This window comes from Macaca fascicularis, chromosome 7, assembly GCF_037993035.2.
Source record: "Macaca fascicularis isolate 582-1 chromosome 7, T2T-MFA8v1.1".
Taxonomy (NCBI): Eukaryota; Metazoa; Chordata; class Mammalia; order Primates; family Cercopithecidae; genus Macaca; species Macaca fascicularis.
In genome coordinates, this window is record NC_088381.1 from 69,270,861 (window position 1) to 69,745,593 (window position 474,733).

The 474,733-nt window shown below is 44.6% G+C and overlaps 10 protein-coding genes, 5 long non-coding RNA genes and 6 pseudogenes across 59 annotated transcripts; 10 read left to right on the forward strand and 11 right to left on the reverse strand.

Annotated features, from left to right (window-relative positions):
• Positions 1-16,459: 16,459 nt before the first annotated feature.
• On the reverse strand, positions 16,460-18,257 carry LOC135971884 (uncharacterized). The gene is made up of 2 exons (XR_010588243.2): positions 17,975-18,257; positions 16,460-17,412 (listed from the first exon to the last, which is right to left on the reverse strand). It is a non-coding gene; the product is annotated as an uncharacterized lncRNA (long non-coding RNA).
• Positions 18,258-18,358: 101 nt separating this feature from the next.
• Positions 18,359-63,260, forward strand: SEC11A (SEC11 homolog A, signal peptidase complex subunit). 5 transcript variants are annotated; one of them, XM_005560388.4, is made up of 7 exons: positions 18,359-18,476; positions 42,316-42,425; positions 46,378-46,527; positions 53,149-53,268; positions 54,028-54,065; positions 62,018-62,075; positions 62,736-63,260. In XM_005560388.4, exons 1-6 carry the CDS (start codon positions 18,426-18,428, stop codon positions 62,041-62,043), a joined length of 495 nt encoding a protein of 164 aa, XP_005560445.1. In that variant the 5' UTR covers positions 18,359-18,425; the 3' UTR covers positions 62,044-62,075; positions 62,736-63,260. The 5 variants fall into 5 exon arrangements, with proteins under 5 accessions (XP_005560445.1, XP_005560444.1, XP_005560443.1 ...); XM_005560387.4 differs by lacking the exon at positions 54,028-54,065; XM_065548362.2 differs by lacking the exons at positions 18,359-18,476; positions 54,028-54,065 and adding an exon at positions 19,643-19,778.
• An 8,767-nt stretch (positions 63,261-72,027) lies between these two features.
• LOC141407228 (uncharacterized) lies at positions 72,028-72,933 on the forward strand. Its single transcript, XR_012415319.1, has 2 exons — positions 72,028-72,155; positions 72,755-72,933. It is a non-coding gene; the product is annotated as an uncharacterized lncRNA (long non-coding RNA).
• A 3,799-nt stretch (positions 72,934-76,732) lies between these two features.
• On the forward strand, positions 76,733-79,804 carry NMB (neuromedin B). 3 transcript variants are annotated; one of them, XR_012415318.1, is made up of 4 exons: positions 76,733-76,937; positions 77,393-77,474; positions 77,586-77,758; positions 79,525-79,804. XR_012415318.1 is itself a non-coding variant. In XM_005560395.4 (3 exons), exons 1-2 carry the CDS (start codon positions 76,781-76,783, stop codon positions 77,756-77,758), a joined length of 330 nt encoding a protein of 109 aa, XP_005560452.4. In that variant the 5' UTR covers positions 76,733-76,780; the 3' UTR covers positions 79,525-79,804. The 3 variants fall into 3 exon arrangements, 2 of the variants coding, with proteins under 2 accessions (XP_005560452.4, XP_015308808.3); XM_005560395.4 differs by lacking the exon at positions 77,393-77,474; XM_015453322.3 differs by lacking the exon at positions 77,393-77,474 and having other exon boundaries at positions 79,530-79,804.
• An 843-nt stretch (positions 79,805-80,647) lies between these two features.
• On the forward strand, positions 80,648-92,466 carry WDR73 (WD repeat domain 73). Its single transcript, XM_005560396.4, has 8 exons — positions 80,648-80,698; positions 81,233-81,300; positions 82,169-82,257; positions 86,976-87,064; positions 87,636-87,700; positions 89,233-89,397; positions 89,745-90,110; positions 91,848-92,466. Exons 1-8 carry the CDS (start codon positions 80,658-80,660, stop codon positions 92,081-92,083), a joined length of 1,119 nt encoding a protein of 372 aa, XP_005560453.3. The 5' UTR covers positions 80,648-80,657; the 3' UTR covers positions 92,084-92,466.
• ZSCAN2 (zinc finger and SCAN domain containing 2) lies at positions 81,908-143,098 on the reverse strand. Of its 20 annotated transcripts, XR_012415317.1 has the most exons (8): positions 106,682-107,258; positions 105,506-106,067; positions 103,671-103,956; positions 100,781-100,869; positions 99,719-99,799; positions 96,715-96,822; positions 88,877-88,933; positions 81,908-82,008 (listed from the first exon to the last, which is right to left on the reverse strand). XR_012415317.1 is itself a non-coding variant. In XM_065548360.2 (4 exons), the coding sequence occupies exons 2-3, from the start codon at positions 139,942-139,944 to the stop codon at positions 126,769-126,771; spliced, it is 555 nt and encodes a 184-aa protein (XP_065404432.1). In that variant the 5' UTR covers positions 139,945-140,052; positions 142,968-143,098; the 3' UTR covers positions 125,101-125,234; positions 126,745-126,768. The 20 variants fall into 20 exon arrangements, 9 of the variants coding, with proteins under 9 accessions (XP_073852698.1, XP_005560454.3, XP_065404431.1 ...); XR_012415313.1 differs by lacking the exons at positions 81,908-82,008; positions 105,506-106,067; positions 106,682-107,258 and adding exons at positions 139,539-140,052; positions 142,968-143,098 and having other exon boundaries at positions 103,671-103,996; XR_012415312.1 differs by lacking the exons at positions 81,908-82,008; positions 88,877-88,933; positions 105,506-106,067; positions 106,682-107,258 and adding exons at positions 93,720-96,073; positions 139,539-140,052; positions 142,968-143,098 and having other exon boundaries at positions 103,671-103,996.
• Positions 143,099-153,423: 10,325 nt separating this feature from the next.
• On the reverse strand, positions 153,424-155,607 carry LOC141407231 (uncharacterized). The gene is made up of 2 exons (XR_012415328.1): positions 155,418-155,607; positions 153,424-153,865 (listed from the first exon to the last, which is right to left on the reverse strand). It is a non-coding gene; the product is annotated as an uncharacterized lncRNA (long non-coding RNA).
• Positions 155,608-166,044: 10,437 nt separating this feature from the next.
• Positions 166,045-187,387, reverse strand: LOC141406940 (uncharacterized). 2 transcript variants are annotated; one of them, XR_012415326.1, is made up of 3 exons: positions 187,161-187,387; positions 185,763-185,892; positions 166,045-166,490 (listed from the first exon to the last, which is right to left on the reverse strand). It is a non-coding gene; the product is annotated as an uncharacterized lncRNA (long non-coding RNA). The 2 variants fall into 2 exon arrangements; XR_012415327.1 differs by having other exon boundaries at positions 166,051-166,490; positions 185,768-185,892.
• On the reverse strand, positions 169,395-170,343 carry LOC102118246 (MKI67 FHA domain-interacting nucleolar phosphoprotein pseudogene; annotated as a pseudogene).
• On the forward strand, positions 187,089-342,524 carry LOC102117892 (ubiquitin-conjugating enzyme E2 Q2-like). Of its 7 annotated transcripts, none has more exons than XR_012415320.1 (5): positions 187,089-187,309; positions 202,566-202,665; positions 202,816-202,868; positions 211,344-211,435; positions 215,300-215,386. XR_012415320.1 is itself a non-coding variant. In XM_065548372.2 (5 exons), exons 1-5 carry the CDS (start codon positions 187,304-187,306, stop codon positions 215,314-215,316), a joined length of 276 nt encoding a protein of 91 aa, XP_065404444.1. In that variant the 5' UTR covers positions 187,089-187,303; the 3' UTR covers positions 215,317-215,386. The 7 variants fall into 7 exon arrangements, 1 of the variants encoding a protein (XP_065404444.1); XM_065548372.2 differs by lacking the exon at positions 202,816-202,868 and adding an exon at positions 214,589-214,644 and having other exon boundaries at positions 202,566-202,670; XR_012415322.1 differs by lacking the exons at positions 211,344-211,435; positions 215,300-215,386 and adding an exon at positions 342,461-342,524 and having other exon boundaries at positions 202,566-202,670.
• Positions 248,608-290,015, reverse strand: LOC135964430 (chondroitin sulfate proteoglycan 4-like; annotated as a pseudogene).
• LOC135971886 (uncharacterized) lies at positions 250,879-252,364 on the forward strand. The gene is made up of 2 exons (XM_065548366.2): positions 250,879-251,905; positions 252,173-252,364. Exons 1-2 carry the CDS (start codon positions 251,123-251,125, stop codon positions 252,347-252,349), a joined length of 960 nt encoding a protein of 319 aa, XP_065404438.1. The 5' UTR covers positions 250,879-251,122; the 3' UTR covers positions 252,350-252,364.
• LOC141407229 (uncharacterized) lies at positions 263,555-264,310 on the forward strand (annotated as a pseudogene).
• LOC141406910 (protein DEK pseudogene) lies at positions 314,189-321,113 on the reverse strand (annotated as a pseudogene).
• LOC135971885 (uncharacterized) lies at positions 327,445-338,102 on the reverse strand. 4 transcript variants are annotated; one of them, XM_073996599.1, is made up of 10 exons: positions 337,957-338,102; positions 336,167-336,286; positions 335,486-335,545; positions 334,471-334,558; positions 333,146-334,086; positions 332,801-332,878; positions 331,082-331,156; positions 330,558-330,650; positions 330,196-330,304; positions 329,996-330,086 (listed from the first exon to the last, which is right to left on the reverse strand). In XM_073996599.1, exons 1-5 carry the CDS (start codon positions 338,005-338,007, stop codon positions 333,218-333,220), a joined length of 1,188 nt encoding a protein of 395 aa, XP_073852700.1. In that variant the 5' UTR covers positions 338,008-338,102; the 3' UTR covers positions 329,996-330,086; positions 330,196-330,304; positions 330,558-330,650; positions 331,082-331,156; positions 332,801-332,878; positions 333,146-333,217. The 4 variants fall into 4 exon arrangements, with proteins under 4 accessions (XP_073852702.1, XP_073852701.1, XP_073852700.1 ...); XM_073996601.1 differs by lacking the exons at positions 329,996-330,086; positions 334,471-334,558; positions 335,486-335,545; positions 336,167-336,286; positions 337,957-338,102 and adding exons at positions 327,445-329,489; positions 329,828-329,914 and having other exon boundaries at positions 333,146-334,198; XM_073996600.1 differs by lacking the exons at positions 334,471-334,558; positions 335,486-335,545; positions 336,167-336,286; positions 337,957-338,102 and adding an exon at positions 327,445-329,489 and having other exon boundaries at positions 329,828-330,084; positions 333,146-334,198.
• A 4-nt stretch (positions 342,525-342,528) lies between the features above and the next one.
• LOC141407230 (ubiquitin-conjugating enzyme E2 Q2-like) lies at positions 342,529-378,009 on the forward strand. Its single transcript, XM_073996612.1, has 5 exons — positions 342,529-342,565; positions 351,332-351,412; positions 355,318-355,439; positions 360,228-360,323; positions 377,925-378,009. Exons 1-4 carry the CDS (start codon positions 342,536-342,538, stop codon positions 360,250-360,252), a joined length of 258 nt encoding a protein of 85 aa, XP_073852713.1. The 5' UTR covers positions 342,529-342,535; the 3' UTR covers positions 360,253-360,323; positions 377,925-378,009.
• LOC107126506 (dynamin-1-like) lies at positions 375,809-398,925 on the reverse strand. 10 transcript variants are annotated; one of them, XM_073996607.1, is made up of 9 exons: positions 398,623-398,925; positions 396,295-396,462; positions 393,867-394,082; positions 393,310-393,507; positions 391,659-391,709; positions 390,520-390,643; positions 390,159-390,248; positions 389,280-389,316; positions 384,349-384,593 (listed from the first exon to the last, which is right to left on the reverse strand). In XM_073996607.1, the coding sequence occupies exons 1-6, from the start codon at positions 398,731-398,733 to the stop codon at positions 390,626-390,628; spliced, it is 762 nt and encodes a 253-aa protein (XP_073852708.1). In that variant the 5' UTR covers positions 398,734-398,925; the 3' UTR covers positions 384,349-384,593; positions 389,280-389,316; positions 390,159-390,248; positions 390,520-390,625. The 10 variants fall into 10 exon arrangements, with proteins under 10 accessions (XP_073852710.1, XP_073852709.1, XP_073852712.1 ...); XM_073996609.1 differs by lacking the exons at positions 390,159-390,248; positions 390,520-390,643; positions 391,659-391,709 and adding exons at positions 375,809-378,082; positions 385,066-385,123 and having other exon boundaries at positions 393,948-394,082; XM_073996608.1 differs by lacking the exons at positions 390,159-390,248; positions 390,520-390,643; positions 391,659-391,709 and adding an exon at positions 375,809-378,082 and having other exon boundaries at positions 393,948-394,082.
• Positions 377,188-384,993, forward strand: LOC135971707 (uncharacterized). Its single transcript, XM_065547597.2, is given in 10 exon segments — positions 377,188-377,214; positions 377,925-378,044; positions 378,665-378,724; positions 379,605-379,740; positions 380,130-381,088; positions 381,356-381,433; positions 383,063-383,137; positions 383,561-383,653; positions 383,907-384,015; positions 384,378-384,993. Coding segments are annotated over 7 exon segments (1,431 nt in total). The 3' UTR covers positions 383,114-383,137; positions 383,561-383,653; positions 383,907-384,015; positions 384,378-384,993.
• Positions 398,926-399,401: 476 nt separating the features above from the next.
• LOC102125420 (chondroitin sulfate proteoglycan 4-like) lies at positions 399,402-437,596 on the reverse strand (annotated as a pseudogene).
• Positions 437,597-444,849: 7,253 nt separating this feature from the next.
• LOC102116548 (golgin subfamily A member 2-like) lies at positions 444,850-447,161 on the forward strand (annotated as a pseudogene).
• Positions 447,162-470,201: 23,040 nt separating this feature from the next.
• LOC135971889 (uncharacterized) lies at positions 470,202-471,576 on the reverse strand. The gene is made up of 2 exons (XR_010588247.2): positions 471,439-471,576; positions 470,202-471,308 (listed from the first exon to the last, which is right to left on the reverse strand). It is a non-coding gene; the product is annotated as an uncharacterized lncRNA (long non-coding RNA).
• Positions 471,577-474,733: the final 3,157 nt, after the last annotated feature.

Genomic DNA, 474,733 nt, shown 5'->3' on the forward strand with positions numbered 1-474,733 from the left:
ATATGACTCCAAAACACCAAAGCTTGCCTGCCTAATACCAGAGACAAGCAGAAAAGTTAGCCCTGTGAGGAAGGGATACTTCTGTCAGCACCGAGAACGGAAGAAAGGATTGGAAGAGACATGTATACTAATGATTTACGTTTATTTATTATTTAGAATTATTCTCCTTCTCACATGAGTATGTAAGCATGTAGATTTTTAAAAATTTCTTTTGATTTATTTGTTTTTTGTTTTGTTTTGTTTTGTTTTTGAGATGGAGTCTCACTCTGTTGCCCAGGCTGGAGTGTAATGGCGTGATCTCAGCTCACCGCAAACTCTGCCTCCCAGATTCAAGCGATTCTTGTGCCTCAGCCTCTTGAGAAGCTGGGAGTACAGACACCTGCCACCATGACCAGCTAATTTTTTTTGCATTTTTAATAGAGATGGGGTTTTACCATGTTGGCTAGGCTGGTCATGAACTCCTGACCTCAAGTGATCCACCCACCTTGGCCTCCTAAAGTGCTGAGATGACATGGGTGAGCCACCACGCCCAGCCAATTTTTAAAATTTCTTTTGAGACAGGGTCTCCCTCTCTGTCACCCAGGCTGGAGTACAGTGGTGCAAACACAACTCACTGCAGCCTCACACTACTGGACTCAAGTGATCCTCCTCCCTCAGCCTTCCAAGTAGCTGAGACTACCAGTGTGCACCACCACACCAAGCCAATTTTTGACATTTTTTGTAGAGATGGGGTCTCGCTATGTTGCTCAGGAGAGTCTTGAACTCCTGAGCTCAAAAGATCTTCCCACCTCAGTCTCCCAAAGTGCTGGGATTGCAGGCGTGAGCCACCATGCTTGGCTGAAAGCATATAGATTGTTTTAAGTTGGCATGATCTGTTTATATGACGAAGCACCTTAAAAAAAAATGGCAGCTGGGGGCGATGGCTCATGCCTGTAATCCCAGCATTTTTGGGGGCTGAGGTGTGTGGATCACTTCGAGGTCAGGAGTTCAAGACTAGCCTGGTCAACATAGTGAAACCCCTGTCACTACCAAAAAAAAAAAAAATTAGCCGGATATGGTGACAGGTGCCTGTAATCGCAGCTACTTGGGAGGCTGAGGCAGAAGAATCACTTGAACCCGGGAGACAGAGGTTGCACTGAGCTGAGACCATGAGGATTGCACTCCAGCCTGAGCAACAAGAGTGAAATTCCATTTCAAAAAATATATGTATACATATACAAAAAAAATAGCCAGGCGTGGTGGCAGATGCCTGTAATCTCAGCTACCCGGGAGGCTGAGGCAGAAGAATTGCTTGAGCCCTGGAGGCAAAGGTTGCAGTGAGCTGAGATTGCACCACTGCACTCCAGCCTGGGCAGTAAAGCCAGACTCTGTCTCAAAAAAAAAAAAAAAAAAAAAAAAGAAAGAAAACCCAATGCAAAAAATAGGCATGATATAGAAAGTCTGACTTTACATAGAAGAAAATTCAGGCAAGGAACCAAGCTGAACTTTTGTGGTCAGAGAATGAACTGGACATGGCCAAGAATGTTAAAGCTGAGTATTTAGAACAATGGTGTGGCTAATTGATTCACCCAGCCCTCTACCCAAATGGTTGCTTCATAGGAGAATCAATCCTCCGTTAAATAGTCCCTTAATTCAAGAGAATGGAGGGGAAAATAGTTCGCATATATTGACAAGTTGTTTATTGCAACTACAAGGATTTTGTGATGTATGTCCCATCTATCACTATTTTCTGATGAGTGATTTCAAAATATCTGTCTAAAGAACAACACTAGGCTGGGCGCGGTGGCTCACGCCTGTAATCCCAGCACTTTGGGAGGCCCACGCGGGCAGATCACGAGGTCAGGAAATCGAGACCATCCTGGCTAACACAGTGAAACCCCGTCTCTACTAAAAATACCAAAAATTAGCCGGGCGTGATGGTGGGTGCCTGTAGTCCCTGACAGCCGTGGTGAGCAAACTGGACAAACAGGACCCAAGGACTAGGACATGGTGAGGGATCACTCCTGCTGCTACACCAATGCTCTAACCCCAGCGGTTACACCAAAAGGTATTGAAAAAATGCCAAAGTTCAAGGACATCTAGTAGACTAGAAAAGGACTGGAAAAGCAGATCTGAGCAAAAAGGAGGTAGCCATCTGACTCAGCTTGCAAATCAACCTCTACATGCCTAGCCCACCTTTTTCTCAGGAAAATCCTGTTTATCACAACATAGTTGGTATAAAAATATCATGAAAGTGAGGCCGGACACCGTGGCTTACACCTGTAATCCCAGCATTTTGGGAGACCAAGATGGGCAGATCACCTGAGGGGAGGAGTTCCAGACCAGCCTGGCGAAGACGGCGAAACTCCATCTCTAGCAAAAGTACACAAAGCCAGATGTGGTGGGGCATGCCTGTAGTCCCCAGCTACTCAAGAGGCTGAGGCAGGAGAGTCGCCTGAACCCGGGAGGCAGAGGTTGTAGTGAGCCGAGATCATGTTACTGCTCTCCAGCCTAGGCAACAGAATGAGACTCCATCTCAAAAAAAAAAAAAAAAAAAAAAAAAAAAAAAAAATTGGCCGGGCATGGCTCATGGCTGTAATCCCAGCACTTTGGCAGGCCAAGGCGGGTGCATCACCTGAGGTCAGGAGTTCTAGAACAGCCTGACCAACATGGTGAAACCTTGTCTCTATTAAAAATACAAAAATTAGCCTGTGTGGTGGCACATGTCTGTAATCCCAGCTACTCAAGAGGCTGAGGCAGAAGAATCACTTGAACCTAGGAGGCAGAGGCTGCAGTGAGCTGAGACTGCACCATTGCACTCTAGCCTGGGCAACAAGATTAAAACTCTGTCTCAAAAAAAAAAAATTAAAATTAAAATTAAAAATTAGGTCAAGTGTGGTGGTTCACACCTGTAATTCCATCACTTTTTGAGGCCAAGGCAGGTGGATTAACTGAGCTCAGGAGTTCAAAAGCAGCCTGGGCAACATGGGGAAAACCCATCTCTACAAAAAATTCAAAAAATTACCTAGGTGTGGTGGTGCACACCTGTAGTCCCAGGTACTTGGGATTTCTTGAGCCCGGGAGATAGACTGCAGTGAACTGTGATTGCACCACTGCACTCCAGCCTGTTCAATAGAGCAAGTCCCTGTCTAAAAAAAACAACTTTTTTTTAACTCATTGGACCTGGTGGCATGTGCCTGTAGGCCCAGCTATTTGGGAGGCTGGGCCTGAGGCTGCAATGACCTTTAATCACATCACTGTGCTTCAGCCTGGGCAACAGAGTGAGATTCTGTCTCTAAAAAATAAATATGTAATATAAAAAAGTTAATGTTAATAATATACTTTTGCTCAATATATCAAAAGTATTACCTGCACAGCAAAAGAAATAATCAACAGAGTAAACAACCTACAGAATGGGAGAAAATATTTGCAAATTATTCATCTGACAAAGGACTTATATCCACAAACTACAAAGAACTCAAACAACTCAATAATAAAAACAAATAACCTCCTTAAAAAGTAGGCAAAGAACACAAACAAACATTTCTCAAAAGAAGACACACAAGCAACGAACAACATATGAAAAAATACTCTACATCACCAATCAACAGACAAATGCTAATTAAAACCACAATGAGATACCATCTTACACCAGTCAGAATGGATATTATTAAGCCAGGCATGGTGGCTTATGCCCGCAATCCCAGCACTGTGGGAGGCTGAGGTGAAAGGATTGCTTAAGTCCAGGAGTTTGAGGTCATCCTGGGCAACACAGGGAGACCCCATCTCAACAAAAAATAAAATTAATCGGCTGGGTGCAGTGGCTCACACCAGTAATCCCAGCACTTTGGGAGGCCTAGGCGGGTGGATTACTTGAGGTCAGAAGTTTGAGACCAGCCTGGCCAACATGGTGAAACCATGTCTCTACTAAAAATACAAAAATTAGCCGGGCATAGTTGCACATACCTGTAATCCCATCTACACGGGAGGCTGAGGCAGAAGAATTGTTTGCACCTGGAGGCAGAGGTTGCAGTGAGCCAAGATTGTGCTACTGCACTCCAGCCTAGGCGACGGAGCGAGACTCGGTCTCAAAAAAAAAAAAAATTTAATAAATTAGTCAGGCATGGTGGCTGGCACCTGTAGTCCCAGTTACTCTGGAGGCTGAGGCAGGAGAATCGCGTGGATCTGGGAGATCAAGGCAGCCATGATGCCACCACTACACTCCAGTTTGTGCAACAGAGTGAGATCCTATCTCAAAAAAATAATAATAATAATAATAATAATAATAATGGGTATTATTAAAATGTTTAAAAAAACAGATGTTGGCAAGGACGTAGAGAAAAGAGAATGCTTATATACTGTTGATAAGAATGTAAATTAGTACAAATTCTATGGAAAACAGCATGGAGAGTTCTCAAAGAACTAAAGACAAAACTGCCGTTCTACCCAGCAATCCCGCTACTGAGTATATAACCCCCCAAAAGAAATCATTATATAAAAAAAGACACCTGGCCGGGTGAGGTGGCTCACGCCTGTAATCCTAGCACTTCGGGAGGCTGAGGCAGGCATATTGCCTGAGCTCAGGAGTTTGAGACCAGCCTGGGCAACACGGTGAAACCCCATCTCTACTAAAATTCAAAAAATAAGCTGGGCATGGCAGCATGTGCCTGTAATTCCAGGTACTCGGGAGGATGAGGCAGGAGAATTGCTTGAACCCGGGAGGTGGAGGTTGAAGTGAGCTAAGATTGCGCCACTGCACCCCAGCCTGGGCGACAGAGATTGCGCCACTGCACCCCAGCCTGGGCGACAGAGCGAGACTCCATCTCCAAAATAAACAAACAAACAAACAAACAAACAAACTTGTATGTTTATTGGCGCATTATTCACCATAGAAAAGACATGAAATCAACCTAAGTGTCCATCAGTGAATGATTGAATAAAGAAAATATAGTATATATACACCATGGAGTACTATGTAGCTATTAAAAAAGAATAAAATCATGTCTTTTACAGCAGCATGAATAGAGCTGGAGGCCATTATACTAAGTGAAATAACTCAGAAACAGAAAATCAAATAGTAAATGTTCTCATTTACAAGTGGGAACAATGGGCGTACATGGATAGAAAGATGGAAATAATAGACAATGGAGCCTCCAAAAGCGGGGAGAGATGAGAAAAATGAGGAAGGGAGATGAGAGTTGAAAAACTACCTACTGGGACAATGTTTACTATTTGGGCGATGGGTATACTAGCATCCTAAACCTCACCATTATGCAGTATATCCATGTAACAAACCCATACATGTATTCTTTGAATCTATAATAAAAGAAGAGGATGGAGGTATACTTGAGAATAGCAGTTAATGAGCGTTGTTTTTCTAAATTGATAATTTTAGAGCAGTCCACTAGCATGAGCCGATGTCACGTGAACAATGCCATGTGTTCTTTTTGTTTTGTATTTAAAAAACAAAAAAATGTACTGCTGGGCACAGTGGCTCGTGCCTATAATCCTTGCACTTTAGGAGGCCAGGGCGGGAGGATTGCTTGAGGCCATGAGTTCAAGACCTGCCTGGCAACATACCAAGACCCTGTCTATAAATTAGCCAGGTGTGATGGTTAATATTGAGTGTCAACTTGATTGGATTAGAGGATGCAAAGTATCATTCCTTGGTGTTTCTGTGAGGGCATTGCCAAAGAAGGTTAACACTTGAGTCAGTGGACTGGGAGAGGAAGACCCACCCTTAATCTGAGTGGGCACCATCACCTTGGCTGCCAGTGAGGCTAGAAAAAGCAGAAGAGGGCCGGGCGCAGTGGCTCACACCTGTAATCCTAGCACTTTGGGAGGCCAAGGCGGGCGGATTACAAGGTCAGGAGTTTGAGACCGGTTTGGCCAATATGGTGAAACCCCCGTGTCTACCAAAAATACAAAAATTAGCCAGGTGTGGTGGTAGGCATCTGCAGTCCCAGCTACTCCAGAGGTTGAGGCAGGAGAATCGCTTGAACCCGGGAGGCGGAGGTTGCAGTGAGCTGAGGTCGTGCCACTGCACTCCAGCCTGAGTGGCAGAGCAAGACTCTGTCTCAAAAGAAAAAAAAAAAGAAAGAAAAAAGAAAGAAAGGAAGGAAGAAAGGGAGGGAGGGAGAAAGGGAGGGAGAGAGGGAGGGAGGGAGGAAAGAAGGAAAGAAAGGAAGGAAGGAAGGAAGGAAGGAAGGAAGGAAGGAAGGAAGGAAGGAAGGAAGGAAGGAAGGAAAAGAAAGAGCAGAAGAAAGTGGAATGAACAGATTTGCTAAGTCTCCTGATCTTCATCTTTCTCCGGTGCTGAATGCTTTCTGCCCTTGGACACCTTCAGCTTTTGGACTCCTGGACTTACACCAGTGGTTTGCCAGGGCTCTTGTGCCTTCTGCCACAGACTGAAGCTGCAGCTTTTCTACTTTTGAGGTTTTGGGACTCAGGCTGGTTTTCTTGCTCCTCAGCTTGCAGACGGCCTACTATGGGACTTCAGCTTGTGACTGTGTGAGCCAATACTCCTTTATTTATTTTATTTTATTTTTTGAGATACAGTTTTGCTCTTGTCACCTATGCTGGAGTGCAATGGCACAATCTCGGCTCACTGCAATCTCCGCCTCCCGGGTTCAGGCAAATCTGCCTCAGCTTCCCAAGTAGCTGGGACTGCAGGCATGCACCACCATGTCTCGCTCATTTTGTATTTTTAGTAGAGACGAGTTTTCACCATGTTGGCCAGACTGGTCTCGATTCCCTGACCTCAGGTGATCAGCCCACCTCAGTCTCCCAGATTGCTGGGATTTCAGGCTTGAGCCACCGCGCCTAGCCCAATACTCCTTAATAAACTCCCTTTCATGTATACATCTATCCTATTAGTCCTGTCCCTCTAGAGAACCCTGACTAATACACCAGGCATGATGGCATGCGCCTGTAGTCCTGGCTACTCTGCAGGCTGAGGTGGGAGGATCGCTAGAGCCCAAGAGTTGGAGTTTGAGGCTGCAGTGAGCCATGATCCAGCCACTGCACTCCAGCCTAGTCAAGAGAGACCTCGCCTCCAAAAAAAAAAAAAGTATAATCATCCCTTCTTGAAATCAACGTAATTGATAGTTTATATTCTAGGATGTATTTATCAATTGCAGTACATCTCAATTTGTACTAAGCCTCGTTTCAAGCACTCACAAGCCCCATGTGGCAAGTGGCTATTGTATTGGACAGTTCAGACGTAGAAACCACTCTCAGCATTTCAGCATTAGAGTATTTTCTTTATACTTTTTTCTCTTTTCTTCCTTCCTTCTTTTTTTCTTTGAAAACATATTTAATTGGGTAAGCTGGATTTTGAAGGAAGTGGGGAAAATTCATATTCTGAGAGTCTCTAGTTTTAAATTTTAAGTGTTTCCAGTACAGCTCTCCTTTGTTTATTTGTTTTTAAGTTTTGTTTTTGTTTTTGTTTTGTTTTTTTTTTTTGAGACGGAGTCCTGCTCTGTCACCCAGACTGGAGTGCAGTGGCACAATCTCAGCTCACTGCAACCTCTGCCTCCCAGGTTTAAGCAATTCTCCTGCCTCCACCTCCTGAGTAGCTGGGATTACAGGCGCATACCACCATGCCGGGCTAATTTTTGTATTTTTAGTAGAGACGGGGTTTCACCAGGTTGGCCAGGTTGGTCTTGAACTCCTGACCTCAGGTGATCTGCCTGCCTCAGCCTCCCAAAGTGCTGGGATTACAGGCATGAGCCACCATGCCCGGCTGTATTTTTACTTTTTTTAAGATGGGGTCTGGCTCTGTTACCCAGGCCAGAGTGCAGTGGTACAATCTTGACTCACTGCAGCCTCGACCTCCTGGTTCAAATGATCCTCCCGCCTCAGCCCCCCAAATATCTGGGACTAGAGATGTGTGCCACCACACCTGGCTCATTTTTGTATTTTTTGTAGATATGGGGTTTCACTATGTTGCCCAGGCTGGTTTCAAACTCTTGAGCTCAAGCTATCTGCCCATGTTGGCCTACCAAAGTGCTGGGATTACAGGCATGAGCCACCGTGTCCCGCTGTTTGTTTGTTTTTAAAAACCCAGATGTAGCCAGGCACTGGTGGCTCATGACTGGAATCCCAGCACTTTGCAAGGCCGAGGCGGGTGGATCACGAGGTCAAGAGATCGAAACCATCCTGGCCAACACTGTGAAACCCTGTTTCTACTAAAAATACAAAAATTAGCTGGCTGTGGTGGCGTGTACCTGTACTCCCAGCTACTCGGAAGGCTGAGGCAGGAGAATTGCTTGTGCCCGGGAGGTGGAGGTTGCAGTGAGCAGAGATTGCGCCACTGCACTCCAGCCTGGGCGACAGAGTGAGACTCCATCTCAAAAAAAAAAAAAAAAAAAAACAGCGCACAGATTCTTTTGGGAAGATAAAAATGCAGGAGAAGCCAGATGCGGTGGCTCATGCCTGTAATCCCAGCACTTTGGGATCACAAGTTCAAGACAGCGAGACCACCCTGGCCAACGTGGTAGAACCACGCCTCTACTAAAAATACAAAACTTAGCCTGGCATGGTGGCGCACACCTGTAGTCCCAGCTACTCGAGAGGCCGAGGCAGGAGAATTGCTTGAACTTGGGAGACGGAGGTTGCAGTGAGCCAAGATCACGCCACAGTACTCCAGCCTGGGTGGGTGACAGAGCGAGACTCCATCTCTTAAAAAAAAAAAAAAAAAAAAAAAACAAGGCAGGAGAATGTGATGCAGGTGCTGCTGCTGAACACTTATTTCCTTTTATTCATGTGTTCATTTCTTTTCTCTCTCTTTTTATTTTTTGAGACAGGGTCTCACTCTGTTGCCCAGGCTTTAGCACACCTAGCTATTTTTTTCTTATTTTTTTGTAGAGATGGGCCTCCCTATGTTGTCCAGGCTGGTCTTGAACTCCTGGGCTCCAGCAATCCTCCTGCCTCAGCCTCCCAAAGTGCTGGGAGTGCAGGCATGAGCCATTACATCTGACGCATTTTTTTCTCCTAATAGCAGTTACTGAACATCAACTATGGGCCCGGGACTGTACCTCGGGGTAGCTTTACAGACATATTGCCTGGCTTGTGAAGCCTACAATCTACCAGTGGAGCCAGACAAGTAATAACAATAAAATGTGATAAGTGCTGTGATAGGGGAAGTATGAAGGGCTCAGTGGCTGCCTGGGAGAATACTTTAAGCCATTTTGGGAAATAAGAGAAGGTATTGGGGGTTGGGGGTGGAGGGAATGATGTCTAAGATGAAACCTAAAGATTAAGTAAAGAATGGCTAAGCAAAGGGGAGAAGGAAGGGCTAGAGAATGCCAGAAAGAGCGGGTTTAAGGAATGCCCAGAGCCTTTTGGGGAACTGAAAGAAGTTATGTGTGGTTGGGGCCTCCAGGGTGAGGGGTGAGGCTGGTATTGTGCATTCTTCTCTGGGCAGCCTAGTTAACAGTAGGAGTTGGGAGGCAGGATGTTGACAAATCTGGACTAGCCAGGCCCAACACAGGAAGTACTCCACCCCAAAAATATTCCTTCACCAGTTCAGTTCGAGTTCACCAGTTACAGACCCAAATGTGTTAATGAGTTAATGAGTTAATGTGTTTAGGACAGCAAGAATCTTTGGTCAGGCACTGACACCTTATTTTAGATTTAGAAAATTGAATATGATAGAAGTTCCATGTAATAAGGGATATATAAAAATACATATAGGCCGGGCGTGGTGGCTCACGCCTGTAATCCCAGCACTTTGGGAGGCCGAGGCAGGTGGATCAGCCGAGGTCAGGAGTTTGAGACCAGCCTGGCCAACATGGGGAAACCCCGTTCCTACTAAAAATACAAAAATTAGCCAGGCATGGTGGCAGGTGCCTGTAATCCCCAGTACTTGGGAGGCTAAGGCAGGAGAATTGCTTAGAACCCAGGGGGAGGAGGTTGCAGTGAGCCAGGATTGAGCCACTACACTCCAGCTGTCTCAAACAAACAAACAAACAAACAAACAAAAAGTACATATAAAATATAGGTATGGGGGCCAGGCGCCGTGCCTCACGCCTGTAATCCCAGCACCTTGGATGGTCGAAGCGGGTGGATCACCTGAGGTCAGGAGTTTGAGACCAGCCTGGCCAACATGATGAAACCCCGTCTCTACTAAAAATACAAAAAATTAGCTGGATGTGGTGGCTGGCCCCTGTAATTCCAGCTCAGGAAGCTGAGGCAGGAAAATTGATTGAACCTGAGAGGCAGAGGTTGCAACAAGCCAAGATCGAGTCACTGCACTTCAGCCTGGGCAACAAGAGTGAAAACTCCATCTCAAAAAAAAAAAAAAAAAAGAGGAGAAAAAAAAATAGATAGATATATAAAAAGATATGGCCAGGCACAATGGCTCACACCTGTAATCCCAACACTTTGGGATGCTGAGGTGGGAGGACTGTTTGAACCCAGGAGTTCAAGACTAGTCTGGGCAACTCATCTCTACAAAAAATAAAAATATTAACCAGGTGTGGTGGCACCTGCCTGTAGTCTCAGCTATTCAGGAGGCTGAGGTGAGAGGATTGCTTGAACCCGGGACGTAGAGGCTGCAGTGAGCTGTGATCACACCACTGCACTCTAGCATGGGTGACAGAGGCAGACCCTATCTCAAAAAAAAAGAAAAAAGAAAAAAAAAAAAGAAACAGGTGTGGAACTAATGAAAAGGCAATTCACTCTGACTTGGGGAGGTCTGGACAGGCTTCACATAGGATATGACACCTAGACAGGGTCTGGAAGAGTAAGCAGGAGTTTGTCAGGCCTCTAAGTGGGAGGACATTCTGATGATAATAACCATGATTTACTGATTTACTAAGTGTCAGGCACTATTCTGGTGGTATTTTGTATTGTTTTGTTTTGTTTCTTTTGAGACGGAGTCTCGCTCTGTCGCCCAGGCTGGAGTGCAGTGGCACAATCTCGGCTCACTGCAACCTCTGCCTCCTGAGTTCAAATGATTCTCCTGCCTCAGCCTTCTGAGTAGCTGGGATTTACAGGTGCACACCACCATGCCCGACTATTTTTTTTTTTTTTTTTTTTTTTTGTATTTTTAGTAGAGATGAGGTTTCACCATATTGGCCAGGCTGGTCTTGAACTCCTGACCTGTGATCCGCCCGCCTCGGCCTCCCAAAGTGCCGGGATTACAGGTGTGAGCTACCATGCCTGGCTGTCTGGTTTGTTTTTAGAGAGACAGGGGTCTTGCTCTGTCACCCAGGCTGGAAGGCAGTGGCTGGATCATAACTCACTGTGGCTTTGCGCTCCTGGGCTTAATTGATCCTCCTGCCAGGGCCTCTCAAAGTGCTGGGATTACAGGTGTAAGACACTGCACCTTGCCTCTCGAGTGGGTTTCATTCATTAGCTCACTTAATTCTCTTTTTTTTTTTTTTTTTGAGACAGGGTCTTACTCTGTCTCCCAGGTTGGAGTGCAGTAGTGCCACCATGGCTCACTGTAGCCTCAACCTCCCAGGCTCAATGGATCTTCCCACCTCAGCTTCCTGAGTAGTTGGGACTACAGGCATGTGCCAACACACCTAACTAATTTCTGTATTTTTTGTAGAGACAGGTTTTCACCATGTTGCCCAGTCTGGTCTCAAACTCCTGGCCTCAGCAATCCACCCACCTTGACCTCCCAAAGTGCTAGGATTATAGGCATCAGCCACTGCATCCAGACTAGCTCACTTAATTCTAATAATAATAATAATAAATCCTGGGTGCTAAAATATCTGTTTACAGGTGAAGAAACTGAGGCATATAGAGGTAAAGTAACTCAGCTAGAGTCACACAGTAAGGGTTAGAGTAGTTTGGCTCCAGAGATTACTTCTTTAATCCCTATGCCATGTGCTGGAGTATAGGTGGTTGAGTATGTCTGGACTGTAGGGTAAGGAGTTGAGGAAGGAACATCAGACATCAAGTTGATGAAAGAGGCAGTAGCCTGCCAGGTGCAGTGACTCATGCCTGTAATCCCAGCATTTTGAGAGGCCAAGGCGGGTGGATCACCTGAGATCAGGGGTTTGAGACCAGCCTTACCACCATGCTGAAACCCCATCTCTACTAAAAATACAAAAATTAGCTAGGTATGGTGGTGCACATCTGTAATCCCAGCCACTAGGGAGACTGAGGCACAAGAATGGCTTGAACCCGGGAGGTGGAGGTTGCAGTGAGCTGAGATCATGCCACTGCCCTCCAGCCTGGGCGACTCAAAACAAAGAAAAGAACAGAAAGAAAAGAGAAGAGAAAAGAAAAGAGGCAGTAGCCAAATCACAAAGATTCAGCATGAGTACCTTGAAGACAGGCTCTTAGGAGCCTTTAGGTAAATATTTTTAAGTACCTGAATGTGTATATAAATGATTGCTAATGAATGTGATTATATTCTGGATATCCATATCCAGATTTACACAAACCACATTTCCAGTGGTGATTCACTGCCCCAACAGATTCCTATAGGATCCCTTAACCTATCAAGAGGGATATAAGAGCCAGTTCCCTGTCATTAACTGTGAGATCCAAGAGCTCAAAAGGTAACTCCTCCAAGAGGGAGGAGGTACAGACCCAGTTACAGGGGAGAGGCTAAGGGTGTCCCCACTCTTGATCCTCTACCCACACGACAACCACATTCACAACAGGGATCTCTCCTCTCTAAGGACTCACAAAACAAACATCAAGGCCCCTTTCTTCTTTTAGCTGAAGCAGTATAGCCAAGCAGGAAATTGGTGTGTTCTCCCCAACCCCCATCACATATACACACATACCAACCCAGAAGGCTGGTGCTTCCCTCTTACAGCTGTCCCTGCAGCTGTCTGGGACTTTTTAAAGAGAGCTTTCCAAAAATCTTCCAGGGAGACTTGGGTGACTCTAGTAATCTCTCTGCACAGAGGGTGCCTTTGATTTTTGAGAATGACATTTCTTTCTGTTATCCCATGCTATGCAGAGCTGCTACATCTTTTAAAACCTTGGTCTCTGATGTCCATAGCCACTGGGTTGGTAGGCAGAAAGTTCCATCTCTGCATCCCCCTGACCTGACCTCAGGCAACCCCCAGCAAACTGAGATAGATCCTCGTGGGAGATGGCACCAGGGAAGAGCCACATCTCCAGTGTGGCCTATGCACCAGCTTGCTGTGATATGCCTGGGCCACTTCCTTTTCTGGCAGGGTCATAGAGGACCTTCTGCTTCTACCCATCACTTCCTACATTGAGAAGCTGAAGGAGAAACTGGTAAGATTATAATTATTTTAAATAGGGTTTTAAAAACATGAACTCAGGCCGAGCGCGGTGGCTCATGCTTGTAATTCCAGCATTTTGGGAGGCCGAAGGGGGCAGATCACCTGATGTTGGGAGTTTGAGACCAGCCTGACCAACATGGGGAAACCCTGTCTCTACTAAAAATACAAAAATTAAAAAAAAAATAAATAAAAAAATAACCGAGCATGGTTGTGCATGCCTGTAATCCCAGCTACTTGGCAGGCTGAGTGAGGCAGGAGAATCACTTGAACCTGGGAGGTAGACGTTGTGGTGAGCCGAGATTACACCATTGCACTCCACTCCAACCTGGGCAACAACAACAACAACAAAAAACCCACATGAAGTCTACTTTGCTTCTGCTGGCAGAGATCCTTTTGTACAGAAGTGGTTAACCGGGGCTCAACCATAACGACAGACCTTCCTAGCCTAGAATTTGGGTATCAGTTTGAACCCGCTTCTTGTTTTTAATAATTATTAAATGCTTTGTCTACTTACCATTTGTCATCCATTGTGACAACAGCTTTATGTATGTATGTATGTATGTATTTATTTATTTATTTTATTTAGTTTTTGAGATAAGAGTCTCTCTCTGTCGCTGAGGCTGGAGTGCAGAAGCACAGTTATGGCTCACTGTGGGATCAACCTTCAGGACTCAATTGATCCTCCTGACTCAGCCTCCTGAGTAGCTGAAACTACAGGCATGTGTCCCCACATCTGGCTAATTTTTTAAATTTTCTGTAGAGATGAGGCTTCCACTATGTTGCCCAGGTTGGTCTCGAACTCCTGGGCTTGAGTGATCTGCCCACCTCTCAAAGTATTGGGATTACAGGCCTAAGCCACCATGCCCAGCCCTCAACAGCTTTATTTACATGTACTATTTTGTTAAATCCTCAAATGACATAAATTCTGTTATATTCCTACTTTACACACCAGAGAACTAGGGATTAAAAAATTGCTAACTGAGTTGGACATGGTGGCATGTGCCTGCAGTCCCAGCTACTTGGGAGGCTGAGTGGGAGGATTGCTTGAGCCTGGGGGGTCTAGGCTGCAGTGAAGTATGTTCATATCACTGCATTCCAGCCTGGGTGACAGAGTGAGACTCTGTCTCTAGAAACATTAAATTAAATAATTTTTTTTGGAAAAAGAGTTAACTAATTGGTCCAAGATCAAACAGCTAGCAATTGATCTGTGATTCAAAGCCAAGTGGGTCTAACTCAACTTCTATACTAAGATACTTTCTTCAGGGGGGCCAGCAGGCTTTCTATAAAGGAAAATGCCACACATAACACTGTGATTGATAAGGCCAAAAGACTTATGTGTCAGAAAGATTGGCATCCCAGTCGGCAAAGAAAATAGCATGTCAGAGTCCCACGTTTGGAAAATTGAATTCCTTAGGCTTTACATCTGTATCAAGTCTGGGATCACCTGTCCTAAATTTCTGAATTATTTTCATAAGAGACGCTGAGCAGTGCAGGAAACCTCATTAAGCCTTTGCAGATCCTCCTAGTTTATATCACTCTCCCCTGGTCTTGTTCCTTTCTCGTGCATTCTGTGTTTTTTTTTTTTTTTTTCAGATGGAGTCTCACTCTGTTGCCTAGGCTGGAGTTCAATGGTGTGATCTTGGCTCACTGCAACCTCTGCCCCCGGGGTTCAAGCGATTTTCCTGCCTCAGCCTCCAAGTAGCTGGGACTACAGGCACATGCTTCCATGCCTGGCTAATTTTTGTATTTTTAGTAGAGACAGGGTTTCAACCATGTTGGCCAGGCTGGTCTTGAACTTGACCTCAGGTGATCCATCTGCCTCAGCCTCCCAAAGTGCTGGGATTACAGACATGAGCCACTGTTCCAGGCCTAATTTTTATTTTTAGTAGAGAGGAGGTCTTGCCCAGGCCCAAGGGATCGTTCCCCCTTGGCCTCTCAAAGTGCTGGGATTAGGCGTGAGCCACTGTGCCTGGCCTGACACCCTTTTTAAGCTCCCCACAAGCCTCCCCAACTGAATTGACTTTTGCCACATTTGAAACTCCACAGGACTTTACGCCTCTCTTAGGGCTCTTTTCTACACATTACAAGATTGATACTCATTTAAATAGTGCTGGCACTCACTTTTAGATTTGAATTCAACGTTAATAGGAATAGGCCAAGGGTTCTACTAGCCAGAATTTAGACTAGAACCCATATTTAACATTATTAACAAATACTTATTGAGTGTCTGCTACATGTCTGGTACTCTCATGGGAGCTGGAGATAACGGGGTGGACAAGACAATGTCCCTGTCCTCACGGAGTTCACATGTATTTTATTCCACAAGTCTTCCTAAATTGGATAAATTAGGAATTTTTTTTCAACTCAGTAAGTGTGGGGTACCTAGAGGCAGCAGTTGTTGGAAATAACAAAAATACACACACACACACACAATTTTAAATTCAACAAGTATTTATTGGGTATAACATGTGCTAGGCTATGTGTTCACCACTAGGAATTTAACAGTGAGCCAGACACCAGTGGTTTCTTTTTCTTTCTCGCAATAGCTTTATTGCGATATAATACACATACCATACGATTCACCAATGTAAAGTATGCAATTTAATGGTTTTGAGTATATTTACATAGCTGCACAACTAGCATACCCTAAAATAAACTCCATACCCATTAGCAGCCACTCCCCATTTTCTCCAACTCTCCCAGCCCTAGGCAACCACTGATTTCCATCTCTGTGGATTTGTCTATTCTAGATATTTTACCTAAATGGAATCATGCAATACTTTGTCTTTTGTGACTGGATCCTTTCACTAAAACTGTTTGAAGGGTCATTCATGTTGTAGTATTTCCTTTTGTTGCCAAATAATATTCCATTGTAACAGCGGAATTATTAGTACATTATTCCAATATACCACATTTATTTATCCCTTCATTAGTTGATAAGCATTTCAGTTATGTCCACTTTTTAGCTGTTATGAATAATGGTGTGAACATTCATGTGCAAATTTTTGTGTGGACAAATGTTTTCTCTTTTTTTGGGTATATACCTAGCAGTGGAATTGCTGGTTAATATGATGATTCCAACTTTAACCTTTTTTGTTTGTTTGTTTTGAAATGGAGTCTTGCTCTGTCGCCCAAGGTGGAGTGCAGCGGCACAATCTCGGCTCACCGCAACCTCCGCTTCCTGGGTTCAAGCAATTCTCCTGACTCAGCCTCCCCAGGAGCTGAGATTACAGGCGCCCACCACCACGCCCGGCTAATTTTCGTATTTTTAGTAGAGCTGGGTTTTCACCATGTTCGCCAGGCTAGTCTGGAACTCCTGACCTCAGGTGATCCACCTGCCTCAGCCTCCTAAAGTGCTGGGATTACAGGTATGAGCCACTGTGCAGGGCCCATCTTTAACCTTTTGAGGAACTGCAGCGATTTCCCAAAGCGGCTGTACCATTTTACATTCCCACCAGCAGTGGGAATGTAAAAAGTTGCAATTTTTTCACATGTAAAGAAAAAAGTTCCAATTTCTTCACATCTTCCCCTAAACTTAGTATTATTTGTCTTTTTTATTATAGCCACCCTCCAATAAATTCAAGTTTTTATTTTGCAATGACTTTCCATTTAAAGAATTTCGAGGATACTAGAAAGAGTTCCAGTATATCCTTCATTCATCTTTCCCTAACGAGAGAGAATGATTATTTTGGGGCGGGGGTGGGGAAAGAGAGAGAGAGAGAAATGATACCAAGTAATCCAGCTTTAATCTTTGTTGACTGAAGTGAGTATTAGGAGCTTTGGCCAGTCAAAGCAAAAGGTAGCGAAAAGATAGTCACATCAAGGTGCCCGAGTTAAGAACATCAGGAGGTAGAATTCAAGGAGACCATGTCAAATCCTGTCAGCAAAGTCAAGGTCGGAAAGGAAGCCACTTCCTAACGACCCACACCACTGGTGGTCTCATCACGTTGTTGCACCATTTGGATGTTTTCTAATTTTCCCGGGCAGTTTTCTCTCCAATTGGACTGTAAACTCCTGGCAGGCTCAGGCAGTGCTTTGAAGGTCTCTCACATGGTCCAACCTTACGCGAAAAGCACTTACTGAAAGCAGCTGGACGGCCCGGCGAGGTGGCTCACGATTGTAATGCCAGCACTTTGGGACGCCAAGGCGGGCGGATCACCTGAGCTCAGGAGTTCGAGACCAGCCTGGCCAACACAGTGAAACCCCGTCTCTATTAAAAATAGAAAAATTAGCCAGGAGTTTGAGACCAGTCTTGCCAACATAGTGAAACTCTGTCTCCACTAAAAATACAAAAATAAGCCAGGCGTGGTGGCGCGCGCGTAGTCCCAGCTACTTGGAAGCCCGAGGCAGGAGAATCTCCAGTGAGGCGGAGTTTGCAGTGAGCTGAGATTGCGCCACTGCACTCCAGCCTGGGCGACAGTGAGAAAGAAAGGAGAGAGAGAAAGAAAGAGACAGAGAGACAGAGAGAGAGAGAGAGAGAGAGAAAGCAAGTAAGCAAGCACCTCGACAGAGACAGAGGGAGGGAGGGAAGAGGAAGGAAGGGAGGGAGGGAAGGGAGGAAGGGAGGAAGGGAGGGAGGGAAGGGAGGGAGGGGGGAGGGGGGAAGGGAGGGAGGGGGGAGGGGGGAAGGGAGGGAAGGAGGGAGGGAGGGAGGGAAGGAGGGAGGGAGGGAGGGAGGAAGGAAGGAAGGAAGGACTTGCTCCGTAACCCGGGGAGACTTGCTCGACCTGAGAACCCACTATCACACCACACATCCACTGCCACACCCATACCTACGCCGGGACGCGGAACCGCTTCTACCCGCCCACACCGGAGAGGTTGCTTGCGATTGGCCGGGAGGGCACACGGGCCCGCCTTGCGAAGGTGGCTGGGCAGCCTCCCCATCTAAGCCAGGGTCGCCGCCTCCGTGAGGGGCCGCGGAGCCGAGCACGGGAAGTGGAGTCCAGTCGGTTCTTGGCAGGCGAGAGCCAGTGCGGGAGAACCCTCCCACGGCGAGGCCGAGCCCTGAGACTGGACTAGCACGGTTGTGAGTCTCTCAGGTCTCCGCAGCGAAGTGGCGCGGGGGGCTGGGACAGTGCCCGACCGTGCCAGCTCCCGCCCCGGAAGCGGAAGTGCAAGCACTGCGGGGTCCTGTCCAGTGTGAGCCCGACCCGAGCGCCAGTCGTTCCGCCCGCTGGTCATCGCGCCATCTGCCCTGCCGGTGTCCTGCTCGCCGTCCCCGCCATGCTGTCTTTAGACTTTCTGGACGATGTGCGGCGGATGAACAAGCGGCAGGTGAGCTTGGCCGTCCTCTTTTTCTCCTGGCTCTTCTTGTCTCTTCCAGGCTGCTGCTGCGGGGCCTGGCGGACCCGAGGGTCCTGGTGTGAGGGTCTGAGCTGGTCTGTTGCCCGGGTCATTCCCTTGCTTTGGAGTCTGTGGCCAGAGGCCGCCTTGTCCGCCTCATTATTTTTAACCCCGAACTGATTCAGGGCCTACCTGGGGCGGGGCGGGAAACGGTGTCTTCATGTTCCATTCCTCCTACTGAGGCAGGGGAGCAAATGGAAACCGTACGTGCTTTGAAAGTGGGAGTTGGGGTTGCTTATTGTTTTAGTCATTTTAAGGCGGCCGACTCTTGATTTCTCCAGTCGGAGCGACTCCAGGTGGATTTGGGAGAGACAAGGTTTAGCCGGTTTCTGGAGCGCTCAGCAAGGCGATTGTAGGCCCCAAGAAGCCGTTTTGCTGCTTTCAGCTCCTTGCAACCCTTTAGTAGAGCTGAGCCGTAGCGGGCTGCACCGACTTTGACTTGGACCGCTGTGAGCTCCGAGTTGGAACAGTTACACCACTTTCCCTTGCGTCCGCTTAGCACTAAGGTGGCAGCCCTCAGAATCTATGGTTTTACAGTCCGATATCAGTGCCACGGGGGTCTGGAAATGTGGGTCTCCTGATTTTGTCCTTACACTTTGCTCTGCCTTGATCTTCTAGATCGTATGCCAAATAGTACTGAGAATACTGTTGTAATTATTTAGTCCTTAGAAAAGTTTGCTCTGTTTTGTCTTTGGCACTAAGTGTGTCTGTAGAGCCTCGTTTTGCTGCATCGGACTTGTTTGTTTGTTTTAAACAGTATTTTACTGTTATGATTATCCTGATGTCACCATTAAGGATTTTTTTTTCCTTGGACTTGCATTTTTTTTTGTACTTATAGCTGCCACTTAGGGAAGTAGGTACACAATCTTTCCTTACTCCCCTTCAGGCCTTAGCTAGCTCAGTGTCAATTCTGTCAGAATTGAGCATTCTATTAAAATTGCACAAATGTTACTTTATGGTTTTATGACAACACTTCAAATTTTTACTCGTATAGTGTTGTCTTTTTTTAATCCATATTTGGATTTTCTAGATGCCACAGACATTCCTCTGAAGACAGTATTTATTTTGAGTCTGATATTTATTGTACTCTATGCCAGGTGCAATGAGAGAAATGCAAAGATAGTTAAGAAAGACTCGGCCTTCAAGGAGCCTAAATGTGTAGAAAAGAACTAAGGCAAAACAATAACTTTTTTGAGCTCTTACCATGCGTGAAGCACTTTATACACATGTAAGGTAGGTAATGTTGTTCATATTAAACATATGAAGAAAATGAGACTTTATGAGAAGCAATACAGTATAGAAGTTAAAAGTATGGACTCTAAAGCTAGATTTCTGAGGTTTGAAGTAGCTCTGCTGTTTACTGGCTGTGTGACTTTGAGCAGATTACTTAACCTCTCTGTGCCTGTGTTTACGTTTATTATTGTAAAAAGATACGCAACATAAAATATTCCATTTTAATCATTTTTAAGTGTATACATCACTGACATTAGTTGCATTCACTATGTTGTGCAACCGTAGGGTTGCTATGAAGATTAAATGAGTTAATATAACGTCCTCAGAAGAACGTCTGGCACATGGTGAGTATTGGCTGTGCTGTGGTTGATGTCCTTGTTATAGAGCTTTAGTGATTTGCTTACGATAGAAGGTAGGCTGGGTGTGGTGGCTCATGCCTGGAATCCCAGCATTTTGGGAGGCTGAGGCGGGCGGATCACAAGGTCAAGAGATCAAGACCATCCTGGCCAACGTGTTGAAACCCCCTCTCTACTAAAAATATAGAAATTAGCTGGGCCTGGTGGCGCACGCCTGTAGTCCCAGCTACTCGGGAGGTTGAGACAGGAGAATCGCCCGGGCAGTGGAGATTGCAGTGAGTTGAGATCGTGCCACTGCACTCCAGCCTGGCAACAGAGCGAGACTCTGTCTCAAAAAACAAAAAAAGAAGGTAAATGGCAGGATGTGGATTTGATCTCAGTTCTTTAAAGCCTGAACACTTGGATAAAGAAGGATATGACGCATTCTAGCAGTGGTAGGAAAATTGTGAGAGATTGTGAGAAAATTGTGAGAGTCAGGGCATTACGAACAGCTTCAAGGAGATACTAGCATTTAAGTTGGATCTTGAAAGACCTTCTTAATAGCTTAACCTTTTTTTTTTTTTTTTGAGATGGAAGTCTCGCTCTTTCGCCCAAGTGGGACTGCAGTGGTGCTATCTCGGCTCACTGCAAGCTCCGCCTCCTGGGTTCATGTCTTTCCCCTGACTCAGTCTCCCGAGTAGCTGGGACTACAGGTGCCCGCCACCACGCCCAGCTAATTTTTTATATTTTTAGTAGAGACAGGGTTTCACTGTGTTAGCCAGGATGGTGTTGATCTCCTGACCTCGTGATCCGCCTGCCTCGGCCTCGCAAAGTACTGGGATTACAGGCGTGAGCCACTGTGCCTGACCAATAGCTTCATCTTTAACCTGGGTTGGTTAGCATTCCAATAATCAAAAGGGAAGGAATTCACTCAGCACTTGCAAACCTGCTAGATAGGCTCTAAAGCATAGAGATATATAAGGCACTCCTCCTGCTCTAACAAAATGGACAGGAAGAGAGACCAGATACATGAAGATAAAATGAGTGGGCTATTCTGCCCTGTGTTTCTCTAATATGGAGTGATTGTGGTTCAGAATTCATTGCATCTATGACATTCAGGGTTAGTGGAAGTTTAAATGGTGAAATTATCCACCCTGGCCCCCCAGAGGTTGTCAGGAATGGATAGGAGAGATTGAATACGATGGGGTGAGGGAGAGTTATGAAATGAGCTCTTTATCTGTACGTAATATCTGGGAAAAAGAATTGACAATACATGTAGGTACATGTAGATACTGAGAATTAATCAAATGAAAGAGGGAAATTAGAATTTTGTTTTATTCCTCTAAAAGTTGCTATTGTTTGCATAACTTCTCTGCTTATACCTAATTACATATGACATCTATTTTAAGTGTCTGATTACTTTGTTTGAGTTTTTTTTTTTTTTCTTATCAGATCCACAGAGGAATACTTTAGTAAATGAACTCCATCCATTTACAGTGTACTGTTTGATAAGTTTTTATACTTATGTATACCGATCACAATCAAGATACAGAACATATATATCACCTACAAGACCCCTTCTGTCCCACCTCTAATGTGCTTTTTGTCAGTATAGAGGGGTTTGCATTTTATATAAATGGAATCATAGAATATGTATTGTTTGGAGTTTTAATCAATTTTTAGGCCGGACGCAGTGGCTCATGCCTGTAATCCCAGCACTTTGTGAGGCCGAGGTGGGAGGATCACTAGAGGCCAAGAGTTCAGCACCAGCCTGGCCAAAATGGTGAAACCCTGTCTCTACTAAAAATATAAAAATTAGCGGAGCGTGGTGGTGCGCACCTGTAATCCCAGCTACTCAGGAGGCTGAGGCAGGAGAATGGCTTGAACCTGGGAGGCAGAGGTTGCAGTAAGCCCAGATCGCACCACCGCACTCCAGCCTGGGCGACAGAGCAAGGCTCCGTCTCAAAACAAAACAAAACAAACAGGGTATGTTTTAGTTTTATAAAAAACTGTGAAACACTTTCAGAATGGCTGTACTGTTTTGCCTTCCACCCGCAATGAATGAGAGTTCCTTTTGCTCCACATCCTCCCCAGTATTTCATGTTGTCTGTGTTCTGGATTCTGGGCTTTATAATAGAGGTAGAGGTATGTTGGGTTTCTTCCTTTTTTTTTTTTTTTTTTTTTTTTTTTTTAAAGACAAGGTCTGTATCTGTTGCCCAGGCTGGAGTGCAGTAGCATAGTCACATCTTACTGCAGCCTTGAACTCCTCGGCTCAGGCAATCCTCCCACCTTAGGCTTCTGAGTAGTTGGGACTATGGATATATGCCACCATGCCTGGCTAATTTTTGTATTTTTTATAGAGATGGAGTCTTGCTATTCTGCCCAAGCTGGTCTCAAATTCCTGGGCTCGAGTGATCCTCCCACCTCGGACCCTCAAACTGCTGGGATTGCAGATGTGAGCCACCACACCCAGCCAAGTTGTTTAAATTAATTTATTTTTAACAGTACTGCTTGTATTCTTTCTTAGTCTCTGGGTACCACCCTAGAATATTAGGTGATCTTTAAGGTCCTTTTAGCTAATAGTTATATACTATTTTATTTGTATACTTACCTTTGTTTCGTGTATGACTTCTTTTTTTTTTTTTTTTTGAGATAGAGTCTCGCTGTGTTCTGTCACCCAGGCTGGAGTGCAGTGATGTGATCTCGGCTCACTGCAACCAAGTATCTGGGATTACAGGTGCGTGCCACCATGTCTGGCTAATTTTTGTATTTTTAGTAGAGATGGGGGTTTCACTATGTTGACCAGGCTGGTCTTGAACTCCGGACCTCAAGTGATCTGACCACTTTGGCCTCCTAAAGTGCTGGGGTTACAGGCATGAGCCACCGTGCCTGGCCTTTAATATAATTTATTATTCTAGTTTTTTAACAGCACTGTGTTTAACAACCAGCTTGCAGAATTGCTGAAAATTTAGGAAGCTGGTTCCAGCACGCCACTGATTAGTATGAGAGGTTTTTTTTTTTTTTTAGATTTTTGTTTGTTTGTTTTGAGACAGGGTCTCACTCTGTTGACTTGGCTGGAGTACAGTGGCAGGATCTTGGCTCCCTGCAACCTCCTCCTTCCGGGATCAAGTGATTCTCCCACCTCAGCCTCTGGAGTAGCTGGGACTACTGGCTAGCGACACCCTACCTGGCTAATTTTTGTATTTTTTGTAGAGTCTGGATTTCACCAGGTTGCCCAGGCTAGTCGTGAACTCTTGAGCTCAGCCATCCGCCCACCTCAGCCTCCCAAAGAGCTGGAATTGATTATAAGTGTGAGTCACTGTGCCCAACCTTAATGTAAGCAATTTTTTTGTTTGTTTTGTTTTGAGATGGAGTCTCGCTCTGTTGCCCAGGCTGGAGTGCAATGGCTCAATCTTGGCTCACTGGAAGCTACCCACTCCCAGGTTCAAGCGATTCTCCTGCCTCAGCTTCCCAAGTAACTGGGACTACAGATGCATGTGATCACACACTAATTTTTTGTATTTTTAGGGGTTTCACCGTGTTAGCCAGGATGGTCTTGATTTCCTGACCTCGTGGTCCGCCCACCTCAGCCTCCCAAAGATACGAGCATTTTTAAATGCACATTGAGGTGGTTTTTGTGTGCAGAAAAGCCTATTTAGAGTTATCTTTAGTTCTAATAATAATTTGTAAAACCTAAAATTTTAAAACTAAATTCTTTCTTAAATTTTTGGAATTTGTTTACAAATCTTATCCTATTTAAAGTGTAGCAAATTTTAACAATCACTTTTTTATTTTTGAGACAATCTCACTCTGTTGCCCAGGCTGAAGTGTGGTGGCACCATCTCAGCTCACTGCAACCTCTGCCTCCTGGGTTCACACAATTCTCCTGCCACAGCCTCCAGAGTAACTGGGATTGTAGGCGTGCACTACCATTCCCGGCTAATTTTTGTATTTTTTTTAGTAGAGACGAGGTTTCACCATGTTGGCCAGGCTGGTCTCGAACTCCTGACCTCAAGTGATCTGCCTGCCTCGGCCTACCAAAGTGTTGGGATTTCAGGTGTGAGCTACTGCACTCGGCCAACAATCACTTTTAAGAGCCTATGTTTGGTTTAATTTACAAAGTTAAACATCTTAAAATGATTAAACTTTATAAATTAAAAAGTTATTTTAAAGAACTTCAATTATTCAACAAACATGGACTACTTATATCATTTTTATAGATCTGAGACTTCTTAAGTTCTCTTAAAATGTTTCAGCACTGTATAAATAATAAACTTTCTGATTCAAATAATAAATCTAAAACAACTGATTACACATTTTAAACGAATTTTTAAGGCTAACTGATTACTTCACTAGGTCAAATTCTCTTAAATTTTACAGAAGTTAAAATACCAAATATGGCTGGGTGCAGTGGCTCACGCCTGTAATGGTGGAGGCCAAGGTGGATGAATCGTTTGAGCCCAGGAGTTTGAGATCAGCCTGGGCAACATAGTGAAACCCCATTTCCACTAAAAATACAAAAATTAGCCAGGTGTGGTGGCACACGCCTGTAATCCCAGCTACACAGGTGGCCGAGGCACAAGAATCACTTGAACCCGGAAGGCAGAGGTTGCAGTGAGCCAAGATTGTGCCACTGCACTCCAGCCTGGGTAACAGTGTGAGACCCTGTCTCAAAAAAAAGAACAGTAAAGGCCAGACGCAGTGGCTCACACTTGTAATCCCAGCACTTTCAGAGGCTGAGGCAAGCAGATCACTTGAGGTCAGGAGTTCGAGATCAGCCTGGTCAACGTAGTGAAACCCCGTCTCTACTAAAAATACAAAAATTAGTGGGGCGTGATGGTGTGCACCTGTAATCCCAGCTTCTCGGGAGGCTGAGGCAGAAGAATTGCTTGAACCCTGGAGATGGTGGTTGCAGTGAGCCAAGATCACACCACTGCACTGCAGTCTGGGTGACAGAGCGAGACTCCATCTCAAAAAACAAAACAATACAAAAAACAAAAACAAATATGAACAGAGTTCTTAACATAAGAATATTAACACTATGCACGCTTTCCCTTAAACATTCTATTTTTAATTATAAATCATTCTGGGGTTAAAAATGATAGCTAGGTGTGGTACTGACCTGTAGTACCAGCTGCTCAGGGAGGCTGAGGCAGGATGATTGCTTGAGCCCAAGGAGTTCAAGTCTAGCCTGGGCAACACAGTGAGACCCCATCTCTTAAAAAATATATATATATTTACTCACTAATGAAATAGGTATGTTATGCCAAATTATTTTTATGTTACATGTAGGTCACATGTAATATTTAGAATTGACTTCTCTGCTTGCTGAGATTTTTTTATTGGCCAGGATGTGACTAGATGCCTGTCTGAGCCCTGAAGGGACTAAGCAGACTCCCATAAATGTGTACTTAACTCCCCGCAGGCCACTTACATTGCTTGATTGAATTTGCATTTCTCTGGGTTTTAATTATCTGTATGCCTTCCTGCCTAAATGTAAAGTCCTTGAGACTTAATAGGATCCTTCATTCTTTTTATATCTTCCTATCTCTTAGTATGACCCAACTCTTAACTGTTATTGCAGTGATATTTTAATGATTTCTAGATAACTTTTTTTTTCTTTCTTTTTTTTTTTTCCTGAGATAAGGTCTCGCTCTGTCACCTAGGCTGGAGTCCAGTGACGCGATTACAGCTCACTGCAGCCTCAACCTCCTGGGTCCAAGCCATCCTCCCACCTCAGCCTACCAAGTAGTTGGGACTACAGGTGTACTGGGTACCATAGTGAGACTCCAACTCATGCCTGGTTAATTTTTGTATTTTTTGTAGAGATGAGATTTTGCCCTGTTGCCTAGGTATCTTTGATACTTTTTTTTTTTAATGAGTTGTCCCTGAAACATACAGAAACCTAAGACATTTTTCTTAGACATAGACCTAATATGGATAAATGTGAAGTAAATAGGAGGTGTATCCAACACAGAGGATACTTTTTTTTTTTATGGGAAAGTGATCTGGTCTTATTTAGGATCAGGAAAATCTTTATTACCGGCAGAGTGTCAAGATTTATTAATGAATTGCCAAGTTTCAATGTAGAAATATTGGTATCAGTCTCCATTACATACACAAGAAAATCACAAGTAAAATTTTATTGTAAACTGCAATTAACATCAACAGGTATATTCTTTTTTTTTTGAGACAGAGTCTCACTCTGTCACCCAGGCTGGAGTACAGTGGTGCCATCTCACTGCAACCTCTGCCTCCTGGGTTCAAGCACTTATCTTGCCTCAGTCTCCTGAGTAACTGGGATTACAGGCGTGTGCCACCACGCCTGGCTAACTTTTTGTATTTTTTAGTAAAGATGGGGTTTCACCATGTTGGCCAGGCTGGTCTTGAACTCCTGACCTCAAGTGATTCACCAGCCTTGGCCTCCCAAAGTGCTGGGATTACAGGTGTGAGCCACTATACCCGACTAATATATTCTTTTGAACAGCCAGAAATTATTCTTTATTCCGTGTAACTGAGCAAAATCCAGAATACAGTACCATAGTAACAAAGATATTTTCTTGCTACCATTCCTTGATATTTTACATCTGTTATTTTTTTCATAACGTTCTCTCCACAAATGACATAAAGGCAAGGATGATTATTCTTTTCCACAGCCAGATGGCACAAACCTATAACAGTAAAGATGAGCTCCCCTTAGGAGAAACTAGGGTTTTAACTCTTCTTCAAAAGGGTTATCTTTTCTGCTCAAGGAAGAAAGTGAGATATAGAATCTAGACACTTAAGGTGTTTACCCCTTAACTGGAAAATTTTGTCCAAAAAACATGGTTTATCAGTCAGGGTTTAGTCTGGAAGAATAACTACCATGAGTATTATTGAATAATGGATTTATTATAGTAATAAAACCTCGGCAGGGCGCGGTGATTCATGCCTGTAATCCCAGCACTTTGGGAGGCCAAGGCAGGTGGATCACGAGGCCAAGAGATCGAGACCATCCTGGCCAACATGGTGAAACCCTTTCTCTACTAAAAATACAAAAATTAGCTGGGCCTGGTGGCGTGCGCCTGTAGTCCCAGCTACCCAGGAGGCTGAGGCAGGAGAATTGCTTGAACCTGGGAGGCGGAGGTCGCAGTAGGCCAAGATTGCTCCACTGCACTCCAGTCTGGCGACAGAGTGAGACTCCATCTCAAAAAAAAAAAAGTCTCACACAATTGTAGGAGAAACTGGATAAGAGTCTAAAAGTGGATTCGAGACCCAGAGGAATGTCACTAAGCAGCTCTTCTGAAGCACTGGTTTGGGTGGACAGATCTAAGCTTGCCATGGAGTCTGGGACAGGATTCCACGTCCAGCTGCTGGAGTGAGACTGCAAAGGAGAGCAGATGGAGAGATCCATGGGAGGCCGTTGCCTGTCTGTCTAGTCTCTGAGTCAGCCAGAAGAGCTGAATTCTGCTAGCCCCTCAGTGTCTGTCTTACCATCTCTAACTACAGTGACCTTCTGCGTAATTACAGCTTCTACTGCACTTTCACCTTCCAAATCTTGGGCAGATTTCTTTTTGGCCAACTCTAACCCAGAACCATACAGGGAAGGGGATTTGGGGAAACCTAGTTCTAGCTTAACCAAGTTGACCAAGTACAAAACTGTTAGATTCTACCCTTTGTCAACTTGGCATCTATACACACCTGTTTTAATCATACCAGCTTTTGAATAAAGATAAAACAAAAGTTACGTTTCTGATATAACCTTTGTTTCTGTAATTGGTCACATGATCATAGCTGTTTTCTTTCTCTGCTCTCAGCAATAACCTAAATTGGTCATAATTTCTTGCCTTGGGGTGACCTACCCTTCTTTACTGAGGTTGTCATAAGAAGTCCTACCTGAATTGCGTTGTTGGAGTTTTCACTGACTTTTAGATGGGAGTACTGAGGGGCCCCAGAGATCCTCTATATTCCAGTTCCATTTGCTTCCCTCGTGGCATAGTAGCAACCCTGTTTCTCTCTGATGATCAGGATCAATCACCCTAGCCAATTATAACCCTGCTGCATTTTGGTTCTCTGGAATGAGAAGCCCAAAGTGACCAAGTAGCAGTCTTAACATTCAGTTTAATGGAACCATTATGTCCCCTGATGGATGGATTAAAACCTTTGTGAATTAAAACCTTTAAATCAGTCCAGGTGCGGTGGCTCACATCTGTAATCCCAGCGCTTTGGGAGGCTGAGGCGGGTGGATCACCTGAGGTCAGGAATTCGAGACCAGCCTAGCCAATAAGGTGAAACCCCGTCTCCATGAAAAATAAAAAAATTCTGGACATTGTGGCGGGCACCTGTATTCGCAGCTACTCAGTAGAGGCAGGAGAATCGCTTGAACCCGGGAAGCAGAGGTTGCAGTGAGCTGAGATTGTGCCACTCTACTCCAGCCTGGGTGAAAATAAATAAATAAACAAATAAATAAAACCTTTAAATCAGCAGATTTAAAAGTTGTGAAGATGGGGAGCTTTTTTTTTTTTTTTTTTGATGGAATCTGGCGCTCTTGCCCAGGCTAGAGTGCAGTGGTGCGATCTCAGCTCACTACAACCTCTGCCTCCTGGGTGCAAGCAATTCTCCTGCCTCAGTCTCCTGAGTAGTTGGGACTACAGGTGCACACCACCACACCTGGCTAATTTTTGTATTTTTAGTAGAGATGGGGTTTCACCATGTTGACCAGGTTAGTCTCGAACCATGACCTAAGGTAATCCACCCGCCTCGGCCTCCCAAAGTGCTGGGATTACAGGTGTGAGCCACTGCCCCTGGTCTGGAAGCAGAAATTTCACTACCAGATCATTAGGGGTAATAATGAGAGGAGTCACACCCATTCCTATCCTTTAATTCCTGGACTAGTGAATCCTAGCTATAGAAAAAACAGCACCATATGTTGGTTGTCAATTCAGATCATATACAACATACTGGAGGACATTAGACATTACCCCAAACCCACAAAGTGTTGCCACCTAGCTGATGCCATAACTGTATTCTGAAAAGGCCATTTCTGTCACGCAGAAGAGAGTAACCGTAGCAGTAATTGAACAGGGAAAATCTAATATAAATAACTGTTAATTACTAGAAGATGCTAAACTACTGAAAGAGGTAAAAGAGGACTCTTGGCCGGGCTCAGTGGCTCGTGCCTATAATCCCAGCACTTTAGGAAGCCCGGACAGGAGGATCACTTGAGGCCAGGAGTTCAAGACCAACCTGGGCAATATAGTGAGACCCAGTCTCTATAAGAAGTTAAAATATTAGCCAGGCATGGTAGTGCTCACCTGTAGTCCTAGCTACTCGGGAGGCTGAGGTGGGAGAATCACTTGAGCCCAGAAGTTTAAGCCTGCAGTGAGCTATGATCATGCTACTATACTCCAGCCTGGGCAACAGAATGAGACCCTTTCTCTTTAAAAAGAAAAAAAAAAAAAGATTCCAGAAGTAGCATATGCAGAAAATAGCTACTATCCTCCAGGATGAGGAAGAGTGAACAAAGAAAGAACTAAGAAAGCACCTTACCCCAAACCCCTCCCAAGCCTGAGATTCAGACCTTTTGGTGAGGGTTTGGCTGCCACAGCAACATGCAACCTATCATGGCAATACCATTTGCCAGAGTACTGACCTGGAGCTGGTTTATAGTCGTGAATTACTGGAAGGTTGAGAAATTTGGCAGAGAGTGTGTGTGGGCTCGAGTCAACCTTGGTGGTCACTGAAGTGTGCACTACCAGGCTTCCAGCACACTGACCCACTGGGTACTAGGTGGACTAAAATCATGTTGAAACCAGGAGGGGAAGCCCTCTGTTTTGCAGTGGCCTTTCAATACCCTTTATTAATTACACCTAACATTAAGCCAGCTGGCAGAGGATTTGTGTTTATAGGATTCAGCTTGAGTAACACAAGGAAGGAGGGTGGATTTGGAGTTGAGAGACAATAAATCGAAAATGGTCTACTATTCTGTTATTTCAGGCTGGCTACTTCAAGGTGATGAGGAACATAATAAGACTAGTGAATTCCATGACTGCTTGCCCACTGCTGTGCTTTAGTTGCTATAAAATAAGTCCCCCGGTCAGAAGCAGTGTTGTATGGAATACCACAATGAAGAATAAGGCATTCTGTAAGATTGTGGATGGTACTTTTTGACGGAAATACTAAGGACAAGGAAGACCAATCTATATCGAGAGGCTAGTCTAGCAAGAAGAAATTGCTGTTCCTTTCATGATTGAAATGATGAAGTATGATCAGCCTGCCATCAGGATTGGCGGCAGTATTGTTTTTTTGCGGTTGGCAGGCTAGTCACTCAGTGTTGGCTAGAACCTAATAGGTCTTGGTGAGTGGAAGTCCATGTTGCTAACCTTTATCTTGACTGCTGCAGCCACTTTAGTCATGAGTCTGCTGGGTAACACAGGTGGCTGGGGAAATAGGCTGACTGATATCCACAGAAGAAGTCATTTTTGTTCACCTGATTATTAAGATCTTCTGCTGAGGTAATTCTTTGATGAGCATTTATATGGTACACAATTATCTTCATATTCTATATACATATTTGGAGTGCTCCATCCACATATCTCTTCCTTAAACTTCTTGTCTCAACTTTCCAGTGATGTCCCTTCCAAGTCACTGTCCATCCAGCCAAACTGCTAGTCATTTTTGAATCAATGTAAATCTACATCTGTAGTCATCTCTCCATCCAGGCAAAATGAACAACTGCAGTATCGCTTGAAGCTGCCCATTGGGAGGATTTCTCTTCTTCACAAACCTTCATGATCAACCCTGCATGACATTGTAATGCTACAGCTGTCTGCTTTCAGTTAGTGCTAGATGGTTTATGTTGAACCATCACAAATCAGGCCTAAAGTCTTCCTTAGTCAGCTGTCATGGGGAGCTCCTCATGAGGCAGTAAATACAATATGAGGGAGGAAGCAGGGTAGCATTATTAGGAGCCATGGGTATCTGAGTCACTTGCTCATATTTACTTGTGTCTTCAGGACATGCTTGAGCCCAGTCTTCTCTATACCACTTACACTTAATGATGGAGTACTTACTGCTATGCATGTCCTACTTTATGGCTTGGTGAATCTGACAGCGTCCAGGCATCCAGTGCATGTCACGGAGTTCAGGTCACATGTTAACTTGGCCCATGGTCAAGTTTTTAGTCTCTACAAGAACTCAGTAGCAAACTAAAAGCTGTTACTCAAAAGGAGAACGATTCTCCAAAGGACAGTATAGCTTTGTCCCTATCCGAAAGGTCTTGGCTGTCATTTACTTGTAAAGGACTGCCGAAGGCTCCATATAGCATCCCTATCCATTACAGACATACCAGTCACCATGAAATCTTCTGAGTCACATGGGTACTACTGTAATCCCAGCTACTAGTAGAGCTTTCAAAGCTGGACCTGTTGCAGAACCTTACTTAAAACTGGCTTAAAATTGGCTTACTGGATTAATAGAGTAAGTTGGGGAGTATTTTCTGCAATTTTCTGGAAGAGTTAGTGTCTAGAATTGTTAGAATTTTTTTCCTTAAATGTCTGGTAGAATTTGCCAGTGAATGCCATCTGAGCCTGGAGTTTTCTTTGTGGGAAGATTTTAAATTCATAAATTCAAATTATTTAATAATACGGATTATTTAAATCCATAAATTCAAATTAATTATATTCAAATAGAATATAGGTCTATTCAGGTTGTCTATTTCTTCTTAAGTGAATTTTGGTGGTTGGTATCAAGGAATTGATTTACTTCATCAAAGTTGTCTAATATGTAAAGTTGTATAATATATTTGTATAAATATATTTGTAAACTGGGCACTGTTGCTTGTGTCTATAATCTCAGCTGCTCAGGAGGCTGAGGCAGGAGGATTGTTGAGCCCAGGAGTTTGAGACCAGCCTGGGCAACGTAGCAAGACCTCATCTCTAAAATTTTTTCTTTTTTTTTTTTTTTTTGAGACGGAGTTTCGCTCTTGTTGCCCAGGCTGGAGTGCAATGGTGCATGCGATCTCAGCTCACTGCAATCTCCGCCTCCCGGGTTCAAGCGATTCTCCTGCCTCAGCCTCCCAGGTAGCTGGGATTACAGGTGCCCGCCACCACGCCCAGCTAATTTTTGTATTTTTAGTAGAGATGAGGTTTCACCATGTTGGCTAGGCTGGTCTCAAACTCCTGACCTCAGGCGATCCGCCTACCTTGGCTTCCCAAAGTGCTGGGATTATAGGTGTGAGCCACCGCCCATGGCCAAAAATTTTTGAAAAAATTAGCCGGGTTATTAGTTGCATAAATATTTAGAATTTTTACATCCTCATGATGAACTTACCTCCCTATTATTATTATTATTGAGACAGAGTCTCACTGTGTCTCCAGGCTGGAGTGCAGTGGTGTGATCTCTGCTCACTGCAACCTCCACCTCCCGGGTTCAAGCGATTCTCCTGCCTCAGCTTCCCAAGTAGCTGGGCCTACAGCTGCACGCCACCACACCCAGCTAATTTTTGTATTTTTAGTAAAGATGGGGTTTCACCATGTTGGCCAGGATGGTCTCCATCTCTTGACCTCATGATCCACCCACCTTGACCTCCCAATGTGCTGGGATTACAGGCGTGATCCACTGTGCCCAGCCAAAATCTACTTTGTATGATATTAATGCAACCACTCTAGCTTGCTTTTTTTTCCTTCAATTTTCTTTTGATTAATGTAAGCATGATATGTGTTTTTCTCTTTTTTCTTTTTCTTTCACAATATTTGTGTCTTTAAAGTGCATTTTTGTAGGCAGCATATAATTGAACATTGTTTTATTTATCCAAGTGAACAATATTTAACTTCTAAGTAAAGTATTTGATCATTTACATTTTTTTTTTCTTGAAACGGAGTCTAGCTTTGTTGCCCAGGCTGGACTGCGTGCAATGGCGTGATCTTGGCTCGCTGCAACCTCTGCCTTCCAGGTTCAAGTGACTCTCCTGCCTCAGTCTCCCGAGTAGCTGGGATTACAGGCATGCGCCACAACGGCCGGCTAATTTTGTATTTTTAGTAGAGACAGGGTTTCTCCGTGTTGGTCAGGCTGGTCTCAAATTTCCGACCTCAGGTGATCTGCCTGCCTCGGCTTCCCAAAGTGCTGGGATTACAGGTGTGAGCCACTGCGCCCGGCCTCTGGATATTTTTCTGTCATCCGCATCTCTACTTAATGTGTTAAGTTTTCCTCTACCTTTTTTTGTTTTTGGTTTTGGTTTTCGTTTTTTATTTTTTGAGATGGAGTCTTGCTCTGTCACCCAGGCTTGAATGGAGTGGCGTGATCTCAGCTCACTGCAACCTCCACCTCCTGGATTCAAGCAATTCTCCTGCCTCAGCCTCCTGATTAGCTAGGATTACAGGCATGCGCCACCACACCAGGCTAATTTTTGTGTTTTTAGTAGAGATGGGGTTTTACCATGTCTCTTCAAGACATGGCCAGGCCAGTCTTGAACTCCTGACCTTGTGATCCACCCGCCTTCGCCTCCTAAAGTGCTGGGATTACAGGCATAAGCCACCTCGCCCAGCAGATATCCCTTTCTACTAATCCTATAATTTCTGCCATTTTGGGGTCTGTTTCTATTTATTGATTTTTCTCATTATAGGTCATATTTTCTTGCCTCTTTGCATATCTGGTAGTTTTTTATTGGTTGCCAGACTTTGTGAATTTTACCTTTTTGGGTGCTGGATATTTTTGTATTTGCATAAATATTCTTGAGCTTTATTCTGGGATACAGGCAAGTTAGTTGGAAACAGTTTGGTCTTCTCAAGCTCTTATGAAGCTTTGTTAGATGGATCCAGAGCAGCTGTTAGTCTATGGCTAATTTTGCACTACAAGTGAATAATACCTTTCTGAGTACTCTAATCCAAAGCCCCATGAAGATTTCTACTCTGGTGGGAACAAACTATTCTTCCTCCGTAAGAGCTGTGGGAATTGTTCTATCCGCTCCTTTTAAATGGTTCTTTTTCCATCCTCAGTAGTCCCCTCACATGCATGCACTGATCTTTGCTTTTGTCTCCCTGAACTCCCAGTTCTTCCTTTTTGTGTGTGTGTGTCTTTGTTTTTTTCTTTTTTTGTGGAGAATGGGGATCTTGCTACATTGCCCAGGCAGGTCTTGAACTCTTGGGCCCAAGCTATCCTCCTGCCTCTGCCTCCCTAAGATCTGGGATTACAGCTTGAGCCACCGTGCCTGGCTGAACTCCCCAGTTCTTTATCCTCAAGTCAGGGAGACTGCTAGGCTCTGTCTGCATTTCTCCTTTGCCCTGTGGCCTGGAAATTCTCCGATCTATAAGTTGAGGCAGTTGTCGGTCTCACCTTCTTTGTTTCCCCTTTCTAAGTAATCATAGTCCTTACTACCTGAACACAGTCACATGTCCAATGTCTGAAAACCCTTGTTCCATATATTTTGTCCAGTGTTTCAGTTATTTCAGGCAGGAAGGTAAATTTGGTCTCTTTAGCTCATTTTGTTTTTTTGTTTTCTGTTGTTTGTTTTTTTTTGTTTGTTTGTTTTTTTAAGACAGAGTCTTGCTCTGTCGCCCAGGCTGGAGTGGAATGGTGTGATCTCAACTCACTGCAACCTCTGCCTCCCAGGTTCAAGCCATCCTCCCACCTCAACCTCCCGAGCAGCTGGGACCACAGGCACGTGCCACCATGCCCGGATAAATTTTGTATTTTTGGTAGAGACGGGGTTTTGCTGTGTTGTCCAGGCTGGTCTCAAACTCCTGGCCTCAAGTGATCTGCCCTCCCTGGCCTTGCAAAGTGCTGGGAGTATAGGCATGAGCCACCACTCCTGGCCAGGACAGCATATTTTGGAAATTCACCTATGTTGCATGTGTCAGTAGTTAATTCCTTTGTATTCCTGAGTAGTATTCCATTTTATAGAAATACTACAATTTATGTACAGGTTGAGTATCCCTTATCTGAAATGCTTGGGGCCAGAAGTATTTTGGATTTTTTTTTTTAATACTTCTATTTGCATTTTACCGATTGAACATCCCAAATCTGAAATATCCAAAATCTAAAATGCTCCAGTGAGCCTGAATTCATCTGTTGATAGGCATTTGAGTTATTTCCAGTTTGAGGCTATTATGAGGGAAGCTGCTATACATGTGTTTGTATATGTTAAATATGTTTTCACTTGTCAGAAGATTTAACAGATTTCTAAAGTGAAACTTGTTTTAACGGTGGTATGCTTGTTTAGACTATTAGGGATTTAAAAAATTATCATTTAAGATTTATTCCAGGACTTGCGTTGACTTTATTGGATCACAATAATAGTGTCCATTTGAAGATATTTCAATTTTTTCAGCACCATCAATTTCACTTCTAGCTGCTATCAGTATACTCTCTGTAATACTTAGCTTCTAATTTCTCCTTTCGTGAGTTAGAAAGCAGGAGAATTGTGATTATGGATTAATGAGTCCCTTAATTTGAGGTCTTAAGATAAATGGAATTTAAGACTTAGGCCAACTGCTATTTTGTAGCTCTAAGACACATTTTTGCTTCTGATTTCTACAAACATATCCTATATGTTGATCTTCAAATATCTCTTACAAGAATAGGAAGCACAATGGTGTATTTGATCATTGTGATCCGTAAATACACAGGATACAGCTTCTAGATTGTAGCCCATTAAATTGTAGTATTTAAAATTATTATCAACTTTTATCTTGCTGAATTTTCTGTGTTAGGGTTTTCTTAATTTCTTATTATATATTACTTAGAGTGGATTATAAATTGTCTTGTGGCTTATTCTAGTCACAGGACTTTCGGGGAGGGTTCTACACAACACTTCCCAAAAAGAAAAAAAAAGAATAGTAAACACAAATCCCCATATCACAGCTGCTGAGAGATATTATATAGAACTTTGATTGGTTTTGATATCATTCTTTTCTAGTTTCACCTTGAGCATTGAAGAAATATTGTTCTGGTCATTTCTTAGAAAAAAATAATAAGGCTATTCAATTCTGTGGTTATTATTCTACATATGTTGCAATGTCTTTATTAATAGTTAGCTTGATGTGGTTAGATGATATGAGGTTAGGTAGCTGCCACCTTATTTCTACCAGTACAGAAAGAGACAACACTTGTTTTCTGATTATACACATTCCTAAGCATTCAGACATAGTGATAAAGAAAGTAGGGGCTAGGGAGGCAATATGTTTGACTTTTGAGTAAAGACTGTTGGCAAGAAAAGAGGGATAAAAAGAAAGGGAGAAGAGTATGACACTTTTCAAGCTTTTGCTCAGATAGAATGTTTGTTTTAGCAAATAGTGTGCTTCTGTGTAGGTTTTGGCTTGCAGATTGACTTAGCAGTATACAAATAGGTACGTTTTAAGGAACATACCAGTTATACATAATCAGAAACTTTTAACCTTTTTCTCTAATAATAATGAGAAAGACGATCTTGATGATTAGATACATTTCACAATAATGATTCCATAATAAATGCATTGTATGTCTGAGGAAAAGAAAAAGGGTAATTATGGATGGGATCGTGACCTCCTTGCAAGGACATAAGAAATCATATATTTTAACTTGTTCATTTTTATTTTATTATTATTTTTTGAGACAAGGTCTCGCACTGTTGCCCAGGCTAGAATGCAGTGGTGCGGTCACAGCTCACTACAGCCTCGACCTCCTGGGCTCAAGCAATCCTCCCACCTCAGCTTCTTAAGTAGTTGAGACTATAGGTGCATGCCACCACACTCAGCTAATTAATTGAATTTTTTTTTTTCTTTTTTTCTTTTTTAGAGACAGGGTCTTGCTATGTTGCCTTGACTGGCACTTTTCTTTTTTCTTAATTTTTAAAATTTATTATTTTTTGTTTAGAGATAGGGGTCTCACTATGTTGCCCAGGCTAGACTCGAACTCCTGGGCTCAAGCAGTCCTCCACCTTGACCTCCCAAGTGCTGGGATTATAGCCATAAGCCACTGCACCTGGTGGGCATTTTTCTTTTAAATAGCAGTTATCTTATTAAATATCTTATTAGGTAACGTCTGACAACTCTATAACTGAGCCCTTTTGAAAATGGAAATTTTTTTCCTCAACGAAATAGATGTGAACTGATTGACATGCAGGTTTTTTTGTTTTTTTGTTTTTTTAGTTTTTATTTACTTCCGTGTGAATTTTTGTTTTGCTGCCAAAATCTTAATGTGTTTGATAATGGGATATTGCCATAAACCCTGCTAAGAGTATGTATGTAACATTGGGTACATGCAAGTATTACCTTTTCAAAATCACACCCATTCTGAATCCTGAAACACATCTGACCCCCAAGGGTTTTGAGCAAGGGATTGTGGAGCTATATACATTGTAGAATCATACAACCCCTTCCTCAGAGGTTCTGAATTAGGGCCCAGAATCTATTGTCCTAACCAGTACTGTAGGTGGTATTTTTAGTGCAGAAAGTTGGAAAATTGGGTCTTAATTCCTCACTATCTTCTGGTTGACATAATTGCATCTTAGAAGCTAGTTTTCCTACTTCTATCATCTCCCACTCCACTTCTTCAATTCAGCCTTCAGAATAAAAAGACCCATTTTGTCTTTTAAAAAGCCACCATCTTGAAAACGTAGAATTTAGGAGGCCAGAGTTCTAATAGTGCTACTCTGCCAGCCAGTAGATATGCAACCATGAGCATATCGCTTAGCTTCTCTGTGCCTCAGTTTCCTTACCTGTAAATGTGAGTGTCAAAGTAGGTTTCAGATTACCCACGTGCTCACATCACTCCATTACTCAAAAGAATAGCAAATATCTAAGTGTCTCTGAGAAAATGTTCAGATTTCCTTTTGTGGAAATTGATTAATCACATTGATTGAGTACACCATGCTTCATTGGAATGCTTGAAATACAGTGTTCTGGCCATTAGCATGGACTTAAAAAAATAAACCTAAACAGTTTAGTTTTGAACAGGTGATACTTGCATATACTAAAAACGGTAAAAACGTGAAGTATGTGTATCAGAACATCTTTTCCTTCCACCTTGACTCCTGGTTCCTCTTCCCCAGTTTCTTGTCTGTCTGTTCAGAGATTAACTTTGCATTTATAAGAGTATGAAACTTGAAACGTTTTTATAAAGTATGCAGGAAAAACAGGTCAATAATTGTAGGGAGAAAATAGAAAATGGTACAAGAGAGCTGGATTCCTCATCACAATTGTGTTTATTTTTTGAGACACAGTCTTGCTCTGGCACCTGGGCCAGAATGCAGTGGGACAATCATAGCTCACTGCAGCCTCTACCTCCTGGGTTCAAGTGATTCTCCTGCCTCAGCCTCCAAGGAGCTGGGACTACAGGCACGCGCCACCACACCCAGCTAATTTTTCTTTCTTTCTTTTTTTTTTTTTTTTTTTTTTTGAGATGGAGTTTCACCCTTGTTGCCCAGGCTGGAGTGCAATGGTGGGATCTCGGCCCACTGCAACCTCCTTCTCCCAGGTTCAAGTGATTCTCCTGCCTCGGCCTCCCAAGTATCTGGGATTACAGGCATGTGCCACCAAGCCCAGCTAATTTGGTATTTTTAGTAGAGATGGGGGGTTTTTCCATGTTGGTCAGGCTAGTCTTGAACTCCTAACCTCAGGAGTTCAAGGAGATCTGCTCGCCTTGGCCTCCCAAAGTGCTGGGATTACATGCATAAGCCACCGAGCCCAGCCTCTGAATTTTTTTTTTTTTAATTATCCACATCTCTGTTTAATGTTCTAAGTTTTCCTGTACCTTCTTCTTCTTTTTTTTTTTTAATGCGGAGTCTTGCTCTGTCGCCCAGGCTGGAATGCAATGGTGTAGTCTTGGCTCACTGCAACCTCCACTTCCCGGTTCAAGCAATTCTCCTGCCTCAGCCTCCCAAGTAACTGGGATTACAGGCATGTGCCATCGCGCCTGGCTAATTTTTGTATTTTTAGTAGAGATGGGGTTTCACCATGTTGACCAGGCTGGTCTTGAACTCCTGATCTCGTGATCTCTAAAAGTGACCTCGGCCTCTAAAAGTGCTGGGATTACAGGCGTGAGCCACTGCGCCCGGCCTTTTTTGTACTTTTTTGTAGAGATTAAGGTCTTGCTTTCTGGTCTGGAACTCCTAGGCTCAAGTGATCCTCCCACCTCGGCTTCCCAAAGTGTGGGGATTACAGGCATGAGTCTCTGTGCCTAGTCCCTCGTTGTACATTTTGAACGTCATGCATTAACACCCTAGTATGAAAGTAAACAAACAATTAGTTTTTAGAATGGTTGGGGTAAATATCAGAATAAATAGCTAGAAGAGATGAAAATGGTGACCTGCCATGGCTAGGATATTGCTTTTCTTTTACATATTCTTGTATGTATGTGTGTATAGTGTTTTGATAAAAATTACAATTGGTTTAAAAAGGGAAGAAGTAGAAAATGTAGATGATCAAAATGAAATAAATAAGAATTGCCTAGTATTACACCCCCAAATATAACAACTAACATTTATTTTATTTTCTTCCTTTTTATTATTATTTTTTTTTTGAGACAGAGTCTTGCTCAGTTGCCCAGGCTGGAGTGCAATGGTGCGATCTCAGCTTACTGCAACCCCCGCCTTCTGGGTTCAAGCAATTCTTGTGCCTCAGCCTCTTAAATAGCTGGGATTACAGGCATGTCCCACCACACCCAGCTAATTTTTGTGTTTTTAGTAGAGATGGGTTTCGCCATGTTAGCCAGGCTGGTCTCCTACTTCTGGCCTCAAGTGATCTGCCCACCTCAGCCTCCCAAATTGCTGGGATTACAGACGTGAGCCACTGCACCTGGCTTCTTCCATTTTTTTCTACACATTTTTTGGAATTTTTCAGAAAAATTGAAAGAAAGTACAGGGAACACCTGTAATCTGTCACACAGATCCAACAATTATTAGCATTTTTGCCATATGTGTTCTATGTATACTTATGTGTGTGTGCACATATAGAATTTTTTTTTGCTGAATCAGTTGAAAATGAGTTGCAGATAATGACAATTCACCCCTAACTACAACTACTAGCCAACTACTACTAATATGCATCTCTTATGATAAGGACAGTGTTCTATATAACCACAACACCATTATCACATAATTTATCACATAATTTAAGAAAATTAGAGGCTGGGTGCAGTGGCTCACATCTGTAGTCCCAGCACTTTGGGAGGTCAAGGTGGGTGGATTGCTTGAAGACAGGAGTTTGAGACCAGTCTGGCCAGCATGGTAAAACCCCGTCTCTACTAGAAATACAAAAATTAGCCAGGTGTGATGATGCATGCCCATTGTAATCCCAGCTACTTGGGAGACTGTGGCATGAGAATCACTTGAACTTGGGAGCAGAGGTTACAGTGAGCTGAGATCATGTCACTGCACTGCAGCCTGTGTGATAGAGCAAGACCCTGTCTCAAAAAAAAAAAAGAAAAGAGAAAAAAGAAAATTAACATGAATTTCCTAGTGTCATTTAATATTCAAATCATATTTTGAGTTTCGCCAATTCACCCCAAAATGTCTTTTATAGTTCAGATTTTTTCTTACGCTTTTTTTTTTTTTTTGAACCAAGATCCAGCCAAAGTTTGTGTATTATTAGAACTGAATGAGAAGGAAGAAAAAAACAACAAAGAAACCAAAGTTTGTGCATTATATTTGGTTGTTATATCTCTTTAGTCCTTTTTAATCTAGAACAGTCTTCCACCTTTTTTTCCATGACATTGAATGACATTGGATTTTTGAAGAGACTAGGACAGTTGTGTAGAATGTCCACAAGCAAATCTTATCAAAAGTGACCAGGCATGGTGACTCACACCTGTAACCCTAGCCCTTTGGGAGGCTGAGGTAGGCAGATTGCTTGAGCCCAGGAGTTCAAGAGCAGCCTGGGCAATATGGCGAAACCTCTTCCCTACAAAACATACAAAAATTACCACATCTGGCTACTCAGGAGGCTGAGGTAGGAGGGTTGCTTGAGCCCAGGAGTTGGAGGCTGCAGTGAGCTGTGATTGTGCCACTATACTCCAGCCTGGGCGACAGAGTAAGACCTTTTGAAACTTTTGTTTTTTCACTTTATATTACTAATGTTTTGTTAGATCCACAGGTTCAGTCCTGTGTTTAAGTTTCTTCATAGTTGGACCTTAATATGCTTTTTCAGATCTCTCCCAGTACTTTCCAGTACCAGCTTTTTCCTTTTAAACTATTTGCCTTGGTGTCTGGTCATCCTGTCTATGCTTTTTCCAGCCTTGGCCCAAAACAGTTAGCTCACATTATTTCTCTTATCTGATTTGGTAATATTTTTTGCCTTTTTCCATACGTTCTGAATTTTCTTTATTTGAAATTGAAATGCCTTCTGGTGTTTTATCCGATTATTAAAGTCACAGAATTTTAGAATTTGTGGAGTACTAGAGATTTAGTAAGAAAGCTGACCTTCAAGTCTTGACTATGTGACTGATAAGCTATAGGACTTGGTGAAGTCTCCTCTTTATGAAACAGTTTCCTTAACTGTAAAATGAGAAGGTAGAGTTAAATGTCATTGACTATTCCCATGATTATCAAGGGATAAATATGGTAGAAAAGTAATAGAGGGCCGGGCGTGGTGACTCATGCCTGTAATCCCAGCACTTTAGGAGGCGGAGGTGGGCAGATCATTTGAGGTTAAGAGTTCGAGATCAACCTGACCAACATGGTGAAACCCCGTTTCTACTGAAAATACAAAAAAATTAGCTGGGCGTGATGGTGCATGCATGTAGTCCCAGCCACTCGGGAGGATGAGGCAGGAGAATTTCCTGAACCCAGGAGACGGAGGTTGCAGTAAGCTGAGATGGCACCACTGCACTCCAGCCTGGGTGACAGAGCGAGAGCGAGGCTCCAAAAAAAAAAAGAAAAGTAAAGTAATAGAGGAGTTCAGCAGCAGAGACAGATTACTGTTGGCTGGTAAGTAGCATGGGTATGATTGAATTTAAGCTGAATGATTATGGAGCCCAAATGAAATAACTTTTGTGAAAGGTTCTTAAAATAATATGGTTATATAAATGTAACTGATGTTTTACCAAACAAAATGGAGCAGGGTGCTTTGGCGAAAGAAGGGGTGCCTGTTTTGATATGCTGATGGCATAATTATTATAGTATGTTAAAGAATGTCTCAGAACTGTAGTTGTCCTAATAGTACTGCTTGAAACTTTCAAATTGTTACCGCTCTCAATTGCTTTCCAAAGTGGGTATAATGGTGGATCTGATCTCTTCTCTTTTGTTCTTGCAGCTCTATTATCAAGTCCTAAATTTCGGAATGATTGTCTCATCAGCACTAATGATCTGGAAGGGGTTAATGGTAATAACTGGAAGTGAAAGTCCAATTGTAGTGGTGCTCAGGTAACAGTTTTTCCTTTCAAGGCATGGAATTGCATGGCATTACTTGGGAGAAAAATTGAGATATGAAATAACTGGTATATCATTCCCTTAGAAACTACTGTTTTCCAGAAAAGGGCCTGGAAGAAAATTAGTCACTACTTCTCAATTGTAAGAAATTCTCAGGCTGGGCGCGGTGGCTTATGCCTGTAATCCCAGCAATTTGGGAGGCTCAGGCAGGCGGATTGCTTGAGCTCAGGAATTTGAGACTAGCTTGGGCAATGTGGTGAAACCCTGTCTCCACAAACAATACAAAAATTAGCGGGTGTGGTGGCATGCACCTGTAGTCTCAGCTACTCGGGAGGCTGAAGTGGGAGGATTGCCTAAGCCCTGGAGCTTGAGGCCTGCAATGAGTTGTGATTGCACCACTGCACTCCAGCCTGGGCGACAGAGCGAGACCCTGTCTCCAAAAAAAAAAAAAAAAAAAGAGAGATAGAAAAGAAATTCTCACTTTGTTAGGCATTTCCATTCAGAACCCCAAAGGGCTCATGACCGTTCTACAAAAAGGTTACCATGTGAGGTTTCTTTTTGTCACATCCCTTAAGAAAGTGTCTCATTGTACTTTATTTTCCTGAAATTGTTCTGTCTTTTTATATTCCTCACTTTGATACACCAGGCCTGATATTTAGTTGTTACTTCATTAGATGTTATAGTACTTCCACAAATTAAAGAGTTTTTCTGTAGCATGTTCTCAGTGTCAGTATAGAAGAATCACTAATTATTTCCAAGTTTCCTGCTGACCTTTAAATATCACTTCTAAACTAGACTCCAGGAATTTTGAAGGCATTAATACCATCTCTTATGGTGACAAATAGTACTGAATTTTTTTTCTCCACTCTGCTTCCTTCCCTATCTTTGCACTCATACTCTTAGTGAATTTTTTTTTTAAAGATGGGGTCTCGCTCTGTTTACCCAGGATAGAGTGCAGTGGCGCCATCATAACTCATAGCAGACTCCACCTACCGGTCTCAAAGGATCCTTCCATTTTAGCCTCCTGAGCAGCTGGGACTGCAGGCCTGCTCCACCACACCTGGTTAATTTTTTAATTTTTTTGTAGAAACAGTGTATTAGTCCATTTTCATGCTGCTGATAAAGACATACCCAAGACTGGGCAATTTACAAAAGAAAGGTTTAATGGACTTACAGTTCCACGTGACTGGGGACATGGCAGAAGGTGAAAGGCACGTCTCATATGGCAGCAGACAAGAGAAGAGAGCTTTTGCAGTGGAACTCCCCTTTTTAAAACCATCAGATCTCATGAGACTTATTCACTATCACCAGAACAGCACATGAAAAACCCGCCCCATGATTCAATTACCTCCTACCAGGTCCCTCCCACAACACATGGGAATTCAAGATGAGATTTGGGTGGGGACACAGCCAAACTATATCAAATAGGATCTCACTGTGTTGCCCAATCTGGTCTTGATCTCCTCGGTTCAAGCAATCCTCCCACCTTGGCCTCCCAACATGCTGGGATTATAAGCATGAGTCACCATGGCCAGCCACTCTTAGTGATTTTAAAACCCAATTTAGTAACTCGTTTTTAGAGAATTACCACTTGGTTGTTTAATTGAAACATTACAGGCTGGGTGTGGTGGCCCATGCCTGTAATCCCAGCACTTTGGGAGGCTGAGGCAGACAGATCACTTGAGGCCAGGAGTTCAAGACCAGGAGTTCGAGGCCAGCATGTTGAAACCCCGTCTCTACAAAAAATACAAAAATTAGCCGGGTGTGGTGGCAGGCGCCTGTAGTCCCAGCTACTCAGGAGGCTGAGGCAGGAGAATCGCTTGAACCTAGGAGGCGGAGGTTGCAGTGAGCAGAGATCGCTCCATTGCACTCCAGCCTGGGCGACGAGCGAAACTCCGTCTCAAAAAAAAAAGAAAAGAAAAGAAACATTATAGTTTTGTCAGATTTTGGGCTTAATTTTGTAAGCCCAAATCCTTTCTGGAGATAATGGGCAGATTTAAAATAAATTGAATTATTAATATTATCTAGAATTGAAGTAATAGTACATTAACATTATCTAGACTCTAAGTAATAGTACTTAGATTACTCTTTTTTAACCAAATTATTGAGAGATGATTGACATACAAAAAGCTGTACATATTTAATGTATACACCTTGATTAATTTGCAGGTAAGTATATTCCTGTGAAACCATTACCACAATCATGGAAGTGAATATATTCATCACTTTCAAAAGTTTCCCCCCTTTCTATTTTTTTGTGATAAGAACATTTAACACAGGGCCTCCCTCCATCGCCCAGACTGGAGTGTGCCATCAAACCTGGCTAATTTTTATTTTTTATAGAGACCGAGTCTTGAACTCCTGATCTCAAGTGATCCTCCCACCTCAACCTCCCAAGTGCTGGGATGATAGGCTTGAACCATGGTGCCTGGCCCCCAGTTTCTCCTTCTCCTTCTTCTCCTCCTTCTTCTCCTCCTTCTCCTCCTTCTTCTCCTCCTTCTTCTCCTCCTTCTCCTTCTCCTTCTTCTTCTTCTTTTCCTTCTCCTTCTCCTTCTTCTTCTTCTTCTCCTTCTCCTTCTTCTTCTTCTCCTCCTCCTCCTTCTCTCTTCTCCTTCTCCCTTCTCCTCCCTTCTTTCTTCTTCTTCTTCCTCCTCCTCCTTCTCCTTCTTTCTTTTTTCTTTTTTTTTTTTATTTTGAAAAAGAGTCTCACTCTATTGCTTAGGCTGTAGTACAATGGCACAATCTCAGCCCACTGCAACCTCCGCCTCCTGGGTTTAAGTGATTCTCCTGCGTCAGCCTCCTGAGTAGCTGGGATTACAGGTGTGCGCCACCATACTCAGCTAATTTTTGTATTTTTAGTTGAGACTGGGTTTCACTGTGTTGGCCAGGCTGGTCTCGAACTCCTGACCTCAGGTGACCTGCCCACCTCGACCTCCCGAAGTGCTGAAATTACAGGTGTGAGCCCCTGCACCTGGCCGAGATTTTTTAAAAGTTCCTCAGGTCATTCCAATGTGCAGCAAAGTTTGAGACCCATTGCTATATCCCTTTACATAGAGGGATGAGAGTCTTTAAACAAAAGTGTTTGGAGTTTGTACTTATTCCCGCATTGAACTTTATTTCTTGTCTTTCTATTGTTACTTAAGCTGTTGTTATAGAAAACCGGAGCTTGAGTTTCTGAAAAATACTGATGGGCTACTTCTTGTTAGATAAAAAGGAGTTCATAAATTAGTGCAAATATCTTAGGACCTTTTTAGGACTTGGTGTAGGATGGAAGAGGTAAGAGGTAAGAAGATACTCTGTAGAAGTTAGTCTTACTTATTACCATAGAATTGAATCTTTTCTTGGCTTCTGAAATTCTTAGGCAAAAATCTCTGCTTATTCCTTGTTTTTTTTTTTTCTCTTTTTAAAATAAGTAAATTGATAACACAAGCATTATCTCTGTGGCTGACAGTTCTTTGACTTGATGAGCCATTTTTCCTTCTAAATGAGTTGAACCTGTAAGGTCATCTTGGCTGTTATCTTTATAAATGGCAGAGGAAGATGATCCAGTTCTAATTTGCATATTTGAATATGTTTAGTGTTTTCAGATGAAGTGAGAATAAGGGCATTGTTTTAAAGTTCATTCTTTTATATTCTGTTTGTCATTTGAAATTTTAAAAGGTTAAGGAATTAGTAACACTGACCTTTTCAAGATTTAAGCTTCTTTGAATAGTAATACTTGAAATGGAACTAGTCAGTGAAGGTTAATAACTAAAAATCCTTTGTCGTAACTTATTAGTCTGAGGAAACCATATTTTGAGAACAATACACATTTCTGTTGATATAGTTGTTAAAGTATTGAGTATACTCCAGAAGTGATATTTTTTATTTTGTTGAATATCTAATTTGGAAAGTACGTTTAATCTCATACTTTCTTTTTGCTATTATATTCTTCTTTCCCTCCTAGTGGCAGCATGGAACCTGCATTTCATAGAGGAGATCTTCTATTTCTAACAAATCGAGTTGAAGATCCCATACGAGTGGGAGAAATTGTTGTTTTTAGGATAGAAGGAAGAGAGATTCCTATAGTTCACCGAGTCTTGAAGATTCATGAAAAGTATGTGCAAAGTATATCATCTTTGTTTCTAACTGCTTTTGTTTAAGTGTTTGTGGTATTTAGTTTTGATAGCCTAAAGACTATGAAAGAGTGAGGAACCTCTAGGCCCTCTTCCAGTCCATTTGAAAGTTTAGTGAACATTTTGAAAGCTGTAAATAATTATTTATTGGTTCATATTTTTCCCTGAAGGTTTTTCCTGGTTCCCTTTTACTTCCCAACCTGTCAGTGACTCTGTATATAATTCCAAAAAACTATGACATAAAGATAGATCCTAAATATAATCTTCTGGTTGGGCACAGTGACTCATGCCTACAATCCCAGTACTTTGGGAGGCCAAGGTGAGAGAATGGCTTGAGCCCAGGAGTTTGAGATCAGCCTGGGCAACATGGTAAGATTCCTTCTCTGATAAAACAAAACAAAACGAAAAAGGCCAGGCACGGTAGCTCACGCCTGTAATCCCCGCACTTTGGGAGGCCGAGGTGGGTGGATCACCTGAGGTGAGGAGTTTGAAACCAGCCTGGCTAACATGGTGAAACCCTGTCTCTACTAAAATATAAAAATTAGCCAGAGTCTGTCTCAATAAATAAATAAATAAATAAATAAATAAATAAATAGCTGGGCGTAGTGGCATGTGCCTGTAGTCCCAGTTAATTGGAGGACTGAGGTGGGAGAATTGTGTGAGTCCAGGAGTTTGAGGCTGCAGTAAGTCGTGTTTGTGCCACTGCACTCCACCCTGTCTCATAAAAGAAAACAAAGAAATGAAAGAAAAGGGAGGCATTCTGGATGACACACAGACGAGAAGTGAAAGAGTAGGCATGATTTAGGTTCTTTTTTTTTTTTTTTTTTTTTTTTTTTTTTTTTGAGACAGTTTCCCTCTGTTACCCAGGCTGGAATGCAATGGTGCTATCTCGGCTCACTGCAACCTCCGCCTCCTGGGCTCAAGCGATTCTCGTGCCTCAGCCTCCTGAGTAGCTGGGATTACAGGCATGTGCCACCATGCCCAGCTCATTTTTGTATTTTTAGTAGAGACAGGGTTTCACCATGTTGGCCAGGCTGGTCTCGAACCCCTGGCCTCAAGTGATCCACCTGCCTTGGCCTCCCAAAGTGCTGGGATTACAGGCATGAGCCACTGCACCTGGTGGATTTTAGTTCTTGAATATGCAAAAGCTCTCTGTAAAAACTATCTTATTTTTACCACCCTATAAAATTGGTTTTTTTCCTCTGCTTAAAGAAGAAGGAACTGTCAACCATTGGTTTTTGAAATTCCTGTAAACATTCTAGTTTAGAAGAGTTCTTTCTTCATTGGTGAAATAAAGATGTGACAGCTTTTTTTTTTTTAATAAAATCCGATGTCAGTATGTATGTGAAAATACTATAATTTAAAGTGACATTATATTATTGACTGAGAAGGAATAACTTAAATTTTTAGACATTTTTTTGGGGCCAGGAGCGGTGGCTTGTGCCTGTAATCCCAGCACTTTGGGAGGCTGAGGCGGGCAGATCACCTGAGGTCAGGAGTTCAAGACCTGCCTGGCCAAAATGGTGAAACCCATCTCTACTAAAAGTACAAAAATTAGCCAGGTGTGGTGGTGGGTACCTGTAATCCCAGCTACTCAGGAGGCTGAGGCGGGAGAATCACTTGAACCTGGAAGGCTAAGGTTGCAGTGAGTTGAGATCACGCCACTGCATTCTAACCTGAGTGACAGAGTGAGACTCCATCTCAAAAAAAAAAAAAAAAGAAATTTATTTTGGAATTATAGAGGCTTATTCAGTGCAGATAGTGTTTTCCAGATTCTCAAAGTGGATTTGTGTTGTTCATTCTCAGCAATGCCTGTTATGAACAAAGCTGAACCAACTTTCCACTAAATATATCAGAGAGAATCAAACTGAGCTCAGGCCTTATTTAAGCTGGAGGAAAATTTCTCCATTTTTATTTATGATTATTTGAAATTGAGTGAGTTTGCCTGGGCGTGGTGACTCATGCCTGTAATCCCAGCCCTTTGGGAGGCTGAGGCGGGTGGAGTGCTTGAGCACAGGAGCACTAGACCAGCCTGGGCATCTAGACCAGATGGTGAAACCCTGTTTCTATAAATACAAAAAAAAAAAATTAGTCAGGCACGGTGGTGTGCACTTGTAGTCCCAGCTGCTCAGGAGGCTGAGGTAGGAGGATCACTTGAGCCCAGGAGGTTGAGGCTGCAGTGAGCTGAGATCATGCCACTTTATTCTATCCTGGGCAACAGAGTGAGACTCTATCTCAAAAAAAGAAAAAAGAAAAAGAAATTGAATGAGTCATAGACTTCAGTTTAAAACTGTTTCTGGGCAGATTCATAGACAGATAATTTTTAATTGGAAAATCCTTAAATTTTTAAAATAATTGTGTAAGAATTCTGATGATTTTAAATATGGTACTTATAATCTGGGGTTTTTGGTGATTTATTTCAGACTCTTGAGATACCTTCAACTTGCAGGCCTGTGTAGATATTAATATTCAGAAAATTTCAATTTTCTTTTTTCTTTTGGGGAGACTGAAATATCTGGTCAGAGTTACCATTTGTGTTTTTTTTTTTTTTTTTGAGACAGAGTCTCGCTCTTTCACCCAGGCTGGAGCACATGGTGCGATTTTGGTTCACTGCAACATCTGCCTCCTGGGTTCAAGCAATTCTCCTGCCTCAGCCTCCTGAGTAGCTGGGACTACAGGCGCCTGCCACCATGCCCAGCTAATTTTTGTATTTTTAGTTGAGGCAGGGTTTCACCATGCTGGCCAGACTGGTCTTGAACTCCTGACCTCAAATGATTCACCCACCTATGCCTCCCAAAGTGCTGGGATTATAGGCGTGAGCCACCACACCCAGCCCCATTTGGTTTAATAGTATTAATGTTGCTCTTAAATATGGGGACAAATAATATTCAAAATGTATGTAGTTAGTAAGTTCATCCTATAGGAGGTGTATTAGTCTGTTCTCATGCTGCTAATAAAGACATACCTGACACTGGGTAATTTATAAAGGAAAGAGGTTTAATGGACTCACAGTTCCACATGGCTGGGGAGGCCTCACAATCAGAAGGCAAAGAAGAAGCAAAGGCATGTCTACGTGTCGGCAGGCAAGATAGCATGTGCAGGGGAACTCCCATTTATAAAACCACCAGATCTCATGAAACTTATTCACTATCACGAGAACAGCTTGGGAAAGACCTGCCCCCATGACTCAATTACCTCCCACTGGGTCCCTCCCATGACACATGGTAATTATGGGAACTCCAGTTCAAGATGAGATTTGGGTAGGGACACAGCCAAACCATATCAGGAAATATTATAATTGGATGATATTGAACACTGGCATGTGATTACGTATTTGGAAAGAGAAATTTTACCATTGGGTGACTTAATCCTTAGCTTTGCTTTTCCCATGCAGATGGATACATTATTCTGTACCCATTTAGCTTTTGGGGTCTTATTTTTTCTCATCTATAAAGTGGTATTTCCTTCTTCCTAATTTCACAGTATTGTGATGGGTGAATTAAATTCTAAACTCTTTGATCTCCCTAGAAGTAGATAATATTAAATATTTGGTCCTTGTTCCAGCAAGGGAAAATCCTATGTAAATATACCTTCATTCAGTATTTTGAGCCTATGACTTGTGAAATGCTGGAGTAGGACTTAATATGTCTAGTAAGATCAGGTGCAGTGGGTCACACCTGTAATCCCAGCACTTTGGGAGGCCGAGGAGGGCAGATCACCTGAGGTCAGGAGTTCCAGACCAGCCTGACCAACATGGTGAAACCCTGTCTCTACTAATAATATAAAAATTAACTGGGTGTGGTGGTGCACACCTTTAATCCCCGCTGCTCGGGAGGCGGAGGTTGCAGTGAGCCCAAGATTGCATCGTTGCATTCCAGCCTGGGTGACAAGAGTGAAACTCCATCTCAAAAAAATAAAAAATAAGTCTAATAAGAGCTGGTTGCCACCAGAGAATATTTGTGTCACCACTAAGTAGATGAAGGATATCTGTGCTTTTTAAAAAAAGCTATAGTGGTGTCTCCTGATTACATCCCAGAAGGGGAAATTGGGTGTGTTAATATATTTGTTTGTTTGTTTTGCCAGCAAATCAAGTCTTTGGGAGTAGTCCAGATCTCTCTAGCACCCTTTCCTTTTTCTGGGAAGTTCCCCATTTCCTGGGTTTTATCTCCTCATATCTGATTTGCCTTTTCTGCATGTGTGGAGTTGGTATTGTTTTCTGGGTTGAATTCACTTTTCCTTCCTGCTGCTCCTGACTTTCACTCTTGCAGTGAGCCCCTCCTAGCACCTGTCCTCTTTTACTCTTCAGAATTTTTCCTTTATTCACTTACTGAATTGTCAGCTACAGATTATTTTTCTCTCTATATTTGCATTTTTTCTAACTGGAATCTTATTTTTAATGTGACTGTTTGCACTTAACCATCTTTGGTGTTTGCAACACCTCCCAAATTAGTTTCCTCTGCAGATTTAACATCTAGTGAGCCAGTTTCTGACTTAGAATCTAAGTGGATATTAGCCCATAGAAACCTGAAGCTAATTTTCTTCTTTCTACTGCAGTGGTCAATCCAAATGCACTTGAATTAATTTTCAGCTAGGCTTTATCAACTGTAAAATATACTTTGCTTTCAATTAAATTTTAAAATTACTAGAAACTTCATGGTTCTTTAGTAGAATTAAACTAATAATTTTCTGATCAAGCAAATGCTATTCCTGGCCAGGCATAGTGGTTCATGCCAGTAATCCCAGCACTTTGGGAGGCCGAAGTGGGCAGATCACGAGGTCAGGAGTTTGGGACCAGCCTGGCCAACATGGTGAAACTCTGTCTCTACGAAAAATACAAAAAAATTAGCTGGGTGTGGTGGCGGGCACCTGTAATCCTGGCTACTTGGGAGGCTGAGGCAGGAGAATCGCTTGAACCCAGGAGGCGGAGGTTGCAGTGAGCCGAGATCACACCATTGTACTCCAGCCTGGGCAATAGTGTGAGACTCTGTCTCAAAACAAAACAAAACAAAAAAACAAAATACTGTTCCTGTAAACCGTGGCATATCTGAAGAATTGAAGTATTTCTTCTTTTAAAGCTAACATTTTTTCCTAATATAAAAGTAACTCATGTTTGTTGGAGAAAAAAGAAGATAAAGCTAATCTAAAGAAAGCCATAGATAGCCACTGTTGATCCACTGATCTGTTTATACATTGGTCTGTATTATTTTAGATCTTGTCTAATACCTTTTTTTTTTTTGCTTTTATTTTCTGAATTTGGGGAGTTTCTGACATGCACAGAAGAGTATAAGGAACCCCCATGTATCTATCATCACTGTCCCAGTGATGATTAATATATAGTAAATTCTGCTCCTTCTCTACTCCCACCTCTTTCCCCTCCTGTGTTATTATTATTTGTTATTTGAGACAGTGTCTCACTCTGTCTCCAAGGCTAGAGTGCAGTGATGTGATCACAGCTCACTGCAGCCTCAGCCTCCCCAGGCTCAGGTGATCCTCTCACTTCAGCTGGGACCACAAGTGCACACCATCATGCTCGGCTAACTTTTTTGTATTTTTTGCTTTGCCATGTTGCCCAGTTTGGTCTTGAATTCCTGGGCTCGAGTGATCCACCCACCTTGGCCTCTCAGAGTGCTAGGATTATAGGAGAGAGCCACTGCACCTGGCCAAACAATTCTTTAGTATCATCAAGTTTTTGATATTTGTTCAAATCCCCAATTGTGTCATAACTTTCTGGATCCAGATAAAGTCCTCAGCTGCAATTAGTTGATGTGGCTTTATAGTCTCTTGTTTTTTTTGTTTTTTTGTTTGGCATGGAGTCTCGCTCTGTTGCCCAGGCTTGAGTGCAGTGGCGTGATCTTAGCTCACTGCAACCTCCGCCTCCCGGGTCAAGCTATTCTCCTGCTTCAGCCTCCCGAGTAACTGGGACTACAGGCGCCCACCACCACGCCCAGCTAATTTTTGTATTTTTAGTAGAGACAGGGTTTCACCATGTTGGCCAGGCTGGTCTTGAACTCCTGACCTCAGGTGATCCACCCGCCTCAGCCTCCCAAAGTGCTAGGATTACAGGCGTGAGCCACTGAGCCTGGCTGTCTGTTGTTTAATCTGTAGGTCACTTCCCGAACTTTCTTTGTTCCTTGCAAGTCATTAGTTGGAGAAACTGGGTTATTCTGTAGCTTCCCATAGTCTGTATCTTGCCAATTATATCCTGTGAGATAGTTTATTGTGTTCCTTTGCTCTTTGTGTTTCCAGAAAATTGGTAATATGTATATATTTTAATATAAAAATGAGATTGTACTGAACATGCTGTTTTGTATTCTTCACTTAATAACATTTGTGCAATCTTGTCATTAAATATTCTTCTATACTATTATTTTAATGCTTACATAATATTTGACCTCCTTAATATTGGATCTTTAGTTTGCTTTTAGTCGTTTATAAACAACACAGCTATTAACATTCTTACAGCTCCATAAATCATTATTTCAGCACTAGAATGGTGATAAGATAGCCCAATGCCACAAACATTTTTGGTTAACAAGAACAGATTTTGTGCTTTAAATGCCATGAAGGTATTTGATGACTTGGGTTTCCTCTACTCTTTTAAGGCAAAATGGGCATATCAAGTTTTTGACCAAAGGAGATAATAATGCGGTTGATGACCGAGGCCTCTATAAACAAGGACAACATTGGCTAGAGAAAAAAGATGTTGTGGGGAGAGCCAGGGGGTAAGTATAGAGGGGAGCATCTCAAACTTTTTATATCACTTGAAGTGTGGCCCTCTCAATCATATTATTTGATCATACACAGTTGAATATGGAGATTTGGTTCTGGTTCCACCAAATCACCCTTGTGTCCTTTGAAAATTTTGCTTCTTAAAAAGTGTCTAAAATTTCAGGTATACTACTCCAGAGGTGAGGAACTGGGGTGCAATAAAAGAATAGAATACTAGTGATGAGATGGTGAATTGGATGTGATAATTTTTAAAAATGTGTTTACTTATTTGGTTCACTCAAGAAATATTGGGCACCTTCCATGTGCTCTTATGTCCATACTATGCTAGGCTCTGGGGGTCTAGAGCACTATTAATCCTGCCTCATGAAACATACATTTTTTTTTTTTCTTATTTTTTGAGATTTTTTTTTTCTTATTTTTTGAGTCTTGTTCTGTCACCCAGGCTGGAGTGCAATGGCGCGATCTCAGCTCACTGCAACCTCTACCTGCTGGGTTCAAGCGATTCTCCTGCCTCAGCCTCCCGAGTAGCTGGGATTACAGGCACCCGCCACCATGCCTGGCTAATTTTTGTATTTTTTAGTAGAGATGGGGTTTCACCACAAACATATATTTCTTAAGAAGTACTAAGTCAACAGCTCAAAGTGTTCATCCAAATTAGTTTTATCATGTTAATTTAATCCATAATATTTCTAGTCTTGAAATTGATGAGGTCAAATGAAATTAAAAAGTTATATTAAGCCTGTTTGTTTCAGATTTTATCAGGAGAACAGTTCAGTGGAGGACAGGAATTGTAAGTTGTTGGTATTAAGGAAGTATGGCATTGTTGCTCCCTTAATGTTATTAATAGTATTAACAATAACTCACGTTTATTAGGGCTTATTGTGTACCAGAGACTCATTCTAAGTGCTTTACAAGTATTACCACATTTTAACCTCAGAACAACCCTAATATTCCCATTCTACAGATGAGGAAACGTAAATGAGTTAGGTTATGTATCTAAGATTACACTGATGATCCTAAGTGACTGGCTGCATAGTCCACCTTAACCATCATACAAAAATTACTAGCATAACATTTCTGAAATGGATGGTTGCTAATTCTCACTGGTTAGATGCCACATGGCACTTTTGCCACTGTCAGAACCTCTGCTCCTTTTGACCTAGAACAGACTGTATGGATATAGAGTTATTACACCAGTAAACAGGCCTGAGAAACGCAGTTCCCACAGAGAAGGAAGTATGAGTTGCTAAGTGAAAGCTTCCTCAGTTACAGCATGAGAGATGCTCAGTTTGGGGCCAAAGAGATCAGATCAGAACAGGTATCATTGTGCTTTGCCTGCTGCAGAGCTGTTGTTGTTTTTTTAATATGTCCCCACTTTAAAGAACTTTTCCTTTGATGGAGCTAAAAATACTTTTATAATCCAAATTAAGTCATCAGTGCTTCTGAGAAATACTAGTCCCCATCTTCCTCAGTTCCCAAGATGCTGCTAACGTGGTTATTTAAACTCACCAATCTCTTTGAGTCTTTTTGTTTTTCCTCAGATTATAAATGCACAGATTCATGTAGCAACATAAAGGAAATATCAATAATCAAAAAGCAAAGTCACTTCTTATCTCCTTTTTCTTGATCTCCATAAATATTTATTAACTTTTTGGTTTGCATTGTATTAGCCTTTATGTGTAGAGATAAAAATATTAATATGTACTTTTTTTTTTGCCTTTTTTTTTTTTTTTTTTTTGAGACCAGAGTCTTGCTCTGTCACCCAGGCTAGAGTGTGGGTGGCATGGTCTCAGCTCACTGCAACCTCTGCCTCCTGGGTTTAAAAGATTCTCGTGCCCCAGCCTCCCAAGTAGCTGGGATTACAGGTGTGTGCCACCACGCCCAGCTAATTTTTTATATTTTTAGTAGAGACGGGGTCTCGATTTGTTGGCCAGACTGTCTCAAACTCCCAACTTCAAGTGATCCGCCTATCTTGGCCTCTCAAAGTGCTGAGATTACAGGCATGAATTGTGGCACCCAGCCCTAGTATGTACATATTTATACAAATATAAATGCATTTTGTGTATGAAAGGAGAGTGGTCACACTGTCTTATAACCCTTTTTTACCCAAAAAATCACTACATATTTACAAATCAATGTATTTACCATCATATCATCATTTTCAAAGCTGTATGCTATTCCACTGTATGGAAAGGCCATATACTGTATCCTATGGATATGTAGATAGATTTTATTCAGTCAGTCTCCTGTTGTTAGGTATTCTGATTATTTCCAGCTTTTTTATTGTGAACAATGTTATGATAAACATCCTTGTTACGTGTATCTCAGCATTTCTGCCCAACCATTCTTCAGAATAAATTCCTAGAAGTGAAATTACTGGGTGAAGCATACTCATATGTTAAGGCTTTTGACAAATTTTGCCAAGCCTGTTTCATTTATGCTCCTGCCAGTACAACTGAGTGTTCCTTTATCTGAGTCTTCTTTTTTTTTCTTCTTTTTTTTGAGGCAGAGTCTTGCTCTTTTGCCCAGGCTGGAAAGTCTTGCTCTGTTGCCCAGGCTGGAGTGCAGTGGAGCAATCTTCAGCTCACTGCAACCTCCGCCTGTCAGGTTCAAATGATTCTCATGTCTCAGCCACCCAAGTAGCTGGGATTACAGGTGCATGCCGCAACTCCTGGCTAATTTTTTATATTTTTAGTAGAGATGGGTTTTCGCCTTGTTGGCCAGGCTGGTCTGGAACCCCTGGCTTCAAGTGACCTGCCTGCCTTAGTCTCCTAAAGTGCTGGGACCATAGGCGTGAGCCACCACACCGAGCCTGGGTCTCGATTCTTAAGTGTTCATTACAGCTCTGTTTACTCACTCTGGCCCATTGGTTGGGTAAAAGATGTACCATCCTACGAAAGGTTAGGGGAGATATGCTTTCACTCAAGTAACTTGTCTTCTGGACAATTTTTTAAAAAATTCTGGCCGGGCACAGTGGCTCATGCCTGTAATCCCAGCACTTTGGGAGGCTGAGGCAGGCGAATCACTAGGTCGGGAGATCGAGACCATCCTGGCTAACACGATGAAATCCTGTCTCTACTAAAAATACAAAAAAAATTAGCCAGGCATGGTGGCTGGCACCTGTAGTCCCAGTGACTCTGGAGGCTAAGGCAGGAGAATGGCGTGAACCCAGGAGGCGGAGCTTACAGTGAGCCAAGATCGCGCCACTGCACTCCAGCCTGGGTGACAGAGCGGGACTCCGTCAAGAGAAAAATTCCACACTATTTAATGCTATTTTTTAAATCCCAACATTGAAAATATAGACCATTTTGTAGCTTTTACTTAAAAAATGTAATAGTCTGGTACTCTCTGCATTAAGGAAGTTTCTGTAGAAAAAAAAAAAAAAAAGACCTGAACAGCAGGAGCACAGAATCTTAACTATATAAATTTATTTTCCATTGATTGTACCTCTACTGAGCTTGACAGGTAATGGAACGTAACACTTTCTTTTGTGGCAATTGTGTTTATAAAACACTAAACTGGTATTTCAAAGTCAGGCTGTACCCAAATCTTGAGAATAGAGCTTTTCCACAGGCAAGTCTGTTACTGTAGCACATATGTCTTCATGCTTTTTTTTTCTTGAGACAGCGTCTCACTCTTAACACCCAGGCTGGAATGCAGTGGCACAATCGTGGCTCACTGCAACCTCTACCTCCCAGGCCCAAGCAATCCTCCCACCTCAGCCTTCTCAGTAGCTAGGATCACAGGTGCATGCCATCACACCTGGCTAATTTTTTAAATTTTTGTAGAGATTGGTTCTCCTTGTGTTGCCCAAGTTGGTCTTGAACTCCTGGGCTCAAGCAGTCCCTTGGCCTCCCAAAGTCCTGGGGTTACAGGTGTGAGCCACTGTGCCTGGCCTCCTTTATGCTTTTTTTTTTTCAGACTGAGTTTTGCTCTTGTTGCCCAGGCTGGAGTGTGATGGCATAATCTTGGCTCACTGCACCCTCTGCCTCCCAGGTTCAAGGGATTATCCTGCCTCAGCCTCCCGAGTAGCTGGGATTACAGGTGTGTGCCGCCACGCCCAGCTAATTTTTTGTATTTTTAGTAGAAACAGCTAATTTTTTGTATTTTTAGTTTCACCATGTTAGCCAGGCGGTCTCGAACTCCTGACCTCAAGTGATCTGCCCGCCTTGACCTCTCAAAGTGCTGGGATTACAGGTGTGAGCCACTGCACCCCACCTCCTTTATGCATTAAAAAAAATTTTTTTTTTTTGTTTTTTTGTTTGTTTGTTTGCTTTTTGAGACAGAGTTTCACTCTTGTTGCCCAGGCTGGAGTGTAACAGTGTGATCTCAGCTCACTGCAACCTCCACCTCCTAGGTTCAAACAATTCTCCTGCCTCAGCTTCCCGATTAGCTGGGATTACAGGTATGTGCCACCATGCTCAGCTAATTTTTTGTATTTTTAGTAGAGATGGGGTTTCACCATGTTGGCCAGGCTGGTCTCTCTCTTGTTTTTTTAACAGCTGCACGCTAAAAAAATTTTATGTTGAGTCCTAAGGCTCTAAATTAAAATAATTTTAAAAATTTTTTATTGAGATATAATTCACGTATATTAGAATATAAAATTCACCATCTTAAAGACTACAGTTCAGTGGGTTTCAGTATATTCACAAGATTGTGCAGCCATCACCAGTATCGAATTCCAGAACATTTCTGTCACCCCAAAAATAAAACTTTGTACTCATTAGCAGTCACTCCCCATCCTCTACTTCCTGTAGCCCCTGACAGCCACTAATCTGCTTCCTGTCTTTGTGCATTTGCCTATTCTGGACTTTTTATATAAGCAGAATCATATAATATGTAGTCTTTTGTGTCCAGCTTCTTTTCATGTAGCATAATGTTTTTAAGGCTTATTCATGTTGTAGCACGTAGTAAAAACAATTTTAGAAAATGAAACTAATACTGAACCAATTAAGTATTAATAGGGTGATTTCTTTCTAAACTCAGGAAGTTGAAAAATTCAAGAGCATCCATTAGTCAACAAGGAGCAGAAAGCAGCAGGAGAAAAGGGTGAAAGATTGGCAGAGGATCGGGGAACAGAAATGTTGACAATGGAAAGAAGAATTAAAAAAATATAAGGAAGGAGCAGAGTAATTGAGCTCTCTGTTAACTGAAATCAGTTTTATGGATAAGACTTTTTGAATACTTCTTACTTGAAACAAGTCATTCTAGAAACAAGATGATCCTTTTCTGGTCATTGCATATTCTCTTACTCTCTCATTTAGTTGGCTGCTGGATTCTAGACTTCCCAGATATAGACCCCTTTTGATATTTGACAGAATTGTGCTGGGGTCTCTTCTTAATTTTTGTGGCATCTTTTCTTTACTGTTTGTTTGGCCTTTTGTCTAATGATCTCTATGAGCATCAGGAGACAGTGCTTTCTTCTGAGGCTGCTTCCTCAGCAGTACCTGTGATCCCAAGAATTCCCAGGGAAATGTATTTAACTATATGAAATGCATTTTGCCTTCTAGATATTAACTTGGCACAGGCTGGTGTTGGAGTTGGCTTCGTGGATGGCATTTATTTTACTTATTTTAAACCTCCTGCTTATTAGCAACTCTGCTTTAGCACATAAGTTTATCTGAGCAGAATAGGCAAAAGCCTGCAAATGGTTTGAATTTAAGATGACTGATGATAGCAGCACTGTGCACTTGATTATCAACTCTGCTTATCTCTGTCCGTGGAGGGTAACAGTGGCACAGACAATTAAACCTGTCGTTTGACTTTGGACGGCCTCATCATGTTCTGGCATCCTTAGATCTTGCTTATATTACTCCTAAAGACCAAGTTACTTTCATTTCACTGATAGTGGGCAAAGAAAAGCCAACCTTAAAAAAAAAGTTTCAGGTTGTGTGTGGTGGTTCATTCTTGTAATCTCAGCACTTTAACAGGCCAAGATGGGAGAACCGCTTGAGCCCAGGAGTTTGAGACCAGCCTGAGCAATGTAGTGAGATGCTGTCTCTACAAAAAATTTTAAAAATTAGCTAGGCCTGGTAGTGTGCACTTGTAGTCCCAGCTACTTGGGAGACTCAGGTGGGAGGATTGCTTGAGCCCAGGAGTTCAAGGCTGTAGTGAGCTATGATCACACCACTGCATTCTAGCGTGGTAAGTAAGACCATGTCTCAAAAAAATAAAAATTAAAAAAAAAAATTACATGGATCATTCACAAGCAGCCTATGTGGTTGCTGGGAGCCAAGGATGTGGTTCTTTGGGCATAGATATCATTGCATGGAGGTAACAGAGTCTCTGTGTATGAGAATGGCTGCTTATTGATCATCAGATCAGAATTGGCAGCTTAATGTCTTGGTAGAAATCACAGATGCTTTTATAGCTCTTAATCTGTACTTTACTGTGAGGCATTTGCCTTTATGTTCTTAAATTAGGTGATTTACTTTCACTGAAAGCTATTTCTTTTATGGAAGTGTTAAAAATGGGACAAAAGAAATAACAGTTACTGCACTAAAAAGGAAAAATTATATATATTATATATGTATATATATAATATATAAAAAATATAGAAAACCTCTATCCATCCTCCTAGAGCTTAGCCATGCCGTTCTTTAACAACTGTTACTTTTCAGCTCTTGGAGATCCCAGGGGTTGAGATGAAAGCATGAACCCTAAGAAGGGATATTATTTGCCATCACACACCTATATGTGCATCTCACACTAAAATTGTGCTTCTTGAATTTTGATGTGCAGGAGCATCATTTGGGCCCCACCTTTCAGAAATTCCCTGACTTAGTCGATCTGGGAAAGATATAAGAATCTGTGTTTTTTTTTGGTTTTTTTTTTTTTTTTTTGAGACAATGTCGCTCTGTCGCCAGGCTGGCGTGCAGTGGCGCAATCATGGCGCAGTGCAACCTCCACCTCCAGGGTTCAAGCGATTCTGCTGCCACAGCCTCCTGAGTAGCTAGGATTACAGGCATGCACCACCATGCCCAGCTAATTTTTATATTTTTAGTAGAGACAGGGTTTCACCATGTTGACCAGGATGGTCTTGATCTCCTGACCTCGTGATCTACCTGCCTCAGCCTCCCAAAGTTTTGGGATTACAGGCATGAGCCACTGTGCCCAGCCAAGAATCTGCATTTTTAACAAGCCATCAAGCGTTTGTGACAGAGGAGGTCTACGCTTTAAGAAACACTAGTGGGAGTTTGGGGTTGGGGCAGGAGAGATAGGTCTCAGTGATCCTGCCAGAAGGGAGAGGAGCAGGGAGGGGTGAGGACAAGAGACAGAAGTGAGGGGAGTTCTTAAAGGGAAGTTAAATGTGTCCGAAACAAAATGTGTGTTCAAGTTTGCCTAAGGCTTTGATGGTGTAGATGTTATGTGGGAGGTAATTTCTGTTTGTGCTGTGTTTGGCATGGTGCAAAGATTGTAGGTAGGTACCCTGAATAAAAGTATCTGGGCAATTTTAAAGTGTGCAAAGGTCAACCTCCACTTCAGCTCAGCCTCCCTATGACAGGCTCTAGCTTAGTACAATATTGTCAGTCCGCTCTGGAGTCCAGCAATAGAAGAGGAGGATAAAGAAGAAAGTTTTACATTTGCTAACCACCTCTTCCACTCACATCGATAGTACCCTGCTAATTTTCTCTTTCTGCCCTGAATTCTTATGTCAAAGTAGTCTTTTGCATGGAGAGGAATTTAAGCCCTGGGAGAAAATAGGATTTCCCCAAGAGAGAGCAAAAAGAGGAGGCCCGGACATTCAGACATTCAATCAGGCAGGATATACTGGATATCTCCTATGTATAAGGTACTATGTTGGCCTTGAGGGTACAGGGGGAACAAGATAGGCATCATTGTTGCCCTTATAGAGCTTCTAGTTTAGCAGGGGAGACAGACATGTATAGAATCTGTCGTACAACTAATTATTTAATAAAAGTATAATTGTTATAAAGACCTCAAAGGAAATGTATCAGGTGTTGTAAGATCATGTAACAGGTGGTTTTGCTTAGTTGAGGAGAAAAACTTTAGGGGCATGAGGAATTAGAAAGAGCTAGTGAAAAGAAGGTGTAGCAACCAAAGAGGTAGGTGAAGAAACAAATTTGTGGTACATTAAGAAACCAAGAAGGAGGAATTTCCAGAGCATATTTGTGGTCATGAAAGTCAAATGGTGCCATGATGGAAAGGAATATGGGGGTTGAGACTGGTTTGCTACATATGGTGATGAAAACTGTTCTAGAAAAGTTTCAAGATTAATAGGACCAAACACAGATTACAGGTGGTTAACAAATGAGAAGGTGGTGAAATCCTAAGTACTATAATGAGCTCTTACACTCACTTTTTGGCCACTTAATATGAAGTACTTTGTAATATTCTGGCTGTGCTTGCTTTGTCTCCCTAGCTAGATTGACAGCTTCTTGAAGGTTATGATGATAAACCTAGCCCCTAGCACTATATCAACATGTAGCATTAGAGTCACCACCTGGAAATCTAAGACCTTGGATCTATCTGGTGCTGGTTCTGCCACACACAAGCCGTGTACCTTGGGCATGATCATCTGTTTCCTCATCTCTAAAATGGTGATATTCTTAACTTTACTATCACTTGGGCTTTTGAAAGGATCAAATAGGGCAGTATATAGAAATGAACTTTGTGAATTGAAAATTAGTATTCTGTAGAAGATATTGATAATATTCAGTGAATGACAACAGCTGCTTTACATCGGAAATTCTGTGATAATCAGTTTTTTGTTTGTTTTAGATTTGTTCCTTATATTGGAATTGTGACAATCCTCATGAATGACTATCCTAAATTTAAGGTAAGGGCCTGTATTATTTGTTTTATTAAAAATGTAATCTTTTGGGCCAGGTGCAGTGGCTCACGCCTATAATCCCAGCATTCTGGGAGGCCAAGGTGAGTGGATCGCTTGAGCCCAGGAGTTCATGACCAGCCTGGGCAACATAGTGAAACCCCGTGTCTATTAAAAAAAAAAAAAAAAAAAAGTATTAGCCTGGGCGCAGTGGCTCACACCTGTAATCCCAGCACTTTGGGAGGCTGAAGCAGGCGGATCACTTGAGGTCAGGAGTTCAAGAACAGCCTGGTCAATATGGCAAAACCCTGTCTTTACTAAAAATACAAAAAAATTAGCCAGGTGTGGTGGTACATGCCTGTAATCCCAGCTCCTGGGGAGGCTGAGGCATGAGAATTGCTTGAATATGGCAGGTGGAGGTTGCTGCTGCACTCCAGCCTGGGTGACAAAGTGAGACTCTGTCTCAAAAAAAAAAAAAAAGAAAATTATTTAAAGAAATGTGATCTTTTGCTTAGTATTGGAAACTTTTAAATGGATTACAGCTAAAAGATGAAAGAATAATTGGGTAGTTTAGTAATATATTCACGAAGACCAGTTTATTAATTAACTCTAAGAACCCTTGAACTTTTCAATGCTTCTCTGACGTGTGGTTCTGTGTTTATTTTCTAGTATGCAGTGCTCTTTTTGCTGGGTTTATTCGTGCTGGTTCATCGTGAGTAAGAAACCTGCCTTGCTGTTCCTGGGAAGATGCCATACTTTTCGTTACTGGATGTTTGGAGTAGATACTGGTCTGTGATTGGTGGAATGGAGAACACACGTGTTGGTGCTTCTTGGTAGCACTGGTTTGCATTAGTTTATGTTTCCACGCCAGAGTTTGTGTGGGCGGGCGCATGTGTACCACAGAGTGCACTTGAGGGGACTTTCAGTCACAGGATTTCATAATTGTCATTGTCACACTTTCACATTTTTGTACATCAGTGAATTTTTTATATTAAAAGGTTGAGCCAAAGCCCCCAGTGTTTGTATTTTGAAGCCAAGCTTCACTTCTAAAGTGCCTACAGAGACTTGTAAATGAAAATGCAGCTCTGCATGAGTTTGAAACCGTCATACCTCCTTCTAATAGGAATGGCATATACTGAGGTGGTCGTAAGTCTTAACTTTTAAAATTTTAAATAAAAGACTTTGCACATTGAACCCCTTATCCCTGAATTGTGTTTGTTGGGAAAGCTTCTGAAATTTGCCTTCCTTGGCTGGTTCTTAGTACCCCTTGGGGGATATAAAGGCTTAGTGTGAACAGTCCTTCAGCTAAGAAGGTTGCTCTGATACTAACAACTGGTTTTTTTTTTTTTTCTGTTTTGCGTGTGTGTGTGTGTGTGTGTGTGTGTGAAGCAAAAGTAGCCACTGACATTCATAGAAAATCTCTTAGTCATAAAATTGATTCTTCCCATGACTCAGATGTGTATAAACCCAGTTAGTGTTGCTGAGAGGTTCAGAAAATCTCACTTGGTTATAAAAAGTCATAACCCTTTCTATACTTGAGGTATTCTCAGCCCTTTCTACACCATGGCAAGTGTGTGTTAGCATCTAGAGGCAGAGGAAAGGGCTGGAGGACAAGCATTCTGCTTGGTGTCTTTAAACTCTCATTTGTCTGAAGCTGTTCTCTCAAGTGCCTGACTTTGCATTTCTCTAATGCAGACTTAAAGCAGGCAGTTTAAAGTAGTGAGTGCACAACCCAATTGTATGTTTTCTTTTAATATCAAGGCAGTGAGGGAAATAGGGAGTATAGAGTAAAGATCTTTTTTTTTTTTTTTTTTTTTTTTTGAGACGGAGTCTCGCTCTGTAGCCCAGGCTGGAGTGCAGTGGCCGGATCTCAGCTCACTGCAAGCTCCGCCTCCCGGGTTCACGCCATTCTCCGGCCTCAGCCTCCCGAGTAGCTGGGACTACAGGCGCTGCCACCTCGCCCGGCTATTTTTTGTATTTCTTAGTAGAGACGGGGTTTCACCGTGTTAGCCAGGATGGAGTAAATATCTTTTGAGCACCAAATACTCTTAATTCTATCTGTTCTCTTGTTGTATTAATGTGAAGTCTTAAAGTGAGTTATCTGTGTTAGGCCACTTGAACAGTTTCTATTATTTGTTCAACTGCAGTGGAAATCAGTCTATGCGGTAATGCTAATGGCGTGAGAACAGGGACGATTACTCTTCTGAAGCCCTCCCCTGTGGAGAATAGTACCTTCCTAAACCCATTAATCAGGCTTTAGGCTTCCAACTTTGGATATGGGCTCTTAATATTCTCAACAGAATATGAAACTTGGCAAATCACTGCTATAACAAATGCTTTTTTGAACCTGTCTGTGAGGCTTGTATAGTACTTGTATTTTCTCATGAACCAGAAGCTGAACATTCCCTGTGTGGAATGGCAGAAAATTGCCATTTATTCCATTTTTCCCCCCTTATCACCTGTGGAAGATGCAGTTCACTGCTCAGCCTAATCAGTACACTGGTTTTTGTACCAGCCTTTCTAGGACTACTGTAGGGGAGAAGCAGTGTGCTTTGCTGGCCAAGGTTGGGATCTTAGGGTTCTCTGTGATCCTAGCTTGCCTGAGTGTAAACATCCGTGTAGGCCGGGCGCGGTGGCTCAAGCCTGTAATCCCAGCACTTTGGGAGGCCGAGGCGGGTGGATCACGAGGTCAGGAGATCGAGACTATCCTGGCTAACATGGTGAAACCCCGTCTCTACTAAAAATACAAAAAACTAGCCGAGCATGGTGGCGGGCGCCTGTAGTCCCAGCTACTTGGGAGGCTGAGGCGGGAGAATGGCGTGAACCCGGGAGGCGGAGCTTGCAGTGAGCCGAGATCGCGCCACTGCACTCCAGCCTGGGAGACACAGCGAGACTCCGTCTCAAAAAAAAAAAAAAAATCCGTGTACTTGTATCCTCATCTACTCCAGATTTTTCCTCATAAATGTACTGGGAGGAAAACATTAATACTTTTTTCCCTTGCATATTTTCACAACCAGTTTTATGTAAGTATTATTTTTCCTCCTTTGCTGGATGCAAGCAACAACTAAATTTCTCTAAAAAGGTAATCAAATCATTTAATAATATTTGAGTCACTCCATTAGCCAAAAATAAAAAGATTACTTGTGGGGAGGGATATTAAATTCCCAGTTTTTATCTTGTCTAGTGCTAAACATAAGACTTAAAATGGCAGATTTTATTAGCAAATATATCCTAAAAGCTCTTTGCAAATGTGAGAAATGCCAGAAAGGTTTTCTTTGCTAACTGAGTGGCGTGATAAGCTCTTTGAGATTTGGCAGGGCAAGTGGAGAATTGGGAGGGCTCAACCATTGTGAGTGAAAGGAATTGAAGAGGAGTATGAAAACTATCAAACTTTAAATGAGAAATTGATAATGGGATTATCTCTTTGGCTGTTACTTGTCTGCTCTTATACCTCCGGCTAACCAATCTCTTTATATTATTTCCAATGTCTGTCCTCAGCTCTAGTTCCATGTCTCTGTTTTCCTCTGGACACTTCCACTTGATTGTCCCATCTTTAAACTCAAGTTCCTGAAAACTTCCCCTCCAAATTTCATGTTTTATGTGAAGGAATATTCACCTAGATTTGTCATTTCCCTACCATATCTAGCCATGTACTAAGTCCTCCATTTACCCCATCATTCCATTCTCATCGCCATCACCTAAATCCAGAAATACTTATTCAGTGGCTCCCTGTTGCTTGTGTACTGGTCCCCCTGCCGTGTGCCAGTCTGTGCCTATTTTGGATAATTACCACCTGTTATTAATAATTAGTTTTAGCCTGCCTTCTACTTTCAGAAGTGCTTCTTGTGTGGACCATAAATTGTGTGTTCATACTACCTTTTCCCTACATTGAATTCAAACTTTGAATTCTGCCAACAGTAAGCATCCTTATGAGTGCAAACATCCTTGTACTTATGTCTTCATCTATCCAGTCCCTCCTCCTCATACACTTATTGGAAGGAAGACATTAATGCTTTCCTCACTTGGGCTGGGCGTGGTGGGTTACAACTGTAATCCCAGCACTTTGGGAGGCCGAGGCGGGCGGATCACTTGAGGTCAGGAGTTTGAGACCAGCCTGGCCAACATGTCTCTACTGAAAATACAAAAATTAGCCAGCTGTGATGGCGTGTGCCTGTAATCCCAGCTACTTGGGAGGCAGAGGCAGGAGAACTGTTTGAACCTGGAAGGCAGAGGTTGCAGTGAGCTGAGATTGCACCACTGCACTCCACCCTGCGTGCTGGGTGACACAGTTAAGACTCCATCTCAAAAAAAAACACTTTTCTCATTCACAACCAGTTGTCTAAAAGTATTATTTTTTTCCTCCTTTCCTGAGTGTTTCCAGTTGTATTATGTCATCTTATTTCTGTTTATCTGAGTCTTACCATCTTCACAAGTTCTGCTGTCACTCAGCATTTGCACCCTTACACTCTTTGTTTAAGTTTGTGGATATGACCTCGAGGTCCTTGGCAGATTGTGAGCTCCTCCAGGACAGGAGCATTTCATAGACGCTGTACTGTCTTTCCTCAGTAGCCTGAAACAGCATATATTAAGTGTTCAGTATAATCATGCATTGTAGCCAGAGGCAGTAGCTTCAGTTAGCATTGTTGCTGAGCTATTATTTGGAGGCAAAGCATATGAATCATTAAAGTGATCTGTACTTTCCTGTTATTTAGTAAGTACATTTTCTTGGTCTTGCCAAATTTGAATCTGAAAACTTTCTCTGTCCACGGTTCCATTTAAACAGCATGTACCCTTCCCAGATTTTTAACTGTTAATCCTGCTTCCTTCTTTTTTGTATGTGTCCTTAGGCTTAGGCTCTTCTCGTGTCTTCTTTCTTGATGGCAGAAGTATTGTCATTTGTTATTTTTCTTAAGGAATCACAGGCTTCCTTCTTAGAGACCCAGGGCTTGGAACAGAGAAAGTCTCTGTTATCCTGAGTGCATTTCTTGGTATTTGCGTAAGTCTTTTACCAAGTCCAGCTAACCTCTCAGAACATGGGGGGGCTGATTTCAGAATCTGAGGGGCGGGCCTCTTCTTATGACATTTGCCACTGTTAAACTTCAGAGATGACCCAGCTGGTTCTAGCTAGGTAAATGGATGTCTACCTTCATCAAGCAGCTCTTTCAGTCAGGATGGCCTGTTCAGGTTATTTTATGGCCAGGTATATCTTCACCACTATTGTCTCCTGCTAGAACAGTAAGTAATACCAGATAGGCTTTCAGAAGTAAAATAGCAAATACGACCCTTCACACACAACTATGGTGACTGTAAAGCCACCATAGTTATTGTCATTCAATTAGCAAATAAAACCTCTCTGAATGTAGAAAGAATGCTGTGTAACCTAAAAGCATTATCAAAACTACAATGTGCAGGGCTTACCAGAAAATGGTGAAGATGTTGCCTTCCATGTGTCATTCTATGCCCTAAGGATTTTTCCAGCTGCACTCTTACCAGACCTCACATTTTTGCATCCTGGACATTGGTCTTATGGTACAGACATTCTGTCTTTTTTATGCTGGTCACTCTGCCTGGAGTGCCTGGTCACTTCCGTACCTACTAAAAGCTTTCTCATTCATTTAACAGACATTTATTGAGCATCTACTCTGTGCCAGATTTGGGGCTAGGCCCTGGGGATACAAAGATGATGGATAAGACCATGTCCCTCATGCTCAGTACCTTAACAGGGGCAATGGACATAAACAGGTTTTTCCACATAGGATCTTAAGTATAATGATATTCTTCCAGCAATCACAAAAAAATAAGTAAATAAATAAAAATAAGTGCGATGATAGAGAGATGCTCAGGGAGCTCCAGAAAGGGGTGTTTCTTACTCCGGATGGAGCTTCTGAGTCCGTGTCATGCTTCCTGCTCCGCACTGTCCTGTACTTTGTTCGTGCTCCTCTCGAACATTGGCCTCAGAGTGGTTTGCCTTATGTGTATCTCTCTCCCCCACCAGAGGGCCAACTCCTGGAGGGCATTGAGACAGTCAGCCTCTGATTCATCCTTTGATATCCACTAGTCCCTACTGCAGTGCTTTGCATATTTTAAACTTATTTATACTGTCTTGTTCCATAAAGATACCTCCAGTACTATGTGGTGAAGTAGAAAATTGAAGAATTCAGGGTTGAGAGAAATGTGGGAGAAGAAAAGGATGAAATCAGAGGTGAGGAGGCCAGGCACAGTGGCCCATGCCTGTAATTCCAGCACTTTGGGAGGTTGAGGCGGGCAGAACACTTGAGGTCAGGAGTTCAAGACCATCCTGGCCAACATAGTGAAACCCCGTTTCTACTAAAAATACAAAAATTAGCCAGGTGTGGTAGCTGTCACTTGTAATGCCTGCTACTTGGGAGGCTGAGGCAGGAGAATCTCTTGAACCTGAGAGGCTGAAGTTGCAGTGAGCCAAAATCGCGCCACTGCACTCCAGTGTGGACGACAGAGCAAGAGTCTGTCTCAAAAAAAAAAAAGAAAAGAAAGAAAGAAATCAGAGGTGAGGTTAGTAGCTACAGGACATATCAAAAGATTCTGTTGTCTACTGGAATAGATCCATAGCTTTGACTCTCAGTCCTTAGCAGCTAATGCAAAGAAGAAACTAGTTATTTATGTGCTTTATGGAATGGGTATAAAATGAAATTAAAAGAAAAAACTTATAATGGTATCTGAAAACCAAGAAATTTCTCTTCTTAAGCATGCTGCATGACTTTTTTTTTTTACAAAAACTCCTCTAGCCGGCCGGGCGCGGTGGCTCAAGCCTGTAATCCCAGCACTCTGGGAGGCCGAGGCGGGCGGATCACGAGGTCAGGAGATCGAGACCATCCTGGCTAACACGGTGAAACCCCGTCTCTACTAAAAAAATACAAAAAACTAGCCTGGCGAGGTGGCGGGCGCCTGTAGTCCCAGCTATTCGGGAGGCTGAGGCAGGAGAATGGCGTAAACCCGGGAGGTGGAGCTTGCAGTGAGCTGAGATCCGGCCACTGCACTCCAGCCCGGGTGACAGAGCGAGACTCCATCTCAAAAAAAAAAAAAAAAAAAAAAAAACTCCTCTAGCCTAATGATAGAGCTATTTCAGAGAATGTTCCTCAGTGTAGGTATAGTTTGGCAACATCTGCAGAAAAAAGCTACTTCACAAAAGACCAACTACCCATTTAAACCAGGAATCTTCAACTTTCCTGTAGAACAGCGTTCCTTAATCTTAAAACTCATGGCCTCTTTTGGGAAACAAAGATCTCATACTTCCTCTTCATTCTGAGAAACACTCTCCCACCACGCCAGTCTATAATATTCAACCTCTTATCCTCATCAGCCAAGAGTATTTGATCTTGCTTTCTCTTAAGTTTGTATTATAGAAACAATAATAACTTCTTTCCCATATACAATTATTATTATATTGAATATGACTTTCAAGCTATATATCCTATCCTTGTTCTACCAATCTTAGGCATTTCTGAAATTCCACCTACTCTTTCTTTTTTTTGACACGGAGTTTCACTCTTGTCGCCCAGGCTGGAGTGCAGTGGAGCAATCTTGGCTCACTGCAACCTCCATCTCCTGGGTTCAAGTGATTCTCCTGCCTCAGCCTCCCAAGAAGCTGGGACTACAGGCACGTGCCACCATGCCCAGCTAATTTTTTGGTATTTTTAGTAGAGACAGGGTTTCACCATGTTGGCCAGGCTGGTCTCAAACTCCTGACCTCAGGACCCACTAGGCCTCCCAAAGTGTGAGGATTACAGGTGTGCGCCACTGTGCCCAAGTTCCACCTATTCTTTTTCTTTTTTTTTTTTTTTTTTGAGACCGAGTCTCGCTCTGTTGCCTAGGCTGGAGTGCAGTGGAGCAATCTCCACTCATTGCAACCTCCGCTTCCTGAGTTAAAGCAGTTCTCCTGTCTTAGCCTCCCAAGTAGCTGGGATTCAGGTGCTCACCACCATACCCAGCTAATTTTTGTATTTTTAGTAGAGATAGGGGTTCACCATGTTGGCCAGGGTGATCTTGAACTCCTGACCTCAGGTGATCCACCCACCTCGGCCTCCCAAAGTGCTGGGATTACAGGCGTTAGCCACCACACCCAGCCCCACCTACTCTTGATTAAGAATCATTTCTCTGAAATTGTTACTTTAATTGGCCTGTCTACTTAGATTGGTAAGCTATATTCCAGATTTAATTCAAGGAGTCTAGAAGAATTTAAACTAGACTTAATGTCAGGCAAGTAAGTAAATTGGCTAGCATCAAGCTTTGATCAAAGCTCTCAGCCTGACAACTTTTTAAGCCAAAATAGAATGCTGTGTAGAATCCTTTTTCTTGGAATTGGTCAAGAGTTGAGGTAGATGGGCTGACATTTTAGTTGATCAATTTTAGATGTAATAGGCATTTTGCCGGAGTCAGGCACTGTTGTGTCAACACCATAGCTGTTATCCAGGGAACTTTTTCCCCCTCTGAGATGGGCTTCATATTTAAAGCAGGCTTTGCGTTTCCAGGTCCAGCTAATAATAGTGAGTATTTAGAATATGCCAGGAGCTCTGCTAAGTGCTTTATAGTTTATAACAGCTTTTACCTTCTCTATCTAATGAACCTTCTATATGACCTTCATTTTATAAAAGAAACCAGGAGAAGTTAAGGGATTTGTCCAGGGTCTTCTGGTCCATGCATGGCAGAGCCAGATTTGAAGTCTGTTGCTTTTACCATGTCACAATGCTGGATGTCATAACCCAGTTCTTTTACCTTTGTAAAGTCTATTGAAATTCTTTTATTTGCAATAAATTCCACAATTGCAAAGCCCTTGGGAATTCTTTAGAGACTCTAGGTTTTTCTTGTGCAGATTTGCTCAGATTATTAGTAAGTCTCTTAGAAATAGTGAGATTCTCTGGCAGATTTCCAAGCATTTAAACCTCTTTGGAGATTAAAGAGTATTCATTCCAGTTACAGAAATGTCCCCTAATATACATGAATATTACACCCAAATAATTAAGAATGCTGGGCCTGGGCTTCTCACTTCCTTAGGTTTTCGTAGCTTTCCTGAGTACTGCACCAGTGAGCTGATCAGCAGCCTTTGTTTTTTAGCCACCATTGCAGTCATGATCAGGTTCTCATTAGGTGTAGGTATTTTCTCTTTTTTAAATATTGCCTTTAAGAAAACATTTTGTTAGCCAGGCGCAGTGGAGGCTGAGACAGGAAAATTGCTTGAGCCTGAGAGGCAGAGGTTGCAGTGAACCAAAATCATGCCATTGCACTCCAGCCTGGGCAACAGAGCGAGACCTTGTCTCAAAAAAAGAAAAAGAAAAAGAAAATGTTTCATATTTTGGCAATTTTGATTTACGAAAGATTTCCCTTTTGAGGTTACTGTTCTGATTTTATAACTAATCCCTATGTGTTCCCTCTGAGTTTAAGAAATTGTATCCAATATCCTTGATTCTCCCTTAAAGATTCTGCTGTTTTCCTGGTTCTCTGGTCCCTTCTTCACTCTGAAAGTAAAGAGTAGGACCTGAGATATCCCAGGATGTTTCTCTTCATCTCCCCAGCCCATACAGTTGGAGATTGTGCTCAAAGATTTGCCAAAATAGAGATTTTACACCAAGCCTGTCCAACCTGCAGCCCTCGGGCCACATGCGGCCCGGTAGCTTTGAATGTAGCCCAACACAAATTCGTAAGCTTTACTAAAACAGTAAGAGATTATTTTGTGTGTGATTTTTTTTTTTTTTTTTTAGCTTATTGGTTCTCATTAATGTTAGTGTATTTTATGTGTGGCTGAAGACAATTCCTCTTCTTCCAGTGTGGCCCAGGAAAGCCAAAAGATTGAACACCCCTGTTTTACACATCCTGTTGTGACAACCCTAGGTTTCCTGTCATTTATTTTCTCTTTCTTTCCTTCTTTCTTTCTTTCTTCCTTTCTTCCCCCTCCCCCTATTTTTTTTTTGAGGCGGAGTTTTGCACTTGTTGCCCAGGATGGAGTGCAGTGGTGCGATCTTGGCTCACTGCCGCCCTCACCTCCCAGGTTCAAGCGATTCTCCTGCCTTGGCCTCCTGAGTAGCTGGGATTACAGTCATGGGCTACCACACCCAGGTAATTTTGTATTTTTAGTAGAGATGGGGTTTCACCATGTTGGCCATGGCTTGTCTCAAACTCCTGACCTCGGATGATCTGCCCGCCTCGGCCTCCCACCGCACCCGGCCTCTTTTCTTTTTTTAAGAGACAGTGTCAGCCGGGTACGGTGGCTCACGCCTGTGATCCCAGCACTTTGGGAGGCTGAGACAGGCAGATCACGAGGTCAGGAGATGGAGACCATCCTGGCTAACACGGTGAAACCCTGTCTCTACTAAAAATACAAAAAATTAGCTGGGCGTGGTGGCGGGCGCCTGTAGTCCCAGCTACTCAGGAGGCTGAGGCAGGAGAACGGCCTGAACCCCGGAGGCGGAGCTTGCAGTGAACCGAGATCGCGCCACTGCACTCCAGCCTGGGCTATAGAGCGAGACTCCGTCTCAAAAGAAAAAAGAGACAGTATCTTGCTCTGTCGCCCAGGCTAGAGTGCAGTAGCAGGATCACAATTCACTGCAACCTCAAACTCCTGGGCTCAAGCAGTCCTTCCCATCAGCCTCCTGTGAAGCTGGGACTACAGGCGCATACTACCATACTCAGGTAATTTTTTAATTTTTTATTTGTAGACACCGGGCTTCACTATGTTGCCCAAGCTGGTCCTGAACTCCTGGCTTCAAGTGATTCTTCCACCTCAGCCTTCCAAGTGCTGGGATTGCAAGAATGAGCCACTGCTCCTGACCTGCTTTTCCTTTTCTCTGTTGTCCTCTGTACTTCTCATGTGTTTGAAGTATACACTCTGGCTTTCTCCATTTGTTTAATTTCTCTGAAATTAACATGCTTTGTACTTGAGTTAACTCATCTATAAAAGAGACATAACTCATCTGTAAAATAGGTGTAATAACGAAGCAATGGGAGGATCAAGGGAGCATGCAGGTAAGGACTTTTGGAAAACCACAAAAAAGATTGAATTGTGAAAAGGTGTTACTCGTAATCAATTCCAATGTAATGAAAATATAGCAAAAACATTAATATATTTATGTCCTTTATTTCAAGCTATTTTTTCCATTATTTTAAAAATTGTCTTTCTATTTTTATAAAAATATTTATTTAATAAATAATAAATAATTATTCTTTTCTTTTTTCTGTATGTAGACTGGAGTAATATTCTTTTTTTTTTTTTTTTGAGATAGAGTCTCACTTTGTTGCCCAGGTTGGAGTGTGGTGGCATGATCTCAGGTCACTGCTACCTCCACCTCCCAGTTTTAAGTGATGCTCCTGCCTCAGCCTCCTGCATAGCTGGGACTACAGGTACATGCCACCACACCTGGCTAATTTTTGTATTTTTAGTAGAGATGGGGTTTCACCATATTGGCCAGGCTGGTCTCGAACTCCTGACCTCAAGTGATCCACCCATCTCAGGCTCTCAATGTGCTAAGATGATAGGTGTGAGCCCCGGCTCCCGGCTGTAATATCCATCCTTTTTTTTTTTTTTTTTTTTTTGTGTTGAGACAGAGTCTCGCTCTGTAGCCCAGGCTAGAGTGCAGTGGCCGGATCTCAGCTCACTGCAAGCTCCTCCTCCCGGGTCCACGCCATTCTCCTGCCTTAGTCTCCGGAGTAGCTGGGACTACAGGCGCCCGCCACCTCGCCCAGCTAGTTTTTTTTTGTTTTTTTTTTTTTTTTTTGTATTTTTCAGTAGAGACGGGGTTTCACCGTGTTAGCCAGGATGGTCTCAATCTCCTGACCTCGTGATCCACCCGTCTCGGCCTCCCAAAGTGCTGGGATTACAGGCTTGAGCCACCATGCCCGGCCCCATATCCATTTTTAATCACTATTTTTGATGAAGCAATTTTATTATTAAAAAACTTGGTGCACTTTAAATGTTTTCCTGGTGTTAGGTATGATAGGATTTGCCATGTATCTTTCACCCTTTTAGTTACCCCATGGGTTGTTTTGTGAACCTGCCTCACATTTTCTGTGCATGTCCTTGAATGTTGTAGAATCATAGGAGGGTCAAGAGTGGGTTCTGAAGAGCTTCCCCATGTACCACCATTCAATTCAATGCTAGCCTTTCCCCACGGAGTGGAGGCCTTTGGACTTCTCTTGCCACCAGAGTGGACTTAGGGAACAGGCAGTTGGCATTTGAGGTCTTCATGCTAAACTCAGAGCCTAGCACTCCCTTGAGCAAGCCACCTTCTCCCCTGTGCCTCCCATTTTTTTCCCTAAGGTAAAGTGAGTGCTCCTAAGTCTGTGGAGGTGCTCCCCTGCTGTTTTCTCCAGGGTCCTCAGAGCCCCCCCCCCTTTTTTTTCTGTAGTAGGCTGACAGATCAAATGGTCCCAAGGGTGCCTGGGGCCAGCCTCAGAGCTGTGGTTGCAGCTGTGAACCCAGGCTGTGCCAGAGGAAGCTTGGCTTAAGTATAAACTTAGCAGAACTCAAGGTCCAGTCACCTGTGGAAGAGAGGTGAAACTCGAAATGCAGTGCCTGCTCCCTCTCCCTCCTGAGATATCGAAACCCAACTTGGTGTTGAAATTTGAGATGGTACAATGGGAGTGAGTGTAGTTTAAGGAGAGTTGTATCTGCGCTGCATAGATTTGGGGGCCTGATGCAGTGGTCCAGACAGACCTGAAATCTGATTCCAGTGGGATGTCTGGGAAAGTGGCTAAACCTCTTAGCTCGTTCCCCCCTATAAAATGAGGAGAGCGAAACCTACCAAATGAGAAGAGAGAAACCTACCAAATAAGATTCCTTCAAGCATTTAAGTGATGCAGCACTCAATCAATACCAGCTTCTGTGTGTTCACTCTAATTTCTATATCCATGGACTAAAGAAGATAGGATGGGGGCTTGATGGATGCAGAGGAGAGGGGAGGGGGTCACAAAGGAATGATTACCGGAAGGTGATAAGAGCTATATCTGTACACCATGGCTAAGCTGTGACAAGAAAGCAGAGAGGTGTAAATGCCAGAGTGGGAGGTGAGAAGCACAGAGATTGGGGGGAAAGCCAGGGCCAGAAATGAAACGTCCCTGTCCTGTGTGTCATGCTCCTGGACGCTGGGCCTCCAGCTGGGCATGGCAGCCAGTTTTTCATGTGAGCTTCCTCTTTTAGGATGGGGATCCACAGAGCTAGCAACTTTGCTGAGCTAGATACTAGCAAGAGTCCTAGAAGCAGGTCCCATTATCAAGCCAGATGGGAGTAGGTTCTGGCATAGCCATGCTGTTCCGTGTTCCAGAGGTATCCAGAGTCCAAGGGGTGGTCTGCGCCCTGCTCCTCCATCACTCTCTCCTTTGTATACTTGTCTCTCCAAAGAGATGGTTAACTCCCTTGGGAGCAGGGAATTATCTGTCACCCCTCTTCTTGTGTCTAGTGTAGTGCTCTGAACAATGAGTTTCAGTTAATTAAGCAAACATAAATGTATTATTCTGGAGCACAGTGTCTTCCTCTGCTCATTATATGATGCCACTGATCAAGAAGTTCTTTCCAAGGAAGTCCAGACAGCTCCTGGGGAGAACAAAGTGTCAGATGTGAGAGGGCAGGTCCTACAGGATTGTTGCTTCCTGCCACAGAGTACGTATGCTAAAACATGTAAAAAAAATTAGGGCAGTGTGGTTATTACCATTTTACAGTTGAAGAAAGTGAGGTTCAGCCGGGTCACAGCTTGTACATGGACTCCTGGGTGCAGTGCAGTCTTGGGTGCAGTGCTCTTTCCACTTCCTTGACCCAGAGGTCGGCTTCCTGCCCATAAGCCAGGCCCTGCAGCTGGATGCCCATTCCTCAGAAGCGGCCCTTTGTCCCACCCTTCATCAGTCTGCATTCCCATCCTGAGCACTTACTGTGTACCAGAACATTGCCAGACTGTGGTGCTGGCTGTGAGGGGGCAGAGAGCAAGGTGAACACGGATCAGATTCCCCCAACGGGCGGAGGTGATGGGGATTAGTTTATGGAAGTCCTTTGGTGCCTAGCACTTGGCTGGACACTGTAAAAATGCCTCTGTTAGCCTGGGCAACCTAGCGACACCCAGTCTCTCGGGGGCGGGGGGCGGGAAGCCAGGCATGAAGGCGTGTGCCTGTGGTCCCAGCTTCTGGGGAGGCTGAGGCTTGAGCCCAGCCCTGGAGGTTGAGTTTGCAGTGAACCGTGATCGCGCCACCGCACTCCAACCTGCACGATACTGCCAGATCCTGTCTCAGAAAAAAGAAAAAGAAAAGAAAAAAAAAAAAGGCTGCTACCGGGGAGGAGAACCCCTCGCCCGACCTCTACCCTCATGAAGAGAGGCTCAGAGGGCTGAGAAAGCCGTGGGACAGTGGCAAGGCAAGGCCAGGGGAAGCAGCTTTGCCGCCGGGGCCGGGCTCCTGCTTGCCCGGTGCCTTGTGCCCGGTCCTTAGCCTGAAAGTGGTGAGCTTCAGCCAGAAGCCCCTGGCGGAAGCGGTGCCCGCGTGCGGTTCAGAGTGTGGGTGTGCAAGTCTATGGGCGACCCAAAAGGGGTGCCCCTGCCCGGTAACCTAGCGTGAGGGTGGGGAGGGCGGCGGGCACGCAGCACTGCTTGGCTGCTCAGGGCAGGCTCCGCCCCCAGGGGCGCGGGTTTAAAAGGAGCGAAGGCAGCCCGGGAGCCGAGCGGCCGGGAAGCGCGCCGGAACGGAGCTGCTGCCCTGGCACAGCCATGGCCCGGCGGGTGGGGGGTGCTCGGCTGCTCAGCAGCCTACTGCTCTTTGCCCTGCTCGCTGCCGACGTCGCCCCGCTCAGCTGGGATCTCCCGGAGCCCCGCAACCGAGCCGGCAAGATCCGAGTGCACCCGCGGGGCAACCTCTGGGCCACCGGTAAGTCTTCGCGGACCGGGCAAGCAAGTGCCCCTCATCCTACTCAGATCCCATTTCCTTCTCAACCCTCTGGCCGCTCCTCAGCCACGGACACTAGTGTCGGAGCAGGTGGGAAACCCTGGGGCTCATCTAATTTAATAGATGTGAACTTGAGACCTGGACAGGTCAGTGACTTGGCTAAGGTCGCGCAGCCAGTTTAAGACAGGGCTGGGCTAGATCCTAAATCCCACTGCCAGCCCGTGCCCCTTACCTTAGGCAAGACTTTACCGAATCTTCTAACCGCTGATGTGGTTTTGCTGCACCTCCACTTTCCAGGCACCTGGCTTCACTCTCCACTTCCTACCCTGCCCTTTCTCGTCCCTTGTCCAAGCAGGCCACACAAGTAGCAGAGTTTCTCCCTGACCCTGGACCATCCCACCCTCCTTCCAGCTGTGTCATCCTCTCTACCTGTTCAGGAAAAGCTGAGGGAGCAGGCTTTGCCACCACCCAGACACCTTTGTGGCTACTTGGTGAGGTGGAAGGACCAAGAACAGGAAGGTTAAGTATCTTCCTGCCACAACAATGGAAACGTGGGAGAGATGAGGAACTTTCCCCCTGAGGTAGGATCCTCCCTGCTTGACTTCCTTGTGCCGGACACCTCCTTTCTAGGTCACTTCATGGGCAAGAAGAGTCTGGAGCCTCCCAGCCCATCCCCATTGGGGACAGTTCCCCACACCTCCCTGAGGGACCAGAGACTGCAGCTGAGTCATGATCTGCTCAGGATCCTCCTGCTAAAGAAGGCTCTGGGCGTGAGCCTCAGCCACCCCGCACCCCACATCTAGGTGAGCCAGCCCCCCACTCCAGTGTCAGGAGGGCCCAGCTGGGGCCATCCCTGGATCCTGCATGGGAGGAATTACCACCCAGTACTGTATTAGGGTGTGACTGTCTGACCAGGACATTATGGGTGTGGACCCCAGAAAGCCAGGGTTCCAGGCTTTTCCCTCTTGAGGCAGAGCTCAAAGGAGGAACAGTCCAAAGAAAGTAAGCTGACCTTCCTGGCAGACCCCATGGGGCAAGAAGTAGGGAAAGAAGTTCCCCTGACTCATCACCCAGTCTAAAGTAACAGACTGGGATCATCAGCCTTTTGGAGAAGGACCTTTCTCCCTCAGTCCACACAGTCTTGTCCCACCGGTGCTGTTCCCCGCTGCATTAGTCAAGTCCACCTTTGCTGTGCCCTGTGTGTGCTTGTGGCCGAACTGGGACCCTGAGGCCCAGAGAGAGAAAGAGAAGTCAGTAGCCAAGACAGAGTCTGGACCTTGTTCACCTTGACCAGAGCTCTTCCCATTCTCTCATCTGCCTCAGTATCCAGTGGCAGGGTTTAGCAACTTCAGTGCGTTTGACATTCTAGGCTGGATCATTCTTTCTTGTGAGGGCTGACCTGTGCATCATGGGATGTTTAGTGGCATCCCTGGTATCTACCCACTGGATGCCAGTAGCACCTTCCCCCCCCCCATCAAGTTGTGACAACTGAAAAGACTTCCAGACATCACCAGATGTCTGCTGGGGGAGAGGGCCCCAAATCATTATTGGTTGTCAATCACTGATCTATGGGATTCAAGGCTCCAAAGCTGAAGAGCCAAACCAGCCTTAAGGTCTAGCGCAGCTGAGTGGCAACTTCTCCATTCCGTGCTCCTGGTGCTGTCCTTACTGCACACCACCCTCCCTGGCCCTGCTGCTGTGTGCAGAAGGCAGTGTGATGTGGTAGAATGTGGGTTCTGACTACAACGTGCTGGGCTCATAACCTAGCTACTTCGTAGCTCTGTGACCTTATAAATGCCCCTTAACTTCTCTAAAGCCTCATATTCCTCACCCACAAAATGAAGATAATAATAAGGCCCATCTCCCATTAAATGAGACCATTTATGTCAAATGCTCAGCACGGTGCCTGGCTCATAGGCAGCCCTTAGTAAATAGGAGCTCTTACCAGTCTGTGAGCTCCCTGGCAGCACCTGTTGTGGACTTGCCTTCATATCCCCCACTGTGCCTACAATATAGTGTGTGCATTTTGAAGGGAGAGGCATTCCCTAGAAAAGGTCCAACCCAGCCTCAACTGACATCCCTGACTTCCTGAGGCATAGAACCAGCAGCCCCTAAGGACCTCAGATGTAAGGCCTAGGAGCTTGGGCTGGCTGAGTCTGAAGGGAAACAATACCACCTCTAGTGCCCTTGGTTTTGAAGCTTGGACACATGCAGACCAACTAGAGAATCTCAGAAGCAGCAGTGCCTGGGTCTGGGGCTTCAGAGTGAGGTCTGGGGCAGAGTTGGGGTGGGGGAGTGAGGACACTGACACTAGCCCAGCAGCAGGCACTGTACTTGAATTTACTTCCATGATCTCCTTTGACTGTCATGACAACCCTGGGTGGTTGGGGCTGTGTTCTGAGAAAACTATTGCCCCTGACCCCTCCAAGGCAATTCAGGGTGCTCTGCCTCAGCTGACAGCCTGCCGGTGCCCACCTCTGCAGACATCTGGCACTTAGGAATGGCAGGATGCCCCTATCATTATCAGGAGCCCCTCCCTGACTCAATTCTTCTGTATGTTTCTCTTCAGTACAGGAGGCTGCTGGTACAAATACTGCAGAAATGATACCAATAATGGGACAGACACAACAGCGTGGCTTAGATTGTGCCCACTCAGGGAAGGTGCTGAATGGGACCCTGGTGATGGCCCCATCTGGATGTAAATCCTGAGCCCAATATCTGTTACTCCATTACTGTGATTTCTGGTTGGGTCACCAGAAATATCGCTGATGCAGACACAGATTATGTTCCTGCTGTATTTCCTGCTTCCATGTTGAATTTGTGAATAAAACCTTGCTCTTTACATACAATGCCTGGTCCTCTCCTTCTACCCATCTTTTAGGGGCTAGGAGGGAATGGGGGCTGGCAGAGTGTTCAGTGAGACGGGGTTGGCTCCAAAAAGTCCACAATACTCCATGCCATGGCACCAGCCTGCCACTGACTCTGGACTCCTACTCGTCCACTCATTCAGCAAGCAAATAACGCCTGTTGTATGCCAGGTTTCGTGCCAGGCGCCGGGTTCTACTCTCACCTCTGCCACCCACTGCCGCAGGCAAGTGTCACTAGTTTCTTTGCTAGTAAAAGGGGGCTGCAGACACTACACTGCCGGGCTTGACTCAATCTTCCCGCCGGGCTTGCAGCGGAGCGCTGAGTTGGGATCCAGACCCTGCCGGCCGCCTTCTCTCTTCTCTGGCCGTCAGTAGGGTTGCCAGCGTTAGCAAATAAAAATACTGGACACCTATTTAAATTCGAATTTCAGATAAACATTAATTTTATCTAATAAAATGTACCAAATATTGCATGAACATACTCGTAGGAAAAAAATTATTCACCGTTTTTCTGAAATTCGAATTTAACCGGGCGGTCCTGTATTATTTCTGGCCTTGGAGCACTGATTGCCCCTCTCTTCGGCTGCAAACACCCTGCCCTAAAACGGGCGATCATTTGGTCCTCAAGGCCTGCTCGGAGCTGACAGCCGGGAAGTCCCGATTTCAGGTCACTTTCCCGTAGTCTTCGCAAAGAAAACCCGTAACCCACCCAGGCTGGGGCGCAGCTCTGCCTCTTGACCCCGCCCTTAAAGGGAGGCCCTGCCCACATGTCGCGAGAGCCGCGCGGCCCCGAAGGCTCTGAGGCGGAAGTGAGACGCAGGAAGCGGCGGTTGCCATGGATCCTGAGGAGGACTGGCTGGTGGAATCCTTGCGCTTGTAAATCATGCGGGGTTGGGAGACTGGAGCTGGGCCCGAATCTGGCCTGGCGGGCGGATGGGTGCAGGTGGAGGCACGTTGCAGATCCTGGTGCACAGTGGGCCAGCTGTGGCCTCGGGGCTCGCGGCGGCGGAGGACTCCGCCTGGGCCTAGGCCCCCATCTTTAGGAAATGGCTCCTTACTGCGTGCGCGTGTTGTGAGATTACTAGTGAGAGCCTGGCTTGTGAAGAAGCAGTGCCCAGTTAGTTTGCGCCAGCCTCTGAGTTCAGCTCAGAACACAGATGACCTCATTGATTCCTCATGTCAACCTTGGGAAATCTGGGTACCCTGGGAGGTCCACACATGAGGACAGAGGCTCAGGGACATCAACAGACTGGCCTGGTCCCAGAAACAGGGAGTAAAATGCGAAGCAAACTCGGTCCCACGTCTTCCTGACTCCAGAGCTTGGGCCACTGAACCATGCGGCTGCCATCTTGGAGTTATCTGAGCTGTGAAGTGCTGTGCATCGTGTGATTTTATGTCCCTTTTGTGCAGGTACCAGGATTTCTATGCATTCGACCTCTCAGGAGCCACTCGAGTCCTTGAATGGATTGATGACAAAGGTGGTATACCTTCTTGGCCCTGAAGGAGAGGGAATTTCACTCCTGAGCTGGGTTTCAGGAGCTAAGCCTAGAGGGACCCAACCCACTCTTCTGGGCACCTGAGAGTCACTTGTAGCAATTTGATGCCCCATCAGCACTAATATTCCTTTTATTAAGATCTTTGACTGGGAGCAGTGGTTCACGCCTGTAATCCCAGCATTTTGGGAGGCCGAGGTGGGCAGATCACCTGAGGTCAGGAGATCGAGACCAGTCTGGCCAACATGGTGAAACCCCGTCTCTACTAAAAATACAAAAATTAGCTGGGCGAGGCTGCACCATCAGCCTCTCCTGGGGAGGCTGAGGCAGGAGAATCACTTGAACCCAGGAGGTGGAGGTTGCAGTGAGCCAAGATCATGACACTGCATTCCAGTGTGGCTTACAGTGAGACTGTCTAAAAAAAAAAAAAAAAAAAAACTTCAGGCTGGGCACTTCGGGAGGCTGAGGCAGCGGGCAGACTGCTTGATTCCAGGAGTTTGAGACCAACCTGAGCAAGGAAACCCTGTCTCTACAAAAATTACAAAAATTAGCCGAGCATGGTGGCCCACGCCTATAATTTCAGCTACTCCGAAGGCTGTGATGGGAGGATCACTTGAGCCTGGGAGGTTGAGGCTGCAGTGAGCTGTGATCAGACCACTGCACTCCAGCCTGGCTGACCCGGCGAGACCTTGTCTGAAAAAAAAAGAAAACCAGATACTCAATTCCTCCATACAAGGCTGCACACTGAAGGAATTTATCCTTACTTTGGGGGATTGGGTGGAGTTTATAGACCTATCCATGGTCTGCAATCTTTCTAACAATTTGTCACAGCTACCTCTGCTTCTTTTTCCAGGAGTCTTTGTTGCTGGCTATGAAAGCCTGAAAAAGAATGAAATTCTTCATCTGAAATTACCGCTCAGACTTTCTGTAAAGGAAAACAAGGTAACTTGAAATATAAATGCTGAGTATGTCGACATTTATTTATTTATTAAATATTTGTGGTGCTCCTGTTATCTACCATGTATTGTCCTGGATACTGGAAAGACAGCAAGCGCTAGGCCTGCCCTTTTAGTCTAATAGAGGGAGGCAGATATGCACAGAGATCAATGCTGTAGAATGTCTCGTGGTTTACAGAGGGCTATCAGAGGAAGAGGTGGGTTATACTTTATCAGAAATAGATTTAGGGAGTGATTAAGGATATAGAGGGCAGTTGAAATGCTCAGAGTGGTTCAAGTCACCTAGTGAATGTGTGGTATGTAAGGAGTGAGGAGAATATAGTGAGGACAGAAACTCAGGGAACACATTTAAAGGATGAGTACAGGAAGATGAACCCCCAAAGAATGCTAAGAAAGAATAGCCTCTGAGGTAGGGGAATCTCAGGAAAGGTCAATGTTTCTGAAGCCAAGAGAAGAGAACTTCTCAAGAAGAAAAGAGTTAGTAGCTGTCTAGAATTCCAATAAAATCATTCAGATGAGGAATTGAAGGCCAGGCACAGTGGCTCACGCCTGTAATCCCAGCACTTTGGGAGGCCGAAGTTGGGCGGATCACAAGGTCAGGAGTTCGGGACCACCCTGACCAACATGGTGAAACCCCATCTCTACTAAAAATACAAAAATTAGCCAGGTGTGGTGGCCTGCGCCTGTAATCACAGCTACTCAGGAGGCTGAGGCAGGAGAATCGCTTGAACCTGGGAGGTGGAGGTTGTAGTGAGCTGAGATCATGCCATTGCACTCCAGCCTGGGCAGCAGAGCAAGACTCTATCTCAAAAACAAAACAAAACAAAAATCATTCAGATGAGGAATTGAAGAGTTCATTCATAAGACTGGCAATTGGGAAGCTCTTGGTGACCTCTGCTACAGGATTTTTGCTGGTGGTGGTTAGGCCCAAAGACTAAAAATGAAGAGGAAGCAGAGTCAGGAAATGTAGGGAGGGAAGAAGCTAAAGCAGCAACTAGTTGGAAACACAGATCTGAGGGAAGGTTTCCTAAACACAGAGGCTTGAGCAGAGTTACAAGTTGTGGGAAAGTAACCCTCGAAGAGGGAGAGGGTGAAAATGAGGGAATATCACAGGGAACATGCTCCTGCTTCCAGGAATAGAAGATGAGGATAGATCAGGAGTCCAGGGGATGCTATTAGTCATCAGAGGACAAGGGAGGAGTGAGGCATACAGGCAGATGACCTTGTAGGGCCACGTAGGGGCAGGAATTGGAGTGTTTGCTCCTGAATTCCTTTTTGTGTGAGACAAGGGCTTGCTCTGTCACCCAGGCTGGAGTGCAGTGGTGCAATCCTGGCTCACTACAGCCTCAACCTCCCATGCTCAAGTGATCCTCCCGCCTCAGCCTCCCGAGTAGCTGGGACTACAGGCATGCACCACCATGCTTGGCGAATTGTTAATTTTTTTTGTAGAGATGAGGTCTCGCAATGTTGGCCAGGCTGGTCTCGAACACCTGGCTTCAAGTGATCCACCTGCCTCGGCCTCCCAAAGTGCTGGGATTACTGGCATGAGCCATCACTCCTGGCCCCACATTTCTTTTTTTTTTTTTTTTTTTTTGAGACAGGATCTCACTCTGTCACCTAGGCTGTAATGCAGTGGCGTGATCTCAGCTCACTGCAGCGTCTGCCTCCTGGGCTCAAGCCATCCTCCCACTTCAGGATCCCAAGTAGTTGGGACCACAGGCATGTGCCACCACACCAGGTTAGCTTTTGTATTTTTTGGTAGAGACAGAATCTTGCCAGGTTACCCAGGCTGGTCTCGAACTCCTGAGCTCAAGCAATCCTCCTGCCTCCCAAAGTGCTGGGATTGCAGGTGTGAACCACTGCACCTGGCCTTTTTTGTTTTGTTTTGTTTTTAAATTATTTAATGAAATAAGAAACAATCCGAGCGTGGTGGCTCATGCCTGTAATCCCAGCACTTTGGGAGCAGGAGACTGAGGTGGGCAGATCACTTGAGGCCAGAAGTTCAAGACCAGCCTGGCCAACATGGTGAAACACCATCTCTATTAAAAATAAATAAAATTCGGCCAGGCACATGGCTCACGCCTGTAATCCCAACAGTTTGGGAGGGTGAGGCGGGCGGATCATGAGGTCAGGAGTTTGAGACCAGCCTGGCCAATGTGGTGAAACCCCATCTCTACTAATAATACAAAAATTAGCCGGGTGTGGTAGCATGCCTGTAGTCCCAGCTACGCGGGAGGCTGAGGCAGAAGAATCGCTTGAACCCGGGAGGTGGAGGTTGCAGTGAGCCAAGATCACACCACTGCATCCAGCCTGGGTGACAGAGCAAGACTCTGTCTCAAAAAAAAAAAAAAGAAAAAAAAAATTAGCTGGGTGTGGTGGTCTATGCCTTTAATCCCAGCTACTCAAGGGTGGCTGAGGCACCAGAGAATCCCTTAAACCCAGGAGGCAGAGGTTGCAGTAACCTGAGATGGCGTCACTGCACTCCAGCCTAGGTAACAGAGTGACACTCTGTCTCACAAAAATAAGTAAATAAATTTATCTTAGGGCATCACCATGGTATGAAGTTGGGTCGAATTGTTTAGAATAGAAGAGGCCGAGAGGCTAGACAAGGACATAGAAAAACACTGCTCAGCCTGGGAGAGGCTAGATCCCATGCAGATGTGGCCCAGTTTTTATCATAGCCTGAGGACCACCCTACCAGGGCCATTAGGAGTGCTGGCTAAAATGCATATTCCTAGCATACTTCCCAAACATACTGAATTAGAATCTCAAGAGAGAAAGCTCAGGAAAAATGCCAAGTTTGTAGATGGACATGGTGGCTCACGCCTATAATCCCAGCACTTTTTGAAGCTGAGGCGGCAGACTGCTTGATACCAGGAGTTCAAGTCCAGCCTGGACAACATGGCAAGTCTGTCTCTTCACAAAATTTAAAAAGTTAAAAAAGACCAGGCATGGTGGGTCATGCCTGTAATCTCAGCACTTTGGGAGGCTGAGGCAGGCGGATCACCTAAGGTTGGGAGCTCAAGACCAGCCTGGGCAACTTGGCGAAAACCCATCTCTACTAAAAATACAAAAATTAAATGGGTGTGGTGGTGCACACCTGTAGTCCCAGCTACTCAGGAGGCTGAGGCAGGAGAATAGCTTAAACTGGGGAGACGGAGGTTGCAGTGAGCTGAGATCACGCCACTGCCCTCCAGCCTGGGGTACAGAGTGACACTCTCTGTCTCAAAAAAAAGTTTAAAAAAAAAAAAAGCCAAATTTGTACTCATAAAACCCAGAGGCTACAGAAGCTATCATCTTCCCCATCTCCAGTCAGGCTCACTTCTCACAGCGAGGCTCAGTCTGGGTGAACCCCTGACTCAAGCCTGACTGGAGATGGGGAAGATGATAGCTTCTGTAGCCTCTGGGTTTTATGAGTACAAATTTGGCTTTTTTTTTTTTTAAACTTTTTTTTGAGACAGAGAGTGTCACTCTGTACCCCAGGCTGGAGGGCAGTGGCGTGATCTCAGCTCACTGCAACCTCCGTCTCCCCAGTTTAAGCTATTCTCCTGCCTCAGCCTCCTGAGTAGCTGGGACTACAGGTGTGCACCACCACACCCATTTAATTTTTGTATTTTTAGTAGAGATGGGTTTTCGCCAAGTTGCCCAGGCTGGTCTTGAGCTCCCAACCTTAGGTGATCCGCCTGCCTCAGCCTCCCAAAGTGCTGAGATTACAGGCATGACCCACCATGCCTGGTCTTTTTTAACTTTTTAAATTTTGTGAAGAGACAGACTTGCCATGTTGTCCAGGCTGGACTTGAACTCCTGGTATCAAGCAGTCTGCCGCCTCAGCTTCAAAAAGTGCTGGGATTATAGGCGTGAGCCACCATGTCCATCTACAAACTTGGCATTTTTCCTGAGGTATTAAGTTGTGAATTTGAACCAAAGTCTCTCTAGCCCAAGTCCATACTGTTGGCCACTAGCCTCTACTATCTCCATGTAAGGAACGAGAAGCAAGGGAAAAGGAGGTGGCCTGCTCACCACCAGGTTTGCCTTGTTTCTTCTATGGCCACCTCCTTTTCCCTTGCCTCTCGTTCCTTACATGGAGATAGTAGAGGCTAGTGGCCAACAGTATGGACTTGGGCTAGAGAGACTTTGGTTCAAATTCACAACTTAATACCTGCATGACCTTAGAAAAGTGGCTGAAGCTCCTTGTGCCTTAATTGTGTCATTTGTACAATAGGGATAATTATAGTACCTGTATCATAGGAGGTTGTAAGAATTAAATGTGATAAAGCCCTAAACACTGCGCCTGACACAGTGAACACTGATAAGTTGTCATTGTTAATTTTTATTGTTAGAGGAATCCACCTGGTTTCCAGCAGGAGAATGGAGGGAGAAATGGGGATGTGTCCACTGCTTTCTTTGATGAAGCTGTTAAGCTTCTCTGGCTTCTCTAGGAAGGCCTGGAGTATAATGCTTGTGCTGTAGTAAAAGGGGCTAGTGAAAGGCTAGAAGGGTTTTGGATGTGCAAAGGAAAAAGGAAGCTGTATGTGTAGGCAGCTGAGACCAACATTGCCAAATACCAGCACACCAACGCCCTGTCACCAGCTGAGTGGCTTCCATGGCCTCCTGCCAGGCTGGGACCTGACTCCTGACTTAAGAGTTCCTCTGAAATGTTCATTTGAAGAACTGGCTCTGATTGGCTACTCCTTTGTATTGTAGGGCTTATTCCCAGAAAGAGATTTCAAAGTGCGCCATGGAGGATTTTCAGACAGGTCTATCTTTGATCTAAAGCACGTGCCACATACCAGGTATGGTCAATTCTGTGATCCAGACCATCCACGCAGGATGGGATGCCTGAGGGGTATTCTGCCTCCTCGTCTCCATTCCCACCCCCTCAGCACACGGGCACATGTGAGTACACAAGTGCGTGCACACAGATACGCCCAGATTTAGAATACAAAGAAACCACTGCTGTGGCTTCATAGCCCCCCAGAACCCTTTGACTATTTTAAGAAATAGGTCTACCGGAGTTGCTCCAGGGAATAGAAACGGGACAGAAGGATGCTCTTCTGTTGCTCTTGGGTGATAATTGCTTAGTTGGGAGAGGCTAAGAGTCTCTGGGTCAGGTTGTGTTTGGCCCCATACTGGTGTCCTCTCTAGGTTACCATCATGACACATGGAAGCTTAGGCTCAGTCTCCCTAAAGTGGACTGAGCCTGCCTCTTATCTGTGAAGTGAGGGTGGTTGGCCTTGATGATCTTGCAGTAAGATTTCCTGATACGGGAAGTGGAGTCCCAAGCTAAGTGGGCTGGAGAGGGGAAGGGACCTGTGTGGATAAGCTCCCCATGGTCTGGACTGATTTTCTGTTTATTCTGAATAGATTGCTGGTGACTAGTGGCCTTCCAGGTTGTTATCTGCAGGTGTGGCAAGTTGCAGAGGACAGTGGTGAGTGAATTTGACTTGATGGGGTTTGGGGTTCTAGGAAAGTGTGACTCATACACTCCTGTCCCCTAATCTGAGCCAGTTAAGAAGTAGACCCAGGCTAGGGACAGTCTCATGCCTGTAATCCTAGCACTTTGGGAAGCTGAGCTGGGTGGATCACTTGAGTTCAGGAGTTCAAGACCACCCTGTACAACATGGTGAAACCCATTTCTATTACAAATAAAAAAAATTAGTCGGGCGTGGTGGTAGGCACCTGTAATCCCAGCTACTGGGGAGGCTGAGGCAGGAGAATCGCTTGAACCCGGGAGGTAGAGATTGCAGTGAGCCGAGATCATGCCACTGCACTCCAGCCTGGGCAACAAGAGCAAAACTCTGTCTCCAAAAAAAAAAAAAGAAGTAGACTCAAAGCCAGGTGCAGTATCTACTTTAATGCAGACAAGATGAATTAGCAACCACGACATGACATCCAAGCCCCAAATGGAGCTTCCTGTAACCTGCTCCTGGAATTGAGTTCATCCAGAGAACTACTGTCCCTAGGCAGGGGCAGTGGCAAGGGCAGAGCTAAGGCTGCTCAAGTGAGCTCACCTCTTTGGCAGCATTAAGCATATATTAAGAGAAGCCTCAGATGTAGAATACAGAGAGGAGAACCTGCCTGTTAACCTAGCGGGTGGAGACAACCAAATAAAAACTAAAACTTGGCTGGGTGCGGTGACTCATGCCTGTAATCCCAGCACTTTGGGAGGCCGAGGTAGGTGGGTCGCCTGACCAGGAGTTTGAGCCCAGCCTGAGCAACGTGGCGAAACCCCATCTCTACTAAAAATACAAAAAAATTAGCTGGGCATGAGGGTACACATCTATAATTCCAGCTACTCAGGAGGCTGAGGCAGGAGAATTGCTTGAACCTGAGAGGTGGAGGCTGCAGTGAGCTGAGATTGTGCCACTGGACTCCAGCCTGGGCAACAGAGTGAGACTCTGTCTCAAAAAAACAAAAGAACCAAAACAAAACTTGACTCAAAGCCAAGGATGTTCCATTCAGTGTAAAAAAGATGTGGACTTTCTTGTCCACCTTACAAGACAATGACATCTGTAACGTGACCTGTACTTGCTAGGCTTTAGCAAGTCACTCGAGGTCATGGAACATGTTTTTTAAGAAATAACATCAGTTCACGAATTCTGTACCTGTGACTTGTCGCTGAAGGTGTGACATCAGCAGCGTGTTCATTCCTTTTCTTCTACCTGTTCTCCACAAAAATATAAAAAGCCAGAATTGCTTTTTGGGTTTTCAGATGGCATTATCTTCTATTTGCAAAAAACAGTTTATAAGACAAATAATAAAGAAATTGAAATGTTTCTGATGGTTTCAAAAATGTAAACATGAGTCAGAGTGGTTATGTCTCAACATCATCTCTTGCCAACCGGCAGCTCCTTTTCTTTCTTGACCTTCTAAATGTACAGGGGATGACAGCTGGCTGGCCTGTCATGTTTCAAACCTTCATTAAAGTTCTGGATTTTAGCCTCTTTTCGTTTTCCCCTAGATGTCATTAAAGCTGTCAGCACCATTGGTGTGCATGAGAAAGAGCAGAGTCTCTGGCCTAGGGTGGCTGTCTTCACCTCAGTGGCACCTAGAGTCCTCCATGGGGCGAGACTCCGCAGTCTGCAGGTCGTTGATCTGGAATCCCGGAAGACCACGTACACCTCAGGTATTGTGGTACTTTGCCCCTTGCTGGCTGCTCCAGCCAGCATCACCCCCCAGCCCAACTCAGCCACTATGGAAACTGAGTTCAACCCTGTGTGCCAGGTGTTGGGGATACAAGGTGAATAAGAGGTGAGCCCTGGCCTCAAAAGGCTCCCATGCTGGGGCAGGATTAGGCAGTCCCAGGGACCAGCACCCAACCAGCCGAGCAGACAATGGCAAGATGAGTGGGAAGGGAGATGTGATTTATTCTGCCTGGGACTGGTGGAAAGGGACCTGTGACCAGCCAGCCCTGCCAGATTGCCAGATCCATCTGCCTTCAGCTGCTTGTCTCCTTTGCTCTTGGTCTTCCAGATGTCAGTGACAGTGAGGAGCTGAGTAGCCTGCAGGTCCTAGATGCAGACACCTTTGCCTTCTGCTGTGCTTCGGGCCGGCTGGGGCTTGTTGACACCCGCCAGAAGTGGGCACCGTTGGAGAATCGCAGCCCTGGCCCTGGGTCTGGTGGAGAGAGATGGTGTGCCGAAGTTGGGAGCAGGGGCCAGGGCCCTGGGCCCAGCATTGCCAGCCTTGGCTCAGATGGGCATCTTTGTCTTCTTGACCCCCGGGATCTCTGCCATCCTGTGAGCTCAGTCCAGTGCCCAGTATCCATACCTAGCCCTGACCCAGAGCTGCTACGAGTGACTTGGGCCCCAAGCCTGAAGAATTGCTTGGCCATCTCAGGTACTACCGAGCAGGATTTTGTCTGTTATCTGATCTCTTTCTTTCAGGGGACTGTTGCGTGCTCAGGAAGGAGCCTCCAGCAACATGATAAACCTGACTCCAGAAGTTAAAGTTGCTCACAGAGAAATTCGAACTCTCCAGGTTCTTCAGTGGCAGGCCTTTTCCCCCACTGGCTACTAAACTTCCACACACTGGCAGCAGGCCTTTCCTAGCCTAGCAGGAATTCAGGTCTTAGGTTGGTGGAGGGGCCTGCAGACAGTAAGACACTGAGACAGACATAGGGCTGGGTCAGAAAGAAGAGGGGACAGTGGCTAACATGGTGAAACCCTGTCTCTACTAAAAATACAAAAAATTAGCTGGGCACGGTGGCGGGCGCCTGTAGTCCCAGCTACTCAGGAGGCTGAGGCAGGAGAATGGTGTGAACCCGGGAGGCGGAGCTTGCAGTGAGCTGAGATTGCGCCACGGCACTCCAGCCTGGGCGACAAAGAGAGACTCCGTCCCAAAAAGAAAAAAAAAAAAAGAGAAGCGGGGACAGGACCTCAAGGGTACTTCTCAGCCTACTTACCTTTTGAAATGTAGCAAGCTGGCCAGGCGCGGTGGCTCACGCCTATAATCCCAGCACTTTGGGAGGTCGAGGCAGGTGGATCACAAGGTCAGGAGATCGAGACCATCCTGGCCAACATGGTGAAACCCTGTCTCTACTAAAATAAAAAAAATTAGCCAGGTGTGATGGTGCACACCTGTAGTCCCAGCTACTCGGGAGCCTGAGGCAGGGGAATCACTTGAACCCGGGAGTCGGAGGTTGCAGTCAGCTGACATCACGCCACTTTGCTCCAGACTGGCGACAGAGCAACACTCTGCCTCAAAAAAAAAAAAAAGTAGTAAGCCAGTTAGGTCAGCAGGCTCCTGGGTCTGGTCTGGTGGCATCTAGTTGCTTGGGTACTTAATGTGGGTAGCTAAAAGCCAAAAGGAGGGATCTGTTGAGACAGGTGGGGGTTGAAAAAAATCATTGAGAGCAAGAAAGGATGATTAGAAATGCCAGGATCCAGAAAGAATAGAAAAGCCAAGCTCAGGTAGAGGGGCTGGCTCTTCAGTAACAGGAAGATGGCAGGATGGGATGAGTGTGCGTGCAGCTAGATTGTGCAGGGACGTGAGGGTATTTCTCTCCAAAGGCTTCTGTTTCCCTCACTGAGTAGGAGACAAGGCTATCTGCTGAGAGGGACCCAGAGGTAGGGGATTGGAATCTGGGGCAACTTGCAAAGGTTTGAAGAAGTCTCTTAAGCCTCAGTTTCCTGGGGAAAATAACAGTATCTGTGTCACACAGTTCTGAGGATTAAAAGAGGTAATACTTGTCCAGAATTAGCCTTCAAGCCTCACGCATAACAGGTGCACAACGATGCCCATGGTTACATGCCCCAGGGAGTCATCAGCTGCCAACACTGAGGGCAGATGCTACTTGCCCATGGTTAGCCTTTAAGTGCCTTGATTCCTCATCCAATAGCCTGTTTTGGTACCACAGAGCAAATTATTAAAAGTATTTTAGGGGCTGGGTGCAGTGGCTCATGCCTGTAATCCTAGCACCTTGGGAGGCTGAGATGGGAGGATTGTTTGAGGCCAGGAGTTCAAGACCAGCCTGGTCAATGTGGTGAAACCCCATCTCTATTAAAAAAAGAAAGAAAATTATTTTAAAATAAAATTAGGGATTCATTGTCAAGCCTCTCTTTTCTATATTCTCAGGTTTTGATGGTACAGTCCAGGTCTATGATGCCACATCTTGGAATGGAACGCAGAGCCAAGTAGAACCTCTCTTCACTCACAGAGGTCACGTCTTCCTAGATGGAAGCAGGACGGACCCTGCTCCTTTGGTCACCACCCACACCTGGCACCCCTGCAGACCAAGGACTTTGTTATCAGCAACCAATGATGCCTCTTTGCATGTGTGGGATTGGGTGGACCTTTGTGCCCCCTGCTGACACCAGCATCTTTCCATCCAGGCCTCTAGAAAGGGGAGGAGCTGCTGTAGTAGCAAGGCTACTGATGTAGGACTCAAGTGACTGCCAGTCCCTGTTACCAGCTGTGTGGCCTTGGGCAAGTACACCAGCGTCACTTAGCCTCAGGTTCCTTATCTGTAAAATGAGGATAGTAAGAACTACCTCGTAGTGATATTGTGAAGGTTAGAAGAAATGCATGGTGTAACTACTTAGTAGCTACTGTTACATCTAGGAGTGTAAAATGGCAGTGTTTTGTCCCTGTCTTCACACTAGCATAGGAAGAATCAAAAGAGCTAACAAACATGCTTTGCGAATTTTTTTAAAGAAAAAAATGTAGAGGGGCCAATAAACATAAAAAAATCCCAGCCCTAGTAGCAATTAAGGAAATAGCAAAACAAGATTTCTGCTCATCTTGAGTGGTTCTCATGGGTACACAGGTGCACTTTCCCACACTTGTCCCCCCAAGTGACTAGGTTCAAGGGACATTTGCTTTTGGTGGCCCCACAAACATTTCCTTTTGAGGGCCCATAGTGAATATTAAAGTGTGCTGGACATGGTGGCTCATACCTGTAATCCCAGCACTTTTGGAGGCTGAGGTGGGCAGATTGCTTGAGCTGAGGAGTAGACCAGCCTGGGCAACATAGCAAGATCCTGTCCCTTAAAAAAAAAAAAAAATTGGCTGGGCATGGTGGCTCATGCCTGTAATCCCAGCAATGTAGGCAGCCAAGAAAGGTGGATTACTTGAGTCCAAGAGTTCGAGACCAGACTGAGTAACATGGTGAAACCCTGTCTCTACTAAAAATAGAAAAATTAGCTGGGTGTGGTGGTGTGAGCCTGTAGTCCCAACTACTCAAGAGGCTGAGGTGGGAGGATTGCCTGAGCCTGGCAGGTGGAGTTTTCAGTGAGCTGTGACCATGCCACTGTATTCCAGCCTGGGCAACAGAGTGAGACCCTGTCACATACACACACACACAATAGGTGATAAGGTTAAATAAGTTGTTCACTCTGTCAGCATCTATTAAGCCCTTCCCATGTGCAACACTAACTACATGCTAGAAATACATAAATGAGAGGCTTCCTAAGGTGGCTGAATTATTATTATTATTATTATTTTTGTAGAAATGGAGTCTTGCTCTGTCGCCCAGGCTTGCGTGCAGTGGCGTGATCTCGGCTCACTGCAACCTCCACCTCCTGGGTTCAAGCAATTCTCCTGCCTTAGCCTCCCAAATAGCTGGGACTACAGGTGCATGCTGCCACACCCAGCTAATTTCTTTTGTATTTTAGTAGAGACAGGGTTTCACCGTGTTGCCCAGGCTGGTCTCAAACTCTTGAGCTCAGGCAATCCACCCACCTTGGCCTCCCAAAGTGCTAGGATAACAGGTGTGAGCCACCGTGCCCGGTCAAAGGTAATTCTTAAAGAAAAAAAGAATGTCATGCCACAGCCCATCAGTGACTTTTGACAGATATTTGAGTAAGCTCTTTTCCAAAAACACGACTCATGACTTAATCAGATTATTTCATGAATCTAATTGGTATACTCATAGTATGTGTAAATTGTGCTTTGTTTTGCAATTCTAGAAAGTTGTGGGAAAAAAGTTTAAACACACAAAAAGAACCATTTTCAGAGGTAGAAACTGTATTCCATTTATTTCTAAATCCCATTTGTTCTGTACATGAGTCCTTCCAGGGTCTCTGTTCGGCTCTTAGAGAGAGGCTCAAATCCACAGGAACCTGTTGGCCTACACGTAGACTCTTCCCCAGGATCTGGAGACCCCAGCCCTGAGGACACCTGAGCATAGACAGGAACTAGTGCGCTTGAAGAAGGTGATAGAGAGGTAAGCTCTCCAACTAGGACACTTCTTAATGCCACGGTTCCTAGTTACTGCTCTGGACATATACAGAAAAGGCTTTTTGTACTTCATTATTCTGGCTCACAACCTTCTAGACCCAGTCTCACATTTTTAGGATACAGTATGAGCTGTAAGGCTCTACTGCAAGCGCTGTTGCGCATTTAAAGCAATCCTGCCACACAAATTCTACTTAGATTGAATTGTAAAATTGCTGGTTTTGTAGACCAAAACAGCAATCTTGTAAGGTTCAACCCAATACATTGAGAGGAGGAGTAAGTTATGGTTAAAAAGCCAACCTCTAGTGTTGGAACTATTATTCTCCTTTCCCTTCCTCCAAAGGATTAAGTATATAGAATGCTTTCCTCTCAATTGATGCCAAGTCAATCCTAAGAAAAGGCATTTGGGGAAATGTAGACATGTTCTGAGCCCCAGTCCTCTCAGAGAACAATAGACCTTTACGATTTCCTTTAGTTAATAAACCCATGTCTAGCTGCCAGGTGCTTAGAACAGCCCACAGCTGACCCAACCATCATTAACATCATCAGTGCAGTAGTGCAGAGCCGCCTCTGTCCTTGAGGGAGGGTCTCAGAGACAAGAATCTCACCCCATTGCCAAACTGAAAGTTAAGGCACAGAATCACAGTGAAGACTCACTGAGATGGTGACATAATCAAATTCAGAAGTAGTCTCTGAAGACTCTGGAAACTGACTTGTCTCAACAGCACAAATAAGAAAACCCTGACTGCTATTTCATAAGCCAAGTGAGTGTTTAGTGAGAGAGAGAAAAGTCTGTCAGACTGAAATCTTAATTTTCTCTTTATCTCATGTGAGTGATGTGGTAGAGAATCAAGGGCAAGACAAACCCTTTCTTGGGATAGATTTCCTACTGTTTTCAGCCTCAATGCTTTAAAAACATTTCTTCTACATTTAGGGAACATTTAGAGTCTCCCATGTGGGTTCTCTGATGTGCACTAAAATGTGAACTATTGTTGAATCACCTCCCACATTCACTACATTCATAGGGGCTTTTTTCTTTTCTTTTCTTTCTTGAGATGGAGTCTTGCTCTGTCACCAGGTTGGGATGCAGTGGTACGATCTCGGCTCACTGTAACCTACGACTTCCTGGTTCAAGCAATTCTCCTGCCTCAGCCTCCCAAGTAGCTGTAATTACAGGCACACACCACCATGTCCGGCTAATTTTTGTATTTTTGGTAGAGACGGGGTTTCACCATGTTGGTCAGAATGGTGTTAATCTCCTGACCTTGCAGTTCACCCACCTTGGCCTCCCGAAGTGCTGGGATTACAGGTGTGAGCCACCGCGCCCAGCCAGGGGTTTTCTCCTGTGTGAATTTGCTGCTGTATAATGAGACTTGAGCTCTGATTAAAGCTTTTCCCACATTCCCCGCATTTACAGGGTCTCCAGTGTGAATTCATAGGTGGGTAATGAGGTTTGAGTGGTCACTGAAACCTTTCCCACATTCCAGATAGGGTTTCTCTCCTGTGTGGATCCTTTGATGGCTGGTGGGGGTGGAGCTCTTTCTGAACTTTTTTGCACACTCTGGGCACTGGAAGGGTTTCTCACCAGTGTGCATTCGCCAGTGTACACTGAGGTGTGAGCTACTGATGAAACTTTTTCCACACTCACTACACTTACGAGGTTTCTCTTCTGTATGGATTCTCTGGTGTGTAATGAGGCTTGAGCTCTGGGTAAAGCTCTTCCAGCACTCTCCACATTTGTAGGGCTTCTTCCCAATGTGGATTCTCTAGTGTGCTGTAAGGTTAGAATGATCACTGAAGCCTTTCCCACATTCAAAGTACCCAGATTTATCAGATCCCTTAAATTCCAACAAAATGACAGCCCCACCAGGGAGGGGAAGGTCATCTTAAGGATGAGAAATTCATCCCTCTAATAATCTAAGGTTGACTCTAGTTTTAATTTGGGGTTTTCCATGTTTATTTTTTCTATTAACCAGGCTAAGTGATAATTAATTGTAGTTAAAATTCAGGTCAAGCATGGTGGTTCATGTCTGTAATCCCAGTACTTTGGGAGGCTGCGGTGGGAGGATGGCTTGAGTCCAGGAGGAGTTCGAGATCAGCCTGGGCAACATGGTGAGCCCCTGTCTCTAAAAAAACAGAAAAGAAAAAGAAAAAGATTTTTATTAAAAAAACCTAAATAAATTCAAATAGAAATTTAAAGATAGATCAGGCACAGTGGCTCAGACCTGTAATCCCAGCACTTTGTGGGGGCCAAGGCGGGTGGATCACCCTGAGGTTAGTAGTGCAAGACCAGCCTGGCCAACATGGTGAAACCCTGTCTCTACTAAAAATACAAAAATTAGACAGGCATGGTGGTGGCGCGCCTATAATCCCCGCTACTCGGGAGGGTGAGGCAGGAGAATTGCTTGAACCTGGGAGGTAAAGGCTGCAGTGAACCAAGATTGTGCCACTGCACTCCAGCCTGGGACTCCGTCTCAAAAAAAAAAAAGAAACAGAAATTTAAAGATAAAATCATAAACACTCACAATTCAGTTATACCTTTTTTCAAGGTAACTAAAGTTCAAACTTAGGGGAACAGGCTTTCCTGGGTGCCACCTGCTTCTCTGTTCTTTTCCCTACTCCTGTGCTTTCCACACCACAGAATAGTAAACTGGGAGCACTGAGCACCTGGTTCCCCTCTCAGCCCTTGCCCAGTGCTGGCTTGTCCGAGTTTAGAATCCCAGGGCTGACTTTGTTGGTGGAATGCTAGCTCCTACTCATTTCCCACCTGCACTGGATGTTTTCTGAATCTCCTTGAAGTCCTGGAGAACTTCATTCCAAAGCTCTTCACTTTTCTGCAGCCTTGTGACCCCATCTGGCTGGGGAACTGTAAGTCCTGTTCAAGGAAAAGCAGGAGGGGACATCATCATAATTATAATGATAATAATGAAAACTAACATTTGCCGAGTGCTAATACTGTGTCAGGATCCTCATAATAGCCCAAGGAGGTAGAAACCATCATATGTCCACTGTCCAGATGAGAAAATGGAGGCTAAGGGTGTTTAACGAGGTTGCCCAAGAACAACAAGCCTTTTAAATGGCAGACTGTTGTATATAATCTATGCAGTGTTCACATCTATGGAACACTTTATTTTAAATTATTTTAATAATAACATTATTATTTTTCAACTGAGTCTGGGTCTCACTCTGTTGCCCAGGCTGGAATGCAGTGGCATGATCACAGCTCACTGCAGCCTCCAACTCCCGGGCTCAAGTGATTCTCCTGCCCCAGCCTCCCGAGCAGCTGGGACTACAGGCATGCGCCACCATGCCTGGCTTATAGGGCACTTTAGATGGAAACAAATGACTGGAACTTTTAACTCCTACCTTTCTCTCCTCTGTTCCTGTAATGTTGTTACTAAAGGCAAGAAGGGAGACTCCTTGGCTATAGGCAGAGCAAGAGCCTCAAAGTGGTCTTTGTGAGCCACCCTGGACTACTGGTTCAGTATAGGGTTGAGTCAAGCAATATTTGAGGACAGGATAGAAACAGTATTCCCTTAAAGTTGCCACCAATTTTTCCCCAAATGAGGCCATTCCAGACCTAAATTAGTCATAGCAGAGCCAGGACAATAATCACATCTGATTCTGAGCCTGAATGCTTCCCACAGGACTGCAGTGCTCCCACTGCTCTGAGGTCCACTGTGGGGGAGAGTTGCCACTGGGATTCTACCTCAAGGCCTGGGGACCAAGGCTCCAGGATTCTTCTTGAGACTCCACTACTTCATTACCATCCCACCACATTTTCTAGTGCTATGCCCTGGTTCCCTTTGGAATCCTCTCAATCCTGAAGACGGCCTCCTACCACCTCTAAGGCATCAAAGGTGTTAGCAAGTGCCCAAGCACTCATCAGGGCATCCATCTCATCATAGAAGGCACTGGTGCCTGGTATGTAGGTGCTCCTGGCTTTGCAGTAGTTGGTCAGGAGGTTTTTGAACCGATAGCAACATTGCTCCAGGGTTCACATGAAGCCATGCTCTTGTAGCTGCTCAGCCATAATCTGGTACACCTGGTGGTTTCAATGGCTGATGCGGAGTTTTTCATGGATCCAGGCCTTTTAGAATTCCCAGAAAAACCTTGGTTTCCTTGTATCCCCAGTGCACTTTTGCCACCTTCTCATCCTCCAGGACCTGCCACTCCAGCTAGCTCCAGGTCTTGGCTTTCTCCAGATTAGCACCTGGCCAGACTTGACTCTCACCCCAGCCACTGAGCAGTCTTTCACATTCTCCTTTTCTCCAGAATGTGAAGATCTAGACTCTGCGGGTTTTCCTCCTACTCCATGTGGGAGTTCACTTTGGGCCTATGGATTGGAAAATCTGTTTGCAGGCACACAAAAGGGAGATGTGATGGGTTTCTCCAGAATGTGAAGATCTAGACTCTGTGGGTTTTCCTCCTACTCCATGTGGGAGTTCATTTTGGGCCTATGGATTGGAAAATCTGTTTGCAGGCACACAAAAGGGAGATGTAATGGTTTGGTAAATCTAATTCCAACCATTTTATGTGCCAGGGAGAAGAGAGAGTAATTTTTTTTTTTTTTTGAGATAGAGTCTCGCTGTGACACCCAAGCTGGGGTGCAATGCACAATCTCGGCTCACTGCAACCTCCGTCTCCTGGATTCAAGCGATTCTCCAGCCTCAGCCTCTCGAGTAGCTGGGATTACAGGTACACGATGTCATGCCTGGCTAATTTTTGTATTTTTAGTAGAGACAGGGTTTCACCATGTTGGCCAGGCTGGTCTTGAACTCCTGATCTTAGGTGATCTGCCTGCCTCAGCCTCCCAAAGTGCTGGGATTACAGGCATGAACCACCGGCCCAGCTGATAGTAATTTTTTTTTTTAAAGTCTGAGGGGGTTCTTGGGAAAGCTCAGTGAAAAGAACAATTAGAAAAAAAATTCAGGCCCAAATGCACAACTATGTATCTGTGTTCACCTATCTTAAATAAAATTCAGACACATACCTAAACTGACCATCTCCCTAAAATGAGCTTTCCTTTCTGGGTCAAGAAACTCATCCTTGGTGAAACTGACTATGGTATTGGCTTTCTTTTGAGTAAGATTTGAGGAAAAAATAGATTTGAAACATTCAACCCAGGGGGAAAGGGTGGGAGCAAGGGGGTGAGGGATAAAAGACTACACACTGGGTACAGACTGAGGGATAAAAGACTGCACATTGGGGCCCTGCGGTGGCTCAGGCCTGTAATCCCCGCACTTTGAGAAGCTGAGGCAGGCAGATCAGGAGTTCAAGACCAGCCTGACCAACATGGTGAAACCCCATCTCTACTAAAAAAAAATACAAAAATTAGCTGGGCGTGGTGGCACATCTCTGTAATCCCAGCTACTCGGGAGGCTGAAGCAGGAGAATCACTTGAACCCGGGAAGCAGACATTGCAGTGAGCCAAGATTGTACCACTCCACTCCAGCCTGGGTGATAGAGTGAGACTCAGTCTCAAACAAAAAGAAAAAAAAAAAGACTACACATTGGGTACAGACTTGATGGATAAAAAAGACTACCCTTGGGTGATGGGTGCACCAAAATCTCAGAAGTCACCATTGAACTTTTCCACGTACCCAAACATCACTTGTTCCCCAAAAACTACTGAAATAAAAGTTTAAAAAAAATAAATAAGAACAGACATAGGGGAAAAGAAAAAAAAATTCAACCTGAAAAAGGTCTGGAGTACAGAAACTCGATAGCTAACTTTGACTATGGAAAAAAAAAAAAAAGGGCATTCTTACCCAGCGTGACCTCATTTTCAGAATTCTGCTGAGTTATTTCTAGGTGGTTCTTCTGTCCAGATTCTGGATCCCTCCACGCTCCTAGGAGATATATACAGCCGAATCACCAGGTGTGGCTAACTCCTGAGGAAACGTAACACTCCCTCTCAAACACATGGCCTCGGAACAAAATGCCTCTCTAATGCCTCAATCAGGGCAAGTGACAAAACAGAAGAAACGAAACAGTGATTATTTTAGCTCTTAAATGCAATAAAGGGGGCAGGAAGAGAGAGAGAAAAGAAACAAGCTGACATTTATTAAACACCTATACACTGAGCCAGAAGCTTCTCAGACTTGCCCAGAGTTACAGAGCGAGTCCAGGGTGTGCCTGGGAATTCAACTCGAGGCTGTTGGACTCTGAAGCTTTTGGTTTTTGTTTTTTTTCCTCCACTACACAATACTGCATGCCATGTGAGCAATATCCCGACACAGAATGAAGTAACGAGTATCTTTAAGGCAAACAAGCACATCACTAGAATCTGATGATTTCAGGGTCAAAGAAAAGAATAATTTTAATGTAATCCCTCATTACCACAGCCGTGGCACTGGCCTCATATGGGTAAGGAGATTTGGGCAAACTTTTGCAGGCTGATGAAATTTTGGAGCCTAAATTTTAAATTTCTGGGCCTCCCTGCTGGGTAAAATTCTTTCGGAATTTCTGAGCGGCTTTAGTTGGTTGCAGGAGCCCCACTCTGGTAGTAAAAGGTGACCTGAAGGGGGTTGGGGGCTAGGGGAGGGAAAGCATTACAAGAAATACCTAATGTAGACGATGGGTTGATGGGTGCAGCAAACCACCATGACACGTATATACCTACGTAACAAACCTGCACGTTCTGCACATGTACCCCAAAACTTAAAAGTATAATTAAAAATATAGAGAAAAATTTAAAAATATCCGTAAAGACAAATGACTTAATAGTTTTCCCAAAAGGAGAAAACTGAGCTGTGCCTCAAGAGTTATATTTCTATTTAAAAAAAAAGAGAGAGAAAAGGTGACCTGTATAAGAGAAATGGCTGACTCACCTGGGAGTTGCTCACTATCTCCTCGCCACCCTGCTCTTTTCTGCAGGAATTCTCAGAGCCAGAAGATCAGTGGTAACAACACACTTCAGCTGGGGGAAGAAAAAGGAGGCATTAGAGTACATGGCTCTCGGCTCCTATTGGGGACTAGCCCAACTGGGTTCAGACACAGAACAGCCTTTCCTCCTCCTCTTAGTATCTGCTTTGTCCTATCAAAGGAAGGTTGGTGAAAAACCAAAATGAAACATTTCTAAGATGGAAGTTTTAGGTCTTCCTCTCCATATCCATCTAGGTACTGACTGTCAGGGTTTTATGATTTTGTTTTTCAGGTTTTTTGTTTTTTGTGTTTTTTTTTGAGACAGGGCCTCCCTTTGTCACCCAGGCTGGAGTGCAGTGGCACGATCTTGGCCTCAACCTCCTAGGCTCAGGTGATCCTCCCACTTCAGCCTTCCTGAGTAGCTGGGACTACAGGTGCCTGCCACCATGCCCAGCTAATTTTTTTTTTTTTTTTTTTTTTGTATTTTCAGAGCAGACAGAGTTTCACCATATTGCCCAGGTTCATCTCGAACTCCTGGGCTCAAGCAATCCATCCACCTCGGCTTCCAAAGTACTGGAATTACAAGCACGAGCCACCACAACTGGCCTTGTTTTTCCGTTTTGATAAACACCTGAGTCATCTAAATTGGTTTGGGGACACTGAACTGTTTTAAGGATTACTGCACCTTAGTTTAACCCTACCCTTTGCCCTTCCCACCAACCAGACCTAAAATCTGTCTCCAGCTGTAACCTACTGGGGCCAGTAATCTCTGACTCACATAAGGAAATGTGCCACAGGCTCCCCTATGTTGTTTTACAAAACATGCCAACCGAGGTCCTTCTTCACTTTGGAGGTGCCCATTTAGGATCTCAGAGATTCATGCAGTCAGCCTGAGCTCCACATACCAATCTTCCAAGTAGAAGGGAGCTGTACCTTCTACCCCACTTTCTGCACTCAGTACTTCTATGCCCTCCCCACAGAAGGGTACTTCCTTCCTCCCCACGCTGCTACTACTTTTTTTTTTAATCTGATTTTGGACTTTTTTTTTCTTCTAAGCTAAACATCTTTCAGTACAGGTAAGAAGGCTGGCATCACATCTGGGAAATGCCTTAACAGATATCTGAGGAGTTACTGCACATTAAGTTGGTAACAACACACTTCGGTTTCAATGTGTACATAATCTCCCCTTGATGCTCTTCAGTAGAGATGAGGTTCTTGTCTGTAGATCAAATAAATCACCGTATTAGGAAAAAACATAACAGCAAATTTGGAAGTATAATCAATTTAAGGAGAAGCAAAGGAAAAGACTTAGTAATGGGGCATTATTGTCTACACCTAGAGGATACATTATCTGAAAGCTTAAGAAAGCCCTTATCTTAGGAACCTGAAGCTGAGGATAATCTCAAGTTCACTTAGTGCCAGTCACTTTAGTTTTTAAAAAAATTTAACTTAAACCCCAGCCTAGGCAACATGGCGAAACCCAATCTCTACTAAAAATACAAAAATTAGCCAGGCATGGTGGTGTGTGCCTACAGTCCCAGCTAGTTGTGAGGCTGAGGTGGGAGGATTGCTTGAACCTGGGAGGCAGGGGTTGTAGTGAGCCAAGAATGCACCACTGCACTCCAGCCTGGGTAACAGAGCAAGACTCTGAAAAAAAAAAAAAAAAAAAATTACCTCTTCTTATTGTGTCTTTTTCCTTGTAAGACATTAACTAAAAGTTATTGGTAGTAAATGGTGACCGTTTTACAATTGGGTTTCATTACTGACAAAGTCAAAACAAGCAGTAGGCCGAGCCCGGTGGCTCAAGCCTGTAATCCCAGCACTTTGAGGCCGAGACGGGCGGATCACGAGGTCAGGAGATCCAGGCCATCCTGGCTAACACGGTGAAACCCGTCTCTACTGAAAAAAAAATACAAAAAAGTAGCCGGGCGAGGTGGCGGGCGCCTGTAGTCCCAGCTACTCGGGAGGCTGAGGCAGGAGAATGGCGTAAACCGGGGAGGCGGAGCTTGCAGTGAGCTGAGATCCCGCCACTGCACTCCAGCCTGGGCGACAGAGCAAGGCTCTGTCTCAAAAAAAAAAAAAAAAAACAAGCAGTAATCTTTAAGAGTTCAAATTAGTGTAAGATAGAAAGGACTACAAAACAATCTGATTTTTCAGGTGTAATTAAAGTGCTCCTTATTTTAAGTAAAATAAAATTAATAATCAGTCACTGGCAACAATCATTATTAAGAGGTCTTTTAGGGCAAAATTTAATAGTACAAAGAGGTTTACAAAAATAGATCGATGTTATTTTGAGGAATACTGTAATTTTTTTCTCAATTCAGTTTTGATAAATTATACCTAATCATAGAAAAATGATCCCAATTCGAACTTGATATAAAAAAAAGGAGAGATGAAATTAACTCAGCTAGGTAACAGATCTGGCAAAATATAAGAATGAAAAAAATTGTACGCAGGGCACTTATTTCATATCCAGAGGTAAAAACATTTTCAATTAGTAGCCTATCTTCTTCCTGTAAGCAATCACAGATCCTAAGTTGATCATGCAGTACAAAGCCACAGCAGTCAAAACCTTCTGTTTGATGCAACACACAAAGTTGTTTGTTTCCTTATTAAAATGCGAACTGGTTGTCTATTTTTCTTTATCCCATTTATTCGTATTCACAAATTAACAAATAGCGTCAACAATTATTGTAGGTGAAGTGGGATATTGCTGGATCAAAGGCTCTATAAGACGTCTTTACTGACTGAATCTGAAGGTTTATTGAGTTCAACACTCACACCTTTTTCACCTGTTAGATATTTTACTTTAGCTCGTGCTTTCTCATGTGCATCAAAATACCAGTTATTGCGTACCTTGTTGTACTTCATGAGGGTTGCGACGGTCAGACCAGAAAAACAGCAGTCTATCAAAGTTGGGTTCAATGTCAGCAAACTAGGCTTTGCCTCCGTGACCGAGGACACCCTCGCTGCCCTGGCACACTAACTTGTACTTCTTCCAGTCCTGAGGCTGGTGCTCCTTGCAGCAGTAGGAAGGGCGGCTGTAGAGCAGCAGGTTCTCCATCTTCCCCCACAGCTCGCAGTACTGCCAGTCTCACTCGGCTCGCGGGCCCGCAGCTGTCATTGGCCATGGCGAAGGCAGCTGAGCAGAAGAGGTGGCGGCCCGACGGCCTCGTCCGAGGCTGGGGAGCGGGGAGAGAGATAGGGGCCGTTACTGCGCCATGTACCTGCTACCCTTGGCTCAGGGAGGCCGGCACCCAGCGCCCTCGGCCCAGCCGCTTCCGAGTCCTAGGCTCCCGCGCAGCGCCGGCGGCCGCCTCAGCGCCTCATCGCCACCGTGGGTTGAGAGAACGCGGCCTGTGCGGCAAACCGCAACCTGGACTTGGGCGCGCGGGCCTGGGGTGCGCAAGACCGGGCCTGGGGTGCGCAAGACCGGTCCCCTCGGCCGCCTCAGCGTCCCAGGCGGTCCGGCCCAGGCTGGGGAGGAGTGCAGGGCAAGCAAGCGCAGCTCGCTCCACGCATTCTGCACGTACACACCATGGCCCCGCTGCGATCAGGGCGTGCGGCGCACGTGGGCCAACACTGCTACTTTCTTACCACCCTTGTGGACAGGCTGGAGTTCTACTTTGGGGCTGTGCTTCAACTGTTCCTCTGGTTCTGGCTGTGAACTTCTTCACTATTGCCTGAAACAGGCAGTTCTGTCTGTGCTTGCTTCGGACGGATGTTTAGAGAACTCAGTACTGATCCTGAGGGCTCCTTCTCCTTTGAGAGCACATCCTGTCCCTCCTCAAGGGGTGGAAGTGGTCAAAATTCTGTAGGGACTAAAACTTAAACATCCCAAACATAAAAAAGCAGAGGAAAGGCTGGGCGTAGTGGCTCATGCCTGTAATCCCAACACTTTGGGAGGCCAAGGCGGGTGGATCACAAGGTCAGGAGTTTGAGGCCAGCCTAGCCAATATGGTGAAACCCTGTCTCTACAAAAATACAAAAATTAGCTGGGAGTGGTGGTGGGCGCCTGTAGTCCCAACTACTTGGGAGGCTGTGGCAGGAGAATGGTGTGAACCCAGGAGGTGGAGGTTGCAGTGACCCGAGATCACACCACTGCACTCCAGCCTGGGTGACAGAGTGAGACTCCATCTCCAAAAAAAAAAAAAAAAAAAAAAAAGCAGAGGAAAAAGCCAGTCTTATGCAAAAGCCTGCAACAGCAGTAAAGAGGGTAGACATGTGGAAGGCTTTATGGAGATAAAGCCATGGACCACCGCATCCTGGCCACCCAGCTCTCTGGGGACTGCTCCTACCTGCCTTGCCAACCCCTAGGCAAAAAAACATAGGATAATTCAGGTGTTTTGCAATAGGTTCAATAATGTCGATAAAGGCCACTGAAGCCGCTTGCCTCTAGCTGGCTGCTGCAGAATGAGAGCTGTTCTCCAAAAAGAGACCCCTGTCATATGTGTTCCTCCCTGATCAGAGTGAGGCTCATGCCATTTTAAGCAATTTTCTTATTTAATGGCAGGGACGGACACTCAGAGCAGCCAGTGTTGTGCATTCTCTGAAGAGTCAGCCTCAACTTGGAAGGAAAGTTGCAGCTACCATGACCACGAAATAAGTAAATTCCAGTGTAACACAAATAGTGAAGTACTACACATCGCCCACACTGCTAGCAACCCAAGGCAGCTCTGCCTCTCACATACCTCTATTTTAACTGCTCAGAACTATGTTTTTATATTTCACCTCCAGCCTCTGTCTTCCAGGTTCTTTCTGCAAGTCTTTCACCAGGGCCACTGCCTCCTCTCCACTCTCTGGATGCTGCTGTGGGACCCAGATCTGGATCTCCTGGGGAAGGACAGTCAGGAACTGTTCTAGGACCAGCAACTCCAGGATCTGCTCTTTTGTACACTTCTCTAGCCTTAGCCACTGACAACAGAGCTTCCGGAGCTGGAGGAGGGCCTCTCGGGGTCCTGATGCTTCTTGGTAATGGAAATGCCAAAAGCTCTGGCAGGATGTCTCCGGTCCAGAGTAATTCCCTTGAAGGGAAATTTCCTGCTGCCAGTGGGAATCTTCTTCCAGTTTAACTGTTTGGAGATCTTGTACTGAAGGAGTCTGGATTTGTTGGTCCACAGCTACAGCCATTGTTCAGGTCAGAGAAGAGCCTTGCAACTGCACTCTGAAGCTCAAACATCTTCTATCACCTCACTGGGAAACCATCTCAGAACTCCCACTTGGAAGCCACTAAATGGAACTTCTCTTGAAATTCTAGAGTCAAGAGACATACATTACAAAGTGAACTCTAGGAAAAATCTCAAGTGTTAGCCCAGCAGGCTTGAGGTGAAGAAGAGAGCCTTCCTGTCCCCGCCCTGCTGCATGCCCTGGTGCCTGTGGAGTCACTGGTGGGGTGGCAGTTCCCCAAGTTTGATAAGAGGAGTCAAGGGCTAGTGATCTGGTTGAAAAGTAGAGGAGCTTGAAGCTGTGTTTGCATAGCAATTAATTTAAAGCTGAGAAAACGCCAATTATCCACTGACGAATGTGGGTGGGCTGACGGAGATTATATATGCGACAATAAACTGCCCACCCTCCCAAGCCAGTGGTCTTCAGAACTACAGGGTGTTGCATAGCAAATGTCTAGTACCAGTCAGACTCACACAGGTAGTTGCACCTTGAAGAGCAGCTTCGGGGTGGAGCCGTCTCTAAATGTCAGAGATTCAAATACTCCAACCGCTCAACTACCCTCGCCTCCGGCTGGATTCTCAGCCTTGGGCGCACCGTTCAGGATTTCTCAGCGCTGGCATCCTAATTCTAGCCCAGACAGGGACATTTACCCTGGTTAAGGTTGCAAGCTTTAAGAGAAAGGATAATAAACATAGACTCACGGGATGGTAGAGTTGGAGAGTTAAGAGATACTCTGGCTTGAACTCCCTTAAGAGCTGAGGCAATCATGGCTTAGAGACCTCAAGGGACTTGTTCAAGGTCACGTAGCTGGTTTAAGGCAGGAAAATGAACAGTGGCTCAATCCTTCGACTGCAGACTGGGTGACTTACACTGGAAGGTTACTCTGCTCCGCGGACGACTTTCTCTGCAATCTTTACCGGGCAAACGCGGGCCCCGCGGCCAGGGGCGCCTCGGCGGCTACGGGCCAGCGTCGTCCCTCCAGGCTCAGCGGGCAGCGGGAATAGGGCGCCACCAGCACAAGGGGCGTATCCTGCCTCCGGGTCAGATTGCGGGGACTCGGGGCCAGGGCTGGAGGCCGCCGGACCCTGGCTCGAGGCCCAGGCCCGAGGTGAGAGCTACTCCCGCCCGCCGAGGCCCTAAGAATACGGACGACTCGGCCCCCGTGACATGATCTCCGCGGGCACGCAACGTTCCCACACGACACTTCCCACACGACACTAGAAGCCCGAGTCCGGGTCCTAAACACGGCTATTAGGATAACCACTGAGCAGCGAAAGCGGAAAGACTCCGTGTTCTCCGGAACTACATTTCTCAGAGGCCGCCGCCCGAAGACAAACAGCAGCATTAACCAATAAAATGTGAGGATACCTCAGGCGCCTATTCGTTTCAGACGAATCGTTGATGACAGGTGGGACTTTTCTACAAGCCGGATAAGTGGGGCGGAGTCGCGAACCGCAGCCACAACTCGAGCACCTGGGGGGGTTCTGGGTCCTGCCTTCCAGGGGAAGTGGAGACCTCTCGCCCTGCGCGGCCCTGGTGGTAATGAGCGAGAGGGCTCTTTACAAAGTTTTTTGTTTTGTTTTGTTTTTTATTTTTTGAGACGGAGTCTCGCTCTGTCGCCCAGGCTAGAGTGCAGTGGCGCGATCTCGGCTCACTGCAACCTCCGCCTCCCGGGTTCAAGCAATTCTCTGCCTCAGCCTCTTGAGTAGCTGGGATTACAAGGCGCCCGCCACCACTCCCGGCTTTTGTGTTTTTAGTAGAGATGGGGTTGCACTGTTTTGGCCGGGCTGGTCTTGAGCTCCTGACCTCGTGACCCACCCGCCTTGGCCTCCCAAAGTGCTGGAATTAGAGGCGTGAGACACCGCGCCCGGCCCTTCTTTTGTTTTTAATGGAGACGAGGTCTATGTTGCACCAGGCTGGTTTTGAACTCCTGGGCCTCCCAAAGTGCTGGGATTATAGGCATGAGCTGCCACGCCGGTTTATAAAGTATTTTCACTTAGGGCCGAGGGCAGCTGTTTAACCATGTTAGTCCCTATTTATCCCTACTATACAGATGAATAAATCGAGACAGCTTGGGACTGAGGATGCTCCTATGAAGCTGGGACTCCAGTTAAGGTTTTCTGCCACTTAAACCGCTTTTCTCTGGCATGGTTGGTAGCTGTGGTAATGCTTTACCACTCTGTTCCTCCCCATCACCTACCACACACACAATTCTTCATCTCCTGCTTGCACGGTCCTGGGTCATTCAAGATTCATACCATTGACTCTCATTCAACACGTGGGGAGCAATTTGGGCAAAGCACCAGGCCGTGAGTGTGCTGTGGTGGGAGAAAAAAAAAAAAGGAGACACTCCTTCCTCTTAAGGAATGCAATCCAGCGGTGGGTGCATTTTCTAAAACGCTGCCACCGAGTTATGTGCAACCCAAATAACTCCAATGCAGTGCTATTAACAAATGCTTCGCTAAATGCTACGTGCTAAATGGAGGTGTGTTCAAAGGAAATGACTTGATAGAAATACCAAGGACGCACCAGGTGCAGTGGCTCATGCCTGTAATCCGGGCACTTTGGGAGGCCAAGGCAGGCGGGTCACTTGAGGTCAGGAGTTTGAGACCAGCCTGGTCAACATGGTGAAACCCTAAATCTAGTAAAAATACAAAAAAATTAGCCTGGTGTAGTGGTGGGCGCCTATAATCCTAGCTACTCAGGAGGCTGAAGCACGAGAACCGCTTGAACCGGGGAGGCAGAGATTGCAGTGAGCTGAAATCATGCCACTGCACTCCAGCCTGGGTGACAGAGGGAGACTGTTTCAAAAAAAAGAAAAAAGAAAACAACAACAACAACAAAAAAAAAAAAAAAACAAGGAAGGGCTGGGAGAGCCCAGAATGGTGCAGCCTCAGGGAAAGGACCTACTTTACACATTTTATTGGGTTTGGTTCTGAGAAGGAATCCTGGAACCCTGCATTGTAGGTTTCACTTCCTGTTTAACAGATGAAAAGTCCAAATTGAGTGAAGGTGGGTGCTTGTCCTCACAGTAGGAGCAGCCTGTGGTTAGGTGAGGGAAGGTTAGGATGACAGGAAGGGCTTTCCAGAAAATCAGTTGCAAAGCTGGGCCATGGAAATTCCTTCTATCCCTCTTAACTTAGCGTCAACAAAAAGTCTCAGTGCAGACAAACCCACTGAGCTTAATTTGGGAGAAAAAGCCATGGAGAAGATCATTTAGAATGTACTTCCGAACTACATACCAAATGGGGTGCCTGCAAGGGGGTCGTTCTCCTTGTCTTTAGAAAAAGGGAATTGAGAAGAACATTTAGAATGAACCTCCGAACTACAATTAGGATCCTAAACATCTTCCTAGGAGAAAAAAAAAAGCAACAGCTCACAATAAACCAAGGACCATCAACCAAACGAGAGGTCCAGGGCTCAGGAGGACTTACTAGGAGGAGAAGCTGAAAGTTGGTGAGGCATTTATTTATTTATTTGTTTATGAGACAGGGTCTCTCTCTGTTGCCCAGGCTGGAGGACAGTGGCCTGATCATCGCTCACTGCAGCCCTGGCTTCCCTGGACTCAGGCAATCTTCCTGCCCCAACCTCCGAAGAGCTGGGACTATAAGCCCCCATCACCACGCCAGGCTAATTTTTGTATTTTTGTAGAGATGAGGTTTTCCCATGTTGCCAAGGCTGGTCTTGAACTCCTGGGCTCAAGTGATCTGCAGGGAGGGCTTTCAAGGACCCCTGTTGGTAACTTAGCTCCAAGTTCAGGCAACTCCTTCAGGGTTCTGGGTTCTCTCTGAGGCCTCGTGTGTTCAGTTGTCAAATTATTGTCAATGAAGAATCAAACTCTGTAAAATATTTCAAGAGATTTATTCTGAGCCAAATATGAGTGACCAATGACCCAAGACAACATCAGTAGATCTTGAGAGCATGTGCCTGAGGTGGTAGGGCTCCAACTTGGTTTTAAACATTTTAGGGAGACAAAATAAGATATTAATCAGTGGCTGGGCATGATGGCTCATGCCTGTAATCCTAGCACTTTGGGAGGCCAAGGCAAGTGGATTGCTTGAGCTCAGGCATTTGAGACCAGCCTGGCCAACATGGTGAAACTCCATCTCTTAAAGAAAAGAAAAAAAAAAAGGAAAAAAAGACATCAGTCAATACGTGTAAGATGTACATTGGTTCAGTCTGGAAAGGCAGGACAACTGGAAGCCAGGGCTTTCAGGTCATAGAGTCAAAGATTTTCTGATTAGCAATTGATTGAGTTATTTAAAGACCTGGAATCATTAAAAAGAAAAAAAAGGCCAGGCGTGGTGGCTTACACCTGTAATCCTAGCACTTTGGGAAGCTGAGGCAGGCAGATCACCTGAGGTCAGGAGTTTGAGACCAGCCTGACAAATATGGTGAAACCCTGTCTCTACTAAAAATACAAAAAAAAAAAATAGCTGGGCTTGGTGATGCATGCGTGTAATTCCAGCAACTCCGGGAGGCTGAGGCAGGAAAATCATTTGAACCCGAGAGGCAGAGGTTGCAGTAAGCCGAGATTGCACCACTGCACTCCAGCCTGGGCGACAAAGCGAGACTCCATCTCAAAAAAAAAAAAAAAAAAGGACCTGGAATCATTAAAAAAGGAATGTCTGGATTAAGATAAGGGGTTGTGAAGGCCAAGTAGCAGGCTTCAGAGGTCTTATCAGACCAAAAATAGGTGCCAGACTCTTAAGTTATTTCTCTCCTGGATCAGGGAAGATAATTGGAAAGGAATGGGGATTCTCTACAGAATGTAGATTTTCCCCGCAAGGGACAGCTTTGCAGAGGCATTTAAAAATGTGTCAAGGAAATCTAATTTTTTGTTTTGTTTTGAGACAGAGTCTTGCTCTGTCACCCAGTCTGGAGTGCAGTGGTACAATCTCAGATTACTGTAACCTCTGCCTCCTGGGTTCAAGCAATTCTCCTGCCTCAGCCTCCCTAGTAACTGGGGTTACAGGTGCATGCCACCATGTGGGCTAATTTTTTTTGTTTTTTTTGTATTTTTAGTAGAAACAGGGTTTCCCCATGTTGGTCAGGCTGGTCTCAAACTCCTGACCTCAGGTGATCTGCCCGCTTCGATCTCTCAAAGTGCTGGGATTACAGGTGTGAGCCACCATGCCTGGCAGTCACGGAAATCTAATTTGGAGTCAAATTCTTCAATTTCTTTCAGGGCCTGCTATCTGTCATGTGATGTTATACCAGAGTCAGCCTGGAATTTGGTGTCTTATTGCTACAAAGAATCTACCTTGTCAGTCTTAAGATCTGTTTTAATGTGAATGCTGGTCAGCTGTGCCTGAATTACAGCAGGGAGGGGGGTATAATGAGGCATGTCCGACCTCTCCTCCCGTCATGGCCTGAACTAGCTTTTCGGATTAACTTTGGAATGCCCTTAGCTGATGAGAGGGGGTCCATCAATCGGTTGGGGGGCTTCAAATTTTATTTTCGGTTTAGATTAGGAACAGGAATTCTGAGAAGGCTAACGTGGAAACTCAGGCCAGCACTCTTGGCCTGCACACACATCTGCCTTTTTTTTTTTTTTTTTTTGAGATTGAGTCTTACTCTGTCACCCTGGCTGGAGTGCAGTGGTGCAGTCTCAGCTCACCACAACCTTCGCCTCCTGGGTTCAAGTGATTCTCCTGCCTCAGCCTCCCGAGTAGCCGGGATTACAGGCGCGCACCATCACACCTGGCTAATTTTTGTATTTTTAGTAGAGATGAGGTTTCACCATGTTGGCCAAGGTAGTCTCAACCTCGTGATCTGCCCATCTCAGCCTCCCAAAGTACTGGGATTACAGGTGTAAGCCACCACGCCGGGCCCACATCTACCTTTCAAACCATCCCCTGGACCAGTCTAGAAATTCCAGAGCTATGTCAGGGACTGGGGATAAGGGGCAAAGGCCCAACCCAGGAGAGGGCCTTGGGTTCCCACCTTCCAGTCACCAGGGCAGCTCTGCTTTTACACGTTTTACATCACCTGTGAGCTATGAGGGACCCGGGCAAAGTATTTCATTGGCATGAGATCCTCCTCCCAGCAATTCCCCCACAGCTGCCTCTGGGCCTGTGAATGAATGGAAGTCTCAGAGTTTCGTCACCAGGAAGAGTGAGTAGGAGGGGGTCAAGAGGCAAATGGGCCATGGAGCCACTTGCTCAGAAACCAGAAGCATGAGCTCAACGGCACCAACAAAGGGGTGGAAAGTCAAAGGGAATTAACCACAGGCCCTTCCTCTCTACCAGGCTCTAAAACCTTCTGCTTTCAAAAATATCATCATCACCCACACAATTCTACTTCCATTTCCCCTATGGCTGTGGGATATTTTATCAAGAGGGTGAAAAAAGTAAAAGTACAAAAGTGAGTATTTTGTCCAAAGATCTGAAATAGCTTAACAGGGCCAGGGAGCAGGGAGGCTAGAATGGCCCTCCATTTGACAATCTCCAAGGCCACCTGTGAGAGACTATGGATACAGCAAGCCCAGGACATGGGGTCACTGCTGAACTTTCTGTTTACGAGACAGGACCCCCTTCAGGGATAAAGGGCCAGGAAAGACGATAACAAGTCACACACAAGGAATGACCAATTACAGTTGTGGATTGTCCTGATACTAGCTAGAGAGAAGACTAAACATTGTAGCTAATATATCTTTTTTTTTTTTTTCTTTTTTTGAGATGGAGTCTGCTCTGTCGCTTGGGCTGGAGTGCAGTGACACCATCTCAGGTCACTACAACCTCTGCCTCCCAAGTTCAAGCGATCCTCCTGCCTCAGCCTCCTGAGTAGCTGGGAGTAACAGGTGCACGTCACCATGCTCAGCTATTTTTTTGTATTTTTAGTAGAGATGGGGTTTCCCCATGTTGGTCAGGCTGCTCTCGAATTCCTCACCTCAAGTGATCCACCCACTTCGGCCTCCCAAATTCTGAGATTACAGGAGTGAGCCCACCATGCCCGGCCCAATAACAATTTAAAACAAAGGGAACTGTCTCTGGATATAGTTATATGGATTCACTGTATTAAAGGATAAGAGTAAGATAAAGTCTCTGAGGGTTCACTGCTTGTCCAAACAGAAAAAAAAAAAAGATTTTGAGCTGAGAGTGGTTGCTCATGCCTGTTATCCCAGCACTTTGGGAAGCCAAGGTGGGAGGATCGCTTGAGTCGTGAAGTTTGAAACCAGCCTGGGCAACATAGCGAGAGACCCTGTCTCTATTAAAAAAAAAAAAAAAAAAAAAAAAGACTGGGTGCAGCGGCTCACACCTGTAATCTCAGCACTTTGGGAGGCTGAGGCAAGTGGTGGATTGCCTGAGCCCAGGAGTTCAAGACCAGCCTGGGCAACATAGTGAGATCCTGTCTCTATTAAAAAAAAAAAAAAATTGTGTACTACAGATTCGGCTGCAATATGCATGGTTTTCCATGGGCTTTTGATTATCTGTGACATTTCAAAACTATAAGTTGTTTCATTAGAATATTGGTGGGTTGGTGTTTACAAATGTCTTCATCTGTGTGCATAGCTTACATAGGTAAATACTGAGAGGGCACTGAAAGAAAAACTAACATTTATCATCTGACCAAAGGAAAGCGTAGGAAACCTAATCCACTATCCAGGCCAGAATCATGGGCTCCATCGGTCTCTTGCATTTCTTTTTTCTTTTTTTTTTAGATGGAGTTTTGCTCTTGTTGCCCAGGCTGGAGTGCAAATGGCGGCGTGATCTTGGCTCACCGCAGTCTCTGCCTCCTGGGTTCAAGCAATTCTCCTGCCTCAGCCTCTCGAGTAGCTGGGATTACAGGCATGCGCCACCATGCCTGGCTAATTTTGTACTTTTAGTAGAGACAGGGTGTCGCCATGTTAGCCAGGCTGGTCTTGAACTCCCAACCTCAGGTGATCTGCCCACTTCGGCCTCCCAAAGTGCTGGGATTACAGTCGTGAGCCACCACGCCCAGCCTGCTTCTTGCATTTCTATGTATTTCTATGAAGAGAACCAATTGGCAAATATTTCCTCAGTTCCCATCACAAGCACTGAGCTGGGTACTAGAGCTGGAGGTTCCTGGAGCTGGGAACCTCAGGATGGGTATGAACATAAAAAATGGAAGGGAGGGAGGGGGCAGGATGAAGTAGGGAGGACGTGCAACAGATCAATGTAATGAGAGTCACGGCACTGAGCTGGAGAGTGCAGGGGCCCACAGGCAGGGTCAGGTCTGCCAGAGAAGTGCAGGGAGGAGGCCTCCTGGAGGAGGTGGTGCCCAAGCTGCATCTTCAAAAATGGGCAGGTGGGCACTGGCAAACATGGAGGCCCGGCATTCCAGAAAAGGGAGCAGGGTGAGCAGGGGCACTGAAGCAAGGCTCAGCTGCACATAGTGATGGGGAGCTGCCTCGGGATGAGGATGGTCAAGGGCACAGAGGTGTGATGACCAGGGCAAGGCAAGGAATGAATGTGATGAGGTTCCACAGAGGTTCCCTATGGGAAGGCCTCATCTGCTGTTGAGGAGTGTGACCTTTCTGTAGCTGATGGGGAGCCCCTCAGGGCTTAAGCTAGGTGGTGGCCGGCTCAGTTCTGCTGTGAAAGAATGCTCACTCTGGCTGCAACGTGGAGAGGCAGGCACAGGGAGGTGGAGGTTTCTATGAAGCTGAAAGACAGGAGGATCGCTTGAACCCGAGAGGTAGAGTTTGCAGTGACCTGAGATGGTGCCACTACACTCCAGCCTGGGCGACAGAGCAAAGACTCTGTCTCAAAAAAAAAAAAAAAGAAAGTATATTAGCTAAAATGTTTAGGCTTCTCTCTAGCTAGTATCAGGACCATCCACAACTGTAATTGGTCATTCCTTGCGTGTGACTTGTTATCGTCCTTCCTGGCCCTTTATCCCTGAAGGGGGTCCTGTCTCGTAAACAGAAAGTTCAGCAAAGACCCCATGTCCTGGGCTTGCTGTATCCATAGTCTCTCACAGATGGCCTTGGAGATTGTCAAATGGAGGGCCATTCTAGCCTCCCTGCTCCCTGGCCCTGTTAAGCAATTTCAGATCTTTGGACAAAATTTCACTTTTGTCCTTTTTCCTTTTTCACCCTCTTGATAAAATATCCCACAGCCATAGGGGAAATAGAAGTAGAATTGCTGGGAAGCAACCAGGAAGGAAGTAGTGGTGGCGCATGCCTGTAATCCCAGCTACTCGAGAGGCTGAGGCAGGAAATGGAAGTAAAATTGCCAGGAAGCAACCAGGAAGGGCTGTGGCAGCTGCCAGGCAAAGGTCTGAACTCTGCCAGGGGCTTTGAGGCTGGGAATGCTGAGTAGGGCGGCAGAATGTGCACACTGTGACTCCCGAATGAATGGCTCTGAGGGAGGAAGGCATCTTGGATGATCCCAGGTTTTGGGATTGGGTGAGGCAGGATGGGTGGCAGTGCTACTCACAAAGAGGAAAGGCAATAAGAGGCAGTCAGGGGACATGCTGAGTTTGAGATTCCAGGAACAACTTCAGTGGGTGAATAGGTGGCAGGAAGAGAGACTTGAAATCAAGCCAGGAAAAAGCTGATGGGGCAAGGTCCTGATCATGGAGTAGTGGAGGGGAAGCCCCGGGTGGAGGTTACTATGAAGCTGAAAGCACAGCTCCAGGCTGAGGGTGGGGGTGAGGACTGAGGGAGTGCAGAGAGGTTTGTTAGCCTGGAGGTGGGAAACAGAGGGAGTTCACACCTGATGGGTTGAAGGTTCTCAGATGTGAGCTGAGCCTGGGAGCTGACATTCTGAGAATGGCCAAAGGGTACACAGCCATTGTGGGGACTGGGAAAAGGAAGTGACCAAAGTCAGGTAAAAGACTTGCTGACGTGGACTCCTGAGGGCCACGCTGGGGGTGAAGCGATTGTGGTTTTGGTTATCTTTTGCTTGTTTTTTTTTTTTTTTTTTTCTTTTTCCTTTTGAAGACAGAGTCTTGCTCTGTCACCCAGGTTGGAGTGCAGTGGGGCGACCTGGGCTCACTGCAACCTCTGCCTCCCGGGTTCAAGCGATTCTTCTGCCTCAGCCTCCCAAGTAGCTGGAACTACAGGCACCCACCACTATGCCCAGCTACTTTTTGTATTTTTTGTAGAGACAGGGTTTTGCCATGTTGCCCAGGGAGGTCTCGAACTCCTGAGCTCAGGCAATCCACCCACCTCGGCCTCCCAAAGTGTTGGGATTGCAGGTGTGAGCCACTGTGCCCAGCTCTTTTTACCATTTATTGTAGACTTTTTTTTTTTGAGATGGAGTCTTGCTCTGTCACCCAGGCTGGAGTGCAGTGGGGCATGATCTTGGCACACTACAACCTCTACCACCTGGGTTCAAGCGATTCTCCTGCCTTAGCCTCCCGAGTAGCTGGGACTACAGGCGCCCGCCACCACGTCTAATTTTTGTATTTTTAGTAGAGATGGGGTTTTGCCATGTGGGCCAGGCTGGTCTCGAGCTCCTGACCTCAAGTGATCCACCTGCCTCAGCCTCCCAAAGTGTTGGGATTATAGGCGCAAGCCACTGCACCCAGTCTTATTGTAGATTTTTGAGGCTTGTCTCCCTAACTCCCAGACTCAAGTGATCCTCCTGCCTTAGCCTTCCGAGTAGCTGAGATTTTAGGTGCACACCATGGCACCTGGCTTTATTGTCAATTTTTAATGGTCCCAAGGCTGCTACCATGATTTTAGAAACAGACTAATGACAAAAGCTAGATCTCTAAAGACATGTACCCTTAAGGAGAAATATCCTGTTACAGAGACATAGGTGTAATTGAGTTGCAAGCAAAGATGTGGCAGAGGTAGAGCTCCCAAAACGATTGGACTTCTTGAAATGTTTTAGGGGCGAAGACACATCCTTCCAGCCGACACACAGCTACACAAAGGCTACTGTATCCTGCCCCCTTTGCCTCTGTGGACCCATGGAGACGTGGCAGGACCTGAAGTGATGGGCTCACAATCTTTATTTACTTTTAATTTGCAAAGCAACAACCTCAGACAACTCTCAACCTTTTGTGAACTGTTAATTTATCATTTTCCCATCAATGACCTGGTTCCAGCTTAATTCTGCAATTCCAGCTAATCTGGTTTCCTTTTTTTTTTTTTTCTCTAGAATATTTTGTGTTTCTACTAGGTGAGGAGGAGTTTTAAAAAAAAGTTTCAAAAAGCTTAATATAAACTCTTGAGACTTAAAAAAAGATCCAATATCAGGCCGGGCGCGGGGGCTCACGCTTGTAATCCCAGCACTTTGGGAGGCCAAGGCGGGCGGATCACAAGGTCAGGAGATCGAGACTACGGTGAAACCCCATCTCCACTAAAAATACAAAAAAAAATTAGCCGGGCGCGGTGGCGGGCACCTGTAGTCTCAGCTACTCAGGAGACTGAGGCAGGAGAATGCGGGAACCTGGGAGGCGGAGCTTGCAGTGAGCCGAGATCGCGCCACTGCACTCCAGCCTGGGCTACACAGCAAGACTCTGTCTCAAAAAAAAAAAAAAAAAAAAAAAAAAAAGATCCAATATCTTCTACAACCCAAGTTCCTTTTACTAATCAAATTCCAGAACTTAATGTCAGGTGGGAAACTATCCCATCTGTTCTCCCTTACTGCTAGGGCGGCTCCTGTATTTTCCCAGACAGATGAGAATCTTCCTTCTATTGGACAAATGATGGGACTTCACAACCTCTCCCTAGCACCTAGCACAGCGATGGTACCTAAGTCCTCAATGACTGCTGGCCAAGTTAGTGAAGGAATGGTACTAATGATGGGGATTTCACAGCGTACTTGATTTTTTTTTTCTTTTCTTTTGGTTTTGTTTAACAAACATCACTGCCTAGAACTTCCTCCTCATGTCTAAGTGGATTTTGGACAGAGATGACTGCCAATGGCCTCCTCAGGATGTCACCTGGATCCTTAGGCAAAGCCACGGCTCCAAGTCTTGGAGGACAGATTCCAAGCAGGGTTTGCAAAAGGTAGTGGGAAGGTGTGTGCCCTGGTCAAGCACATGCAGGTCTAGGTTCACCCAAAGGCATACTCTTCCAAGCAACGGACTTTTACTCCATGTAGGTCTGGGGCACTCTCAGCCTGGGGCAGGAGGCAAGTGGGGTGGGGAAGTGAGGGATGAGTATGCTAACAGTTCAGGTTTGTTTTTGTTTTTGAGACAGAGTCGCGCTCTGTCACCCAGGCTGGAGTGTAGTGGTGTGATCTCGGCTCACTGCAAGCTCCGCCTCTCGGGTTCATGCCATTCTCCTACCTCACCCAAGTAGCTGGGACTACAGGCGCCCGCCACCACGCCCGGCTAATTTTTTGTATTTTTAGTAGAGACGGGGTTTCACCATGTTAGTCAGGATGGTCTCGATCTCCTGACCTCGTGATCCACTCGCCTTGGCCTCCCAAACTGTTGGGATTACAGGTGTGAGCCACTGTGCCCAGCCTAGTTCAGGTTTTTAACATAGTAAAAGACAGACTCAGGAAAAGAATGGAACTCTACTTTATTAGGCAATACTGAGCATCCATCCTATAAGAACTAAGCCCATTCTGAGCACAGGCCCCATGTGTAGGAGGAGGCAGTTTCCCATTTCCTGGAAATGCCTTATCTCCTCTTACTTCACAGCAAACCCCTTCACCTGCCATCATGCCCGTCTTCACTCTCTCCAGGTGCGAGGATCCCGAGAACAAAGCCCTGGTAGCATCCCAAGATCAAGGGGGACACCTGTAGGACAAACTCCTGATTCAAGCCCAAATATCTCCAGGGAACAGATATGTCCTCAAAGTTAGCACTTCTTTAAAAATAATGTTCTTAGTATACAAAAGCTACCTGACAGGATTCTAGGTCTGCATATATCAAATAAAAAATAAAAGAAGAGGGAAACAAGTGCATAGAATAATTCAGAAATTATGGGGCTATGTATCTGTTGGGCCAAAGGCACAAACCCACCCTGCTGTGTGCAGGACTGTTTTACTCTTGATGAGACAGAAGTTACCATCCACCATGGGATGGCAGCTGGGGCTCTCAGACTTCACTACACTCTCCAGGACAAAACCCCACGAGAACAAATGTGTTCCCATGGTAGCTGACCTAGCTACCAAAGGACAGTAGGCAGAGACAAAAGCAAATACTGAAATGTCCTCAGTTTACCCCTCTCCTGCAGGCCCTGTCCAACTCTTATCAATGGAAAGGACACTGGGACACTGGCTCCAGGCTGTACTTCCTCATGTTTCTGTGCTCCTGACAGTTTCTGGAAATAGAAAGGGGCTTTATCTTCATGTGGGTGACTCAGAACTGGAGAAGCCCCTCCATCTTGACCTGAAATCAAAGCCCAAGGCACCAAAGCCAGAAGAGCAGATTCTAGCATGGGCAGGGAGCTCTGGAACACTAACAGCTTGGGGTGAAGGCACCTTAGCCCAACAATGTAGCAGCAAAACAACAAAACAACCAGAATCACACCAAAGATTTCCAGTATTTCTCTGAGGACTTGGCCCACGTTGTGAGCCATGCTGTCTTCCATTCCACGTGGAGAAACATTTCCCCCCCCATTTTACCAAAGAGGAAACTGAGGCACAGAGGAATCACGAGAGAGGGGGCCAATCAAGTCACCCAATGTAAGGGAAAAAGACCCAACTTTCCAGACCTTCCACTCCTATGCCCTGTTCTTGAATGTATATGGGACTTGACTCAGACCACTAAAATGACAGTGTCCTGGAAATGAGGATGAGCAAGGGGAAGATTCTGGCAAAACCCCACAGAATGTTTAGGAAGCCCGGCTCTTTGAAAGGGAATCACTGCTGGGGCAGTGTGGCAACTCCCACTCCAGGCCAGTCCCTCACTTTCGCTCTTTGCCACTTCAATAAAGTTTCTCTTTCATGTGAGTTCTCTGATGTGTGATAAAGTTAGAGCTGTTGCTGAAGCCTTTGCCACACTCGGGGCATTTGTAGGGCTTCTCCCCAGTGTGGATTCGCTGATGTATAATGAGGACCGAGTTCCAACTAAAGCCTTTCCCACACTCAGGGCACCTGTAGGGCTTGTCTCCCAAATGGGCTCTCTGGTGCATGACCAGAATGGAGCCCCGGCTGAAGCTCTTGCCGCACATGAGGCATTTGTAGGGCTTCTCGCCTGTGTGGGTCCGTTGGTGCACTACCAGCTGGGAGCGCTGGCTGAAGCATTTCCCACACTCGCTGCATTTGTAGGGCTTCTCTCCTGTGTGGATCCTCTGGTGCTTGAGGAGGTTGGAGCTCCAGCTGAAGCTCTCCCCACATGTCAGGCACTCGTAGGGTTTCTCCCCTGTGTGCATACCCTGGTGTGCGATCAGACTGGAGCTCTGGCTGAAGCTCTTTCCGCACACCCCACACTTATAGGGCTTCTCCACCAGGTGGGTTCTCCGGTGCGTGGCCAGGTTGGAGCTGCGGCTGAAGCTTTTCCCACACTCACTGCACTGGTAGGGTTTCTCTCCTGTGTGGGTTCTCCGGTGGGTGATGAGGGCTGAGCTCTGGCTGAACCTCTGCCCACAGTCAGTACATTTATAGGGTTTCTCTCCTGTGTGGATTCTCTGGTGTCTGATTAGGTTGGAGTTGTAACTAAAGCTTTCGCCGCATTCTTTACATTCGTAGGGCTTTTCTCCAGTGTGGATCCCCTGATGCGTGTTAAGGCTGGATCGGTTGCCAAAGCTCTTTCCACACTCAGGGCACGAGTAGGGTTTCTCTCCCGTGTGGGTGCGCTGATGTGCGATGAGGTTGGGACTCCTGCTGAAGCTCTTGCCACACTCGGCACACTGGAAGGGCTTCTCCCCCGTGTGGATCCTCTGGTGGGTTATGAGGTTGGCACTCCGGCTAAAGCTCTTCCCACAGTCTCTGCATTTGTAGGGCTTCTCCCCAGTGTGAGTGGTTTGGTGTCTACTAAAGTTTGAACCATCACTAAAGCTTTTTCCACATTCATCACATTTGTAGTATTTCTCTCCTGTGTGGGTCCTCTCGTGTGTGATGAGGTGGGATTTCCGGCTGAAGGTCTTCCCACACTGGGGACATTCGTAGGGCTTCTCCCCCAAGTAGGTGCCCTGCAGGCCTATGAGCTGGCCAACTTCCCTGTCCTGAGAGAGCACCTCCCCGTGGTCCTCGCCTGGGATGTGTCCCTGGGCCCTCTGGACGCCATCATCTCTCTCAAAGTCACTTTCCCTATCGGAGTGCTGAGCACTTTCACCTTCAGGCATTTCAGAGAATATCTCACGTGATTCATTCTCAAACATGTCTTGATTACAGTTCTCCCCATTTTCACTCTGTATCTCAAAATCTGAAACAATGAAGAAAAACACAATGTCTACTCAACTCCCTGTCATGATGACAAAAGGAAACTAAGGGGGAAATTTATAAAAATTAAACTTCCAGTGAACACAAAGAGGCTAGGAAATCCTCAAAGCCTTTAATAATCAGGTTTAATATACCCAAAGGAATATAAATCATTCTGTTATAAAGACACATGCACACATATGTTCAATGCTGCACTATTCACAATAGCAAAGACATAGAATCAACCCAAATGCCCATCAATGATACACTGGATGAAGAAAATGTAGTACATACACACTATGGAATACTATGCAGCCATAAAAAGGAATGAGATTATGTCTTTTGCAGGGACATGAATGGATTGGAAGCCATTATCCTCAGCAAACTAACACAGGAACAGAAAACCAAACACTGCATGTTCTCTCTTATAAGTAGGAGCTGAATGAAGAGAACACACGAGCACATGGAGGGGAATAACACACACTGGGGCCTGTGGGGGAGGGGGAGGGACAGCATCAGGAAGAATAGCTAATGGATGCTGGGCTTAATACCTAGGTGGTGGAATGATCTGTGCAGCAAACCACCATGGCACGCATTTACCTTTGTAGCAAACCTGCACATCCTGCACACGTACCCCTGAACTTAAAAGTTGAAGGGAAAAAAAAAACAGGCTTATTTCATTCTGACTGGTTGTCAGGCCTCATAATCTTTGTGGCAATCACCCAGAATTTCAAAGCCTTAAAGATTTGGGTTCCATGTCCCATGTCTTCATGTGAAAATGAGATCAGGTGGGAATTTTAAAGGACATCAACAGGGTACCTACCCAATTACCCCGATACTCACCATAATGCCTGATGCTTGATTCAATGTAATGAGTGAATCAATGAGTTTTTTATTGGTACCACAGACATTTCCCTAAAGCTTGGTCTCCTTTCAAAAGGAGCTTACATAATAATTTCTTGTATAACATGTACCTGGTGTTTATGACCTCATTACTTTGTATTTAAGACACAGGAAAGATGACAAAGCCCCTGCAATCAGGACCCTAGGTGTCTATACCAATGACTAGAAGCAAGTTAACTGGATTGTTAAAAGAGCCCTCAAATTTGTCTGCAGTGGGAGCTTATGAACAGATCTTTAATTGGTAATACAAAATATTTTCTGGGAACTTGTTAAACCTTCCACTGCCCAAATATTTGAGTAAAAGAAATCAACAGGGAGGACTGCTAGAACACAGCCCCTTCCTTAGATGAGGGACTGTAAAATCCACCCGAGGATGAGGCCAAAGCAGAGAGCTGAGCCTGGATCACACTGTTCTGACCCCTGACAGAACCATGTTTACTGAAGAGTGTGTTGGCTTCATAGCCCTGGCTGACACTCTAAGAAGTGTCATTAGAAATTAATGGCTGTCACCAGGCATTGTGGCTCACGCCTGTGATCCCAGCACTTTGGGAGGCCAAGGCGGGTGGATTATCTGAGGTCAGGAGTCTGAGACCAGCCTGACCAACACGGTGAAACCCTATCTCTACTAAAAATACAAAAAAATTAGCTGGGCATGGTGGCGGGCACCTATAATCCCAGCTACTTGGGAGGCTGAGGCAGAAGAATTGCTAGAACCTGGGAGGCAGATGTTTTGGTGAGCCGAGATCACGCCACTGCACTCCAGCCTGGGCAACAGAGCCAAGACTCCATCTCAAAATAAAAAAAAAAAAAGAAAGAAAGAAATTAATGGCTGTCGAGAACATTAATGCTGCCAGGAAGTTGTTGATGACATTGTTTATACCATACAATGTCCTCTTGATGAGCCTGAGGAGGAAATTTCCCTCTTGACCTCAATCCTAAAAAAAGCTGCACTTTCTGTTTTTTGAGACAGAGTCTTACTTGGTCACCCAGCCTGGACTGCAATGGTGAGATCTTGGCTCACTGCAACCTCAGCCTCCTGGGTTCAAGCGATTCTCCTGCCTCAGCCTCCAGAGTAGCTGGGACTATAGGCACCTGCCACCATGCCTGGCTAATTTTTGTATTTTTAGTAGAGATGGGGTTTCACTATGTTGGCCAGGCTGGTCTCGAACTCCTGACCTCAGGTGATCTGCCCGCCTGGGCCTCCTAAAGGGCTGGGATTACAGGCGTGAGCCATTGCACTCGAACTCTCAGTGACATTTCTATTATTAAAGCTAATAAACTTTATTTAAGGTTAGATGCTCAATTAATTTTCTGTAAGTTAATGTAAACCCTCACATACAAACATGATAAAATTGGACATGCCCCTCTCAGGCAGGACCTGGGCTCCACTCTTGCCTTCAGTCAATTTAAGATCACATTTATTTTTATTTTTTATTTTTTTGAGACAAGGTCTCAGTCTGTCACTGAGGTGGTAGGACACTGGCGAGATCGCAGCTCACTGTAGCTTTGACTTCCTGAGCTCAGGTGACCCTCCCACCTTAGCCTTGCAGGTAGCTGGGATTACACAGGTGTATGCCACCACACCCAGCTAATTTTTTTGTATTTTTGTAGAGATGGGGTTTTGCCATGTTGCCCAGGATAGTCTCAAACTGCTGGGCTTAAGTGATCCTCCTGCTTTGGCCTCCCAAAGTGCTGGGATGACAGGCATGAGCCACCACGCCTGGCCATAAGATCACATTTAAAATTGAAAACAGGCATATAATTACACTCTAAGCTTACACTGACACACATGCTGCTGCTAATCTGTGGGTTCATAGAATTGCCCTCTAGCCACACCCCTCATATCACTAGAGGACAGATACAGGCGCAAGGCGCACAAGGTATACTCTGACTTGGCAGGACCAGGAATTCTGTGCTTCCTCAACTTCCTGCAAGACAGTTTTTTTTTTTTTTTCTGAGATGGAGTCTCACTTGGTCACCCAGGCTGGAGTGCAGTGGTGCAATCCTGGCTCAGTGCAAGCTCCACCTCCTAGGTTCAAGCAATTCTCCTGCCTCAGCCTCCTTAGTAGTGTAGCTGGGACTCCAGGCGCATGCCAACACATTGTTTCTGGCTAATTTTTGTGTTTTCAGTAGAGATGCGGTTTCACCATGTTGGCCAGGCTGGTCTCAAACTCCTGACCTCAAGTGATCCGCCCGCCTCAGCCTCCCAAAGTGCTGGGATTACAGGCGTGAGCCATTGCGCCTGGTCATGGAAGACAGTTTTTTTATTTGTTTTTTTCATTTGGTTTTTTTTTTTTGAGACAGAGTTTTGCTCTTGTTGCCCAGGCTGGAGTGCAGGGGTGCGATCTCGGCTCACTGCAACCTCTGCTTCCCTAGTTCAAGCGATTCTCCTGCTTTAGCCTCCCAAGTAGCTGGGATTACACGCATGTGCCATCACGCCTGGCTAATTTTGTATTTTTAGTAGAGACAGGGTTTCTCCATGTTCGTCAGGCAGGTCTTGAACTCCCACCTCAGGTGATTCGCCCGCCTCGGCCTCCCAAAGTGCTGGATTACAGGTGTGAGCCACCATGTCTGGCCCGAAGACAGTTTTTTGGCAAGTTTTGAGCATAGAGCCCTGCTATCATCTCTCCTCTAGAAGAACCTGCAGGCCAAGGCCCTGATTTATTTTTAGCAAACTAACATGCCCAAAAACATTTTTTTTTGGGTGATTTTACTAATTCAATAGGTAACATTAGCTAATAAGGCTGTTTTTGCTGTTTTAAAATCAGAACTGGTGAGCTCTCGAATGATCTCGGAAGCAACAAGGAAAACAAGTAAAACTCCAATTTTATTTTCAGTGAGATCAGAAGATAAAATTTGCAGACACCAAAATACATGTCAGGGCTTCCCAAAACAGCAGACTGGGTAGAAGCAATGAGGAAGGAAGTGCAATGAATAAGCATGGAAAGCCCTGGGTTGGGAGGGAGCAGATTTCAGAAAGCTCAGGCAGAAAATCACTTCCTGTGTTTGGGAACTGGGGTAAGTAGGGCAGGCTTCTTTGGTTCAGAGAGGCAAAGGAGGTGAGGCTGCAACCGGAATCACACAGGGCAGCCATGTATGCAGGAAGCTGTTTCTGGAAAGCAGAGAAGGAAAGAGCCTTTGACCCACACACATTAATCCACAGTATTTATTTATTTATTTATTTATTTAAGATGAAGTCTCACTCTGTCGCCCAGGCTGGAGTGCAGTGGCACAATCTCAGCTCACTGCAACCTCTGCCTCCCAGGTTCAAGCGATTCTCCTCCCTCAGCCTCCTGAGTAGCTAGAATTACAGGTGCACACCACCACCACCCCCCTCCCCCGGCTCATTGTTTTTGTATTTTTAATACAGATGGAATTTTGCCATGTTGGCCAGGCTGGTCTCAAACTCCCGACCTCAAGTGATCCAACTGACTCGGCCTCCCAAAGTGTTGGGATTACAGACTTGAGCCACTGCGCCTGGCCCGAGGAATTACTATTACTGAGAAAAGTGATCATTTCCATCCATAAAAATAATTAAATGAGGCAACTGCCTTTATAAAGGAATACCACAGAGTAGAGCTTGAAGAAGGGATGGTGAGACAACAGAAAGACATGAAATGTACACTAGAAGAACTCAGGAAAGGAGGGAAAATCACACAGAGAAATGAAGACAACAGGAAAAGGAGCACAATGGGAATAGGCATCTTGGAAAGCAGAGAATGGGAAAAAGAGGACCAAAATGAGAAAGCAATGACAGGAAATGGAAACAAAGGAATAGGTTAAAAGGATTAAAAAGAATGATAGAGGGCCGGGCGCGCTGGCTCAGGTCTGTAATCCCAGCACTTTGGGAGGCCAAGACAGGTGGATCGCTTGAGCCCAGCAGTTTGGGACAGCTTGGGAAACATGGCAAAACCCCATCTCTACAAAAAATACAAAAATTAGCCAGGTGTGGCTGCACACACTTGTAGACCCAGCTACTTAAGAGGCCAAGGCAGGACTATTGCTTGAGGCCAGGAGGCAGAGGCTGCAGTGAGCCATGTTTGCGCCACTGGACTCCAGCCTAGGTGACACAGTGAGACCCTATCTTAAACAAAAAGATAGAAAGAGAAGTTAGGCAAAAGGAGAATCAGTAAACAATTGGAGTTCTCAAAAAAGAAAACTCAATAGAACTAATACTTAAAGGCCAGGCGTGGTGGCTCACGCCTGTAATCCCAGGACTTTGGGAGGCTGAGGCGGGCGGATCACAAGGTCAGGAGTTTGCGACTAGCCTGGCCAATATGGTGAAATCCCGTCTCTACAAAAAAAAATTCAAAAATTGGCTGGTTGTGGTGGCAGACACTTGTAGTCCCAGCTACCCAGGAGGCTGAGGCAGGAGAATCACTTGAACCCGGGAGGCGGAGGTTGCAGTGAGCTGAGATGGCAGCACTGCACTCCAGCCTGGGCGACAAAGCGAGACTCCATCTCAAAAAAAAAAAAAAAAAAAAAAAAAGGACTAATATTTAAAGATATAACCTATAAGGATATAAGAACCTGTGAAAGCGATACCATGGGCCAACAAAAACTAACGCGGGGTGGCTAACAGTGAGACCGGCGGACAACAGCAAAAGGATCAAATCACTTACAAGGGGAAAGAAAATCAGCTGGTTTCAGATTTCTCTATATTCAGGCTGGGTGTGGTGGCATGTGCCTGTAATCCCAGCTACTCGAGAGGCTGAGGCAGGAGAATTGCTTGAACCCAGGAGGCGGAGGTTGTAGTGAGCTGAGATCACACCACTGCACTCCAGCCTGGGCAACTCTATCTCAGGAAAAAAAAAAAAAAAGATTTCTCTATATTCAACAAAACTGTCCTTCAAGTATAAACCCTATAGGCAAACAGCTTTGAACATACACAAATTCATGGACTGTTAGGGGGGTGAACACCTAATGAATTTAACTTTAGAATGAAGACTAAAACTACAATGGCAATTAGGGTGATTACAGAGCTTGTAAATGTTATACGGCAGTGTAGAAATGACATTCTAACCAAAACTGGGGTTGGGAGAAATAAGGTGGTTTATAGGATATGTTCGTTGATTGCCTCATCTGTAATAACCTGGGAATTCAAAGAATTCACATTTAAAATTGGTAAAGCATGCAGCTGAAGTAGAGGTTTGTAAAAATAAACATTAAGAAAGATAAGATTATTGCCTACAACCCCAGCACTTTGGGTGGCTGAGGTGAGAGGATTGCTTGAGGCCAGGAGTTCAAGACCAGCCTGAGCAACACAGCAAGACTTCATCTCTACAAAAAATAACAAAATTAGCCAGGTGTGCTGGCACATGCCTGTAGTCCCAGCTACTCAGGAGCCTGAGGTGGGAGGATTGCTTGAGGCCAGGAGTTTGAGGTTACAGTAAGCTATGATCACGCCACTGCACTCCAGCCTGGGTGACAGAGTGAGACTCTGTCTCTGGGGAAAAAAAAAAAAAAAAAAGAGGCCGGGAGCAGTGGCTCACACCTGTAATCTCAGCACTTTGGGAGGCAAAGGTGGGCAGATCACAAGGTCAGGAGTTTGAGACCAGCCTGGCCAACATCATGGTGAAACCCCATCTCTACTAAAAATACAAAAATGAGCTGGGCACGGTGGCACACGCCTGTAATCCTAGCAACCTGGGAGGCTAAGGCAGGAGAATCATTGAATCGTTGAACCCAGGAGGTGGAGGCTGCAGTGAGCAGAGATCGTGCCACTGCACTCCAGCCTGGGTGACAGAGCGAGACTCTATCTCAAAAAAAAAAAAAAAAAAAAAAGATAAGATTATTGACTAAAATTGGAGGGGAGAGGGATTATCTCTTTCAGATGTTAAAACATTACGAAATCTCTGCCGGGTGCAGTGGCTCACGCCTGTAATCCCAGCACTTTCGGAAGCTGAATCACCTGAGGTCAGGAGTTCTAGACTACCCTGGCCAACACGGTGAAACACCATACAAAAATTAGCTGGGTGTGGTGGTAGGCGCCTGTAATCCCACCTACTCGGGAGGCTGAGGCAGAAGAATCGCTTGAACCCTGGAGGCAAATGTTGCAGTGAGCTGACATCGTGCCACTGCATTTCAGCCTGGGCAATAAAGCAAGACTCCGTCTCAAAAACAAAAACAAAAACATTATGAAATCTCAATAATTAAAACATTAATAAACAATCAGACCAAATAAAATAAAAGCTCCAGAAATCGATTCAATAGATATGTAAATTCAGAATTTAATACAAGCGGCACATGAATAGACAGAACAGGAGAACAGAAAAGAGAATCTGTATAATGACTAAGAAAATTTAGCATACAATACAGTTGGCCTCTTAAATCCATGGAGAAAATATACAACATACAATAAATGATGCTGGAAGAACTAGTTAGGGAAAACTGGAAAAATTCAATTCAAATGGAAAAATTCAAGCTGGACCTAGAAATGGACAAATCCCAAATGGATCTAAGACTTAAATGTTAAAACAAAAAACAAAAAACCCAAATAGCAGCATCAAACTATTAGATGAACATACGAAAACATTTCTTTAAAATCTGGCAGCCTTTAAGTATGATACTTAATTTGTGGGGCTATCTTGTTTTAAATGTCAAGTCTTTGAACTCCCAGGTATTACAAACAAGACGATCAAAGAACATATCCTATAAAACCACCTTATTCCTCCCAACTCCAATTTTGGTTAGAATGTCATTACTTTTTTTTTTTTTTTGAGATGGAGTCTCACTCTGTCGCTCAGGCTAGAGTACAGCGGCACGATCTCGGCTCACTGCAAGCTCCGCCTTCGGGGTTCACGCCATTCTCCTGCCTCCGCCTCCCGAGCAGCTGGGACTACAGGCGCCCGCCACCAAGTCCAGCTAATTTTTTGTATTTTTAGTAGAGACGGGGTTTCACCGTGTTAGCCAGGATGGTCTCAATCTCCTGACCTTGTGATAAACCTGCCTCGGCCTCCCAAAGTGCTGGGATTACAGGCATGAGCCACTGCGCCTGGCCCTTAGAATGTCGTTTCTATGCTGCTGTATAACATAAATATGATAAACCTCACTACAGAGGTCACTCTAAGTAGAATCCAGGCCCAATAACCCCTTCACTGGACTGCTCAAAGACGAGTCCTATCTTTACAAAGACTGCTGCTATCCAGCAAAGACCAAAGGAGGGTTGGCAGTTCTTTGCAAGTTGCCCTCTGAGAACAGAGAGACACAGGAGCCATTCTACAGGACAGAAAAGAGTGGCCCTTCAGGTGATCTGCCTGACAAGGGCCTCCAAAATGGGAAAAAGTCACTGAGCTGGGAAGAATAAGGGATCCCTGGCCCCCTCCAGGCTCCCTGAGAAAGGCTGGCCCCTATGAGATGCAGAGCACACAGCAGAGCACGTTCAAGGGCAGGCGAGTCCCTCCTTTGTTTATTGGTGGCCAATTAAGAAAATGAAAACTCAGAAACTGGTTTTGGTCAGATACAAAAATGATATTCTTACCATGTTGTGAATGGAGATGAGAGGAGATGGTGGCAGCTGGGAATTTTTTTAAAAAAAATTTACTGGTAGAAATGGCTTCGGCTACTCCAGGATACCAAGAGGAGCACATTCTGTGGATATGACTAGATGCAGGGAGGCGGCTTCTGAGGAAGCAGGCTGAGTAAGAGGCTGGATGGCCCAGACATCCACTTTTTTGTTGTTTTCTGTTTTGTTTTGTGTTTTTTGAGACAGAGTATCGCTCTGTCGCCTAGGCTGGAGTGTAGTGGCATGATCTTAGCAACCTCCGCCTCCGAGGTTCAAGCGATTCTCCTGCCTCGGCCTCCTGAGTAGCTGGGATTACAGGCACCCGCCATCACTCCCAGCTAATTTTTGTATCTTTAGTAGAGATGGGGTTTCATCGTGTTGGCCAGGTTGGTCTTGAACTCCTGACCTCAGGTGATCTGCCCGCCTCAGTCTCCCAAAGTACTGGGATGACAGTATAAGCCACCACAACTGGCCTGTTGTTGTTTTTTTGAGACAGTATCTCACTGTTTCCCAGGCTGGAGTGTGGTGGGATCTCGGCTTACTTAAGTCTTGACCTCCCAGGCTCAAGTGATCCTCCCACCTTAGCCCCCAAGTAGTTGGGACTATAGATGTGTGCCACCATGCCTGGCTAATTTAAAAAAAAATTTTTTTTTTTTTTTGAGATGGAGTCTTGCTCTGTCGCCCTGGCTGGAGTGCAGTGGTGTGATCTCTGTCTCCTGGGTTCAAGCGATTCTCCTAATTTAGCCTCCCCAGTAGCTGGGATTACAGGTGGACACCACCACAAGCCTGGGTAATTTTTTTTTTTGTATTTTTAGTAGAGACGGGGTTTCACCATGTTGGCCAGACTGGTCTCGAACTCCTGACCTCGTGATCTGCCCACCTCTGCCTCCCAAAGTGTTGGGATTACAGGTGTGAGCCACTGCACCTGGCTAAATTTTTCTTAAGAGATGGAGTCTTGGCCGGGCGTGGTGGCTCAAGCCTGTAATCCCAGCACTTTGGGAGGCCGAGACGGGAGGATCACGAGGTCAGGAGATCGAGACCATCCTGCCTAACCCGGTGAAACTCTGTCTCTACTAAAAACTAGCTGGGCGAGGTGGCGGGTGCCTGTAGTCCCAGCTACTCGGGAGGCTGAGGCAGGAGAATGGCGTAAACCTGGGAGGCGGAGCTTGCAGTGAGCTGAGATCTGGCTACTGCACTCCAGCCTGGGCGACAGAAAGAGACTCTGTCTCAAAAAAAAAAAAAAAAAAAGAGATGGGGTCTCACTATGTCGCCCAGGCTTGCCTTGAACTCCCAGGCTCAAGCAATCCTCTCACCTCCTACCTCAGCCTTCCAAAACTCAGAAATCAGTTAGGCATTAAAGATATAGGTAAGAACAGTCTTGCTTTCTTTTTTTATTTTTTTTTGAGACAAGATCTCGCTTTGTCACCCAGGCTGGAGTGCAGTGGCACAATCTTGGCTCACTGCAACTTCCGCCTCCCCAGGTTCAAGCGATTCTCCTCCCTCAGCCTCTGGAGTAGCTGGGATTACAGGCACCTCCTACCAAGCCCGCCTAATTTTTGTGTTTTTAGCAGACAGGGTTTCACCATGTTGGCTAGGCGGGTCTCGAACTCCTGACCTCAGGTGATCCCTGCACCTTGGCCTCCCAAAGTGCTGGGATTACAGGCGTGAGCTACCATACCTGGCCTAATCCAGCAATTTTAATTCTAGGTATATAACCGCCCAAAACTGAAAGCCCAGACTAGAACAGATATTTGTGTATCATGTTCAGGAATTATTCACAACAGCCAAAAGGTGGAAACAACCCAAATGTCCATCAACAGGTGAATAAATACAGTATATACATACAGTGAAATATTATTCAGCTTTGAAAAGGAATGAAATTCTGACCCATGCTCCAACATGGGTTGGCCTCAACCTTGAGGACATTATACTAGGTGAAAAAAGCCAGACACAAAAGAACACACCTCTTATACGAGGTATCTAGAGTCATCAAAATCACCGAGAAAGTGGAATAGTCGTTGCCAGGGGTTGAGGGAGGGGGGAAAGGAGAATATTGTTTAATGGACACAGAGTTTCAGCTTGAGAGGAAAAAGTTCTGTAGATGGATACCGGTGATGATTGCACAACAATGTGAATGTACTTAACGCTACTGACCTGTATTCTAAAAATGGTTAAAATAATAAAATATAATATATGGGTTAAACCTGTTGGCTCATGCCTGTGATCCCAGCACTTTGGGAGGCCGAGGCAGAGGCCAGGAATTTAAGACCAGCTTGAGCAACAGAGTGAGACCCCAACTTTTTTTTTTGAGGCAGAGTCTCACTGTGTTGCCCAGGATGGAGTACAGTGGTGTGACCTCTGCTCACTGCAACCTCCGCCTCCCAGGTCAACAGATTCTCTGCCTCAGCCTCCTGAGTAACTGGGACTACAGGCACATGCCACCATGCCCAGCTAATTTTTGCATTTTTAGTAGAGATGGGGTTTCACCATGATCATCAGGCTAGTCTTGAACTCCTGACATCAGGTGATCCACCGCCCTTGGCCTCCCAAAGTGCTATGATTGCAGGCGTGAGCCATCATGCCTGGCCTAGAAACACTCTTAAATCTGATGGTCTGCTAGGCACAATAATAGTATCTAATAGTATCTTGCTGTAATAGGTATTTTCCCTGATAATTCATAAGACAGAGCATATTTTCTTTTCTTTTTTTTTTTTTTTTGAGACGGAGTCTCGCTCTGTCGCCCAGGCTGAAGTGTAGTGGTACGATCTCCACTCACTACAACCTCTGCCTCCTGGGTTCAAGCGATTCTCCTGCCTCAGCCTCCTGAGTAGCTGGGATTACAGGCGCCCGACACCACGCCCAGCTAATTTCTGTATTTTTAGTAGAGACGAGATTTCACCATGATCATCAGGCTAGTCTCAAACTCCTGACCTCGTGATCTGCCCACCTTGGCCTCCCAAAGTGCTGGGATAACAGGTGTGAGCCACTGTGCCCGGCCAGAACATATTTTCATAATTCTTAATTCTTTATTTCTAAATTGCTTCTTTACATCTTTTCCCTTTTATTCTACTCGGTTGACTTAAGAATTTGCAGAGGCTCTTGTAGAGCAAGGATTTTGACTCATGATCTGCTACATTACAGAGTCAGATGCCAATATTTCCTCCTAATGTGTATGCTGTCTTTTAACTTGATTCACAGTATCATGTTTTATATGAAACACTTCTGTTTTGGCTGGGTGCAGTGGCTCACTCCCTGTAATTCCTGCACTTTGGGAGGCAGAGGCGGGCGGATCACCTGAGTTCGAGAGATCAAGACCAGCATGACCAACATGGTGAAACCCCATCTCCACTAAAAATACAAAAATTAGCCAGGAGAGGTGGTGGGCGTCTGTAGTCCTGGCTACTCGGGAGGCTGAGGCAGGAGAATCACTTGAACCCGGGAGGCAGAGCTTGCAGTGAGCCGAGATGGCGCCACTGCACTCCAGCCTGGGCGACAGGGTGAGACTCCGTCTCAAAAAAAAAAAAAAAAAAAAAAAAAAAAGAAAGACTTCTCTAATCCAGCTTTGATGATTTCTGTATTTCTGTACTGCTTATTCACACTTCATAGGTGAATTGTGAGTGCCTAGAGGTTCCTGTCAAACAAACATGGAAGTCCTTCCCGCATGCTAAGATTACAAAAATATTCTCTTACATGCCATTTCAGATCCTCTCTAGTACAGATCTATAATCCATCTGGGATCTATTTTTGTGTAACTTGCAAAGGAGGGATCTATTTCTTTGTAAGCTGCGAAGTAGGTATCCAATTTTAGTTTTTTCAAAATGATTTGACCACTGTCCAAAAATCATTCACTGGAACAGTTCCTGAAGGGCCACAGGACCTCTCCCCTTATCTGTCACTGGACAAAAGCCGCCACCATAGCTCGATCTAATCCAATGGTCCTTGTATTTCTTGCACTTGCCACGTGTGCTCTGGCCTCACATGCAAAGCACAAATTCCCATGGCCATTCACAGAGCCCTGCGTGTCCTCGCCTGGCCACAGGCCTCCTCTTTCTCTCCCCCACCAGAGAGCATACCAGCATGAACATGGGGAAGACTCATGTCAATAGGGGATGGACCTGAATTTGCTGTAGTTTATTTATAACAACGAAATAAACTGGTCACAATCTTTGGTGCTCTGGTTTGTGTTTGGCTCAAAATTCTTCTCCAGCCCCTTCCTGCCTGATTGTGACCTACCCCTGTGTCTCAGACACTGGTCTAAAAGAGAGAAGTGGTTCCGACATAGGGTATGCCTAGCTCCATTCTCAATGGGGCTCTCTGCATTAGAGCGCTGCCCTGGCAAGCCCAGCGGAAACCTGAACGTCCCTGAGGGACTGGGAGCATTGTTCCCCCTGAACTCTGGCTGCTTGAAAGACTAACTGCTGATAAAAACACCAATGGACTGTTATCTGGTGAAATAAATGAATGCCAAACATTTCATAGTTATAACGTTACTTCTCCCTAAGAGTTCTATCTGGTATACTTTTCAAATATTTGAGTAAATTAAAAGTAATTTTTGGGCTGGGCACAGTGGCTCATTCCTGTAATCGCAGTGCTTTGGGTGGCTGAAATAGGAGTATCACTTGAGGTCAAGAGTTCAAGGTTATAGTGAGCTATGATCACACCAGTGCACTCCAGCCTGGGTTGACAGAGTAAGACTTTGTCTCTCTCATACATATATTAAAGTAATTTTGTTTTGAAACTAAAAATTGTAGCTTTAGAAAGACATAAGCTCTAACACTCTCCACTCCCTTTCTGGCTGAGACGAATGTGTGTGTTCATTTGTGGTCATTAAGGGAGCATTTCGCTGGGGCAGCAAGCTCAAAACAAATCACCTGTTGCCTCTGATGGCTGAAAGCCAGATGATGCTGAGGATGGCTAGAGAGGTCAGCTGTGACTCTTTCACTCAATTGTTGGACAAGAGAAGGCTTGAAGTTAACAACCTCTATTCCTCTCCTGGGTCATTAATGCTTTTCAAACTTTAAAGAGCATAGGAATCACCTGGAGATCATGTCAAATGCAAATTTGCTTCAGCAGGGCTAGGTGAGATTGACAGTCCTTATGTCTAACAAACTCCCAGGTGAGCTGATGCTGCTGGCCCACTGACCACCCCCTGAGGAACAAAGCTCTATGGCAGTGGTCTTTACACTTTGCTGCGTAATAGAACCACATGGGGCACTTTCAAAACTCCCTTGCCTAGGCCATACCCATTACCAATTAAATCAGAAAATCAGAATCCCTGGAGTAGGCTCCAGGCCCCCAGGTAATTCTAATGTGCGGCTGAGTTTGAGAACCAGAGGTCTAGTGCAGAGGTTCTCAAACTGGAGTCTGAATTGGGATCACTTAGAGGGGTGCTGGGCATCACCCTTAAAGTTTCCTTTTTTTTTTTTTTTGAGACAGAATCTTGCTGTCACCCAGGCTGGAATGCAATGGCGCGATCTCAGCTCACTACAACCTCCACCTCCCAGGTTCAAGTGATCCTCCTGCCTCAGCCTCCCAAGTAGCTGGGATTACAGGCAAATGCCACTGCCTGGCTGATTTTTTTGTATTTTTAGTAGAGATGGTGCTTCACTTTGTTGGCCAGGCTGGTCTCAAACTCCTGGCCTTGAGTGATCCACCCGCCTCGGCCTCACAAAGACATGGGATTACAGCCATGAGCCATCGGGCCCAGCCACCCTCAAAGTGTCTGATTCAGGAGTTCTAGGGTGGGGCTCAGAGGTTCAAGATATTGAAGGGAGAGGGAAAGGAAGAGGAAGTAGGGTGGAAGAGAGGGAAGAGGGGGAATTAAAGAGAAAGGAAAAAGACAGATTCTGGCTGGGCGCGGTGTCTCACGCCTGTAATCCCAGCACTTTGGAAGGCCCAGGTGGGCGGATCACGAGGTCAGGAGATCGAAACCACCCTGGCTAACACGGTGAAACCCCGTCTCTACTAAAAAAAAAAATACAAAAAATTAGCTGGGCATGGTGGCAGGCACCTGCAGTCCCAGCTACTCAGCAGGCTGAGGCAGGAGAATGGCCTTAACCTGGGAGGCGGAGCTTGCAGTGAGCCAAGATCATGCCACTGCACTACAGCCTGGGTGACGAGCGACATCTCAAAAAATAAAATAAAATTAAATTTTAAAAAGACAGGTTCCTTGTCTTCTAGGATTTTATAGGTTCCTAGAAGAAATAAGACAAATATTCATATAAACAGAAAACAAGGTGAGCTATGATAAAAAGCCAAGAGAGAAAATCTGAATGTTCTGGGGGAGATGACTTCTAGCAGAGGTGATTAGAGGTGCTCCTAGGTGTGTGGAACTGGGGATAGGGAAAAGGGACAGGGTTTAAGAACAGCTTTAATGAAGAGGGTCTCCATGGGTGGGCACTCAAAGAATAACTGGGATTTTATCACACAGAGATGGGACAAGGCTATTCCAAGCCAAAAATCTAGGAGCAAGGGCCAGGCGCGGTGGCTCACGCCTGTAATCCCAGCACTTTGGGAAGCCGAGGTGGGCAGATCACCTGAGGTCAGGAGTTCGAGACCAGTCTGGCCAATGTGGTGAAACCCTGTCTCTACTAAAAACACAAAAATTAGCCAGGCATGGTAGTGGGCACCTGTAATCCCAGTTACTCGGGAGGCTGAGGCAGGAGAATCACTTGAACCCAGGAGGCGTAGGTTGCGGTGAGCCCAGATGGCACCACTGCACTCCAGCCTGGGGGACGGAGCAAGACCCTGTCTCAAAAAAAAGCACAGGCTGTGTTCAAGAAAGAGCAAGATCTGAATGGAGTGGGGGTAGAGCATGGAGGGTCAGAGGTGGGAGCAGGCTGCAGCGGGGGTCTGGGCCAGGTCCCACAGAGTCACGGATTCCAAGCAGAACACGGAGGTCATGCTTGATTTGGTAGATACTGGGAAGCTCATGAAGGTTTTTACGCAGGAGTGCCCCATCACTCTGGTAGGAGTGGAAGAGCTGCGATGAAGTGGCAGAAGCTGAAGACAGGTTCAGTTTGGCAGCTGCTCCAAGAATTCAGGTGAGAAACTCCATGCATCTGGATTAGGGCTGGGTATAGAGAGTAAAATGTCCTCAGGAAACAGTCACAGAGAGACATAAACTCTGCCTCTTAATCTATTAACATAGGTCTGATCTTCATTAGAATTAGAAGGTACTTGAATCGTGAGTGCCCAGAGGTTCCTGTTAGAAAAACATTAAACCACCACTGACTAACCAGGCCTGGAAATGTCCTGTGCTGGGTGAATGTGTCCAAAGGTCCCAAGCAGGACAAACAGAATAGAGGTCACGCGGCCTTATGTCGAGTAAATGTTTGAGAAGGGATGAAGACAAATGCAGGGACTCCTGTGAGCAATCATGAGGAAGCAGGGGCATTTGTTAAACAAAGACCAACAAAGACAATCTCAGAGGCAGAAGTCAGGGACAGACAAACTCACGCGTCTGGGATGGTCCCCATTGGTTCCCATCTCAGGTGCCCAGTGAAAGATGAAAGGCAGAGGCCCTGCCACAAGCTGGATGGGAAGGGCTGTAATCACCTCTGACACCTGCTGAGACCTGAACCTCTGCTCTGTGCCTCCCCAACCAAATAACAACCTGAGGCCTCTCCTCAGCCCTCCGCCACTCTCTCCTCCACAGTATCTGACTGCAGATCCAAAGTTCAAACTGCTCACCTCCACCAGAAGGGAAGCAAAGACAGCTGTAAAGTAGGAAGACAGGTTTGCTTATTTTAATAGGAGGAATAAAATTCAAAGTTATTTTTTCAGGGCCAAAGAAAATCAAGCACTTTGCTTCAAGTAAAACTGAGATCTCTATGCAGAAAGAGACAGGTCTGGGTTTGAATCCTGGCTCCACCATTTAACAGGCATGTGAGTGAGCTTCCTGAACTTGCATTTTCCTGTCTGTGAAATGACAACACCAGCCACTCACAGGATTCTTAGTGAGACAGACATGAAGGTGCCCAGGGCAGGGTTGGGTCACTGCAGACCTTCAGCATCAGTCCCTTTCTCCACAGGACAGCTCTACTCATTCTCCCAGTCCCTGGAGGTTGTGATAGTCTGCCCCAAACCCCTTCAGTTTCCTTCTCTTCTCTTTCCAGTCCTCTGAATCCTCCAGGCCAGATGCTCTGGAGTTAGTCACTGTCTTAATTCCATCTGCATCCCCAACTTCCAACACCCACTAGGAAGTGTCTCTTAGAATCATACATGTGACAGCGCTTAAAAACATGGGCCATGTCCTCAGACATGTAAGTTCAAATCTTGGTTCTGCCTGGTACAAAGGCATATGATCTTAAGGGATCTCTGGTGATGATAATCCTGCTTATCTTCCAGGGTGGTGAAGATTACATGAGTTTTCCATATTAGATGCTAAGCATATGTCCTGACTTGCAGAAAGAGCTTGGGAAGTGCTAGCCATGGTGACTATCAGTTCCTTCTCACATGTGCCCCATCTGGGGCCAACCCCCACCACTGCACACCCGATGACAAGGGAGCTTCCTGGCTGCTCTCCTGCCCCTAGCCTCTCACTACCCTAATCAAACCTACATCCTGTTGCCAAACTCCACTTCCTCCCATGCCCCCTGGGGCCCTAGTTCAAGAACCTGCTAAGGCCAATGACATTCAGTCCAGGCCCTCACTCACCCTTCCCCCAAACTCTACTTCCTACCACTTCCTAAAAGCACACTTGCCACTCCCATCAGCCAGTTCTGCTGTTACCCAAAGGTATAAACTACCTTGGCTCTGCCCTTCCAAGCCTCTGCTCAGCACAGCTCCTCTCAGCTGCCACACCCTAATCCCTTCTACAACCTCCTGCTTAGGTGTAACCTCCTCCAGGAAGCCTTCTCTGACCTGACCTCTCCTCTCCATGCTCCCTTCTCTGAACTTCCATAGTTCTCATTAACACAAAGGCAGCCATATCCTATGACCCCTGAGACAGCCCTAAAGGCACAGGTACATCTGAAGTAAATATTTGGTCATCAAGTGAGTCCAGTTTACAACAGAAAACCAGGAGGGAGACAGAGCGGTTAAATGGCAAGACAGGATCCCAATACTTATTAGTAACACCGGAACAAAATAGAGTAACTATTGCAAAGAGCTCGCTTGAAATTACGATTTTAAGAGCCTATGATTACTTTATACCACAGAAAGTCCCTAGTTATTAGCTGGTTTACTTGTCATTTCTCTTGGTTTCACAAAAATAATCACTTTGAGGCTAAGCATGGGTGGCTTACACCTGTAATCCCAGCACTTTAGGAGGCCAAGGTGGGCGGATCACGAGGTTAGGAGTTTGAGACCAGTCTGGCTAACATGGTGAAACCCTGTCTCTACTAAAAATACAAACTTAGCCAGGCATGGTGGCGCGTGCCTGTAATTCCAGCTACTCAGGAGGCTGAGGCAGGAGAACTGCTTGAACCCAGAAGGCGGAGGTTGCAGCAAGCCAAGATCGTGCCACTGCACCCCAGCCTGGGCGACAGAGTGAGACTCTGTTTCAAAAAAAAAAAAAAAAAGTTGAAAATATCAGATTGTTTTCTCTAATTGCAAGAACTATTTGGATGTTTCTTGTACAACCAAGTGAAGGTGCCAGGGGTCTCCATCTCCTCCCTGTGTAACTTCCACCACCTTCCCAACCACTCCAAATAAACATAGAAGTAAAAACTGTGCTTACAATGCAAAGGTAGCTCTAAGCCCCTCCTACACTGCAGTTCTGGAGCTGACATTGCACACAGTGAGGACACTAAAAGGCTGATGAACATGCTGACTGCCTGCAGACAGAGCAGAGGGATGGCGCTAACCCCCACTCTGTCTTGGACACCACCTTCTCCTCCTCCGACACAACGCACTCCTCCACCTTGGAAGGGTGCTCCCGCCCTCTCCCTATGAGGTTCCGCGTCTCACCACTGTCCCGAAGGGTCTGGGTCAAGTCTTCCACCAGGGCCGCTGCCTCCTCACTGCTTTCAGGCCGATGCTCTTGCAGCCAAGCCTGAATTTCCTTTGGTAGCACAGTTAACATCTGCTCCTTGGTGTGTACCTCTGGCCTCAGCCAGCGCCGACAGAGCTCTCGGAGGCGGCTGAGTGCACCCTGTGGTCCCCTGGTCACCTCCTCCTGGGAGCTGCCCTTGCCAGCACTCTGGGGAAAGGGCTCAGACTCAGGGCCATCCTCCTGCAACACAGCTTCCTGCACCCAGGAGTCATCCTCCAGGATCATGGTGGTGACCTCCTCCTTCTGTCTATCTTCCACTTGAGGCACCTGGACCAAGGGGCTCAGCGGAGTGGTCACTCTCGGGATCTCTGCAGCCATCATCCACGGTCCTGGGGCAATCACTTAGGCTTCAAGCCTTGAACCCCAGTCTTCTCCAGCCAGGCTCTCAGGTAAGACACTTCCCTCCTCAGATATCAACAAGTAGTCCCGCTGAGAAACAAAAAAGAGAACCATAATCTATAGGTAAACTGTCTTAAAGCAATCTAACTCACAAAAGCCCAGGTCAGACCACCAAGTGGTCCTCACATATGCAAGCCAACAGACGTTTCCTGTTCCTCTTAAAGAAAAAATGGCTTATTCCTGAAAACATCTGTGGTAAGAGAAGGCGGTGGGTGTCGCATGCCTGTAATCCCAGCACTTTGGGAGGCCGAGGTGGGCAGATCACCTGAGATATGGTGAAACTCCGTTTCTATTAAAAATACAAAAATTAGCCGAGTGTGGTGGCAGGGGCCTGTAGTCCCTGCTACTTGGAAGGCTGAGGCAGGAGAATCTCTTGAACCCAGGAGGCGGAGGTTGCAGTGAGCACAGATCTCGCCACTGCACTACAGCCCGGGCAACAGAGTGAGACTCCGTCTCAAAAACAAAAACAAAAACAAAAACAAAAAAAGTATCCCAAGCACAAAAAATACAGCATTGTTCCTTCCAAAACACCAAAGAATGAGTATCAGAAATGCAAAGTCCCTGGGAAAAACCCATGACTGAAATACTGAGGACTCTCATAAGTCAGTTCCGACTTGGACCTTGACTTGACTTGCAGTCAAGCCTGAATTTCCTTTGGTAGCATGGTTAACATCTGCTCCTTGGTGTGTACCTCTGGCCTCAGCCAGTGCCGACAGAGCTCTCAGAGGTGGCCGAGTGCACCCTGTGGTCCCCTGGTCACCTCCTCCTGGCGGTTGCCCTTGCCAGCACTCTGGGGAAAGGGCTCAGACTCAGGGCCATCCTCCTGCAACACAGGAGTGTGTGTGTGAGACCTTGACCTAACAAACAACTTAGTCACCAAACTCTGTGACCACCTAATAAATAGAGATAGTAACACTCATGTTTCTGTTTTTATGGGGGCATCTTAAGGATTAGCAATGGATCAGATGTCAAAGCACTTTGAGCTTCATTGGAAGAAAGGCAATATCTCAACTGCATTATTACCATACTGTAAGTATGAAGTTTAAAACATACCCATACTCTCCAATCCAGCCTCAGCCCCTCAGTACTTTATCTTAAAAAAATAACCAAAAACTTGAGTCCTTAAAAATCCAGCAGCAGGGAATGGCTAATAAACTATGACACATACATACATATAGTAGCATGTATTAGAAACTGTGCTATAGGCCGGGCGCGGTTGCCTGTAATCCCAGCTCTTTGGGAGGCCTCGGCAGGCGGATCACTTGAGGTCAGGAGTTCAAGCCCAGCCTGGCCAATATAGTGAAACCCCATCTCTACCAAAAATACAAAAATTAGCTAGGCATGGTGGTGGGCACCTGTAATCCCAGCTACTCAGGAGGCTGAGGCAGGAGAACTGCCTGAACCTGGGAGGAGGAGGTTGCAGTGAGCCGAGATCGTACCACTGCACTCCAGCCTGGGCAAAAGAGCGAGACTCTGTCTCAAAAAACCAAATAAATAAAAAGAAAAGAAAAAAAAAAAGAAACTGTGCTATAATATATGGCTACGTTTGGGTGGTAATGATAGGAAAAGGGCTCAAAGGAGCCTTCTGGGATGATGGAAATTTTCAATATCTTCATTTGGCAATGGTGGCACAACAGCAAACGTGAAATTTAAGATCTGTGCATTACGCTGTATGTTTTTAATATTTCAAAAATTACACTGACAAAGATTAATCATTAATGATTTAAGATAATCCTTCTGATATGAAAATAATGGATAAACACAAAATCAGCAGGGCAGAAAAACCATAGACATAGTAAGTCCTGAATTCCCTTTAAAAATAAACTCACGGCTGGGCGCAGTGGCTCCCGCCTGTAATCCCAGCACTTTGGGAGGTTGAGGTGGGCGGATTACCTGCGGTCGGAAGTTCGAGAGCAGCCTTACCAACATGGAGAAACCGCGTCTCTACCAAAAACACAAAATTCGCCGGGCGTAGTGGCGCATGCCCCTAATCCCAGCTACTCGGGAGGCTGAGGCAGGAGAATGGCGTGAACCCGGGAGGCGGAGCTTGCAGTGAGCCGAGATGGCGCCACTGCACTCAGCCTGGGCGACAGAGCGAGACTCCGTCTCAAAAAATAAATAAATAAATAAAAGATAAATGAACTCACAGGAAAAAAGAACGGGACGGCAGCTACAAAATACTGAGAGCAGTGGAATTGCAAACGACTTAAAATGAACATTATAAAACCAATACAAAATTATTGTTAGCCCAGGAGCTGCAGCTCACGCCTGTAATTCCAGCCCTTTGGGAGGCCGGGAGTTCATGCCCAACCTGGGCAACAGAGTGAGACCCAGTCTCTTCAAAAATAAAAAAATTAAAAAAAAATCCTTACTACATCATAAAGACTCAAAAAACACTCCCCCCCCCCCCCAATGAAAAGGGGAGAAAGGTTGACAAATGCAAAAAAAAAAAAAAAAAAAAAAAAGGACAAAAAGAAAATAAAAGCTAGTGGGAAAACCCACGCTCTCAACGTGTATTTACTCAAATGACTAGAAGAAACATTGGCATATGGTAAAAGAGAACTCTTCCTACTTGGGAGCCTGGGAAAAGTGTGCCCGGTCAGCTAATTTGCCGTCTGACTCGGGGCACGACACGCCCCCCTGAACCTCAGTTTCCCCATCTGTAAAACGTGTACGCTGCGCGGGATGTCGTCGAATGCCCCTTCCCGTCCAAAGCCTGCGTTTCCCGGTAGGAGACGCAAGGAGCTCTCCGCCAGCGAGACGCCTGCAGGACGGTTCGCGGAGCGGAGCCGGCGCTCTGGGCTGCAGGGCCCGCAGGACACTGAGCACGACCCCGACGCCCCTCCCCCAGCAGAGCTGCCGGCAGCTGGCTCCAGGCCCGCTATTCCCTCACCTCGGGCTACTGCCCGGAGTCCGGCAGCTCCAGGCCTACCTCTCCGGCTCACCTCTCGGGAGACCAGGTCCTGCTCTAGCGGCTGCTTCGCGCGCAAAAGCGCCCCTGGGCTCGGCCCGGCCCCTCCGGATTCACCCCGGCTCAAGCCCGTGGGGCACCGAGAACAATGGACGGGAGAGGCCCGCCCATCGCCCCGCTCATTGGCTGCCGAGAACGGCCCTGGAAATTCTGCCTTTCTATTGGTGGAGACGGCACCCAGCCGGGAGGCGGGAGGGAGGCTGGGCCCAAGGCATTGTGGGAGATGTAGTCCGCCCGGAGGCGAAACTGACCGCGGTCTCCGCAGCAGGGTTTGGGGCTGATAGCCTGGGCAGTGCCCGCGGGTCAGAGGCAGGAAAATCCGCGGACTGACCGTCAGAACCCCTGTGTTGGCCAGAGCTGTAACCCGAGACAAGCCGTTTCACTTATCTAAGGCCTCTGTATATTTGTCTATAAAAAGTGAAAGTTGGATGACCGGACTTGAAGGACCTTTTCAGCTGCGAACCCTGTGGCAAGGAGTATTGTCAGGCACCCTCGACCGGCGAGAGCAGACCCTGGGCAGGAAGGGAGGCCATGGGGGAACAAATCCTCATCGCCCAAGCCTGGCGCCTTTCCCCCAGTTTGCAGCTGTACACAGGCACTCGATCTTCGCACACCCCTGTGTTTTCGCACGTGGTATTCCTGTGTTTGGAGGAACGTCTGCCCCGCCTCCTCTGCCGCGGAACTCCCATTCTTCCAGCTTCTCCTGGGTGAAACCTGCCCTGTCATCACCACCTCCCCAGGCAGAGACACCGCCCCTAGTACACCTGTTGGACGTCCCCATTTTATTTTTAAAAAAATATATATTTATGTATATATATTTTTATACACACACAGAGAGACAGGATCTACATTTCATAGAGACAGGATCTCCATATGTTGCCCAGGCTGGCCTCGAACCCCTGGGCTCAAGCAGTCCTTCCTCCTCAGCCTCCCAAAATGCTGGAATTACAGGTGTGAGCCACTGCACCCGGCTGACGTCTCCATTTTAGTACTGATCACTGGGTTGCTTACATATCAATCTCAGTATGGGGGAAGGGAGGGTTCCCGGGAGTGGCAGTTTGGCCTCCATCTTTGTGTTCCTACCCCTAGCGCTGCTGAAGAAATGGGTGCCCCAACCCTGCTTGAAAACAGGTGAGAAACTACCTGGAAACTCAAGTGGAAAATCTAAAAATGGAGAGAGACACCCTTAATGGTCTGTGATAGAATCGTTGTGTATGTTTGAACAGAGCAATTACCGGAGGCACCTGCAATGAAATGACTGCTTTTTTTTTTTTCTCTGTCGCCCAGGCTGGAGTGCACTCACACGATCTCGGCTCACTGAATCTTCCCCTGCCAGGTTCAGGTGATTCTCCTGCCTCAGCCTCCAGAGTAGGTGGGATTACAGGCATGCGCCACCACACCCGGCTAATTTTGTGTATTTTTAGTGGAGACAGGGATTTCACCATGTTGATCAGACTGGTCTTGAATTCCTGACCTCAGGTGATCCAGCCACCCTGGCCTCCAAAAGTGCTGGGATTACAGGCATGAGCCACGTGCGGGGTACTTTTCCCATTTTTAAATTGGATTTATTTGTAAGAGCTCTTTGTATATTAAGAAAATTATCTCTTTGTCACAGCAGTTTCTACTTTTTCTCAGTTTGCTGTTTGTTTTCTGCTGGTTTATTAAATATAGAAATTTGATTTTTTTTTTTGCAAATTTGTTAATCTTGTCTTTTTATGGCCTCTGAGTATTGTGTTAGAAAGTCCTCTGCACCACTCCAAAGATTATGTGAAATTCACCTGTTTTTCACTAATTAACCTCTTGAATCCAAATACAGAGATGCAAAGTGAAGTTCAGCTAGTGAATCTTATCCAATACCCTGGTAGCATCTTTAGTATCCCAGATTGACCACTTGCAAACAGCACCACCTCCAGGCCAGCCTGAGAAGTCTGCACTAAGCCCCTGGATGCAGAATTCCGGGTCACCACCTCTCCAGGTGATTTTTTTGGGATGACATTGTATTAAAAAAATGGGTTTCTCCATGTGTCCATCCTTACCAGGAATGGAAATTTACACAAAAAGGAAAAGATGCAGGGGAGGCTGGAGATGCACAGATGGAACTTTCCAGCAGCCCAAGAGTTTATTTACCTCTGTTCCTAACCCATGTCAACCCTTGACCACAGAACTGGCACTAGCTTGTCACTGAGAGTCCTAGAGAAGCCGTCTCCTCTGTGTCTGATTCTGGGAAGCTGGTCCTTGCCAGTGTCAACTCTCCTACATGAGACAGACAGAAAGTCACATTTAAGACCAATTCTTGGCATAGTGATCTTACTGAGAAGGGCCCTGGTAGCCAAGCCAGTACCCTAAGACCAGCCTGCTACATCGAAGCAAGCCTGGAAACACAGCCAAGTTCAAGGTTGCTCCCCCAAGAGATTCTTTTCTCCATTGGCCAAACCACAAGGGTGAGAGAGGCTCTATTCCACCAGGAAGCATTTTTGGTTAAAAGCTTAAGAACTAATTTGGCTAACTTAAGTAAAAGGAACTTATTGAAAGACTGTCAGGGAACTGACAGAGTAGAAGGGAGCTGACGAAGCAGGCTTGAGAACAGTTAGGAGCCAAGAAACAAAGAGGAAGGCCCCAAGAACCACAATAACAGTCTCTGAGCAGAAACAGTTCAGCTTTCCCATCCCATGACCTCTGGTACTACAGCCACCTCTGTTTCCCCACCTTTCTCATACAAATTTTCCTGTGCAAGGAAAGAGCATTCGGTTGGTTGAGTCTAAGTCACATGCACATTCCCTGGATGCAGCAAGGTGAGAGAGGATTAGATCTGGCTCTTAGCTTTTCTTACTAATACCCCCCACAAAGGCAGATTCTCCACTCTGGAGACTGAAGGCCTATTAGGAAACACTGGACAGGCAGAAACAGTATCACTACTTGTCTTTAGGCTCTGAGCAAGAAGGATCCTCACCCCAAGGAATGCTCAGCCTAAGGCATTTGGGAACCTTAGCTCATCTAGAGTTGATGAAAAAGGATGTGGGTGGGAACAGGGAGAACTGCTCCATAATGGTTCCTTCCATAACAGTTTTGATGGAAGAGTTTAGTCCATTAACATTCCATGTTATTATTGACTTATTCTTGCCATTTTGTTATTTGTTTTCGATTGTTGTGGTCTTCTCTTTCTTCTTGTCTTTCTTCCTGTCTTCCTTTTTGTGAAGGTGATTTTCTCTGGTAGTATGATTTAATTTCTTGCTTTTTGTGTTTTGTGTATTTGTTGCATATTTTTAAATTAGAGATTACCATGAGGCTTGGAAATACCATCTTATAACCCATTATTCAAACTGATGACAACTTTACACTGCTTGCACAAAGGAACAAACAAGTAAACAATAAAACAAAAAGAAAACTAATAAAAACTCTATATTTTAATTTGTCCTTCTGCTTTTTAACTTTTTGTTGTTTCTACTTACATCTTATTGTACTGTCTATGTCTTGAAAAGTTGTAGTTATTATTATTTTTGTTTGGTTCATGTAGTTGTTCTACGTAAGAGTTGTTTGCACAATTACAGTGTTATAATACTCTGTGTTTTTCTGTGTACTTACTATTACCAGTGAGTTTTGTAACTTCAGATGATGTCTTATTGCTCATTAATGTCCTTTTGTTTCTGATTGAAGACCTCCCTTTAGCATTTCCTGTAGGATAGATCTGGTGTTGATGAAATCCTTCAGCTTTTGTTTGTCTGGGAAAATCTTTATTTCTCCTTCATGTTTGAAAGATATTTTCACTGGATATGTTATTCTAGGGTAAAAGTATTTTTCCTTCAGCACTTAAAATATGTCATGCTACTCTCTCCTGGTGTGTAAAGTTTTCACAGAAAGTCTGCTGCCAGACGTATTGGAGCCCCATTGTATATTATTTGTTTCTTTTCTCTTGCTGCTTTAGGATCCTTTCTTTATCCTTGACCTTTGGGAGTTTGAGTATTACACGTCTTCAGGTAGTCTTCTTTGGGTTAAATCTGCTTGGTATTCTATAATCTTCTTGTACTTGAATATTTATAGCTTTCTCTAGATTTGGAGAGTTCTCTGTTATTCTCCCTTTGAATAAACTTTCTATCTCTGTCTATTTCTCTATTTCCTCTTTAAGGCCGATAACTCTTGGCTTTGCCCTTTTGAGGCTGTTTTCTAGATTTCGTGGGCATGCTTCATTCTTTTTAATTTTTTTTTTGTCTTCTCTAACTGTATATTTTCAAATAGCTCGTCTTCAAGCTCACTAATTTTTTCTTCTGCTTGATCAATTCCACAAGGAAGAGACTCTGATGCATCCAGAATTTCTGCTTGATTCTTTTTATTTCAGTCTCATTGTTAAATTTATCTTATAGAATTCTGAATTCTTTCTGTGTTATCTTTACTTTCTCTGAGTTTCCCCACAACTGCTATTTTAAATTATCTGTCTGGATGGTCACATATCTCTGCTTCTCTAGGATTGGCCCCTCTAGTTTGTTTGGTGAGGTCATGTTTTCCTGGATGGTCTTGATGCTTGCAGTTGTTTGTCAGTGCCTGAGCATTGAAGATTTAGGTATTTATTGTAGTCTTCTCAGTCTGGGCTCGTTTGTACACATCCTTGGGAAGACTCTCCAGGTATTTGAAGGATGTGGGCCTCGTGATCTAAACTGTATCTGTATTAGGGGACATACCAAGCCCAGTAATGCTATGGTTTTTGCAGACTCATAGAGGTACTGCCTTGGTGGTCTTTGATAAGATCTAGAAGAATTCTCTGGACTGCCAGGCAGAGACTCTTATCCTCTAAACAATCTCAGTCTCTCTCTCTCTCTCTCTCTCTCTCTCTCTCTCTCTCTGCTGAGCCACTTGGAGCTGTGGGTGGGCTGACACGACATCCCTATGGCCACCACCACTGGGACGGCAATGGGCCAGACCTAAAGCCAGCAAAGCACTGGGTCTCACTGAAGGCCTGCTGTAAACACTACCTGGCTATCTCCTATGTTCACTCAAGGCCCTAGGGCTCTACAGTCAGCAGGTAGCAAAGCCAGACACGCTGTGTCTTTCTCTTCAGGGCAATGAGTTCCCTCAGGCCCTGGCAGGTCGAGAGATGCTGTCTGGGAGCCAGGGACTGGAGTCAAAAACCTCAGAAATGTACCTGGTGCTTTATTCTATGGCGGCTGAACTGGCACTGAAACCATGTGAAAAAGTCCTTCCCATTCTTCCTTCCCCTTCCACCCACACAGGCCCACAGGGAGTACTGCCAAGCTACTGCCGATGTTCACTTAGGGCTCAAGGGCTCTTCAGTCACTTGTGGTGAATGCTTCCAGGCCCAGGACTCACCCTTCAGGGTGAGGTCAGAGCAGGTCCAGAAATGCTGTCTAAGAGCCAAGGCCTAGAATCAATGGCCACAAGAGTCTATTTGATGCTCTACCCTATTGTGGCTAGGCAGGTACCTAAGCTGCAAGACAGAGTCCCTTTTACGTTTCTCCCTGCTTTTCTCAAGCAGAAGAAGTCTCTCACCACAGCCACCATAGCTGGGACTGTGCTGGGTCCCACCTGAAGCCAGCATGTCTCAGAGTCTTACTCCAGGCCCATAGCAGTAACCTGGGTACCACTGCAGGTTATTCAGGACAAAAGGGCTCTTGAGTCAGCAGGTGATGAATCCTACCAGGACTGGGTTCTTTCATTCAAGGCAGCAGGTTCCCTTCTGGCCCAGGGTCAGGAGCTACATCCTGGAATGGGGGCCTCTCAACTCTGACTAGTGCTCTATCCTACTGTGGCTGAGCTGATATCCAAGATGTAAGACAAAGCCCTCTTTACTCTTCCCCCTCCTCTCCTCAAGCAAAAGGAAGAAGTCACTTTTGCTGCTGCAAGCTGCGTTGCCTGGGGTTGGGGGAGGGGTGGTGCAAACACTCCCTTGGCTCCCCTGGCTGGTGTTTCACTAGGTCATGTGCCCCGAGTCCACTGGCTCTGAGCCCGGCATGGCATTAGGAATTGCCTAGGAGTTGAAGTCCTTATGGTCTAGACTGGCTTGAAAGTGTATTTAGGGCCCCAGAGCATGATAGCCTGCCGTGCCAAGGCTTGTCAAAACACAAGCCTCAAGCCTTCTAACTACTGGGATGGGTGAACTCATCAGGGTAGCACTGGTCTAAATGCTCCCTCCATGGCCAGGTGTCACCTGAGTTCCACCTGGCTTTGCATTCTGCTGTGACAGGGCAGCACTGAGTTCAGTGCAAAGTCCCACAGTTGCTGCATTCTCTCTCCCCCAAGTGCACAGGTTCTCTCTCAGCACCACAGCAGCCACTGCTGAGGGATGGGGGAGGGGTGACATCAGTGTTTCAAGACTCTTCCGTACCTCCTCAGTGCCTCTTTCAGCGATATGAAGTTAAAGCCAGGAACTGTGAGTCCTTCCCTGATTTTTGGTTCTTATGAAGATGCTTTTTTGCTGTAGACAGTTGTTAAATTTGATTTTCCTGCAAGGAGAATCATTGGTGGAGGCTGCTCTTCAGCCATCTTGATCTGCTCCTCCTCCCTCACCTAACTTTAATTATCTCCTAAGAGCCCTATTTCCAAATACAATCACATAGCGGATAAGAGCTCCAATGTATGAATTTTTGGGAAAACCCAATTCAGTCTATAGCATTTTGGGAGAGGGAGGAAGAGAACATTCAGAGGAAGGACACAGTATAAGCAACAGTTTGGAGGTGGGAAATTTCAGCTCATGGATAGAAAAAAAAAGATCCAATTTGGCAGGGCCCACAGGGAGATATGGTGGGGTGGTGAGAGGTGGGCCACATCAGAAAGAATCTTGAATGCCAGGCTGAGGTTGGAGAAATTTCCTGTTGTGTAGAAGGTGCCATGAGGTAGTGGGGAGGGTAACATGATGAAAGGATATTTGGGAGGATGAATCTGGCATCAGTGATGGGTAGGAATAAGGAGTGAACAAAGCTGGAGTCCAGGAAACTGGACACACAGCCCAGAGCTTAGACGGGCTGTTCAAAGGCACTGTTTGCACACTGAGTTCCAATATGGATCAAAACATGTAGGGGGTGGATGATTTGGAAAAGCAAAACCATTCTCTTCCCATTACCACATAGTTTCCCGGCTGAGCTCATAACCAGAGTCCTACAAATCAGACAGTCAAACTGCCCCAAACTCTGTCCCTAGAGGCTGTGACCCAGAGAGAGCCCTTGTCCAGCTGTAGCCCAGGGACACTGCAGCTTGAGCAGGACTGCACCTGTTCCATCCCAGGAGCCTCATCTCTGTCTGGCCTGGCTTTGGCTTCAAAGGCCCTCAGCTTTGACTTCAAAATCTGTTGGGTCAGATTCCTGAGAGCTCTGGCCTTTGGGTTAGGGATTTTAAAATAGTTTTTTCAGCAGGCAGTAGATGAGCTCTGGTTTCTTACCTCTAAGAACTGGCTAGAACTCACAGAAAGCTGTTATACTTACAGTTATGGTTTGATTACAGGGAAAGGATACAGACTGAAATCAGCCAGGGGAAGAAAGGCATGCGGCTGAGTCCAGGAGGGCACCAGACATGGAGTGTCCATTATCCCTTCCCCATGCAGTCAAAGTGCATTACCCTCCCGACTGATATGTGCCAGTACGCATGGAGTATTCCCAGCCAGTGAGGCTCCCTCAAGCCTCAGTGTTCAGGGTTTTCACTGGAACTTCATCACGGATCACAGAGGCATGCTTGATTGTCCACGTGGTTGCTCTCGGTTTCGAGTCTCCCATCCTTCCAGGGGTGACCTAAAGCCTGGACTCTAAATCACATAGCTGGTTTTCCTGGCCTGGCTAGTCCCCACCCTAAATCTTACTACTAGACTATCCATCATGACCCAAGATCCCCAGGCAAAGATATTCCTGCCAGGCATTGCATGTTGGAGATTACCTCCCAGGAGTCGAGGACAAAGGCCAGACCTCTTTTGGGTCAAGATTAATTTTTTTTTTAACTATACAACTTGCCATCATTCTGTTAACCTTCCTTTCTGTTATATCTTCAAAATAACCCTAATGGGTGGGTAAGGATGTTTATTATTAGAAACAAGATGTCAAAAGGAAAGACACTTGAGCAAAGTTGCACAGGTGATCGTTGACTCATGGTACAATACTCTTTCCACTCTCTGAGAACCCTGAGTCCTGAGCAGAAGATGGAAGGAAGGTATGTACATATGTGTGTGCACATGTATGTTTCTGTTTGTAAATGTATGTCTAATAAATATGTGTAGATATGTGTATGTCTCTGTGTGTGTGTTTGTGTATACATATGGATGTCTGGGTATCTATATTCATGTTTGTGTGTGTGTGTACACATGCTCAGCAGGAAGGTTAAAGAGAAAATCAGCAGGGCTTAGTGGTGCACACCTGTAATGCCAGCTACACAGGAGGCGAACGGGGGAGGATCACTTGAGCCCAGGAGTTTGAGAGAGAGAGAAAATTTCAATAATCTTCTTGCTGTTAGAAGGAAAAACCTGGGGCTGGGCATAAAGAGACATAAAACACAGCATAAAGAGGCAGAGAAATGTCTAATGAAAAACAAGTGACCAATAATTAATTAGTTCATTTATAAAGAAATATAGCACTGGCCGGGTGTGGTGGCTCACGCTTGTAATCCCAGCACTTTGGGAGGCCAAGGGAAGCAGATCACAAGGTCAGGAGATCAAGACCATCCTAGCCAACATGGTGAAACCCCGTCTCTACTAAAATACAAAATATTAGCTGGGTGTGGTGGCATGCCTGTAGTCCCAGCTACTCAGGAGGCTGAGGCAGGGGAATTACTTGAACCCAGAGGTGGAGGTTGCAGTGAGCCAAGATTGCACCACTGCATTCCAGCCTGGCGACAGAGCAAGATACCGTCTCAAAAACAAAAAAACAAAAAAACAAGGAAATATAGCACTTTAGCAGCAGAATAAAAATGGAAGATAATTTCCTCTAGAACCCTGATAATCTTTGTGAGAAAACTGTTGGTCACATATGTTAATTGCCAAAACTTGCAGGACCCTGTGCAACAGAACTGGCAAGTAAAATCATCTTTCTTAAACTTGTTCTGTTACAAGTGGCATTCAACTATTTCTCAACCAAGATTTCACAGACTTGTCTCCAGCTTCCAGATGGTGAGGGAAAGTGTGATGAGAATTTATGATAAATTGTCCCTGTCTCTGAGTCCATCCTCTCCTATTGAAGAGAAGGAAAGTGAGGCTAGCACATTACAGCCCTGTGTGACAAGTCACAAGATAAGCAAATAATTACTTAAAATCGGAAAGTCCCATAATTTATTCACGAATACCAGACATTCTATATTAGATCTTCCATTTCAATTTACTTGTATTCTTTGAAGGAAATTTATAAGATTTGTATTATTCAGAAAATACTCCCAAGCTAATAGAAGAAAATATTTTAACTACATGAAGTATCAGGCTATACAATATGGTACGCTGGTGAAGTGTGTAGGCTCTAAAACCAGAAAACACAGGTTCAAGCCCTGGCTCTACCACCTTGAGAAAGTTACGTGGTCTCTCTCTCCCTCAATTTCCCCATCTAAAATGTGGGGATGACAATAATAGTGTCTATCTCACAGAGTTGTTTTGAGGAAAATAATATTTGTAATATATTATTTATTATATTATAAATAAAATAATAAATTGGTTATAATAGTATTTGAACAGCAGTTAGTGGTATGTAGGTGTGTGCTACTGTTATTTTAACATTTCATATTATAAATATCTACCCTGTTATTCAGATGGCAAGTGTCCCTAAGCTGATAACCTGATGAAGAGCTTTTGTGTTCCTTGGTTTTCTATCAGCTTTGTGAGGAAAAAAATACCACATAAAGAAGAGCAACTGAAGCAGGCATGAGAAGGAAACATGGCTTAAGATTGGGGGACTTGGGTTTATTAGGCTTTCATCTTCTAAAAATTTCCTAAGCTCCATCGATAAGAATATTTTTAATATCAATCTAGCTAAAAAGTACCAATAGACCCCACAAGATACTGAGTTAGACATAGAAATAGAAGGATAATATATAACTGGGTACAGTGGCTCATACCTGTAATCCCAGCACTTTGGGAGGCTGGGAAGGGCAGATCACGAGGTCCGGAGTTCGAGACCAGCCTGGCCAACATGGTGAAACCCTGTCTCTACTAAAAATACAAAAATTAGCTGGGCATGCTGGTGCATGACTGTAATCCCAGCTACTCAGGAGGCTGAGGCAGGAGAATCACTTGAACCCAGGAGGTGGAGGTTGCAGTGAGCCGAGATCATGCCACTGCACTCCAGCCTGGGCGACGGAGCGAGACTCCATCTCAAAAAAAAAAAAAAAAAAAAAGAAGGGTAATAAATAAAATCTGGAAAACTACACAACCAGAAAAATAAACAACTACCAGTACCCAAAACATGGCTAAATCTCATAGGATTATGTTGAATGAAAGAAGCCAACCACAAACGTGCACATACTGTATGATTCCATTTATATGAACTTCAAGAACAGGCAAAATTAATCCATGATGACAGAGGTCAGTATTGTGGTTAACTTTGAGGAGAATAGCAACTGAGAAGGGGCAAGAGGGAGTCCTCTGTGGTGATGGAAGCATTCTGTATCTTGAACTGAATGGTGGTCACATGAGTGTGCACATACGTAAATAGTATGAAGTTGTAACTTAAGATATATGCACCTCACTGTATGTAAGATACTGTCTCAGTCCATTTGTGCTGCTGTAACAAAATATCTGAGACTAGGTAATGTGTAAAAAACAAAAATGTATTTCTCACAGTTCTGGTGGCTGGGAAGTCCAAGATCAAGGTGCCAGCAGGTTTGTAGTCTAGTGAGGGCTGCTCTCTGCTTTGAAGATGCACGCTGAATGCTGAGTCCTCCAGGGATGAGGAACACTGTGTCCTAACATGGTGGAAAGGACAGAAAAGCAAAAGAACAAAACCGAGCTAGGTAGCTCCCTCAAGCCCTTTTATAAGGTCACTATCCCATTCATGAGGGGGCTCCTACTTCATGACTTAGTCATCTCCTAAAGACTCCACCTCTTAATATTATCACATTGGGTCTTAAGTTCCAGCATGAATTTTGGAGGAGACACAATCATTCCAACCGTAGCAAATATACTTTACTAAAAAAGAAAAAAAAAAAAAAAGGAAAATCTTGTCTCTAAATATAATATTTTAAGAGTTTATGCCAAGTGCAGTGGCTCACGCCTGTAATCCTAGCACTTTGGGAGGCCAAGGTGGGTGAACAACTTGAGGTCAGGAGTTCAAAACCAGCCTGGCCAACATGGTGAAACCCCCTCTCTACTAAAAATACAAAAAAATTAGCCAGGTGTGGTGGCAGATGCCTGTAATCCCAGCTACTCGGGAGGCTGAGGCAGGAGAATTGCTTGAACCTGGGAGGTGAAGGTTGCAGTGAGCCAAGATCGTGCCACTGCACTCCAGCCTGGGTGACAGAGTGAGACTCCATCTAAAAAAAAAAAGAAAAAAGAAAAAAGAAAGAAAAGAAAAAAAAAGATTTTATATATTTACAACCCAATTTTCTGCTTGCTTACATACATATTTGTGACCATGAGTGTCATTCTTAGCTGAGAAAAGTTTCAGTAAATTAAAATTTTTTCTCACATTATCTATTAATATCCTATTCAGATAAAACCAAATTTATAACCTAGATTTTAGGTTAAGACAGAAACCCATAGTCGTTTGTTGCAATGTGAGAATGACAGAGAGAGATTAACTAGCAGAATCCAACTATAAAAATACATTTAAGGGCACAATTCTCTACTAATGACTCTCCCAGACAAATCATTACTTGGATAGCAAAAAATCAACTGAAAACGGAAGTGAGAAAAGTTTGAGTTCGTTTTGCAATGGATGGATGTTTCCAAGACTATTAAGTGAAGAGTGTTCAGAAACAAGGGGATAAATGGCATGCTAATTTGGGGTTGAATGGAGTAACGAAATGATCTTGGAAATATAAGAATCCTGCTTGATGGGGCTTGTCTACTTGCAATTCAATAAATCAATATACGTAAATTCAAAGAAACAAAGGACATGAGCACTCAGAACAAAATAACAGGAATAGGACGAAGCGCAGTGGCTCACACCTGTAATCCCAGAGCTTTTGGAGGCTGAGGCGGGCGGATCACCTGAGGTCAGGAGTTTCTGACCAGCCTGGCCAAAGTGGTGAAACCCTGTCTCTACTAAAACTACAAAAATTAGCTGCGCGTGGTGGTGGGCGCCTATAGTACCAGCTACTTGGGAGGCTGAGGGAGGAGAATCGAACCCAGGAGGCGGAGGTTACAGTGAGCGGAGATCGCGCCACTGCACTGGATCCTGGGCGACAGAGCGAGACTCCACCTCAGAAAAAAAAAAAAAAAAAAAAAAATAACAGGAATAAATTTAGCAAAGAGGCACCAAAGTTGAGATAAGGCCCACTGTTCCCCGTCTGATACCTTTAATTCCTGAGTCATGGGGATCGTAAGCCAGGAACAGAGTCTTCTGACTGGAAGCTAAAACCAGCCTTTGGGTTGGGTTCGGAGAAACTTTCAGACTCAGGATGCGAAAGCCTATGTTGCATGGTCGGAAATATCCTGATTGCAAGGGCATTTTCAAAGACAATGGTGCTCGGGGAAAGAGAATGCTGTGGGTTTAAAAACAAACAAACAAAAAATAAATAAAAGATGGAAATAAGGAAGAAAAAGTGACCCGAGGGTAGGGTGACCATATGTTCGTTTGGTTTGCAAGGTACAGCTAAGGTTATGTCTGCTATCCCGGTGCAATTATTATGGTGCCCCCTTTCCCTCTCTGAAGTGTCTGGATTTGGATGATAAAGCATATGATCACGCTATTAAAGAGAGGAAATTAGCCAGAAGACCTATGTTTCGATTTCAAACGGTGTGGATTGATCCGCAGCCGTGCTGGTGCCGCTGCCCAGCCAAGCGGTGTGCACCACCTCTGCCTCGCCCTACCTCGCCCTGCCCGGGTCTCCAGGAAGGCTGGAGCGGAACCCTTGGCTCCTGCGCTGCTCTGGTGCCACCTGCAGGTTATGTGTGGCAATTGCTTCTCCCCAACGCACTACCTACTACCCCGCCTTCCCGGCCCCCTCCCCAACGGCCTTGGACTTGGCCAAAAGACATTCAGAGCACGCGAAGCTCCGGCCCGGGAGTGGGCTGGACCCGACAGTGAAGTCCACTTTACAAAATCTGAAGGGCCCAGCTTAAACCAACAAAGCCCAGCTCCTCCTCTTCCTACCCACTCCTGTCCTGTCTCATTTTGTAGACAGGAAACTGAAGCCTACTTCAGATTTTTCATTGGTACTATTATGAAGCATACAGCTGGAGCCTCCCAGTGCTATTCCCCACATCTCTGTCTTTCCCCTAACACATTAGGATAGTGGGGAAGCAAGAGGACTTAAGCGTACTAAGCTCCTACTCTGTACTGGCCACAGAGTGGGCACTTTTCTCTCCAGCCTTGCAATTGATGGGAAATAGGTGGTTATACAACTGGGATACAGGATCAGAGTGGGCTAGTGACGTGCTCACAGTCTCTCAGCTGAGGCTGGAACCCAGGGGTCTTTGACTCTAAAGCTAGTGCTCTTTTTGGGTCTCCAGCTTGAGCAATAGTTGCAAAATACAAAGAGCACTATGAAAATCTAATACTGATCCATACAAGACTGTATTGCAACAGAAACATGGAGTGTCTTCGTAGGGGTGACGGGGAGTGGGGAGATTATCTGAATTCTGTGTAATCTGGGAGCTCTCCAAGGAAAATGAATGAAGCATGACTGAGTGCAATTTGTCTGATAAACAAAATCTGTCAGAAGGTGGGGCCTTGTGGGTTCTGAGTGAAGATAAGAAACCATGGTGCTGGACATTTCCTAAGGTGTTCTTTATAAAATTGCTCAGGACCTCAGTGCCTCCACATTCATCATGACCCTAGGCAACTTCCCTATCTGTCTTCATTCTACTGCCTGGCATCCTATCCATCAAACTGTTTTAGAGTTATGTCTAAATAAAATAAAAATCATGGTGGGAGTCATTTACACCCTAGTGAGAGTCATCTGAGATTCCCTTTTCTTCTCAGACCTTTTAGCTGAAGTTAGTTATGAGAGAGGATGGGGAGGGGGAAAATGGTCGAGGGGAACACTCTTGGAGATTGCATTGTTTCTTGCCGACGCCCTGGCACAGTGTGAATATGTTAATCTAAATGGAGAACGCTATGCATGTTCCTCTCTATTCCCTTTGTCACCAATACCAATTCCCCAAGCAGAGCCCCAGGAGGGCTGGACTGAAGGACCTGAAGGTATTAGAAAATACTTGGCTTTGGATTTCAGGTCATGTTCTGCAGGTGACTTGCTGTGTAAGATCAGACAAGTCAGTTCACCTCTCTGGACTTCAGTGACCTTATCTGTAAAAGGGCTGGTCTGAACTAGATTATTAATTTTCTTTAGGTTTTGCAATTGTTTTTGTTTTAACATTATATTCAATTCCTCCCCCACCTTTATTAAAGTATAACTGACAAATAAAAATTGTGTACATTTACAGTGTTCAATGTGATGTTTTGATATATGCGTACATTGTGAAATGATTAAATCAAGTTAATTAACATTTTAATCCACTCACATACTCTTATTATTATTTTTGTGGTAAGAACATTTAAGATCTCTTTGCTTAGAATAGTGTTTACTAGAGGTAAGGAAGGGTAAGGGGGAGGGGGTAACCGAGGGTTGGCTAACAGGTTAACAGATACAAGAGTATATGGCTGCGTGCAGCGGCTCATGTCTGTAATCCTAGCACTTTGGGAGGCTCACTTGAGCCCAGGAGTTTGAGACCAGGCTGGGCAACATAAGGAGATCCAATCTCTACAAAAAATTTAAAAATTAGCCAGGCATGGTGGTGCACGCCTGTGGTCCCAGCTACTTGGGCAGCTGAGGTGGAAGGATCGCTTGGGCCTGGGAGGTTAAGGCTACAGTGAGTTGTGATTGCATCACTGCATTCCAGCCTTGGAGACAGAGTGAGACCCTGTCTGGAGGAAAAACAAAAACAAAAACAAAGAGTACAGCTAGATAGGAGGAATAGTTCTAGTGTCTTTAGCACTGTAGAGTGACTATAATTAATGACAATTTATTATATAGTTTTAAATAGCTAGAAGAGTGAATTTTGAATGCTACCAGAACAAAGAAATGATAAACGTTTGAGGTGGTAGAGATGCTAATTATGATTTGATCATTACACATTGCATACATGTATAAAAATATTATACTGTGCCCTGTAAATATATACAATTATGTGTTGATTAAAAATAATAAAAGCAAGCCAGGCACAGTGGCTCATTCCTGTAATCCCAGCACTTTGGGAGGCTGACATGGGTGGATCACCAGGTCAGGAGATGGAGACCATCCCGGCTAACATGGTGAAACCCCATCTCTACTAAAAATACAAAAAATTAGCCAAGTGTGGTGGCACAGGTCTGTAGTCCCAGCTACTCAGGAGGCTGAGGCAGGAGAATCACTTGAACCCGGGAGGCAGATGTTGCAGTGAGCTGAGATCATGCCACTGCACTCTAGCCTGGGTGACAGAGTGAGACTCCATCTCAAAAAATAAAATTAATTAATTAATTAATTAATTTAATTAAATAAAAATAGCTGGGCGCGGTGGCTCACGCCTATAATCCCAGCACTTTGGCAGGCTGAGGCAGGTGGATCATGATGTCAGGAGTTCAGGACCAGCCTGGTCAACATGGTGAAACCCCGTCTCTACTAAAAATACAAAAATTAGTCAGGCCTCCTGGTAGGTGCCTGTAATCCCAGCTACTTGGGAGACTGAGGCAGAGAACTGCTTGAACCCTGGAGGCAGAGGTTGCAGTGAGCCAAAGTTGTACTACTGCACTATAGCCTGGGTGACAGAGTGAGACTCCGTCTCTAATAATAATAATAATAATAGCAGCAAAAAAATCTACTTAGCAATTTTCAAGCATACATTAACTATAGTCATCATGCTGTACAACAGGTCTCCAGAACTTATAACATTATATTTAATTCTGATCAAAGTACTAGATACACGGAGTTAAGAACAAAATGGTATCTGGATCAAGAAATCCTCAGTAAAACAAGAAAAGAAGAAAAAAAGAACAAAATGATAATAAAAGGCTTAAATCAAAAAGCATTTACTCTTCTCTTTCCTTTCTTGCCTTTGAGTACTAATTCCCAGACACCATCACTTTAAACCAATTTTGCTACTTCCTCTGGTATTTATCTTTTTTTTTTTTTTTTTTGAGATGGAGATTCGCTCTTGCTGCCCAGGAGTGCGATGGCATGATCTCTGCTCATCACAACGTCCACCTCTGGGGTTCAAGTGATTCTCCTGCCTCAGCCTCCCGAGTAGCTGGGATTACAGGCATGCACCAGCACGCCTGGCTAATTTTATATTTTTAATAGAGATGGGTTTTCTCCATGTTGGTCAGGCTCATCTTGAACTCCCAACCTCAGATGATCCACCCACCTTGGCCTCCCAAAGTGCTGGGATTACAGGTGTGAGCCACGATGTCTGGACTATCATCGTATTTCTAAAGAATGTTTATGTTGCTATTTCTTGATCTGTTTTCTTCAGTATCTGTCAATTCCTGGCATAGCACAGTATAGGGCTTACCTTCCTTATGAGGTCTCAATTTCCTTCCCTCCATTTCACCAATTTGACTGGATCACAATCTTATGAAATCAAAAGCATTTACATTCTTGTAGCTATCTAAATATTGTTCCCTAACCCAAGTTCTGCACTGAAATTGTTTCATTTCTTTCCTTATTTCCCCCAGAGTTAACAATTGCTTTAGACTTTTTCCCCTCATTTGCTTACTTATTTATTTTTAACAATTACCTACCAATTTTTTCAGATGCTTCAACCATTCTATCAAATGCCTAGTGGTAATTATCCAAAAACTAAGATACATTGGATACTCTATCAGCCCCATTATTTTCCTGGAGACTTCTCTCTCTCCCTTGCCCTCCATCCTTCTGCTCCAAACTGGACCTGGCTGTCAACCTGTGGCACAGCTGGCATCCTGGCATGTCTGGCATCCTGGCATGTCTCTGCACCATTGTGTGAATTTCCAGCTGCCTCTTCTGTGTGCATCTCCTGTTCCTTGGCCCCAGATCTGTTGCAGCACATCTTCCAGTGGCTTCCTGAGAAAGAGTGAATGGAAGCCAAGCTTTCTGACCCCACATATTTTAAAATGTCATTGTTCTACTCCAACTCCTGATTAATAGTTTGGCTGGAAATAATGCTCTAATTTAAATGTAACTTCTCCTCACATTGGGAAATGTTGTTCTATTATTTTCTAGTTCCTAGTGTTGTTGGGAAGAAGTCGGTGTCGTGTGGAGTCCTGGCTCTTTATATATGACCTCTTTTCTCTCTATAAGATTTCAGGATTTTCTCTCTATCCTTGCTTTTCTGGAATTTCCCAGTGATGTGCCTTGTTGTAGGTCTTTCTTCATTCACTATGCTGGTCAATTGGTAGACTCTTTTGAACTAAAAAATTATGTCCTTCTATTGTGGGAAGCCACCAGCAGGTTCATGTGAGCTGGATAATCTCATTCTTTTCTTCCAAGGACAGAGGTGTCAAGGTCCTGGGAACCTTATAAGTGGATGTGGGGAAAACGTGCCCTAGGTGAATCCAACAAAGCTGCAGCACCCACTGAGCTCATGTCCCAGGGCTAGGCTCTGCCTGAGGAGAATAGACATGGGTGAGACCCACTTCCTGCCAGTCCCATGGTGGGGCTCAGGACACACATGGTCCAGGAGGCCCCCAGTTCCGGGCTACATTTACATGCCCCTACCTGCATGCAGCATTCAGTGAGCCACAGGACAACTTAGGAGAAGGGGCAGCTCCAGAGAGTAGGACAGGAGGGAGGTAAATAATCATGGAGTGGGGAGTGGCCTTGTGGGGAAGGGGCAAAAGCAGCGTTGTGTATGCATGTGTGTGTGTGTGTGTGTGTGTGTGTGTACTGTGTATTGGGGGAAGTGGGGAGACAGTTGTAGTTTTGTCTGCCCCTTTTCTAGCCACTGCACCCCTTTTTTCATGAATAGTTTTCATGGACTGAATGTCTCTGTCTCCTCCAAATTCATATGTTGAAGCCCTAACCCTCTGTGTGGCTGCATTTGGAGATGAGGCCTCCCAGGAAGTCATTAAAGTTAAATGAGGTCCTAAGGGTGGGGCCCTGATTCAGTAGGATTAGTCTAAGATGAGACACCAGAGAGTGCACTCACTGTCTGCACAAATACAAAGAAGCGGTCACATGAGCACACAATATGGCAGCCACCTATGGGACAAGAGAAGAGGCTTCAGAATGTAACCTACCTTGCTGGCACTTTAGTCTTGGATTTCCCAGCCTCCAGAACTGTGAGAAATAAATGTTTGTGGTTTAAGCCACCCAGTCTGTGGTATTTTGGCATGGCATCCTGAACTGACTAATACATCTCCCCACCCTATTTCAACCACATGACACTAGAGGGCTTGGAAGTTCTAGTGTCCCAGCTACCCAGCCAATCCAGACCAGACCAAGCAGAAACTTTCTTCTGGAATTCTCTGAAAAGGAATGAATGCAGAGAGCCCCATCCTTTCTTGGGGGCAAAGCCAGGAAGATGGAAGCCTCATGCTGCCAACAGCCTCATTCCAACCTTGTGAAGAAAGTTTCTCTGAGAGCACAAAACTGATCTGCAGACTGAGGTGGAGACAGAGACAAGGGAAGGAGCCTGCAAATCCTGACAGCGCTGGTGACTCTGAGTCCAGGTATTCCTGAGGCCCAGCTGTTCCCTGCCCTGTGCGTGACTAACTTACTGACCAATGAACTTCCCTTCTTGCCTAAGCCAACTCGAATGAATTTTCCGTCACTTATACCCAAAGAGTCCTGACTACAATGGCAGGGCATGGCAGGGTTGGGCTCACTGGGGCAGAGGACAGTGTGGGTGTAATCAGCTGTGACAGGCACACAGGAAATGCAGTTATCACCTGGACTCCATGAGGTCTTCCTCCAGCCCCGACTGTGAGCAAGGCTAGGCTCATATGCTCAGTAGGTCAGAGTGAGGTATTTGGTCAGAAGTGCCATGCTCAGGGCCATCGTTCTATGGGCCAGACTCTTCAGCATCAAAGGCTTTGCCATCAGAGATAGTTTTAGTCATATCTTGGGTTCACTTTATCAATTGCTGTTCTCCCACTTTAAGGATCTTTACACTAGGCTGCCCCACGTGGGTGTTAGGAAGCCATAGGCATCCTGACCAGAAGCCCAGACCACAAAAAGGACTTCCACCAGCCTGCCCAGGGTTCCAGAGGGCAGGACCGGGGGGTGGTGGGAGGAGCACAGCCTGGGCAGTCATGGCATGCCCACCACTCTTGATCTGTCTCTTGGAACTTTTCACCCCTCAAGTTTGGGCCCTGGTGGGGCACACATGGGAAAGACAATGAATGCCCATGTCTCCGACTAGTTTCCCCATAAGAAGTGGTTATTGCACCAAGCACCCTCCTCCATTAGAACTGGACGGACCAAGGGCCACTTTCCTAATGGATGGGTCTTCTTCATCCATCTCATGCTCCCAACAGAGCTCCCTCCCTCGGATGGGAATGTGCCATGCCAGGAGAGCTCTCTGGACCCAGCCTCCAGCCAAAGCCAGTCCCCCTGTCAAGCAGGCCCTAGAGTTACACTGGAGGGTGACAGGCCTCACCTGGAAATTTCTTGCTGAAAAGTATCAGTTTCCCACACAAGTACACCCTGGCAGTTTAATTCTAATTAAACCCAGAAGGAGACTGCTGCTTCAGTCTTGACTGCTTGAAAATTAGGCTGTGTAGAGCTTTTGTTTGCTGGAAATTGTGGAGTCAGACATTGTGCAGATTGACCCAGTAGCTACAGAAAGTACACACATAGGGCACCAAATGACCAGTGTGCACACACACACCTGCACACAGCAGAAAATCAAGAAATAAACTATTTTAATGTCAGCTGTCATGGAAGTTTTGTATCATTTCCCCAAAAAACACAAATTTTATTTTATGATTTAGTCTTTTTTTATTTAGAATTACTTAAGGAAAAGGAGAGCTGAGTGCAGTGGCTCATACCTGTAATCCCAGCACTTTGGGAGGCGGAGGCAGGAGGATCACTTGAGCCCGGGAGTTCGAGACCAGCCTGGGCAATATGGTGAAAACCCATCTCTGTAAAAAATACAAAAATTAGCCAGATGTGGTAGCACGTGCCTGTGGTCCCAGCTACCCAGGAGACTGAGGTGGGAGGATTGCCTGAGCCCAAGAGGCAGAGATTGCAGTGAACTGAGATCACTTCACTGCACTACAGCCTGGGCGACAGAGTAAGATCCCATCTCAAAAAGAGAGAAAGGCAGACAGAAAAAGAAAGAGAAAAGAAAAGAAAAGAAAGAGGAGGGGAGGGGAGGAGAGGAATGGGATCCTGATATCTGGTATGGGGAAACTTAAGTGGATACATCTGAGAACTTCGAACCTCCAGTTTCCACGGAATGCTCTGGGCTAAAAGAAGTAGCCCCCTTTCCTTGCTAAGAGAAGGGCAGCTGTCCCTTGCCTGGACACTAGGCAAAGAGCCCCCAACAAGGCCTTACAGCAGGATGAAGTGTGTCATCATTGCTGCCCCACATTGACACCAGGCTATGGCCGCATCATGGCCCAAGGTCACAAGCACAATCTGCTCTGGGAGAATGATGTTTTTTCCAAAAATGTTGCAGGGGCTCCCTGGTAATTAAAAAAAAATCCATACTTAAAAGCAACACACCAATAGAGGCAAGCAAACCATGTTTTTCATAAAACAACTATCAATGGTGATGGCACATGGATCTCCCCTTTCAGAACCCTGAGATTCTCAGGGCCGTTACCCTAAGGGCTTTCTGCAGACGAGGTAACTATCAGAATCACATGGAGAAGATCAGAGCCTGGAAGGACATTTGAGATTTTTTTATTTCAACCTTCTTCATTTACACAGAGACAAAACTGAAATTCAGAGAGTTCTGGTTTCTCAAGGCACACCACTAGTCAATAAACACAGAGCCAGAAGCTAGATCCAGCTCAGTGTTCTTTTAAAGCTTTAAAAATTCCTCTCTGCTAGTAAAGCTTACAGCCTGGCAAGAAAATAATATATACATACAAATACAGTTATAATGGTGAAAACTTGGAAACAATGTAAATGTCCAACAATACAGGCTTTAATTCTCTATAAAGTGAATATCAAATAGCCATAGAAAAGACATTAAACACCCAGAAGTGTTGCTAACTGAGCAAAAATACGCCATTTCAGGTCAGATGCAGTGGCTCACGCCTATAATCCCAGCACTTGGAGGCTGAGGCAGACAGATCACTTGAGTCCAGGAGTTGGAGACCAGCCTGGCCAACACAGCAAAACTACATTGCAAGGTACATGGATGTGCTTTGGTCAAGGAATAGGCCGAGGCAGATAGGCAGGCCTGCATGGCTCGAGTTTGGTGTGCAAGCACACAGCTCCACTTGTAATATAACCTGTTTGTGTAAGTTCATACCTGGCTTTATGCCACTATTGTCTGTAAAAGGCATAACTACCCTGTTGACGTTGTGCATAAGAGATATGGCTCTTTGGGGCTTGGCTCAGCTTGGCTCAACATGGCTTGACATGATGAGCGCACTGGCACCCAGAGAAAGAGAGAGCCAAAGCTGTCCACTTTGCAGACAGATGGGAGGGAGCCAGGACACAGCTGGGCTTGCTCGTGCCCAGAGAGAGAAGGAGTTAAGCTGCTGACCCTGAAGGCAAGAGAGAGCCGTCTATGCAGCTGTGTGTGGGGGCAGCTGGCTCAAGATGCTGAGACAGGTGAACAATGTAAGAGTAAGATGCTAATAAGAGAGCTAGTGTAAGGAAGCTGTTAATGAGAGCTGCCGCTGAATAAAACTATCTTTCACCTGCGTATGTCCCCCCGGAGTGTTCTTTCTGCTCACCCACCCACTCCCCTCAGACTTCAGCATAGGCTGGACCTGGACCCTGGGATCTGACACACATAAAAATACAAAAATTAGCCAGTGTGGTGGCACATGCCTGTAATTCCAGCTACTAGGGTGGCTGAGGCATGATGATAGCTTGAACCCAGGAGGTAGAGGTTGCAGTGAGCCAGGATCACGCCACTGCATTCCAGCCTGTGCAACAGAGCATGACCCTGTCTCAAAATAAATAAAGTGAAAGACCATTTGTCCAGTATAAACTCCTTGAAAATATATACTCAAGCATAGAAAAGTCTAGAAATGTCATCAACGGTAATTTCAGGAAAGAATTCTAAGGTGACTTTTTTTGGTTATCTCCCTTTTTTTTTTTTTTTTTTTTGAGATAGGTTCTTACTCTGTCACCCAAGCTGGAGGGCAGTGATGTGATCAGGGCTCACTGCAGCCTCGACCCCCCAGGCTTAAGCGATCCTCCCACCTCTGTCTCCTGAGTAGCTGGGACTACAGGCACATGCCACCACCCCTGGCTAATTTTTGTATTCTTGTATTTTTTGCAAAGATAGGGTTTTGCCATGTTTCCCAAGCTGGTCTCAAGCAATCTGCCCACCTCGGCCTCCCAGAGTGCTGGGATTACAAGTGTGAGCCACGTGTGCCAGGCCTACATTTTCTTTTCTATAATAGCCATGACCATGGGTTTCATGTACCAACTTTTTTTTTTTTTTTTTTTTTTTTGAGACGGAGTCTCGCTCTGCCGCCCAGGCTGGAGTGCAGTGGCCGGATCTCAGCTCACTGCAAGCTCCGCCTCCCGGGTTTACGCCATTCTCCTGCCTCAGCCTCCCGAGTAGCTGGGACTACAGGCGCCCGCCACCTCGCCCGGCTAGTTTTTTGTATTTTTTAGTAGAGACGGGGTTTCACCGTGTTAGCCAGGATGGTCTCGATCTCCTGACCTCGTGATCCGCCCGTCTCGGCCTCCCAAAGTGCTGGGATTACAGGCTTGAGCCACCGCGCCCGGCCTTTTTTTTTTTTTTTTTTTTTAACAATTATATATACAGAGTATACTATGAAAAATGTTCAGAGAAAAAGAAGAATACAAAATTGTAAAAATCATATATAACTAGATTTTTTTTTTTTTTTTTTTTTTTTTTTTTTTTTTTAAAGCAAGAAAGAAACTAAGTAGACTGTCCAGGAAGATGGTTACTTCCACTTTGTGTTTTTCTGCTGAACTCATTAGGAACTCTAAAAAGTTCCAGGAGTAGAATCGCAGGGTCAAAGTATCCTGGCTTTAACTTCTGATTCAGAGAATCCTAACAACTTACACTGTCACCAGCAAGGTCTTTGACTACATGAGCAACTCTCACCTTAAAGCATTTCTCATCTGACATTAGCTGCTCGGCTTTCTGCGGATACGTTGACTCCAGAAGGCTTCTTGAGTTCTGTGTGTTCGGCTGGCCTCCGGTGGCCCCATTATTGTTTTCTGCCAGGTAAAGGTCAGTGTATCTGTATACACTGATCTATATACATCAGTGTATACAGATCTCATCACTCATGATATGCTGCAGCTGGAATCAAGCAAAGGCAAGTTGTTAGTGAACACGGAAAACATTTCTCCATTACACGGTCAATGTTCCTTTGACAGATCCAGTCACTCAACTCAAAAAAGGTTTTGGTTTTTTTTTGGCTGGCAATTTTAGAAAATTCATCACAAAAACCACTGTATCATTTTTGGAGAATAATCAAGCTAAGATTTTCAACCATATCAGTGATTCATTGTAAAACTTTCATATCTATTTAAAATAAAAACCATAGAGAACTCAGGTTAATGTACTGTTTATTTAAAATTCTAAGGATCTTTAAATAATTTTCCATAAGTAATATATATATATATATATTTTTTTTTTGAGGTGGAGTCTCGCTCTGTCGCCCAGGCTGGAGTGCAGTGGCCGGATCTCAGCTCACTGCAAGCTCCGCCTCCCAGGTTTACGCCATTCTCCTGCCTCAGCCTGCCCAGTAGCTGGGTCTACAGGCGCCCGCCACCTCGCCCGGCTAGTTTTTTTTTTTTGTATTTTTTTAGTAGAGACGGGGTTTCACCATGTTAGCCAGGATGGTCTCCATCTCCTGACCTCCTGATCCACCCGCCTCAGCCTCCCAAAGTGCTGGGATTACAGGCTTGAGCCACTGCGCCCGGCATAGGTAATATTTTTATAGCATTTTAAAATCATTTCGAATTTGCTTTCATACATATTCTCTCTCATTTGATCCTCATAACTGCCCTGGGAAGCAGGTTGGAGAGAGTTGAGGCCTGTTAGGAGACAGATTTACACAATGCATAAGAAAGCTCACTGTGAGCCACGTGAGGAGGGGACACTTGGAGAATCATGAATGCAATATCTATGTCTGTATTCCCAGCCCAACTACAAGGCCTGAAACTCATTAGATATTTAAGAAATAGCTGCTGAATTATTGCCACGGGCGCTCAGCTGAAGAAGCAGGGTTGGGACTAACAGTCAAGCTTCCTGACTCCTAGCCCAATACTTCTCCAAACACACCACTTATTTTTCTATATCTGATGGAAAGTACTGTGCTTAAGTTGTGCATAATGTTAACTCACTTTTAATACAGGGCAATCATGATTGACCATATGTAGTTTTTGTGACAATCTTAGGAAACTAATGACTAGAAAGTTGAACCTTTCAGAGTTCCCATTCTCATGTCATATGCTATTTCTATTTTGAAATAAAAATCCTTCCAAATGAAACTTTATCCATCAAAATGACAGAGAAGTGAAAAATAGATAAAAGAAGAAAGCAAAATGTTAATTTCAATATCAGCCAGGCATGGTGGCTTATGCCTGTAATCCCAGCACTTTGGGAGGCTGAGGTGGGCGGATCACGAGGTCAGGAGATTGAGACCTCCTGGCTAACACAGTGAAACATCAACTCTACTAAAAATACAAAAAGTTAGTTGGGTGTGGTGGCAGGCACCTGTAGTCCCAGCTACTTGGGAGGCTGAGGCAGGAGAATGGCGTGAACCCGGAAGGCGGAGCTTGCAGTGAGCTGAGATCGCACCACTGCACTCCAGCCTCAGCGACAGAGTGAGACTCCATCTCAAAAAAAGAAAAAAAAAATTCAATATCAATTTGTCTATTTTACTTTAAAATTATAACCACCAAGCCATTCTATTTTTAGGGAGCTACATTCTCTGTGAAGTGTTAGAAACTGTGATAACTATTTATTCTTAACTTTAAGTCCTAAATGACCAGTATGTGTATTAGTAGATAACTGGACACAGAGCAAGGTCAGAAGGGTGACTGAGTGTGGCAGAAAGGGCAGTATCTCCAGCAACCACAGATGGATAAATGACAATGAGTCCAGATAATGGATCTGATGCAATCATTCAAATAATGCTTATGAATACTCGATAACATAGGGAAAAGCTTCAGATACAGTGTTGCAGAGAGAAAAAGGCAAGGTGGAAAAAATATATGGAAAACACGACTTCAATCATGCATACAGATGCTTCCACTTTATACTTCTTTTTTTTTTTGAGACAGGGTCTCACTCTGTCACCCAGGCGGAGTGCAGTGGCATCATGATCTCGGCTCACTGCAGCCTTGACTTCCTGGGCTTAAGCAAGCTTCCCCCTCAGCCTCCTGAGTAGCTAGGACTACAGGCATGTGCCACCACACCCAGCTAATTTTTTGTATTTTTAGTAGAGATGGGGTTTTGCCGTGTTGCTCAGCCTGGTCTCAAACTCCTGAGTTCAAGTAATCAGCCTTCCTCGGCCTCCTAAAGTGCTGGGATTACAGGCATGAGTCACCGCCTCTACTTCATACTTTCTTGTTGAAGTAGACTGTATTACTGATGCCCCCCCGCCACACCCTGTTTTTGGATATCCGGCCCCTCCTCGAGTCTCTGGAAAGGGCAGCACTACACATCCAGGGACAACTATGGAACTCCCACCCCCACTGCTAGGCAGATCAGATTCTCTATCCTCTCATTGGAAATGACCCAGAGAGTGTTCAATAGATGTTTTGCAGAGGAACATCTGTATGGAAAGGTCCAGTAACACTGGGACCAGGGCTACTGCCAGGGCAAGCCAAAGCCTGAGAGGCTGGAGGAGCCTGGAGCACGTGCCAAACGTCCATCGGCAGAGCAAAGCACAAGCATGGAGCACAGGTCCAGAGAAAGGCATGCAGGAGAGAAAAATAACCTCCCAGCCCAGTCCTTCCATGGTGTGATCATATGTTGAGTTCTGTATTTAGACGTCTGTGAGATTGCCTATTGTATTCTTAATACAAATCCCTCTTAAGCCAGCCAGAATAGGCTAAGATAAATGTAATTTTACTTGGCTGGAGTGCAGTGGCGCAATCACGGCTCACTGTAGCTTCAACTTCTTGGGCTCAGGTAATCCTCCCACTTCAGCCTCCCAAGTAGTTGGGACTACAGTCATGAGCCACCACACCCAGCTAATTTTTTGTATTTGCCTCATAACAATATTATATTTTTCAGAAGAAATCTTACATATTATACATTGAAAATCACTGAATGCTTTTTCTTCATCTTTTTTTCTGTGAATGTATAGGTGTTTGAGTCTCTTGTATTTTTTCTTTTACACAGGATATGGGCTTTTTGAAAACTATTTCATTATCTTCATCATCATTATTCATTACAGCCACTTCAGATTTTCCTCTCTCCAAAAATGTTGATGTGCAAACTGGTGTGAGGCCCTGGGTATCCGCAGTCTTCTCAGGAGAGTCAGGAGTGCCTAAAACTTCTTCTTCTTCTTACATAAAACCTGGCCTTTTGTAGACATCCGAAGATTTGTTTTTGAAATACTTTCCATTTTCTGTAAAATCAAAGGAGGAAAATCATAATGAATTCCTTTTCAAGCTAGTTCTTCCTGAGTAATCTTTCTTTCTTTTAAATCGCCCCTCCATCTGCAGCTTTTGTGTAAGTGCCGATTCTGATTATATGCTTCACTGATGGATATGATGGCTGCTTAAATGGAATATCCCAGTCTTTAAAGAGTTCTTTCTGACTTCCTCAGGTGGCATAAAATGACACTCTGAGAGTCTTTCACCAAACAGGTAGTTGTTCAACATTTCAGCAACTATCTTGGCAATATCCTCAGACTCCACTCCACACTTGCATAGCCTTTGCTATTTCCAGTCCTTTTCTTTCTGGATAGTCTGAACCTTGTAACAGTGCCACACTGGGAGAAATTGAATAGGATCTGGGTTTCGTTCAGTAGGTTAGGTAGGTGGTGCACATACACTACTTCAGGAATAAGTTGTTCTTGTTTGTTTTCCCAGGTTATCTGCTTGTGAACCTGTGCCATGTCTTTTTGAAACTTGGCATCTTCCTGCAGGTTCAGTGACAGGATTGGCCCAGACAGGTCGGAAAAGGCCACCATGCCAAAAGTAGCGACACCAACTCCATGTAGTGCTCCCAGAAACACTCATTTTCTTGTATTTTTAATACAAGCAGGGTTTCGCCACATTGCCCAGGCTGGTCTTGAGCAATCTGCCTGACCTGACTCCCAAAGCACTGGGATTATAGGCATGAGCCACCGCACCCACCCTTGACTTTGAAATATATGTTGTACATCCAGTCAGCAGTGAACTCTGGGGAAACACCAAAGATGAGGACAATGAGAGAAGACATACCTCCAATTAAAGGAGTAAAGAAGAGATGCTTGAACTTATGTTTTAAAACGTTACTGCAGGCTAGACACGGTGGCTCATGCCTGAGTCACAGCACTGTGGAAGGCTAAAGTGGGTGAACCGCTTGAGCCTAGAAGTTTGAGACCACCCTGGGTGACATGGCAAAACCCCATCTGTACAAAAAATACAATAAATTAGCCAGGCGCAGTGGTGCCTGTGGTCCAAGCTACTCATGAGGTGGGAGGTTAAGGCTGCAGTGAGCTGAGATCCACCACTCCACTCCAGCCTGGGCGACAGAGTGACACCCTGTCTAAAAAAACAAAAATAATAATAATTCACTGTTTTGGGGTTTGGGGTTTTCTGGATGAAACCTCTGTTTCCACTTAAAAAAAAAAGGTGGAGACAGTATGTATTACTGATTCAAAATCATAACCAGATGCTTAGAGTAAATAATTGTACCTATTGTTTCAAAAACCAACCTCAGGATTATTAAAAGTTAGTTTTATTGGATTTTTTTTTTAAAGCTGAATGATTCACTTAGGTTTGTCACTTCCAAGCCCATGTTTTACTACTTTGTAACCTATTTGGAAGGGAAACTGCAGCTAAGATTATGATCCAGCCTGAGATGAGAAGTTTCACACAAATACACCACAGTATACCCCCCACCACAGTATGATGACACAGTGACCCAACCTTAGGCAAATGGTACCACTGCCAGCAAATGCATTTTTTTCTTTATTTCTTCTAAAAGCAGCAAATGCATTTAATGTTTTATTGAGATTCTCAACAACTGCCATTTGGTTTGTATAGCAAATTGTTTGCAAAGTAACATTTTTCCATTTTTGATATTTTCATGAACATTATGTTCTTCAGTTTTAAAGCCCTGTCTCTCTCCCAAAGAAAGATTAATAACTACCAAATAACAATTATTTAGGAAAATAACAACAACAACAACAACAAAACAGCTTTTAAACACTTCTGGAACATGGGTAAGGGTCCAAAGTCAAGACCTTCTGGGCCCAGTGGAGGTGCTAGGCTGCCTCAGGACACCATCAGCACTTCCCCATCCACAGCATCCTCAACAACTGGGAACCATGCATGGACCCTGGGGGGCTTCCTGTTCCACGAGCTCCCCTCTCTTTTTCCTCTCCACCCTTGCTGTTGGGCCTCCCCTCCAAATCTGCCTAACAAAGGCAGCAGGGTCTTTAATACTGTTCAGCTTTGTAAATGGAGATAGGATACTCTAGAAAACCGAGAGATTCCCTGGTCCAGTCTGGGGTGATTGCTTGCTCAATCTATCGCGACCCTCTCACACAGACCCCCTTAGAGTTGTAAGCCCTTAAAAGGGACAGGAATTGCTCACTCAGGGAACTTGGCTTTTCAGAGGCAAGTCTGCCGAAGCTCCCAGCTGAATAAAGCTCCTTCCTTCTTTAATCCAGTGTCTGAGGAGTTTTGTCTGCTGCTAGTCCTGCTACATTTCTTGGTTCCCTGACCGGGAAGCAAGGTGATTGGTGGACTGTCGAGGCAGCCCCTTAGGTGACTTAGGCCTGCCCTGTGGAGCACCTCTGTGGGGGACTTCAACCGGCCTGAATAAGGCAGATCCAAAGAGGGCTGCCAGGTAGGCAATTGACCCAGAAGGATGCCTCGCCAGAGCAGCATGTGACAGGCCCCTGCGGAGGATCAACATAGTGGCTGAACACTGGGAAGGAACTGGCACTTGGAGTCCAGACATCTGAAACTTGGTAAAACTTGCCCACTTCTTTTGAGTGGAAGTGTGACCTGATCACCCACAGCATGCCTGTACCGGCACTTTGGTTTTTGTTTTTGACTTGACTTGGATTGCTTGATACTTTGGTTTTGACCTGGCTTGGATTTGTTGATACTCTGATTTTGGTTTTAAGCCTGGTTTGGTGTAAACTGTAAAATTGTGTGTGTTCCCTTTTTGCCCATTCTTTATTTTGTGGTGTGCGTGTGGTGTGAGTGTGGTGTTTTGTCTCAAGGAAGCATGGGTCAGGCACAAAGTAAACCCACCCCACTAGGAACTATATTGAAAAATTTCAAGAAAGGATTTAAGGGAGATTATGGTGTTACTATGACACCAGGAAAATTTAGAACTTTGTGTGAAATAGACTGGCCAGCATTAGACATGGGTTGGCCATCAGAAGGAAGCCTGGACAGGTCCCTTGTTTCAAAGGTATAGCACAGGTAACCTGTAAGCCAGGAAGCCAGACCAGTTCCCGTACATAGACACTTGGTTACAGCTGCTTTTAGATGCCCCCAACAGTGGTTGAGAGATCAGCAGCATAAGCAGCTGGAAGAGGCAAAGAAAGACCAGCAGAGAGAGAGAGAGAGAGAGAGAGGAAAGAGACAGAGAGGAAAAGAGGTAAAGAGAGAGAGGAAGAGACAGAGAGACAAAGAGGGAGTCAAGGAGAGAGGGAGAAAGAGAGAGAGGCATAGAGAGAGGAAGAGACAGAGGCAAAAGGAAAGTCAGAGACAGAGACAGAAAGTCAAAGAGAGAAAGAAAGAGAGAAAGAGAGAGATATACAAGTAGTTAAAAAAAAGTGTACCCTATTCCTTTAAAAGTCAAGGTAAATTTAAAACCTATAATTGATAATTAAAGGTATTCTCTGTTACCCTATAACACTCCAATACCACTTTGTTGTCAGTGTAAATAAGGGCATACCCTGAAAACACTGAGGCCACTGATAACCCATAGCCTTCCTGTCAAAAAATCCTTAACCCAGTATCCTGCAGATGGCCCAAATGCATTCAATGTGTAGCAGCAACTGCTTTGCTAACAGAAGAAAATAGAAAAATAAGTTTTAGAGGAAACCTCATTGTGAGCACACCTCACCAGTTCAGAAGAAACCTAAGTTAAAAAAAAAAAAAGGCAAAAATGTAGCTTACTAACTTAAAAATCTTAAGGTATAGGGCTATTCTGTTAAAAAAACAAAACAAACAAACAAAAAAACATGATTTAACATTAACCACTGAAAATTCCCTTAACCCCACAGGTTTCCTAACAGGGGATCTAAATCTTAATTACCATACAAAGGTCCAACCAGACCTAGGGGGAACTCCCTTCAACACAGGATGATAGATGGTTCCTCCTGGGTGATTGCAGGAAAAAAAAAAAAAAAGCCATCTATACAAATTCTAAGTTAGTTTGGACTAAACAAAGTCTTATTAATAGTAAAGGAAAACTGAAATCCCAAACTTACAAGACTTTCAACAAAGGTAAAGTTTGCTAAAAGTTAACAGTGTAACATGTATTATAGTAACTTCTAATCTTGTGGCCTTAGACAGTCTAGTCCACAGACATAAAGGAAGTTCACTTTGGAAAAGAGTGGGTATCATCTTTGAAAAAAAAAAAAAGGAAAAAAAAGGGTGCAGAATTTATGTAGAAAGAATATTATATGGTAAATTCTTGTCCTGAAATAAATTAACTGGTTTTTTAAAGAAAGAAATGTTTATAGTAAGTCAGAAAGTTCAGACATGTCAAAGAATTGTCTGCAAAAGTCATGAAAAAAGAATTTATGCAAGAAATGTTGTATAATTTAAAAGTAATTAGGCCTCCTGAATGTAAAACTATTGAAAAAACAGTTTATGTGCAAGATGTTTAAGGAAAGTAAAATATACTTCTGGTAAAAGGATTATAAGGAGGCATAAGAATGTGGATTTTACCTACATTAAAAGGTTAAAAATTTTTTTGTTTTGAAGGTCTAGGTATGTTTTAAAATGTTAGTGGTAAAGAAAATTCTGCGTGTAAACATATTAGCTAAAGTTAAAGGGGCATCATCCAGTTTTTCTGTGAACTGGACCTTAAAGTAAAAACACAATGGGTTTTTCTTAAGGCACTAACCTGTTCTTTAACAAAAATTATAAAAGGTTAAAAAGAGTCTATAAAAATCTTACCTTATGGTCAGACATTAAAAATTGAATAAATATGTCTACTAAGTTTTATTAAAATTAAGTTTAACATTAATAACACACTAATATAAAGGTGAAATTTAGCTCATCGGGTATAAAAATCATACAGAAAGCATTGCCAAATATAAAATGGTATTTGGCTTTCTCTGCTCTAAAAACTAACAAAAATAAGTACTAAACAAAATTCCTCAGTAAGAAGGCACCAAGGACTATAAAGTCCACTGCTGATGCCCCCACATTTAAAACAAAAGGTCAATTTCTTAAAAATTATATACTTGGTTTATCTTCCACTTTCCTTTCCCTCAAAACTAAAAGTCTTTTAGGACATATACCACATCTAAAATTTCCGGTAAACCAGCACCAGCCTGAAGATCATGTTCTCATCAAAGGGTGGAAAGAAGGACAACTCAAGCCAGCCTGGGAAGGACCCTACCTTGTGCTCCTAACCACCGAGACTGCTGTTCATACAGAAAAGGGATGGACTCATCACACCTGAGTCAAGAAAGCACCACCCCCTCTAGAGTCATGGGCCATAGCTCCAGGGGAAAACCCTACCAAACTAAAGCTAAGAAAAATTTAACTCTTTTATTTATTCTATTACTGTTTCCTCTTTCCTCGCTCTATTGCTGACCATCTAGTTATTAACATAACCAAGTCAATTTCACCCCAAACTATTGCATTTAATGCTTGCCTTGTTATAACCTGTAGGGACTGACCAAGTCAAAGACAGCTCTCTAATTCAGAAAAGTACTTCTGTCCCTCCTGACTCTCCTCAGACTAGGCATTAGTAAATTAGGACCATTTAATCTGAGGACATTTTGATAAAGACCCCAGTGTCAGCCAGGAGTCTTGCCCATCCCCAAAGTAGAGCTTTTATTCTGTAGTTGGTCCAATGTTCTGTGACCACTAAAGAGCAAGGATGGACTGCCCCAACTGGTTTTTGTAATTTCCTAAAACCATACGTTCATTTTACTAGAGTATCATAGTTGTTAAAGGCTTAAAACAAACCTTGACAATTAAGACAGGATATCAAGATGTAAATGCCTGGTTGGAATGGATCAAATATTCCTTCCGCATGTTAAATGAAAGCAATTGTTATGCTTGTGTGCATGGCAGCCCAGAGGCCCAGATTATCCCCTTTCCACTAAGGTGGTCCTTCAGTCGACTAGGCATGGACTGCATGGTAGCTCTTTTCCAGGATTCTACAGCCTGGAGTAATAAGTTGTGCTAATCTCCCTCTCTGCTATATCCCAAAGTACGACACCCTGCGGGTCAGCCCCTGAGGGCCATCCAGCTTCTGTCTCCCAACACTAAGTTCACTTCATGTCTGTCAAGACAGGAAGGAAATTTAGTGTTTCTTGGAGACCTGAAGGGATGCAGTGAGCTTAAGAATTTTCAAGAGCTTACCAATAAGTCAGCCCTTGTTCATCCCTGAGCGGATGTGTGGTGGTATTGTGGTGGACCTTTACTGGACACTGCCGAATAATTGGAATGGCACTTGTGCTTTAGTCCAATTGGCTATCCCTTTCACCCCGGCATTTCATCAACCAGAGGGAGGGCAGGTATTAGAAGAAGGATGGATCTGGTTATTGGATGGAAGAATAGCTGTGTCACAACTGCTAGGAGCTGCAGTCATACTGGCTGTGCATGAGACCACCCACCTAGGCCAAGAGTCACTTGAAAAATTAAGCTGGTACTTCTACATCTTGTGTCTGTCAGCCCTTGCCAAAACAGTGGCACAGCAGTGTGTCATCTCCCAGCAGCACAATGCTAGGCAAGGTCCAACTGTCCTGCCTGGCATACAGGCTTATATAACAGCCCCCTTTGAAGATCTCCAAGTAGACTTCACCCAGATGCCCAAACGTGGAGATCTCATCCCTAGATTTGGACAGCCCTTATGAATTGGTTCAGACAATGGACTGATGTTTGTGGCTGACTTGTTACAGAGGACAGCAAAGGTGATCAGGTGTAGATCAAGGATTAGAACATAGCCCCCTTGCAGCCACAATGAAAAGGACCCCAGACCATTGTCTTGACCACTCCCACAGCTGTAAAAGTAAAAGGAATCCCAGCCTGGATCCACCACAGCTGCGTGAAACCCACAGCACCTGAGACCTAGGAGGTGAGACCAAGCCCAAACAATCCCTGCAAAGTGACTCTGAAGAAGATGATAAGCCCTGCTCCAGTCACACCCAGAAACTGACTGGTCCATGCATGGCCAAAGCACGAGGATACTCACCATGGGACTTATTTTCCTTAAATTTTGGACTTGTACAGTAGGGACTTCAACTGACCTTCCTCAAACTAAGGACTGTTCCCAGTGTATACATCAGGTCACTAAGGTAGGGCAAAAAGTTAAAATTTTCTTTTTCTTCTACAGTTATTATAAATGTGCTGGAACTCTAAAAGGGACTTGTTTGTATAATGCCACCCAGTACAAGGTATGTAGCCCAGGAAGTGACCAGCCTGATGTGTGTTATAACCCATCTGAGCCCCCCATGGTCACAGTTTTTAACATAAAATTAAAAACAGTCATCTGGTGGGGTCTAGGCCATAGTAAAAAGAATCCATTTAGTAAATTCTCAAAGTTGCAAACTGTGTGGACCTACCCAGAGTCCCACCAGGACTGGACAGCCCCCACTGGATTATACTGAATATGCAGGCATAGAGTTTATGCCAAATTACCCTACCAGTAGGCAGGTAGTTGTGTTACTGGCACTATTAAACCATCCTTCTTCCTACTGCCCATAAAAACAGGTGAACTCCTGGGCTTCCCTATCTATGCTTCCTGCAAACAAACACAAACAAACAAACAAACAAAAAAAGCTATAGGTAATCGGAAAGACAATAAATGGTCCCCTAAAAAAATCATACAATACTATGGGCCTGCTACTTGGGCACAAGACAGCTCGAGGGGACACCAGACCCCCATTTACATGCTTAACCAAATCATACAGTTACAAGTTGTCTTAGAGGCTGGGTGCAGTGGCTCACACCTGTAATCCCAGCACTTTGGGAGGCTGAGACAGGTGGATCACGAGGTCAGGAGATTGAGACCATTCTGGCTGACACCATGAAACCCTGTCTCTACTAAAAACACACAAAAAATAGCCAGGTGTGGTGGTGGGCACCTGTGGTACCAGCTCCTTAGGAGGCTGAGGCAGGAGAATGGCATGAACCCAGGAGGTGGAGGTTGCAGTGAACTGAGATGTGCCAGTGCACTCCAGCCTGGGTGACAGAGTGAGACTCCATCTCAAAAAAAAAAAAAAAAAAAAAAAAAAGACAAAAGAAAAAAGAAAAAAAGAGAAATAATCACTAATAAAACCGGCAGAACCTTGACTATTCTGGCCTGCCAAGAAACTAAGATGAGAAATGCTATCTATCAAAATAGATTGGCTCTCAACTACTTGCTAGCACTGAGGGAGGGGTCTGTAGGAAATTCAACCTTACCAATTCCTGTCTACACATAGATGTTCAAGGGCAAGTAGTTGAAGACATAAAGATATGACAAAATTGGTACCTGTGCCCATGCAAGTGTGGCATGGATTTAATCCTGGGGCCATGTTTAGAAAATGATTTCTGGAGCTAGGAGGATTTAAAACTCTTATAATAGAAATTATAATAGTAATAGGAACCCGCTTACTACTCCCTTGTTTGCTACCTGTACTCCTTCAAATGATAAAAACCTTCATCACTACTTTAGTTCACCAAAATGCTTCAGCAAAAGTGTACTATACAAATCACTATCGATTTGTCCTACTAGAAGACATAGGTAGTGAGGATAAAAGTGAGAACTCTCACTAATGAGTGAAGTTCTCAAAGGGGGGAATAAGGGAGGAGACCACCTCTCATATTGTCTTATGCCCAATTTCTGCCTCCAAAGAAAGAAGAAGTGAAAACTAAAAGGCAGAAATGAAATCCACAGGCAGATAGCCCAGCATGTGCCCTGGGCCTGATAGTTAAAAATCAACCCCTCACCAAACTGCTTGTGTTATCTATAGATTCCAGACATTGTATGGAAAAGCATTGTGAAAATCCCTGTCCTGTTCTGTTCCATTCCAATTACTGGTGCATGCAGTCCCTGGTCATGTACCCCTTGCTTGCTCAATCAATTATGACCCTCTCACGCAGACGCCCTTAGAGTTGTAAACCCTTAAAACGGACAGGCAGTGCTCACTTGGGCAGCTCAGCTTTTGAGATGCAAGTCTGCCGAAGCTCCCAGCTGAATAAAGCTCCTTCCTTCTTTAACCCAGCGCCTGAGGAGTTTTGTCTGTGGCTCGTCCAGCTACAATATGTCATGAACCAACCTCAAAAACATTAGCTAAGTAAAAAAGCCAGACACAAGACCACATGCTGTATAATTCCATTGACTTGAAATGTCCAAAAAAGGCAAATTTATAGAGACAGAAATGGGCTGATTTACCTCAAGAGGCAGGGATTCAAGCTCTCTAGACTACATGTGATATATACATGAGAAAAAATAAGGAAAAGAAAAGAAATTTAAATATAAATAAATGAAAATAATATGTCTCCCTGATTATAAAGAAAATCACATTCTTTTTGTAATAATTTGGAAGACAAATATGAAGAAAAGTCTCTAATTTTGCCACTCAAAACATTCTGGTTTGTTGCTTTTTATACTTTTTCATGCATATAAACATTTTAAAAAGTAGAATTGTTATATAGTCTTTTGTCACTATCTTGTCACTATGGCAGCAAATCTATCTTTGGCATCATTTTTAATAGATTGATGTATATTAACTTAATCATTGCCACCCCAGAAGTAAATTTTCTTACATATATTTTTTAATGGATTCGAGCAAGCATTTTTGGAATGAATTCAAAGAAGTAGAATTTCTGGAGGAAAATAACATAAAACAGTTTTAGGGTTTTTCATAGAAATTTAAAAATTATCCTGCAGAAAAATTGGTTCGGTTTATACTCCCAACAACAGTGGCAGAGCTGCAGTTTCCCCCTTCCATTTGTCCTCTTTGCTGGTCTGTAAGCAGAAAATCTCACTGTTTTCATCACATTTATTTGGTTTCTAATGCTTTTGAACCTTTTTTTTTTTTTTTTTTTTTTTTTTTTTTTTTTTTTTTTTTGTGATGGAGTCTTGCTCTGTCATCCAGGCTGGAGTGTAGTGACATGATCTCAGATCACTGCAACATCTGCCTCCTGGGTTCAAGCTATTCTCCTGTCTCAGCCTCTCGAGCAGCTAGGATTACAGGTATCCACCACCATGCCTGGGTAATATTTGTATTTTTAGTGGAGACAGGGTTTCACCATGTTGGCCAGGCTGGTCTCACATTCCTGACCACAGGTGATCCTCCTGCCTTGGCCTCCCAAAGTTTTGGGATTATAGGCATGAGCCACTGTACCCAGCCTGCACAGCTAACTTGTAATGAGACCACCTTAGACAAGTTACTTACTGTCTCTGAGCCTCCATGTTCTCATCCATGAAATGGGTTTAATCACCCAGATTTGTTGAGATAATTAAAAGAGAGAATATCTGCAATGCAACAGCACCATGCTAACACAGTTGACTCATCAGTTTCAGTGCTGGTCTGTCCTCTCTCACCTCTGATTGCGAGGCCCCTTGCTGTCCTTTTGCCACCACCAGCAGTGTGTTCCCCCAGGAGGCTGCCATCAGTTGCAGGTTTCTTTGCTCTGTTTGGTACGTCCCTTTCCCAGGCACCCAAGCAAGGGCCACTCGTTATGATACAGAGCTCTGACTTTAAGCTTTGAGTCCCCAGGTGTGACTTATGGCCAGTTCTTGTCTGATCTGTGCCCCACTTTCTCATGTCCAAAATGAGAAGACAGCCAGTTCTCTCCGATGCCTTTCCTATGGCTTTAAGAGGAGGTATGTACTTCTCACTTGGAGGAGGGACTGGCAAAACCACTTGAATTTTAATTTGAATCGAGGCATCTTGGCAGAGGTTGTAAAATGTCCTCTCATGGTTCAAAGAAGAGGATAATGCCCTGCCTGCTCCTGGTATCCCTTTCAGAGGTTAAAGGCCTTTCCATTATTTTGTGGCACTAAAGATCCTGAGCTGCTGCCTGCCTTTTCCCAGCTTCGTAAAAGCATCTTAATTAAGGCCAATTTCAGAAGGCACTAGATGGTCTTCAGTTTTGTTTCCACAGCTATTTCACATGGATCACAGCCAATTACCTGCTTTTGTAATTTGGTCTCCATTTCATTTATCTTACAATTTGGAGTTTGTAGGTTTTCTCGGAGAAAGAAATCTTCAGTCATTTGTGTATGCAGGTGGAGTGGTGGTTTTGGAGGGGGAATCATTTCAGGCAATGAAGCAGAATCTGCTCCATGTCAACAATGCAACCATGGAGGGGAGCTCAGTGGCCAGCATAAAATAAGTTATGACCACCCCCAAAGCTGGCAGTGCTGTAGTTTGCTTGTAAAGCACTTTGGGGAGATGCAAGAGGAGGTTCACAGAAGATAAGGAGGATGCGTTCTCCTCCGTGGAAGCCGTCACCACCAGTGTGAGTAGCAGCTGAAAGGACAGAGAGGAAGAGAGAGGCCTGCAATCCCAGAAAGAAAAACATCCATGAGTGGAGCTGCATATTGTGAGTTGGATTCAGCTCATTGAATCAGCAGAGCCTGGGATTCCTGTGATGACAAGAGTGCCTGGTTTATATCAGAGACACAAAGGAAGGGATGCCTCAAAGGTAATGAGAAAGACACTGGACTAGAGCTCAGAAAATGTGAATAAATTTTGTCTCCTGTGTGACTTTGCATAATTCACCTCCTTACTGTGTTTCTCCATCTGTACAAGCAGACAGTTGGACTAGATTAAGGGATGCCAATAGGATTCAAATCATGGACTGGGACCAAGTGGCTGCTTGGAAATCTGTGTAGAAAGGATTCTGAGGTAGACCAGGCTTGTGAGGGAAACATCCTGCTATTGATTAGCAATGTCTGCCATGAGCATGGGTTTGGGGACTAGAGGCAAGTGTGCCAAGAATTTGCTATCTCTGGACAAGATAATCTCTATAGTTACTTTCAGCTCTAAAACATATATTGTGACCCCATGACATAAACAGACCTGAACAAAACCTTGTTAAATCAACATCTGATAACAAATCTGAACCAGAATAAGTCAATTATCACATTTATTATGGATCAATCATATTAAAAATTAGAAATTTTGAGCTGCCAACTTGCAACCAAATTGTCACTTGTATTATTTAATAAATTAGTATTTTGTTGAATTTTTTTAAAAAAATCATAGCTTTCTGAAGGGACAAGCTTCTCTTTGTTTCTCTTGGGTGGAGAAATATGACTAAATGTGACTAAAATTGCCAGATGGGAATCTTCCTGGTTCAGTTTTCTATGTGTACCTTCTATCTGCAGTAATTTAAAGAAGGGTTCTTTAAGTCAGGACTTCATGAAAATGACAAAAGGAAAATGTCAGGAGAGATGTTTACATCCTTACTGTAAATTTTAAAACAGTTTATAATTTCCTACAGGTAATTTTGAGGTTGAATATCTTTCCCTTCAGGTGTAGATAATTGGATCGATCTTATCCCTGGTTCATGACACACTCTCCCATTGGTAAAATGCAGGAGCACTTTAATATGTCTGTTTATTTTAAAAATACAATAAGCACTATTTTTAAAGGAAACTCACTATGCAAAATTAGTTAGGACCTTGACAACTTGCAGCTGGTGACACACCACTGTCCCATGTTCCCAACTCCCTATTACTTCCCCCTACCACAGGGAATCACTTTCCTGAATCTCACATTCTTAGTTCCCTTAAGTTCCTTTTTTCTTTTCAAAATCGTGGTAAAATACACATGGCATGCAATTTCCCATCACTACCACTGTTAAGTGTGCAGTTCAGTACTAAGTGTATTCACACTTCTGTGATTTGTCTCCAAGAACTCTTTTCTTTTCTTTTCTTTTTTCCTTTTTTTTTTTTTGAGGCAGAGTCTAGCTCTGTCACCCAGGCTGGAGTGCAGTGGCCAGATCTCAGCTCACTGCAAGCTCCGCCTCCCGGGTTCACGCCATTCTCCTGCCTCAGCCTCCCAAGTAGCTGGGACTACAGGTGCCCGCCACTTTGGCCGGCTAGTTTTTTGTATTTTTTAGTAGAGACGGGGTTTCACCGTGTTAGCCAGGATGGTCTCCATCTCCTGACCTCGTGATCCACCCGTCTCGGCCTCCCAAAGTGCTGGGATTACAGGCTTGAGCCACTGCTCCTGGCCTCCAAGAACTCTTTCCATCTTGCAAAACTCAAACTCTACACCCATTTATAACTCCCTGTTTTCCCCTCCTTCCAAGATGCTGGCAACCACCATTTTACTTTCTATTTCTGAGTTTGACATTTTACTTTCTATTTCTCCTACAAGCAGAATCATACAGCATTTGTCTTGTTGCGCTGGTTTATTTCACTTAGCATAATGTCTTCAAGGTTCACCCATGTTGTACCGTGTGTCTTTTGGCTATTGTGAATAATGCTGCCATGACATGTGTGTACAGATGTCTCTCTTCCCCTAGAGATACAGTTTTTTATTTTATCTTTATACAATCTTCCCTAGAGGTACAGTTTTTTATTTTATCTTTATATAATCTTAAAGTATATATACACATTATGTGTTTAAATTTTACTTATTTACTTTTTTTTTTTCTTTAGAGACAAGGTCTCATTCTGTTGCCCAGGTTGGAGTGCAGTGGTGCAGTCATGGCTCACTGTAACCTTGAGCACCTAGACTCAAGAGATCCTCCCACCTCAGCCTCATGAGTAGCTGGGACTAAATGCCTGCACCACCATACCCAGTTAATTTTTCTAGCTTTTGTAGAGACAGAGTTTTGCTGTGTCACCTAGGCTGGTCTTGAATTCCTGGCCTCAAGCAATCCTCCTGCCTTGGCCTCCCAAAGTGCTGGGATTACAGGCATGAGCCAACATGCCCACATTTTCTTTTCCAAGTTATATAAAGTATGCTGTATGTATCCTTCTGGAACTTGCTTTTTTCACTTAATATTATATTGCTAAGATTCATCTTTATTGTTGTTTATAGCTGGCATTCATTCTTTTTGAATGCTTGTGACATCATCAGAAGATAGAGATCCTGAGATCTCTTAAGAACTGCTGCTGGGAGTATACACTGGTATGACCACTTTGGAAAACAGTTTGGCTCCATCTCATAAGGTTGAATATTCACACTCCTCCCAGCCCAGCAATTCTACTCTACATCCAAGAGAAATTCTTGCCTATATAAAACAGGGGATGTGGACAATGAATGTTCCTAACAGCTCTGTTCAAAATAGCAAAAACCTATTTCCCATGAACTGGAGAGTGAGTGACTAAATTGTGGTTTTTATTCCCTTTGATTTCCTGTAGTCTTATGATGCAAGTGGCTTTCCCACGGCTAGCTTGGGGAGGGACATACTCTTGGCAATTGAGTCTGTGGTAGCAGTCCTGCTTAGCCCTAGGGCAACAGGTGCTGCCCAAAACAAGAGTAAATAGAATAAAGTGCCCCATTGAGGCAATGCCCTGGGTCCCTTGAGGTACAGGTTTTTACCTGTAGGAAATAGCCATCATACAAATCAGTCTTTTCAAATGCTTCTGTGACTGGGCTGAGTCCAAAGGACACTCTCTCCCAAAACATTACAAAGCTTATTGGGGCTACCATTTATCAAGCATTTATCATGTGCCTGATCATGTACTAGTGTACTAATTGAATGCATTATTTCATTTATTTATTTATTTATTTATTTATTTTCTGACTCATTCATTTATTTGAGATAGGGTCTCTCTCTGTTGCCTGGGCTGGAATGCAGTGGTGCAATCATGGCTCACTGCAGCCTCAAACTCTTGGGCTGAAGTGGTCTCACCTCAGCCTCCCTAGTAGCTGGGACTACAGGCATAAACAATTAAGTCCAGCTAATTTTTTAAAATACATTTTTGGGCTGGGTGCGGTGGCTCATGCCTGTAATCCCAGCACTTTGGGAGGCTGAGGCGGGTGGATCATGAAGTCAGGATATCGAGATCATCCTGGCTAACATGGTGAAACCCTGTCTCTACTAAAAATGCAAAAAATTAGCCAGGTGTGGTGGCGGGCACCTGTAGTCCCAGTTATTCCAGAGGCTGAGGCAGGAGAATGGCATGAACCCGAAAGGCAGAGCTTGCAGTGAGCTGAGATCATGCCACTGTACTCCATCCTGGGCAACAGAGTGAGACTATCTCAAAAAAAAACCAAAAAAAATTTTCCTAGAAATGAGGTCTGGCTTTGTTGCTCAGGCTAGTCTCAAACTCCTGGCCTCAAGCGATCCTCCCCCTTCAGCCTCATTATTTCATTTAATCTTCACCATCACCCTATAGGAGTGCCTGGGGGAAGGTGCTCCACACAGTAGCAATGTAGCAACCTCCACTCATAGTGACAGTGAGACTCAGTGTAGTCAAGCAACTTCTCAAAGGCCACACAGCTGGAGGGTGGCTGAGCCAGGATGAAGACCTGGACTCTAAAGCTGGTGCGCCAGTAAATGAGAAAAATCTCTTGAGCGTTCAGGGTAGCTTCCTCCCAAGAAATCTTTCTCCAAAGGTTCTAAAAACAATGACAGACCCATCTTTCATAAAACAGACAAAACTAGCAGCCCCTTCATTTTAGAGTGGGGGGTAAAGGTCAGCTAAGCCCCAGGGCATCCCATTTTAATCCTACATATTTATAAGGCAACTGCCAGCACAGCACCCCAAACCTAAAGAACCCTGCATAGCTGTCTCTGTGGGGCAGGGCGTGTCCATGGATGTAAACAGTTTCCAGTGTGTCCTTATGGGCCAGTGGCATCACCCTCAGTCACATGTTAAAGGGCAGCTAGGCCTGGCCTGCTGGGCACCATCATGAGAATCTACTGAGCTTTCAACTAGTTTATCTGTTGTTTGCAGTGAAAGATGCCCTGACAAGAAGTAGTGTGGGTGGGAAAAGTTCTGATTTGAGGTCCCCTGATCCAGGCATGATCTCCTTCCCCAGTCGCAGGAATCAGGGGACTCCATCTGTAAACACAGGCTCAAGCCATGCCCCCCAGCTCCCTCTTTCAACCAGATGCCACCCTCTGCTTCTCTTCCATAGACAGCCTAGAGCTGCCAGCAGTCCCTTAGGATCTGTGCCCTCGGGCCTGGCTTAATTTTTTCCTTTCCAAAGAGCCATCTGTAGGGCCAGAGACGGGCAAAGCCTGACTCATCACTGGATGCCAGTTCCTTTGCCTGACTTTCAGTGATTCCTACCTTACCCTGGGTTTTTATGTTTCTTGTCTCAACACTATCATTTCTCATTCCTCCACAAGTTGAATTGCTCACTCCAGCCAATTGAAGTATGCTCTTCTTGACACAGTTAGCTCTAGGCACATGGTTGGTGCTAAAAAGAAAAAAAAAAGAGCATTATGTCAATTTCATTGATTAACAAAAGTGATGGCTCCACTGCAAAGTAAAGTTGATACTGCCTGGGCCTCTGAGTTCAACAGCCTTTTAGACAAATGGCTCTGAGCTAAAACATGAGCATACACACATATGTATCTGTCTCGATCTGATGAAATAATCTGGATACTTGGTTGTTATCCTTGAGCATTTTCCTGCCTCATTAATATATGTGTAGCCAGCACAATAATAATCATAGCTAATAAGGGCTAAAGCTGAGGACTTTCCTGAGCCAGATAGTAGCTTTTCACATACACTCTCATTGAATAATTTGTTTTTCAGATCAAGAAACTGAGACTTACTATCACATTTGGGATTAAGTTAAAAAAAAAAAAAAAAGAAAGAAACTGAGGCTTAACGCTGTCAAGTATTTCAAAGCCAGCAAGTGGCTCAATCGGAACTTGAACCCAGGCAGTCTAGCCCTGGGATCCTGTGCCCTTACCCGATATCCAGTGTTGGCTACACAAAACTAATGAGTACATGTTTTCAACTATAGTTTAAGTGAGTGACATATTTTTCACTATATTTTATGTAGGTGACTTTCAGTTTGGGGGTATTCTACTTACACAATCTATTGAGCTGGATATTAACTGAGAACAAACAGAAACTAATGAACTCTGAAAAACATAAAACATGAGCCACATGATGTCACTGCAAACATGATGTCACTGCAAAAGACAAAACAGCACATAGCCTTCTTGTGAGTGTATTTTGCTTACAGTCCATGAGGACTGAACTCAGCCTGAACTCAGCAGTGCTGTTCCCTTGGGAGACAGACACATACATACACACACACACACACGTTAGTGGTTTTGTGCCCCCCACCCCGCACCCCCAACACACACACGCACACACGAGTTGGTGGTTGTGCTGCCCGGATCCTCCAGTCCGCCAGTGCCAGGAACGGACCAGATGGATCCAGCAGTGCTGAGTCAAGGCTAGGAGGGGGCAGCCAGAAGCGCACTCATGCTCCAGACTCTTGCACCTGCGGAAATGGGTGGGCACTGGGAGCGCGGGGGTAAGGAGTGAGAGGGAAGGGGGTAAGGTGGGGGCAGCCCTTTCCCAGGCGGTAGAGGGGGCGGTGGTGCTGTTGCCCTTTTAAGCTGCGGCTTGACAGGAGCCGGGCCTCCTGTCGGTGGAGTCGGTTACAAGGGGAGCAGCCGCCCAGGCCGCCACACAGCTCCCCGCAGAGGCCTCGGTGCCCCTTACCATTTTCCAGCCGTGCTCCGACTACAGTGGAGGCAGTGGGGAGAGGCAGAGCGGCCAGAGCTCCGCCGGGCTGTCCTGCCGGGTGGTCGTGGCCATGACAGGGGCTCCGGATCGGCTCACCTTCCGCGCCCCTCCCGCCGGAAATGAGGGTAAGATGTCCCTGTCAGGGTTCAAGGCCAAGCTGAAGTTGCTAGCCTCTATCTTCCACAAGAACCAGGAGCCGCGGCAGCTCACGCTCCACTGCAACGTCATGATGAGGCGCCCAGCCGCGGCCTCGCGGGTCAGGGCGAGGGCGGAGAGGAGGCTCCTGGAGTCCCAGGACAAAGGGGAGCCTGCCCCGGAGAGGCCCCGGTTCCCCGGGCTGGGCCAACACACCCCTTTCTCCTGCGACTGGCCTGGCCCAGATCGCGGGGACTGCGGGAGGCTTGGGTAGGAGGAGGCTGAGGGTGCGTCTCTCTGGCTCCTTGCGCGGGGCTGGCTTGGGGACTGCTGGCACCTCTCGCCCTGGTGGCCGCTTCCCGAGGTGGGAGCCCGCGTCTCCCGCAGCCCTTTCGGGGCCCGTGGTCGCCCTCAGTCAGCCGACCTGCTCCGGAACCGCGACGGGGCATGACAGGTTGGCTCCGGCTGTTGTTTGAGCCCAGGCGGGGAAGGGGAAAGGCCTTTAAGATTTTCGGTTTTTTGGCCGGGCGCAGTGCTCATTCCTGTAATCCCAGCACTTTGGAAGGTTGAGGCGGGTGGATCACCTGAGGTCAGGAGTTCTAGACCAGCCAGGCCAACATGGTAAAACCCTGTCTCTACTAAAAATACAAAAATTAACCGGCACGATGGGAAGCACTTGTTGAGATGGAGTCTCACTCTGTCGCCCAGGTTGCAGTGCAGTGGGGCGATCTTGGCTTACTGCAGCCTCTGTCCCTTGACAGTCCATGGCTTCAAGCGATTCTGCTGCCTCAGCCTCCCGAGTAGCTGGGATTACAGGCGCCCGCCACCACGCCTGGCTAACTTTTGTGTTGTTTAGTAGAGACAGGGTTTCACCATGTTGGCCAGGCTGGTCTCGAACTCCTGACCTCAAATGACCCACCTCTGCCCCCCAAAGTTCTGGGATTACAGGCCTGAGCCACCGCGCCCGGACCCCAAAGGCCCTTAAGTTTAAAGGCCTCATTCCTCAGTCAGGTTTTCCTTGTTCTCTCGTGTTCAGCCAATCGTTTTTAAGTTTGTGTTTAAGGAGAAACTAACAATGAAAACGGACTTGTTGAGGGAGAAAAAGTTGGAATGCAGCCTCTGGTGCTGTTTGAGCAATCTCTGTCCCCGGGCCGCTGCTGTGTTCTGGAAAGGCGCATTGTACCGTGGATGCGGCAGGTTAACAGTCCTGTACAGGCGCTCTGCCCGCTTTTCCTTTCAGGCTTCTGTATCAGCTATTTTTCCCCTGTAGAATGTGCCCCTGACAGCCACCCACTAACCCTACCCAATTTGTCTTTACATGTCTGACCACCAAGGCTCTTCTGGGTCATATTTTGTTCATGCTGATATATCACCTTCCTACCCTCTTTAGTCCTTACTATTTTTGCTTTGGTCATGTTATGCTGTATTCTGTAAGCCTTTTTACTTTTTTTAAAATGGTGGCAGGGGAGAATATTTTATAATTATACTTTGTGCTTTTCATCTTCCACTGAATAAATGCTTGGTAAATATTTGTTTTATTAAGTGTGTGATTCTATTGTCACTACATTGTGCTTGAACAAAAATCTTAACTGCCTTGTAAGTTAACTGCTAAGAATGTGTCAAAAGTGCAGAGATAACATCAAGAACTCGTCATGGATAGTACAAAAAGGTCTCTAAGGGCTTGATAGAAGTCTGTAAATTGACTTCATATGAAAGAGAGTGTAAGAAGTGAAAATGTAAAGCATGACTGGAGAGCCAGAGCATCAAGCCAGCTGGCTTTATCAAGCCAGCATCCCTCTCCCCAGATCCTTTGTAACAGTGTTATGTAATCTTTTCTAGAAGATCGTTCTGAAAGATAATGCCAACTTGGAACCTAGGAAACCATCTAGTGGGTTTCTGCAGGTTCGGTGGTTCAAATCCTCATCAGCACCTTTGTTTTCTCTGCCTTAGTTTGCTTACAATGATTTTCTCAGTAGCTATAATTGCTGTCTGTCTTTGAATACTTAAGCATTTTTTTTAGATGACAGGGATATATGTGCATTTTTATTTTATCAAGAGATAGAATTTTTACTCTGCTTTTGTGGGCTCTGGTTAGCTTATTGGTTGTTTAGTTGTAAAATGATTAGGGAAAACCGTGTGTGTGTGTGTGTGTGTGTGTGTGTGTGTGTGTGTGTGTGTGTATTTTAAGTTTCTTTTGTTGTCAGAGGACTTAGAATTTTATTTTATATGGTAATTCTGACAATTTATTCTCCACCCCACATTTATTGAACAACAAAGTATGAAAGTAATGTGTCCCATAACCAGCCTTCAGAAGAATTACAGCTGCTGTACATCTGAAATTATTATTTTTTTTTTAATTTTGAGATGGAGTCTCACTCTATCACCCAGGGTGCAGTGCGGTGGCGCGATCTCGGCTCACTGGAACCTCTGCTGCCCAGGTTTAAGCAATTCTCCTGCCTCAGCCTCCCTAGTAGCTGGGATTACAGGCACCTGCCACCGCACCCAGCTAATTTTTGTAGTTTTAGTAGAGACCCCATGTTGGCCAGGCTGGTCTTGAACTCCTGACTTCGTGATTTGCCTGCCTTGGCCTCCTAAAGTGCTGGGATTACAGGCGTGAGCTACCGAGCCCAACTGAACTTTCAAGAAGAAGTTTGTGCTTCAGTTTTCAAAACATTATGATATCAAAAGATAGCTGTGCCGCACATTTGGAAAGATACAGAAACTGAACATACTGGCAGGCAGTTTTGCCTACTGGTACTTGAGATAGAGCCACACCTTGGTCTCAGTGGATTTGTGGAGAAAAATAGATACAGAAAGTTATTTCTAAATAAGACCAAAAAATTCTTTTCTTAAGCAGTGACAGGTAAAGAGGTTGTCTTGGCTAACCTTGAATTGTGTTGCCCTTGATTGAGACAGTTGTATGGTGGGGATGGTAGTGGTGATAACCTGTTTGAAATTTGTCTGCTTATAGTAACCTTTGTGGTAACTGTCACAGACAACTTCATCCTCACAGGCCTTAAAATTACTATAAAACTAATAGAATGGAGGAGAAACAAAGTACCTGAATAATTAGATGTGTAGATAATTGTTCTGTGTTTTCATAACCGGTGAAAAAGAACAGTGTTAGAAACCCTTAAACATTCCATGTAAGGAACACTGCCTGAATTTATATTGTGATTTTTGAGCATCATTCACTGTTTAAAAACAGGCAGATTGTAGGTCATATTTTAAAGACAAATAGAAAACTTATCTTTTCAAGATGGATATAAAGTTTAACCTTATCAAAATTACAAAATGTAAAGCATATTATTGAAAAATATTAATGCATAGGTTTAAATATTAGTCATCATTTTAGATGTCTTTCTTAAATATTAAACTGAACAAACATTGAACATGTTTGTGCTCAAGGTTAAATTTGCTGGGGTGATGGATATTTTATAATATGGATAACAAAAACTTCTTATTTTAAGAAGTTTAGAAAATTTTTAGGCAAAACTAGAAAATCATACCTATAATTCTACCACTCAGAATGTGCCACCATGAGAATTTTGTATTTTTCCAGTCCTCTGCTCATCTCTTTTCTCCTGTGCTTGTATGTGTTCCCTCTCCCTTAAAAAATCAGATTTTTTTTTTGTAATCTGCTTTTTCACTCAACAATATTGTAGATCCATGTCAGAAGTTACTCCTCTACAGTGCCTTCAGTTATTGTGTGCTTTGTGTTGGATGACTGTACCGTCTAGTCATTGTGTTTCCTGGTACTGAATACATAGGGGTGAGTGTGTGTGTGTGTGTGTGTGTGTGTGTGTGTGTGTGTGTGTGTGTGTATTTTTTTTTCTACCTTAACTAATGTTTGGACATCCATAGGTAGAGCTAAATCCTTGAAACCTTCCAAGTGAGGCTTTCAGTTCTCATTGCTGAATTAGTTTCTAGACATGGAGCAAATTATATTGTATGGAAAATTTGTTTTTTGAGATAAAGTCTCGCTCTTGTCACCCAGGCTGGAGTGCAGTGGCATGATCTTGGCTCACTACAACCACTGCCTCCCAGATTCAAGTGATTCTTCTGCCTCAGCCTCCCGAGTAGCAGGGATTACAGGAGCCTGCCACCATGCCTGGCTAATTTTTGTATTTTTAGTAGAGATGGGGTTTCATCATGTTGGCCGGTCTGGAGTTCCTGACCTTGGGTGATCCACTCACCTTGGCCTCCCAAAGTGCTGGGATTACAGGCATGAGCCACCACACCCGGCCTTTTTTTCTTCTAGGTACCAGCTTTTACTTATCAGATTGGTAAAAATACTAGAAAGTGTGCAATGAAATGTGCATTCTCACAGTCATGGCAGAAAGTATAATTATCTTTGACTTTCCAGAAAGCAGTTTGGCTTTCTAGAAACTTGCCTAACCTCTTCCCATTTAGGCAAGATGAATTCTGACTACCCCAAGGTGGCCCATCTTGTCCCTGTGGTTCCATATCTCCCAGAAAGAGAGGTCTAGTCTCAGGGAAAACTCAGATTTGCTTGGCTTAGCCCACCTGACAGCTAATCACTGGAAATGGGGTGGGCTGGTAGACTCCTTTGGTCAGGTTTTGTGTCAAGAGAAGGATGTGGAAAGACGGGAGAGAGGTAGCAAAACTGGCCTCAATTGAACTAAATAAGTTAATGTAGAATGGCAAAGGAATGTTTTTCCAAGGAAGAAATTCAAGGGAAGGAAGAAAGTGGAGGGGAAGACAGCAGTTCTCAAAGTTTTGGGGTCAGGATACCTTTACACTCTTAAAAATATATTGAGGGCCCAAGGAGCTTTTGTGTATGTAGGTGATATCTACTGGTATTTATCACTAGAAATTAAATCAGAAATATTCAAAATATTCTTTAAAGGTTCACCAAATATTGTTATAAATGCTTTTATGAAAAGAAAATTTCTAAACCCAAAGTAGTACAATCTTAATCTTTTGCAATCTTAATCTTCTTTGGTGTTTGGTATGTCATTTGTGTCTGCATTCAATTTATTGTGTGATATTTGCTTGAAAAAAATTTGAACAAAGGCCAATGTCATACAGATAGCCATTTTAGATCATTGTGGATATTTCTTTTTCTTTTTCTTTTTTTTGAGATGGGGTTTTGCTCTGTTGCCCAGGCTGGAATGCAGTGGTATGGTCATGGATCACTGGAGCCTCAGTCTCTGGGGACTCAGGTGATCCTCCCACCTTAGCCTCCACAGTAGTTGGGACTACAGGTGTGTGCTACCACACCTAGCTACTTTTTTGTATTTTTCGTAGAGACAGGGTTTTGCCATGTTGCCTTGACTTCTTTTTTGATACTCCATCAAAACTTGATTTTTCTTGAACTTTGGATTTTTTACCCTTGCATGATATTATAACATCATGCATTGGTCGCTTCAAAAATAATCGTTCACTGAGATCTTCTATATGTTGATACACTTGATTATATGGTATCAAAATTCATTCATCAATATCACCATCAGTCTCATCAGAATACTTTTGGAAAGCGATGGTAGACATCAGTTTTCTAAAATTCTAATTTTTTGTTCAAAAGCTTGAGTTTTATTATTAGCAATTTTATTGTTGAATTTTATTATGGCCTGTCTGTTGTTTTCCTTGAAATAACAGAATCTCCTTTTTTGAGAAAATGTCTCCAAAACCCAAGCTGAAATAACATTTTTTGTCAGTCATCCTTTGAAGTAAAAATGATATTCCATTTAAGTGGTTAATTCACTTCATGACTTGATCACCCAAGGGTTTTTTCTCAGGTAGTCTGTACGAATGCTCATGTGTACTTCCCATTTCATCACATAAAATATTAAAAAGATATATTCAAGGATTAAGATGTAAAATTTTCACTGCTTCATCATAGACATTCTTTTTATTTTTGAGACAGGGTCTTGTTCTGTCACCCAGGCTGAAGTGCAGTAGCATGATCACAGCTCACTGTAGCCTCAATCTTTTGGGCTTAATCAATCCTCCTGCCTCAGCCTGCCAAGTAGCTGGGACTAGAAGCATGCAACCACAATGTCCACCTAATTTTTGTATTTTTAGTAGAGATGGGGTTTCACCATGTTGGTCAGGCTGGTCTCAAACTCTTGACCTCAGGTGATCTGCCCGTCTTGGCCTCCCAAAGTGCTGGGATTACAGGCGTGATTCACTGTGCCTGGCCCACCGTTCCTTTTTAAACCTTTAAACATTTCCTGTGCATAGTAGTCATACCATGACTACTAGTAGTTTGGTGTTACTTCCTTTATTTGTGCTAAAGTACCAGCATTTTAACCCACCATTGTATCTGTACCCTTACAGCAAATGTCACCATGTTAGTATTCCTGTCAAAATAGTTTGGACCTGGGGGTCTGAGGGCCACACTTTGGGAACTATTGAAATAGGTACTTAAACCTACGATATGTCATATCTTTTAATCTACAAGATTTTTAAAAACTTGATTTCAGTTAATGTTTTTGTAGTTTCTAAAATATGATTTTGACGGGTTTCAGTCCAGAGCAACAACATGTATTTTGTTTTGCTTATGCTCAAGTTTACTAGACAAATACTAACCTAATAGAATGAGGTCCTAAATCTAGTTGCAGTTTCTTTAGCCAAAAAAACAAAAACAAAAAACAAAAAAACCACAAAACTAAAAATGTAGAAATGGTTCATGTGGTGTATTCCCAATGTATGCTGAAGAATTTGAAGAAGAAAATGCAATAGTCCAAAAGTGTTCTTTAAGAATAGGATTGGGCCAGGCATGGTGGTTCACACCTGTAATCCCAGCACTTTGGGAGACCAAGGCAGGCAGATCACGAGATCAGGAGATCAAGACCGCCTTGGCTAACATGGTGAAACCCCATCTCTACTAAAAACACAAAAAATTAGCCAGGCGTGGTGGCGGGCACCTATAGTCCCAGCTACTCCAGAGGCTGATGCAGGAGAATGGTGCAAAGCCGGGAGGCAGAGCTTGCAGTGAGCCAAGATCATGCCACTGCATCCAGCCTGGGTGACAGAGCAAGACTCCATCTTAAAAAAAAAAAAAAAAAAAAAAAAAAAAAAAAAAAGGGATTAATTCTAAGAGTTTATTTTAGCCTGCAAAGATATTTGGGACACTGTAAGAGAGGAATGAGAAGAATGAAAATAGTTGAAGAGATATGCTGTTAATGATGTCCTCTTTCAATACAACTTGTTTTTCTTTTCTTTTCTTTTCTTTATTTTTCTTTCTTTCTTTTTTTTTGAGATGAAGTCTTGCTCTGTCACTAGGCTGGAGTGCAGTGGCACATCTCAGCTCACTGAAACCTCTGCCTCCCAGGTGGAAGTGACTCACCTGTCTCAGCCTCCTGAGTAGCTGGGACTACAGGCACATGCCACCATGCCTGGCTAATTGATTTTATTTTAGTGGAGATGGGGTTTCACCATGTTGGCCAGGATGGTCTCTATCTCCTGACCTTGTGATCCACCTACCTCGGCCTCCCAAAGTGCCAGGATTACAGGCATGAGCCTCCGTGGCCAGCCAACTTGTTTTTCTGGTTTTCCATGGTTTTCATCGTTTTCTGGTTTTCATGGTTTTCCATGACCTGAAACTAGTTCTTCTGAAGCTAATATATAATAATAATGGCTTTTCCCCAATTTGTAATAGAAAGCAGGACAACATAACAGAATAAATGTCTATTAGTGGGTGAAAGCACATAATACTTAGTTCATGTTTAGTTCATTAGCTTTTTAAAAAAAATCACATGTAATTGTGTTCTGAAAATATATGTATAGTAATGGCATTTATTGGTATTACTTGGTTCGTGTGATAGAATAAAATGTTAGAATTTTATGGTGTTTGAATTAGTTATCTATTGTTCTGTAACAAATTTAGTGGCTTAAAACAACAAACCTTATCTCACAGTTTCTGTGGGTCAGGATTCTGTGCAGTTTACCTTGGGTTCACTGGCTTGGCCTCTCACCAGGCAGTGAATGTGTTGGTGGCAGCTGTGATCATCCCAAGGCAGGATAGGGAGAGAATCCGTCTCCAAGCTTGCATTGGCAGAATTCATCTCAGGCTGTTGGACTGGGCCTCCGTTTCTAGATGGCTATCAGTCAGAGGCCTTTTACAATACCTTGCCATGTGGGCCTCTCCATAGGGCACCTCATCACATGGCAACTGGCTTCCATCAGAGGGAGCAATGGAGAGAGCAGGAGAAGGGTGACCAAGGCAGGCATCATGGTCTCCATGTAGCCTCACCTCAGAAGTGATGTTATTACTTTTGCTGTATTCTCTTTGTTAGAAGTGAGTCACTAGGTCCAGGGGTGGGAATTTTACAAGGGTGTGAATGGCAGGAGGTGACAGTGATCAGGGCCATTTAGAGGCTGCCTACCAGTGTTGAAGAAAATTGTTGACTTCTATGAGCTGTAGCAGCAGACAGTGCTATGCAAGGAGAATGGCTGTCTTAGAAGTCCAGCTCCTCACATGGGTTTTAATGTGTTGCCTCTTCCCCCACACATTTTGTTTAAATCCATGGTCATCTTGCCATTTAGTGGTGTGGTTTAATTTTATATTTGGGTTAGTCTGTATGTAAATGTTTAACACAGGTGTCTCTGTGTTAAACAGGAATCCTGTTCATTTTCTTCACCGATATGGTTTGTGGACTCTGATGAGCCAAATCTGACATCAGTTCTGGAATGTCTAGAAGATACTAAGAACAACAATTCTGTGAGGAAAGAAGCCAAGCTATTTTCTCTTTTCCTCATGAATATTATATTTAGAAATTAAATGTTAAGAGATAATACGATTAAAAAAACCATGATTAAAGACTATAATCTTAGAGGAATTAAAGTCTGGGTATTTTAAGCCCTCCAAATCTTACTTACTATCTGGATTCTCTTTATTATTTCCCACATGTATAACCTCAGTTTAGATTAGGAATTCAGGATCTCTTTTTCCCTGAATTCGAAACATTAAGCCAAGCAAACATTTTGAGTAGAGGCCACTAGCCAAGGTGGGAAGTAGAAAAAAGACCAAGGTGGAAGTGAAAGAGAGATGGGGAGAATGACACCAGAACTAGTGGGAGGGAATTGCCTTTTCTTTCAAGGGTCTGTAAGTCTGCAGTAAAAGTCAAAGATATTCAAATAGAAAGTTTTGTTTTTGTTTTTAGTATATAAAGAAATATAACTTTCCATGTTGGAAAAATTTTAAAAACCTTTTTTTTAAATCTAAAACTCATAAGCAACATCATAATTCTCATAATTACTAAGAAAATTAGTAAAGTACAGAAAAGAAAAAAGAAAAAATTCAAGTCTCCCATAATTTCTCTACCTAATATAACCACTATTGACAGTTGACATCATGGCCATTTTCTACCAGTATATATTTTTTCTTTGCTAGTAAAATACATAACCCTTACACATATGTTTCCATAGTTGAGGTCATATTCTCTAAAGTTTTATATATATATATATATATATATATATATTTTTTTTTTTTTTTTGAGATGGAGTCTTGCTCTGTTGCCAAGGCTGGAGTGCAGTGGTGCAATCTGGACTCACTGCAAGCTCCACCTCCTGGGTTCACACCATTCTCCTGCCTCAGCCTCCCCAGTAGCTGGGACTGCAGGTGCCCGCCACCATACCCGGCTAATTTTTTGTATTTTTTAATAGAGACGGGGTTTCACCATGTTAGCCAGGATGGTCTCGACCTCCTGACCTCGTGATCTGCCCTCCTCGGCCTCCCAAAGTGCTGGGATCATAGGCTGAGCCACTGCACCCGGCCCTTTTATATTCTTTTAAGAAGTATTTACTGTATTTTCCCATGATGTCATAGTCTTTATAGAAAAATAACAATCATTATTTTCAGTTGACATGATTGTTTACCTAAAAATATCCAAAGGAACTAACTGAAAAAAACAATATTTAAGATTACTGGTTAAAAGCTCTTTTATATAAAAATCATTAGCCTTCCCCAATGTTGGCTATAATCACTTAGAAGATATAGTGATGAAGTATTTTTTCATGTATTTCAGCAAAAATTAAATATCTAGGAATAAACTTAGATGTGCAGGACTTTTATCAAGGACATGACAAAATTTTGCTGAGTGGAATGAAAGATTTGCATTCTATGTTCCTGGATGAGCAGATTTCATGTTATAAATATGTTAGTTATCAACATGTCTTCATATTAATTTATAAATGTAATTTCTGCTGGGCACAGTGGCTCATACCTGTAATCCTGAAAGTTTGGGAAGCTGAGGTGAGTAGATGACAATTAGCTGGGTGTCTGTGGCACACACCTGTAGTTCCAACTACTCCTGAGGTTGAGGCAGGAGGATCACTTGAGCCTGGAAGGCAGAGGTTGCAGTGAGCCGAGATCATGCCTCTGAACTCCAGCCTACATGACAGAGTGAGATCCTGTCTCAAAAAAAAAAAAAAAAAAGTGTGTGTGTATATATATTTTTTATATTTTATATCTATTCATATATATATATATTGTGTGTATATATATATACACACACACACAATTTACAAATTCCAGCAGATCTATTTTTGGCACTTGACAAAATGACTCTAAAGTTTGTTTAGAAGAGTAAATAATAAAAAATAATAAAGTATAGACTCTTTCAATCAGATATTAAATAAAATATTGTAGACTAGCCCTGGGCCAGACAGATAAAGGCAATGGAAGTTTAGAATCAGAGTCATGCAAATGAGAATTTAGTGTAAGGAAAAGGTGGTATTTTAACTTAACAGTGAAAGGATAGATTATTCTGTAAATAGTTTTATGAGAACTGACCATCTGAGGAAGTTTGAGTCTTAACTCCAATTTTTGTCAAAATAAGTTATAGTTGGTTTAAACACATCTATACTTAAAAATTAGAACAGAAGAACATCAGTTTGAAGATATTTTAAGAGTTAAGCCTGAGGCTGGGCACAGTGGTTCATGCCTGTAATCCCAGCACTTTGCAAGGCCAAGGTGGAAGGATTGCTTGAGTCCAGGAGTTTGAGATCAGCCTGAGCAATATAGCAAGACTCTCTCTCTCTCTCTCTCTCTATATATATATCTATATATAGAGAGAGATAGATAGATAGATATACATATAAATATACATATACAAAACAAAAAAAAAGGTTAAGTTTTGTATGGAGAGCCATAAAGATGAGATGTAAAAATTAAAGGCTTGATGGACACATGTTTACATTTCCAGCAAGGGGGTTGATGGGAAAGAATGATAGACATAGCTCCATTACTGCTACCTAGTTTTAGGGAGTTGCTTCTGAACATCTAAAGATAACAGTTTTATAATAGCAGAAATGAGTTATTTTTCAGTGTCTAAAACATTACATAACATACATATATACATACTTACATAAACATGTTCGTAAAATTAATGAAGTTGGGTATACAATTGGGCCTAGTGTTTAAAAAAGTAAATATATTTACATGAAGGAGAAAACAACTCACTGCCCACTCTTACAGCCTCTGCCAGTTTACTGTAGCATAATTTCTTAAGAGAATAAGCTATATGTCTTCACCTTTTTTCACTGAGCTCATTATAATGTGGATTCTGCCTTCATCATTGTGCTAAAATTTATCTCCTAGTTGCCAAATCCAGTGGCTCCCCTCTTAGTCCCCAAATTGACCCCTCTGCAGTATTTTGATACTGTTGATTGTTCCCTTGTTGAAACATTCCTCCATTCTTAATATCCGCCAATAAAGAGCTGGTTAAATAAAAATTATAGTGTACAGTTTTATAATAGAATATTCTGTTGTAGAACAAAAAAATGCAGCCAGTCTTTCCATAAGAACATGTACAAACTTCTAATATATATTAGGTAAAAAAGTGAGGCATAAAATATTGTGTATAATCTGACCCCTTTAGTATACAGTGTAAAAAAATCTATGTCTGTGCTTGTTTATACTTACTTTTTTCTCCCCTGGTGGATACGGGAAACTGAATAGTAGAACACAATTAAAAAAAACTGTGTGGCTTCTGTGCCAGGACCTGTGATAATTGGGTATAAAAGATAAAAAAAAAAAAAAAAAAAAAAAAAAAGCATGTCCATGTCCTCTGGGAAGGGACATGATAATCGAATGGGACTTCTATCGGATTCTTTTCTCCTGTTTTGATCTTATCACCCTGCCTTGGTCTCCTCTGATCTCTTCTTCGTTGGCCTACTTCTTTCTTCTCTTTTCATCCTGTGTTTTCTCTGAGTAATCTTTGACTCCCATTACTTAAGTCATGACCTGTGTTCCAGGGATTCCTAAATCTGTATTCATCTCCAGAGTTTCAAGCCCATATATCTGTCTGTATATCATATATGTTAGGGAATCTCACTTGGAGTAACATGGGTGTTCAAAATGATGATATTTAAATTTTCATGTATCCGCTTCCTAGCACTATATCAGCCCTATCATGTGTTCCATCAATAATTCTCCTTGTAACTGCGAGTGGGACAAAATGAAATAATCAAACTAGTCACCCATGCCTAAACCTGGGAGCTGTCCTAGCATTCTTTTATATACTACTGCTCTCTGACTGCCCCCCTCCCCCCGAAACTAGTAAATTTCTAAGACCTGTCCTTCTGAATGTCTCTTACTATTTTCCCTGTGATCTCACTTTCTTCCTCCCATCCCTCAAATGCTTTTGTGTTTGTGTGGTGGGGGAAGAGAGTAAAATTGAAATTCATGGAAAATGTACTACCCTGTCTGTCCTTTTCTTCTTTTCTTCCTTCCTTCCTTCCTTTCCCTTCCTTCCTCCCTCCCTCCCTCCCTCCCTCCCTCCCTCCCTCCCTCCCTCCCTCCCTTCCTTCCTTCCTTCCTTCCTTCCTTCCTTCCTTCCTTCCTTCCTTCCTTCCTTCCTTCCTTCCTTCCTTCCTTCCTTCCTTTTTCTTTCTTTTGATGAACTCTCACTCTTGTCCCCCAGGCTGCAGTGCAATGGTGCAATTTTGCCTTACTGCAACCTCCACCTCCCAGGTTCAAGCAATTCTCCTGGCTCAGCCTCCTGAGTAGCTGGGATTACAGGCACCTGTCACCATGCCCAGCTAATTTTTGTATTTTTAGTAGAGATGGGGTTTCACCATGTTGGTCAGGCTGGTCTCAGCTCCTGACCTCAGATGATGTGCCTGCCTCGGCCTCCCAAATTGCTGGGATTACAGGTGTGAGTCACCATGCCCAGCCACTACCCTGTCTTTCTTGTTGCTTGGTATGACTCCACTACCCTGCTGCCTCTCTCCCCCTGCAGCGGGATAATTTAGGAATCAGAGAGACTGAGGGGTTGAGGAGGATATATATTATTATTTAGTTGCCCTGGCCCAGTCAGATTAACATCTAAAGGACTGAGCCCTGAACAAAGAGTCAGGTTACCTTTTAAGCATTTTGTGGGGTGGGGGAGATCTATGCAGGGGGAAGCATATTACAGAAGCAAGCAACAAAGATAGTTTTTCAATTGAGACATACATTACATTATTTCTTACTTTTCAAGGAAAAACATGTTTTACAACTTGAGTTTATCTGTCTAGTGACCTTGCAGCTGCACAGCTAGAGAAACAGGGTCTTCACAATGCCTGGGAAAGGAGGAGAGATAAGGCTCACTAGCCTCAGAAAAACAGGCAGTTAATTTTTAAAGTACTCCACCTCTTTTTCTTTCTTAGGGGGAATTCAGTTTTGCTTTTTTTTTTTTTTTTTTTTTTTTTTTTTTTTTTTTTTTACATTCAACTGAGTTTTTGCTTACACATTCTTTAATTTCTTTTAATTCCTGTTTCACCCCAGCCCTCCTGTAGCCCCTTCTGTGCTAGAGGTCAGAGTGTCCAGGTCTGTGTCCAGATCGCCCTGCCTCATCTTCATTATGCACAAAGCAGAGCACATTGGGTGCATAACAAATCCACACTGGGGCTTGGCTTCCTTTTAAGCATGAGGATTTTTGGTGGATCCTAATTTATGGTTCAACCTTCCTGTTTCCACCTTCTTCATTGTTCACTTTGGGAAGGCTTATTCTTTGCTTCGTTAACCCATTCTAATCCTGTGTCTTCTTTCTTTGTCCTGTGTGAACCTGCTTCTTTCTCTTTATCTCTCTTCTTGGTCAGAGATACCCAGAAAATTGTTCCTGACCAAGTGAAGTGAGTTGCCTTATTAGATCCCATTTGAGTCACCTTATACATTGAAAAACATTTTATTTTTATTTTTTATTTTTTATTTTTTTTTGAGAGGGAGTCTGGCTCTGTCGCCCAGGCTGGAGTGCAGTGGCTGGATCTCAGCTCACTGCAAGCTCCGCCTCCCGGGTTTACGCCATTCTCCTGCCTCAGCCTCCCGAGTAGCTGGGACTACAGGCGCCCGCCACCTCGCCCGGCTAGTTTTTTTTTTTTGTATTTTTTAGTAGAGATGGGGTTTCACCGTGTTAGCCAGGATGGTCTTGATCTCCTGACCTCGTGATCCGCCCGTCTCGGCCTCCCAAAGTGCTGGGATTACAGGCTTGAGCCACCGCGCCCGGCCAAAAAACATTTTAAACAATGAAAACCACACTTGTGCACATAGTTTACCTTGCTTACTTCCTTAAAGTAAATGTGCTTACAATACAATTTGGACTTAAACATGGAAATTTAGTTATTCTTTGCAGTTTCCTAGTGAATTATTATTTTTTAGACAGACACTTAAGAGCCTACTAAATATCAAATGTTTTACAGTTTTCATTTAATCTTTATCATTCTGGGAAAGTTTTCATTTCTTTGTTTTACAGATCAGTAGACTCAAACTCAGGGAATTAGATGTGATATCCAAGGTCATCTAGATTTCCAGGCTCTGTCTGCTGGATTACATTTGCTTTTGTACTTTTAACTGACTATCACTGGAATATATAATTTTATAATCCATGTGTAACAACACTGCCTGTGTGTGGTTTTTTTTCTTTTTCTTTTTGGTAGCCTCATTAATGTATTAAGGTTCTCTTGTTTGAAGTTGTAAGTTTCTAGGAAAACAAGGTAGCAATGAGAAATTGGACAATATCTGGAACTTCCTAGGATCCTCTGCCTTTATTGTTGTCATTCTGCCAGGTATCAATAGTAGCGATTATACCCCAAGCCATAGTAACTTTCTTAAACTAGAGCCTCCTGAAAATATTTTAAAGAGGTTTTTTTGTTTTTTTTTTTTAAATCTGTAAGTGGTAGGTGAGTAATAACAAACTTTTTTATTTCCTACTGGGTTGATTACAGTAGTCATAACATTATTGATGTCTTCTAAGGGCTCTTTAACATAATGCTTATTTACTGAAATGTGTTTTGTAGCTTCATCAGCAATTGAAGTGCTGGATATGTGGACTCCGCAGATTAGATAACCTTCCTAAGCACCTGGATGTTGAGATGCCAGATCAACCACTACCCATAGGTCAGGTAAAGTAAAAATTCTGTAGTGTTCAAGAGTGAAAATAAATTGTCTAAAAAAAAGTCAAACTAGGATGATTTTTTAAAATTATTCAACTTATTTAGAAGTTAGTTTTTCTGTTCCTATTGAATTGTTTTGTTTGTTCTGTTTTAGATACTAAAAACAACCTTTTCATTCTTTGGAGCTGCTAGCATTTAGTATGACAGGTAAAAAATTGCCCTTTTCCCTAACACCAGCTTTTTGTTGTTAATATTCCTGGTGTCCGTAAATGTTCTTGCTTCTTTCATTGTTTGTCTTTGTTCATTGAATTACCTTCACCTAGAAATGCCATCTCCTTAAGTCTGTCTATGCTTCTTAAGGACTCGCCCAAATGTTATCTCCTGCAAGCAACAGAAATCTCCACTAGCTCACCACTACCCCTAACTTCTTCCTGGATTTATCTATTTAGGTATCAGTTATTGACTTTTTAGTATAATACATGAGAATTTGGTTCTTATACCACTCACTTTCCCTTCCTCAAATATTATCTTTAGTCATATAAGTTATCACTAATTATGATTAGGACTTTATAAAGCCAAGTTTTCTAGAATATTTAGGATAGGATATTTGTTTTCTTGGTGCTGCTTTTTGTTTTGCAGTGTCTTCCTCATAATAGTAATTTTTAAATAAAAAAATTCTGTTGTAGCCTTTTCTGTGAGATCTCCTTCTCTTCCAAAGCCTTTGGCTCCTCTGTGCCCATTTTGGCAGATTGTTCTTTGGGTTGGCTGTGCAGATGTCACCTTGAGGTTTTTCTCATCTGCTCTCCTAGAGTAGATCCATAGTTTCCTGGATCCCATGTCATATTTCTTGGCTTTCCCTTTATCATTTTACCTGACTATGTCCTCAAGTAAAACCCAAAGGAAGCATGGGGTGGTATATTTTCTGATCTCTAGCTTCTGAAAAAATACAATCCAGTGTTTGGGTTTTGGAGCCAGTCTGAGACAGGTTTGAATCTTGGTTCTACTGCTTATTAGCTGTATGCCCTTGGGCTGATTCCCTAATTGCTCTATGCATCAATTTTCCATTTGCAAAATGGGGGAACCAGTGATAGTATTAGTACCTATGTTTCTAGGGAGCTATGATGATTAAATGAGTTGGTACATGTAAACCATTTAGAATAGTGCCTGGTGCATAGCACATCCCCATCACTATTCTCTTTTGTCATAGTCTACCCTCACACTTGATGGATAGTTTGGTTGATTATGTATTTCTAGGTTGAGGATAATTTTACCTTAGAATTTCAAAGTCTGTGCTGTCGTCTTCTAAGCAGTCGTGGTGGTGGAACCTCATGTCATCCTGAGTTTCACTCATTTATGCATGACTTTCTGGAAGCTTTTAGGAGTTTGTCTCTTCCTTGGTGAGCTGAACTAGCACAACATTGTACTTAATGTGGGTCTTTTTTCATTCATTGTACTGGGTACACTGAATGGACAGGCCTATGGATAGACTCTTTCAAAGTTGGAATCTTGAATCTTGTCATATTTTTGTTAACTTTCTCCTTTCCATTTTGTTTGTTCATTTTGAAGTGTCTGTTAATTGGATTTTAGTCCTTTTGTCTTGAGTCATGTATCTCACGTTATTTCTAATTTTTTTTAAATTTTAAGTTCTGGAATATTTTTATCTTTTGACTTTTAGGAAATTTTATTTGGACAGTCATAACTTTAAGTTTTGTTTTGGTTATTTATTGTTGCTTAACCAATTTTCCCAAAACTTAATGGCATAAAACTACACATTTGTCTGTCACTACCGTATGGGTTAACTGGGGCTAACTGGACAGTTTTTCTGCTGGTCTCATTTGGCATCTCTCACTGTGCAGTTAGATGGTGTCAGGGACTGGTCATCTGGATGCTCAGCTGCAGTGGAGTGTCTGAGATGGCTTCTTCACCCACAGGTCTGCTGTCTTGGTGTTTCTTCATGTGGCCTTCCTCTCTGCATAGTATCTCATCCTCTTGGGCCTCTTCTTGTGGCTTCTGTTTCTCCAAGAGGATAGTCAGTACTTGTTTTGGCTTCCAGAATCACAGAAGCGGAGCTGCCAGGTGTTCTTAAGACTTAGACCTGGAACAGGTCCAGTGTCATTTCTACCAAATTCTCTAGGTTAAAGTGAGTCTTGGGGCCAACCCAGATTCACTGTGGGATGGGCCTGTTCAAAGACATGATGACAGGAGGTGTGGCTCATTGGGGACCAACTCCCAAGGTGAACCCTGAGTTCTAAGAACTTTTTCTTCTCTGATTATTCCTTATTCATATTCTATTTTTGTTTTATTCATATAATACATTCACAAGTGTCTTTATGAAGTGATTTTGATACTCTTTTGTTTTCTCTCTAGCATCTCTTTGTTCTTTAATACTTTTTTTTCTTAGTTTATTTTGGTCTTATTTTTCTTTTTAAAACCTTTCCTTAAATATCTGTTCTATGTTGCTTATCATTTGTAGTCTTTTTTTTTTTTTTTTTTTTTTGAGACAGAGTGTCACTCTTGTTGCCCAGGATGGAGTGCAATGGCGTCATCTTGGCTCACTGCAAACTTTGCCTCATGGGTTCAAGCAATTCTCCTGCCTCAGCCTCCTGATTAGCTGGGATTACAGGCATGTGCCACTACGCCCAGCTAATTTTTGTATTTTTAGTGGAGAAGGGGTTTCTCCATGTTAGTCAGGCTGGTTTTGAATTCCTGATCTCAGGTGATCTGCCCACCTTGGCCTCCCAAAGTGCTGGGATTAAAGGCACGAGCCACCATGCCCAGCCTGTATTCCTTTTTGTAATTCCATTCTTGTTCATTCATATTTGGGAGAGGTACTAAAAGACTGAGAGGCTGGGTGTGGTGGCTCACACCTACAATCTCAGTGCTTTGGGAGACTGATGTGGAGGATCACTTGAGCCCAGGAGCTCAAGACTAGTTTGGGCAACATAGTGAGACCCTATCTTTACAAAAAATAAATAAATAAAATAGCCAGGTGTGGTGACACCCACCTGTAGTCCCAGCTATTTGGGAGGCTGAGGCAGAAGGATCGCTTGAGCCTGGGATGTTGAGGCTGAAGTGAGGTGTGATCATCCCACTGCATTCCTGCATTCCAGCCTGGGTGAAAGAGCAAGGCCCTGCCTCAATAAATAAATAAATAAAATAAATACAAATAAAAAATAAAAATAAAAAATCGATTAGGAGTTCTTCATGGCCAATACTTGGCAACTGATGGCTTTTAGGGGGAATATATGCTGATTCCTGATTGTTATCCTCTACCCCTCTATCTTATCTCCCAGTGCAATCATAAATGATGGCTGGAACTACTCCATTCTTCTGGAGGTGAAATCTACATTCTCTTGTCTGAGGTAGATAAGTTTGCTTGGGTTCTGCTTAAGCAGATGGGGGAGAGCAGTGTGTTTCAGGGCCTGGAAAATGTGTTCTCTATATAGGCTTTTGGTTAATCTCTGTTTTCAGTCTTGCCTATCAGTCCCACCCTCGGGGATACCTGGTGTCTGAGTCTAGAACTTTTCCAGGTTGCTGTGGGACAAATTAGCCTACTTGTAATTGCTATCCCTCTGACCTCCACTTTTGTTTGCTTTGCTCTATTAATTAACCATTTTCCATTTACTGTCATTGTCTAATGGAGGTGAATTATCTTCTGTTGGTAACCCCATTCCTTTTTTTTGTAATTGTGTGTTTATATAATGTTTCTTCACTGTATTTCTAGTGGAGCCTCAGGGCAAAGAGCAGATGGTAAAAATATGTGTTCAGTGTTCAGTTTTTTTCTATAAGACATATGCAACTTGTGTTTTCCACTGAATATCACATGAACTTAATGCATATAGAGCTACCTTGTTTTTCATGATTGTGCCTACAATTCCATGGAGAAATATAATTTGTGAATTACCTGATGAAATTTTCCCAATTTTGAATCATCCTTGCATTCCTATAATAAACACTGTTAGAACGGCTATGGTAATATTCTATTTTTTACTTCTGTATTAAATAAGATTAAAGTTTTGTTTGTTTCCTTTAAGGCTCTTATTTCATTCCAGTATCAAGGGTGTGCAGGGCTAACTTGGGAAGCTTTACATCTTTTTTTCTAACACCTAGGATGTAAATCTAGTTTACACAGTAATTTTCAACTGCAGGAATATTTTGCCTCCCATGGGACGTTTGGAAATATCTGGAGACATTTTTGTGGTCACAACTGGCCATGGTCGGGAGGTCTTATTGGCATTCTGTGGGTAGAGGGGATGTTACTAAATGTCCCACAACACACCAGGAGAACCCTCCACAAAGAATTGTCTGGCCCAATATATCAATATTGCTGAGGCTGACAAACCCTGGTTTAAATAAATGTCCAATTTGGAGGATGAATCTGTCTTTTTCCTTCTTGTGTATTGGTCTCCAGATTTTCCATTTCTTCAGTTAGTTTTCATAACTGTAGATTCTTAAAAGAAATGAGCACTTCTTCCACACTTCAAAGGTGTTGTAAAGATGTGTAAAGTTTTCACTTTTTACATCATACTAACATGTGGCTATATGCCCTTTTCCCTTCAAAGTTTTCTTTATCTTGATCACTTATCAGAGGCGTGATTGTTTTATTATCTTAGTCTTTTGAAAGAATCCTCCTTTAGTTTTATTTTTTAAATTTAGTGGGTTTCTTTTCACATTTTCCTTATGTCTTAATTATTTCCCCTTTTTCTTTATTTTACTTTTTCTAGTTTAGTGGATCAATGTAATTTAAATTGCTTTTTAAACAAACATGTAAGAGTATACATTTTCTTTGGGTGCTGTTTGACTTTATTACACAAGTTTTAAAATCTATTTTCTAAACAGTTTGTATTTTCTAAGTCATTTTATTGTGTCCTATGTTCTCATTGCTCTTACTATTAAAACTTTTTATTAGCCGGGCACGGTGACTCATGCTTGTAATCCCAGCACTTTGGGAGGCCAAGGCAGGCAGATCACCTGAGGTCAGGAGTTCGAGACCAGCCTGACCAACAGGGAGAGAGCCCATCTCTGCTAAAGATACAAAAATTAGCTGGGTGTGGTGGCACATGCCTACAAATCCAGCTACTCAGGAGGCTGGGGCAGGAGAACTGCTTGAATCCGGGAGACAGGTTGCAGTGAGCTGAGATCGTGCCACTGCACTCAAGCCTGGGCAGTAAGAGCAAAACTCTGCCCCCACCCAAAAAAAAAAAAACCTTTTTATTGTGAGATATGACATGTATTGAAACTATGTAAAACATAAGCTTATTGTAACATATAGTTAGAGTGAGTACTTGGGAACCAACACCTAGCCAGCACTGAGGTGAAGAAGAAAAGGCACACTGCCTGCACTACAGAAAACTTAAGTTTCTCTAGTGTTATCGCTCACATATGCATCCTTGAACAATACAGTGTAGTGTTGCCTATTGTTTAAACTTTTGAAAATCATGCTATATGTATTTTTTCATACCTTTGTTGTGCTCAATATTGTGTGTGAAATTTGTTCCTATTGTGCGTAGCTATCGTTCTTTTGCTTTGCTGTATTTACTCCATTGTTTGAATACACCATACCATTTATCCCCTTGGCTAGATACAGACATGTGGGTTGTTTCCAGTGTTATTAGGAACAGCGAATGCTGCTGTGATCATTGTTGTCTATATTTCATGGTACCCCTGTGCCAGCATTTTTCTGGGGCACATACTTAGGAGTTGGATGATTGAGGCATGAGGATCAATTTCTTCTTTTACCCAAGAGTTATCTAGAAAAAAAAATTTAAAAAGCATTTTCAGGTGGCTTTTGAGTTATTTTTAGTGCATCAGTATGGTCAGAGAATATGGCAAGTGACCTTTCAGCTATATAGCAATCATTTACACTTCACTATTGGTGTTACTGTTGTCTTTGCTTATTGCTACTTCTTGTATTATGTCTCCTGCTCCCTGCCCCTCAAGTATATCCCTGAATAATATCCTAGGTTTTTTTTCCCTCTAGAAAGGGTTTGTGGGGATGTGTATGGAGTGTGTTCCATGAACTTACTGTCTGCTATCATTTGTTCAACAAATATCTGACTCTGTATAAAGTACTCCATCCATATCAGTGTGGAGAATCTGGAGGCAAACATACACAGATAGGCTTCCTGTCTTGAGGGAGTTAGATATAGAATTCTGAGGTCATGATTGAGTTTCTTTCCAGGTCTTTACACTTTTATGTTCTGATATTTATTGTTATAGATGAAAACTCTGATGCCTATCTGATTCTTAGTTCTTTCTGATAGTTAGTATGATTTTCTGTGTAACTGTAAAGTGTGTGGGTTTTCCTTTTTTTTTTTTTTTTTTTTTTTTGAGACGGAGTCTCACGCTGTTGCCCAGGCTGGAGTGCAGTGGTGCGATCTTGGTTCACAGCAACCTCTACCTCTCACGTTCAAGTGATACTCCTGCCTCAGCCTCCTGAGTAGCTGGGGCTACAGGCATGTGCCACCATGCCTGGCTAATTTTTTGTACTTTTAGTAGAGACAGGGTTTTACCACATTAACCAGGATGGTCTCGATCTCCTGACCTCATGATCCACCCACCTCAACCTCTCAAAGTGCTGGGATTACAGACATGAGTCACCTTAAATGCTTTGCTGAGTCAAGTCCATTGTGCTCTGGCCCTTCTACAAGTGTTTTTTTTTTTTTTTCATTTTTTGATTTGGGGGTCTTATTTTTACCTCCTAGAATTGTCTTTTACATAGTAATCTGTTTTGTATTTTGTGGATACAGTATCTTCTCAATTACTGCTAAAGATTCCAATTAGATTTTAAAATTCTGTTTATTTCCTTCATTAGCAGTGCTTCAGGTCATTTGTGCTTCTTTGACTTGGCACTTTCCTTGCAGGTTGATAATTTTCTTCAACTCTCTGATGATACATGGTTATCTGTTCATTTATACATGAGGTATACCTTTGATCAGTATGAGTAGTTATGAGTGTCTTCAGAATTGTCACTCTTTTCTGCTGTTACCTCCCCCTCCTGGTTTGCAGACCTGTGCTCTTCCTGTGGCATGAGGATGGGGAGGTGCTGGCCGGTGAGCTTTCCAGATTTTGAGCAAAAATGAAGAGGCAGAGTCTGTTATAAGATTTTGCTGCTGCATTGAGTTATATTTAAAAACATTCTGTCTTTTCTCTCTGGTTTTGACAGTCATAGTAAGAGACCTTCAAGATAGGCTTCCTATTAGCGGAGTGATCCTTACCAACTATAGTTGGGACAAGTATGATGAAGAATGTTTGATTCTTCAAACAAAAGTGGTCCCTCCATTATTTGGATTGGGTTTATGGCTTTCTCGAGCCCAGCAGTCTGATTCCATCTGCTTTGTATCTTCCAGCATGTCCTTACAGTTTTGGTTCACTAAGGGTATTCTTTTTGTATTCTTGTTTTGCTGCTGCTGCAGCGAACTTACTCTCTTTTATAAAATTCTGTCATTTCAGCGGGGTTTTAGAAAGAGGACCAGGTCACATCTCGAAATGAAATAAATCTTAGGATTTCACAGCCCTAACTCACTTTTTGTTTTGATTAAATTACTTCCCCTTTTTGAGGGGGTGGGGGCTCAGCTTTCTCATGTGTAGAATGAAGGCTAGTAACTGGGCTAGTGGTGACAGACCCAGATGCATGTGAGAATCACCTCAGAGAGTTTTGCAAAACAGATTCTTTGGGTAGGCTTTGAAATTAGCATTTCAAAAATGCTCTTTCAACCATTGATGCAACCAAACTCTTTGGGATTTTGAGGCTAGGTATATATTCTTTAGATACCCAGAATAATTGAATTTGTAATATAATAATTTAGGGAAGTGAAAAAGGGGTGGATTACATTTTGGAAGCTGCTGCTTAGATACTGCTGACAGTTTTGTTGGTCTTGATTTCTGGATCCTAGTTTCTTGATCTTTTACATATTCTGGGTTCTAACCTGAACTGGCCTTTATGGTTGAAGATGCATTTATATACTGTGTCCTGACCAGGAAGCTTGTCTTTTGAACTTTGCCCTAACTGGCTATGAAGGCCCTTCCTAAAAATTCATTACATTCATTTCTGAACTTGATAATTGTAATTTGTGTTAATTGGTAAATTGTGTCTTGTAGAGAGATATTTGATAGTAAATTACATGTTTTTTAAAAGAAAATTTCCTTTATAGTGAGGTGGTAATCATTTCATAATTCTTAGTTTTGGGAAGTGTCTATTATAAGTAACACGTCTGACCTCTTAAAATGTAAGGAAATTGAATTTATGTAATGATTCAGGCTTTTCAAAGTTAAAAAGGTAGCTGTTTTGAGGAATTGATAGTTTGGGACATTTGTTTTAAACAAAATAAGCCTTTGATCTTATGCACATAGCCATACAAGTAAAATGTTTTCTTATTTTAAATTAGATTATGTTTTAAAATTTTTTTCAGTTTTGCTTTATGTTTGATTGATTGCTTTCCTTTATTCCTAAGACATCCATTAAGTTGAATTGTTCAAAATTGTTTCATTTTTAAAAGCTGAGAACTGTTGTTTGTCAAATCAAAGTTGGATTTTAAAATGCACATTTTAATTTTAATAAGCTCTCTGGTAGTGGAACTGCAGTGACAGATGGTTGGGAGTTTGTTCCTAAAGCTATGACACCAGTCTTCTAATGTGCATACTTGTTCTGTGTAACCCTGGCAGATTTTTTCTCTATTTCAGAATGGGACAACAGAAGAAGTGACTTCAAAAGAAGAGGAAGAAGAAGAGATGGCTGAAGTAGGCATTTTATGTAAGAATAACATTTTGGCCAGGTGAGGTGGCTCATGCCCGTAACCCCAGCATTATGGGAGGCCAAGGTGGTTGGATCACCTGAGGTCAGGAGTTTGAGACCAGCCTGGCCAACATGGCGAAACTCTGCCTCTACTAAAAGTACAAAAAATAGCTGGGCATGGTGGTAGGCACCTGTAATTTCAGCTACTCAGGAGGCTGAGGCAGGAGAATTGCTTGAACCCAGGAGGTGGAGGTTACAGTTAGCCAAGATCATGCCACTGCACTCCTGTCTGGGCGACAAGAGTGAGACTCTGTCTCAAAAAAAAAAAAAAAAATCATAAATATCTTCAGTTTTGAACATTTGAGTCATTCTCTAATCTTCTTTATAAATAAATATTAATGTAGAATAATTGAAAGCACATCGTATTTGGAATGGAATGTAACTTATAAATTTTAGCTTTACCTCTAACTCATGATATGCCTTTGAGCAAATTGTTTTATCTGAATTCTTGGATTTGATTTTCTGGTAAACAAAAGCTCTTAACTTTTAGCACTAAAATTATATTTAATACTAATCAGTACTTAACCTGTATTTGGTTATTTTTTGGAAGAGAAACTACTGAGTTTAAAAAATTTTATGTTTGCATAAAAGGAGAATTTGAGAATATTTAAGGGACCACTTGCCAGAAGTAGTGAAACTGTCTCTTGTTGAAAAATCATTCAAAGAAATTTGTCTTAATCTGTTTTATAGTGTTGTAGCAGAATAACAGAGAGTGAGTAATTTATAAAGAACAGTCATTTATTTTATGACAGTTCTGGAGTCTGGGAAATCCAAGATGAAAATATCAACATTTGGTGTCTCAGGGCCTTTTCATTGCATCCTCACATGGTAGCAGGAAGAAGGGCAGGAGAGCAATCTAGTCCAACGTGTGAGGCCTCATTCATAAGGTCCTTAATCCCATGAAGGAGGAAGGAGCCCTCTTGGCCTAATCATTCTTAAAAGACCTACCTCTTAATATCATCACATTGGCAACACTTGAATTTTGGAGGGAATACGTTCATACAGTAGCAAATTTAGTAGAGCAAATTCCAAAGACATTGAGCCTAGGCCAGTTGTCAGTCATGGGTATAATTTTAGATGTTTTTAGGCTCTGAAGCTTTTCATTTAAACTTAAACTTTGGAACAAAGATCTTCTATGTCTCTGCATTGACCAAATAGAATGTATGTGAATTCCATGGTCTTGATTGTTTTAAAAGATTTTTTTCTGTTTGGGATCTTATAATTAATTTAGGCTTTCATTTTCTTGGTTTGGAAATTTTTAATGTAAAATGTACATTAGAGGGATTCAGAACTAAAAAAAGTAGTGTTGTAGCCTTGTTTTTGTTTGTTTTTTGAGACAGGGTTTACTGTCACCCAGGCTGGAGTGCAGTAGCATGGTCACTGTTCACTGTAACCTTGAACTCCTGGGTTCAAGCAATCCTCCTGAGTAACTGGGACTACAGGCCTGTGCCCCATGTCCAGCTAATTTTTTTTATTTTTATTTTTTGTAGCATTTGAGTCTCACTCTGTTGTCCAGGCTGGTCTTGAACTCCTGGCCTCAGGTGATCCACCACCTCAACTTCCCAAAGTGCTGGGATTACAGGTGTGTGCCACTGTGCCTGGCTGTAGGCTTGTTTTATGAGTCTGGGAGTAAAATACTTCTTAAAATTGTCCAATTAGAATGAGAGTCTGTTTCAATGTTTTTATGCAGTTTAGCTTAGGTGGAATAAGCTGCATGTAAACATTAAACCTTTTCCATGGGTCAGGCAGCCATTGTACTAAAGTTCATGAACCCTTTCATTTTCCCTTCACAAGATGAAAAACAAGGGACTGCAACTTTGAGGGAAATCTAGAAAGGCAGGAGACTGGACTTTGGAGGTGTCAGATTAGGACAGGTGAAAAGCAGATATTCTAGGCTCCTAAAATAACATGGGAACAAGCCCAGAATGACTTTGGACATGGTGTGTTTTGGTGCATTGGATGCTTTTGTTTTGAGAAGGAAGTTTGATGTGTTGAAGTCATGGAATGCAAGATTTTCCAGAAAAGGCAGATGGATAGAATCTTGAATTTGAGATAGGCATGTTTCTATTTGGTGTGTTTGTTGATAAGAAGGCCTTAAGCGGGGAATCGTGTGCTGAGAATATTGTTTTAGAAAGATACGTTGTTGGGATGTGCTGATTAATACTGAGGTAGAGAAGTTTTGTGGATGGGAACATGACCAAAGTTGAAGGTACAGGAGGAAATATAGGCCAAAGGCATTTGTGAGCATTGTGGGGAAAAACAAGTGTAGGATGGAAGATCAGGGCTGAAAGGTGTATACAGGGAGAAGGGAGCTCCATGAAGTACAGAGTCATGGGCAGAGGTTGAGTGAAGGTAGTCAGTAATCTGATCTAGAAATCGGTTAGTTAGCCGGCTTGGAAAAAAAAATCGAGATAAATATAAACTACTCCTTTAGAGATTTTGGCAGTTGAAGTGGAAAAATAAGGTAATTGAAAAAAGTTAGGATTTAAACAATTCTGCATATATTTGTATATGTGTAAGAACAGATAGTATGGGAAGGGAGGAAGCAGAATAATGTGAATTAAGATGTTGTTCTGTGGGGTGTTATTCAAATTCCTTTAAAATTATTATTAGTTTTTGAGATAGGGTTGCTGTCACCCAGGCTGGAGTGCAGTTGGCATGATCATAGCTTACTGCAGCCTCAAACTCCTGGGCCCAGATGATCCTTCTTTTTCAGCCTCCTGAGCACCTGAGATCAAATTTTTTTCTAATTTATTTTTAAGTTATTAACATCAATAGATGCTTACTACATAAAACCATAAACTTGGAAATTAGGGGAAAGCACCAAATGTCTCCAGAGATAACAACTAAAATTAATTGAAATTAACCTTTCAATATAAGTTCTTCTGGTCTTTTTCTGTGCTTATTTCAGCATAATTGAAATTCTTTCTATTCCTATGTGTATTCCATTTTTCATTTCAAAGTTTTTTGAAACAGGAGAAATTATGCTGTGTTGGTATTTCAGTGGCCTTTTAATAGTTAAAGGAATTGAGTTAACTGTTTTACTATTATTGCACATGCAGATTTTGTTTGTTTTTGTGGTTGCAAGGTTGAAATAGTTATCCTTATGCCTAAATTTGTGTTTACATCTTAGACTGGTTTCTTGGAATACAACTCTAGAAGTTGAGTTTCTGGAACAAACTATGAACAGTTAAGGTTCTTGACATCTGCTGCTAAACTGTTTCAAAGGTTCCTCTTAAGAGGAGATTTAAAAGATGGCTTGGCCAGGCGTGGTGTCTCACGTTGGTAATTCCAGCACTTTGGGAGGCTGAGGTGGACAGATCACTTGACATCAGAAGTTTGAGACCAGCCTGGCCAACATGGTGAAGCCCTGTCTCTACTAAAAATACAAAGAAATTAGCTGGGCTTGGTGGTGTACATCTGTAATCCCAGCTACTCAGGAGACTGAGACATGAGAATCACCTGAACCTGGGAGGCAGAGGTTGCAGTGAGCAGAGATTGCCCCACTATACTCCCACCTGGGTGACAGAGTGAGCCTCTATCTTAAAAAAAAAAAAAATAAAATAAATAAAGAAGTCAATAAATAAATGATGGCTTATTTCATAATAGTTGTGACTTTGTAAAGATTTAAATCTGCTTTACCCAGAGTCTAGCTATTAAATAAAATACAGGATATAAAAGGTGAGAGCCTCTTGAATGGAATGTGGGGCTTTTTCTCTCTCCCCATAGGATAGATATATTCTGTTTATTGTCCACCATTGAGTCAAGAATAATTTAACTTTTGCGTAAGAAACTGCTGAAGAAAAATAGGTTGAATAAGCTAACATTTTTCTTTTTTTTGCAGGATATAGAAGAACTTAGATCACTATGAGATGAAAGAAGAGCCTATTAGTGGGAAAAAGTTGGAGGATGAAGGAATTGAAAAAGAAAATTGGGCAATATTAGAGAAAATTAGGAAGACTGAAAGGCAAGACCATTTAAATGTGTAAGTGTGTGTAAATATCTGGAGCCTGGACTTTTTGTTCAAGTAATTATAGTTAACACCAGGCAATTCATGAACATGCTGATCTCAGCTGCTCTCCTTCTCCATTCCTGCTTTAGTGGTGGATTCAGTCATTTGTTTACTGGTTTTGAGACAGGATCTTGCTCTGTCGTCTGGGCTAGAATGCGGTGGCACAATCATAGTTCACTGTAGCCTTGGTCTCCCAGGCTCCAGTGGTGCTCCTGCCTCCAGTGGTCCTCCTGCCTCAGCCTCCCAAGTGCCTCAGACTATAGACATGTGGCACCGCACCAGGCTAAACTTTTTGATTTTTAGTAGAGATGAGGTCTCACTATGTTGACCATGCTGGTCTTGAACACCTGAGTTCAACCATTCCTGCTACCTTGGCCTGACTAAGTGCTGGGATTACAGACATGAGCCACCATGCCCAGCCACACTCATATGCTTTGCTGCCCAAAGTTATCTTTCTTGTCTATGAATACCCACTTTTTACCCTGTTCATCTGCTCTTCACATCCTGAACCACCTGCTGATCCCTGTATATGCTCCTTTCCACCTGTCTATGCTGTTTTCTCTGCTGAGAAAACCTTCTGTGGCATCTGTATATTCAAATTCATTCTCTCCTACAAAACACAACTCAAATTATTTCTCCTTCATGAAGCTGACTTTGGTCCATCCTGCTCGGACCGAACCAAAAGTAATGTTTCTCTTTTGACTTAAAATCTCTTTTAGGTGAAGCAGCAGGATGGGAAAGGAACACTGAGTTTGGAGACAGACACACATATGGTTTCACTTTGCTCAACTCTAAAATATGATAGACAATACGTATCTTTTGGATGATTGCTATGAAAAATAAATTAAAATGATGCATGTATATACATAAAATGCTTAGACAGAGTAGGGAATCATCAAATGATTGTCTGAACACTTACTGCTTCCTGCCTTGTACTAGAGCTATTTACCAACTCCACAATATCCAAGGACCAGTTACTTTGTCTTGGGCACAGGTTCTCCAAAACAGGGAATGAATTGTTAGCCAAATAGATGCCAAATGTTGAAATCAGATAGATAACTCTCCCTCCTTCAATCTTATTTATATATTAATTTAATTGGTAATTTTTCATACAGCAAAGAAATTTAGCCAATCCCCCATATCTTGATTATTTAAAAAACTAAGATTGTAGCATTTGAATTAATGTTACTGTGCTTTCTGTGTCTTGTGATCAATTCCAGTTTGAGTTATCTTCAAAACAAGTATAAATTATTGAACACTTTTGTATGACCGATACTATGCTAAATACTTTATACTTTATAGATCTTTTCATTTATTCATCATAGCCACTGTGTGAAATAGGTGCTCTTTATATTTTAGAGATAGGAAAAAGTTCTCATGTTTTATAGATATGAAATGAGTTCATGATTACATAGCTAGGAGTAATATTTTTATAAATTTGATTTTTTTCTCCTTCAAAGTCTAGTGTAGTCTTTAAAACCTTTAGTTTCACATGACCAAAAAGTAGTTCCATTTCTATTTAGTCTTAAGATAAGATATTGATGTGTTTTCATCTTTAAAGAAGTCCCTGCACTGAAAAACTGAAACCAGTTGCATGTAGGCACACATGGTTCTCAGTGTCTTAATATGTGAACTAGACCATCTGTGTAATATTCTTGCTTGTAGTCTTATGAATGAAGCCTATTTTAGTTAATAATGTGTCACCTTGAGTGTCTTCTAGTATTTTCAAAAATTTCTGGGGTTTGGAATAGACTCATACTGAATTCTATGCTATCGTGGAGTCCATGGTGGTCTGAATATGTTGGCTAGACTTTTTTAGGTGATAAGTAAAGGAAATGAACCAGACTTGTGTCTGGTTTTATATTCTCTTGAAACTTCATAATGCTTCATTTAATTGGACTTTTTTTTTTAACTTCTAAAATTGTTGAGTGGTGATCCATTTTTATTGTAATCTTTTTCTTTTTTCTTTTTCTTTTGAGATGAAGTCTCACTCTGTGACCCAGACCAGAGTGCAGTGGCACCATCTCAGCTCACTATGACCACCACCTCCCATTTTCAAGTGATTATCTTGCCTCAGCTTCCTGAGTAGCTGGGACAACAGGCACATGCAACTATGCCTGGCCAACTTTTGTATTTTTTTAGTAGAGATGAGGTTTCATCCTGACAGCCAAGCTGGTTTCAAACTCTTGGCCTCACTTTATCCACCCTCCTCAGCCTCCCAAAGTGCTGTGATTACAGGTGTGAGCCCCCTGCCTGGCTACTGTAATCTTTTAGAGCAGGTTGAAATACCTTAAATCTTCAAATTAGTTGGTTCAGTAGACCCTGATAAACAGTGGCTTTTGTGTTTCAGGCTGCAGTGTCTGGGTCAGTGCAAGCTTCAGATAGACTTATGGAAGAGCTCAGGGACATATACAGATCACAGAGTTATAAGACAGGTAAGGATCTCTAAATCCCTGCTCTTCTGATTGTTCTTTTGTTCTTTTCTGTTGTCAGATTATAAATGTCATTTCTTAAAACTGGACAGAAATGGAAATGTTTACTAATTTTATTTTCTGAAACTCAAACACAATCAAGTTCCAAAAGATGTAGGGGGTAAGATAGGATGAGTTTGCTTGTTTTTGGATTTAAAGAAATTGTTTTTATAGGTCCATTGGAATATTTTGTCATCTTCCTGATAGAGTGAACATTTACATGATTTTTATCTTCTGGCAAAAAGCTTGAGCAATATTGCTTGATAAGTAAATAAGTTTAATACATTTCATTATACAGGGAATGATTGCCAAGTTGATTTTTATTTTTTCCCCCAGTTATGAAAGCAACATAATCAACTCTTATTGTGGAGGTAGTTATGTTATTACTTTAAAAATATGCAGGTGGAGTACACCTGTAGTCCCAGCTACCAGGGGTGGTGGGAGGCTGAGGCAGGAAGATCTTTTGAGCTTGGAGAAGTCAAGACTGCAATGAGCTGTGATTGCACCATTATATTCCAGCCTGGGTGACAGAGTGAGACACCCTGTCTCATAAAAAAAAAAAAAAAAAAAGAGGGAGTGGGGGGTGGGATACATATTGGATATGTATATATAGGACAGTTGTAGAAAAATACTGACTTTTTAGTGATTTAACTTTTGACAGTTCTGTCCATGGCAAATTTTTCTACTTGAACACCTTGGCTAATAATACAAGTTTAAGAAAGCATATTAAACTTTTTTTTGAATCCTTGAGAAAATTATATACATGTGACTATTTTCCTTTAGAATGACTACAAACACTGAACCTTCTTATTAGATTAGATTTAGGCTATTATGATCTCTTTGGGACATTTATTCTAAAGGAGCTGGAAGCTATAGTGGCCTCTATTTTTCCCAGGGATATAGAGAAGCTTAAGATCTCCTCTTTCTGGAACTTACCCTGGGTGCTCAATTTTAACTTTCTGATTGGTTCATTTTTGAGTTAGTAAAAATAATAATAATAATATTTTTGTTTGAATTGCAAACAAATTTTCTTTGCACAGTGATCTTCAGATCTTAAAAGAAAAACAAGGGATAGGAGACATTTTGCTTATCTTTTAAGGTAAGAAAATTGTTGTGAGACTCTATATCCTTCTAATGGGTGTATATTTGTACAAGTGTTTGGAAAACAGTTTGGTAAAGTGGAAGATACTCATACCCTATGGTTCAGGAATGTCGTGGATATATACTCCACAAGAACGAGTACGTAGGTGCCGGGAGACACAGGAATGTTCAGAGCAGCATTGTTTGTAATAGGCACAAACAGAAAATAACCCAAATGTTCATTCCACTAAAATGGAGAATTGTGGTATTCATAAAATGGCTTACAGCTATGTGGGACAAGATGGGCGAATCTTGAACACTATGTTAAGCAAAAGAGACCAGACCCCCAAAACCTAATTTGTACAATTCCCTCTATATAGAGTTCAAAAATAGGCAAAACTCATGTTGGTTAGGGCATACATTCTTAGTGGAGGCAATATCGCCTGTAGTGGAGTAAAAACTGGTTCCTTAGAGTGAAAGAAAATCTTACCTATTATCATGGTCTGCTGCCCTCCCAAGGGCCATAGAACATAAATGAAAAGAAAACTAAGAAACACTTATTTATGGATTCATACTTGGGCAGTAAAACTATCAAGAAAAAAGAGGTGATTACACACAGGGTAGGTTAAGGAGTCCATCTAGGTGGGAGGTAGGGAGGTGTGAACTGAAAGATACATCTATGGTCTTCTTGGATCCTGGCTCTAATATCTTTCTGGAGCAGGCTGGTGGTTACATGGGCACATAATTTAGAGTAACTTGTTAAGGTCTACCTTAAGGTATATTTTGTGTACTTTTCTGAATGTGTTATATTTAATAAAGTATTTTTAAGATACCTAAAATAAAGATTACAAAAGAATAACAATGGAATCTAGAAAAAATGTTAATGATCTAATATGGAATCTAGATAAAATGTAATGGTTTAAAATCTATGGCTGTATGAGGTATTTTGATGAAAAAAACAAAGACATAAAAGAATACTTTGTTGTACTTACTCTAAGGATGGTAGTAGTTTTCTAAAAGCTTCTTACTTAGCTTTTCTGTGTGTATATTTTTGCTTGGGGATATATCTTATGATTGAACTTTCTAGAAATGATCCTAATGTCAGTATTTTCTCTGACTTTTGTTATCGTAGAAACTGTTGTGATTGTCAACTGGATTGTCTTCCTAAAGTATAAATCTAGTATATATTGACTGAAGTTGCTAATGGTTACTTCTTTACGGATTCATATGGGTGAACAAATGAAGCATGCAGGCCTACAACAAAAACCAAAACACCACAAAAAACAGGAAGATACCATTTTTTTAAAAAAACCATTAAATCATATGAACATGTGCCCAATGCCAAACTTAAGAAATAGAACCTTTGGTTGGGCATGGTGGCTCATCCCTGTAATCCCAGCATTTTGTGACACTGAGGCAGGTGGATCACCTGAGGATAAGAGTTTGAGACCAGTCTGGCCAACATGGTAAAACCCTGTCTCTACTAAAAATACAAAAATTAGCTGGGCGTGCTGGCAGGTGCCTGTAGTCCCAGCTACTTGGGAGGCTGAGGTGGGAGAATCACTTGAACCCAGGAGGCAGAGGTTACAGTCAGCCAAGATCATGCCATTGCACTCCAGCCTGGGTGACAAGAGTGAAACTTCATCTCAAAAACAAAATAAAACAGAAATAGAACCTTATCAGTACCTGTAGCACCCTGTGTTCCCCTCCCTTGTCATGTCCTCTTTGGGAGGTATCTTGAAGGGAATATGAAATCTTGGTCAGGAAACTGGAGGATTCATGACTGCAGGTGGTGTTTTCATTATTTTTTCCTGCTCTAGTTAGAACTTTAGGGAGGGGATGATCTGGGGGGTAAATGACTGAAATGCTATTGGATTTGTGTTTGTGGCCCATGGCTGATACCAGAAAGAAGGGCCTTTTCTAGGGTTGGAGTATTTTTTAAAAGGCCTGGGAAAAATGTGATTGCCTTGAGCTAACTGACCTTCTGAAGAGGACCTTAAACTGAATTGCCAAGTTATTAGTAACAGGATTCACAGACTTTGGAGAATAGCAGGTATGACTCAGAAAGATTTACAGGAAAGAGCCAGAACAATATATATTTATGGCCTCTGATGTCCACAGTGACAACTTGAGAGTCATGAATAATAAGCAAAATGGAACTTGAGATAAAGCATAACACAAAGATGGGAGTGAGGGCAGGAGGGAATGCAACCTGGTCAGCAACTTGACAAATCCAACTTGCTGTACTTTTAAGGAAGTCATTTTCTGATGTTACAGGCAACATCAGAATTACTGAATTGAATTCTGAGGTGGTACTTTAAGAAGGATCTACTTAGACAAGGATAGGTTCATTTAGAGAATAATAGCCAGGATTGGGAAGAGATTCTTTCCCATGTCCTAGGATAGCTGATGAAATTGTGGATTTGGAGAGGAAAGGATGGGGGTTCAGGTTCATGATAGCTTGTCTTTAGCTATTTGAAAAAGTATGTATATGGAAGCATTAGTTTTTATTTTTATTTGTTTTTGGTAAAGACAGGGCATAAAACTAGAACTAATAAGTCAAATTACAAAGGGGTGATTTTCAACTCAATATAAGGAAGTGACTTGTAACTATTTAGACCCATCTGGTGATGTAGTCTTTGAAAAATAGAATGTTCTTCATCCTTAAGAATAACTTAGAAGGCTGAGATGTTAAATGGGAAATCAGATAACTTCATGAGATCCTTGTAGAGCCTGAGAGTCTGGTTCAGAGTTAACATATACTAAGGTAACTCAAACTTCATTTTACCAGTCACCCTCAACCTTTATTTTCCCCTCCCTGAAGAACGCTTTTTATTTCTGTAAAATCTTGATTCCTGAGTTCCAGGGTACAGAGTTTGTGGAATAGAGTCCCCAAGGTTTGATGTAGAGGATCCTCTTTCTCCTGTCTGAAAATATCCTTTAGTATTTCCTTTAGTGTGAGTCTGTAGATGGAGAAAATCCTTACTTTTTATTTCATTATTGAAGAATATATTCATTGAGTTTAAGTTTCTAGATTGGCAGTTTCCTTCTTTCAGCACCTTGAAGATATCATTCTTTTATGCTAGCTTCCATTGTTTGTCTTTAACTGTTTATGGTGGTTAAATCTTGTGAAGTCTTTGATCGGTTTTGGCAAATTCTCCACAACCATATCTTCAGCTCTTGCTTCTGTCTCATTCTTTTTTTTTCTTCCAGGGCTCTAGGTATGTGATACACTTTTCAATATATTGTCTTTTATTTTTTTCAATTTTCTACCTTTTTGTCTTTCTGCCTTTTTTGAATTTACTGAATCTGTCTTCTGCTAAGTTACTGCTGTGGTTAAACTTATCCATTAAGTTATTAATTTCAGTTTTGGTAGTTCTAAATTGCAGAATTTCATATGGTTGATTTTCATAATTTGCATTTCTCTGCCAGGTTTTCAGTCTTGTCCTGTCTTTCCTTGCTCATGTTCAGCAGAGTTATTTTGAAGTGTGTCTGGTAACTCTGTTATCTCGATCCCTTGTGGTTTTGTGTCTGTTGTTTGCTTCTCTTATTTTCTGTTAGCTTGTCTTTAAGTCTCATGTGGCTTTTTATTTTTAGTGATAGACATTATATATGAAAAATTGTAGAGCTAATTTGAAGCCTTGGATGATATTCTTCTCCAGAGAGGATTTACATTTGCCCCTGCCAGGGGCTTGGAAATTAGCGACCCAGGATTGTCTCATCCAATCAGGGATTGAGATGATTAAAGCTGGCCATCATTCCCTGTCAGGGCAATTTGCAGTTTGTTCTTCAGGTCCCCAACCTGAGGAGTGGGAGAGTTAGCAGGGCCTCTCCTCGGTGGACGCTGAGCTCCAATGTTTATCTCCCTGTGAGCTCTGTGAGGCTGTGAGTTCTAGCTCAGCTTATTAACCTCTTCTTCTCTGCTGTCATTGGAAGAAAACCCAAGGGGGAAAAAAGAAGACTCTGTTCTCTGGTATTCCCTTTTCTCAGCCCCTGTAATCATTACATTTTGTCCACTTTTCTATTCTCAGTGGGAAGATTGATCTAAGTTACCTAGACTGTCATCGTTGGAATGGTTCCTTTATATAGTTCTATTGAAGTGGAACCCCTTCATATGTTCCATAAGTTTACCATAACACTGTTCTGTTTGGGCCTGATTTTCACTTCATTTTTATTTGCTTTGGTTTTCATTTCTGTTCCTACTAATTTTACCTTTATGACTTTCACCCATTATCTGATAATAAATGTACATATTCTTTTATAGATTCTTTGAAAATCTTCCAAAGAGTATATAGCATTAAGGATGTTCTTCAAATTAATTAAACTTGCTTATTTGCTTTTTAGGCTAACTTTCCATTTGATCCTCCATTTGTTTGAGTGGTGTTAACTGTTCTTTCAGGAGCATACGTTTAAGTGATTACTTTAATTTTTTTTTTTTTTTTTTTAGTTTAAAAAATTTTTTTATAGGATTAAGTCTCACTATGTTGCTCTGGCTGTTCTTGAACTCCTGGGTTCAAGCGATCCTCCCACCTTGCCCTCCCAAAGTGCTGGGATGACAGGCATGAGCAGCTGTGCCTGGCCTACATTTTTTTTAATACAGTGTGCACCAGAATCATTTGGAGAGCTAGTCCCAGGGTTTCTGATTCAATAGGTCTGTGGTGTTGCCTGAGCATTTACATTTTTAAGAAGTTCCCAGGTGAAGCTGATGCTGTTGTTCTGGGGCCCACATCTGAAACCGTTGGTTATAAATCATTATGTTGTTGATAGGTAGAGATTTTAGTGATATATGTGTATACACACACACACACACATATATATTTACACATACACACACACACATATATACACATTTTAATCATAAAAACCAAAGGTTTTTCAAACGTAAATTGTGACTGAAGGTTTAGAGAATGTTATGATTACAGAGTGGTCCCCACATGCCTGTGATCCTAATTAGTACTTCTAGGAATAATCATGGGAAGTCTCATGGACCTGTGGAGCTGGCTAATTACTTCTAGAGGTGATAGTTGCAGTGTTGTAGAATCAAATGGTAATTGTCATGCAGTTTTACTGAAATTTGTATTGCTTCTTTTTTGTGATTGAAAGTCTTACAGAAGTGGGGAAAAGATCACGGTTTGCTAGGTTAGTTGTGAAATGTTCTGTAGACCCTGAAAGTATGAGCAATTTAAAATAATGAGGATTTTCAAACACTCAGCTGACTAATTCCATTATGTGACATAATCCACATTATGGTGATTAAAATCTAAATATCTCCAGCCCTTACTTTGATCATTTCTATGGTTGAGATAGTAATAGTTGCATTTAGGGTAAAAATATGAGTGACTACTTCTGACTTCAGAACTTTCTCCAGAAGAGCTTTGTTGCTACAGTTATTTTTACTTGTATTTGATGTACATGCTTATGTATGTGTTTTGGGGGCTAAGATCCTGTTAAGAATCATTATTCTGTATAATCAAAATACATATTAACTGTGGTGTTGGTACTATAGAATACTTATCTGGACATGATATCCACCGGTAAAAGAGAAAAAAAACTGTGGGTTAAAAAAAAAAAAACCTTAGTATTACGTATGGATGTGCCAAGCTCATTTTGAGTTTCCCCACACAGTAAATGAATATTGGTTTTATTATTTAATTAATTAATTTTATTGAGACAGGGTGTTGCTGTGTTGCCCCAGGCTCGAGTGAGTGGTGCAATCACAGCTCACTGCAACCTCTGCCTTCCGGGCTCAAATCATCCTCCCACCTCAGCCTCCTGAGTAGCTGGAACCACAGGTGTATGCCACCAGGCCAAGCTAATTTTTGTATTTTTGATAGAGACAGGGTTTCACCATGTTGCTTGTGTTGGTCTCGAACTCCTAGGCTGAAGCGATCCACCCCACTCAGACTCAAAAAGTATTAAGACTATGGGTCTGAGCCACTTTGCCCAGCCCAATATTGTTTGTTAAAATTTTTTATTTATTTACTTATCTTTTGCTTTTGTTTTTCTGTTTTAATTTTTAGATTTCTATTTTTTTCAATATTGTGTTTTAAGAGTTTACTTACCTGAGACCTGCAGCCTAATCTTTGCCATATCTCCCCAAGTGTTCTGTGAGTGCTAATATAGTGGTATGTTCATAGATATTTGTTTTGTGGGGATTGCAAGGATTTGGGGAAGCCAGGTTCAGTGTCTTTTACCAAAGGACTTCTTGGAAGCGTTAATGCCATTTTCTGTTTTTCTCAAATTTGTTAATTAGTGTTCCTGACAGCATCTCAGAGGACGATGCCCTCTGGCTTAATCTCTGGGAAATGCTGCTCTGTTGGAAATCTGGAGTTCTGAGTGATTCCCATGTGTTTTCTGCTGCAGAGCAGGACATGCTGAAGTGATTCCTTCATGAGCAGATGTTAGAGGCCTCCTTTTGACAGCTTGTTACAAAATTGATCACAAATATACTACTAGGTGAGTGTAAGTCCCCGGTTGGGTGTGAAGCAGAGTTGTTTAGAATTGTGTACTGTTTTATTTTGTTACCTTTAAATCTTCTCTGGGCTGTTTTGGTTTCAGCAGTAAAATTGCTATAAAAAGTACTTCTCTTGGCATAAAACCTCATGGTCAGTTTTGGAAGTTCAGTGTTAGGTAACCCAGCCAAATACTTACATATACAAAATAAACACAAGACTGAAAAATAGCAAATGTTTAACCTTTGTGTCTCTTACTCACCATACCAGCCTTTTACTAGCCACCAAGCCATAGTTCTTTTGTTTTTCATAGTTGAATGTTAAAATGTAAGGGCTTTTTAATGAAGCCCTTACTGATTGGGGAGAAAAGACATTAGCATTGTGCTTTAGTTTTATGCACTGGTTTATAAAATTGTGTATGTTTCCTCAATATTCCCATAAGCACAGGAAAGGAAAATGGGTCATTTTTTTGTTCAGAATCTTACTTGAGGAAAAAAAAAATGATCAAGGAAAAGATTTGGATAAAAATCTGCAAATTCAGGATAAATGTATGAAAACATTTGAAAATGTGATTATACAATGGACCAGTATAGCTTTTCAACATTTTGTTGTAAGAATCCCAAGAAGGTAAGTGTATGATCTTAGTATACCACCTAGAATCGAGACAAATACATGAAGTTATGAGTCATGCCATTTTCAGTTTTAAAATCTCTCACATAGTTTCTTCAGTGATTCTTTTTTGCAACAGTGTGTTATGATCCTCATTATTTGGATAAATAATTTGAATAATAAGTCAGCTTGTGACCTACCCAAATAAATCTTGATTCCTAATAAAGTGTTTTTCATTATACCAAATGCCAGCTATATAAGAGGAGATTAAAAGTACTAAGAACTCTAAGTACCCTATTGATTATCATATGCTACCCATAGGTCAGGCACGGTGGCACACACCTGTAATCTCAGCACTTTGGGAGGCCGAGGGGGATGGATCACTTGAGGTCAGGAGTTCCAGACCAGGCTTACCAAGATGGTGAAACCTCATCTCTACCAAAAATACAAAAAAATTGCCAGATGTGGTGGTGCGTACTGGTAGTCTCAGCTACTCAGGAGGCTGAGGCAGGAGAATCGCTTGAACTCGGGGGGCAGAGGTTGCAGTAAGCTGAGATTGCACCACTGCACTCCAGCCTTGGTGGCAAAGATAAACTCCATCTGAACAAAAAAGAAAAAGAAAAGCTAAGCATGGACTTAATTTCTCTGAGGTTTAAAGCTGCAAAGAGTTGCTCTTCATGAAGTAGGTGGGATCTCAGTTGGGCAGTGAAATGTGAGTGGGGTTTGGTCAGTTGGTGGAGGTTGCAGGAAGATTATTTACATAGGTGAAAAGTAAACACAATCAGGTATCTAGGAAAGAGAATGAGAGATTCAGAGTACACGAGACCAGTTTGAGCTATAACACAAGGAGGGTAGGATTCATGTAGAAGAGTTGTGGGAAATATTGCCGATGTAATATTTTGTACTGAAACATTTCTGTGAATTGGTGACAGATTTTTTTTTTTTTTCTAGTAAGTAAACTATTACCCCTGGATATTCATCTTGCTATGTAACTGGCTGAGAAACAGGGGAGTAACAGTAAAGAAACTGTTTTAGAATAAATCTGGTGACAGCGGAAGAGAATATGAGACACACTGTGCTCACAGAGCCTAGAAGAGTGTGACAGTAGTTGAGGGCCATGCCGTCATCTTAGAGTGAAGTGAGGAGAACCTACGTTGGTTTGGTAGTCCTGGGAGTGGAAGGAGGAATGACATGTGAAAGCTCATTGGAGGCAGAATCAAAATGGCTCGGTCTTCATAGTCAACTATTAAGTGAGGAGGAGGAGTTATTGGCTGACTTAGGAAGAAGTAAAAAATGTGAAATACCAACAAAACACCAAGCTTGCAATTTTAGTCAGGGTAAAGCTTAACCGTTGTGTGATTCTAGATAGATTATTGAGCAGTTTTGTTCCATTTATTTTATATCCCGTATCTTTGAGCTATGATCCTATTTGTTTATTTCTTGACATACCCAAACATTTTTGAAATGATTGTGATACAGTTTTTATATGATAAGTCTCACCCTTTGAAGTGTACATTTCAGTAGTTTTTTAGCATATTCAGTTTATGCAGCCATTACCACTACCTAATTTCAGAACCTTTTCTTCTCTCCAGAAAGAAACCCTGTACCCATTAGCAGTCACTCCCTATACACATTTCCCCCACCATTGATCCTGGCAATGTCTGATCTAAATAGAATCATACAAAATGTGACATTTTGTGACTGACTTTTCTTTAAAGTGATTATAAAGCAAATGCCTGAAGAGGCTAAGCTTAGGAGAGTGTTTGCTGTGCAACTTTGACAACTGATTTTTTTTTAAGTTGAAAATATTACTGTGTCTGTATATGTGACATATTATCCTTAGATGACCCTTGCTTCAATTATTCAAATTTTTTCCCCTAGTATTCTTGAACTGTCTCAATATTCAGTAGGATCCCTTTGGAGACAAAGAGCAGTAAGAATTTAGAACACATATTGACAAAATGAATGTAATTTAATACAATAGTAGAGTCAACCACTTTTAGGTGTTGATGCTGCTGAAAGTATGTATTAAGGAAAAGTTTACTTATCTTACTTTTTGTGAAGGTACTAGAACTACTTCTGTCTTCTGTTTAGATTTCAACAAACACTTGCATACCTATTATGTGGTTGTACAAATGTACTTTCTTTTGACCTGAAAATGCAAAAACTTCTTTTCTTCCCACTATCTGAGACTCTGCAACTTTAAAGCAAGAGTGGAGTACTTTAAAGGAAAGGTGGTGATGGTTGGATAATGGGTAACAATGTCTACCATATGCTTCCTTTTGCCAAAACAAGTTCCTGTCTACCATCAGCATTTCCAAAATTTGAAGATTAAGTGTTGTGTTAACTCATTAACTAATGAATAGACTTTGAGCAGTTGTGGAATCAAAATCTCAGTGAGTACCTGGATGTTCTAATTCTGTTAAATCAATGAGTACACATTATGTGCAATATCCTCTTAGCCCAGTGGCAGATTTAAGGAGTGAGAGATCAATTTCTATGTTTCAGAAATCAAATACACAAAGAATAAAAATTTTTAATCCCATGATTCTTTACCTGAGTTTAGTTTTTTGGAGAGTTTTTCTTTTAGATTTTCTTTCCTTTCCATTAAACTTTCACTTTGAAAGGTCCCAGGGTTTGGTCAAAGCAAGTGGGAAAGCCACTTGCTTGGATTCTCCAGGGCAAAGGAGTTAAAGAGGACTTCTTTCCCTCATTTTGTTATTGAATAATGTCATGATAACAATTATTAAGCTGAATGGTCTACAGTAGAAGTTTTTAGATGCCTTCTCTGCAAAACAATTTGGTTTAGTCAATGCAAGGATGCCTTTGGTTAGCTGAAATGGAAGATGTGCAGGCTAGAGTGGTCTTGACAAGTCTTCTGGGGGGAAATACAGCATTTGGAAGGGTAGGAAGCAAAAGGAATCTTAGGCAAGGGAAAGGTGTGGCCAGAGCCCCAGAGGAGAGAACAGTTTGTGGTGGACTTGGTGTCCACGTAGATCCAATCAGTGTCTTAGCTTTTGTGTTTTCAAAATTACCACAGTTTTTGTTCTAAAACTATCATTCCTTTGATTTTATTTTAGGCATGCTATCTGTGTATTTTGAAATTTAAAATAACATTAAGGGAGAAATGAAATGATTTTGTTTGAGAAAGAGTTAAAAGGTTAAAACATCTTGATCTAAATAATTTTCTTTTCTTTTTTTTTTTTTTTTGAGACAGAGTCTCGCTTTGTCGCCCAGGCTACAGTGCAGTGGCACAATCTCAGCTCACTGCAAGCTCCGCCTCCCGGGTTCACGCCATTCTTCTGCCTCAGCCTCCCAAGTAGCTGGGACTACAGGCGCCCACCACCTCGCCTGGCTAGTTTTTTGTACTTTTTAGTAGAAACGGGGTTTCACCATGTTAGCCAGGATGGTCTTGATCTCCTGACCTTGTAATCCACCCGTCTCGGCCTCCCAAAGTGCTGGGATTACAGGCTTGAGCCACTGCACCTGGCCAATAATTTTCTAATGGGAGATTTGGTACATCCCCAGAAGTTGTCTTTGGTTCAGAGAATAGTCTTCAGGCTTAGAAAGGACTTGAGGAGTCCCACAGAGGAGCCACATGCTGTGAACCATTTGATTCTCACAACAGAATGGATAAAAATAATTTGAACCATGAAACCATGCAGATGTTCATATTTTGGATAGGGTAAGGTCAGTGCCATTGTCAGAGGAAAAACCCTTGGCCATCACAGGATGGGAGAGAAAGTTTCCGTCGTAAAGAATACTCATTGAAGGAAACGGGTTCTTCTGCCCTTATTCTTTGGATTATTTAGGGCCAAGTTCTTAGTTTTTGACATCATCAAAATTTCAAAGTATTCTGTTCTAGGAGCCATTTCAAACAATTAACTAGAATTTCAGAGCAATTACATGAGAGTAATACCATTAGAATTTTTAAATTATCCATAGTCCTATATCCTTAACAAGTATGTTCATGCTTGCATATTCTCTTCTTATCTTTACTTTGTGCGTACTTTCTTAATAATGGCTCATAGAAATTGTTTAAGCAGGAATAACTCTCAAGATAATTTTATATGTTTCCTTTTTTCTTTTTAAGGTATATATTGGGTGAAGGAGCATTATGTATGGAACCTCTCACAAAACAGGTGATTATTTTCTTATAATACTCAATTTTCACACGCAATAGAGTGTTTTGATTATATAAGTTAGATGGTAAATAGAAGGTTCTCTTAAAGACATTTTAGTGGGTTTTTTGTTGTTGCTGTTGTTTTTTCTTCATAGCTCCTACTTTCAAGAATGAAAAAGGTATCCCAGCACTTTGGGAGGCCAAGGTGGATGGATCACGAGGTCAGGAGATCGAGACCATCCTGGCTAACACGGTGAAACTGCGTCTCTACTAAAAAAATAGAAAAAAAATTAGCTGGGCGTGATGGCAGACTCCTGTAGTCCCAGTAGTAGAGTCAACCACTTTTAGGCAGCCCCCCGTACTTGGGAGGCTGAGGCAGGAGAGTGGCATGAACCTCTGAGACAGAGCTTGCAGTGAGCTGAGATGGTACCACTGCACTCCAGCCTGGGCAACTGAGTGAGACTCCATCTCAAAATAAATAAATAAATAAATAAATAAATAAATAAATAAATAAATAAAATAAAAAACATAAACCAGCAAAATGACATTGTACTTGGTGCTGAATCTATGCTAGGATAGGCATTAAGAGTGACCTTTATTTAAGGTTCTAATTTGCTCATGTTGGGCACTTAGAACATCGGTTTGTTGTTTTTTGTGAGATTCTGGAAATGTTCCAATTTTACTGTTTCCCCTTGACTCCAGACTTTGTAACACTGGTCTGCTGCTGTTAAGTTATATGCCATTTTGTTAGGGCTTCTCAAGTGGGAATCAGGAATGCTGCTGTGTTCTAGAGATGTTTTGTTCTTCCTGTAGGGCTGAAGCAGTGCCTACTCCATAGAATCAGTCATCATGCAAATAAATGCCACCTGAGTCAAAGACAAAGCCAAAGTGCAGCTTGGAGCAAAGAAGGTACTTCTATTAAGAATTTTACATAAACCGTAAGATACATTTTGTATTACTTTGTGAGCCTACTTCCTGTCTTAATTCTTTCTGAGAGAATTCATTTCATTTTCATTTGGTTTGTTTTCTTTTTGTTACAAAGATGATCTATAGAAAATATAGAAGTATAAGAAAATTAAAGATACTGACTAATAATCACTTAATGATTTAGTATCTGATTGTTTAGTCTTTGTTATATTTACTGTAGACAAACATGTCTACAGTTGTAAATTTATTATTGGTATGTATACCCTAGTAAAAGTTATATGTACTTTGAAGTTTTGCAAAGTTCATGTTATAGAATTAATTCCTGATGAACTTTTATGTGCTAGACACTAGTCTTTTTATTTATTTATTTTTACTTTTTTTCCCCTCTGTGCCTATGCTTACCAAGTCTTTTTATTTTTTACTTCTCACTAGCTCTTTCAATCCTCTTAATAACTTAAAAAGAGGGTATTATTAATATCTGCATTTTATGGATGAGGCAACTGAAGGCAGGTAACTTGTCCAAGGTCACAGGTGGCAGAGCAAGGATTGGAATGAGACAGCCTGACTGCCCTAGGCCCTACCAAGAAGAGCTGAGAGCAAGCCATGGGGCAGAAGGATGTTGGTCAGGCTGGTTTTCTGTTTAGTTAACATGAAATGCAGGCTGTAACCTTAATTCTAGGACATTACAGAGAAAGCCTTCCAAAGCCAGAGGTTTTCTTTTTACCATGACCATGACTTTTTAGCAAAAATATGATTTTGTTTAAAGGCAACATGGTGTTCTAAGAAGCTTCCACTCACACTCTTGTGGAGGGAATGGTAGTTGAACTAAATAGTGAAATGCTGCAGCACATGGCCTTTAGGCAGCTTCTGACCTATTTCTATGGTCAGGAAAGACACCTATCTTTCCCTGCTGCCCACAGCCTCCAGCTATTAACCTTCAGAATTTCCTAGTCTGTGATCACATTCCAATGAGGGATCTGTTTTGTTTTTTCCAGGGTAGCAGAAAGTGAGTCACCACCTGTACTAAGCAGTCTAGTCTTCTGTGTATAAATGAGTAAGGTTGGGGAGCCAAATTTGAGAACCTTGTGTAATCCTGAGATTCTCCAAGAGAATCCAAGAGAATGTCAGGATTATGCATGGTGGTAAAGTGGTCTCATGTTAGTTGTATCCACAGCTCTCATCAGAAGCAGACACAGATATTTTTTGTAGGAAAGCATCTCTAACTTAAGCCTGTAGGATTCCCAAAGATTAAAAGCAGGCAATTATGAATTCAGTCAAATCATAGCATTCAAGTAGTCTCAACCCAACATATTTGAGAATTGTCAGAAACAATGAATAATATGTTTCCCAAAGACTGTAGGTTTTGGAATTATCAGATACAGAACACAGACTTCAAATATTAGAATGGTGAGAAAATAGTTACATGTGAAACCTAATATAGAAGAAAGATGGACTCATAAAATTGAGCAACCAGTAAGACCACCAGGAATGATGAGGAGGACCTGAAAAGAAAATGGATGAAATAGAACTTACAGAAATAAAATATATAGCTGAGTATGGTGGCTCACACCTGTAATCCCAGCACTCTTTGGGAGGCTGAGGTGGGAGGATGGTATGAGCCCAGGAGTTGGAGACAAGCCTGGGCAACATGGTGAGAACTCATTTCTATAAAAAATACCCCACCACCACCAAAAAAAAAAAAAAAAAAAAAAAAGCTGGGTATGGGGCATGTGCCTATAGTTCTAGCTAGTCAGGAGGCTGAGGTGGGAGGATCACTTGAGCGCAGGAGGCCAAGGCTACAGGTACATGCCACTGCAGTCCAGCCTGGGTGACAGACTGAGACTCCATCTCAGAATAAAATGACATAAAGAAATAAAAAATGTAATTGTTGAAATAAACTCAGTGGATGGATTAGACATCAGAAGAAAGAATTAATTGGTTAGACAATTACCTCCCAAAAGTAAGTCAGTATGTTACACAGAGAGACATGAGGATAGATGACAGGGCAGAAGTTGGTGGGGTTGTGCAGGGAGGGAGATCAGAATGAGGTCTAAAATATGTCTTAGTGGAATCCCAAGAGGAGATATTAAAATTATATTAGAAAGTGAGAGAAATAGAAGTTCTAAAGGTGATAGAAGGAAGTCCACATCAATCAGTCACAACAAATGTAAATGGACTAAAGTTACCAGTTAGACAGATAGAACTAATAAAACACTATCCAGCTGTTTTAATCCATCATATTTAAAATATGAGGATATGAGAAGATTGAAAGATTTTATAAAGGAGAGAGAGTGATAAAGATATGCCAGTATACATTAATCAAAAACAAGTGATGGAGCTTCAGTATCAAACAAAAAAGGATTTTAGAACAGAAAGTGTTAGTAAGGACTTGATGCTAAAAGACTGTTAATTAGGAGGATGTAGCAATTTTCATATTTTATGTACCTGTCAAAATAGCCTCAAAATACAGAAGAAAAACTGATAAAACCACAGGGAGAAACTGACAAGTCTGCCATTGTATTTGGAGATTTCACCATACCCTGCTTACCATAAGTAAGTTACACAGAATGCCCACATGTAGATTTGAATAACCACTGAATAAACATGGTGTAATGGGCAAATATAGACCTTTGTACCCAATAATTAGATGTTCTATATTATTATCAAGCATATGTGGACTGTGGGAGAAATATTAATTGTATATTTATAAAGCAAATCAGAAGATTTAAAAACTATTGGTACCATCCACACCATATAATTTATAATTTAAATATGAAGCAATTAATGTTAGAAGGCAATAATAAAGAGGTTAACAAAAAGCTACATGAATTTGGAAATTAAACACCCTTGTAATTCATGGTTTAAAAAACTCAGTGCAGTTTTAGAATGCTTAGAATTGAACCATAGTTAAAATACGAAACTTCTATCTATTCCTCTCTCTCTCTCCCTCCCACTTCCTTTCTGGAACATTCAAGAAGCTAATCTTTTTCAATGAAGAACACCCCAAATACTGAAAAGTAGAAAAAGTACAGATGGCATTCTTTGATCTTAGTTAAATCTATAAGTTAGTAACAAAACCAGAAAACAAATGCTGATTTGTGGAATTTTTAAATTCATGCAAGTAACCCTTGGATCAAGAAGGATTTGAAATTAAAACTGCCAAATATGCAGAGAATAGCAATAATGCGATCGTTACTGATTAGAGACTAGAGGAGAGCTCAGATGAATGTTCATTGCCTTAAAATCCTTATGTCATTAAGAAAATAATGAAAATGAATGAAGCCTCTAACTCATTCTTAGAAAGGACAATCAAAAAACCTGATGGAAAGCAGAATGGGGAAATTATTAAAGACATAAAGTAGAAATCAGTGAGTTAGAAGAATAGAAAGGGCTAAATCCCCAGTACAGTAAAGCCTCTGCAGAAACATTTCTTTAAACTGGGCTTTGAGTACTTTGCTACTGATAATTAGAATAGAAAAAGCCAACATTCTTATTTTCTCCTCATGTTTTGGGTGGCGGGCAGTAGGGTTTGGAAGTGACTCCTTCACAATCACTTGGAAGCTTCGGGGTATATGTACTTTCTCTATACAGTTTTTTCTAAATCTTTTGGTTTTGTCCTTTGTGTGAAAATATGGACTGATTAAAAAACACTTTTTCATTAATGTTAAGAAAGCATGTTACTACACATTTTATATCTTAGGTTTTTAACAGCATTATGGCAGATGTTTACTATTTTAAAGAGTTCTTAGAAGTTCAAAAAACTACCCCGTAAAAAATGGTAGAAGTGGCCAGGCATAGTGGCTCATGCTTGTAATCCCAGCACTTTGGGAGGCTGAGTTGAGTGGATCACCTGAGGTCAGGAGTTTGAGACCAGCCTAGGCAACATGGTGAAACCCCATCTCTACTAAAAATAGAAAAAATTAGCTGGGCGTGGTAGCAGGCACCTGTAATCCCAGCTTCTGAGGAGGCTGAGGCATGAAAATCATTTGAACCAGGGAGGTGGAAGTCACGGTGAGCCAGGATCATGTCATCGCACTCCAGCCTGGGCAACAGACTGAGACTCGGTCTCAAAAAGGAAAAAACCTCAATAAGCTTGTTAAGCAAATGGAAAACAACACTTACCTGTAATTAGAAGTTAACCAGAAGCTTTCAAAAATGTATTAGTTGACAAGGAAATCAAGAAAAAGAGGAAAATTATATATGTGATCCTTAATAGTAAAATATATCAAAACTAAGGTACAATTAGAAATAGAGGCATTTTCTAAATTAAATTCAAGGCTGCCAGATTAGAAGGACAACATCAATATGATACAATCTCTTTTCCATTAATGTTAAAAACTTCTACTATACTGACCTATAAATTTGTCCCACTGATGAAATAGAATCTGAAAATTGGGATATAGATACTGTGGGAAGAATGCTAAAATTGAACTTAATTATAGCAACAGTCTAGTCTCTGGACCAGGTCCAAGAAAACAAAACAGAAGCATACTCAACTAGGATTAACAAGTCATTTAGCAAGGGGTGAGAAGGCCTATTGTAATTGAGTAGTTCGGAAGCTTATCCACACCCAAATTTTTCAGATATTCTGATTTGTTAGGCCTGAGCCAAGGCCCCATTCTTATATTTTTGCTTGTTAACTTGCTATAGGTAATTCTGATATATACAAAGACTAAGAACAGTTCCTTGAACATAGTGACAATTTCTATCTGGAATAGTCCAAATCCCAATTACCCTGATTCCTACACCAACAGTTCCCAAACTGGTGTACTACAAAGCCTTGTGAAAGCTCCTTGAAAAAAAAAATACACAATCATGGCCATATAAATTCACTGTTCTGAGAAGTCCTGTTGAATTTACCAAGCATTTCCCAAATTTATTTATTAATTTTTTACCTCTATTACATATATTTACTACATTTTTAACTTAGTAACTATTAATAACCCCAAACATAGAAACAATGCCCCAAGGATGTTCTGTGATGTTACTATTATTCTGTTGGAAATGTGCAGAAGAGTTATAAAATATACTCCATTTATTTATTTATTTATTTATTTAATGTTATTTATTTATTTATTTATTTATTTGAGATGGAGTCTTGTTCTGTCACCCAGGCTGGAATGCAGTGGGATAATCTTGGCTCCCTGCAACCTCCACATCCCAGGTTCAGGTGATTCTCCTGCCTCAGCCTCCTGAGGAGCTGGGACTACAGGTATGTGCCACCATGACTGGCTAATTTTTTGTAGTTTTAGTAGAGACAAAGTTTTACCATGTAGGCTGGTCTTGAACTCTTGACCTGAAATGATCCAGCCACCTCAGTCCCCCAAAGTGCTAGGATTACAGGCATGAGCCGCCATGCCCAGCCTTCCATAAGCATTTAAAGTCACTTCCAAAGGCACAATCAACAGACTTGCCAAAATTCAGAGGCAATATCTCTAGAGTCAGACCTGCCTTCAAATTCCAACTCCCCTCAACCCAAAGCCAATCAATTGTCCTACCAGAATAACATCAAATAGCAATTAGCATGTGGTCCTTGACTTCTTCAGATCAGCTCTACAAAGACGTATACTATTAACAGTGGAAATATTGTGAACTCAAATCTTTAACAGATAACATTAATCAAAAGCATTCTCATGGGAAAATTATCATATATAAAATATGTTCCTCACCAACCAAAGCCTCTATAAAATTTCAGACTGATCTAATGACAATTTAACTTATTTTTTAAATGCATAATTATGTCAAATAATTGCCACTACAAAGGCCTGAATATAGTCTCTGAGTCTAAGGTCCTCCCTATCTCCTCCATTTCACATTTGATTGTACACATATTTGAGAGAACATCACTCATTATTTGTTTGGGGAGTATTATCAGATATTATCTGATATTTTGGATATTATCAAAAGTAATTGATTGGAAGTCAATGGCACTACTTCTACTAAAGAGTAGGATCCTCATTAGTAGATAGAGGCACATAGAAGTATAGTCATATTACATCTACGAAGTGTCAATATCAGGCAGCGGCTTCAAAGCCAAGGTGGTGGTTGGATGCAAAGCCAAAGTAGTGGTTGGAATTTTAATTGGCAAGGGAGGCAGATAGAGAGAAATGTAGATTCAATAATAATGTGAAGTCCGTGAAAGCCTGTGGCTATAAATAATGTTGAGCCATAGAGTCCATCAGAGATAGTAAAGGGGGCCTGGAAATATTCAGAGACTTGTAGAAGGGTAAAGTAAATACCTAAGGTAGTTGTGATGGATAGTGCTTGAAGTATTTGCTTTTGACTACCTTCTGTCAGGCTGTGTACAACCTAGAAAGTTTCTTGAGGGCAAGAATCAAGTCTTTTACAGCTTCTAGCATGCCTCTGTGTACCCAACAGGTCATCAATAAATAATTTGTTACCCTACTTTGTCATAAAATATAGGACATACTTAGCTGTACAGCATGATGTGATTTGATCACACCCAGTCTATGAGTGGAGAATAACAGCACTGAATCCATTTAAAAACAACACTCCCTATTCTCTTTTCACCTTCATAGTATATTCGTTTGGTTTCTAGTAATGTTGGCTCTATCCATATGTTTTTAGATAATAGTACAACTTTTGTTGTGTCTAAGTAAAATTATACCAGGAATTTCATGGGGGAAAAGTTAATGCACTGCTCTTAGTTTTGATTAAGATTTTAGATGTTTGAAAATATAAATTCAGATATTGGACAATAAGAGTTTTATTTTGGAGGCTGGAGGAGATTGAAGTGTTGAGGTAAGACTGATAGGCTCCTTTGGCTACTTGTGTATGGGGGTGGGGAGAATATACAAGTTTACCAAAACTTGTAAATTCTCACAGTGCTTAGTTTTGTGACTGTACAGAAACTAGAATTGTTTTTCCTAGGTCTCAGTGGAGAAATGTAAGCTGTGAGTTTAGCATCCTGTTTACTGTGTTTTGGCCAGGGTTTTGCAGGCTTTTGTGGAGAAAATTATATTGCTTTCCTTATCCTGTTTGTAACATATTTGTATATCAATATGCTTCCTTGATTTTTACTATGGTAAAATTCTATCTTGCATATGGAGAAATAAGTCTATTAGAGTGAATTAAAAGAAATCTTTACTGTGAGGTGGCAGCCTTGTCTAATGGGCCGTATGTTTAAGCCTAACGTTAATACATCACACTAGAGCCCAGCGTAGTGGCGTGTGCCTGTAATTGCAGCCACTTGGGAGGCTGGGGCAGGAGGATTGCTTGAACCTAGGAGTTTCAGACCAGCCTGGGCTATATAATGAGACCCCATCTCAGTCAATCAACCCATCAATCATTTACACTAAAAAGACCAAGATCTTTCTTCCTCTTTTAGAATGTTTTTTCCCAGACATTCTAACAAATGTCTGGGTGACATTTCATTGTCTAAAACAATGAAAAGGGTTTATGACAGAGTTACAGCAGTTATCAGAGAAAAATCCTGGACAAATTGCAAGTCTATACCAGTTGTAAATTGTTCTGACTGCAGTTAAAATCCAATGTTATTTTTGTACAGTCTTTTTGGGTGTATCTGTGTTTAATAATAACTTGTTTGCAAATTTAGAGGACTGTAGCTATGATTTCTTCTTAGAGACCTTGACCCTGGGGGCTTACAGTTTAATGGAAGAGATAACTAGAAACCAAGAATTCAACGCAGAGAATGAGGTTCTGCAGTACAAGGTGTATACAGGGTGCAGAGAAGCGCTGGGGCACCATGTTCTGACCTCATCTTCTACTGCTCTAGACTTCCCAAGTTCCATTTCCTGAACCTACCTGTTTTTTTCCACCATCTGGACCTCTCTCTGTAGGCACCATTTTCTCTCTTTGCAAACCTTTCCCACACCTTATGTGTCTGGTGAAGTTCTGTTTCTTCAAATGCTTCTTAAAGGCTGCCTGTAGCTCATCCAAATAATTGTTTTGTCTACATCTCTGTTCTTTCTTTATAAATAATTACAGTCAATTCTTATTATTTGCAGTAGTGATATTCTATAAAGTTACCTGGAACACTGAATTAGTCAAATACTGAGCCCTTGTTTCCAGGGTAAATATGTACATACATAAATATCTCACATAGGTTATAATCTTAATTCCTAAAAACAACTCATCCTGGTAGATTGAATTTTTTCTTTCCAAAAGAATAAGGGAAGTACAGAAGTGTTAAGTGATTTGCCTGAGGCTGCTCCACTAACAGGTGCCAGAGACAAGATTCAGACCCCATCCAGTTGGCCCCAGAGCCACAGCTTCTTGCACCACACTGCACTGCCCTCTACTGTCTCTGTCCTCGGGTCATCTTTGTATGAGAGCTGAAACAAGAAGACCGAGGGTCACCTTATTTGACCTTAGCTTGGGACATGTGCAAGGAGTGACAGAGTTTTCACTACATCCATGAATCACCTTGAAAGCTCCACAGGTATTAATTTGGGGATTACAAAGACATTTTAGCAAGTAAGCAAATTTGCAAATGTGGGATCCACAAATAGTGAGGGTCAACTGTATTTGTAAGCGACTGCTAGGGTCTGTTTCATGGTAATCCCTTCCCGCAAGAGTGTGGAATGTTTCTTTAGCTTCTTTGATAGTTTATTTATTTATTAAGTACTTACTATATACCAGACTCTGCTTTACTTTGTGGTGAACAAGCTAGAGATTAAGTCCTGCCCTGTGTATTTTATATTAGAGTAAGAAAGACAGATGGCTAAGTCTGGAGCTCAGGGGTGAGGCTCAGGTTGGAATTACAGATTCACTTGACCGAGGTGAAACCTGGTGTGCCCCCTCCTACTTCACATCCACAGACATACTTCCAGAACATTTCTGTTCTCTTGTTGTGTATAAAGTCATCCTTTTGAGCCTCTCTCCATTGATGCATGTCAACCTCTACTTGTCTTTTGTTGATTTTGAGGCCACTTACCTATGTAACTGACAGGATATTGAAGAAGAATCATACCAACCTGGTTCTGCTACCTAACAGCTGAGTTACATTGGTCAAGCTCTTGGACTTCTGAGCCTGTTTCCTAATTTCAAAAGTAGTGATATGATATGTTAGGTCCTGGTGGGTTGCAAGGAAGATAGTGTGGTTATTTGTTCATATGGCTATTTTCCATATTGGACCATGAGCTCTGTGAGGGCAGGGTCTACAGTTTCATATTTCTATGCTAGGCACTCAGTTCAGTGACTGATACACAGTAATAGAGGCACAAATGTTTCAAGAGTTGAGGAATTGTTAACTCTTACTGAAAGAATAGGAAGATATAAAGGCTTCTCAGAGAAGGTATTATTTAAGCTTTTTTTTTTTTTTTTTTTGAGATGAAGTCTCACTCTGTCACCCAAGATGGAGTGCAATGGTGTGATCTCAGCTCCCTGCAACCTCTGCTTCTGAGGTTCAAGCGATTCTTCTGCCTCAGTCTACTGAGTAGCTGGGATTACAGGCATCAGCCACCATGCCCAGCTATTTTTTGTATTTTTAGTAAAGATGAGGTTTCACCATGTTGGCCAGGCTAGTCTCAAACTATTGACCTCAGTGTTGTGCCCGCCTTGGCCTCCCAAAGTGCTGGGATTACAGGCATGAGCCACCACGCCCAGCCTATTTAAGGTGATTCTTTAAGGGTGAGTAGAAATTTTTCCAGGTGTATAAAACCTTGAGATATTATTCCAAGCAGAGACCAGTAGGTGCAAAGACACAGGGATATAGAAATGTTGAAGTTTACCAGACACTGCTAGATTAAAAAACAAAAAGGAAACTTTCAAAATCAAAAATTAAAATTAAAAATCATCTAAAATAGACCGAGAGTGGTGGCTCATGCCTGTAATTCCAGCACTTTGGCAGGCTGAGGCAGGCGGATCATGAGGTCAGGATATCAAGACCATCCTGGCTAACAAGGTGAAACCCTGTCTCTACTAAAAATACCAAAAACAAAACAAAACAAAACAAAAACCATTAGCTGACTGTGGTGGTGGATGCCTGTAGTCCCAGCTACTGGAGAGGCTGAGGCAGAAGAATGGCATAAACCTGGGAGGCAGAGCTTGCAGTGAGCCGAGATCATGCCACTGAACTCCAACCTGGGCAACAGAGCAAGACTCCATCTCAAAACAAACAAAAAATATCACCTAAAATAAAACCTATGAATGGGCTTGACCAGAGGTCACATCGCAATTGAGTTAACTATGACTGTAGACACTCAGTAATAGATGGAAATTTTAGGGAAAAAACATAATATTCTCAGGTTGTTGGCAGATTATCTGGAACAATTTACAAATATGGGCATTGAATTCTGGGAATAATTACACTGTAGTGATATTTCCTTCTCTGTGTATGAAGCATGTACGTGTTGCACACTTTTCAAGGTGCTGAAAATCAGACTCTTCTCAAGGAGCTCATGAGCAATCAAGGGAGATGGATGGGTGAGCAACTGATTATCATGTGACAAGTGAGGTAACAGAGATATGACTAAGATGCTATCTAAACAAGAAGAAAGGAATTATTCGTAATATATGGAGTGCTGGGGAAAGATTTCTCAAATGAAGCCAGCCGAGTGTGATGGCTCCCACTTGTAATACTGGCACTTTAGGAGGTGGAAGTGGGAGGATCCAGGAGGATCTAGGAGGTCAAGGCCAGCCTGGTCAACAGAGGAAGACCCTGCCTGTCTCTCTACTTGAAAAAAAAATAAATTTTTTAAAATGAAGTGATATTTGAGCACTCTGGAGCACCATACAAATATCGGACAGACTGAAGGAATGTATCCGGCTTAATTTAACATTTTTTGAAATTTTATATTGCAAAAATAGTACATATTCACTGTTTTGAAACTAGAAAGATTGATAGGCAAGGAAGGCTGTCTACGAAGCACTCCATAGATCCACCATACTGAGACAATGCTTAATGCTTTGATGGATTTATTGTACGCTTTCTATGCATAAGTATGTATTATATACATACACGTGCATGGTTAAATAGAAATGTTTCTTCTTGGTGTGCTGTTTATCCATTTATTGTTATGAAGTAAATCCCCAAAGAGCACATTTGCTTTGCCCAAGGGAGTCTTTGGCTACATGCTGCTGTATATAGTGAAAACTAAAAAAGGGGCTAACTTTTCAGCCATATGACCTTATGGTGATTCAAATAGAGGCTTCATCAAAGGCAGATTCAGAAATGAACTTGGTGTGTGTGGGTGGTTATGCTTGGCATTGTTTGTAATAGTATGATACGGATGACTTCAGTGTCCACCAACAGGAAACTGGTTAAGTAAACTGTGGTACATCCAAACAATGAATACTGTGCAGTTGTAAAGAAGAATGAGAAAGACCTATGTACTCATGCAAAAGAACACATATATTGTGTGTGTTTTTAAAAAGGAACAAAGAATGGTATAGTATGTATTGTATGCTACTGTTTGTGTTGCTAGAAAAGAGTAGAATAAGAATATAAATGTGCATTTGCAAAGATAAATTCTGAAATGACATATAAGAAACCAATTAAAAGTGTTTGGCTATGGAAGGAGAATAAGACTGTGAATGGGATTTTGCCACATACTTTTATAGATATATTTAAAATTTTCTGAACTATGTATTTGTACACATGACCCTTTTAAAAATAAGTGAATGAAGGAATGAGGAATGAAGTAGGATTATGACAAAGAGATAAGAACAAAGGATCTAAGGGGCTGCCCATCTTTTTGGTACCCAGTGAATATTAATACATAACAATAGCAGCAAAAATTGGAAGAGTGGCCCTAGGAGGGTAGGGAGTCAGCCTTTCCTTTGTCTTTTCCTCAATTTCATACATAAAAAAACACCTGAGAACAATAAAACAATTTGAAACAAAAATGTCTGCAGATCTCTTAAAGTAAAGGAGGATGGGGCAGCTTTATGTAGTGCACTTCCCAACAATGGGCTGATTTACCTCAAGAGGCAGGGATTCCAGCCTACATGGGATACGTACAGGAGAAAAAATAAGAAAAAGAAAAGAGATTTAAATACAAATACATGCAAATAACAATTCTCCCTGATTATAAAGGAAATCATTCTTTTTGTAATAATTTGGATGACAAATATTAGGAAAAATCTTTAATTTGTCACTCAAAGCATTCTGGTTTGTTGCTTTTTATATGTTTTTATGCATATAAACCTTTTAAAAAGTAGAATCGTAATATATAGTCTTTTGTCACTTAGTATATTTTGAGTATATTTCTGTGGCAGTAAATATATCCTGGCATCATCATTTTTAATAGCTGGGTGTATATTAAGTTAACCATTGCCACCCCAGAGGTGAATCTTCTTTTTTTTTTTTTTTTGACACGGAGTCTCACTCTGTCGCCCAGGCTGGAGTGCACTGGCCGGATCTCAGCTCACTGCAAGCTCCGCCTCTCAGGTTTATGCCATTCTCCTGCCTCAGCCTCCCGAGTAGCTGGGATTACAGACGCCCGCCACCTCGCCCGGCTAGCTTTTTGTATTTTTTAGTAGAGACGGGGTTTCACCGTGTTAGCCAGGATGGTCTCGATCTCCTGACCTTGTGATCCGCCCCTTTCGGCCTCCCAAAGTGCTGGGATTACAGGCTTGAGCCACCGCGCCTGGTCGAATTTTCTTATATATACATTTTAATGGACTCGAGCAAGCATTTTTGGACTGAATTCACAGAAATAGAATTTCTGGAGGAAAATAATTTTTAGGGTTTTTCATTGAAATTTTCAAATTATCCTCCAGGAAAAGTGACCCAGGTTATACTCCCACTAACAAGGACAGAGCTCCAGGTTCCCCCTTCCATTTATCATCTTTCCTGCCTTTATACAGAAAATCTCACTGTTTTCATGACAATTTTTTGATTTCTAGTGCTTTTGAATCTTTCCGTATGCCATTGGCCATTTTTATTCTTGTGAGAAGTGCCAGTTTCTCCATTGCCCATTATTAGTTGAAATTCATTTGTTTTTCTTTTCTTAATAATTTTAAAGATTTCTTTATAGACTAAGGATACAAACCTTTTATCTGTCATTGAGGTTACAAAAACTTTCTCCCATTAAGTAATTTGTCATTTCATTTTTTCTTCCTTTATTTCCCTTCCCTTTTGTTTCCTCTCCTTTCTTTTCCTTCTCTTTCTTTCTTTCTTTCTTTCTTTCTTTCTTTCTTTCTTTCTTTCTTTCTTTCTTTCTTTCTTTCCTTTCCTCTGTCTTTCTCTTTCTTTCTTTCCCTCTCTCTCTCTTTCATCCTTTCCTTTCTTTCTCTTTCTTTGTTCCCTCTCTCCCTCCCTCCCTTCCTCCTTCCTTCCTCCCTTCTTTTCTTCTATCTTTCATTTCTTTCTTTCTTTCACCAGCCAAGCTCCAAAGTCACTTTTCACTTAATTTTTATCCTGCCAAATTTGAAAGCCTTTTAACTGAGGGATTTCAGTGTAAACAGGAGCAGGAGAAAATGTAATTATCTAAGTTTCGCTCTGTCACTCAGGCTGGAGTGCAGTGCCATAATCATAGCTACTGAAGCCTCGAACTCCTGCGCTCAAGCAATTTTCCCACCTCAGCCTACAAAGTAGCTAGGACTACAGCTGTGTGCCACCACGCCCAGCTAATTTTTAAAATTTTTTGTGGAGACGTGAATTCGCTATGCTGCCCAGGTTAATCCTGAACTCCTGACTTCAATTAATCCTCCCACCTTAGTTTGCCAAAGTGCTGGGATTACAGGCATGAACTACTGCTCCTAGTCGAGAGTTTAGTTTTGATTGCTAGTGGCGTTCTTGGTATCTTTTCATATTTGAGGCTTTGGGGCTAAAGCTGAAGTATTGCGCTCACCATCCGAGGTTTACAGGACTTTTGTTTCAATGTTGAACAGATGGAACTGTTTAGTCCTGCATCTTTGCAGGTATACAAAATGTGCCTACCAGGAATCTGCTTTATATCCATGGAAAGCAAGAAATAATACAGTAAAACTTTGCCTGGCTAGAGGCTTTGAAAGAATGGCGTATTCTGGTTTAATTCTATTAAATTGGAAGTATGAAGGTGAAAAAAACTCAAATTTCCTGTTGAATGCAATTTAGAAATATATCCAGTGATTCCACTTTTCTTCTCTAGTAAGGTTGGACATTCCAATCTACTTGGTGTTTTATGATAGAACTGCTAGTGTGCCTGAGTCTCACATTGTGAAGATACATTTTTCAAACTTGAGGTGTAAGAGGACGTAAATGGTTTTGTATGAGATCAGGCTGGATGAGAACTGACACTTGTAAATATATATTTTAGACTAAATCTCTGATTGCCACTTGTTTTCTAATTGAACTCATAAAAATAAAACACGTTGGATGGAGGGTGGGAGTAGGAAGGAGATTTATGTCTTTTAATTGCATGTCATTGTTGTATAACAAGGCAGAACATATGGTATCCTTGGCTTGGACCTACAGAAGGAAACATATTTTTCTGCCTGCCGTATGCCAGAGGTTCTTGAACACCTGGAGGGACTACTGCAGCACAGACTGCTGAGCCCTCCTCCAGAGTTTCCGATTCACCAGGCCCAGGGTGGGACCTGAGAATGTGCACTTATAAAAAGATCTCAGGTGCTGCTGGTGCTGTTAGTCCATAGACTACATTTTGAAAACCACTCTTGTCTATTAATTGTAAACTGTAGAATTCTAGAAAAAAACTTAGTTTGGTCTGGGATAAGAAGCACACAGGTTATGGAGAAAATCATGAAAGATTCAACCCTTGATCCCAGCCTAGTGTGGAATTCAGGTAACAAGCAGTACACAGTGACATAATTCTCGGTTTTCATGATTGCAAATCATAGCCAAGTATCAAGTGAGAAATTCAGTTTCATTTGCAAGGCTTAGAGAGGTCAGGTGATCTAGAATACTGGGACTTGTATTTCTCTTAAACAAGTAGAGAGTTTTAAGTGCTTATTAAATTGAAAGCTTTGTGTTCTTCCTTATTTTGTGTTTTATTTTATTTTATTTCTTTTGAGATGGAGTCTTGCTCTGTTGCCCAGGCTGAAGTGCAGGGGCGTGAGCTTGGCTCACTGCAACCTCCGTCTCCTGGGTTCAGGTAATTCTCCTGCCTCAGCCGACCAAATAGCTGGGATTACAGGCACCCACCACCACGCCTGGCTAGTTTTTGTATTTTTAGTACAGACAGGGTTTCATCATGTTGGCCATGTTGGTCTTGAACTCCTGACCTCAGGCGATCCACCCACCTCGGCCTCCCAAAGTGATGGCATTACAGGTGTGAACCACCGCACCTGGTCCAAAAGCTTTGTGTTTTTAAAGATATTAGACATGTTTATCATTAAAAAAAAAAATCTTCATAATGTAGGAGAATAAGAGAAATGTTCTTCCAAAAAAGAGAGATCATTGTGATTATTTTGTCTTATTGGAATGTTGGATACTATAGTCTACTTCCTTAATCATCAAGCATGCTATGAATTTTCCATTTTTATAGGATCTGTATCTCAGTTAAGGTGATACTGGTAATTCTTATACTCCATTTGAAGATGAAAAATATAGTCCAAAATCATAGACTTTGCATAGAAGCTGGATAATGAAGACAGCTCTGGAGGAACGCATAGATACACACACACAGACACACATATATATAAAGTATACACATGTATACATTTTTATTTTTTACAGTTTTAAAGCTTTTAAAGCAAAACCCAGACCCTTGCCTCTCCCAGAGTGGGCGGCCCTTCCCCTCCTTCTGAGTAGAGCGGAGAGAGCGGTTGAATGGGCAGCTTTCCTTGTGATGCCACAGGTCCCTCGGGACACCCTGCTGCCTGGCCATGCTTCCTTTCCCTTTCATCTTTCTCACTGACCAATGGGCTTGGAGCATTAAGGCCACGCCCCTCTTCTGAGTTCTAGTGGGGCCCTGGTTACGCCTCCTCTGGCTCAGTTGCACAGCGGCCTGGTAGGTGACTGGAGGCATTCAGCCGTGCTCACTGGGATTTCGCTGATGTGACCCCAACCCCGCCTCCCTCCGCACCCCATGATGTCAGAAAAAACACGACAGGGAAAATTCACCACAGCCAAGAAAAAGGTAAAATGCACCAGGTCATAGCCCCCAACCCAACCACAGATCCTCTCCGATGACAAGACCATTGCCAGAGCCCATACTATTCCTCAGGCATACTGGAATGGGACCCCCAACACCAGCGACTCTGGGCTCCCCCCCCACCAAATTCTTGTCAGTCAGCCCCACCCCTTCAGCAAGCAGCCCAATCCCTGCCCTTGCCAATCTTTACCCCAGGGTGACTTTGGGCGGGTGACTCCTGGGGCTCCCCACTCCATACTTGGCCCTCACCTCCTGCTGCCCCAAGCCTGACCTTCCTGGGCTCTTCGGGCTTGCGTCTCCCAGGACCTGGGTACTCCATCCCCAGGCCCCACCGTTGCCAGTCGTCCTTGGGTGACTTTAGGCTGGTGATTCCCGGGGCTCCCTACTGCGGACTGTGCCCTCCCCTCCTGCTGTCCCAAGCTCCACCTCCCTGGGCTCCTTGGGCTGGTGTCTCCAAGGACCTGGGTTGATCCCTGTGTTTCCCTCCCCCATCATGGAGTGGTGACTCGGACATCATGCTGATGTGGTCCCCTCCCCTGGGTGGAATGGAATGTAGTGATGTCACAGTCCTCCTAGGAACTGCCATTGCTGCTACAAGACCAGCCATTGATCTTACAACCCAGTCCCATAAATTTTCTGACCCCAATTCTGGATCCTCTGGTCACAGCACAAATTTCCAGTTGGAAGGGGAATGGGGACTATGGGACCCAGGAGCAGGAGGTTTCAGGCTGCCTTACTCCCTTCACATAGACATTGACAGTGGGAAAAGCCTGCACTTCCCCTGTGTGCTCAAAACCTTGACAGCATCTCTGGGTGGCCATGGGAGAACGGGTTTGGTTTGGTTTTCTCCCAGGCTTCTACTTTGCAGAGAGACTTTAACATTCTTTTCTGAGTTCTCCACAGTTCTGGGACCAGATGGCCCTTCAGTCACTGGTCTCTGAAGTGAGATTTGCTCATCTTCAGTGGAATAGATCTTGGGAAGCTGAACTAGATAGCTTGACTCTTCCTCATATCATCTCAACCTGGGGTACTTTGAGTGCCACAGGATGAATGTGGGACATCTTTCTGAAGTATCATTTTCCCTTGATTCTCTTCAGATCAAACATTAATGTCCTTAGGGATGACAGTCACATAGGTTTCTAAGCATATACCAGACTTCTCTCTGAAATCAGGCTTGGGTTGTCCTCTTTCTGAAAAATTCCCAGATTTAAGAGAAAAGCTGCCTTCTGCCATGAGGACACATTGATATGCAAGTGTGAGAGGTACTGGTGCACTTCTTCACACTAACGGACATGTGAGGATGTATGACTCTAAACCACACGGCATACAGTTCCTGCCCGCTTCATGTTTACTGTTCTAACTCCGCCCCTGGTTTTGGTCCCTGGCAGCTGCTGATTCATGGCAAAACCCCAGACCTTGGAGTCAGAAGACGGAGCTTAAGTTCCAGTATTAACTATTTCTTTTGTTTTTTTGGTTTTTTTCTAGCCATGATATCAATCCCTCTCAGTCACTAAAGGATTGTGACAACACCTTGTACAGTTGGTGGTGGCATTAAATCAGATGGTGTAGAAGAGCATTTGGTCAAAACTGTGAAGGAGGGTGTGGCTGTAGGGGCTGATAGTTCTCATGAGTGTCACTGCTCTTCTTTCCCACAGTTAAAAGAATATTGGCAGAGGACGAGCCCTGGCGTTCCAGCAGGAGCTAACAGGAAAAAGAAAATCAATGGCAGTAGCCCTGACACCGCCGCTTCTGGTGGTTCCCGCTCACCTGGGGATGTGAGTCTTGGCTGGCCAGGCTCCTGGGGACAGGGGACCCAAGGGGCAGTAGAGGAGAATTGTTAAGATTGTGGATGGACTGTTGGGTACTGGTTAAGAATTCTGGGTTTGAATCCTGCCTAATGATTGATTAGGGATTCATTAAGATATGATTTAGGGCAAGCTGCTTGAGGTCTTCAGGTCTCTCTTTTCAAATCTGTATAATAGAGGTGAGATTTTTAAACATCTATTTGTGAAGTTTAAATGAGATTTGTTTTTGTTGTTTTTCTGAGACTCCTTAGTACATGGCCTGCTGTAAACGCCCAGGACACCCACGAAATGGTCATTGCTGTTTGATTTTTCTCATTCCCAGTCTCAAGGGGAAGCCAGGCCAATAAGAAGAGTCACTTGCCATCAGGCTGTCCCTTTAGGAGTCACTGAAAGCGCCCCAGGGTGGGATGGTGGGGTGATAAAAACCATGAGAAGTTGGCACAAAGGAGTTATGGGACAACTGGTCCAAGACAGGCAGAAAAGAAATGTTTGTCAGTTGATGGGGAAGAAAGGAAGTCAGAGGGCTTAGGCACTGAGGGGGACAGAACATCTCCATGTGCACTCTCATCTCTTGTAGTCAGCAACAGGTGTCTATGGGGAGGGCCCTGTGTCATCTACTAACCTGAAAGATCTGCAGGTAAGAGGCCCTGGGCCGAGACTCAGTGACCCTGCAGGCCAGCCCTCCAACCTCCTCCCACAGCAGGGGCTGGTTGCCCCTCTCCCAGCTGAGACAGCCCAGACACACCCCTCCCCAGCCCTAATGACTGTTCTCTCTACCCCTCCCCGCAATCCTCCTCCAACTCCTCCTCTCTGCATGCACCTCAGAGCCAGTACCAAGAACTAGCAGGAGCCCCGGACTCAAAGCTCCGCAATAATCAGTCAACCCAGTGAAAACATCCATTCACTGGGAAGAGTCCAGTGGCGTCCTCTGATTCCACTGCCAAACCTGGACTCGTTTCCCCTTGAGGCCCTGAAGAAAGGGTCTAGGGGCCCCTGGTGCCAAGGGTAAATGGGGAGCTGGGGCACCCAGGCCTCACCTGGATGGACCCCAGAGCACAGACCGTGCAGCATGGCTCTTCTGCACTGCCCTCTTTGCTGACTCTCTCTTCTCCAGACACCCCTGCTCGACTCCTTGCCACACATGCCCTGGGGTTGTTGCCTCTCAGGGAAGCACTAGCCTGGCTGTTTGTCAGGGGCCTGTATTTCTGCCCTGACTCAGTCCCTGATTTGCTTTTTGAGTCTGGACAAGCCTTCTCTCCTCCTTGGGCTCGTGTTTCTGGACGAGGTAGAGAGTGTCAAAGGTCTCTGTTCGCTCTGGGAGTCCGAGATTTAAAGGCCCCTAGAATGGAAACCTCAGGGCCAAGGGCTCCTGGCTGTCCTTTTCTGTCTTCTATCTCTGCTGTGAAGAACCACACCTGGCCTGTAGGTGCTCAGCACATGTTTGTTGAATGAACGCACCTTTCTAAATCACAAGCTGGCAGAACGGGGGGGCCTTTCTCAAACTCTGTCTCTAGAGGTTCAGCCGCTATCACCAAGGCCCTTTCGCCCTGTGCTTTGGGCAGGTTCACACATTGAAGGAGGAGAAGAAGCGTGAGATACATCGGGTACAGAAGCTTGGGAGGAGCTTGTTCAAACTCAAACACCAGAGGGGTAAGATGGGGCTGGCGTGACCTGGGAGCAGGACCGGCATCAGAGGGCTGTGGGGGTGGCTTAGAATGCCCCAGGGAGGTGGGTGGATGGAAGGGCTTTGAGGCAGAGGGAGAGAGGTCTGTGCCAGGAGACTGCAAGCCTTGTCATCTGCTTGAGCCTTGGTGTCCCCATCAGCAAAGAGGGAGGAGTGCCCGTTGTCAGCCACCCACAGTGCTCTCCATTGAAAGTGGCTTGGAAGATTGGCTACCATCTGGGTGCGAGGAATCCTTAGCAGTGAGGCCAAGTTTGGGAAGCCTGAGAGGAGGAGCTCTGCACCAATGGGAGGATTTTTTTTTTTTTTTTTTTTGAGAATCCAGAGACCCTTATTGTCTGTTTCCTTTCTCAGCTGAACCCAGGGCCCCAGATTCCCCAGGAGGGCCCTCTGAGGTGGAGCAGCTACAAGATGAGACCAAACACCTAAGGAAGGAGCTGGAGAGTCTGGGAAGACAGCTCCAGGCCGAGGTGGAAAACAATCGGATGTTGAGTCTCCTGAACAGGAGACAGGAGGAGAGGCTACGTGAGCAGGAGGAGAGGATACGGGAGCAGGAGGAGAGGATACGTGAGCAGGAGGAGAGGATATCTAGGCAGGAGGAGAGGATACATGAGCAGGATGAGAGGATACGGGAGCAGGAGTGGCTGCCAGAGCAGGAGAGGCTGCTGGAGGAGGTGAAAAAGCTGTTGGAACAGGAGAGATGGGAGGAGGAGGAGGAGAAGCCGCTAGAGCATGAGAGGCTGAACCAGGTAGAGAAGCTCCTGGAAGAGGAGAGGCTGCGGGAGCAGGATGAGAGGCTGCGGGAGGAGGAGAGGCTTCCAGAGCAGGAGAGGCTGTTGGAGCAGGTGGAGAAGCTATTGGAACAGGAGAGGTGGCAGGAGGAACAGGAGAGGCTGCTGGACCAGGGGAGGCTGCTGGACCAGGTGGAGGAACTGTTGGAACAGGAGAGGTTGCGGGAGCAGGATGAGAGACTGCGGGAGCAGGAGAGGCTGCTGGAGCAGGTGGAGAAGCTTTTGGAACGGGACAGGCAACAGGAGGAGCAGAAGAGGCTGCTGGAGGAGGAGCAGCTGCTGGACCAAGTGGAGGAGCTGCTGGAACAGGAGAGGCTGCGGGAGCAGGATCAGAGGCTGTGGGAGCAGGAGACACTGCGGGAGCTGGAGAGGCTGCGGGAGCTGGAGAGGCTGCGGGAGCTGGAGAGGATGCTGGAGCTGGGGTGGGAAGCCCTCTACGAGCAGCAGGCGGAGCCACACAGTAGCTTCGAGGAGCCGGTGGGTTGCCCCACCTGGGGAGTCTGCCCTCTTCCCTAGCCCTCCAGGCCTTTGTTTCCCCACCTGTAAAATGGGGCATTGTAGCCCTCACATGAAATGGTACTTCTAAAGGCACCTGTGAGCCAGAGCCCTGCTCTGATGGCTGTAGGAGAGAGGGGATGATTTTTCTAACCTGCCTCCACCCTTCCCGGTGCCATGGCAGGCAGACACCAAGTTCTGGGGTCTTCAGCTATAGCGGGTGGCCAATGATTGCTTCTCTCTGTCCAGAACAATGAGAACAAGAGCGCACTGCAGTTGGAGCCTCAAGTAAAGGAGCTGAAGACGCTGGGCGAGCTGAAAGACACGGTAACCTCTGACCCATCCAAGAAGGGCTGGGAGGCGGGCACCAGCCTCTGGGGAAGGGAGGCGCCAGGCCAGAGGCGGCTGCAACCTGGGGGCAGGTGACCCCAGCACTCTCCAGGGCAGTCCTATTACTGTTTCTTGCATCTTTCCCTCTGACTTTTAGAGGTGGGGAGCCCTGGGCTCCCCCCAGGTCTGGATATCATCATCCCAGCTAGAGGCATGGAGCCCCCCAGTCACAGGGGAAGAGACAGTGGCATAAGAGGCTCCTTATGTTGGGTGTGGTGGCTGACGCCTGTAGTCCCACCAATTTGGGAGGCTGAGGCAGGAGAATCACTTGAGGTCAGGAGTTTGAGACCAGCCTGGCTGACACGGCAAAACCTCATCTCTACTAAAATTTCAAAAAAAAATAATTACCTAGGCCTGGTGGTGCATGCCTGTCATCCCAGCTACTCAGGAGGCTGAGATACGAGAATCATTTGAGCCTGGGAGGTAGAGGTTGCAGTGAGCTCAGATCGCACCACTTGACTCCAGCCTGGGACACAGAGTGACACTGTCTCAAAACAAAACAAAATGCAAAAACCAAAAAGACTCCTTAGACTCAAACTGGTTTCCAGACTCGGTTCTACTGGTTATCATTCAACTACTTTGTATTTCTAAGTCTCTGTTTCTTTAACTTCAAAAGGAAGTTAGCGTTTTCCTTGCAGAGGTGCTGAGGATTAAATGAGATAATACGTGGAAACATTAGGCATGTAGTACACTTAGCAGATGCTGGTTGGCTCCCCCCGTTTTCCACCAGTCTGTGGCCTACAGTTTAAATGACAGGGAAAAGTGTGTGAGATTTGAGGCTGGGGAAGGATGCATTGGGTTCCAGGGAAGGGAGGCAGGCTCTGAGGCCTGGAGCAAGGGACCAGGGGCCTGGGCAGGCCACAGAGCACCACAGTGCCCTTGCTACCCTATTCATGGGCCAGGAATCTGGAAGCCAGCTAGTAAACGCCCTCATGCCCAGGATCATCCTGCAGGTGGAGCTGAAGAGCCAAGAGGCTCAGAGTCTGCAGCAGCAGGGAGACCAGTACCTGTGTCAGCTGCAGCAGTATGTGGTCGCTTAGCAGCAGCTGACCTCTGAGGAGGAGGTGCTGCACAGGCAGTTACTGCTGCAGACCCAGCTCCTGGACCAGCTGCAGCAGCAGGAAGCTCAAGGCAAAGTGGTAGCTAAGATGGCCCGCCAAAAGTTGCAGGAGACCCCGGGGAGGGAGTTGCTGGGGACAGGGCCCCGAGAAGGAAAACCTGGCAACCTCCGTGCCTTCTCACCCTCTTTCCTGGCCTCTTAGGAGCACCTGGAAGCTACCAGCCAGCAGAAACAGCAGCTAAAGCCAGGTTGAGCCTCATGGTTCTCCCTGGGGAAGGTACGGGAGACCACTCGGAGGAAGAGGCGAGAGCCCCAGGAGGAAAGGGGGACTGTTAGCAGCATAGGATTGAGGAGTTGGAAGACACCTTTAACACAGCTGGTCATTATGCCGACCGGGTGTCCGCGCTAAGTTCGGTATCAATATGGTGACCTCCTGGGAGCAGGAGGCCATCAGGTTGCCTAAGGACAGAAGAATTGGCCCAGGTCAGAAAGGGACCAGGTCAGGACTCCGGCACCAATCGGTAGTGGGACTGTGCCTGGCAATATAGCAAGATCTTGGTTCTTAAAAGTAATAATACAGAACAGCTCATTCCCCTCTGGGAATGGGCTGGCTCAGGGCTACACAGTGAGGGTGGGGGCAGAGGTGGGCCCCCACTTCCCTTGTTGGGTTGTCTGAGGACCCCTCTGGCCACTCCCTAGAAGAGATGGAGGAGGACATCTGGACAGTGAGGAGGAGGAGGCACCTCAGCCCATGCAGGACATCCCAGAGGACCGGGAGAGCTGGGAGGTCAGGTGAGCCTGACTTTCCCTGCCCCTACTTTGTCACCTTCCTCGCTGGTCCCTCCCAGATCCCCTTATGTTCTTGGTTTCCCTGCCTTCTGATTTCTGTGGACTTTCACTCCTTCTGGGAGCCAGTGGTCAAACACCATTTCACTGTGACCAACAGGTGCTCACTCTGAGCCCCAAGGGAAGGGGCTGTGCTCCACCTCCCTGCCCCAGTTGTTCTGTGTATGTCCCTACAAGAATACTCACCTCTTGCCTTCAGGTGGCATTTTTCAACGACGCTGGAGTCAATGCCCAGGAATAGCAAAGGGTGTGCTGCCAGCCCCTGGCTCACCCAGTGGCTTTATCCCAGAGGACCCCAGGGACTGGGGGTGAGTCTGTGTGTGGGGAGACCCACCGAGCCCTGCAGGGGGCCATGAATGGTGTGGGTGGGGCAAGGCAGGTGGTTCTTGAGATGTGACCCCATTATTTTGGCTTCAGAGCGACTTTATGGAGGAGAAGGTGGACCTGAAGGAGCATGTGGAGAAACTAGAGCTTCGATTCATCCACCTCTTGGGACAGACACCATAAGTGAGCGGGAGGCCAGGGTACGGCAGGGGGAGCTGCAGGGCCGTCAGAGGGGCCCCAGCCTCTGAGTTGTGTCCTCCCGCAGGAAAGTACACCAGACAGGGGGCAGTGCCAAAGATGCGGCACTTGGAGAGGAGGACATCATCAGGCTGGCCCAGGACCAGGAGATGCAAGTAGAGTGTGGAACATCTCTGCGGGGGTGGGGGTGAGGGTGAACTTGGGCGGCAACACCAGCATGACAGCTAAGCACCCCTCCCTCCAGGTGAACCTGCTGGAGCTGCAGGGACAGGTGTTGTGGCTTGTGGGCGACCACAATGAGGGGCACGACAAATTCTTGACCACTGTCCAGAGCCCTGCTGATCAGGCCGCTCTAGGAGCCCCAATCCCCCAGGAGCTTGGGTGTGCTGACAAGCAGGGTGGTGGGTAGAGCGCTCAGGCGGGGTGGGCGGGCAGGAGCAGGGGAGGCTCGCACTGACCTCAGATCCCCTCCTCCCTCTGTCTGAAGATCTTCGTGGCTGAGCCTCACTGACAGCGTGGAGCCTGCACCAGGAGAGGCCAGAGAGGGTTCTCCCCACCACAACCCCACGGCACAGCAGATCGTGCAGCTGCTTCCTCTAACGCAGGACTCTCCAGGAGCACCGAGGCTTGCGCAGCAACCCCTGCATGCCATTCTTTTCACCGTGCCGAGATCAGGGAGATAAACATCACCATCATCTAAGAGCTGGTCAAGAAATTTAAAAACAAACAAAAAAAGTTTAGGGGTTAATCTCCCACACAATTCATTTACTTCATTTGAATGTTAGAGCCACTCATGTTTATTTGTGTTTCTAACTTAAATTTATTTGTAGAAAGTTAAAGGAGAGTGGGTCTTTCCCTCATGTTCACTCTGTATTTTGACAGTTCAAATCACTTCACTTTTACCTGACACATATAAATGACTAGGAATGACCTTCAGATAGTGTTTAGCATCTGTAACCTATCTGACAATAATGTGTTCATCAGGGACCTCTGGATTAAATCACATACCGGCATATTTAAGCTGAATGTCAGTCTGAAAAATAAAAGTGCTATATTAACTGAAATACCACTCTTTGTGTAGGAATTTTGTCATATGTTTAAGAAAAAGCTAAAAAGAATGGAAATTCTATGACAATAACTGTAGTCTTTCTTCAAAATGCATGCAGTTGTTTGCAATACCTCATTCAGCCAAGTATTTGTTCTCTTCCTCATTCAGTATAAGGCAGCTTTCAATTTGCTTAGAAGGCGACATTAGAAGGTTAGAGTTCAGCAGAAACAGAATTTTAAAATGTGAGTTCAAACTGAATAAATGTGAATTTCTGTAGGAAGTAAAGAATCAAAATATCAATTTAAAGACTGCAATATATCATAATTATTTTTAAACTATTTGATTAAACCTGATAGGTTTCCCTGAAATGAAAAAAATCAGTTCTAAAACCAAAGCTGAGTTTTATACAACATGAAAATGTAAATCAGCCCTATCCATAATACTTTCTCTAAAACTTTATCTTACAGTCACTTTCAAATAACTATTCAAAAACATAACTGCTATAATATCTTGAAATAAGTTAAAACATTTTAAAATATGAACACCGTAGTGTAAAACCAAGAATCTAGGGGAAGGAAAAGTAGAGACAGAAATGCCAATTCCAGTCCAAAGCTTTATTTGCCAAGTTTTCTTAGAATGACTTTTACCAACTTACGATTTCTTGTAAACAGAATGTATAATGGAAATACTGACTTTTGTCTAAAGTGGCATTATTGACTTCTGTGATGCTACTATAATGTAATAAATTATGAAATTGTTGCAAGGTGCTGTTTTTGCCTTAAAATTTTGTGTGTCTTGAAAACTATAGTATTAAAGGTATTGAGACTGTGCAAATGTTGGGCACGCTTGTCATGAGATAATCGGTTTTTATTCTCACAAAATTGTAACTATGTAAGTGTGTTTATTAAAAGAACATAAACTAAAAAAGTTACAGGAATTAAAAGTTGTGGGATGGAAAAGTTATGGGATAAAAAATATGGTGGAAAAATTGTGGCAAAAAGTCCAAAAAAAGTAAAAAAAAAAGTTGCCTGAAAAGTTTTTTTAAAAAGTTATGAGAAAGAAGTTATGGGAAAAAGTCATGGGATAAAAATAAATAAAAGCAGGCCCCTGTCAGCATAAGCCTGGAGAAGTGGGTCTGGAGTCTCCACCCCCACCATGTCCCTACAACGCCTTCCCAGTCACTTTTTACCATTAGGTAGCAACACCAGACCCCTGTCTAATGAAGAGAGAAAAACAGACCCTTTACCACCTGGACCAAGGCTGAGTCCTTACATTTCTGGATGATGATGTTTGTTATTTAAGAGCCAGAGGTTGATGGAGTTGGTTTGTTTGGAGGAGGTGCGATGGCCTCCTTACTCTCACCGAGGCAACTTTTCTCTCGGGGTGCTCCCATCTTCTTACTCAGAGAGGCATCTGAGGCGGGACAGTGGAGCTAACTGTAGACCAGACAAGGGCACAGGCTGTGAGGGGTGACCCGCCCTTCCCCCATGTACATTCTGTATCTAACATTCTGTATGTATCGTACCTAGCGGAGGTTGCAGCTGGCATATGAAGAAGAGGTTCTGATAGTTATTTGCAGCTGGGAAACTTATTTATTGCTAGCATAGGAGCGAGGAAGGAGGCGGGGATGGAGTCATGGCTCCCTGGTGATGGGACTCCTGTTTTCTTTGCTTTTTATTTGGGAATAAATGGATTTAGCCATACTGCTCAGCCTGGTATGTTCCCGTTTCCCTCAGTGGGTCCTGCAGTTTGTCCCATTGAAAGACGAGCCCCAGAGGGTCTGAGCATGCCCAGTTGGGCTGTTGGGAATCTTCCAGGCCTGTTGTCTGGATGCTGCCTGGTGACACCTGGTGGATTTCACGGGGACTGCCATGGTGCCTATGGGCACAGTGCAGCCCTGACGGCCAACAGGTTCAGAAGACTGATCTAGCTGTGGCCGGGAAGACAACACCAGCACCCGAGGGCACTGACTTTCACCCACCCCAGGTGTCTTCCATTCCATCCCTCTGCCTCCCTCTCCTGTCTGCACCGGGTGGCCTGTCTGTCCCTCCAGAGTGCAGGCTGCCCCGCAGGCTCCCTCCAGGCTGAGTTCACGGCCCTGCCCCCTAGTGACCAGATCCGGCGTCACAGGATAAGAACCAGCTAAGCTCCAGGGACTTTCCAGGAAAAGTGTCCCTTGGAAGGGGTGTGACCTTTTCACCGCTCCCAAAAGCATCCTAAAAATGGCTTGGACTTTTCCCTCCCCTGAGCTCCACAGAGAACAGAGCCAGCAGAGGACACATTCTCTGTCATCCAGAAATGAGTTGGAGTCTCAGCCGAGGAACAGCAGGACTGGAAGACTGTCAGTCCACACAGCTGCCCGCACAGCACCCCCATGCTTGCCCAGATGGGCGGGAAGGATGGCGGGGACTGGTTGTCCACAGGCCGGGCATGACAGGGAGGCTCCCTGGAGGTGGTGCCCTTTCGAGGGGCAATGTCAGGAGACAGCTTCCTCTTGTTGGGCCACAAGTCTCCGCAAGGACAGCACGAGGACTGATTCCCAGTGCTAGAGGTGAGGCAGTCGGCCACGTGTGTGTGTGTGTGAGAGAGAGAGAGAGAGAGTATTTATAGCTATTTATAGAACAGGGCAGGGGCATACCACAGAGGGGGCACAAGTTTTCAGCAACGGTCACAGCTGGATGTGGCAGCTCACCACTACAACAGACTAAGTCACAGATGAAGGGGGCTGGCTCTGGGGCTGCGGGAGCCACTGTCAAGTCACAGAACACCCGCCCAGGCAGCCTTGGAAAGGGAAATCTCTGAGAAGAGGAGGGATCTGTTCAGAGGTCGAAGGGGGACCTGGGGCTCTCAGGACGGGATGGACTTGCCTGACCCAATCAGCTGGCATTGGAGAGAACGCAGAGAGAAAACAGGTTAGAGAAAAGCCAGAGCTGGTGAGGCAAGGGCAGAGCATGGGTGCACCGTAGCAGCTGTGAGAGGGCCGGGAAGGGGAGAGTGTAAGTGTGGGCATGGCAAGGTTCCTGGAAAAGAGAGGCTGGAAGGGAAAGGGGAGGAAGATGGACGGAGAAGCCAGAGCTTCATTGGAAGTGCCCGGGGGGCTCCGGCGGCCCTCCCCACCCCACACACGCTGACCTCTCTCATGGCACCCAGGCAGTCCACCCACAGTTCAGACCAATGCCAGCCCCCAGGACTTCCCTCTTCTCTGGTCACCGTCTTCCAACCCACTGGCCCAGGGCCACCTCTTGCTTGGGGAGCCCCACCCAACAGCCACCACTCCTCATAGAGAAGGAACACTGCTTGAAACAAAATAGTGAAGCTATAAGGGGATGGCTGGCTGGAGTGAGCACCAGAGGTCCCTCTGGGTGGGCAGAAAGCTCAGGGTCCTCTGAAGGACCTGGGGAAGGCTGGGAGGGCAGGTAGCTGGATGCCACCAGCCATACAGTTATAAGTCCAAAAGGGGAGCCTCAACTGGTAGGCAGGGGGCTGCAGGTTGCATAGGTGACGCTGGGCCCTTTATGATGGGAAAAGCAGAAGAGGCAGAGTCCGTGGCAGGACAGGCAGGTGGGCTCGCTAGGCAGGATTTGGCTGGGCCAGCAGGCACTGTGGTCTCCTTGGATGAATAGCACAGGAGACCCCTAGGAGCAACAGGCCAAGGTGAGTGAGCCTGCTGGTCGGCGGTAGTGCTTCAGCGGGGGCCAGGGACCCTGTCTTCAGTCCACACGAGCAGCTATGATGGTACCTGGGAGGGAGGGAAGGGGGTTGTGTGTCCTTGCCTGGTCTGTGAAGTGTGTTGTGGGATGACTGTGTGTATGGGACTCTCAGGCTTTTATCCTCGATCACCACTGGATTGCTGACAGTTGGAGGATGTGGGACCCTAACTATCATCCTTAATCTGCAGTGGATTTGGCTCTCAGCACTCCCAGCCTGGGAGCTGGATACCCTGCCCTGGCAGCATGACCCAGACTGCATGACAGGTACAGCGTGCCCAGGATGATGTGCCTAGACCTCTGACCGCCTCAGATTCCAGCCCCACACACAACGCCCTCCAAGCTCCCAGCCCCTACACCATAAACCACGAGCTCTGTGTCCTTCTGATGGCTCCACATCTGCCAGTTTGGGCATGGAGCCTGTTCTAAGAGCCCCCAGGCTCAGCCATGGAGGCCTTGAGCAGTGACACTGAGTCCCATGGCTCGCAGGGAGAGAAGTGAGACAGCCAGCAGCACAAAGACAGAAAGAGCAAAGAGCAAGTCTGCAGCTCCAGAAGGGAGGGGCAGGGAGCCTGGCTCTGAGGTCCCAGGTAGGCCCCCCATGTGGGGCTGGGGCAGCGGGGCAGGCAGACCTTTCATGCAGCACGCAGCAAAGCATGTACCTACCAAGGCTGACACTCCTCAGGGAACACCGATAGTGATTCTGAAAGACAGCATCAAATCACATGGCAGGTCACACACATGGTGGGGCAGCCTGAGGGTGGGGGACACACACGCACACGCCGGAGTGTGCACACACATGCTGTGAGGCCCCACTGCCTGCATGCACACACTAACACACATGCCCACAAAAAACACGCATACGCTGCCTTCCCCGCCCAGCACCCTCATTGGCCAGCATGTGCCGCATGGATCTGGGACATGCAGCCACTCGGCACACTGAAGCACATGCGTGGGCAGAGTCACAACACAGATGCTCGCCCGCACACAGAGGCATTTGCACCAGCTCCCTGCACACTCGTGCCTGGTGTGCTCAGAGGACCACCCACGCTGCTCATGGAGACAGGGCTTGCTCACCAATGTCCAGCTGTCATTTCTCCACCTAAGAGCCTTCCATGGCTCCCTACTGCCTACAGCATTGAACCCCAACAAGTCACACTCTTCGGACTTTGAAGGTTCTCCACCCTATGCTCCACCTTCCCCACAGAGCTCTTCCTCATTCTGTCTGTGTTCCCTGCTTTGGCCGGGGGCTATCCTCGATGTGACCCACACTACACCTCCGCCCATGGCAGCTTTTTACCCAGTTATCCTCCAATTCCTCACCACATAAGCCTATCTCAGTCATGCCCCGGACTGCATTGAAGCCAGCCTGCCTTGAAGAAGCTCTCCCAGACTGCCCTTTTCCCCAAGGCAGGGTCATGATTTGTCAAATGCTTAGCGGGTGTTAGCAAGACTGGAGTCGGAGCAGGCATCAAACCTTACATCCCACATGTCACACCTCACCATAGACCTGGGTGCCAAATAGCCTGAAGAGTCTGAACTCACGTTGGCAGTTAGCAAAGTGCTCCTATGGCTGCATCTGCAGTTAACATAGCATCCCTATGGCCACTGCCTCCCTGGATCTCCACAGCCATCCTAGGAGAAAGGCAGAACATCATCATTTGATAGAAGGGATACTGGAGCTCTGGGAGGAAAAGGGACTTGCCTAAAGCCCCAGGATGAAGCAGCAAATCTGGACTCTCACAGACAGCCCAGAGCTGCCGGCATTCCCTTAGGATCTGTGCCCTCGGGTCTGACTTAATTTTTTCCTCTCCAAAGAGCCATCTGTAGGGCCAGAGGCTGGCAAAGCCTGACTCATCACTGGATGCCAGTTCCTTTGCCTGACTTTCAGTGATTCCTACCTTACCCTGGGTTTTGTGTTTCTTGTCTCAACACTATCATTTCTCATTCCTCCACAGGTTGAACTGCTCGCTGCAGCCACCTGAAGCATGCTCTTCTTGACACAGTTAGCTCTAGGCACATGGTTGGTGCTTAAAAGAAAAAAAGAGCTTTATGTCAATTTCACTGATTAACAAAACTGATGGCTCCACTACAAAGCAAAGTTGATACTGCCTGGGCCTCTGAGTTCAAGAGGCTTTTAGACAAGTGGTTCTGAGCTAAAACATGAGCATGCACGCATACGCATCTGTCTTGGTCTGATGAGATAATCTGGGTTGTTATCCTTAAGCATTTTCCTGCCTCATTAATGCATGTGTAGCCAGCACAACAATAATGTGCTAATAATGGCTAAAGCTGAGGGCTTTCCTGGGCCAGGTAGTGGCTTTAAAAACTTTAAAGTGGCCTTTAAAACTTTAACCCCTAAAGCTGAGGACTTTCCTGAGCCAGATAGTGGCTGTAAAACTATAAAGTTTTCACATAGACTCTCTTGAATAATTTCTGTTTTTCAGATCAAGAAACTGAGACTTACTATCACATTTGGGATTAAGTTAAAAAAAAAATTAACAAATTGAGGCTTAAAGTTGTCAAGCATTTCAAAGCCACCAAGTGGCTAAATCGGAACTTGAACCCACGAAGTCTAGCCCTGGGATCCGGTGCCCTTACCCAGTATCCAGTGTTGGCTACACAAAACTAATGAATACATGTTTTCAACTATACTTTAAGTGGGTGACATATTTTTCACTATATTTTACGTAGGTGACTTTCAGTTTGGGAGTATTCTACTTACACAATCTATTGAGCTGGATATTAACTGAGAACAAACAGAAACTAATGAACTCTGAAAAACATAAAAGGTGAGCAACATGATGTCACTGCAAAAGACAAAACAGCCCATAGTCTTTTGGTGACTGTATTTTGCTGACAGTCCATGAGTTAATACTCAAGCTGAACTCAGCACTGCTGTTCCCTTGGGAGACAGACACAGACAGACAGACAGACAGACACACACACACACACACACACACACACACACACACACAGTTGGTGGTTTTGTGCCCTGCCCCCCCTTAACACACACCGGAGTTTCTGGTTGTGCTGCCCAGAGCCTCCAGTCCGTGAGTGTGAGGAACGGACCACATGGGTCCAGCAGTGCTGGGTCAAGGCGAGGAGGGGGCAGCCGGAAGTGCGCACATGCTCTGGGCTTGTTGCACCAGCCGAAATGGGTGCGCACGGAGCGCGTGGGGATGAGGGGATGAAGGATGAGGGGTGAGAGGGACAGGGCGGGATGGGGACAGCCTTTCCCAGGCGGCAACATCATTTGATAGAAGGGATACTGAGGCTCTGGGAGGGAAAGGGACTTGCCTAAAGCCCCAGGGTGAAGAAGCATCTCTGGACTCCCAGTCCAGCGCTCTTGCCCAATACTCTGCTGCTTGCCTTTACCCATGTAACTTGGTCATCAGCACGTCATAGGGCAAGCCCCAATCCCTACTTCGTTTCTGTATATGGGCATTGGACCCACAGCCCCACTCTCCAGCCATTTGGACACAAAAACAGATGCTATTGTTCTTCCTTAGAGAACGTGGCCAGTGGAAACAGGGCACACTGGAAATCAGAGTGAATGTCCTTGAAAGAGGGTCATGGGTCAACAAGGCCAAGCCAAAGGTTGCAGAACGCTCTTCCTTAGAAATCTTCGGGAGTGAAGTAGGATTCGGTCACTCTCATCCCTGCCCCTGCAGCTGCCACTACCCCATTAGTTTAGACAGGGTCCAGGGCAGAGTGGGGGGCAGGGTGTGGAGAAAATATCAGATTGCCTGTGGCCCCCAGGCTCCTTCCCCAGCTGCTTCTGTCCTAGCCCAGGCCTGGGTGCCATTCTCACACTCTCACACTCGTGTGCTCACCCATACACACATCACACACCTTGTTGGTCACACAGTCACAGCCTGGTCTCTGCTCCTGTGGCGCAGTGGTCAGACACCCCCTGGGATGGCTCAAAGGTGTCAGGACTTGGAAGTGGGGACATCAGGGTAGATGAAGGAAATCCACACACCCAGAGCATCTCCGGGTTCAGACTCTCAGACCTGAGGTAGGCTCCCCAGGGGCTGGGAGAGGAGTTGGACGGAATGGAGGATGGAGGACAAGGAGAAGATAGGAAGAGGAATGCAACGTGTGGGCGGCTGCCCAGAGTGAAAATAGAGGCAAGTGCTACGCAAGTGCTGGAAAGAAGGCAGCAGGTGGGACGAGCCCCTCAGCCCCCTCCTCAAAAACGACCAACTCCCGGACTCAGCGCTCCCTGGGGGGCAGGCTCCGCCAGCCCTCGGCCACATGTGGCTCAGGCGTCCACGGTCCCACTGCCTTGGATGGAAACGGCCAGTTCTGGCGGCCAGGTCCAATGCTCTGGATTCCAGTCCCAATCCGCATTCAGCCCTTACTCACCTGGCGATCCCGGGTGGGGCACGAGAGCACTTGGCGGGTAGGGCTGAAGGGATCAGGGGAAGCCTCTGGCTTGGAGGGTACGGAGGATGCTTCCCCAAGGGCGGACCCAGTAGGAGGAAGCCCAGGAGCCAGGCCCCACGACCCAGGCCAGGCTGGGGACATAGCCAGGGATGGGCATCCTGGGACTGGACTTGGGCGACCTGCTGGCCACAGGGAGCAAGGCAGAGAGGAGAAATGGGCGGCTCCCTGAGGCCCCGCCCCAGCCCGGTGCCGGCCACGCCCATGCAGGGAAGCTCCTCCCTGCCGCGCCCCGAGGCGGTCCCCGGAGCTTAAGCCCCGCCCTCAGCGGGACAACATTCCAGCTCCACCCTGCCCCGCAGCCAGTTCTCCTTGGCAAGCTCCGCAACTCACTCCAGGTGGGAGCCACCCCTGTGAGGGGGTACGCCACTGCCCCCGGGCACTCCTCCCAGCAGCCCGGGCTGGGGGACTTTTTGGGACCGTGGGGGCTGGCCCTGGTACCTGCGTTCGTCCGGGATGCTCTACACCTGCAGCCAGGAGTCGTCCACAGGCAGGGGCTTGGACATGCTGACGGTGGTTGTGTTGATGTCGCGGATGATGCTGAGCCCCTCCTTCAGCACGTGGTGCATGCGCAGCATCTCCTCGCGCCGCGACTGTGCCTGCTCTGCCAACTCCTCCATCAGTGTGTTCTGGTCCTCACACGAGCACACACTGGCCAGTGGCTCCGAGATGAGAACTCCGTGGTCTGAGAGTGGGCGAACAGGTAAGAAGGTTGGAACCTGATGCCTGTGCCGCCCTGACTGCCTTCCTGGGCCCTGCTGGGACTGTGCGCTGGACTTGGAGCCCCTTGGCGTATGGCTTTTCAGACGGGCTTCTACACCGCTTCGACTGAAAGATCCACCGCCCCACCGCCTTTTCTCACTCAGGTGGTGACACCGAGGTCCAGAAGCAAGGACACCTGTCCAATGTCACAGATCTGAGAATGGACTCAGGACCTATCATGCCAACAGGACACCTATCTACTGTTTTGTTTGTTTGCTTTGTGGCGCGGGGAGTGGGGCAGTGATAGGGTCTCGCTCTGTCACCAGGCTGGAGTACAGTGATCACTGCTCACTGCAGCCTCAACCTCCTGGGCTCTAAGTGATCCTCCAAAGTCAGCCTCTCAAGTAGCTAGGAATACAGTCACGTGCCAACACCAAGCCCAGCTATTTTTAAAAGTTTTGTGTACAGACAAGGTCTCACTGTGCTGCCGAGGCTGGTCTTGAACTCCTGGGCTCAAGTGATCCTCCCACCTCCGCCTCCAGGAGTGGGAGTTGGAGCTGATGCCTGGATACGGGAGCTCTGTGGGTGGGAGTGAAACAAAACACAGGGTCCTGAGCTCTGGGGAACAAGCAGTGTCCTCTGGTGAAGGAAATCCTGGACTGGCGGGCAGAAGTTGTGCCTCTTACCGGCCATGTGCTCTGAATACAGTTACCTGCCCTCCACGAGCTTCAGTTTCCTTATCTGAAAAATGGGGACACCTGACCCCTTCCCTGACCAGTTCAGTGTTGTGGGACACGGCTTCTGTCAAGACAATACCGAGTCCTGCCCTCCTCCCTGAGTGGGCCAGGTAGCCCTTGTAGCCTCTTCCTGGCTTTCCTGGGTGGCACTGCCACCCTGGTCCATTGGTGCCTATTCAATCTAGTCCTTCCTATTGCTGGGGCATGGGGAAGCTCTGAGTAACATGGGACTATAGGGTGTGAGAGGGTTGCTGATGGTCTGGGCCCCGTCCCTTCCTCATTCCTGGGCATTCTTGACAAAAGCTTCCAGCACTGAGGGTAGAGCAGCAGCTGTAGACAACAGCCTGATGAGTATCTCATTGTGGGGAGGGGGCCACAGCAGAAGTGCAGATCCAGGGAAATACAGAACCCAGGCCTGAGAGGTGCTGATGTGACAGACCCAAGAAACCTCAGCTTTGCACTTGCTGAATGCCATCTGCACCTCTCAGGAGGGAGAGTGCCAGGCTCAGGAGGTCCTTGCCCAAACAAGGGAACTTGGAAAGGGGCACAGGGGTGGGCTATGCCATTTTCAAGGGCTGACAGGGGACCCCTCTGGAGGTACTTGGGGCAGTACCACATGCCGTGGCTCCTGATAGTCAGCTCTGCGCCCCACAAGACCGCTCCCTACCCAGAACTCACTGTGATCAAGTGCTAGCTCCAGATGCCCACGCAGCCTCCTGGTGGGGGCATCAGGTGTGCTGCCTGCCCAGGACGCCCCACAAGAGTCTGGCCCGCTCTGCCCTGCTATGGAACAACTCCTGCTCTGCCTTTGGGGAGATGTTTTCATTTAAGCGATGACTGGGCTGGCCCCGATGGCAGAGTTACCACAGAGTCTGCCGCTACCCATGGCTGACAGCTCTAGTTCTTCTCTGAAGCCGCCAGGACAGATGAACAGCGGCTTCACCCTCTTGGCCAACTCAGCTGCCTTTCATCAGCTTATCTGCTCCTAGGATTGACTCTGCCTCTGGCTGGCACCTAATCTGAGCCCCAGGCTCACACCTCTGCCCACAGGCCCAGCAGCTGGATCCTCCACCAAGCACTGCCCCTCACCAGCTACTGGGCTGCCACTAGTGCCCCCACATGGTGCCCTCTCACCAGACCCTCAGGTCCAGCTGTAGCTTCTTTGTGGAAGCCACACCTCAAGACTCCAGCCCTGCTCTAGGGCCCTGTATCCCCGACTTCCTGCATCCTTCTCCCTCCTTCTGGAAACAAGAACTTGCCCTGCCAGCCTGGTGGCTCCTGGAGGGCAGGAACCAGGGCCTGGACCATGGCAGGCCAGGGAGTGTCTGCTGCCAGCGATGCTGGAGCTGGTGCCCATGTCCACATGATGTCCACAGCACAGCGGCCACCTGAGACTGGGGGCATCTGAGTGGTGGCTGCAGAGTGGGGCCCCTACTTCTGCCTGAGCGTAGTTCACCAGGTCCTCCCCTGTGCTGTCATGCTGGGCATGGAAGAACCCACCCAGTTGGGGGCCCAGTACCACACCATAGAGCAGGAGCTGGGGATTGGTGCCTGACTGGAGCTGCCTCTGAGGCTCTGGCTGCTAAGTGGCTGGACAGACCCTTCCAGAAAGGGGTCAGCCTTTGAGATCCAGGCCCGGGCCTGTGGCTGCAGAGAGACAGCGTGACCCTGGCATGCCACCCTCAACTCTGCCCTGGCTCCCGGCACCCAGGAACGCCCATAATCAGCACACCCACCAGGGCAGACAGTCAGTGTCCAGCTGCCCTGCAGCAAGAGGAGCACTTGCTTCTGGGCTGTCACTCAGAAGAAGTGTCTGGAGGAAGTGTGCTCGCCATCAGAGAGGCCAAAGTGGATGCCTCCGTCCAGGACTCCTGGGGACAGGGGCATTGGGTCCAGCTGGCCTGAGCTGGCTCCTCACCTCAGGGCACCCCTGTGGGCAGCAGGAGCCTGGGGCCCGGCCTTCGGCACCCACCTCTATGTGAGAACAGCATGAGCCTGCCGTCCAGCTGGGCCAGCGTGAAGCTGTGCAGCTCTGTGCCCGGCACTGCCCACAGGACTACCTGCCCGTTGCTGGGCTGCTCAATGGTGTAGACCATGTCCTTGGGCCCAGAGTAACTGTCTGTGCTCCTCAGAGCCTCTGTAGGGATGGGCACAGTGGCACCCTCCCACATCTGGGGACACAGGCCTGTGAAGGTTCTGCCCTGCCACACTCACCCACCCCTTCCTCCTCAGCCCTGGGCTGCCACCAGAGCTCCAACACCGCTGCAGCTCAGGTCCTCAGGTGGCATCAAGGCTGGTGCTGCTCTGACTCCCCTACACAAAGGGCCCTCCCCACATTCACCTTCCCTATCACCCCAGGGAAGGCCACCCTCCAGGCCCGGCCTCCCTGCTGTCCATCTGCCCTAGTCCTGAGTGTCCCTCAAGACCATTGTGTCTCCCCTATCCAGGAAGGCCCCAGTTCTTACCCTCACCAAGTTCTCACCCCCAGAAAAGCCAAACGCTGACCAATGGTGCTCCTTAATCAGTCTCGCTGGTGGGACAGGGGTCTCCTTTCAGACCCTCCATATATGCCTGGCAGGGGCTGGGCACAGGTGGGAATGGTGATTTAGAAATGGGCCCTCCTTCCAGCTGAGTGAGGGGTGGGAGGTGCAGAGAGTTGGGGGCTGATGGTTGACGCTGTCCCGTAGCACAGAAGCAGTGCTGGGATGGGCTTCCAGAGCAGTTACGGGCCCTCCTCGTGTTGGGCAAAGGGGACCCCTTTCCAGGCCTCCCACTTGCAAGCAGAGCAGGCGCCTGTTCCTGAGGTCCTGGTACCAGTCTTGCTGGGTCAATTACTTGTGGGCAGTGCCACAGGGGGACTCACATGCCCGGAAAACAGCCCTCTGGCATTCCTGGGCTTCCTCCCCCAGCCCCAGGGAGCCCTCAGGCCAAACCTTGGCAGGAGGGGCCATAGTGTGGGAAGCAGGGCCCCATCTCTGGGCTCCCAGAGCAAACACGGGTGGATGCCACCTGGTGGCCACGCTGCCACACAGTCGTCCCGCCCTGTGGTTCCAGGGCGCTGTGTCCCACTCTTCTGTGGCCTCCACACCACAAGGCCACTCCCTACAGGCACATCCTAGACCAAGTCCCCCCAGTGCCCCATGTCAGAGACAGCCCAAGTCAGCCCTCTTGTGGAACCTTCAATGGCTCTTGCTGACTGGGGAAGACGCCCTCCAGAAGTTGGCATTCAAGGCCCTGCCATGTGGGCTTAGTAAAGCCGTGCCCTTTCTGTTCCACCAGAACTACTTCTGCAACCATGGAGAAGTTCCATCCCATCTCTGGGCCTCAACTTCCACCTCTGTCAAATGGGGGCCCTGCTCCGCTATGGCACAAGGGCAGGAGTTTGGGGAGTCAAGCTGTGGCTTTCACTTGCTGGGGTGAAGGTGGGAAGCTTAACGGTCCCGCCCTGATGCCTGCCCTTAAGAGCTGGTAAGTGATTCTGTCAGGTGTTCTGGTCCTAAGCCACAGGAGAAGGAAGAGCAGAGCCACCCGTGGCTGCTCAGAAGTCCGCCTACTGTATTGCAAACGTCCAGTAACAAAACCTCCCACCGGTGTTCTATTTCAGCACAATCTCACATCTCTCCCTCCAACAACTGCGTGAGGCACACGGTAGTGGCCCCATTTTGCAGAGGAGGAAACTGAGGCTCAGAGAGGGGGAGATCTGTGCCGGGAAGTAGGGGATGCTGGCCTCTTTCTCAAAGCAGACATGGGGGATGATCCCAGCAGTACGCTCACCTGCAGGCCTGAGTTTGTGGTGAGGTCGGAGGGTTGGTCATTGACAGGCAGGATGGTGACAGTGAAGGCCACAGGATGGCTCTCGCGGTCCATCTCAGAGGCACTAGCCATCAGGACAAAACTATTTGCTGGTCTCTCGCTCCTGTCATGCACGTACTGGATCAGCTGCTCTTCCTCCTAGGGGCAGGCCTAGGGCTAGCAAGCCCCAGCAGCACCCTTCATGCCCTGCCTTTCGGTGCAGGAGGAGACTGACTCTTTTAGGGCTTCAGGTTCCATTGGTGGAAAATGGGGATCATAAGTTCTGGCTCCCAGAGGAGTTGTGAGGAATAAAGGAGATATAGTATTTATTTTATTTTGTTTTATTTTATTTTTGAGACAGAGTCTCACTGTGTTGCCTAGGCTGGAGTGCAGTGGTGTGATCTCAGCTCACTGCAACCTCTGCCTCCCACGTTCAAGCAATTCTCCTACCTCAGCCTCCTGAGTAGCTGGAACTACAGGTACCTGCCACCACACCCAGCTAATTTTTTGTATTTTTAGTAGAGATAGGGTTTCACCCTGTTAGCCAGAGGGATCACCCAACCTCGTGATCTGCCCGCCTCGGCCTCCCAAAGTGCTGGGATTACAGGCATGAGCCAGCATGCCCAGTCCGAGATGCAGTATTTAAAGCATAGGTGCTTCTGAAATGTGATTCCCCATCTCCTCTCTGTGTATAACCCCCCACTGGGAGTCCCCGGGGCTCCCTCAACTTTGCCCCCAGAGCTGGGCTGCAGCCCCTGGGCCTCTCTCAAAGCCATACCTCTCTCCAGCAGAAGGTGCTGAGGGTCCTGGCTTGAGGCCCGTTCTCTTTCTGCAGGGCCCTATGCCAGGGTGGCTCCAGCACCTGCAGGCCAAGGCCCGGCAGAGTGAGGAAGTAGGGCCTGGTGACGTGGAGCAGTGGAGGGGCCAGGGTACGGCTGCTACCCTCAGGGATGCTGAAGTTTTGTGACCCAGTGCGGATGACAGCAGGCAGCACCTCCAGCTCCACACGATGTCCTCGAGGGAAGCACCCAGGCCAAGGCCACATCCAGCAAGAAGGCATTGCTTCAGGCGTCAGGGCGGGAGTCCACGTACAGGATCCTGCCTGTGTCCACCGCCTCTTGGGTGAAGCTCTGCATGGGGTCCAGGCTGGGTGGCTCATCTGCCAAGACACCACGCGAAACCATCACCAGGTGCCAGCACTCAGCAGGCTCTTCGCTGAGAAAACCATGTCTGCCGGCGGCACTGCCTCCTGGGCTGCCTGGTTAACAGAGGTCACGAGGACTCACAAGGGAACACAGATGGGTCTCAGAGGGGTCTCAGGGGTCCCACTGTGGCCCTAAGCAGCCAGAACAGCTTGATCTTGCTCCACTTATTTCCCCAGATACCACTGCTCATGTAGTCACACAAACACACACGTGGGTTCAAACACACAGCAGCCAGACATGCAGCTGTTCACATTTTTTGTTTTTTGAGACAGGGTCTCACTGTCACCCAGGCTGGAGTGCAGTGATGTGATCACAGCTCCCTGCAGCCTCAACCTCCTAGGCTCAAGGGCTCCCACCTCAGCCTCCCAAGTAGCTGGGACCACAGGCATGAGCCACCATGTCCGGCTAATTTTTAAATTTTTTGTGTCAAGACGGGGTTTCACTGGGTTGTCCCGGCTGCTGGACACATGTTATACCCACCCCACACACGGTTACATGGGGTTGGTCACACAGCTTGAGATGCACTCCCTCGGGGAGGTGCATAATCACATGTCCCCAGACTCAGTGACACAGACACACGAGTTCATCAGACACTGACGCAGTCGCACATGTCCACATGCGTGTGTGCACACGCACACACACAGGCCCCCCTGCTCAGGATCTGTTCCGGCCTGTGGCTGGTTTACTAGCAGCATCCTCCCCAACTCCCTGCAATTACCACCCAGGACCATCAGAGGGTGCCCCGCCCCACCCTACCCCTCCTAGAAGCACAGGTGCCTCCAACACAGGCCCTACAGAGCTCATGTCCCAAAGGCCACATGGGCTCCCTCACCTGATGGGCCATCCACAAGAGGCTAAACCACCCCCAAACTCACATTCCTGTTCTGTGCCTTTGCCCGGAATGTTCCTTTTGCCTGGAATACCACTCCCCATTCTCTGCTCCCAATGGCCTGCGCTCTTCAGAGCCCAGCCCAAACACAGCCTCCTCCCCTGAGGCCTTCCTGATGCCAGATCTGCTGGCTTGCCGTGGGCCCCAAGCTCCAGACATGCAGACCAGAAGGGTCCCCGAAATGAGCAGTGTAGGAGAATAAGGCTGAGAGCAGGCAAGAACTGGCCTGAGGTCACAGGGCATGTCAGTGAGCTCGCTGGAGGGCCCGTGGCTGCTCTGTGGGGTTCCTGGGTGGGCAGAAGCCCTTGACAGACCCTCCTAGTCCTGGTCTGGGCTCCGAGAAGAGAGCGGGATACATGGGGGTCTGAGGTGCAGCGCCCTGTCTCCACAGCCAGCCATCCCCAAAGTTCAGGACCTCCCAGGGAACTGACTGCAATGCAGATTCTTGGGCTCCACTTCAGAGATTCTGCAGGCCTGGGTGGGGTGCAGGAATCTGCATGCTCAGCCACGCCATGGACACGAGTGGACACAACCTCTAGAGGCACACACAACTCCCAGGAGGATGGGTGTACAGCAAGCTTTTCAGAAACTCTTGGGAACACAACATATACGGGAGCACATCTGAGGCACGTGCACACATGCAACCTGGGACCACCACAGCCACAGCCCAAGTCACGTGTACCTGGCATGAAGGCTGGGAGGAAGGCCCTCTACCTGGTCCACACCCCTGCTCACCACCTCCAGCTCCTCACCTCCAGCTGGTCCCTTCTGATCTCAGCTGCCTCTCTCCGGAAGATGTACATCTTCTTGCACCAGGCCAGCTTCAGTGGGGCCAGTGGGCCCTCTAGGGCAACGGTCACTTGCAAGGTGGCATCCGTGTGCACTGGCCCCACAATCATTGAGAAGGCCAGGGTGTTGCGGGGCCTGAGGCTGCCATTGTGGCCGTAGAGAACGGCCTCAACCAGCAGGCCCTGCTGGGAGAGGGCTGTGGCTGGCTGAGTGGCCCAGAGCAACTGTCCTCAGCGAGGGCCATCTGTGACATGGTAGTGGACCTCATCCCCGCTGTGGATGTCAAGGTTGGCGTCCAGGTGGAGCTTGGCCATGTTGATGGTACCCTGGCCTCCTTGAGGGATCATGAGGCCGGAACCTCTGGCCACAGAGAGGTAGGGCTCTGAGGCCTGCACTTCCAGCAGAGTGATGGTTTGGTGCTGCCCATCAGACACCTGCAGCTGGATCCAACTGTGGTCAGCCCGGGTGCACGAACAGGACTCACCTCTTCCTGAGGTCCCTCCTGGATGAAGCAGTAGATGGGCTGCATGGGCTCATCCACAGCCATGATACTGCCAAAGAGGAGGTCCTTGCGGGTCAGCACCAGCTGGGCATCAGCAAAGCCTGAATCAGCACTGCTAAAGGCCACATCGTCTGTAGTCAGTAGCCACCACCTACCCCGGGCCACATGGAAGATGCGGCTGATGGTCTGCATAGGGTCGTGGTCATTCTAGATGGCTAGATGGCCACTAGGAAGACACCCCGTACCTCCTCCCAGGCCATGTTACCACTGCCTTCATCCTGGTGGGTACCAACAAATGGGATATCATCTTCTGTGATCTTGGAGTCATCATGCTCGTAGACCAGCCAATCATGCAACAGGTCTCCACTGGTGAAGGATGTCACCACAGTGGTCTTGTCCTGTGTCCCACGCCAAGCCAACCTCCCATGGCTGGGCCGCTCCATGACCTCACAGAGGTACCTGGCACTGTTGAGACTCTTAACAAAGAGCTGGTCAGCAGAGAGGACACCCTCAGGCACCATGAGGACACTGGTGAGGACAGGCACGTCTGCGTCACCACCAATATGGATGGAAAAGGTACAGAGCAGAGAGAAATATGGTGGAGCTGTGACACAGAAACAGAAGGTGTCCTAGACTGCCCCGGAGGTGCATGCCATGGCCCCGCAGGTCACCCGGCCAGCCTGGGTGAAGCCCTGACCGCCTGACAGCCTCGTGCCCTGTATTGAAGGCTGCCATTCCTGGGAGCCTGAACCACCTCATAGTGGAAGGTTGGGAGGCTTGGGCCTGCCTCCTCAAGGGTGGCCTCCAGGAGGTCAGTACGCATGAGGGCACAGGCACCCGAGCCGTCACTGACACCTCTAGCATCAGCTGGTCAGAGGTGTCCTCAGGGCCATCGTGGATGAAGCAGGCCTTGCGGTTCACCACGTCCAGGAGGGCAAACATTTTTCATACCTGGGCACCCAGGATGTCCAGCTTGAGCTTACCGTAATGTGCTCCTCAGGTCATGCTGAACAGCACCTGGGATTTGTGCCCCTCAGCCTCCATCAGGGCCAGTGTGGGCTGCACGTGCCGCCACTCAAGCCAGGCTGTGCCACCCTCAGCCACCACCAGTGGGCTGATAGCAGCTGGGTGAAATTGGCAAAGACAGGAGGCAGCCCTGGTCCGGGCACACATGGCTCAGCTAGCCCCATGGCCAGCCAAGCCTCAGGGGCCAGGGTGGAGAAAGCTTCATAATGGCCATAAGCATCGTCCTCATACTCCTCCACCTCCTCCATCCTGCAGCCAGCCACCATGCTGCGCGTCAACAAGGCTTCTTGCAGCCCCCGCCTCTGGCCATTGACACTGAAGTCTTCCATGCAGCCAGCCCAGCAGGGAGGCCTTGGTGGCCCCTCAGGTCAGGCCTGGGCAGTGTTCCTGGAGGTGACAAAAGGCCTCTGCAACCAGCCCCCCAAGAAGGAGACTGCCACGTGGCTTCAGGTAGCCGGGGGCTCCTCAGTTCAAAGTACATGTGGGGGTACTCGTCCATGGAGATTTCCAGTTGGTGAGTGTAGATGTGGACACTGACCTTGTGGGGCTGCCCATCAGCCACAGGCACACTGCTGAGGAGCAATGCAGTACCCTGGCCCTTCTCGACCATGGCCCACAGGTGGCCCTCAAATATGTCCACATGGATGAAGTCCCCATGCCGGTCCCCTGCCTGGAAGTCCAAAGGTGCCTGCCAGCTCTGTGTGGTGAGTGTCAACTCCAGGGTTCCTTCATCCTGAGTGCCCCAGACAGGGAAGGCAGCCAGAGAGTGGGGTGCAGAGAAGCCCAGGGCCACGCTGTCACTGGTGGAAAACTCTTCAGCACAGCCCTCATGCACGTTGGGGGTCAGAGGCCGGAGGAGGCTGCAGCCATTGAGGGTGGCTGCATGGAAGCAACCCCTCAGGGGATGGCTGGTTCCCCTCAGGTAGGTCAGGCCAAGGCTCCCAGTGCTCCCAACAGAGTCCATAGGGGACCTCTAGGGGGCTCCCCGGACTGCAGAGGAGGCATTCAGAAACACATTGACTGACGATGTGGACCGGCCCTCTGAGACAGTCAGCACCGTAGTGTGGGTCACGAAGTCACTCAGCAGCATTTCTGCTGGGGTCTGCAGCCTCAGCTCCTCCTGGCCCAGGACAAGTCTGACCTGAGGAGAGATGGGGAATGGGAGATGGGGGGCAGCACTTTGAATCATCATTTCTCTTATAAAACACACAGTGGGTTCCCCACAGTTGGGGCCCCAGAGTGGAAAACCTAGGACAAGGGTCTCTGGTGCCACTCCTCTTGCCTTCCTGCTATCTCTTTATTCATCCTCCAAACACTCACCAAAAGAAACTCTGGGCAAGGCCTGGATGGGCTCTGGGGACCCTGATGTGAATCAGATGTAGTTGTTTCCCACAAGGAACTGACATATAGCAAGATGCTCTTCTAGAAATCCAACCTGTATTTTTAAATTCTCCTCCTCTTTCCTTGAGTGAGAGCTGACAGAAATGTTGTCTTGGAATCTAGATTTTACCCCTGGAAAAATGGGTAACTGAGAATCCCTTGAACAGTTCCCCTAAGTTTGGCAAAGTTTCTCGAGGTCACTGAAGGAAGCCAGGCTAACTGTTCAGGGATAGGAAGCCCAGGCAGATGCTCTGTATTCTGAAAAAAAAAGCTCTCTGACCTGTGGTGGAGGGAGATCTTGGGGAGGGATCAAGGACATAGTTCTGTCACCATGACATTGACACCAGAAATGGCTCTGGTGTGGTACTCCCAGATGCTAGAATAGGTGGCGGCAGAGTATGGGAACTGCAGAACCACAGCACTAAGAACCATGATGTCAGAGTCCTGGTATGGGTTTGGCATCATTGTACCCACAGAGCTCAATCGCCATCAGTGCCAGACTGCACCACATCAGTGTTCAACAGTGACAACTTGTGGCAGTGAGCAGCAATGACAGCAGCAGACTGACCAAGCCCTAGTCCTCTTCCCACTGGGGTGTGGAAGGAGATGGCTGCCCCAATTTTTTTTCTTTCTGAAATAGAGATGGGGTCTCATTGTGTGGCTAAGCCAGTCTGGAACTCCTAGGCTCAAGTGATCTACCTACCCTGGCCTGCCAAAGTGGTGGGATTATAGGCATGAGCCAGTGCACCCAGCCTGCCCCAAATTTGGACTAAGACCCTGGGTTCTTAAACTCTTCATGGTATGGGGGAAGACTCAAGGAGGAGCCACAAGACTCCTTGATAATAAAGCTTGTGGTGTCTTGAAGGATGAAATGGAAAAGTGAAGCTGAGGCAGTACTGGTGCTGTTACTGTCGTGGACAGTGGGGCTGCAGAGAAATTGGTGCAGTGCCACAGGGATGCACAGGGGTCATGGGGGCTCAGGAGGGGGCCTCGCCCAGGAGGAAGAGATGCTCACACTGAAACTTCAAGGAAAGGCTAGAGTTAGGCAGGTGCAGGGAATGTGTGAGGCACACACCTGGCAGAAGGAGTGTGGTGACCAAAGGCCTGGCAGCAAGTGACCATAAGATGGCCAGGAACTGAAAGCAGTTCAGTGCAGTCAGAGCACAAATGGCCAGGGAGGGCTTGTGGTGGGAAACATGGTTGGAGGGAGCTGGTGAGCAGAGCCAGTTCATGAAGGATTTACCATTTCTGGGCTGCTGCCCATCCCACAGTGAATAAATTGAGACCCCAAGATAAAAGTGACTTATACAAGGTCACACAGCCAGCTGGGGTTCACTCAAAGCTAGAGAAGGAATCTTGCCCCAATCCCAGGGGGACATCACTCACTTGCAGGCATCCAGAGTAGAGCTGCAGCAGGAGGTGGTCAGCTGGGCCTGCTGCCAGGAGAAGGGAGGGTTTCAGGTTGGGACGTGCAGAACTGCAGCTGTAGGTCTGTGTCAGTCAGAGCCATGGCCACAGGCGATTCTCACCAAACAAGGAAGCTGTGTGAGAGAGGGAGCTGTGGTTAAGGTTCAGACTCTTGCCTGGAGGAGGCGAGGTGCCGCAGAGAAGGACGGGTGGGTTGCAGAAAGGGGTCCATGCTGTTGCACCCTCATGGTTCTGCTTTTAGCACTGCCCAGATCCCAGCATTTCCTTGGTCCTGACACCAGAAGGCACAGCCTCACTTTGTGTTCAGCCCAGACCTTGACTTTACAGGAGGTCAGACCTACAAATTTCCAGCAACTCAGGTGTCCTCCTTGGAGGATCCTGGAGCCAGAGGCCTCTGCCAGCTCTGACTCACCTCCCCTGGGCCCCAGAGGAGTCTCCCTCCCAGGTCTGGCTCACTGACCCAGCCCAAAGGGAAACATCACTGGCCTGATCACCTGGCTTGGTGGCTCAGCCCCAAGGAATGGAGTTTCTGGAGAATCACCCCCAGTCCAAACTGATTCCTGCTGATATTCCTTCTCCTAAGTGCCCTTGTGCTTGGGCTCCTGTGCAGCACCTGCCGTGCCATGCCCCACCTCCATGGGTTGGCTGGGGCCATGGTTGGGATCTGGGGGTGATACCAGTGTGGCCCACCTATCCCTACTTCTCTCTCAGGCCATTCTTTCAGCTGCCATTGAGGGTGAGGGGTGGGAGCTTATTGGCCTGAGTTTGCCAAGAAGTAAAAGCTCTGAGGCCAGATGGGAACCATATGTAGTGTCAAACCAAAGTGGGTCCACACTTCCTCCATTACCCCTGCTATTTCTCTCTGCTTGAGAGCTATTCATAGTCGTCCCACTTATGACCTTTGAGGAGGAATGAGGGGTTAGGGGCTCTGTCTCTTTTACCTTGAATCCCACCAAGAGCCCTTGATAAATTCAAAGGTGGGACCCAAATCTGAGCTTATGACCTATTTAGTAGACTCAGCAGCAGTCTGCTCCTCTGTTTGTTACCTTCCCCCACAATATAACCTGGTCCTCAAAGCAACTTGTAGTCTCAGGGGAAAAAGGAGAGGGAATCAAAGTAAAAATTTTAGAAGAAACAGAAATTAGATGTAAAAACTGCTCAGCTAAAGTTGAATTTCTGTTAATTCCAGAGGGAGGAACTAATCTATTAGGAAGTGACTTAATATTAAAATTAGGTATAGGATTATGTGTTGGCTCAGAAGGATTCTACACTTCATTAAACCTGCTCATCACTGCAGACAAAACATACATTCATCCTGATGTTTGGGCAAGGGAAGGGAATTGGGGAAAACTCTGAATTCCCCCTATACATATGAAGTTTAAAACCCCTGGAGAAACAGTAAGAAGAAAGCAATATCCTATTCCTTTAGAAGGCAGAACAGGCCCAAAACCTGTCATTGAAAGCCTCATCAAGGATGGGCTCCTTGAACCCTGTATGTCCCCTTATAACACCCCAATACTGCCTGTGAAGAAACCAGGTAGGTCATATCGACTAGCACAAGACCTCTGGGCCATCAACCAGACAGTCCAGACTACCCACTCTGTTGTTCCTAATCCTTAAACCATTCTCAGTAAAATTCCACATGAACATCAATGGTTCACAGTAATAGATTTAAAAGATGCCTTTTGAGCATGCTCCTTGGCTGAGGACAGCTGAGACATTTTTGCTTTCGAATAGGAAGATCCTCATTCTGGATGAGAGCAACAGAATCAATAGACAGTTCTACCCCAAGGCTTCACAGATCCCCCTAATCTCTTTGGTCAAATTCTAGAACAAGTGTTAGAACAAGTTTATATCCCAAAATGTATATGTCTGCTCCAGTACGTAGACGACCTATTAATATCTGGTTAGGCTGTAGAAAAGGTATCTGCTTTCTCCATCCATATCCTTAACCATTTGCAAGGAGAGGGGCTATGGGTTTCAAAGGGAAAGCTTCAATTTGTAGAGTCTAAAGTTAAATACCTAGGATACTTAATAAATAAGGGCAAATGAAGGATAGGGCCTGCTGAGAGTTGAAGGGATTGTGTCCATACCTTTGTCTAAGACTAAACAAGAACTCAGAAAATTCCTAGGGATAGTTGGATTTTGCTGTTTATGGTTTGACTCATATGCCCTAGTTACAAAGCCTCTCTACCTAAAACCTACCCAAGAAAAACCTGACCCTCGCCTGTGGACTTCTGAAGAAATCCACCAGGTTGAGGAACTAAAACATCTGCTTGTAACTCACCCTGTTTTAGCTTTGTCTTCCCTAGATAAGTCATTTCACCTTTCTGTTAACAAAAATAAGGGTATAGCTTTAGGGGTCCTTATGCAAGAACACGGAGGTCACCAGCATGGCTTTCCTATTAAAAGTTTTAGATCCAGTAACCTGTGGATGGCCTGAATGTTTCAATCCATTGCAGCTACCACCTTGTGAACTGAAGAAAGCAGAAAACTAACCTTTGGGGGAAAGTTAGTTGTAAGCACACCCCATCAGGTTAGAACGATCTTAAATCAAAAGGCAAGAAGGTGGCTTACTGACTTAAGAATTTTAAACTATGAAACTATCCTGTTAGAAAGAGATGATTTAACACTAACACTGAAAATTGACTTAACCCAGCAGGTTTCCTGACTGGAGATCCAAATCTAAAGGGACTTGAGCAGGTTTGTTTAGATTTAATTGATTATCATACAAAAGTTAGGCCTGATTTAAGAGAAACCCCTTACAAAATGGGGCAGCACTTATTTATAGATGGCTCTTCCCAAGTAATTGAAGGAAAAAGGCATAATAGATACTCAGTAGTCGATGAGGAGGCACTTGAAGAAGTAGAGTCAGGAAGACTGCCCAATAATTGGTCTGCCCAAACATGTGAATTGTTTGCATTAAATCAAGCCTTAAAGCACTTGCAAAACCAAGAAGGGACTATTTATATTGATTCCAAGTACACCTTTGGGGTAGCTCACACCTTCGGAAAAATTTGGACTGAATGAGGTCTTTTTAATAGCAAAGGTGAAGACCTGGTCCACAAAGAATTAATCACCCAAGTATTAGATAACCTCCAGCTGCCAGAAGAAATAGCTATTGTCCATGCTCCAGGACATGAGAAAGGTATTTCTTTTCAAAACAGAAGGAATAACCTAGCAGATCAAATAGCCAAACAAGCTGCCGTTTCCTCTGAAAACACGTTTTTCACTTAGCCCCTTGCCTTCCTCCCCCAACTGCAGTCCCCATCTTTTCTCGTTTTGAAAAGGAAAAATTAATAAAAATAGGAGGCAAAGAAAATTCAGAAGGGAAATGGGTGTCACCAGACCAAAAAGAAATATTATCCAAACCCCGTGTGAGGGAAATTCTCTCTCATCTGCATCAAGGGACTCCTTAGGGACTTCAAGCTATGTGTGATGCAGTCCTCGGGGTCTACAGATGTATAGGAATTTATACTTTCACAAGGCAAGTTACAGATAGTTGCCTAGTATGTAAGAAGACTAATAAGCAGACCCTCAGAAAACCACCTGTTGGAGGGAGAAATCCAGGATTAAGGCTGTTCCAAAGTGTCCAAATTGATTACACCAAAATGTCCCCAATAGGTCACTTAAATATTTATTAGTGATAGATCACCTTACTCATTGGGTAGAAGCTTGAGTGCAACTGCTAATAATGTAGTCAAGACATTCGCTGAAAATATTATACCAAGGTTTGGATTAATAGAAAATGATAATTCAGACAATGGGACTCACTTCACTGCACATGTTGTTAAGAAACTAGCCCAAGTTCTAGATATAACATGGGACTACCATAACCCCTGGCACTGACCTTCATCAGCAAGAGTAGAAAGAATGAATCAGACTCTGAAAAACCACCTAACCAAATTAGTCCTAAACTCAGTTGCCATGGACTAAATGCCTCCCCATGGCCTTGTGAAGATTCTGAACTTCCCCTCGGAAAGATGTCAGCTTATCTCCTTATGAAATGCTGTATGGGTTACCTTATCTACACTCCACTGCTGACATACCTTGTTCAAAACAAAAGATCTGTTTCTCAAGAACGATATACTTGGTCTATCCTCCACTTTCTCATTCCTTAGGACTAAAGGCCTCTTGGCGCAGATACCACGTTGTGAATTTCCAGTTCACCACCACCAGCCTAGAGAGAGAACACATTTTCATCCAAGGTTAGAAATAAGGGAAGCTCAAGCCCACCTGGGAGGGACCTTATCTAGTGCTTCTAATGACCGAGACAGCCATCTGCACTACTGAAAAAAAATGGACTCATCATACCTGAGTCAAGAGCACCACCCACTCCAGAATCATGGACAGCTATTTCAGGGCCAACTCCAACCAAGTTAAAGCTAAAACAGGTTTGATCCTCTTATGCTGTATTTCTTTTCCCCTTCTATTGCTAGTACTCTCATTATTAATGTAACTAGGTCAAGCTCACCCCAAACTATCACCTTTGATGCTTGCCTTGTTATAACCTGTGGAGATCTCCAAAGTCAAAAGCAACTCTCAGCCTCAGAGAAGTACCTCTGTCCCTTTCAGACAAAAGGCTCCCCCTTCATGACTCTTGTTCCTTAAGAAATGCAGGAAAACAGGCCTGCCACAGCTAGAATGATATTACGTGGACAACTGAACATCAGGACTGGACCTTGTCAACAGGCATGTCCCTAAAACCATACATTTACTTTGTTAAAGGAAACATCCTCCATCCCCCGACTGCCAGTATAACCAATCTAATCCAGTGCAGATTTCTATGCTTATCCCCACTTCTGCTGACCCTAAACCTACTTTAAGTCACGTATACAGCATGGGAGCCAAAATAGCAGGGACACATCTTATAGAACCCTTTGAAATGTATTTCATTACTTCCTCACCTCCTCCACCTTCTTCTACACTCTCTCCCAATGAAACTGCTGTTCTTCCTTCAACCAAGGATAAAACCAACATAGCCATTGTAGAAGTTAAAGATTTAAAACAAACCATAGCAATTGAGACAGGGTACCAAGATGCGACTGCTTGGTTAGAATGGATTAAATATTCCATCAGCACTCTGAACAGAAGTGATTGTTATGCTTGTGCACCCGGTATGGATGGTCTTCCAGCTGACCAGGCATGAGCTGTATGGTAGCTCTTTTCCAAGATGCCACAGCCTGGGGTAATGAATCCTGCTGCGCTCTCTCTCTGCTATTGCCTAAAGTCCAACACCCTGCGGGTCAGCCCCTGAGGGCCATCCAGCTTCCATCTCCTAACGCCAATTTTACCTCATGTCTCTCACGACAAGGGGAAAACTTGACATTTCATGGAAACCTAAAGGGGTGCAGTGAACTTAAACCCTTCCAAGAGCTTACCAGTCAGTCTGCCCTTGTTCATCCTCGAGCAGATGTATGGTGGTATTGTGGTGGACCCTTACTGGACACTCTGCCAAGAAACTGGAGCAGTACTTGTGCTCTAGCCCAATTGGCTATCCCGGCCCGCAGGATAGTCCGAGTAGGCCCTGGAGGAGGGGGTGGGAATTTGGGGAACAAGAGACACGAGAAATGGAGACAAGACAGTGCTCTGATCAAGTCTCGTTTAATGGCGGTAATGCACTGCCTTATATACACTTGGAAGGGAAGGGGTTGGGCTAAGGCGGAAATGATCTCATTGCCGAGGGCATGGCCAGGTTAGTTTCGGTTTCTCCGGTCGGACGTCATGTTGCACTTGCGCTGTTAAGTAGCAACTAAGTAACAGTTTTCGCGCGCGCGGGAAAAGTGAGTGAAGAAGAAGCAGGAAGAGCGCCATCTTTAATGAGGTATTAGTACAGGGGAAAAAAGGCAAAGATAGGGAGGAGGTAGAAAGTGGAAATGAATAGAGCTCAGGCGTTTTAATCGTTAATTATTATTTGCTATGGCCGGGGCGTGCAGCTCCGGACAGGTCCCCCTTTTTATATTTTTATGATAAGAAAACCCCTCGGGAACTGCGCCTGTCTTAGGTTGGGTCAACTCACCCCCACCTTCTAGGCCCGTCATGGGATAAGGCAGCAGCAAGGGCGGCCCTCCTGTCTTAGGCTCTGATGGAGATAGTGTCCTCTTACCCGTCATTGACTGTCCAGTTCAGCACACAGGGGAGGTGGTCTTATTAAGGTAAATAAGACTCACCATTTTCAGTCATCTCAAGGCGATGATAATGGACCTGTATAGGTTTGGCCTGGAAGGCCTCAATTTGTTGTCTGACAAATGCCATAAGCTTATTAAGGATTATAGGCCCGAGAGTGAGGAAGAGTAGAAGGGTGAGTAAAGGACCAAGAAATGGCAGGAGATAAGGGAGAAGTCCATCGAGTCCAGTCCATAGTGGATTGGCGGCCAAGCCTTTTCTGCGCTTTTCTAGTTCTTCTTGCAAAGTTTTTATCTTATCTCTGACGATTCCGGATTTGTTGGCGTAAAAACAGCACTTTTCCTGTAAAGCCAAACATATCCCTCCCTGTTCTGCCGTTAACAAATCTAGACCTCTTCTATTCTGGAGAACTACTTCAGCTAACGAGTCTACTTGGTCTTGTAAATCTTGTATAGTACTGGATAAGGTCTGTACATCTGAGATTAATTGATTGGATAATTTAGTATATTGGGTTAGTGAGACTCCTAGGCCTGTGGCTCCTGTAGTAAAAGCAGTGGTGATTCCTAGTCCAGCCAACAAGGGAATAAATTGTATGGCTCATTTCGGTCTATAAATAAAATGTTCAATAGCGGGGATGGGGATAGGTTCATCTCCAGGGATGATATCAATGTCGGGGAGAAGAGTGGCCAGAACACAAAGCCCTGTCCAATTTGTAGGTAGATACGTATATGCCATGTTGTTTCCACAAACGAAAACCGAGCCGTTTATAGCACACAAAGGGTTGGTGGCATTGATTATGGAAGTACAGTTGCCAAACACAACATAGCCTAAATCAATTTCTTTAGTGTTATTATATGATGGTGAAAAGAGGCAAGAGGAATTAGAAAACGTCATCGGTTGAACTAAGAGGGGGGTGGTAATAGGACAGGAATTATTTACTAAGGATTCATTTGAGTAATTGACATAGGGCAATGAAAGGTTAGGTATGGCTAGAGGAATAGGGGGGGCCCATTTTAAGACAAAGCCAACAATCGTGGGCCAGGCTTGTATTGGACATTTGAAGTAAATTGTAAGTAGCATTGAGGATATCAAAGGTTTGGGCATCGAGCCTAAAATTACCTCTAAGCTCAGGCAGGGCTAAAGGGTGATATTGAAGTTCAGGATATGGAGCTTTATGAATTTCTTCTAATTTTTTCTGGACGGTTTTAATTCTTGTAATATCTAATGGGCCTCTTCCATCAGAAATGTGAATGGGGGCGGTAGTGCTCCAACAAACAGGCTTTCCTTTTTGGCCGTTACAAGGAGATTGTACAAGTTTATTAGTGGATCCTAATACTTGTACGTCATTAATGCCTCCAGTTTGTGTTTTTAGTAACGTGGCCGTATAATATGTTCTATTGCCTGATTTGCATTGTTGATAGGATGTATAACAGGAACTATGTACAGAAGATTGGAAAGAGCTACAAAGGCATTCTAGGAGCGGCCCGTTAGGTGAGGTATCTCTTGGGGTAGACTTACATTTCCATAACTGGTTTGGCATTAGGTAAGCTGTCTTGCCCGTGCAGGTCACCTGGGTGATTCTATCTGATGGAGGTTCAGATATTTGTCCCCCTCTGCAGTCACAAGGCTGGCCGTATTGTTTTCATAATAATTCTCTTGCCTTACGAGGGTCACCAAAACCTGCATAGACTGTCACTATGTTATATAGAGTGATTATTCTCCAAAGGAATTTCATGTTAGGCTTCATTTTCTGAAAAACAAGAAGGAAAGAACTTCTCAGGGAGATTTATCTTTCCTGGACTGACAATGGTTATGATTTATTTGTCTTACCAATCTTTCAGGCAGCCATCTGGCTGCATCATTTTTTTGTGAGAAGATGCATAGTGAGCCTCTTCCCCAAATTAAAACTGGATCGGGGCCATGCCATGAACTATCAAGTGGATCTTTCCATTTTACCATTGCAAACTGTTTTTGAGATTCAGGATGCCAGAAATGGTCGGCAGCTGATTTTCCATGACTGTCCAAATTTTAAAAATTAAGGATAAACAGGGCATGATTGAGTATGTTTCTGGGGGTACCCTTCACGGGGTACCAGCTCCCCCCTTTTAATTTTGTGATAATAGTTTTTAATGACAGATGAGCTCTTTCTACTATACCTTGTCCTTGGGGATTATAGGGAATGCCTGTGGTATGTTTAATTTGTAGGGTATTACAAAATTGTAAGAAGGTTTTGGATATATAACCGGGGCCATTGTCTGTTTTGATTTGTTTGGGTATTCCTAAAATAGAAAAGCAGTGTAATAAATGAGCTATGACATGTTTGGTGGCCTCTCCTGTTTGGAGAGTTGCACTGATGAATCCACTATAGGTGTCTATGCATACATGGATATATTTTAGCTGACCGAATTCTAAGTGATGAGTAACATCCATTTGCCAAATTTCATTGGGGATGAGTCCTCGGGGGTTAACTCCTAGATGGGGAACAGGTAAATATGTTATGCAGTTGGCGCATTGTTTAACTATTTGTCGAGCTTGTTCTCTGGTAAGTTTAAACATAAGTCTTAAGGTTTGGGCGTTTAAATGATGTAAGGCATGTGCTTTTTGCGCTTGTTGCAAATTGTCTGTAGTGACTGTGGCTATGGTTTTTGTTGCCGTGTCAGCTGTTGCGTTACCTTGTGTTAGAGGTCCCGGTAATCCTGAATGTGCTCTAATATGCCCAAGAAAAAAGGGAGTAGTCCTTTTTCGGATAAGTTGTTGACATTGTAAAAATAGGTTAGCTGTATCTGAAATATGTTTAATTTGAGACACGGTCTCTAAGAGGGGTATTGAATGAGCCAGGTAGGCGCTGTCTGTATAAATGTTAAGTGGCTGACAAGGAAAAGCTGATAGTGCTGCAATTATAGCTTGCAATTCGACCAGCTGAGCTGATGTATAAGTGGTCTGGAATTTAACGACTACATTACTGTAAGTGTAAGCGGCAAGTCCTGTGGAAGATCCATCAGTGAAAATTAGTAATGCGTCATTGAGAGGTTCTTTACTGGTAATATGGGGAAATACAAACGCATGAAGTTTACAAAATTGAATAAGTTTGTTAGGTGGGTAATGGTTGTCAATCGCGCCAGTATAAGAAGCGCAAGCAATTGGCCAGGCTTCCGTATTTTGTAACAGCCAATGGATGCGTGATTGAGTGTAGGGCTGTATAATGGTAGAGGGTTCTATTCCAAAGTATTTTCTACTGTTTTCTCTTCCCAAGATAATTAGATCAGCTATGGCCTCATAATAAGGCAACAAAACCTTTTTAGGGGAGGAGGGCAGGTGTACCCACATAATGGGATTGTTCTGCCAAAATAGGCCAGTAGGGGTTATTGTTGTGTTAAAAATAAGGAATATTAATGTCTGAGAATAATCAATACCGGTAACAAATTGTGTTGCAATGGCATGTTCTACCTGTTGGAGTGTTATTAATGCTTCTTTAGTAATGGACCTGGGGGATTTTGGATTAGAGTCTCCTCTTAATATATCGAAAAGAGGTTTTAACTCTCCTGTGGTGAGCTTTAAGTACGGTCGAAGCCAATTTATGTCTCCCAGTAATTTTTGGAAATCATTTAAAGTTTTTAAATGATCACGATGTATAACGGCCTTTTGATTAATGATTTTGGGTCCATTAATTTGGAAACCAAGATAAGTGTATGGATCTTGTAATTGTACCTTTTCTGGGGCTATCTGTAGTCCGGCTGCTGTTAACTCTTGTTTGAGTTGGGCGAAGCATTGTAAGACTTGTTTGCCAATTTCTCCTGCTGTTAAAATATCATCCATATAATGTATAATATACATTTGTGCCCATGTTTTTCTGACTGGCTCTATAGCGGCAGCTACATATTTTTGACACAAGGTAGGACTATTGGCCATACCCTGAGGTAAGACTTTCCATTGATAGCGCTTCATTGGTTGTTTAAAATTTGTAGATGGAAGACTAAAGGCAAATCTTTTCTGGTCAGCAGGGTGAAGGGGAATTGTAAAAAAGCAATCTTTAAGGTCAATAACGATTTTAAAATATTTTTGAGGAATCGCAACCGGTGAAGGCAATCCTGGTTGTAAGGCACCCATAAGGATCATAGTGATATTTACTGCTCTTAAATCTTGTAAGAGTCTCCATTTACCAGACTTCTTTTTAATAACAAAAATAGGTGTATTCCAAGGGGAATTACTTTCCTCAATATGTCCTGCTGCTAGTTGTTCCTGCACTAACTGTTGGGCAGCACTTAGTTTATCATTGAGTAAAGGCCACTGATCAACCCAAACGGGCTCATCTGACTTCCAAGTAATGGGGTCAGCGCACCTTTGGGGTGCAGGTATGTCAGTGGCCTGAGCTAAAAATTTCCAAACCCCTTTTTATCAAGTTGTCCTGAAACCAGTATAGGGTGTGGGATACCGTTCTCTCCTTTTCCAAGACCTTTACCAGGGGTGTATCCTTGAGTTAACATTTGTGCAGTAACTATATCATTTGGACTACACATTATAATTTTCATTTGAGAGAGTAGATCTCGCCCCCAAAGGTTAACAGGTAGGTAAGGGATGACAAATGGCTTAATGAGGCCTGAATTGTTTTCTTTATCTGTCCATGTTAGGTATTTAGAACTTTGTTTAGGATTACTGCTTTGTCCAATTCCTCTCAAGTGAGTTAAAGTTTCTGTAGTAGGCCAATGAGAGGGCCAATCTTCCTGTTTAATGATAGTTACATCAGCCCCTGTGTCTATTAGTCCAGTGAATGCCTTCCCGTCTAACCATAAGGTTAGAGAGGGTTTTTGATTTGTAATTGGTTGCACCCAATATATATCTGATGATCCGAAACCTTTTATATTTCTATTAGAGTATTGGATATTATTATCTGTTTTAACCAAAGGTAGCAGGAGTAACTGAGCTATTCTAACTCCTTGAGGGACAGTAATAATACTGTCAATAGCTCTGGCCATAATTTTAATTTCTCCTTCATAATCATTATCGATAACTCCAGGGAGGACTTGTAAGCCTCTCATGGTGACACTACTTCTTCCTAAAAGTAGCCCAAAAGTGTTAGGCGGTAAGGGTCCATATATTCCGGTATTTAAGGTTTGCGGTCCCATTTCAGGTGTTAGTATTGTGTGGGAGGTGGAACTGAGGTCCAATTCTGCACTTCCTGGGGTTGCTCTACTAAGTTTTGAAATGGATTGCTGTTGCTGGCTGGAACAAAGCTGACTGCTCCATATGCTTGTTTCGGGGCCTGAGGCTGGCCCCTCATCCCGTTTCCCTGCCTGGGGGGTAAAGGATTTCCTTGACTGTCAGTTTTAGATTTACATTCATTTGCCCAGTGCCTTCCTCTTTTACATCTTGGGCAAAGGCCTGGGATTTTTGCTTCTGGACTCTTATTTTGGTTTTCACAGCAATCTTTTGCAAAGTGTCCCCTTTTACCGCATCTAAAACATCCCCCTTTATCTTTACCTTTGTTAATGAGGAAATCTCTTACTGTTTGGCCGCTAAAAGCGGCGGCCATTGCTAGGCCTTGTTGATATGAGGGCCCAATATCTGAACAAAGGCGAATGTATCCTGTTAAATCTGTTTTCTTTCGATAAGGTCTGATTGCCGCTTGGCAGGCAGGGTTAGCATTTTCATAAGCTAACTGTTTAACATAATCTACACCCGTTTCTGCATTTCCAAAGATTCTACCTGCTGTGGTCATAAGCCTATGCACAAAGTCTGAAAATGGCTCATCGGGTCCTTGTTTAACCGCTGTGAGCGAGGCCCCTGGATCTCCTTTAACGGGAAGTTTTCTCCAGGCTTTTGTAGCAGCAGCCTGGATTTGTGAGAACAGTCCAGGGTCATATTGCATTTGGGCCTGAGTGTCTGCATAATTACCTGAACCAGTTAACATATCAAAATTCCAACCGTTTCCTGCCTGTTGATTTCTTTTAGCTGTATCTCTACAATTTTCAAAGAACTCTGACTTCCAAATTAAGTGGTCTCCCCCAGAAAGAACTGCCCTGACTAAGGTATTCCAGTCTGTAGGAGTGAGCCAATTCTCAGCTACAGATTCCACTATAGCAAGAGTATATGGAGCAGTAGCCCCATACTGAGAGGCAGCAGTCTTTAACTCTTTTATAATAGTAAAATCAAATCCAGTATGATGCCTCCAAGCCTGTCCCTGTTCATCTATGGTTTCCGTGACCGGAAAAACGTCTTTGGGGGAGGAGTCTTCTCTATGTCAGCTAGCAACTAACCCCCCTCTTGGAACATGTTGTCCAGGCCGCTGAAGTGGGCGCAAGGAACCCTCCATAGCGTCTGAGTTAGGTATTTTTTCATTTCCTGTTTTTAGCTTTTGGAGCCTAATTATCAATGATTGATGTAACTCTTCAAGTTTAATCTGTTCTTCTAGTTGAGCAATTTTTTGCTTTAATTCTTCTTTGGGATCTATTGCTGCCATAACAATGGGCGCAGAAGCCTCATTATGTGTCTTATTATATGGGGGTGGGTATGAAGTAAAGGGAGGCAAATCAGGGTTGTGATATTTAGCCGCCTCTTCCTCTAAATCATCCCAATTTATATCCAATTGATTAGGCTTATTAATTTCCTCCTCCTTTTGAAGCATCTGTAAAATTGGGTATTTTTTTGGTTTATTTTCGTGTGGTATTTCTTTATCTATTACAGAAGGAGACTTAATTTCCTCATGATCACTTTCGAGGGAAATGAGATCTTCCTCCGTATCTTGCGGAGGTTTCGTGAGGTTAGAGCGGGAGCTAACCTTTAAAATATGCTCTGTCTGAGCGACCGCAGCCATGACTTGCGGATTGGCCTCCTTCTTATCTATTAAATCTCTAATGAGGTTCCAATAAGAGAAGGCGGTTACAGGAATTTTTTCTGGCCCAAAAGTATTATAATAGTCCTGAAGACAATCCCCTACTCTATGCCATCTTTTAATATCAATAGTTCCTTCCTGTGGGAACCAAGGGCAAGTGTCTTTTACGAAATCAAAAAATTTAAACAAATCATTACCTTTAACCTTTACTCCTCGTATCTTTAAAGCCTCTTTTAATTGTCCTACATATATTTGATGTTGGCTTAATTCTTGTCCCATTTTGGATGCGTCACTTACCTTCGATTCAGACGCGGCAGGTTCCCGCGGTGATTGGAAAAGTTTGACTCCTTTTGTCTTCGTTAGCGGTCGACCGTCCTTTGGCGTCCTCTTCCTCACGGAGTCCCTTGTTTCCAAGCCCCACGTTGGGCGCCACGTATCCCGGCCCGCAGGATAGTCCGAGTAGGCCCTGGAGGAGGGGGTGGGAATTTGGGGAACAAGAGACACGAGAAATGGAGACAAGACAGTGCTCTGATCAAGTCTCGTTTAATGGCGGTAATGCACTGCCTTATATACACTTGGAAGGGAAGGGGTTGGGCTAAGGCGGAAATGATCTCATTGCCGAGGGCGTGGCCAGGTTAGTTTCGGTTTCTCCGGTCGGACGTCATGTTGCGCTTACGCTGTTAAGTAACAACTAAGTAACAATTTTCGCACGCACGGGAAAAGTGAGTGAAGAAGAAGCAGGAAGAGTGCCATCTTTAATGAGGTATTAGTACAGGGGAAAAAAGGCAAAGATAGGGAGAAGGTGTGGGGTGGAAATGAATATAGCTCAGGCATTTAATCCTCAATTGTTATTTGCTATGGCCGGGGCGTGCAGCTCCGGACAATTGGCCATCCCTTTCACCCTAGCATTCCATCAACACAATACAAGAGAAAATCAGAAGAAGTGTCCCTCATGGGTCCTTTGACCCCCACATTTATATAGATGTTACTGGAGTTCCACAAAGGGTACCACATAAATTTAAGGCCTGAAATCAAATAGCTGCTATTTTGGTGGTCAACTGTAAACAAAAATGTAGAGCAGATAAACTACATTTATTACAACCAACAAAAGTTTGTTAACTACACAAGAGATGCCATTAAGGGAATAGCCGACCAATTAGGTCCCACTAGCCAAATAGTCTGGGAAAATAGGATAGCCCTAAATATAATGCTAGCAGAAAAAGTGGGGTCTGTGTCATGTTTGGAGTTCAATGTTGTACTTTTATTCCTAATAACACAGCCCCTGACGGAACAGTAACAAAAGCTTTGCAGGGCCTAACCTCCTTATCCAATGAGTTAGCAAGGAATTCTGGAATAAATGATCCCTTTACAAGTTTAAAGGAGAAATGATTTGGAAAATGGAAAGGATTAATGTCCTCAATATTTACTTCTCTTCCAATCATTATAGGTGTGCTTATTCTTGTTGGATGCTGTATCATACCATACATTCGCGGACTACTGCAAAGGGTCATAGAGACACAACTTACCAAAACCTCTCTTAGCTCTCCTCCACCCTATTCAGATAAGCTTTTCCTTCTAGAAACCCAAGCAGAACAGCAAAGCAAAGGCATGCTAAAAAGGCTGAGGTGGAAGAATTATACAAATTAAGACAGGGGAATCGTTAGGTATAGTGAGTTCCTCTTCCAAGGTTTAACTTGTTCAACTTCCTTGTTCTTTGTTCCTAAGAACAATTTCCCTGTACCTTCTCACCCCTACTTACCAGCTTAGTTACCTGTCTTGTAAACTACTCCTCCTGCCAGTCCCAACCTGTAACTCACATTCCCCCTCCCTTCCTTATTAGGGAAAATATTCGCAACAGTCAGTCGGGTCAGCATAGATTGTGCGGTCCAACCCCAGCCCATGGGGGAATGACACAGAGGTAGGGACTGCGTTAGGGATAAAAACCCCTGCTCTGCCCTGTTTGGTGTGCTCTGTGATCATGACTAACGCAAGCAGCACTCTTTTGCAGAAGCAAATTGTCTTGCTGAGAAAACTTTTTGGCCTGAGTGCTGGTTCTTCCTCACAGCACCCATCATTTGTTTCTAACAATCTCATGAAAAGCAGCCTAGAAAGAAGCCATTTATGCAGAAAGAGTAATAATTTATGCTCAAAAAGTCATATAAAAGATGAAGTTTCATTTGTTTACCAGCTAATTTACTTTCTAGGAGACATTTTTCATTCCCTACCAGTGATTCCCTACAAAGAGTTCCCAGATGCCAAGAAGTCCATAAAAGGGGTAATGGAATTGCCAAATTATGTTAAATACTTCAAAAGGACTCAAAGCCATGTACTGGCTCCCAATAAGCCTGCACAGATTATTAGAACAAGCTGCTTTGCATTTTGATGTGATTGGAACCCGTAACTAGATGGCAATCAGGTCTGTTACTGAAGATAGAAAAACTATACTTAAGTTTGTATAACAATCTTTCATAACATGGCTTCACAGAAAAGAAGTATAAAAAGGATTCCTTGAGGTTGAAAAATAGTGCTCTTTTCCCTTCATTAACTAAGATTAGGACAAATTTATAAAACAGGAAAAAAAAACAGCACAAATCCCTTGGCAAACAGAGTAAAACATCTACTCTGTTTTGCTTTTTTTCCCTCTTTACACTCTCTTTCATAGGAAGTCAATTTACAGACTTCCATCAAGCCCTTAGAGACCTTTTGGTACTATCTATGACACGTTCTTGATGTTATCTCTGCACTTTTGACAAATTCTTAGCAGTTAACTTACAAGGCAGTTAAGATTTTTGTTCAAGCACAATATAACTAGAATAGGGTCATATACTCAATAAAACAAATATTTACCAAGCATTTATTGAGTGGAAGATAAAAAGCACAAAGCATAATTATAAAAGATTCTCCCCTGCCACCATAAAAAAATTAAACAGGCTTACAGAATACAGAAAACATGACCAAAGCAAAAACAGTAAGGACTAAAGAGGGGAGGAAGGGGAAATATCAACATGAACTGAATATGACCCAGAAGAGCCTTCATGGATGGTCAGACATGTAAAGACAAACTGGGTAGGGTTAAGGGGTGGAGGTCAGGGGCACATTCTATAGGGGAACAGCAGCTAATACAGAAGCCTGAAAGGAAAAACGGGCAGAGCACCTGTACAGGACTCTTCAGGAACTAGCACGCAAATGTGTGAAAAACAACTTAGTGAGGTACCGTTCACTCAAACATTAGAGAAACTGCATAAAAATGCTTCTTGGTAAGCATGAAGAAGGCAGGGCCTGGCTTGTAGAAGAATTCAATAAACATCCGAACTGTCTAAAGAGGAAAAATTAATGAATAGGCCAAACTCACTCCTTTCTTTTTTTTAACAGCTACGACTTTAGAGAATTACAAATCACAAACCCACCAGACAGGTCCTGGCATTTGAAATCCAACCCCATTTTTTCCTTGATCTTTCCCTTCTGAGCCAATGGTATCAACATGAACAAAACATCTTGATTTGATCAAACACTCATGCATGGTTAAAAGAGTCTTTACCTTCAAGATAAACAAACAGAAATATTTACAGATGAAGTGATCTGTACAGAATCTGCTTCAAAATAATCCCAAGTGAAGTATAAATGAAATAAGATTTGCCAAAAGTTTATCATTGTTGAGGCTGGCTACAGTACATAGTCAACTTTTGTTGAGGCCAGGCATGGTGGCTCACACCTGTAATCCCAACACTTTGTGAAGTGGAGGCTGAAAGATCACTTAGCCCGGGAGTTTGAGACCAGCCTGGGAAACATAGGGAGACAATGTCTCTTAAAGAAAAAAAAAAAAATTAGCTACTTATGATGGTGAATGCTACTTCAGAGGCTGAAGTAAAAGGATCACTTGAGTCTGGGAGGTCAAGGCTGCACTAAGCTGTGATTGTGCCACTGCACTTCAGCCTGGACAAAACAAAAACAAAAACAAACAAACAAAACAGATGTAACATACTATAACTGTCAGACCATTTGCAGCAACTTGGGCTACAGTTTTCTTCTTTAAACCCAAAAGAACTTCTGACCAGGTAAATCTAGTCCTTTTTTCTTTTTTAATGAAAAATCTACTTTATAAAGTACCTTCCCTTATCAGAGAGAAAGAAAAGGAAAATATAAAAGAGCTGAGTCAAATTTGGAGTTAATAAAGGTTTGTAATTCTTCAAACAAGAACCCTTGCTGTGAATTCTAAAAGTAAATAATAGACATGCTGAAAAAAGATTTCATTTTAAGAAAGATTCTGCATCAAACCCTTTTACAAAAATAGTATACACAACCCACTAAAAATCCTGTTCCAAAACACTGCTTGGTCTAAATTCACAGTTTCATTAATAAAAATGAGCACAATAAAACAGTACTCTATGCCCCCATCTCACCCCAACAATTATCTTCAAATGATGTCCAGATTTCTGTACACGATTTGCCAATCCTACCTAGGTCTTAAAAAAAATCTCAGCTTTAGAGGAAAATCACTGGTTAATTAAAATGTCATTTAGGGTTGTATTTGTTTTCTATGAAGGGATAATAATGGGATATTTTATTTTCATTTATTACTAAAACAACACCTTTCATTATTAGAAATATATTCCCATTTCAAGATATGTTTCAAAGCAAATTATATTCTTCATCTAGCCACTTTCATAGGTGTTTTGAATGCAATATTTTATTATAAAGCCTTGGCTGGCCTCCAGAGTTAATTAGCACCAAGATGGGTTTATTTTCAAAAGACAGGACATTCTTTTCAGCCTTCAAAGTGTTTTCATCAAAAATTACTATGTATCATACAAATAATATGCTCACTGTAAACATTTAAACGATTCAAAGATAAAGTAGAAAGTCTCCACCTATCTGCCCTCTAAGATGTCACTACTTATGCTTAACATATTTTATTTTTTAAAAAGGAGGGGAAACCACATCATAACTACTTTAAAAGGCCTTTACAACTTCTTTGTAATTACACATACACACACATACACACAGACACACACACACACAGTGGGGAAGGGCAGGGGGGTGGGGGAAGGAGGGACAGACAGACACATACACTTCAATGTAAGACTTATTATAAAACATACAAAAAAAGTGAGAAAACAGAGATGGGTGGGAGATAGTCCTGCAATTTCAATATCTGAAGTCAAAACAACTTATTAGGAGATAATTTAGAATGTCTTCTTGTCAACCCTATTTGGGGAAAATACTGATTTGATAAAAGGTTACAGACTGACATCAAAAAGGAGCTGCCTTTTGAAGGTCAATCAATCCTTTGGTTTTAGGAAAAACTAAAATGTTACAAAACACTGACAGTAAAACATACAGAGAACTCAAACTGATCTAACTGCACTTATCCTCTCCTTCCCAATTATCCTTTATCACTAATTTTCCCAAACTACTATTCTATTAGTTTCCCATTGCTGTTACAACAAATTATCACAAACTCAGTGGCTTAAGACAACACAAACTTACTATCATATTATCATTTCTGGAAGTCAGAAGTCCGAAATGACTTTCACTTGTTTAAAAATCAAGGTGCTGGCAGGGCTGTGTTCCTCCTAGAGTCTCTGTGTGGAAAAAGTGTTCTTTTGCTATTTCCAGCTTCTAGAGCTGCATTCCGTGGCTCATGGGCTCCTTCCTCCATGTTCTAAGCCAGCAGTGTAGCATCTTTGAATCTCTGACTCTGACCACTGACTCTCCTGATACTCCCTCTCACTCATGAGAACCCCTGTAATTACACTGGGACACTCAGATATTTCAGAATAACCTCCCATCTTGAGATCTTTAATTTAATCAAGTATGAAAAGTTCCTTTTGCCATGTAAGGTAAATAGTCACAGGTTCTAGGGACTAAGAAGTGAATAAATTTGGGGGAGCCATCCTTCTGCATAACACAACTACTTATTTACAACAGTTCCCTAATCAAAAACCTTTAATAACCAAAACCAGACAAAGACATCACAGGAAAACTATAGAACACATCTCTATGTATAGACACAAAAGTCCTCAAAATACTTTCAAAACAAATCCAACAACATATAAAAAAGATTGTGCAGCAGGATCAAATGATACTTATCTCAGGAATGCCAGGTTGGCTTAACATTAAAAATTCAACCAAGGCAGCCTGGCAACACAGCAAGAACTTATCTCTAAAAAGAAAACTAGGCCGGGCATGATGGCTCATACTGTAATCCCAGCACTTTCGGAGGCCAAGGAGGAAGGCTCACTTGAGCCCAGCCTGGGCAGCATAGTCAGATCTCATCTCTACAAAAAAGGAAATAGCTGGGCATGGGTGCACATGCCTGTGGTTCCAGCTACTCAGGAGGCTGAGGTAGGAAGATCACTTGAGCCTAGGAGATCGCAGCTACAGGGAATCATGGAATACTCTGTCTCAATAAATACATAAATAAATAGCCAGGCATGGTGGTGCACACCTGTAGTCCTGGCTGCTCAGGAGGCTGAGGTGGGATGATCCCTTAAGCCCAGGAGTTCCACGATGCTGTGAGCTATGATCATGTCACTGCACTCCAGCCTGGGTGACAGATCAAGGCCCCAATCTCTTTAAATAAATAAAAACTATTTAATTCAGTCAATGTAATATATCACACTAATGAAACAAACAAACAAAAAACCCACATGGCCATCTCAACACAGAAAGATCACCTGACAAAATCCAACATGTTTTCATCATAAAAACATTCAAAGTAGGAATAGAAGGGAATGTCCTCATCTAACAAAAGGTACCTGTGAAAAACCCACACCTAACAACATCACACTTAATGGTGAAAACTTGGATGCTTTCTCTTTAAGATCAGTAGCAAGACAAGGATGTTTGTGCTCACTACTGCTATTCAACGTTGTACCAGAGATTATTCCCAGGGCAATTAGGCAAGAAAAAGAAATAAAAGGCATCCAGATTGGAAGGGAAGAAAACGATCTCCGATTACTTCATCCTGTACATAGAAAATCCTCAGGCATCCACTTAAGAGCCATTGCCAAACAAACAAGCCAGATTATAGTTTATAATTGACCTGTGAAAGAAGGCTATAATTTCAGATATCAGTATGCAAAAATCAATAGTATTTCTATATATAATCAATGAACAATCAAAAACTGAACAATATAACAAAACTAACAATTGTATCAAAATGAATAAAATCACAAGCAACAAATTTCAAGAAAGTACCAAGTTTATACAGTGAAAACTAAAAAACACTGTTGAAAGAAATCAAAGACAACCTAAATGAAAGGAATTGAATTCAGAGTCCAGAAAAAATTCCTCATATTTATGATCAATTTCAACAAGGATGCCCAAGACAATTCAATGGGGAAAGAATAGTCTTCTCAACAAACAGTGCTGGAACAACTACAGATCCACATGCAAAAGAAAAAAGTTGGACTCTTCCCTTACAAAATACACAAAACTGAACTCTCACATTACATACCTCAATGTAAGAGCTAAACCTATAAAATTCCTAGATGAAAACCTAGGAGTAAATCTCTGTGACTTTGGGTTAGGCAAAGAATTCTTCTTAAGATATGCAAAAAACAAACACAAAAAACAAACAAAAAAAAACCAACAAGCAACAACAGAACATTAGCAAAACTGAAAATTTTTGCTTGAAATGATACCATCAAGAAAGTGAAATGACAACCCACAGAATGAGAGATAATTTTTGCAAATCATGTATCTATCTGATAAGGGACCTGTAGTCAGAATATACAAAGAACCCTTACAATTCAATAAGACAACCCAATTTAAAAATGAGCAAAGGATCTGAATAGGCATTTCTCCAAAGATACAGAAAAATGGCAAATAAGCACATAAAAAGATGCTCAAAATCATTCACCATTGGGAAATGCAATCAAAACCACAGTGAGGTATCACCTCACGCCCATTAGGGTGCCTATACATCAGAAAGTCAGATAACTTGTGTTGGCAAGCACATGGAAACACTGAAGTCCTTACACACTGCTAGTAGGAATGTAAAATGGTGCAGCCACTGTGGAAAACAGTTTTCCAATTTCTCAAAATGTTAAACACAGTTATCATACACCCAAGCAATTCCACTCTTAGGTATATGCCCAAGAGAAGTGAAAACATGTGTCTTCACCAGAACTTGCTGTTCACAGCAACATTATGTATAATAGACCAAAAGTGGAAACAACTCAATTGCCCATCAACTGGTGAATGGATAAGTAAAATGTGATATATCCAGGCATTGAACTGTCATTCATTAATAAAAAGAACAAGGTACTGATCCATGCTCTAACATGGGTGAATCTTGAAAACATTATGCTAAATTAAAGAAGCCAGTCACAAAAGGCCATGTATTGCATGATTTTATATATACATGAACTTTATATATATATATGAACTTTCCAGAATAGGTATGTCAATAAAGACAGGAAGTATATAAGTGGTTGCCACAGGCTGAGAGGAGCAAGGAACGGTGAGTGACTGTTAATGGGTATGGCACTTTTTTCGGGGGGTGATGAAAATGTTCTGGTCAGACAATGGTGACTGCAAAACTGTATACACACAAAAAATCAAAGAATCACACACTTTTAAAGGGAGAATTTAGCTCGTTGTGGTGGCATGCACCTGTACTCCCAGTTACTCAGGAGGCTAAAGCAGGACTGCTTGAGCCCAGGACTTCAAGGCTGCAGCGAGCTATGATTACTGCAGCGAGCTGTGATTGCTCCACTGCACTCCAACGAGGATGACAGCGCGAGACCCATTTCCTCAAAAAAAAAAAATAATAATAATAATAATCCAAGGTACTCAGTTCACATGCAAACCCACTGGTAAACATAAATTATCTCTAAGTAGTCTAGAAAGAAAATGAGCACATAAGACATCTTCTAAAAACACATATATTTCTTTACATGTTACATTTAACATAAAAATCAGCTATGCAGAAGTTATACGAACATTTTATGTTGGAAAGGTAAACGACTATTATTAATATAGCACGGTTAAGTATATTTATATATTTATGTATAAATGCATAAAAGGAAAAGCATCCTTAAACACCATCAATGGCTCCTAGGTGGTCACAAAACAAAACCCTCACACCTTTGTCTTCCTTCACAATTGAGCTTTATCCATCTTTTCAGGCGTATCTCCCATCATTACCTGACACAAACTTGGGGGGGCCAGAGTTTCCACTGACCATCCCCCCACTATTCATCCAACACTATGTTCACTGCCTCCCATTCCTGACCATTTGCCTTTTGTCTTCAACTAATTCTGGGGACGTTGTGTCCAACTAAATGATCCATATTCTTCAAGGCCAGTATCAAGTCCTATTACAAATATATTTTCTCACCCTCTCCAGAGCATAGCAACCCAGCAACTACTGGCCTCTCATAGCCCTAACCATCCACAACCCGAAGCTGGCTTCTCATCAAACGGGCACTTTTCATCACCCAAATTCAACTAATTCACTCTTACCATAATAAAGAATAGTCACCTACAGCCTACCTTTTCCAGCCTTGATTCAATCATTCATCAATTTTGTCTTCAAAATCCCTCACTTTAGGGAGATGATATATCAGCTTTCACCCAGAGTCTAAAGAAAACAGCACTCTTGCCAATGACATAGTGCCATCTAGTTGCAACAAAAGGTAAATCACAGTGGCAATAGGAGGATCTCTACATTGCTTTTACAGGAATGCACTGCAGGTAAAAAATAAGAAGCTCCAGTATTGTTTTGCAGGACAATTTGTTTCATATGTGTATACTATCGCCCTGAACTAAATCAACTCTCAAGTCTTACAGGTATTATTTGTTTTCAGTTCCATGCACAGATTAGCCATTTAGTATTTACTAAATCAAACTCAATTTCTGAAGTCTTACACAAATATATTCATGCATATATGGTTAAAATTTTCCTTGAGAATCTATCACGTGAGAGTGTGGCTTATTATAACAAGTAAACAGAACAGATAAATACAAAATGAAAAGAAACCTCATGATTTACTCACATATAAGGGAGCTTGTTGTGGATTAAGTTTCATGACCCAGGACACTGAAACAGAAATGGAATAAATGAGAATAAAATGAAAAGTTGTCATCAAATATATATAAGCCACCGAGAGTCCTAGGTGTCAAGCATAGCTCTATGAGTACAATCCCGTCCCTGAGATTACCATATGCCCAGCTGTATATTTATACACTAAAAGATTTAGGAAGGAAGCAGGGTCAGGGATTGATCCCAGACTCAATCTTTTCAAGTGAGGAAGAAAGATTTTCCGATTGAAAAATAAAGACAAAAGGCTTCACTGTCACACAAGTTTCAACAACCAATAGGATATTTAAAACAGTTATCAAAGCAAAACCATTGTATGTTCACGTATGTTTTTACCTAGTCCCTCAAACTCACAAAATGCTGTTTACTCAGGGACTCCTTCCAGTCTTACTAGGGAGCCTGGAAAGTGAGGCGAGGATTGCAAGGGCCACCAGAACTCTCTTCCTCAATTCCCTTCTCTGAGAAGGGAGGCTACAGCTTGCCTCTCTAACCACTAAGAGGCATGACCCTCCTCAAACTTAATAGCTGGATTCCCTGATTGTTATTTTCACCAAATGAATTCTCATAAAAATCCCATTAAGATTTAGAGAAGGCTTCCAGGGTTGAATTCCTGAACATTAAGAATAGCATGTTCTTAAAAATTTAACTTGGAGATTGGACCAGGACTTCATCTAGGCTATAAATGCTCAGCATGGTAGGCCCTTTACCAAACACACTGAATTTGAGTATAAAGTGATCTCATCCTCTTAAGGGTCAGAGAAACAGAACCAAGTGACTTCACTATAATTTGATCTGAGGAAGTTTCTTACTCACAACAGGTAAATGAAGGCACATACTAACCAGCAATATAAACAACAGTATAAACTTTCATACATGCAAAAAAACAGACAAAATCCCAAACTTCATGTTCTAACATATCACAAAAGCCTCACTAACAATAAATTGAAATGACCAAATGTTTGGACTGAAAAGCAATGCCTTGGTAGCCTAGCTATGCCTAACTCAAATAACAGAACCCTCTCGATATTAAAATCCTCACAGATCTGCCACAGATCAAGCTGTGTATGTTTCAGATGAAGACTTTGCCAAAAAGCAGTTAGCACACGCTTAAGAGGGAAAAAATCTACGTCAGCCTCCTAAATGCAATCACCTCCACACCAGTTGCAGGCCCCAAACTTCAATGTGTTCTGCTGGACAATGCAGTAGAAAGCTGACAAGCAGGTGGCTTTCCCACACTGACTGAACCACCTCCATGCTCATGCCCATTCATTCTCTGGTCCACCCCATGCTCAATAACAGACCTCGTGGCTCAGGGTACTCTTTCCTTCCTGACTGCCTTCACTTAATGACTTTGTAACTTTAGGTGTAAAAATTATCTGCAGAAATCCACACTGAAAACCAAGCTTGCGAAAGGCAGCAATAACCAACCAACATTTTTAGAAGAACAAAGTCAATTTCAAGCCCATCAGATTCAAATAGCAAGCATGGATGAAAATGAAAGATTGAAAGGCTTGAGGACTTTCTCAATGTATTAAATATCCATTTAATTTACAAGTAAGCTCACTGTGCTCACTGGGCTTTTAACCAGCTTTCCAGGTCCTGCTCAGACTTGCCCAGGACATGGGAATGAAAGAACCTATAAATGTATGGACCGATCTACCTTAACTAACTTATTAAGTGTTCCTGCATCAAGCAGAAGAAATATCAGCAAAATTGATACAGGAATTAATACCTTGTTAATCCATAAAAATTAAATGAGCAGTATCCAAACTTGTGGCTTCCCTGGGCCTCACTGAAAGAAGAACTGTCTTGCGTCACACATAAAATACACTAACACTAATAATAGCTGCTAAGCTTTAAAAAAATTACAAAAAAAGAAAATCTCATAATTTTTTATTTGTTTGTTTTGAGATGGAGTCTCACTCTGTCACCTAGGCTAGAGCGCAGTGGCATGATCTTGGCTCACTGCAACCTCTGCCTGCTGGGTTCAAGTGATTCTCCTGCCTCAGCCTCCTGAGTAGCTGGGATTATAGGCCCGTGCCACCACGCCCAGTTAAATTTTTGTATTTTTAGTAGAGACAGGGTTTCACCATGTTGGCCAGGCTGGTCTCGAACTCCTGACCTCAGGTGATCCATCCGTCTCAACCTCCTAAAGTGCTGGGATCACAGGCATGAGCCACCATGCAAGAAAGGACTGATGTCATCTGAACTGTTTGGAATTATAAACTCCTCTAAACATTTTTCAAAGCCAGAACTCATAAGAGTTGTTCTGATACATGGATTAAAGGGGGGATGACAAAGTATCTGTCCCCCACACTGGTCAAAGGGACAGGTCATTGTTATGCTGGCAACCCAGGCTGCTGAAAAGAATGCATCTGTCAAAAGGAATCAAAGTAATGACCCCAGAAAGCTCCAGAAACAGACTGGTAAATTCAGGTTGCTTTTAGCCTTCCACAATGCTGACACACAAGGGGAAAGACAAAACTAACATTTACAGAGCATTATATTTTATATTACATTTAATCCCCATTAAAAAGATACTATTTCCCCTACTTCACCACTGAAAAAACTGATCTTTCAAAAGTTACATTATTTAACACCAAGGTCAAAGGGTAAGTTGGAGAGATGAGATTCAAACCCAGTCTAACGTTAAAACATGTTTCCCGCCCCCATCATAAGAGGCTCTCTTGCTAATGACCTCAAATCTAAAAACTGACTTGTCCTACACCTCCAGCCCCATCCTACAAACTCTCCCTGATGTTGTTAATTCAGCTGTCATTGTGCACCTACAATGTGCCAGACACCATACTCCTAAAATTCTGTAGGTACAGAAGGAACAGACAAAAATCTCTACCTCCATAGATATTATTCTAGGGGTAACACAGGTAAACAAAACATTAAAATAAATAGTTTTTACATAGTAACAAATTCTATAGAGAAAAATAAAACAGAAGAAGGAATAGCAAATGAGGGAGATGCCATTCTAAACATGGTGCTGAGGGAAGGCCTCCCTGAGAAAGATATCATTTACCCCAAAAATACAAAACCAAGTAACAGAAAAAACAGGTAAAAGGTGTTCTAGACACTTAAACCTGCCACAACATTGAGAACTCAGGGTTCCGATGCAAAACCTCACTGCATATAATGCATTAACTTATTTTATACATTTAAACAAACTCTACTTAAGAACCATTTTCTAAAGGAAAGAGCATATTACAGGAAGGCAGTTTTCAGTCAGAGTAAACACACTTAAAAACTAAATCTATTGAAAGACCAAGACCCACTGAAAGTCTTTGCTTTGTCAGATTTTTGACCAAAAGGAAAATTAAAGAAACACACCATGCCCATCCAACGATTTCACCAAGGAATTTTAAGAGAGAAAATCCTACTTCTTCCTCACCCAGTAGCCAGTGAAATGACTGAGCAAATTCACAAGTTCACTGGGGCTGCTTTCGTGTAACACAGGGACAACACACGACAGAGACAGTGGAACCCTACAGGTTGCTTAGTATTTGAAAGAATGTGAAGAGGAGGAAATGTCAAAATTCAAAGTCTTAAATGATGTGGTTTTAAGTATGTTCATCAATTTCACCACTCAGGAGTAAAGCCAGCTATAGTTGTAAGGAATCAGAAATATGAGGGGTGTGAAATAAGCAGAAGCACACTAGTTAAGGACTTGTATTCTTCCCACATTTTCCACTTTATTTTATAATGCTGAGAAAAAACACATCTAATAGTTTTCTGCTGTATAAAAGAGACACATTCACTTTATGTCAAAATAAGAGTCACTCGATTTTAATACAACTATCTCAATTTATAAATTAACATTCTCCCCCACTGCCCACACATAGTAAGTCTTTTACAGTGTTGATTAGAGAAGCAAAAGTTGCTGCTACAATTCTCTTCCTGCATTTTAATATAAACAATCATCAGTCTTTTCTTCATAGAGTGCAGTGTGGACACCATCAGAATGTACCAGCGCTGGGTATGCAAAGTTCACAAAGATTAGCAATAGCAAAAGTTTGGAGATTTTTGAAATGTATGCTGCCTGCAAAGAACTATGTAAAAACTCAATCTCTATAGGGGACCACACAGAAACTCAAGCATGAAGTTACATGGTTGTGTGATTGGCTGGGAGAAGGAACAGAAAGCACTTCCACCAACCCATATGTCTGAGCAAATGACTGCAAAACCTTGGAAGCTACAAAACAGTTTATATACCTAAAATTGGTGTCCACAGCAGTGGTCAGCAAAGTGTCTGTGAAGCGCAAATGGGTAAATATTTTAGGCTCTGCAGGTCATATGGTTTCTGTCAAACAACATGTAAATGAATGGGTATGGCTGTGTTTCAATAAAACTTTATTTATAAAAAGAGGCAGCAGGTTACACCCAGTCAGCAAGCTATAATGTATCAACCCCTGGTCTAACACTAACCAAATACCTCTTAATAAGCCAAAGAAACAGTGTGTCCTCTTAAGCCAGAAGCATTGGCTCACGCCTATAATCCCAGCATTTTGGGAGGCCGAGGTGGGGAGATCACCTGAGATCAGGAGTTTGAGACCATCCTGGCCAACATGGTGAAACCCTGTTTCTACTAAAAATACAAAAATTAGCCGGGCTTGGTGGTGGGCACCTGTAATCCCAGCTACTGGGGAGGCTGAAGCGTGAGAATCGCTTAAACCCAGGAGGCAGAGGTTGCAGTGAGCCTAGATTACGCCTGGACAATGAGAGAAACTCCGTCTCAAAAAAAAAAAAAAAAGGAAATAAAAGTATACAAAGTGAAAATGAAGAAATTAAACTGCCCTTATTTGCCAGTGACATTACTGTCTATGCACAAAATTCCAAAAATTTACAAAAAAGCTTCTAGCACTAAAAATGAGTTTAGCAAGGTTGTAGAATCCAAGGTCAGCATATAACATAAAATGATCTTCCTATAGCCTAGCAACGACCAACTGGAAATTGAGAAGTATCATTCACAGCAGCACCACAACACATGAAATACATGTATGAGATTACAAAACACATGCAAGATCCAATTGCTAAAAACTACAAAACACTGATGAAAAATCTAAGAAGGTCTAAATAAATAGATACACCATGTTCATGGCTCATTATTAAAATGTCAATTGCCTCCTAACTGATTTCCAGCTTCAATGCAACACCAATCAAAAACCTCAGCAGGCTGGGCATGGTGGCTCATGCCTGTAATCCCTACACTTTGGGAGGCCATGGTGGGAGGATCGCTTCATCCTGGGAGTTTTGAGACCAGCCTGGGCAACATAGAGAGATCCTGTCTCTACGAAAACAAAAAAATTAGCCAGGCATGGTGGTATATGCATATGATCCCAGCTACTTGGGAGGCTGAGGTGGGATAATTGCTTGGGTCAAGGCTGCAGTGAGCAGTGATCCTGCCACTGCGTTTCAGCCTGGGCAACTGAGTGGGACCCTATCTTTTTTTTTTGAGATGAGGTCTTGCTCTGTCGACCAGGCTGGAGTGAAGTGGTACAATCTCAGCTCACTGCAACCTCCATCTCCCAGGTTCAAATGATCCTCCTGCCTCAGCCTCCCAAGTAGCTCGGATTACAGGTGCCCGCCACCATGCCCAGCTAATTTTTCTATTTTTAGTAGAGACAGGGTTTCGCCATGTTGGCCAGGCTGGTCTTGAACTCCTGAACTCAAGTGACCCACCCACCTCAGCCTCCCAAAGTGCTGGGATTACAGGCATGAGCCACCGTGCCAGGCTATGAAACAAACTTTCTTCCACCCACAGCTTTCTCTTCTCTCCCCATTTACAGCAGTAAGACAGCCTAACCTGGGAAAGACAGAGAGAGAGGAAAGCTACTTCCAAATGGATGTCTGTCCCCATCAGTAAAAACCAAGTCTATTCAAGTGCTAGATGTTAACTTTAAAAGAAGGAAACATCAAAAGTCCAAGTTTCGGCTGGGCGCAGTGGCTCACACCTCTAATCCCTGCACTTTGGGAGGCCGAGGCGGGTAGATTATGAGGTCAGGAGTTCGAGGTCAGCCTGGCCAATATGGTGAAACCCCGTTTCTACTAAAAATACAAAAATTAGCCAGGCATGGTGGCGCATGCCTGTAGTCCCAACTACTCGGGAGAGGCAGAAGATTCGCTTGAACCCGGGAGGCGGAGGTTGCAGTGAGCCAAGATCGCACCACTGCACTCCAGCCTGAGTGACAGAGCAAGACTCCATCTCAAAAAAAAAAAAAAAAAAAAACAAAAAAACAAGTGTCTTCGCCTAGCTTTGTCAGGAATGTTTTTACCCTCAATCTGTGTGACCAAATACAATTTGCAAAGGTTTACCTTCTATCTATAAGTTTGATCAAATATAATTTTTAAAGGTTTATTATAATCTCTTCATAAGAAAACTACTGGAAAAATGGAATAAAATATACAGAAATGTCCTTAACAGGTAAATATTTATTTTTCTTTTTTTTATTATCATACTTTAAGTTCTGGGGTTCATGTGCAGAACGTGCAGGTTTGTTGCATAGGTACACACATGCCATGGTGGCTTGCTGCACCCATTAACTCATCATCTACATTAGGTATTTCTCCTAATGCTATCCCTCCCCTAGCCCCACACCCCGCAACAGGCCCCGGTGTGTGATGCTCCCCCGCCTATGTCCATGTGTTCTCATTGCTCAACTCCCACTACAGGTAAATATTTCTAGAATGTATCTACTCCATAGGGTACTGTAAGTATTCTAAACTGTGCTGGTATAGCTGCTTTAAATCACTGTTTTCTTCTGTAAATGGTGGCAGGTTTAAAGTGTTATCTTGAAGGGGAAGTGAGTGATTTGCTCTTGTCTCTAAACTGAACTAACACTGTTAACACCCAGTCCAGTTCTACCTTAAACAAGTCTGAGGCCGGGCGTGGTGGCTCACGACTGTAATCCCAGCACTTTGGGAGGCCGAGGTGGGCAGATCACAAGGTCAGGAGATTGAGACCATGGTGAAACCCCGTCTCTACTAAAAATAGAAAAAATTAGCCGGGCGCAGGGGCAGGTGCCTGTAGTCCCAGCTACTCGGGAGGCTGAGGCAGGAGAATGGCGTGAACCCGGGAGGCGGAGCTTGCAGTGAGCCGAGATTGCGCCACTGCACTCCAGCCTGGGCGACAGAGCAAGACTCCGTCTCAAAAAAAAAAACAACAACAAAAAAAACAAGTCTGAGAAATACAGACATAAACTGTACTTGCTATTTGTCAAGACTAAGGTAAAATAAGGAAAGCTGGAACTAACTCATCTCCTCTTACGACTGATGTACCGAAAACAATCCATCTCTCACCATTTCCTAAATACCATAGTCACAGAGAGCTCTACCCCACCAAGCACTCTGCCAGTCCCACTCTCAAAGGAAGACTCACAGGTGACTGAGAAGATAAACTCGCTATTGTTTCCATTATCCTTCAGTTTATCTGGCACCTTTGAAGAAATGCATTTGGATAAGACTCAGGAGTCTCCGGGCCCTTTCTTTATGAAAGAATTAGCTAAGCCTGTATACTCAGAAGCAATAGACTTAAGAATGCTTAAGTCACGTAAAAACGTATCAAAATTATTATCATGACAACTACCAGGAAATAGCTACCTATCCCATGTTAGATACTGCAGTTAAGTACCTCACATAGTTTCACTGATTCCTAAGAACACTGCAAAGCATGTTACTAACCCTTACAGAGTAGGAAACTGAAGCTCTGAGAGGCTATGCAACTGGTCAATGGAAATGTGGGGATCTGAACTCTACCTAGCTCCAAAGGGTGTACTTTTTTCTAAAATTTCTAATTTTTTTCCAATTTCACAATGGAGGGAGAGTTGTCACTACAATTTTAATAATTTCACCAGTTGGGTGGGGTGGCTCACACCTGTAATTCCAACACTGTGGGAGACTGAGGTGGGAGGATGGCTTGGGTCCCAGGTAGACAACTGGGAAACAGTGAGATTCCGACTCTAAAAAAATAATTTCACCAAAAGTGGGTGGGGGGGGGGTGGATTTCTAAATCTGAATCTCTTGTTGAAATCCTTAGAGCACTAGTTAAGCCCCACTTCTTTTCAAAAAATAACTGACAGATTTAATAAAAGGTTAGAAATCCTTTTAAAGTAAATTTCATCATAGATCTGCAAGTGAATTGTCATTTTGGACAAGTGCCCAGAGTTAGTGGCTCTCTCCTGTGCACACTAGCTACCACTAGGCAGTAAAAATAATTTACCCAATTCAAACACATACTGTGCCTGCGCTATGTTAAGACTACTGGCAAAGAGGGTACAAAGCTAAGTAAGGTCTATCACAGCACTCAAGGAGTTAAGGACTAGAGGAGGAGTCCATTTATAGTACAGTATGTGTGCAGTTACCATTTAGTCAAGGCAAATGAAGTGTGAGAAATCCTAAAACAATAGTACCTACAGGGTAACATGCCATCACGGCCCAGAGAAGGAAAGCAACTGGTGCACTCATCACATTATGTTGTCAGCAGTACTTGCTTACATTGTGTCCCTCCCTGACAATCCTTTCCAACCTCTGTCAACCAACCTCCTTCCCCACAATCACACACACACAACCACACAACCAGGAAGGAAAGCCATCGAGCGAGTATTGTGAATCCTAAAAGTGGCTCTGTAGTTTAAAAGTGCAATGCCTGTGCCTGAAGAAAATTTGTCTTTAGCTTCATCAGGTGAAGAAAATTGGTTTTATAACACAAGGCCCACCAAACCAGAAAAGCCCAGGAACGCTTCTCCAAATGACCCACTTAGCATGAGAAATCACTCGGAGCAAACTGACACACAGTATTTCTCAAATTTTTCTTTTTCACTTAGCAGAAGATAAAGGAATACAACTGAAGTTAACAGTAAATGACACTCTGGCCATTTTGTTCCACTATGAATGACAGACATTTAAGCTAGTTCCATCTGGGGAACTGAAACAGAATCATGTTCATATCATAAGCCACACGAACCAAATTCAGTGGAATACGTGCCCCCTCAACTGGACCAAACTTGTACTTAATGCAGCCTGCAAATCCCCGAGTCCACGACTGAATACAAGAACAGTAACGATGATTTATCTCAACTGATCTTAGCTCCTTCACAAACTTGCCAATAACCACCTTTCAAGAACTTCACCGTTTGTCCTCATCTGGGCAATCCAATGGTTTAGAAAAACTGAATCAATTGCTTCTTCGAAAAATAAAACAATGTGCGCGGTGGCGGGGAGTAGTAACAAAAAAAAAAGGCACACTGGTTTTTACTGTACTGAAGCAATAAACTCTCCAACTAACTTCACTAATGAGTGTCAGGAAAGAATGAACACCAAAATACCGCTCAATTCAACTTTCATCGTGAATTCCTGAGTTCACAGTAGGATAATTAAATGTGACCGTATTACTCTGCTACAATAACTATTTCCAAAACAAAACAAACCTATCTACCCCCTTTCTTGTAGAAAGGGGGGGGGGGAGAAAGAAAGAAAGGAAGGAAGGAAAAGAAAAGAAAGGAAAAGAAAAGAAAAGGTCTTTCCTTTTTTTCAACTTCACATACTTCTTGGCTTTGCAAAAAAAAAAAAAAAAAAAAATTAGTTTCAAAGTACAGCTGCAAGTTGGACCGGCTGCACGGGTCCCAGAGCGCTTGGGGATCGCACAGGTCTCCTGGGCCGCTCAACTCGTTTCAGCCGGACCGCGCCCCCGAGAAGCGGCGGAGACGTCACAGCAGGCGGGCTCCGCCGGATAGGTTTACCGACCGCGTCGGCCCCGGGGAGCCGCTCCCTCGCGCCTGCAGCACATGTTCGCGGCGCCGACTCCACACCACGGCCGCCCGACCCAGGGGAGGAGTAAGTCTGCCCCAGCGGCGCCAACCTGGGGATCCCAGGGAGGGTTTCGGGGCCATCCGTGGCCAGGCGCGCCCCCCACCCAGAAAGCGACGTTTTCTCTCTTTTCTCTCTTCTAAATTTTGTTATTTAGAGTCTAAATTTTATTATTTGTATTACTTAGTCTTCTGAACAAATTTTAGAGTTGTTTTGTCAAGTGCCAAAAATAAATCTGCTGGAATTTGTACTGAAATTTGTAAATATATATATATATAAATTGTATATAAATTTGTATATAAATTGTGTGTGTGTATGTGTGCATATATATATACACACACACACACACACAGATACACATTTTTTCTTTTTTTTTTGAGACAGAGTCTCACTCTGTCATGTAGGCTGGTGTTCAGAGGCATAATCTCAGCTCACTGCAAACTCTGCCTCCCAGGCTGAAGTGATCCTCCCACCTCAGCCTCATGAGTAGTTGGAACTACAGGTGTGTGCCACAGACACGCAGCTAATTGTCATCTACCTGCCTCAGCTTCCCAAACTTTTGGGATGACAGGTATGAGCCACTGTGCCCAGCAGAAATTATATTTATAAATTAATATGAAGACAAGGTGATAACATATTTATAACATGAGATCTGCTCATCCAGGAACATAGAATGCAAATCTTTCATTCCACTCAGCAAAATTTTGTCATGTCCTTGATAAAAGTCCTGCACATCTAAGTTTATTCCTAGATATTTAATTTTTGCTGAAATACCTGAAAAACTACTTCATCACTATATCTCCTATTTGGGACAGACATTTGGGAAGGCTATTGATTTTTATATAGAAGAGCTTTTAACCAGTAATCTTAAAAATTGTCTTTTTCGGTTGTTTCCTTTGGATATTCTTAAACAATCATGTCAAATGAAAATAATGATTGTTATTTTTATATAAAGACTATGACATCATGGGAAAATACAGTAAATACTTTTTAAAAGAATATAAAAGGCGGGGCGCGGTGGCTCAAGCCTGTAATCCCAGCACTTTGGGAGGCCAAGACGGGCGGATCACGAGGTCAGGAGATCGAGACCATCCTGGCTAACACGGTGAAACCCCGTCTCTACTAGAAAATACAAAAAACTAGCCGGGAGAGGTGGCGGGCGCCTGTAGTCCCAGCTACTCGGGAGGCTGAGGCAAGAGAATGGCGTAAACCCGGGAGCCGGAGCTTGCAGTGAGCTGAGATCCGGCCAGTGCACTCCAGCCTGGGCGACAGAGCGAGACTCCGTCTCAAAACAAAGAAACAAACAAACAAACAAACAAACAAACAAAAAGAATATAAAAGGGCCAGGTGCAGTGGCTCACGCCTGTAATCCCAGCACTTTGGGAGGCTGAGGTGGGCAGATCACGAGGCCAGGAGATTGAGACCATCCTGGCTAACATGGTGAAATCCCGCCTCTACTAAAAAATACAAAAAAATAGCTGGGTATGGTGGCAGATGCCTGTAGTCCCAGATATTGGGGAGGCTGAGGCAGGAGAATGGTGTGAATCCATGAGGGAGAGCTTGTAGTGAGCCGAGATCATGCCACTGCACTCCAGCCTGGGCTACAGATTGAGACTTCATCTCAAAAAGAAAAAATAATATATATATATGTAAATATATATATATATAAAACATAAAACTATAGAGAATATGACCTCAACTATAGAGAATATGACCTAAACTATTTAAATATATGTATCACGGTTGTATATTTTACTAGCAAAGAAAAATACATACTGGTAGAAAGTGGCCATCATGTCAACTGTCAATAGTGGTTATATTAGGTAGAGAAATTATGGGAGACTTTAATTTGTTTCTTTTTTCTTTTCTGAACTTTATGAATTTTCTCAACAATGGTTGCTTATGAGTTTTATAATAAAAAAAGTTTAAAAATTTTTCCAACATGGAAAGTTATATTTCTTTATGTACTAAAAACGAAAACAAAACTTCCTATTTGAATACCTTTGACTTTTACTGCAGACTTACAGACCCTTGAAAGAAAAGGCAATTCCCTCCCACTAGTTCTGGTGTCATTCTCCCATCTCTGCCTTCACTTCCACCTTGGTCTTTTTTCTACTTCCCACCTTGGCTAGTGGTCTCTACCCAAAATGCTTGCTTGGCTTAATGGTTAGAATTCAGGGAAAAAGAGATCCTGAATTCCTAATCTAAACTAAGGTTATACACGTGGGAAATAATAAAGAGAATCCAGATAGTAAGTAAAATTTGAAGGACTTAAAATACCCAGACTTTAATTCCTCTAAGACTATAGTCATTATCCATGTTTTTTTTTTTAATCATATTATCTCTTAACATTTAATTTCTAAATATGATGTTTATGAGGAAGAGAGAAAATAACTTGGCTTCTTTCCTCACCGAATTGTTGTTCTTAGTATCTTCTAGACATTCCAGAACTGATGTCAGATTTGGCTCAACAGAGTCCACAAATCATATTGGTGAAGAAGATGAATAGGATTCCTGTTTAGCACAGAGACACCTGTGTTAAACGTTTACATACAGACTAACCCAAATATGCAATTAAGCCACACCACTAAGTGGCAAGATGACCATGGATTTAAACAAAATGTATCAGGGGGAAAAGGCAACACATTAAAACCCATATGAGGCACAGGACTTCTAAGACAGCCATTCTCCTTGCATAGCACTGTCTGCTGCTACAGATCATAGAAGTCAACAATTTTCTTCAACACTGGTAGGCAGCCTCTAAATGGGCCCGATCACGCTCACCTCCTGCCATTCACACCTTTGTAAAATTCCCACCCCTGGACCTAGTGACTCACTTCTACCAAGGAGTATAAAGCAAAAGTAATAACATCACTTCTGAGGTGAGGCTACAAGGAGACTATGATGCCTGCCTTGGTCACCCTTCTCCTGCTCTCTCCATTGCTCCCTCTGATGGCAGCCAGTTGCCATGTGATGAGGTGCCCTATGGAGAGGCCCACATGGCAAGGTATTGTAAAAGGCCTCTGACCGATAGCCATCTAGATATGGAGGCCCAGTCCAACAGCCTCTGAGATGAATCCTGCCAATGTGAGCTTGGAGATGGATTATCTCCCTATCCTGCCTTGGGATGATCACAGCCACCACCAACACCACTGCCTGGTGAGAGGCCAAGCCAGTGAACCCAAGGTAAACAGGACAGAATCCTGACCCACAGAAACAGATAATGTGTGTTGTTTTAAGCTGCTAAATTCATTACACAGCAATAGATAACTAATTCAAACACCATAAAATTCTAACATTTTATTCTATCACACAAACCAAGTAATACCAATAAATGCCATTACTATACATATATTTTTGGGACATAATTACATGTGATTTTTTTGGATTTATTTTTATTGACAAGGTTTATAAGAACAAATTAAATATTTAAAATCAAAGGCCAATTATTAGGTCTCATTTAGTTGCTTATTTTGTTCACTTCTATTTACCTTTCCCTAGTGTCTGAGTAACTATCAAGAAACAAGTCAAATCTGTGAAAATACCTGTTAACATTCAACATATATTTTTATATATTTCTGTTCTATGATGCAAACATAGTTTTCAACACTTAATTGGTACATCAAATGTGTCATTCTGTCATAAGCAGCATGTTTTAAAATTCAGATTTAATAAACTGATTTAAGACAGTAAATTTGAAAGACAAAATCAGTCTCATTCGGGAGTGGTCTATTATGTTGATCATCTAGAATCAACACTGATTAGCCAAACTTTAAAAGCCAAGAGCCCCAATTCCAGAGAAACATTAAATTTCTTTAATGTAAAAGTATATTATTTTTGAGACACACCTTGTCAGAGATATCCACAATTGCCTGCACATTATATTCTGGCATTATAATCTGGTACTTTAATCATAATCATGAAGGTGGCTAGGTTTCCAGTAAATATCAGCATTTTATATAGTCAAGTCCTTAATAGAAAATGTACCTACAGACACTTTTACAGAGTTAATACTAAAATTACAAATTGATGACACTATCGAAGCAAAGCAGGATAACTGTCTGTTCCTTCAGTGTTCTATCACTGAATTGACTTTCACTGCTCCATCATACTGTCTGGCTGAACACTGACATTCCATAGTCTACAACTGTAAAGATACCTACCTATGTGAGTTTAAAAAGTGATCTGCACAAAAGAAATAAAAAAACTTTATATACAACAAATTGTTTTTTAAAAATACAAAAATAACAACTGTCACTTTTGTCATGCTGAGAATCTGACATATATACACATGCAGGAGAAAAGTTCCAATTCAGTCAACTGGACAACTGTAGCTTGTATATTTTTAATATGATGGACACACTGCTGCTGAATTTTCATACTGCCAGAGATGTGTATTCAAAATATTTCATATACTAAATACTGCAATCTCTGTGTGTATAAATCCCAGTCATAATAGTTTTTGTTCTACTTGATTAAAAGTATGCCTTAAGCTAGCTAATATTAAGTGCACTAAAAACCACAACAGTTCAAGAATCTATGATTTTTTTTTTTTTTTTTTTTTGAGACGGAGTCTCGCTGTGTCACCCAGGCTGGAGTGCAGTGGCCCGATCTCGGCTCACTGCAAGCTCCGCCTCCCGGGTTTACGCCATTCTCCTGCCTCAGCCTCCGAGTAGCTGGGACTACAGGCGCCCGCCACCACGCCCGGCTAGTTTTTTTTTGTATTTTTAGTAGAGACGGGGTTTCACCATGTTAGCCAGGATGGTCTCGATCTCCTGACTTCGTGATCCACCCGCCTCGGCCTCCCAAAGTACTGGGATTACAGACTTGAGCCACCGCGCCCGGCCTTATGATGTTATATAAAGAAACCCAAAATGTACAAAATACAACTATAAAAGCAAGGAACAATTAATACCATGCAAGATTTTAAACTAAAAGTGGCATAGAAATGCAATTTAAAATAGCAAACTCAAATTCACATAACACTCAAGATAAAAAGGTCAGCAGTAAGTTCTAACGTTGCTTAACAAGGATTTAGAAAAGGAAATACATTCTCTTTGCTGGTATAATGGTATAAATCAGATCTTCAAATCTATGGGAATGAGTCATCTTCTCTGACCTCTATCTCAAGAAATTAGCTCTTTTACAGTTGTTTTTATGAAATCTTTTCTTTCAGTTTAATCATTAATAGGATAATTTTCATAGACCTTTTTGCAAACCTGTTTCATTGTGACTTGGCTTCCAAGTTAGCACTGGCCAGTAATTTCTTTATTGTTTCCTTTAATTCTTCATCTGTAGGGGGTTTCTTCAACTTTTCAATTAAAGGTTCATCATCTGAACTCTCCTCAGACTCACTTTCTTTTTTGCAACTGTTTTGATTCTTCTTGGTGGTGCTGCTATCTGCTTTCTTAACATTGGCACTTTTCACAGATTTTTTACTTTTGGAAGTAGTTTTCTGTTTAGGTTTTTCTCTTTTGGCTGTTTTTTTTTTGGTGGCTCCCCTTCACTTTTCTTATCTTCATCATCTGAAGACACTTCTTTGTTTTTCTTTTCATCTTCATCACTACTAGATTCATCTGACAGAATTCCAGGACATTTGGTTAGCTTAGCCTTCCTTGCCATTCCAGAACTGTTCCGTTCCTTTTTATTGCCTTTGCTAGAAGTTGTTTAAGATTTTGGCAATGGTTTGCCAGAAGGCTTTGGATGCATTAAGAAATTCAAGATCCTCTTCACTAGTTCACTATTTACACCTGATCTTTCCAAATCAAGAACCTCACAGATGCTCTGTAACACGGCATTTCTAAATTTTTTCAACATTTCTTCCTTCGTTTTATATTGGACACTTCCTTTTTCAAACGGAAAGCCACAGAACTGACCCACATTCTTGTTTAATGAGGACACAGTGCCTGGCCTGTTGTAAAGCAGTTTGTGTAGATTTCTAAGTTCATCGGTTTTCTTCTTACTTAGAAAAAAATGTATCCTCTCAATTTCACAAAGTTTCTACCCCTTTCCTTGTGCAATTGTAAATGGCTCTCTCTGTAAGGAAGGGACTTGTATTGTCAACCTCTCTACTTTTTTCTTCTCCCTCTTGCCTTCCACGATGCGACTCTATTCTTTTTCCTCCTCCCCGTCGTCGTCGTCGTCGTCGTCCTCGTCCTCTTCCTTCTCACTCTCCTCTCTGGGATTGGGCATTTCGGGTTCTTTCTCAGTCGCGGGCTGGGCGGGGGTTCCCTCTCCCTCTGCAGCAGGGGCCGAGGCGGACATGATGTGAACCGCGGATCCCGGTTGATACTGTATAATCAAATGTTTCAACATATAGAAGATCTCGGTGAACCATTATTTTCAAAGTGACCAAGGCATGATGTTATCATATCATGCAAGGGTAAAAGATCCAAAGTTCAAGAAAAAATCAAGTTTTGATGGAGTATCAAAAAAGAAGCCAAGGCAACATGGGAAAACCCTGTCTCTACAAAAAAATACAAAAAATTAGCTAGGTGTGGTAGTACACACCTGTAGTCTCAACTACTCTGGAGGCTGAGGTGGGAGGTTCACCCGAGTCCCTAGAGACTGAGGCTCCAGTAAGCCGTGATCATACCACTGCATTCCAGCCTAGGCAACGGAGCAAGACCCCATCTCATAAAAAAGAAAAAAAAGAAAGAAATATCCACAATGATCTAAAATGGCCATCTGTATGAGATTGGCCTTTCTTCACATTTTTTCAGCAAATATCACACAATAAATGGGATGCAGATGCAAATGACAAATCAAACATCAAAGAAATTTGCAAAAGATTTTAGATTGTACTACTTTGGGTTTAGAAATTTTCTTTTCATAAAAGCATTTATAACAATATTTGGTGAGCTGTTAAAGAATATTTTAAATATTTCTGATTTAATTTCTAGTGATAAATACCAATAGATATAACCTACATGCACAAAAGCTCCTTGGGCCATCAATACATTTTTACGAGTGTGAAGGAATCCTGACCCCAAAACTTTGAGAACTGCTACCTTCCCCTCCACTTTCTTCCTTCCCTAGAATTTCTTCCTTGGAAGAAACATTCCTTTGCCATTCTACATTAATTTACTTAGTTCCACTGAGGCCAGTTTTGCTACCTCTCTCCCATCTTTCCACATCCCTCTCTTGACACAAAACCTGACCAAAGGAGTCTACTAGCCCACCCCATTTCCAGTGATTAGCTGTCAGGTGGGCTAAGCCAAGCAAATCTGGGTTTTCTCTGAGATTAGTCCTCTCTTTCTGGGAGATATGGAACCACAGGGACAAGATTGGCAACTGAGGGGTGGTCAGAATTCATCTTGCCTAAATGAGAAGAGGTTAGGCAAGTTTCTAGAATGCCAGACTGCTTTCTAGAAAGTCAAAGATAACTATACTTTCTGCCATGACTGTGAGAATGCCCATTTCATTGCACACTTTCTAACATTTTTACCAATCTGATATATAACAGCTGGTACCTAGAAGAAAAAAAGGCCGGGTGGGGTGGTTCATTCCTGAATCCCAGCACTTTGGGAGGCCAAGGTGAGTGGATCACCTGAGGTCAGGAGTTCCAGACCAGCCTGGCCAACATGGTGAAACCTCATCTATACTAAAATTACAAAAATTATCTGGGCATGGTGGCAGGCACCTGTAATCCCAGTTACTCAGGAGGCTGAGGCAGGAGAATCACTTGAACCTGGGAGGTGCAGGTTGTAGTGAGTCAAGATCATGCCTTTGCACTCCAGCCTGGGTGACAAGAGTGAGACTTCATCTCAAAAAAAATTTTTTCCATACAATATAATTTGTTCCATCTCTAGAAAATGAATCAGCAATGAGAAATGAAAGCCACCACTTGGAAGGTTTCAAGGATTTAGCTCTACCTATTGATGTCCAAAGCATTAGTTAAGGTAGAAAACACACACACACACACACACACACACACACACACACACACACACACACTCACTCACTTACTTACCCCTATGTATTCAGTACCAGGAAACATGAATGACTAGATGGTATAGTCATCCAACACAACCACAGAATAACTGAAGGCACTATGTAGAGGAGTAACTTCTGACATGGATCTACAATATTGTTGAGTGAAAAAGCAGATTACAAAAACAAAATCTGATTTTGTAAGGGAGAGGGAACACATACGAGCACAGGAGAAAAGAGATGAGCAGAGGACTGGAAAGATACAAAATTCTCATGGTGGTACCTTCTGAGTGGTAGAATTATCGGTATGATTTTCTAGTTTTGCCTAAAAATTTTCTAAACTTCTTAAAATAAGTTTTTGTTATGCATATTATAAAACATCCATCACCCCAGGAAACTTCACCTTGAGCACAAACTCTACAATATGTTCAATGTTTGTTCAGTTTAATATTTAAGAGATGATCTTTTTGGAAAGACATCTAAAATGATGACCTATATTTGAACCTATGCATTAATATTTTTCAAGAATATGCTTTACATTTTGTAATTTTGATAAGGTTAAGCTTTATAACCATCTTGAAAAGATAAGTGTTCTATTTGTCTTTAAAATATGACCTACAATATGCCAGTTTTTAAACAGTAAATGATGCTCAAAAATCGCAATATAAATTCAGGCAGTGTTCCTTACATGGCGTGTTTAAGTTATTCTAACACTTCTTTTTCACCGGTTATGAAAACACAGAACAATTACTTAAGCATCTAAGTATTCAGGTCTTTTGTTTCTCCTCCATTCTATTAGTTTTATAGTAATTGTAAGGCCTGTGAGGATGAAGTTGTCTGTGACAGCTACCACAAAGGTTACTATAAGCAGACAAATTTCAAACAGGTTTATCACCACTACCATCCCCACCATACAACTGTCTCAATCAAGGGCAACACAACTCAAGGTTAGCAAGGCAAACTCTTTACCTGTCACTGCTTAAGAAAGGATTTTTTGGTCTTATTTAGAAATAACTTTCTGTATCTATTTTTCTCCACAAATCCACTGAGACCAACGTGTGGCTCTGTCTCAAGCACCAACAAGCAAAACTGCCTGCCAGTATGTTCAGTTTCTGTATCTTTCTAAATGTAGCGCATGGCTATCTTTTGATATCATAATTTTTTGAAAACTGATGCAGAAACTTCTTCTTGAAAATTCAGCCGGGTGCAGTAGCTCACGTCTGTAATCCCAGCACTTTGGGAGGCTGAGGCAGGCAGATCACGAAGTCAGGAGTTCAAGACCAGCCTGGACAACATGGTGAAACCTGTCTCTACTAATACTACAAAAATTAGCCAGGTGCGGTAGGAGGTGCCTGTAATCCCAGCTACTCAGGAGGCTGAGGCAGGAAAATCACTTGAGCCTGGCTGGCAGAGGTTCCAGTGAGTGAAGATCGTACCACTGCACTCCAGCCTGGCTGATAGAGTGACACTCTGTCCCCACAAAAAAAAAAATTTCAGATATAGAGCAGTTGTAATTCTTCTGAAGGCTGGTTATGGGACACATTACTTTCATATTTTGCCGTTCAATAAATATGGGGTGGAGAATAAAGTAAATTGACAGAATTATCATATAAAATAAAATTCTAAGTCCTCTGAAAACAAAAGAAACTTAAAACACACACACACACACACACACACACACACACACACACACACACACACACACAGTTTTCCCTGCTAATCATTTTACAACCACGTAGATAACCCAGAGCCCACAAAAGCAGAATAAAAATTCTAACACTTGGTAAAATGAAAATGCACATATATCCCTGTCATCTAAAAAAATGCTTAAGGATTCAAAGACAGACAGCAATTACAGCTACTGAGAACATCATTGTAAGCAAACTGAGGCAGAGAAAGGAAAGGTGCTGATGAGGATTTGAACCACCTAAGCTGCAGAAACCCACTGGGGGTTTCCTAGGTTCCGAGCTGGCATTATCTTTCAGAACGATCTTCTAGAAGAGATCACATAACACTGTTACAAAGGATCTGGAGAAAGGGACCCTGGCTTCATGACTCCGACTCTCCAGTCATGCTTTACATTTTCACTTCTTACACTCTCTTTCATATGAAGTCAATTTACAGACTTTCATCAAGCCCTTAGGGACTTTTTGTACTATCCATGACAAGTTCTTGATGTTATCTCTGCACTTTTGACAAATTCTTAGCAGTTAACTTACAAGGCAGTTAAGATTTTTGTTCCAGCACAACATATCTAGGATAGGGTCAGACATTCAACAAAACAAATATTTCCCAAGCATTTACTGAGTGGGAGATAAAAAGCACAAAGCATAATTATAAAACATTCTCCCCTGCCACCATAAACATTTTTTTAAAGCCTTACAGAACACAGCATAACATGACCAAAGCAAAAATAGTAAGGAGGAAAGAGGGGAGGAAGGGGAAATATCAGCATGAACTAAATATGACCCAGAAGAGCCTTGATGGTCAGACATGCAAAGCCAAATTGGGTAGCGTTAGTGGGTGGCTGTCAGGGGCACATTCTACAGGGGGAAAATAGCTGATACAGAAGCCTGAAAGGAAAAGCAGGCAGAGCGCCTGTACAGGACTCTTACCTGCAGCATCCACGGTACAATGCGCCTTTCCAGAACACAGCAGCGGCCAGCCCGGCCCTGGGGAGAGGGATCGCTCAAACAGCACCAGAGGCTGCATTCCAACTTTTCCTCCCTCAACGAGTCCGTTTTCATTGTTAGTTTCTCCTTAAACACAAACTTAAAAATGATTGGCTGAACATGCAGGAACAAGGAAAACCTGACTGAAGAATGAGGCCTTTACACTTAAGGGCCTTGGGTCCGCGTGAGGTTGCTCAGGTCTGTAATCACACAACTTTGGGAGGCAGAGGTGGGTCATTTGAGGTCAGGAGTTCGAGACCAGCCTGGCCAACATGGTGAAACCCCCATCTCTACTAAACAACACAAAAGTTAGCCACGCATGGCGGCGGGCGCCTGTAATCCCAGCTACTCGGGAGGCTGAGGCAGGAGAATCACTTGAACCCATGGATTGTCAAGAGAAGGAGGCTGCAGTAAGCCGAGATCGCCCCACTGCACTGCAGCCTGGGCGACAGAGTGAGACTCCATCTCAACAAGCGCCTGCCATCATGCCCAGCTAACTTTTGTATTTTTAGTAGAGACAGAGGTTTTACCATGTTGGCCAGGCTGGTCTAGAACTCCTGACCTCAGGTGATCCACCCCCCTCAGCCTCCCAAAGTGCTAGGATTACAGGAAAGAGCCACTGCGCCCTGTCAAAAACAGAAAATCTTAAAGGCCTTTCCCTTTTCCCCGCCTGGGCTCAAACATCAGCTGGAGCCGCCCTGCCACGCCCCCTCGCGGTTCTGGAGAGCAGGCCGGCTGACTGAGCGCGATCATGGTCCCCGAAAGGGCTGCGGGCGACGCGGGCTCCCAGCTCGGGGCTCGGGGACGAGGGCGAGAGGTGCCAGCAGCCCCCAAGCCAGCCCCCCGCAAGGAGAAAGAGAGACGCGCCCTCCGCCTCCTCCCACCCAAGCCTCCGGCAGTCCTGGCTATCGGGGCGGGCTAGTCACAGGAGTAAGGGGCGCGTTGGCCCCGCCCGGGGAACCAGGGCCTCTCCGGGGCAGGCTCCCCTTTGTCCGGGTACTTCCGGAGCCTCCTCTCCACCCTCGCCCTGCCCCTTGGGACCGCCGCTGGGCGCTGACACGGACACGGACACACAGACGCGGACATCTTACCCTCATCTCTGGCGGCAGGGGCGCGGAAGGTGAGCCGGTGAGGAGCCGCTGTTATGGCCGCGACCACACGGTGGGGCCGCTCCGCTGCGCTCTCGCAGCTCCGCCTCTTCCCGCTGCCTTGACTCTAGTCGGAGCACGGCAGGGAAACCGCAAGGGACACCGAGGCCTCTGCAGGGAGCTGTGGGGCGGCCACTGGGCGGCTGCTCCCCTTGTAACCTACTCCACCGACAGGAGGCGCGGCTCCTGTGAAGAGGCAGCTTAAAAGGGCAACAGCACCACCGCCCCCGCTGCGGCCTGGGAAGGGGCTGCCTCCACCCCGTCCCCCTCCCTCTCATCCCTCACCCCTCACCCCTCACCCCCCACCCGTCACTCCCGCGCGCCCAGTGAGCACCCATTTCGGCGGGTGCAGGAGTCCAGAGCATGGGCGCGCTTCCGGCTGCCCTTTCCTTGCCTTGACCCAACACTACTGGACCCATCTTGTCCGTTCCTCACACTGGCAGACTGGAGGCTCCGGGCGGCACAACCGCCAATGTGTGTGTGTTTTGGCGGGGAGGCACAAAACCACCAACTCGTGTGTGTGTGAGTGTGTGTGTGTGTGTGTGTGTCCGTGTGTGTGTGTGTCCGTGTGTTTGTGTGTGTGTCTCCCAAGGGAACAGCACTGCTGAGTTCAGGCTGAGTATTAGCTCGTAGACTGTCAGCAAAATACAGTCACAAGAAGGCTATGTGCTGTTTTGTCTTTTGCAGTGACATCATGTTTGCAGTGACATCATGTGGCTCATGTTTTATGTTTTTCAGAGTTCATTAGTTTCTGTTTGTTCTCAGTTAATATCCAGCTCAATAGATTGTGTAAGTAGAATACCCCCTGAAAGTCACCTACATAAAATATAGTGAAAAATTTGTTACCCACTTAAACTATAGTTGAAAACATGTACTCATTAGTTTTGTGTAGCCGACACTGGATACTGCGTAAGGGCACAGGATCCCAGGGCTAGACTGCCTGGGTTCAACTTCCGATTGAGCCACTTGCTGGCTTTGAAATGCTTGACAGCTTTAAGCCTCAGTTTCTTTTCTTTGTTTTTAACTTAATCCCAAATGTGATAGTAAGTCTCAGTTTCTTGATCTGAAAAACAGAAATTATTCAATGAGAGTCTGTATGAAAACTTTAAAGGTTTTAAAGCCCCTATCTGGCTCAGGAAAGTCCTCAGCTTTAGCTGTTAAAGTTTTAAAAGCCACTTTAAAGTTTTTAAAGCCACTGCCTGGCTCAGGAAAGCCCTCAGCTTTAGCCATTGATAGCTATGATTATTATTGTGGTGGGTACACATGCATTAATGAGGCAGGAAAATGCTCAAGGATAACAACCGATACCCAGGTTATCTCATCCGACTGAGACAGATACATATACATGCATGCTCATGTTTTAGCTCAGAGCCATTTGTCTAAAACCCTCTTGAACTCAGAGGCCCAGGCAGTATCAACTTTACTTTGTAGTGGAGCCATCAGTTTTGTTAATCAATGAAGTTGACATAATGCTCTTTTTTTCTTTTTAGCACCAGCCATGTGCCTAGAGTTAACTGTGTCAAGAAAAGCATGCTTCAAGTGGCTGGAGTGAGCAGTTCAACCTGTGGAGGAATGAGAAATGATAGTGTTGAGACAAGAAACACAAAACCCAGGGTAAGGTAGGAATCACTGAAAGTCAGGCAAAGGAACTGGCATCCAGTGATGCGTCAGACTTTGCCAGCCTCTGGCCCTACAGATGGCTCTTGGGAGAGGAAAAAATTAAATCAGACCGGAGGGCACAGATCCTGAGAGAATGCCGGCAGCTCTGGGCTGTCTGTGAGAGTCCAGATTTGCTGCTTCATCCTGGGGCTTTAGGCAAGTCCCTTTTCCTCCCAGAGCTTCAGTATCCCTTCTATCAAATGATGATGTTCTGCCTTTCTCCTAGGATGGCTGTGGAGATCCAGGGAGGCAGTGGCCATAGGGATGCTATGTTAACTGCAGATGCAGCCGTAGGAGCACTTTGCTAACTGCCAACGTGAGTTCAGACTCTTCAGGCTATTTGGCACCCAGGTCTATGGTGAGGTGTGACATGTGGGATGTAAGGTTTGATGCCTGCTCTGACTCCAGTCTTGCTAACACACGCTAAACATTTGACAAATCATGATCTTACCTTGGGGAAAAGGGCAGTCTGGGAGAGCTGCTTCAAGGCAGGCTGGCTTCAATGCAGTCCGGGGCATGACTGAGATAGGCTTATGTGGTGAGGAATTGGAGGATAACTGGGTAAAAAGCTGCCATGGGCGGAGGTGTAGTGTGGGTCGCATCGAGGATAGCCCCTGGCCAAAGCAGGGAACACAGACAGAATGAGGAAGAGCTCTGTGGGGAAGGTGGGGCGTAGGGTGGAGAACCTTCAAAGTCTGAAGAGTGTGACTTGTTGGGGTTCAATGCTGTAGGCAGTAGGGAGCCATAGAAGGCTCTTAGGTGGAGAAATGACAGCTGGACATTGATGAGCAAGCCCTGTCTCCATGAGCAGCGTGGGTGGTCCTCTGAGCACACCAGGCACGAGTGTGCAGGGAGCTGGTGCAAATGCCTCTGTGTGTGGGCGAGCATCTGTGTTGTGACTCTGCCCACGCATGTGCTTCAGTGTGCCGAGTGGCTGCATGTCCCAGATCCTTGCGGCACATGCCAGCCGGTGAGGGTGCTGGGCACCTGCAGGTGGCAGAGAAGGCAGCGTATGCGTGTTTTTTGTGGGCATGTGTGTTAGTGTGTGCATGCAGGCCGTGGGGCCTCACAGCATGTGTGTGCACACTCCAGCGTGTGCGTGTGTGTCCCCCACCCTCAGGCCTGCCCCACCCATGCGTGTGACCTGCCATGTGATTTGATGTTGTCTTTCAGAATCACTATCGGTGTTCCCTGAGGAGCGTCAGCCTTGGTAGGTACATGCTTTGCTGCCTGCTGCATGGAAGGTCTGCCTGCCCCGCTGCCCCAGCCCCACATGGGGGGCCTACCTGGGACCTCAGAGCCAGGCTCCCTGCCCCTCCCTTCTGGAGCTGCAGACTTGCTCTTTGCTCTTTCTGTCTTTGTGCTGCTGGCTGTCTCACTTCTCTCCCTGCGAGCCATGGGACTCAGTGTCACTGCTCCAGGTCTCCATGGCTGAGCCTGGGGGCTCTTAGAACAGGCTCCATGCCCAAACTGGCAGATGTGGAGCCATCAGAAGGACACAGAGCTCGTGGTTTATGGTGTAGGGGCTGGGAGCTTGGAGGGAGTTGTGTATGGGGCTGGAATCTGAGGCGGTCAGAGGCCTAGGCACATCATCCTGGGCACGCTGTACCTGTCATGCAGTCTGGGTCATGCTGCCAGGGCAGGTATCCAGCTCCCAGCCTGGGAGTGCTGAGAGCCAAATCCACTGCAGATTAAGGATGATAGTTAGGGTCCCACATCCGCTATCTGTCAGCAATCCAGTGGTGATTGAGGATAAAAGTCTGAGAGTCCCATACACACGGTCATCCCACAACACACTTCACAGACCGGGCAAGGACACACAGCCCCGTTCCCTCCCTCCCAGGTACCATCATAGCTGCTCGTGTGGACTGAAGACAGGGTCCCTGGCCCCCGCTGAACCACTACCACTGACCAGCAGGCTCACTCACCTTGGCCTGTTGCTCCTAGGGGTCTCCTGTGCTATTCAGCCAAGGAGACCACAGTGCCTGCTGGCCCAGCCAAATCCTGCCTAGCGAGCCCACCTGCCTGTCCTGCCACGGACTCTCCCTCTTCTGCTTTTCCCATCATAAAGGGCCCAGCCTCACCTATGCAACCTGCAGCCCCCTGCCTACCAGTTGAGGCTCCCCTGTTAGACTTATGAGTCTATGTCTGTGGCATCGAGCTACCTGTCCTCCTTGCCTTCCCCAGGGTCCCTCAGAGGACCCTGAGCTTTCTGACTGCCCAGAGGGGCCTCTGGTGCTCACTCCAGCCAGCCATCCCCTTATAGCTTCACCATTTTGTTTCAAGCAGTGTTCCTTCTCTATCAGGCCTGGTGGCTGTTGGGTGGGGCTCCCCAAGCAAGAGGTGGCCCTGGGCCAGTGGGTTGGAAGACGGTGACCAGAGAAGAGGGAAGCCCTAGGGGCCTGGCATTGGTCTGAACTGTGGGTGGACTGCCTGGGTGCTATGAGAGAGGTCAGCATGTGTGGGGTGCGGAGGGCCGCCGTAGCCCCCGGGCACTTCCTATGAAGCTCTGGCTTCTCCCTCCATCTTCCTCCCCTTTCCCTTCCAGCCTCTCTTTTCCAGGAACCTTGCCATGCCCACACTTACACTCTCCCCTTCCCGGCCCTCTCGCAGCTGCTACGGTGCACCCATGCTCTGTACTTGCCTCACCAGCTCTGGCTTTTCTCTAACCTGTTTTCTCTCTGCGTTCTCTCCAATGCCAGCTGATTGGGTCAGGCAAGTCCATCCCGTCCTGAGAGCCCCAGGTCCCACTTTGACTTCTGAAGTGATGAACAGATCCTCCTCTTCTCAGAGACCTCCTCTCCAAGCCTGCCTGGGTGGGTGTCCTGTGACTTGACAGTGGCTCCCGCAGCCCCAGAGCCAGCCCCCTTCATCTGTGACTTAGTCTGTTGTAGTGGTGAGCTGCCACATCCAGCTGTGACCGTTGCTGAAAACTTGTGCCCCCTCTGTGGTATGCCCCTGCTCTGTTCTATAAATAGCTATAAATTCTCTCTCTCACACACACACACACACACACACACACACACACACACACGTGGCCGACTGCCTCACCTCTAGCACTGGGTATCAGTCCTCGTGCTGTCCTTGCGGAGACTTGTGGCCCAACAAGAGGAAGCTGTCTCCTGACATTGCCCCTCGAAAGGGCACCACCTCCAGGGAGCCTCCCTGTCATGCCCGGCTTGTGGACAACCAGTCCCCGCCATCCTTCTCGCCTTCTGGGCAAGCATGGGGGTGCTGTGCGGGCAGCTCTGTGGACTGACAGTCTTCCAGTCCTACTGTCCCTCGGCTGAGACTCCAACTCATTTCTGGATGACAGAGAATGTGTCCTCTGCTGGCTGTGTTATCTGTGGAGCTCAGGGGAGGGAAAAGTCCAAGCCATTTTTAGGATGCTTTCGGGAGTGGTGAAAAGGTCACACCCCTTCCAAGGGACTCTTTTCCTGGAAAGTCCCTGGAGCTTAGCTGGCTCTTATCCTGTGACGCCGGCTCTGGCCACTAGGGGGCAGGGCCGTGAACTCAGCCTGGAGGGAGCCTGCCAGGCAGCAGGCACTCTGGACAGACAGCCCACCTGGTGCAGACAGGAGAAGGAGGCAGGAGGACGGAATGGAAGACACCTGGGATGGGTGAAAGTCAGTGCTGGTATCTGTCTTCCTGGCCACAGCTAGATCAGTCTTCTGAACCTGTTGGCCGTCAGGGCTGCACTGTGCCCATTAGGCGCCATGGCAGTCCCCGTGAAATCTACCAGGTGTCACCAGGCAGCATACAGGCAACAGGCCTGGAAGATCCCCAGCAGCCCAACTGGACATGCTCAGACGCTCTGGGGCTCCTCTTTCAATGGGACAAACTGCAGGACCCACTGAGGGAAATGGGAACATACCAGGCTGAGCAGTATGGCTAAATCCATTTATTCCCAAATAAAAAACAAGAAAACGGGAGTCCCGTCACTAGGGAGCCATGACTCCATCCCCGCCTCCTTCCTCGCTCCTATGCTAGCAATAAATAAGTTTCCCAGCTGCAAATAACTATCAGGACCTCTTCTTCATATGCCAGCTGCAACCTCCACTAGGTACGATACATACAGAATGTTACACAGATACAGTATGTACATGGGGGAAGGGCGGGTCACCCCTAGCAGCCCGTGCCCTCGCCTGGTCTAACAGTTAGCTCCACTGTCCTGCCTCAGCTGCCTCTCTGAGTAAGAAGATGGGAGCACCCCTGAGGAAAAAGTAAGGAGGCCATCACACCTCCTCCAAACAAACCAACTCCATCAACCTCTGGCTCTTAAATAACAAACATCATCATCCAGAAATGTAAGGACTCAGCCTTGGTCAAGGTGGTAAAAGGTCTGTTTTTCTCCCTCCATTAGACAGGGGTCTTGTGTTGCTACCTAATGGTAAAGGGGTGACTGGGAAGGGGTTGTAGGGACATAGTGTGGGCAAAGACTGCAGACCCACTTCCCCAGGCTTATGCTGACAGGGGCCTGCTTTTATTCATTTTTATTCCATGATTTTTTTTTAAATCCAGTAACTTCTTTTTCATAACTTTTTAAAAAAACTTTGCATAAAACTTTTTTTTTACTTTTTTTCACAACTTTTTTGCCACAACTTTTCCACTGTATTTTTTATCCCGTAACTTTTTCATTCCACAACTTTTAATTCCTGTAACCTTTTTAGTTTATGTTCTTTTAATAAACACACTTACATAGTTACAATTTTGTGAGAATAAAAACTGATTATCTCATGCCAATGTTCCCGGCATTTGCACAGTCTCAATACCTTTAATACTAGAATTTTCAAGACACACAAAATTTTAAGGCAAAAACAGCACCTTGCAAGAATTTCATAATTTATTACATTATAGTAACATCACAGAAGCAGTCAAGAATGCCACGTTAGACAAAAGTCAGTATTTCTATTATACATTCTGTTTACAAGAAATCATAAATTGGTAAAAGTAAGTCTAAGAAAACTTGGCAAATAAAGCTTTGGACTGGAACTGGCATTTCTTTCTCTACTTTTCCTTCCCCTAGATTCTTTCTTTTAAACTATGGTGTTCATATTTTAAAATGTTTTAACTTATTTCAAGACATTAATACAGCAGTTATGTTTTTGAATAGTTATTTGAAAGTGACTGTAAGATAAAGTTTTAGAGAAGCTATTATGGATGGGGTGATTTACATTTTCATGTTTTGTAGAAAGCAGCTTTGGTTTTAGAACTGAGTTTTTTCATTTTGGGAAAACCTATCAGGTTTAATCAAACACTTTAAAAATAATTTTCATATATTGCAGTCTTTCAATAGGCATTTTGATTCTTTACTTCCTACAGAAATTCAAATTTATTCAGTTGAACTCACACTTTAAAATTCTATGTTTCTGCTGAACTCTAACCTTCTAATGTCGCCTTCTAAGCAAATTGAAAGCTGCCTTATACTGAATGAGGAAGAGAACAAATACTTGGCTAAATGAGGTATTGCAAATGACTGCATGCACTTAGAAGAAAGACTTAAGTTATTGTCATAGGATTTCCATCTCTTTAGCTTTTTCTTAAACTTATGACAAAATACCTACACAAAGAGTAGTATTTCAGGTAATATAGCACATTTATTTTTCAAACTGACATTCAGCTTAAATATGCCGGTATGTGATTTAATCCATAGGTACCTGATGAACACATTATTGTCAGATAGGTTACAGATGCTAAACGCTATCTGAAGGTCATTCCTAGACATTTATATGTGTCAGGGTAAAAGTGAAGTGATTTGAACTATCAAAATACCTTTGAAATAATTTATCAATGTATTAGAAAAACCCAGTTTCAGAATGATAAAGAAAAACTGTTAGACCAAATAATTTGGCTAATTAACAGTGGTACAATCCCTTTTTAGGTCATAATCCCTTTTTAGGTTATCAAAAAGGAGTAATATCTTCATGAGTCCAGAGCACATACAAATCCTAAGGGGAGTACCATAGTAACGCACTCATTCTTGGCTCCAAAACAAATGAAAAGTATTCTATCCTGCACACATCTGCCAGAGCAGGCCACTTTCCTCCTTTGGGAGATTTAAAAATCTCCCCAAAATGTTATTACGCCCATCGCCAATACACAGAAAAAGGGAGAAAGGCTCTCTCCAGTGTTCCATCTTTAAACAACTGTAAATGTCACTACTCACAGTGGCACATTACAAACTAATAAACAGCGCACTTGAGGGCAAACCACATATTGAGCTAATGAAGAGCTCACTGTGATTAGGAGTCGATCAAGCATACTAGCAGAACATAGGCAAATTTTATCTGAATTCCGTAAAGAATATACATGCTGCAATAACATTAAAAAATCATGGCAGCCTATTCCAAACCAGCAAGAACAGTTTTGTGCAGATAGTGGGTCTTTGCGTGTTTGAACTCCCAACACACAGGGCAAACTCGATATGCGTGCTAATGACCTACAGTTATCAAATAAAAAGAAAAATGCTAAAGGATGCCATAGTGAACATGAGGGAAAGACCCACTCTTCTGTAATTTTTACAAATAAATTTAAACTAAGTTAGAAACACAAATAAACATGAGGGGCTCTAACATTCAAATGAAGTAAATGAATTGTGTAGGAGATTAACCCCTAAACTTTTTTTGTTTGTTTGTTTTTAAATTTCTTGACCAGCTCTTAGATGATGGTTATGTTTATCTCCCTGATCTCGGCACGGTGAAAAGAATGGCATGCAGGGGTTGCTGCCCAAGCCTCAGTGCTCCTGGAGAGTCCTGCGTTAGAGGAAGCAGCTGCACGATCTGCTGTGCCGTGGGGTTGTGGTGGGGAGAACCCTCTCTGGCCTCTCCTGGTGCAGGCTCCACGCTGTCAGTGAGGCTCAGCCACGAAGATCTTCAGACAGAGGGAGGAGGGGATCTGAGGTCAGTGCGAGCCTCCCCTGCTCCTGCCCGCCCACCCGGCCTGAGCGCTCTACCCACCACCCTGCTTGTCAGCACACCCAAGATCCTGGGGGATTCGGGCTCCTAGAGCGGCCTGATCAGCAGGGCTCTGGACAGTGGTCAAGTATTTGTCGTGCCCCTCATTGTGGTCGCCCACAAGCCACAACACCTGTCCCTGCAGCTCCAGCAGGTTCACCTGGAGGGAGGGGTGCTTAGCTGCCATGCCGGTGCCAGTGCCCAAATTCACCCTCACCCCTACTCCCACCCCCACAAAGATGTTGCACACCCTACTTGCATCTCCTGGTCCTGGGCCAGCCTGATGATGTCCTCCTGTCCCAGTGACGCATTTTGGCACTGCCCCCTGTCTGGTGTACTTTCCTGTGGGAGGACACAACTCAGAGGCTGGGGCCCCTCTGACGGCCCTGCAGCTCCCCCTGCCGTACCCTGGCCTCCCGCTCACTTATGGTGTCTGTCCCAAGAGGTGGATGAATCGAAGCTCTAGTTTCTCCCCATGCTCCTTCAGGTCCACCTTGTCCTCCATAAAGTCGCTCTGGAGCCAAAATAATGGGGTCACATCTCAAGATCCACCTGCCTTGCCCCACCCACACCGTTCTTGGCCCCCTTCAGGGCTCGGTGGGTCTCCCCACACACAGACTCACCCCCAGTCCCTGGGGTCCTCTGGGATGAAGCCACTGGGTGAGCCAGGGGCTGGCAGCACACCCTTTGCTCTTCCTGGGCACTGGCTCCAGCATCGTTGAAAAATGCCACCTGAAGGCAAGAGATGAGTATTCTTGTAGGGACATACACAGAACAACCGGGGCAGGGAGGTGGAGCACAGCCCCTTCCCTTGGGGCTCAGAGTGTGCACCTGTTGGTCACAGTGAAATGGTGTTTGACCACTGGCTCCCAGAAGGAGTGAAAGTCCACAGAAATCAGAAGGCAGGGAAACCAAGAACATAAGGGGATCTGGGAGGGACCAGCGAGGAAGGTGACAAAGTAGGGGCAGGGAAAGTCAGGCTCACCTGACCTCCAGGCTCTCCCGGTCCTCAGGGATGTCCTGCATGGGCCGAGGTGCCTCCTCCTCCTCACTGTCCAGATGTCCTCCTCCATCTCTTCTAGGGAGTGGCCAGAGGGGTCCTCAGACAACCCAACAAGGGAAGTGGGGGCCCACCTCTGCCCCCACCCTCACTGTGTAGCCCTGAGCCAGCCCATTCCCAGAGGGGAATGAGCTGTTCTGTATTATTACTTTTAAGAACCAAGATCTTGCTATATTGCCAGGAACAGTCCCACTAGTCCCACTACCGATTGGTGCCAGAGTCCTGACCTGGTCCCTTTCTGACCTGGGCCAGTTCTCCCGTCTTTAGGCAACCTGATGGCCTCCTGCTCCCAGGAGGTCACCATATTGATACCGAACTTAGCGCGGACACCCGGTCCGCATAATGACCAGCTGTGTTAAAGGTGTCTTCCAACTCCTCAATCCTATGCTGCTAACAGTCCCCCTTTCCTCCTGGGGCTCTCGCCTCTTCCTCCGAGTGGTCTCCCGTACCTTCCCCAGGGAGAACCATGAGGCTCAACCTGGCTTTAGCTGCTGTTTCTGCTGGCTGGTAGCTTCCAGGTGCTCCTAAGAGGCCAGGAAAGAGGGTGAGAAGGCACGGAGGTTGCCAGGTTGTCCCTCTTGGGGCCCTGTCCTCAGCAACTCCCTCCCTGGGGTCGCCTGCAACTTTTGGCGGGCCAGCTTAGCCACTGCTTTGCCCTGAGCTTTCTGCTGCTGCAGCTGGTCCAGGAGCTGGGTCTGCAGCAGTAACTGCCTGTGCAGCACCTCCTCCTCAGAGGTCAGCTGCTGCTAAGCGACCACATACTGCTGCAGCTGACACAGGTACTGGTCTCCCTGCTGCTGCAGACTCTGAGCCTCTTGGCTCTTCAGCTCCACCTGCAGGATGATCCTGGGCATGAGGGCATTTACTAGCTGGCTTCCAGATTCCTGGCCCATGAATAGGGTAGCAAGGGCACTGTGGGGCTCTGTGGCCTGCCCAGGCCCCGGTCCCTTGCTCCAGGCCTCAGAGACTGCCTTCCTTGCCTAGAACCCCATGCATCCTTCCCCAGCCTCAAATCTCACATCCTTTTCCCCACCATTTAAACTGTAGGCCACAGACTGGTGGAATAGCAAGGAGAGCCAACCAGCATCTGCTAAGTGTACTACATGACTACTGTTTCCATGTGTTATCTCATTTAATCCTCAGCACCTCTGCAAGGAAAACGCTAACTTCCTTTTGAACTTAAAGAAACAGAGACATAGAGATGCAAGGTAGTTGAATGATAACCAGTGGAACTGAGGCCAGAATCCAGTTTGAATCTAAGGATTCTTTTTGGTTTTTCCGTTTGGTTTTGTTTTGAGACAGTGTCACTCTGTGTCCCAGGCTGGAGTGCAGTGGTGCAGTCTCAGGTCACTGCAAACTCCACCTCCTGGACTCAAATGATTCTCATGTCTCAGCCTCCTGAGTAGCTGGGATTACAGGCATGCACCACCAGGCCTGGCTAATTATTATTATTATTTTTTGAAATTGTAGTAGAGATGAGGTTTTGCCATGTTGGCCAGGCTGGTCTCAAACTACTGATCTCAAGTGATTCTCCTGCCTCAGCCTCCCGAAGTGCTGGGATTACAGGCATGAGCCACCACACCCGACATTAGGAGCCTCTTTTTTTTTTTTTTTTTTTTTTTTTGAGACAGAGTCTCACTCTGTTGCCCAGGCTGGAGTGCAGTGGCCAGATCTCAGCTCACTGCAAACTCTGCCTCCCGGGTTTATGCCATTCTCCTGCCTCAGTTTCCCCAATAGCTGGGACTACAGGCACCTGCCACCTCACCTGGCTAGTTTTTTGTATTTTTTAGCAGAGACGGGGATTCACTGTGTTAGCCAGGATGGTCTCAATCTCCTGACCTCGTGATCCGCCCATCTCGGCCTCCCAAAGTGCTGGGATTACAGGCTTGAGCCACCGCACCCGGCCAACTTCTTATACCACTGTCTCTTCCCCTGTGACTGGGGGACTCCATGCCTCTAGCTGGGACGATGATATCCAGACCTGGGGGGAGCCCAGGGCTCCCCACCTCTAAAAGTCAGAGGGAAAGATGCAAGAAACAGTAATAGGACTGCCCTGGAGAGTGCTGGGATCACCTGCCCCCAGGTTGCAGCTGCCTCTGGCCTGGCGCCTCCCTTCCCCAGAGGCTGGTGCCCGCCTCCCAGCCCTTCTTGGATGGGTCAGAGGTTACCGTGTCTTTCAGCTCGCCCAGCGTCTTCAGCTCCTTTACTTGAGGCTCCAACTGCAGTGCGCTCTTGTTCTCATTGTTCTGGACAGAGAGAAGCAATCATTGGCCACCCGCTATAGCTGAAGACCCCAGAACTTGGTGTCTGCCTGCCATGGCACCGGGAAGGGTGGAGGCAGGTTAGAAAAATCATCCCTTCTCTCCCACAGCCATCAGAGCAGGGCTCTGGCTCACAGGTGCCTTTAGAAGTACCATTTCATGTGAGGACTACAATGCCCCATTTTACAGGTGGGGAAACAAAGGCCTGGAGGGCTAGGGAAGAGGGCAGGCTCCCCAGGTGGGGCAACCCACCGGCTCCTCGAAGCTACTGTGTGGCTCCGCCTGCTGCTCGTAGAGGGCTTCCCACCCCAGCTGCAGCATCCTCTACAGCTCCCGCAGCCTCTCCAGCTCCCGCAGTGTCTCCTGCTCCCACAGCCTCTGATCCTGCTCCCGCAGCCTCTCCTGTTCCAGCAGCTCCTCCACTTGGTCCAGCAGCTGCTCCTCCTCCAGCAGCCTCTTCTGCTCCTCCTGTTGCCTGTCCCGTTCCAAAAGCTTCTCCACCTGCTCCAGCAGCCTCTCCTGCTCCCGCAGTCTCTCATCCTGCTCCCGCAACCTCTCCTGTTCCAACAGTTCCTCCACCTGGTCCAGCAGCCTCCCCTGGTCCAGCAGCCTCTCCTGTTCCTCCTGCCACCTCTCCTGTTCCTCCTGCCACCTCTCCTGTTCCAATAGCTTCTCCACCTGCTCCAACAGCCTCTCCTGCTCTGGAAGCCTCTCCTCCTCCCGCAGCCTCTCATCATGCTCCCGCAGCCTCTCCTCTTCCAGTAGCTTCTCTACCTGGTTCAGCAGCCTCTCATGCTCTAGCAGCTTCTCCTCCTCCTCCTCCCATCTCTCCTGTTCCAACAGCTTTTTCACCTCCTCCAGCAGCCTCTCCTGCTCTGGCAGCCACTCCTGCTCACGTATCCTCTCCTCCTGCTCACGTATCCTCTCCTCCTGCCTAGATTGCCTCTCCTCCTGCTCATGTAGCTTCTCCTCCTGCTCATGTATCCTCTCCTCCTGCTCACGTATCCTCTCCTCCTGCTCACGTAGCCTCTCCTCCTGTCTCCTGTTCAGGAGACTCAACATCCGATTGTTTTCCACCTCGGCCTGGAGCTGTCTTCCCAGACTCTCCAGCTCCTTCCTTAGGTGTTTGGTCTCATCTTGTAGCTGCTCCACCTCAGAGGGCCCTCCTGGGGAATCTGGGGCCCGGGGTTCAGCTGAGAAAGGAAACAGACAATAAGGGTCTCTGGATTCTCAAAAAAAAAAAAAAAAAAATCCTCCCATTGGTGCAGAGCTCCTCCTCTCAGGCTTCCCAAACTTGGCCTCACTGCTAAGGATTCCTCGCACCCAGATGGTAGCTAATCTTCCAAGCCACTTTCAATGGAGAGCACTGTGGGTGGCTGACAATGGGCACTCCTCCCTCTTTGCTGATGGGGACACCAAGGCTCAAGCAGATGACAAGGCTTGCAGTCTCCTGGCACAGACCTCTCTCCCTCTGCCTCAAAGCCCTTCCATCCACCCACCTCCCTGGGGCATTCTAAGCCACCCCCACAGTCCTCTGATGCCGGTCCTGCTCCCAGGTCACGCCAGCCCCATCTTACCCCTCTGGTGTTTGAGTTTGAACAAGCTCCTCCCAAGCTTCTGTACCCGATGTATCTCACGCTTCTTCTCCTCCTTCAATGTGTGAACCTGCCCAAAGCACAGGGCGAAAGGGCCTTGGTGATAGGGGCTGAACCTCTAGAGACAGAGTTTGAGAAAGGCCCCCCCGTTCTGCCAGCTTGTGATTTAGAAAGGTGCGTTCATTCAACAAACATGTGCTGAGCACCTACAGGCCAGGTGTGGTTCTTCACAGCGGAGATAGAAGACAGAAAAGGACAGACAGGAGCCCTTGGCCCTGAGGTTTCCATTCTAGGGGCCTTTAAATCTCGGACTCCCAGAGTGAACAGAGACCTTTGACACTCTCTACCGCGTCCAGAAACAGGAGCCCAAGGAGGAGAGAAGGCTTGTCCAGACTCAAAAAGCAAATTAGGGACTGAGTCAGGGCAGAAATACAGGCCCCTGACAAACAGCGAAGCTAGTGCTTCCCTGAGAGGCAACAACCCCAGGGCATGTGTGGCAAGGAGTCGAGCAGGGGTGTCTGGAGAAGAGAGAGTCAGCAAAGAGGGCAGTGCAGAAGAGCCATGCTGCACGGTCTGTGCTCTGGGGTCCATCCAGGTGAGGCCTGGGTGCCCCAGCTCCCCATTTACCCTTGGCACCAGGGGCCCCTAGACCCTTTCTTCAGGGCCTCAAGGGGAAACGAGTCCAGGTTTGGCAGCGTGGAATCAGAGGACGCCACTGGACTCTTCCCAGTGAATGGATGTTTTCACTGGGTTGACTGATTATTGCGGAGCTTTGAGTCCGGGGCTCCTGCTAGTTCTTGGTACTGGCTCTGAGGTGCATGCAGAGAGGAGGAGTTGGAGGAGGATTGCGGGGAGGGGTAGAGAGAACAGTCATTAGGGCTGGGGAGGGGTGTGTCTGGGCTGTCTCAGCTGGGAGAGGGGCAGCCAGCCCCTGCTGTGGAAGGAGGTTGGAGGGCTGGCCTGCAGGGTCACTGAACCTCGGCCCAGGGCCTCTTACCTGCAGATCTTTCAGGTTAGTAGATGACACAGGGCCCTCCCCATAGACACCTGTTGCTGACTACAAGAGATGAAAGTGCACATGGAGATGTTCTGTCCCCCTCAGTGTCTAAGCCCTCTGACTTCCTTTCTTCCCCATCAACTGACAAAAGTTTCTTTTCTGCCTATCTTGGACCTTTTGTCCTATAACTCCTTTGTGCCAACTTCTCTCATGGTTTTTATCTCCCCACCATCCCACCCTGGGGCCCTTTCAGTGACTCCTAAAGGGACAGCCTGATGGCAAGTGACTCTTCTCATTGGCCTGGCTTCCCCTTGAGACTGGGAATGAGAAAACTCAAGCAGCAGTGACCATTTCGTGGATGTCCTGGGTGTTTACAGCAGGCCATGTACTAAGGATTCACATAAAAGCAACAATAACAAATCTCATTTAAACTTCACAAATGGAAGTCAAAAAATACCACCTCTATTATACAGATGTGAAAAGAGAGGCCTGAAAGACCTCAAGCAACTTGCCCTATATCATATCTTAATTAATCCCTAATCAATCATTAGCGGATGGAGAGGCAGGATTCAAACCCAGAATTCTTAACCAGTACCCAACAGTCCATCCACAATCTTAACAATTCTCCTCTACTGCCCCTTGGGTCCCCTGTCCCCAGGAGCCTGGCCAGCCAAGACTCACATCCCCAGGTGAGCGGTAACCACCAGAAGTGGCGGTGTCAGGGCTACTGCCATTGATTTTCTTTTTCCTGTTAGCTCCTGCTGGAACGCCAGGGCTCTTCCTCTGCCAATATTCTTTTAACTGTGGGAAAGAGGAGCAGTGACACTCATGAGAACTATCAGCCCCTACAGCCACACCCTCCTTCACAGTTTTGACCAAATACTCTTCTACACCATCTGATTTAATGCCACCACCAACTGTACAAGGTGTTGTCACAATCCTTTAGTGACTGAGAGGGATATCATGGTTAGAAAAAAAAAAAAGAAAAAAAGAAAAAGGCAATACTGGAACTTAAACTCAGTTTTCTGACTCCAAGCTCTGGAGTTTTGCCATGAATCAGCATCTGCCAGGGACCAAAACCGGGGCGGAGTTAGAACAGTAAACATGAAGGAGGCAGGAACTGTATGCCGTGTGGTTTAGAGTCATACATCCTCACATGTCCGTTAGTGTGAAGAAGTGCACCAGTACCTCTCACACTTTCATATAAATGTGTCCTCATGACAGAAGGCAGCTTTTTTGTTAAATCTGGGAATTTTTCAGAAAGAGGACAACCCAAGCCTGATTTCAGAGAGAAGTCTGTATGTACTTCGAAACCTATGTGACTGTCATCCCTAAGGACATTAATGTTCGATCTGAAGAGAATCAAGGGAAACTGATGCTTCAGAAAGATGTCCCACATTCATCCTGTGGCACTCAAAGTACCCCAGGTTTGAGATGATATGAGCAAGATTCAAGCTGTCAGTTTAGTTTTCCAAGATCTACTCTACTGAAGATGAACTAATCTCACTTCAGAGACCACTGACTGAAGGGCCATCTGGTCCCAGAACTGTGGAGAACTCAGAAAAGAATGTTAAAGTCTCTCTGCAAAGTAGAAGCCTGGGAGAAAACCAAACCAAACCCGTTCTCCCATGGCCACCCAGAGATACTGTCAAGGTTTTGAGCACACAGGGGAAGTGCAGGCTTTTCCCACTGTCAGTGTCTCTGTGAAGGGAGTAAGGCGGCCTGAAACCTCTTGTTCCTGGGTCCTATAGTCCCCATTCCCCTTCCAACTGGAAATTTGTGCTGTGACCAGAGGAACAGGAAATGGGGTGAGAAAACTTAGGGAATGGGGTTGTAAGATGAAAGGCTGGTCTTGCAGCAGTAATGACAGTTCCTAGGGGGACTGTGACATCACCACATTCCACTCCTCCCAGGGGAGGGGATCACATCAGCGCGATGCGATGCCCGAGTCACCCACCACTCCATGATGGGGGAGGGAAACACAGGATTCAGACCCAGGTCCTTGGAGATACCAGCCCAAGGAGCCCAGGGAGGTGGAGCTTGGGACAGCAGGAAGGGAGGGCAGAGTCTGCAGTAGGGAGCCCCGGGAGTCACCAGCCTAAAGTCACCCAGGGACGACTGGCGAGGGTGGGGCCTGGGGCTAGGGGACCCAGGTCCTGGAAGATGGAGGCCCAAAGAGCCCAGGGAGGTCGGGCTTGGGGCAGCAGGAGGTGAGGGCTGAGTATGGAGCGGGGAGCCCCAGAAGCCGCCCGCCAAAAGTCACCCTGGGGTAAAGATTGGCAAGGGAGGGACTGGGCTGCTTGCTGAAGGGGTGGAGCTGACTGACAAGAATTTGGTGGGGGGAGCCCAGAGTCGCTGGTGTTGGGGGTCCCATTCCGGTATGCCTCAGGAGTAGTTTGGACTCTGGCAATGGTCTTGTCGTCGGAGGGGATCTGTGACTGGGTTGGGGGCTATGACCTGGTGTGTTTTACCTTTTTCTTGGCTGCGGTGAATTTTCCCTGTCGTGTTTTTTCTGACATCATGGGGTGTGGAGGGAGGCGGGGTTGGGGTCACATCAGCGAAATCCCAGTGAGCACGGCTGAATGCCTCCAGTCACCTACCAGGCCGCTGTGCAACTGAGCCAGAGGAGGTGTAACCAGGGCCCCACTAGAACTCAGAAGAGGGGCGTGGCCTTAATGCTCCAAGCCCATTGGTCAGTGAGAAAAATGAAAGGGAAAGGAGGTGTGGCCAGGCGGCAGGTGTCCAGAGGGACCTGTGCCATCACAAGGAAAGCTGCCCATGCAGCTGCTGTTCCCGCCCACTCAGAGAGACTGGAGGGGCTGCCCACTCGGAGAGGGGAGGGGCTGGCTTTTGCTTTAAAAGCTTTCAAACTGTAAAAAATAAACTTAAAAAACTATACATGTGTATACTTTATATATATGTTTGTCTATGTGTGTGTATCTATGTTTTCCTCCAGAGCTGTCTTCATTATCCAGCTTCTACGCAAAGTCTATGATTTTGGCCTATATTTTTCATCTTCAAATGGAGTACAAGAATTACCAGTATCACCTTCACTGCGATACAGACCCTAGAAAAATGGAAAATCCATAGCATGCTTGATGATTAATGAAGCAGACTATAGTACCAACATTCCAATAAGACAAAATAATCACAATGATTTCTCTTTTTTGGAAGAACATTTCTCTTATTCTCCTACATTATTAAGATTTTTTGTTTTTTAAATGAGAAACCTGTCTGATATCTTAAAAAACACAAAGCTTTTGGGCCGGGTGCGGTAGCTCACGCCTGTAATGCCATCACTTTGGGAGGCCGAGGTGGGTGGATCGTCTCCGGCAGGAGTTCAAGACCAACCTGGCCAACATGATGAAACCCTGTCTGTACTAAAAATACAAAAACTAGCCAGATGTGGTGGTGGGTGCCTGTAATTCCAGCTATTTGGGAGGCTGAGGCAGGAGAATTACTTGAACCCAGGAGACGGAGGTTGCAGTGAGCCAAGCTCATGCCACTGCACTTCAGCCTGGGCGACAGAGCAAGACTCCATCTCAAAAGATGTAAAATAAAATAAAATAAAATAAAATAGAAAATAAGGAAGAACACAGAGCTTTCAATTTAATAAGCACTTAAAGCTCTCTACTGGTTTAAGAGAAACACAAGTCCCGTTATTCTAGAATCACCTGGCCTCTCTAAGCCTTGCAAATGAAACTGAATTTCTCACTTGACACTGTGCTTTGCAATCATGAAAACCAATAATTATATTATGTCACTGTGTACTGCTTGTTACCTGAATTCCACACTAGGCTGGGATCATGGGTTGAATCTTTCATGATTTTCTCCATAACCTGTGTGCTTCTTATCCCAGAGCAAATTAAACTTTTTTCTAGAGTTCTACCATTTACAGTTAATAGACAAGAGTGATTCTCAAAATGTAGTCTATGCACTAGCAGCACCAGCAGCACCTGAGATCTTTTCATAAGTGCAAATCCTCAGGCCCCATCCTGGACCTGGTGAATCAGAAACTCTGGAGTAGGGCTCAGCAATCTGTGCTGCAGTAGTCCCTCCAGGTGTTCAAGAACCTCTGGCATACAGCAGGCAGAAAAATGTTTCCTTCTGTAGGTCCAAAGCCAGATATACCATATGTTCTGCCTTGTTATGCAACAATGACATGCAATTAAAAGATATAAATCTCCTTCCTACTCCCACCCTCTATCCAATGTCTTTTATTTTTGTGAGTTCAATAAGAAAACAAGTGGCAATCAGAGATTTAGTCTAAAATATATATTTACAAGTGTCAGTTCTCATCCAGGCTGATCTCATACAAAACCATTGACATCCTTTTACATCTCAAGTTTTAAAAAAGTATCTTCACAATGTGAGACTCAGGCACACTAGCAGTTCTATCATAAAACACCAAATAGATTGGAATGTCCAACCTTACTAGAGAAGAAAAGTGGAATCATTGGCTATATTTTCAAATTGCATTCAACAGGAAATTTAAGTTTTGAATTTTTTTTCACCTTCATACTTACAAGTTATTAGAATTAAACCAGAATACACCATTCTTTCAAAGCCTGTAGCCAGGCAAAGTTTTACTGTATTATTTCTTGCTTTCAATGGATATAAAGCAGATTCCTGCTAGGCACATTTTGTATATCTGCAAGGATGCAGAACCAAAAAGTTCCATCTGTTCAACATTAAAACAAAAGTCCTGTATACCTTGGATGGTGAGTGCAATACTTCAGCATTAGCCCCAAAGCCTCAATTATGAAAAGATACCAAGAACACCACTAGCAATCAAAACTAAACTCTCGACCAGGAGCAGTAGTTCACACCTGTAATCCCAGCACTTTAGCAAGCCAAGGTGGGAGGATTGCTTGAAGTCAGGAGTTCAAGACTAGCCTGGGCAGCATAGCGAATTCATGTCTCCACAAAAAGTTTTAAAAATTAGCTGGGTGTGGTGGCACAGAGCTGTAGTCCTAGCTACTTGGCAGGCTGAGTTGGGAAAATTGCTTGAGCCCAGGAGTTTGAGGCTGCAGTAGCTATGATTATGGCACTGCACTCCAGCCTGGGTGACAGAATGAAACTTAGATCATTATATTTTCTCCCGCTCCTGTTTACACTAAAATCACTCAGTTAAAAGGCTTTCAAATTTGGCAGGATAAAAATTAAGTGAAATGTGACTTTGGAGCTTGGCTAGTGAAAGAAAGAAAAGAGAGAAAGAACAGAGAAAAGAAACATGTTTTATGACTTGAGTTTATCTGTCTGGTGACCTTGCAGCTGCACAGCTAGAGAAGCAGCGTCTTCACAATGCCTGGGAAAGGAGGAGAGGTAAGGCTCACTAGCCTCAGAAAAACAGGCAGTTAATTTTTAAAGTACTCCACCTCTTTTTCTTTCTTAGGGGAAATTGGGTTTTTTTTTTTTTACATACAACTGAGTCTTTGCTTACACATTCTTTAATTTCTTTTAATTCCTGTTTCACCCCAGCCCTCCTGTAGTCCCTTCTGTGCTAGAGGTCAGAGTGTCCAGGTCTGTGTCTAGATCACCCTGCCTCATCTTCATTATGTATTTAGCACAAAACAGAGCACATTGGGTGCATAACAAATCCACACTGGGGCTTGGCTTCCTTTTAAGCATGAGGATTTTTGGTGGATCCTAATTTATGGTTCAACCTTCCTGTTTCCACTTGCTTCATTGTTCGTTTTGGGAAGGCTTAGTCTATGCTTCATTAGCCCATTCTAATCCTGTGTCTTCTTTCTTTATCCTTTCTAAACCTAATTCTTTCTCTTCAACTCTTTTCTTGGTCAGAGACACCCAGAAAATTGTTCCTGACCATGTGAAGTGAGTTGCCTTATTAGATCCCATTTGAGTCACCTTATACATTGAAAAACATTTTAAACAATGAAAACCACGTTTGTGCATGTAGTTTACCTTGCTTACTTCCTTAAAGTAAATATGCTTACAACACAATTTGGACTTGAACATGGAAATTCACAGTTATTCATTGTAGTTTCCTAGTGAATTATTAGTTTTTAGACAGACACTTAAGAGCCTATTAAGTATCAAGTGTTTTACAGGTTTCCTTTAATCTTTACCATTCTGGGAAAGTTTTCATTTCTTTGTTTTACAGATGAGTAGACTCAAACTCAGGGAATTAGATATGATATCCAAGCTCATCTAGATTTCCAGGCTCTGTCTGCTGGATCACATTTGCTTCTGTACTTTTAACTGACTGTGATTGAAATATATAATTTTATAATCCATGTGTAACAAAGCTACCTGTGTGTGTTTTTTTTTCTTTTTCTTTCTTTTTTTATTGGTAGCCTCATTAATGCATCAATGTTCTCTTGTTTGAAGTCGTAAGTTTGTTTTTTTTTTTTTTTTTTGAGACGGAGTCTCGCTCTGTCACCCGGGCTGGAGTGCAGTGGCCGGATCTCAGCTCACTGCAAGCTCCGCCTCCTGGGTTCACGCCATTCTCCTGCCTCAGCCTCCCGAGTAGCTGGGACTACAGGCGCCCGCCACCTCGCCAGGCTAGCTTTTTTTGTATTTTTTAGTAGAGACGGGGTTTCACCGTGTTAGCCAGGATGGTCTCGATCTCCTGACCTTGTGATCCGCCCGTCTCAGCCTCCCAAAGTGCTGGGATTACAGGCTTGAGCCACCGCGCCCGGCGAAGTCGTAAGTTTCTAAGGAAACAAGGTAGCAATGAGAAATTGGGCAAAATCTGGAACTTCCTTCCTCCGTCTTTATTGTTGTCATTCTGCTAGGTGTCAGTTGTAGTGATTATACCCCAAGCCATAGTAACTGTCTTAAACTAGATGCTCCCAAAAATATTTTAAAGAGTTTTTTAAAATCTGTAAGCTGCAGTTGAGCAGTAAGAAACTTTTTTATTTCCTCCTGGATTGATTGCCGTACACATAACATTATTGATGTCTTCTAAGGGCTCTTTAACATAATGCTTATTTACTGAAATGTGTTTTGTAGCTTCATCAGCAATTGAAGTGGTTGATATGTGGACTCTGCAGATTAGATAACCTTCCTAAGCACCTGGGTGTTGAGATGCCAGATCAACCACTACCCATGGGTCAGGTAAAGTAAAAATTCTCTAGTGTTCAAGAGATAAAATAAACTGTCTCAAACAAAAGTCAAACTAGGATTTTTTTTATTACTCAACTTATTTAGAAGTTAGTTTTTCTGTTCCTATTGAAGTGTTTTGTTTGTTCTGTTTTAGATACTAAAAATAACCTTTTCATTCTTTGGAGTTGCTGGTATTTAGTATGATAGGCAAACAATTGCCCTTTTCCCTAACACCAGCTTTTTGTTGTGAATATTCCTGGTGTCCATAAATGTTCTCGTGTCTTTCATTGTTTGTCTTTGCTCAGTGAATTACCTTCGCCTAGAAATGCCATCTCCTTAAGTCTGTCTGTGCTGCTTAAGGACTCACCCAAATGTTATCTCCTGCAAGCAACAAAAATCTCCACTAGGTCACCACTACCCCTAACTTCTTCCTGAATTTACCTATTTAGGCCTCAGTTATTGACATTTTAGTATAATACATGAGAATTTAGCTCTTATACCACCCACTTTCCCTTCCTCAAATATTATCTTTAGTCACACAAGTAATCACTATTTATCATTAGGACTTCATAAAGCCAAGTTTTCTAGAATATTTAGGATAGGATATTTCTTTTCATGGTCCTGCCTTTTGTTTTGCAGTGTCTTCCTCATAATAGTAACTTCTAATTTAAAAAACTCTGTCGTAGCCCTTTCTCTGAGATCTCCTTCTCTTCCAAAGCCTTTGGCTCCTCTGTGCCCATTTTGGCAGGTCGTTCTTTGGGTTGGCTGTGCAGATGTCATCTTGAGGTTTTTCTCATCTGCTCTCCTAGAGTAGATCCACTGTTTCCTGGATCCCATGTCATCTTTCTTGGCTTTCCCTTTGTCATTTTACATGACTGTATCTTCCAGCAAAACCGAAAAGAAGCATGGAGTGACATATTTTCTGATCTCTAGCTTCTGAAAAAATGCAATGCAGTGTTTGGGTTTTGGAGCCAGTCTGAGATAGGTTTGAATCTTGGTTCTACTGCTTATTAGCTGTATGCCCTTGGGCTGATTCCCTAAGTGCTGTGTGCATCAATTTTCCATTTGCAAAATGGGGGAGCCAGCAATAGTATTAGTACCTATGTTTCTAGGGCGCTATGAGGATTAAATGAGTTGGTATATGTAAACCATTTAGAACAGTGCCTGGTGCATAGCACATCTCCATCACTATTCACTTTTGTCATAGTCTACCCTCACACTTGATGGATAGTTTGGTTGATTATGTATTTCTAGGTTGAGGATAATTTTACCTTAGAATTTCAAAGTCTGCGCTGTTTTCTTCTAACCAGTCATGGTGGTGAAGCCTCATGTCATCCTGAGTGTCACTCATTTAGGCATGACTTTCTCTCTGGAAGCTTTTAGGATTTTGTCTTTTTCTTGGTGAGCTGAAATAGCACAACATTGTACTTAGGTCTTTTTTCATTCATTGTGCTGGGTACACCGAATGGATAGGCCTATGGATAGGCTTTTACAAAGTTGGAATCTTGAATCTTGTCATATTTTTGTTAACTTTCTCCTTTCCATTTTATTTGATCATTTTGAGGCGTCTGTTAATTGGATTTTAGTGCTCTTGTCTTGACTCTTGTATCTCATGTTATTTCTAATTTTTTTTAAATTTTAAATTCTGGAATATTTTTCTTATCTTATGACTTGCAGGAAATGTTATTTGGACAGCCAAAACTTTAAGTTTTGTTTTGGTTATTTATTGTTGCTTAACCAATTTTCCCAAAACTTAATGGCATAAAACTACACATTTATCTCTCTGTCACTACTGTATGGGTTAACTGGGGATAGCTGGACAGTTTTTCTGCTGGTTTCATTTGACATCTCTCACTGTGTGGTTAGACGGTGTCAGGGACTGGTCATCTGGATACTCAGGCGCAGTGAAATGTCTGAGACAGCTTCTTCACCCACAGGTCTGCCTGTGGGATGTTTCTTCATGTGGCCTTGGTGTTTCTTCATGTGACCTTCCTCTCTGCCTAGCATCTCATGCTCTAAGGCCTCTTTATGTGGCTTCTCTTTCTCCAAGAAGAGAGTCAGTACTTATTTTGGCTTCCAGAAGCACAGAAGTGGAGCTGCCAGGTGTTCTTAAGGCTTAGACCTGGAACAGGTCCAGTGTCATTTCTACCAAATTCTCTAGGTTAAAGTGAGTCTTGGGGCCAACCCAGATTCACTGCGGGATGGGCCTGTCCAAGGACATGACGACAGGAGGTGTGGCTCATTGGGGACCAACTCCCAAGGTGAACCCTGAGTTCTAAGAACTTTTTCTTTTCTGATTATTCCTTATTCATATTCTATTTTTGTTTTATTCATGTAATATATTCACAAGTGTCTTTATGAAGTGATTTTGACACTCTTTTGTCTTCTCCCTAGCATCTGTTTGTTCTTTAATAAATTTTTTCTTAGTTTATTTTTGTCTTATTTTTCTTTTTAAAGCCTTTCCTTAAATTTTATCTATTCTATGTTGCTTATCATTTGTAGTCTTCTTTTTTTGTTTTTGTTTTTTTTTGAGACAGAGTTTCGCTCTTGTTGTCCAGGATGGAGTACAAAGGCGTGATCTCGGCACACCGCAACCTTTGCCTCCTGGGTTCAAGTGATTCTCCTGCCTCAGTCTCCTGAGTAGCTGTGATTACAGGCATGTGCCACCATGTCTGGCTAATTTGTATACTTTTATTAGAGACAGGATTGCTCCATGTTGGTCAGGCTGGTTTTCAATTCCCAACCTCAGGTGATCTGCCCACCTAGGCCTCCCAAAGTGCTAGGATTAAAGGCCTGAGCCACAGTGCCCAGTCGGTATTCTTTTTTTTTTTAAATTCCTTTTTTTGTTCATTCATATTTGAGAGAGATACTAAAAGACTGGGAGGCTCGGTGTGTCAGCTCACACCTACAATCTCATTGCTTTGGGAGACTGATATTGGAGGATCACTTGAGCCCAGGAGCTCAAGACTAGTTTGGACAATGTTGTGAGACCCCATCTTTACAAAAAACAAGTGAAAATAATAGCCAGATGTGGTGACACCCACCTGTAGCCCCAGCTACTTGGGAGGCTGAGGCAGGAGGATCGCTTGAGCCTGGGATGTTGAGGCTGAAGTGAGCTGTGATCATCCTGCTGCATTCCTGCATTCCAGCGTGGGTAAAAGAGCAAGACCCTGTCCCAAAAATAAATAAATATATAAATTAATTAATTAAATAAATAAGTACTGATAAAAGAATTAAAAAATTGATTGGGAGTTCTTCATGGCCAAGATTTGGCAACTGATAGCTTTTAGGGGGAATATATGCTGATTCCTGATTGTTATCCTCTACCCCTCTTTCTTATCTCCCGGTGCAATCATAAATGATGGCTGGAACTACTCCATTCCTCTGGAGGTGAAGTCTACATTCTCTTGTCTGAGGTAGATAAGTTTGCCTGGGTTCTGCTTAAGGAGATGGGGGAGAGCAGTGTGTTTCAGGGCCTGGAAAATGTGTTCTCTATATAGACTTCTGGTTAATGTTTGTTTTCAGTCTTGCCTATCAGTCCCACCCTCGGGGATACCTGGTGTCTGAGTCTAGAACCTTTCCAGGTTGCTGTGGGACAAATTAGCTTACTTGTTATCGGTATCCCCCTGACCTCCACTTTTGTTTGCTTTGCTCGACTAATTAACCATTTTCCATTTACTGTCATTGTCTAACGGAGGTGAATTCTCTTCTGTTGGTAATCCCATTTCTTTTTTTGTAATTGTGTGTTTATATAATGTTTCTTCTTCACTGTATTTCTAGAGGAGCCTCAGGACAAAGAGCTGATGGTGGAAATATGTGTTCAGTGTTCAGTTTTTTTCTGTAAGACATTTGCAAATTCTGTTTTTCACTGAATATCACATGGACGTAATGCATATAGAGCTATGTTGTTTGTGATATTGTGCCTACAATTCTATGGAGAAATATAATTTGTGAATTACCTGATGAAATTTTCCTAATTTTGAATCATCCTTGCACTCCTATAATAAACACTGTAAGAATGGCTATGGTAATATTTCATTTTTGCATTTTTACTTCTGTATTAAATAAAATTATGTTTTGTTTGTTTCCTTTAAGACTCTTATTTCATTTCAGTATCAAGGGTATGCAGGGATAGCTTGGGAAGTTTTACATCTTTTTACTAAGACCTAGGATGTAGATCTAGTCTACACAGTAATTTTCAATTACAGGAATATTATGCCTCCCATGGGACATTTGGAAATATCAGGAGACATTTTTGTGGTCACAACTGGTCATGCTTGGGAGGTCTTATTGGCATTCCGTGGGTAGAAGGGATGTTACTAAATGTCCCACAACACAGCAGGAGAACCCTCCGCAAAGAATTGTCTGGCCCAATATATCAATATTGCTGAGGCTGACAAACCCTGGTTTAAATAAATGTCCAATTTGGAAGACGAGTCTTTGTCTTTTTCCTTCTTCTGCGTATTGGTCTCCAGATTTTCCATTTCTTCAGTTAGTTTTCATAACTGTAGATTCTTAAAAGAAATGAACACTTCATCCATACTTCTAAGGTGTTTTAAAGATGTGTAAAGTTTTCACTTTTTGCATCATATTCACATGTGGCTATCTGCCCTTTTCTCTTTAAAGTTTTCTTTATCTTGATCACTTATCAGAGGCGTGACTGTTTTATTATCTTAGTCTTTTGAAAGAATCCTCCTTTAGTGTTATTTTTTAAATTTGGTGGGGTGTTTTTCACATTTTCCTTAAGTCTTCATTATTTCCCCTTTTTGTTTATTTTGCTTTTTCTAGTGTAGTGGATCAATGTAATTTAAATTGCTTTTTAAACATATAAGGGTATACACTTCCTTTGGGTGCTGTTTGACTTTATTACACAAGTTTTAAAATCTATTTTCTAAATAGTTTGTATTTTCTAAGTCATTTTATTGCATCCTCTGTTCACATTGCTCTTACTATTAAAACTTTCTGTTGGCCAGGCATGGTGCCTCACGCCTGTAATCCCAGTATTTTGGGAGGCCAAGGCAAGTGGATCACCTGAGGTCGGGAGTTTGAGACCAGCCTGATCAACATGGAGATAGCCCATCTCTATGAAAAATACAAGAGCTAGCCAGGTGTGATGGTGCATGCCTATAATCCCAGCTACTCAGGAGGCTGAGGCAGGAGAATAGCTTGAACCCAGAAGACAGAGGTTGCAGTGAGCTGAGATCGTGCCACTGCACTTGAGCCTGGACAACAAGAGCGAAACTCTGAAAAAAAAAAAAATTTTCATTGTGAGATATGACACGTATTGAAATTATATAAAACATAAGCTTGGTGTAACATATAGTTAGAGTCAGTGCTTGGGAACCAACACGTAGCCAGCACCGAGGTGAGGAGAAGGCAGATTGCCTGCACTACAGAAACCTTCTGCAGGCTGCTTCCCAATCACCATGCCTCTGTACACTTCATCTTGCCTTATGTTTCTCTAGTGTTATCACTCATGTATGCATCCTTGAACAATACAGTGTAGTGTTGCCTATTGTTTAAACTTTTGAAAATCATGCCATATGTATTTTTTCATCTCTTTGTTGTGCTCAACATTGTGTATGAAATTTGTTCCTATTGTGGGTAGCTATAGTTCTTTTGCTTTGCTGTATTTACTCCATTGTTTGAAAACACCATACCATTTATTCCCTTGACTAGATACAGACATGTGGGTTGTTTCCCATGTTATTAGGAAGAGCAAATGCTGCTATGATCATTTTTATCTATATTTAATGGTACCCCTGTGCCAGCATTTCTCTGGGGCACGTACTTAGGAGTTGGATGACTGAGGCATGAGGATCAATTTCTTCTTTTACCCAAGACTTATCCAGGGAAAAAAAAAAATTTAAAAGCATTTTCAGGTGGTTTTTGAGGTATTTTAAGTGCATCAATATGGTCAGAGAATTTGGCCTGTGACCTTTCAGCTAGATTATCAGCAATCATTTAGACTTCACGGTTGGCGTTACTGTTGTCTTTGCTTATTGCTACTTCTTGTATTATGTCTCCTGCTCCCTGCCCCTCAAGTATATCCCTGAATAATACCCTGGGTTTTTTTTTTTTGAAAGCGTTTGTGGGGATGTGTATGGAGTGTGTTCCATGAACTTGCTGTGTGTTATCACTTGTTCAACAAATATTTGATTCTGTATGAAATACTCCATCCATATCAGTGTGAAGAATCCCTAGGCAAACATACACAGATATGATTCCTGTCTTGATGGAGCTAGATATAGAATTCTGAGGTCATAATTGAGTTTCTATCCAGGTGTTTACACTTTTATGTTACGATATTTATTGTTATAGATGGAAAGTCTCATGCCTATCTGATTCGCAGTTCTTTCTGATAGTTAGTATGATTTTCTGTGTAACTGTAACGTGTGGGGGGTTGAATTTTTTTTTTTTTTTTTTGAGAAGAATTCTTGCTCTGTCACCCAGGCTGGAGTGCAGTGGCATGATCTTGGCTCACTGCAACCTGCAACCTCCACATCTCAGGTTCAAAAGGATCCTCCTGCCTCAGCCTCCTGAGTAGCTGGGACTACAAGCATGTACCACGATGCCTGACTAAATTTTTGTATTTTCAGTAGAGACAGGGTTTCACCGTGTTAGCCAGGATGGTCTCGATCTCCTGACCTCATGATCTGCCTGCCTCAGCCTCTCAAAGTGCCAGGATTACAGATATGAGCCACCTCAAATGCTTTGCTGAGTCAAGTCCATTGTGGTCTGGCCCTTCTGCAAGTGGTTTTTTGTTTGTTTGTTTTTTTGATTGGATGGTTTTTGTTTGTTTTTTTGTTTGTTTGTTTTGATTTTGGGGTCTTATTTTTACCTCCTAGAATTGTCTTTTGCATTGTAATCTGTTTTGTATTTTGTGGATACAGTATCTTCTCAATTACTGCTAAAGATTCCAATTAGGTTTTACAATTCTGTTTATTTCCTTCATTAGCAGTGCTTCAGATCATTTGTGCTTCTTTGACTTGGCACCTTCCTTTCAGGTTGCTAATTTTCTTCAACTCTCTGATGATACATGGTTATCTGTTCATTTATACATGAGGTATACCTTTGAGCAGTATCAGTTGTTATGAATGTCTTCAGAATTGTCACTCTTTTCTGCTGTGGCCTCCCCATCCTGGTTTGCAGACCTGTGCTCTTCCTGTGGCATGAGGATGGGGAGGTGATGGCCGGTGAGCTTTCCAGATTTTGAACTAAAAGGAAGAGCAGAATCTGTTATAAGATTTTGCTGCTGCATTGAGTTATATTAAAAAACCTTCTGTCTTTTCTCTCTGGTTTTGACACTGATAGTAAGAGACCTTCAAGATAGACTTCCTATTAGCAGAGTGATCCTTACCAACTATAGCTGGGACAAGTACGGTGAAGAATGTTTGATTCTTCCAACAGAAGTTGTCCCTCCATTATTTGGATTGGGTTTGTGGCTTTCTCGAGCCCAGCAGTCTGATTCCATCTGCTTTGTATCTTCCAGCATGTCCTTACAGTTTTGGTTCACTAAGGGTATTCTTTTTGTATTCTTGTTTTGCTGCTGCTGCAGCGAACTTACTCTCTTTTATAAAATTCTGTCATTTCAGTGGGGTTTTAGAAAGAGGACCAGGTCACATCTTGAAATGAAATTAATCTTAGGATTTCACAGCCCTAACTCACTTTTTGTTTTGATTAAATTACTTCCCTTTTTTGAGGGGGAAGGGGCTCAGCTTTCTCATGTGTAGAATGAAGGACAGTAAATGGGGTAGTGGTGACAGACCCAGATGCATGTGAGAATCACCTCAGAGAGCTTTTCAAAACAGGTTCTTTGGGTAGGCTTTGAAATTAGCATTTCAAAAATGCTGTTTCAACCATTGATGCAACCAGATTCTTTGGAAATTTGAGGCTGGGTATATATTTTTTACATGCCCCGAAAAATTGGATTTGGAATATAACAATTTAGGGAAATAAAGAAGGGGTGAATTCCATTTTGGAAGCTGCTGTTTAGATACTGCTAAGACCTTTGTTGGTCTTGATTTCTGGATCCTAGTTTCTTGATCTTTTACATATTCTGGCCTTAATGGTTAAAGATGCATTTATATACTATGTCCTAACCAGGAAGCTTATCTTTTGAACTTTGCCCAAACTGGGTATGAAGGCCCTTCCTAAAATTCATTACATTCATTTCTGAACTTGATAATTGTAATTTGTGTTAATTGGTAAATTATGTCTTGTAGAGAGATACTTGATAGTAAATTACATGCTTTTAAAAAGAAAATTTGCTTTATAGTGAGGTGGTAATCATTTCATAATTCTTAGTTTTGGGAAGTGTCTATTATAAGTAACACGTCTGACCTCTTAAAATGTAAGGAAATTGAATTTATGTAATGATTCAGGCTTTTCAAAGTTACAAAGGTAGCTGTTTTGAGAAATTGTAGTTTGGGACATTTATTTTAAACAAAGTAAGCCTTTGATCTTATGCACATAGCCATATAAGTAAAAGGTTTCCTTATTTTCAATTAGATTACATTTTAAAGTTTTTTTCATTTTTCTTTATATTTGACTGATTGCTTTTCTTTATTCTGAAGGCATCCATTAAGTTAAATTGTTCAAAATCACTTCAATTTGAAAAGCTGAGAACTGTTGTTTGTCAAATCAAAGTTGGATTTTAAAATGCACATTTTAATTTTAATAAGCTCTCTGGTAGTGGGACTGCAGTGACAGATGGTTGGGAGTTTGTCCCTAAAGCTATGACACCAGTCTTCTAATGTGCATATTTGTTCCATGTAGTCCTGGAAGATTCTTTCTCTATTTTCAAATGAGACAAAAGAAGAAGTGACTTCAAAAGAAGAGGAAGAAGAGATGGCTGAAGTAGGTATATTATATAAGAATAACATTTTGGCCAGGCCAGGTGGCTCATGCCTGTAACCCCAGCACTATGGGAGACCAAGGCGGGCAGATCACCTGAGGTCAGGAGTTTGAGACCAGCCTGGCCAAAGTGGCAGAACTCTGTCTCTACTAAAAGTACAAAAATTAGCTGGGCATGGTGGTGGGCACCTGTAATCTCAGCTACTCAGGAGGCTGAGGCAGGAGAATGGCTTGATCCCGGGATGGGGAGGTTGCTTTGAGCCAAGATCGTGCCACTGCACTTCTGTCTGGGTGACAAGAGCGACACTCTGTCTCATAATAAAAGAAAAAATCATAAATATCTTCAGTTTTGAACATTTGAGTAATTCTCTAGTCTCCTTTATAAATAACTACTAATGTGGAATAATTGAAAGCACATCATATTTGGAATGCAATTTAATTTATAAATTCTGGCTTTACGTCTAACTCATGATATGCCTTTGAGCAAACTTTTTATCTGAATTCTTGGATTTGATTTTCTGGAAAACAAAAGCTCTTAACTTTTAGCGCTAAAATTATATTTTATACTAATCAGTACTTAACCTGTATTTGGTTATTTTTTGGAAGAGAAACTACTGAGTTTAAAAATTTTATGCTTGCATAAAAGGGGAATTTGAACAAACTTTATGAACTACTTGCCAGAAGTAGTGAAACTGTCTCTTTTTGAAAGCTCATTCAAAGAAATTTGTCTTAGTCTGTTTTATAGTGTTTTAACAAAATAAGAGAGAGTGGGTAATTTATAAAAAACAGTCCTTTCTTTTCCGACAGTTCTGGAGTCTGGGAAATCCAAGATGAAAATATCAACATTTGGTGTCTCAGGGCCTTCTTGTTGCATCCTCACATGGTAGCAGGCAGAAGGGCAGGAGAGCAAGCTAGTCCAATGTGTGAAGCCTCATTCATAAGGGCCTTAATCCCATGAAGGAGTAAGAAGCTGTCTTGGCCTAATAACCTCTTAAAAGTCCTACCTCTTAATATCATCACATTGGCAACACTTGAATTTTGGAGGGAATACACTCAAACAGTAGCAAATTTAGTAGAGCAAATTCCAAAGACATTGAGCCTAGGCCAGTTGTCAGTCATGGGTATAATTTTAGATGTTTTCAGGCTCTGAAGCTTTGCATTTAAATTTAAACTTTGGAACAAAGATCTATGTCTCTGCATTGACCAAATAGAACGTATGTGAATTCCATGGTCTTGATTGTTTTAAAAGATTTTTTTCTGTTTGTGGTCTTATAATTAATTTAGGATTCCATTTTCTTAGTTTGGAAGTTATTAATCTAAAATATACTTTAGAGTGCTTCAGAACTAAAAAAGTAGTGTTGTAGGCTTCTTTTTGTTTGTTTTCTGAGAGAGGGTTTTACTGTCACGGAGGCTGGAGTGCAGTAGCACAGTCATGGCTCACTGTAACCTTGAACTCCCGGATTCAAGCGATCCTGCTGAGTAGCTGGGACTACAGGCCTTTGCCCCATGTCCAGCTAATTACTTTTTTACTTTTTGTAGAGTTTGAGTCTCACTCTGTTGCCCAGGCTGGTCTTGAACTCCTGGCCTCAAGTGATCCACCACCTCGACCTCCCAAAGTGCTGGAATTACAGGTGTGTGCCACTGTGACTGGCTGTAGGCTTGTTTTATGAGTCTGGGAGTAAAATACTTCTTAAAATTGTCCAATTACAAGGAGAGTTTGTTTTAATGTTTTTATGCAGTTTAGCTTAGGTGGAATAAACTTCATGGAAACATTAAACCTTTTCCATGGGTCAGGCAGCCATTGTACTAAGGTTCATGAACCCTTTCATTTCCCCTTCACAAGTTAATAAACAAGGGACTGCCCCTTTGAGGGAAATCTACAAAGGTAGGAGACTGAACTTTGGAGATGTCAGATTAGGCCAGGTGAAAAGCAGATATTCTAGGCTCCTAAAATAACGTGGGAACAGGCCCAGAGCAATTTTGGACATGATGTGTTTGGATGTATTGGATGCTTTTCTTTTGAGAAGGAAGGTTGATGTGTTGAAGTCATGGAAAGCAAGATTGTCCAGAAAAGGAAGATGGTTAAAAGTCTTGAATTTGAGAACGGAATGTTTCTATTTGTTGTGTTTGTTGATAAGAAGGCCTTAAGCAGGGAATCGTGTGCTGATAATATTGTTTTAGAAAGATATGTTGAATTCTGTTTGGGATGTGCTGACTAATACTTAGGTGGAGAAGTTTTGTGGATGGGAACATGACTGAGGTTAAAGACACAGGAGGAAATACAGGCCAAAAGCATTTGTGAGCACTGTGGGGAAAACAAGCGTAGGATGGAAGATCAGGGCTGAAAGGTGTACACAGGGAGAAGGGAGCTCCATGAAGTACAGAGTCATGGGCAGAGTTTGAGTGGAGGTAGTCAGTAATCTGATATAGAAATCGGGTAATTAGCCAGCTTGGGGGGAAAAAATCGAGATAAATATAAACTATTCCTTTAGAGATTTTGGCAATTGAAGTAGAAAAATAACATAATTGAAAAAAGTTCGGATTTAAACAATTCTGCATATATTTGTATATATGTAAGAACAGATAGTATGGGAAAGGAGGGAGCAGAATGATGTGAATAAAGATTTTGTTCTGCAGGGTGTTATTCAAATTCTTTTAAAAGTATTCTTAGCTTTTGAGATAGGGTCGCTGTCACCCAGGCTGGAGTGCAGTGGCGTGATCATAGCTTACTGCAGCCTCAAACTCCTGGGCCCAAACGATCCTTCTATTTCAGCCTCCTGAGCACCTGAGATCAAAAGCTTTTTTTAACTTACTTCTAAGTTGTTAACATCAATAGATGCTTCCTACATAAAACCATAAACCTGGAAATTAGGGGAAGCACCAAATCTCTCCAGAGATAATAACTAAAATTAATTGAAATTAACATTTCAATATGAGTTCTTCTGGTCTTTTTCTGTGCTTATTTCAGCATAATTGAAATTCTTTCTATTCCTTTGTGTATTCCATTTTTCATTTCAAAGTTTTTCAATACAGGAGAAATTATGCTGTATTGGTATTTCAGTGGCCTCTTAATATTTCATGGACTTAAGTTAACTGTTTTGCTATTTTTGCACATGCAGATTTTGTGTTTGTTTTTGTGGTTGTAAGGTTGGAATAGGTATCCTCATGCCTAAATTTGTGCTTACATCTTAGACTAGTTTCTTCTAATACAATTCTAGAAGTCGAGTTTCTGGAACAAACCATGAACAGTTAAGGTTCTTGACACCTGCTGCCAAACCGTTCCAAAGGTTCCTCTTAAGAGGAGATTTAAACGATGGCTTGGCCGGGCATGGTGTCTCATGCTGGTAATCCCAGCACTTTGGGAGGCTGAGGTGGGCAGATCACTTGATGTCAGAAGTTTGAGACCATCCTGGCCAACAGGTGAAAACCCTGTCTCTCCTAAAAATACAAAGAAATGAGCTGGGCGTGGTGGTGTACATCTGTAATCCCAGCTACCCAGGAGACTGAGGCATGAGAATCACTTGAACCTGGGAGGCAGAGGTTACAGTAGCGGAGATTGCCCCACTATACTCCTGCCTGAGTGACAGAGTGAGACTCTATCTTCAAAAAAATAAGAGAAGATAAGTTAAATAAAGAAGTAAATAAATTAATGATGGTCTATTTCATACTAGTTGTGACTTTGTAAATCTTTTAAATCTGCTTTACCCAGAGTCTAGCTTTTAAAGAAAATATAGGATATAAAAGGTGGGAGCCTCTTGAATGGAATGTGGGGCTTTTTCTCTTTCCCCATAGGATAGATATATTCTGTTTCTTGTTCCCCATTGAGTCAAGAATAATTGAACGTTTGGCATAAGAAACTGCTGAAGAACTATCGGTTGAATAACCTAATATTTCTCTTCTTTTTGCAGGATATAGAAGACTTAGATCACTATGAGATGAAAGAAGAGCCTATGAGTGGGAAACAGTTGGAGGATGAAGGAACTGAAAAAGAAAATTGGGCAATATTAGAGAAAATTAGGAAGACTGAAAGGTATGACAATTTAAATGTGGAAGCGTGTATAAATATCTGGAGCCTGACTTTTTGGTTAAGTAATTATAGTTAATACCAGGCAATTCATGAACATGCCAATCTCAGCTGCTCTCCTCCTCCATTCTTGAGTTAGTGGTGGATTCAATCATATGGTTATTGGTTTCGAGACAGGGTCTTGCTCTGTCACCTGGGCTAGAGTGCAGTGACACAATCATAGTTCACTGTAACTAGCCTTTATCTCCCAGGCTACAGCAGTTCTCCTGCCTCAGCCTCCCAAGTGTCTCAGATTATAGGCATGTGCCACCACACCAAGCTAATTTTTTTGATTTTTAGTAGAGATGGAGTCTCACTGTGTTGACCATGCTGGTCTTGAACACCTGAGTTCAAGCAGTCCTGCTACCTTACCCTGCCCAAGTGCTGGGATTTCAGACATGAGATACCATGCCCAGCTACGCTCATATGTCTTATTGCCCAAGGTTATCTTTCTCATCTATCAATGGCCACTTTTTACCCTGTTCATCTGATCTTCACATCCTGAACCACCTGCTGATCCCTGTATATGCCCCTTTCCAGCTTGTCTATGCTTTTTTTCTCTGCTGACCTTCCTTCTGTGGCATCTGTACATTCAAATTCATTCTCTCCTACAAAACACAGCTCAAATTATTTCTCCTTCATGAAGCTGACTTTGAAGTGGGATAAAGGTCACAGTGTGCTAGGTTAGTTATGAAATGTTCTGTAGACCCTCAAAATATGAGCAATTTAAAGTAACTTGAGGATTTTCAAACATTCAGCTGACTAATTCCATTATGTGACATAATCCACATTATGGTGATTAAAATCTAAATATCTCCAGCCCTTACTTTGATCATTTCTATGGTTGAGATAGTAATAGTTGCATTTAGGGTAAAAATATGAGTGACTACTTCAGACTTCAGAACTCTCTCCAGAAGAGCTTTGTTGCCATAGTTATTTTTGCAGTTGTATTTCCTTTACATGCTTATGTATGTGTTTTGGGGGCTAACATCCTGTTAAGAATCATTCTGTATAATCAGAATACATATTAACTGTGGTGTTGATACTACAGTATAGCTATCTGGACATAATATCCATCTGTAAAAGCTCAGAGAAACAAAAGCATGGGGGAAAAAACAAACAAAAAAACTTTAGTATTGCATATGGATGTGCTGAGCTCATTTTGAGTTTCCCCACACAGTAAAGAAATATTGGTTTTATTATTTACTTAATTAATTTTATTGAGACAGGATCTTGCTCTGTTGTCCCAGGATGGAGTGAGTGGTGCAATCACTGCTCACTGCAACCTCTGCCTTCCTGGCTCAAGCCATCCTCCCACCTCAGCCTCTTGAGTAGCTGGGGCTGCAGGCATATGCCACCACACCCAGCAAATGTTTGCATTTTTGATAGAGACAGGGTTTCATCATGTTGCTCATGTTGGTCTCGAACTCCCTGGCTAAAGCGATCCACCCCGCTCAGATTCACAAAGTATTAGGATTATGGGTCTGACCCACCTTGCCCAGCCCAATATTGTTTGCTAAAATTTTGTATTTATTTACCTATCTTTTAATTTTGCTTTTCTGTTTTAATTTTTAAATTTCTATTTTTTTCAATATTGTGTTTTAAGAGTTTACTTACCTGACGCCTGCAGCCTAATCTTTGCCATATCTCCCCAAGTGTTCTGTGAGTGCTAATATAGTGGAATGTTAATAGATATTTGTTTTGTGGGGATTGCAAGGTTTGGGGGAAACCAGGTTCAAAATGTCTTGTACCAAAGGACTTCCTGGAGCCTTATTGTCATTTTCTATTTTTCCCAAATTCATTTACTAGTGCTTCTGACAGCATCTCAGAGGACGGTGCCCTCTGGCTTACTCTCTGGGAAATGCTGCTCTGTTGGAAATCCGGAGTTCTGAGTGATTCCCACGTGTCTTCTGCTGCACAGCAGGACATGCTGAAGTGATTCCTTCATGAGCAGATGTTAGCAGTCTCCTTTTGACAGCTCATTACTAAGTTGATCACAAGTATACTATTACAGTGAGTGGAAGTCCCAGGTTGGGTGTGAAACAGAATTGTTTAGAATTGTGTACCGTTTTATTTTGTTACCTGTAAAGCTTCTCTAGGCTGTTTTGGTTTCGGCAGGAAAATTGCTATAAAAAATACTTCTCTTGGCATAAAACCACATGGTCAGTTTTGGAAGTTCAGAGTTAGGTAACCCAGCCAAAGACTTATCTATGCAAAATAAACACAAGACTGAAAAATAGTAAATATTTAACCTTTGTGTCTCTTACTCACTACACCAGCCTTGTACTAGCCTCCAAGACATAGTTCTTTTGTTTTTCATGGTTGAATGTTAAAACGCCTTTTTAATGAAGCCCTTACTGAATGGGGAGAAAAGACATAAGTATTCTGCTGTAGTTTTATGCACTGGTTTATAAAATTGTATATGTTGACTCAATATTCCCATAAGCATAGGAAAGGAAAACAGGTCATTTTTTGTTCAGAATCTTATTTGAGAAAAAAAAAAATGATCAAGGAAAGGATTTGGATAAAAATCTGCAAATTCAGGATAAATGTATGAGAACATTTTAAATTTGATTATAAAATGGACCAGTATAGCTTTTCAACATTTTGTTGTAAGAATTCCAAAAACGTAAGTGTATGATCTTAGTATGTCACCTAGAATTGAGACCAACACATGAAGTTATGAGCCATGCCATTTTCAGTTTTAAAATCTCTCACATAGTTTCTTCATTGATTCTTTTTTGCCACTGTATGTTAAGGTTCTCATTATTTGGATGAATAATTTGAATAATAAGTCAGCTTGTGAGCTGCCCAAATAAATCTTCTGATTCCTAGTAAAGTGTTTTTCATTACACCAAATACCAGCTATATAAGAGGAAATTAAAAGTACTAAGAACTCTAAGTACCTTATTGATTATCATGTGATAACCATGGGCCAGACGCAGTGGCACATGCCTATAAGCCCAGCACTTTGGGAGGCCGAGGCAAGCAGATCACTTGAGGTCAGGAGTTTGAGACCGGCCTGGCCAAGATGGCAAAACCTCATCTCTACGAAAAATACAAAAAAAATGGCCAGATGTGGTGGCGCATATCGGTAATCCCAGGTACTCAGGAGGCTGAGGCTGGAGAATCGCTGAACTAGGGAGGCAGAGGGTGCAGTGAGCGGGGGGAAATACAGCATTTGGAAGGGTGGGAAGCAGAAGGAATCTCAGGCAAGGGAAAGATGTGGGCAGAGACCCGGAGGACAGAACAGTTTGTGGTGGACTTGGTGTCCACATAGATCTAATTTGTGTTTTCAAAATTACCACAGTTTTTGTTCTAAAACTATCATTCCCTTGATTTTATTTTAGGCATCCTATCTGTGTATTTTGAAATTTAAAATAACATTAAAGGAGAAATGAAATTATTTTGTTTGAGAAAGAGTTAAAAGGTTAAAATATCTTGATCTAAATAATTTTCTAATGGGAGATTTGGTACATCCCCAGAAGTTGTCTTTGATTCAGAGAACAGTCTTCAGACCTAGAAAGGACTTGAGGAGTCCCAGAGAGGAGCCACATGCTGTGAACCATTTGATTCTCTTAGCAGAATGGATAAAAAAAAAATGTGAACCATGAAACCATGCAGATGTTCATATTTTGGATAGGGTAAAGTCAGTGCCATTGTCAGAGGAACAACTCTTGGCCATCACAGGATGGGAGAGAAATTTTCCATTGTAAAGAATACTCAAACGCGATTTAAGGAAACAGGTTCTTCTGCCCCTATTCTTTGGAATATTTAGGGCCAAGTTCTTCGTTTTTGACATCATCAAAATTTCAAAGTATTCTGTTCTAAGAGCCATTTCAAACAATTGACTAGAATTTCAGAGCAATTACATGAGAGTAATGCCATTAGAATTTTTAAATTACTCATAGTCCTATATCCCTAACAAGTATGTTCATACTTGCATGTTCTCTTCTGATCTTTACTGTGTGCGTACTTTCTTAATAATGGCACATAGAAATTGCATAAGCAGGAATAATTCTCAAGATAATGTTGTAACTTTCCTTTTTTCTTTTTAAGGTATGTATTGGATGGAGGAGCATTATGTATGGAACCTCTCACAAAACAGTTGATTATTTTCTTATAATACTCAATTTTCACTCTCAAGAGAGTGTTTTGATTATGTAAGTTAGATCATGAGTAGAAGGTTATTTTAAAGACATTTTAGTTTTTTATTTTTTATTTTTTATTTTTCGTAGCTCCTACTTTCAAGAATGAAAAAGGTATCCCAGCACTTTGGGAGGCCCGGGCCGGCAGATCACAAGGTCAGGAGATCGAGACCATCCTGGCTAACATGGCGAAACCCCATCTCTACTAAAAAAATACAAAATTTAGCTGGGCATGGTGGCGGGCGCCTGTAGTCCCAGCATCTTGGGAGGCTTAGGCAGGAGAATGGCATGAACCCGGGAGGCGGAGCTTGCAGAGAGCCAAGATGGCGCCACTGCACTCCCATCTGGGAGACAGAGCTACCTGCTAGGATACACATTAACAGTAACCTTTATGTAAGGTTCTAATCTGCTCATGTTGGGCACTTAGAACATCGGTTTGTTGTTTTTTGTGAGATTCTGGAAATGTTCCAATTTTACTTTTTCCCCTGGACTCCAGACTTCTTAACACTGATCTGCTGCTGTTAAGTTACATGCTATTTTGTTAGGGCTTCTGAAGTGGGAATCAGGAATGCTGCGGTGTTCTAGAGATGTTTTGTTCTTCCTGTAGGGCTGAAGCAGTGCCTACTCAATAGAATCAGTCATCATGCAAATAAATGCCACCTGAGTCAAAGGCAAAGCCAATGTGCAGCTTGGAGCAAAGAAGGTACTTTTATTAAGAATTTGACAGAAACCCTAAGACATATTTTATATTACTTTGTGAACCTTCTTCCTGTCTTAATTATTTTTATTCATTTCATTTTCATTCGCTTTGTTTTCTTTCTGTTACAAAGGTGATCTATAGAAAATATAGAAGTATAAGAAAATTAAACATGCTGACTGATAATCACTTAATGATTTAGTATCTGATTGATCTTTGTTATATTTAGTGTAGACAAACATGTCTTCAGTTGTAAATTTATTATTGGTATGTATACCATAGTAAAAGTTGTGTGTACTTTGAAGTTTTGCAAAATTGTGTTCATGTTATAGAATTAATTCCTGATGAACTTTTATGTGCTAGGCACTAGCCTTTTCAATTACTTATTTTTACTTTTTTTCCCCTCTGTGCCTATGCATACCAAGTCTTTTTATTTTTTACATTTTATTAGCTCTTATTTTTTACTCTTTATTAGCTCTACCAATCCTCTCAACAACTTAAAAAGAGAGAATTATTAATATCTGCATCATATGAATGAGGCAACTAAAGGTAGGTAATTTGTCCAAGGTCACAGAGCGAGGATTGGAACCAGACAGCCTGGCTGCCCTAGGCCCAACCAAGAGGAGCTGAGAGCAAGCCATAGGGCAGAAGGATGTTGGTCAGGCTGGTTTTCTGTTTAGTTAACATGAAATGCAGGCTGTAACCTGAATTGTAGGACATTACTGAGAAAGCCTTCCAAAGCCAGAGGTGTTTTGTTTTGTTTTGTTTTGTTTTGTTTTTTTAACCGTGACCATGGCTCTTAGCAAAAATTTGATTTTATTTAAAGACAACATGGTGCTCTAAGACGCTTCCATTCACACTCTTGTGGAGGGAATGGTAGTTGAGCTAAAGAGTGAAATGCTGCAGCACACGGCCTTTAGGGTAGCTTCTGACCTATTTCTATGGTCAGGAAAGACACCCATCTTTCCCTGTAGCCCACAGCCTCCAGCTATTCACCTTCAGAATTTCCTAGTCTGTGATCACATTCAGATGAAAGATCTGTTTTATTTTTTCCAGGGTAGGAGGAAGGGACTCACCACTTATACTAAGCAGTCTAGTCTTCTGTGTATAATGAGCAAGGTTGGGGAGCCAAATTTGAGAACCTTGTGTAATCCTGAGATTCTCCAAGAGAATCCAAGAGAATGTCAGGATTATGCATGGTGGTAAAGTGGTATCATGTTAGTTGTGCCGACAGCTCTCATCAGAAGCAGACACAGATACTTTTTGTAGGAAAGCATCTCTACCTTAAGCCTGTAGGATTCCCAAAGATTAAAAGCAGGCAATTATGAATTCAGTCAAATCATAGCATTCAAGTAGTCTCAACCCAACATATTTGAGAATTGTTAGAAATAATTAATAATGTTTCCCAAAGACTATAGGTTTTGGAATTATCAGATACAGAACACAGACTTCAAATATTAGAATGGTGAGAAAATAGTTACATATGAAACGTAATTAAAAAAAAAGATGGACCCATAAAATTGAGCAACCAGTAAGACTGTCAGGAATGATGAGGAGGATCTGAAAAGAAAATGGATGATATAGAACTTACAGAAACAAAATATATAGCTCGATATGGTGGCTCACACCTGTAATCCCAGCACTCTTTGGGAGGCTGAGGTGGGAGGATGGTATGAGACCAGAAGCTGGAGACAAGCTTGGGCAACATGGTGAGAACTCATTTCTATAAAAAATAGCCCAACACCACCAAAAAAAAAAAAAAAAAAAAAAAAAAGAATAGCTGGGTGTGGAGCATGTGCCTATAGTCCTAGCTAGTCAGGAGGCTGAGGCGGGAGGATCGCTTGAGCCTATGAGGCCAAGGCTCCAGGTGCGTGCCACTGCAGTCCAGCCTGGTTGACAGAGTGAGACTCTGTCTCAGAATAAAATGAAATAAAGAAATAGAAAATGTAATTGTTGGAATAAGAAACTCAGAGGATAGATGAGACATCAGAAGAAAGAATTAATTGGTTAGACAGTTATCTCCCAAAAGTAAGTCAGTATGTTGCACAGAGAGACATGAGGATAGATGACAGGGTAGAAGTTGGTGGGGTTGTGGGAGGAGGAAGTCCAGAAAGAGGTCTAAAATATGTCTTAGTGGAATCCCAGGAGGAGATATTAAAATTATATTAGAAAGTGAGAGAAATAGAAGTTCTAAAGGTGAGAGAAGGAAGTCCACATAAATCAGTCACAACAAATGTAAATGGCCAAAAGTTACTAGTTAGCCAGATGGAAAAAAAAAATCCAGCTGTTTTAATCCATCATATTTAAACTATGAAGATATGAAAAGATTGAAAGTTTTTATAAAGGAGAGAGAGTGATAAAGATATGCCAGTGTACATTAACCAAAAGCAAGTGATGGAGCTTCAGTATCAAACAAAAAGGGATTTTGGAACAGAAAGCTTTAGTAAGAACTTGATGCTAAATGACTGTTAATTAGGAGGATGTAGCAATTTTCATATTTTAGGTACCTGTAAAAATAACCTCAAAAATACAGAAGAAAAACTGATTAAACTACAGGGAGAAACTGACAAGTCTGCCATCATATTTGGAGATCTCAGCATACCCTGCTTACCATTAGTAAGTTACACAGAATGCCTATATGTAGATTTGAATAACCAGTGAAAGAACATGGCATAATGGACAAATATAGACCTTTGTACCCAATAATCAGATACTCTAGTTTCTTCTCAAACATATGTGGACTGTGGGAGAAACATTAATTATATATTAATTCATAAAACAAGTCAGAAGATTTAACAACAATTGGTACCACCCACACCATATAATTTATAATTTAAATATGAAGCAGTTAAGGTTAGAAGGCAATAATGAAGAGATTAACAAAAAGCTATGTGAATTTGGAAATCAAACACCCTTGTAATTTGTGGTTTAAGAAACAATGCAATTTCAGAATGCTTAGAATTGAACCATAGTTAAAATACAAAACTTCTATCTATTCCTCTCCCTTCCTCTCCCGCTGTCTTCCTATCTGGAATATTCAAGAAGCTAGTCTTTTTCAATGACGATCACCCCAAATACTGAAAGGTAGAAAAAGGACAGATGTCATTCTCTGATCTTAGTTGAATCTATAAGTTAGTAACAAAACCAGAAAACAAATGTTGATTTGTGGAATTTTAAAATGAATGCCAACAGCCCTTAGGTCAAAATGGGACTTGAAATTAAAACTGTCAAATATGTAGAGAATAGCAATAATGCAATCATTACTGATTAGAGACTAGAGGAGAGCTCAGAGAAATATTCATTGCCTTAAAATCCTTATGTCATTAAGAAAAGAATGAAAATGAATGAAGCCTCTAACTCATTCTTAGAAAGAACAATCAGAAAACCTGATGGAAAGCAGAATGGGGAAATTATTAAAGATATATCAGTAGAGGCTGGGTGCGGTGGCTCACGCCTGTAATCCCAGCACTTTGGGAGACCGAGGTGGGCAGATCATGAGGTCAGGAGATCGAGACCATCCTGGCTAACACAGTGAAACCCCATCTCTATTAAAAATACAAAAAATTGGCCAGGCATGGTGGCAGGCACCTGTAGTCCCAGCTACTCGGGAGGCTGAGGCAGGAGAATGGCATGAACCCAGGAAGGCGGAGCTTGCAGCAAGCTGAAATTGCACCACTGCACTCCAGACTGGAGACAGTGAGACTAGTTCTCAAAAAAAAATGACAAATTAAAAATTAACAAAAAAAGATAGACAAGTAGGAATCAGTGAGTTAGAAGAATAGAAAGGGCTAAATCTCCAGTACAGTAAAGAATCTGTAGAAACATTCCTTTAAACTGGACTTTGAGTACCTTGCTACTGATGATTGAGTATGGGAGAGGATAACATTCTTATTTTCTCCTTGTGTTTTGGGTGGTGGGCAGTAGGTTTTGAAAGTGACTCCTTCACACTCACTTGGGAGTTTCAGAAAATATGTACTTTCTATGTACAGTTTATTTCTAAATCTTTTATTTTTGTCCTTTTTGTGAAAATATGGACTGATTAGAAAACACTTTTTTATTAGTGTTAAGAAAAGCATGTTACTACACATTTTATATCTTAGGCTTTTAACAGCATTATGGCAGGGCTTTACTATTTTAAAGAGCTCTTAGAAGTTCAAAAAGACTACCCTGTGAAAAATGAGAGAAGTGGCCAGGCATGGTGGCTCACGCCTAAAATCCTAGCACTTTGGGAGGCTGAGTTGGGTGGATCATCTGAGGTCAGGTGTTTGAGACCAGCTTGGGCAACATGGTGAAGCCCCATCTCTACTAAAAATATAAAAAAATAGCTGGGTGTGGTGGCAGGCACCTGTAATTCCAGCTTCTGGGGAGGCTGAGGCATGGGAATTGCTTGAACCAGGGAAGTGGAGGTGGCAGTGAGCCGAGATCACGCCATCCCACTCCAACCTGGGTAACAGAGTGAGACTCCGTCTCAAAGAAATAAAACCTCAATGAGCTTGTTAAGCAAACAGAAACCAACACTTACCTGCAATTAGAAGTTAACCAGAAGCTTTCAAAAACATATTACCTGACAAGGAAGTCAAGAAAAAGAGGAAAATTATGTATGTGATCCCTAATAGTAAAATCTATCAAAACTAAGGTACAATTAGAAATAGAGACATTTTCTAAATTAAATTCAAGGCTGCCAGATTAAAAGGACAATATCAATATAATACAATCTCTTTTCCATTAATGTTTAAAACTTGTCCTACACTGACCTATACATTTGTCCCACTGATGAAATGGAATCTGAAAATCGGGATACAGATACTGTGGGAAGAATGATAAAATTGAACTTAATTGTAGCAACAGTCTAGTCTCTGGACCAGGCCCAAGAAAACAAAACAGAAGCATACTCAAGTAGGATTAACAATTCATTTAGCAAGGGATGAGAAGGCCTATTGTAATTGAGTGGTTTTCAGTCTCTGGAGTACATGGAATCATCCAGAAGCTTATGCACACCCATCCTTTTCAGATATTCTGATTTGTTACACCTGAGCCAAGGCCCAATTCTGATATTTTTGCTTGTTAATTTGCTGATATATGCAAAGACCAAAGACTAAGAACAATTGCTTGAACATAGTGACAACCTCTACCTGGAATAGGCCAAATCCTAATTACCCTGATTCCTACCCCAACAGTTCCCAAACTGGTGTACTACAAAGTCTTGTGAAAGCTCCTTGAAAAAAAAAAAAACAAAACAAAAAAACACAATCATAGCCATATAAATTCATTGTTCTGAGAAGTCCTGTTGAATTTACCAAGCATTTCTCAAACTTATTTATTAATTTGTTACCTCTATTACATGTATTTATTACATTTTTAACCTAGTAACTGTTAATAACCCCAAACTTATAGAAACAATGCCCCAAGGATGTCCTGTGATGTTACTGTTATCCTGTTGGAAATGTACAGAACAGTCAAAACATGTACTCTATTTATTTATTTATTTATTTATTTATTTTTCAGATGGTGTCTTGTTCTGTCACCCAGGCTGGAATGCAGCGGCACAATCTCAGCTCATGCAACCTCCAACTCCTAGGTTCAGGTGATTCTCCTGCCTTAGCCTCCTGAGGAGCTGGGACTACAGGTATGTGCCACCACGCCTGGCTAACTTTTTGTATTTTTAGGAGAGACAAAGTTTTACCATGTAGGCTGGTCTCAAACTCTTGACCTCAAATGATCCAGCCACCTCGGTTCCCAAAGTGCCGGTATTACAGGCATGCGCCATCATGCCCAGCCTTCTAGAAGGCATTTAAAGGCACTTCCTAAGGCACAATCAGCAGACTTGCCAAAAGTCAGTGGCAAGATCTGTAGACTCAGACCCGCCTTCAAATTCCAACTCCCTGCAACCCAAAGCCGATCAATTGTCCTACCAAAATAACATCAAATAGCAATTAGCACGTGGTCCTCGAATTCTCCAGATCAGCTCCAAAAAGATATATACTATTAACAGTGGAAATATTGAGAACTGAAATCTTTAACAGATAACATTGATCAAAAGCATTCCCATGGGCAAATGATTATATATAAAATATGTTTCACACCAACGAAAGTCTATAAATTTCAGACTGATCTGATGACAAATTTACTTATTTTTAAATGCATAATTATGTCAAACAAATGCCATTACAAAGACCTGAATACAGTCTCTGAGTGTAAGGTCCTCCCCATCTTCTCCTCCATTTCACATTTGATTATACACATATTTGAGGGAACATCACTCATTATTTGTTTTAGGAGTATTATCAGATATTATCCAATACTTTGAATATTATCAAAAGTAATTGATTGGAAGTCAATGGCACTATTTATACTAAAAGAGTAGGATCCTCATCAGTAGATAGAGGCATATAAGCATAGTCGTATTATATCTATGAAGTGTCAATATCAGGCGGCAGCTCCAAAGCCAAAGCGGTGGTTGGATGGAAAGAAGAATTTTAATTGGCAAAGGAGGCAGATAGAGAGAAATGCAGATTCAATAATAATGTGAAGACCATGAAGGCCTGTGGCTATAAAGAATGTTGAGCCATAGAGTCCATCAGAGATAGTAAAGGGGGCCTGGAAATATTCGGAGACTTGTAGAAGGGTAAAGTAAATACCTAAGGTAGTTGAGATGGATAGTCCTTGAAGTATTTGCTTTTTGACTACCTTCTATCAGGCTGTGTACAACCTTGAAAGTTTCTTGAGGGCAAGAATCAAGACTTTTACAGCTTCTAGCATGCCTCTGTGTGCCCAACTGGTCCTCAATAAATAATTTGTTACCCTACTTTGTCATAAAATATAGGACATACTTAGCTGTACAGCACGATGTCATTTGATCACACCCAATCTATGAGTGGAGAATAATAGCACCGAATCTGTTTAAAAACAACACTCCCCTTCCCCTTTTCACCTTCACAGTATTTTCGTTTGGTTTCTAGTAATGTTGGTTCTATCCATGTTTTTAGATAATAGCACAAACTGTGTCACGCCTAAGCAAAATTATACCAAGAATTTTATGGGGGAAAAGCTAATGCACTGCTCTTCATTTTCATTAAGATTTTAGATGTTTGGAAATATAAATTCAGATATTGGACAGTGAGGGTTTCATTTTGGAGGTTGGAGATTGAACCTCCTTTGTTGGGGTAAGACTGATAGACTCCTTTGGCTACTTGTGTATCAGGGTGGGAAGAATATACAAGTTTACCAAATCTTACAAATTCTCACAGTGCTTAGTTTTGTGACTGTACAAAAACTGGCATTGTTTTTCCTAGGTCTCAGTGGAGAAATGTAAGCTGTGAGTTTAGCATCCTGTTTACTGTGTTTTGGCCAGCGTTTTGCAAGCTTTTGTGGAGACAATTATATTACTTTCCTTATCCTGTTTGTAACATATATGTACATCAATATGCTTCCTTGTGTTTTACTATGGTAAAATTCTATCTTGCATATAGAGAAATAAGTCTATTAGAGTGAATTAAAGGAAATCTTTAGTCTGAGGTGGCAGCCTTGTCTAATGGGCCGTATGTTTAAGCCTAACGTTAATACATCACACTAGAGCCCAGCGTAGTGGCGTGTGCCTGTAATTGCAGCCACTTGGGAGGCTGGGGCAGGAGGATTGCTTGAACCTAGGAGTTTCAGACCAGCCTGGGCTATATAATGAGACCCCATCTCAGTCAATCAACCCATCAATCATTTACACTAAAAAGACCAACATCTTTCTGGCTCTTTTAGAATGTTTTTCCCAGACATTCTAACAAATGTCTGGATGTCTAAAACAATGAAAAGGGTTTATGACATAGTTACAGCAGTTGTCAGGGAAAAATCATGGACAAATTGCAAATCTATACCAGTTGTGAACTATGACTGCAGTTGAAATCCGACATTATTTTTGTAGTCTTTTTGGGTGTATCTGTGTTTAATAATAACTTGTTTGCAAATTTAGAGGGCTGTACCTATGATTTCTTAGAGACCTTGACCTTGAGGGGCTTACAGTTTAATGGAAGAGAGAACTAGAAACCAAGAATTCAATGCAAAGAGTGAGGTTCTGCAGTACAAGGTGTATACAGGGTGCAGAGAAGCGCCGTGGCACCATGTTCTGACCTCATCTTCTACTGCTCTAGACTTCCCAAGTTCCATTTCCTGAACCTACCTGTTTTTTCCTACCATCTGGACCTCTCTCTGTAGGCACCGTTCTCTCTCTTTGCAAACCTTTTCCACACCTTATGTGTCTGGTGAAGTTGTTTCTTCAAAAGCTTCTTGAAGCCTGTCTCTAGCTCATCCAAGTAATTGTTTTGTCTACATCTCTGCTCTTTCTTTATAAATGATTACAGTCAATTCTTATTATTTGCAGTAGTAATATTCTATAAAGTTGCCTGGAACACTGAATTAATCAAATACTAAGCCCTTGTTTCCAAGGTAAATATGTACATATGTACATATCTCACTTAGGTTATAATCTTAATCCTAAAAACCACTCATCCTGATAGATTGAATTTTTTCTTTCCAAAGAGTAAGGGAGGTACAGAAGTGTTAAGTGATTTGCCTGAGGTCTCTCCACTAACAGGTGCCAGTGTTAAGATTCAGACCCCGTCCAACTGGCCCCAGAGCCACATCATCTTGCACCACACTACACTACCTGCTACAGTCTCTGTCCTCGGGTCATCTTTGAATGAGAGCTGAAACAAGAAGACCGAGGGTCACCTTATTTGACCTTAGCTTGGGACGTGTGCAAGGAGTGACACAATTTTCACTACTATGTGTATATCCATGAATCACCTTGAAAGCTCCACAGGGATTAATTTGGGGATTACAAAGACATTTCAGCAGGTAAGCAAATTAGCAAATGTGGGATCCACAAATAATGAGGGTCAACTGTATTTGTAAGTGATTGCTAGGGTCTGTTTCATGGTAATCCCTTCCCGCAAGAGTGTGGAACATTTCTTTAGCTTCTTTGATAGTTCATGTGTTTATTAAGTACCTACTATAAACCAGATTTTGCTTTAATTTGTGGTGAACGACCTAGAGATTACGTTCTGCCCTGCGGAATTTTATATTAGAGTAAGAAAAACAGATAACTAAGTCTGGAGCTCAGGGGTGAGGCCCAGGTTGCAATTATAAATTCACTTGACCAAGGTGAAATCTGGTGTGCCCCCTCCTACTTCACATCCCCAGAGATACTTCTCAAACATTTCTGTTCTATTCTTGTGTATAAACTCTTCCTTTTGAGCCTCTCTCCGTTGAAGCATGTCAATCTATACTTGTCCTTTGTTGATTTTGAGGCCACTTGCCCAGGTAACTGGCAGGATATTGAAGAAGAATCATACTGACCTGGTTCTGCTACCTAACAGCTGAGTTACTTTGGTCAAGCTCTTGGACTTCTAGGCCTGTTTCCTAATTTCAACAGTGGTGATATGATGCGTTAGGCCCTGGTGGGTTGCAAGGAAGAGGCACACACATATCACCTTGGATGATGAGGGCCCAATGTTCACTTGGATGTAAATTCATCCCAACAGTGATATTGTCTCTGGCCCTAGTACTTTCAAAACCTCACAGAATATTAATTTAGCAGTATTTAGGATAAGGTTTGAGCTCTGAGGACCTGTAGTGTGGTTATTTGTTCATATGGCTGTTTTCCATGCTAGACCATGAGTTCCATAAAGGCAGGGTCTACATTTCGTTCTTTCTATCCTAAGCACTCAGGTCAGTGACTGACACATAGTAATAGAGGCACAAATGTTTCAAAAGTTGAGGAATTTTCAACTCTTACTGAAAGAATAGGAAGATATAAAGGCTTCTCAGAGAAGGTATTATTTAATACCTTCCCTTTTTTTTTTTTTTTTTTTTGAGATGAAGTCTCGCTCTGTTGCCAAAGATGGAGTGCAATGGTGTGATCTCAGCTCACTGCAGCCTCTGCTTCCCAGGTTTGAACAATTCTTCTGCCTCACTCTACTGAGTAGCTGGGATTACAGACATCTGCCACCATGACCAGCTACTTCTTGTAATTTTATTAAAGACGAGATTTCACCAAGTTGGCAAAGCTAGTCTCAAACTACTGACCTCAGGTGATCTGCCCGCCTTGGCCTCCCAAAGTGCTGGGATTACAGGCGTGAGCCACCATGCATGGCCTAATTAAGCTGACTCTTTAAGGATGAGTAGAAATTTTTTCCAGGTGAATAAAACCTTGAGATATTATTCCAAGCAGAGACCAGTAGGTGCAAAGACACAGGGATATAGTGATGTTGAAGTTACCAAACACTGCTAGATTAAAAAAACAAAAAGGAAACTATCAAACTCAAAAATTAAAATTAAAAATCAACTAAAATAAAAACTATGAATGGGCTTGGCCAGAGGTCACATCGCAATTGAGTTAGCTATGACTGTAGACACTCAGTAATGGATGGAAATTTAGGGAAAAAGCATAACATTCTCAGGTTGTTGGCAGAGTATCTAGAACAATTTACAAATACAGGCATTGAATTCTGGGAATGATTACATTGTGGTGATATCATTTCCTTCTCTGCGTATGAAGCGTATATGTATTGCACGTTTTTCAAGGTGCTGAAAATCAGACTCTTCTCGAGGAGCTCATGAGCAATCAAGGGAGATGGATGGGTGAGCAACTGATTATCATGTGACAAGTGAGGTAATAGAGACATGACTAAGATGCTACCTAAACAAGAAGAAAGGAATTATTCATAATATATCGAATACCGGGGAAAGATTTCTCAAATGAAGTCGACTGGGTATGATGGCTCCCACTTGTAATGTCGACACTTTGGGAGGTGGAAGTGGGAGGATCCAGGAGGATCTAGGAGTTCAAGACAAGCCTGGTCAACAGAGCAAGACTCTGCCTGTCTCTAGATTTGAAGAAGAAAAAAAAAATTAAACGAAGTGATATTTGAGCAGTCTGGAGCACCATACAAATATAGGACAGACTGAAGAAATGTATCCAGCTTAATTTGAGTTAATATTTTTTGAAATTTTATGTTGCAAAAATAGAACATATTCACTCTTTTGAAACTAGAAAGAATTGATAGGCAAGGAGGGCTGTCTACAAAGCACTCCACAGATCCACCATACTGAGACAATGCTTAATGCTTTGATGGATTTATTGTATACTTTCTATGCATATACGTGTATTATACACATCCATGTGCATGGTTAAATAGAAAGATTTCTCCTTGGTGTTCTGTTTATCCATTTATTGTTTAGAAGTAAATCCCCAAAGAGCACATTTGCTTTGCCCAGGGGAGTCTTTTGCTACATACTGCTGTACATAATGAAAACTAAAAATGGGGCTAACTATTCAGCCTTGTGACCTTGTGGTGATTCAAATAGAGGCTTCATCAAAGGCAGATCCAGAAATGAACTTGGCATGTGTAGGTGGTTTTCCTTGGCATTATTGTTTGTAAGAGTATGATAGTGATGACTTCAGTGTCCACCAACAGGGAATTGGTCAAGTTAACGATGAATACTGTGCAGTTGTAAAGAAGAATGAGAAAGACCTCTGTACTCATGTAGAAAAACTCACATATATAGTGTGGGTGTTATAAAAGGAACAAGGAATGGCATCATATGAATGGTATGCTACTTTTTGTGTTGAGAGAGAAGAGTAGAATAAGAATATACATGTGTATTTGCAAAGATAAAATCTGAAATGATATATAAGAAACAAATTAAAATTGTTTGGCTGTGGAAGGAGAATAAGACTGTGAATGGGATTTTGCCACATACATTCATAGATAGTTATATTTAAAATTTTTCTGAACGATGTATTTGTACAGATGACCCTTTTAAAAATAAGTGAATGAGGAAATGAAGTAGGATTATGAGAAAGAGATAGGAACAAAGGATCTAAGGGGCTGCCCATCTTTTTGGTACCCAGTGAATATTAATACATAACAATAGCAGCAAAAATTGGAAGAGTAGCCCCAGGAGGGTAGGGAGTCAGCCTTTCCTTTGTCTTTTCCTCAATTTCATATGTTAAAAAAAAACTGAGAACAAGAAAACAATTTGAAATAAAAATGTCTCCAGATCTCTTAAAAGGAAGATGGGGCAGTGTTATGTAGCGCACTTCCCAAAAATGGGCTGATTTACATCACGAGGCAGGGATTCTAACCTACACGGGAAACATACAGGAGAAAAAATAAGAAAAAGAAAAGAGATTTAAATACAAACACATGAAAATAGCAATTCTCCCTCATTAGATAGGAAATGATCCCTTTTGTAATTGTTTGGATGACAAATATTAAGAAAAATCTTTCATTTGCCACTCAAAACATTCTAGTTTGTTGCTTTTTATATGTTTTTATGCATATAAACCTTTTTAAAAGTAGAATCATAATACTTTTGTCACATATTATATTTTGGGCATATTTCTGTAGCAGTCAATATATTCTGGCATCATCATTTTTAACAGCTGGATGTATATTAAGTTAATCATTGCCAGCCCAGAGGTGAATTTTCTTATATATACATTTTAATGGACTTGAGCAAACATTTTTGGACTGAATTCATAGAAGTAGAATTTCTGGAGGAAAATAATTTTTAGGGTTTTTCATTGAAATTTTCAAATTATCCTCCAGGAAAAGTGACTCAGATTATACTCCCACTAACAAGGACAGAGCTCCAGGTTCCCCCTTCCGTTTGTCATCTTTCCTGCCTTTATACAGAAAATCTCACCGTTTTCATGATATTTTTTTGATTTCTAGTGCTTTTGAATCTTTCTATATGCCATTGGCCATTTTTATTCTTGTGAGAAGTGCCAGTTTCTCCATTGCCCATTATTAGTTGAAATTCACTTGTTTTTCTTTTAATAATTTTAAAGATTTCTTTATAGACTAAGGATACAAACCTTTTACCTGTCATTGAGGTTACAAAAACTTTCTCCCATTAAGTAATTTGTCATTTCATTTTTTCTTCCTTTATTTCCCTTCCCTTTCGTTTCCTCTCCTTTCTTTTCTTTTCCTTCTTTCTTTCTTTCTGCATTCTTTCTTTCTCCTTCTTCCTTCCTTGCCATTCTTACTTTGCTTTTTCCTCCCTTTTTCCCTCTTTCTCTCCCTTTCTTTCTTTCCTTATCTTTCCTCTTTCTCTTTCTCTTTTTCTTTCCCTCTCTTTCATCCTTTCCTTTCTTTCTCTTTCTTTGATCCCTTTCTCCCTCCCTCCCTTCCTCCTTCCTTCCTTCCTCCCTTTTGTTCTATCTTTCATTTCTTTCTTTCTTTCACTAGCCAAGCTCCAAAGTCACTTTTCACTTAATTTTTATCCTGCCAAATTTGAAAGCCTTTTAACTGAGTGATTTCAGGGTAAACAGGAGCAGGAGAAAATGTAATTATCTAAGTTTCGCTCTGTCACCCAGGCTGGAGTGCAGTGCCATAATCATAGCTACTGCAGCCTCGAACTCCTGCGATCAAGCAATTTTCCCACCTCAGCCTGCAAAGTAGCTAGGACTACAGCTGTGTGCCACCAGGCCCAGCTAATTTTTAAAATTTTTTGTGGAGACGTGAATTCGCTACGCTGCCCAGGTTAATCTTGAACTCCTGACTTCAAGTAATCCTCCCACCTTAGTTTGCCAAAGTGCTGGGATTACAGGCATGAACTACTGCTCCTAGTCGAGAGTTTAGTTTTGATTGCTAGTGGCGTTCTTGGTATCTTTTCATATTTGAGGCTTTGGGGCTAAAGCTGAAGTATTGCGCTCACCATCCGAGGTTTACAGGACTTTTGTTCAATGTTGAACAGATGGAACTGTTTAGTCCTGCATCTTTGCAGGTATACAAAATGTGCCTACCAGGAATCTGCTTTATATCCATGGAAAGCAAGAAATAATACAGTAAAACTTTGCCTGGCTACAGGCTTTGAAAGAATGGCGTATTCTGGTTTAATTCTATTAAATTGGAAGTATGAAGGTGAAAAAAACTCAAATTTCCTGTTGAATGCAATTTGGAAATATAGCCAGTGATTCCACTTTTCTTCTCTAGTAAGGTTGGACATTCCAATCTACTTGGTGTTTTATGATAGAACTGCTAGTGTGCCTGAGTCTCACATTGTGAAGATACATTTTTCAAACTTGAGGTGTAAGAGGACGTAAATGGTTTTGCATGAGATCAGGCTGGATGAGAACTGACACTTGTAAATATATATTTTAGACTAAATCTCTGATTGCCACTTGTTTTCTAATTGAACTCATAAAAATAAAACACGTTGGATGGAGGGTGGGAGTAGGAAGGAGATTTATGTCTTTTAATTGCATGTCATTGTTGTATAACAAGGCAGAACATATGGTATCCCTGGCTTGGACCTACAGAAGGAAACATATTTTTCTGCCTGCCGTATGCCAGAGGTTCTTGAACACCTGGAGGGACTACTGCAGCACAGACTGCTGAGCCCTACTCCAGAGTTTCCGATTCACCAGGCCCAGGGTGGGACCTGAGAATGTGCACTTATAAAAAGATCTCAGGTGCTGCTGGTGCTGTTAGTCCATAGACTACATTTTGAAAACCACTCTTGTCTATTAACTGTAAACTGTAGAATTCTAGAAAAAAACTTAGTTTGGTCTGGGATAAGAAGCACACAGGTTATGGAGAAAATCATGAAAGATTCAACCCTTGATCCCAGCCTAGTGTGGAATTCAGGTAACAAGCAGTACACAGTGACATAATTCTCGGTTTTCATGATTGCAAATCATAGCCAAGTATCAAGTGAGAAATTCAGTTTCATTTGCAAGGCTTAGAGAGGTCAGGTGATCTAGAATACTGGGACTTGTATTTCTCTTAAACAAGTAGAGAGTTTTAAGTGCTTATTAAATTGAAAGCTTTGTGTTCTTATTTTGTGTTTTATTTTATTTCTTTTGAGATGGAGTCTTGCTCTGTTGCCCAGGCTGAAGTGCAGGGGCGTGAGCTTGGCTCACTGCAACCTCCGTCTCCTGGGTTCAGGTAATTCTTCTGCCTCAGCCGACCAAATAGCTGGGATTACAGGCACCCACCACCACGCCTGGCTAGTTTTTGTATTTTTAGTACAGACAGGGTTTCATCATGTTGGCCATGTTGGTCTTGAACTCCTGACATCAGGCGATCCACCCACCTCGGCCTCCGAAAGTGATGGCATTACAGGCGTGAACCACCGCACCTGGCCAAAAAGCTTTGTGTTTTTAAAGATACTAGACATGCTTATCATTTAAAAAAAAAAAAAAAAAAAACTCTTCGTAATGTAGAATAAGAGAAACGTTCTTCCAAAAAAGAGAAATCATTGTGATTGTCTTATTGGAATGTTGGATACTATTGTCTACTTCCTTAATCATCAAGCATGCTATGAATTTTCCATTTTTATAGGATCTGTATCTCAGTTAAGGTGATACTGGTAATTCTTGTACTCCATTTGAAGATGAAAAATATAGTCCAAAATCATAGACTTTGCATAGAAGCTGGATAATGAAGACAGCTCTGGAGGAACACATAGATACACACACACAGACACACATATATATAAAGTATACACATGTATACATTTTTAAGTTTATTTTTTACAGTTTTAAAGCTTTTAAAGCAAAAGCCAGACCCTTGCCTCTCCCAGAGTGGGCGGCCCCTCCCCTCCTTCTGAGTAGAGCGGGGAGAGCGGTTGATTGGGCAGCTTTCCTTGTGATGCCACAGGTCCCTCTGGACACCCTGCCGCCTGGCCACGCTTCCTTTCCCTTTCATCTTTCTCACTGACCAATGGGCTTGGAGCATTAAGGCCACACCCCTCTTCTGAGTTCTAGTGGGGCCCTGGTTACGCCTCCTCTGGCTCAGTTGCACAGCGGCCTGGTAGGTGACTGGAGGCATTCAGCCGTGCTCACTGGGATTTCGCTGATGTGACCCCAACCCCGCCTCCCTCCGCACCCCATGATGTCAGAAAAAACACGACAGGGAAAATTCACCACAGCCAAGAAAAAGGTAAAATGCACCAGGTCATAGCCCCCAACCCAACCACAGATCCTCTCCGATGACAAGACCATTGCCAGAGCCCATACTATTCCTCAGGCATACTGGAATGGGACCCCCAACACCAGTGACTCAGGGCTCCCCCCACCAAATTCTTGTCAGTCAGCCCCACCCCTTCAGCAAGCAGCCCAATCCCTGCCCTTGCCGATCTTTACCCCAGGGTGACTTTGGGCGGGTGACACCGGGGGCACCTCGCTCCATACTTGGCCCTCACCTCCTGCTGCCCCAAGCCTGACCTTCCTGGGCTCTTTGGGCTTGCGTCTCCCAGGACCTGGGTACCCCAGCCCCAGGCCCCACCGTTGCCAGTCATCCTTGGGTGACTTTTGGCTGGTGATTCCCGGGGCTCCCTACTGCGGACTCTGCCCTCCCCTCCTGCTGCCCCAACCTCCACCTCCCTGGGCTCCTTCAGCTGGTGTCTCCAAGGACCTGGGTCCAAACCCTGTGTTTCCCTCCCCCATCATGGAGTGGCGACTCGGGCATCACGCTGATGTGGTCCCGTCCCCTGGGAGGAATGGAATGTAGTGATGTCACAGTCCTCCTAGGAACTGCCATTACTGCTGTAAGACCAGCCGTTGATCTTACAACCCAGTCCCCTAAGTTTTCTCACCCCATTTCCGGATCCTCTGGTCACAGCACAAATTTCCAGTTGGAAGGGGAATGGGGACTATGGGACCCAGGAACAAGAGGTTTCAGGCCGCCTTACTCCCTTCATAGAGACATTGACAGTGGGAAAAGCCTGCACTTCCCCTGTGTGCTCAAAACCTTGACAGTATCTCTGGGTGGCCATGGGAGAACGGGTTTGGTTTGGTTTTCTCCCAGGCTTCTACTTTGCAGAGAGACTTTAACATTCTTTTCTGAGTTCTCCACGGTTCTGGGACCAGATGGCCCTTCAGTCAGTGGTCTCTGAAGTGAGATTTGCTCATTTTCAGTGGAATAGATCTTGGGAAGCTGAACCAGATATCATGACTCTTCCTCATATCATCTCAACCTGGGGTACTTTGAGTGCTACAGGATGAATGTGGGACATCTTTCTGAAGCATCAGTTTCCCTTGATTCTCTTCAGATCAAACATTAATGTCCTTAGGGATGACAGTCACATAGGTTTCTAAGCATATACCAGACTTCTCTCTGAAATCAGGCTTGGGTTGTCCTCTTTCTGAAAAATTCCCAGATTTAACAGAAAAGCTGCCTTCTGTCACGAGGACACATTGATATGCAAGTGTGAGAGGTACTGGTGCACTTCTTCACACTAACGGACATGTGAGGATGTATGACTCTAAACCACACGGCATACAGTTCCTGCCTGCTTCATGTTTACTGTTCTAACTCCGCCCCTGGTTTTGGTCCCTGGCAGCTGCTGATTCATGGCAAAACCCCAGACCTTGGAGTCAGAAGACGGAGCTTAAGTTCCAGTATTAACTATTTCGTTTCTTTGTTTTTTTTTCTAGCGATGATATCAATCCCTCTCAGTCACTTAAGGATTGTGACAACACCGTGTAGAGTTGGTGGTGGCATTAAATCAGATGGTGTAGAAGAGTATTTGGTCAAAACTGTGAAGGAGGGTGTGGCTGTAGGGGCTGATAGTTCTCATGAGTGTCACTGCTCCTCTTTCCCACAGTTAAAAGAATATTGGCAGAGGAAGAGCCCTGGCGTTCCAGCAGGAGCTAACAGGAAAAAGAAAATCAATGGCAGTAGCCCTGACACCGCGGCTTCTGGTGGTTACCGCTCACCTGGGGATGTGAGTCTTGGCTGGCCAGGCTCCTGGGGACAGAGGGCCTAAGGGGCAGTAGAGGAAAACTGTTAAGATTGTGGATGGACTGTTGGGCACTGGTTAAGAATTCTGAGTTTGAATCCTGCCTCTCCATCTGCTAGTGATTGATTAGGGATTCATTAAGATATGATTTAGGGCAAGTTCCTTGAGGTCTTCGGGTCTCTCTTTTCAAATCTGTATAATAGAGGTGGGATTTTCAAACATCTATTTGTGAAGTTTAAATGAGATTTGTTATTGTTGTTTTTCTGAGACTCCTTAGTACATGCCCTGCTGTAAACACCCAGGACACCCACGAAATGGTCATTGCTGCTTGAGTTTTCTCACTCCCAGTCTCAAGGGGAAGCCAGGCCAATGAGAAGAGTCACTTGCCATCAGGCTGTCCCTTTAGGAGTCACTGAAAGTGCCCCAGGGTGGGATGGTGGGGAGATAAAAACCATGAGAGAAGTTGGCACAAAGGAGTTATGGGACAACTGGTCCAAGATAGGCAGAAAAGAAATGTTTGTCAGTTGATGGGGAAGAAAGGAAGTCAGAGGGCTTAGACACTGAGGGGGACAGAACATCTCCATGTGCACTCTCATCTCTTGTAGTCAGCAACAGGTGTCTACGGGGAGGGCCCTGTGTCATCTACTAACCTGAAAGATCTGCAGGTAAGAGGCCCTGGGCCGAGGTTCAGTGACCCTGCAGGCCAGCCCTCCAACCTCCTTCCACAGCAGGGGCTGGTTGCCCCTCTCCCAGCTGAGACAGCCCAGACACACCCCTCCCCAGCCCTAATGACTGTTCTCTCTACCCCTCCCCGCAATCCTCCTCCAACTCCTCCTCTCTGCATGCACCTCAGAGCCAAGTACCAAGAACTAGCAGGAGCCCCGGACTCAAAGCTCCGCAATAATCAGTCAACCCAGTGAAAACATCCATTCACTGGGAAGAGTCCAGTGGCGTCCTCTGATTCCACGCTGCCAAACCTGGACTCGTTTCCCCTTGAGGCCCTGAAGAAAGGGTCTAGGGGCCCCTGGTGCCAAGGGTAAATGGGGAGCTGGGGCACCCAGGCCTCACCTGGATGGACCCCAGAGCACAGACCGTGCAGCATGGCTCTTCTGCACTGCCCTCTTTGCTGACTCTCTCTTCTCCAGACACCCCTGCTCGACTCCTTGCCACACATGCCCTGGGGTTGCTGCCTCTCAGGGAAGCACTAGCCTGGCTGTTTGTCAGGGGCCTGTATTTCTGCCCTGACTCAGTCCCTAATTTGCTTTTTGAGTCTGGACAAGCCTTCTCTCCTCCTTGGGCTCGTGTTTCTGGACGAGGTAGAGAGTGTCAAAGGTCTCTGTTAGCTCTGGGAGTCCGAGATTTAAAGGCCCCTAGAATGGAAACCTCAGGGCCAAGGGCTCCTGGCTGTCCTTTTCTGTCTTCTATCTCCGCTGTGAAGAACCACACCTGGCCTGTAGGTGCTCAGCACATGTTTGTTGAATGAACGCACCTTTCTAAATCACAAGCTGGCAGAACGGGGGGGCCTTTCTCAAACTCTGTCTCTAGAGGTTCAGCCGCTATCACCAAGGCCCTTTTGCCCTGTGCTTTGGGCAGGTTCACACATTAGAGGAGGAGAAGAAGCGTGAGATACATCGGGTACAGAAGCTTGGGAGGAGCTTGTTCAAACTCAAACACCAGAGGAGTAAGATGGGGCTGGCGTGACCTGGGAGCAGGACCGGCATCAGAGGGCTGTGGAGGTGGCTTAGAATGCCCCAGGGAGGTGGGTGGATGGAAGGGCTTTGAGGCAGAGGGAGAGAGGTCTGTGCCAGGAGACTGCAAGCCTTGTCATCTGCTTGAGCCTTGGTGTCCCCATCAGCAAAGAGGGAGGAGTGCCCATTGTCAGCCACCCACAGTGCTCTCCATTGAAAGTGGCTTGGAAGATTAGCTACCATCTGGGTGCGAGGAATCCTTAGCAGTGAGGCCAAGTTTGGGAAGCCTGAGAGGAGGAGCTCTGCACCAATGGGAGGATTTTTTTTTTTTTTTTTTTTTTTTGAGAATCCAGAGACCCTTATTGTCTGCTTCCTTTCTCAGCTGAACCCCGGGCCCCAGATTCCCCAGGAGGGCCCTCTGAGGTGGAGCAGCTACAAGATGAGACCAAACACCTAAGGAAGGAGCTGGAGAGTCTGGGAAGACAGCTCCAGGCCGAGGTGGAAAACAATCGGATGTTGAGTCTCCTGAACAGGAGATAGGAGGAGAGGATACATGAGCAGGAGGAGAGGATACGTGAGCAGGAGGAGAAGATACATGAGCAGGAGGAGAGGATACCTGAGCAGGAGGAGAGGATACGTGAGCAGGAGGAGAGGATACGTGAGCAGGAGGAGAGGATACATGAGCAGGAGAAGAGGATACATGAGCAGGATGGGAGGATACGGGAGCAGGAGTGGCTGCCAGAGCAGGAGAGGCTGCTGGAGGTGAAAAAGCTGTTGGAACAGGAGAGATGGGAGGAGGAGGAGGAGAAGCTGCTAGAGCATGAGAGGCTGCTGAACCAGGTAGAGAAGCTACTGGAAGAGGAGAGGCTGCGGGAGCAGGATGAGAGGCTGCGGGAGGAGGAGAGGCTTCCAGAGCAGGAGAGGCTGTTGGAGCAGGTGGAGAAGCTATTGGAACAGGAGAGGTGGCAGGAGGAACAGGAGAGGCTGCTGGACCAGGGGAGGCTGCTGGACCAGGTGGAGGAACTGTTGGAACAGGAGAGGTTGCGGGAGCAGGATGAGAGACTGCGGGAGCAGGAGAGGCTGCTGGAGCAGGTGGAGAAGCTTTTGGAACGGGACAGGCAACAGGAGGAGCAGAAGAGGCTGCTGGAGGAGGAGCAGCTGCTGGACCAAGTGGAGGAGCTGCTGGAACAGGAGAGGCTGCGGGAGCAGGATCAGAGGCTGTGGGAGCAGGAGACACTGCGGGAGCTGGAGAGGCTGCGGGAGCTGGAGAGGATGCTGGAGCTGGGGTGGGAAGCCCTCTACGAGCAGCAGGCGGAGCCACACAGTAGCTTCGAGGAGCCGGTGGGTTGCCCCACCTGGGGAGCCTGCCCTCTTCCCTAGCCCTCCAGGCCTTTGTTTCCCCACCTGTAAAATGGGGCATTGTAGCCCTCACATGAAATGGTACTTCTAAAGGCACCTGTGAGCCAGAGCCCTGCTCTGATGGCTGTGGGAGAGAGGGGATGATTTTTCTAACCTGCCTCCACCTTTCCCGGTGCCATGGCAGGCAGACACCAAGTTCTGGGGTCTCCAGCTATAGCGGGTGGCCAATGATTGCTTCTCTCTGTCCAGAACAATGAGAACAAGAGCGCACTGCAGTTGGAGCCTCAAGTAAAGGAGCTGAAGACGCTGGGCGAGCTGAAAGACACGGTAACCTCTGACCCATCCAAGAAGGGCTGGGAGGCGGGCACCAGCCTCTGGGGAAGGGAGGCGCCAGGCCAGAGGCAGCTGCAACCTGGGGGCAGGTGACCCCAGCACTCTCCAGGGCAGTGCTATTGCTGTTTCTTGCATCTTTCCCTCTGACTTTTAGAGGTGGGGAGCCCTGGGCTCCCCCCAGGTCTGGATATCATCCCAGCTAGAGGCATGGAGTCCCCAGTCACAGGGGAAGAGACAGTGGCATAAGAGGCTCCTTATGTTGGGTGTGGTGGCTGACGCCTGTAGTCCCACCACTTTGGGAGGCTGAGGCAGGAGAATCACTTGAGGTCAGGAGTTTGAGACCAGCCTGGTTGACATGGCAAAACCTCATCTCTACTAAAATTTCAAAAAAAAACCAATTACCTAGGCCTGGTGGTGCATGCCTGTCATCCCAGCTACTCAGGAGCCTGAGATACGAGAATCATTTGAGCCTGGGAGGTAGAGGTTGCAGTGAACTGAGATCGCACCACTGGACTCCAGCCTGGGACACAGAGTGACACTGTCTCAAAACAAAAAAAACGCAAAAACCAAAAAGACTCCTTAGACTCAAACTGGTTTCCGGACTCGGTTCTACTGGTTATCATTCAACTACTTTGCATTTCTAAGTTTTTCTTTTTTTTTTTTTTTTTGAGACGCAGTCTCACTCTGTCGCCCAGACTGGAGTGCAGTGGCTGGATCTCAGCTCACTGCAAGCTCCGCCTCCCGGGTTCACGCCATTCTCCTACCTCAGCCTCCCAAGTAGCTGGGACTACAGGCGCCCGCCAACTCGCCCGGCTAGTTTTTTGTATTTTTCAGTAGAGACGGGGTTTCACCGTATTAGCCAGGATGGTCTCGATCTCCTGACCTTGTGATCCGCCCATCTCGGCCTCCCAAAGTGCTGGGATTACAGGCTTGAGCCACCGCGCCCGACAAAGTCTCTGCTTCTTTAACTTCAAAAGGAAGTTAGCGTTTTCCTTGCAGAGGTGCTGAGGATTAAATGAGATAATACGTGGAAACATTAGGCATGTAGTACACTTAGCAGATGCTGGTTGGCTCCCCCTGTTTTCCACTAGTCTGTGGCCTACAGTTTAAATGACAGGGAAAAGCGTGTGAGATTTGACGCTGGGGAAGGATACATTGGGTTCCAGGCAAGGGAGGCAGGCTCTGAGGCCTGGAGCAAGGGACCAGGGGCCTGGGCAGGCCACAGAGCACCACAGTGCCCTTGCTACCCTATTAATGGGCCAGGAATCTGGAAGCCAGCTAGTAAACGCCCTCATGCCCAGGATCATCCTGCAGGTGGAGCTGAAGAGCCAAGAGGCTCAGAGTCTGCAGCAGCAGGGAGACCAGTACCTGTGTCAGCTGCAGCAGTATGTGGTCGCTTAGCAGCAGCTGACCTCTGAGGAGGAGGTGCTGCACAGGCAGTTACTGCTGCAGACCCAGCTCCTGGACCAGCTGCAGCAGCAGGAAGCTCAAGGCAAAGTGGTAGCTAAGATGGCCCATCAAAAGTTGCAGGAGACCCCGGGGAGGGAGTTGCTGAGGACAGGGCCACGAGAGGGACAACCTGGCAACCTCCGTGCCTTCTCACCCTCTTTCCTGGCCTCTTAGGAGCACCTGGAAGCTACCAGCCAGCAGAAACAGCAGCTAAAGCCAGGTTGAGCCTCATGGCTCTCCCTGGGGAAGGTACGGGAGACCACTCGGAGGAAGAGGCGAGAGCCCCAGGAGGAAAGGGGGACTGTTAGCAGCATAGGATTGAGGAGTTGGAAGAGACCTTTAACACAGCTGGTCATTATGCGGACCGGGTGTCCACGCTAAGTTCGGTATCAATATGGTGACCTCCTGGGAGCAGGAGGCCATCAGGTTGCCTAAAGACGGGAGAACTGGCCTAGGTCAGAAAGGGACCAGGTCAGGACTCCAGCACCAATCGGTAGTGGGACTGTGCCTGGGCAGTATAGCAAGATCTTGGTTCTTAAAAGTAATAATACAGAATAGCTCATTCCCCTCTGGGAATGGGCTGGCTCAGGGCTACACAGTGAGGGTGGGGGCAGAGGTGGACCCCCACTTCCCTTGTTGGGTTGTCTGAGGACCCCTCTGGCCACCCCCTAGAGGAGATGGAGGAGGACATCTGGACAGTGAGGAGGAGGAGGCACCTCGGCCCATGCAGGACATCCCTGAGGACCGGGAGAGCCTGGAGGTCAGGTGAGCCTGACTTTCCCTGCCCCTACTTTGTCACCTTCCTCGCTGGTCCCTCCCAGATCCCCTTATGTTCTTGGTTTCCCTGCCTTCTGATTTCTGTGGACTTTCACTCCTTCCGGGAGCCAGTGGTCAAACACCATTTCACTGTGACCAACAAGTGCACACTCTGAGCCCCAAGGGAAGGGGCTGCGCTCCGCCTCCCTGCCCCAGTTGTTCTGTGTATGTCCCTACAAGAGTACTCATCTCTTGCCTTCAGGTGGCATTTTTCAACGACGCTGGAGCCAATGCCCAGGAATAGCAAAGGGTGTGCTGCCAGCCCCTGGCTCACCCAGTGGCTTCATCTCAGAGGACCCCAGGGACTGGGGGTGAGTCTGTGTGTGGGGAGACCCACAGAGCCCTGCATGGGGCCATCTCTGCGGGGGTGGGGGTGGGGGTGAACTTGGGCACTGGAACCAGCATGACAGCTAAGCACCCCTCCCTCCAGGTGAACCTGCTGGAGCTGCAGGGACAGGTGTTGTGGCTTGTGGGCGACCACAATGAGGGGCACGACAAATTCCTGACCACTGCCCAGAGCCCTGCTGATCAGCCCACTCTAGGAGCCCCAATCCCCCAGGAGCTTGGGCGTGCTGACAAGCAGGGTGGTGGGTAGAGCGCTCAGGCCGGGTGGGCGGGCAGGAGCAGGGGGGGCTCGCACTGACCTCAGATCCCCTCCTCCCTCTGTCTGAAGATCTTCGTGGCTGAGCCTCACTGACAGCGTGGAGCCTGCACCAGGAGAGGCCAGAGAGGGTTCTCCCCACCACAACCCCACGGCACAGCAGATCGTGCAGCTGCTTCCTCTAACGCAGGACTCTCCAGGAGCACCAAGGCTTGGGCAGCAACCCCTGCATGCCATTCTTTTCACCGTGCCGAGATCAGGCAGATAAACATCACGATCATCTAAGAGCTGGTCAAGAAATTTAAAAACAAACAAAGTTTAGGGGTTAATCTCCTACACAATTCATTTACTTCATTTGAATGTTAGAGCCACTCATGTTTATTTGTGTTTCTAACTTAAATTTATTTGTAGAAAGTTAAAGGAGAGTGGGTCTTTCCCTCATGTTCACTCTGTATTTTGACAGTTCAAATCACTTCACTTTTACCTGACACATATAAATGTCTAGGAATGACCTTCAGATAGTGTTTAGCATCTGTAACCTATCTGACAATAATGTGTTCATCAGGGACCTCTGGATTAAATCACATACCGGCATATTTAAGCTGAATGTCAGTCTGAAAAATAAAAGTGCTATATTAACTGAAATACCACTCTTTGTTTAGGAATTTTGTCATATGTTTAAGAAAAAGCTAAAAAGAATGGAAATTCTATGACAATAACTGTAGTCTTTCTTCAAAATGCATGCAGTTGTTTGCAATACCTCATTCAGCCAAGTATTTGTTCTCTTCCTCATTCAGTATAAGGCAGCTTTCAATTTGCTTAGAAGGCGACATTAGAAGGTTAGAGTTCAGCAGAAACAGAATTTTAAAATGTGAGTTCAAACTGAATAAATGTGAATTTCTGTAGGAAGTAAAGAATCAAAATATCAATTTAAAGACTGCAATATATCATAATTATTTTTAAACTATTTGATTAAACCTGATAGGTTTCCCTGAAATGAAAAAAATCAGTTCTAAAACCAAAGCTGAGTTTTATACAACATGAAAATGTAAATCAGCCCTATCCATAATACTTTCTCTAAAACTTTATCTTACAGTCACTTTCAAATAACTATAATATCTTGAAATAAGTTAAAACATTTTAAAATATGAACACTGTAGTGTAAAACCAAGAATCTAGGGGAAGGAAAAGTAGAGACAGAAATGCCAATTCCAGTCCAAAGCTTTATTTGCCAAGTTTTCTTAGAATGACTTTTACCAACTTACGATTTCTTGTAAACAGAATGTATAATGGAAATACTGACTTTTGTCTAAAGTGGCATTATTGACTTCTATGATGCTACTATAATGTAATAAATTATGAAATTGTTGCAAGGTGCTGTTTTTGCCTTAAATTTTTGTGTGTCTTGAAAACTACAGTATTAAAGGTATTGAGACTGTGCAAATGTTGGGCACGCTTGTCATGAGATAATCGGTTTTTATTCTCACAAAATTGTAACTATGTAAGTGTGTTTATTAAAAGAACATAAACTAAAAAAGTTACAGGAATTAAAAGTTGTGGGATGGAAAAGTTATGGGATAAAAAATATGGTGGAAAAATTGTGGCAAAAAGTCCAAAAAAAGTAAAAAAAAAAAAAGTTGCCTGAAAAGTTTTTTTAAAAAGTTATGAGAAAGAAGTTATGGGAAAAAGTCATGGGATAAAAATAAATAAAAGCAGGCCCCTGTCAGCATAAGCCTGGAGAAGTGGGTCTGGAGTCTCCACCCCCACCATGTCCCTACAACGCCTTCCCAGTCACTTTTTACCATTAGGTAGCAACACCAGACCCCTGTCTAATGAAGAGAGAAAAACAGACCCTTTACCACCTTGACCAAGGCTGTGTCCTTACATTTCTGGATGATGATGTTTGTTATTTAAGAGCCAGAGGTTGATGGAGTTGGTTTGTTTGGAGGAGGTGCGATGGTCTCCTTACTCTCACTGAGGCAACTTTTCTCTCGGGGTGCTCCCATCATCTTACTCAGAGAGGCATCTGAGGCGGGACAGTGGAGCTAACTGTAGACCAGGCGAGGGCACGGGCTGTGAGGGGTGACCCGCCCTTCCCCCATGTACATTCTGTATCTAACATTCTGTACGTATCGTACCTAGCGGAGGTTGCAGCTGGCATATGAAGAAGAGGTTCTGATAGTTATTTGCAGCTGGGAAACTTATTTATTGCTAGCATAGGAACGAGGAAGGAGGTGGGGATGGAGTCATGGCTCCCTGGTGATGGGACTCCTGTTTTCTTTGCTTTTTATTTGGGAATAAATGGATTTAGCCATACTGCTCAGCCTGGTATGTTCCCGTTTCCCTCAGTGGGTCCTGCAGTTTGTCCCATTGAAAGACGAGCCCCAGAGGGTCTGAGCATGCCCAGTTGGGCTGTTGGGAATCTTCCAGGCCTGTTGTCTGGATACTGCCTGGTGACACCTGGTGGATTTCACGGGGACTGCCATGGTGCCTAATGGGCACAGTGCAGCCCTGACGGCCAACAGGTTCAGAAGACTGATCTAGCTGTGGCCGGGAAGACAACACCAGCACCCGAGGGCACTGACTTTCACCCACCCCAGGTGTCTTCCATTCTGTCCCCCTGCCTCCCTCTCCTGTCTGCACCGGGTGGCCTGTCTGTCCCTCCAGAGTGCAGGCTGCCCCGCAGGCTCCCTCCAGGCTGAGTTCACGGCCCTGCCCCCTAGTGACCAGATCCGGCATCACAGGATAAGAACCCGCTAAGCTCCAGGGACTTTCCAGGAAAAGTGTCCCTTGGAAGGGGTGTGACCTTTTCACCGCTCCCAAAAGCATCCTAAAAATGGCTTGGACTTTTCCCTCCCCTGAGCTCCACAGAGAACAGAGCCAGCAGAGGACACATTCTCTGACATCCAGAAATGAGTTGGAGTCTCAGCCGAGGGACAGCAGGACTAGAAGACTGTCAGTCCACATAGCTGCCCGCACAGCACCCCCATGCTTGCCCAGAAGGGCGGGAAGGATGGCGGGGACTGGTTGTCCACAGGCCGGGCATGACAGGGAGGCTCCCTGGAGGTGGTGCCCTTTCGAGGGGCAATGTCAGGAGACAGCTTCCTCTTGTTGGGCCACAAGTCTCCGCAAGGACAGCACGAGGACTGATTCCCAGTGCTAGAGGTGAGGCAGTCGGCCACGTGTGTGTGTGTGTGTGTGTGTGTGTGTGTGTGTGTGTGTATTTATAGCTATTTATAGAACAGGGCAGGGGCATACCACAGAGGGGGCACAAGTTTTCAGCAACGGTCACAGCTGGATGTGGCAGCTCACCACTACAACAGACTAAGTCACAGATGAAGGGGGCTGGCTCTGGGGCTGCGGGAGCCACTGTCAAGTCACAGGACACCCACCCAGGCAGCCTTGGAAAGGGAAATCTCTGAGAAGAGGAGGGATCTGTTCAGAGGTCGAAGGGGGGGCCTGGGGCTCTCAGGACGGGATGGACTTGCCTGACCCAATCAGCTGGCATTGGAGAGAGCGCAGAGAGAAAACAGGTTAGAGAAAAGCCAGAGCTGGTGAGGCAAGTGCAGAGCATGGGTGCACCGTAGCAGCTGCGAGAGGGCCGGGAAGGGGAGAGTGTAAGTGTGGGCATGGCAAGGTTCCTGGAAAAGAGAGGCTGGAAGGGAAAGGGGAGGAAGATGGAGGGAGAAGCCAGAGCTTCATAGGAAGTGCCCGGGGGCTGCGGCGGTCCTCCCCACCCCACACACACTGACCTCTCTCATGGCACCCAGGCAGTCTACCCACAGTTCAGACCAATGCCAGCCCCCAGGACTTCCCTCTTCCCTGGTCACCGTCTTCCAACCCACTGGCCCAGGGCCACCTCTTGCTTGGGGAGCCCCACCCAACAGCCACCACTCCTCATAGAGAAGGAACACTGCTTGAAACAAAATAGTGAAGCTATAAGGGGATGGCTGGCTGGAGTGAGCACCAGAGGTCCCTCTGGGTGGGCAGAAGGCTCAGGGTCCTCTGGAGGACCCTGGGGAAGGCTGGGAGGGCAGGTAGCTGGATGCCACCAGCCATACAGTTATAAGCCCAAAAGGGGAGCCTCAACTGGTAGGCAGGGGGCTGCAGGTTGCATAGGTGACGCTGGGCCCTTTATGATGGGAAAAGCAGAAGAGGGAGAGTCCGTGGCAGGACAGGCAGGTGGGCTCGCTAGGCAGGATTTGGCTGGGCCAGGAGGCACTGTGGTCTCCTTGGATGAATAGCACAGGAGACCCCTAGGAGCAACAGGCCAAGGTGAGTGAGCCTGCTGGTCGGCGGTAGTGCTTCAGCGGGGGCCAGGGACGCTGTCTTCAGTCCACACGAGCAGCTATGATGGTACCTGGGAGGGAGGGAAGGGGGCTGTGTGTCCTTGCCTGGTCTGTGAAGTGTGTTGTGGGATGACCGTGTGTATGGGACTCTCAGGCTTTTATCCTCGATCACCACTGGATTGCTGACAGATAGAGGATGTGGGACCCTAACTATCATCCTTAATCTGCAGTGGATTTGGCTCTCAGCACTCCCAGCCTGGGAGCTGGATACCTGCCATGGCAGCATGACCCAGACTGCATGACAGGTACAGCGTGCCCAGGATGATGTGCCTAGGCCTCTGACCGCCTCAGATTCCAGCCCCACACACAACCCCCTCCAAGCTCCCAGCCCCTACACCATAAACCACGAGCTCTGTGTCCTCTCTGATGGCTCCACATCTGCCAGTTTGGGCATGGAGCCTGTTCTAAGAGCCCCCAGGCTCAGCCATGGAGACCTGGAGCAGTGACACTGAGTCCCATGGCTCGCAGGGAGAGAAGTGAGACAGCCAGCAGCACAAAGACAGAAAGAGCAAAGAGCAAGTCTGCAGCTCCAGAAGGGAGGGGCAGGGAGCCTGGCTCTGAGGTCCCAGTGGGGCAGCGGGGCAGGCAGACCTTTCATGCAGCAGGCAGCAAAGCATGTACCTACCAAGGCTGACGCTCCACAGGGAACACCGATAGTGATTCTGAAAGACAGCATCAAATCACATGGCAGGTCACACACATGGTGGGGCAGCCTGAGGGTGGGGGACACACACGCACACGCCGGAGTGTGCACACACATGCTGTGAGGCCCCACTGCCTGCATGCACACACTAACACACATGCCCACAAAAAACACGCATACGCTGCCTTCCCCGCCCAGCACCCTCATTGGCCGGCCTGTGCCACAAGGATCTGGGACATGCAGCCACTCGGCACACTGAAGCACATGCGTGGGCAGAGTCACAACACAGATGCTCGCCCGCACACAGAAGCATTTCCACCAGCTCCCTGCACACTCGTGCCTGGTGTGCTCAGAGGACCACCCACGCTGCTCATGGAGACAGGGCTTGCTCACCAATGTCCAGCTGTCATTTCTCCACCTAAGAGCCTTCCATGGCTTCCTACTGCCTACAGCATTGAACCCCAACAAGTCACACTCTTCAGACTTTGAAGGTTCTCCACCCTATGCCCCACCTTCCCCACAGAGCTCTTCCTCATTCTGTCTGTGTTCCCTGCTTTGGCCAGGGGCTATCCTCGATGTGACCCACACTACACCTCTGCCCATGGCAGCTTTTTACCCAGTTATCCTCCAATTCCTCACCACATAAGCCTATCTCAGTCATGCCCCGGACTGCATTGAAGCCAGCCTGCCTTGAAGAAGCTCTCCCAGACTGCCCTTTTCCCCAAGGCAGGGTCATGATTTGTCAAATGCTTAGCGGGTGTTAGCAAGACTGGAGTCGGAGCAGGCATCAAACCTTACATCCCACATGTCACACCTCACCATAGACCTGGGTGCCAAATAGCCTGAAGAGTCTGAACTCACGTTGGCAGTTAGCAAAGTGCTCCTACGGCTGCATCTGCAGTTAACATAGCATCCCTATGGCCACTGCCTCCCTGGATCTCCACAGCCATCCTAGGAGAAAGGCAGAACATCATCATTTGATAGAAGGGATACTGAAGCTCTGGGAGGAAAGGGGACTTGCCTAAAGCCCCAGGATGAAGCAGCAAATCTGGACTCTCACAGACAGCCCAGAGCTGCCGGCATTCCCTTAGGATCTGTGCCCTCGGGTCTGACTTAATTTTTTCCTCTCCAAAGAGCCATCTGTAGGGCCAGAGGCTGGCAAAGCCTGACTCATCACTGGATGCCAGTTCCTTTGCCTGACTTTCAGTGATTCCTACCTTACCCTGGGTTTTGTGTTTCTTGTCTCAACACTATCATTTCTCATTCCTCCACAGGTTGAACTGCTCGCTGCAGCCACCTGAAGCATGCTCTTCTTGACACAGTTAGCTCTAGGCACATGGTTGGTGCTTAAAAGAAAAAAAGAGCTTTATGTCAATTTCACTGATTAACAAAACTGATGGCTCCACTACAAAGCAAAGTTGATACTGCCTGGGCCTCTGAGTTCAAGAGGCTTTTAGACAAGTGGTTCTGAGCTAAAACATGAGCATGCACGCATACGCATCTGTCTTGGTCTGATGAGATAATCTGGGTTGTTATCCTTAAGCATTTTCCTGCCTCATTAATGCATGTGTAGCCAGCACAACAATAATGTGCTAATAATGGCTAAAGCTGAGGGCTTTCCTGGGCCAGGTAGTGGCTTTAAAAACTTTAAAGTGGCCTTTAAAACTTTAACCCCTAAAGCTGAGGACTTTCCTGAGCCAGATAGTGGCTGTAAAAAGTATAAAGTTTTCACATAGACTCTCTTGAATAATTTCTGTTTTTCAGATCAAGAAACTGAGACTTACTATCACATTTGGGGTTAAGTTAAAAAAAAAATTAACAGGCCGGGCGCGGTGGCTCAAGCCTGTAATCCCAGCACTTTGGGAGGCCGAGACGGGCAGATCACTAGGTCGGGAGATCGAGACCATCCTGGCTAACACGGTGAAACCCCGTCTCTACTAAAAAATACAAAAAACTAGCCAGGCGAGGTGGCGGGCGCCTGTAGTCCCAGCTACTCAGGAGGCTGAGACAGGAGAATGGCCCGAACCCAGGAGGCGGAGCTTGCAGTGAGCTGAGATCCGGCCACTGCACTCCAGCCTGGGCGACAGAGCGAGACTCCGTCTCAAAAAGAAAAAAAAAAAAAAAAAAAAAAGAATTAACAAATTGAGGCTTAAAGTTGTCAAGCATTTCAAAGCCACCAAGTGGCTAAATCGGAACTTGAACCCACGAAGTCTAGCCCTGGGATCCTGTGCCCTTACCCAGTATCCCGTGTTGGCTACACAAAACTAATGAATACATGTTTTCAACTATACTTTAAGTGGGTGACATATTTTTCACTATATTTTACGTAGGTGACTTTCAGTTTGGGAGTATTCTACTTACACAATCTATTGAGCTGGATATTAACTGAGAACAAACAGAAACTAATGAACTCTGAAAAACATAAAAGGTGAGCAACATGATGTCACTGCAAAAGACAAAACCGCCCATAGTCTTTTGGTGACTGTATTTTGCTGACAGTCCATGAGTTAATACTCAAGCTGAACTCAGCACTGCTGTTCCCTTGGGAGACAGACAGACAGACAGACACACACACACACACACACACACACACACACACACACACACAGTTGGTGGTTTTGTGCCCTGGCCCCCCTTAACACACACCGGAGTTTCTGGTTGTGCTGCCCAGAGCCTCCAGTCCGTGAGTGTGAGGAACGGACCACATGGGTCCAGCAGTGCTGGGTCAAGGCGAGGAGGGGGCAGCCGGAAGTGCGCACATGCTCTGGGCTTGTTGCACCAGCCGAAATGGGTGCGCACGGAGCGCGTGGGGATGAGGGGATGAAGGATGAGGGGTGAGAGGGACAGGGCGGGATGGGGACAGCCTTTCCCAGGCGGCAACATCATTTGATAGAAGGGATACTGAGGCTCTGGGAGGGAAAGGGACTTGCCTAAAGCCCCAAGGTGAAGAAGCATCTCTGGACTCCCAGTCCAGCGCTCTTGCCCAATACTCTGCTTCTTGCCTTTACCCATGTAACTTGGTCATCAGCACGTCATAGGGCAAGCCCCAATCCCTACTTCGTTTCTGTATATGGGCATTGGACCCACAGCCCCACTCTCCAGCCACCTGTACACAAAAACAGATGCTATTGTTCTTCCTGAGAGAACGTGGCCAGTGGAAACAGGGCACACTGGAAATCAGAGTGAATGTCGTTGAAAGAGGGTCATAGGTCAACAAGGCCAAGCCAAAGGTTGCAGTAGAATGCTCTTCCTTAGAAATCTTTGGGAGTGAAGTAGGCTTCAGTCACTCTCATCCCTGCCCCTGCAGCTGCCACTACATTAGTTTAGACAGGGTCAGGGGGTGGGGATGTGGAGAAAAAATCAGACTGCCTGTGGCCCCCGGGCTCCTTCCCCAGTTGCTTCTGTCCTAGCTTAGGCCTGGGTGCCACTCTTACACTCTCACACTCGTGTGCTCACCTGTACACACATCACACATCTTGTTGGTCACAGAGTCACAGCCTGGCCTCTGCTCCCATGGTCAAGTGGCCCGATACCCCCAGGGATGGCTCAAAGGAGTCAGGACTTGGATGTGGGGACATCAGGGTAGCAAAAAGAAATCCACACACCCAGGGCATCTCAGACTCTCAGACCTGAGCTAGGTTTCGCAGAGAGGAGCTGGACAGAATGGAGAATGGAGGACGGCGAGAAGAAAGGCTGAGGGATGCAACATGTGGGCGGCCACCAAGAGTGAAAATAGAGGGAAGTGCCACCTAAGTGCTGGAAAGAAGGGGGCAGGTGGGACGAGCCCCATAGCCCTCTCCTCAAAAACGACTACCTCCAGGACTCAGCCCTCCCTGGGGGACAGGCTCCGCCAGCCCTCGGCCACACGTGACTCTGGCAGCCATGGTCCCAGTTTCTTGGATGGAGACGGCCAGTTCTTGCGGCCAGGTCGGATGCTCTGGAATCCAGTCCCATTTCCTTCCCGGCCACACCCGTCCAGCAGCCTCTTTGGCTGCTTTCAGCCCCTACTTACTTGGTGATCCCGACTGGGGCATGAGAGCACCTGGCGAGTAGGGCCGAAGGTATCAGGGGAAGCCTCTGGTCTGGAGGATATGCGGTGGCACTTCCCCAAGGGCAGACCCAGCAGGAGGAAGCCCAGAAGCTGGCCGCAACCCAAGCTGGGCTGGGGACGTGGCGGGGGCTGGGCATCCCGGGGCTGGACTTGGGCGACCTGCAAGGCGACAGGTATCAAGGCACAGGGACAGGAGAAATGGGCGGCTCCACCCCGCCCCCTGAGGCCCCGTCCCAGCCCAGTGCCGGCCACGACCATGCACGGAAGCTCCTCCCTGCCAGGCCCCGATGTGGTCGCCAGAGTTTAAGCCCCGCCCCAGCAGCACCAACAGCCCAGCTCCACCCCGCCCCGCAGCCACTGCTCCTCAGCAAGCTCCGCCCCTCACTCCAGGTAGCAGCCACCCTGGTGAGGGACCACGCCGCTGCCCCCTTGGCACTCCTCTCGGAGGCCCAGGCTGGGGGACTTCGGGGCCGTGGGGGCAGGCCCCGGTATCTGCGTTCGTCTGGGACGCTCTGCACCTGCAGCCATGAGTCGTCCACATGCAGGCTTAGGGGCAGGCTGACGGTGGTCTTGTTGATGTCCCCGATGATGGTGAGTACCTCCTTCAGCAGGTGGTGTATGCGCAGCATCTCGTCGCGCCGCTGTGCCTCTTCTGCCAACTGCTCCACCAGTGTGTTCTGGTCCCCACATGAGTACAGACTGGCCAGCAGCTCCAAGATGATGAACTCCGTGGTCTGAGAGTGGGCAATCGGGGAAGAAGGTCGGGACCTGATGCCTGTGCCGCACTGGCTGCCGTGCTGGGCCCTGTTGGGACAGTTCGCTGGACTTGGAGCCCCTTGTAGTATGGCTTTTCACACCGGCTTCTACACCACTTCAACTGGAAGATCCACCTCCCCACTGCCTTTTCTCACTCAGATGGCAACACCGAGGTCCAGAGGAAAAGACACCTGTCCCATGTGACTGATCTGCGACGGGACTCTGGACCTATCATGCCAATAGGATACTTGTCTATTCAGTTGTTGTTTTGTTTGGCGGGGGTGGGGGTGGTGATAGGGTCTCGCTCTGTCACCAGGCTGGAGTACAGTGATCACTGCTCACTGCAGCCTCAACCTCCTGGGCTCAAAGTGATCCTCCAATGTCAGCCTCTCAAGTAGCTCGGACTACAGTCACGTGCCACCATCAAGCCCAGCTATTTTTAAAATTTTTGTGTAGAGACAAGTTCTCACTATGTTGCCAAGGCTGGTCTTGAACTCCTGGGGTCAAGTGATCCTCCCACCTCCGCCTCCAGGAGTGGGAGTTGGAGCTGATGCCTGGATACGGGAGCTCTGTGGGTGGGAGTGAAACAAAACACAGGGTCCTGAGCTCTGGGGAGCAAGCAGTGTCCTCTGGTGAAGGAAATCCTGGACTGGCAGGCAGAAGTTGTGCCTCTTACTCACCATGTGCTCTGAATACAGTTACCTGCCCTCCATGAGCTTCAGTTTCCTTATCTGAAAAGTGGGGACACCTGACCCTTTCCCTGCCCAGTTCAGTGTTGTGGCACAGGGCTGCTGTTAAAACAAGACTCAGTCCTGGCCTCCTCCCCGAGTGGGCCAGGTAGCCCATGTAGCCTCTTCCAGGCTTTCCTGGGTGACACTGCCAGCCTGGCCCCCTGGTGCCCATTCAATCTGGTCCTTCATATTGCTGGAAAACGGGGAAGCTCTGAGTAACATGAGACTATAGAATGCGAGACGGTTGCTGATGGCCTGGTCCCGTCCCTTCCTCATTCCTGGGCATTCCTGACAAAGGCTCCCAACAACTGCTAAGCAGCAGCTGTAGACAGCAGCCCGATGAATATCTCATTGTGGGGAGGGGGCCATAGCAGGAGTGGGGCTCCAGGGAAATACAGAACCCAGGCCTGAGAGGTGCTGATGTGACAGACCCAAGAAACCTCAGCTTTGCACTTGCTGAATGCCATCTGCACCTCTCACGAGGGAGAGTGCCAGGCCCAGGAGGTCCTTGCCCAAGCAAGGGAGCTTAGAAAGGGGGCTAGGGGTGGGCTCTGCCATTTTCAAGGGCTGGCAGGGGGACCCCTCTGGAGGTACTTGGAGAACTACCGCATGCCATGGCTTCTGAGTGACAGAGTCAGCTCTGCACCCCACAAGACTGCTCCCTATCCAGAACTCACTGTGATCATGTGCTGGGTTCAGATGCCCACAACAGTCTCCTGGTGGGAGCACCAGGTGTGCTAACTGTAGGCCCAGGACGGCCTACAAAAGAGTCTGCCCTGCTCTGCCTTGCTATGGAACTACTCCTGTTCTGCCTTTGGGGAGAGGTATTCATTTAAACGATGACTGGGCTGGCCCCCATGGCACAGCTACCACAGAGAGTCTGCTGCTATCTATGGCTGAGAGCTCCAGTTCTTCTCTGAAGCCACCAGAATGGATGAATGGCAGCTTCATCCTCTTGGCCGACTCAGTTGCCTTTCATCAGCTCATCTGCTCCTAGGATCCACTCTGCCTCTGGCTGGCACCTGATCTGAATCCCAGGCTCACAACTCTGCCCACAGGCCCAGCAGCTGCTTCACCTTCAACTCCCTCCTCCACCAAGCACTGCCCCTCACCAGCTACTGGGGTGCCACTAGTGCCCCTACATGGTGCTCCCTCTCCAGACCCTCGGGTCCAGCTGTAGCTTCCTTTTGGAAGCCACACCCCAAGACCCCAGCCCTGCTCTAGGGCCCTGTATCCCCAACTTCCTGCATCCTTCTCTCTCATTCTGGGAAGATGAACTTGCCCTGCCAGCCAGATAGCTCCTGGAGGGGAGAACACCAGGGCCTGGACCATGGTAGGGCCAGCAGTGTCTGCTGACAGTGATGCTGGAGCTGGTGCCCATGTCCACATGATGTCCATGGCACAGCGGCCACCTGAGGCTGGGGGCATCTGAGCGGTGGCTGCAGAGTGGGGCCCTTACCTCTGGCTGAGTGAAGTTCACCAGGTCCTCCCCTGTGCTGTCATGCTGGGCATGGAAGAGCCGACCTAGCTGGGGGCCCCGCACCACACAGTAAGAGCAGAAGCTGGAGGTTGGTGCCTGCACTGGAGCTGGCTCTGAGGCTCTGGCTGCTGAGTGGCTGGATGGACCCTGCCAGAGGCAAAAGGGGCCATCAGCCTTTGTGATCCAGGCCCAGGCCTGTGGCTGCAGAGAGGCAGCGTGACCCTGGCATGCCACTCTCAGCTCTGCCCTAGCCCCCAGCACCCAGGAATGCCCACAATCAGCACACCCACCAAGACAGACAGTGTCCGGCTGCCCTCCAACGAGAGGAGCACTTGCTTCTGGGCCGTCACTCAGAAGTGTCTAGAGGAAGTGTGCTCACCGTCAGAGAGGCCAAAGTGGATGCCTCCGTCCAGGGCTTCTGGCGACAGGGGCATTGGGTCTGACTGACCTGAGCTGGCTCCCCACCTCGGGGTGCTCCTGCGGGCACCAGGAACCCAGGGCTTGGCCCTCAGCGCCCATCTCTGTGTGAGAACAGCACAAGCCTGCCGTCCAGCTGGGCCTGCGTGAAGCTGCACACCTCGGTGCCTGGCACCACCCACAGCACTACCCGCCCATTGCTGGGCTGCTCAATGGTCCAGACCAGGTCCTTGGGCCCAGAGTAACCATCCATGCTCCTCAGAGCCTCTGTTGGGATGGGAACAGTGGCCCCCTCCCACATCTGGGGACACAGGCCTGTGAAGGTTCTGCCCTGCCACACTCACCCACCCCTTCCTCCCCGGCCCTAGGCTGCCCTGCAGCTCAGGCCCTCAGGTGGCATCGAGTCTGGCACTGCTCTGGCTCCCCTGCACAAAAGGACCTCCCCGCATTCACCTTCCCTGTCACCCCAGGGAAGGCCACCCTCCAGGTCCAGCCTCCCTGCTCTTCATCTGCCCTGGTCCTGAGTGTCCCTCAAGACCAGCTTGTGTCCCCTATCCAGGAAGGCCCCAGTTCTTACCCTCACCAAGTTCTCACCCCCCAGAAACCCCCAACGCTGACCAACGGTGCTCCTTAATCAGTCTCGCTGGTGGGGCAGGGGTCTCCTTTCAGATCCTCCATGTATGCCTGGCAGGGGCTGGGCACAGGTGGGAATGGTGATTTAGAAATGGGCCCTCCTTCCAGCTGAGGGAGGGGTGGGAGGTGCAGAGAGTTGGGGGCTGATGGTTGACGCTGTCCCGTAGCACAGAAGCAGTGCTGGGATGGGCTTCCAGAGCAGTTATGGGCCCTCCTCGTGTTGGGCAAAGGGGACCCCTTTCCAGGCCTCCCACTTGCAAGCAGAGCAGGCGCCTGTTCCTGAGGTCCTGGTACCAGTCTTGCTGGGTCAATTACTTGTGGGCAGTGCTACAGGGGGACTCACATGCCCGGAAAACAGCCCTCTGGCATTCCTGGGCTTCCTCCCCCAGCCCCAGGGAGTCCTCAGGCCAAACCTTGGCAGGAGGGGCCATAGTGTGGGAAGCAGGGCCCCATCTCTGGGCTCCCAGAGCAAACACGGGTGGATGCCAGCTGGTGGCCACGCTGCCACACAGTCGTCCCGCCCTGTGGTTCCAGGGCGCTGTGTCCCACTCTTCTGTGGCCTCCACACCACGAGGCCACCCCCTACAGGCACATCCTAGACCACCAAAGCCCCCCAGTGCCCCATGTCAGAGACAGCCCAAGTCAGCCCTCTTGTGGAACCTTCAGTGGCTCCTGCTGACTGGGGAGGATGCACCCCAGAAGCTGGCGTTCAAAGCCCTGCCATGTGGGCTTAGTAAAGCCATGCCCTTTCTGTTCCACCAGAACTACTTCTGCAACCATGGAGAAGTCCCATCCCATGTCTGGGCCTCAACTTCCACCTCTGCCAAATGGGGGCCCCGCTCTGCTGTGGCACAAAAACAGGAGTTTGGGGAGCCAAGCCGTGGCCTTCACGTGCTGGGGTGAAGGTGGGAAGCTTAATGGTCCCACCCTGACGTCTGCCCTTAAGGGCTTGTAAGTGATTCTGTCAGGTGTTCTGGTCCTAAGCCACAGGAGAAAGAACAGCAGAGCCACCCGTGGCTGCTCAGAAGTCTGCCTACCGTATTGCAAACGTCCAGTAACAAAACCTCCCACCGGTGTTCTATTTCAGCACAATCTCACATCTCTCCCTCCAACAACTGCGTGAGGCACACGGTAGTGGCCCCATTTTGCAGAGGAGGATACTGAGGCTCAGAATGGGGGAGATCTGCGGTAGGAAGTAGGGGATGCTGGCCTCTTTCTCAAAGCAGACATGGGGGGTGGTCCCAGGAATACGCTCACCTGCAGGCCTGAGTTTGTGGTGAGGTCGGGGGGTTGGCCATTGACAGGCAGGATGGTGACAGTGAAGGCCACAGGATGGCTCTGGCGGTCCATCTCCGAGACATTAGCCATCAGGACAAAACTGTCTGTCAGTGTCTCGCTCCCCTCGTGCACATAGCAGATCAGCTGCTCTTCCACCGAGGGGCAGGCCCAGGGCTGGCAGTCAGGACCCAGCAGCACCCTTCATGCCCTGCCTTTGGGTGCAGGAGGAGACTGACTTTCAGGGCTTCAGCTTCCATTGGTGGAAAACGGGGATCATAAGTTCTGGCTCCCAGAAGAGTTGTGGGGAAGAAAGAAGATACAGTATTTATTTTATTTTATTTTTGAGACAGTCTCGCTCTGTTGCCCAGGCTGGAGTATAGTGGCGCGATTTCGGCTCACTGCAACCTCTGTCTCCCAGGTTCAAGCGATTCTCCTGCCTCAGCCTCCTGAGTAGCTGGGACTACAGGCGCGTGCCACCACACCCTGTAATTTTTTGTATTTTTAGTAGAGACAGGGTTTCATCATGATAGCCAGGATGGTCTTGATCTCCTGACCTCATGATCCGCCCACCTCAGCCTCCCAAAGTGCTGGGATTACAGGCGTGAGCCACCGAGCCTGGCCTGAGCTACAGTAGTGAAAGCATAGGTGCTTCTGAAATGTGACTCCCTGTCTCCTCTCTGTGTATAACCCCCCGGACTGGGAGTCCCTGGAGCTCCCTCCACTCTGCCCCCAGAGCTGGGCTGCAGCCCCTGGGCCTCTCACAGCCATACCTCTCTCCAGCAGAAGGCGCTGAGGGTCTTGGCATGAGGCCCATCTTCCTTCTGCAGGGCCCCATGCCAGGATGGCTCCAGAACCTGCAGGCCAAGGCCCGGGAGAGTGGGGAAGTAGGGCCCGGTGACGCAGAGCAGTGGAGGGACCAAGGTGTGGCTGCCACCCTCGGGGACGCTGAAGTTTTGCACTCCCGGTGGGGATGACAGTGGGCAGCACCTCCAGCTCTACGATACGTCCTCAAGGGGAGCACCCAGGCTGAGGCCACAACCAGCAAGAAGGCATCGCTCCAGGCCTCAGGGCAGGAGTGCAGGTACAGGATCCTGCCTGCGTCCACCGCCTCTTGAGAGAAGCTCTGCATGGGGTCCAGGCTGGGTGGCTCACCTGCCAAGGCGCCAGGCGAAACCATCACCAGGTAGTTGGCACTCAGTGGGCTCTTCACTGAGAAAACGATGTCTGCCTTCTGGGCTGCCTCCTGGGCTGCCTGGTTAACAGAGGTCATGAGGACCAACAAGGGAACACAGATGGGTCTCAGAGGGGCCCACTGTGCCCCTAGGCAGCCAGAACAGGCTTGATCTTGCTCACCAGATACCACTGCTCATTTAGTCACACACACACACACGTGGGTTTACACACACAGCAGCCAGACATGCAGCTGTTCACATTTTTTGTTTTTTAAGACAGGGTCTCACTCTGTCACCGAGACTGGAGTGCAGTGGTGCAATCACAGCTCCCTGCAGCCTCAACCTCCTAGGCTCAAGGGCTCCCACCTCAGCCTCCCAAGTAGCTGGGACCACAGGCATGAGCCACCATGCCCGGCTAATTAAAAACATTTTTTTTGTAGACACGGGGTTTCACTGGGTTGCCCCGGCTGCTGGACACGTTATACCCACCCCACACACGGTTCCAGGGGGTTGGTCACACAGCTTCAGATGCACTCCCTCGGGGAGGTGTATAATCACATGTCCCCAGACTCAGTGACACAGACACACGAGTTCATCAGACACTGACGCAGTCACACATGTCCACATGCGCGTGTGCACATGTACACACACAGGCCCCCCTGCTCAGGATCTGTTCAGGCCTGTGGCTGGTTTGCTGGCAGTGTCTTCCCCAACCCCTGCTATTACCACCCAGGATCATGCCCCGCCCCGCCCCACCCCTCCTAGAGGCACAGGTGCCCCCAACACAGGCCCTACAGAGCTCATGCCCCAAAGGCCACATGGGCTCCCTCACCTGATGGGCCATCCACAAGAGGCTAAACCACCCCCAAACTCACATTCCTGTTCTGTGCCTTTGCCCGGAATGTTCCTTTTGCCTGGAATACCACTCCCCATTCTCTGCTCCCAATGGCCTGTGCTCTTCAGAGCCCGGCCCAAACATGGCCTCCTCCCATGAGGCCTTCCTGATGCCAGAACTGCTGGCTTGCTGTGGGCCCCAAGCTCCAGACATGCAGACCAGAAGGGTCCCCGAAATGAGCAGTGTAGGAGAATAAGGCTGAAAGCAGGCAAGAACTGGCCTGAGGTCACAGGGCATGTCAGTGAGCTCGATGGAGGGCCCGTGGCTGCTCTGTGGGGTTCCTGGGTGGGCAGAAGCCCTTGACAGACCCTCCTAGTCCTGGTCTGGGCTCTGAGAAGAGAGCGGGATACATGGGGGTCTGAGGCTCAGTGGCCTGTCTCCACGGCCAGCCATCCCCAAAGTTCAGGACCCGTGATGCCCTCCCAGGGAACTGACTGCAATGCAGATTCTCGGGCTCCACTTCAGAGATTCTGCAGGCCTGGGTGGGGTGCAGGAATCTGCATGCTCAGCCACGCCATGGACACGAGTGGACACAACCTCTAGAGGCACACACAACTCCCAGGAGGATGGGTGTACAGCAGGCTCCCCAAAAACTCTTGGGAACACAACATATACAGTAGCACATCTGAGACACATGCACACACACAATCTGGGACCACCACAGCCACAGTCCAAGTCACATGTGTACCTGGCATGGAGGCTGGGCGGGAGGCCCTCTACCTGGTCCACTACCCCGCTCACCACCTCCAGCTCCTCACCTCCAGCTGGTCTCTTCTGATCTCAGCTGCCTCTCCCTGAAAGATGTAGATCTTCTTGTGCCGGGCCAGCTTCAGTGGGGCTAGTGGGCCCTCTAGGGCAATAGTCACTTGTAGTGTGGCATCTGTGTGCACTGGCCCTACTTCCATTGAGAAGGCCAGGGTGCTGCGGGGTCTGAGGCTGCCATTGTGGCCGTAGAGAATGGCCCCATGCAGCAAGTACTGCTGGGAGACGACTGTGGCTGGCTGAGTGGCCCGGAGCAATTGTCCCTAGCGACTACACTCTGTGACGTGGTAGTGGACCTCATCCCCACTGCGGATGTCGAGGTTGGTGTCCAGGTGGAGCTCGGCCGTGTTGACGGTACCCTGGCCTCCTTGAGGGACCGTGAGGCCAGAGCCACTGGCCACAGAGAGGTAGGGCTCTGAGGCCTGCACTTCCAGCAGAGTGATGGTTTGGTGCTGCCCATCAGACACCTGCAGCTGGATCCAGCGTGGTCAGCCCCAGTGTGCAAACAGGACTCACCTCTTCCTGAGGTCCCTCCTGGATGAAGCAGTAGATGGGCTGCATGGGCTCATCCACAGCCATGATACTGCCAAAGAGGAGGTCCTTGCGGGTCAGCACCAGCTGGGCATCAGCAAAGCCCGAATCAGCACTGCTGAAGGCCACGTCGACTGTAGTCAGCAGCCGCCACCTACCCCGGGCCACATGGAAGACGTGGCTGATGATCTGCATAGGGGCGTGGTCATTCACGGGCTGGATGGCCACTTGGAAGACACCCCGTACCTCCTCCCAGGCCATGTCACCACTGCTCTCATCCTGGCGGGTAGCAACAAATGGGGTATCACCTTCTGTGACCTCAGAATCATCATGCTGGTAGACCAGCCGGCCACACAACAGGTCTCCATTGGTGAAGGATATCACCACAGTGGTCTTGTCCTGTGTCCCATGCCAAGTCAACCTCCCATGGCGGGGGCCACTCCATGACCTCATAGAGGTAGCCGGCACTGTTGAGACTCTGGAAGAGCTGGTCAGTAGACAGGACACCCTCATCATCCTCAGGCACCACGAGGACATTGGTGAGGACAGGCATGTCTGGGTCACCGCCAGTATGGATGGAGAAGGTACAGAGCAGGCAGAAATATGGTGGAGCTGTGACACAGAAACAGAAGGTGTCCTCCACTGCCACTGAGGTGCGTGCCGTGGCCCCACAGGTCACCTGGCCAGCCTGTACATCATCCTGGGTGAAGCCCTGGCCGCCTGACAGCCTCGTGCCCTGTAGTTGAAGGCTGCCTTTCCTGGGAGCCTGAACCACCTCATAGTGGAAGGTTGGAGGGCTTGGGCCTGCCTCCTCCAGAGTGGCCTCCAGGTGGGCTGTGGTGAGGGTGTCATGCTGGGTGTCCTGAGTGTGCAGTGGCTCCAGCCGTAGCATCCACACTGTGGCTCTCTGGATGGTCACTGGGAAGGACAGATTGCTCAGGATTTCCCAGCCCACCTGCACCTCCAGATCCAGGTTCTCCACAGCGTCCTCAACGTGGTGCTGTGGGTCGGTGCTCGGGTACCTCACGCGGCCCTACTCCACGTCCGGCTGGTGGAATGCCTGTGTGGCCCACCACTCAGCACCCTCCACCCCACTAGCCCCCTGCTTCTGCAGCTCCCTGAACTGCAGGGCTCCAGCGATGCGGAACAGCACGCTCACATCCTGCCACACGGCGCTGGTCTCCACCGACAGGTTGGTGGGCAAGATGGGCATGGCAGAGCCCTGGGCCAGGCACAGTCCTGTGCTGTGGTGGATCTGTATGAACAGCTGGACAGCCACCACCTTCAGCGTGGCCGAGGGGGGGGGTGGCCTGCAGTCCATCGCTGATCCAGAAAGTCAAGTGCTGTGCAGGGCCACCGCGGTGGTCATAGACTAGGCTGCCAGCCTCCAACTCCCAGGAGGAGAATTCGGTCACCGGCTCCCCAGGCTGCTCCATGGTCTCAGTGCTCCACGGGGAGGCCAGAGGGGGCGCCAAGGAGCTAGAAGGCGAGGCCCTCACAGGCAGAGTCCGGGTCATAGGCCTGGAAAACCTCAGGCCCCAGTGGCTTCTGCATGTGTTCCAGGAACACCATGAGGCTGCCACGTGGGAAGATGATGCCACGTGGGTCACTGACAGGGTGAACCTGGAAGGGCAGAAGGTCATTTTGGCCCTTCCGTAAGCATGAGGGCATAGGCACCAGAGCCGTCACTGACACCTCTAGCACCAGCTGGTCAGAGGTGTCCTCAGGGCCATCATGGATGAAGCAGGCCTTGTGGTTCACCATATCCAGGAGGGTGAACATATTTCATGCCTGGGCACCCGGGATGTCCCGTTCAACCTCGCCCTAGCATGCCCCTCAGGTCACGCTGAACAGCACCTGGGATGTGCGCAGCTCAGCCTCCATCAGGGCCAGCATGGGTTGCACGTGCTGCCACTCAAGCCAGGCTGTGCCACCCTCAGCCACCACCAGTGGGCAGATAGTCAACAGCTGGGTGAAATTAGCAGACAGGGTGCAGCCCTAGCTTAGGCACGCATGGCTCAGCTAGCTCCATGGCCAGCCAAGCCTTGGGGGCCAGCATGGAGAAAGCTTCATAACGGTCACAGGCATCGTCCTCATACTCCTCCACCTCCTCCACCCTCAGCCAGCCGCCATGTTGTGCGTCAACAAGGCTTCCCGCAGCCCCCGCCTCTGGCCATTGACACTGAGGTCTTCCATGCAGCCATCCCAGCAGGGAGGCATTGGTGGCTCCTCGTGTCAGGTCTGGGCGGTATTCCTGGAGGTGACAAGAGGCTTCTGCAACCAGCCCCCCAAGAAGGAGACTGCCACGTGGCTCCAGGTAGCTGAGGACTCCTCGGTTCGAAGTACACGTGGGGGTACTGGTCCATGGAGATTTCCAGTTGGTGAGTGTTGATGTGGACACTGACCTTGTGGGGCTGCCTGTCAGCCACAGGCACACTGCTGAGGAGCAATGCAGTACCCTGGCCCTTCTCGACCATGGCCCACAGGTGGCCCTCAAATATGTCCACATGGATGAAGTCCCCATGTGGGTCCCCTGCCTGGAAGGCCAAGGGTGCCTGCTGGCTCTGTGTGGTGAGTGTCAACTCCAGGGTTCCTTCATCCTGAGTGCCCCAGGCAGGGATGGCAGCTAAAGAGTGGGGCCCAGAGAAGCCCAGTGCCACATCCTCACTGGCAGAAAACTCTTCAGCACAGCCCTCACGCACCTCGGGGGTCAGAGGCCGGAGGAGGCTGCAGTCATTGAGGGTGGCTGCATAGGGGCAATCTCTCAGGGCATAGCTGGTTCCCCTCAGGTAGGTCAGGCCAAGGCTCCCAATGCTCCCAACGAAGAGCCCACAGGGGACTTCTACGGGGCTCCCAGGACTGCAGAGGAGGCGTTCAGAAACCCATCAACTGACAATGTGGCCCAGGCCTCTGAGACAGTCAGCACCATAGTGTGGGGGATGGAGTCGCTCAGCAGCATTTCTGCTGGGGTCTGCAGCCTCAGCTCCTCCTGGCCCAGGACAAGTCTCACCTGAGGAGAGATGCAGAATGGGAGATGGGGGGCAGCACTTTGAATCCATCATTTCCCTTATAAAACGCACAGTGGGTTCCCCACAGTTGGGGCCCCAGAGGAGAAAACCTAGGACAAGGGCCTCTGGTGCCACTCCTCTTGCTTTCCTGCCATCTCTTTATTCATCCTCCAAACACTCACCAAAGGAAACTCTGGGCCAGGCCTGAATGGGCTCTGGGGACCCTGATGTGAATCAGATGTGCTCCTTGCCCACAAGGAACTGACATATAGCAAGATGCTCTTCTAGAAACCCAACCTGTATTTTTAAATGCTCCTTCTCTTTCCTTGAGGGAGAGGTGCCAGAAATACTGTCTTGGAATCTAGATTTCACCCCGGAATAATGGGTAACTAAGAATTCCTTGATCAGTCCCCCTAAGTTTGGCAAAGTTTTTCAAGGTCACTGAGGGAAGCCAGGCTAACTGCTCAGGGATAGGGAGCCCAGGCAGATGCTCTGTGTTCGGAAAGAAAAGCTCCCTGACCTGTGGTGGAGGGAGATCTCAGGGACAGATCAAGGACATAGTTCTGTAACCATGACAATGACACCAGAAATGGCTCTGGTATGGTGCTCCCAGATGCTAGAACAGGTGTGGCAGACTATGGGAACTGCAAAACCAGAACAATAAGAGCCATGATCTTGGAGTCCTGGTACAGTGCATCTCTGTAGGGGTGTGGCATCACTGTACCCGCAGAGCTCAGCAGCCATCAGTGCCAGACTGCACCACATTAGTGTTCAACAGTGACACCATGTGGCAGTGAGCAGCAATGACAGCAGCAGACTGACCAAGCTCTAGTCCTCTTCTCACTGGGGTGTGGAAGGAGATGGTTGCCCCAAATTTGACTTTTTGTTTTTTTCTTTCTAAAATAGAGACGGGGTCTCATTGTGTGACTCAGACCAGTCTTGAACTCCTAGGCTCAAGTGATCTTCCCATCTTGGCCTGCCAAAGTGGTGGGATTATAGGCATGAGTCACTGCACCCAGCCTGCCCCAAATTTGAACTAAGACCCTGGATTCTTAAACTCTTCATGGTATGGGGGAAGACTCAAGAAGGAGCCACAAGACTCCTTGATAATAAAGCTTGTGGTGTCTTGAAGGATGAAATGGAAAAATGAAGCTGAGGCAGTACTGGTGCTGTTACTGCTGTGGACAGACAGTGGTAGTGCAGAGAAATCGGTGCAGTGCCACAGGGATGCACAGGGGTCATGGGGGCTCAGGAGGGGGCCTCGCCCACGAGGAGGGGACGCTCACACTGAAACTTCAAGGACAGGCTAGAGTTAGGCAGGTGCAGGGAATGAGTGAGGCATGCACCTGGCAGAAGCAGTGTAGTGACCAAAGGCCTGGCAGCAAGTGACCATAAGATGGCCAGGAACTGAAAGCAGTTCAGTGCAGTCAGAGCACAAATGGCCAGGGAGGGCTTGTGGTGGGAAACATGGTTGGAGGGAGCTGGTGGGCAGAGCCAGTTCAGGAAGGATTTACCATTTCTGGGCTGCTGCTGCCCATCCCATGGTGGAGAACTTGAGACCCCAAGATAAAAGTGACTTACACAAGGTCACACAGCCAGCTGGGGTTCAAAGCTAGAGAAGGAATCTCACCCCCATCCCAGGGGGATATCACTCACCTGCAGGCATCCAGAGTAGAGCTGCAGCAGGAGGTGGTCAGCTGGGCCTGCTGCCAGGAGAAGGAGGGCTTCAGGTTGGGAGGTGCAGAACTGCAGCTGTAGGTCTATGTTGGTCAGAGCCGTGGCCACAGGCACCTCCAGGTGGTTCTCACCGAAGAAGGAAGCTGTGTGAGAGAGGGAGCTCTGGTCAAGGCTCAGATTCTTGCCTGGAGGAGGCGAGGTGCCATAGAGAGGGACGGGTGGGTTGCAGAAAGGGGTTCATGCTGGTGCACCCTCATGGTTCTGCTATATGGTGCTACCTCTGAGCACTGCCCAGATCCCAGCATTTCCTTGGTCCTGGCACCAGAAGGCACAGCCTCACCTTGTATCCAGTCCAGACCTTGACTCTGCAGGAGGTCAGACCCAGAAATTCCCAGCAACTCAGGTCTCCTCCTTAGAGATTCCTGGAGCCAGAGGCCTCCGCCAGCTCTGACTCACCTCCCCTGGGCCCCAGAGGAGTCTCCCTCCCAGGTCTGGCTCCCTGACCCAGCCCAAAGGGAAACATCACTGGCCTGATCACCTTGCTTGGTGGTCACAGCCCCGAGGAATGGAGTTTCTGGAGAATCACCCCCAGTCCAGACTGATTCCTGCTGATATTCCTTCTCCTAAGTGCCCTTGTGCTTGGGCTCCTGTGCAGCACCTGCCGTGCCATGCCCTGCCTCCATGGATTGGCTGGGGCCATGGCTGGGATCTGGGGATGATTTCAGTGGAGCCCACCTATCCCCGCTCCTCTATCAGGTCATTCTTTCAGCTGCCATTGAGGGTGGGGGTGGGAGCTTATTGGCCTCAGTTTGCCAAGGAGCAAAGGCTCTGAGGCCAGGTGGGGACCATATGCAGTGTCAAGCCAAAGTGGGCCCACACTTCCTCCATTAACCCTGCTACTGCTTTCTGCTGGAGAGCTATTCACAGTCCCTGCTGAGCAGTCAGATCCAGCCCCATTGTTTCCACCATGGCCAAGGAACCAGGAATGAGAACAGCTGAGCTCCCAACTGCCCCAGGCCACCACTCAGGCTGAGGCTGAAGACAGGGCCTAGGAGGAGCTGAGGGTCTGCAGGGCAGGCCAGAGAAGGCCTCACCAGACAGAAGGCCATGTCTGGGGTTGCCTGGGGTTAGTGGTTCCCATGCAAGGCCCGTTCTGTCCCACACTGGGACTCCTCCTCTTTTGAGTTGCTGCTTCCTCCTCCAGGCAGTTTCCCCAAATCAGCCTCCCTGACTTCCAACCTGCTGCCATAATTTCTGGTCTATGCCTTTTGTGGTGATAAGAGCCAAATACAACTTTGACTTTGCCTGCAGATGTCCAGGGCTAGGGGGCAGAAAAACACAGGTTAAAAACCGTGATTCATCCCTGTTGAGTTTCCCTCAAACCCCAAGAACAAGCACAGGCTGATGGCCTTGATAGGGTGATCCAGTACTGGCCTCACATGTGCTGGTCCCTGGCCAGCCTGAGGCAGCTGTCATCTGTTCCAGGAAGTAGCTTCAGCCATTGGAGGAGCTGGAGATTTCTACACCCTAAGGGCAGCCGACCCCACCTAGAGAGATGTCCAGGAAAGATACCGTAAGAGCCCCTCGGGCTGAGTTAAATCCCCTGTAGTTATCCCCTCCTCCTGCCGGTGGGCACTGCTGGCAACACCACCATGTCTGGGAAGCCAAGGGAATCAAGTAAGCCCCGCAGACCATCTGCGTGGGGGCGGCGCAGCAGGCTCAGCAAGCACAGCACAGCTTGGTGCCAGCCAAGAGACAGACCAGGGAACTGCAGGTGGCGGCCACCTACTGGGGTGCCTTATCTGCAAAGACATTGATTCCTCAGAGCGAAACACAGCACACTAAAGGGAGGGAGGCCATAGCACAAGGGGTGGGGGCACATGGCCCTGCAGGATGGAGCCACCACCGTCACCGGCTGGAATAGCTCACAGCAGCTGCCAGGAGCCAACTGTTGCATTTTCAGGAATTTTGAGAGCCAGGTGAGACTGCCCACAGTGGGAATATTTACACCAGGCAAAGAGGCAAATACTGAAAATCAGGGTTCCCTCTCCCCAAGAAAGTCCACTGCTAAACATTTACCTACCCAGCACCCATGGGGAAGGGGACACATCTCCCTGTGCCTACCCACCTGTGCTAGTCAGGGTTCCCTAGAGGGATAGAATAAGAGATATATAGATATAGGTATAGGTATAGATATAGATAGATAGATAGATAGATAGATAGATAGATAGATAGATAGATAGATAGAAAGGGGAGCTTATTAAATATTAACTTACACAATCACACAGTCCCACAATAGGCTGTCTGCAAGTTTGAGGAGCAAGAAGAGCCAGTCGGAGTCTCAAAACTCAAGAACTTGGAGTCCGATGTTAGAGGGCAGGAAGCATCCAGCAGGGGAGAAAGATGTAGGCTGGGAGGCTGGTCCAGTCTTGCCTTTTCACATTTTTCTGCCTGCTTTATATTCACTGGCAGCTCATTAGATGGTGCCCACCAGTATTAAGGGTGGGTTTGCCTTCCCCAGCCCACTGACTCAAATGTTAGTCTCCTTTTACAACACCCTCACAGACACACCCAAGGGATCAATACTTTGCAGCCTTCAACCCAATCAAGTTGACACTCAGTATTAACCATCACACCACCCTTGCACTAAAGGTATATGTACACCCACTAGGGCATGGTCAACGTCAGGAATCTGGGCCAAACAGGAACTGAAGGAGGTGGTTGGCTCTAACCACTGAACCATCTGCCTGCAGCCCCCTCCCAGCAGAAGAGAGAAGAGCCTGTTTGGCCAGAGTGGAACGGTGGCAAGAAACAGAGGTACTTTCCAGAGCGCTGAGGTCTGAATGGGTCCACTGAGGGGCTGGGCCCTGCTGCTTCCTGTGGGGCTGAGTGGGAGGGGCTCAGAGGCTGCCTTGTGCTGCTGGATTGCATAGCCAGTCAGGACCCCACCCCAACAGAGGCCTCTGAGGCCTTGCTGGCCAGGGCTTTGGAAACTCTGACAGCGCCACTTTCCCCACCTTCTGATCTCCTTTGTCTGCCCCTCTTACACTCTCTGAGGGGCTGCAGTTGCAAGAACCCAGAATCTGTGTCTTGGAGGTGGTGAGGGGCGGGGGCAGTTGAAGAGGGGCTTTGAATGGAGAGGGTCTGCAGGATAAAGATTTAATAAGCTAGGAGTCAATCCAGAAGACTTCCTGGAGGAGGTGATGGTGGTGTAGAGTCACAGAGAGGGAGGAATAGGCAGTCTCAGAGGACAGCAGCAAGTCCAAGTGAGAGACTGGCAGAGGTGTACAGGACCCCACTGGGTGGGGTGAGGAGGGTTTCTGCTCCCTCACCCCCTAGAGCCTCTGGCTTATCACAGGATAAGAGCCAGCTAAGCTCCAGGGCTTTCCAGGAAAAGTGTCACTTGGAAAGGGTGTGACCTTTTCACCGCTCCCAACAGCACCCTAGAAATGGTTTGGCCTTTCCCCTCCCGAGTTCCACAGAGAACACAGCCAGCAGAGGACACATTATCTGTCATCCAGAAATGGATCTGATTCTCAATCAAGGGACAGCAGGACTGGTAGAGACTGTCAGGCCACACGGCTGCCTGCACAGCACCCCCATGCTTGGTGAGGGGTGAGGGGGATGGCGGGGGCTGGCTGTCCACAGGCCAGACATGACAGGGAGGCTCACCAGAGGTGGCGCACTTTGGAGGGACAAAGTCAGGGGAGAGCTTCCTCTTGTTGGGCCATAAGACTCCACAAGGACAGCACGGTGACTGATTCCCAGCGCTAGAGGCGAGGCAATCGGCCACGTGTAGGTGTATATCTATGTGTGTGTGTGTGTGTATATGTGTATTTATTTATTTATTTAGATGGAGTCTTGCTCTGTCCCCCAGGCTGGAGTGCAGTGGCGCGATCTCGGCAAACTGAAACCTCTGCCTCCTGGGTTCAAGCGATGCTCCTGCCCCAGCCTGCCAAGTAGCTGGGACTACAGGCACCCGCCACCACTACCGGTTGCTTTTTGTATTTTTAGTAGAGATGAGGTTTCACCATATTGGCGAGGCTGGTCTCAAACTCCTGACCTTGTGATCTGCCTGCTTCGGCCTCCCAAAGTGCTAGGATTACAGGCGTGAGCCACAGCACCCGGCTATTTATAGAATATGACCTCAACTATTTAAAAATATCTGTAAGGGTATATGTACTTTGATAACAAAAAACAAAATACATACTGATAGAAACTAGCCATCATGTCAACAGTGGTTATATTAGGTAGAGAAATTATGTGAGATTTTAATTTTTTTATATTTTACTACTGGTCTCAATAATGGTTCTTTACAAGTTTTATAATCAAGAAAAAAAAGGTTTCTAAAGTTTTTGCAAAATGGGAAGTTATACTTCTTTATATACTAAAGATAAAAACAAAACTTCCTATTTGAATACCTTTGACTTTTACTGCAGACTTACAGACCCTTGAAAGAAAAGGCAATTCCCTCCCACTAGTTCTGGTGTCATTCTCCCCATCTCTGCCTTCATTTCACTTGAACCCGGGAGGCGGAGGTTGCAGTGAGCTGTGATCACGCCATTGCACTCCAGCCTGGGAGACAAGAACAAGACTTCATCTCAAAAAAAAAAGGAAAAAAAAGTTCCCATACAATATAATTTCTTCCATCTCTGGAAACAAATTCAGCAATGAGAATTGAAAGTCACCACGTGGAAGGTTTCAAGGATTTAGGTCTACCTATTGATGTCTAAAGCATTAGTTAAGTTAGAAAAAAATACGCGCACACACGCGCACGCACACACACACATACCCCTATGTATTCAGTACCAGGAAACATGACTGACTGCATGGTACAGTCATCCAACAGAAAGCACACAATAACTGAAGCCAATGTAGAGAAGCAAGTTATGACGTGGATCTACAATATTGTTGAGTGAAAAAGCAGATTACAAACAAAAATCTGATTTTTAAGGGAGAGGAAACATACACAAGCATAGGAGAAAAGAGATGAGCAGATGACTTGGAAAGATACAAATTTCTGATAGTGGCACCTTCTGAGTGGTAGAATTATATAGGTAATATTTTCTAGTTTTGCCTAAAAAATTGCTGAATTTCTTAAGAAGGTTTTGCTTTCCATATTATAAAATAGCCATCACCCCGGGAAATTTAGCCTTCAGCACAAACTCTACATAGTGTTCAAAATTTGTTAAGTTTAAGAGTCAACCTATTTTGAAAGACATTTAAAATGATGACCAATATTTAAACCTATGCATTAATATTTTTCAATCACATGCTTTAAATTTTGTAATTTTGATAAGGTTAAGCTTTAGATCCATCTTGAAAAGATAAGTGTTCTATTTGTCTTTAAAATATGACCTACAATATGCCAGCTTTTAAACAGTGAATGGTGCTCAAAAATCGCAATATAAATTCAGGCAGTATTCCTTACATAGAATGTGTAATTGCTTCTAATACTGCTTTTTTTTCACCAGTTATGAAAACAGAACAATTATCTAAGCATCTAATTATTCAGGTCCTTTGTTTCTTCTCCATTCTGTTAGTTTTATAGTAATTTTAAGGCCTGTGAGGATGAAGTTGTCTGTGACAGTTACCACAAAGGTTACTATAAGCAGACAAATTTCAAACAAGTTTATCACCGCTACCATCCCCACCATAAAACTGTCTTAATCAAGGGCAACACAATTCAAGGTTAGCCAAGACAACCTCTTTACCTGTCACTGTTTAAGAAAAGGATTTTTGGGTCTTATTTAGAAGTAACTTTCTGTATCTATTTTTCTCCATAAATCCACTGAGATCAATGTGTGGCTCTATCTCAAGCATCAGCAAGCAAAACTGCCTGCTAGAATGTTCAGTTTTTGTATCTTTCCAAATATAGGACACAGCTATCTTCAGGGATTTCGTATTATTTGAAAACTGATGCACAAACTTCTTGAAAGTTCAGAGATAAAGCAGTTATGATTCTTCTGAAGGCTGGTTATGGGACACATTACTTTCAAACTTTGCTGTTCAATAAACGTGGGGTGGAGAATCAAGTAAACTGACAGAATTTCCATATAAAATTCTAAGTGCTCTGACAACAAAATCAACTTAAAATACACACACACACACACACATGTTTTTCCCTGCTAACCATTTTACACCTAAACAACCAAGTTGCTGACCCAGAGCCCACAAAAGGAGGGTCAAAGTTCTAACACTTGGTAAAATTAAAATGCATACATACCTGTGTGAGCTAAAAAAAAAAAGCTTAAGTATTCAAAGACAGACAGCAATTACAGCTACTGAGAACATCATTGGAAGCAAACTGAGGCAGAGAAAACCAACATGCTGAAGAGGATTTGAACCACCTAAGCTGCAGAAACCCGCTGGATGGTTTCCTAGGTTCCGAGCTGGCATTATCTTTCGGGATGATCTTCTAGAAGAGATCACATAACACTGTTACAAAGGCTCTGGAGAAAGGGACCCTGGCTTCATCACTCTGGCTCTCCAGTCATGCTTTACATTTGGCAGTGACTATCTCCAGTCAACTCAATTCCCTACCCCTCAACTAGCTGACATTTATCAAATACTGCCCTTTATCAAGTCTAAGTAAGTTTAACTGTGCCCCCCACACTAAGAAAAAAATCAAGATACTAAGGGATATACTATTCACAAAAGGGAAACATGTATCTTCTTCATATATATGTTTCTTTCAAGGAAGGGTACAAAAATGGGGATGAGGGAGGATAGACAACCACTATGAATTTCACCCTATATTATAAATCAGTCAGATAAATGAAAACGATTCCTCTGGACTGAAATTGATATGGCTCTGATGACTGGAGAAACATCAGGGTCCTTGGGCTCACATCAGTTAAACAACATGGATGCAGAGGAGTGGTTTTAAGGAGCAGAAAGTTTAATAGGCAAGAAAGAAGAAAGGCTCCCCCCTGTACAGAGAAAGCAGGGCTCCGAACAGAGAAAAAGCCCCATGTGCAGCAGAAAAGTACTTGGTTATATTGGGAGGCTGGAGGAGGGGGTGTCTGATTTGCATTGGGCCCAGGGAATCGGTTTGACCAGGTATGTCATTCATGTAGCCCAAGAAAAACGTGGCCCTCCCACTCTAGCCTTTTAATTTGCAAATGTAGGTCACCATATTGTCCTGCACACAGGGTCTTCTGGAGGTGTCACCTTGAGGCAGTGACTAGAAGAAGAGGGCGGGAATTTTCATGTTGAATGGACTCAGTTTCCAAGTGCTGACATTTGCATATTAAAGCTCGGCAGCCTGCAGTCCCAGCTACTCAGGAGGCTGAGGCAGGAGATGCAACTATAACTGGGAGGAGGAGGTTGCAGTGAGCCGAGATCACATCACTGCACTAAAGCCTGGTCTACAGAGTGAGACTCCGTCTCCAAAAAAAAGAAAAGAAAAGAAATGTTTCAGGAGTTGTTTCTATTAAAAGGGAAAGCCTTACTGAGGACTCCTTTCCCTCTCTATCTGCCTAATATAATTTCTGAGTAACTCCTCTACTAAAAGTACCACTTAGGTGCTTCATATGACAGTTCTGATATTTCCCAATGCTCCTCCACAAATTAAATTTGGAAAGGTAATCCGTCCCAGGAGGGCAAACCAAAGAAAAAGTCCTAGGCTCCTGAGTCAAGGTTTGTTCATTCCTTTCTACAGGTTTGACTGGACTACTTTTTAATCACAGTAAAAATGACAAAAATGCAAGATGAAGTTAACAGCATAGATTTATTTCCCATGAAAAGCTGTTATAAAGCATTCTCAAAATAAAGTGTTATTCAGCCACAAATGACATCATCACTTTTTTATTCATAGGGCACAGTATCGTTGCCAAAGAGCTTTCCTCTATATGTTCTCTTGCAGGGCAAAAAATATCTATTTTATACAGAAACACAGTAAAAAAAAGTGATTTACTTAAGGTCCTAACTACTAAATAAAAGCTAAACTATTCACTTCCTCCTAGATTCAGAGAGAGCTCCAACATTTTCTAAATTTTAGTATCCTGTCATTGGGGTAGGCACTTTTTGGCAAAAATGAATAGACATTTAATTAGTCAACCAAAAAAAAACCTTATTAGGTACAGTAAGTTCTTCAAAAGTTTAACTTGTTCAACTTCCTTGTTCTTTGTTCCTAAGAACAATTTCCCTGTACCTTCTCGGCCCTACTTACCTGATTAGTTATCTGCTCAGTTACCTGCCTGGTAAACAACTCTTCCCATCAGTATCAACCTGTAACTCACATTCCCTCTCCCTTCCTTATTAGGGAAAATACTCGCGATAGCAAATCAGGTCCGATTAGATCGTGAGGTCCGACCCCAGCCCATGGGGGAATGACACAGAAGTAGGGACTGCGTTAGGGATAAAAAACCCCTGCTCTAGAGAGAACCCACTCGGTGTGCTCTTGCAATTGTGACTAACCCAAGCAGCACTCTTTTGCAGAAGTTGTCTTGCTGAGAAAACCGTTTTTGCCTGAGTGCTGGTTCTTCCTTGTGGCACTGATCATTTGTTTCTAACAATCTGGGGGCTTGTCCGGGATTCCCATTCTCCTCTAGGGAAAGGGTCTCTGGTCAACTCTAGTGAGGAGAGGTGTCCCACTGCCTCATTGAGGTGGCCTCATGGTGAGTGATCAGGACTCACCCAGTGTGACGAATAAACCCGGACTCTCAGCAATGTGGAAAGGAACAGACCAACAACTTAGAGAAAAGAATCCTCACATACCACGGAGACCAGGTAACCATGCGCACACACCAAAGTAAGAAACTTCACAAGAGCAACAAAATATTTCCTTGGTGGTTGGGATATCTTGGAGATTGAAAGTGTGCATTGAAATTCACAACTGAGTGAGAAGCAAGTGTTCAGTCCAGATCTGCGGTTCTGTGGACCTTATACTGCTTAAGGTGGCCCTTCCGTAAAGCAGTCCGGGTCAGGGGTTTCTACTAAACCTGCCATTGCTAAGAGGAACCCAATGTTCCCACAAGGGAAGCAGCCAGGGAAGGACAAAGTGAAAGGAGAAAAGTGCAAGGAACCTCCAGCAGGGGGGTTGAGCCTCTAGGAAAGGAAAGGAAAGGTGAGAAATCTCCAGTAGGGGAGGTTGAGCCACACACAAACCTCTGGTAACTGGGAAGGCAAGAAATTTCTAATAGGAGAAATGAAGCCTCATCCCAAACCCTTTTTAAGATGGGAAATACCCCAAGTAAGGTAGGTGACAAAAAGAATAAAGCTAGCAACACTAACATTCCTCCTGATACTCCCCTAGGGCTTATGCTAAAATACTGGAAAGAGAATGAAAGGACTAAATACAACAAAAAGCAGCCAATGATAAAATACTGTTGCTTCATTTGGACTCAGGAACCAATCCTCAAGCCCTCAGTCTTGTGGCCAAAGTTTGGGTCAGATGAGGATTGGATTTGTCAGCTTTTAATAGGACATGTTAATGACAAGAGCGCATAGTCTATTTCCAGGAGGAAACAGACTATTCTCTATGTTGGTGACAAGGACCTGTCCTTCTTTACCCTCTAAAGATTGGAGGGAGCAAGTCAGAAATTAACTCCTCTGAGAAAGATAAGGTCCCTATTCCTAGACAGCTCACCAACACATGGAACCTCCTCTACCACCTTCCCCCGTCCAATACCCCTAACCCTAACCTCCCTCCCCCTCAAGTAGAGGCAGTTGTCATAGACCCTTCTCCTACCCACATCATTCCCCCTACTTATAACCCTGCCTCTTGGGAATTGTCCCAAGAGCCTGCTCACTGCCAGCCTAAGTACCCTTCCCTGAAAGGACTTCAACATGAGATAGAGCAATGTAAAAAGGCTATTCAGGACTTCCCCTTCCTCTCTAACTTGGAAGAATCAGCTCCATCTCTCTTCCCCTTAAGAGAGGTATCCCTAGGAGGAGAAGCCAGCATTGGCTTTGTAAATGCCCCTTTAACCAGCTCAGAGGTCCGAAACCTAAAAACAGAGCTCAAGCCACACTATTAGATGACTCTCATGGAGTAGCAGATCAAATTAACCAATTTCTAGGACCACAGTTATATACTTGGGCTGAGTTAATGTTCATCCTAGGCATCCTCCTCTCAGGGGAAGAAAGAAGCATGATCCTTAGAGTTGCTATGGTAGCCTGGGAACATGAACACCCTCCTGGCAAAAAGGTTCATGCAGCAGATCAAAAATTCCCCAACCAAGACCCCGGTGGGACAACAGTAATGCAGCTCACCGAGAGGATATGCAAGAACTTAGGGAAATGATAAAAAAAAAAAAATGGGATTCGGGAGTCAGTACTCCAAACCCAAAATCTTACTCGAGCATTCGACATACAACAAAGGAAAAGATGAAGGGCCTATGGAATTTTTAGACAGATTGAAAGAACAGGTGCTGACGAGTTGATGGGTGCATCACACCAACATGGCACAAGTATACATATGTAACAAACCTGCACGTTATGCACATGTACCCTACAACTTAAAGTATAATAATAATAATAAATAAATAATCAAAAAAAATCAAAAAAAAAAAAAAAAAAAAAGAACAAATGAGAAAATACACTGACCAAGATTTAGAAGATCCTCTAGGGCAGGGAATGTTAAAGCTTCATTTCATTACTAACAGCCAGATAGCACAAAGAAATTACAAAAATAGAAAACTGGAACGAAATTTCTCAGAGAAGCTCAGAAAGTGTGTGTAAGGAGGAACAAGGAGAAGCAAAGACAAAAAATGAAAATGATGTTATCCACCTTCCAACAGGGGGCCCCAAAGGATAAACACACCGGTATTACTCTCCGTTGCCAGGAGACCCATACACTCCCAAACAAAGCCTCCCAAGAGCCAAAACCTATAGAGATCCTAGGCCCCCACTTCCTAAGCCATATGAAGAACATAAGGAGGCAAAGTGAAGAAACACAAAAATAGAGAGAGGAGACAGAATGAATGCTTCAATTGTGAGAAAGTAGGCCACTTCAAGAGGTACTGTCACGAATTAAAACCAGAAAGAGAAGTTGTCCCACTTATGACCTTTGAGGAGGAATGGGGGGTTAGGGGCTCTGTCTCTTTTACCTTGAATCCCACCAAGAGCCCTTGATAAATTTAGAGGTGGGACCCAAATCTGAACTTATGACCTTTTTAGTAGACTCGGGAGCAACCGCTCCTCTGTCTGTTACCTTCCCCTACAATATAGCCTGATCCTCAAAGGAACTTGTAGTCTCAGGGGTAAAAGGAGAGGGAATCAAAGTAAAAAGTTTAGAAGAAACAGAAATTAGATGTAAAAACCGCTCAGCTAATGTTGAATTTTTGTTAATTCCAGAGGCAGGAACTACTCTATTCGGAAGAGACTTAATGTTAAAATTAGGTATAGGTTTACATGTTGGCTCAGAAGGATTCTGCACTTCATTAAACCTGCTCATCACTGCAGACGAAACATACATTCATCCTGATGTTTGAGCAAGGGAAGGAAATTGGGGAAAACTCCTAAATCCTCCTATACACATAAAGTTAAAAAATCCTGGAGAAATAGTAAGAAGAAAGCAATATCCTATTCCTTTAGAAGGCAGAATAGGCCTAAAACCTGTCATTGAAAGCCTCATCAAGGATGGGCTCCATGAACCCTGTATGTCCCCTTATAACACCCCAATACTGCCTGTGAAGAAACCAGGTAGGTCATATCAACTAGCACAAGACCTCTGGGCCATCAACCAGACAGTCCAGACTACCCACCCTCTTGTCCCTAATCCTTAAACCATTCTCAGTAAAATTCCACATGAACATCAATGGTTCACAGTAATAGATTTAAAAGATGCCTTTTGAGCATGCTCCTTGGCTGAGGACAGCTGAGACATTTCTGCTTTTGAATGGGAAGATCCCCATTCTGGATGAAAGCAACAGTATCGATAGACAGTTCTACCCCAAGGCTTCACAGATCCCCCTAATCTTTTTGGTCAAATTCTGGAACAAGTGTTAGAACAAGTTTATAACAAAATGTATACATCTGCTCCAGTACGTAGATGACCTATTAATATCTGGTTAGGCTGTAGAAAAGGTATCTGCTTTCTCCATCCATATCCTTAACCATTTGCAAGGAGACGGGCTATGGGTTTCAAAGGGAAAGCTTCAATTTGTAGAGCCTGAAGTTAAATACCTAGGACACTTAATAAGTAAGGGCAAACGAAAGATAGGCGCCAAGAGAGTAGAAGGGATTGTATCCATACCTTTGCCTAAGACTAAACAAGAACTCAGAAAATTCCTAGGGATAGCTGGATATTGCCGTTTATGGATTGACTCATATGCACTAGTCACAAAGCCTCTCTACCTAAAACCTACCCAAGAAAAGCCTGACCCTCGCCTGTGGACTTCTGAAGAAATCCACCAGGTTGAGGAGCTAAAACATCTGCTTATAACTGCCCCTGTTTTAGCTTTGCCTTCCCTAGAGAAGCCATTACACCTTTCTGTTAACATAAACAAGGGGGTAGCTTTAGGGGTCCTTACCCAAGAACACGGAGGTCACCAGCAACCCATGGCTTTCCTACCAAAAGTTTTAGATCCTGTAACCTGTGGATGGCCTGAATGTTTCAATCCATTGCAGCTACCACCTTGTGAACTGAAGAAAGCAGAAAACTAACCTTTGGGGGGAAAGTTAGTTGTAAGGATGCCCCATCAGGTTATAACGACCTTAAATCAAAAGGCAAGAAAACGGCTTACTGACTTGAGAATTTTAAAGTGTGAAGCTATCCTGTTAGAAAGAGATGATTTAACACTAACACTGATAATTCACTTAACCCAGCAGGTTTCCTGACTGGAGATCCAAATCTAAAGAGACCTGAGCACTAGTGCTTGGATTTAATTGATTATCATACAAAAGTTAGGCCTGATTTAAGAGAAACCCCTTACAAAACGGGGCAGCACTTATTTATAGATGGCTCTTCCCAAGTAATTGAAGGAAAAAGGCATAATACATACTCAGTAGTCGATGGGGAGGCACTTGAAGAAGTAGAGTTAGGAAGACTGCCCAATACTTGGTCTGCCCAAACATGAACTGTTTGCATTAAATCAAGCCTTAAAGCACTTGCAAAACCAAGAAGGGACTATTTATACTGATTCCAAGTACACCTTTGGGGTAGCTCACACCTTCGGAAAAATTTGGACTGAACGAGGTCTTATTAACAGCAAAGGCCAAGACCTGGTCCACAAAGAATTCATCACCCAAGTATTAGATAACCTCCAGCTGCCAAAAGAAATAGCTATTGTCCATGCTCCAGGACATCAGAAATGTGTTTCTTTTCAAAGCGGAAGGAATAACCTAGCAGATCAAATAGCCAAACAAGCTGCCGTTTCCTCTGAAAACACCTGTTTTTCACTTAGGCCCTTGCCTTCCTCCCCTGGCTGCAGTTCCCATCTTTTCTCCCGCTGACAAGAAAAAATTAATAAAAAGAGGAGGCAAAGAAAATTCAGAAGGGAAATGGGTGTCACCAGACCAAAAAGAAATATTATCCAAACCGCGTGTGAGGGAAATTCTCTCTCATCTGCATCAAGGGACTCCTTAGGGACTTCAAGCTATGTGTGATGCAGTCCTTGGGGTCTACAGATGTATAGGAATTTACACTTTCGCAAGGCAAGTTACAGATAGTTGCCTAGTATGTAAGAAGACTAATAAACAGACCCTCAGAAAACCATCTGTTGGAAGGAGAAATCCAGGATTAAGGCTGTTCCAAGTGTCCAAATTGATTACACCAAAATGCCCCCAATCAGTCACTTAAAATACTTACTAGTGATAGATCACCTTACTCATTGGGTAGAAGCTACTACCTTTTCAAGTGCAACTGCTAGTAATGTAGTCAAGCCACTAACTGAAAATATTATACCCAGGTTTGGATTAATAGAAGATGTTGATTCAGACAATGGGACTCATTTCACTGTACCTGTTGTTAAGAAACTAGCCCAAGTTCTAGATATAACATGGGACTACCATAACCCCTGGCACCCACCTTCATCAGCAAGAGGAGAAAGAATGAATCAGACTCTGAAAACTCACCTAAGCAAATTAGTCCTAGAGACTCAGTTGCCATGGACTACATGCCTCCCCATGGCCTTGTAAAGATTCCAAACTGCCCCTCAGAAAGATGTCGGCTTATCTCCTTATGAAATGCTGTGTGGGTTGCCCTATCCACCCTCTGCTGACATTCCTCATTCAGAACAAAAGATCTGTTTCTCAAGAACAATATACTTGGTCTATCCTCCACTTTCTCTTTCCTTTGGACTAAAGGCCTCTTGGCACAGATACCACCCCTTGAATTTCAGTTCATCACCACCAGCCCAGAGAGAGACGACACTTTCATCAAAGGTTAGAAGAAGGGAGGCTCAAGCTTCCCGGAGGCTGAAGGAGAAGGATCACTTGAGCCTGGGAGGTCAAGGCTACACTAAGCTGTGACTGTGCCACTGCACTTCAGTCTGGACAAAAGAGTGACACTCTGTCTCAAAACAAAAACAAACAAACAAACAAAAAAGATGTAACACATTATAACTGTCAGACCATTTGTTGCAACCTGGGCTACAATTTTTTTCTTTAAACCCAAAAGAACTTCTGACCAGGTAAATATAGTCTTTTTTTCTCTTTTAATGAAGAATCTACTTTATAAAGTACCTTCCCTTATCAGTGAGAAAGAAAAGGAAAATACAAAAGAGTTGAGTCAAATTTGGAGTCAATAAAGGTTTGCAGCTCTTCAGACAAGAACCCTTTCCACGAATTCTAAAAGTAAATAACAGGCATGTTAAAAAAAGATTTCATTTTATGAAAGATTCTGCATCAAAACCTTTTACAAAAATAGTATACAAAACCCACTAAACATCCTGTTCCATCTTCCACTCTGAAATCACTACTTGGTCTAAATTCACAGTTCCATTAATAAAAATGAACACAGTAAAACAGTACTCTATGTCTCCATCCCACCCAAACAATTATCTTCAAATGATGTCCAGATTTCTGTACACTATTTGCGAATCCTACCTAGGTCTTAAAAAAAAATCTCAGCTTTAGAGGAAAATCACTGGTTAATTAAAATGTCATTTAAGGTTGTATTTGTTTTCTATGAAGGGATAATAATGGGATATTTTATTTTCATTTATTACTAAAACAACACCTTTCATTGTTAGAAATATACTCCCATTTCAAGATATGTTTCAAAGCAAATTATATTCTTCAACTAGCCACTTTCATAGGTGTTTTGAATGCAATATTTTATTATAAAGCCTTGGCTGGCCTCCAGAGTTAATTAGCACCAAGATGGGTTTATTTTCAAAAGACACGACATTCTTTTTGGCCTTCAAAATGTTTTCATCAAAAATTACTATGTATCATACAAATAATATGCTCACTGTAAACATTTAAACGATTCAAAGATAAAGTAGAAAGTCAGTCTCCACCTACCTGCCCTCTAAGATGTCACTACTTATGCTTAACATATTTTATTTTTAAAAAGGAGGGGAAACCACATCATAACTACTTTAAAAGGCCTTTACAACTTCTTTGTAATTACACACACACAGAGACACACACACACACAGAGTGGGGAAGGAGAGGGCGGGGTCGGGGGAAAGAGGGAAGGACAGACAGACACATACACTAACCACTGATAATTTACTTATTATAATAAGTCAATGTAAGACTTATTATTAAACATACCAAAAAAGTGAGAAAACAGAGACGGGTGGGAGATGGGCCTGCAATTTCAACATCCGAGGTCAAAACAACTTATTAGGAGATAATTTAGAATGTCTTCTTGTCAACCCTATTTGGGGAAAATATTGCTTTGATAAAAGGTTACAGACTAACATCAAAAGGGAGCTGCCTTTTGAAGGTCAATCAATCCTTTGGTTTTAGGAAAAACTAAAATATTACAAAACACTGACAGTAAAACATACAGAGAACTCAAACTGATCTAACTGCACTTATCCTCTCCTTGCCAATTATCCTTTATCACTAATTTTCCCAAACTACTATTCTATTAGTTTCATATTGCTGTTACAACAAATTATCACAAACTCAGCGGCTTAAGACAACACAAATGTATTATCATATTATCATTTCTGGAAGTCAGAAGTCTGAAATGACTTTCATTTGTTTAAAATTCAAGGCGCTGGCAGGGCTGTGTTCCTTCTAGAGTCTGTGTGGAAAAAGTGTTCTATTGCCATTTCCAGCTTCTAGAGCTGCATTCCGTGGCTCATGGCCTCCTTCTTCCATGTTCTAAGCCAGCAGTGTAGCATCCTCAAATCTCTGACTCTGACCACTGACTCTCCTGATACTCCCTCTCACTCATGAGAACCCCTGTAACTACACTGGGACACTCAGATATTTCAGAATAACCTCCCATCTTGAGATCCTTAATTTAATCAAGTATGAAAAGTTCCTTTTGCCATGTAAGGTAAATAGTCACAGGTTCCAGGGAATAAGAAGTGAATAAATTTGGGGGAGCCATCCTTCTGCATAACACAACTACTTGTTTACAACAGTTCCCTAATCAAAAATCTTTAATAACCAAAACCAGACAAAGACATCACAAGAAAACTACACAATATATCTCTCTGTATAGACACAAAAGTCCTCAAAATACTATCAAGACGAATACAGCAACATATAAAAAAGATTGTGCAGCATGATCAAATGATACTTATCTCAGGAATGCCAGGTTGGCTTAACATTCAACCAAGGTAGCCTGGCAACAGAGCAAGACCTTATCTCTAAAAATAAAGATAGGCCAGGCATGAAGGCTCATACTGTAATCCCGGCACTGTGGGAGGCCGAGCTGGAAGGATAACTTGAGCCCAGCCTGGGCAGCATAGTCAGATCTCGTATCTACAAAAAATAAATAAAAAATAGCTGGGCATGGGTGCACATGCCTGTGGTTCCAGCTACTCAGAAGGCTGAGGTGGGAAGATCACTTGAGCCTAGGAGATCGCAGCTACAGGGAGTCATGGAATACCCTGTCTCAATAAATACATAAATAAATAGCCAGGCATGGTGGCTCACACCTGTAGTCCTGGCTGCTCAGGAGGCTGAGGTGGGATGATCCCTTAAGCCCAGGAGTTTCACGATGCCGTGACCTATGATCATGTCACTGCACTCCAGCCTGGGTGACACAGCAAGGCCCCATCTCTTTAAATAAATAAAAACTATTTAATTCAGTCAATGTTAATATATCACATTAATGAAAGGAAAAAAACCCACATGGCCATCTCAACACAGAAAGATCACCTGACAAAATCCAACATGTTTTCATCATAAAAACAGTCAAACTAGGAATAGAAGGGAACGTCCTCATCTAACAAAAGGTACCTGCGAAAAACCCACACCTAACAACATCATACTTAATGGTGAAACTTGGATGCTTTCTCTTTAAAATCAGTAACAAGACAAGGACGTTTGCGCTCACCACTTCTATTCAATGTTATACCGGAGATGATTCCCAAGGCAATTTTAGGCAAGAAAAAGAAATAAAAGATCCAGATTGAAAAGGAAGAAAACAATCTCCAATTACTTGATCCTGTACATAGAAAATCCTAAGGCATCCACTTAAGTAAACAAACAAGCCAGATCATAGTTTATAATTGACCTCTGAAACAAGGCTATAGTTTCAGAGATCAGTATGCAAAATCAATGGTATTTCTGTATCAATGAACAATCACAAACTGAACAATTAAGATAACAAAATTAACAATCGCATCAAAATGAATAAAATCATAAGCAACAAATTTCAAGAAAGTACCAAGTTTATACAATGAAAACTACAAAATACATTGAAAGAAATCAAAGACAATCTAAATGAAAGGAATTGAATTCAGAGTCCAGAAAAAATTCCTCACATTTATGATCGGTTTCAACAAGGATGCCCAAGACAATTCAATTGGGGAAAGAATAGTCTTTTCAACAAACGGTGCTGGAACAACTGGAGATCCACATGTAAAAGAAAAAAGTTGGACTCCTCCCTTACAAAATACACAAACATGAACTCTCACATTACATACCTAAATGTAAGAGCTAAACCTATAAAATTCCTAGATGAAAACATAGGAGTAAATCTCTGCAACTTTGGATTATGCAAAGAATTGTTCTTAGATATGATGCCAAAAAAAACAAGCAACAACAGAACATTATCAAAATTGAAAATTTTGCTTGAAAGGATACCATCAAGAAAGTGAAATGACAACCCAGAGAATGAGAGATAATTTTTGCAAATCACGTATCTGATAAGGGACCTGTAGTCAGAATACACAAAGAATCCTTACAATTCAATAAGACAACCAAATTTTAAAATGGGCAAAGGATCTGTACAGATGCTTCTCCAAAGGTACAGAAAAACGGCCAATAAGCACATAAAAAGATGCTCAAAATCATTCGTCATTGGGAAATGCAATCAAAACCACAATGAGGTATCACCTCACGCCCATTAGGGTGCCTATACATCAGAAAGTCAGATAACTTGTGTTGGCAAGCACATGGAAACACTGAAGTCCTTATACACTGCTGGTAGGAATGTAAAATGGTGCAGCCACGTGGAAAACAGTTTTCCAATTTCTCAAAATGTTAAATACAGTTATCATACACCCAAGCAATTCCACTCTTAGGTATATGCCCAAGAGAAGTGAAAACATATGTCTTCACCAGAACTTGCTGTTCACAGCAGCATTATGCATAACAGACCAAAACTGGAAACAACTCAATTGCCCATCAAATGGTGAATGGATAAGTAAAATGTGATATGTCCAGTCACTGGATTGTCATTCATTAATAAAAAGAACAAGGTACTGATCCATGCTCTAACATGGATGAATCTTGAAAACATTATGCTAAATTAAAGAAGTCAGTCACAAAAGGCCATGTATTGTATGATTTTATATATACATGAACTTTATATATATATACATGAACTTTCCAGAATAGGTATGTCAATAAAGACAGGAAGTATATAAGTGGTTGTCACAGGCTGAGAGGATCAGGGAATGGCAACTGACTGCTAATGGGTATGGCACTTTATTTGGGGGTGATGAAAATGTACTGGTCAGACAATGGTGATTGCAAAACTGTATACACACGAAAAACCAAAGAATCACACGCTTCTAAAGGGAAAATTTAGCTCGGCATGGTGGCATGCACCTGTACTCCCAGTTACTCGGGAGGCTGAAGCAGGACTGCTTGAGCCCAGGACTTCAAGGCTGCAGCGAGCTATGATCACTGCAGCGAGCTATGATCGCTCCACCGCACTCCAATGAGGATGACAGCGCAAGACCCGTTCTCTCAAAAAAAATAAAAATAAATAACCCAAGGTACTCAGTTCATATGCAAACCCGCTGGTAAACATAAACTATCTCCAAGTAGTCTAGAAAGAAAATGAGCACATAAGACAACTTCTAAAAACACATATATTTCTAGACATGTTATATTTAACATAAAAATCAGCTATGCAGAAGTTACATTAACATTTTATGTTGGAAAGGTAAATGACTATTATTAATACAGCAGTATAATTATGTATTTATGTATAAATGCATAAAAGGAAAAGCATCCTCAAAATAAACACCATCAATGGCTCCTCGGTGGTCACAAAAGAAAATCCTCACACTTTTGTCTTCCTTCACAATTGAGCTTCATCCATCTTTTCAGGCGTATCTCCCATCATTACCTGACACAAACTTGGGTGGGCCAGAGTTTCCACTGACCATCCCCTCACTATTCATCCAACACTATGTTCACTGCCTCCCATTCCTGACCATTTACCTTTTGTCTTCAACTAATTCTGGGGACGTTGTGTCAAACTAAATGATCCATATTCTTCAAGGCCGGAATCAAGTCCTATTACAAAGATATTCTCTCACCCTCTCCAGAGCATAGCAACCCAGCAACTACTGGCCTCTCATAGCCCTAACCATCCACAACCCGAAGCTGGCTTCTCATCAAACGGGCACTTTTCATCACCCAAATTCAAATAATTCACTCTTACCATAATAAAGAATAGTCACCTACAGCCTACCTTTTCCAGCCTTGATTCAATCATTCATCAATTTTATCTTTAAAGTCCCTCACTTTAGGGAGATGATATATCAGCTTTCACCCAGAGTCTAAAGAAAACAGCCCTCTTGCCAATGACATAGTGCCATCTAGTTGCAACAAAAGGTAAATCACAGTGGCAGTAGGAGGATCTCCACACTACTTTTACAGGAATGCACTGCAGGTAAAAAATAAGAAACTACAGTACTGTTTTGCAGGACAATTTGCTTCATATGTGCATACTATCGCCCTGACTAAATTAACTCTCAAGTCTTACAGGTATTATTTGTTTTCAGTTCCATGCACAGATTAGCCATTTAGTATTTACTAAATCAAACTCAATTTCTGAAGTGTCTTACATCAATGTATTCATGCATATATGGTTAAAATTTTCCTTGAGAATCTATCACGTGAGAGTGTGGCTTATTATAACAAGTAAACAGAACAGATAAATACAAAATGAAAAGAAATCTCATGATTTGCTCACATATAAGGGAGCTTGTTGTGGATTAAGTTTCATGACCCAAGACACTGAAACAGGAATGGAATAAATGAGAATAAAATCAAAAGTTGTCATCAAAAATACATGAGCCACCTAAAGTCCAAGGTGTCAAGCATAGCTCTATGAGTACAATCCCGTCCCCGAGCTCACCATATGCCCAGCTGTATGCCATACACTAAGAGATTCAGGAAGGAAGTGGGGTCAGGGATTGATCCCAAACTCAATCTTTTCAAGTGGGGCAGAAAGATCTTCCAATTGAAAAATAAGGACAAAAGGTTTCACTGTCACAGAAGTTTCAACAACCAATAGGATATTTAAAAGTTATCAAAGGAAAACCACTGTATGTTCACTTACGTTTTTACCTAGTCCCTCAAACTCACAAAACGCTGTTTACTCAGGGACTTCTTCCAGTCTTACTAGGGAGCCTGGAAAGTGAGGGGAGGATTGCAAGGGCCACCAGAAATCTCTTCCTCAATTCCCCTTCTCTAAGAAGGGAGGCTACAGCTTGTCTCTCTAACCACTAAAAGGCGTGACCCTCCTCAGAGTTAATAGCTGGATTCCCTGATTGTTGTTATTTTCACTAAATGAATTCTCATAAAAATCCCATTAAGATTTAGAGAAGGCTTCCAGGGTTGACTTCCTGAACATTAAGAATAGCATGTTCTTAAAAGTTGAACTTGGAGATTGGGCCAGGACTTCATCTAGGCTATAAATGCTCACAATGGTAGGTCCTTTACCAAACACCCTGAATTAGAGTATAAAGTGATCCCATCCTCTTAAGAGTCAGAGAAACAGAACCAAGTGTGACTGTTTCTATAGTCACTTGGTTCTGTTTCTATAATTTGATCTGAGGAAGTTTCTTACTCACAATAGGTAAATGAAGGCACAAACTAACCAGCAATATAAGCGACAGTATAAAGTGTCATTCATACATGCAAAAAACAGACAAAATCCCAAACTCTGTGTTCTAACAAATCACAAAAGCCTCATTAACAATAAATTGAAATGACCAAATGTTTGGACTGAAAAGCAATGCCTTGGTAGCCTAGCTATGCCTAACTCAAATAACAGAACCCTCTCGATATTAAAATCCTCACAGATCTGCCACAGATCAAGCTGTGTATGTCTCAGATCAAGACTTTGCCAAAAAGCAGTTAACACACACTTAAGAGGGAAAAAATCTACATCAGCCTCCTAAATGCAATCACCTTCACACCTGTTGCAGGTCCCAAGCTTCAATGTGTTCTGCTGGACAACGCAGTAGAAAGCTGACAAGCAGGTGGCTTTCCCACACTGACTGAACCACCTCCATGCTCATGCCCATTCATTCTCTGGTCCACCCCATGCTTTATAACAGACCTCGTAGCTCAGGGTACTCTTTCCTTCCTGACTGCCTTCACTTAATGACTTTGTAACTTTAGGTGTAAAAATTATCTGCAGAAATCCACACTGAAAACCAAGCTTGTGAAAGGCAGCAATAACCAACCAACATTTTTACAAGAAGAACAGTCAATTTCAAGCCCATCAGATTCAAATAGCAAGCATGGATGAAAATGAAAGATTGAAAGGTTTGAGGACCTTATCAATGTATTAAATATCCATTTAATTTACAATTAAGCTCACTGTGCTCACTGGCCTTTTAATCAGCTTTCCAGGTCCTGCTCAGACTTGCCTGGGACATGGGAATGAAAGAACCCATAAATGTATGGACCAATCTACCTTAACTAACTTGTCAAGTGTTCCTGCATCAAGCAGAAGAAATATCAGTGAAACTGATACAGGAATTAACACCTTGTTAATCCATACAAATTAAAGGAGCGGTATCCAATCTTCTGGCTTCCCTGGGCCACACTGGAAGAACTGTCTTGCACCACACATAAAATACACTAACACTAATAATAGCCGCTAAGCTTTAAAAAAAAAAAATTGCAAAAAAAGAAAATCTCACAATTTTTTGTTTGTTTGTTTGGAAATGGAGTCTCACTCTGTCACCCAGGCTGGAGTGCAGTGGCATGATCCTGGCTCACTGCAACCTCTGCCTCCTGGGTTCAAGCGATTCTCCTGCCTCAGCCTCCCAAGTAGCTGGGATTATAGGCGCATGCCACCACGCCCAGCTAATTTTTGTATTTTTAGTAGAGATGCTGGCCAGGCTGGTCTCGAACTCCTGCCTCAGGTGATCCACCCGCCTCGGCCTCCTAAAGTGCTAGGATTACAGGTGTGAGCCACCATGCCCGGCCAATGTTTTAAGAAAGTTTGTGAATTTGTGTTGGGCCACATTCAAAGCCTTCACAGGCTGCATGCAGCCTGCAGGACGCAGTTGGACAAGCTTGGATTAGAGAAATCTACAAAGACAAACTAGTGACCTAGCAGCCCTCTGATCTTTCATGATTTGCAAGAAACTTAGGATGACTATGCATAAAGACGACAAACATCAATTTAACTGAATGGTTCCCACCACATTGGAATGAGGAAGCTGAGCAAACTCAGAGGACTATAAGAAAGGGCTGATGTCATCTGAACTGTTTGAAATTATAAACTCCTCTAAATATATTTCAAAGCCAGAACTCATAAGAGTTGTTCTGACACACGTATTAAAAAAGGGATGACAAAGTGTGTGTCCCCTACACTGGTCAAAGGGACAGGACATTGTTATGCTGGCAACACAAGCTGCTGAAAAGAATGTATCTGTCAAAAGGAATCAAAGTAATGACCCCAGAAGGCTCCAGAAACAGACTGGTAAATGCAGGTTGCTTTTAGACTTCCACAATGCTGGCACACAAGGAGAAAGACAAAACTAACATTCACAGAGCATTATATTTTATATTACATTTAATCCCCATTAAAAAGATAGTATTTCCCCTACTTCACCACTGAAAAAACTGATCTTTCAAAGGTTACATTATTTAACACCAAGGTCAAAGGGTAAGTTGGAGAGACCAGATCCAAACCCAGTCTGATGTTAAAACATGTGTTTTTCCCCCACATCATAAGAGGATCTCCTGCTAATGACCTCAAATCTAAAAACTGACTTGCCCTACACCTCGAGCCCCCATCCTACAAACTCTCCCTGAAGTTGTTAATTCAGCTGTCATTGTGCACCTACAATGTGCCAGACACCATACTCCTCAAGATTCTGTAGGGACAGAAGGAACAGACAAAAATCTCTACCTCCATAGATATTATTCTAGGGGTACACAGGTAAATAAAACATTAAAATAAATAGCTTTCACACAGTAACAAATTCTATAGAGAAAAATAAAACACAAGGAATAGCAAATGAAGGAGATGCCATTTTAAACATGGTGCTGAGGGAAGGCCACCCTGAGAAAGATATCATTTACCTCAAAAATAAAAAAGCAAGTAAGAGAAAAATCAGGTAAAAGATGTTTTACCTTTTAACATCTTTAAATGTTTTACCTTTAAGTGTCACCTTACTTTAAAAGTAAAAGGTGACACTTAAACCTGCCACAACATTGAGAACTCAGGGTTTTGATGTGAAACCTCACTGCATATAATGCATTAACTTATTTTATACATTTAAACAAACTCTACTTAAGAACTGTGTTCTAAAGGAAGGAGCATATTACAGGAAGGCAGTTTTCGGTCAGAGTAAACACACTTAAAAACTAAACCTATTGAAAGACCAAGACCCACTGAAAGTCTTTGCTTTGTCAGATTTTTGACCAAAAGGAAAATTAAAGAAACACACCATGCCCATCCAATGATTTCACCAAGGAATTTTAAGAGAGAAAATCCTACTTCTTCCTCACCCAGTAGCCAGTGAAATGACTGAGCAAATTCACAAGTTCACTGGGGCTGCTTTCGTGTAACACAGGGACAACACATGACAGAGACAATGGAACCCTACAGGTTGCCTAGTATTTGAAAGACTGTGAAGAGGAGGAAATGTCAAAATTCAAAGTCTTAAATGATGTGCTTTTAAGTATGTTCATCAATTTCACCACTCAGGAGTAAAGCCAGCTATAGTTGTAAGGAATCAGAAATATGAGGGGTGTGAAATAAGCAGAAGCACACTAGTTAAGGACTTGTATTCTTCCCACATTTTCCACTTTATTTTATAATGCTGAGAAAAAACACATTTAATAGTTTTCTGCTGTATAAAAGAGACACATTCACTTTATGTCAAAATAAGTCACTCGATTTTAATACAACTATCTCAATTTATAAATTAACATTCTCCCCCACTGCCCACACATAGTAAGTCTTTTACAGTGTTGATTAGAGAAGCAAAAGTTGCTGCTACAATTCTCTTCCTGCATTTTAATATAAACAATCATCAGTCTTTTCTTCATAGAGTGCAGTGTGGACACCATCAGAATGTACCAGCGCTGGGTATGCAAAGTTCACAAAGATTAGCAATAGCAAAAGTTTGGAGATTTTTGAAATGTATGCTGCCTGCAAAGAACTATGTAAAAACTCAGTCTCTATAGGGGACCACACAGAAACTCAGGCATGAAGTTACATGGTTGTGTGATTGGTTGGGAGAAGGAACAGAAAGCACTTCCACCAACCCATATGTCTGAGCAAATGACTGCAAAACCTTGGAAGCTACAAAACAGTTTATATACCTAAAATTGGTGTCCACAGCAGTGGTCAGCAAAGTGCCTGTGAAGCGCAAATGGGTAAATATTTTAGGCTCTGCAGGTCATATGGTCTCTGTTAAACAATATGTAAATGAATGGGTGTGGCTGTGTTCCAATAAAGATTTATTTATAAAAAGAGGCAGCATGTTAAATCCAGTCAGCAAGCTATAATGTACCAACCCCTGCTCTAACACTAACCAAATACCTCTTAATAAGCCAAGAAACAGTGTGTCCTCTTGGGCCAGAAGCGGTGGCTCACGCCTGTAATCCCAGCATTTTGGGAGGCTGAGGCGGGCAGATCACCTGAGGTCAGGAGTTTGAGACCATCCTGGCCAACATGGTGAAACCCTGTTTCTACTAAAAATACAAAAATTAGCCAGGCGTGGTAGCAGGCGCCTGTAATCCCAGCTAATGGGGAGGCTGAAGCACGAGAATCACTTGAACCCAGGAGGCAGAGGTTGCAGTGAGATGAGATCACGCCATTGCACTCCAGCCTGGGCAACAAGAGAGAAACTGCGTCTCAGAAAAAAAAAAAAGAAAGAAAATAAAAGTATACAAAGTGAAAATGAAGAAATTAAACTGCCCTTAAATTTGGCAGTGACATTACTGTCCATGCACAAAATTCCAAAAATTTACAAAAAAGCTTCTAGCACTAAAAATGAGTTTAGCAAGGTTGTAGAATCCAAGGTCAGCATGTAACATAAAATCATCTTCCTATAGCCTAGCAACGACCAACTGGAAATTGAAAAGTATCATTCACAACAGCATCACAACCCATGAAATAAATATATAAGATTACAAAATACATGCAAGATCCAATTGCTAAAAACTACAAAATACTGATGAAAAATCTAAAAAGGTCTAAATAAATAGATATACCATGCTCATGGCTCGTTATTAAAACGTCAATTGCCTCCTGATTTCCAGCTTCAATGCAATGCCAATCAAAAACCCCAGCAGGCTGAGCATGGTGGCTCACACCTGTAAGCCCTACACTTTGGGAGTTCACAGTGAGAGGATCACTTCATCCAAGGAGTTTAAGAGCAGCCTGGGCAACATAGAGAGATCCTCTCTCTACGAAAACAAAAAAATTAGCCAGGCATGGTGGTGCATGCATGTGAGCCCAGTTACTTGGGAGGCTGAGGTGGGATAATCACTTGGGTCAAGGCTGCAGTGAGCAGTGATCCTGCCACTGCGTTTCAGCCTGGGCAACTGAGTGGGACCCTATCTTTCTTTCTTCTTTTTTGAGACGAGGTCTTGCTCTGTCCACCAGGCTGAAGAAAAGTGGTGCAATCTCAGCTCACTGCAACCTCCACTGACCGGGTTCAAGTAATTCTCCTGCCTCAGCCTCCCAAGCAGCTGAGATTACAGGTGACCGCCACCATGCCCAGCTAATTTTTCTATTTTTAGTAGAGACGGGGTTTCGCCATGTTGGCCAGCTGGTCTTGAACTCCTGAACTCAAGTGACCCACCCACCTCGGCCTCCCAAAGTGCTGGGATTACAGGCATCAGCCACCACGCCAGGCTATGAAACAAACTTTCTTCCACCCACAGCTTTCTCTTCTCTCCCCATTTACAGCAGTAAGACAGCCTAACCTGGGAAAGACAGAGAGAGAGGAAAGCTACTTCCAAATGGATGTCTGTCCCCATCAGTAATAACCAAGTCTATTCAAGTGCTAGATGTTAACTTTAAAAGAAGGGAACATCAAAAGTCCAAGTTTCAGACAGGCGCGGTGGCTCATGCCTGTAATCCCAGCACTTTCGGAGGCCAAGGCGGGGGGATCACGAGGTCAGGAGTTCAAGACCATCCTGGCCAATATGGTGAAACCCCAGCTCTACTAAAAATACAAAAGTTAGCAAGACATGGTGGTGCGTGCCTATAGTCCCAGCTACTCGGCAGAGGCAGAAGATTCGCTTGAACCCGGGAGGCAGAGGTTGCAGTGAACCAAGATCGCACCACTGCACTCCAGCCTGGGTGACAGAGTGAGATTCCTTCTCAAAAAAAAAAAAAAAAAAACAAATTCCAAGTCTCTTTGCCTAGCTTTGTCAGGAATGTTTTTACCCTAACTCTGTATAAGTGTCACCAAATATAATTTTTAAAGGTTTAACCTCAATCTATAAGTTTGATCAAACATAATGTTTAAAGGTTTACTATAATCTCTTCATAAGAAAACTATTGGAAAGATGGAATAAAATATACAGAAAATGTCCTTAACAGGTAAATATTTATTTTTCTTTTTTTATTATTATACTTTAAGTTCTGGCGTACATGTGCAGAACGTGCAGGTTTGTTGCATAGGTACACACGTGCCACAGTGGTTTGCTGCACCCATCAACTTGTCATCTACACTAGGTATTTCTCCTAATGCTATCCCGCCCCTAGCCCCACACCCCGCAACAGGCCCCAGTGTGTGATGTTCCCCTCTGTGTCCATGTGTTCTCACTGTTCAACTCCCACTACAGGTAAATATTTCTAGAATGTATCTACTCCATCGGGTGCTGTAAGTATTCTAAACTGTGCTGGTATAGCTGCTTTAAATCACTGTTTTCTTCTGTAAATGGTGGCAGGTTTAAAGTGTTATCTTGAAGGGGAAGTGAGTGATTTGCTCATGTCTCTGTACTGAACCAACACTGTTAACACCCAGTCCAGTTCCACCTTAAACAAGTCTGAGAAATACAGACATAATCCACACTTGTTATTTGTCAAGACTAAGGTAAAATAAAGAAAGTTGGAAGTACCTCATAGCCTCTTAGGACTGATGTACCGAAAACAATCCATCTCTCACCATTTCCTAAATACCATAGTCACAAAGAGCTCTACCCCACCAAGCACTCTGCGAGTCTCACTCTCAAAGGAAGACTCACAGGTGACTGAGAAGATAAATTCGCTATTGTTTCCATTATCCTTCAGTTTACATGACCTAAGAAATGCATTCCTATAAGACTCACAAGTCTCAGGGCCCCTTCTTTATGAAAGAAATAGCTAAGCCTCTATACTCAGAAGCATCAGACTTTTAAGAAACCTTAAGTCATGTAAAAACGTATCAAAATTATTATCATTACAGCTACCAGGAAATAGCTACCTACTTCATGTTAAATACTGAAGTTAAGTACCTCACAGTTTCATTCATCCCTAAAAACTCTGCAAAGCATGTTACTAACCTTTATGGAGTAGGAAACTGAAGCTCTGAGAGACTGTGCAACTAGTCAATGGAAATGTGGGGATCTGAACTCTACCTAGCTCCAAAGGGTGTACGTTTTTCTAAAATGTCTAATTTTTTTCCAATTTCACAATGGAGGGAGAGTTGTCACTACAATTTTAATAATTTCACCAGCTGGGTGGGATGGCTCAGGCCTGTAATTCCAACACTGTGGGAGGCTGAGGTGGGAGGACGGGTTGGGTTCCCGGCAGACAACTGGGAAACAGTGAGATTCCGACTCTAAAAAAATAATAGTTTCACCAAAAGGGGGGGACGGATTTCTAAATCGGAATCTCTTGTTGAAATCCTTTGAGCACCAGTTAAGCCCCACTTCTTTAAATAAGTAATAACCGACAGATTTTTTTTTTAAGTTAGAAATCCTTTTAAAGTAAATTTCATCACAGATCTGCAAGTGAACTGTCATTTTGGACAAGTCTCCAGAGTTAGTGGCTCTTTCCTCTGCACACTAGCTACCACTAGGCAGTAAAAATAATTTACCCAATTCAAACACATACCGTGCCTGCACTGTTAAGACTACTGGCAAAGAGGGTACAAAGCTAAGTAAGGTCTATCACAGCACTCAAGGAGTTAAGGACTAGAGGAGGAGTCCATTTAAAGTACAGTATGTGTGTAGTTACCATTTAGTCAAGGCAAACGAAGTGTAAGAAATCCTAAAACAATAGTACCTACAGGATAACATGCCATCACGGCCCAGAGAAGGAAAGCAACTGGTGCACTCGTCACGTTATGTTGTCAGCAGTACTTGCTTACATTGTGTCCCTCCCTGACAATCCCTTCCAACCTGTCAACCAACCTCCTTCCCCACAATGACACACACACAACCACACAACCAGGAAGGGAAGCCATCGAGCGAGTATTGTGAATCCTAAAACTGGCTCTGTAAAGTGCAACGCCTGTGCCTGAAGAAAATTTGTCTTTAGCTTCATCAGGTGAAGAAAATCGGTTTTATAACACAAGGCCCACCAAACCAGAAAAGCCCAGGAACGCTTCTCCAAATGACCCACTTAGCATGAGAAATCACCCACAGAAAACTGACATACACAGTTATTTCTCAAATTTTTCTTTTTCATTTAGCAGATGGTAAAGGAACACAACTGAAGTTAACAGTAAATGACACTCTGGCTATTTTGTTCATTTGTCACTATGAATGACAGACATTTAAGCTAGTTCCATCTGGGGAACTGAAACAGAATCATGTTCATATAATAAGCCACACGAACCAAATTCAGTGGAATACGTGCACCCAAAACTGGACCAGACTTGTACTTAATGCAGCCTGCAAATCCCCAAGAGTCCACGACGGAATACAAGAACAGTAACAATGATTTATCTCAACTGATCTTAGCTTCTTCACAAACTTGCCAATAACCACCTTTCAAGAACTGCACCGTTTGTCCTCATCTGGGCAATCCAATGGTTTAGAAAAACTGAAACAACTGCTTCTTCGAAAATTAAAACAATGCGGGGGGTGGGGGGGGAAGTAGTAACAAACAAACAAACAAAAAAGGCACAGTGGTTTTTACTCTACCGAAGCAATCAACTCTCCAAATAACTTCATTAATGAGTGTCAGCAAAGAATGAACACCAAAATACCGCTCAATCTAACTTCCATCGTGAATTCCTGAGTTCACAGTAGGAGCATTAAATGTGACGGTATCACTCTGCTATAAGAACCATTTCCAAAACAAACCTATCTACCCCCTTTCTTGAGTTTAAAAAAGAAAGAGAGAGAGAGGAGAGAAAGAAAGTTTGTTTGAGGGTTTTTCCTTTTTCAATTTCACATACCGGTTTGCCTTTACAAAAAAAAAAAAAAATAAGATTAGTCTCAAAGTATAGCTGCAAGTCGGACCGACCGCACAGGTCTCCTGGGTCATTCGACTCGGAGCGGCGGGGTTTCAGCCGGGCCGCGTCCGGGAGAAGCAGCGGAGACCCCAGCAGGCGGGCGCCGTCGGACAGATTTACCGTCTGCGTCGGCCCCCGGGGAGCCGCTCCCCCGCTCCCGCAGCACTTGTTCCGGGCGCGGACTCCAAACGGAGGCCGCCGGCCCCAGGGGAGGAGTGAGCCCGCCCCAGCAGCGCCACCCAGAGGACCCGGGGCAGGGTTCGGGGCCATCCGCGGCCGGGCGCGCCCCCCACCCGGAAAGCGGCGACTGCCCCACGTTGGGCTGCGGAGTGGGAGGCGCGCCGAGCCCCAAGCAGACAAAGCGGGAGAAGGGTGATGCGCAGAGAGGAGGGGTCCGCAAAGCTGAGGTCCCCGCGCCGCCCGGCTACCCGTCCGTCCCGCCTGCCCCGGAAGCCCCGCGCAGCTCCGGGGCCCGCCCCACCTAGCAGCCGCAGGGGACTGGCCGCGCTCCGCACCCCCACCCCTCCTCAAATTACAAAACTTGCCCCAACTCCGCCAACTAAGTTGCGCTCTCACAGTGAAGCTCCCGGGGCTCCCCCGCCGGCCGAGACAGCTCCTCACCTTCGCCGCACAGAAAAACAATAGGCGGCCGCTCCCCCGGCAGAGGCGGCGGTGGCTAAAGAGGCGGCGACCGAGGCGAGCAACCGGCATGGCAGTCTCCGCCCAGCCCAGGCGCTTCACCGCTACTGCTCCGGCTACGCGCTGGCCCTGCACACAGCCCCGCCTGCGCACCAGCTACAAGCGCCCGAGGGTGGGCGGGGCACGCAGGAGGGCGGTAACGCCTGCGAGTCCTCCCGTGAGTACACGCGGAGCAAGGGCTGCGAGCTAGGATTGCACGGCAGAGCTGCCCATCCCGCCCCACGAGACCAATAGTAAGGCACCTGGGCGGGGCACTCAGGTTGCTAAGGGAGGCTGAGGTTGACCGCCACTGCTGCTTTGTGGCAAAGTGATCAAATTAGAGTGGCTGGCAGAGACTTCTCTTACCGTCTCCTCTCCGCCCTGTCTCCAGAAACCGCCCTTTCTCTGTGTGCCAGTGGTTACCTGAGCTGCAGCACTTAACCACACATCGTGAAATGATTTACTCCTCTATTTCCCCCACTTCAACTCAGGAAGTGAGGTTTAGTCTTCTGTGTGCACAGCCTAGGACAGTCTAAGGTATTAGGTATTAAACAAGTGTTGGATGGCTGCACGGCGGTATAGCGGAATCACAATTGTGACAGTGCATTCCGTGAACTTTTGGCTACTCGATCACCACAAAGTCATTCCGTGTTCGAGCTGCAAAAGACCTCAGAAATCATCTGGTTGCTTTGAGAAACAAAATGTGGTCCGTGTACCAACGGTGGCCGAGGAGAATATATTAGTTGATACACAAAGATACTTCTTTTTTCAAATAGTTAAGTGTTTTAGTGCGCATTAGGAGGGAAATGCCTATCACGTCAAACCATTGTTTCATTAATGGTATTTCTTAGGTCAAATAAAAAGTGGCAAAAAACAAGTGTACTTCAAGAAAAATGTTAAGTAAAAATTGAGACACTTTATATGCAGTTCAAGAACGTGCAAAACTAGTTGACAGTGACTGAAGTAAGGACAGTGGTTAGGTAGGAGGGGACGATTATTGACTGGGAAGGAAGAGGAGGGAACCTCTGGTTGCTGGTTCTGTATTTTGACCTGGGTGATGGATAACAAAAGTGTATACATGAAAAAAAAAATACATCCAGTGCACTTAAGATTAGTGCACTTTACACATTTTAAACATGTATTTTTAATGTCAATTTTTTAAAATATAGTATGGGATATGCCCCCACCCCACCCCCAAAAATAATGCAAAGATGCAAATAACTGTCATTTGGGAAACACTGATCCAGGCAGGCTCACTAGCAGTGACCAAACACCTGAGAAAGGGTATTGTGAATGCCTGATGTATGTACCAGGAACTTCCATTGCTGAATAGCTCCAAATCTCAGAAATGCTCCTAAGCTAATGTTGAGCTCTGGTGCGTACATATATTCTCTTCTTCTTCTTTTTTTTTTTTTTTTTTGGAAGCAGAGTTTCACTCGTTGCCCAGGCTGGAGTGCAATGGTCCGATATCAGCTCACTGCAACCTCCACCTCCCAGGTTCAAGCGATTCTCCTGCCTCAGCTGCCCGAGTAGCTGGAATTACAAGCACATGCCACCATGCCCGGCTAATGTATTGTATTTTTAGTAGAAATGGGGTTTCACCATGTTGACTAGGCTGGTCTCGAACTCCTGACTTCAGGTGATCCACCTGCCTCGGCCTCCCAAAGTGCTAGGATTACACATGTGAGCCACTGCGCCTGACCCTATTTTCTTAATTAACCCTCACAGAATGGCGTCGTTGTTGTTGCTGTTGTTGTTGAGACATAGTCTCGCTCTGTCACCCAGGCTAGAGTGCAGTGGCGTGATCTCGGCTCACTGTAACCTCCGCCTCCTGGGTTCAAACAATTCTCCTGCCTCAGCCTCCTGAGTAGCTGGGATTACGTGCACCCACCACCATGCCCAGCTAATTTTTGTATTTTTAGTAGAGATGGGGTTTCACCAGCTTCGCCTCCCAAAGTGCTGGGATTACAGGCATGAGCCCCTGTGCCCAGCCCAGAATGGCTTTTTTTTTAAAAAAAAAAAAAAAAAAAAAAAAAAAAAAGGTCAAGCATGCCCAGTTCTTCATGTGAAATTATTTCTGTATCACCTTATCATGCTGCTCACCCTCTTCCACTGTTCTCTAATCTGTCCTTGTTGATATTTAAAAGCTGGCACAAGGCCAGGCATAGCGGCTCACACCTGTAATCCCAGCACTTTGGGAGGCTGAGGAGGATAAATCACTCGAGTCCAGGAGTTCGAGACCAGCCTGGGCTACAGGGGAAACCCCGTCTGTACTAAAAGATACAAAAATTAGCCAAGCATGGTAGCCCAAACCCCAGCTACTTGGGAGGCCGAGGTAGAAGGATCACTTGAGCCGGTGAGGCAGAGGTTGCAGTGAGCCAAATCAGCAGGGCAGTTGCAGAGTAGTACGCAAGATCTTCAACCCAGAGACTCCCTAGGCCCCACTTGCTCCAGCTCAAGAGAGCCTGGTTCTGAGGTATGCCAGGACTGGGGCTTAGCGCTGCCCATGGAAACAGTCATGCCAGGGAAGAAAATCATAACCATATATTTGTAGTCACCTCTCTCCTCCCTTCTGGAAAGGGAGGTTCCCTGGTTTGTGGGCTCTTTGCCTCCTGGACATTATTGTGTAGTGAAGGAAGAAAGGTTGAGATGCAGAGTTGGAGAAACTAAGAGAGGCCAAACTGCTCCATTTGAGGAAAGATCAGGGATCCCAGGAGGGAAGAAGGGGACACCCTGGGGAATCAGGGGGCTTCCCAGGTGGTCCAAGAAGGGGAGGGCAGGATACAGAAAGTCAGAGCATGGTTTTGAGTTTTGGAGACAACAAGAGAAAAGAGGGGGGGATTTGGACAACTATGGAGAAGACTGGGCTGGGGAGAGAAATGTTTAGAGATTTGGAAGATAGTGTGTTGAGCGATCTATTGTGAAAACACCTTCTTTATATCCCTAAAAAACCACCAGCGATGATTCATGATACAATTCAGTACTTTTGCAGAGGGATTGGTGCCTTTTTCAAATGATAATAATGCATTGGCTTGGCTCCATTTGTGTTAGTAGACAGACATCTTGAGCAGGTTTTATCAGTGTTCCATTAGCTAAATATTAGGTTTCCTATTTTGTGGCTTGCCTTAAACCACTTTGGAGGCCCTTCCACACTGGAAGCCACCTCAGAAATCACCTCTCTGGCCTGCAGCTCCATGTCCCCAAACTCTGGGCTTTCCTAAATGAGTGGCCTCATTCAGAAGATAATACAGCATCCCTCATCCGAAAATCCAAAATCTGAAATGCTTCAAAATCCAAAACTGTTTGAGCGCCGATATGATGTTCGAAGGCCAGGTTCAAAGGAAATGCTCATTGGAGCATTTTGGATTTCAGATTTTCGAATTCCAAAATCTGTAAAAAATCTGAAATCTGAAATACTTCTGTAATTTAACCTGTAATAGACATTGGGTCCTGACCTTCCAGCTGACGCAGCAAGCAGTCAACAGAGGCTCACCATGCACCCCTCCTGCCCCTCACCCTCCCACAGGCTTGTGCATCACCCCCCGGCCTCCCTTGCACTCGCTGGGAAGGGGACACGATGCTTCTGCCCTGCCTTCTTGGATCTTGGGCCACTGTGACAATTGCAGGATTCCAGCCAGGGAAAGTGCTACAGGTAGAAGTACTCAGTACTCTCCATAGAGCAGATTCCAGCAATGGCACAGCAGCCCCGGGAAGTGTGCTGACACACCTAGCTAATTTTTAAAACTTTTTGTAGAGATGTGAACTCACTATGCTGCCCAGACTGGTCTCGAACTCCTGACTTCAAGTAATCCTCCCACCTTGGCTTGCCAAAGTGCTGGGATTACGGCATGAACTAGTGCTCCCGGCCAAGAGTTTACTTTCGATTGCTAGTGGTGTTCTTGGTATCTTTTCATATTTGAGGCTTTGGGGCTAATGGTGAAGTATTACACTCACCATCTGAGGTTTACAGGACTTTTGTTTTAATCTTGAACAGATGGAACTGTTTAGGTCTGCATCTTTGCAACTATACAAAATGTGAGTCTGCTTTATAACCATTGAAAAGCAAGAAGTAATATAGTAAAATTTTGCCTGGCTAGAGGCTTTGGAAGGCTGGAGTATTTTGGCTTAATTCTATTGGAAGATGAAGGTGAAAAAAATTCAAAACTTAAATTTCCTGTTGAATGCAATTTGAAAATATAACCAATGATTCCAGTTTTCTTCTCCAGTAATTTTGGACATTCTGATCTACTTGGTGTTTTATTACAGAACTCCTAGTATGCCTGAGTCTTACATTGTGAAGATCCTTTTCTAAAATTTACACATAAGAGGATATAAATGATATTGGATGAGATCAGGCTGGATGAGAACTGATACCTGTAAATATACGTTTTAGATTAAATCTCTGATTGCCACTCATTTTCTTATTTAACTCATAAAAATAAAACACATTGGATGGAGGGTGGGAGTAGGAGATATACATCTTTTAATTGCATGTCATTTTCTCATTTTGAGACAGAACATATAGTATCCCTGGCTTTGGACCTACAGAAGGAAATACATTTTACTACCTGCTATATGCCAGAGGTTCTTGAACACCTGGAGGGACTACTGCAGCACAGATTGCTGAGCCCTAGTCCAGAGTTTCTGATTCATCAGGTCCTGGGTGGGGCCTGAGAATTTGCATTTATAAGAAGTTCCCAGGTGCTGCTAGAGCTGCTGGTCCAGAGACTACATGTTTGAAAACCACTCTTATATACTAATTGTAAATTGCAGAGCTCTAGAAAAAAGCTTAGTTTGGTCTGGGATAAGAAGCATACAGGTTATGGAGCAAATCATGAAAGATTCAACCCTTGATCCCAGCCTAGTGTGGAATTCAGGTTACAAGCAATACACGGTGACATAACACAATTCTTGGTTTTCATGATTGCAAGTCATAGCCAGGTATTGAGTGAGAAATTCAGTTTCATTCACAGGGCTTAGAGAGGCCAGGTGATTCTAGAAAAATAGGATTTAGTCATTAACCTCATGAGAGTAGGAGTTACTTATGTCCTTTTTCTCTCCCGCATCACTTAGCATTTAGCCTTACTTTACAAGGGGCTTGTATTTATTTTAAACTGATAAAGGGCTTTGAGTGCTTATTAAATGGAAAGCATTGTGTAATTATTTAATGATTTATTTAGAGACTGAGTCTTATTCTGTTGCTCAGGCTGAAATGCAGTGGCACAATTTTGGCTCACTACAACCTCCACCTCCCTGGTTCAAGCGATTCCCCTGCCTCAGGCTCCCAAGTGACTGGGATTACAGGTGTCTGCCACCATGCCCAGCTAGTTTTTGTATTTTTAGTAGAGACAGGGTTTCATGATGTTGGCCAGCTGGTCTTGAACTCCTGAGCTCAGGTGATCCACCCGCCTCAGCCTCTCAAAGTGCTGGGATTGTAGGCAATAACCATCAGGCCTGGCTTGGTTTTTCTCCCAAAGGCTCAGGTTCATGCAATACAAATCCTTACATGTGAGAAAACTCAGCTGCAGACAGCACTGTACTACACCCAGCATGCTGCCAGGCAGTTTGAAGGTGGGAATCTGGGCACCCCGTCATCCTTCAACTTGACACATTGACAGACCTTTAGGGGAAGTTCTTTGGGCCCCATCTCAACCTCTCTCATTCCAGAAGAGGCCAAGGATCTGGCTGGCCGCCTGCAGTATTTCCAACGGCGTGTGGGAGTGTTGGAGCAGGAGTAGAAGAAGGCGAATAGGGTGAGTCAACCGTCTAACCATACCCTGGCAGCCCAGCTTTCCAGATGGAGGAGTGAGCCTAAAGGTCCCTTCTGCAGGAAGGCATGTCCCACCCAGAAGGCAGCATGGGCCATTTCTCACTGCTTTTGTGTGTGGTCATTAGAGGCAGCCTGGGACTGTGTCGGCTGCTGTGGGTAGGTTGGGGGACACTGTGGGGAGCAAGAACTGGACACAGAGCTTGGAGGCCAAATGCCTGCCCTGCCCTTACCTGGCTGTGGCATTGATCAAGTCCTAGGTTGGGGTTAGGATACTTGTACCATGAAGATACAAAAGAGTATCTTTAGTATATTACCATTTGTGTAGAGAGTGGGAACACGTGTGTGTGTGTGTGTCTGTGTGTACTATGATAATACACATAAAATATGTCTGCAAGGATTCGTAAAAAACTCAAGAGAGAGGAACAGGGTGGCTGGGAGATATTTCCCTTCTGTATTTTCTGAGTTTTGGACCATGCAAATGTACTCTTCAAAAAGTGAACACTGGATGTCCTCCACCCCCAGCTGTTAAAGGTAGAGGACATCCAGGTTCTTGGCGTCTTGAACAAAGAATTGGACAAAACGCACAAACAAAGCAAGGAAGGAATGAAGGGATTTATCGAAAATGAAAGCACACTCCACAGTGTGGGAGCGCGCCCGACCACAGGGGCTCAAAGGCCCCGTTACAAAATTTTGGGGGGGTTAATGACCCCTTAGAGGATTCCATTGGTTACTTCAGGTACGCCCTATGTAACTGGGGAGGATGAAGTAAAGTTACAAAGTCATTTACGCGTACGCCCTATGGAGAGGATATTTCCTGTTATAGCTGAAGTGTGAACCGGCCTTATGTTCCCTGCCTCCAGACCCTATTTTCCTGCCTCACAGTGAAAACAGGGGCATGGACAATCAGATATACCTGGATGTTTAGATCCCAGCTCTGTCTGAGTGACCTTGGGCAAGCACTTAACCTCTAATACCCCATGTTTTTCATCTACACAATAGAGGTGATAAAAGTAACTGTCTCCTATGGTGGTTGTGAGGATTAAATGGGGTTGTTAGCATGATGCCTGGTGAAGCACTCAATAAAGGTTCAAACAGGGGTAGTCATAACAGTAAGAACGATAGCAATATTCTCTGATCTCTCTGGGCCTCTCTGCTAGCCAGCTATAAATTAGATCTCTTTTCCTGTCCCTTCCACCCTTACTGAGTTATTTTAGAAACAAATGAGACCATGGGCTTGGAAATGCCTTGAAAACATGTCAGGCACGATTGAGAGTGACGAAGTGTTACTTTGGAATAGTCACTGTAGCTGTTGTTCCTGCTCAGCCAGCTGCTCCTCTGCCTGCTGTATCCTGACTTCACCTTTCTGTATTTGCAGGACAACAACCAGTTAAGCAGAGACAGAGATGCCCTCAGGCTGCAGGTGGACAAGAACACCTAGGATGGGGGAAGGTGGAACGGGAGGTCTGGGGCCCTTAGCATGGGTGGCGTGGGCGAGGTGGGAGGGGTGCAGGTGAGCATGGTGAGGTGGTCGTACAGGTCTGCATGCGTGCACCGCTAAGCTCTAATGCCATCCATGCCCCTCACTCATGCTGTAGATTCGGGCAACTCATGACATTTGATTCCTGGGGTCTCTTCCAGTGCCACAGTTCTGTGGTTGTGGGGTGAGGGTAGAGGGTTGATCACCAAAACAATCCTTTCTATTCTTCGTTCATTCCTTTCTCTGCTGCCTCTGGCCATAGCAACAGTAATAAGGAACTGAAGCAGGAGAACTCAGCTTAGGCAGAGCAGCTTCCAGTTGCGCTGACCCACAAGGCAGGGGTGCAGCGTGACTTGGAGGAGCTGAAAAACAAACTGGAGATTGCCGACCTCATGCTTCAGCAGGCAAGAGGCTGTAGCTCCAGGGCAGTGGGAGCCCCATCCAGCTGGGGCCATGGTCTAGGGATCATGCTGGATATGGGGAGGCTCCAGCCAAGAGCTGGAAAATTTGAGTCCTTGTTCTGCTTCTGCCATAGAATCCTCTAGAGACTGCTAAAAATCTACAAACTGAGACCCTGTCATAGGCCTGGGGAATCAGAATCTCAAGGTTAGGGCTTAAATTTTTTTTTCTTAAAGCATCATGGATGAAAGCCATTATTTTATAGATTACATTTATATGGCTAGCTCATGAGTCTGTGTATTTCCTTCTGAGGTTCAAGTCAACACTTTCACTATTCCGTGGTAATAAGAGAGAGTTGTGATCATCTTTTTTCTTTTTTTTTTTTTTTTTTTTTTTTTTTTTTTTTTTTTTTTTTTTTTGAGATAAGGTCTCGCTCTGTGATCCAGGCTGGAGTGTGGTAGTGCTATCTTGGCTCACTGCAACTTCCACCTCCCAGGCTGAAGCCTCAGCCTCTCAAATAACTGGGACTACAGGTGCATGCCACTGCACCTGGCTAATTTGTATTTGTAGAGATGAGGCTTCGCCATGTTGCCCAGGCCGGTCTGGAACTCCTGAGCTCAAGGAATCCACCCGCTTCAGCCTCCCAAAGTTTTGGGATTACAGACATGAGCCACCATGCCTGGCCTGAGAGCTCTTTAAAATTATTTAATTTTTTGTTTCTAAAGCAAAGCAACTTGACAGAGATCTTTATTGACTGAGTCGTACATTGAGCCTAGCCCTAGCCCATTTAAAGGCACTATGTGGAATGGCCTGTGCTCCCCAGATCGAAACCTCTCCCACTTCACCATCCAGTTGTCTAGCTGCTGCGAAGCCCTGGATGCTAACCAGCAGTTACAGCAGGCCATGGAAGAGCGGGCACAGCTGGAAGCATACCTGGGGCCCGTGAGGCTTTGCAGAACGAGGGACGTGGAAGGATGATGACGCCAGGTGGCCAGGAGTAGGTGAGGACCAGTGACAGCCCTTCCTAACTTCCGTGTCAGTTCTCGCAGTTGATAGAGTGGCTGTAGTATCTACAAATGGAGAGACCAGTGCTCTGAGTATCTCCATGGAGAGCATGCCGTGTGTGGCAGAGGATGCAGGAGATGTCAGAGCAGGTGAGACCTGACCCTTCAGTCCCCGCCTAAGAGAGGTCGCTTGATCGTTCTGAGCATCTATGCAATGGGAGGAACACAGCCAGAAGTGGTCATGGGTCTGGGCTTTGTGGAGGTGGGGGCAGAGAGGGAGATGGTAGCCTGCCCATCTACCAGCCCCTCTTCTCCAGGGCCCTTTCCCCCTGTGCTTTGGGCAGGTTTGCACATTGAAGGAGGAGAAGAAGCATGACCTGCATCAGGTACAGGAGCTGGAGACAAGCTTGACCAAACTGAAGAACCAGATGGGTGAGCTGGGGCTGGGGTGACCTCAAAGCAGGACTGGCATCGGAGGGCTGTGGGGGTCGCTTAGAATGCCCCAGGGAGGTGGGTGCATGGAAGGGCTTTGAGGCAGAGGGAAAGAGGTCTGTGCCAGGAGATGGCAAGTCTTGTCATCTCCATGAGCCTCAGTGTCCCCATCAACAAAGAGGGAGGAGTGCCGATTGTCAGCACCCACAGTGCTCTCTATCTGAAAGGGGCTTGGAAGATAGGCTACCATCGGGTACAAGGAATCATTAGCAGGGAGGCCAAGTTTGCAGAGCCTGAGAGGAGCTGTGCACCAAGAGGAGGGTTTTTTGAGAATCCAGAGGCCCTTATTGTCTGCTTCCTTTCTCAGCTGAACCCCTACACCTGGAGCCCCCAGCAGGACCCTCACAGGTGGAGCAGCAGCTATAAGCTGAGGTCAAGCACCTGTGAAAGGAGCTGGAGAGTCTGGCAGGACAGCTCCAAGCCCAGGTGGAAGCCAATGAGGGCTTGAGTCGCCTGAACCGGGAGCAGTAGAGGCCGCAGGAGCGGAAAGCAGAACTCTGGGAGGAGCAGGGAGAGGCGCGCAGGTCCTCTGTGCAGAACAACCACACCACCATCAGCTGTGCGCTCTCCCAGAATCGCCAGTTCTAGGAGCAGCTGGCCAAGCTGAAGCAGATAGCAACCCCTGCCCCATCCAATAAGGGCTAGGAGGCGGGCACCAGTCTCTGGGGAAGGGAGGTGCGAGGCCAGAGGCAGCTCCAGCCTGGGGGACAGGTGACCCCAGCAGCCTCCAGGGCAGTGCTGTGACTGTTTCTTGCTTCTTGCCCTCCGAATTTTAGAGGTGGGTAGCCCTGGATTCCTCCCAGGTCTGAACGTCATCATCCCAGCTAGAGGCGTGGAGCTCCCCAGTCATAAGGAAAGAGACAGTATTATAAGAGCCTCCTTAGATTCAACCTGAATTCCAACCTCGGCTCCACTGCTCACCATTGAACTACCTTGCATCTCTAAGTCTTGGTTTCTTTCACTTAAAAAGGAAGTGAGCTTTTTCCTTGCAGAGGGTTTGAGGATTAAATGAGATAATAGGTGGAAACATTAGGCATGTAGCACACTCAGCAGATGGTGGTTGGCTCCCTCTGCTTTTCCACCAGTCTGTGGCCTACAGTTTAAATGGTGAGAAGAGGATGTGAGATTTGAGGCTGAGGAAAGAGGCATGGGGTTCCAGGCAAGGGAGGCAGTCACTTAGGCCTGTAATCCTAGCACTTTGGGAGACCAAAGCAGGAAGATTGCTTGAAGCCAGGAGTTCAAGACCAGCCTGGGCAACATGGCAAGACTCCCGTCTCTATAAAACTAGGCCAGGTGCAGTGGCTCACACCTGTAATGACAGCAGTTTGGGAGGCCAAGGTGGGAGGATCACTTGAGTCCAGGAGTTTGAGACCAGCCTGAGCAACATGGCGAGACTCTGTCTCTATAAAAATAGGCTAGGCATGGGCCGGGCACAGTGGCTCATGCCTGTAATCCCAGCACTTTGGGAGGCCAAGGTGGGCAGATCACGAGGTCAGGAGATCAAGACCATCCTGGCTAACATGGTGAAACCCTATCTCTACTAAAAATACAAAAAATTAGCCGGGCGTGGTGGTGGGTGCCTGTAGTCCCAGCCACTTGGAAGGCTGAGGCACAAGAGTGGGGTGAACCCGGAGGCAGAGCTTGCAGTGAGCCGAGATCATGCCACTGCACTCCAGCCTGGGCAACAGAGAAAGACTCCATCTCAATTAAAAAAAAAAAAAAAAAGGACAGGCATGGTGACCCACACCTGTAATTCCAACATTTTGGGAGGCCAAGACCACCACGGGCAACATAGTGAAACCCTGTCTCTACAAAAAATACAAAAATTAGCCAGGCATGGCAGCACGGCTGTAGTCCCAGCTACTTGGGAGACTGAGGTGGGAGGATCACTTGAGCCTGGGAGGCAAAGGCTGCAGTGAGCCAAGATTGGGCCACAGCACTCCAGCCTGAGGGACAGAGCTAGACCCTGTCTCTAAATAAATAAGTAATTAATTAATTAAAAACAAATTTTAATACTTTTTTCTTTTAAAAAATTTTTATGGGAACATAGTAGGTACGTATTTTTATGGGGTACATGAGATATTTTGATACAACTATGCAATGTAAAATAACACATCATGGAGAATGGGGTATCCATCCCCTTAGGCATTTATCCTTTGTGTTACAAACGACCCAATCTCACTCTTTGAGTTATTTTAAAATGTACGATGTACTCCATGGAGCACTTAGTAGGTGTGAGTCACCCTATTTACCATGTTATATGCACTTTTATTTTAATTTTCAGAAAAGCCCGATGAGTTAACTCTTATTAACACACCTTATTTTTATATGAGAAAAGTGAAGCTTAAAAAGGTGGGCGATTTGTCTAGGGTCACTCAACTCAAAATTAGTAGTGTCAGAACCAACTCTAAGATTTTGTAGACAATTTTTTACTGGGAGAAATGGTGTAGTGACTTCAGAAAGGATAGAATTCAATTGATATTACAAAGAGGCATAAAATGTTTACATAGAGACATTTTACTATTTGATTTGAACATTGCATGTCAGAGGTAAATATCTGATGTTTGCTGTTGGTTACCCAGCAAATGACATCGATGGGACATGAGATTCTGGATACCACCCCACTTATTTAATTCTAAGGAAGCGATTAGGAAACAAAGTACAGCAATTTCTTCTCAAAAAACCATTGTCATGAGAGGCCAACACAGACTCAAGTGCTAGGTAGCAGTGTCATGGTGACCTGTGTTAGACCGCAAATTTTTGTAGGTCAAGAGAGGTTGGATATTGGCAATTTCATAGTTTCCCATTTAATACAACTAGATCTTCTTATTGAAAGGTAACTGATATGGTTTGCATCTGTGTTCCCACCAAATCTCATGTTCAGTTATAATCCCCAGTGTTACAGGTGGGGGCTGGTGGGAGGTGACTGAATCATGGGGGCAGTTTCTCATGGTTTGGCACTATCCCCCTTTGGTGCTGCATAGTGAGTGAGTTCTCATGAGATCTGTTTATTTAAAAGTGTGTAGCATGCCCCCCGCCTTCCTCCTGCTCTGGCCACATAAAGGTATTTCTTCATAGCAGTGCCAGACGGACTAATACAGTAGCCTCGGCAAAGTGTGCAGAATGAAGGCGAAATGGAAAAAGAAACCAAGTTAGAACTTTTGTGGTGCTACAGGCAAGGAGTTTTTGTAATAGCAGCGTTTACAAGGAATGGTTGAGTAGGTTCCTGAATCATTTCCAAACTAAAATGACGGATTACCAAGTGGACATGAGAGGTGAGAACGTGAGAATCACCAGGAAGACGCTGTGGTTTGCAATAAAAGACACCGAGAGCATTCCATGAGGTTCAACTTCTTCCAATGTCAAGAATTTTGAAAAAGGAAGAGTTTCTTTACACTTCTATACACTTTATTCTATATGCCAGAATTGGGTCCATGCTCATTCAAAAAAATGCATTTCTGTTTTAAAAACAAATGCTCGGCTGGGCAAGGTGGCTCACGCCTGTAATCCTAGCACTTTGGGAGGCCGAGGAGGGCAGATTACTAGGTCAGGAGATGGAGACCATCCTGGCCAACAAGGTGAAACCCCGTCTCTACTAAAAATATAAAAATTAGCTCGGTGTGGTGGCGCATGCCTGTAATCCCAGCTACTCGGGAGGCTGAGGCAGGAGAATCACCTGAACCAGGGAGTTGGAGGTTGCAGTCAGCTGAGATTGTGCCACTGCACTCCAGCTTGGCAACAGAGTGAGACTCTATCTCAAAAAAACTAAAAAAAGAAAACCAATGCTCAAAAAACAAGTGACAAAACCTAGACTCCCCATGTTGCAAAATGGAACTTAGCATGCCTGGTGAGGAAGGAGGTGAGATGAGAACTGCCTGCCATGCACACTAACTGTCCTCCATCCCATCAGTGTGGGGTGCAGTTCCACCTCTCTGCAGATACTTACCAGGTGAGCTAGCACTTACCAGGAGGCAGGCTCAGGGCTGGGTGTGCAGCTGAAGAACACATTGCCTTTCCCTTCCCCAGCCCTTCTAGGCGAGGAGGCGGTCAGTTCAATGGGAATCTACAGTAAGAACCATGGAGGTTGTAACAGGGAAGTAAAGGCCAAAGCTGCAGGAGAAGAGTAAAGGGCTCTAATCTTATCTAGTGTGTTTTGATGTCCCTATACACACACACACGCACACACACAGAGGCACATACACACACGTACACCCACATACATATGCACACACACCCATACCCAGCAACGCATATGCAAATGCAGATATGCACACACGTACACACTCACATCCACACATATGCATAAACACATGCACACAATTCATATCTGCACATGCACAAATGCCTGTGCACATGTGTATGCACACACAGTCACTGCCACATACACATACCACCCCTGCGCATACCTAGACACACAGGACCACCCCCAAGCTCACTCTTTCTCACTGGGAACCTTCTCACTACTATTGAGACTCTGTGAGAGTTAATACTGACCGTCAACTTGATTGGATTGAAGGATGCAAAGTATTGATCCTGGGTGTGCTTGTGAGGGTGTTGCCAAAGGAGATTAACATTTGAGTCAGCGGGCTGGGAAGGCAGATCCACCCTTAATCTGGATGGGCACCATCTAATCAGCTGCCAGCAAATATAAAGCAGGCAGAAAAATATGAAAAGGTTAGATGGGCCTAGCCTCTCAGCCTACATCTTTCTCCCATGCTGCATGCTTCCTGCCCTCAAACATCGGACTCCAAGTTTTTCAGTTTTGGAACTCGGACTGGCTCCCCTTGCTCCTCAGCCTACAGACAGCCTATTGTGTGACCTTGTGATCGTGTGAGTTAATACTTAATAAACTCCCATATATATATATATATGTACATATATATATATTCCATTAATTCTGCCCCTCTAGAGTACCCTGACTAATACAAACTCAAAGAACGTTTTTTTTCTGTCAGCCTTCCTTGGCCCTCCTGACATAAACAATTGTTGCTAAGCTTCTCCATCCCTGCTTCATGCCTGAGGATGTTTACAAGTTTGCTCCCTGTTTCCCTTTTTGTCCTGGTGATTTTATTAACAGTTATGAACAGTATTTCACATGAATGGCAGCTCCCGGTGAAGGGTCTGCAACTCTGAGGTTATGAGCTAATTTCTTACTTTATCACTGACATAGTCTTAAAGTGTGCTTTTCAAATGCATTTAGGTCAAGGAAAGCCTTTATTGGTACCCAAAGCTTAGATTCAGCAAACTCTGAGATTCCATTGTCTGTTGATAGTAAACAAAAAACAAGGAAAGAAAAATGTAAATGTCGGCTCTGGGTTTCTTCTCTGACAGGCACTGTTGCTGAGGAACGCTCTAGTGATCCATCACTTAACACGACTCCACTAGTCTCAGGCCAAGGTTAACACGTTAATTCTCTTTCTTTATTAAGCATCTCCTGCATCTGATGTTTGCTTTCCATTACCTGGCCTCCCAGATTTTGCCCAAGGAAACTGAAGTTTCTCTTGGTGGTGGAACAACAAGACATGGGTTGGTTCCATGGGTATTGTGGCAACATCCCCCATCGTGGCAAAAGATGATGTGACTACTGCACAGAGCCCTGGCATGGAGCCTGTGGCCACCTCCGACAAACACCCACAAACACGCATCGGAGCTAAATAAAGAGCTGCTTCATGAGCATCCCTAACAGGGATGAGCAATACTCTTTCTCTGCCTCCTCAGAAAACACTGTTTGTTTGTTTGTTTGTTTGTTTGTTTGTGATGGAGTTTCACTCTTGTTGCCCAGGCTGGAGTATAATGGAGTGATCTCAGCTCACTGCAACCTCTGCCTCCTGAGTTCAAGCGATTCTCCTGCCTTGGCCTCCTGAGTAGCTGGGATTACAGGCATGTGCCACCATGCCTGGCTAATTTGTATTTTTAGTGGAGACGGGGTTTCTCCATGTTGGTCAGGCTGGTCTCAAACTCCCGACCTCAGGTGATCCGCCCACCTCGGCCTCCCAAAGTTCTGGGATTACAAGTGTGAGCAGAAAACACCTTTCTGGAACATCAAGCCAAAGGAAAGTAATTTATTTTGGGGATTGCGTGTTACATAATTAGTTTTTGGGAGTTCCTTGGGTAATTACAATCTGTAACATTTGTAATTGATTTGGTCAGATTAAAAATGGATGCGTTGGTGCATCTGTGAAACTAGCAAGAGGCCAAGGAGGAGTGGGAGGGGAAATGTCTCACTGAAGGAGACCAAGAGCAACATGGACTCAGGCCAAGCCCCAGATGACACCATTTCTGGAGCCAAATTACAGCAGGCCTCTAAGATATACACTCAGCAGGTAAGTTTTTTCCCAGAAAAAGACCACATTGGGAGGCCTAACATCTGAATGGCTCTTCATAACCATCAGAGGAGCTGCTGCCCCCTAGGGGCTTGTGAAGTCAGACAACTCACCTTAGCCCTGCATTGACCCGGGTATGTCAACTAGATTGGCATAAATGAAAATCAGTCATTTTGCAAAACAGGAGGAAGGAGTCCTTCTCTTGGAACAGATGAGGGCCAAAGAGAGGATGACTGGGGCAAGAGTATAGAAAGGAAGCTGCCACCTGCCAGACGTCCTCTTGGGTGGACACCTCTGATCCCAGCCCTGTGAAAGGCTTTCTGCCTTCTGGGACCTTCATCGAAAGGCTCTTGCACCCTCTTGGTCTGACTCATGCTCCTGCCAGGGCTCTTTTGTTCTCCTGTCACAACCAAGTGTGCTGTGAACTGGAACAGCAGCTCTCTCTTCAGGCAGGGACCAGCTGCTGAGGGTTCTTAGACTCAGAGAATCCCATCCAAGTGGCTGTTCCTCCAATACTGAGAGCTCCAAAAAGAGAGGAGGAGCTACTCCTGAAACACAGCTGCTGTGGAGGTTATGAGGGGAAGACCAGGCATTCAGGAAAAGGAGTAAAATATCCCAGTTGAGCAGGCTTATGAGCTAACATTGACTGAGCACCTACTGCCTATAAGGCATTGTGGAAAAACTACAAACTCTCAAAAACAGAGCCTTAAGGAAGTCCAGTAGAGGACAGATCTGTAGTGCAGATGATTACATTACAATGTGGTGGGCAAGTGCTTTACAAGAAAAACAGAAAGAGATTGAAGATACAGAAGAGAGAAACAAAAAAGAAGCAGAGAAAGAAAAGCAAAGGAGAAAGGAGGAAAATGGAAGTATCGAGGAGCACCCACATTGGGCCGTAAACAAGAGGCCTGATGGATAGGAGGGATGGCCTTGTGGAGAAAAGAGTATTTTTCTCCAGAACAGGTGTCAGCCAACTACATTCTGCAAGACAAATCTGGCCCACTGCCTGTTTTTGTAAATAAAGCTTTTGTTTTGGCGGCGTGGGAAATGCAGCCATGCCCGTTTTTTACATATTGTCTGTGGCTGCTTCCGTGCTACAAGGGCAGAGTTGAATGATAGAAAGATAGAGCCTATGACGTGCAAAGATTAAAATATTTACTACTCTTGGCCAGGCATGGTGGCTCACGCCTGTAATCTCAGCACTTTGGAAGGCTGAGGCAGGCAGATTACTTGAGGCCAGGAGTTAGAGACCAGCCTGGCCAACATGGTGAAACCCCGTTTCTACTAAAAATACAAAAAATTAGTAGGGCATGGTGTTGTGCACCTGTAATCCCAGCTACTAGGGAGGCTGAGGCAGGAGAATCATTTGAACCTGGGAGGCAAAGGCTGCAGTGAGCTAAGATCGCACCACTGCACTCCAGCCTGGGCAAGAGAGCAAAACTCTGTCTCTACATAAACATATATATATAAATATTTACCACTCTTTGCAGAAGAACTTTGCCAAGCCCAGCTCAGGAACAAAGCCCTAATCAGGCTGGTCAGCCACAGACAATCTCCCTCTGACCTGGAACCCATGGCAGCCACCATTCCCAAGAGGAACTTGTTCCCACAGGAGAGGGAGTTCCTGAGGAGTCAGTCTTCTTGTATCGGGAGCACCTACCATCGAGGAGTCCGCAGCGGCATCACCTCCGGTCCCCTGGCTACTGATTCTGAGTGCACTCTGTCGGCACAGCTTTCCTTCCACCCAGCCTCTGGTTTCTAAGGCCCTCTCTATTTATGGGTCTGGAGTCCTGCCCTGAAGCACAGACCAGGTTACCGGGTTGTGATCTTCCCACTCAACCCCGGCCTTCCCTTGTGGTTGAGACTCTCTTTGTTCTCATCTGCTTAGAGTGGCCTCCTGGGCTGGGGCTTCAGAGTCCCTGGTATCCAAGATGGCAGCTGACTAGCAACTGAATTTAAATGCTCCACCCTTCAATATTTTGAGCATGAATATTGGCCTGGATCAAACTGGAGGTGGCTACACTCTCTTATTCTTAGTGAAAAAAGGACCCCAGCATTTGTGATAAATGAAATTCTCCCACCTGCCTGACAAAGCTGTTTGGATGTTTATGAGTTAAGGGATCACTTTGTTTCCTTCTTTACCAAGTACCTGCTAGTCCATATGGATTACCTGATGCTTGAGGATTGAGCAATGGGGAGGAAGTCGGGTCTCACATTGAGGTGAGCTGATATCTCAGCCTTAGTCCCTTAGCCCAGCTTTCGCTGATCTCTACCCTATTCTTAATGGTAACCCCCTTAGGGGCCTCTTTGTAATCTTTATCTTTAATCCAGCCTCTGAACATGGAGACCAGAAAGTTGGAGGAAAGCCAGGGCTTCAATATCCTATGCAAGCATTAATTTATTTCTTATAGAAAAAATCTATATGTCAGTGCTGTGCTAACATCACATCTTTAATATTATGGCTGTAGCTTGAGGCCAGTAAGCATTAATAAAACAGACCTACTTGAACAGATGCAAGTCAGACACTAAAGAGAAAGTTATGAGGTTCAACGCTGATCCCAATGGCTCACTCATCTGTTCCTCTTCTATGGAATCTTCTGTTAAAAAGTTTTTTAAAAAACTCCAATTACACGGCAGCATTAATATGCTGTGTGTCTAAGCGAAACTGGCACATTTGTCAAGCACGCTCTGGATAGTGAGATGTGATTTGGCTCTGGGCTTGTCCCATGTAGCAGACATGTTTGTAGGACCTAGATCTTATTTCTGGCGACTTATCTATGGTTACTGACAGCGGCATGCTGGAAGAATTTATTTCTCTCTCATAAGAACTTGGTCAGTTTTTTCCTACTCTTAAGATACCATCTTGCCCCCCCACCCCCACCAAAAGAAGAAAAAGAACCCCCTGGGAGTCATTCCTACATGTAGTTGTTTGGACTATTTGGTTGTCCAGGGTTGCTGATTGGGAAATAAATCTTCATCAATGGTACAGATGGGGCTAAGCATGGTGGCTCACACCTGTAATGCCAGCACTTTGGGAGGCCGAGGTGGGTGGATCATGAGGTCAGGAGACTGAGACCATCCTGGCCAACATGGTGAAACTCCATCTCTACTAAAAATACAAAAATTAGCCAGGCCTGGTGGCACATGCCTGTAGTCCCAGCTGCTTGGGAGGCTGAGGCAGAAGAATTGCTTGAACCCAGGAGGTGGAGGGTGCAGTGAGCTGAGATTGCGCCATTGCACTCCAGCCTGAGCAACAGAGTGAGACTCCATCTAAAGAAAAAAAGAATGTTGACAGATAGATATGCTTCTGCCTGCCCTCTGACCAACCTGCTGAGGAGATACCGGGTCTAGAGATAGATTGCTTGTGCAAATACAAACAGGAAGTTCCAGGATGCCTGATCTGAAGCTCGACCTTCTCTCTGAGTGGACTCCAAACGACCTCTCTTTCTTGCCATTTTCACTGCTGGAGTTGGAAAGTGACTCTGAGGACATTAAATATGACATTTTTCCGGAATCGTTGATTTGAGTCATTCTACCCGTGGTAGAAAGGATCAGCTGACCGTCAAAGACAAGTGATCCCTTCCGCGGCGCACAGTCGTTGTGGGAAGGGGCTGCCCAGCCCCAGTTCTAGGCAGGACTAGTTCTTACCAAGGAAATGATGCTGTGCTCTTGTCTCCTGTGGGTCAAAGTGACTAAGAAACATGTGTGTCTTCCACACAATCGCTCTCCCTGACCCATCTGCTGAATGAAAAGAACTCTGGGGACAGAGCAGAGGGCAGAGCCACAGGATGGAGGCACCTGGGCTCTGAGTAGCCATACTGAACACTTCCCGACCAGTATGAACCAGGAAACTAAGGAAATATGTTTGTTCACTGAGATATGGTGTTAATCTGCTGCAGCAGCTAACATCACCCAATTAATACAGAAAACATATGCAGCTAAAATAGACATGAATATATATTTGGAAAAATCTGAATTCTTCCCTTCCATAAAGAAGTATACATATTTGCAATTCCCACATTCATAGATGCAGGATCCAAGGACCAACTGTCTTGAAAAGCCAACAGGTTGGCCAGGCCCGGTGGCTCACGCCTGTAATCCCAGCACTTTGAGAGGCTGAGGCGGGTGGATCACAAGGTCAGGAGATCAAGACCATCCTGGCTATGGTGAAACCCTGTCTCTACTAAAAATATAAAAAATTAGCCGGGTGTGATGGCGGGAGCCTATAGTCCCAGCTACTCGGGAGGCTGAGGCAGGAGAATGGTGTGAACCCGGGAGGCAGAGCTTGCAGTGAGCCAAGATCACACCACTGCACTCCAGCCTGGGCAACAAAGTGCGATTCTGTCTCAAAAATACAAAATAAAAATAAAAAATATATTAAAAAATAAAAAAGAAAAGACAGCAGCTTTGAATTTGCTCTTAAACCCTCTTGGACATAGGCTTCTGAGTCATGAAGGCTATAAAGTCACTGGCCCAGTGCTCAGTACTAATTGGTATCAATTAAATGTCAATTTCCATCATCTCCTCAGTTTTTTTTTTTTTTTTTTTTTTTTTTTTGAGACGGAGTCTCGCTCTGTCACCCAGGCTGGAGTGCAGTGGCCGGATCTCAGCTCACTGCAAGCTCCGCCTCCCGGGTTCACGCCATTCTCCTGCCTCAGCCTCCCGAGTAGCTGGGACTACAGGCGCCTGCCACCTCGCCCGGCTAAGTTTTTGTATTTTTAGTAGAGACGGGGTTTCACTGTGTTAGCCAGGATGGTCTCGATCTCCTGACCTCGTGATCCGCCCGTCTCGGCCTCCCAAAGTGCTGGGATTACAGGCTTGAGCCACCTCGCCCGGCCATCTCCTCAGTTTTTAATCTCTAACTGAATAGAGGGATGCTACTCATACACTCTACATTGCGGAGGCATAATCAAATATAAAGAATATAGCCACTAGCCACTTGATCAAAAGCAAAAACAGAAAAAGGAAGCCTACATGAAAGGAAGGCATAGAAACCTTTCTTGGCCACAAGTAGACAGAAACACCATCTGCTCTTGCCTGATACTGCTGTTGTCCTTCATGTATGGTTATTGTCAGACTTTGATACAGATGTTTTGTTTTGTTTGAGACAGGGTCTTGCTTTGTCACTCAGACTGGAGTGTACTGACACAATCTCGGCTCACTGCAGCTTGGACCTCCCAGGCTTCAAGTGATCCTCCTGCCTCAGCCTCCCAAGTGGCTGGGATTACAGGCATGCAAAACCATGCCCAGCTGATTTTTTAAATTTTTATATAGATGGGGTTCCACTATGTTGCCCAGGCTGGTCTCAAACTCCTGGGCTCAAGCAATCCTCCTGCCTTGGCCTCCCAAAGTGCTGAGATTACAGGCGTGAGCCACTGCACCTGGCCCTTGAAATTGTTTTGATCTCTTTAGAAATCATTTTAAGGAAGAAAAGGCCAGTTCACAATATAGTTTACATCACCTTATGAATTTTGTTTTGTGCTCCTTTAAAAAATAATTTTGTCCCAGCTATTCAGGAGGCTGGGGCAGGAGAATTGCTTGAACTCGGGAGGTGGAGTTGCAGTGAGCCGAGATTGCACCACTGCACTCTAGGCTGGGTCACAGAGTGAAACTCAGTCTCAAAAATAAATTTCAAAATATTAAAATAATTTTGATTCTGGATTATGTAACACTAGAAGTGAATAATTTTGATGCTTTTTCAATTTTTCTGACAGCCATCCTAATAAAGACATCACATTATCCCCCTGCTTTTTTCTTTCAATTGAAGCCTCTATTTCCAACCAACTTGCCAGCAGAATACGGTCGTTTTTAAAATCTTTATCATTTTTTACTATATGTAAAATGAATTCATACTCTTTATAACTGTACATTAAATTCAGACAATAGAGAAGTGCAAAAGAAAAAACAGGGAAATGGGATCATGTTATACATCTAGTTTGCCAATTTGTTTTCCCGACTAAACCATTTATCTTGGGTATCTCTTCATGTCCCTCCTTCCCATGGCAAACGCCCTCAATACATTTAAAGTCCTGAGGTTTGCCTTAAGAGGTGAAAGCGAACAAGTGATGTTAACTCCAACATTCCCTCAGCACTGACAGCTTTTTAATTCCAGCCCAGGTCTCATGAGTGTGGTCAGAAACATCCAGGCCCAAGGAACTCATCTGGGCAGGGATGTGCCCAGAGAGGTGTGAGTTTTCCAAGCTTTATTCAGAGCTGGTTCCCTACAAGGGCATCTTTGTGGCAGGAACCTGCAAGTGAATACTGCCAGGGAGAAGAATGCTAATTACTCGAGTATGGTGGCTGCATGTCTAGATAAATCACTTGTTATGGAGATTCTGGATGTGTCAACTGAAAGTTCAGAGTAATTAAACAGGGGAGCAAGACTGAGCCTCAGACACAGATGGGTACACCAGGGTGAGGATCCCTCCTGCACACACGATAGTCATCACAAGCCGTACTTAAATAAAAGTGGTGTCTCCACAAAGCTGAGATGGGCTATAGAAGCTGCTGCCAGATCTCTATATTCCACGGAGGTGCCTGCCTGGTTCTCTAAGATCTCTGGGCATTGGACCAGGAGGATGGCACCCAGGGGCAAGATTGCCTGTTTCAACAATGCCACTGTGTGTTAGGACAAGCAAAAACAGCCAAAACTCTTATACACCCTTGTCTTCCGGTTTTCTCTGCTGGAAGTGACAGCATCCAAGAATCCAGGAATATAGCTGAGGGAGGAGAGATCTTGGAGTTATCACAGAAGAAAGGATAGCAGGGGTAAAAATACATTCTCACTATAAGTTGTATGGGATAATAAAGTGAGTTAAGTTAAATATTAAGGTAAATATGTGTCTCAAGGTCGTGAATAATAATAGTAAGAATAAAAGCAGCTACCTTTTGTGATGTTCTCTCTTGACTCAGGCATATGAGATGCTTGGCTCATTCACTCTTCACAGCAGAACCTATTCAGCATTTATTTATTTTCCTTATTTGAGGAAACTGAAGATCAGAAACATTAAGGAACTTACCCAAGTTCCACTTGCCAAGCCATGGTAAAGTGGCTGCTCAAATGTAAAACTGTCTACTCCCAAATCCATGTTTTTTTCATGATTCCAGAGAATACGGAGGAAGTAAAACCTCCTCAGAACCAATGTCCTTAGAAGGGAAGGTCCCTCATTACACTCTCTGACCCATGTAGGTGTGAAGGCATCAGGAAAGATCTGAGATTCCTCAAACCCAAGGATAACATTCCTACCAATTGAAAATTCCAGTCTCCAACATCACCATCTCCCGTCTAAACCTTACAAAATATCTACTCATTTTCATCTCCAATTTTTTTTATTTCATCTGGTAAAAAATGTATGGCAAAGTGTATCAATTGAGAATATCCTTCTTGTTAAATGCCACACTAACTTCCTGGGCACAATGCCCATCTTGGTTTAATTGATCTTTACTAATTAAGAGAGAGCTTTGTAAAGTACAGTTGTTACATTTAATTGATATGACCTATCCATCTGCTACTAGCACAAATATTTGTGACAGTGGAAAGAGTTGTCAGAGAGGAAACATCCCAGGGTTTTACTACCACTGCTAAAACCCAACATAACTTAATGCAAAGAAGTCTCATCCTGCCGTTCAGTCTTCCTGCTGCTTACATTTCAGTCCCAGGAGATTTGATGGGCCTAAGGGTGTATTAATCTGGGATCATTTGGTTGCAAGAAAGAGAAACACATTAAACTAGTTCATGGGAAATTGTGGGTTTGCTCTAAAAGAGTATCTTGTCAGTTTTCCTCCATAGAAACCTGATGGACTTAGAAAGCAGCAAGTGTCTGAAAGTTCTGTTACAAACAAAATGTTAATGAAATCAGACATCTCTGTGTAAAAGCTAAGGTGTAGCTGAGGGAAAGCAGTTGTTGGAAAGTGCTGAGTGGACTGGAAGGAAGAAGAGTGAAAATAAACTTACGATACCAAATGGGGGCCAGATGCAGTGGCTCACACCTGTCATCCCAGCAGTTTGGGAGGCCAAGGCGGGCAGATCACCTAAGGTCAGGAGTTCAAGACTAGCCTGGCCAACATGGTGAAACTCCGTCTCTACTAAAAATACAAAAACTAGCTGGGTGTGGTGGTGGGCACCTGTAATCCCAGCCATTCAGGAGGTTGAGGCAGGAGAATTGCTTGAACCCAGGAGGTAGAGGTTGCAGTGAGCCAAGACCACACCATTGCACTCCAGCCTGGGCAACAAGAGTGAGACTCCATCTCAAAAAAAAAAAAAAAAAGGGGGGGGGGGGAGAGAAGTGATGCCATCAATAATTAATGAAATGAGAAAGGTTAAACAGGTAACAATTAAGGAACAAAAATGGTGATATAACTGGAGAAGGAGGAGGGGGACTGGGAAGGTAGATCATGGTATGTATTGGTTAGCTACTGCTGCATAACAAACTACCCCAAAACTCAGTGGCTTGATACAATAATCATTTATGATTGTTCACCCATCTGCAGATGTGCTAGAATTCAGCTGATCTAGGCTGGGCTAGCCAGATTGCTTTGCTCCTTGTCTGCAAGTCTACAATTCACTGGGATGGTGTTGCCCTACATCTTCTATCCTTCTCCCAAGACCAGCAGGCTAGCCAGATGATGACAGAGGTACAACAGAACAGACCCTACCTACTACACAAGCATCTTTCTTTTTTCTTTCTTTCTTTCTTTCTTTCTTTCTTTCTTTCTTTCTTTCTTTCTTTCTTTCTTTCTTTCTTTCTTTCTTTTTCTTTCTTTCTTTCTTTCTTTCTTTCTTTCTTTCTTTCTTTTCCTTTCTTTCTCTCTCTCTCTCTCACTCTCTCTCTCTCTTTCTTTCTTTCTTCCTCTCTTTCTCTCTTTTTTGATGTAGTCTTGCTCTGTCACCGAGGCTGGAGTGCAATGGCACTATCTCAGCTCACTGCAACTTCTGCCTCCCAGGTTCAAGCAATTCTCCCACCTCAGGCTCCTGAGTATCTGGGATTACAGGTGTACACCACCACGCCCCACTAATTTTTTGTATTTTTAGTAGACATGGGGTCTCATCATGTTGGCTGGTCTCGAACTCCTGGCTTCAAGTGATCCGCCCACCTTGGCCTCCCAAAGTGCTGGAATTACAGGTGTGAGCCACTGTGCCCAGAACCACAAGCATTTTTCTAACCCCTACTTACATCATGCCTGCAAACATCCCATTATCCAAAGCACATGATATGGCTGAGCCCAAAGTGAAAAACAGGATATGTAAGTGGGCATAACTGCAAAGCCACAAGGAAATTCTCCTGGAGATGGGTGGGGGTGGGGTGAAGCCTTGGAACTAATGGGGGCAGGAAAGATGGGTGGTGGTACAGGTGAACTAAATTCTCATCAACCAAAGCAGAAGCCAATAGATTGTCTCCTATAGGGTTGGTGGTGTAGAGGACTGAAAATTAAAATAGAGATGTTTCCTTCTGAAGTGTAGCACTCAGAGAAGGAGGGGGAAGTTAATGTTTACAAACCTTTTATTTGTTCTTTGAATTTTTTTTTTTTTTTTTTTGAGACGGAGTCCTGCTCTGTCATGCGGGATGGAGTGCAGTGGCGCGATCTTGGCTCACTGCAACATCCACCTCCCTGGTTTAAGTGATTCTCCTGCCTCAGCCTCCCAAGTAACTGGGATTACAGTCACATGCCACCACGCCCACTTAATTTTTTTTTTTTTTGTATTTTTAGTAGAGATGGGGTTTCACAATGTTGGTCAAGCTGGTCTTGAACTCCTAACCTCGTGATCCTCCCATCTCGGCCTCCCAAAGTGCTGGGATTACAGGTATGAGCCACTGTGCCCAGCCCTGAATTTTTAAACTGTATATAATTATTAAAGATGTTTTTAAAATTAATTAAAAATTTAAAAACACACTGTTTTTAACTGTATATAATTATTAAAGATGTTTTAAAAACTAATTAAAAATTTAAAAACAGACACTGTCCACTATGTACAATACAGCAGATCAAAGACTGAAAAGGCACAATCTTCTCCCGTAAGGAATTCCCAGGATCATGAGGAAGATGGACTCTAAACAAAGAGCAGCAACATTGCGCCATTAAATAAGAGAGCACAGTGCTACTGCAGTGAAAAGGAGAAGGGCACTCAGTCCCCAGATTGATCAGGCAAGACAACAGAGGCAGAGACATTCAAACTGAGTCTTACAGTACAGGAGCCTGAGAACAGCTTCTTTCTCCTGCCCCAGATCTTTAGAAATGGAGAACCACTTGTTTAAGCCTATACCTACCCTAGATAGGAAAAAGGAGTGCCCTTGGTGGGTGGGTATATTAGTCCATTTTCGCACTGCGATAAAGAAATACTTGAGACTGGGAAATGTATAAAGAAAAGAGGTTTAATTGGCTCATGGTTCTGCAGGCTATATAGGAAGCATAGCGGCTTCCGCTTCTGGGGAGCCTTCAGGAAGCTTCCAATCACGGCAGAAGGTGAAGGGAGAGAGAGGCACTTCAAATGGCCGGAGCAGGAGGGAGACAGCAGGGAGGTACTACACACCTTTAAGCAACTGGATCTCGTGAGAATTCTGTCATGAATACAGCACCAAAGGAATGGTGCTAAACCATTTATGAAGGATCCACTCCTGTGATCCAGTCACCTTCCACCAGGCCCCACCTCCAACATTGGGGATTACAATTTGACATGAGATTTTTGCAGAGGCATACATCCAAACTACATCAGTGGATAACTATGGTAAATAGCCCAAATGCAAGGGGTATTCAAGTGAAGAAGACACCCACAGCCTGAAACGTACTCAGAAAGCTGCTGCAGCACTTATGGGCATATACCCCAAAGAATGGAAAGCAGGAATTCAAAGAGATACTTGTACACCTACGTTCATAACAGCCTTACTCACAATAGCCCACAGGGTGGAAGCAAACTAAGTGTCCACGAATAGAAGAATGGGTAAACCAAACATGGTACATGCATACAATGGACTATTATGCAGCTTAAGAAAGAAATAAATCCTGGCACAGCCTACCACATGGAAGAACCTTCGAGACATGATGCTAAGTGAAATAAGCCAGTCACAAAAGGACAAATGCTGTGTGATTTCACTTACATGAAGTACCTAGAGTAGTTGAATTCATAAGACAGAAAGTAGAAGGTGGTTTCCAGAGGCCTGGGGAGGGGAATGGAGAGTTATTGTCTAATGGGAATGGAGTTTCAGTTGGGAAAGATGAAAAAGTTTCAGAAATGGATGATGCTAATGGTGGCACAGCAATTAAAATGTACTTAATGCTACTAAACTGTATACTTTAAAATGGTTTAAATGGCAAATTTTATGTTTTATGTATCCTGCCACAATGAAAAAAAAGCGGGGGGGAAGGTAAGCTATGAGGAAGCTGGACGAGGGCTGTGGGGAGCTCGCAGCTGGGAGGCATGGTATACAAGCATGAGGGCACTGAGGGCATCTATTCTCGGGGATAACATGGAGCTTCCCAGGAGGGGCCTGGACAAGTCAACGTGCACCTCCTGCTGAGGCAGGGGAGTGTGGGCCGCTCCATTGGAACGGCAGCAAGATCCCATGCAGCTTATGAAGGAAAGAAATTCTGGCACAGGCTACCACATGGAAGGACCTTCAAGACATGATGCTAAGTGAAATAAGTAAGTCACAGAAGAACAAATACTGTGTGATTTCACTTACATGAAGTACCTGGAGTATTCAAATTCGTAAAACAGAAAGTAAAAGGTGGTTTCCAGAGGCCTGGGGAGGAGAATGGGGAGCAAGATCCCATTCATGTAAGGGAGATAAAACACTAAGCAAGACTATGCTCCGATAGGAACACTTATCAGGGGAACCTACCCCCAATACTTCAATGTAGGTTCTTTCTATTTTTCCATAAGTGTCCATCAGCTGAGAAATAAAGAGAAAGAGTACAAACAGAGGAATTTTACAGCTGGCCTGCCCGGGGTGACATCACATATTGATAGGACCATGATGCCCCCCTGAGCATCAAACCAGCAAGTTTTTTACTAAGGGTTTCAAAAGGGGAGGGGGTGTAAGAACAGGGAGTAGATCACATGATTCAAAGGACAAAAAGGGGAACTACTGATAAGGGTCCAACAAAGATCACAAGGCAAAGGGCAAAAGCAGAACTACTGATAAGGGTCTATGTTCAGCAGTGCACGTATTGTCTTGATAAACATCTTAAACAACAGAAAACAGGGTTCAAGAGCAGAGAACCAGTCTGACCACAAATTTACCAGGGCAGAGTTTTTCCCCACCCTAATAAACCTGAGGGTACTGCAGGAGACCAGGGCGTATCTCAGTCCTTATCTCAACTGCATAAGACAGACACTAGCAGAGTGGTCATTTATAGACCTCCCCCCAGAATGCATTCCTTTCCCAGGGTATTAATATTCCTTGCTAGGAAAAGAATTTAGCAATATCATCCCTACTTGCACATCCGTTTATAGGCTCTCTGCAAGAAGAAAAATATGGCTCTTTTTGCCTGACCCCACAGACAGTCAGACCACATGGTTGTCTTCTCTTGTTCCCTAAAAATCACTGTTATTCTGTTGTTATTCAAGGTGCACTGATTTCATATTGTTCAAACACACATGTTTTACAATCAATTCATACAGTTAACACAACTATCACAGTGGTCCTGAGGTGACGTACATCCTCAGTTTACAAAGATAACAGGATTAACAGATTAAAGGAAGACAGGCATAAGAAATTATAAAAGTATTATTTGGGAACTGATAAATGTCCATATTAAAATGAAATCTTCACAATTTATGTTTCTCTGCTGTGGCTCCAGCCGGTGCCTCTGTTCGGGGTCCCTGACTTCCTGCAACATCTCTCCCTTTCTTTTATATAAATGTGCCATGGTGATGAAGGCTTGTTCGTTCTCTCAGTTTTGATGAAGGATTCTTTGACTTGTCGGGCACACTAAAAACAAGCCGGTAGAAACATGATTCAAAATTTACTACAGTGGAGCCCTCAATAGACTTAATCCAAGTAGTGGGGTTTAGTCCAGAAAGACTTTCTGCCACCTGATCTAACGCCTCAGCTCCAGGCACAATGGATAAATGAGCTTGAGAGGCTTCAAAAATGTGTTTCTTTAATTTAGTTATGTCCAAGGATAAACTATCTTCCCTACCCAGAAAGTGTCCTTTGACCATCTCCCATGAATCATCAGTCTTGTTGTGGGAATATGGTGTCATACAGAAATCAGAAGTATTCCAATTGCACTGTATTTGCATGCGATGTTCTAGACTCATCAGCCAATCTCCAAGCCAAATAACAGACTGTCTTAAATCATTAATCTGATTAGCTAATTTTTGATCAATGCCTTGTTGAGAATTCCACATTTGGGTGGAATTGGCTTGCCAATCATTAACAAAATGAGCCGTTTGAATAGATTGGTGTAATGCCACTCCAGCAGTGGTGGCCAGCGCAGTGACTGTAATTAGGCCCATGATCACAGCGATTAAAGTGAAAACAAATCTCTTAGATCTTTTGAGAATTCATTGTAACACTTCATTAAATTAAATGCATTGAGGGGGAAGATTCCCAAGGTCTGGGTAAAGTTACCGGTATCCAGATTCCTTCTCCAGCTCGAACCAACGTTATACTTTTCCTGGAGTCAAAACGGGAGTTAACACAAGTGTATAAATGACAATTAATGCATTGGACAGTTTGATTGTTAGTCCAAATTTTGATATTTCCCACTAACGGCATGTAAGGAGGCTTAGCACAACTCTGTATAGGAATAGTCAGGTTGGTGGTAAACAAAGCAGAATGTTTGAATCGATGTTGATACTGAGGGAGAAGAGTGGCAGTGGCAACGCCTGACGTTCTCTGCCATAAAGAAGCAATCCGAGGTGCCCAGGGATGCTGAAGGGCTAGAGAGGGATACCTGGGTGGAGAAGAATTATCATAATGCAAACTAGAGTCCCACAATGGGGGCTTGGCATCAAAAAGAGGAAAAGGGTTCAAAGGGGATTTATCATGGGATTCAGAATCACGAATGTGAGGAGCGGTAGTGGGGACAACAGACAGAAAAGTTTCCCCTTCCCATACTTGCAGTCCGGACATGATAATAGCCAATTTCCAAAGTTCTGAGTGTTCTGGGCACAGAATGGAGAATATCACACGAGGCTTCAGGGGGTAATGTCCTTATCTTCCCATTTTAAGGGAAAGAACAAGCTGAACCACCTATGCAAAGTAGGATGATGATCCTCGTCCTCCCAATAAGAAATAAAATAAGTAGCCTCCAGGCATTCCCTTCCACTAGAGGAGCAATTGTTTTTTAAATAGCCCTTTGGTGCCCAGTCTATTACTAAACCATATGAGTCATTTTTTAATACTACTGCATGTGAGTTAACACAATCTTCCCAAATTAAAGTTTTAGATGGGCCCTCAAAATTTTTAGGACATGGTTTTCCTACAGGTTTATATTGAAAGTATGGGGTATCTCCTATTACTCCCCTTTTTATTTGTCTTAAAGGAGAAAGGGAGAGGCCAGAGACCAAATGTCCCCATTCTCCTGTGGCTAATCTCTCCGGAAGATAAGCAGCCCAGAGTTGAGTTTCTAGATGGATACCACCAGGTGCATGTCCAAGGCACAGAGGAAGGTATTTATAACCCATAGTAACATTAAATGCAGTGCCTTCTTCTCCTGGTTGAGTGGGGCAAAGGTCATCTGTAGCTCCAGACATCCACACACCATCGTTAGTATAGATTTTCACAGGAGTATCCATCCAGGTGAGAAGTTGAATAAGTGGAGGAAAAGGCACATAAGCCCAATAAGAATAATTTGTGTAGCAGGTAAATCAGTTTGGGGGAAACTGGTGAGACATAAAGTATAAGGAGGAGAATTATAAATAAAACCTATAGTAAGCAAGATCCAATGCTGAAGGAGGAAGGAAGAGAAGAACAGGAGGATGTTATTTTCAGGCTAATAGAAATGGTGAGATTTTTAGGTTCATAAGGAGAAAAAGAAAGGGAATTAGGAGAAGTGGGATTAGTTAGAGGGGTCTCCACTGCCATTAGTGAGGATTGAACCAGACTCATTTTGATTTGGTGTGCCAGTTTCTGAGGAGTTGGCACAGATCTCACCACATATGAGGGTGGTCTCTGATGTGGACATCTCTTCCCTGTGGTTTTCATTGTCAGTATTCACACGAAGTTTAAGTCTCCTAGTGGGCACCCAGACAGGGTATTGATGATCTCCTGGTGAAACACAAGCATACCCTCTTCCCCATGTTATAATTTTTCCAGGTTCCTAGGTATTGGTTTGGGAGTTTTTCCATAACAATGTCTTGCCTTCATTTAGGGAGAATTTTTTGCCTGTATAATGGCGGTCAGTTGCAGTCAGAGTATTGTCTTTAGGAACACTTAGAAAGTTTAAACAATGCTAAATGTAATTGAGGTAAATTTTGTCATTGGATGGAACACATGGCTATTTTACACTCATGGTTCGCATTCTCAAAAGCTAATATACAAAGGAGAATACCTTGAATGCACTCATCAGAGACAGATTTTTTCAACAGCATCTAGTAATGTAGCCAAAAAATCAGGATATAATTCATTGTGACCCTGTTTAACAGTAGTAAAAGAAACAGGAGCTTGGCCTGGGACGTGTAATTTATCCTAAGCTCTCATACATACCTTTGTTACTTGTTCCATGGTGAGAGCATCAAAGCCTAATTGAGTGGTAGTATCAGAGAAATTATCAGAGTCTGTGAGCTGAGCCTGAGTAATTGGAATGCCATCAGCCTGATTTAGCTGAGCCTGCAGACGGGCCTCCTCTGACCACCAGGTATGGAACTGTAAATGCTGAGATGGAGTTAGAACAGCTTTTGACAAAAGGTCCCAGTCTAAAGGAGGCAAAATGACCTCAGTACGAAGAGTCTGTAATACCATTTTAACACATGGAGAAGTAGGACCATACTTAGTACAAGCATCCTTGAATTCTTTTAAAAAGGTAAGACTGAGTGGCGCATATTGATGCATTTGTACCCCTTCAGCATTGGGAGGTTCCAGCATCACTGGATAAGCCTACGCCTCTAATCCACTTGTTTCTTTGTTGTGGTGTAATAAGCGTTGCACAGAAGTTTCAAAAACAGGCACATGAGATGGACTTGGCACAGAAGTGACAGGAAAAGTATGCGTAGATAAGGGAAACTGAGGTTGAGGAGGTCAGACCGGTATGAGAGTGTGAGAAAGGGGCATTGGGGGAGCAGAAGAGGCAGAAGCATGCTGGTGATTATTGTCCCAATCCTGTGCAACCAGAGTGGCAGGGGCATCCATGCATGAAGAAGGGTACAGAGAAGCAGTTTGGGTGGATGGCAAAGTGACCAGTTCAGGGACTGAAATGACAGGAGGGTGAGGGGCTGCGGTGGATGGGGGAGGGCCTGCAGAATTACAGGTAAATTGTAGTTTGGTCCCAGAGCCATTAGATGGCTCCAAAGGCAAAGACTGCAAAGGTTTGGAGAGGGAAGAGTTAGCATAGATATTGTCCCGGGCTGTCCAAGTCGGGACTGTGAGTACTACAAATACCAGCTCTTTGTGAAAAGAAATAAGATCATCAGAGGGTGACATTAAGCCAAAATCACTGGAGTTAAATATTGAATCCTCAACATCATCAGGTTGGGGAGGAGTAGGCGAAGGGAGAGGCTGAGCAGATAACCAAGGCGGAGCGGGAGAGGAAAGCTGAGGAAGAGGTAGAGGGTCACCAGATTCAGAAAACTGTGGTAACTGCAGGGGGTCACGGGATTGGTATGTCATTAGGATGGCACGTACCAAGGCCCAATCACCTCAAACAGTGATGGGAACATAATTCCCTGTTGGGACCAGTTCCCAGAATTTTGCACGAACACGATCCCATAGTTCCACATCTAATGTTCTCTTTTCAGGAAACTAAAGACAGTGTTCCTCCACTGCCCTGAATAGGGTGACCATATTTTCCATGGGCGCTCGAACTCCTCCCTGTTTTAACAAGAGTTTAATATAGCAGAGATAAGTATAATGTTTAGACTCCATGTGACCCATAGTTACCCGGGACAATACACAGATGACTCACCAATCATCAGGGAGCCGAACAAGCATTTCTGTGAACCAGCCTGATGCACCTACCAAAGGGAATCAGGTTCCCACATGCACTCAGGAAAAAGAAAACCACGCAGGCATGCCAGACATTGGGAGAACCCACTCCCAATATTTCAACATAGGTTCTTTCTATTTTCCATACATGTCAGCTGGCTGAGAAATAAAGAGAAAGAGTACAAAGAGAGGAATTTTTTTTTTACAGCTGGGCCACCGGAGGTGACATCACATATTGGTAGGACCGTGATGCCCCCCGAGCCTCAAACCAGCGAGTCGTTTGTTAAGGATTCCAAAAGGGAGGGGCTGTAAGAACAGGGAGTAGATCACATGATTCAAAGGACAAAAAGGGGAACTACTGATAAGGGTCCAACAAAGATCACAAGGCAAAGGGCAAAAGCAGAACTACTGATAAGGGTCTATGTTCAGCAGTGCACGTATTGTCTTGATAAACATCTTAAACAACAGAAAACAGGGTTCAAGAGCAGAGAACCAGTCTGACCACAAATTTACCAGGGCAGAATTTTTCTCCACCCTAATAAACCTGAGGGTACTGCAGGATACCAGGGCGTATCTCAGTCCTTATCTCAACTGCATAAGACAGACACTACCGGAGTGGTCGTGTATAGACCTCCCCTCAGAATGCATTCCTTTCCCAGGGTATTAATATTAATATTCCTTGCTAGAAAAAGAATTTAGTGATATCTTCCCTACTTGCACATCCATTTATAGGCTCTTTGCAAGAAGAAAAATATGGCTCTTTTTGCCCAACCCCGCAGGTAGTCAGACCTTATGGCTGTCTTCTCTTGTTCCCTAAAAATTACTGTTATTCTGTTCTTATTCAAGGGTGCACTGATTTCATATTGTTCAAACACACATGTTTTACAATCAATTTGTACAGTTAACACAACTATCACAGTGGTCCTGAGGTGACGTACATCCTCAGCTTACAAAGATAACATGATTAACAGATTAAAGGAAGACAGGCATAAGAAATTATAAAGGTATTATTTGGGAACTGATAAATGTCCATATTAAAATGAAATCTTCACAATTTATGATCCTCTGCTGTGGTTCCAGCCGGTCCCTCCATTTAGGGTCCCTGACTTCCTGCAACGGTCACTCATTTTTCCTAGAAGAAGATCTGGAAGCGTACCCCTGACTGTGGCTGTCTTTGGGGAAAGGCTTGAAACCTGTAGTAAAAGAAGTGATTAGCATTACCTGAATGTTTGGATTTTTTAACACTAAGAATGTATTTGGGCATTCATATAAGAATAACTTAAGTTTAAATGAGAAAAGTTGACTAGGTGCAGTGGCTCTCACCTGTAATCCCTGTGCTTTGGGAGGGTGAGACAGGAGGATTCCTTGGGCAAGATAGCAAGACTTTGTCTCTACAAAAATAAAAAGTAATTAGCCGGATGTGGTGGCCTATGTCTGTAGTCCCACCTACTTGGGAGGTTGAGATGGGAGGATTGCTTAAGCCCAGATTTTCAAGGCTGCAGCGAGCTGTGATCTCACTACTGCATGCCAGCCTGGGCAACAGAGTAAGACCCTGTCTCCAAAAAAAAAAAAAAGAGAGAGAAAAGGATGGCACAATAGTTTCTTAGTCTTAACCACATACATTAACAAAAATAGTAGGGTCTATTTTATTTGACAACATCCATCCACCAAAAGTTCAAGTTCTATTGGTTTTCATATACTTAAAAAAAAATTTCCCTTGGAAAGTTCACCTTGACATATCTTGGGGGAACATGGAATGTGGAGAATCGTTTCTGTTGCTCTCCCCCACCCCACCCCATGCCAACATCCTGCATCTCTGTGCTGAACATCAGGGAGCCGCTAGCCTTGTCAGCCTTCACATTAGGCCTGCCCCGTCCCTGCTGCAGATCAGCAGCCTGTCTCGACTTGTTGGAACTCCCCCTTGGTGTGTTGGAGACATTGAGACATTGTGAGAAAAGTGTGGAACCAGGAGTCAAGGAAGTTTCAGTCCTGGCTTGGGCTACTTATTGTTCAAAATTGGCTTTTCATTTAAATGTCTGTGTTTCTGTTTCCTTGTTTGAAAAATGTTATAGTATATGGCTATCGTAAGGTTGTTGCAAAAACTCAAAGGAGAACACAGACATTTAAGATAGTCTGCTTGGGCCGGCATGGCGGCTCACGCCTGTAATCTCAGCACTTTGCGGGGCTGAGGTGGGAGGATTTCTCGAACCCAGGAAGAGGCTAGGCTACACTGAGCCATGTTCATGCCACTGCACCCCAGCCTGGAGTCTGGGTAACAAAGCAAGACTTTATCTCAAAAAAAAAAAAAAAAAAAAAGACTTTTTGTCTTCTAAGTTCTGGGATACATGTGCAGAACCTGCATGTTTGTTACATAGGTATACATGTGCTATGGTGGTTTGCTGTACCTATCAACCTGTTGTCTGGGTTTTAAGCCCCGTATGCATTAAGTATTTGTCCTAATGCTCTCCCTCCCCTTGCCCCCTACCCCACAACATGCCCCAGTGTGTGATGTTCCCCTCCCTGTGTTCATGTGTTCTCATTGTTCAACTCCCGCGTTTGAGTGAGAACAGGCAGTGTCTGGTTTTCTGTTCCCGTGTTAGTGTGCTGAGAATGATGGTTTCCAGCTTCATCCATGAACCTGCAAAGGACATGAACTCATCCTTATAAAGGACATGAACTCATTTTGTCTTTGGGAAATAAATATTGAAGATTAGCCTCAAATGGACAGTGGTTTGGATGTGATACTTGCATCTCCAACTAAGTTGTAAACTTATCCAAGCCATTGTCCACCGCGGCTCCCACAAAGCTTTCAGACTTGTCTTCGCTGGTGATCTTGCTTTGGTGTGCTATGAAAGGCTGTCCCAGCAGATGGCAGAAGAGAACTGAGTCAGGAAAAACCAGCATGGGCATTTCAGTGTGAACTGGGTAAAGCCTCTGCACCTTAATGTCCCTGCCGCAGTAGCTCTACACATTGACTTCACAATTGCTACTGAAATTCCCTAATAAAGGTGGGTCAGCAAAGGCATGAGGGTTATCACTCTACCCAGACACCACGTCACTGAGACTCACTTAGGAAGAATATTCATTTCCTGAGTACTTCCGTAGTACTGGAAATGGGGATGAATACAAAACAGTCCCTGTCCCCCCCGAGTTCACAGTCCATCTGAGATCAAATAAGGACAGAACAGTTTGCATTTTGCCGGGTTGTCCTCTAATAACAATAATTTCCTGAATGTTTTCAGGTTGCCTGCTTTAGCCATGTGTTCTTCTCTGGCCACTTCTCTCCAGCCCCAGCCTCAAGTCCAACTCATCATCTCTGGCCTGGGCCAGCGCAACAACTTCCTAAGGGAGCTGCCTCTGCTCTTATCCACCTCCAATTTATTCTCACAGTATAGACAAGGTAATCTTTTAAAAATGCAAATGCAATTACAGTGTGCACCACCTACTCAAAAGATCTAATGGCTTTGTATTGACCTCATAATAATACCACTACCCTTAATCTTACTTACAAGGCTTTTTGTGATCTGATCCCTGTTTTTCTTCTAACTTATCTCACCCTGTCCTCCGGCAATCAACTCAAGAGACTGACTTTCAGTTTCCCATATGATTTTTATCCCCTCCTGGATTTACCCAAATTGCTTTTCTCTTTACCTACAATGCCTTAAAACTAAAACTCACTCCCTCCCATCTACCCATCCTCCTTAACTTGGCTAACTAGTATTTATTCTTCAGCTCCCAGGTTAGATGTCCTTTCTTGTGGGAAACTATCCCTGACAGTACAAGGCTGGGCCGAATAACCTTCCTGGGTACTCCAGAGCACCCTCTGCTTCCATTCCCCTCGCATTTACCATATTTCTTCATAATGAGTTTGCATATCTTCCCCTGTCTACTGTAAGCTCCTGGCACATGAGGACCTCCTCTCACACAGCAATGTATCGCCATTTCTTGACACAATTCTTGGTACAGAGCAGCACTTGATCAAAACTTACCAAGTAAATGAATAAATAAAACATAAAACACAATTGATACCATCCAAGAAGTCACAAAATTCTTGGGCACAAGGTCTTAGGAGAGTAGATCATTCTGTGTGTATCAGCCATATCTTTTTTTTTTTTTGAGATGGAGTCTCACTCTGTCACTCAGGCTGCAGTGCAGTGGCACAATCTCAGCTCACTGCAACCTCCGCCTCCTGGGTTCAAGCGATTCTCCTGCTTCAACCTCCTGAGCAGCTGGGACTACAGCCACACCGCATCACACCCAGCTAGTTTTTGAATTTTAAGTAGAGATGGGGTTTCACCATGTTGGCCAAATTGGTCTTGAACTTCTGACCTCGTGACCTGCCTGCCTTGGCCTTCCGGTGTGCTGGGATTACAGGACCACCATGCCTGGCCAGTCATATCCATTTTCATCAAGATGTTGTCAACCATATGCTCTCGAACCAAGTTGTTACCAGGCGTGGTGGTTCACACCTGTAACCTCAGCACTTTGGAAGGCCAAGACAGGAGGATTGCTTGGGCTCATGAGTTCAAGACCAGCCTGGGCAACATAGGGAGATCCCATCTCTACAAATATAATTTAAAAATACTAGCTGGATGAGGTAGCATGCACCTGTGGTCCC

Excerpts from the sequence above, each read along its gene's own strand:
- LOC102117892 (XM_065548372.2), top strand. Across the intron at positions 202,671-211,343 it reads AACCACTACCCATAGGTCAG|AATGGGACAACAGAAGAAGT; the intron begins GTAAAGTAAAAA and ends TCTCTATTTCAG. Across the intron at positions 211,436-214,588 it reads AAGAATAACATTTTGGCCAG|ACTGGTTTCTTGGAATACAA; the intron begins GTGAGGTGGCTC and ends TTTACATCTTAG.
- NMB (XM_005560395.4), top strand. The coding sequence starts at position 76,781 with ATGGCCCGGCGGGTGGGGGGTGCTCGGCTGCTCAGCAGCCTACTGCTC. Across the intron at positions 76,938-77,585 it reads GGGCAACCTCTGGGCCACCG|GTCACTTCATGGGCAAGAAG; the intron begins GTAAGTCTTCGC and ends CCTCCTTTCTAG.
- SEC11A (XM_005560386.4), top strand. The coding sequence starts at position 18,426 with ATGCTGTCTTTAGACTTTCTGGACGATGTGCGGCGGATGAACAAGCGG. Across the intron at positions 18,477-42,315 it reads GGCGGATGAACAAGCGGCAG|CTCTATTATCAAGTCCTAAA; the intron begins GTGAGCTTGGCC and ends TTGTTCTTGCAG. Across the intron at positions 46,528-53,148 it reads GTCTTGAAGATTCATGAAAA|GCAAAATGGGCATATCAAGT; the intron begins GTATGTGCAAAG and ends TACTCTTTTAAG.
- LOC107126506 (XM_073996603.1), bottom strand. The coding sequence starts at position 398,733 with ATGGCTAATGTCTCGGAGATGGACCGCCAGAGCCATCCTGTGGCCTTC. Across the intron at positions 396,463-398,622 it reads CCACAAACTCAGGCCTGCAG|GGTCCATCCAGCCACTCAGC; the intron begins GTGAGCGTATTC and ends TGCCTCTGGCAG. Across the intron at positions 394,083-396,294 it reads TGAACTTCACTCAGCCAGAG|ACCACGGAGTTCATCATCTT; the intron begins GTAAGGGCCCCA and ends GCCCACTCTCAG.
- LOC135971886 (XM_065548366.2), top strand. The coding sequence starts at position 251,123 with ATGTTGAGTCTCCTGAACAGGAGACAGGAGGAGAGGCTACGTGAGCAG. Across the intron at positions 251,906-252,172 it reads ACAGTAGCTTCGAGGAGCCG|AACAATGAGAACAAGAGCGC; the intron begins GTGGGTTGCCCC and ends CTCTCTGTCCAG.
- ZSCAN2 (XM_005560397.5), bottom strand. The coding sequence starts at position 139,944 with ATGATGGCTGCAGAGATCCCGAGAGTGACCACTCCGCTGAGCCCCTTG. Across the intron at positions 121,224-139,538 it reads CCAGACCCTTCGGGACAGTG|ATTTTGAGATACAGAGTGAA; the intron begins GTGAGACGCGGA and ends TCATTGTTTCAG.
- WDR73 (XM_005560396.4), top strand. The coding sequence starts at position 80,658 with ATGGATCCTGAGGAGGACTGGCTGGTGGAATCCTTGCGCTT. Across the intron at positions 87,065-87,635 it reads AAGCACGTGCCACATACCAG|ATTGCTGGTGACTAGTGGCC; the intron begins GTATGGTCAATT and ends TATTCTGAATAG. Across the intron at positions 90,111-91,847 it reads GAATTGCTTGGCCATCTCAG|GTTTTGATGGTACAGTCCAG; the intron begins GTACTACCGAGC and ends CTATATTCTCAG.
- LOC135971885 (XM_073996599.1), bottom strand. The coding sequence starts at position 338,007 with ATGATGTCAGAAAAAACACGACAGGGAAAATTCACCGCAGCCAAGAAA. Across the intron at positions 336,287-337,956 it reads TCACCGCAGCCAAGAAAAAG|TTAAAAGAATATTGGCAGAG; the intron begins GTAAAACACACC and ends TCTTTCCCACAG. Across the intron at positions 334,559-335,485 it reads CTAACCTGAAAGATCTGCAG|GTTCACACATTGAAGGAGGA; the intron begins GTAAGAGGCCCT and ends TGCTTTGGGCAG.
- LOC141407230 (XM_073996612.1), top strand. The coding sequence starts at position 342,536 with ATGCCAGATCAACCACTACCCATGGGTCAG. Across the intron at positions 342,566-351,331 it reads AACCACTACCCATGGGTCAG|TCCTGGAAGATTCTTTCTCT; the intron begins GTAAAGTAAAAA and ends TGTTCCATGTAG. Across the intron at positions 351,413-355,317 it reads AGGAAGAAGAGATGGCTGAA|GATATAGAAGACTTAGATCA; the intron begins GTAGGTATATTA and ends TTCTTTTTGCAG.